At 42.3% G+C, this 576,716-nt stretch overlaps 1 protein-coding gene across 1 annotated transcript; it reads left to right on the forward strand.

Moving 5' to 3' along the window:
• Positions 1-77,053: 77,053 nt before the first annotated feature.
• Positions 77,054-469,971, forward strand: LOC124805061 (carbonic anhydrase-related protein 10-like). The gene is made up of 11 exons (XM_047265485.1): positions 77,054-77,187; positions 141,389-141,412; positions 241,958-242,005; positions 353,107-353,243; positions 355,322-355,513; positions 371,809-371,904; positions 373,908-373,974; positions 400,652-400,806; positions 420,214-420,360; positions 427,240-427,282; positions 469,657-469,971. The coding sequence occupies exons 1-11, from the start codon at positions 77,139-77,141 to the stop codon at positions 469,692-469,694; spliced, it is 996 nt and encodes a 331-aa protein (XP_047121441.1). The 5' UTR covers positions 77,054-77,138; the 3' UTR covers positions 469,695-469,971.
• The last annotated feature ends 106,745 nt before the right edge of the window (positions 469,972-576,716 follow it).

A 576,716-nucleotide genomic window follows, 5' to 3' on the forward strand; every position in this document is an offset into this window, starting at 1 on the left:
GTAATGGTGGGCCATCAAAGGTACAGACCCACTGCAGTCCTTGTAGAGACAGCCAGCAGCCATCTGTTGTGACTGTGCAGTCCTTTGCTGAATTATTAACACACAAGCAAACAATAACAGTCCCAACTTCTCATATATTGTGAATGTATTATGACCAACAGAAAAATTCTACAATGTAACTCCTATCAGATAAACACATAAAGACAGGAACAACACAAATACACAAGGGTACACAAACACATAGCGGAATAACACAAAAGGAATGGACAGGGTTTGTTTTACTGCAGTATTTTGCAAACAAAACGTTCTTTACTTCTTGGAGATCTCCCTTCATTCATAATTTTTCCCAAAGATTCCTATCTATACTTGTTCCTAAACCCTACTGTTTTGTTCATATCCTCTTTCAAAATAATTATTCTTCATTGTATAGCACTCATTTTTGCACAAATCTTTTTCATATAACTTAGCAGTGCATTTCTTCCAATTCATCACAACTCATTCTCTTATACCGCCTACCCCCTCTTAAGCTAACTTAAATCTACTGAGCTCAGATGCATAAATTATGGGATGAGGCAATGCAACAACACAAAACAATTAACACAAATAGCAATGACAAAAATGCAAATTGGCAAAGCAAGCAGCAGTATATCTAAATTAGCAAAGCAAATGCAACATTACAACTAATATGAGCCAATAAGCAACAACAAGAAAAATAAATCAGTAGTAAAACTGGTTTAACAGAGTAATACAAAGTGAAATTCAGTAGCACTATGCCTGGCAAACCGCAGCAGCAAATGCAATAACTTATACCTAAATATGACATAGCTCAAGCAAAAAAATAGTACACTAAAGACAACAATGCAGATAAAGGAAATGTCTATTCACATCTTAGTGTCTATGTCGTTAAAGTGGTGCACCACAACAACTTATTCTACCAAAAAAATTACCAAGTGGTTGAAAAGAAAATTATGTATGCAGTCACTGTTATTAGTCCCTTCTTATAGTTCTTTCAAGTGCTCCTTTCTCGAAGAATGTGGATCATAAAATTATTATTTAATAGATCTGCTGACAGAAAGTGTTCACATTAGCAAATGCATTTAATTTTACTGAATAAAACGAATGTTGCAACACAGCTGGAAACCAGATATCAAATGAAATAAGCAACTATGTAAAGCAAAAAATAAAAACATCATTCAATAGCAATGTGGCATTTCATAAGTCAGTAGCTATTCTCTCAACTCCTGTAGAAAGACACTTGTCATAATCAGGTTTGCAGATGTAAGAAGATTTCCCATCAATTCATAAGCATTTCAGTAAGTATCAGAAAGTATGAGCTCAAAACTGTAATTATATGTTTAAAGTATGAGCGTGTCTTATTTGAAATGCTTCTACGAAGAAATGTCAATAGCGAGGTTAATGGCCTCTCTCTTTATTTCACCTAATGGCTTTTTCTCCAGGCAGCTGGCGCAGTTGGGCGCCCACAACGCATTATGTCAAGGTCACTTAGCTTTCTTACCGAATTATTTACGACAGCAGTTTGCACTACAGTGACAGTCTCAAATAAAAAAAATTCACAGTTCGTAAAATTGCAGTAGAAATGCATAGAAGCGAAATCTTACCAATAGCAGTGTTGTAATATATTCACATGTGGACTAATAAGTCATAACTCTCAAAGTATGATTCTTGGTTTCCAACATACTTTTTCACAAACTAGAGTCCCTAACTTCTATTCATTATTCATATACTTATAAACACGTAATCACATTCCTCATATATGGTAGCATCCCCTTATTGATCATATACATACCTCAACAGCATAATATACATTGTCATCATAATAATCACATCATAAAACCGCATCCAAATCTCAAAGCGTCGTAGCTTTCTCCAATAATTTCAAAACCTAAAAAAAATTCTCTGCTCGTTTCAATAGTGCCATCTACCTCAAACGTATTATAAAAATCATGATCCCATATCAAATACATCATTCAAAGCTCTCATAGTATCACAATGGTTCCGAAATTTATGAAGAGTTCACAAAGTACAGACAAAATACAATTTCATAAGTGTGAAATTATCCATCTGTGTAATTGCGTAAACTTGTGTCACTGACATAGTAAAAAAAAATGTTTGTCTCTCTCAGTTAAATGATCAGATAGCTGTGTAATTCTGTGTTACAGAAATATGGTACCGATGTGTAAAGTTGTTTAAGCAAATACCATATTACCTAGGGCTCCTAGTGCTCGCTACACACTTAATACACAAAGTAAGCGTGTACCCACCGAGGATTAATGTAATTGTACCCTCAGGTGTTAACAGATTACAGCAATGGAATGAAATGTATCACAGAAAACCTTTGTATCTTTGTAACTGAAAAATCTTTAAAAATAAATGTTTTAAGTACAAAATTGATCACTCAAATACGTGTATTGTAGCGCTAAACTGCGCGTCTTGCTGTAAGATAATCTCTGTCATTACTTAAGGGCACAAAAGAAAATGTGCCAAGTGTCGTAATTATCGTCGTCTGTAAGCAAAATTCTGTAGAAGTCAATGTACTTACCTTGTAATAAACAAAAGCGAAATGCTATGCGTATAGATATCGTAGTTATTACGTACAGTACCATGATCAAGAAAGTACTATACTGTAATGTATTGTTGTGGTACAAAAAAGGCTATCTAATTGTAACTATACCACAAAAGTTACTACTAAAACATGTTTTCCTTTCCAGAAGAGATCAGAAAAACTGTGCAGATATAAAACATATACACCGCAAAAGGAACAAATGTGCCAAGTGTCGTAATTATCGTCGTCTGTAAGCAAAATTCTGTAGAAGTCAATGTACTTACCTTGTAATAAACAAAAGCGAAATGCTATGCGTATAGATATCGTAGTTATTACGTACAGTACCATGATCAAGAAAGTACTATACTGTAATGTATTGTTGTGGTACAAAAAAGGCTATCTCATTGTAACTATACCACAAAAGTTACTACTAAAACATGTTTTCCTTTCCAGAAGAGATCAGAAAAACTGTGCAGATATAAAACATATACACCGCAAAAGGAACAATGTAAATTGTGTCACACATTAGTAGCATCGTGATATAATCGTGTAGCTGTCAAATAAGCTAACCACTGTGTCATCTGGTATCTCTCAGAAAGTACTTTAAATCCAGCATTTGTTTTCAAGTAAATCAAAATGTTGCATTAAAAGCTCATTAGCACTACTGGTATATGTTATAAGTATATGAGCCTTATAGTCGTTACATAATCGTGCAACTAACAAGCAAGAATGTACACACACAATAACAATGTGTCATCTGTTCACTATAACAATGCATTCGTAATTACTGACTAAATACGTTCCCTAGGTTCTTGACTGGATAGTTAACTTCAAACGTTGTTGCATGTTAACAGTTTCTATGTGTGACAAAGCGTACTAGTAACGTGAAGTGAAAAATTTTATGGCAAAGACTAAGTTAAAAAGCAGATTATCTCTCAATAAACGGTTTTACATGTGAAATGTGGTGCAATCTTCGACCCTTTCTAGTGTGCAGAGTTTCAACTTCAAAGCAATTATCATGTTCTGTACGTGGGTAAGGAATGTTAAAAACTTTCTCAAGGTTAGCGTCTATGTTATTTTTCTCTGAGCCAGCCAGCGCCTGCTGCCTGCTGTGCGAGTCATTGTCTCTTTGTTGGCGTGCATCGTTATTAGGATTTGCAGATCGAACTTCTACAAATTCACCTGGTCGAGAGGGCCCTGCTCTGTTTGAATCCCGCCAGTTCCGATGATATTTAGGTCTGTCCTTACAATTATATCGCCTGTCGTCATGTCGGTAGAATCCATAGTTTCTTTCTTGTCGGTCAAATAGGTGGAGGATTTCTCCCTAAATCCTAACTGCGCGCTGAACTGTTGCATCTGAAATTATTCTGGCTCCCTTGATAATAATAGTTTTGGTTCCCATATTGTCTGTTTCTATGATTATCTCTGTCATATTCATTACTACGGAAAGGTGATCCTTCCCTGTGATTATTATTACTCTGCCAGTGGTTGTCAAATGGGTGGAGTCTGTTTTGGCCAGGATTTGCGTTGTAAAAATAGTCTTGTGTCCAGTTATTATTTCTCTCATCGCGGAATTGTGACGGATGCGGCCTATTGTTGTTGTGTTTATGTTCTCGTGTCCCGCGATTGTTATTGTCAACTTCCAATTCTTGTAACAGTCCCTGAAAAGTTTCAACGACGTCTTTGCAACGTCCTGCCAAAATAATATGTCGTAAATGTTCGGGCAATTTGATTAAGCAAATGTGGATGAGTGTTTGGGTTTGGGTTTGAGTTTGACAGGTACTGACTCTTGTGCAACATGTCTTCAATATATTTCACAAGACTGAAAAATTCAGATTGTTCGAAATGTTTCATCATTATGATGCTACGTTTTACTCGGTCTTGTGTAGCTTGAGACCAATATGCTGAGAGGAAGGCATGATAAAATTCTCCTTCACTGTGACAATCGTGAATGACCGACTGCATTCTTACAGCTGGTTCATTCACTAAGTAGCCACACATAAATTCTAGTCTGTGCTCTAATGACCAGTTGGGAGGAAAACAATGAGAGCATTGATGAAGCCACGCTTGTGGATGAATGTCGTGGCCAGAATCCTTAAATGTTTTGAATGTTTTGAATTTACGTGTAGTAATGAACAGCTTATAGGGAAAATCATCATGTCGGCGATACGCATATCGGTCATTGTTACCTCGTTTCGGCGGTTTCATCTCAAAATTCGGTGTACCTTGTCAAATTCTTTCATAATTTCATAATTTCCGAAGCGCCCTGTGTTATTATTTTGTGGCTGTTCCGAATTTCTATGTCCCTCTTCCCGTATTGGAGCGTGAGAGTCCTCTGAAATATGTAATTCTTGTATTACCTGTGTCTTATCTTGTACTTCCCGGATTTCTCTTTGGTGTTGCGTATTAATTTGATTCTGATTTTGTTTGAATTTCCAAATTTGTATATACTCCTCTGTGTCAGTGTCATTCAAATCATCATCTACCTTTGTAGATAAATTATTTAACTGATCCGAAAGTTCGGCTACTTTCTCCGATAGTGAACTGATTTCCTCAGTGTGTTTTTCTGATCCAAGTTTCAGAGTGTCCATTTGTGTTGAAAGCGTATCTATAATGTCCTTTAAGTTTCCTTGAGTTTTTGCAAGTAGCATAACCGAATCGGTAGATGCAACTGAATCAATTTTAGCTTGCAAGGTGTCGTGATTTTCATGAAAAATAGTCTGCAGTTCCTTTATGGCTGCTTCGTGATTCTGTAATGCATTTTCATGACGCGAAAAAATCGGTTGAAAATGCTCAAAAATTTGTGTTTTTACGTCATTACACACTTTTTGACACTTCGATTCGATTTTAAGTAACTCAGCAGTTAAACCTTCACGTGTTTGTTCAAGCGTTTGCTCAATTGTGTTTAACTTTTGAAGATTTTGCTCCATTGTGTCTATCTTGTGTAGCTGTTGCTGTGTTCGTTCTTGATTTTGTTCCATTCGTTGCATGATTTGCAACAGCAATGTATTAGTGTCTGGAACTTGTTCCTTTGTGTTTATCGGCAGTGCATAACAGGCAACATTCGCATTTTGAAAGGCAGAAAATGTGTCTTGACTTGATCGAGAAACAGGTAATGACGCAAAACCTGAATCTGCAGTATTTGCAAGATTTTGTCCTGTCATTTCGGATTCCTGAGGCGAGCTGATGCCGACCGATCGATCCACATTGTTCATGATATCCAGTATTACAAATTTACTCTTTCTGGCGGACACCCGTCCAGATCGTCCGCTCTTAAAATTCTGCCATCTCTCTCCCCTCTCCCTACATACATCACTGCTAGCGGCTCACCTCCAACTGCGCAACGCTACCCGCTGTTCACATCCAACTGCCCAGCACTACAATAGCGAATATTACAACAATGCCAACCAGCCACAGACTGCACACTGCACAGCCAGCGATTTTCATACAGAGCTCTACGTGGCGTTACCAATATAAAAACCTAAACAGCCTACTTACAAGTTGAAGGCATTCATACAATGATGCAGTCTGGCATGGGTGTGCATACAACGCAATAGCGATTACTGACTGATTTGCCTTTAAATCTTAGGATATTTCTCGCATTCTTTTGTGAAGAATATGTTGCATCCGCCATTTGACAAGGTCCGGTGGGTTCTTCACATTTTTCTTTTTCTTCGTGGAAGGATCACTTAGGACCACGCGTAATCAACATTTGTTTGCCTTCCTTTTCGCCTAGTATTCCTTTGTAAGCAATGAATGGGCTAGCTTTCGTTGCGTAGACCACGTATGTCGGTTAGTTTTCTCTCTTCTTCCTCAAAACCCCGTGAGTTTGTGATTTTTCTGATTTCATTTCTGTCATGTATATTTTGAGACACTAATTCTCACAGGTCTTTTTCCGTCTGTTTCTACCAGTTCGGTCTTGTAGTATTGTTCTTTAAAAATGTATGGATTTTGGGCATTAACTTGTTTGAGTCCATTATTTCTAAATGCCCCATGAACTGGATTCCTATGTGTATTGTGTCTGTTATTTTGGAGATACTTTTACATATTTCAGCATTGGGTTTTGGATAATCCACACCATCTTTAGTTCTTGGTCCTAGGACTTTCCTCATTATTTTACGTTCTTTCACATCTAAATCCCCTATTAGTGTTCTGTGTTGATGGTTTAGTGTCTCAGGTGCGCAGAGAACTTCGGGTTTAATTACTGTTGTGTGATGTATTTTGCAGTTCCACGAGAGACTCTGTCTGTTATAAACGTTTTTTGCTAACTGAAACGCCGTATCCATTATTTCGACTCTGGATCTGACAGATTTTTTTCATTACAATTTTCTGCATCCCATTCAACTAAATATTTAAATTATTTTACTCGAGAGATGTAGTTATTACCAATTTTGAGATCATAAGGTGCATCTTTGATGTCAGTCATAAATTTAATTTTTTTAAATGAAATTTCTAATCCTATTTTTGCTACCTGCTCTTGCAATGATTCTGTTTCTGTGCATCCGTAATGACTTTGGCGATCAGTGCCATGTGGTCAGAAAATTCTAAACAGACTAATTCTATATGACCTTACGTTTTGGTCCCAGTCTGTGTGCTGGTGCACCTGCTTTTCTCCGTTATTGAACAACTTTTTAGGAGCACAATTGAAGAGCACTGGGGACAGTCCATACCCTTGTCGTACTCCTGTGTGTATTTCAAATTTTGTGCTCAATTCTCCCATAAATTTTACTTTGGATTTGGTCTCCGTTTCTTTTATGATGTTTGTTGTCTTTTGATCTAGTCCAAATTCTGCTAACACTTCAAAAAGGATTCTCGGGCTGTACTGTCATATGTTGACAAACGTGATGACATAACTTTTGTTTCAAGTACTATGCAAATATTTCATCGAGTTTTTCAAGGTAAGGATTTGTTCTACGCCTGATCGACCTTTTCTGAATCCACCTTGGTATTCGCCTAGTTTTGAATTCAGCTGAGGTTCTGCTTGGTTTAGTATGGCTTTAGGCAGAATTTTGTATGTTATTGATAATAAAGAGATTCCACGATAGTTGTTGGGGTCTGTTTTACTTCCTTTTTTGTACAGAGGAGATATGATTGCTGTCTTCCAATCTGTGGGGATATTTTCAGTTTTCCCGATTTCATGTAGAATTTCTTTGAGTTTTGCAATAAGATTTTCTCCTGCATTTTTCCGTAATTCTGCGATGATTTGGTCTTCTACTGATGCTTTGTTATTTTTCAGTGACTGAATTATCTTTTTAATCTCCTGTAAGCTTGGTGTCTTTGAGTCTGGATTTCGTTGTGTATGACGGAAATCAAATTTTTCTGTAGGCTTTCCACAATTCAGAAAAGTATTTTGCAAGAATTTCACAGTTTTCGGTGTTGGTATGGGCAATTTTTTCCATGTTCATTTTTATATTGGAGTGACGGACGAGAGTACGTTGTTAATTTTTGTTTGAATACTCTGTAAATATTTCGGGAATTGTTTTTCTTGAAATCATTTTCTATGTCTTGTAATTTTTTGTCTTCGTGTTGTTTACGGACTGTTCGTATTGCTTTTGTGACTGTTTTCCTGGTATCTTTGAGATTTTCCAGGGTCTTTTGATTTTTGTTACACAACCAATTTTGCCACTCCTGTTGTCTGAGATTTAGCAGTTGATCACACTTATCTGTCCACATGAGTGTTAACGTGTTCTTGTTTGCGGTGCTACAGTTTCAGTTGCTTTTAAAGGTCCTGCTGGCAGTTGTTGGCAATTTTGTGATTTTAAATATTGTATTTGTTTTGTAAATTGTTCATTACCATTTATCTTTTGTTCATCATATTTACGGTTTAGAGAATTCTTAGAGAATTTACTTTTTTGTGGACTGACATCTAGGGAGAATTTTGTTGGGTAATGGTCGGAATCGAGGCTGAATTATCTCTTTAATCTCCTGTAAGCTTGGTGTCTTTGAGTCTGGATTTCGTTGTGTATGACGGAAATCAAATTTATCTGTAGGCTTTCCACAATTCAGAAAAGTATTTTGCAAGAATTTCACAGTTTTCGGTGTTGGTATGGGCAATTTTTCCCATGTTCATTTTTATATTGGAGTGACGGACGAGAGTACGTTGTTAATTTTTGTTTGAATACTCTGTAAAAATTTCGGGAGTTGTTTTTCTTGAAATCATTTTCTATGTCTTGTAATCTTTAAATTTCATGATTTCTACTGTATTTACGTGGGAGGTCATTACATGATCCAACTTATATTCAACTAGTAATGGATTAGGTGTCATCCAAGTTTTGGTTTTCGAGGCTCTTTTAAAAAACTTTGATTTGAAAAATAGGTCGTGGTTTTTGCAGATTTCAATGAATCAATGTCATTCCGGGTGGTCTGTGTATGCCCTGACCATTTACCTACCCAATATCCATATTTCTTTTCTTTACCAATCTGTGCAGTGAAATCGCCCATAAGGATTTTGACATGGTTATTTGGGATTTTTTGGAGAATATCATCTAATTGGTTCCAGAATTCATCTACTTCTTCTACTTTGTTTTTGTTAGTGATGTTAGTTGGTGCATGTCGGTTGATTTAGAGTGTATATCTTATTAGCTGATTTTATTGTCATCGTGGTGAGCCGACCCGAGTAAGATTAGAAAGTCGTGACTGAATCAAGTATTGATGTATCTACTACAAGTCCAGTTCCAAATTGTGGATAATTTGCCATGGCTCGTTTCCGAGGTTTTCTTTTGAATATCCTGTATGCTTCTGAATCAAAAGGTTTTTCCTCTGTATCTCGTGATTCCTGAAATGCGATAATTTTGATTTTACGTTCTCTGGATTTGTCCAGGGTGTTTTCTAGTTTTCCCATTGTTAAGAGAGAATTTACATTAAATGTCATTAGCCAAATTCTCGATTTTGGTTTGGCTTTGTTATTACGGGGTTTTGAGGCACTCCGATTTACCTCCAAGCACACTTCTGTGGTCTCCCCAGAATCCGAACAGACCACTTGCGGTTTTAAACCGTGGGATTTGACCCACTGGGGTAACTTGTCTTTGAAGGTGGTGTATCCATGTTGATTTATTTGGACTGTGTTTGAAATGGAGATTTCAGTCTGGTTATGCTCAGAGTTCCACTTCTGAGTTTTATAGATCAGCTGCCACTAACATGTGGAACAGACGCTGTAGGGGTACCGCCATAATCTGTAGAACCGCCGTGGTCTTTGTCCAGATAACCTTGGCCGATAGCTTTTATAGTATCCTAAAAAGCAAGATTGCCTCTTCCGCCAGTTCCGCGGTGCCGATGAACTTCATCTCCGTCTTCACTGCTGTTGAGGTCCTCACCGTATTCCTGGCAAGGGGCCCTCACGAGTAACTGTCACCTGGGTCAGTTGAAACAAGATTATTTTACGAGGTGTTACTCCTCCCCCTCGTACTTATATATATATATTCCTTAAGAAAACGTGAAGGTCTCGGAAGACATTACTGGATGTCACAGTAACTTCGTACCACAGAATATCAGCAGATATGTAAGTAATTAGATTGTTAAGGCTTTCGTTTCCACCTGTTGACGACTTGCCCCTTTGCCAACCATGATCTTTGGCCAGTGATTGATAATTATGATGTTACTCCAGCACGAGTAGCTGGCACTGTCAAAGCTTCACCTTCCATTGCCGGTAGTGGACTGGAGTCGATCTCGCGGTAGCAGTTTACATGTAACCGGCACGACAACGTCCGAAGGGTTGTCCATTGTCATTGCCACACGAGTCTCCTATTGCTACCTGCAGTGGTCGTTGCTACCTGTACAGCACGCGAATCCAGGATCCATTCACCTTGAGGCATTCCTTTTTTCTTTTTTAATAGCTTCAACAAGGAGGAGGATAGCATCAAGATGAACAGATAAAGGATTCCCGTGGTGCAGTGAACAACCTCTGGAGATAGCAGCTACAAAGAGCACGAAAAAAAAAACTCTCGGAGGTTGGGGCGTCAGGTACACATAATTTGCGGCCGCGAACTCGAGTCCAGTCCACCACCAGCAACGAAAGATGAAGCTTGGACGATGCCAGCCACCCATGCTAGCGAAATGTCAGAAATATTATCAAAACGTTGGCCGAAGAACCCGAGACAGAAGCCTACAGGTAAATTGTAAATGATTAGTGTTGCAGTTCTTTGACTTGTAGAACGGCCAAGAACCAGGCCAGTTAGGGCATGTAAGAGTCTGTACTGGGTCATATGTTGAGTTTTCACTGTAGCGTACTTGAGTGATACACCTCTACCAGCAGCTGACAGTTTCAAATGGATCTCATTCTTAGTCTCCATATGGCAGGCAGGTAGAATAGTACAACACACAGATTTGTGGTCACCAGGAACCGGCAGTAGCCCAACGCTGGACTGCTTGGGAGCATGAAATAGCTCAAGGATCGAGTCGACCACTTGCCAAAAGAAGGAATATCCATTGTATGACTCAATGGATTATGTAATATCAGATATGCTCACACATGTGCATTTAATACCTTGAAATTTTTCTTCTTATCATAATGTTTCATTACAGCACCCTTAATTTAATTTCAAGTTTCTTGCCCAAATACGTACCACATATGAAGATGACCGTCTCTATAATGAACATTGACAAAACCATGTCATGTTCCGTTTGAAATTTGTACCATAACAGCTTATCAGTACAAGTTGCGCACGTCAATCAGTTGTTAGTACTGTAACTCAGATAAGGAAACATTTCCCTTCTCACAACCTCCAGCACGCAGTGGGCGGGTTACTTGACCGTCTGCCCGCGAGATCAGTGTCGAATTCAGGAATGTCAACTATAATTAAGCACACGTTGAAGTATTGCTATCTCTAAGCATTATTGTTTGTTAATGAGCGAGACAATTGCGGTCTTTGGGAGCTCTTAACGTCAGTTGGCGTTTTCGGATTAGGTTTTTCGCTACTACAGGGTGAAAAGTATCTAAACCGACAAACTCTGAGAGGTTGTAGGGGACATCAAAACAAATATTTTTCCCTGATGCCATTTTTTCCTATGAGGAGTAGTTAAACCGGTAGAGGAAGATTTCTCTGGCCACAAATTAATTAAACCAAGAAACACTTTTCCATTTTTTATGACCAAGATACAATACATTAACACAACCCAATTTCAATTACAGTAGATTTTAAAAAAATGCCTCCTTTGACACGTAAACAAAGGTTACAGCGTCGGATCATGTTCTGTCTAACACGGATAAAAACCCCAGGAGTATCCTGAATTGTTCCTGCTGCTGATACTATCCTGGCAACCAGACCCTCGTCTGATACAACCGGGTTGCGTAAACAAGGTTGCGCATCTCTCCCCACACAAAAAAGTCCAGAGGGGCTGGGGACGTATCTGGGGATCGAGCAGGCAATGGTACAGGACAACCTCTGCCAATCCACGTTTCTGGGAACCGTCGGTCCAGGATTCGACGCACACGATGACTGAAACGTGCCGGCGCCCCGCCATGTTGGAACCACAGGCGTTGTCTTGTAGGGAGCGGGACGTCTTCCAGCAATTCTTGCAATGCTCTGGAGAGAAAATTGTAACAGTTCCTGCCATTTAATGGCCTAGGTAGCAGATACGAACCAATTAAATAGTCCCCAACAACACCGACCCACACATTAACGAAGAACCGCATTTGATGAGCGCTAGTAACTGTGGCACGTGGGTTATCCTCACTCCAAACATGGGAATTGTGCATGTTGAAGACTCTATCACGCCTGAACATTGCTTCATCGGTGAACAACACAGAGGATGGAAATGTAGGATGCATTTCACACTGTTCCAGGTACCACTGCGAAAACTGTGCTCTGGGTGGATAACCAACTAGTTCCAGGTTGTGAACACGCTGTAAGTGAAATGGACATAACAATTGCTCTCGAAGGACTGTTCTTATATTCGTCTGATTCGTTCCATGGTACGTGCAATTCCACTAGTGCTGATTGAAGGATCCTGCTCCACATGTTACAAGACAGCTTCCTCAAATTGCAGCGCTCTTACACTGCGACGGCGTCCCTGTCCAGATAATCTGCTAAATGACCCGGTCTCACGCAGACGATGGTACACAGCAGCAAAGGTCGTATGATGCGGGATACGGCGATTAGGATATTGTTGTTGATGAACCCGCCGTGCAGCTCGTCCGTTTTGGTACGCTACGTAGTACGCACCAGCCATATCAGTGTACTCCCTCCAGGTATATCGCTCCATTAGTAATCAGACATTGCACTACTACACTGGTGGACAGCAGTTGCCTACAATTGAAGATCGTAATAAGGCCTCTAACAACTGAAGAGCGTAATACGGCCTCCATCGGTTTAAATAATCCTCATAGGAAAAAATGACACTAGGGAAAAATATTTGTTTTAATGTCCCCTACAACCTACCAGAGTTTGTCGGTTTAAATACTTTTCACCCTGTAGATGCTTATTATTTTAAAATACGGCTGAGAATCGCGGGGCGTACTAACACTTGATTCCGGCTGAATGCAGCTGGGCTATACTCTGTAAGGTCTGTCGACCAAACAGCCAGTCGTTACTTTATGTTTTGTAGTTTAATTATTTTATATCTTATAAGTTTTGCAGACACTTCAGAGTGGATACACAGCAGAAACTGCATGATAGTGAACTACACTACTGGCTATTAAAATTGCTACACCACGAAGATGACCTCTTACAGACGTGAAATTTAACCGACAGGAAGAAGATGCTGTGATATGCAAATGATTAGCTTTTCAGAGCATTCATACAAGGTTGGCGCTGGTGGCGACACCTACAACGTGCTGACACGAGGAAAGTTGTCAACTGATTTCACATACACAAACAGCAGTTGACCGGCGCTGCCTGGTGAAACGCCGTCGTGCTGCCTGGTGTAAGGAGGAGAAATGCGTACCATGACGTTTCCGACTTTGATAGAGGACGGATTGTAGCCTATCGCGATAGCGGTTTATCGTATCGCGACATTGCTGCTCGCGTTGGTCGAGATCCAATGATTGTTAGCAGAATGTGGAATCTGTGGGTTCAGGAGGGTAATGCGGAACGCCGTGCAGGATCCCAACGCCAGTCGAGATGACAGGCATCTTATCCGCATGGTTGTGACGGATCGTGCAGCCACGTCTCCATCCCTGAGTCAACAGATGTGGACGTTTGTAAGACAATAACCTTCTGCACAAAGTGTTCGACGATGCTTGCAGCAGCATGGACTATCAGCTCGGAGACTATGGCTGCGGTTACCCTTGACGCTGCATCACAGACAGGAGCACCTGGGACGGTGTACTCAACGACAAGCCTGTGTACACGAATGGCAAAACGCAATTTTTCTGATGAATTCAGGTTCTGTTTACAGCATCATGATGGACGCATCCGTGTTTGGCGACATCGCGGTGAACGCACATTGGAAGCGTGTATTCATCATCGCCATACTGGAGTATCACCGGTGTGATAGTATGGGGTGCCATTGGTTACACGTCTCGGTCACCTCTTGTTCGCATTGACGGCACTTTGAACGGTGGACGTTACATTTCAGATGTGTTACGAACCGTGACGCTACCCTTCATTCGATCCCTGTGAAACCCTACATTTCAGCAGGATATGACCGCATGTTGCAGGTCCTGCACAGTCCTTTCTGGATACAGAAAATGTTCGACTGCTGCCCTGGCCAGCACATTCTCCAGATCTCACCAATTGAAAACGTCTGGTCAATGGTGGCCGATCAACTGGCACGTCACCATACGCCAGTCACTACTGTTGATGAACTGTGGTATCGTGTTGAAGCTGCATGTGCAGCTGCACCTGTACACGCCATCGAAGCTCAGTTTGACTCAATGGCCAGGCGTATCAAGGCCGTTATTACGGCGTGAGGTGGTTGTTATGGGTACTGATTTCTCAGGATCTATGCACCCAAATTGCGTGAAAATGTAATCGTATGTCAGTTCTAGTATAATGTATTTGACCAATGAATACCCGTTTATCATGTGCATTTCTTCTTGGTGTAGCAATTTTAGTGGCCAGTAGTGAATATGAATTAAGGGATTGTTTAGTCCTAACAATATGGTCATTGCGAGAAACTGATCGTAGAAGCTACTACGACGGAGTAGACGTAAATACATGGAGTATTACATGTGGAGAGAAGCAGATATGTTTCCCCAGCCCTAGAAAGTTGAATAACCTCAGGGGACAATACTCTTACTCATTCTTCTTTTTAGCTGAAAATTTTTGCCGTACACGCAGTGCACACGTCTTTATTCACGTCCCTCATTACTTCCCTGCGGTGTACAAAAATATCTAAGGTGATGCGACGACTTGTGCCCTTCTCAACTCCCCGGCAGGCCATGTCGCTTGCACAGGATGGCTGACGACGCAAGAGGCAGAGGCAGGCTGGGCGACACGCAGTCCATACACCTCACGCACACACGTGGCGAACGCCCTCGTGCGAGGGACAGGTCTCCGCTCGACACCGCATAGCATCACGTCCGCCCACGCATGGAGTGTGCTCGTATGTCACTGGCCGGCGCACGGGCCTTTGTTTCAGAGAGAAACGCGCTCGAAAAACAATATTTCGCACAGATAAATATTGTTCGGTACAAGATCCCATTTTTGTGGAATTCATTTCTCTTGCGATACGCATTTTTAAATCGTTTGCTGCACTGGGTTTCCACCCCTTAGGTACAACATTTTCAAGCGCATTGTCAACCAGTGATAGTGCTTATTCTGGCTGACAGTACAGCCTTAAACTCTCAGAGCGTCAATAGAGCTGCCGCACAGTCCGACAGAGTGAATGTATTGCTGTAGAGCTAAATTTGGAAAATCAAAAATTGTGTAAATATATTCATACACATGATACTGAAGCGGCAAGGAAACTGGTATAGGCATGGGCACTTAAACACAAAAATATATAAGCAGGCAGAATATGGCTCTGCGGTCGGCAACGCGTATACAAGACAACAAGTGTCTGTCGTAGTTGTTAGATCGTTTGCTGCTGCTACAATGACAATTTATCAAAATTTAAGCGAATTTGAACGAAGTGTTATAGTCACCGCACGAACGATGGGACACAGCATCTCGGAGGTAACGATGAAGTGGGGATCTTCGCGTACAACTGTTTCACTAGCGTACTCTGACTATCAGGAATCCGGTAAAACATCAAATCTCCGACATCGCTGCGGCCGGAAAAACATACTGCAAGAACGGGGCCAAAGAAGATTGAACAGAATCGTTCATCTGAAGCCTTCCGTACATTGCTGCAGATTTCAATGCTGGGCCATCAACAGGTGTCAGCGTGCGAACCAATCAACGAAACGTCATCGATGTGGGCTTTCGAAGCCGAAGACCCACTCGCGCATCCTTGATGACACAAAGCTTTACGCCTCACCTGGGGCCGTCAACACCGACATTGGACTGTTGACGACTGGAAACATGTTGCCTGATGGGACGAGTCTCGTTTCAAATTGTATCGATAGGATGGACGTGTAAGGGTATGGAGACAGCCCCACGAATCCATGAACCCTGCATGTCAGCAGCTGCTGGAGGCCCTGTAAGAGTGTGGGGCATGTGCAGCTGGATTGATACGTGATCTTTGATAAGTCTAGATACAACTCTGACAAGTGAACTTACATAAGCAACCTGTCTCATCACCTGCATCCATTCATGTCCAATGTGCATTCCAGCAGCACAATGCGACACCCCACACGTCCGGAATTGCTAGACAGTGGCTCCAGGAACACTCTTCTCAGATTAAACACTTCCGCTGGCCACCAAACTCACAAAACATGAGCATTATTGAGCATATCTGGGATTAATTGCAACGTGGTGTTCAGAAGAGATCTCCACCCCCTCGTACTCTTACGGATTTGTGCACAGCCCTGCAGGATTCATGGTGTCAGTTCCCTTCAGCACTAGTAAAGACGTTAGTTGAGTCCACGCCACTTCGTGCTGCTGCACTTCTGCGTGCTCGCAGGGGCTCTACATGCTATTAGGTAGGTTTACCAATTTGTTTGGCTCTTCATTGTATGACCTACGTGTAGATATATATAGACATAAACGAGATGCACCCTTTATATCACTAAATAACATTTTTCTTCGTAATGACAGGAAAGATCGTACACCTGAAAATCAACTGCTATGATTACATCAATACGAAAACTATAAGAAGAACGTTGGAATCATAGAAGCAGCCCACGATTTCTTAATCAAATATACAGTTACAAAAATTTCAAAAACTTTCCACAAAACTTTAAAATTTTCAAGAAGTTTCTATGTATTGCCTAAATCGTATTTACCGTAAAAAATATTTACAAAGTGATGAACAGTTTCGGTAGCTTCTCCTTACAGTTACATAGACGTTCCACTGTACAAAAAAATTTTTGCTGTCACAGATAGCGTGGCTGAATATAAGATATTTCACCTGAAGATTTGAAATAAGAATGTTATGGACGATGCAACGGTGTTGTACGCTGCTAGCTGCGTTTGTAATATTAAATGGGGTCTGAAGATGATAGTTAAGCTGCAGAAACTGGTCATCACTCTATAGAAATTCTTGATGTTACACGGGACTGAGATAACACAAAGAAAACTTGCAAAACTATTATGCTGACTGTCTGATTATGATAGATTTCTCCTATTCTCATAATGTCAGATGTATTCAGACAATTTTTAAAAATTCAGAACAGTTGAAAACAAAGATTCGATGAACAGCAAAAGAAGTGGCACAGAATGCTTTTTGTAGATTACGCCGTGTTTTCAAATATATGTCTCCGATGTGTTTTCAAAGAAAACTTTACACTCCGTGAGTATTACCAGACTTTATTTCACCTTCATGCGTCAAGGGCTGCTAACGCACAACCCACTCAAAGCTACAAAGACCGATGAGGAGATTCCGGTTGGTAGTTAATGGAGAAAAAATGAAAAACTTGTGAATGAGTCAAGGAACAGGCCAAAGAGTAAGACGTAATTATGACTGAATGGCAGTGAAATGGAGGTGGGAATACAGCCTAGTCATTGAATGGTCAATGGCACAAGGATTTCTTTCCTGTATAAATTAATCCTTCAACTCTATGTAAAGGTTTTGGCGTATTCGCTGCCGATTTAGACGCTACGATGCAACATCTTCATCACCCTCCTTGATAAACAGTTATGCGAATAACGGGATAATGTTACTAACCAGGTAATGGCCATACTACACACGGTGTGCTAGATGTGCTTGCACTGCCAGTATCACAGCAGGAAGAAAGGACTAAATCGTTGCGGATATTGATTTGACTGTGCTCTCCATCAAGATGTACTCTTAATAAGGTGGTTATACGGTATAAATACAGCTGAAGGAGTCAGTGATACTACAAATAACCTGTAGTTACAGCTGGCGCCCTGAGTCTATCCGAAGATGAATATAGGAAGATGGAAATTCTTTGACGGATTTAAAGTGATAGAAAAACTGAGAGAATGACCTAATGAAAGAGCGTCGATGACGTTAGAAAACTTGCAGGAGGAACATGGATTTTCATAGTTGAAGACCTTAACTCCTGTAGATATTCGGACGTCAGGTTTACCCAGCCATGGATTGCAAACGGTAGTGGTAGTCGTAGTGGGCATTGCTACTGCTTCTGCTGCTACTGCTGATAATGATAATGAAAATTAGCGTCACTTGTATGCTGACGGAAAAAAGTCCCAACACTAAAATATAACCAATGAAGAGTAGTGAAATTTGGGGAATACATTCGTGTAGGTGACACATTTAACGGTTAACACTGGAAGAGCACAGGTTAATGTAAGCAGGAGAAAATGTATTGAAAATGTGAATTTCTGGTATTTAATAACCGGTGTGAAAGCCATAATGTTGACTACAAACGTGCAAACTTGAATGCATTGTGTTGTACAGGTTTAATGCTGGTTATGGATTAGGCGGCGTTGTCCCATGTATGCTCCATTGGAGTCAGATCTGTTGAACGAGCAGGCAAGGCACATGTCGACTCTCTGCAAAGGATACTGGTTTGCAATAGCGCGACGTGGGACAGCATTATCGTATTGGAAGACACCCCCTGTAGTGGTGTCCATAAGTGTCAGCACAACAGGTCGAATCAACTGTAGCACAGATTTACAGTCAGGGTGCGTGGGATAACTAGGAGACGACTGTCGTACGAAATCGCACCCAAGACCGGAACTTCCAGGTGTAGGACTAGTGTGTGCAGCACGCAGACAAGTTGTTTACAGCTCCTCAGCTAGCCTTATTTTAACGAACACACAGCCAGCACTGGCACCGATGCAGAACTAGGTTTCATGAGAAATCAGAATAAACCTCAGTCCTGCCCTTCTGTGAGCTTTCGCTTGACTCCACTGAAGTCGCAATTGGCGGAGGTCTGGGGACACTACATCTACATCTACATTTATACTCCGCAAGCCACCCAACGGTGTGTGGCGGAGGGCACTTTACGTGCCACTGTCATTACCTCCCTTTCCTGTTCCAGTCGCGTATGGTTCGCGGGAAGAACGACTGCCTGAAAGCCTCCGTGCGCGCTCTAATCTCTCTAATTTTACATTCGTGATCTCCTCGGGAGGTATAAATAGGGGGAAGCAATATATTCGATACCTCATCCAGAAACGCACCCTCTCGAAACCTGGACAGCAAGCTACACCGCGATGCAGAGCGCCTCTCTTGCAGAGTCTGCCACTTGAGTTTATTAAACATCTCCGTAACGCTATCACGGTTACCAAATAACCCTGTGACGAAACGCGCCGCTCTTCTTTGGATCTTCTCTATCTCCTCCGTCAGACCGATCTGGTACGGATCCCACACTGATGACCAATACTCAAGTATAAATCGAACGAGTGTTTTTTAAGCCACCTCCTTTGTTGATGGACTACATTTTCTAAGCACTCTCCCAATGAATCTCAACCTGGTTCCCGCCTTACCAACAATTAATTTTATATGATCATTCCACTTCAAATCGTTCCGCACGCATACTCCCAGATATTTTACAGAAGTAACTGCTACCAGTGTTTGTTCCGCTATCATATAATCATACAATAAAGGATCCTTCTTTCTATGTATTCGCAATACATTACATTTGTCTATGTTAAGGGTCACTTGCCACTCCCTGCACCAAGTGCCTATCCGCCGCAGATCTTCCTGCATTTCGCTACAATTTTCTAATGCTGCAACTTCTCTGTATACCACATCATCATCCGCGAAAAGCCGCATGGAACTTCTGACACTCGGTACTGGGCGGTTGGCTCGGTGCTGTCCTTGAAGTAATCGATTTGTAACAGTTCTTACTGTCATTGTGGTGTCAACTGCTGCTCAGATTGCTGCTGCAGGTGTAGTACGATGCGCCAGAGTGGTTCGCCGAACACGATGGTCTTCTCTCTCGACAGTGCCACGTTGCCGTCTGGAGCCGGGTCTTTCTGCGACCACACACTTCAGGTAAGACCACTGCCAGTAGCCGTGTACAGCGCCTCCTTTCTTGAAGTCTTTGTGTAGCACAGCACAAGGAATTTTCAGCTTCTCGGAGCCCTATTATGTGGCCGCGTTTACAGTGAGGAATTGATAATGGCATCTTTGTCACCTTAAAGGAATTCTTGGCTAACATCAACTCACCACGCCTATTCTCAAAAGTAATTAACTCACGACAGTTGCCGCGTCTCTTGACAGTAAATTTGATTGGCATCCTCATGGTGCCGTTAGCAGCATCACTCTTGTGCGACTTACGTAAGAATTTCCATTCAGGTCCAAAATCCCTCACATCCGAGCACGCACTTACCACGAAACAAGGATGTGCTAGTGTATTACCGCAGGAAACTAGAAGGGTACTGAAATGTTGAATGGAACTGACACACCAAAATCACAATAGTGATCTGTTGTAGTTGCTACATATTTCATTACAATCAAAAGTATTATAAAATCACATTCACAATAATACAGGAGACTGCCTTACAAGGTCAGATCAGATGGACAAATAACAAATAAATTTCTTTAACTGAAAGAAGACCCATAAAACTTTAAATTTGAATATGACTAAGTAGATACACTCAGGTAAAGCTTTACTTAAACAGTAAAAATGTCCATACAATTCCAGTCAGAACTCTCACTTCTTCCGGTCAGCTGAGGAACAGATTAAGGGGAAGAACACAGACCTTTTAAGGTTTGGCTAGCCATCTTTCCTAAACAAAACTATATACAAATGACTAAAACAATTAAGGAGGTGCTTTTAATTTGGACCAAACCAATTTTCAAATTTACTTATTCAGTTGATTAATCAATAATATTCTTAGAATGATTACGACGAGAACATGGCCATATGACAATAACCATAGTGCGTTAATTTTCACCAAGCCAATCTTCAAATTTACTTATTCAGTTGATTAGTCAATAACATTCTTAGAATGATTACAACGAGAACATGACCATATGACAATACCTCTAAAATGAGGTTCTTTCAATATTGCGTGTGAATTAGCGATAGACGCGAGCAGACCAAGGATTCAAATCAATACGAGAGATCCACGCGGCAGGAAATGACATAAAAAAGTATTCAACTTTGCACTGCAATTGAACTTCAGATGCTAAAATTCTCCGCCTGAAGGATGGAATCAAGCAACAGTCACAACGTAACCCAAGATGTAAAGGAGAGGACAGGGGCTTAAATATCTCTCAGCCCCAGTGGCGCTCTGCTCCCAGTATGCTCGCGTCGACCGCTGCCAATTATCTGCAACACAACACACATCAATGGCAGAAGATATTCTGAGACCTAAACTACACAATCTTATCTAGAGAACAGGTGATCAATACAACTGATTAAAAACAAGTAAGCCTCCGTGAGTTACTTGGCCAGTGCCAGCCCTTAAACTTCGATTAATAAGTTCGCTAAAAATCATGCCCTAAATTTAAGATGGGGAGAATTATATCGGCGCACATTTACACGCCAAAATACCAAATGAACTACAAGGTAGAATAGAGGACGTCTCTCGACGTGTCTTGAAACGCCTGAGCCGGATTTACTCACTACTCGTTGCACTTCTAGCTACGTCATAACCACGCTTCATGTCGGTTGCTTGGACGTAGCCACACTTCCTCAACTGCCGTCAACATAGTTAGTCATGACACTGAGGTAAGTGATAAGCAACTAAAACAATTCCAGAGGATTTTTGGTACACTGGCATACTCAATTAAGCCGCACGCAAGCCACCGAAGCAAGTCAACGACTCCAATTCAATCGGCCGGCGTAGCTTATAACAGACTCGAAGGAGCTTATCCTTCCGATCTCTAGGAAAACCAAATCGCCGTGGGCGGTGGATCCGCCCTCAAGACTCAACACTCCGTAGCCGCTGGCCCCGCTCCTTCGTTGTCCGACTCGTCCTCTTGCCGTCCTGCCTACGTAGAAAGTCCCACATGACTCTCGCTCACCGCCGATCGCGACACACCCCATGCAGAGCACACGCGCTGCCGTTAAATCCCTGCCGCCAAAGAGGAGCAGAGGACAAAGAAGCATCGAAGTCGACTCAAAGATCAAAATGACGATCGATGGAAACTGGCGCCAGGTACTACTCTTGAAACTCCAACTCTCCATGATTGTGAAGCCCGAAGTTGAACTGGAGTTGTGACCGTAGACAGACTGTCGCAGTACCAGAGGATTGCGTCCGTAATTAGAAACGGAATGGAGGGAGCCAAGTTCTTGACCAGCCAGCGGCCGTCTGGGTTCTCGGAGCCTTGGGAGCAACGGCTAAAGTGTTTAGAGTGCGTCAGCGTGTAGATCTCACGACTAACGTAGGTAGGTAGTACCACAAGTGGATTACAGCGGCCAAATTGTTCAAAACCAGGGCACTGTCGAAAAGAATACCGGTTCCAAGGTTACCGGCTGGTAATTTAATGTGTAATAAAATCGCAAATGCGCCGGTTAAGTAAGCTCCAGGTGACGACGATCTGTAACACGTGAGAGCCTGTTTTAGGCCTGTGACACATACAACCCAATGACACACACACACACACACACACACACACACACACACATATACACACACACACACACACACACACACACACACACACACACACACACATTTCCCCCGTTTCTTTGTGCTGTGAACACTGATTTCTATTATAACCAAGAAGTAAATTGATATTTCGATTTATGTTTGCTATAAACACTACATACGCTTGCTGTAAAACTTATTTCACGAACAATATATACTACTGCAAATGTATTATCAATTCATATTTTTCAGAGATTAGGCAAAATAATAACTTAGCATGAAAAGATAAAAATTATCTGAGATTAAAAGCGGAAGTAAGGGAAACACCTTGGCTACGGGAGCTCGAAAGATGTGGTGAATGACCAAAAGCGCGCTGTACTCCGAGTAGCTGTGTTAGTGACCGGACGTGGGATACCGGGATACCGACAGACTTGTATTTAAGTCAGCTGAAGGACTGGTAGCGGCCACAGTTGCGATGAAATTGGCTCAGTGGATACGGCAGCAATGTTCATCCGCTAGAAATTTAGAGCCAGATACTTTAATGTGTTACTAAAGCATGGACTGGAACGGGAACGACATTATCAGCACCGGTACACGACTGCCTCCATGTGGCCTTCACCGGATACAGTAAAGGGCGTTCCACTTATAAAGGGCCCGGTGAAAAGTGTTACAAAACATATTGAAACTAAATTTGTGCATGACGCACTATATTGGTTGAGAAACATAGGTACATTACGAGCTGTGCCATATCGGACCTCTCTCGTCCACCACCTGTCTACGTATTTCAACACGACTCTGCATGTACGTGAATGACGGAGTACTGAGCGTGTCTGCCTGGATTTCACGGCGGGTAACTTGTCAATTGTGTGCAGGTGGTTCTTGCACACATTATCTTTAAGTTGACCCCACTGAAAATAGACAGGGGGAAGGGGGGGGGGGGGAGAAAGGGATTTATGTCGGCTAACAGTTAGGAGCCATAATCCTTTGGGATCAGTGAAAAATGATTCCACCGCAGCCATACTCGCTTTGCAGGTGTGGGAAGGTGCACCATCTTTCTAACACCAGCCAAGTGTCAGTTCCTCGTCAACCAGCTCGTTCAGAAATTCATGAAACAATACGTTATACATTTTCTGGTGACAGCAGCGCAGAACCAAAAAAAAAAAAAAAAAAATTCGATTTTGCTGTGCTGTGATAACACACGTAATACACCCAGCATAGCAGGTCAGTGACGTGTGCTACGTGAAGATCGAGATTCGTTCTATAGACGGCGAAGGGACTATCGGCGACGCTAGCAATCGTGTGCTTACCTAACCCACACTTTTTCCACTAGCTGCCGGTACCCTTTCCCTACCATCCCGTCCTTCCGCCTCCCTACACCGTACTGTCTAACAATGCTCCCTTTGTTTCCAGCTTCGTAAACAAGCCTTGGATGCAGAGATTCGATGGTTTACGTCGACTAACGAAACATTCTAAAAACACTTGCTGGCATGACTTAAGGAATATCAGCATGTGTTCTGTGCCCGGTGTGATCCTGTTGTAAACACCTTCTGCCCGAAACGTTTCGAGACTGCATTAATAAAAAATAGAGTAGTTAAGATGGTGGTTATAGCGCTTCCAGTGTTTTACGCGTAGTCTACCCTTCCTCCTACTTGAGTACAACGTCCGGAACGATCGCAAAACCACGTGAAACAGCCAGAAAAAATGCTTCTTTGGGATGTTGCGCATCTTGTGCGACACATTTGTTTTAGTGTCGATTATGTCATCAATACGTGGACTATCCACGTTAGTATGTGGTAGATTGGTGCTGACAACATCATGCGTCGCTACTCTTGATAATTTTTTTCCAAACAAGAATTGCCCTCGTTTTGCATTCTTGTCCAGTCATGGCCGACACTCATATTCGTTGCTTTTGTTCAAATGTGTGAGGGACATACATTTCACACACTTATCTCTTCTTCAGAACATTCTAGAGAAAGTTTGGCACGCTTGATATAGATACTCGTATGTTGCTCCATTCGGACTTGTGAAACAGTGTCGATATTCTGCGGCAGCATGTCCACTACTTAACACTTAATGCTCACAAGCGACTGGCGGAATGCACATCAATTGTATACAGTCACTAGTTGAAGCTGCCACTGTAGTTATTGAGCTTACGTCGCTTATACGCCAGGAAAAAATTCAGTCTCCGAATCTTTTAGACGAACGGTGTATATAAGGTGCTGGATCTAGGGTTGTGGACTTATTTGACAGAATAACTTAATGAAATCCATGCCACACATTTTTCTAATCAGAACAAAGTAATCAAATAATGGAGTTAGAAAATTTTTGGCCAAACAGTGATGTGCAAAAATTTGAAATTTGTGGTAAGAGCCTATGGGACCAAACTGCTGGGGTATCGGTCCCTAAGCTTACACACTATTCAATCTAATTTAAACTAACTTACACTAAGGACAACACATATACCCATGCCCGAGGGAGGACTGGAAGGAGGGGAGCCGTGCGGACCGCGCGGCTACCCTTCGCGGCTGTGATGTGTTGAAAATGCTGTGTAGGAATTTACAAAGCGCTTTGAACTTTATTTTTGGTGATTAGCCCTGTGTAGATATTCAGTAACATTACTACGAAGACCATGCCTATATACTCAAATTTTTACGGGTGTGGATTTTAAGATTTTCATAGGTCATCGAGTTCTGTCTCTCAATAATTTTGTTAGAAATACTCACGTGTGACACTCAGAACACCATCGTATGAATTACGTTTCGTCCTATATAATCCGCTGTAAAAACTAACGTATCTCAGAGTGTAACGATCGTTATTATTTTGGATAAGCAAATATGTTACGAAATTTTATTAAGTTTTATTCTTCAACCGACGGGGTGTTTTGGAAAATTGTTTTCGATGATGTTGAACCACAGTCATTTTAAAACAGTAAACCACCATTTGACTGTGTATTACTGTATTTATCTTCCGTATTATCTAGATTTAGGCTTTATGCCGTTCTCAGGTACAATGTTAAAAGTTGTTAGACCATTATTACACCATATCTGTTACGGCAGTCCAAAGCCAAAGTCAAATAGCCGTTTACTCTTTTACACAAGTTGTTAGGATTTTGATAGCTGTGTACTGGGTTGTTCAGAGTAAAGACTAGTCCTTTCGTGTAGCAAAACACCACATACTGATCATAAACTATAGTTCAGATAGCAATCGTCCGTCATTGTCCGCATCCTGATCAACCAAATTCAGAGCAGCCGTAGCCGTCGTGGCTAGGCATAGTGTTCTGTCGTTTCTGCCTATGCCTCTGTCGTAGGTGAGACAGACTACGTGTCATTCTTATGGAGCAGTACTATCCTTAACTGAAAAATACACAATATTAAAACCGCAGAGATACATAAAGATGTAATTTGACAGCACCCTGCACTTACAAGATGTTATGTTATCACTGTGTTTAGTACTACGTGAAGATTTTTTAAAATTTCATTTAATGTGTCACTGTAACGGCGTTGTAACATCGTCTATATCTTTTTTACACCTGAAAACTATCAGTATTGAGGTCCTGTTGGATTAAATTAATGACTACGGTTCATATGGTTCTGAATAACCGTAATTTACGTGTGCAATAAGACACACTTGACGGCGTGTTTACATAATCTGAATCACCGTCCTTCCCTCTATACAAGCTGGCATTAGCGGCCACTCGGAGAAGACGTGCAGTACTTCCGTCTGCAGAAAGTGTGAGCTCGTGTCTGTTTACATGGGGACTAGGCCTGCTCACAGACTCTGCTCACTGAGAGCGTGGCTTCAGGAAATCGACATTACGTTTCAGCTTTGGTCCGGAATATGCACGACTAAAAGCATCAGATGTGGAAAGTTTCCCCCATGAGGAGGCGATGAACTCGCTATTGGAACTTCTGGGTATTCACCTCTCGATTCTCTGTAACACAGTTTACGTTAAAATGATCAGTGACGCTGCGTACTAGCTCGTTTTAAACGCTAACAAAGAGGAACCTCGATGCCGTGCGCTGACGGTAGTGTAAATCGAACATGCGGGATTAGGTATTAGAGTTATTCGCGTGTTTGAATTGCTATTCAAGTTACCTGCAGAGGACGTGATAGCGACTTTCCGACCGTACTGCGCTGTTCATGATATTAGGCCCACTTCCGCACATATCCTGTTCTTAACGTGGTGCGTAAGATCACAATTGATCTGACTATCAGTGGATGTCGGGACGTAATCATGTACGACGGACAGCCGCGTACTTGTTCTCGGTGTGGATAAGAGGGTCTCATGAGGACTGAATGTCTGCAGCGACGGATAACACGGCTACCAGCTGGAGGAGAGGTATTTCCCTCGTCGTCTACAGTACCTGGTGTCACATATGAGATGGGGCTCAAGTCGCCCCCGGCCGCCCGGCGGTTCTCGGAAGAACGTGAACAGCTGATGGATAGTGTTCCGATCCTCCCTAAGCCAGCTGACTGACGATGTGACTTCAGCCATGTCTTGAGTTCCAGTGGTTGCTCTAGCTGCGCCCGTCGCTTACGCTGTTGACAAACGCGACCACTTGGTCGACTCTCAGGTTGTGTCGATGGTGGCCTTTCTTCCTGACCTAAATATTTAACATAAGAATGAGCAATATTTAAAATAAAAATGAGCCGTGTCAAGGTGGAGTACAACTATAGGAGTGGGGGAGGCATAGCGGCCAGGCCTCGGGATTCGATCCCTGCCCCCCTTGTCTCCTCCGGCCTTTATCTGACTGGCACCCTAATAAAAAATAATATAAAATAGTGTAATAAAAGTGAAAACACTAAAAAGGGTAATTACTTAAATAGACAGGTGTTTTACTTGTTTCAAAGCACAGAGCAACTGTAGCTAGTTTGTTACTTGAAAAACCATCTCGGATTGAAACTAAAAAAGACGACGGGAAAAAAAGTTGAATGGTCAGCGTGGGTGACTGCCTTGCGGGAGACCCGCGTTTGATTCCCAGTCTGCCAGCGTTTTACCTTTCCTTGGTTGCGCGAAGGGCTTGTAAGGGCTGCGCTTAGCTTCCTTAGGCCAACTGGGAAACTATTCCATCAATTAGATGCGTTTCCAATGTCAAGAAACCGACAGTGAGTGGGAGAGCTGTGAGCTGACAGCATATCCTTCCATATTGCATCCGATCGTGCCACTGCCAGAGGACGAAATCACAGTCGGTCGCCGGCTGGTGTGGCCGTGCGGTTCTAAGCGCGTCAGTTTGGAACCGCGTGACCGCTGCGGTCGCAGGTTCGAATCCTGCCTCGGGCATGGATGTGTGTGGTGTCCTTACGTTAGTTAGATTTAAGTAGTTCTAAGTTTTAGGGGACTGATGACCTCAGTAGTTAAGTCCCATAGTGCTCAGAGCCATTTGAACCATTTGAACCACGGTCGGTCGGGCCTCCGGAATTTATCTAACACAAGCCATCGTAGTTGCATTTCGCGTGTTTACTTTCCGTTCATGACCTAGCTATTGTGGCACTTGCGTCAGAAATGATTTTGAGATCTAGTTTGTTTTAATTCCTTTAGCGAATAAATATTAAAATCTCAGAACTGTTAGCGCATAGGTTATTGAATTTCTGGCCTCCATCCTCGAATTATAAATGAACAAATTTTAAGCTGGTAATTTCTAAAATTACTTGGGAACTATGTGTCTTTGTGCTATCCGTTGGCTTGCTATAAGAGGTGCAAACTGCGTAATTTCACCACATTTCCTAGCCGGTGAGCCACGTAGTCAACGTTCCCTTAAGAGATCGGCAAACCCTCAAACACTTAAGCATCACAGAGTTGGATATGAGCAAGGCGTTGCCTTCCAGAATGCGTCGATCACAACAAGAACGGCAGCCGGATGGACAAGTGCCACCAGTGGTTCCCCGTGCCAGGGGCCTATTTTCTCCGCCGTGTCACATGTGCGGAACTGGATCGGCACGAATTCCTCCGCGCCCGGGCTATATAGGGTAATCCAAGCCAAAATGTCAACACTTCGCTCGCCCAATGCTCTGGGCCAATACACAGCCCATCACTCAGATCTCGGCCAGAAGCCACGGCAGTGAAATCTACGACTTCCAGCGATATCCCGATACGTACCTATTGGCCAACTCCGCGGAACACTCAGCCTCTCGTCCCACTGCGTTCTACTGTAGTCGTTATAAACCTTCGTTTTTGTTTATCTGTGTCTTATTATTGCTTACCAAGCATCCCCCAGTGGGAGATATGGCAAGGTGCCCTCCTAACTCGGATTTTCGTGCCTAGAACCTATACGCCAAATTTCCTATCCTCAGAAATCGGCCTGTCATGGGCCGCCACGACCCGTCCGCCAGGGCACTGATTCCCTCACAACCCCTGTGAAAGTATTTTAATATTATTTGGATGTTAACATATTTCTCTCTTTTCAGAAAAGTTTCTCTTGCTTCGGTAAGCTTGCCATCATCAGTTATTTATCTCCCAGAATTAGTTTCAATGTCTTACTTCCCTGTATCATTCCCTCAGGATCATCTCATCTAATTCAACTGCATTACATTTATTTTACTTTCATTGACATTCTTTTTTCCATCGTCCGTTCAACTGATCTAAGTCCGTTGCTGGATGTGCTGGAAATACAATATCATCGGAAAACCTTAAAGTTTTATTTCCTCTCCCTGAACTTAAATTCCCATTTGGGTTTCCTTCTTTACTGCTTGGTCGGTGCTGAGATGGATAAACAATTGGGGTAGGCATCTTCTCAACCAATGATTTTTTTCATGTTGTAAGTACACTGTCAATATTTTCTGTTATAGTTCGTTAACATTTACGTAAATGAATGACTAGTAGCAGCCTTGGACCTAATTTGTACAGTTAACAACCGTGTAACCTAATAGATTAAATTGTAGAGTCAGCTCTCAAATTATACATTATCGATGTAGGAAACCTCGTCTTAAGAACAATTTCAGAATTAAGTTTCACTAACCTTGGGATATATTCTGAAAGTAGTTCTTTATGTCCGCCGGTTCTAACTCACAAACACGCAGTTTAGCTATAGAGTTTCATGGTCCCACATCGCATCGAGATTCGGGAAAAATTTTTGCTAGTGACTCAAGATTCAACTCTTAATATTATTTGTAATATGCAGTAATATAATTGACAATGCTGCTCGCTTCAATGGCAACAATTTACTCTTAGGTTCCTGCCTATCACACACACAGAAATCGCAATAAAACAGCCAAATATTTGTGACAAGAAAGACCAGAAACGTCAGTGCTGCTCGTTTCACTTGCAGCAATTTAATCTTTCGTTTTTTAATCGGACTGAACCCACAAAATCGAAGAAATTCACACGCAAACAAAATATAATATTGTAGAATATATTTTTATGAAAGAAAAAGCTAAGTCCAAGAAACTACTCAGAAAACGAAGGGAAAGAAAGAAAATACGGGAATATAGCACAACTCGAACCGAATACCTTTCATTTTACAAAGTCATGACACCAACTACTAGACTGTGCTGAACTTACATATATATATTTATAATTATCTTCTGGCGTGTGTTTAGTATACTGGTGGGCAAGGGGGAACGTCTTTGATTAATAATCAAAAGGACCTCGGTTCCAGATTCGAACCCTTCCGTCTTTTAAAATCTAAACTCAGATCATGAGGCCCAACGGTACCGACTGGCCGCTGTGTAATCCTCAGCCCACAGGAGACACTAGTTGCGGATATGGAGGGGCATATGTTCAGCACACCGCTATCCTGGCCGTATGACAGTTTGCGAGATTGCAGCCGCTACTACAAAGAGAGGTTTTGTGGTGGGAAAAAACCAGCAATAATTAACGGCAAAAGGATGCAGAAGGCACTGGAAATCACAGTATTAAAGACACATACTGTATATCCACAGGACATACAGCCTGTAATTGAAAAATGTGATGATGGTCTCTCCGTTGGCTAAAGATTCTGGAATAATCCCCTGTTCGGATCTCCGAGAGGATAGTGTCAAGGTGGAAGTGAGCTTAGTCAGGAAGAAACTGTGGTGTCACCGCCAGACACCACACTTGCTAGGTGGTAGTTTTAAATCGGCCACGGTCCATTAGTACATGTCGGACCCGCGTGTCGCCACTGTCAGTGACCGCAGACCGAGCGCCACCACAAGGCAGGTCTCGAGATACGGACTAGCACTCGCCCAGTTGTACGGACGACGTAGCTAGCGATGCACACTGACGAAGCCTCGCTCATTTGCAGAGCAGATACTTAGAATAGCCTTCAGCTAAGTCAATGGCTACGACCTAGCAAGGGGCCATTAGTAGTTTATTGCCTGAATCTACAGAGTCTCACTTGTATCGTCAATAGCGATGTACAACAAGGATGGATTGAAGTTAAGTATTCCAGCAGCTACGTACTTTTCTTTATAGCATTCATTACGTATCCTGTTTCAGACCTATCACGTCATCCTTCGTGAGCTTATAGCGTGCATTGCGGTCCCCTCAAACCACACTGTGTCGGCACTTCTGTCGACACATCAGAAACAATAGGCAAAAATGTGTGATACGGAAGTGCAAAAGAGTTAAGAAATACGCTTGAAGTTCTCTAAGACACTACACACTGCATGGCTCAGTAGACAGTTCAGTTGAGGTAGAATGAACATCTCTAAACAGAGCAATCACTGAAGCTCGAAAGAAAAATATAGGAGCAAAGTAGGTAACGACGAAGGAATCATGACTAACAGAAGAAATAGTTCAATTAATAGATGAGACAGGAAAGTACAAACATACTCAGGGAAATTCAGGTTTATAGGAATACAAGTCGGTTAGAAATGAAATAAATACAAGTGCACAGAAGCTAAGACGAAATGGCTCCATGAAACATGTGAAGAAATCGAAAAAGAAATAATTGTGGGAAGGTTTGACTCGGCATACAGGAAAGTCAACCTTCAGTGAATGGAAACTGCAATGTTAAATGCAGAAGAGAGAGCGGATAGGTGGAAAGAGTACACTGAAGGCCTCTATAAAGAGGAGGATTTGCGCAAATTCCCTTTACTTCACTTCTATGTTAATAAATATTTTGTAATCATAGACGTGAAGTAAAGGAAATTTATATTATATTCTGGTCACTGTTCGATTCGCGACCATGTCGTAGCTTGTGAGGATTTGTGTGTATGTCACTGTGAACAGTTCAGTTACAGTGTTGTTCTTACCAGAATCGACAGCGAACCAACACCGACAACGATAGTTCAGCTATACGTGCTGACGTCGCAAGCTGAAGATGAAAAGATAAAATGAATGAGGATATTAAAAGGGTAATAGGGTATGTAAAGCGGGATGGAAATCTAATAGTCATGGGGGACTGGAATGCGGTTGTAGGCGAAGGAGTAGAAGAAACGATTAGAAGCGAATGTGGGCTTGGGACAAGGAATGAGAGAGAAGAAAGACTAATTGAGTTCTGTAACACGTTTCAGTTAGTAATAGCGAATACTCTGTTCAAGAATCACAAGAGAAGGAGGTATTCTTGGAAAAGGCCGGGTGATACGAGAAGATTTCAGTTAGATTACATCATGGTCAGACAGAGATTCGGAATTCAGGTACTGGATTGTAAGGTGTACTCAGGACCTTATACAGACTGAGATCACAATATAGTAGTCATGAAGAGTAGGCTAAAGTTTAAGACATTAGTCAGGAAGAGTGAATACGCAAAGAAGTGGGTTATGGAAGTACTAAGGAAAGACGAGGCACAGTTGAAGTTCTCTAAGGCTATGGATACAGCAATAAGGAATAGCTCAGTCGGCAGTAGAGCTGAAGAGGAAAGGACATCTCTACAAAAGGCTATCACAGAAATCGGGAAGGAAAACATAGGTAAACAGAAGGTAACAGCGAAGAAACCATTGGTAACAGAAAGACTTCTTTAATTGATCGATGAAAGGAGGAAGTAAAAAAAAATGTTCTGGGAAACATAGGAATAGAGAAATACAAATCGCTGAGGAATGAAATAAATAATTGCAGGGAATCTAAGACCAAATGGCTACAGGAAAAATGTGAAGACATCAAAAAAGAAATGATTGTCGAAAGGACAGACATAAAGAGGATCCAGTATTAGAATCAGAATTTAAAAGAGCTTTTAAGGACTTGAGATCAATAATGCAGAAGGGATAGATAACATTCCATCACAATTTCTAAAATCATTGGGGGAAGTGGCAACAAAACGACTATTCACATTGGTGTGTAGAATGTATGAGTCTAGCGACATACCATGTGATTTTATGGAAAGCATCATCCACACAGTACCGAAGACGGCAAGAGGTGACAAGAGCTAGAATTATCGCACAATCAGCTTAACAGCTCATGCATCTAAGTTGCTTACAAGAATAATATACAGAAGAACGGAAAAGAAAATTGAGGATGCGCTAGATGACGATCAGTTTGGCTTCCGGAAATGTAAAGGCACGAACAAGGCACCTCTGATGTTGAGGTTAATAGTGTTCATAGTGTTCATAGTGTTTGTCAGCCAGGAAAAAGCCTTATTCAATGTAAAATGGTGCAAGGTGATCGAATTCTGAAAAAAGTAAGGGTAATCTGTAGCGAGACAGGTCATATACAATATGTACAACAGCCAAGAGGGAATAATAAGAGTGGACGACAAGAACGAAGTGCTTGTAGTAAAAAGGGTGTAAGACAAGGATGCAGCCTTTCGCTCCTTCTGTTCAATCTATACATCGAGGAAGCAATGATGGAAATAAAACACAGGTTCAGGAGTGGAATTAAAATGCAAGATGAAAGGATATCAATGATACGATTCGCTGATGACATTGCTATCTTGAGTGAAAGTGAAGAGGAATTATATGATCTGCTGAACAGAATAAACAGTTTAATGAGTACATAGTATGGACAGAGAGTAAATCGAAGGAAGACGAAGGTAATGAGAAGTAGTAGATTTGGGAACAGCGAGAAACTTAATATCTGGATTGATGTTCACGAAGTAGTAGAAGTTAAGGAATTCTGCTACCTAGGCAGTAAGATAATCAATAATAGACTGAGCGAGGAGTACGTCAAAAGCAGACTAGCAATGAGAAAAAGGGCATTCCTGGCCAAGAGAGGTCTACTTATATCAAATATCGGCCTTAAATTGAGGAAGAAATTTCTGAGTTTACGTCTGGTTCAAATGGTTCAAATGGCACTGAGCACTATCGGACTTAACATCAGAGGTCATAAGTCCCCTAGCAGTTAGAAGTACTTAAACCTCACTAACCTAAGGAAATCACACACATCCATGCCCGAGGCAGGATTCGAACCTGCGATCGTAGCAGTCGCGTGGTTCCGGACTGAAGCGCCTGGATCAGTTGGCCCACCGCGGCCTGATGAACGTCTGGAGTACAGCATTATATGGTAGTGAAACATGGACTGTGGGAAAACCGGAACAGAAGAGAACCGAAGCATTTGAGATGTGTTGCTACATACGAATGCTGAAAATTAGGTGGACTGATAAGGTAAGGAATGAGGAGGTTCTGTGCAGAATCGGAGATGAAAGGAATATGTGGAAAATGCTGATAAGGAGAAGGGACAGGGTGATGAGACATCTGTTAAGACATAAGGGAATGACTTCCATGATGCTAGATGGAGCTGTAGAGGGCACAATACATCCAGCAAATAATTGAGGACGTAGGTTGCAAGTGCTACTTTGAGATGAAGAAGTTAGCAAAGGCGAAGGATTCGCAGCGAGCCGCATAAAACCAGTCAGAAGACTGATCCAAAAAAAAAAAAAAAAAAAAAAAAAGAACTCTGTAATGCTACAGGTTCGCAAACTAAAACGATGCGAAGTAATTACATTGAACCCACTATCCCCACAGAGCTAGCAGCTGGAGATTAGTGTTTCATCTCTTGTGTAGCAATAATCGCAACCAATTCATCGATTCATTGTAGTCTAATCAAGGTTTCGTTCGAAGTAACGATAAAAATCGCTCAAGATTAGACATTGAAATACTATGTTGGAATTGATTTCACCATTCTTTTTAAGCGACGTTAATTCCCAATCAGGGTTTCGTCAGCATAACATTAAACACGGTTCAGGGTAGGAAATTCTAAATACATTCCTGGAAATTGAAATAAGAACACTGTGAATTCATTGTCCCAGGAAGGGGAAACTTTATTGACACATTCCTGGGGTCAGATACATCACACGATCACACTGACAGAACCACAGGCACATAGACACAGGCAACAGAGCATGCACAATGTCGGCACTAGTACAGTGTATATCCAGCTTTCGCAGCAATGCAGGCTGCTATTCTCCCATGGAGACGATCGTAGAGATGCTGGATGTAGTCCTGTGGAACGGCTTGCCATGCCATTTCCACCTGGCGCCTCAGCTGGACCAGCGTTCGTGCTGGACGTGCAGACCGCGTGAGACGACGCTTCATCCAGTCCCAAACATGCTCAATGGGGGACAGATCCGGAGATCTTGCTGGCCAGGGTAGTTGACTTACACCTTCTAGAGCACGTTGGGTGGCACGGGATACATGCGGACGTGCATTGTCCTGTTGGAACAGCAAGTTCCCTTGCCGGTCTAGGAATGGTAGAAAGATGGGTTCGATGACGGTTTGGATGTACCGTGCACTATTCAGTGTCCCCTCGACGATCACCAGTGGTGTACGGCCAGTGTAGATCGCTCCCCACACCATGATGCCGGGTGTTGGCCCTGTGTGCCTCGGTCGTATGCAGTCCTGATTGTAGCGCTCACCTGCACGGCGCCAAACACGCATACGACCATCATTGGCACCAAGGCAGAAGCGACTCTCATCGCTGAAGACGACACGTCTCCATTCGTCCCTCCATTCACGCCTGTCGCGACACCACTGGAGGCGGGCTGCACGATGTTGGGGCGTGAGCGGAAGACGGCCTAACGGTGTGCGGGACCGTAGCCCAGCTTCATGGAGACGGTTGCGAATGGTCCTCGCCGATACCCCAGGAGCAACAGTGTCCCTAATTTGCTGGGAAGTGGCGGTGCGGTCCCCTACGGCACTGCGTAGGATCCTACGGTCTTGGCGTGCATCCGTGCGTCGCTGCGGTCCGGTCCCAGGTCGACGGGCACGTGCACCTTCCGCCGACCACTGGCGACAACATCGATGTACTGTGGAGACCTCACGCCCCACGTGTTGAGCAATTCGGCGGTACGTCCACCCGGCCTCCCGCATGCCCACTATACGCCCTCGCTCAAAGTTCGTCAACTGCACATACGGTTCACGTCCACGCTGTCGCGGCATGCTACCAGTGTTAAAGACTGCGATGGAGCTCCGTATGCCACGGCAAACTGGCTGACACTGACGGCAGCGGTGCACAAATGCTGCGCAGCTAGCGCCATTCGACGGCCAACACCGCGGTTCCTGGCGTGTCCGCTGTGCCGTGCGTGTGATCATTGCTTGTACAGCCCTCTCGCAGTGTCCGGAGCAAGTATGGTGGGTCTGACACACCGGTGTCAATGTGTTCTTTTTTCCATTTCCAGGAGTGTTCTTTGGCGTCGATTTATTATTAATTCTTCACATGGGCACTTGTACATTGCCCTTTCGCTCACTGGTAGTTTAGAAAACCAGTTCGTTATCTTACCACAAAGCACCCAAAATAGGATAAATGTAAATTCTGTAATTATAAAATTGATAATAATAAAACCAAGAAGTAAAACAAAGGAGTCTTTTATACTCATATATAACATGGAACCATTTTGAACGTGTACAATGAGCATGGAGCATGGCGAGACCATTGTGGCTGTCCAGGCCAATCGCTAACAGAAAAAGAGAGCTGAATAATTTTAATTTCATGATATCAGTTACAGACTCTAGTTTCTTTGATAGTAATCTTAGACCGGGCTGTTAATTAATTAAGAAGTCAATTAACTGAAGTCATTACTCCATATAATTAATTTCCCGTGTCATCGGATATCACCAATGCTTTGCCTGCATGGTGGATCATCAGCTAGAGCTGTTTAAGTAACATTAACATTTTCAATTTAGGAAGTGCGTAAGTTTACAAAATGCGGTAGAGTGCCAGGGGCCGTTACGTTTGAATTTAAGTCGAAGGCATGTTGTCTCAGAGACACAGTAATTTGCCTTTCGTTCTGAGGCCTGGAACCCAGGCAGCTGTCCCAAACAGGGGCGAAGTATCCTGGACGTCTTCTGATCGCAGACAGCAGTAGTGCAGTAGTTACGTACCTTTATTTTGACACGTACGAATTTTCGTCGTTGAGAGCTGCCTTGTGCTCAAACGGTCCACTTTTGGTCAACATGGCGAAACGTGCGCGTCGGTGATGATATAGGCATCACAACAGCAAGTCCACGAACGGAGAAAATCTACAACCTAGTCGGGAATTGAACCCTGGCCTACTGCATGGTCGGCAAACACAGTACCACTCAGCTAAGCAGGTGGACGCTTTATAAATAGCAATAATTTTATGAAAGTGGTTCTGGCCAAGATCTCATAAGGTGTACGGTGGGATAATGATAACACGTTGGCACTAAACTTCACCACAATTCTGCCCAAACTCACCGTGGTCGTGTCGCGCAGTGGGAAGGCCATCACGTCCGTACCCACAATTCACCCCTTCTTTTTTGACATCTCGAGGATAGAGGTCAGAACCGCGACGCCGACCGTTTCTTACGGGTGGTGGAGGAAAACATTTTACACACACCGCCGCTCAGCATCGACACGAAAAAGTGTAAGGAGGAGATGTAAGGAGCTCATCTACAATCTACATGATTACTCTGCAATTCACATTTAAGTGCTTGGCAGAGGGTTCATCGAACCTCAATCATACTATCTCTCTACCATTCCACTCCCGAACAGCGCGCGGGAAATACGAGCACCTAAACCTTTCTCTTCGAGCTCTGATTTCTCTTATTTTATTTTGATGATCATTCCTACCTATGTAGGTTGGGCTCAACAAAATATTTTCGCATTCGGAAGAGAACGTTGGTGACTGAAATTTCGTAAATAGATCTCGCCCCGACGAAAAACGTTTTTGCTTTAACGACTTCCATCCCAACTCGCGTATCATATCTGCCACACTATCTTCCCAATTACGTGATAATACAAAACGAGCTGCCCTTTTTTGCACCCTTTCGATGTCCTACGCAATCACACCTGGTAGGGATCCCACACCGCGCAGCAATATTCTAACAGAGGACGAACGAGTGTAGTGTAAGCTGTCTCTTTAGTGGACTTGTTGCATCTTTTAAGTGTCCTGCTAATGAAACGCAACCTTTGGCTGGCCTTCCCCACAATATTGTCTATGTGGTCTTTCCAACTGAAGTTGGTCGTAATTTTAACACCCAGGTACTTAGTTCAATTGAGAGCCTTGAGAATTGTACTATTTATCGAGTAATCGAATTCCAACGGATTTCTTTTGGAACTCATGTAGATCACCTCCCACTTTTCGTTGTTTAGCGTCAACTGCCACCTGCCACACCATACAGCAATCTTTTCTAAATCGCTTTGCAACTGATACTGGTCTTCGGATGACCTTACTAGACGGTAAATTACAGCATCATCTGCGAACAACCTAAGAGAACTGCTCAGATTGTCACCTAGGTCATTTATATAGATCAGGAGCAGCAGAGGTCCCAGGACGCTTCCCTGGGGAACACCTGATATCACTTCTGTTTTACTCGATGATTTGCCGTCTATTACTACGAACTGCGACCTTCCAGACAGGAAATCACGAATCCAGTCACACAACTGAGACGATGCCCCATAGGCCCGCAGCTTGATTAGAAGTCGCTTTTGAGGAACGGAGTCAAAAGCTTTCCGGAAATCTAGAAATACGGAATCAACTTGAGACCCCCTGTCGATAGCGGCCATTACTTCGTGCAAATAAAGAGCTAGCTGCGTTGCACAAGAACGATGTTTTCTGAAACCATGCTGATTACGTATCAATAGATCGTTCCCTTCGAGGTGATTCATAATGTTTGAATACAGTATATGCTCCAAAACCGTATTGCAAACCGACGTCAATGATATAGGTCTGTAGTTCGATGGATTACTCCTACTACCCTTCTTAAACACTGGTGCCACCTGCGCAATTTTCCAATCTGTAGGTACAGATCTATCGGTGAGCGAGCGGTTGTATATGATTGATAAGTAGGGAGCTATTGTAAGAGCGTAATCTGAAAGGAACCTAATCGGTATACAATCTTGACCTGAAGACTTGCCCGTACCAAGCGATTTCAGTTGCTTCGCAACCCCTAAGGTATCTACTTCTAAGAAACTCATGCTAGCAGCTGTTCGTGTTTCAAATTCTGGAATATTCGATTCGTATTCCCTGGTGAAGGAATTTCGGAAAACTGCGTTCAATAACTCCGCTTTAGCGGCACAGTCGTCCGTAACAGTACCACCGGTACTGCGCAGCGAAGGTATTGACTGCGTCTTGCCGCTTGTGTACTTTATATACGACCAGAATTTCTTCGGATTTTCTATCATATTTCGAGACAATGTTTCGTTGCGGAACCTATTAAAGGCATTTCGCATTGAAATCCGTGCCAAATTTCGCGCGTCTGTAAATTTTAGCCAATCTTCGGGATTTCGCGTTCTTCTGAACTTCGCATGCTTTTTCCGTTGCCTCTGCTACAGCGTTCGGACCTGATTTGTGTAACATGGGGGATCAGTTCCATCTCTTACCAGTTTATGAGGTATGAGTCTCCCAGTTGCTGTTGCTACGATATCTCTGAATTTGAGCCACAGCTCGTCTACATTTGCATAGTCAGTCCGGAATGAATGGAGATTGTCTCTTAGGAAGGCTTCTAGTGACGCTTTATCCGCTATTTTAAATAAAATTATTTTGCATTTGTTTCTGGTGGATTTGGAAGAAACGGTATTGAGCTTAGCTACAACGACCTTGTGATCACTAATCCCTATATCAGTCGTGATGCTCTCTATTAGCTCTGGATTGTTTGTGGCTAAGAGGTCAAGTGTGTTTTCGCAGCCATTTACAATTCGCTCCTTCAGTGACGTCCTCTATGCTGAGATCTTTTCGTGTCGATTCTGAAGGACGGTGTGTACATTTTCTTCGGCCACCCGTAAGAAAAAAACGTGATTTCAACATTGGGCCTCGTGGTTATGACCTGTATCGCAGAGGTGTCAAACGAGGGGTAAAACGTGGAAAGAGGGGTTGTGACGGCCTTCCCATCGTGTGACACTACGGTTTTTGGCGGAATTGTGCTGAAACTTCGTGCGAATGAGATCTCATTAACCTATCTTATACCTCACTTGAACTTCTGAGTTATGATTCCTTTTTTTTTTTTTTTTCGCGTGTGTCGACACCTTGCTGATCGTAGCGTCCCCGAGCCCGATGGAAATTTGAAATTTGTCGTAAGGTCTTACGGGACCAAACTGCTGAGGTCATCGGTCCTAAGCAAAACGCACTACTTAATCTAACTGAAACTAAGTTACGCTAAGGACGACACACACACACCCATGCCCGAGGGAGGACTCCAATCTCCGACGGAGGGGCGGGGGTGGGGGGGGGGGGGCAGGAGCCCGATGCTGAAGTCGCAGAGCGCCAAGCTTTTTCACCATTGCAGAGGGAGGTTTTGGCACATTTTAGCGGAGTTTCACACTTCTACGTTGTAACAGCGGTAAAGGACGGGGTATCAAAATTTGACCGTTTAATTCTTTTGCGCATTCTGGATGCGGCACATGCGGACGCGAGCGTAGCCGCGGATAAGACTCAAATTTATTACACGTTTTGGCCGTCTTTCAAATACGACACAGGCCGCCTTGAATGGAGTTTACAGTGAAATGTTTCGGCCATCTCCCTCACGATCGTCGTCAGGACGCGCGCTCACGAGCCGGCACGCGTGACCACGCAGCAGGTGACTTCCGTGCGGCCGGAGGTGTTCCCGCACGGCTCGTAACTCCATTAGCGTAGTGGTGTTCCATTTCCCGCCCCAGTCGCAGGTACCGAGCCTCCGGATCCGAGCTGAGCCGAGCCGTTCTTTGCGCGTAAACTTAGTTACACGCGGAAGAGGAAAATAAATTGCATAACTTTACACCTTAAGTGCCGAGAACGTTAACACGATTAAGCTCTTCAGCTATTTTCTCTCTCGCCCGGCGCGTCGCGCGTTTATTTTGCAGAATCCAAAGAAGTTGCGCGGGGGCAGGATTGGACGGAAGAAAGTACGGTCGCCGGATTTCATTTTACCCGAAATCTGCATTACGCTCAGAAATTGTGCGCTCCCTTTTCGCAGGGCTGCGAGGCGGTAGGACGTATAAAAGTTGCACCAACTTAACGATGCGCGGTTCTCGTCCTCCACTGCTCCTTTCGCTAACAGCTAGCTCGGGCGCAGCAAAAAATGAACCACCTTTACTTTTTTTCCGAAAAGGTCACCGGTCACTTAAAAACATAATGTTTCTTATGTTTGTACGTATCAGTATATCTATACTGTTAAACACACTGAGGTGGCAAAAGTCGTGGGATAGTGACACCCAAATATACACATGGCGGTAGTATCGCATAAACAAGGTATGAAAGGACAGTGAATTGGCCGAGCTGTCATTTGTACTAACAAGGGAACCTCCCCATCGCACCCCCCTCAGATTTAGTTATACGTTGGCACAGTGGATAGGCCTTGAAAATCGGAACACAGATCAATCGTGAAAACAGGAAGAAGTTGTGTGGAACAATGAAAAAATAAGCAAAATATACAAACTGAGTAGTCCATGCGGAAGATAGGCAACATCAAGGTGAGCGTGAGCTAAGGAGCGCCGTGGTCCCATGGTTAGCGTGAGCGGCTACGGAACGAGAGGTTCTTGGTTCAAGTCTTACATCGAGTGAAAAGTTTAATTTTTTATTTTCAGACAATTATTATCTGTCCGTCCGTTATGTTTTCATCACTTTTTTGGGAGTTATTATCACATCCACAAGAAAATCTAAATCGGGCAAGGTAGAAGAATCTTTTTACCCATTCGCCAAGTGTACAAGTTAGTTGGGTCAACAACATATTCCTGTCATGTGACGCACATGCCGTCACCAGTGTCGTATAGACTATATCAGACGTGTATTCCTGTGGAGGAATCGGTTGACCTATGAGAGGCACGTTATTTCGTCTACTAATCGCACGGTTTTGCGGTGCGGTCGCAAAACACGCACTAAAGTTATTACAGTGAACAGAGACGTCAATGAACGAACGGACAGATCATAACTTTGCGAAAATAAAAGAAGTAAGCTTTTCACTCGAGGGAGGACTTGAACCAAGGACTTCTCGTTTCGCAACCGCTCAGGCTAACCACGGGACCACGGCGCTCCTTAGCTCACATTCTCCTTGATGTTGCCTATCTTCCGCATGGACTACTCAGTTTATATATTTTGCTTATTTTTTTCATAGTTCCACACAACTTCTTCCTGTTTTCTCGATTGATCCGTGTTCCGTTTTTCAAGGCCTATCCACTATGCCAACTTATAACTAAATCTGAGGGGGGTGCGATGGGGAGGTTCCCTTGTAAGATGATTCATTTGAAAGGTGTCCGCCGGTATTATGGCCACACGAAGGGAATTAACAGACTCTGAATGGTTGTTGGAGCTGGAGGCATGGGATGTTGCATTTCGAAATTTCAACAGTCACAGTGTCGAGAGTGTGTCGAGAACACAAGAAAGGGAGTGGCCCACGGCCTTCACTTAACGATAGACAGCGGCTGCTTTTGTGTAGAGTTTTCACTGCTAACAGATTACCAACTCTGCGTGAAATAACTGGAGAAATCAATGTGGTACACACTACGAACTTATCCTTTGCGACTGTTTTGCGAAATTTGGCGTTAATCGGCTATAGCAACAGATCACCGACGTGAGCGCCTTTCCTAACAGCACGACACCGCCTGCAGCGCCTCTACTGAGCTCTTGACCACATTGGTTGGACCCTCGACTTCTGGAAAATCTTAGCCCAGTCACATGAGTTGCGAATTTAGTTGGTAAAATTTGATGTTAGAATGTGGCGTGGATCCGCCGGAGCGATGGACCCAGGTTGTCAACAAGGCACTGTGTAAGCTGGTGGTGGCCCCTTACTGGTGTGGGCTGTGTTGACATGGAATAGTCTGTGTCCTCCATTATGTTCGACTACCTGGCCACCATTTTGAAACGTTTATGGACTTGATGTTCCCAAACAAGGATGGAATTTTTGTGGCTGACAATGCGCCATGTTGCCGGGCCACAATATTTCGCCATTGGCTTGAAGAACTTTATGCACAATACGAGCCAATAATTGGGCCACCTAGATCGTGGACATGAATTCCATCGAACATTTATGGGACATAATCCTGAGGTCCTTTTCTGCGCAAAATCCTGTATCGGCGAAACTTCCGCAGTTACGGACGGATACAGAGTCACCACTACTCAAGATTTCTGCAGGGGACTTCCAACTATTTGTTGAGTCCATGCCACATCGAGTTGCTACATTACGCCGGACAAAAGGAGACCCTGCTCCTTGTATTCTGTACTCCTGACACTTTCGGGAAACATCCCATCATACATACCAGCGGGTTAATGTATAGACTAAAGAAAATTCTGATTTTGTAGATGCGGAGATTCAACAAAATTATCGCTCATATATATAGTTTTCTATGCTGTAACTAATACGGGCAAGTGAAATTTAGACACGTGTATGCAAATTACAGTGTAATTAATGTTTGCTTTTACTGTGGGCCGGCCGGAGTGGCCGAGCGGTTCTAGGCGCTACAGTCTGGAACCACGCGACCGCTCCGGTCGCAGGTTCGAATCCTGCCTCAGGCATGGATGTGTGTGATGTCCTTAGGTTAGTTAGGTTTAAGTAGTTCTAAGTTCTAGGGGACTGATGACCTCAGAAGTTAGGTCCCATAGCGCTCAGAGTCATTTTACTGTGGTTTCACTCTATTTCTTCGTTACTTTTACTAAATTAATATATACGTGGTGCATTCAAATTCTAAGGCCTCCGATTTTTTTTCTCCGGACTGGAAAGAGATAGAAACATGCGCATTGTTTTAAAATGAGGCTGCGTTCATTGTCAATACGTCCCAGCGATGGCAGCACCGTACGGCAGATGTAATTTTACCGCCAGCGGTGAGAATGAGAACTGTTTTAAATACTTAAAATGGCGACGTTTTCCTTACAACAACCTCGGGCTCGCACAACCCGGTCTGACGACATGATCGAGAAAGTGGAGAGAATTGTTTTGGGAGATCGCCGAATGACTGTTGAACAGATCGCCTCCAGAGTTGGCATTTCTGTGGGTTCTGTGCACACAATCCTGCATGACGACCTGAAAATGCGAAAAGTGTCATCCAGGTGGGTGCCACGAATGCTGACGGACGACCACATGGCTGCCCGCGTGGCAAGTTACCGAGCAATGTTGACGCGCAACGACAGCACGAATGGGACTTACTTTTCGTCGGTTGTGACAATGGTTGAGACGTGGATGATATTTTTCAATCCAGAAACAGAGCGTCAGTCAGCTCAATGAAAGCACACAGATTCACCGCCACCAAAAAAATGTCGGGTAACCGCCAGTGTGAAAAAGTGATGGTGTCCATGTTCTGGGACAGCGAGGGCGTAATCCTTACCCATTGCGTTCCAAAGGGCACTACGGTAACAGGTGCATCCTACGAAAATGTTTTGAAGACCAAATTCCTTCCTGCACTGCGACAAAAACGTCCGGGAAGGGCTGGCATGTGCTGTTTCACCAAGACAACGCACCCGCACATCGAGCTAACGTTACGCAACAGTTTTTTCGTGATAACAACTTTGAAGTGATTCCTCATGCTCCCTACTCACCTGACCTGGCTCCTAGTGACTTTTGGCTTTTTCCAACATTGAAAGACACTCTCCGTGGCCGCACATTCACCAGCCGTGCTGCTATTGCCTCAGCGATTTTCCAGTGGTCAAAGCAGACTCCTAAAGAAGCCTTCGCCGCTGCCATGGAATCATGGCGTCAGCGTTGTGAAAAATGTGTACGTCTGCAGGGCGATTACGTCGAGAAGTAACGCCAGTTTCATCGATTTAGGGTGAGTAGTTAATTAGAAAAAAAATCGGAGGCCTTAGAACTTGAATGCACCTCGTAGTAGATAGTCTTTTGACATCCATTTCTGGATACAGTTACCCATTAGGCCTTTGCCTGCATTATTTTTCGTTAGCTATTCCTGCAGGCTTTCATACAACTGCTCTTCTTATCTGTTGGAATACTGTTGAGCCTGTTCTTGGTTCATCTTTCTTCTATATCACGAAACCCACTCCCAACACATTTGATTTTCGTTACAGTCATATCAACGTCTCCCACTTCTATTTCCACCTGATACATTTCTTTCTTCCGTGTCTCTCCTAGTAAACCTCAACATGCCCACCACACTGTGAGTTAACGAGCATTTCGCTCCCTTTGAAGTATATGGCCGAAGTAGTCAGCCTTCTGGAATTATGAAACGATCATCTTCGCCACGAGGATAGGGAAGCCGTCTATTGTGCTGAATGAAGCCTAGGCGCTGTAGTGTGCGAGTCAGACAGACGAGAACCTACGTCATAGGGAAACCCCGTAGAAGCCGTTTGTGGCCCAGGAGATGTAGCAGTGTTAAATATGGCGGACCTAAGATCGGCTGCAAAGGGAAACATTCATGGAAACTATTTCATTCTGTAGTAGTAAAACTTGAATATTGATCTTATCTATAAAGGTTTAGGATTTAGTGTTGAAGAGAAATACACAAGTTTTTTAACAAAAACCCGAAAGCTAAAATCTGAACGCTTCAGCCGATCGTAACGATCGACATTTAATATAGAAGCGCATCGTTAAATTGACAAATGTTGTAAATATCACCTCGGTAGCTTCATTTGTTTAAAAGATATAGTAAATTTAAATTACCACTATTTTCAGTTAAGCATCGGGTCATCATTTCCTCCACACAAAACACATTGAACGATGACAGCATGACACCTTATTGCATCGTTAGGTAGTAGAATATTTGTTGTAAAGTTTAGTGCATAATAGTTCTTCTGTTCCGTATTTATTTATCAGAAAGCTCATTGGTGCAAGGCTACTGGCCGTGACATTCAAAGCTAAAAAGGAAATTGTATCGGTTTAAAGTAAAAGATTGTAACATTTATTATGTAATGGATATTATTACTTTATTTAGAACGTTAAGGTGGTCAGACTTTGATTATTTAAATATGTTAAAATGTAAAATAATGTAGAATAAGTTGTAGCCATTCAGATGGACTGCTTCAGGAAAGGGAACTGCACTAGTCACTTGAGCGAGGATATTAGGCGGACGGGAAACGGGCAGGGGGACAGTGCTGCCGCAGCCGTGAAAGCGGACTGCTCGGCTGGAGACACTAAAGTGGACAGTTCGGATGCAGACGCGAAAGCTGACAGTCGGTCTTTAGGAAGCTGGGAGGTGAAACGACTTAGAAAATTTCGCGTTGTGTGGTATCGCGGGACTTAGTCTCTGAGCGGCGAGCAGCCGCGCGCCTGGTGTGAACTCTAACTTTTCGTGTAAATGACGAGGTGGAGTATCGGACTTGTGTTTCACGATGAGATTGTGAATGATCGAACTGCATCAAATGGATATGCGTTCGAGTATAACAGTAACTCTAAATAAGACCATTTTCGCTATTAGTTTGCTTTTTGAATAAACATTATTCTAACCAAATCGCAACTGTGTGGCCTACATCATTTATGGGTCGTTAATTTAGTTCCCACTACTATCATTACTGTTACTATATGTTATGTCAACTTTGTATTTACCAAAGCTGACATCAGCCAGACAATTTAATAAAGGGTCACTAGTCAAATTTATTGCTTGTAATGCGGCAAGTGCGGTTCAACCCCTAGAGGAGTTTAAGCCAAGACATTTCGACGAAGAGGAACCGCATGTGAGCCCGAACTTCTTTTGGATGTTGGCGCGTATTACTCGCCCTCAGTATTTTAATATCCGCATTACATGTCTGTCTGTGATAACCGTAAGTCCCAATTCGTAACCCTCTCAGTGACTCAAATATTTCCCTCTCAGAAAAAAATGGAGCCTTGATTTTCGAAGCTACCCTTACTTCAGCGAAAACAGTACTTCCTACTATTACTACATTGACAAAATACTCTAGGGACTGATGACCTTAGCAGTTAAGTCCAATAAGATTTCACACACACACACACACACACAAAATACTTCAAGTAACTAAAACAAGCTTGTTAACTAGATCTAAGACTTCATTGTTAATGTGAACTACCGTCATTTTTATGTATTAGTTATGTAGAACTTCGGGAATCTCCTTTTTTTTGTGTTACCCCCATACAGGTACCATGTTCTAATCAGAGGTCTTAATCTTTCGCTGTTGTTCCCACATCTTCCAGTATTTCTTCATCACTACATAGCCTTTTTCTTTTGTTCATACCACTTTTTATCTTTTTCTTTTCCTACCACCGTTGGATACTTTTCATATTTAAAACATTCCATCTAAACGTTTTACTTTTTCTATTGTTTCTTATAATTTTGTGTTGAGTCTTTCCAAGTGTTTGTTGACCTAATGGAGTGACTAGTTTCCGTAAAGTTATATGACGATCCTATTGGTTAGTTTGTTGTCGTCAATTCTGTAAATTCCTGTGAGGAACTGTAGCACGCCGCCCCCCCCCCCCCCCCCCTCCCATTCCCTACATCTGTCACGTGTTTTCTACGATCTCATAATCTTAACTGTTACTTTTCAATTTCATATTTCTAAAAATTCTAGAGGATGCATCTTATGATTCTTCTTTCCTATTCTTCTAATTTTTCAAACTTATAATGCTGTGCTATGCATTTTATGGTATATAAGAATTTTGGTTACAATTTTTCTACACCTAATTCTTCTCAACAGTTTCCTACATTGAAATGAAAATGAAAACGTCTGCAACCGCGTCTTTTGCATTTAATGTATGTGTGCAACCAACTTCGATGTTCCATTACACCATCTTCGGTCCTTTGACCAACGTAAGTTAGGAGAAATCCAATCTTGTGTGCAGTCGTAACAGGGGCTAGTATTAAACAGCAATAGGTATCTGGTTTACACGACATTATCACTTCGTTCATCAATACGCGGCTGTCAAGACGACATTCTACTATTAAGGAACACCTTCGGTTTAACAAGGCTTAGTAGCAAACTGTTTTCCTTTTAGAAGATACGTCAGCAAAACAGGAAGCGATTTACATCTCCTTCTTTCAGCTGAGAGCCGCAGGAAGGGTTTTTATTTTTCTCTTAACGTATATCCGATGTAAGTGGGATTTAATTGAACCATTGTAGGTATCATCCTCGCTGCTTGGTTTTAGCTCTCAGCTCGCCTTAAGTTTTCCAAACCTGGGAGATCTTCTAGTAACTAGTTGAATCAAAGCATACTATTGAACTTCATGGAAAGCTGAAAGGCGCCAATCCAATGTCTCTTCTTCGTCGGCCAGTTTCCAGACCTATAATTTGAAACTGGAGGGTGATAGACTAACTTTCGTTACAGGACCAGAAACACTGTCCTATGTCACCAACTACTCGACCTTGTTTGTGTCAGCCAGTCATATTTGGATTGGGTCCCACGGAGAATTCTTATTCCTTATTTCATTTTGCCATGAATCTAGAGTAATTTCCTGTAGTTGAATATCCATTTTACTGTTCCAATCTGGGTTTTGAACAGATTGGTACGCCACATCCGATAGATAACAGCCAAGAAGTGCTTGCAGCCAGCGTGTAGGCATGTCGTATGTACGGTGTTTCCAGTGTCGTGATCCATATTAGTTCGGTTCAATGCTACTTCATTGAGCGACTTTACACTCTCCCTGTTTCTATGTCGATGCCGTGATCTCGTCTTCCTGCGTATCAGAAATGTTTCACGTCCAGTACATTCGTGATCATGTCTTTCTATTAAGTGTTAGCTTAATGTTCTATTTTATTCCAAGCATGAAATTGTCCACATGAAAATCAGTAAATGGTGAAAATTACTGTCATGTTATTAGGAAAGTAACATAGACTTATAGGCGAAAATGTTCTCATTCAAAAAGTATTATATGGGAATGAACTCAGCACAAGAAAACATAACATCTTTTAAGCCATAATCTACATTTGCGTCGTGCCTTACTTGCCTTTCGTACCTGGCCTGCATTGATTATTCATTGGTTGACTCTTGAGCTCAGAAGGAATTCGGGAATTAGCTTGCCGCTAGCATCAATCCTGAGGGCTGAACAATTTCTGACATATTTTTAAATGTATATCTCGTTTGACGTTACTAGTGAAAGGTTGTCACTGCTGGTACGGCTTTAAGATTATGGACAGAATCGGATGTCCATGTTTTGTTTGTTTATGACAACTTAGCTCATTATGGTTGCTAGATATGTCGTGAATTTGCAGCGTCCCAACATCCCAAACAAAGAAAATGGAACAGTACAGTTACAGTTCAGAAAGATCTTACCCAGATAATTCACAGAGTTAATAATTAATACTTCTTCTACTGAAATAACACATATAGGTGATGATTATTTGAAGTTCATTATTTTCCCCAGTTTTAGTTCAAAGGCCGATATTTTAGTGGAGCTTTGTCTCAAACAGATACTATTCGTTATCTTCGACACAGACCGATGGTTTCCTTGAAGAAATATTTATGTAGACAAACGTATGCTACTGAAATTTTATTGTAAGAATAAAAAGGTAGGGAATGTGACGGACAGAAGTTACTTGAGATAAACCACTTGTTTTCTTACGATTAATGTTTCAAAATATACGGCACTATGTATTTAACTTCGACACATTACCGATTTGTTTACATTGTGAATTGATACTCATTGAATTTTGAAGTTGTAATAATGTTTCCTTATCACCTGTTCGTGTTTGACATTACAGCAGTCACTTAAGATGAGCTTTTGTGCCCTTCCCGTAGTCGGATATTTGAAAAAGGCATTAAACCTGGAACGTCTAAATAATAGTAGCAAATACATTTATAAAAGCCCATTGTTACACAGCCGGCCGTGGTGGCCGAGCGGTTCTAGACGCTTCAGTCTGGAACCGCGCGACCGCTACGGTCGCAGGTTCGAATCCTGCCTCGGGCATGGATGTTTGTGATGTCCTTAGGTTAGTTAGGTTTAAGTAGTTCTAAGTTCTAGGGGCTGATGACCTCAGATGTTAAGTCCCATAGTGCTCAGAGCAATTTGAACCAACCCATTGTTACAAATACTAAGTTTTTCTTGGGGGATTCATATTCGGCTCCCTGGTAAGAATCACCACTTCCGTGCCACCAGCGAATGCATTCTCTCCTATCCAGAATGAGATTTTCGCGCTGCAGTAGAGTGTGAGCTGATATGAAACTTTCCTGGCAGATTAAAGCTGTGTGCCGGCCCGAGACTCTAGCCCGGGACCTTTGCTTTTCGCAGGCAAGTACTCTACCACTGAGCTACCCAAGCACGACTCACGACCGGTCCTCACAGATTCAGTTCGACCAGGTCCCGAGTTCGAATCTCGGTCCGGCATACAGTTTTAATCTGCCATGAAAGTTTCAATTTCTCTTATAATTGTCTCTTCGACCAAATAACAGAATGTAACTCTAACCCTCCCAAATATCTCGCCAACTGGCCACGGGAGGAGAACAGAGAAAATATGGGTCGAACGGAGGATCATCTGCAATCATGCTTCCCAGACACTATGCAGGAATGGAATATGAAAGGGAAGAAATGAAATTGCTACCAGAATTGCATTCTCCCTCATACAGTTAGACGGGTGCTGGGGCTAAATGTAGATAAAGACGGTCTCTTCAATAAAGTGAAGGTCAATTCGTACCTCCATCACTTACAGGACCAAAACGAATGCTATGTCAAGTATAGCCTTGCAGTTGTCGATACGCACTCCCCTGCCGCTCTTTTCCTCGCTGAAACATGGTCCCATGGAAGATATAAAAGAAGTAATGGAAGATACTCTAACGTGAAGGGTATGGATTTCACCTCATCGTTTCTGTTTCATCATAACAGTCGACAATACAGTCACTATACGACATTCATTAATGAAGAAATAAACTGTCTTGTACGATTCTGTGATCATAATGTATACCGAAGAGCACTGCACGCATGCAGTAGAAATTTCTTAATGTCTGTCACTGTAGTGAAAAAACAATAACATTTATTTTGTGATGAATATGATAAGTCCTCTTAATAGTACATTTACTTCATACACTCATCATATAATTGCCAACATTAACAGAGGCACATGTAAGACATCATTCACGTTTCTTGTAAAAGATGCCCAGTGAATCAAACATAATACCACAAATGACTCATTCACATCTGTGAAATTTTTAGAGCATTTAAAACAGGGCAACAAATGTACCTCAGCTATTTTAGTATTTAAGAACCTTCAACATCGCAGCGCGTCAGCAATCGTTGGTTAATATACTAAAAAACTAAAAACCCGCCTCGATTGCGAAAAAAGCACCTAGTGTTAACCCAGGCTTCGGCGTAGATAACTACACCTTCATCAGAACAACATTAAAACCCACAAGTGCCTAAGAAGACTTTTGTCAATGATTAAAAGAACACCATTGCTATACATTTATAAACGAAAAAGAAAAGGAAAACACAAACAGTACATGTGTACAAAGTCAAAACCACTATTTAGCTTAATAGTGTACGCTCCACCTCACAGCGGCCTATGTTCGATGGGCCATGCCCTGCTATAAACTGCAGCTATCGGTAGCTGCAGTTGCACCTAATCTTCAACATTCTTCTGCAGAACCACATTTCGAAAGCTTCTATTCTCTTCTTGTCCAAACTAGTTATTGTCCATGTTTCACTTCTATACATTGCTACACTCCATACAAATACTTTCAGACACTTAAATCTATATTCGATGTTAACAAATTTTTCTTCTTCAGAAACGTTTTCCTTGCCATTGCCAGTCTACATTTGATAGCCTCTCTACTTCGACCATTTTCAGTTATTGTGCTCCCCAAATAGCAAAACTCCTCTACTACTTTAAGTGCCTCATTTCCTAATCTAATTCCCTCAGAATCACCCGACTTAATTCGATTACATTCCATGATCCACGTTTTGCTTTTGTTGATGTTCATCTTATATCCTCCTTTCAAGACACTGTCCATTCCGTTAAACTGCTCTTCCAAGTCCCTTGCTGTCTCTGACAGAATTACAATGTCATCGGGGAACCTCAAAGTTTTTATTTCTTCTCCCTGGATTTTATACCTACTCCAAATTTTTCTTTTGTTTCCTTTACTGCTTGCTCAATATACAGATTTAATAACATCGGAGAGGGGCTACAACCCTGTCTCACTCCCTTCCCAACCACTGCTTCCCTTTCATGCCCCTCGACTCTTATAACTGCCATCTGCTTTCTGTACAAATTGTAAATAGCCTTTCACTCCTTGTATTTTACCTCTGCCACCTTTAGAATTTGAGAGTATTCCAGTCAACATTGTCAAAAGCTTTCTCTAAGTCCACAAATGCTAGAAACGTAGGTTTGCCCTTCCTTAATCTTTTATCTAAGATAAGTCGTAAGGTCAGTATTGCCTCACCTGTTCCAACATTTCTACGGAATCCAAACCCTCCCCGAGGTCGGCTTCTACCAGTTTTTCCATTCGTCTGTAAATAATTCGTGTTAGCATTTTGCAGCTGTGACTTATTAAACTGACAGTTCGGTAATTTTCACATCTGTAAGCACCTGCTTTCTTTGGGATAGGAATTATTATATTCTTTTTGAAGTCTGAGGGTATTTCGCCTGTCCCATACATCTTGCTCACCAGATGGTAGAGTTTTGTTAGGACTGGCTCTCCCAAGACCGTCAGTAGTTCTAATGGAATGTTGTCCACTCCCAGGGCCTTGTTTCGACTCAGGTCTTTCAGTGCTCTGTCAAACTCTTCACGCAGTATCATATCTCCCATTTCATCTTCATCTACATCTTCCATTTCCATAATATTGTCCTCAAGTACATTGCCCTTGTATAGATCCTCTATATACTCCTTCCACCTGTCTGCTTTCCACTCTTTGCTTAGAACTGGGTTTCCATCTGAGCTCTTGATATTCGTACAAGTGGCTCTCTTTTCTCCAAAGGTCTCTTTAATTTTGCTGTAGGCTCTGTCTTACCCCTTGTGAGATAAGCCTCCACATCCTTGCATTTGTCCTCTAGCCATGCCTGCTTAGCCATTTTGCACTTCCTATCGATCTCATTTTTGAGATGTTTGTATTCCTTTTTGCCTGCTTCATTTACTGCATTTTTATATTTTCTCCTTTCATCAATTAAATTCAATATTTCTTCTGTTACCCAAGGATTTCTACTAGCCCTCGTCTATTTACCTACTTGATCCTCTGCTGCCTTCACTACTTCATCCCTCAGAGCTACCCATTCGTCTTCTACTGTATTTCTTTCCCCCATTACTGTCAATTGTTCCCTTATGCTCTCCATGAAACTCTGTACAACCTCTGGTTTAGTCAATTTATCCAGGTCCCATCTCCTTAAATTCCTACCTTTTTGCAGTTTCTTCAGTTTTAATCTACAGTTCATAACCAATAGATTGTGGTCAGAGTCCACAACTGCCCCTGGAAATGTCCTACAATTTAAAACCTGGTTCCTAAATCTCTTTGCCGGCCGAAGTGGCCGTGCGGTTAAAGGCGCTGCAGTCTGGAACCGCAAGACCGCTACGGTCGCAGGTTCGAATCCTGCCTCGGGCATGGTTGTGTGTGATGTCCTTAGGTTAGTTAGGTTTAACTAGTTCTAAGTTCTATGGGACTAATGACCTCAGAAGTTGAGTCCCACAGTGCTCAGAGCCATTTGAACCAACCTAAATCTCCTTGTTACCATTATATAATCTATCTGATACCTTTTAGTATCTCCAGGATTCTTCCATGTATACAACCTTCTTTTATGATTCTTGAACCAAGTGTTAGCTATGATTAAGTTATGCTCTGTGCTAAATTCTAACAGACGGTTTCCTCTTTCATTTCTTAGCCCCAATCCATATACACCTACTATGTTTCCTTCTCTCCCTTTTCCTACTGCCGAATTCCAGTAGTAGTAGTAGTAGAGGGGTTTTGTGGGCGCACGACAACAAGGTCTTCAGCGCCCGTTCAGTATCATAGTGAGACGGGTAAAACGGAACATAAAACACGGGAAACAATCATCGGAAAAGATGTGCTCACCCACACCGAAGCGTGGGATGAAGCAGGGCGTCAGCAGTAAAATATGGACAACACAGGAAGAAAACGAGAGAGGGGGCTAAAACAATGTAGCAGATGGAAGTGGCCGGCTGACCGCAAGGAAAAAAAGGGAGGTGTCAGCCACTCTGCAATACACTAAAACCTCCAGCCTAAAAGTTTAGGCCAGAGTCCAGACACATCACAAAACTTAAAAACCCTAGACACACACGTCTCATCATTAGCTAAAACACAGGGCAGATCACCATCAACTTGTGCTTCTGCCCTTGCATCACGGTATAAAATGCAGTCACCCATGACTATTAAATTTTGGTCTCCCTTAACTACCTGAATAATTTCTTTTATCTCATCATACATCTTTTCAATTTCTTCATCATCTGCAGAAATAGTTGGCATATAAACTTGTACTAATGTAGTAGGCATGGGCTTCGTGTCTATCTTGGCCACTATAATACGTTAACTATGCTGTTTGTAGTAGCGTACCCGCACTCCTATTTTTTTATTTATTATTAAACCTACTCCTGCATTACCCCTATTTGATTTTGTATTTACAACCCTGTATTCACCTGACCAGAAGTCTTATTCCTCCTGCCACCGAACTTCACTAATTCCCACTATATCTAACTTTAACCTATCCATTTCCCTGTTTAAATTTTGTAACCTACCTGCCCAATTAAGGGATCTGACATTCCACGCTCCGATCCGTAAAATGCCAGTTTTCTTTCTCCTGATAACGACGACCTCTTGAGTAGTCCCCGCCCGGAGATCCGAATGGGGAACTATTTTACCTCCGGTATATTTTACCCAAGAGGACGCCATCATCATTTAACCATACAGTAAAGCTGCATGCCCTCGGGAAAAATTACGGCTGTAGTTTCCCCTTGCTTTCAGCCGTTCGCAGTACCACAACAGCAAGGCCGTTTTGGTTAATGTTACAAGGCCAGATTAGTCAATCATCCATATTGTTGCCCCTGCAACCACTGAAAAGGCTGCTGCCCCTCTTCAGGAACCACACGTTCCCATCGTATTCTTAATTCCAGCCAATCATTGTATTCTGCACATCTACAACAGACAAACCTTTTCTTAATATATTTAAGATACCATAATCTTTTTCGCCTTATGCTGATTTCCTTTCAGTGCCAGGAAAGCTACTTCTGTGCGTGCTTGCGAAATATATTTTGTTCGTATTCTTTGAAACACCACATCATTTTCTACGTTTTTTTAGCACTTGCACGTTTAACGTAATTGGCACTTATTGGTCCATCTCATTCGGAAACTCTAGGTAGTAGCAACGGTAGTAATAGTAATAATGTAGTAGAAACTACGTTCAAATGGTTCAAATGGCTCTGAGCACTATGCGACTTAACTTCTGAGGTCATCAGTCGCCTAGAACTTAGAACTAATTAAACCTAACTAACCTAAGCACATCACACAAATCCATGCCCGAGACGGGATTCGAACCAGCGACCATAGAGGTCGCTCGGTTCCAGACTGTAGCGCCTAGAACCGCACGGCCACTCCGGCCGGCAGAAACTACGTAGTTTATTGTTGTAAAAGACTAGCATTACACTTACATTTATTTGTCACTCCCAGTCGTTCCACATACCACACACACAATAAACACATTGTTGCATAATGGAACACTTCACGCACTATCAACGGACGTCACGTAGTGACGTGTCTGTTTCCAATTTGTGTGCCACAACTTCTCATTCGCTTGCCTCAAAAACTTAGCCAGCATCGCTCTATTACGCATGAGATACTGACCTCAGAAACAGGATCAAATGTTAGTATTAAACAGCGCATAGCTTTGGAATTAAATTTCTCCAGAAAAAAAGAGGGAGAAACATTGTGCGAAAATTTTATCTGTAAAAATAGATGTTTTCTTATCATTATTATTCGCGTGTAACTTTTTCACCGTAACCTTACACCTTGAAATCTAAGAACTCTTTCAACATATAAATGTACTACTTGACAGGTACGTCTTAAATAAGATTGTTTCAATAATCCTTTTACTCTGCTTTGACCACTTTATTGTGCAGTCTTATTCCATGGAAGAAAATCCTGTTTCGAGTTTTATGTTTCTTCTTTCTTAGTAAACGTAGGCTTAGTCTACCCCTTGTCTCACGATCGTGGACACTGCGATTCGTGTAGAAATTACCAATGTTATTTTCGATATATACAACAGACTGGTTAATGTACTCACATGCCGTGGTTAAAATCCTCAGTGTTTTGAACATATCTTTATATTGACCTGGACTGCTATTTTTTCGTTATTATTATTACTGTGGGCGTTTTCTGTTGTTTGAAAACGTGTGTTCATATTTTTTGCAAATTTTCCTGAGGAAAGAAATTCTTACCTAAAAACTGACCATACGTACGGATAGTATGTAACTAAAAGGCACCAGCTGGTAGAAACTGGTGACAGGAGTCTAAAAGCGTAACATGCTGCGAACATTCTGTTTGCAAATATATCTTTGTGCGTTCACACCACTTCCACTAAGAGTCACTATTCATTCCCAGAAATTTTGCGTTTGTGAAGCACTTGATGCATGTCCCATCTACATTTAATTTCCTCTTCCAACTGTAATTCATTCTATTTGTTTTCTCTACATTCAACGTCACTTTAGTGGCTACTGGCCACCTGTAAACAACCTTGATTGTACCATTTGCTTTCTCTGTAAGGAGTTCTCCTGTATTCTTAGTGACTGCAATATTGCTGCCGTTAGCAAAGATAATTTTTACCCTATGACTAACACTACGCTGAAAGTCATTGATTTGTATCAGGAACAGTGCTCTCCTATATTAACGTATTTTGGTTCCGATCAGTATTTTATTAACATTTTTGACTAATTTAAGGTGTGTGTGAAATCTCTACTGGTTGCATCCTACCTGATAAATATGATTGGAACCTGTCATTAGGTACACCTCTTATTCTTAATGCTTCTAGGTTATTTGGTACGATATTATGATCAACAGAACTAAAAGTCTTAGAAAGATCTAAAAATATGCCCGATCTTCTTTAAGAGCTTCAATAATTTCTGTTGTGAATTATAGTACGGCTGAACCTGCACTTCTACCGCTTCGGAAACAGAATTGTGGCTGTGATTGTTTTCCACATTTTTAAAGAAAAATTTCAGGAATTGAAAAATAAAGGTTAGATTTTGTCGCAAATGTACCAAATATATAGACCGCATGGGGTGTAGCAAGAAGATAAGCTATTGGTACAATACAAAATCCTGGAACTGTTCGAAGAGTCAACAGAGCGAAAACATTTTGAAATGGACAGAAGGCAATAATTCTTTGGGAAGTGGTTATTTGGAAAGCAGCGAGGTGCCTCTTCCTGACAAAAGAATTCCGGTGTTCCGTTGTGAAACAGCGGAGTAAATCTTATGTGGAAGTGGAACTGTTCTTACGGACGTGATGCTTGACAGTTGTACGAAACAGTTCAGTCAATCGTACACTGTACATGTTGACATCGGAAGCGAAGACGGAAGAGACTACGGTATTTCTATCTTATCTGCTTTGCTGCCAGAAAAGTCAAAAAGCATATGAAAGATTCTTTATGGACTGAAAAATGAGATGCTTGGATTGTCACCGAAAACTGGAGCACTTAGATTCGAAAAGACTACAATTAAAACTACGAATACAGTGTTTCCCGAAACATCTCTTTCCGGCTGCACCCTTCGATTCAACAGATGGTTGTGGAAGAAAATACAGAGCCAGGACTAGTGAAGATATGCAGGGTTCGTGAAGAAATCAGATTGTCTCGCCGTATGCGTGCTGCAGTGGCACATCTTCCACCAAATGTGTTGATGAAGCGTGGATGGTAATAATAAAGGCAATGCCCAGTGGAGAAAAGGTCACTAAAATTGTCTGACTATATGGTCATCCCAAAGATGGAAAATCATAGTATGAAAATCAAAATGAGAAGTGTCTTACACAGTGACTCAGGGCCATGAACGCTATCGGAGGTTGGAAAATCAATCCTCAATAAATCAAAAACATCCGAGCGTCTACTTCCTGATGAACAAGGTGAAGTAGGAAGCTGTAAACGCTGTATCTGATATATATATATAAAAAAAGATTTCTTTTAAAAAAGTTCATAGGTCTCGACTAAAGGTTAAAAGACGTTATAACAATATAAATGTCCCAGAAGGAGTAGTCAGTAACCAGCGATGTGACAGGAACGATCATTAGAAGCAAAAAGGTCTAGTAAAAATGGGCTCTGAAATTCGAACCTTAAGACCTTTGTGATTTGTTGCGCTGCTGGAGCCAGTGCGTCTTTCTTGTAGTGCCATCTTTGCCATCGATTTCGCTTTGGCCGGCCGCGAGTCAGTTGTTCATCGCGGGTTCGACCATTTATGTCTGCAGCTTCGAGGCAGGTGGGCTCACGGTGTGGTCTGTCGGTTGCGATTACAACGGGGTCTGGAGGTTGTCCCTTACTTGGTGCGCATGCTCATTGCGCGTGGTGTTACTGGAGATTTGCGGCCGGAGACGGCGGAAAGGTTGGGGTTCCGGCACGAGGCGTGGTGTTTGGCTTTTCTCGTCACGCAGTGCATGTTGAGAAGAAGAGCTCGCCGGAGCGTCGCCTGGCATTAACCGGTCGCTTGGGCATATGGTGTGTGTTTGATTTAAACAGGTGCAAGTGTGTGCTTACCTATATTTATTAATGGTTAGCTAATGTTGTCTTCAGTGTGAGTTAGGTGACGAGTCTGACATGTCAAAGTTATGTCACGCGTGGCGTGATGACGGGGCTTGGGCTCTCCATCTTAGTTTCCTACCACTTGATGAATGTTCTCCAGTTATATGTAAAGAAGCCCGGTGAGCTGCTGCTCATTATTGAGGGTTGAATATCGAAGGGTGTTGTAACCTTAGTGACTAAGTACCAAAATTTGCATCTTAGTTTACAAGTAATGAAATACTATGCTGTCTCGTAAAACTACATCAGATTCCATGAAAGTGTAGTTCTGGTGGGCTCTTGCCCGTTTAAAATAATACTCAGCTGTTACTATCACGTTTCAGGGAACAATCTTATATACGCGTGTTATTGTAGAGTTTAAATGAATTCTTAAGTGTTGAGTTTGAAAAAAAAAATTGCGAGCTTTCCTGTTTTAATGTTATGTTTCAATCTTTTATGTAATATGAATGTGTAATTGCAAGTGTACTGTAGTAGTTGATTTATATTTCAGTTGCGCGGAGTGCAGTGTATTTCGTCCGGTACGGTGGGGCGTGGCAACGGGCTTCACGAATTGACCGTTTACAGTGGAATTGTGACTCACTAGACGGGGCTCCATGTTGCTGGTCTTCTATCCCGATCTCTTTCTTGAGTATTGCTCTTCTCTTTGTTCTTGGCTCTGTCAGGTTGTTAAGCTTTGTAGCTCGTTCCTCCGCTACTTTGGCGAATGCACCTTTCGTTCGAAATGTAAATTTAAACAGGTAAAACCGGGTTGTACTCTCTAATAATTTAATGCCCGATCAGATTGCTGAAGGCTCCACCTTAATAATTCTGTATTCCCCTATCAGACATTTGTTGATTATATTTGTACGTTGTGTGCTGATTGTGAAGTTTCATTTTTATAAAGCAGGGTTTAGTGTGCGTATGTTCTCAGGGAATGTTTATATGATGACGTGCTGTTTTTTATTAATTACTTTTTATTTTAATTGATGCTTCCCTGTACCGGCATCAACCGAATTATTCCTTAGTCACAAGTTAGTGTGCCTGGTGTCTCCATTGCCGAGCGTTCAAGTTTTAAAAGTTGCTTTTATTATTATTTGTGTGCCTTACATTGTGCCTTAATGTTATACCTTGGTATGAATTTATGTTGCAGAAGAGAAGTCATTGTACAGGATAGTCTTGCCGGTTCAGAGTTTGGCAAGTTTTGATTTTATTAAGTATTTCCACCAACAGGAACACTGTTAATGTTTTATGCATTTGTTATGCAGGATTTAACAGCAGTTTAAGAAAAAATTTTATTCTACTCGTTTGAGGTTGTTAAATTTTTTGTATTAAATAGTGCAAGGTAATAAACATTCTTTAATACTAGCTGCGTATGATTGATAATTATGGCCTTGCTGCGTCCTGTTTTATTACTGGACGCAAATAGCACGTTATACTGTGAGCATTTGTTCGTTGTCGCTACTGCGAAACACATCTCTTCTATTCAAGCTACTACTTCTCAAGGTATTCATTTCAGAGAACACAAGACAATTATTTCCTATTTTTGATCCACAATACCTCCTCCTAAAACATGGAAAGCAAAGAGCATGCAGTAGAAGAGATTTGTTTCGCAGTACCATGTTTAATAGCCGTTTTTCTTTCGAATGATTGTTTCTGTCCTATACCTGATAATTGACAAAAAATTGAGTGAGAAATTAAAATTCATAAAACAGGAGAAAGTATTTAACCATTTGCCACTGATGTTGTAGAAATGAGGAAAGCTAAAAATTTATTTAAAAAAATATTAAACGTAGAAGGTAAAAATAACAAAAAATGTACTTTGTCCTAAGACATTCTTAAACATGAATAAAATGTGAAGGAATGTTTTTATTATGAAACGGTCGACAGTCTCCCTACTGTTGTGACTCCCTTTGCGAGTCCGAAAATTATGTGATCGTGAACACCAGGCTCACATCACAGTTGGCAAAGCCCTTGGTTGGAAAGGCCATGACATCCACAGCACCACCGTTTATGGAGAATCAGGCTGGAGAGTAGACACCGTTCCGCGGAAACCGGAAAGTATTCGCTGCCGCTCACAGTGCTGACCAGCACTGTCCAAAAGTCGCAAGCAGAAACTGAAGCGTTACAAGCTGCAACGAAAATATTCGCGTTACTGTTAAGTCTTGTCTGCATTGCCTACTGTACAGTTGGTATCTGTGGTATCATCAGCAGTCGATAGCAAGCAGGGGCCATCATTCCGCTATAGGAGGTTGGCAATAGCTGTTATGCAGGATGCCGCCAGAGGCAGCCAACATCGACTGCTTCCTACAGTCGCCGGATGTCTGAGGGACACACTCCCTCGGCTCGGCGCCGCCAAAGCCACAAACAACGCCGGTAAGAATCGCCGCAATGAGCCTCCAGTCTCAAGTATTCGGCATCCAGTGTTCGGGTTCCATCGTTCTGGTTTCAGTATTGTAGTCTCCAGAGTATTTTGTGTTCGGTCTACGTCCGAAGTCAGTTTTAGAGGATGTAGAACTGCCACTACAAGTTGTAACAGACTCAGGCCTCTGCTTGTCATCAGACAGTAATAAAAGTTCAGGTAGAACTAGTTGTTAGTAGCAATACATGTTCATATCCTAGGCTTCTATCTCAGTTTACGCCTATACCAAGATATTCATTGGAATAATTGGACAAAGTTACGTACACAATCACACACATAAAAAAAAAAAAAAGTTTTGCATCAACCCGGTTCCCAGAACTCCTGAAGACAGACGTTGACTGTGTATATTGTATCACAGACTCAGTCCCTTTGTTCAGAGATGTCACTAAACCTGCCCAAAGAAGTAAACAACCATGTATGAGCAGCGCCTACTAGACGGAGGGTGTTCGACAGCCTATCAGTTCCAGTCATTCCACCAGGAAGGAGGTACACGGCTCGCGTTGTCTGTGGTCCAGCCATGCCTAGACGGTTAATACCGCGGTTCGATTGCGTCCACATTGTTACTTTGTGCCAGGAAGGGCTCTCAACAAGGGAAGTGTCCAGGCGCCTCGGAGTGAACCAAAGCGATGTTGTTCGGACATGGAGGAGATTCCGGGAGACAGGAACTGTCGATGACATGTCTCGCTCAGGCCGCCCAAGGTACTGCAGTGGATGACCGGTACCCTAAGGATTATGGCTCGGAGGAACCCTGACAGCAACGACACCATGTACAATAATGCTTTTCGTACAGCCACAGGACGTCGTATCACGACTCAAACTGTGCATAATAGGCTAAGTGACGCGTTTCTTGACTCCCGATGTCCATGGCAAGGTCCATCTTTGCACCACAACACCATGCAGCGCGGTACAGATGGGCCCAGCAACGTGACAAATGGACCGCTCAGCATTGGCATCACGTTCTCTTCTCCGATGAGTGTCGCATATGCCTTCAACCAGTCAATCGTCGGAGACGTGTTTGGAGCCAACCCGCTCAGGCTGAACGCCTTAGACACACTGACCAGCGAGTGCAGCAAGGTGGAGATTCCTGTGATTTTGGGGTGGCATTATATGGGACCGACTTACGCCTCTGGTGCTCATGGAAGGCGCCGTAAAGGCTGTACGATACGTGAATGGCATCCTCCGATCGATAGTGCAACCATATCGGCAGCATACTGTCGAAGTATTCGTCTTCATGGACGATAATTTGCGACCCCATCGTGCACATCTTGTGAATGACTTCCTTCAGGATAACGACATCGCCCGAATAGAGTGGCTAGCATGTCCTCCAGACTTGAACCCTATCGAAAATGCCTGGGATGGATTGAAAAGGGCTGTTTATGGACGACGTGACCCACCAACCACTCTGAGGCATCTTCGCCGAATAGCCGTTGAGGAGTGGAACTATCTGGACCAACAGTGCCTTGATGAACTTTTGGATAGTATGCCACGACGATTACCGACATGCATCAATGCAAGAGGACGTGCTATTGGGTATTAGAGGTACAGGTGTGTACAGGAATCAGGACCACCACCTGTGAAGGTCTCGCTGTATGATGGTACAACATGCAATGTGTGGTTTTCCTGAGGAATAAAGAGGGCGGAAATGATGTTTACATCGATCTCTATTCCAATTTTCTATGCAGGTTCCGGAACTCTCGGAACCGAGGTGACACAAAACTTTTTTTGGTGTTTATGTATTAAAGTTTACCAGTGTATGTGTTTTTCAGTCAATATCATTGACCACAGAACTCGATACCGTCCCACCGGTACAGAACAGTATTCGTCAGCGCCAAGGCAAGACTATTATTTTGAACTGTAGTGCCATGATCTACTTGCTTCAGCTGTAACTGAGAACCGCGAGATTCGCATTACTGTTGGCATGGTGCTATGGGCACAAATGACTAACATCACAAATTACACACACATGATATGTAAGTTGTCTCATTAGTTTCTTCGAGATGTAGAGGTTCTCTTATTTTAATGGCTTGTATACACATCTGAAGCATACGTTAATACTGCACGCCTCGGGAATACCTTACGGATTTATGTTTAAGTCATTATTTACCACCTGTCTGCTACACGACTTTAGGAGTTTGTAGGACATTTACAAACAGTCGGATTCACCGAGAGAACAGAGCACGTCACAATAAAGTTGATTCAGATGTCAGTCCGATCAATAATTCTCTCGTTGACATCTTCTCTAGCGGGAAATCTTGCTCTTGTATTAAAATAGTGCTTGTCGTTTGCAGCAGAACTAGCTCATCCTTTTACTCTGTGGTACAGAAATTATTTAGCAGAGTTTATAACGTATACTACCTATTAAGCACAGTTTTTTACGAAAAACACACGCGAAATAACGGAATAAAATGCTGGAAACGGAGAAAGAGACGACTGTGAATATATAAGACGGGACTTACAAGGGGATACAGCCTCAGCTCTTTATGATCCTCTGGAGAAGCTGGAAAACTGCCAGTCGTTTCTGGCCACACTCCATCTCGGCCAGACCAAAAGTACGTACAAGGCTACAAAGCGTCTCCTTCTGATCTTCACAGTCCTATGAATTTTTAATAATAGTTCCTGTACTACAGTATTACTTCAGGAATACACACTGCATTTAACTTCTTAACATTAAAGTAACAGTGACTTTCAGAACATAGCAGTTGTTTAACCGTCTCTAAATTTAAATAATATATGACATGCAACTAACCAGCAGTTACTGGCAACTTCTTTCACAACCGATGTAATACCTCAGATTTTTAGAGATGATGTACCTAAATGTTTCGACAGTATTTTGTATAAACAATAGTGTGAAACCTCCGAAAATAAAAACCAGCGGGTCAAAAAACTTAATGATCACCAACAAAATTGCAATAATTCATGCGCAGCAAATAGGCAGAACCAAATAATATCTTTAAAATACAAGTGGTACTCACAACATAATCAAAGCAAATTCTACTGTCACGAATGAAGCAGCTGAAACATACGCTAACGACAGGGGAATGCAATGACACAATGACAGCTGTTATCTTCCTTGTGTTGGACAACGCCACAACCACATACATTAATGTACCTATTGAAGTAATTTATAATACTCTTTAAACACACAAGAATTTGTTACCTTGTAAAAGTATATTCTCCTCCTTGAAAGTACTTCAATGTCTCCACATGCACAGTGAAACCTTTTGGAGCATAATACATGTCACTAAGAAACATGTATCTCAAGGCAATGAAGGAAATATTCACAACACCGAGGACAACTGATAATTCAGGTAATTTACAGGCATATATTTACAGGCATATATTACAACCAGAGATGGGCCTAGCCTATACGTCGCCATAATGCAAGCACTGCTTTCGTGCTCCCAGATGATGCTGAAATTACGGTGACTAGCTAATCCTGCCCTAGTATTAAGAAATACATTGCGATATAAATTTCATTTTATGAACTAAGCCATCGCCCTTCCTCTGAGTCCTGAATTTCATAGTGTGTAGAGCGTTTATACAATTTCAATGCTAATTCGATTGTCATTTGGTTTCGAACACCAAAATCTTTTAACTAATGAGATAAGCAGGTTATTTAAGCATGAATGCATATGTCTCACGTGCCATTTCGTTACCACCTTTGTACGACAACATGTGATATAGTTTACCTCTATCAATACCCACAGCTCTTGATACGTCCATCCCACGCAATCAAATACTGAATAGGCGCCACGGTATTACATCATCTGTGAGAGTTAGTTGTGAGAGACGATTGGGTGCACAGTGCAACAGGATATACATCGAAACGTAAGATGAGATTGAGGCAAGAATGAATCTTGACAGAGAACTTCTTATGGTGGTAAAACACTGAAATAAAGTTTTAGATCCGTGTTTTACAAATTGCAGAGAGCCACTCGATTTTGTTATCACGCAAAGGTTAGTTATAAACAGTTCTCCAGGCTATAAGCGTGGAGAACGTATTGTGAATGGGATATAGAATAGACTTAATTGTACAGTGATAGTGGAAAACATTTCCACAAAACTCTGGTACTTCGAACTAAGCATCCAGGAAAAGAAGTCCTCGTATTATTACATGCGTGTACCATAAACCTGCTTTTGCCCACAAGTTTTTTTCTTTGTTAATCTATGGTGCTTTCCGAAAGTACAGGAAAAGCTTTTGCCATACCGTTTTGATAATGAAATGAATAGTATTAATGTAATCTTCAAAATTATATTCGCAAGCGATGAAAAAATTTGAAGAAGATAGGCTGACGTGGTATGAACTGTGTAATGAAAGAACTTAATTGTCTGTATCGTTAAATAATGTGTAGAGTCAGATGCAAGTAACATGGTGGACTATCTTTGCAGCAGTGTCTGGTGCTGAATCGTTGATACTCATTGACCTGAAATCAAGTAGTATATACACTTCTAAGTGGGGTTTCTTCGATGGATTTTATATGTAAAGCGGTATAAAACAAATCTGATTAAAAATAGCAAAGCGAAAATACACTACTGGCCACTAAAATTGCTACACCACGAAGATGACGTGCTACAGACGCGAAACTTAACCGACAGGAAGAAGGTGCTGTGATATACTAATGATTAGCTTTTCAGAGCATTCACACAAGATTGGCGCCGGTGACGTCACCTACTACGTGCTGACTTGGAGAAAGTTTCTAACCGATTTCTCATACACAAACAGCAGTTGACCGGAGTTGCCTGGTGAAACGTTGTTGTGAAGCCTCGTGTAAGGAGGAGAAATGCGTACAAACACGTTTCCGACTTGATAAAGGTCGGATTGTAGCCTATCGCGATTGCGGTTTATCGTATCGCAACATTGCTGCTCGCGTTGGTCGAGATGCAATGTCTGTTAGCAGAATATGGAATCGGTGGGTTCAGGAGGGTAATACGGAACGCCGTGCTGGATCCCAATGGCCTCGTATCACTAGCAGTAGAGATGACGGGCATCTAATCCGAATGGCTGTAACGGATCGTGCAGCCACGTCTCGATCCCTGAGTCATCAGATGGGGACGTTTGCAAGACAACAACCATCTGCACGAACAGTTCGACGACGTTTGCAGCAACATGGAGTATCAGCTCGGAGACCATGGCTGCGGTTACGCTTGACGCTGCATCACAGACAGGAGCGCCTGCGATAGTGTACTGAACGACGAACCTGGTTGCACGAATGGCAAAAAGTCATTTTTTCGTATGAATCCAGATTCTATTTACAGCATCATGATGGTCGCATACGTGTTTGGTGACATCGCGGTGAACGCACATTGGAAGCGTGTATTCGTCATCGCCATTCTGGCATATCACCCGGCGTGATGGTATGGGGTGCCATTGGTTACACGTTTCGGTCACCTCTTGTTCGCATTGACGGCATCTCGAACAGTGGTCGTTACATTTCAGACGTGTTACGACCCGTGGCTCTACCCTTCATCCGATCCCTGCGAAACCCTACATTTCAGCAGGATAATGCACGACAGAATGTTGCAGGTCCTGTACGGGCATTTCTGGATACGGAAAATGTTCGACTGCTGCCCTGGCCACCACATTCTCCAGATCTCCCACCAATTTAAAACGTCTGGTCAATGGTGGCCGGGCAACTGGCTCGTCACAATACGTCAGTCACTACTCTTGATGAACTGTGGTATCGTGTTGAAGCTGCATGGGCAGCTGTACCTGTACACGGCATCCAAGCTCTCTTTGTCTCAATGCCCAGACGTACAAAGGCCGTTATTACGGGCAGAGGTGGTTGTTCTGGGTATTGATTTCCCAGGATCTATGCACCCAAATTGCGTGGAAATATAATCACATGTCAGTTCAAGTATAATATATTTGCCAACCAATACCCGTTTATCATCTGCATTTCTTGTTGGTGTAGCAATTTTAATGGCCAGTAGTGTACTATCACCTAAAAGTTGGTCCTGAAGACGTATGCTTAGTGCCTACTAGATACTGCCGAAAATTATATGCAGTCTTACGCTTCTACTTGTTAACCAACGGGCACTGAATTTCATCGTTTTGGTCACACGAAGATAGCACTGACGCTGTGAAATTAACGTCCCTAACACTGTTCCGTATTTGCACCCTGTATCCTTTCTGATTATCTGAAGGTCAATTAGCTCACCTGCTGTCTTCTGTTGATGTCTCGTGGATGTCGTTTGTAGATACAGATGTGCCCGTTTGATTCTTCTTCTCACACGGGAACCTTCCCATCGCACCCCCCTCAGATTTAGTTATAAGTTGGCCCAGTGGATAGCCCTTGTAAAACTGAACACAGACAACGTAAGGATAAGGAAGCAGCGCCTTGGTCCCGTGGTTAGCGTGAGCAACTGCGGAACGAGAGGACTTGGTTCAAGCCTTCCCTCGAGTGAAAAGTTTAATTTTTTATTTTCAATTTATGTGACAAACTCTTATGTTTTCATCACTTTTTTTGGGAGTGATTATCACATCCACAAGAAAACCTAAATCGGGCAAGGTAGAAGAATCTTTTTACCCATTCGCAAACTGTATAAGTTAGGTGGGTCGACAACGTATTCCTGTCATGTGACGCACATGCCGTCACCAGTGTCGTATAGAATATATCAGACGTGTTTTTCTGTGGAGGAATCCGTTGACCTATGACCTTGCGATCAAATGTTTTCGGTTCCCATTGGAGAGGCACGTCCTTTCGTCTACTAATCGCACGGTTTTGTGGTGCGGTCGCAAAACACAGACACTAAACTTATTACAGTGAATAGAGACGTCAATGAACGAACGGACAGATCATAACTTAACTATATATGACGGTAGTATCTGTTCCCGAAAGAACAGTTGCCGTCAATGACCATGCAGCTTTGCTAGAAATGAAATGATAATTAAATGGACACCCTAGCTGCAAGCAGGCGTTGATACACTTCTTGGGGACATGTTGAAAATGTGTGCCCCGACCGGGACTCGAACTCGGGATCTCCTGCTTACATGGCAGACGTTCTATCCATCTGAGCCACCGCGGGCACAGAGGATAGTGCGTCTGCAGGGACTTATCCCTTGCACGCTGCCCGTGAGATCCACATTCCCAACATGTCCACAACACTACATTCGCAGTGCGCCTAATAGATGTTTGCCCATCATTTGTGAAAATGAAGAAAGTAAACTTTTCACTCGAGTTAAGACTTGAACCAAGGACCTCACGTTTCGCAGTTGCTCACGCTAACCACGGGACCACGGCGCTCCTAAGCTCCCACTATCCCTGATTTTGCCTATCGTGCGCATGGACCACTCAGTTTTTATATTTTGCTTACTTTTTTCATAGTTCCACACAACTTCTTCCTGTTTTCTCGATTGATCTGTGTTCAGTTTTTCAAGACCTATCCACTGTGCCAATTTATAACTAAATGGGGAGGTTCCCTTGTTAGCAGGTCGCGAGCTAGTTGCTCGTTGCGAATGGTGCATGACAAACACTGGCGCAAAATACAATTCCAAATTATGACTCAGCCGAAATAAATGAACGCACACTGATTTAGGATGTCACAAATGCCTCTCCAAATTTGTTGGTCACTGTGGCCGAGCGGTTCTAGGCCATTCAGTCTGGAACCGCGCGACCGCTACGGTCGCAGTTTCGAATCCTGCCTCAGGCATGGATGTGTGTGCTGTCCTTATGTTAGTTAGGTTTAAGTAGTTCTACGTAAGGGGACTCATTTGAACCATCTGAACCTCTCCAAATTTATTCAAACTTTGCCCTGGACAGAAACAGCCTGCAGACGCACATAGCCAGTAAAAGTAAATACTAAAACTTTAAATATTTCCTGAACACTGTGAATAACAGTCTGATTGAACGAAAGATGTTTTAACATTTTGTTTATGTATTTTGCGGTAATATCACAATAAGTATTTCAGCATCACTCAGTGTACTATCACAACACGCACTTTTACACCTTTCAATCCCGATCGAGAGCGTTTCGCACCTATCTCTGCTCGCTTCTTATCGATCCATCTCAACATCTAATAAAAGTTCATCTTAATTAAAACAGGTAACTTTTCTCATAAAAATTATTAAAGGCGCTGAAATAATTATATGATAGTTCTCAGTATGAGCAGGACCACCGGCATAGCCGGAAATTTAATTCAATAGTTATGAGCAAAAGCAAATTGTAGTGACATGCGGCTTGGCACCCCGTCCTAACGGTTATTCCCCTTTTCTCCGACATAGGAAGCCTCTTGAACTTTCCGTGTTCCCAGACTGCGTGACTATCTTGCGTCACGTGGTGTGAGGTCACCTACAGACTACGGGCTAGTGACGCAGCTTCGCTCTACACACTGCAGTCTGTAATTAAATGTAGGAATAAAAGCTGGACGCAATGTGGCATAAATGCCACAACGGGAGTAGGGAATGGGGAACAGTGATGCAAAGCAGACACTGAACGTATTGAAGCGACATAGTAAATTCTCATTATTAGCGGATAAATAAATTTTCTCTCTTAATTCACTGCAATCTTGCTTTGAATCAGCGTATACACTGATTCACAATACAAATTAGCATCAAGTGCCGTATATTAAGAGCGTATAAAACTGTCTGACGTTGCCTATAATAATAGCAAATGATGATTTTATATTACATTTTCAGTACTATGTGCTAGTGAAAGTGGATATGTTTTGCTTATTATTTCCCTGCAACGTAAATAGTAGAATGTATAGAGTGAATAGAAAAGCAACTTGAGTAATCGGAATATAAATTTGAGAGAGCTGCTATGTAGGTACGTATGTCAAAGATTATTATTGTTGTTGTACAATGTCAAGAGTAAAGAGATTCAGTGGGTATGTTATAGGTTGTGAATCGAGGTGCTCATTGTACATACGGTACATTCCAGTCTGAACGACGATATGCGCTGATCGCTCGGAAAGTCAGAGTCTTAATTTCAAACAGGAAGCCACTGGATTGCCAACACCTATGGAGTCACTGACAAACCTGCGAGAGAGTTAAATAACGGCATGTCTAGACAAATCTCGTTGTGAATGTCGACAGCGCATTGAACTGCACTGCAGCTAAGTAAAATTCTGTGAAGCTACCTTTCTCTTTCTCTCCTCTCTCTCAATTCTTATTTACTGCAAGAGAAGAAGTGTGCTTAAATTTACTGTTATTTCAGACTGTTAAGTAGACGACTCGCATTTCCGTCTATAATGTTACGGTAAAAGAGTGAGAGTGTAATATTTGCCAAAATTAAGAAAGTTATTATCTCATACGCAATCATAACGAACGATCTCGTTACGGATAAACAGACAAAATTATATTATTAGAAGAACGTTCTTCCAACAACGTTACCTAATTTTGAATGTAGTTAGTTCAACGGACTTTAGATTATTCAACATATATTTTGACGAGAGATTAAAAAATAATTCGAGAAGAGGCTCTTGTTTTCGTTGTCAAATTACAGACATCACTACTATAATTAATTTTAAAACGTCACTCTCCCGGCCTCACGTAACAAATATGATAGCAATTTGAATCCGAAGAAAACCATACTTGCTCCTTAGCCTAAAGCCGAAATCAATATTTTTTTTTCCTTTTTATTTTATAGGGTTCCGACCCGAGGGTCCTTACACCCGACTACATAAAATTTTGTATATCGAGCAGAGCATGTCAGTAATACGCCAAAATGTATCATCATGATCTTGCTTACGAATGCGTAATTACAGAGCAGTATGCGCGCGTGTGCATGTGTGTGTGTGTGTGTGTGTGTGTGTGTGTGTGTGTGTGTGAATGATGTTTCATAGTGGTGCTCTATCGCTTTTATGCAGCATGTAACGTGCAAGCCAGCACCGTTTTTAGATCTCATTCTAGGGCTTGATCACATTTCCTTCAACCTTGTAGAAATTGTTTTCCAAATTCAACGATTTCTTTTTAAATTTACAGATGTTATAGTATAATACTTGCACAACGAGTCTTTGCATTTTCTTACTCGCAATAGATAGGGTGTCAAGTTTGCCTGGGGTCAACGTTCCTTACCAAGAAAGGTGATTCAATAGCAAAACCCGGCGGAGTTTGTGTTACCTCAGTGGTTTTGAATCATGCGTTATATTGTTGCCCCAAATTAGCCTAGGGATTACGAATAATAGTAACTAAATAAATTACCAATTTCTTTGGTTATACAGGATACAAAAGAAACAATTTTTCAAATTTATGTCACAAATGATTTCAGCATACTGCGAAATGCCACGTGTAAGTTTCCTGATTTGCGTCAACTGGACCTACTGAGAGGCAGATCGCTCCTACAAAAGCAGTTGCTTAATGAAGCTACACAACGGAGTTGAATCTAACTTATCTTTTAATAACAAGTGGGCCCTATCACTGGATGTCAAGTAAGGAAATTTCCTAATTATTATAATGATTAATTTAACCAGAGGGATCTACTGATTTCGAAATTACATGTAGGGTCCAGGTGAATCCCAATTTCATTACATGTTATGTGTGCTCAGATTAATAGAAAACATTACAACATTTAGTTACACATATTGCAAGAAAATTCAGCTGATATATGAATTCCAGTGCAAAAAGAAATATGAGTAAAATAAGGGTCGGGGAATGCAATCTGATGAGGATAAATAAACGCAAAATATATCTATTTAAAACAGCAGACAAAAATTCGCTTGCTGCCTTCCTATGAGAGAGGCTCCATTCCTTCCAAACTAATTATGTAAGTGTAGACCAGATATGGCTCAAAGATACAGTATCGACAGCAATAGATAGATTCATACCGCATAAGTCAATAAGAGATGGGAATGACACACCATGGCACACAAAACACGTCAGACCACTGTTGCAGAAGCAACGAAAAAAGCATGCCAAATTCAGAAGAACGCAAAATCCCCAAAACTGGCTAAGTTTTAAGGAAGCTCGAAATTTAGTGCGGACGTCAATGCGAGATGCTTTTAATAGTTCCAAAAATGAAATATTGTCTCAAAATATGGTAGAAAACCGAAAGAGATTCTGGTCGCATGTAAAGTACACCAGTGGCAAAATTAAAGGTCAATACCGTCACTGCGCGATAGCGTTGGAAATGTTATCGATGATGGTGCCACTAAAGCGGAGTTACTAAATACAGTTTTCCGTAATTCCTTCACGAAAGAAGACGAAGTCAATTTTCCAGAATTCGAAACCAGAACAGCTGTTAGCATGAGTGACATAAAAGTAGGTATCTCAGGTGTTGCGAAACAACTCAAATCACTTACGAAAGGCAAGTCTTCCGATCCAGATGGTGTACCAATTAGGATCCTCTCAGAGTATGCAGACACAACAGCGCCTTTCTTAGCAATCATATGCAACCGTTCACTTGACGAAAGGTCTGTTCCTAAAGTCTGGACAGTAGCACAGGTCACACCAACATTCAAGAAAGGAAATATGAGTAACCCATTGAATTACAGACCCATATCACTGACCTCAATTTACAGTAGGATTTTAGAGCATATACTGTACTCGAACATTATGAATCACCTTGACGAAAATGACTTACTGATACATAACCAACACGCATTCAGAAAATATCGTTCTTGTGCAACACAGCTAGCTCTTTATTCCAATGAAGTAATGAGTGCTGTCGACAAGGGACCTCAGATCGATTCCATATTCCTAGAGTTCCAGAAGGCTTTTGATACCGTTCGTCACAAGCGACTATTAATCAAAATGCGTGCATATGGAGTACCGTCTCAGTTGTGTGACTGGATTCGTGGTTTCCTCTCAGAGAGGTCACAGTTCGTAGTGATAGACGGTAAATCATCAAGTAGTACAGAACTGATATCTGGCGTTCCGCAAGGTAGTTTCGTAGGCCCTCTGCTATTCCTGATTTACGTAAATGATCTAGGCTATAATCTGAGCAGTCCCCTTAGATTGTTTGCAGATGACGCTGTAATTTACCGTCTAGTAAAATCATCAGACGATCAATTCCAATTAGCAAGTGATCTAGAGAGGATTTCTGTATGGTGCGAAAAGTGGCAATTAGCACTAAACCGGAAAAGTGCAAGGTCATCCACATGGGTACTAAAAGAAATACGATAAATTTTGGTTGTACGATAAATCACACAATTCAAAGGGCTGTCAATTCGACTAAATACCTAGGAATAACAATTACGAGGAACTTAAATTGGAAAGACCACATAGATAATATTGTGGGGAAAGTAAAACAAAGACAGCGCTTTGTTGGCAGAACACTCAGAAGATGCGACAAACCCACTAAAGAGACAGCCTACATTACACCTGTCCGTCCTCTACTGGAATACTGCTGCGCGGTATGGGATCCTTACCAGGTAGGACTGACGGAGGACATCAAAAAAGTGCAAAGAACTGCAGCTCATTTCGTGTATCGTGCAATAGCGGTGAGAGTGTCACTGATGTAATACGCGAGTTGGGGTGGCAGTTACTGAAACAAAGGCGGTTTTCTTTTCAGCGAGATCTATTTACGAAATTTCAATCACCAACTTTCTCTCCGGAATGCGTAAATATTTTGTTGACACCCACCTACGTAGGGAGAAATGATCTTCTTAGTAAAATAAGAGAAATCAGAGCTCGAACGGAAAGATGTAGGTGTTCCTTTCTCCCACGCGCCATGGGAGAGTGGAATGGTAGAGAAGTAGTATGAAAATGGTTCGATGAACCCTCTGCCAGGCACTTAAGTGTGAATTGCAGAGTAACCATGTAGATGTAGATGTAGATATGTGCGACAGTGATAAACCACTCCCTTACACATTCGTTAAAAGAAACGGAATCGCGTGAATCCAGTGACTGCATGGTATAGAAAAAGAAAGAAATTTACACGTGCCTTATGCCTGATAATTCGGTTGTGGCGAGCCTGCATGAATTTACTTGAACATAGCAACGCCCTAATTCTATCGCAACATAATCTGCTGCAAATGATTGCAGAGAAGTAGATTGAGGCTACCACAATTCCGACAGCTGTCAACTAACTTGTTGATGTTGCCTTCACCTCTCTCCGTCTCAAAATCCACGACCGTTTGCGCTCTCTGCATGGAAGTCTGAGGTTGGATCTGCAGAAGTCTAGTCAAGAAGTCTGCCTAAGTAGTCTGCCCCAGAAGCGAAGAAACTGTGCTCCCAGCGTCCACTTTGTGCGTGATTTCGCATAAATTCTTTTGTCCGCAATGAAAAGATTTGTCGTAGTCTGCGCCAATAGTACCTGTAGTTTTACTCCGACTATGGATTGCATAAAACATAGCCTCCAATCGGCTGTCCGCTGGCCAGCTCTGCACTGAGAATTCAGGGCCTTTATTTAGCCAATGACGTGTTGTTTCGCATTGAAAAAATACTGTAACGGCACACCCACGAGTTCTCAGAATGCTTCTTTCTACCTGCAGATGGCAAATTTCTCCCATACCAATGTCGCCTCTACACCCAATGGTAAAAAGCGACACACAGAAAGTATTTCGGAATGCTTTTTTTTTTTTTTTAATTGTAACTATGGGACTTAACTTCTGTGGTCATCAGTCCCCTAGAACTTAGAACTACTTAAACCTAACTAACCTAAGGACATCACACACATCCATGCCCGAGTCAGGATTCGAACCTGCGACCGTAGCAGTCGCGCGGTTCCGGACTGAGCGCCTGAACCGCTAGACCACGGCGGCCGGCCTTTCGGAATGCTGTGATTGGCTCTGAGCACTATGGGACTCAACTGCTATGGTCATCAGTCCCCTAGAACTTAGAACTACTTAAACCTAACTAACCTAAGGACATCACACACATCCATGCCCGAGGCAGGATTCGAACCTGCGACCGTAGCAGTCGCACGGTTCCGGACTGCGCGCCTAGAACCGCGAGACCACCGCGGCCGGCGGAATGCTGTGATATTTATGACTGTGGCCGCCAGTATTTTATTTTCCTAGAAGTTCGCCCTGATGCAGCTTGATACCCGTGGAGTAGCACATCGGACGAAAGTGGGGTGAGGTACAAGCGACAGTCCTGTGGGAGAGTCGCCAATTGTACTGAACTTGCTTCTGACTGGTCGGCACATTCGTGTGCTAGGCGCCAAAACGTCTAACTACTCTTATTAGTTATTTATATACTCTAATTGTGTTTAACCCATTTTTATTATATCCTCTCATGGTTACCCTACGAGTCTATCATTTGTGTTTATTGAAGTTCACTAATTTTGAGAAACGTAAGAGTAATGATATTGCAACCAAAGTGCTTCAGGTCGCTGTGGCGCGCCTGGGAGACGATGTACTTCGGCTGCGCTAGTTACTCTGTTCTGGAGGGACGGACTTGTCGTACTCTGTATCGGAAGTTGGATGGAAAAGTTGCCGTACGATTAAGAAAGCTATGTCGAGTGTTGTAAAAGACAGTGTAAAATTTGTGACTATTTAAATCATAACCAAACGGGATACATTAATGAAAAGAGTCGCCCACCAGCACCGTCAGTACTACAGATCTTATCCTCTGTAGATACAGGGACTAACCTGGGGAAGTGGTACCCCGTAAAAAGCACAATCATATGTTCGAGATGACAGTATAGCAGCCTCCGCCGAAGAAGATCCCACGACTGACGAAATGTCTTCTCCGCTGGGGACACAACTTGAGAAGATGACAGGTTGCTGGAAAGAATGGCCACAGATTCTCATTCAACCTCTCCAGCTAGCAGACCTGACTTCAAAAGGGACACACAATTTATAATGTTTTACTTGCTAAACGAGTAAAACGACGAGGCTAAAACGTGGGTATGCGGAGAAATGGGTGTCCTCAGTCCCATCTTCCGCAAATTTCACTGGAACTACAACCGAGTTGAAGAAACAGGCTATGATTTCGTAGGAGAGCCTGCCGGTAAAAGTAGGTCGCTGCGATTGAGTTTCACAGGCGAAATCCAATCTCTGTGTGAGGCTGTGTTGTTAATTAGAGACGAAGCTGATGATTACAGTCACTGCTAGTACTCTCATATTAAACAAGAAAAAGATTCGATCTATTTAAACGTGATTTGTCGAAATATTAACTGAGTCGAATTATTAATTGGATTGGCATATCAGAAAGAGAAATAATGAGAAGAGGCATGCCAGGGGAGGCCTGTTGTCTCTCAATGCAATACCGTTCAACTGGTTTGAAGCCTTATTAAATATTATAATCTATAGTCGGGTAAGTTGGATGATTAAGTCGGGTCATGGTGAGGGAATTAGATCAGGAAATGAGACATTTAAAGTAGTAAAGGAGTTTTGCTATTTGGGGAGCAGAATAACTGAATATGGTCGAAGTAGAGAGGATATAAAATGTAGACTGGCAATGGCAAGGAAAGCGTTTCTGAAGAAGAGAAATTTGTTAACATCGAGTATAGATTTAAGTGTCAGGAAGCGGTTTCTGAAAGTATTTGTATGTGTAGCCATGTATGAAAGTGAAACATGGACGATAAATAGTTTGGACAATAAGAGAATACGAGCTTTCGAAATGTGGTGCTACAGAGGAATGCTGAAGATTAGATGGGTAGATCACATAACTAATGAGGAGGTATTGAATAGAATTGGGGAGAAGAGGAGTTTGTGGCACAACTTGACTAGAAAAAGGGATCGGTTGGCAGGATATGTTCTGAGGCATCAAGGGATCACCAATTTGGTACTGGAGGGCAGCGTGGAGGGTAAAAATATTAGAGGGAGACCAAGAGATGAATACACAATGCAGATTCAGAAGGATGTAGGTTGTAGTAGGTACTGGGAGATGAAGAAGCTTGCACAGGATAGAGTAGCATGGAGAGCTGCATCAAACCAGTCTCAGGACTGAAGACCACAACTTCAATGTGTCAGCACTTTGACACCATCAACGTTCGTGGCACCTCGTTTGAGGGCAAGTAATTATCTTCTGAACAGCCACCTGCTTTGACTATCATATATTTAGCATACTGAGGTGTTTATGTGATTTTTTTTTTTTACATTATGGTATTCAAAATGGCCGCTGAAATTCAATTGAAAATGCCCTGTGTTTCGAAAACAATCGTGGAGTAACATGCACGTCATTTCTTACAACATTGTGGAGTTTGGGAAAGTAAGGCATTAACTCGGCAATATAGGCAGTCGAATGTTCAGAGCAGCGATGCCTCACGCAGCCAGTGGTCTGGACGTCGAACGGTCGGCGTCCACCACCGCCCGCCGAGCTGACACTTGATGCTGGCGTCGACAACTCTGCGGATGGACCAGGCGGTCGCAGGACGGGCGCGGCGCACTGGCAGTGGCTGGCGCGCGTGGTGGGGGGAAGCGGCGAGTGGTGGGGGAAGCGGTCTACGGACGGGACTCGGCGGGCCGGCCTGCGTCGGGCTGCCAGTCTGGCGGCGGTAGTCGTCGCGGGCAGAGGGTAGCAGAGAGCGGCGCCCGCGCTGCGTCCCGGCGCCGACGCCACGTGATACGTGATGCGCTCGGTATGACGCGCGCCGCGCTAGCTGTGGCGTGCCTCGCGCTCCTCGCTCACGGTGAGTCGGCCCCTACCCTGCGACCTCCCTCACACTCCAGTAGCACTCATTCTACTCCGTGTGTTCAGACATTGTAGCACACTGGATTAACTGAAAAGGTTCGAGGGTCAGCAACACGATTCGCCGCTGACTTCTCTAATCATCTCGAGAGCATCACTGGTAGGCCTGGTCGTTGTAGCTGCAAGGGTACGCGAAACTCGAATGTCAGATCCCACTGTTTTAATATCCGTGAGGTCCAACTCCTTGCACCCACAGACGACTTTCGTTTGAACACCAGATGCACTGGGTTTACTCCCTGATCAAATTTCTAGAATTAACCAATCGCTTGAGTCTCTTGAATAATGCATAACATAGTTCCCCAAATCTGACAATGAGCTAATGTTGTTCTCGCATTATTCCTGTATGTATCGAAAATGAAAGAAATTTTAATTTTGTACGTAATTCATGTGACATGAGTACCCATAGTTCTAACATATGAAACCTTTCGACAGCTGCCATTACATTTACATAATTTAAAATAACTTCCCACACAACGAAACATGGGGTGATCAAAATTCAAGCTTCAAGTATCGACAGGCATTTCGATTTCTAGCTGCATCTATTTTTGTAGCAAAAACCCTGTAAATTAAAATGTATACGTTATATCTTTCCCATGCTTACCAAAGGCGTAGCTGCAGTTACAATTTTGGCACGTCACCTCTTAACGCGGATGACGTCACTTTTAACTGCTGGTCAAGAAGATGAACGACAATTACTAGAAGTACGAAAATTCTGAATATTACTTTGAAGAAATTCTTTAATGAATAGCCTAAAACTAGCACTTTTCTCACACAACGATTTATATCATCGTGGTACTTAAGCAGGTTTTATGGAGTACTCGCGTCATTGTTTATTAGATAGTAAGGCACTTTGTCTGTTGTCATATTACTCTCCCAATTTTATTACAGAGTACTTAAAGAGGTAGGGCCATCACTCACAGTACATAACTAGTAATAATTCCATACTATTATGCCCTATTTCGTCATCACGATTTACCAAAAGTGCATACGAGCGATACGGCTCTGTATATTAGTCTGAATTTTACGACTATCAGTGTTATACAAATCACTGCGTGTGCAATAATTTAACATCTGTTAATCACACACACACACACACACACACACACACACAAACATACACACACATACACAAAAGACGAGTCTCTGCGAAATCCCTGAGTGGCAATCGCATCATCATAGTAGCCCCAGTTTGTCGTTGAGAATCAGTTTTTTTTTTTCGCATTTGATTAATATACACTCATTTTGAAGGTTTGAACCGCAGTGATAGAAAAGGACATACACATTGGATGAGCGATACAAGCGATTATCGTGTCGTATAAATGAGTTAACCACGCCTCTGTAGCCAACACCGAGAGATAAGCGATTCGTGGAGAGCTCCACCATTAATTTTGTGATATGAAAATCCGCTGTGGGATGGTACTTTTTATCACTCGAGTTGCACCTTTCCAAAAACAAGGGTTGAATGCCAATAAATGCTAGTATACGAAACCTCTGGTCGTGTAGACTGTCACAAGAGGTTGAGTGATTTGTTGATTGTATTCCGTTCTGTGCATGGCAATATTTTTAGTACTTAGCATCAGAATGACAGTAGATATCAGCGGAAGTTTCGTTCTCTGTTTTACGTCCATTCGGTTGGCGCTCTACATCATATACGTAAGCTGCAAGTAGTGCTTAGCTGACACGAAGGAAATACAGTTCAAAAGCTGAGAAAAAGAAAGACCGGAATAACATAAAATATTAGAAAAATGTTATTTCATGACCATACTCGTGACGATCATGATGATTACATAATCCTTTCTGTATTCTATTTCTGAGCTGATCACTTGTTGAAGAACATACAGGATAAAAACATAGCTGCAGTGAATCATTACTTATGTTACTAAAATGAATATTTTCCCTTCGTTTCCACTTGTTCGTAGGCATAAATTCTTCGACACCCTCCTATTTGAGATCCGTATCACACGCGAGTTTGGTGACACGATTACTCAAAGTGTCTCACACAGAGAGGACATGTGACATTCTTGGCGGTGACGAGTGTGTAGGACTGCGACGTAATCTCGGTACACTTAGTCATTTTACGGAAGGAGTAAGCTGAATACTGGCGCCTTGTTTCGCTTACTTCCTGCACTTTTTAACAACAACACAAACATTAAGTTCTTCTAGCATTGGTTAGTCGCAATAATAATACAGAATTATGCGCTTGACGTAAGCTATAACTTTACACTTGATTTGAGCTGTGTGTCGTTTCTAATATAGCGGACTCTCCGTGAGTTTGTTTGCTGTATTGAATGGTTTGTGGTTGACACTGAAATATTTTTCGTCATCCTAATATACTCCCGACTGTAACGAACATTGCCCATCTATCCTGCTGCCAAGTTTCCTTTGCTGTCAGACACCTGTGTTCGTCAGTCCATCGCACTATTTCGCTGAACATGTCTCAAGTGTCGATAAATGGAAACGACTTCCTAGATGAAAGCAACAAAAAATTATACATTTAAATTTACATCCCTTAAGATACCTTACTGTGTTGTGTAGGACACCATCATTTCATTTTTCTCCCAGATGGTGAATGTCAGTATCTACGTTTCTCAAGCTCCCGTCTGAGTTCATATTTCCCTGATTTTCCCACCATTGTAACTTTGTGAGGTACATGTTTGAGGTAGTAACACATTACTGATTTTATTTGTACACACGTTTTCGGAATTTTAGTAGTAAACCTCTCTATGATGGACGCCGCCTCGTTAATAGCGTCTGCCACTGAACCATACTGAGTCTCTATGTGACGGTCCCGCCCAAATGTTTCTCACCTTCTTCTTAAGATCCCTCCGTTAACTCAATGGAGGGCGTAGTAATGTTGCCCAGTTTTGTTCAAATGGCTCTGAGCACTATGGGACTTAATATCTGAGGTCAACAGTCCTCTAGAACTCGGAACTGCTTAAACCTAACTAACCTGGGGGTAGCACACACTGTTGAACAATCCTTGGGAGCAGTCAGTCACAACGGTAAAATATATTGTGCGACCGTAGCAGCAGCGCGGTTCCGGACAGAAGCGCCTAGAACCGCTCGGCCACAACGCCAGTTTTGTTAGAAAACCGGTTTTGAATATTGCACAGCAGTAAATCGCGAGATCATTGTCGCGAAAATAACTATGAAAATTTCTCGTGCTTATCTGTTGCACTTTCGTTTAGAGTATACAGATCTCTTACAATCGCGTCTCAGAAATTGTTCGATGAGCACTGCCTAACTGAAAAGGGCACGTAATCGCTGGAGCGCTGCTCTTCTTTAGATCGCCTCTATCCCCTCTACTAATCCTACATCGGAAGAGCCCCAGGCTGACGAAAAACTTTCAAGAACCGTTCGAATAAGCAGCTTGATAACCTCCTTCTTTCCCGGTTGTGTCGTGTTTTTTTAGGACTCTTTCCTATGAACCTCAGTGTGTCACCTGCCCATCTTTCAATTAATTTTTTGTACGTAGTTGCTCAGTTTTAAGTCGCTCTAGGCCCATAACACAATATATTTTACCGTTGTGACTGACTGTTCCCAAGGATTGTTCAACAGTCGTGTCCTTTAACAAAAGTGGACCTTGAAATAGTTGTTATTTCCAGATACAATAACATTTATATTGTTAGAAAATATTGAACACATTTTTGTGATTGTATGTGGCAGCAGAACACTTTTCGTCAGCTACACCAAAGACTGTTACGTCCACGCGAAATAAATGAAGTAACTCTTGTAATGTATCTCTCTTTCATTTTATACTCATTACAATACATTTGATTACATATATTTGCTCAGATTATGAACTTAATGATCTTAGTTTGGACGTTTGACATCACTTTCGTTTAGTGACAGGCGTAAACAACAATTTGCAGTTTATGTCATCGAGTTAAAAGAACCCGTCAACGTCGTATCGTTTTCAGTGACGTTACACAGTGCAAGTACTCCAAATAAACACTAGTTAAGACTCTCACAATTGCAAATAAGTTGTCAACAGCATTAAAGTCTCTCCATTCAAGAGAAAGTTTACGTATTGTTGTCTAGCCCCGGTAGACTCTGAGGCACCAAGATCGAATCTCATTGGTGCTTATGATACCACCTGTCTCTAGTAGCAATTTGATAGACCCTCTAACAAATTCTGACCATAAATGGAGTGAAGGAAAATCTATCCTTTATCTTGATCCCATACTATCAGTTATTCAATGGCAGATACGGAACCCTGGTCAAAGTTTTTATCGAACACCTGTTTAATACATTTACGTAATAGTGTTTCAGGGATTCATTGTAACCATTCATTCAAAAAGATAACAATTTAGTTTCCCTCTGCATCTCCTTTATTACACATTCCTTCGGACCATACAGATCTCCTACAAATATAACTTCAGCTCTCTAACATCGTGTGGTAATGTGACCACGTTTGCCTTTATCTGGTGAGCTGACAAGTATTCTGCACACTTCTAGACAATATCACTGTTTTCTGAAAATGAAATTACTGGATCAAAATTACTGAGAGGAAAGGAAATAGGTTTCAGTTACTATACCAATCCAGCGTCGTATCAATAGGACAATATTTGAATACAAAGTAACTTACTTTCCTTGCCCTTCTCACACGATATTTAGCAAACCGGAAAGTAAATCACGTCCACAGGAGAAAGTTCTTGACATGACATTTATAAACACAGGCAAAAAATTTTTCTCTCCAAATGGACTGTGGCTGTGGCTGTAGCTGGTAGTATGGAGGTAGCAATGGATGCAGGGAGATACTACGTTGCGGTCATTGTTGCATGATCCAACAGTGTAAAGCAGCTGGGTGCTGATCAGTTAAGGTAAATGCCGGGATGGTTGCTCTGAAAGCCATTTCTTTCGCCCTATCGTCCCATTTCGAGGGCATGCTCTGTCTCCAGTGAACTCGTACGAGGCGAGATGGTGCAGTGGTTAGCACACTGAACTCGCTTTGAGGGGGACGATATACAAATCCGCGTCCAGCCATCCGGATTTAGGTTTTCCATGATTCTCCTAAGTTCCAGGCAAATGCCGAGGTGGTTCCTTTGGAAGGACACGCCCGATTTCTTTTCCCTTCCTTTAAAAGTTCCGAGCTTGTACTCGGTCTCTAATGACATTGATGTCGACGGGACGATAAACCTTAATCTGCATTTCTTCCTTCCTTCTAATGACGTCGTCATCTATGTGACGATAAACTGTAATGTGCGTTCTTCCTGCTTACTTTTGTGTTGAAGTGGTAAAAACATTCTGCACCATTAATTAAAGATTGGCTTATGACATACTTCAATTACTACACGTATTGCTGCTCAACTCCTATAATATGTTCTAGGCGCGCAGTCCGGAACCGCGCGACTGCTACGGTCGCAAGTTCGAATCCTGCCTCGGGCATGGATGTGTGTGATGTCCTTAGGTTAGTTATGTTTACGTAGTTCTAAGTTCTAGGCGACTGATGACCACAGCTGTTAAGTCCCATAGTGCTCAGAGCCATTTGAACCATTTTTTTGCACCTATAATATGTAGAAAAATTTGAAATGATTTTTCGCACGGAAAATAGCAAAGACCTCGCTAAATTACAGTTTTATTTCTTTGGCGTGTTTCCTACTCAAAATTCTAGAATGATTATATGAGCTGCCAGTACAGAAAGAAAACTGATTTCAAAAAGTGGGTATTGCGCTTCACAAATGCACTTTACACCGTACACTGATGATGAATATAGAAACTGAAAATTTACAGCAGCTGTTTCCATAACCTGACGAGTAAGTGCCGTTAAGTGCCTTCTCCTAAATCTGTTTGGAATGATCATCGTTTAGATCCCCATCCCGCTATCATGATTAGCTTTTCCGTGGTTTTCTGATATCGGCATTAATTTGTGCTAGAGTAACGCCAAATTGTTCCACGAAAGCTATCGATGCCGCAGTCGAAATACGGTCTCTAACATTTTACTTCTGAAAGGTGAGAGGACAACTGACGATATTTAATGTAACTCGTAGTATGTGGTTTCTTTTCTATCAGCGTTTTCGAAGAGAGAGCGTTCAGGTCAAACTTAAACATGTATTAAAGTTGGTTAAATTGAACTCTACTGTTCATAACTTACCTTTTGATATACTCGTACGTATCTAGAAGCACGACTGATAGTCGTACGTTGTTTCTTGTATAGTCTCACATTTAGTACTCTATGCAATATCCTACCGGCCAGTAATCTACACCTGCAAGAATATGACTGCCAACAGTGGCTTCTTGAGGCCAAGTAACGCTGCCTTTCTGTGATGCCATGCAGAACAAGTACCCTTTAAATGCGTACTAACTGCAACGAACATTGCCAGTCTCCGGCTGGAAAACTTTTGTAGAATTTTATTATGTTACGTACCATTAACTGAATACTACATAAGCTTTCCATGAGTCACATTGTGGCTTCTTCGTATATCTTCCTTATATCTGCACAGTAAGGATTTTGCTCAGTTATGTTACACTTCCTTTCCAGTTCCATTTTGCAAGCAATGTTTTATTTTCTGTACTCCTTGCGTAAATAAGGTGTACACAAAACACAATTATTAGCAAAAGGACATAAATTAGGCTTCCTTCGTCACTGTACGAACATGCAGAGAAGAAATGAACGATCAGAAGATTCGATAAAAGGCATGCAGCGTCCAAAATCACTGGCTGGACTACCACGAATACCGTTTCAGCGACTAACATATTTAGAAATTACTCGTTAGTAACTAAATCGTAAGAAAGGGTATCAATATTATCAACTTGGCAATGCTATCAGGTAACGCATTGTGAACTGTAAGGTAGAATTTCCACCATCACACCATCAATTACTTACTACGTCCATGTACCCGTAATTTATTTTATACTGTCTGAAATATCATTGAAAACTGCTATCACATAACTAAGAACATATTCATCTGAGGTGCAGCTTACATTTACTGCGCATTTCCAAGTGAATAATAAAAAAAGAGATATAAACCTTTACTGCACTTTACTAACAAGGGAACCTCCCCATCGCACCCCCCTCAGATTTAGTTTAAGTTGGCACAGTGGATAGGCCTTGAAAAACTGAACACAGATCAATTGAGAAAACAGGAAGAAGTTGTGTGGAACTGTGAAAAAATAAGCAAAATATACAAACTGAGTAGTTCATGGGAACATATGCAACATCAAGGACAACAGGATCGCAGGAGCGCCATGGTCTCGTTATAACGTGAGCAGCTGCGGTACGAAAGGTCCTTGGTTCAATTCTTCCATTGAGTGAAAATTTTTATTTTTGATTTTCGGTTTATGTGACAAACTCTTATGTTTTCATCACTTTTTTGGGAGTGATTATCACATCCACAAGAAAACCTAAATCGGGCAAGGTAGAAGAATCGCCAAGTGTACAAGTTAGGTGGGTCGACAACATATTCCTGTCATTTTGTGCACATGCCGTCACCAGTGTCGTATAGAATATATCAGATGTGTTTTCCTGTGGAGGAATCGGTTGACCTATGACCTTGCGATCAAATGTTTTCGGTTCCCATTGGAGAGGCACGTCCTTTCGTCTACTGATCGCACGGTTTTGCGATGCGGTCGCCAAACACAGACACTAAACTTATTACAGTGAACAGAGACGTCAATGAACGAACGGACAGATAATAACTATGCAAAAATAAATAAAGTAAAATTTTCACTCCAGGGAAGACTTGAACGAAGGACCTCTCGTTCTGCAGCTGCTCACGCTACCACGGGACCACGACGCTCCTGAGCTCACATTGTGCATGATGTTGCCTATGTGGCCCATGGACTACTCAGTTTGTATATTTTCTTATTTTTTCACAGTTCCACACAACTTCTTCCTGTTTTCTCAATTGATGTGTGTTCAGTTTATCAAGGCCTATCCACTGTGCCAACTTATAACTAAATCTGAGGGGGGTGCGATGGGGAGGTTCCCTTGTAAGAAAGAAAATAATATCTCCGCACGAGTTTCTCTGGCTATTCTTCTCTAAACACTGATTCGCCAAACTACTTAGAACAGCGAGCGGAGAGATTGTTCTGGCTTTTTATGCAAAAATCAGTCAGTTCAGGTTCTGCTGAAGATCTTATTCGTTTTGAATACACCTTTTTTTATAGAAAAGTTATTAGGAAGAAGTCGCTTACAATTTATGAAACATATCCCACTTGAAGGAAAAGTATAACATGGCGATGTGGCACCTGACAGTTTCCAAGTGCAAATCTACACTAATATCTTTCACTCTGAACAAAGTGAATGTTTAATGACCGCTGTAACATTGATTATAGGATATAAATGACATCTAATGAAAATGGATACAGTGGTTTACGCTACTTCTTCGCTCCCTGCACCATCACCCGTCGCACCCCTACTTACGAGTACACGACGTGCTGCCATCCTCGGGGGAGGACAGAAGTAGTACGGAGTGCCATCTTGCAGTAGGCACACCGTTATGGCTCTGCACGCGGACAGATTCAGAGACAGCTGGAAGAAACATCTGGTCAGAAAATGACAAACCAATCGATCCCGATGGTATTTTGGGGGCTGGAGGAACAGATGAGACACCGATCACTGTTTCTGTTTGTAGCTCAGGCAATAGTGGACAAAAGAGGAAAAGATGATTTACACCTCACCAGCACATTAAATTTGCAATTATCTAAGACTATACACCTCAGTGGAATATTAGTGGAATGCAACATTGTGCAAGATGTTTATCCTAAGTTCGGAAAAGGTGGCTTTGTACCAAAACAACAAAAGTCGATAACAAACATAGATGTTATGAAGAAACAGAGCTTGCCAGTCATGCCCGAATCAGTCTTTGCCGAACATTATAAGAGAGACTGAAACTTGCATGTTTGTCGTCTGTTTTGGAGAGCAGTGTGTCCTGCACCTGTACAATGATGCGACGTCTATACAAAAATTTTGTGGTTTATTACGCCTGAGTACTGCAAGGTTTTAGCCAGATTATCAATAATCAGCGCAGCAAAGCTGTAACCCAAGGGAAAATCAGCACAGCTCTCCATAGTCAATAAACATGCTCGTTACCTTCACACAATAACAAGGATCTGATACTTCAGTCTAGCTGTTGTGCACGACAGTAACACCATCTCAGCCGGTCGGAGTGGCCTAGAGGTTCTAGGCGTTTCAGTCTGGAACCACGCGACCGCTACGGTCGCAGGTTCGAATCCTGCCTCGGGCATGGATGTGTGTGATGTCGTTAGGTTAGTTAGGTTTAAGTTGTTCTACGTTCTAGGGGACTGATGACCTCAGACGTTAAGTCCCATACTGCTCAGAGCCATTTTTTAACACCATCACAGTGAGAAGAAATGGCTCTGAGCACTATGCGACTTCTGAGGTCATCAGTCGCCTAGAACTTAGAACTAATTAAACCTAACTAACCTAAGGGCATCACACACATCCATGCCCGAGGCAGGATTCGAACCTGAGACCGTAGCGGTCGCCCGGCTCCAGACTGTAGCGCCTAGAACCGCACGGCCACTCCGCCCGGCACAGTGGGAACAAAACAACTTACACGTACCACGCCAAACAGGTTATATTTGTTTTTAGTGTATCGTATAACCAAGCAAAAGGACGCTTAAAAAATCTTGAAATTTAAGGCTACTGTCCCCAAAACAGATATTTACTTCCTCTGATGGTGAACACAATTCACAACAAGTCGACCAAGGTTAAAGTTGAGGTACCAAATAATGTGGCAGGCAGCATAGGGAAAAGGCAGCAAGTTGTCCTTCTCTGGGCAGCTCACGAATTTAATGAGAAAAATTCACATAAAAGAAGTCAAATCAGCAACTTAACCGGTGTGCCAGAACAAGTTAGTAGCAAGCTGCTCAGAATATGGATCTCACTACTGTGGAATGCGCAATTACATTTGCAGAAAATCAGCCGAGGGTACACCTATGAGAACCATATGGCAGCAGGGAGGTACATATGCATGAATCCTTATTCTCGCTCCTCAACACTCTACCTTCCTAAAACTCTGCATGGAGGGGATGACTAACTGCTGTTGGCAATGTGATGGACGAGAGTACCCCTTATACCATGAAAACCTAGGTCACCATACGAGAAACTTTTCACTCTTGGTGTTCAAAATGAACATTAACAAACACGAGGTTGGCATCAGTCAGGAGCAATGTCTCCTCGAATCCAGAATGAGATTTTCACTCTGCAGCGGAGTGTGCGCTGATATGAAACTTCCTGGTAGATTAAAACTGTGTGCCCGACCGAGACTCGAACTCGGGACCTTTGCCTTTCGCGGGCACACAGTTTTAATCTGCCAGGAAGTTTCATATCAGCGCACACTCCGCTGCAGAGTGAAAATCTCATTCTGGAAACATCCCCCCAGGCTGTGGCTAACCCATGTCTCCGCAGTACCCTTTCTTTCAGGAGTGCTAGTTCTGCAAGGTTCACAGGAGAGCTTCTGTAAAGTTTGGAAGGTAGGAGACGAGGTACTGGCAGAAGTAAAGCTGTGAGGACCAGGCGTGAGTCGTGCTTCGGTAGCTAAGATGGTAGAGCACTTGTCCGCGAAAGGCAAAGGTCCCGAGTTCGAGTCTCGGTCGGGCACACAGTTTTAATCTGCCAGGAAGTTTCATATCAGCGCACACTCCGCTGCAGAGTGAAAATCTCATTCTGGAAACATCCCCCAGGCTGTGGCTAAGCCATGTCTCCGCAGTATCCTTTCCTTCAGGAGTGCTAGTTCTGCAAGGTTCGCAGGAGAGCTTCTGTAAAGCTTGGAAGGTAGGAGACGAGATACTGGCAAAAGTAAAGCTGTGAGGACCGGGTGTGAGTCGTGCTTCGGTAGCTCAGATGTTAGAGCACTTGCCCGCGAAAGGCAAAGGTCCCGAGTTCGAGTCTCGGTCGGGCACACAGTTTTAATCTGCCAGGAAGTTTCTCCTCGATTGATCAACTTCTTTGCGCCAAACACGGTGGTGGGGGCGCCACATTTGGTAGGATACATCAAAATATTTGGAGAAAAAGTAACGAACTCTCTCACACTGGCCTAGGGGCACTGCGTCGTCACGTCCTTTGATGTTCATGCAGAAAAGGCAAAAACGTCATGTTACAGTATTCTCCGGGGATCACAGTGATCCTCTGCCGTCAGAGAAGCCAGATGCTGGCTGTGTGCACTAAAGCACGGAGTAGGCCGCAGCCCCGCTTCCACGAAAGGTGTCCATCTCCGTGCGGAGGCTCGTCTCTGCTAATGGGATCGACTGACTGTTCTTACTCGACAAACAGGATCCTGGGACCACACCGGGAGTGCGTCTTCTCAGTGTGAAGAGCACAAACGTTGCTTCCCTAGCAGATATGCCCAGTATAAAATAACCACAAAATAGTGACAGAAAAAAACAATGCTGCTTACCTACATATGACGGCAATGTCACAAGATATACGTCTACTATGTACCACTTTACGCTTGACCCGATAAGATGTAGTTCAGTGCTTGCTAGAAGGTCGCAGTAGACTTTGGTTTTCAGCTGCTTACACCTATCTCGGCATGATCACAGTCTTCAAACAAATTTTTCAGTGCTAGTAAGATATGCCTCGGCTCGCTGCTCGCAGATGTAGTTACTCTGATACAGCACACAGCTGGCATACTTCTTAATACTATAACGACTCTCCCTTAAGAGTCGATTTCGAAATTTTCCTTTTGTCTCAACACCCAGGAAACCGACATAGTGATTCTCATTATATTAGTGGACATATTTTTGTTTCATTTTAGTTACAGTGTACAGGGTGAGTCAACAACTATTGCCACCAAGAAAATCTCCGAAAGCATGATAGTGGCTGAAACGTTTGTGAGACACCGGGGGCCATAATATGACATCGGTTTTGAAAGTGTGAAAGCTGCTTAAAAGTTTGTGGGACAGAAGTTGCATGGGACAACGGAGGCCTTAATATGACGTTGGGTTTTGTTCTTAGGTGGGGTCACTTTAGAGATATGAAGGTCAACTTTGTTTTTTTAAGTGGAATGCTATAGTCTGGTACTTGTCTTCTGACATCAGTTACTGAGACGGATCCAATGATGTGTAAGAGTACGGTCTTTGAAGACCAGCGAAGGTCACAAAGGTGGAACGAACGTCCATTTACGGAAGGTGTTCGAAGTGATGATCCTTGGTATCAAAACTGTGCTGCAATCTTATTATGGACTGAGTGATATTCCTTATCACCAGTGGCACTTGTCGAAGCACATGCTCTGACAATTCTCTCTCACATATATTCAGGTGTAGTTGGAACGTCTTTATAAATAATGTCTTCTACGAATTCCCAAAGAAAAAATCCAGAGGCGTCAAGTTTGGCGAACGAGCCGGCTACGACACATATCCTCCGCGTTGTCTCTGCAACTCATTTCTAGCCATCAGCGAAAAATGTGTCTGGCACCCATCGTGTTCATATCACATTCTGTCCCTTTTTCCTAACGGTATTTCTTCCAATAACAGAACTAATTTTTCTTGCAGGAGTGTGGTACTTTCTACCATTAAGATTTCCTTCGATGAAATAAGGGCTTGTAATTCAGTCCTCCAGAATCCCACACCATACATTTACCGGCCTCGGTTTTTTGTGTGCAATTTGCCGCAGCTAACATGGATTTTGAGTTGTCCAATGGGGCATGTTACGCAAATTAACATTTCCACAGTTCGTGAATATAGCCTCATCAGTAAATCAAATCAAATAAATAAATGTGTCATCCCTCTGATCCTGAAGTTGAGCCCATCGGTAGAATTCAATGCGACGCATGCAATCCATACCAGTTAATTCTTGGCGGAGACTGACATGGTAAGGATGATATTTATGGCGATGCAGAACACGAACGACACTTCTCTGGCTCACGCCAGCTTCCCTGGCGATTTGACATGAACTAACACAAGAATCTCGAACCACAGTAGCAAGAGTGTCTATCATAGTTAATGGCGTAGACGCATACAGTTGAAACTAAACGATACTAGATGCAAAAAGTCTCAGTCAACATAGGGTCGAAAATGCATACCTTAAGAGCTACGAGCAATTTTTCATCTTCGATACCGTGAAACAAATCTCTTCTACTTTCCACATTTTGGGAAGTAGTAGTATGGACCAAAACAAGGAAAAAATGTCCGGTACACATGCGATCTAAAATGCATACCTTAAGAGCTTTGAGCACGTACTCTTCTTCGCAACTTGGAAACACAACTCTTCTAATGAACAATTGGTCATAACTTTTAAGGTATGCATTTTGTTGTTTTGGTCCGTACCACTTCTTAAAATGTGGAAAGCAAAGAGCTTGCAGTAGAAGAGATTTACTTCACAGTATCGAAGATCAAAAATTGCACGTAGCTCTTAAGGTATGCATTTTCGACCCCATGAATACTGAGACTTTTTTCCTGCTGGTGTGTGTGTGTGTGTGTGTGTGTGTGTGTGTGTGTGTGTGTGTGTGTGCGTATTTGCTGCTACTGGAGCTAGATGGTAGATAAATTTGATTCTATAATATGAAAACTTATCCTACCAGTGCCCCAAGAAAGGGAGGCGGTGCCTACATAAAATGCAGATTTTGTCGCCTATGTAACGCCGAGTAAGGACGGTTCCTGTCATTAACCGTGCTGTTTGTGATATGCAGCTCTCTGGTCTTGTGGGTTGGTCTTTGCTGTCTTAATTTCAACATGACAGCTGCGTCCTTCATAACCAGTGATCTGCCTTATACTGTGTACTTGTATCCAGGCTCGTCCCGGTGAATCTTTCGTTCCACCATGCCTTCAGCTGCAGTTCTTTTAATCTGAGATGATAAGCAACGTATTAGTTGTAATGGACAGTAATGCTGTGTGAGGAGGGCTATGCGAGAGGCGTTCGATGAATTCGAAAGTAAAGTTCTATGTACTGACTTGGCAGCAAATCCTGAGAAATTTTGGTCTTATGTCAAAGCGGTAGGTGGATCAAAATAAAATGTCCAGACACTCTGTGATCAAAATGGTACTGAAACAGAGGATGACAAAGGCCGAAATACTAAATATCTTTTTCCAAAGCTGTTTCACAGAGGAAGATTGCACTGTAGTTCATTCTCTATACTGTCGTACAGATGACAAAATGGTAGATATCGAAATAGACGACAGAGGGATAGAGAAACAATTAAAATCGCTCAAAAGAGGAAAGGCCGCGGGACCTGATGGGATACCAGTTCGATTTTACACAGAGTACGCTAAGGAACTTGCCCCCCTTCTTGCAGCGGAGTACCGTAGGTCTCTAGAAGAGCGTAGCGTTCCAAAGGATTGGAAAAGGGCACAGGTCATCCCCGTTTTCAAGAAGGGAAGTCGAACAGATGTGCAGAACAATAGATCTATATCTCTAACGTCGATCTGTTGTAGAATTTTGGAACACGTATTATGTTCGAGTATAATGACTTTTCTGGAGGCTAGAAATCTACTCTGTAGGAATCAGCATGGGTTTCGAAAAAGACGGTCGTGTGAAACCCAGCTCGCGCTATTCGTCCACGAGACTCAGAGGGCCATAGACACGGGTTCAAGGCTAGATGCCGTGTTTCTTGACTTCCGCAAGGCGTTCGATACAGTTCCCCACAGTCGTTTAATGAACAAAGTAAGAGCATGTGGACTATCAGACCAATTGTGTGATTGGATTGAAGAGTTCCTAGATAAGAGAACGCAGCATGTCATTCTCAATGGAGAGAAGTCTTCTGAAGTAAGAGTGATTTCAGGTGTTCCGCAGAGGAGTGTCGTAGGACCGTTGCTATTCACAATATACATAAATGACTTTGTGGATGACATCGGAAGTTCACTGAGGCTTTTTGCGGATGATGCTGTGGTATATCTAGAGGTTGTAACATTGGAAAATTGTACTGAAATGCAGGAGTATCTGCAGCGAATTGACGCATGGTGCAGGGAATGGCAATTGAATCCCAATGTAGACGAGTGTAATGTGCTGCGAATACATAGAAAGAAAGATCCCTTATCATTTAGCTACAATATAGCAGGTCAGCAACTGGAATCAGTTAATTCCATAAATTATCTGGGAGTACACATTAGGAGTGATTTAAAATGGAATGATCATATAAAGTTGATCGTTGGTAGAGCAGATGCCAGACTGAGATTCATTGGAAGAATCCTAAGGAAATGCAATCCGAAAACAAAGGAAGTATGTTACAGTACGCTTGTTCCCCTACTGCTTAAATACTGCTCAGCAGTGTGGGATCCGTACCAGATAGGGTTGATAGAAGAGATAGACAAGACGCAACGGAGAGCAGCGCGCTTCGTTACAGGAGCATTTACTAATCGGTAATGCGTTACGGAGATGATAGATAAACTCCAATGGAAGACTCTGCAGGAGAGGCGCTTAGTAGCTCGGTACGGGCTTTTGTTAAAGTTTCGAGAACATACCTTCACCGAAGAGTCAAGCAGTATATTGCTCCCTCCTACGTATATCTCGCGAAGAGACCATGAGGATAAAATCAGAGAGATTAGAGCCCAAACAGAAGCATAACGACAATCCTTCTTTCCACGAACAATACGAGACTGGAATAGAGGGGAGAACCGATAGAGGCTCTCAAGGTACCCTCCGCCACACACCGTCAGGTGGCTTGCGGAGTATGGATGTAGATGTAGAGCAGCACATCTCATTGGCCGAGAAACCATACATTTATGATTGTTGTCTATTTCTTGGGCGAGATTTTGTTGACATTCGTCATTTGCGCAGATAAACTCAGCTATGTTTCAAATTTTAACTTTCTATCACCATTTTACGTATATTTAGATCGAAACTAATTGTGTTTTACATTTGAATCGCTACCTGATGAACATTATTACAGTTGTGCATACTGAGAGCGAGTCACTTCAAGCAAATATTTTCCACGTTTTTCAAAAATCAACGTGTAATTCGAACTATGTGTGAAGAAGTTGTTAATCATACAAACAGGGAATGCTAATGTCTGCATCCTTGATTCTTTTCATTTTGTGGGCACTAGGCCGTTGTCCACAGCATGTTTGTAGCATGTTAACTGATTCTTCTGTCGGTTCTTGGTAGACAACATTATAACGAATGAAAAACACTATATTACTTTCGTTCTACAGAATTAATGTATTCAGTTAACAGGTTTGCAGCTTAATGACAATCGTTTTTGTGCGCAATAGCTCGTCTGCAAAGGATGGAGTCATCATTAGAAGCTGTAGAGATTCAGATAGTAGTCTGGATCATGGGGTCCCGGATTCGATTCCCGGCCGGGTTGGGGATTTACCCTGCCCGGGGACTGGGTGTTTGTATAGTCCTCATCATTTCATCATCATCATCATTTGTGACCGTGGCTACACTAGACCGTGGAAAAGAGATTGGACTGTGGTAATATTGGGCCTTGGTACGGGCTCTGATGACCACACAGTTCAGCGCCCCACAAACCAAACATCATCATCATCGTCATCATCTTACTGTCTCTGACGATGTCTCCAGTATCATGAAACGAAACTTTCCTCACAGAAACATGCCGCGAACCGCGCTCTATTGACCATAAAATGAAAATCATCAGTGATACAAATAGTTTATTAGCCCTAATAAATGTTAATTTAGGAATTATTGGTGAGCAGCAATGACGGCAGAGTTTTAACAAAACTACAACATGAACATAAACGAAGTAGGTCTTTTTTCTTAAAGGGAACACACTATTCAAAATATTGCGGACAGTACTCGTATTAGACGTGGTTTACACCGCCAATAGAGGTATTTCCTCCGGATGACAGTGGAAAGACTACTGGAGGCTGAAGCGTTCCTCAAAGCGAAAGGTCTGGCGTGTCTACGGCGTCGGCGAAATGTTGTTCCGAGCGCAGAGGAGGGCGCAGCGGTGCAGGGTGGGCACACGGGTGCAGCGCCTGCCAAGGAGCGTGGGCGGCGGCGGGGGCGGCGGGGGCGGCGGGGGCGGCGGCTGCCCAGGAATGCCTGGCAGCACATCAAAGCGGCCCCAGCCCCAGCCCCAGCACCGGCGCGGCCCGGCGCCCGTGGGCGGCACGTCCGTGGGCCAACCGCGTCCTGCGAGTCGCTCGACCCTCCCAGTGGACTCCACTACCAGGCATACACTGCCTCACGAAAAATGTGGAGCACCCAAGAGGAGAGGAGCAAACAAAATGACATCTCCCTGGTTGAGAGGGTACGTGATGTTACTGCAGTGATCACTGTATCAAGTCCAATTTACAGATTACATGACAGTATGAGCCCAGTTATCGGTATGAAGTTGCATCCCATCTGATCTGGGTGCATGCACTGATTCGGATGAGAAGGTGTCGCAAAGCCGTTGTATCTCCTCCTCAGGAAAAGTTGTGCACAACTAATTTACTTGACCCAGGTTTTCCTCGACATTGGTACTGGGACAGAGCTGATGTGTAAACTGATCGCAAACACTTCTGTAAAGCATAGATCCGGCTATCTTGCTGGACATGAGTGCAGCAGCACCACGCAAAGAGTTCATACAGACACGTGCTATGTGTGTTCGAACACTGTCCTGTTACAAAAATGGCAGCACAATATTGTCGCATCAGAGGTAACATGCCAGTGCTGTCTGTCTGTGATGTACTGTTCCCTCCTTCACTACCAGCCATGATCTTAAGTCCCACTCTCTGGCTCCCCTACCCAACTGGCGTCAACCAGAAGTTAACCGCTATACCTCTCCAAACCGTTGGAAGAATGATGTCCCCTGGTCACTGACGGACAAGGATGCGCCATAGTGTATATTCCTCGATTCACCGCTAAATACAATACGATGCGATTTACAGGGTGTTTCAAAAATGACCGGTATACTTGAAACGGCAATAGAAATACACCGTTTGTTGCAATATGCTTGGGACAACAGTACATTTTCAGGCAGACAAACTTTCGAAATTACAGTAGTTACAATTTTCAACAACAGATGGCGCTGCGGTCTTTGAAACTCTATAGTACGATATTTTCCACATATCCACCATGCGTAGCAATAATATGGCGTAGTCTCTGAATGAAATTACCCGAAACCTTTGACAACGTGTCTGGCGGAATGGCTTCACATGCAGATGAGATGTACTGCTTCAGCTGTTCAATTGTTTCTGGATTCTGGCGGTACACCTGGTCTTTCAAGTGTCCCCACAGAAAGAAGTCACAGGGGTTCATGTCTGGCGAATAGGGAGGCCAATCCACGCCGCCTCCTGTATGTTTCGGATAGCCCAAAGCAATCACACGATCATCGAAATATTCATTCAGGAAATTAAAGACGTCGGCCGTGCGATGTGGCCGGGCACCATCTGGCATAAACCACGAGGTGTTCGCAGTGTCGTCTAAGGCAGTTTGTACCGCCACAAATTCACGAAGAATGTCCAGATAGCGTGATGCAGTAATCGTTTCGGATCTGAAAAATGGGCCAATGATTCCTTTGGAAGAAATGGCGGCCCAGACCAGTACTTTTTGAGGATGCAGGGACGATGGGACTGCAACATGGGGCTTTTCGGTTCCCCATATGCGCCAGTTCTGTTTATTGACGAAGCCGTCCAGGTAAAAATAAGCTTCGTCAGTAAACCAAATGCTGCCCACATGCATATCGCCGTCATCAATCCTGTGCACTATATCGTTAGCGAATGTCTCTCATGCAGCAATGGTAGCAGCGCTGAGGGGTTGCCGCGTTTGAATTTTGTATGGATAGAGGTGTAAACTCTGGCGCATGAGACGATACGTGGACGTTGGCGTCATTTGGACCGCAGCTGCAACACGGCGAACGGAAACCCGAGGCCGCTGTTGGATCACCTGCTGCACTAGCTGCGCGTTGCCCTCTGTAGTTGCCGTACGCGGTCGCCCTACCTTTCCAGCACGTTCATCCGTCATGTTCCCAGTCCGTTGAAATTTTTCAAACAGATCCTTTATTGTATCGCTTTTCGGTCCTTTGGTTACATTAAACCTCCGTTGAAAACTTCGTCTTGTTGCAACAACACTGTGTTCTAGGCGGTGGAATTCCAACACCAGAAAAATCCTCTGTTCTAAGGAATAAACCATGTTGTCTACAGCACACTTGCACGTTGTGAACAGCACACGCTTACAGCAGAAAGACGACGTACAGAACGGCGCACCCACAGACTGCGTTGTCTTCTATCTCTTTCACATCACTTGCAGCGCCATCTGTTGTTGAAAATTGTAACTACTGTAATTTCGAAAGTTTGTCCGCCTGAAAATGTACTGTTGTCCCAAGCATATTGCAACAAACGGTGTATTTCTATGGCTGCTCGTTTAGTTTTTATTGCCGTTTCAAATATACCGGTCATTTTTGAAACACCCTGTATCAGAGTCTATGCTTCTAGGTCAGGGCGCCACTCCAAATGTAGCCGTTTGTGTTGTTGTGTTACAGGCAGCCCACGCTTGCCACAGACATTCAACAGCCTGACTGCCGCTGGTGTCCAACCAACGGTGGAGGATAAAACAAAATATTGAGCGTATCCGTCACTTGTTCTGAGGCGATGTGAAGGTGCTACTATGCAGTTAGTGCACAATAAGGCGTCTTCTCTTCTGCTGGTCAGTGTTGCCGACCAAAACGTTGGTGACGAGTAAGTGTGTCCTCATATTCCCACGCAGTTCAGCATCGAGCCTTTGCCTCATCAGATTGCTCCACAAACCTGGATATTGCACGATTCGAACCAGCTGCCCAGAGAGAGACACACATAGATGTTCTTTCAAACAGTGGTGATAACGCTGTGCCACATGAGTATGCAGCATTTCCGTGCACTACTGAACGTCTGACGCAGTTCACGTCAGTTGTACACCCTACAAGGCTTGCTGACGACACTAAATTCTAGCAGGGTTAATGCATTTTGGAGGCCATTCCACTACTCTCACAAATTTGGAACACTGATCATTCAAAAACTGACCAATGCTTGGTAGATGTACCAAGTTACACCGACACTTCATTGCCTGGCAGAATAAGAGAATACCTCCTCATTTTTGCTGTAACTACAGCGCATTGAATTCTGCACACTGACTAAGAGGAACACTATTCTAACTTTTCTTGCCTATCCTTATTTGACATCCGTCATTCAAGGGAAAACAAGAAACTTAGTCAGTGCAAGAGTGTCGTACAGCTGCTAATACACATACAATAGCCACCACAGGAGACTCACCACCATGGAGAGGTCGTAGTGAACCTTTACGCTGCTCGTCATTAAAATTTGCAACACATGGAGTGACTGATAGCTTGACTGTCTCTCTGTAGTGCATGACCAGCTATTGAGATATCTGGAGAACGTGCATGCCAGAGCAACTGTTCTGCATCTCAACATGCTTGCATCGAACTATAATCATCAGTTTTCTGCTATATTAACAGCTCCTTTTCATCTCCGTTTTATGCTATCTGATTGCTGGTGTATGAGCTGCCTTCTGCGGTACCGGCCGCTACCCAGTCGCCCGCATTTTCAAATACGCGCGCTGCCAGATACGCCTCCGCGTTTCCTACAGCCGCCTCCGCGACTCGAGGGCGTTACCACGAACAAAAATGGTTCAAATGGCTCTGAGCACTATGGGACTTAACTTCTAAGGTCATCAGTCCCCTAGAACTTAGAACTACTTAAACCTAACTAACCTAAGGACACCACACACATCCATGCCCGAGGCAGGATTCGAACCTGCGACCGTAGCGATCGCGCAGCTCCAGACTGTAGCGCCAAGAGCCGCTCGGCCATCCCGGCCGGCTTACCACGAACGATGACGCCGTTGTCAATGAGATGAAAGCATCGACTCCCCGGAGCTCCAGCGGCAGATGTACTTACACTCGCATTTTCATGCGCCGACTCAATTTCGTGTGTTTGCCAGGTGAATAACATTTACAATCTTTCACAGGAGCCAGGGTTCGGCGTCTTGTGAAAAAACATTGTGCTGATATCGACATATTTATAAATCTTTTCTATCCGTATATATTAAAAGCTGCTGTTAGCAATTGGCGCTGCAAATACAGCAACAAAGCTATGTATAATTTTTACTACTTGATATTAGATTTAGAACAATTTATATCCGAATTTCCTGTTCATGTGCAGTATCTGTTCCTCGATCCTGTATCCACGAATTACACAGCGTGCAAAGGAGACGTAACACCGTCCATCACATTATCCATGATTAACTTCACAGACACTATAGAATACAGACACTGCCCTACTGTATCTCATGGGAAAGCAAGACAATCTAAGGAACAGAACAACGTCTTTGCCTGTGCAGGAGTCATGCGATTTGTATCCGATTACTGTGAGACGTAGACACTAGGATATATGAAAGTTTCGGTCGTTCCTGGAGGCGTGATCGGATGGCCGAGGCGTTAAAACGGAAAGCGGAAAACCCGGGTTCATGGCCCAGTCTGGCTTAAATTTTCTTATGTTACTAGTAAATCGCATTACCATTGTAGGACAGTATTCGCAATTCACGGGGATCTGGCGACTGATTTATTTTCGACTCTTTCAGTTGTTTCTCTGCTCCAGCGAGTCTCTACGACGGTTAAACGACAATATCTTAGTACGAGTCCCCTACGTGAACGATTTCTTAAACGCGAAATTCAAAAGTTCAGCTTTACTTTTGCTGTCTTATACTGCCACATCAGACTGGCGAACGAGTGAATGGTTAGAAGCCTTAGACCACCTTAGTGATTTGACGTAGAACCAGAATTTTCTCGGATTATCGGCAAAATATTTTGCTGAAGTATGAAGGTGGTACATGTTTCAAGCTTTGAGCATCGATATTTTTACAGGTACAAGAATTTCTGTTAAGTTTCACCTGTCGTCGTTTGTGCGTTCTCTTTTGAACCGAGAGTGCAAAAACCTTTGGTTTCTCAGTATTTTTCGAACTTCGTTGTTAAACTATGGTGGGTCTTTTCCGCCCTCAACCCAGTTAGTGAGCAGTGAAACAAGTCATATTCAAAGACAGTTAAACATTCAACCGGAGTAGGAAATCATTATTGTAGGTTGAACTGATCATCCTTCTAAAACCTAGGACACATACAGGGTTATTACAAATGATTGAAGCGATTTCAGAGCTCTACAATAACTTTATTATTTGAGATATTTTCACAATGCTTTGCACACACATACAAAAACGCAAAAATTTTTTTAGGCATTCACAAATGTTCCATATGTGCCCCATTAGTGATTCGGCAGACATCAAGCCGATAATCAAATTCGTCCCACACTCGGCGCAGCATTTCCCCATCAATGAGTTCGAAAGCATTGTTGATGCGAGCTCGCAGTTCTGGCACGTTTCATGGTAGAGGCGGTTTAAACACTGAATCTTTCACATCACTGTGTGTGAAACTTGCCCGCACGCGTTCAACCGTTTCTTCGCTCACTGCAGGCCGACCCGTTGATTTCCCTTTAGAGGCATCCAGAAGCTTTAAACTGCGCATACCATCGCCGAATGGAGTTGGTGGATCTTTGTTGAACTTCGTGCTGAAGTGCTGTTGCACTGTTATGACTGACTGATATGAGTGCATTTCAAGCACGACATACGCTTTCTCGGCTCCTGTCGCCATTTTGTCTCACTGCGCTCTCGAGCGCTCTGGCGGCAGAAACCTGAAGTGCGGCTTCAGCCGAACAAAACTTTATGAGTTTTTCTACGTATCTGTAGTGTGTCGTGACCATATGTCAATGAATGGAGCTACAGTGAATTTATAAAATCGCTTCAATCATTGTAATAGCCCTGTACATTTGTGAGTAATCACCTTTTGTCCCTAGCGCCAGATACAGTGGTGGATTCAGCTGAACCCTCTTGCAATGCCCTGCTTGGAGGGACTAATGATCTGTCGACAGCTTCCAATCCTTTGGACATCCTCAAGACTGTTCCCAGTACACAATAAATGATATTATTCTGCACACTTCCTTTTGGGTGATTCCGCAGTGGTAATTAAGCAAATCGAGTAAACCATTGGTCTCTCCATGAGACTTCACTCTAATTTCGTGTAACAGCCTCTTTGCTTCGATTATGGTCTCAAACCAGCGAGGAAGTCCACATGGTTTTTTCAGGTGTCCACATCTAGCTGGAACCACTCAATGATGATTAGATTCCACAGAGCCACCCATTTGCAGGAAAGTTCATCACTACGTTTCACCCGCCGTTACGAACGCCTCCAGACATTTTTGTAAGGTTAAGATCTGATGATTTAACCAAGTATTCGCGGTAAGATAAGGTGCCTCAGTTTTGATCAAACCAGAAACGTATTCGTCAGTCTGTGCACACGGTTTTTACCATTCTGCAAGACGTGAGTATACACAACGTACACAAGGTGGTCAAAAATGTGGAAACATTAAAACGCAACACATTACTATGCCTAGTACGGTGTAGGAAAACAGTTGGCTATCAAAATAGCTTCCAGTCGTCTCGGAATGGAAAAATACAGGTCCTTTGTGGTTTTCAGTCGAATTTTAGGCTATTCCTTTTGCAAAATACTGGGGAGTTACGGTAACAATGAGGAGGTGAACAGCGATCACACATCCTTCTTTCGAAAGTAGACAACAGTCAACTACATTCAGATCTGGTATCTGTGATGGCCAGGGATGATGCGACAACCCATTCTCGTGCTCACAGATTGAGTTAATAATTAAATCACTAAAGACCAAGAGCTCTCATGGATATGACGGGGTATCTAGCAGAATACTGAAGTATTGTTCTATGTATGTTAGCCCAGTATTTAGCCATATCTGTAACTTTTCCTTTAGGACTGGTCAGTTTCCTGACCGATTAAAGTACTCGGTAGTGAAGCCACTTTATAAAAAGGGCGACAGGGATAATGTTGACAATTATAGACCTATTTCTATGCCATCGGTGTTTGCTAAAGTTATCGAGAAGGTTAAATATACAAGGTTACTGGAGCATTTAAATTCATATAATTTGCTGTCAAATGTACAGTTTGGTTTTAGAAATGGTTTAACACCTGAAAATGCTATATTCTCTTTCCTCTGTGAGGTTTTGGACGGATTAAATAAAAGGTTGCGAACGATAGGTGTTTTCTTTGATTTAACGAAGTCTTTTGACTGTGTTGACCACAAAATGTTACTGCAGAAGTTGGACCATTATGGAGTAAGGGGAGTTGCTTACAATTGGTTCGCCTCTTACTTTAAGAACAGAAAGCAGAAGGTAATTCTCCGCAATATTGAGACTGGTAGTGATGTTCAGACCCAATGGGGCACTGTTAAGTGGGGCGTTCCCCAACGGTCGGTGCTGGGGCCGCTGCTGTTTCATATTTATATAAATGATATGCCTTCTAGTACTATAGGTGATTCAAAAATATTTCTGTTTGCTGATGACACCACCTTGGTAGTGAAGGATCTTGTGTGTAATATTGAAACATTATCAAATAATGTAGTTCATGAAATAAGTTCGTGGCTTGTGGAAAATGATTTGATGCTCAATCACAGTAAGACTCAGTTTTTACAGTTTCTAACTCACAATTCAACAAGAACTGATATTTTGATCAGACAGAATGGGCATATTATAAGCGAGAGGGAACAGTTCAAGTTCCTAGGCGTTCGGATAGATAGTAAGCTGTTGTGGAAATCCCATGTTCAGGATCTTGTTCAGAAACTAAATGCTGCTTTATTTACCATTAGAACACTATCTGAAATAAGTGACAGTTCAACACGAAAAGTAGTCTACTTCGCATATTTTCATACGCTTATGACATATGGTATTATTTTTTGGGGTAGTTCTTCTGATTCGAAAAGAGTATTTTTGGCTCAAAAATGGGCTGTTCGAGCTATATGTGGTGTAAGTTCGAGAACCTCTTGTCGACCCCTATTCAATAGTCTGTGAATTCTGACATTGCCCTCAGAGTATATATTTTCTTTAATCTCATTTGTTGCTAGCAATATTAGGTTATTCCCAAGAGTTAGCAGCTTTCACTCAGTTAATACTAGGCAGAAATCAAATCTACATGTGGAATGCACTTCCTCAACTCTTGTGCAGAAACGAGTGCAGCATTCTGCTGCATCCATTTCAATAAGCTACCACAAGAACTCAAATATCTTAGCAATAGCCCAAACGCTTTTAAGTCTAAACTGAAGTGTTTCCTCATGGCTCACTCTTCTATTCTATCTAGGAGCTCCTGGAAGAGCTGAAAAATTAAGCAAATTCCGGTGTTACATTGTTGATTTTCTTTATTTAAACTTACGAATTGTCGCCTGAATACGTTTCTTGTATTTCATTTTATCTGTTTCTACTATCGTGTTATAATGTCATGTATTGACTCGTTCCAAGACCGTGGAGACTTCTCCTTAATTTGGTTCCACGCAACAATAAATAAATAAAATAAAACAGAACTAGTCCTGGGCGGTGCGATCTTTGTGAACAGAGGTTCTGTTGTCTTGAAACCCAGAGTCACTATTTGGGAACAGACTCTGTGATGGACATGATCAGCCAAAATGATCACATAATCATTGGCATAACGCGACCTTGCAGAGTACCGTGGGGGCCCACGGAACACCGCGATATGCACGATGTCGCTGCCCAAATCATCACAGGAGGTCCCCTCCCTCCCCTTCCTCAGTGTTTCACTCTAGTGACGTAATGTCGGATAATATTTGGAAACAGTATGAAACAAGACTTATCCGATCGAACGACGTTCTTTCATTGCATCATAGTCCAGATTTTACGGCTTCGGCACCACGCTTTCCTGTCACGGGCGTTGGCATCACTCATGAGTGGTTCTGCAGTGACTTTGACAGGTGTCTTTCTCTTATTTCTTGTCAGAATGTTCTTCAAAGACTAGCTGTCACGGTCAATCAGCACACACATACGTTCGCCTTGTGAATCACCGGATATTTTTCCGCATTCCTTGTACACGGTATAAATCTTCGGTATTGTGACTCTTGAAGCACCAAACACTTCGGCTACTTTGACTACGGGAGCACCCAGCTTAGGAACAACAACAACTTGCCCTCTTTCGAAATCACTTAGCTGCGACCTAATGCTATCACAACCACTCACCACAACTGACACTTACAACGTATTGAGGACGTTGCGGAAATGCAGTTCAGGGTGAAATACAACGACGCAATCAGCAGGCTCGGTTAGTCTCTGCGTTTATGTCGAAGCATGCGTTTTCTCGCGATCTTTTCGTGTTTTTGTCCAAACCTAGTACTCATCATCAAGATTATTATTGTTATTATTATTATTTATCGTATGGAAATGCACATGCACTTTACAGCGCTATTTACACAATACAAAAGAAATATTTACACGCAAAAAAGGAATGTACAAGATATGGTCACTAATTATGTTACAAACTGATATCCAGAGAGTGTATCCAGTCCAGTGCTGCTGGCCAGGCGTTGATTATGTCGTTCCAGCCTCCACTAAAATATCAATTGGAACAGTCCTCTACAATGTGTTCAACAGACTGTTCTGCTGCTCCACAGTCGCGCATCGGGGAGTCTGAGAGTCCCAAATGGTACGTGAAGGACTTAATTGTTCCATGTCCACATCGGATTCTGTTGAACACACACCTGTTTTGTTTTGACTGTAGCAGACGACACATCGCAGCCCCTAGTGGCTTGCACCTCTCCTGCATTTTATTTTAATTCTGTCTGACGCTGTCAGGTGTGACCGCAGCTTTCGTATTTTTTGGTACGTTTTGCTGTAACATTTAGTATTAATTTTGTCCGAAGAAGGTGTCCCTTGTGACACCGGAACCTGGGTCGAAAATTAATTGTGTTCGCGATGAGGGCTGTGTTTTTCAAATTTTGTATTATACAACAGTCGCTGATTGACAGCCATGTTAAAAATCTTAAAAAACACACCAGTTTCTTCTAGGTAGTTAGCCGGCCGAAGTGGCCGTGCGGTTAAAGGCGCTGCAGTCTGGAACCGCAAGACCACTACGGTCGCAGGTTCGAATCCTGCCTCGGGCATGGATGTTTGTGATGTCCTTAGGTTAGTTAGGTTTAACTAGTTCTAAGTTCTAGGGGACTAATGACCTCAGCAGTTGAGTCCCATAGTGCTCAGAGCCATTTGAACCATTTTTCTAGGTAGTTGGAAGCTTGGTACGCATGTAGGGTCTTCGAGGCCACGGCGAACTATGCTGGTGTCGTTTTTCCATGTACCCTTCCACATATCTTCAATGGTTCGGGTTCTCGAGCTGTCCAGAATGGTTTTCTTGATTTGAGACGCGTGCATGGTGGACTGAGTAGTATTTCCTGGGTGGGTAGCCTTTGGGAAAGTTTTGCGTTATTAATCTTTTCCCGTTCGCGGGCCGCTGCCTCTTGTCGTCTCAAGTGTGGTGGGTCGATGCTACTGAGAGCAGACAGCCAAGGTAGTGGGGTTGATCTCAGGGTGCCCGTTACAATTCTCATTGTGTCATTCAGCCGAACGTCGACCTTACTGGCATGCACACTTCTGTACCAGACAGGTACGCAGTAGTCAGCCACAGAATATACCAGAGATCAGGCCGCTGTACGGAGAGTGTCAGCTCGTGCACCCCAGGAAGTTCCAGCTAGTTTCCGGATAATGTTGTTCCTGGTCTTTAACTTTTCTGCTAGTGCTATGAGGTGAGTCCTGTACGTAGGTGATCGGTCCAGTGTGATTCCAAGATACAAAGGATGAGGATTTTTTAACTGATTTGTTACAGAAGGAGACGTTTAACTACTGGTTTCTTGGTGGCAGGACTGACATGGGTTATATCGTGATACCAACTGAGGAGCTACAGGACTGAGGACTGAGAACTGAGAAGTTGGAGCTACAAAGTAAAGAGAGCTAATCGGTTGTTGAGGTACAAAGCTATCACTTCAGTTTTTGTAGGGTTAGGGCACAATCTCCAATTTCTGTAACAGTCATAAAGTGCTCTAAGGTCTTCGGTGAGCACATTTACTCCCTCCTCTAGGTGCTTGCCTTGATACGCAATGGCGGTGTCGTCAGCGTAGCAGACGTTCCTAGGTATAGTTTCTGGCATGTCACTTATGTACAGATTGAACAATAATTGGGCAAGGAATGATCCTTGTGGTAGGTCGTTCTGAAGTTTATACGACTTGCTCCTTTGTCATGAAGACAGACTCGGAAATATCGATTTCTCAGCATGTTGGACAGCAGTGTTGTTAGTCTAGAGCATGGAACACTTCACTTTAGCTGTAACATTAGTCAATCCAGCCACACAGTGTCGCAAACCACAGTTAGATTAACATATGCTGCTGAAGTTCACAGCCCTTTCTGGAAACCAGCTTCGATAAATGAAGTGAGTGCCAATACCTGCTCACAGCAGCTGCAGTTTTGCCTGAAACCTGCGTGGTAGGGGGGCACTTTGCTGTCAACCGTTCGATAGATCCTATTGTAGAATAGCCGTTCCAGTAGTTTGTAGCAGGCACTGAGAAGGGCAACTGGACGGTAGCTTGAGGGATCGTCTTTCGGTTTTCCTGGTTTGAGGATTGCAAGGGTTTTTGCCATCTTAAAATCTGACGATACCTGACTGTTGCACAAGCAGTCTGTAAAAATCTCTGTGGCCAAGTCCTCCCTTTTTTGCCACGGTGGATGAGAAATTCTGGGAACATTTTGTTGTGGACTGACAAGGCAGCCAGTCCACAGTGACGGGCAACCGAAAGGCACGCGTTTAAACTCACGCAGGATGGCGTGAGGTCTGAAACAGGATACGTAATGAATGCTATAAAGAAAAGTACGTAGTTGCTGGAATACTTAACTTTAATCCATCATTTGTATACATCGTTCTTGATGAGACATGCTTCATACGATAACTATCAATTGCTATGGCGCCTTGCTAGGTCGTAGCCATTGACTTAGCTGAAGGCTATTCTAACTATTTTCTCTGCAAATAAACGAGGCTTCGTCAGTGTTGCATCGCTAGCTAAGTCGTCCGTACAACTGGGGCGAGTGCTAGTAAGTCTCTCGAGACCTGCCGTGTGGTGGCGCTCGGTCTGCTATCACTGACAGTGGCGACACGCGGGTCCGACATGTACTAATGGACCGCGGCCGATTTAAAGGCTACCACCTAGCAAGTGTGGTGTCTGGCGGTGACACCACACATTTCATCTAGATCTGCTGCTTTCCTTAGCTTTAGGCACCTTATGGCTTTCATCTACGTCTACATTTATACTCCGCAAGCCACCCAACGGTGTGTGGCGGAGAGCACTTTACATGCCACTGTCATTACCTCCCTGTCCTGTTGCCGTCGCGTATGGTTCGCGGGAAGAACGACTGCCGGAAAGCCTCCGTGCGCGCTCGAATCTCTCTAATTTTATACTCGTGTTCTCCTCGGGAGGTATAATTACCGAGAAGCAATATATTCGATACCTCATCCAGAATCGCACCCTATCGAAACCTGGACAGCAAGCTACACCGCGATGCAGAGCGCCTCTCTTGCAGATTCGGCCACTTGAGTTTGCTAAACATCTCCGTAACGCTATCACGCTTACCAAATAACCCTGTGACGAAACGCGCCGCTCTTCTTTGGATATTCTCTATCTCCTCCGTCAACCCGACCTGGTACCGATCCCATACTGATGAGCAATGCTCAAGTATAGGTCGAACGAGTGTTTTGTAAGCCACCTCCTTTGTTGATGGACTACATTTTCTATGGACTCTCTCAATGAATCTCAACCTGGTACCCGCCTTACCAACAATTAATTTTATATGATCATTCCACTTCAAATCGTTCCGCACGCATACTCCCAGATATTTTACAGAAGTAACTGCTACCAGTGTTTGTTCCGCTATCATATAATCATACAATAAAGGATCCTTCTTTGTATGTACTCGCAATACATTACATTTGTCTACGTTAAGGGTCAGTTGCCACTCCCTGCACCAAGTGCCTATCCGCTTCAGATCTTCCTGCATTTCGCTGCAATTTTCTAATGCTGCAACTTCTCTGTATATTACAGCATCATCAGCGAAAAGCCGCATGGAACTTCCGAAACTGTCTACTAGGTCATTTATATATATTGTGAAAATCAATGGTCCCATAACACTCCCCTGTGGCACGCCAGAGGTTACTTTAAGGTCTGTAGACGTCTCTCTATTGAGAACAACATGCTGTGTTCTGTTTGCTAAAAACTCAACAATCGAGCCACACAGCTGGGCTGATATTCCGTAGGCTCTTACTTTGTTTGTTAGGCGACAGTGCGGAAATGTATCGAACGCCTTCCGGAAGTCAAGGAAAATGGCATCTCTCTGGTAGCCTGTATCTAATATTTTCTGGGTCTCATGAACAATTAAAGCGAGTTGGGTCTCACACGATCGCTGTTTCCGGAATCCATGTTGATTCCTACAGAGTACATTCTGGGTTTCCAAAAACGACATGATACGCAAGCAAAAAACATGTTCTAAAATTCTACAACAGATCGACGTCAGAGATTTAGGTCTATAGTTTTGCGCATCTGCTCGACGACCCTTCTTGAAGACTGGGACTGCCTGTGCTCTTTTCCTATAATTTGCAACCTTCTGTTCCTCTAGAGACTTGCGGTACACGGCTGTTAGAAGGAGGGCAAGTACTTTCGCGTAATCTGTGTAGAATTGAATTGGTATCCCGTCAGGTCCAGTGGACTTTCCTCTGTTGAGTGATTCCAGTTGCTTTTCTATTCCTTGGACACTTTCTCAACTTCGCTGTCAGTAAAACGAGAGCTGAAGGGTTACGTTCCGTCGAGGGCGCCATTTACAGTTTTGAGCTCTTCTTGTAAACGTCTTGTGCTGCTGCTGTCCAGGGGGACATTGCCTGCTCGTGACTTGATGTGCTGTGCAATCCGCGATGGGGTGATCTGTGGTTTCTGGCTGACTCTCGGTGTTTCTGCCTCTAGTCGTCTGAGCAGGGACCATCATCAAGATGTAGGAGACAGAATGGCACTAGGCCATCGATAGTACTGAAATAAGCATCCAGGTTCATAATCATGGCTACTGAAATGGATGCATCGAGTCTTGACACCAAAAGAACTCCGAAACCTAGTCAGAAGAGGATGCAAGGAGTAAGTAGAATAGGCCTTGGGAAGAAAGGAAACAGCTTAGAAATCAGGTGCTCAACTATTACCAATGACGTAACCCTTTTAGCCAGAAACCCGAAAGACGCGGAAAGAATGAGGGATTCTTGCATGAAATCGCTGGAAGACGGTTCTCAAACTCTCATACGAGAAAAACGAAATATATGGAACGCAGAAATCATGGAAGGAAATACCTGGAGCCGCGCGGAGTGGCCACGCGGTTTGTGGCGCCATGTCACGGGCTGCGCGGCCCCTTCCGCCGGAGGTTCGAGTCCTCCCTCGGGCATGGATGTGTGTGTTGTTCTTAGCATAAGTTAGTTTAAGTAGTGTGTAAGTCAAGGGACCGATGGCCTCAGGAGTTTGGTCCCTTAGGAATTCACACACATTTGAACATTTTGTAATACTTGGTTGGAGATGAAATACTGAAAGCCTATAAATTCAAGTACTTACGAGAAAGGATACAAGATAATGGACTGGATAAAGAGGGAGCCAGAGGAAGACTAGAAAATTAGACGTTGCATACAAACTGACACAGAACAGGTGCATCAAACGAGCGATTTCCATCAGACCCAAAATGAGACACTGTAATTCAATTATAAAACCAAAAGATCCTACTCTTCAAAGCGTCTTAATTTAAATAAAAAGGGACAGGGGAAAATAAGATTCTCAGGTAATGTATGGGACTTCAGCAGACTATTGATGAAATTCGGAAGAGTAGGAAAAACGCGGAGCTCTACATGTACACCGAAAAGTTAACGGAAATTATACGCAAAAGATGGTTGAAATTTTGTATTCACTTGGCATGAACGGACGAACACCAACTGAACGCAAAAGACCTTGCATCATTAAACTAGGGCTCAAATTGAGTAGAAGAGGTAAAAACAGATACCCAAGAAACTGATATTGTGCAGGAGATGATCCAAATTAGAGAAGAATTCAGAAGCAAAATCAAGAGCACCAAATCGCCTGAGGGGAAACCACTAACGAGAGGGTCCACACATTTTCGAAGAAGAGAGAAGGAAACGAAGTGAAAGAATGAAGAGGTTCTGGGAAGAGAGAAAAGAAAGACAAGGAAACGCCAAATTCAGATGAAAAAGAAAAGAAATGTGTCTGATACGCTAACAGTATTCTACATGAGACTGTTATTACTTATTAACTTCAGCGCACTAGTAGCCGAGCGTTACGTAACATACAGAGTGCAACACACATTTCTGTGATTTTTGAAAGTAAGTTGCTAACTCAAATGTTCCTAAATATGACTTCAGTATAGACGATTAGGCCTACTTCCCCTTAGAAAAATTAATGAATTACAGTGCTGGTAAACCTCTTACATTATTTGATTTTCAAACAGCTGAGCAAAACTGAACGTACTCAGACATTCCTCTCTTTACTTATTCTGATCATCACTAAACTGACACACAATATTTTTAGCGCAACGCAATCTGACTTTTAATAATTCCTACAAAATAATAACCCTGACTAACATTAACCTATACCTTTCACAAATCACTTACCCCACAAAAATCTTCGTTACTCGAACTACTGCAATACAGCGAGCGCCACTACTGCCACCTTAATAGTGTTCAAAAGTCATTATATATATATATATATATATATATATATATATATATATATATATATATATATCAGTTCATGCCATCCCGTCTTACAAATTTTCTGTCTCTGATGGCCACACGTCCAGATCATCTGCTCTCAAAATTCTGCCATCTCTCTCCCCACATCCACCACTGCTGGCGGCTCACCTCCAACTGCGCAACGCTACGCGCTGTTAACAGCCAACTGTCCAACACTACAATAGCGACTATTTCAACAATGCCCACCAGCCACAGACTGCACACAGCACATCCAGTGGTTTTTTATACAGAGCGCTAGGTGATGTTACCAACATAAAAACCTAAGCAGCCTACTCCCAATATATTAGGGAATAAACTGTAGCTATTCAGAGAATGTATTTGCTAGCATACTCCTGATGATTGCTACGAGTTTCATTTGGTTAAGAACGTTGCCATGGACATCTCTATCTAGGATGATTTAATACCATCTGAAAATCTGAATAGAACACGACGAGTTCACGCATGGGCAACTGTGTCAAAGTTATAGCACTGCTACTATTACAAGGACAGTTATGTTACTAATAATAATGACGTGGTAATAACTATATGTATTTCATTGCAGTGTACTCCCTTCCGGTACTCATCATATCGTGACACAGGTGATGTGCCTCTTCAGTCAACAGTCAACTTGCAATCAATACAGCCAACTTAAATGTCTGTGGCATATATTAGACCGGCGGATGTTCCATTAGTGGCTATCACCAGCCGAATTGCTTCCGGCTCGAGCCAAAGGGCCGATGTTTCAGCCGGAACCGCCTGTGAGTGATGTGGAAATGCATTTCTCCCAACATATTCGTGCCAGTTCCTGTTCAATGCCTCACCCAATATACTGCACTCTGAGCATTGAGCGGCCAGAATTTTGTGCCATTGCGGAACAAATGAATTAGAGCCGTTAATTTCCTGCGGACAATCTGTGCCGGCGGGAGCAGTTAACGGCCATAATAGCGGCCAGTGGCCGGCGGCGATAGCGAAGTGATTCTGGCGGCGGAAGCGGCGAGGCGTGGGGCTCGTTACCGGCTGGCGGGTCAGCTTACAGTACCTGCGGCCCACGCACGCACACACACACAGTGTGGGCTACCCCGGCAATGACACTATCTCCGCACCCCCTACTGTGGACTTTGTTCTGATTACAATAACGACCGTGCAGCGCCAACAGGGTTACCAAATGAACGTACTCCAATCAAAAATCCAGCAATACCAGATAACAATAACAAAAATATTTTATAACATACAGGATGGAGAAAAACCATGACGATCGGTTAGTACAGTGTAAGTGATGTCTAACACTGGTCTCAATCCAACTTTGTAAAATTTTCGAGCACCCAAATATGTTATCCGTATGTATTTCGACCTGCTGGGCACGAATCTAGCATACGTTTTTCTACAGCACCAGCAGATTTTGTTCAAATTATTCTAGTGGCTATCTAATTGTATTCGGTATTTGTGTTGCTAAAACAATATGATTTCGTCCGTATATGCTAATTTATTAACACAAAGAGCATGAATTATTAATGAAACATGTTTTCACACTGGCAATTACAATTGCTACACCAAGAAGAAATGCAGATGATTAACGGGTATTCATTGGACAAATATATTATACTAGAAGTGGCATGTCACGCAGTTTGGGTGCATGGATCCTGAGAAGTCAGTACCCAGAACAACCACTTCTCGCCGTAATAATGGCCTTGATACGCGGCGTATTGAGTAAAACAGACCTTGGATGGCGTGTACAGGTGCAGCTGCCCATGCAGCTTCAACACGATACCACAGTTCATCAAGGGTAGTGACTGGCGTATTGTGACGAGCCAGTTGCTCGGCCACCATTGACCAGACGTTTTCAATTGGTGAGAGATCTGGAGATTGTGCTGGCCAAGGCAGCAGTCGAACATTTTCTGTATCCAGAAAGGCCCGTTCAGGAACTGCAACAAGAGGTCGTGCATTATCCTGCTGAAATGTAGGGTTTCGCAGGGATCGAATGAAGGGTAGAGCCACGAGTCGTAACACATCTGAAATGTAACGTCCACTGTTCGAAATGCCGTCAATGCGAACAAGAGGTGACCGAAACGTGTAACCAATGGCACCCCATACCATCACGCCGGGTGATATGACAGAATGGCGATGACGAATACACACTTCCAATGTGCGTTCACGGCGGTGTCACCAAACACGGATCCGACCATCATGATGCTGTAAACAGAACCTGGATTCATCCGAAAAAATGACGTTTCGCCATTCGTGCACCCAGGTTCGTCGTTGAGTACACCACCGCAGGCTCTCCTGTCTGTGATGCAGCGTCAAGGGTAACCGCAGCCATGATCTCCGAGCTGATACTCCATGCTGCTGCAAACGTCGTCGAACTGTTCGTGCAGATGGTTGTTGTCTTGCAAATGTCCTCACCTGGTCACTCAGGGATCGAGACGTGGCTGCACGATCCGTTACAGCCATGAGGATAAGATGCCTGTCATCTCGGCTGCTAGTGATACGAGGCCGTTGGGATTCAGCTCGGCGTTCCGTATGACCATCCTGAACCCACCGATTCCATATTCTGCTAACAGTCCTAAATAGTCTACAATCCGACCTTTATCAAAGTCGGAAACGTGATCGTACGCATTTCTCCTCCTTACACGAGCCATCAGAACAACGTTTCACCAGGCAACGCCGGTCAACTGCTGTTTCTGTGTGAGAAATCGGTTGGAAACTTTCCTCATGTCAGCACGTTGTAGGTTTCGTCACGGGCGCCAGCCTTGTTTTAATGGCCTGAAAAGCTAATCATTTGCATATCACAGCATCTTCTTCCTGTCGGTTAAATTTCGAGTCTGTAGCATATCATCGTCGTGGTGTAGCAATTTTAATGGCCAGTAGTGTAAATTATGTTTAGGAGGTTTGCTGCGCCTCTTACGCGTGTGGCATTACTACCCTGCAATACTGCTAACACTATTCAGCCATCGTAGTTGTTGGACGTTGCCGCTGATAGCCTTCCTCCAATGTAAATAAGGTCTGATCAAATCTTTCCCAGTGTTCGCCGGCGACTTGTCCAGCAGGAAAAGAATACAAGCTTGAGTAAGGAACGTGCAGCTTCGACGACATGTTACAACCGAGATTACGTTAAGATTATGGTAGTTCATTTGACTAACACACAACTACTGTCTGCTCTCTTGCTTCCAAACTAATCAGAGCGCAGATTTTCAAAGGAAATCCAGTAGTTCAATTCAAGAGGGCTCAGAGCTATGACAAAATGAGGATCGTGAATAACCTGTCTAATTTGACGGCCAACAAAAACATCTGCTTTACTTTGGTTTCACTCAGCACAAAGAATTTATGACGTAAGTACATAAAAGCAGGTGCACCTTTGTTCATTGCAACAGCGAACTACTTTATAAGCCCTAGTTTTATGTGAAATGGTGGTAGCAAAATCTCTTTAAAATTCATCAATTGAACGTTTGCTACGTTATCCCACCCAAGTTCCATTTGTGTACTGGCAGGCCAAATCAGTCTGTCGCAATGTTTAGATTAGATTAATACTTGTTCCATAGATCATGAATACGACACTTCGTAATGATGTGGAACGTGTCAGGTTAATAAAAGATGTCTGTACAAGATAATACATTATACAAAATATTTGCATGACACTCTTGTTTAAGTTGTTGTTGCCGTTTTTTTCTTTTTTTTCCCTTAATTTATATCTAAAAATTCAGCAAATGAGTAGATGGAGTTGTCATCTAGAAATTCTTTTAATTAATTTTTAAATGTTAGTTGGCTATCTGTCATGCTTTTGATGCTGTTTGGCAGGTGACCAAAGATTTTTGTGGCAGCATAATTTACCCCTTTCTGTGCCAAAGTCAGATTTAACCCTGCATAGTGAAGATTATCCTTTCTCCTGGTATTATAGCTATGCACACTGCTGTTACTTTTGAACTGGGTTTGATTATTAACAACAAATTTCATAAGTGTATATATATACTGTGAGGTTACTGTGAGGATCCCTAGATCCTTAAATAGATGTCTGCAGAATGACCGTGGGTGGGCTCCAGCAATTATTCTGTTTACACTCATTTGAGCAATGAATACTTTTCTACTCAACGATGAATTACCCCAGAATATGATGCCATACGAAAGCAGTGAATGAAAGTAGGCATAGTAAGCTAATTTACTGAGGCTCTTATCATCAAAATTTGCAATAACCCTAATAGCACACGAAGCTGAACTCAGACGGTTCAGCAGACCATCAATGTGTTGCTTCCAGTTTATCCTCTCATCAATGGACACAACTAAAAATTTTGAAAATTCTACCTTAGCTACAGACTTCTGTTCAAAGTCTATATTTATTACTGGAGTTGTGCCATTTACTGTACGGAACTGTATATACTGTGTTTTATCAAAATTTAAAGAGAGTCAGTTTGCTGAGAACCACTTAATAATTTTTTTTTAAAAAATATCATTTACAAATACATCACTTAGTTCTTGGTTTTTGGATGTTATTACTATAAAAACCTGGCTTGAATGTAGCTTGCCTGATCAAAGCGCAGAACACTGATACGAATTTCTGCTCTTTGTTGTTTTGTGGTGGGTTCGTATTGACAACCAAGTCTCATCACACGTGATGATGTTTTCCAGAAAAACACTGCCCGCATTTTCCATTTTAATCAAATAGCGGGAGGCGTCCCTATGTCGTTTTCTGGCGTCAAAGTGTGGGGCAAATTTTGCACAAACTTCTCTCTTCTTCATAACATTCTCGATGTCCTTAGAGACGTTCAGTTTATTGCTGCACTTCGATGTGTGCCACAGCAACCTTGACCCACTATGGCCTCACGTCCGCTACTTAAAACTGCCTGCTCACAACTGACTGTTCGAGTGCATATCTGTCGCTTACTGCTGTTAGTTCGAGCTGCTATCGTAGATACTGCGCTGTCGTCGCTTTTACGCCATGAGTAATATCAGTCTCGGACCTGTTTTGACGGTGGATAAAATCTTCGACATTTTATTATGAGTCTGAGCAGTTATTTGTGCTGTCCGAAGTGTTTCTCACGTCTAAAACCAATGTTCCAAAAGCCTTTGATGAGTTAAAAAGACCCATTTTTTGGATAATAGAAGCAAAATGTTTTCTTAGACACCCTATTAATACCACAATGAGTCTATACGTCAATACGAAGATAATCATAAACTTAGACTGGAAAATGAAGGATGAACTTTTAATAAACCAAGGTGCTCGACTAGGCTGCAGTCTATCGTTCACTTGTTTTAATGTATGTACTGACCGCCAAGTTACGAAGAGCAAAGATGTAATACAGTTACGAACTAGCTCGCAATCTTTGTTTACGAATTTTCCAGTAAATTTTATACCCTTTTAAATACATGAATAGCTTTAGCTGCGTTTCATTCTTCAAGTGCAGAATAGTTCTTCCTACACTTATTTAAAACAATAGAGAAAGCAAAATTTTATTAGATTAATAGCTACTCCCGACACGCGTTTCTGTGGCCCAATCAGGTTAAATGGAAGAAAACGTAAAAGAAGATGTAAACGTTTCTAGCACGTGTGGGAATTACCTACACGTCTTAATCTCCTTGTCCCCCTCCCCCCCCCCCCCCCCCTGTCTCCGCTCATGTCCTCTCTTTGTACGTGTCCTTCTGCTTCCCCTTCTGTCCATCATATCCTCTCCCCTTTCTGTGTCCATCTGCTCCTCCCCCTCTCTCTATCTGATCCTGCCCCATTCTCTGTCCACCTCGTCCTTTTCCATCACCATTTCCTCCCTCCCCTAAACCCATGTCCTCATCCTCCCTTCAGCCTCCTCGTTTATTGTATTGCATATTCAGATTCTGTACTAAATTTTTAATCATAAGAAGATACGCCACAAATACAACTTTCCTGTATGTGCACAGTATTGTATTAAAAAACTAAAAACCCGGTTGGGAATATATTGGCTATTTAGCCTCGGCCCATGTATAAACTTTCTCGTATTCGTATGCGCATGCGCATTCACGTAACTTCCCTATGCGCATGTGCATAGTTAGCGGGTCAGGGTTGTAAGTGAGCGACCGTTTGTAGCTGCAGTTTATGGCGGGTCATGGCCCATCGAACATAGGCCGGTGTGAGGTGGAGCGTACACCATTAAGTTAAGTAGTGGTTTTGACTTTGTACATATGTACTGTTTGTGTTTTCCTTTTCTTTTTTGTTTATAAATGTATAGCTATGGTGTTCTTTTAATCATTGACAAAGGTCTTCTTAGGCACTTGCAGGTTTTATTGTTGTTCTGAAGAAGGTGTAGTTGTCTACGCCGAAACCTGGGTTAACACATAACACTAGGTGCTTATTTCGCAATAGAGGCGGGTTATTAGTTTTTTAATACATTAACCAACGATTCCTGACGCGCTGCGATGTTGAAGGTTCTTGCACAGTATTGGTTAGTACGCGGCTTTCGCGGACAGAATGGACAGACACCGGGACTCGAAGCCCGCAACGTGGCCACGTCCCAACACCGGCCACACGACGTTCCCCCACCACCGACGCGTCACCCACATGCGAAGACGTGTGACTGACCCGCTCTCTGAAGAGGTCAGCGGTCCAGAGACTTTACAGTGGTGAAGAACGCTTTGCCTGAAGATAATTCGTACGAAACTCATCAAAACGTTGCATGAGAGAGACACCAGTTCTCGGCTAATCGTCCGAGATCTTAATCATTACATATGACTTCTTCGCATTTCGGGGCCCGCATCTCGTGGTCGTGCGGTAGCGTTCTCGCCTCCCACGCCCGGGTTCCCGGGTTCGATTCCCGGCGGGGTCAGGGATTTTCTCTGCCTCGTGATGGCTGGGTGTTGTGTGCTGTCCTTAGGTTAGTTAGGTTTAAGTAGTTCTAAGTTCTAGGGGACTGATGACCATAGATGTTAAGTCCCATAGTGCTCAGAGCCATTTGAACCATTTCTTCGCATTTCGTTTAAGGGTCATGTACGCAACTGAACAATTTTAGCTACGTTGCAGCCATATCGGATAATGCAGGTCTGATACATTATAGTCTCGTGACACGTTTGTGAGTGTGTAATACATTACCACAACATGTGCCTGAAGACGAAGCCTTTTCCAAATAATGGTTCAAATGGCTCTGAGCTCTATGGGACTTACCTTCCGAGGTCATCAGTCCCCTAGAACTTAGAACTACTTCAGCCTAACTAACCTAAGGACATCACACACATCCACGCCCGAGGCGGGATTCGAACCTGCGACCGTAGCGGTGACGCGGTTCTAGACTGTAGCACCTAGAACCGCTCGGCCACTCCGGCCGGCATGCCTTTTCCTTTTGAAATGTATTCCAATTGCTGATAGTGATAAATCCAACTCACTTGCCATCAAAGTAATAATATAAAGATAAACCAGTTTTACCCTCCGTACTAGGAAATTTAGATGGTTACATGACAGTCATTACCATCTCTATGTAAGCTACACGAATCCATCTTTAGGGATCAACCAGTTTAAGAATCTAGTTTTGAAATCGAATCGTATACGTATGTCACAAGCACCAGTGCTTTTCTCTGGCCTGTCAACCTTTAGATTGAAATATCCAGAAAAACAAATACACTTGCAGGATAATGTGGCTTTAACCACGTTTTAGACAGGAGGATAGTATGAAAGTTTAGTTTACAGAAAAGCAAGTTGCGCATTTCGCAGTGTGCTGGCAAGTTAAACTGTGTGATCTGACGCGTATTTGCAGGTGGCCTTTGTTCGTCATAGCTGGGGTGCCTAGAGAGACTAGCGACAAGACAATGGCCGGCATTCCTGAACGTCGGCATAGTTCCGGAATGACCAGAATTTCGCGAGCCGGAGGAAACTCATGCAGTCGGTTGCTGAAAGAGGAGGAGGCCGCCGAGTTACGGCCTTCTGAGTCCGATTTCCGGGTTAGGGAACAGAAGTGGAAACGTCAAAACTAGCTGCGGCATCGGCCGCTGTCCCGTCAGCCGCGCCTTCAAACAGGCGCGCCGTCAGCTACGCGTTACCTACAGCCGCCACCGCTGCAGAAGGGCGCTGCCTGCCACGAACGATTACGTTGCTGCCAGTGAATTGAAACAATCCCCTCTCCGGAGCTCTAGCGGCGGGTACTCACGTTCGAACACTGATGCACTGACACCACTTTCTTTGTCTGCCAGGTGAATAACGTTTGCAGACTTTCATAATGGCCAGTGTTCGATGTCTTCTGAACAGACGTTGTATTGAAGAATGACACATTTACATCTTTTGTACCTGTATACATTGCCACATTCAGGTCTACTGTTAGCAACTGACGCTACAACAAAGTTATGTATTGTTTATACTATCTAATATCAGATGTAAAATAAGTTAACATCGGAGTTCTCTGTTCATGAACGGCATCTGTTCTTCGCTCCTGTATCCATAAAAGAACCACACAGCGTGCAAAGAAAGGCATAACACTACCCTCCGGTTTTAAATGACGCTAAAGAATTGGGTACAATTTCATTGTTATTAGATGGTAAAACAGAGAGCAAAAAGGAAAAGAGGAACGGTTCACAAATTAACGGACAGTGACAGGCGGAAAAGAAAAGTAATAGAGATAATAGTAAAATCAAAATTAAGCAATATCTTTTGTTGAAATTAGCATTGCAATCATAAAGGAGTACACAGGAAAAATATATATATTGACAGATTTGCAAAAGCTTTTTCCGGGCATAAAGTGTGGTAGATAAGCAAAGTAGGTTGTGTAAGGTTTTAAGTTTGTCTAACTTCATTTTTGCTTTATTATTCAATTAAATGATTTTTGTAACCGTCTGTTTACGGGAAGCATAAAAGGTGATTATCCAGCAGACCTAAGTCTTGTGATTATGTCGATTTTTCCGACGTAATGAATGTTGATGCTGCTCACTGGTATGCAGCCGGATGTCATCGTCCTGACTAAACGACATTTCGACGGTCAACTGGCCGGCATCTTCAGGCCAGACTGCAGGTGCACCCGCAATCTCTCTTGAAGGTGGCAACCGGCTGGACCATTGAAAAACGTGTCGTCAGGAAATTAAATCCAAGCGCATACCCGTGAATGGCATTAATGCGTGATTTGGTCTCATATTGTTGTTCTAGCCTTTGCTGTTTCCTACGGCTAAATACTTCCGCCCTTTTTCGTTACTAGATAAATTTTTGTAATTATTGTGCGAGTGTCTTCAAATTCTCTTTGACCCAAATCACCTCATCGTTGTTCTTCCACGCTTAAAACAGAATTTATCAAATCGGCAGTTTCTTTGAATGCGAACATGTTAGGTTACGCTTTAGCATTACTGATATTGATGTCGAATGAAACAACAAGTTTATTGTCCCCAGTCACTGTTTACTTATTTCCACAATGAATTTCAAAGGATTGAACCTCCATTTGTGTGTATTGTGTTCAAATGTGTGAATTCTTAAGGGACCAAAGTGCTGAAGTCATCAGTCCCTACACTTACACACTACTTAAACTATCTTATGCTAAAAACAACACTTACATCCATGCCCGAGGGAGAACTCGAACCTCCGGCGGGAGGGGCCGCGCAATCTGTGACATGCCGCCTCAACATCGCGGCCACTAGGTGTGGCTTGTGTGTATTAATATACTCTGTATTTTTTGCATTACGACTTTGGGGTAACCTATGCCACTATCTCCAATGGTCGCAGACTCATTTCTCTGTCTCAATACACCATCTATGCACTTTATGTGTGTATTTGTATATGTGATGCCCACTATATGAGTACGTATATGTATAAATATGCGTATGTGTTGTATTTCGTCAGGCAATGGAGATATTGACCACTAGAGATAGCGCAAGAGGATAGCCCAAAATCGTAGAATAACACACACGCAAATCCGCCTGATGATGTAGGTATAAACCTTTGAATAGCATTGTGAAAATAAATAAACTGTGTCTGACAACAGTAAATTTGTTGTTTCATTCGATTCTCACAAATTTCTGCTATATTATTTGCGACACTTTCATGTAATTTTTGCAAGGCGCCTGCTGTGGTATCTGCTTTATAGGCCGCAGTCAGAGTAACCTTGTCGTGGAGTGCACGACGTACTTCCGGATGTGCCATCTCTATTGTACCCGAAACCGAGGCGTCCGTTTCCATCACGGGAAGAATGCGTCAATGAATGTTGGAGCGGTGGCGTACAGCTGTAGACACACACATAGGCACACGAACGTAGAACAGTGACAGATTTACGAGTACAGACAAACAAAGCCTTCCAACGGAAATATATTTGATACGCAATTACTGGAAGGCTTATGAAGTATGTAGTTCAGAGGGTGTGGTGAAGATTGGGATCAACAACATTTCGTGATGTTTGGTTTGTGGGGCGCTCAACTACGCGATCAGCGCCCGTACAAAGTCCCAATTTCTAAACAGTCCAATTTTTCTTCTTCCTTTTTTTACACAGTCCATTCCAACCACTGTCACAACCGATAGAAATGATGATGAAATGATGAGGACAACACAAACACTCAGTCCCCGGGCAGAGAAAATGTTGTATTTGCTACCGGAACGGTCGCGGGGTTGAAGTGACGGAAAGCGCGGCGGGACCCACGGAGCAGCCCACGAACAACAACACAACGGGAGAGGACGGACACTACCAACGAAGGACAGAACGAACAACAACATGATCGAAACAACGGAGTCACAACGAAACATAACAACCACGTCCACTCGTACAGAGAACAAGGAAGTAAGTAAGCTGTCTAACGCGAGGCGGTGTGTCCACAGACGTACGCAAATTAGACTCGCTGGCTGAGTTTTTTTTTCTTTATTGGGATTTTACACCTTATACAAAAGATGGACTGGCAGCGGCAACATTACGCCGCTCTTCAGCCACAGGCAGGACAAAGAGAAACAATGAAGACACAGAATAACGTAACATAACGGTGGCCAAAGTAATTAAAAAGCACGAAGCCGTTCACAGGCGTAGAAAAACAACACTGTACACGAACACTGATGATTGAGATGACACACGTGAACGCTGGAGCGTGGGCGGCGAAAACACTGAAGCACAAACACGACGGCACACACACAAAACCGATGGCGATGATCTCCGGCGCGTGAATGTTCACGTAACGTGTGCGAGTCCGGGGACCTGCCAATCTGGCTGAGATTTTTTTTTCTTTATTGAGTTTCTATTCCCCCCGAAGGGGATGGGCTGGCAGCAGCTTAGTATGCCGCTCATCAGCCTACAGACTTTGTTTTAAAAAGGTGAAGATAATATATAATAAAAAAACAGGCGATTATTTAAAAAAAACTGGCGATTTTTGGCTGAGTGAGAGGCAGGCGCTTAAATGCTCTATCGGGGGCGCAGCTATTGGCCGCTGGAACCACGTGTTCCACTGCGGCGCCCTTACTATACATGCGGACCAGGAGGCGCGCGCCGCCACAGCTTACGGCGCGATGGTGCAGAGACCTCTACGGGTCTTCGACGTCCATGACGTCTGGCAGGGATTCAAATTCCGCGGTGTGCGGTACCAGAGAAAATCCTCAGCCTGGCTGGATATCAAACCCGGGATCCCGGGATCCAGAGGCAGCAACGCTAGGCACTAGACCACGAGCTGCGGACTAACAATATTTAAGAACAGCATTTCTTCGAGCCTGTATCTGCGTACTACACAGATGATGCAACAGTTTTCATGGATCTTGTGCTTTTTCTGTAGGATACTATGTTTACACCTGGTTATGCTTAGCTTTCTCTTGTGGTCTGGTCGCTCATACACTCTTGCTTTGACTGCTGTGTAGGTGTGTTGGTGGAGTTTCGTTATGTGTGAGTGGTTGTGTATGTGTGTGCCGTAGTGCTGCTGTTTTGAAATGATAATTAAATCAAGACCCTAAGCTGTCGACGCTCGTTGATATACATGAAAGGGGACAGTTGAAGATGTGTGCCCCGACCGGGACTCGAACCCAGGATCTGCTGCTTACATGGCAGACGCTCTATCCATTTAGGCCACCGAGGACACAGAGGATAGCGCAACTGCAGGGATTTATCCCTTGCACGCTCCCCGTGAGACCCACATTCCCAACTTAATGTCCACACACTACATTCGTAGTGCACCTGCCCATCTTCATATATGTTGCTGTTTTGGCCGGCTAACAGTGTTTATATTTTGGGCCTCTTTGTAATGGTAGTGGTGCTGTGGCGATGTCTTCCGTATCCCCTCCGTACTCTAGAATGTGGCATCCATAAGTTGTCATTAGTTTCTGATTTCAATGGGTTCTATCCTGGTTAGTGCATGTATATATCATCACTTCGGGTCACGAGATGTATTTTTGTGATGCTGAGCAACAAACGCCGTTCCTTCACGTAAATTCTTTTAGTGTATGGTTTTGGTATTCCTGCCAGACGCATTAGCATACTCAAAAATCGGGTGTATGAATGTTTTGTACGTGTGTATTTCTGTCCAAGTGGAGCAGCCGTGGAAGCGGCACGGCGGTTGCTTTATTAATTTTTACCGAAGCATGTATTTTTTGAGAATATGTAGTAGGTATGTGCGCCAGTCCATATATATTTATCTGGGCACAACAGAAGGTACTTTCGGACGTTTTGTATCCTGAGTGAGGTATCCCAGAGATTTGGATGTACTTCTGTTTCCTACTATTGATGCCTTTGGGTTTTTAGAAGAAATAGGATTTTTCTAGTTTTAGGGAGGGTTGGACGAATTCGACATTTCAACATCCAATCTCCAAGATTTCGTAGGTATTTCTGCACTTTTATATGTGCGCTTTGCACTATCAGTGCTGTGTAGCAATACGCCGTGTCATCTGTATACGCACACAGTTTACTGTCTATTGAGGCTTGTGAAACTTCGGAGTACAGGAGAAAAGGGAGAGTGGAGGGGGAGATGGCCTAACAGCACCTTCGGTGATGTTTGTCAAAGGGGTGAAGCGTTTCTATGTTTTCTCCCAGTGGCTTGCACCCTGTACATTCGATCTGTTATTAGTTTTTGTGCAGTGTGCCTCAGATTGATGGGTACGCCGAACCTTAGCAACTGGAGTAAGTCATTGTGCCCTCGTTTGTCCAGGAACACGGCAACTGAGCAGCGTCCTGTATTGATGCCTTTTGGGCCATCAATGATTAGCTTCAATAGTGGGTCGCTGCTGTCTGAGTCAGTTAGTGGTTTGCTAGTTTTGGGAATACGATTGTTTTGCTTCTTTCGCGGGCAGGCGGGACAGTCTCGGTCATCAGGCAGTAGTTAAATACAGGTGACTGTAACAGAATGAGTGAGTGGGAGGGTGCCTCGCATAAGCGTATGTGATTTCGCATTCTGTTGTCGGCCTCTTTAGTGAGGTTTCGTCCTCGATTTCGGCTGCTGGGATAGCTATGGATGCAGCTAACTCTGCCTGTACATGATTTCTGAAGACGTTCATAAATATTCAGTCTTCTAGGAATCTACATCTGTATCTACATACACCTCTTGCAGCACTCGTTCGAATACATCGTCTTTTTCTTTGACTTCTGTGGTTCATTCGTCAGGATAACTGCTTCGTTTGTCGCATTTTTTGCCATGGAGAGGTTTTGAGGGAGCGCCAGAACTTTAGTCTTCTTTGTAGAGTTTTTGGCATTTATTCTTCATACCGAGCGAGGTGGCGCAGTGGTTAGCACACTGGACTCGCATTCGGGAGGACGACGGTTCAATCCCGCGTCCGGCCATCCTGATTTAGGTTTTCCGTGATTTCCCTAAATCGCTCCAGGTAAATACCGGGATGGTTCCTTTGAAAGGGCACGGCCGACTTCCTTCCCTGTCCTTCCCTAATCCGATGAGACCGATGACCTCGCTGTTTGGTCTCTTCCCCCAAACAATCCAATCCAATTTATTCTTCCACTGGAGGAGTTACGCATTTTATTCGTAAATTCTGCCCTTTCTCTTTAACTTTCAGGTTTTGGTTGTTACTGTGCTCTACTTCTGTGCATGGTAGCCCCTTACCCCTAATATGGGTTAGCGCGGTGCATGAGATTATCGGCTTCTACTCGTCTACCCTTATTTGGAGGTTAATCTCGTCACCGATCGTCTTATTGTAGTTCCTAGTTTTTCAGTGACTACTTTTAAATCTTCATATTCGGTTACCGCGATGAGACTGCAGGCTCTGTACGTATTGTTTCATCGCATCGATTTAAGTTTACATCCGCGTATTTACGTGTTGTGCATCTCAGGGCATAGGTATAGGGAGAGGATGATGGGATGGTGGAGGGTATACAGGCTGCTGCTGCTCCTATTCTGAATATGGGGTTGCGGCATTTTATCACGTAGGCCGTTGCTTGGCAGCATATAGTCGGGAGTGAATTATTCTTGGTGACAATGAACGTTGGTTGATCCGCTGGGAGACGCACAATCGGATCCGTTGTCAGCAATTCGATCAGTCCTTATCATTTGTTGTTGTCTACAGTGTTACCAAGCGTACTGTGCCTTCATTAAGCTCTGTCACGACGCTCAACCTCCTAAACTAGGAACCTTACACGTATGTTGTTCCCTGGGTGTTGTAGAGGCAGGCGGGTCTGATTGTTTCGCAAGGCCACACCGTAATTTGTATTGTCATTGGTTCGACGGCTGTGAATTCCGTGGGGATTACGATATTTATGATTTATTTAGCATGCTACCTTCATTAAGTGATACTATCCGTATAGATTAAGAGCAGCACCTGTACTGCTACGAAGGATAAGTCTAGGAATTTTATCATGGAAATCTAAGGGGATGGAGACCATGGCAGAATGCAAATTAGGGCGAACTGGCAATGAAGCAGAGCGCTGCGAGAAAAAAAAAATGGTTCAAATAGCTCTGAGCACTATGGGACTTAACTTCTGAGGTCATCAGTCCCCTAGAACTTAGAACTACTTAAACCTAACTAACCTAAGGACATCACACACATCCATGCCCGAGGCAGGATTCGAACCTGCGACCGTAGCGGTCGCGCGGTTCCAGACTGTAGCGCTGCGAGAAGATTAGATGTGAATGGAGATTCCGAACTCGGTGCTAAATGTACATATGTTCATCAGGTCGCCTCTCAGTTCATTGCTGAGGTACGTGAACATATATAATACAGCGTGGTCCATTTAATTTTATTGACATAGGTTTATCTGAAGCGGTACTGTGAGTACGCTCCTGGAACGCAAATGATGCCTCAGTTGAATAAATCCCAGTTGAGTTACCAGCTGATTGCTACAATACAATACGGTGAGACACGAGTCTTTCCTCCCTTGTTATGTCAAAAACCCGAGTGGTGGATGTGTAGAAAGGAACTAAGTGTTTTGTTTCAATAATTTTCGCTATGTGTCACACATGCTCGTCCTGTCTGTGTCTTTCCAGTATGTATGAGGGCATGTTATGAGAATGTGATGGCTTTGGAAAGGTGGACGTCTATTTCTAAGATGGTCAATAGATGCAGTAGGCTTCTCGAAATAGAACAGGTGAAACTAAACACAAGAATTGCTTGATACTTCAGAAACATCGTTTCTGTGGAGTGTAGAGGGCGGAGGTTGGCCTTCAGCCAGTAGCAACTTGGCATTTCGAACAACGGCTATGGTGGCCTGTCGGTAGCGTGACTTGTGGACCGGTAGCCGAGGAGAGGACGCACTGTCGAGGAGCTCCGTCTGGAATATGTAACATGTACTAAAATGCAGTTTTTCAACACAGATACAGTTCACAATCTATTACTTAAGTTTGGGGTGGCTACCGAAGTATGTAGTGATGTCGTAATCGTGATAATTTTGACGGAATAGAGAACTTAGTGAGTGTTAGCTGTAACGGTTTTGTTCTTGCGTGAACCATCAGCTCCTTACGCTATGGTACAACTGTAGTGGCCACAGCTTCTCTCATTTAGTTAAAAAATAGAAATATTAATTCCCCTATATGGCTTTGTGGGGCAAAATTAATTTTTGGGGTAGTTTACTTTCTGACATAGACACTGGCTCATGTTCCCGCCATTTCAATGTGCCACCCTCGGTGCTAGAAACGAAGACTTATGACTATGAAAGAACAGTTGTTCAAATGTGTGTGAGATATTATGGGACTTAACTGCTAAGGTCATCAGTCCCTAAGCTTACACATTACTTAACCTAAATTATCCTAAGGGCAAACACACACACCCATGCCCGAGAGAGGACTCGAACCTCTGCCGCGACCAGCCAACAGTCCATGACTGCAGCGCCCGAGACCGCTCGGCTAATCCCGCGCTGCGAAAGAACAGTAAATGCTTGCTAATAGTATTAGAACTCGGATCGCGTTATTTTTGAAAAATAATATTGCGCATTCTGGTGATTTTCTTTGTGTCTTATATTCGCACCACGTGTGCGTCAGCCCCTAGCAGCCATATTTGTCCTTCATAAAGGGAGGTATGTTCTGGTGCCGTTAATCATACTTTCCCTATGTTTTCATTGTACTAACGTCAAGGTAATAGTACAATGCCTCATAACTCCTGCAGTGACGTTTATTGAAAGTCTACGTAATTCTGAGGTGATCTTGTGAATATTAAGGTACAGTGGCTCTTGCTGTTGTTGTGATCTTCAGTCCAGAGACTGATTTGATACAGCTCTGCATGATACTCTGTCCTATGCAAGCCTCTTCATCTCTGAGTAACTACTGCAATCTACATCCTTCTTTCTGAATCTGCTTAGTGTATTCACCTCTCAGTCTCCGATTTTTATCCTTCACGTTTCCCTCCAATACTAAATTGGTGATCCCTTGATGCCTCAGAATGTGTCCTACCAACCGATCCATTCTTCTAGCCAAGTTGTGCCACAAATTCCTCTTTCCCCAAATTCTATTCAATACCTCCTCATTAGTTACATGGTCTACCTATCTAATCTTCAACATTGTTCCGTAGCACCACATTTCTAAAGCTTCTATTCTCTTCTTGTCTAAACTATTTATCGTCCATGTTTCACTTTCATACATTGCTACACTTCATACAAATACTTACAGTGGCTATGATGTTTGAAAGAGCCATATTCCTGCTTATCATATCCGCACTCCCTTTATTTGTTATGTTTCGTATGTAATCCTGTGTTATTTACCATAATCTCGGTGTGATAACGACCTCCAGCCGCCGTCCCTTGCAGCTGCTTGGCCGATTTTGTTAAAAGTTTCCATCCATAGAATATGGCTTCAACCGTTCCCGTCAGAGCTCATGTGATCAGTTAAGATTAATATTAATATTACTATTAACTGACCGAAATCCTCACTTTGGTTCGACTCACTAGCGCATTCGAATATCGTGTGATAAGGCATCTGTGTGTGGTCTTCCCAGTTCCGTACTATCACTTTTTGATTTAATTTATATATTAGTGGCACTTTGCGTAGTGCCTCGCTGTGTACTTAGCATGTCGATGCATGGAAATGATGTGCCCTAGTGTGTGATAGTTAATTCCCTTCGGCCTCCCTATAGTGTGACATTTAATAAGTTAATGGTACTAGACCAATTCGAAAGTTCAGTACGTATCAGTACCAATAACAGTGTAGTGTAGACCAATGATTCAAGAGTATGTCCAATTATGCAATCTGAATTCATAATAAAATTTCAGTCACGTAAAATCAGTGTCGGAATTTCAGACAATTACCTCTTCTATCCCAAATGATTTTAATCAAGGTCAAATTCATAATTATAAAAGAGTAAAACCCCAGTGTGAATATGAGCGTAGTCCTGCCTGATGCTAGCGGTTACCGCCACCATTACACCGTGCGTTCCTTTTGTGTGTGTCACATTATCTGTTGCATTCACTAGTATTTTGTCAATAATTAAAAATCAGGGTCATTGTTAATAATCGCATGACGAAATACTCACGCACACTCGACGATAAGAATACAGTACCATACTAGAAAATGAGCACCGAAAAAGCAAACAAGCAGCACTGGCACACACAAAAACGACGGTTGCCGCCCATAATTATAAGCCAACTCACTAATGTATCACCACACACAATTGTTGTTTACTAACATTTGAACGTAACATGTCTGCATAACTGGTGAAAAACTGTAACAATGCCTGTAATGCGACGTGTTATGGTAACTGCAGCGCGTCAAAAGTCAATAAGAGGGAATAAATAGTGGAACGATATAACAAGTAAATAATCGTATTTAGAAATATTTTTCCAGTGTGCAGTGCTTCGCTCTTATGCCCCTTTTTCCGTTGTTCAATAACAGGGTATTAACCAGAGAAGACAGGGAAAGATCTGTGGTTTGTACGTGAGTAGCAGCGAGATTTCGTTCCTCAATATGTTTGAAACGAGTTCATTATTCACTAGGTAGTAATACGTAGCATGAAGTCACTCCAGTTCGTATATCTTCATTTCATAACACTAGGAAACATACGTTTGTTTCGGTGGGCTCAAATTTCTAAATAATTATGAAGACTTACATCTAATTTATTATTTGTAATATACTTATGTTTATGAAATTCATCCATTTGCTTGAGGTAATAGCCTTAGTTGAGGCCTGCTCAATAGCTTGTTTAGAGCAGGCATTTGGGTGAGCATCAGAAATACTGACTGGATAACTACGATTTGAAAAAGTTCTGGACATTAATTAATTTGAAAGGTATTTTATTAATTTAAATAAATAGTACTCTCGCTGTGGCAGTGCCACAAAGCCAAATCTGTCTTACAACGTACGGTAGATTGTCCTTATCAAGCCAGAGTTGTTGAACACGTATTGCTATGACAAGCAAACACGTATTGGTAAACGTCTTTTTCTCATAAATTTGAATAATTACTTGCACGTGGCATATATGAGATATACTTGTATTTAATGTTTCGCAGTAACAGTAAAATTGGCGGCACACATTCAGGGTGGTAAAAGATGTACGGCGCCAGTTTACGTTATCACAGTCAAGGAAGTCAGATTAGACCTCACAAGCAGCACAGAACTTGTCTACTAATGTGAAACATTTCAGTGGGAAAATCAAGGCTGATTTGTCTCTTCACGAGGGACGTCGTCATTATGCTGGATGACGTAGATGCTGGAAAGATATTTGAGACTGCTGCGATCAACTTCTCAAAATGTGTTCAAACAAAACCGTATGCGTTCTCTTAGTGTATTCAGCTTTATGTTTCAGTATGTGTAATAAATGAATACAAAATATTTATAATTTCACACTCTAGTACCACGCTCGTTGACGTCCGACAGATTATAAGCTGGATCTATGTGTTGTACGACTCATTTTAAGGGACCTGATAAATCAAACAAATGTTGAAATTCTCTTAAAACTGAAGTACGCGAGTCAGTGTTGGCGCAAGCTGGATACTCTTAGTAAAAATGTTCCAACCCGATGTAACTTGGATCCAAGCAAACTTGGTAACAAAATATTGTATGATAAAGCATTCTGAGGTTTCCTGACAGGATTTTTTATAATACTTTTTCGGAAGTACATACTGTCGATGCTCAAAATGTCTGCAATAACACCTGGAAAATTATGAGGAGAGTGTTGGCCATAGTTTGAGGCAATAATTACATAGCATAAATTCTGTAAATTGTTACGACGTACTTTCAGTTCAAGAATATCACTGCATCTCAAGTAGTGTCATTACATTCGATTTTACCACGTACCCTGGCAGTGAAATACAATACGAAATCAAATGTCCGTAGCATTCCTAGAAGTGGAACATACGCTTTCTTATTCGTTATTCTGGGAACGCGCTGAATTGCGTTTCCATTGACATTCACATTCATTCACTTGGAGGTTTTAAAGTGCAAGCTTATGCCCCCTTCTTCCTGTATTCCTGGAAGCTGCATTACATCCTGGTAAGCTGCTGGAAGAAGAGAAATAATTGGCTTTTAGTAAGAAGTGAATAGCTTCCAATACCTTCGAAGAACGCAACCAGAAATCACGGAAAAGAACACGCCATTAAGTCGCGAAAGAGCACATATAAAGCACTCCATTCCGAAACGAGGACAAATGCAGCTATCGAACGCTATTCTTCGCAGAACTACGTGGACCTCCCCGAGCGGAAAATCAGACACATGGAAGAACTATGATAATTTCATGTGCGTCTGTTGCTTTACCTATTTCTTACAAGTGATCAAAGATACCTTTCGTGCACGTACCTCACATGTTTAACAACAATATTAGTTTCTACATTCGTTACCTCATTCAGAACTGAACCCAAGAAACATTTTTCAGTCCAGGTAGCTTGCATAAATCTTCATGGCGTAGTGTAAGTCGAGCAAGGAAACGCAGAGAAAATGCAGGGACAGAGCCATCAAATGAAAGCTTCATTTACAAGTGCTACATAGCTACATACCTTGTTCGGACTTGTAAGCCAAGACAGATTGGGACAGATACAAGACGCCCAGCCGGCCGCGGTGGTCTCGCGGTTCTAGGCGCGCAGTCCGGAACCGTGCGCCTGCTAGGTCGCAGGTTCGAATCCTGCCTCGGGCATGGATGTGTGTGATGTCCTTAGGTTAGTTAGGTTTAAGTAGTTCTAAGTTCTAGGGGACTGTTGACCTCAGATGTTAAGTCGCATAGTGCTCGGAGCCATTTTTTTTAGACGCCCACATCGTGTACATACCCGACCCTTTTTGCGTTGATGTCTGTATCTACATATATTTAGCTTATCCGTTACGGATATTTTAGAATCCGTGACTGTTAATGAATGTAAATACATAAAAATGTAACCAGTCGCTTTTTTGAATAGTTATTGATTTTTCCGTGAACCGGGTTTCGAACCTTATCAGTTTCATCTTGAGATGGTCTTCTGGAAGTGATATCAGTATTTCTGTGGTCTTAATGTCGACTTTAATACATCTAAACAAGAACAAATTACGTCTCTGAGCAAAGTAGGCCTATGCCGTATCTTCTTCTCATGATCTTTGTCACAGGCAACAGTTGTACAACACATGCTGGATGGTGGCAAAGTTTCGCTGTCACAGTGTAAATGAATACGGATTGTGTAAAAGTGTGTGAAGCGATGTATGAACTGGCCGGCTGGAGTGGCCGATCGGTTTCAGGTGCCTCAGTCTGGAACCGCGCGACCGCTACGGTCGGAGGTTCGAATCCTGCTTCGGGCATGGATGTGTGTGATGTCCTTAGGTTAGTTAGGTTTAAGTAGTTCTGAGTTCTAGGGGACTGATGATCTCAGATGTTAAGTCCCATAGTGCTCAGAGCCATTTAAACCATTTCATGTATCAACGGACCATCAAAATGGAAGCAGACAGATGGACACTAACGGAAAAAAGCCGCTCATACCGTCGCACTAAGTACAAAACTATATTTTGCATGGGTGTGTGTGTTGAGTTTAGCATAAGTTAGTTTAAGTAGGGTGTAAGTCTAGGGTCCGATGACCTTAGCTGTTTGGTCCCTTAGGAAGTCACACACATTTGAACAGGTTTTGGATCCATATCTACAGATAAAAGATAGTAATGACGATACATTACAGCGTGTTCCATCTTCTTGTCACACAGCCAGCACTTAACAGTAAGCTAGAAATAGTGATGTAACTTCCAGAAAACCATCTGAAGATGAACCTCAAGAGGTTCAAAAACCGGTTCGTGGACTAATACGTAACTATTCAAAAAACCGACTGGTTGCAGTTTTATGTATAGTACATCTATACTAGGCAAGTCACCTTACCAGTGACTCTTTCTCCTTTTCGTGTTCCTCTCACGTATGGTTCGCGGGAACAACGGTTGTTGGTAAACCTCAGTGTTGACTCGAATCTCTAATTTTATCTTCATAGTCTTTCTGCAATACATACGTAGCAGGAAGAAATATATTTGTTGACTCTTCTAGAAACTTACGCTCTCAGTATTTTGTAAGTAAACGCATTAGAGTATGATGTTTAATCGTGACGCTTTAGTGCTAACTAAATTAACCTGTAACGAAACATGCTGCTTTTCTTTGGTCCACCTCTGTTCCCTCTGTCAATCCTATTTGGTACAGATCCCAGACTGAAAGAGCATCGACACGAAAATTATCGATATTTCAATACATCGATTAAGAAATTTAAATTTTGTCAAAGTCAGAGAAACGATTAACAGACGTTTAAAAACTGGCAGAAACTATATTATGTCCAACACTGATCAATACAAGACACACGATGTACTGTAGAATCACTTACTTGCAAATAAATTAATTAAGAAAACCAATAATCATCACCAGTAGACTTTACCAGAATTCTTTTTTTAATACATCCCCTGCAGATGTAATTGGTTTGGAAACTCAAATCAACTTGAAATCGAACCAAACACTGTTATTAAAACATTAACTCTTTTGGCACACAATCACAGATACACATCTAACTGTGTCAGGACCGTGTCCCACTATGAACTGACACTGTGTCCAGTTCACCTACGTACATCTACATCTACATCCATACTCCGCAAGCCACCTGACGGTGTGTGGCGGAGGGTACCCTGAGCACCTCTATCGGTTCTCCCTTCTATTCCAGTCTCGTATTGTTAGTGGAAAGAAGGATTGTCGGTATGCTTCTGTTTGGGCTCTAATCTCTCTGATTTTATCCTCATGGTCTCATCGCGAGATGTACGTAGGAGGGAGCAATATACTGCTTGACTCTTCGGTGAAGGTAGGTTCTCGAAACTTTAACAAAAGCCCGTACCGAACTACTGAGCGTCTCTCCTGCAGAGTCTTCCACTGGAGTTTATATATCATCTCCGTAACGCTTTCGCGATTACTAAATGCTCCTGTAACGAAGAGCGCTGCTCTTCGTTGGATCTTCCCTATCTCTTCTATTAACCCTATCTGGTACGGATCCCACACTGCTGAGCAGTATTCAAGCAGTGGGCGAACAAGTGTACTGTAACCTACTTCCTTTGTTTTCGGATTGCATTTCCTTAGGATTCTTCCAATGAATCTCAGTCTGGCATCTGCTTTACCGACGATCAACTTTATATGATCATTCCATTTTAAATCACTCCTAATGCGTACTCCCAGATAATTTATGGAAATAACTGCTTCCAGTTGCTGACCTGCTATTTTGTAGCTAAATAATATGGGATCTATCTTTCTATGTATTCGCAGCACATTACACTTGTCTACATTGAGATTCAATTGCCATTCCCTGCACCATGCGTGAATTCGCTGCAGATCCTCCTGCATTTCAGTACAATTTTTCATTGTTACAACCTCTCGATACACCACAGCATCATCTGCAAAAAGTCTCAGTGAACTTCCGCTGTCATCCACAGGGTCATTTATGTATATTGTGAATAGCAACGGTCCTATGACACTCCCCTGCGGCACACCTGAAATCACTCTTACTTCGGAAGACTTCTCTCCATTGAGAATGACATGCTGCGTTCTGTTATCTAGGAACTCTTAAATCCGATCACACAATTGGTCTGATAGTCCATATGCTCTTACTTTGTTCATTAAACTACTGTGGGGAACTGTATCGAACGCCTTGCAGAAGTCAAGAAACACGGCATCTACTTGTGAACCCGTGTCTATGGCCCTCTGAGTCTCGTGGACGAATAGTGCGAGCTGGGTTTTTCACGACCGTCTTTATCGAAACCCATGCTGATTCCTACAGAGTAGATTTCTAATCTCCGGAAAAGTCATTATACTCGAACATAATACGTGCTCCAAAATTCTACAACTGATCGACGTTAGAGATATAGGTCTATAGTTCTGCACATCTGTTCGACGTCCCTTTTTGAAAACGGGGATGTCCTGTGCCCTTTTCCAATCCTTTGGAACGCTACGCTCTTCTAGAGACCTACGGTACACCGCTGCAAGTAGGGGGGCAAGTTCCTTCGCGTATTCTGTGTAAAATCGAACTGGTATCCCATCAGGTCCCGCGGCCTTTCCTCTTTTGAGCGATTTTAATTGTTTCTCTATCCCTCTGTCGTTTATTCCGATATCTACCATTTTGTCATCTGTACGACAAACTAGAGAAGGAACTACAGTGCAGTCTTCCTCTGTGAAACAGCTTTGGAGAAAGACATTTAGTATTTCGGCCTTTAGTTTGTCATCCTCTGTTTCAGTACCATTTTGGTCACAGAGTGTCTGGACATTTTGTTTTGATCCACATACTGTTTTGACTTAAGACCAAAAGTTCTTAGGATTTTCTGCCAAGTCAGTACATAGAACTTTACTTTCGAATTCATTGAACGCCTCTCGCATAGCCGTCCACCTCACACTACATTTCGCTTCGCGTAATTTTTGTTTGTCTGCAAGGCTTTGGCTATGTTTATGTTTGCTGTGAAGTTCCCTTTGCTTCCGCAGCAGTTTTCTAACTCGGTTGTTGTACCGCGGTAGCTCTTTTCCATCCCTTACTATCTCGCTTGGCACATACTCATCTAACGCATATTGTACGATGCTTTTGAACTTTGTCCACTGATCCTCACACTATCTGTACTTGAGACAAAACTTTTGTGTTGAGTTGTGAGGTACTCTGTAATGTGCTTTTTGTCACTTTTGCTAAACAGAAAAATCTTCCTACCTTTTTTAATATTTCTATTTACGGCTGAAACCATCGATGCAGTAACCGCTTTATGATCGCTGATTCCCTGTTCTGCGTTAACTGTTTCAAATAGTTCGGGTCTGTTTGTCACCTGAAGGTCTAATATGTTATCGCCACGAGTCGGTTCTCTGTTTAACTGCTCAAGGTAGTTTTCAGATAAAGCACTTAAAAAAATTTCATTGGATTCTTTGTCCCTGCCACCCGTTATGAACGTTTGAGTCTCCCAGTCTATATCCGGCAAATTAAAATCTCCACCCAGAACTATAACATGGTGGGGAAATCTACTCGAAATATTTTCCAAATTATCCTTCAGGTGCTCAGCCACGACAGCTGCTGAGCCAGGGGGCCTATAGAGACATCCAATTACCATGCCTGAGCCTGCTTTAACCGTGACCTTCACCCAAATCATTTCACATTTCGGATCTCCGTCAATTTCCTTCGATACTATTGCACTTCTTATCGCTATAAACACGCCTCCACCTTCACTGTCCAGCCTGTTTCTGCGGTATACATTCCAATCTTGAGTTTAGGATTTCATTACTGTTTACGTCTGGTTTCAGCCAACTTTCTGTCCCTAGTACTATATGGGCGTTGTGATCGTTTATTAATGAGAGCATTTCTGGGACCTTTCTATAGACGCTCCTGCAGTTTACTATTAGCACATTAATATTGTTATTCCCTGTTGCATTTTGCCTACTTCTACCTTGCCTCGTCTCAGGAGGCGTCTTGTCGGGCCTAGGGAGGGAATTCTCTAATCTAAAAAAAACCCATGTGCACTCCACACGTACTCCGCTACCCTTGTAGCCGCTTCCGGCGTGTAGTGCACGCCTGACCTATTCAGAGGGACCCTACATTTCTCCACCCGATAGCGGAGGTCGAGAAATTTGCACCCCAGATCGTCGCAGAATCGTCTGAGCCTCTGGTTTAAGCCTTCCACTCGGCTCCAAGCCAGAGGACCGCGATCGATTCTGGGAACGATACTACAAATAGTTAGCTCTGATTCCCCCCGCGAGCGAGGCTTTCCGCCTTCACCAATTCCGCCAACCGCTTGTACGAACTGAGGATGACCTCTGAACCCAGACGGCAGGAGTCATTGGTGCCGACATGAGCAACAATTTGCAGTCGGGTGCACCCAGTGCTCTCTATCGCCGCCGGCAGGGCCTCCTCCATATCTCGGATGAGACCCCTCGGCAAGCAGAGTGAACACTGGCCTTCTTCCCCGACCTTTCCGCTGTTTCCCTTAGGGGCTCCATCATCCGCCTAACGTTGGAACTCCCAGTAACTAATAAACCCCTCCCCCCGTGTGCCTGCTCGGACCTTGCTGAAGGAGCAGCCACATGTCCACTCACAGGCAGAGCGGGCGATGCCACACGGCCAGCCTCCACATTGACCATCCGCCTCGTGCGCCGCGAACGCCGCTGAACCCGCCATTCCCCTTGGGGAGAGGGTGGCCCAACCGCGCCCGGTACCCGTGAAGATGTCTCGACAGCAGGGACTGTACGTCAGGTCGCGACGGCAGCTAACAATACAGAGCACATGAATAACTGAAGACGTAGCTGGTAGGTGGGCGTCAGTTTGCGTCATTCTTCGGTGGATGTTCAAGGTACTGCGTGAATGGCTTCGCCGTACAATCAATAGATGGCCTGCACCTTGTCATATTCTACAATGAGTTGCGCCTTTCTTGGGAGTAATGATCGTGCCAGACGAGCCTGACAAATGAAGAGTCAGCAGTAGAGAGATTGCTATCGAGAGAAGTCACTGCTTCCTGGGACTGAAACACTATTAATACGTGTTCTGAGCGTGAAATATTGTACTTACCATAAACACTTCGAGCAATAGAGGCCACTTTCTACTAAATACCAGTGAAGTAATGTGTGTGATTTTTGTGTCAATTGCACGTTACTTCTACAGGGTGTCTACCTTTACTTGATCATGGCAGTCAGGGAGTAGGAGAAGCACACAGTCTGCCACGTAGAAAGGAGCAGGGAGTGACCATTTCCATCACTCTTATACAGTGCTGCCATGAAATGTGTGCATTTTGCAGCTTGTACCTGTCATTTGCCGCGGTAGAAATGACACACAGAATTAACAAGCTTTCATGAACACACAGTACAGATACATTCATGTCCAAACCAACTGCTCATTTGTAGTACTGAATATGAAATTAAATTAAGCTCATTGTATGACATAGTGTCAGATTGAAAATATTACTAGTAGTTACAATAGGAAAGCAATCTGCTGATGAGAACTACAGTGCTTATGAATCAAGAAAAGACAGACAATAAAAATATCGCTTCCATTATTCAACATTAAATATCGCTTAATCGATATACCCATAATTTAAGTATCGGCAGCATATGTCACTATTGCTCCCCCCATTCAGAAATCCATGATGTCTTCTGTTCTTTAGAAACTCTTGTTTCCGGTCACACAGTTGATTCCAGATTCCGTGCGCCCGTATTTTTCTCACTAGGCAGAACTGTATGGAATGCCTTTCGAACACGGCTTCTGCCTATAGTTATGAACTAAGGAATTCATTTACTGGCAAAGCATATCCACATACCGGACTATTCAAAACAATTGTAACGTTTACAAACTGCTATAACTACACTACTGACCATAACCGACAGGAAGAGTATTCAGGGTTATGCAAATGATCAGCTTTTCAGAGCATTCACACAATGTTGGCGCCGGTGGCGACACCTACAACGTGCTGACATGAGGAAAGTTTCCAACCCATTTCTCATACACAAACAGCAGTTGACCGGTGTTGCCTGGTAAAACGTTGTTGTGATGCCTCGTGTAGGGAGGAGAAATGCACGCCATCACGTTTACGACTTTGATAAAGGTCGTATTGTGGCCTGTCGCGATTGCGGTTAATCGTATCGCGACATTGCTGCTCGCGTTGGTCGAGATCCAATGACTGCTACCAGAATATGGAATCGATAGGTTGAGGAGGGTAATACGGAACGCGGTGCTGGAACCCAACGGCCTCGTATCACTAGCAGTCGAGATGACAGGCATCTTATCCGCATGGCTATAACGGATCGTGCAGCCACGTCTCGAATACTGAGTCAAAAGATGGGGACGTTTGCAAGACAACAACCATCTGCACGAACAGTTCGACGACGTTGGCAGCAGCATGGACTATCAGCTCGAAGACCACGACTGCGGTTACCCTTGACGCTGAATCACAGACAGGAGCGCCTGCGATGGTGTAATCAACGACGAACCTAGGTGCACGAATGGCAAAACGTCATTTTTTCGGATGAATCCAGGTTCTGTTTGCAGCATCGGGATGGTCGCATCCGTGTTTGACGACATCGCGGTGAATGCAGATTGGGAGCGTGTATTCGTCATCGCCATACTGGCGTATCACACGGCGTGAAGGTATGGGGTGCCATTGGTTACACGCCTCGGTCACCTCTTGTTCGCACTGACGGCACTTTGAAGAGTGGACGTTACATTTCAGATGTGTTACGACCCGTCGCTCTATCCTTCATTCGATCCCTGCGAAACCGTACTTTTCAGCTGGATAATGCACGACCGCATGTTGCAAGGCCTGTACGGGCCTTTCTGGATACAGAAAATGTTCGACTGCTGCCCTGGTCAGCACATTCTTCAGATCTCTCACCAATTGAAAACGTGTGGCCAATGGTGGCGGAGCTACTGGCTCGTCACAATACTTCAGTCACTACTCTTGATGAATTGTGGTATCGTGTTGAAGCTGCTTGGGCATCTGTATCGGTACACGCCATCCAAGCTCTGTTTGATTCTACGCCCACGTGTATCAAGGCCGTTATTACGGCCAGAGGTGGTTGTTCTGGGTACTGATTGCTCAGGATCTATGCACCCAAACTGCGTGAAAATGTAATCACTTGTCATTTCTAGCATTATATATTTGTCCAATGAATACCCGTTTATGATCTGCATTCCTTCTTGGTGTAGCCTTTTAATGCTGCTCATAACGCTGCTTTTGTAAGCAAGCAGTGGGTACACGTCCCAAGACAAAATCATATAATGATAGCCTGATGAACAGAGAAGTAACTTTTAAGTAAAACGAATAAAAACTTAAGTCATCAGATTAGAGGCTGGTAGTGTAGACAAAACGGTTCTAATAGGTCGTTAAAAGTGATGTGGACAGTGGCCAAAACACCCACCGCCATTTACAACTGATCGTAAAGAAGTTGACCGGCGAACCAAGATTCAGCTAGAAATCACGCCAAGAGGGGGAAACGGCAAATACTTAACCGTTTCGTGGGACGGAAATCATAGGTGGAAAGGAGACACGAACGGTTGGCTGGTGAACCTCATCTACGTTAAACGCAAGCTCGGCTTCAAAGTGAGAGATCTTGAGAATGTGCTGACCAGGGCAGCAGTCGAAGGTTTTCTGTATCCAGATAGGCCCGTACAGGACCTGCAACATGCGGCCGTGCGTTATCCTGCTGAAATCTAGGGTTTCGCAGAGATCGAATGAAGGGTAGAGCCACGGATCGTAACACATCTGAAATGTACGGCCACTGTTCAAAGTTACATCAATGCGAACAAGAGGTGACCAAGACGTGCAACCAATGGCACCCCATACCATCACGCCGGGTGATACGCCAGTATGGCGATGAAGAATACACGCTTCCAATGTGCGTTTACAGCGATGTTGCCAAACACGAATGCGACCATCATGATGCTGTAAACTGAACCTGGATACATCCGAAAAAATGACGTTTTTCCATTCGTGCACCCAGGTTCGTCATTGAGTACACCATCGCAGGCGCTCCTGTCTGTGATGCAGCGTCAAGGGTAGCCACAGCCATGGTTCCCGAGCTGATAGTCCATGCTGCTGCAAACGTCGCCGAACTGTTCGTGCAGATGGTTGTTGTCTTCCAAACGTCCCCATCTGTTGATTCATGGATAGAGACGTGGCTGCACGATCCGTCGCACCCATGCGGATGCCTGTCACCTCGACTGCTAATGATACGAGGCCGTTGGGATCCAGCACGGCGTTCCTTTACACCCTCCTTAACCCACCGATTCCATATTCCGCTAACAGTCATTGGATCTCGACCAACGCGAGCAGTAATGTCGCGATACGATAAACCGCAATCGCGATAAGCTACTATCCGACCTTTATCAAAGATGGAAACGTGATGGTACGCATTTCTCCTTCTTACACGTGGCATCACAACAACGTTTCACCAGGCAACGTCGCTCAACTGCTGTTTGTGTATGAGAAATTGTATGGAAACTTTCCACATGTCAGCACGTTGTAGGAGTCGCAACCGGCGCCAACCTTGTGTGAATGATCTGAAAAGCTAATCATTTGTATATCACAGCATCTTCTTCCTGTCGGTTAAATGTCGCGTCTGTAGCACGTTTTCTTCATGGTGCAGCAATTGTAATGGCCAGTAGTGTACTTAGAGTGAGAGCGAGGAGCTGACGTGTTCGGTGAGCAGTTGAGTGCAACAACGCTTGTTCATTTTCTTGTGTTACATTAAGCGCAGTTTCACGGGAAACGTGTTTGCGAATGAGCTTAAGACAGGAAATGCTGTTTCAAAACCTCCAGAAAATTCAGTAGCGCAGAGCGTCGTGGCAACGGTGGCTGTCTCCAGCGTTTGCCGTGCGGTTCATTAACAAGGATCGATTCCGCGCCAGTCTTGTTGCAATTGTTTCCCGTGCCAGTTTTATTTTTCCTAGGCTGTATAAGAAAGCGCCGAGGGGATCGAACGGATGGTGGGTGGATGGTACTTGAAAACATGCATGGTCAGGTTGAATTCGTATCGTTGAAAATTGGAAGTCATGAAGAAGTCTAGAACCGTCATTGTGGCGGTTAATCGCTTAGCGACATGTACCAATTGCGGCTATTCCCAGTTAGATACCGGAATAGCCGAGACAGTTTTGCTGATAAAGTGATATTAAATCGTTGATGAAAACACGGTATGCTCTCATTATCTCGAAAATCATCTGACTCGATCACGCTACACACAGATTCTTCCACAAATTCCAGTGGTCTTTTTACAGATTAGTTACATTTTATGAAACTTGGAACGTTTCTGGGACCTAAGCCACTGCTCACTGACTGCAGGATATAGTTTTAACATTGCGGTGCTTAATCAGACTCGCAAGTGATCACTCGAAACCATCAACAAGCTTCGTTTCCTGGTAAGCGAACAAAAAAAAAAAAGTGTATCCTTAGGAGCTAAGTCCTTCGATCTTCTAGAAATCAATATGCGGTTCATTTAAAAGACACAGTTTAGGCTTATGCACATGAGCCAGCAAATCCTGATAGTCTGTTATATCTTTTATATGCATGATGTTGCGACACACTGTTCTGTCCATATGCCTTCCGCATCTACACTTCGATCACATTTTTCATCGTTTCCGGCAGAAATTCTAGTAAATAACGTAGTCAGTGAGTCGTCCCGTACCATTTTATTTAGCTCCTCGCAATACACATGTCCTACATCATACCAGATCTGTAAGTTAAGATGAGACACAAAATGTAGGGTATCTAGTCCAATTAAATCAGCCACTCATAATCTGTCTTCAGTCAAGGTACTCGGCGATAATAAGGGAAAAAACCGAAAAATCACACTTACGTGTGCTTGGACACCATTAACACTTTTTTACAATAGTTCTTTTAATTTTTGAGAACGGTATCCTCTATCTAGAAATTCTTGAGTTATCTGCTTTATTGACAGTTTTTTACGACTTCGATTGGTTCCCAATGTAAATTAAGACAGGTGCTAACGAATTCTACATTCTTCTAGAGATTATGCGTCATCAAACCATTTTAGTATCTTACTTTTGATACAATTTTTTCTTGATGGGACATTCGCAACTGTTATTAATTGTCAATGGTAAAATTCACTACAGTTGTAAAAACATTTTTATTTCTAGAAAGAAAGTTTGATAAATAGCCCCCAGTTTGTGGATTACCTATATACTATGGGGTACATTCTGAAAGCGGTGGATGGATCAATGCGTATATCTACATGTTAAATGTAGACTCTACACTTTACTGTTCATTCACGACCTTCAGTTTCGATTTCAAAGTCTTATTAATCGATTTTCCCACTTCCGATATACTTAAGACACTAGAGGTGTGGGACTCCCTCTAAAAATAAGTACGTGTACTCTGTTATTCTGCTACTTGATAACACCGTATTCTTTCTGATTTCAGGGTCAACACAGAGGGGCTACGAAGGTAAGCACATACAAACTTTATAACTTGCTCAGGATTTTTATGAAGAATATCAATATCTGAGACCGAACATCCGAAGATATCAGTGCATATACTTTAAATCCTAGGAGCTTTGCATTTGTATATCTAACAGATACCCTTGGTTTCAAATTATAAAGTGCGAAAATTTCAACAGCGGTACCATAGAAAGAACTTCGTGATTATTTCAAATGAATATTCACTGATGAGCAAAACATTATGAACACCTGATTAATAGCTTGTTTGTGCGTATGACCACCTGCTTAATAGCTTGTTTGTGCGTCTTTTGTTCGAAATACATCACTGATTCTGCTAATCAGGAATCAGACAGTCTGTTGGTAAGCTGTGGAGGCATGTGCATTAGACGTCTACGCAAGTGTCATGTAATTCGGGCCGATGATTTGCGTACGCGGTGTGGCGTCCGATGGGTTCCACAGGATTTACATCGGGCGAATATTGTCGCCGAGACATCAACATCAGTTCACTTTAATGCTCTTCAAAGCACTGTAGCACTGTTTTAGTTCCGAGGCGCTGACAATTATATACTGAAAGGTGACATCGCCGACGAGGAAGACTTCAAGCATGAAGGTATGCAGGTGTTTCGCAGCTGCGTTCGTTTACTACCGAAGGTTCCACGCAAGCGCAGGAGAATGTCTCCCGCCCGTCTGCGTCGTGGTGAACCGCGCATGTCGCGCCGCTGCTCACCTCAATGACGGCGTTTGTGGAGCCAACCATCGACCCAGTGTAGCAAAAATGCCATTCACCCGAAGAGCAAACGTTTCCATTGATCGAAGGCCGAATTCCGATGGTCCCGTGCCACTGCAGTCGTAACTGACTATGTCGTTCAATCAACATGTGCACACGTAGGGACGGTCCGCTGCGGAGCTCCGTGTTCAACAATTGACGATGAACGATATGCTCCGAAACGCGTGTGCGTCCACCAGCATAGCACTCTTTAGGCAGAGATGATACATATCACCATCTGTCCTACTTTACAGAGCAGCCAAGCCTCCGAGCCCCACGTTCTGTACAGAGTCGTGGACGTCCAGCCATTTAGCGCCTAGTGGTAGTTTCACTGTCCTACCTCTTTCAGTAGATGCTCATGACAGCAATACATGAAATTCGTTTCCGATATATTCTTTCACAGGCCCTTTTTAATAATAATTTAATAATAATAATTATCGTTCATGTTTCGCTTACGTAAAAGGCTACACTCCAAACAATTCCAGAAAATATGTCCCTATACTTAAATTTGTCTTTTTTTCCGATATACCTTCCTTGCTACGGACAGGCTGAACATTACAACCTCTCAAATTCGGTTGTCATCAGTTATTTTTCTAGCCGTATAACCAAATTTATATACTACTTATGGTTCAAATGGCTCTGAGCACTATGCGACTTAACTTCTGAGGTCATCAGTCGCCTAGAACTTAGAACTAATTAAACCTAACTAACCTAAGGACATCACACACATCCATGCCCGAGGCAGGATTCGAACCTGCGACCGTAGCGGCCGCTCGGCTCCAGACTGTAGCGCCTAGAACCGCACGGCCATTCCGGGCGGCATATATACTACTTATTGTACCTCATTCTTGATATAATCCTTTCACTAACAGCTTATTTAATTTGGCTGTATGACATTACCCTCTTTTTACTTTTGTTGATGTTCATCTTGTCTCTTCTCAAAACACTACCCATTCCATTCAACTGCTCATTCCTGATTATTTATTTTTTGCCGTTTCTGACATACTTATGATGTCATCAGCAAACTTCAAAGTTTTTATTTCTTCTCCCTTAACATTAACGCCCTCTCCAAAATTTCTCCATAGTTTCTATTACGGCTTCCTCAAGGTACAGGGTGAATAACTTTGGGGATAGGTCACAAGCCTCTCTTACTCCCTTGTCAACTACAGCTTCCGTATCATGTCCATCAGCTATTTTAACTGTAGTCTCGTTCCTGAACAAGTTATAAATAACAGTTCGCTCCCTTTACTTTATTCTTGATACCTTCAAAATTACGAAGGGAGTGTCCCGTCAACACTGTCAAAAGATTTGTCTAAATCCAAAAATGCTATAAATTTTTGATTAACATTTCTTCGATCTATGGCGTAGGATAAGTCGAGGAGTCAATATAGCCTCATGTGTTTATATATTTGCTCACAGCCCAAAGTGATACACCTCTCTTCTGTAAATAGCTCATGTCGGTATTTTTCAAAAAAATGGTTAAAATGGCTCTGAGCACCATGGGACTTAACTTCTGAGGTCATCAGTCCCCTATAACGTAGAACTACTTAAACCTAACGAACCTAAGGAGATCACATACACCCATGCCCGAGGCAGGATTCGAACCTGCGAACGTAGCGGTCGCTATTTTTCTACCGTGACTTATGGTTCGGTTTTTCGCAACTCTCAACACCTCTCTATTTAGAAATCAAATTATTATATTCTTTTTGAAGTCTAAGGTTTTTCCCTCTCTGATATATCTTCGTACCTAATCTTATTAATTTATGCCCGGCTCTTCTAAGGGTCTAAATACACAGTAATTCTGGAGGAATGTCAGGTGCTCCAAGGGTCTTGTTTCTAAATACTTAGGTCTATGATTGTCAAATTATTTTCACAGTATTGTATCTCTCACCTCATCCTCAGCTACTTCCTCTTCTCTTTCTGTAAAATTGTTTATATGTTAGTTACTCTTGTATACACACTCTACATATTCCTTCAAGCTTTCGGCTTTCGCTTCTTGGCTTTGATCTCTCTTCAGATCTATGCTCTTGATATTCATGCTGATTCTTTTCTCGAAATATCTCCTTAATTTACCTAAAGTGGTCATCAGTCTCTCTCTTAGTTATTCATGCTCTTACATCCCTGAATTTCTCGTGTAGTCATTGGTGCTCAGCCAGTTTCCACTTCCCATCAATCTCATTTTCAGACGCCTTCCTCATTTGCTGCATTTTTATATTTCGTTTCCGTTATTTAGATTTAGTATCTCATGAGTTAGCCGAAGATATGTACCGGGCTCTGTCAGTTTTCCTTTTTGATCCTTTTCTGAATTCACTATGTTATCTCTCAAGGCTATCCATTCGTCCGCTGATTTATTCGTTACTCTCGGTTCAATCATTCGTTGCCTTATGCTGCGTTTGAAATATTCAATAACCTTCAGTTCTTTCATCTTACACAGGTGCTGTCTTTAATCTCCTACTATTCAGCAGTTTCTTCAATTCAGATCTGCAATCCATAGCCAATAAATTACGCTCAGTGCCAACATCGATCCTTGGAAATGTTTTGCATTGTCAGATCTGGTTTCGAAATCTGTCATACCGTTATCTTTTTGTATTTGCGATCTTCCCGTGTCCCTAGGTCTCCTCCACGGATACAGTCTTCTTTCATGACTCTCAAACCAAGTGTTAGGGATGATTACATTATGCCCTCTGCGTAACTGTACCCGACGGCTTCCTCTTTAATTCTTTTCCAACAGCAAAATGTACTCCTACTATCTGTTTCTTCTTTCTGCTGTCAATTCCAGCCTCGCACCACGGTTAATTTTCCTCCTCCTTTGTTGTCTGACTGATTTATTTTATCTGATCATACATTCTTTCATCTCTTCATTGCCTGCGGAGCTAAGTGAGGTATACATTTGTACTGAAGTGATGGGTGTTGGCCTTGTCTCTAATTTGGTTACAATAGCACTTTAACTGTACTGTTCGTAGAAGCTCACCAGCATTGTATTCATTATTAGACCTACTTCTCGATTACCCCTATTAGATTTTGTACTTATAACCAAGTACTCACCTGACCAGATATTCTGTTTTCCCGCCACCGCGCTTCACTTTTAACTAGCAGTTTGACCTTCTAAATTCTTCAGCCAGTCTACCCAAAGAGGGATCTGAGTAGTCCGCACCTTCGGAGTATTTTACCAAAGACGATGCCATTATCATTTAACTCTACAGTAGAGCGGCATGCCATCTGGAAAAATAACGGCTGTAGTTTTCCCTTGCTTTCTGTCACTCGCAGTCCACAATAGCAAGGCCATTAAAGGATTAAATAACAAGACTAGTCCCACCGGAAATCCATCTTGAACACAAGCCTTTCAGAATTCATTTGGTTAGGAGAGAAAATAATAAATACAGTTAATGAAGAAGGTGTATCAGAGGACAGACAAAGCAAAAAAGGTAAAAAAAGAGAAAAGTAGATAACCTGTAGGTTCAAAGCAGCAAACCAGGAATGGCTACAGGAGAAATTCAAGACTACAGAGGCATATGGAGGCATGCTTTACCATACGAAAAATTAGAACTTTATGAACATATAGAGCTATTATGATTCGCTAGTTCTAAGTAAAGTCAAGAGGCTAATTCATGGAAGACATACGTAGAAGGGGTCTCCAAAGGAAATGGACTTGTTGGAAAAATAAAGGAAGAAGAAGATTGATTGGATGAAGATGAAATGGGTGAAGCAATACTGTCACAACAATTTGTTTGAACACTGAAAGTCCTAACTCGGAACAATGTGCCTGGAGTAGAAGATATTCCCCAAGCGTTATTCAAACACTCGGACGACCAAACATAGCAAAAGTGTTAAATGGTTCAAATGGCTCTGAGCACGATGGGACTCAACTTCTGAGGTCATTAGTCCCCTAGAACTAGTTAAACCTAACTAACCTAAGGACATCACACACATCCATGCCCTAGGCGGAATCGAACCAGCGACCGTAGCGGTCTCGCGGCTCCGGACTGCAGCGCCTAGAACCGCACGGCCACTTCGGCCGGCCTAGCAAAAGTGTTACATCTGGTATGTAGTTACGTAGAACATCCGAAGTACCTTATACTTCAACAACAACGTAATATTCCCAACAACAAGAACGGAAGTTCCTGATAAGTGATGGTTTTACTGAACTGTCAGTTCATTTAGTATGTAGGGAATAATGGAGTGATTTTAGAAACCCACCCGGCGGAAGATCACTTCGTGTCCCGGCTGCGGGAAAATGGTTACCTACGACTTGTATAGAAACCAGACTGCAGCTATAAGAGTCAAACTACATGAAAGGGAATCTGTAGTTGAGAAGAGAGGGAGAAACGCTTGTAGCCTATCGTCGATGTTATTCAGTCTGTAAATAGAGCAAGCAGTAAGGGAAACGAAGGAGAAATTTAGGAAACGAATTAAAGTGCAGGTAGAAGAAATGAATGCTTTAAGAGGTGCTGATGAGTATTACTTGCAGGCGATGGAGAAAAGCTGAACGGAATAAATAGCCTCTTAAAAAGAGGTTACAAGATGAAAATCGACTGAAGTGAAACATTGCTAATGGAATTCAATTGAATTACTACAGTGTTCTGCTAATTGGATTAGAAAATGAGATGCCAAATGCAGTAATCGAGTTTCGTTATTTGGTCGGCAAAACAACTGACCACGACACACTTAAAGAGGAAAAAGTGCAATGTAGCAAGCAAATCACTTCTGAATAAGGGTATTATAAATAGATATTTTAATGTTAGGAAGTCTTTTTTAAAAACATTTGTCTAGCAGGTAGCATTGTGTGGAACTGAAAAGTGGTTAATAAATAGTACAGACAATAAGAGAATAGACCTATTAGAATGTGGTGATATAGAAATATGCTGAAGATTAGAGATCCGCATATGATAACTGATGAAGAAGTACTGAACTAAATGTAAGAGTAAAGAACGTTATGGGATATTGTGATTAAAAGAAGAATACTTCTTGAAGAATTGACAAATAGATAATATGGTATTAGAGGGACGTTTGAAGTGTACAAATCGTAGAGAGAGAGGAAATCTTGTATATAGCGAACAAACTGAAATGGTTGTAAGCTGCAGGAGTTATGTAGAGGTAAAGAGATTTGCACAGGATAGATTATTGTGGAGTGATGCATCAAATTAGATTGACGATTACGATATTTAATCTATGTCAACAATATCTGAAGCGAGGTGTACCATTAGTCCATTAGTTCCCCCCCCCCCCCCCCCCCCCACAGTGTTGATAACCATGTGTAAGCACGGATTACGGACGCGATGACAGAAATGTATATATTTATCAGTGTGATTTGAATTTCTTTCTTTGTGTACAGTGCACGTAACACCATGATTTCTCAGCCTAAGATATATGCACAACTAATCGGAGGAATTTTGTGAAGTATTTTTTATATTTTCCTTCTCACGGAAAGCTGCTTTTGGTCGTAAAGCTTGGTTCCCTTCTATGAAATTTCGTGTCATCATCTAGTAACGCACAACAGAACTCAAGTACGAATATTTGGAAGGACATATCTAATTTTGGCACCTGCTTTACAACCAAAAGAAGCCTCCGAAAAACTCTAAACTCGGAAAAAAGAGCTACATATACTTTGTTACGAAGACTATATATTCCGAACGAATGGACCTATTGCATATGTATTATTGCTCTTAAATAAATGCCACACACATACACACACACACACACACACACACACACACACACACACACACACACATTAGACACATTAGCAGACGTTAGAATTTTTCTTAAGTTACTCAGAATAGTAACATATAGTAACATGAACTCTGGTTAGCGGTTCAGACTTCATTTATTCTTCTTATAGAAAAATCTTCTAGTGATTTACGTTAATATTTATGAGAAGTCTTCACGAAGGATTTGAATTATTAATGGCAGCTCAGTTTGGTATATCCACGCCTCTTTAGTTCATCGTTACATGACAACCAGCAGTCGTGCAATCTCTGATGAACAACTTTCTCGTTGTACAGCTCTCTGTTTATTATTCTCTATGTCCACGGGTTTCCCAATAATATCATATTACATTGTAATTTCAGTAGGTTAGAAACACCAGTTGTTATTCAGTTCATAATATGCGAGTATAATGGAGTGCACTACGCTTCTACAGACAAAATATTTTGCGGCGCTGAAGGCTGTAGAACATTCAGATAAATTCACAATTCGGAATCCGGGAGGGAATTTTCCACTATAGAAAAGGATTCGTGTACCGACGGTTCTGGTGTGTGCGTGAACAATGAAGTTTAATACGTGATCATAGTTCATAAAACATTGTTCTCAATGCTCTTCAGTGATCTTCATAAAATAGTGTTCTCAATGTAGAAAACCAAGCCCTTCTAGTAATTTTTCAGTGAATGATGTACCGCTTCTGCCTCATAGTCAAAAAATTAATATACCTCTGGCTATGCGTCATTCATTTTGTATGCAGTTGCTCAACTTTCTTACGTTTAGTTCGATGCACAGGTCCATTACAGGAGGTATACTGTCTCGGACATAGATTGTACATAACTTGATTAAACCAGCACTTCTTTCAATCCCAACTGTTCTGCTACGGCACGTACCGCCTAAAAATGGAAGACGCCTATAACGGAGCTTTTTCTTGTCTTTTTAACAACGCTCGCTTTAAGCCTCTCGCTAACCTCCGACTTCTGTTCTCTCTTTCTCTCTCCCACATGTCAAGATTTATTTTTAATAATCAACACAAACAAATTCTTTCCTTTGGTGCAGCTATATGCATCTTAAGAACACCTATTAATTGTATAACAAATTTACAACTACACATGAATAACATACAGAAGAAAACTAAATTAAATGCATTCTACTTGCAACCGACAGCTTCTGGCTTATAATTTCGAGTAGGTCTACTTCAAGGATTGTTACTCATTGGCGAAGAAATCTACGAATATGATCCATTCCATTGAGGCATGGATGGTTTTACATATTGTTCGATATGAGCACGCTTACATTAACATTTTTGCAATAAGTGAAATGACTGATACAGTATAGATTTATTACTTTACAGTATATATTTCTTATGCTAAATTCACTTTCCAACACATACAACCACGGTACGGAACAAAGAAAACCCTTTATAGAAAAACAGGACGACTCACAGACGATGAAACATCACTTTACATCGTGAACGGTTGAAGGTATCGAAATGAGATTTTCAGCAAATCGTGCTATGTGGATAGTGCTCCATGTCTTCAGTCAACTCAGATAATGAAGAAAGTATATATTTCCCAGTTGTTCAGTACACCTCCTAACATTATTTCAAAGAGCCTGAAAAAAACGACTAAACGATAACATGCTTCGCAGTATTAACGTTTTAAATTTCCTTAAAAGATTGTAAGACATATGCTTAAATTGAGAGGAAATACGGCCGGAATTATCTTTTGCGATGTAAAAGCAGTCAGTAAGTTTCTGATAGCAGAATGTGTCGTTAACTGCTACGCGATGATTAGATTTCTCAGATACTGCCACAAAAAGTTTCGACCTCTGTATTAAGAAGTGTTCAAAGAACTCTTCTTTTCAGGAGGTTTAGAATCAGTTAAAACAATTAAGTGCCCGCACATTAAAGACATATTTTAATATCTCGGCAGAGAAAAGAATTGCAAATATTATCAAGTAACATAATTACATGCCACTCTGCGTACTACACTGCCGGAAAAAAATTAGTACGCCAGGAAATGCGACACCCATTTTGATCCGATGATGGCATAAGCCACCTGGGAGGTAAAAGGTGTGGTGATAATGGTTTCAACGTTGTCCGCCAACAAATAGCGTACTGGCATAGCTAACAGAGCGCCATCTGTAACTACCCTTTAATAGGGAACGCTCACACGCAGAAGGTTGAGTGTGGTGCAAACGTATGAAGCAAACAAACTACCATGCCTCGGAGACGCACAAGTGCTGCGTACGTCAGCTAGGCGAGTTAGAAAGCGGGCGAATTGTCGCCTTTCGAGTGACGGAATAGTGATTTCGGGCAACTGCCACACAAGTTGGATGTGCTGCGTCATTACGAGGTGTATTCAAGTTCTAAGGGCTCCGATTTTTTTCCTCTGGACTGGAAAGAGATAGAAACATGCGCATTGTTTTAAAATGAGGCCGCGTTCATTGTCAATATGTCCCAGAGATGGCAGCACCATACGGCAGATGGAATTTACCGCCACCGGCGAGAATGAGAACTGTTTTAAATACTTAAAATGGCGATGTTTTCCTTACTTGAACAGCGTGCAACCATTCGTTTTCTGAATTTGGGTGGTGTGAAACCAATTAAAATTCATCGACAGTTGAAGGAGACATGTGGTGATGGAGTTATGGATATGTCGAAAGTGCGTTCGTGGGTGTGGCAGTTTAATGAAGGCAGCACATCATGTGACTACAAACTGAAACAACCTCGGGCTCGCACAAGCCGGTCTGACGACATGAATGAGAAAGTGGAGAGAGTTGTTTTGGGGGATCGCCGAATGACTGTTGAACAGATCGCCTCCAGAGTTGGCATTTCTGTGGGTTCTGTGCACACAATGCTGCATGACGACCTGAAAATGCGAAAAGTGTCATCCAGGTGGGTGCCACGAATGCTGACGGACGACCACATGGCTGCACGTGTGGCATGTTGCCAAGCAATGTTGACGCGCAACGACAGCATGAATGGAACTTTCTTTTCGTCGGTTGTGACAATGGATGAGACGTGACTGCCATTTTTCAATCCAGAAACAAAGCGTCAGTCAGCTCAATGGAAGCACACAGATTCACCGCCAGCAAAAAAATTTCGGGTAACCACCAGTGCTGAAAAAAATAATGGTGTCCATGTTCTGGGACAGCGAGGGCGCAATCCTTACCCATTGCTTTCCAAAGGGCACTAAAGTAACAGGTGCATCCTACGAAAATGTTTTGAAGAACAAATTCCTTCCTGCACTGCAACAAAACCGCCCGGGAAGGGCTGCGCATGTGCTGTTTCACCAAGACAACGCACCCACACATCGAGCTAACGTTACGCAACAGTTTCTTAGTTTCTTCGTGATAACAACTTTGAAGTGATTCCTCATGCTCCCTACTCACCTGACCTGGCTCCTAGTGACTTTTGGCTTTTTCCAACAATGAAAGACACTCTCCGTGGCCGCACATTCACCAGCCGTGCTGCTATTGCCTTAGCAATTTTCCAGTGGTCCAAACAGACTCCTAAAGAAGCCTTCGCCGCTGCCATGGAATCATGGCGTCAGCGTTGTGAAAAATGTGTACGTCTGCAGGGCGATTACGTCGAGAAGTAACGCCAGTTTAATCGATTTCGGGCGAGTAGTTAATTTGAAAAAAAATCGGTGGCTTTAGAACTTGAATGCACCTCGTAGTCCAGCGATGCTGGTATAAGTGGTGGCTCTGACCACTATGGGACTTAACATCTATGGTCATCAGTCCCCTAGAACTTAGAACTACTTAAACCTAACTAACCTAAGGACATCACACAACACCCAGCCATCACGAGGCAGAGAAAATCCCTGACCCCACTGGGAATCGAACCCACGAACCCGGGCGTGGGAAGCGAGAACGCTACCGCACGACCACGAGATGCGGGCGTATAAGTGGTGTCGTGAACACTATCACAGCCCTAGGTGAGGTACTGGACGCCCACGCACCACAGACGCCCGCCAGGATCGTCGTATTGTAAGGGCAGCAGTGTCAGATCTCACAGCTACCACATCACAGATAAGAGGGCTTGTGAGTCCAGCCGTGTCAACACGAACTGTTGCTAACAGATTATTAGCAGACCTCTAGTCCGTCTTCCACTCACGCCACAGCATCGACGTGCACGGGTCGACTGGTGCCATCAGGGGATCACTTGGAAGATGGAAAGGCGCGCTATGGTCTTCAGCGATGGAAGGATATACTGCCTGCCTTCAAGTAATGGTCGTAAGCACATGCGTGCGTCGTGTCTCGTTGGGTGCATTCGTCCGAGACACACTGACTTCCCAGACCTTATGCTCCGGAGTGCGATATTCTACAAATCTCGTTCACCTTTGATGTTTCTGGAGGGGGCATTAACCAGTGTTCGGTAGGTTCGGAATGTTGGGAATGTTGTCAGACCCATTCTTGCCACAGGGCAAGTGATATGTTGTTCCAACACGATAATGCTCGTCCACAACACTGCCGGTGAAGATCAACTTCCTCTGCAAGACGTGCAGCAATTTCCATGACCAACACGATGTCCGGACTTGTTTCCAATTGAGCACATGAGGGATATGTTGGGACCAGAAGTGACTTGTGAGCCGGTCGGGCAGGCGTGTCATAACTTACCCTAGGACAGTATTTTCCATCTGTACGATCGACTGGATGCCAGAATCAGGACCTGGATTGCTGCCTGTGGAGGCTATACCACGAGAGACACACAGCTGCTCAATGCCCCGAGGAAACGCATGACCAATGCGGGAGCTGAATGAGTCGTGTAGGACGGCACACCAGTTAAGACGATGTTGCCCTTATGACATATCTACTACACATTTTTAAATGGTGTGAATGAAAGGTAGTCAAGTTTAATTTTCAGAAGCTTGCGTTTACTGCGAGAAGAACTGCCATCTCTGTAACGGAGTCATGAGAAAGGGGAACACTAGACTCTCAGTTATGAGACGCAGGTCTTACTGTCTAACATACAAGTGTATTGAGCTCGCGACTGTATCGCTGAGCAAAGGAAGACGGAAAAACGTTTCTCTTTTGCCCGGCGCCTACTACTTATCTTGTTTTCTTTGACAAACTTTGTGTACTGTTGGCTATGCTGTATACACCTATGTTACATTCGTGACTTTATTTTACAATACGTGAGATAATTTACATCACAATATCGTGCTATGAAATGCAGTGGACGCTCTACATTCTAAATGGTTTTATAATGACAAGTTGTGTGCTATGTTCTTATTGCTACACTCAAAGAACATGTAAATAATAAAGCAGAGAATCTTACGTCGGAATTCAAGTTTTATTGTCCACTTACATGTCTCGAAATTTGCTCTTAACTGTATAGATCGCTTTATGTATGTGGGCTTGCTGAAAAGTAATGTTCTCCAATTTCGTACGTGGAAACTCTTAAACGTTTTTAAATAAAACTAAAGTTAGTAACATTCTACATCTCTATTCGTCACGTCTATGTACTTATGTCTCAACTTAGTTACCTTCGCGACGAACACATTTCTCCGGGCGATGGATCAGTTTGTTGTCACCTGCACTGTAGAATGATTGACCTTGCTGACTGAGCCACCTCTCCTCCGTCTGCACCGGTTCATCACTGTCAAAGCGATGTCCTCGAAGGTGTTCTAAAGATTCTGGAAACATGAGAAAATCGGATGGGACCAATTCGAGTCTGCTTGATGACAGTGAACCCCAGGCATCGGATTGTTGCAAATGTAGCAGCGCTCGTGTTTGGCCTGGCATTGACATAGAGAAAAGGGGCGGGGGGGGGGGGGGGGGTGCTCCGTGAGAGGATGAACTCATAGGTTTCAGGACTCGGTTACAGCACGCTGTTTCGCACGCAACGACATAGTTACGTTACGCACCGACATGTTACGCGATACAGTTCGAGCCCTCTACGAGCAGAGGGCTGCAAATGTGTATAAATACGATAATAAAGGTGTGTGAGGTTACCATCTGATGAGCAAGATGCAAGAGACAGGCGAAATTCGCTCAGACTTCAAGAAGAATATAATAATTCCAATCCCAAAAAAAGCAGGTGTGACAGATGTGAAAATTAACGAACTATCAGTTTAATAAGGCACAGCTGCAAAATACTAACGCGATTTCTTTACAAACGAATGAAAAAACTGATAGAAGCCGACCTCGGGGAAGATCAGTTTGGATTCCGTAGAAATATTGTAAAACGTGAGGCAATACTGACCCTACCACGTATCTTAGAAGAAATATTAAGGAAAGGCAAACCTACGTTTCTAGCATTTGCAGACTTAGAGAAAGCTTTTGACACTGTTCATTGGAATACTCTGTTTCAAATATTAAAGGTGGCAGGGGTGAAATACAGGGAGCGAAAGGCTATTTACAATTTGTACAGAAACCAGATAGCAGTTATAAGAGTTGAGGGACATGAAATGGAAGCAGTGGTTGGGAAGGGAGTGAGACAGGGTTGTAGCCTATCCCCGATGTTATTCAATCTGTATAGTGAGCAAGGAGTAAAGGAAACAAAAGAGAAGTTCGGTGTAGGTATTAAAATCCATGGAAAAGAAATAAAAACTTTGAGGTTCGCCGATGACATTGTAATTCTGTCAGAGACAGCAAAGGACTTGCAAGAGCCGTTGAACGGAATGGACAGTGTCTTGAAAGGAGGGTATGAGATGAACATCAACAAAAGCAAAACCAGAATACTGGAATGTAGTCGAATTAAGTCGGGTGATGCCGAGGGAATTAGATTAGGAAATGAGATACTTAAAGTAGTAAAGGAGTTTTGCTATTTGGGGAGCAAAATAACTGATGATGGTTGAAGTAGAGAGGATATAAAATGTAGGCTGGCAATGGCAAGGAAAGCGTTTCTGAAGAAGAAAAATTTGTTAACGTAGAGTATAGATTTAAATGTCAGGAAGTCGTTTCTGAAAGTGTTTGTATGGAGTGTAGCCATGTATGGAAGTGAAACGTGGACGATAAATAGCTTAGACAAAAAGAGAATAGAAGCTTTCGAAATGTGGTGCTACATAACAATGCTGAAGATGAGATGGGTAGATCACGTAACTAATGAGGAGGTATTGAATAGAATTGGGGAGAAGAGGAGATTGTGGCACAACTTGACAAGAAGAAGGGACCGTTTGGTAGGACATGTTCTGAGACATTGAGGGATCACCAATTTAGTATTGGATGGCAGCGTGGAGGGTAAAAATCATAGAGAGAGACCCAGAGATGAATACACTAAGCAGATGCAGAAGGATGTAGGCTGCAGTAGGGAGATGAAGAAGCTTGCACAGGGGAGAGTAGCATGGAGAGCTGCATCAAACCAGTCTCAGGACTGAAGACCACAACAACAACAACAACATAAGGTTAATAAACTCCGTTATATTTAATTATCCATAAGAGTTTTGGCTACAAACTTCAGAACCATTACTTTCCAGTCACAGGCCAAATCAGACTCACCCGAGAGCTCGTCATGTTTCTGCACGGAACTGAGCATCATTTGCCGAAAATCTCATTTCGATAAATTGAAACGTTCACGAAAACCATAATAAGTTTGTTGTCTTATTTGACTTATCCGGTACATGAATATTATCTAGCGCTTTACAAACAATACTCAGGACACTCACGCACCAGTTAAAAAGTGTTCATCGAATCGATCACCGCTTTCTTACTTATCTTGTGCTACAACTTTGGTTCTCCGCTTAGGAAAACTAGTGTCACATTTCTTTCATTCTTAACATCCAATCGGTTCCTTATATCCTCTTTGTTTGTATAAAATTCAGTTACTCTTATTAACATGCGGGCCGCATGTGGAGCGAACTCACAAATTTTAATTGATGGCAGGAATCAGCTTCACCATATTCACGCCAGATGTGGTTACGGAACAAATACTACGTTCATTCCGACGGCGCCGTTTCGTTTCTGGGCACCACCCGTTATGACAGTTCTCAGTTTCTTTCAAGACGATGTACTAACTACTAACATACTGACAGTCATACACGTCATGCGACTCATATTACATACTAAACACCTCGGATCCGTGCGGCCTGCTGCGAAGCGCGAAAGATCTCCCGACGAACTACAACACAACGCCTGCTCCCCATTTTAGTGTACCAAACCAGGATCATTCTGGATCCCAGAATGCACTCTTAACGTCACATGACAGTGAACAATTTTGAAAACTAATTGGAGACCCACATAGGTATGTTTTGCAATAAACCGACATAAAATTGGCACAATCGATATACACATCTTTCACATCCACAGAACTAGAATAAATTCCTTTTTGTATGTAACTGAATGAAAAGGAGACCACTAACCTACACAGGAACCAGAAGAAAAAGAACATCCTACAGTGAAACGAAGGAAATTCAGAAGAGAGGTCAAAATAAGCGAATACGTACCTCCGCTTATCTGTAGATTCTCGCCCTTTTATGAGAAAACGACGGTCAAAGTTTAGAGCGTAATGATTTTAACGGAAGCGGTGGCAAACTTCTGTGTCCAGTGTTCCAAACCCGACTATTGTGTTAATTTTTGTTTTTCATTAATCTACCCATATCCGTAGATTTTTTCCTGTGTATTTTGAAATAACTTTGTCCTTATTCGTCTCTAACTTTTCGTCTGGTGAATGAACAAATAAAAGAAACAATAAATGAATGAGAAAATTATTTAGGCAGTTTTCAATGAATGTCCTGTGACCTATCTTGATTCGCAATCAGTTGGAATCTCCTTTTTTCGGAAAAATGACGCGTTATGCGTGGTTGACAGAGAAAATATAGCGAACGCGTGAAATCTTCAGAAATGTTAAGAACGTTCCTTTATCGAGTGAGTTTCGTACGAAGAACTGTCACTGTGGCAAACTTCTCTCAGTGCAATGCTTATGGTGTTCGGAGTTTCTGTGTTTCGAATATACTGTATCTCCGATGGGTATCATACATGGGAATGCATCAGCTCTTGTTGATGGATAAACATAAGAATGAAATGTAAGAATTGATGTAAGAATAAAATACATGTATTTAACAAGGCTATAACCCCTGAAAACACTGTACACACAAAATATTATATTATAATTGCTAGAGACTGTAAAAACCAGTTGTAATTTTAGAATTGGTATAACATCTTAACGTCCTTACATCCCCTAAAGTAATAAACAAAGCTTTCTTGTAATAATCTTCTACGGACATGGGTAGATAAACGAAATAAATGAAATAAAGGAAAGATAATCGGGTTTCAAAAGCGGGGGGCAGAATTGTGATGCCGCGACGCTAGCCGCTGTGCCACCGCTTCGGCTGAACTAACCACGTACAAAATTATTGCGGAAACTTTGACCGTCATTTTCTCTGCAACGGTCGAGCATCCACAATAAGCACTTATTCGCTTGATTTGGCCCCTCCTCCACACAGCAAGGATTGTAGACAGTTTGTTGATGGCATTTGCCGTGTATTCCTCGCCACTGTGGCATACCGGCCTGCGCGGTTTCTCCCGTCGCAATAAGAATAGACTGTTTCCGTCACGTATCACATTTTGTTGAAACGAGACGAGTTTTAGGCATTGATTGAACAACTATCATGAGAAGTCCTATCACATCTAGTTTAACGTAACGGCACTCATTTTTTAATTTTGATTTTTAAAGGAGTTGTAGTCCGGGGTGATATGTTGGAATGCAGCATCAACAGTCTATTGCGGTCTAACTGTGTTGGTGAGGAAGTAAAGCTCCACAGGGCAGTGACTAGTACTATATGATTTTCAGAGCGCTGAATGCAACTTAATAGCTTCATCTTCTAATTTGACTGCGAGAAAGAACTTGAAACAACAAATATATAAGATTGCATTACTTCTAAACCAGGAAAATGCAATCAAAAATATCAAAATACACTTTTTTAATATTTTCAACCGTGCTTTCTAAAATGACAGACACAGAATCTTCAAAGTTTCTTTTATAAATATTTTAAACATGGTCGAACTGAGGAAAGCTACGTGCATGAATTGCACAGTGGCCTTAGACAAATCGAGCAAATACGCAGCTTGTACATAGTGCACAATTGGACAGTGTAATGATCAGTCGTCATCAGAAACTTTTCACCATTGTCTGAGAACTCGTTTCGTCAATTTGTTATCTGGAGATAATTATGCGCAGGTGGTGAACTTTCACCAGTTCCGTCTTCATTGCTGCATAATTCATAGTTCAACAAAAGTTGTAGCATGTCGTAACCATTCCAGAACACAATTTAGATTTGCCTTTACGAATACATGAGAAAAACAGTAGAATTGAAGTAATAACTAAAACAAATAAATCGCATACATACAGTCGTCAGTCTAGCGGACCGGAGCAGCGACCAAAACATGTCCTTCACGCAACGCATTCTTGGGCTTATTGCCGGAAGGTACGTAAAGGTGGGGGAAGCTACGGCTCCCACAACGTCTTTTACACTCATTCAAACAGAGAACAAGGGTGTACTGGAACCACGACTACAATTAAGGGTCAAAACCATAACTGAAGGGGTCTGTAGACGACAGTGCCAACCCTTAATAAGTGTGATCGAATTGTCTGTTGTGTTTTCCTATGCACCACTTGCTTATAACAAGTAGGTCCTTACGTAGCACTAGAATGGCATGACTACTAAGTAATCTCGTCTTTATGAATTTAAATTGTGGTTTTTTAATTTAACTATACAAATAAAATGCAGTTCCTCAAAACAGGCTCTTGTGGGGAAGCAGTTCCTTCTTCTGACGCTCCACTTCCGTGCGTTATGCGACTGTCACACGTGATAGCCAGAGTGGAAATAAACACAAGTTTGTGTGTCAGTTTCAGTTGATAGGTAGATATGGCAGAGGAGGAAATGCCATGAAGAGATCCTTATGTATATTCATGTGACTTTTACAGCTCAGAAAAGGAGAGACACTGACACACACACACACACACACACACACACACACACGTTGCAACATGTAGCGTTTGCCAGTGGAACAGACGTTGTCTAGTATCAAGTTGCCAGAGTTGGTCAACCGCCGCAATGAGAGGCGCTATTGAGGAGATCAACGTCTGCTCTGATTCCTGTCCTGCCAGCGGTACGTTTGTTACATTTCCTCCCACCTCAGTGCACCGTATCTCGCGTTCCAACATGTGTGTTTACTAAGATGCCACTGCCGTAGGCGTTACGAATACGATGATTTCAGATGGCTGCTCTAATCTGGGTTAAATGTCCTCTGCATTGTGAAAGCGCTCCACACAAGTAAACTGAGAGCGTCCCATTTGGTTTATTTGCGAATACCATAGATTACTCCTTTGTTTTGCTCAGCTGACACTTCGTTTCTTTTTTTTTTTATCTCGTACATCACATGTCTTCAAAACTGTGCACAATTTCTCTGCAGTGGTATTGAAATACGGTACTCCTGTAGTTTTAGCATACATTTGTGTGATCCAGAATGAGTGAAACTCTTATGAACAAGATTTTTATTAGCATTTCGCGTTATACAGAACCTCCTTTGACCAGAACAAATGCTGCAGCTTTGAAACAAAATTCCCTGTTATTTGAGATACTAACTTCTAATATCCATCTACTTCAGATCATTATATTTATCCTTCGTTAGCAAGTCATCTGTATCTTACACTGGTGTCAAGAATTAAAGCAACAAACCGCTATTTCCTCGACTTGGTATAATCATACAAAACGTCAACAGACGTCCGTACAATCGCTTTCTGCATGGAAGATGGCTTTCCGGTTAATGGACAGCAACGTCAATGATGACGTCAGGGCACCTATCAAACCGGGTGGTGTTGGCCGGGTAGTCCCACAACCGCAATCGCTGTGTATACAGTCACAGACGGCGCAGTATGGCACGAAGAAGACGCCGGCCGCGGTGGCCGTGCGGTTCTAGGCGCTCCAGTCCGGAGCCGCGCTGCTGCTACGGTCGCAGGTTCGAATCCTGCCTCGGGCATGGGTGTGTGTGCTGTCCTTAGGTTAGTTAGGTTTAAGTAGTTCTAAGTTCTAGGGGACTGATGACCACAGCAGTTGAGTCCCATAGTGCTCAGAGCCATTTTGAACGAAGAAGTCGCCTGCCAGACTCCCTGCGGTGGAGGACCATAAGAAGAATGGAAGCAGGACAGTCGCAAAGTGATGTGGACCGAAGGCTCAATGTGAATTGTTCTGTTGTTTTCCGGACGACCAAAACAGTATCCCGAAGACCAGCACAGGGCCGACCACCTGTGATATCAAAAAGGAATGACCGTCATTCGGCGGTAAGGGCACAACATTACCGCCTTTGTACTGCACTGCAACTTGCATCTGACCTCGCAGCATCCAGTCAACGTGTTGTATCGAGATAAACGTTGTACAGAAGGCATCCGCAGAGTAGCCTTTACTGTCGGATACGTTCTGTATACCTCCGATGCGTATTCGCAGAAGGGAACATGTAGAGAAAGTCGTCAAATTGCCACCTGGACCGTCGAACAGTAGTTCAATATTCATTTCGCAAATGAGTCCCGATTTGGTCTTTAGAGTAATTCACATCTGGAGGGAACGTGGAATACAATTTTGGAATCCAAACATTGTGGAAATAGACCTGTATCAAGGATGATCCGTAATGATGTGGGCAGGGATTATGTTGACCACTCGAACACGTCTTCGTGAAATTGTAAGGGTGAGTCGGCGAGGTTTAACAGCTGTCAGGTATTGCGACGAGATCTTGGGACGCCACGTGCGGTTGTTGCGAGGTGGTGTGGACCCACATATCGTATTGATAGATGATAATGTTCGACCTCATAGAACACGGGTGACTGGTGTTTCCTTGGAAGATATTGCAGGCATGTCGATTTAAATCCCATAGAGCCTGTATAGGATGCACTAGGGAGACGGGCTGCATCACATAAGCATCCACCAACCACTCTTCAAGACTTGTGAACAGCTCTGCAGAAATAATGGACGTAATTTCCCTAACGTGAGGCTGATGACATCACACACAGCATGCCGCGTAGATGTCAGGCGGTTATCGCTGCCAGAGGTGGTCACTCCCAATACTGTGCACATTTCCGGAATGAGTGTGTAATCCGTTAGGTTCGAAAAAACGAAGAACACTTTTGTCAGCTGTTCTGCATATTGCAGTTGTTTACGTTCTGTGTTCTTTACCTTGTTTCTACTTTACCATCACCTTGCAAAATTCCCGCTTTTAGCTTTCGTTTTGGACACCAGTGTATTTGGGTACTGTATTCTGTGTCATTTGCAGGTGATACCTGTCGTCTTCAGCACCTCTTAATTTTTTATCACATAAGATGGGTTGCAATTCTTTTATTGTTAGTGCATAGGGCAGAGACGTTTTAGCATCAAAAATGGTTCAAATGGTTCTGAGGACTATGGGACTTAACATCTAAGGTCATCAGTCCCCTAGAACGTAGGACTACGTAAACCTAACTAACCTAAGAACATCACACACATCCATGCCCGAGGCAGGATTCGAATCTGCGACCGTAGCGGTCGCGCAGTTCCAGACTGTAGCACCTAGAACCGCACGGCCACCACTGCCGGCGTTTTAGCATCCCTCTCTGTTACTATACACAGTATCTCGCATACTTTCAGTTATTAATTCTCTGTTGCCCTCCTCTGTTACACACTTCCGCTGATATCACACTTCTGATACAATTCTTCTAAACTGCATAATCTCTGCTTTCTGATCCTGTACAAAAATCCTGCAACGCAAGTAGTTGATATAGTTATTTTGTTTCACAGCATTAAAAATCAAAAGCTTCTTGCTATTCCTGAATCATTGTCCACAATGCACCCCTGTTTTACCAGTATCACAGGTGCTGGGAGTCGGCCGGAGTGGCCGAGCGGTTCTAGGCGCTACAGTCTGGAACCGCGCGACCGCTACGGTCGCAGGTTCGAATCCTGCCTCGGGCATGGATGTGTGTGATGTCCTTAGGTTAGTTAGGTTTAAGTAGTTCTAAGTTCTAGGGGACTGATGACCATAGATGTTAAGTCCCATAGTGCTCAGAGCCATTTGAACAGGTGCTGGTACACACTTCATGCCTCTAACTGTCTACAGTACTCTGGTACAGCGAATTTTCTGGTGACATCCGACTTATTTTCGATCAATTCTTCGTGGGGAAATGAAGCGTCCTAAAAACTTGATCAGAATCTTGGCAAACATCGTCTTCTCCAAATTAATCGCTACTCCAGATTTTATGAAGGTTTGGAATAAATCGTTAACTGTTTCCAAATGTTCCTCCCATGACTTGCAATTCGTTGTTATACAACCTACGTAGATAACAATCATCGTTAATATCTTTTCTACTCAAATTGCATCTAGAGTGCATACAAAAGCAGCCGCGAACAAGTTGAATCCATCTGGCGTTACTTTAATTCAGGAGCGGCTAAGAACACTGCATGCATGCAGTATTCTTGCACAAGTGCAGAGCCATGCCGCCATTTCGCCCACTCCCAAACCATGCTGTGTGAGTGTGCCATGGGCAAGAGGGGTAATTTGCTAACGTGCCACATTTACATTGAAATGGGGTCGTGCAAGGAACAATGAAGTGCTTGTATGTTATATGGCTTATATATTTCTCAACAATACAGATTTCAAACGAAACAAATTTACAGTTTTTTTAATTATTTTTGGCACAGTGAAGGCATACCAAAATTTTTATCTGGTATAAACTCTCAGCATATGGACAGATGCAGGAAATTTCGCAGATTTTCGTGAATCAGATCGCAACATTTCATGACTTATTGTCTCAATCTGAAAAAGCCATTCTTGCATACATGTTGATCGAAATATTGTATCATCTTTGAATGATTATTATGTGACATGGAAACTCAATCCAAGGAAAGCTAAATCCTGGACTGTATTAACGTAAAAGAACTTTTCCTTTGAACGGGAATTACATTGCAGTTCGTCTGCGCATATGCTGGGATGCTTTCGACTTAGTTCTACAAGAAACTGCCGGCCGCAGTGGCCGAGCGGTTCTAGGCGCTAAAGTCTGGAACCGCGCGACCGCTGCGGTCGCAAGTTCGAATCCTGCCTCGGGCATGGGTGTGTGTGATGTCCTTAGGTCAGTTAGGTTTAAGTAGTTCTAAGGCCTAGGGGACTGATGACCTCAGAAGCCATTTGAATCGCAATAAATTGTACGCTATGATTTAGAACGTAACGTCCTCAGCGACATCTCTGTTAGTGGTCTCCAGTCTGTAATCAGTGCGCTTTTGCACAGTGTATAGATAAACAGTATGAGAGTTGAATATTTTCTTTCGTCGGTTGCAGTTTAAAATGAGCGCAAAATATTTGAAGCGTCACGAGGTAGTATTCTTTATAAATCATCCAAGGGGACCAAAGCTTTCATATGGAGCTGCTGCTAAAATTCTTAGAAAGTCAAAGACGTTCATTGCGATGTGAGTCAAACGATATTTAGAGGTTGGAAATGTGTATGATTCATCGGAGAGAGGGCTAAGGTGTCAAGCTATAATCGATAATGACGGCGATTGGATTAAATATGAAGTAAGTGTGCAATTGGAAATAACATGTAGTCTATTTTCATGTAAACATATATTTGTAATAGTGTCTTTTATTCCATACAGATAACGGCATACACTTTCTTGTGCAACTGAGTGTAATCGCGAAAAACAGGTCAAACGTATATATAAGACAGGCAGCGTTCTCAAAACTTTTGTAAAACTGTTATTGTGTGTACTTGACCACTAACATCAAATGCGATGCCGTTTGACTGCATTTGTCGGTATACTGGATTTCAAACAAAAGCATACACATTGTGCGCAAGAATTCCAATTCTACTTCGAAATCCGCGTTTTCCTTACCGCCTGTGAGCTTAGCAAAATCAACAGTGGTTTTTTGACATAATTTGTCCCTTCCACAATGCGATTTTCCTTCTAAGTGCGTCGCCATCACATCGGAAATAAGTTCTTTCGCACCTCGCTTCATCTACTGCAGTGAGCAATGGAATTTGCTTACGGTGCGAGCTATGCTTTTCATAGTGGATACTGTAATTATGATTCCTGCTTTCCTTTTTTCTTCATAAATTCTACTATACAGGGTTTTAAATCGGAAAATCGTTCCATGCAAGCATCTTGACTTTAAAAAAATGTTTTGCAGTGATCTAGTCTCCATACTCGTCGTTCAGCTCCATGAAGAACTGTTGAAACTGACAGTATACTAATGCATACGACTTCAGAAAATTTACAATTCGTACCACGAGTTTCATTACCAGCTCCATGACTGTAAATTTAGCACGAAATGCTTTTTTGGTGAACATAATAATGAATCCCATAAAATCGTGTGTCACTCGTAATTTTTTGTTGTTTCATTGTCAAGCAAATCTTTAAATTCTTTCTGCATGGTACTTGCAAGATTCCCTCACTCGTACTAAACCTCCAGAAATGTTTGAGTTTAGTCGGTGAGACCGTAGAGGATGGTATTAGGGTAACTGGCCACGCTTTTCCACCCATTTTGTTATAATTAAGCCAGTCCGTCCATGAACCGACTTAGTGAGCTGCCGGGTAGGAATTCGTGCTGCCACGTATGTGGAAATACTCTCGTGGTTTCATATCCCTTTGCAGAGCCGTAGCAGCGCCATCGAAATCTCAGAGTGCAATACTACTGTCTATGTTTTACGGGAAGTAGGTTTTTGCGCAAATAATTTTTACACGGGATGCTATTATGGCGCGTTTATTTAAAATACACCCTAAAATGAACTTGTTCACACTTATTATAACCTAACTATTAATGGAACGAGAGCATGGTCTACCTACGGCTAGATCGAAAGGCATTCTATCGACGACTGCCGACTTTGGCGCGTAGTCTTTAACCTGAGTGTACAATCAGTATAGTTCGTATAAGATCGTACATCTTCAGTTGTACCAAAATCATTCATTTGTTTGTTGATACCAACGTTTCCTGGCATTTAAAATTACTGATAATATTTATGACCTGTGGACTCTTCCTAATGACTGGGTTGCTAAATACAACTTTCTTAGCAAACATTTATTAATAGCAACTACTTCAAGCCAAAATAAATGCAGTTTCCCTACGTATCTCCTTTCTGACGTCACGAGTGATTTCGGCAAGGGCATGTCATACCACTGGCTCTGAAGAAGCCGGATGGGCAACTGCCTCTGCTTGCAAGCGTAGGGAACTTACTCCGTACATACTGCAGCACAGATACATTCACTTCGCATATGTGGAATAGCAAAACTGCAAATAAAGTAAAATGCGCTCTTATTTGCCAGTAGGAGGTACCTTACTTACTGTATTGTCTTTCCACAGCAAATTTGTGGTACTTTTTGATTATGAGACTTTTCTGTGACACCTGATCAGTTTTATAGGTCTGTAACGATAGACAATGATAGATAACCTTGTGCGAACAGTTACCGGACATGTAACGAGGACACCAATACCCGTTGGCAAGGTGAGGGGCGGCCCAACCCCCCAGCCTCTCAGGAAAAGGGATACATAATGTAGCAAGGTGTTTGTCTTTCAATGAAATGCAGATTTTTAACAGAGCCAGAACTACAACTTTTTTATGGCTACTTGCAAGTAGCCATTTGTCTTACGAAATGTTAAACGTACAGCCCTCCAGCCCCGAAAATATCCTTTTGGCGCTCTTGCCTTTCAACTTCCTTTATATTGAAGGATAAATAACGCTGACACCGTGAAGGATCGAGCAAACCCGAGAAATACGTATTTCTTTTAATAATAGTGCAGATACAGGCCGAATCTCAGACAGCGTAAGTGCAGCACATCGCGTACACGTGCAGGTTTGTTCGGTGTGACCGATCCTTCCTGTAACGAATAACATCCTCCATTATCCAAAAAAGCGTTATATTTCCGGCTTTATCTCAATCCAATAGCCAAAAACTGCGTATGGAATAGAAACGTGTAAGATATTTGACGCCTTTAAAATGTTGCAGTGATTCCCACGAACTTCACGTTTGCCGGGACATCTGAGGTACATGAATAATATATATCTGACAATTGTTCTGGTTTGAAGGTACTCAGCTGACAGCAGTATATACTATATTGGGTTACTTCTCGAGTATTCATTCCCATAGCAACAGTTACATTCTCGCATTCTAATTCAGAGACAGCGTTGTTCGAGCTGAAAGGTGCTTTTTTCGCAACCACTTAACGGGGTTCTCTTGTTCGTTTTCCGAGGGCAGGCGTCAAATTTAATACATAGCTTTCCGTTCTCTATATTTCATCTTATTTACCGTATTTCTACTCTGGCATCAGGCATAACATGTCTTTTCACGCTCACCTGCTTCGTCTTAATCGTGCGTCAAATTGTCTTCCAATTCGTTATGATGTCGAATAAATGTTACATTCTCTATGTGATTTTCCATCTCTTTCTCTTAATAGCTCGGTTCTTTCACTTGGTACATTGCCTGTCGAAGTACCAATGGTTATCATAAGCATTTTTTGTATTCTTCTGACAAGATAGTTTGACAATTCTCGATTCGTCTCTCTCTCTCTCTCTGTCTGTGTGTGTGTGTGTGTGTGTGTGTGTGTGTGTGTGTGTATGTGTGTGAGTGTGTGTGCTTTCGATACGTCTTCTACCTCCCACTGTTGCCGCCCCGATTCTCCATCACGTCAGCCTTCTCTTCATTTTTTCGTATGTCCAATTAATTTTATTAGAACTGTCTTCAATATCTTCTTCGTCTCTCTTACTAACCTCTTCATCTTCTTCGTAGCTTATTTACATTTCAGAGTGTTCTTAATTTTTAACTCTAGTATGCCTAATCAGCCGCAACACACTTCCATTTTGCTACGCGCCACGATACGGTCTCTCTCATTGTTGGCAGATTTCTCACACAGCGTTTCTGTTCACCTTGCCATGGACGCCATTAATTCTAATTGAACTGCTTCAATCTCGGCTGTGCTTGAAATCAAATTGTCTTTGTGGAAATCGTTTTCCTTCGTTATAACTTTCTCTAGTACCTATGCGTATGCATGTTTCATACAGTAATGGAAATTATGATATGAATATTTGCAGGAAAATTACCATTGGTTTTCCGAATTGTTTAGCACAATGTGTATGTATTAGCAGTAAATCCAGTATACCGACAAATGCAGTCGGATGGTATCGCATTTGATGTTAGTAGTACCGTATATCAGAAAGCCTCAACGATTGAGGTGGCAGAGGGTGGAACTCAGTATAAAGACAGTGTGTGCCTATATGCTTGTAACGCAGGTAGGAAACAGACAACATTAGTGACAATGAATGTTGTGTACATAAATTACGGTTGGGAAAATACCACGTGGAAATCAGGTGATGAAAAAGCAGAAATCTGCTCATACAAGGATTTGGGAAACCCTAATCGACAAATCACCGAAAATGCTAACTGTTCATGTACCGTAAAACATAATTTCGTTAGACTGGACGCACGATGTAGATAGAACGGGAAGCATCGGCACAGCAGAAGATATGAGGCATAGAAAGGGTTACTTTTGGGCAAATCAAGGGCCGCAAAGCATTATTCTTCAGAACTTGTTGATGATTTACAGTTTTCCAGTAACCGCCAGACGTGTACGACAAATTTCGTCACATGACAAACATCAAGAAACGACTGCAGGACCCGAATTAATAGGCAAACATAAACAAGATAGACTGGAATTTGCTGAAAAAATATTTTATGGAATTCAGAATGGGATAAACTGGATTTCAGTGATTAAAAGAATTTTAATTTAAATGGGCAGGATGGATTTCATTAATATTGGCATGATGTGAGAAAAGGGCAGCAGGTAAGAGCGAGGAGAAAGTTTGGTAGCGAAAGAGTTTTGATTTGGGCAACTCTCTGCGGATTGCTTGGCTGAACACTAGAATGAAGTCTCTGCATACAGAGATGCTAGAAACAGAATTGATTAGAATGTGTGAAGACCTAGGGGATGAAAGTCTAATATTCCAACAAGATAATGCATTTTTGCACGGTTCTGCTAGAACAAAAAAATGGTTTAAAGATAAAGATAACTATGTCTTGCCCTGGCCGGATTTGAAACCCGTGCGAAATATTTACCGATCACTTGCGAGGTGTGTTTATCGCAATGGAAAGCAGTTTGGTGTTGTGTGAGAGCTGAAAAGACCGACACGAGATGAGTGGATGACAATTTCATTGCGAGAATTACCAGTCCTAACTAAATCGTTGGCGAATAGAAGTAATTAGGAAAAACTGAGATTGTAAAAACTATTAACAATGCAATAACACAACAAGACAGTGAGTGGCTTTATACCAATTTGTGTCAAGAAAATGCATACGCCTTATTTTGTGACTTGTGTTGTGATAGGAACTTAATAATTCCATCATTATTGTTTATATCTCATATGTATCCACTAGTTTCGTTGTAATTTCGATGCATGTATGCTTCAGGCCTAGTACTATTACTTTAGTGGATACCTCCCTTTGTACTCATTGTCACTAATGTATCTGCATCTAGTTTTAAACCCCAGCATTTAGATTATCGTGGTTTCAAACATAGCAGACAACAGTCCCAGTATCGTCGCTTTCATTTTGAGGTCTTTTATACTAAACCGTAAATAATGCAGTCCCGTCCATCTACCTTTCTTTGAGTGGAGAATTCTTTAGTGTGTACAATTTCGTATTCATTATAAAGAGTACGTAATCATTTCTTGACCAGCAACTCTTTCTCCAGTTATAGTTTCTCACTTCATCATATCATAGGTCCTCTTCTTCTTTGTATTTGTGGTCAATGATTACATCCCATTTTCGGGTGGACCCTCACCGCAACAGCATAACGTTTTCCTATTCTTCACGTTGCAGTTCCTAACTCCATTCTGAGCTTATTCTCTTCTTCTAATATAGTTTCATCTATGTGCTTTGGTAATTTAGTTTCTTGAGTTTCTGCATGTTAATTTAATATTTAATAGGCACGGTTCTCGTGTTTTCGTTTGCTTCGGAAGGTAAACAAATTTTGTGACACATGGCAAGTTCTTAATCAGGAGCGAATTAGTTAGCCTCTCCTCACTGCTTTAGCAGTTTAGTTCTTGAACTCTGCATATTAATATAATTTATTGGACATTCTTCCGTTTTACACCTCCACAGTAGAGTTCCGTATCGTGTGTTGATAGTCCTTGTTTCTCTGTGTAGTGTAGTGTGGTTTTCCACAGTCATTTGTATGGATAGGGATTGTGATTGCTGTGTGCGGATATGAGACGCTGACACTTCGCTCGCAGCTCCAGGCTGTGATGTCTTCGGTTACATGGCTTGAAGGTGCAATGGATGAGCATCACTGTAGTGGACCGGCCTTGGAGATCCAATGGATGTCCAGCACTTCTGAATCCGCCGATTGGTCCGCACCGGTGGCCAGCCCAGTTACTGCTCACACTGTGGTTGACCCCTCACCTGCGATTGAGTTGGAGATCGCTTCCGGGCGTGACAGGCAGTGAAAGACTTCTTAGAAGGGCCGCACGTATGGCCTCCCCAGTTAGTCTGACAAACTGGTTCCAGGTGCTCTCTGTAGCAGTCCCTCAGCCAGATGCAGTCGCTTGTACTGTTTCAGAGGAAACTTCTCAGCCTGCAAGAGCCAGGCAATCACAGACGATGGGATTACTTGTAGTCGTGAGCTCCAATGTGAAGCGCATTACGGGGCCCCTAGGAGCATGGGTGCCAAGGAGGGGAATAAATCCAATGTGCACTCCGTGTGCATACCGGATTCAGTCATTCCAGACGTGGAACGGGTATTTCCGGATGCCATGAAGAGCACAGTCAACAGCAGATGGCGTCTCATGTCGGAACCAATGGTGTGTGTCACTTTAGATCGAAAGAGATTAACTCTGGTTGCGAGAGGCCAACAGAAGTGGTAAAGGCTGCCAGTTTTCCTTGCGATGTGAAAGCAGAGCTCACCATTTGCAGCATAGTCGACAGGACCGATTGCGGACCTGTTGTACAGAGTCGAGTGGAGGGTCTGAATCACAGTCTAAGACTGTTCTGCGACCACGTCGGTTGCAGAATACTCGACTTGTGCCACAGTGTAGTTGGATTTCGTGTCCCACTGATTAGGTCAGACGTCCACCATACGCAGGAGGCGATTACAGGGTAGCAGGAGCTGTTTTTTATGTTAGAGGGAGAATAAAGAAAAGTGCTTCCGTCTCAAAGGGTGCAGATCGAACACAGGAAGAATGCAAGTCCAGGAACCATTGGTATAACAGCTGAAAATTGTACCTGTGATGGGAACGTACCAGAGCTCCAAGCGCTAATAGAAAGCACTTACGGTCGAATCGGTATAGGCACTGAAAGACGGCTAAAGCCGGAGATAAGTTCAGACGAAATTTTAACGTGGAATCTAACGGTGTTCAGAAAGGGTAGCCTAAACATACCTGGCGGTAGGGTGTTTGTTGCTGTTAGAAGTAATTTGTTTTGTACCGAAATTGAAGTAGATGGATCGTGTGAGTTAGCATAGGCAGATGTCATTTTTGGCAACCGTAATAAAACAATAATAATAATAATTGGATCCTTTTACGGACTTCCAAATTCAGATGATACAACTGCTGAAAGGTTCAAAGAAAACTTGAGTTTAATTTCAGACACATACCCGACTTATAGAATTATAGTTGGTGGTGACCTTAATTTACGCTCGATGTGTTGGGGAAAATATATGTTTAAATCCGGAGGGACGCACAAAACTTCAATCGAAATTGTGCTAAACTCATTCTCTCAACAACAAACAATCTTGAGCTAATAACTTGCGTCAAAACGGGTACGGGGATTAGTGAACACAGGGTTGTCGTAGCGAGATTGAGTATTTTACAAAAATAAACAAAAAAATACCTATTCAAAAAAGCAGATAAAAATTTACTTGACGCCTTCCTGATAGACAATCACCACTACTTCCTAATTAACAATGTAAATATACACCGTATATGCCTTGAATTCAAAGAAGTGGAATCGACAGTAATTGAGAGATTTATACCAAATAAATTTACAAACGACTGAGGTCACCGCTATTGGTGCAAAAAATTGTTGCAGGAACAACGAAAAAAGCATACCACATTTAAACGAACGCAGAATCTCCAAGTTTGGCGATCTTTAACTCAAATTCGAAATTTAGAGCGGACTTCAGTGCGAGATGCTTATAAAATATTCCACATCTAAACTTTGTCTCGAAACATGACAGAAAATCGAGAATGATACTGGTATGTAAATGTATGCTAGCTGCAAGACGCAATCAATGCCTTCTCTGGGGCATAGCAAAGGAAATACTATCGACGACAGTGCTGCCAAATCAGATTGCCAAACACAGCCTTCTGAAATTTCTTCACCAAAGAAGACAGCTGCCAACATGAGTAACTTAGAAGTAGATATCCTCGGAGTAGTGAAGCAATTTAAATCATTTAATTAAAGCAAGTCCAGACTCTATACCAAGTACGTCCCTTCCAGATCATGCTGATGCAATAGCTCCATACTTCATAATTGTACACAACCGCTCGCTCGACGAAATATGCTTACCCAAAGACTGCAAAATTGCACAGATGACACGAATATTCAAGAAAGGTGCTAGGACTAATTACTAAATTTCAGGCCCATGTCACTTATATCGCTATGCAGAAGGACTTTCGAACATATGCTGCGTTCGAACATCATGAATTACTTAAAACTTTAAACATGGCTGCGTTGTCAGCGACGGTTACAAAGTAAAATTAAAACAATTGCAGCGCTCGGTAGCGAAAATGAAGTCTTTTTGACCTAGGTTTCGGACAATTCTGAGAGTGCCTTCCTCAGAAATAAAACATTTAAAAATGGCATGTGACGTGTAAAATAACTATGAAGCGATAAGGCTTCAGTCACACAATATTAAAATAGAACACATAGAGGCAGGCCAGTAAGGGCTACACCACACGTCGAGCTGCGACAGCATCAGACTGATGCTTCATAGTTATTTTATACGTGACATGCCATTTTAATTGTTTTATTTCTGATGAAGGAACTCTTAGAAGTGGCCGAAACCTGGGTCAAAAAGACTTCATTTCCGTGACCGAGGGGTGCAATTATTTTAATTTTATTATGAATTACCTCGAAAGGAACAGTCTATTGACGCACAATCAACACGGGTTTAGAAAACAATGTTCTTGTGAAGCACAACTAGCTCTTTACTCACATGAAGTGTTGAGTTCTATTGACCGGGATTGCAAACTGATTCCGTGTTTCCAGATTTCGAGAAGGCATTTAACGCTGTACCACGCAAACGGCTTGTGGTGAAATTGCATGCTTATGGAATATCGTCTCAATTATGACTGTATTTGTGATTTCGTGGCAGGAAGGTCACAGTTCGTAGTACTGACGGAAAGTCATCGAATAAAACAGAAGTGATTTCTGGCGTACCCCAAGGTAGTGTTTTTGGTCCTCTGGTGTTCCTTGTCTATATAAATGACTTACGAGACAATATATAAGGCTGTCGTAGGTTGTTTGCAGGTGATGCTGTCGTTTATCGTCTAGTGGACTCATCAGAGGATCAAAAGAAATTGCAAAACGATTTAGGAAAGATATGTGTATGGTGCGAAAATTGGCCACTGACCCTAAATAATGAAAAGTGTGAGGTCACCCATATGAGTGCTGAAAGGAATCCGTTACACGATAAATCGGTCAAATCTAAAGACCGTAAATTTAACTAAATATCTTGGAATTACAATTACTAACAATTTAAATAGGAAAGAACACATACAACATGTTGCGGAGAAGGCAGACCAAAGACAGCGTTTCATTGGTAGGACCCTCAGAAAATGTAACAGATCTACTGAAGAGACTGCCTACGCAACGCTTGTCCGTCCTCTTTTGGAGTCCTTAACAGATAGGATTAATGGAGTACATCGCGAAAATTCAAAGAAGTGAAGCACGTTTTGTATTATCGCGAAATAGGGGAGACAGTGTCACTGACATGATACAGGATTTGCCGTTTTTAGTTGGGGCGGAAACTTCTTACGAAATTTCAATCACCAACTTTATCCTGCGAACGCAAAAATCGTTTTTTCACTGCGACCTACAGAGAAAGAAACGAACAGCATAATAAAACAAGTGAAATCAGAGCTCAAACGGAAAATATAAGTGTTGGTATTTTCCACACGCTCTTTGAAGTTGGTATAAGAGAGGATTACTGTGGTTCGATGAACCCTCTTACAGGGTCTTAAGTGTAATTTGCAGACTACCCATGTAGATGTAGATGTAGCGGTTAGGATTACCTATCCTATTTGCCCGAAATGTGTTCTTATTGGCCGGCTGGAGTGGTCGAGTGGTTCAAGGCGCTACAGTCTGGAACCGCGCACCGCTACGGTCACAGGTTCGAATCCTGCCTCGGGCATGGATGTGTGTGATGTCCTTAGGTTAGTTAGGTTGAAGTAGTTCTAAGTTCTAGGGGACTCATGACCTCAGAAGTGAAGTCCCATAGTGCTCAGAGCCATTTGAAGCATTTTTTTGTTGTTGTCTTTATTGTTTTCCCTTTGTCTGGGCTGCTCGTGGTCATTAAAATTCCATTCTGTCGATTCATATTTTTCATAAGCCTCACAACAGAACCAAACGGCTCTGCTCCTACCAAATAAGGTATTTGTTTTGGAAATACTCTCCACGGGTCGTCTAGCTTGAACGCAGTGTTCAGCGAAAATCTGTGTGTATCAGAGTTTGTTTAGCATTTCATGCAACAGCCTTATATGCTCGCAATTGGTACTGCAGTGTGAACTCTCTAATTCTCTAATTACAGTCACCTCAACATCACGTAACCGACACCTAACGACAAGTCATCGACTAAAATACTAAAAGGCTAGACTCTGATTTCCTGTCCTTTGCTCCCATGTACTCTTTGTTTAGCTACGTGGAGCATTAGCTTTTTCTTTTTTGTCATGCTACTTTCTTTAAAACTGAAACCAGTCTCAACAACCCTCAACAGTCGGAAGAAGTACAGACAAAAATAATGCCGAGCTTAACATCTACACTAAATGAGGTAAAATGGATCAAATTTAAGGTGATGTACGTTAGCAAACAGTATCACTTTATGTATATCGTTGAAAGGTGATAGTAAATATGTAGACAATTTGTAGAAATGATTTGTTTGTAGGTTCTAATACAACCAGGGAATTTGAATTTATCTTTGTTCCAAGAACAGATTCCGAGAATATTACGATTTAAAAAAGTTTTGCAGAATTAGTAGAGTTAATAATAATTTCACCAATTTTTCATTAGTTATACATGTCAAGTTAATATCCACACAAAAACCATCAAGTAGTATAAATGAGGTAAAGAGGGGTAAGTATATGAAAAACAGTGGACAAAATTTGTTCTATGACAAATTAGCCAAGGTACAAACGGTATCAGTATCAGTATCATTTTTGTAAATGCATTTGAAAACTGCTTCCATAAGAAAATAGTTAAATACACTCGTAAGAAACCTTGTAACAAAACCATGGCTTACTAAGGGTATAAAAATATCTTGTAACCGGAAAAGGGAAATGTATCTGACAGCAAGAAAGAGTAGTGACCCAGAAACTATCAAAAATTATAAAAACTACTGTGTTATATTAAGAAAAGTTATTAAAAAATCCAGGAGTATGTGTATCATATCTGAAATCAGCAACTCTGATAATAAAATTAAAACAATTTGGAATATTATTAAAAGAGAAACAGGTCAACCAAGAGCAGAGGAAGACAGTATTACCATCAAATTGAATGAAAACTCTACGAACAAAAAGTCAGAAGTTGAAAATATTTTTAATAATCATTTTCTAAATGTTGTGGATATAGTAGGATCCAGGTGTTCATTAGAAGATGCTAGGCTGTTAATGGAAGAGGCCATACCTATGCAATTTGATACAATTGAAATCTCACCCACTTCTCCCTCTGAAAGTAGGAAAATAATAAACTTGCTTAAAAGCAAAAACTCACATGGAATTGATGGCATTTCCAGCAAAATACTAAAAGCTTGTTCTCAACAGATAAGTAAAATTCTCAGCCACCTGTGCAATAGCTCTCTGGAACAGGGCATTTTCCCTGATAGACTGAAATATGCTATTGTTATACCTTTGCATAAAAAGGGGGATAGATCTGATGTCAACAATTACCGTTCAATCTCCCTTCTAACAGCTTTATCCAAAATTTTTGAGAAAGTAATGTATTCAAGAGTAGCTTCACATATCTGTAAAAATGAAGTACTAACAAAATGTCAGTTTGGTTTCCAGAAGTGTTTTTCAACAGAAAATGCCATATATGCTTTCACCAGTCAAATTTTGAATGATCTGAATAACCGAACACCTCCCATTGGGATTTTTTGTGATCTCTCAAAGGCTTTTGATTGTGTAAATCATGAAATTCTGCTAGACAAGCTCAAGTATTGTGGCATGAGTGGGACAGTGCACAAATGGTTTAATTTGTACCTAACTGGAAGAGTGCAGAAAGTTGAAATAAGTAGTTTTCGTAACATGCAAAGATCAGCACATTCCTGAAACTGGGGAACTATCAAGAATGGGGTTCCACAAGGGTCAGTCTTGGGTCCTTTGTTGTTCTTATTATATATTAATGACTTGCCATTCTATATTCATGAAGAGGCAAAGTTAGTTCTCTTTGCTGATGATACAAGTATAGTAATCACACCTGAGGAACAAGAATTAACTGATGAAATTGTCAATACTGTCTTTCAGAAAATTACTAAGTGGTTCCTTGTAAACGGACTCTCACTGAATTTTGATAAGACACAGTACATACAGTTCTGTACAGTGAATGGTATGATGCCATTAATAAATATAGACCTTAATCAGAAGCATATAGCTAAGGTAGAATATTCGAAATTTTTAGGTATGTCCATTGATGAGAGATTAAATTAGAAGAAATACATTGATGATCTGCTGAAACGTTTGAGTTCAGCTACTTATGCAATAAGGGTCATTGCAAATTTTGGTGATAAACATCTTAGTAAATTAGCTTACTACGCCTATTTTCACTCATTGCTTTCATATGGCATCATATTTTGGGGTAATTCATCACTGAGGAATAAAGTATTTATTGCACAGAAGCGTGTAATCAGAATAATAGCTGGAGTCCACCCAAGATCATCCTGCAGACATTTATTTAAGGATCTAGGGATATTCACAGTAGGTTCTCAGTATATATACTCTCTTATGAAATTTGTTATTAACAACCAAACCCAATTCAAAAGTAATAGCAGTGTGCATAATTACAATACTAGGAGAAAGGACGATCTTCACTATTCAAGATTAAATCTAACTTTGGCACAGAAAGGAGTGAATTATACTGGCAGTAAAGTCTTTGGTCACTTACCAAATAGTATCAAAAGTCTGACAGATAACCAACAAGTATTTAAGAAGAAATTAAAAGAATTTCTGAATGACAACTCCTTCTACTCCATAGAGGAATTTTTAGATATAAATTAAGAAAAAAAATAAAAAAATAAAAAAATAAATAAAAAAAACACAAAAAATAAAGTTGTTATATTAACTTAAGTATGTTGTTAAATTAACCTAATTATGTCATGTATTGGAAAATTCGACTCGTTCCACATCATTACGAAATATCGTATTCATGATCCATGGAACTAGTATTAATCTAATCTAATCTAATCTAATCTAGTCTCGTAAACAAGAAGGGCTCACGCACCGAGTGTTGGAGGCAGACTAAATTCTATATATAGACAGTTCATCCAACCTGGAACTCGAGAATTTCGACGATATTCCCAGGGAAAATCGATATCGATATTGGTAATGTACGAAAATATGTGACAAATGCCCGTATCTCAGTGTTGATGATAACTTTGATCCAGCACGGGATGCCTCTCCTGTTAGGCCAGCGGTCGATTTTCCTGTTCAGTCCGGACACGTACAGAAGGTAGGTATGCTAGTCATTGGGAGCTCCAATGTTACGAGGGTGATGGAGCCCCTCAGGGAGACAGCAGGCAAGGCAAGAGAGAATTCCAGTGAGCATTCGGTATGTTCGCCGGGAGGTCTCATCCGTGATGTGGAGGAAGCCCTGCCGGCGGCTGTCTTGCTCACTGGCTGCATGTAGCGGCAAATTTCGGCACGAATGACGCCTGCCGCTTGGGTTCTGAGGCCATCCTCGGCTTCTTTCGGCGGCTGGCTGATTTGGTGAAGGCAAATGGCAACGCACACGGGGTGCAGGCTAAGCTGTCTATTTGTAGCATCGTATCCAGGGGCTGATCGCTGTCCTCTGGTTTGGAGCAGAGTCGAAGGTCTAAATCAGAGGCTCAGACGGCTCTCCGACGGTATCGGATGCGAATATTTCGACCTCCGTTAACGGGGGCACAATTGTAGGGTTCTCCTTCATAGATCAGGCGTGCACTACACGCAGGAAGATAGACACAAGCTATCCTGCGATAGCTTGCGTTTCAAGAACGAATTCTGAGAAATCTAGGAATATACAACCTAAATGTCTTTCTTATTTCGACCACGAAGGCCAAATTAGACTAAATTACAGGACACAGAAAGGCATTCCATCAGATTTCCTTCTCGCTCATGAAGCTAATGGAATGGGAAGGTCATAATACGGTATAAAGGGAAGTATGCTCTACCATGGCCTTCACAGTGGTCTGCAGTGTATACATGTAAGTGTCAATGTAGATGTAGCACCAGTTTCGGTCTGTGGAGTGTCGGGTACTGTGCGGCCTAGGCTCACCTCCCTCCATAAACTGCGGGAGTTGTGACTGACATTGTGAAGCCTGCTGTTTCACACAGACATTGTTAATGAACGAATAAAGAGTTTGAGCAATGTATCGAGTAGTTCATTCTTTCCGTGTAATGTGATGGCTGAAAATTGGTCGCTACTGGGTTGTTTGGACTGTGAGTCCCATAGCCACGTCTCCGGTAAATTACCTTAGCATAACGGCCCCACACCTCGGTAAACTTGTTGCGTGCCTTAAAGCAGACGGCAAGCTGTTGCTGGCCACGAGCCATGAAACTTGGCCTGGAGGCGGCGACTTCACCCACGTCGACATGCATCCTCCACAGAAACTCCCGGAACTCTTCGAAATCACCACCACCGTCACTTAAAGACAAGTAGGTAGCTCTAGGTGAGTCACATTGTCATAACGGTACGGTTCGACAGTTGTGCGGTACCAAATTAGTGAGAAACTGAATGAAAAGAGTCGAATTCCAGAAAAAGTATGGAACATACCAGTCTACTGCTTCTTGCGGTTGGCTTCTTGAAGACTACGGCACGTGGAAAGTGGGGATAAACGTATAGTTTTCAGGCTACTTACTGCTAACACCTGTGCCCTTGTGTTCAAAATGAAGTAGGCCCCACCGCTCCTAATCAAAGCTTCACAGATTCATGCGTGATGTTGCGTATTCATGTGAAACGGTGATTCAGTCCAAACAGAGTGCATAATCTCTCCGAAGATTGTTTAGAAGAAACACTGCCACAAAATCTCGCTCTCAGTGCGTTGGTTCGTCTTTTACTGCTTTCGGGATATACTCACAACTATTCTGTCCAGCAGGGTTAATGTGACCACCTATCAAAAAGCTGAATAACCACCTTTCGCAGTGTGGACCGCTGCTAGGCGTGCAGGAAAAGAGAGAGTCAGGTTTCGGAAGGTACCGACAAGGATGTGGAGCCACGCCGACTCCACTACCACGGCCTGCTGCGCTATGTTTCTCCACGGCACGAACAGCCCGATCGAGATGGTCCCACATGTTCTCGATTGGGTTTTAATACGTGGAGTTGGTGGCCAGAGCAGTACAGTAAACTCATTGTCGTGCCGAGGCAAAAGAACTGCATGCAGCAGTGGCCATCGTTTCCAGTTGGCAGATGAATATTTGTGTTCCTTCCAGATTGACAGTGTCTCCGAGGAAACGCCGTTTGGTCTGGACAAATTCGACTATTTGTTGAGGGTGATAGCTTTCATACGTTTCATGGTGTACACGCCAATGGCCATATGTCTGTTGGAGACAAGCCGTGATTCATATCAAAAGTTCACCTGTGGACGTCCATCGGCAGTACTAGTGAACAAACACCAGCCTTCCTCGCCGCTGTAGAGCAGTCAGCATGGTTACATAAAACAGGTGCCTGCTGCGGAGGCCCATACACAGCAATGTTCGCTGACAGACGTTACGCAGACATTGATTTTTGCCCCTTGCTTCATCGGGGTGGTCAGCTGCTCAACAGCTGCAGATCTGTTTGCCCGCAAGCATCTCGTTTTTCACTTCTGTCATGTACGGCCACATCACAGTTGCCTCGGTGCCGGTTTTGGATAGTTTTATTATACTATGCATGGCAGGATTTAAGCACGGCGACACGCGAACATTTTACGGGCATAGTCTTTTCGGAAATGGTTCCACCCTTGGCCCGAAAGATGATGATGCCCGTTTTGACGTCAGGTAAATCGCTCCATTTCCACAATACGACGACGACGGCACTGTTTTTCGCGTTCCCCGACACGCTTTCTATACCCTGCACTGCTAGTGCTGCCACCTGCCATATGCTGACACCGAAAGCAGGCTGCAGTCACATTAATGTCATTGAACCGTGTGTATAAGACGTACGTACTTTTGCTGCTGTGTCCTTGTACCAAAATTTATTCTAATATTTTCCACTCCTTCACTCACATCCCTATTGCTCGTGTCATCGCAGTGAGCGTAGTGGAGGCTACATACCACGCAAGCAATTTTCACCGCAATATTTTCCCACCGAGGATCACAGAGCAGGTTTACGTTGCTGGGGTTTGCTATTCACCGCGTTTGGTACTCGACGATATTGTCTCAGTACGCACCACAAGCATCTGAGAGTGGACTTGGACGCCCTCAATTAAGCAGTGAGTTCATACAGCAGCGAAATTTTTGGGTACAGTTTAAGTGTTAAACGAAGAGATAGGTTAATGCTAAATGGAGGTGGTGTATTCGTCACAGTAGATAAGACACACAAACCCGCCTGAATAGAAACTGAAGCTGAACACGTAGAAGCCTGGGGAAGAATCACTATGAAATGTGGACACAGATTTAAAGTTGCATCCTTCTATGGGCCATTAGACCCATTTACAGACGTAACCAGAAATTTTTAGAGAAATCTACATCTCGCTCACGTCAAGCATAGTGTTATCATCGGAAATATTGCAGTTTTACACGTGATTGCGTGACAAGACGTCCTGCGATATATAACTAAATGCCTCCACTGAAAACTACCCGGAAAAGTGGATTCGAATGTCCATTAAGTTGGATACATGTGGTATCTAATGGCAACAAATAGAACTCACGTCTTAGAGGATATCAACACTGATGTAAGTAGCAGTGACCAAAAGGCTGTTGCAGCGACAATTTTTACCAAAGGAAAGAGGCCATATGAAACAAGTCGATTAATTCAAATGTTCCGCAGATTACACAGTCGGTTAAAAAAATCAAAATACCTTGGGAGATGACGTCCATTTTGGTCCATTGACAGAATATGCCCCTCTGGGGACTGTAGATATTCTGACAATGCTTTGATCGTCACCTGCCAGCATGTGCCGCAGTAACATAGCTACCAGGGCTCCATCTTTTTCTACCCTTTAAAAGGGAATAGCCGAGGCCAAAACATTCAGTGACGTGTAGAGCGAGTAGACACCATACCACAGAAATTCCTAATGAGTGTTTAGTTTTTTTAGCTTTGTAAATAAAGAAGTAATAGTATCATATCATCTCGTTTAGGAGTTGGAAACATTTAGGTCAGGAGAGGAGGAAGGAGAAGAATAGTGACTTAAATTTAAAAGAGTTATTAACGGACATTTCGCAGATATGCACATAGCTGAACAATTGACGACTGGAGGGACCCGCCATACTGTACTGTAACTGTAAAGGAAGTTCTGAGGGAAAGAGTGCATAATAGATATAAAACAAAAATAGGGCTGTACTTATAGTGATGCTGAATGAAACGCTTTTGACAATTAAAAGAGAAATGCTTGAAATCCTCAACGAACAGAGTCGCAAAATATACATTATCGAAAGATATCTCACAAAGCCCAAAGAAACTCTACCCATAGACGAGACAAGACCTGAGTTTGAGGGTATCGAAGCAGAATCAAATACCGAACTTACTTTGCAAAAGCACATTCAGAAGTACTGCCCCAACTCAATTCTAGTACAACTGCAATTATGAGTGATATAGATGTCAGTGTCAATAGAGCTGAGAAAGACCTGAAATCGGCAAAACTGAAGAAACCTCCAAGACCCAATAGCATCCATGTCACACTCTATACGGAACTTGCGGCTTGATTATTCCGTCATATATCCGTAGTACATCGTAGCCCCTAGACAAAAAAAAAAAAAAAAACGCGAGACAACAAGTGCAAACACCATGCAAAAACAGGAGCTAGTCAGCTAATGCTCTTCTTTTGGCATGATGTGTGCACTTGTTGTTTCGCGTCTTTATACTGATTTTGTACACACACTATGGACCACATGACCATGACATTTTGCTATACGCATCTTATTACTGACACACGCTAATAACGCGATAGGTATAACCTTCTGTAGAAGAGCACTAAGTGCCCAAAAACGGTAAAGAAATTACGTTTCTTTTATGTAACTGGTTGCTTATTATTTCGTTACTCTTGTACATTGTACGTAGAAGTGATTTGCAGACCACAACGTGGATTATACGAATTCGTAATTTGTGCCAGCTGTCATCGGTTACGAGTCCTTAATTTAAAATTCGTCAGTGCGAAAGAATCAATTGTCTGAAAGAAGCTGTTCTAGGCTAGAAATAATATTTCCCTCGCTGTTAGTTAAAAATTTCATGTTGTTTCTCAAATTATCAATTAACTTCCCTTCTGAGGCACTGATGGCCTTAGTAATGAGTAATAATGATTACTTTTTCGACGTTTTGTTGCTGAGTCATCAGAGATTAGTATGGATTAGAGAATATTAGCAGTAAAAGTGTGTAATTCCTGGAAGATGCATCTGGATCATTATTGTAAGTTAACAGCAAAAGTTACTGTCACGACTCGCTTTTGTGTAATCAGTACCTTCTACTCAGGCCAAGGGGAGGCGCAGATAATTTTTTCACGAGCATGTATTAAGGCTTGTAAACATGTAACATATGTTGACCCGTTCATTTCCTTGTTTCAGTGTTTAGCAAATCATATTGCAGATTGTAGACTTTCCCAGGGGGATTAAAGCTCACTTTGGTGAGAAGTACGTAAGTGTTGCATCCATCTCATAGAAATAAAGGGCATCTTAAACACAGACAATTAAATTTGCATCACAGATTTCCACAGCTGATGAAATTACAAATCGAATGACTGCTACCACGCGTCGATAATACGTAAATTAAGCAAGTAAATGATATTAATATGTAAATCGCTCCCAGGAAATCGGGTATACGCGTTCTAAAACTACCAATGTCGTGAAAGCGTAGGACTATTAGACAATGATGTCAGAACAATTACGTGATTCCCATAAAGAACTTTTAATAAAACTTCCAATCCGACGTTGACGGTTAGAAGAAGTCACTTACGTTCACATTTTGTTAATGTCTCATGCGAGTGCAGAGGGATGCATTTATCCATGTGTCTTCGCGTTTTCACCACATGGAGAGGGCATATCTAGAGCTGAAACCGTTCTCCCTCTCGCTATAAGGGCGTAACAGCAGTAAGTCAGTGGAAGCACGATATAGGACTGGCAACACTGGCAAGGTTGTAAAACTGCCGGAGACACCGAGCTGCGTCGCACCAGTTGGCTCACTCGCTCAATTCTTCCACTCGTTTGATCACATGCATTGTGTTTACTTATCATCAACATGTGCATTGACGCAGTAGTCTAAATGGTTCAAATGGCTCTGAGCACTATGGGACTTAACATCTGTGGTCATCAGTCCCCTAGAACCTTGAACTACTTAAACCTAACTAAGGACATCACACACATCCATGCCCGAGGCAGGATTCGAACCTGCGACCGTAGCAGTCGCGCGGTTCCGGACTGCGCGCCTAGAACCGCTAGACCACCGCGGCCGGCGACGCAGTAGTCTGTCGTCAGGGCCAGATAAGAGCATGCTACGGCTTCCATTACGCTGGAGTCAGACAAGTGGTGTCCGGTTTCACTGTCAGGCTTACTACTAATTGTCCGCAGCTCGGGTTCGTGCGGTAGCGTTCTCGCTTCCCGCGCCCGGGTTCCCGGGTTCGATTCCCGGCGGGGTCAGGGATTTTCTCTGCCTCGTGATGACTGGGTGATGTGTGATGTCCTTAGGTTAGTTACGTTTAAGTAGTTCTAAGTTCTAGGGGACTGATGACCATAGACGGTAAGTCCCATAGTGCTCAGAGCCATTTTAACCATTTTTTTACTGAATGAGATTTTCACTCTGCAGCAGAGTGTGCGCTGATATGAAACTTCCTGGCAGATTAAAACTGTGTGCCCGACCGAGACTCGAACTCGGGACCTTTGCCTTTCGCGGGCAAGTGCTCTACCATCTGAGCTACCGAAGCACGACTCACGCCCGGTACTGGCAGAAGTAAAGCTGTGAGTACCGGGCGTGAGTCATGCTTCGGTAGCTCTGATGGTAGAGCACTTGCCCGCGAAAGGCAAAGGTCCCGAGTTCGAGTCTCCGTCGGGCACACAGTTTCATTTTTTTACTACTAATTCCGCGGGTATGGCACCGACAGTGACCCGTATAGAGACATAACACGCCTAGGAGCAACACCATGACTCGTTGCCCATGCAGAGTGCAACTATGTACGGATGTCCATTGTCGGCTGTAATTACTGTACGGCAGCGAAACTTGATAGATATTCTAATGCGTTAATGCGGCCGGCTTCTGTGACCGAGAGGTTCTAGGGGCTTCAGTCTGGAACCGCGCGACCGCTACGGTTCGAATCCTGCCTCGGGCATGGATGTGTGTGATGTCCTTAGGTTAGTTAGGTTTAAGTAGTTCTAGGTTCTAGGGGACTGATGACCTCAGAAGTTAAGTCCCATAGTGCTCAGAGCCATTTGAGCCATTCTATGTATCTTCCTTGCAAATACAACCCCAGATTGGCACCTGGTGGCCAAGACTGGAACTAAATTTTTTCCGCTGTAAATCGGTTCTGCATCGACACATTAGACTACCTATCAAGTTTCGCTGCTATACAATAATTACATAAAATAATAAACAGGTAGCCAAGATCCCAGGGATTCTTATTATTCCATAAATAAATGTGCCTCAGCGATACAGATAGCCGTACCGTAGGTGCAACCACAGCCGAGGGGTATCTGTTGAGAGGCCAGACAAAAATGTGGTTCCTGAAGAGGGGTAGCAGCCTTTTCAGTAGTTGCAAGGGCAACAGTCTGGATGATTGACTGATTTGGCCTTGTAACAATAACCAAAACGGCCTTGCTGTGCTGGTACTGCGAACGGCTGAAAGCAAGGGGAAAATACGGCCGTCATTTTTCCCGACGGCATGCAGCTTTACTGTATGATTAAATGATGATGGCGCCCTCTTGGGTAAAATATTCCGGAGGTAAAATAGTCCCCTATTCGGATCTCCGGGCGGGGACTACTCAAGAGGATGTCGTTATCAGGAGAAAGAAAACTGGCGTTCTACGGATCGGAGCGTGGAATGTCAGATCCCTTAATCGGGCAGGTAGGTTAGAAAATTTAAAAAGGGAAATGGATAGGTTAAAGTTAGATATAGTGTGAATTAGTGAAGTTCAGTGGCAGGAGGAACAAGACTTCTGGTCAGGTGACTACAGGGCTATAAACACAAAGTCAAATAGGGGTAATGCAGGAGTAGGTTTAATAATGAATAGGAAAATAGGAATGCGGGTAAGCTACTACAAACAGCGTAGTGAACGCATTATTGTGGCCAAGATAGATACGAAGCCCACACGTACTACAGTAGTACCAGTTTATATGCCAACTAGCTCTGCAGATGACGAAGAAATTGAAGAAATGTATGATGAAATAAAAGAAATTATTCAGATAGTGAAGGGAGACGAAAATTTAATAGTCATGGGTGACTGGAATTCGTCAGTAGGAAAAGGGAGAGAAGGAAACATAGTAGGTGAATATGGATTGGGGGCTAAGAAATGAAAGAGGAAGCCGCCTGGTAGAATTTTGCACAGAGCACATATTAATCATAGCTAACACTTGGTTTAAGAATCATGATAGAAGGTTGTATACATGGAAGAACCCTGGAGATACTAAAAGGTATCAGATAGATTATATAATGGTAAGACAGAGATTTAGGAACCAGGTTTTAAATTGTAAGATATTTCCAGGGGCAGATGTGGATTCTGACCACAATCTATTGGTTATGACCTGTAGATTAAAACTGAAGAAACTGCAAAAAGGTGGGAATTTAAGGAGATGGGACCTGGATAAACTGAAAGAACCAGAGGTTGTACAGAGTTTCAGAGAGAGCATAAGGGAACAATTGACAGGAATGGGGGAAAGAAATACAGTAGAAGAAGAAAGGGTAGGTCTGAGGGATGAAGTAGTGAAGGCAGCAGAGGATCAAGTAGGTAAAAAGACGAGGGCTTGTAGAAATCCTTGGGTAACAGAAGTAATATTGAATTTAATTGATGAAAGGAGAAAATATAAAAATGCAGTAAATGAAGCAGGCAAAAAGGAATACAAACGTCTCAAAAACGAGATCGACAGGAAGTGCAAAATATCTAAGCAGGGATGACTAGAGGACAAATGTAAAGATGTACAGGCTTATCTCACTAGGGGTAAGATAGATACTGCCTACAGGAAAATTAAAGAGACCTTTGGAGATCAGAGAACCACTTGTATGAACATCAAGAGTTCAGATGGAAACCCAGTTCTTAGCAAAGAAGGGAAAGCAGAAAGGTGGAAGGAGTATATAGAGCGTCTATACAAGGGCGTTGTACTTGAGGACAATATTATGGAAATGAAAGAGGATGTAGATGAAATGGGAGATACGATACTGAGTGAAGAGTTTGACAGAGCACTGAAAGACCTGAGACGAAACAAGGCCCCGGGAGTAGACAACATTCCATTAGAACTACTGACAGTCTTGGGAGAGCCAGTCCTGATAAAACTCTACTATCTGGTCAGCAAGATGTATGAAACAGGCGAAATACCCTCAGACTTCAAGAAGAATATAATAAATAATACCAATCCCAAAGAAAGCAGGTGTTGACAGATGTGAAAATTACCGAACAATCAGTTTATTAAGCCACAGCTGCAAAATACTAACACGAATTCTTTACAGACGAATGGAAAAACTAGTAGAAGCCGACCTCGGGGAAGATCAGTTTGGATTCCGTAGAAATACTGGAACATGTGAGGCAATACTGACCTTACGACTTATTTTAGAAGAAAGATTAAGGAAAGGCAAACCTACGTTTCTAGCATTTGTAGACTTAGAGAAAGCTTTTGACAATGTTGATTGGAATACTCTCTTTCAAATTCTAAAGGTGGCAGGGGTAAAATACAGGGAGCGAAAGGCTATTTACAACTTGTACAGAAACCAGATGGCAGTTATAAGAGTCGAGGGACATGAAAGGGAAGCAGTGGTTGGGAAGGGAGTGAGACAGGGTTGTAGCCTCTCCCCGGTGTTATTCAATCTGTATATTGAGCAAGCAGTAAAGCAAACAAAAGAAAAATTCGGAGTAGGTATTAAAATCCATGGAGAAGAAATAAAAACTTTGAGGTTCGCCGATGACATTGTAATTCTGTCAGAGGCAGCAAAGGACTTGGAAGAGCAGTTGAACGGAATGGACAGTGTCTTGAAAGGAGGATAAAAGATGAACATCAACAAAAGCAAAACGAGGATAATGGAATGTAGTCCAATTAAGTCGGGTGATGTTGAGGGTATTAGATTAGGAAATGAGACACTTAAAATCGTAAAGGAGTTTTGCTATTTGGGGAGCAAAATAACTGATGATGGTCGAAGTAGAGAGGATATAAAATGTAGACTGGCAATGGCAAGGAAAGCGTTTCTGAAGAAGAGAAATTTGTTAACTTCGAGTATAGATTTAAGCGTCAGGAAGTCGTTTCTGAAAGTATTTGTATGGAGTGTAGCCATGTATGGATGTGAAACATGGACGGTAAATAGTTTGGACAAGAAGAGAATAGAAGCTTTCGAAATGTGGTGCTACAGAAGAATGCTGAAGATTAGATGGGTAGATCACATAACTAATGAGGAAGTATTGAATAGGATTGGGGAGAAGAGAAGCTTGTGGCACAACTTGACCAGTAGAAGGGATCGGTTGGTAGGACATGTTCTGAGGCATCAAGGGATCACCAATTTAGTATTGGAGGGCAGTGTGGAGGGTAAAAATCGTAGGGGGAGACCAAGAGATGAATACACTAAGCAGATTCAGAAGGATGTAGGTTGCAGTAGGTACTGGGAGATGAAGAAGCTTGCACAGGATAGAGTAGCATGGAGAGCTGCATCAAACCAGTCTCAGGACTGAAGACCACAACAACAACAACAACAAATAAATGTCGTGTGACTGGGGCCTCCCGTCGTGTACACCGTTCGCCGGGTGCTAGTGTTTCGATTTGACGCCACTTCGGCGACTTGCGCGTATATGGGGATGAAATAATGACGATTAGGACAACACAACAACCAGTCCCTGAGCGGAGAAAATCTTCGACCCAGCCGGGAATCGTATCCGGGCTCTTATGATTGACATTCTGTCGCGCTGACCACTCAGCTACCGGGGCGGACTTTTTATTCCATGATTACTGGTTTAGCCGAAACTAAAGCGCCCATCATCGGATCTTAGGACACATACAGGTTACAACATCAAGGCAAACAATGGTGATATTAATAGTTGCCTACAACACGCAGACCTTACAAAATTGTCGTAAGTAGCACATAGGCGTCCAAGAGAGATGACATTCTCCATCACATACAAGCGCAAGTTAGGTACTACCGCAACTCCGGCTCTGTTCTTACACTACAGGCCGCTTCGCGAGATGAAGCTAGCAGAAGAGGCGCCAATGAATGTCACAGCTCGCGTCATTTGTAAGGCCTGCGTATTATGGGCAACTATTCATATCACCATTGTTTGCCTTGATGTTATAACCTGTATGTGTTCTAAGATCCGATGATGGCGGCTTCAGATTCGCCGAAACCGGTAATCATGGAACAAAAAGAATTCTTGCGATCTTGGCTACCAGTTTATCGTTTCACAAGCATCTAGATCGCTCCCACATGAACACAATGTGCTCCCTACACAATAGTTATAGCCTACACTGGGCCTCTGTTAGTAGCTACACTTTAATTATAACCACCCGCTATGTGCTGTCAATTGCTGTTAAAGCACTACAGTGGATGCTGCCGCATGCAACGAATCTCTAGAATTCTCATGGCCAATGGACAGCCTCCTTTCTGTCTCTGCATGGATTTTCTCTGTGTGCATTTGAAACTGTAAGGACCTCCTTCGACTCTTCCGCAAGCATTATAGTTCACTGGTCTGTAGCCATTTTGTCGTTCTCTTTCTAACATTATATGGGCTGGAGTAAGCGAACTTCTTTATCTTAAGAATGTTATTTCAATTCTAATAATTTCCCTTAAGTGACTGGGCCCTTTCCACTAATAATCTGGTACTAAGTATTAATGCCTCCCAAAATGCAAAGGCTGCCTCAGAATATATTGACATTCAGTTAAAACTCTACTAGCTTTTTCTTCCCTGTAACCTTCCTAGTATATTTACACAAGGACTTTCGTCAGATGGTTCAAATGACTCTAAGCACTATGGAACTTAACATCTGAGGTCCCCTAGACTTAGAACTACTTAAACCTAACTAACCTAAGGACATCACACACATCCATGCCCGAGGGAGGATTCGAACCTGCGACCGTAGCAGGAGCGTGGTTCCGGACTGAAGCGCCTAGAACCACTGGCCACAGCGGCCGGCCTTTCGTCAGAAACATCTGCTGTCACGGTAATGGTGTAGTAGTTTTTTTAGTCAGTCATTTTATTGCGTCTCACTCAGGATGCGCGAAGAATGTTTAGCGTTGATTTTCGCCTTAGCTTAAGTACCGTGAAAATGCTTTGTCACTGTTGTGTTCAATATGGGTGGCATAAAAGAAGTGTATCAAGTATTTGATTAAGAAGCTGTTGTGATTGTTAGCGGAGCATGTAAATATTTGCAGTTAGAGTCAGAAATAGAAAGAATGACCTAAGGTGGTGCTTGACCCAGCGTTGCCGGTTACCACGGTAGACAACGGCTGGAGCGTGGGACAGAATCTATCACCCTGCCACCTTTTTGTTACACACCTCTATATGAATCGGAATCTGCAAAAGTTTGATGTGCGAAGCATACAAGTACCACCGGCATAACTTAGCAAAAGATCTCATTGACAAACGAGAAAATATAGGTCCTATGTAAATCGCTAAGCAGGTCTAAGGTTTCTATCCAGTCACTCATTGATCACTCTGGTCGGGCAATGGAAAATAGCAAAAGGAAAGCCATATCTTTGATTTAACGTTTCAGAAATCGTTCATGCCAGAAAGTCGTATAAAACATATCTTTTTTTGACCATCGCACAGACTCCCGTTTGGAGGATATAATACTATGGATCCTGCCGTAGAGAAACGACCGAGAGAGCTGAAAAAAAAAAAAAAAACAAGTCGCCAGGTCCACATGGAATCCCATTTCTATTTTACGGCACTGACAGGTCGCTTAGCTTGCATTTATCGCGAATCTCTCGTCCAGCGCAAAGTCCAAAGTGACTGTAAAAAAGCGCAGGTGGCTCCTGTATATAAGCAGGATGAAAGAACGGAACTCGCAAAATCACAGGCCGATATCCTTAACTTTGGTTTGCTGCAGATTTCTTCAACTTATTCTCATTGAGAATGCAAAAAGCTTCCTTGTGACGGAAAAACTTCTGTCCACAGAAGCATCACTCGTGCGAAGATTCTGTCCGCCAAACCATCGCTCGTGCGAAACTCAGCTTGATCTTGATGACTGCCATCTTGCCCACTGCACTACAGAACTGTTTGTGATCGTGTTTCCAAGTTACTACTATGTTAGTGATAATTTGTGAACAGTCACCAAGAGAACCACGGAAAGGGAAACACCTCAACTCATCACAACGAGACTGCCACGCCAGAAGAACAAATATGACCACAGAATTCACGAAAAGACTATGTAATATCAGTATGATCTTATTGTAAAGTTGTACGCCTGAAGATGAGGTATAACCCTCGAAACATGTCGCTAAATAAATAAGTAATACAATAGTTGACCAAGTTTGTGACTGGTAGTAGTAATTTATATTAATATTTTCTGATCCTGGCCACTACCGATGAGGGATGGCATGCTAATAGCCTATATCTAGATTTTCGGAAGTCATTTAACGCTGTGCCTACCGCAGACCATCGACGAATATACGACCATACGGAAGGTATGGTGCGACGAATTGATATTGTGGTGAATGGCATACAACGACTGCAAATAGTAATAGTCAATGTGCAAATAGTTTTTTGCATTAATTAAAATCCAATAACTAACATCAAGCATTCAAGGTGTGTATGTTTCCAACCGAAATTAGTTAATTATCACGGTACTGATATTACGAGACGTAGATCGCTCTGAGGTGAAGTTTGGAACGATATTGTGAACCTGCATTTTCCACGGTCAGAATTCGTCGAGAGATTATCTCCGAATTAATAAACTTTAACTTGCTAAATTGTTGGACCTATCATCCTGACTCATCAAACAACATAGCACACAGTTGTGCCGAACGATCTGCGATGCGAGTAAAGGTTTTAGATATTTCAGGTGGAGCAGATAACGACGAGGAATTTCCGCTAGATTGCCGCTGCGGAATACGTCTCTTGCTCTCCTGTGGTATTTAAAACGAAATATTTATATTTTACAGGTTTTCAGGAAAGTGAAGATAAAAGGAAACAAGGAATTAAGGTAAACCAACTGAAACAAATAACCAAACCAATAATTAAAATAAAAGCACGTGTTAAGAATATTTATTCATAATAATAAATAAATAAAAATATTTTTATTAGCTAACCAATAAAATTTCAGAGCTAGATCAGAAATGTAAGGACTATGGTAAGAAGATTAGCATCTCCAAAACAAAAGTAATGTCAGTGGGAAAGAGATATAAACGGATTGAGTGCCAAATAGGAGGAACAAAGTTAGAACAGGTGGACAGTTTCAAGTACTTAGGATGCATACTATCACAGGGTGGCAACATAGTGGAAGAACTGGAAGCGAGGTGCAGCAAAGCTAATGCAGTGAGCGCTCAGCTACGATCTACTCTCTTCTGCAAGAAGGAAGTCAGCACCAAGACTAAGTTATCTGTGCACCGTTCAATCTTTCGACCAACTTTGTTGTATGCGAGCGAAAGCTTGGTGGATTCAGGTTACCTTATCAATATGGTTGAGGTTACGGATATGAAAGTAGCTAGGATGATTGCAGGTACTAGTAGATGGGAACAATGGCAGGGGGTGTCCACAATGAGGAAATCAAAGAAAAACTGGGAATGAACTCTATAGATGTAGCAGTCAGGGCGAGCAGGCTTAGATGGTGGAGTCATGTTACACGCATGGGAGAAGCAAGGTTACCCAAGAGACTCATGGGTTCAGCAGTAGAGGGTAGGAGGAGTCGGGGTAGACCAAGGGAAGGTACCTGGATTCGGATAAGAATGATTTTGAAGTAATAGGCTTGACATCAGAAGAGGCACCAATGTTAGCACTGAATAGGGGATCATGGAGGAATTATATAAGGTGGACTATGCTCCAGACTGAACGCTGAAAGGCCTAATCAGTCTTAAATGATGATGATGAACCAATAAAAATACAAAAGCTCGAAGACTACTGTACGTTGTCCCCGACAGTCACTGTTCATCAGAGACAAGAGTACCGTCAGGAGTGCCCCAGGGAAGTGTGATTCGATCACTATTCTCCTCCTGTCTCTAATGACATACTTGTCGACGCCTACAGCTGTTGGCTGATGATGCAGTGGTATACGAGAATGCGTCTTTGTTGAGTAACAGTAGGAGGATACAAGATGACTTAGACAAAATAACTAGTTAGTGTGATGAGTGGCAGAAAGCACTAAACGTGGAAAGATGTGGGTTAATGAGGCTGAATCCTAAAACCATCCAGCAAAGCTCGAATAGAGGATTAATAGTGTGCCTCTTGTCACAGTCACGTCGATTTAATATCTAGGCACAACTTTCCACAGCGATATGAAGTGCAACGAGCACGTAGGAATTGTGGTAGCGAAGGCGAATGGTCGAATTCAGTTTACTGGGAGAATTTTAGGAAAAGGTGGTTCATTCTTAAAAAGAGACCGTACAGAGGGCACTAGTGCAACTCATTTCTGAGCACTACTAGAGTTTTTAGGCTCCCACCAGGTCAGATTAAAGCAAGAGTTCAAAGCAATTCAGGTGCGGACTGCTAGATTTGCTACCAGAAGTTTCAAACAACACGCAAGTATTTCGGTGGTGCTTCGGTAACTCAAATGGAAAACCCTGGAAGGAAGGCGACTTTCTCTTCGAGGAACACTACCGAGAAAATTTAGAGAACCGACATTTGAAGCTGACCGCAGTACTGTTTTACTACCGCAATCTGCATGTCGCGTCAAGACCGCGGAGTTGGGATATAAGAAACTAGGGCTTGAAGAGAGGCAAATAAACAGTCATTTTTGGCTCACTCCTTTTTGTGATTGGAACAATAAAGGAAATGACTAGTTGTGGTGAAAGGTATCCTACACTACGCACTATATGGTGGCTTGCCAAGTATGATTATAGGTGTAGATTTAGATTTAGGACAAGTATGTGGAACTGATGTTGCCTATTCAGTCGCATCCACGCTAATTAAGCATAGGGAAGTATGATGAGCTCAAACCACACAATGAAACCTTCTGACTGATTAATAGTGTGTAGCAGGCCGGTACTCGAACCCGCAATCTTTACCTTTTAGGGGCAAATTCTTTACCAACTGAGCTATCCAGGCACGAACAGCAGAATGTTACATGTGCATATATTATGCAAGTTCGAGTTAATTGGAGTTCCCTGTGCTTGCGCCATGCTGAACTACGCTGCGTGACAAAAAACGTGAAGCACCCAGAAGGGTAGGAGGAAATGAAATTAAATCTCATAGGTGGAAGGTTATCTGATGTTATTTCAATTATAACAAAAGCGAGACTAATTTGCAAAGTGATTTGCAGTATGAGCTCGTTGAATCTACTCTAGTCTGAATACATGCACTGGTTCGTTTGGGAAGGGTGTCATAAAATCGTTGTACACTCTCCTGAGGCGAATTGTCCCACCGCTGTACCAACTGATCCTTCAAATCCTTTACTGATACATCCACTGAAATCCATTATTTATATACCCCTACAGGGGAGACATTTTACATTGAAAGCCAAAGAAACTGGTACACCTGCCTAATATTGGGAAGGGCTTCCGCGAGCACGCATAAGTGGCCAACTAATGTCTGAAGTAGTGCTGGAGGGAAGTGACACCATGTATCCTGCAGGCTGTCCATAAATCCGTAAGAGTACGAGTGGTTGGAGATCTCTTCTGAACAGCACAATGCAAGGCATTCCGGATATACTCAATAATGCTCATCTCTGGGCGTCTGGTGGCCAGCGGAAGTGTTTAAGCTCAGACGATTGTTCTTGGAGCCACTCTGTAGCAATTCTGGATGTGTGGTGTGCCCATTGTCCTGCTGCAATTGCCTTCGTCCGTCGGAATGCACAATGGACATGAATGGATACATATGATCAGATAGGATACTTACGTCTGTGTTACCAGTCGGAGTCGTATCTAGCTGTATCAGGGGTCCCATATCACTCCAACTGCACACGTCTCACGCCATTACACAGCATTCAACAGCGTGAACAGTCCCCTGCTGACAAGCAGGGTTCCATGGGTTCATGAGGTTCTCTCTACACCCGCGCACGTTCATCTGCTCGATACAATCTAAAATAAGACTCGTCCGACCAGGTAGCAAGTTTCCAGTCATCAACAGTCCAATGTCGGTGTTCACGTGCCCAAGCAAGGCGTAAAGCTTTGTGACGTGCAGTCATCAAGGGTACACTTGTGGGCCTACGGCTCCGGAAACCCATATCGACGATGTTTCGCTGAATGGCTCGCACGCTGGGCGAAAGGGTTGCAGTTGTGTCACGTTGAACTATACTCTTCAGTCATCGTTGGTACCGTCCTTGCAGGATCTTTTTCCGGCCGCAGCGATGTCGGAGATTTGTTGTCTTATGTGATTCCTGACATTCACGGTACACTCGTGAAATGGTTATATGGGAAAAACCCCGCTTCTTCGCTACCTCGGAGATGCTATTTATAGCACCATGTTCAACTCACTTAAGCCTTGATAACTTGTCATTGTAGCAAGAGTAACCGATCCAACAACTGTACCAGACAATTGTTGCCTCATATAGGCGTTGCAGACCGCATGGCCGCATTCTGCCTGGTTACATATCTCGGTATTTGAGTATGCATGTCTATACCAGTTTCTTTGGCGCTTCAGTGTACTTGAAAGCCACTTGCCCGGTGATGGAGCATAAATACGATACTGCAGTGCGTGTGTTATTCCGAATTACGAGGCAAGATTCATTAGTAACGGATGTAGGAGTACAGATATGCATGCATATCCGGAGGAATCTTGCGTTGTAACTCGGAGTACAAGTGGATCTGCATTAACGTATTCATCATGTGGTACAGTTCCGCGGCCAGCTATGGAGCGAAAACTCTCTTGCCTCTTTCCGAACCCTAGGGGCGTGTTTATCGTAAAGTGTGCTAAGTGCACGACTGAAGTCCGGATACAACCGTCTAATGTCAGATAGTTGGTTGTTTACTGCCTTGGAATACCTGTTATATTAGATTCAGTAAACTAATCGCACTGAAAATCGTCTGTATCTAGAACTACAGCATGCACCAGAAACAACTTACTGTTCTAAAATTAAAAAAAAAAAAAATGTTCAGAGGAAGTTTTGTTAAGGATACGTTCACTTTTTTTTGGAGATTTAGTGTGTATCGCTATTTCTTCAGAACTACATTTGGGAATTTTTTTTTAGCTTGTCGTTACTGGTTAGGCGTCGCTCGTAAGCTTTCTGTTTAAGATAGCCCTGCAAAAGATAACCAGTTGCTCTCATGCATGTTGATATTTCCAAAGTGAGAAAGGACTTTGCCTGGAAACATTTCATTCAGGGCTCCCATAGAAAGAAGCGCAGTATTGGTTGTTGCTCCATTTTGTTGGAACTCGTTCCAAGAATTCGAGTCCCTCCGTCCTGCCCCCATCAGTGAGGTTCTGGACAAATTGGATCTCGCACGAATGGTAGTAGATCTTTGTGCACCGTAAGCCGCTGGTGTCCGCCAAGCCAAGTGCAATTGCTTGCCACCGACCTGACACGTGAGAACTAAGCAAGATCACATTCCGTACACGTTTCGCGTTATCCGCTGTACATACGGGACGAGGACGTCTTGCAGGTTTCGTGCCCTTCACAGATCCATTTTGACGCCATTTCAACATTCACGGCCACTGAGTATTGAGACTGGAGGCATCACGGCGACCAAACCTTCGTCAACAGCTGTATCGTACAGCTGTGATTGACTCTCTCTTCATGAATTCCAACACTGTGATTCACAGACCAGCGGCCCATCTCAATTAAACTCCATTGTCCAACATGGTGCGTAGTATGACAGCGCCGCGAATGAAAGTTTAAAAACCGTCATGTGTTTCTGGCACACCCTGTAAAATTTATGTAACGTAATCTGTAATGGGAAAAGACGGTGTAATTGACAAGTACGTTGTCAGGGGGAGTTCATTTCAGAGTACTTCATTAACTGTAATCACCAATTGTAACCATAATTTTCCTTATTTTGTAATAAGAGATACTAGTAAATATCTGCTTTCGTCTTCCTTAAAAAGCGTAACTGACTGAAAAACGCACAGATACGACAAGTTAGAGGAAGCATTTTGGAAGAACGTGTCTGAATATATCAGTGTTAATACTCAGTTTATTTGTGTCAATATTAGTTAACTTAATGTTTGGAATGCTTTAATCTTTGCGCATCAACATAAAGCTCAAATGAAACTAGTTCATGTCAACGGATGAAACGAATTTCCGGCCAAAACTGACCTTTTTTTTCATATCTTCAGCACAGGGTGGCGCACGAAATGTGTTACCATTTTGTTTTTGAATATAAACTTTATTGTCAATACAATCTGAAAGGAACATATACTACAATGAAGATCCGTCCATGTAGATTTGTTCTGACTCAGCACATGCTCAACATGTCCGCCATTTCGTCTCCTAACTTCCTTCAAACGAACACTGAAGTTAGTGATTACCCTACGGCACATGTCTTCCGTAATTTCACTGTAAGCTTGAAGAATGAGTCTTCAAAGCTCCATTAAATCACGTGGGCGTTTCGGGAAAATTTTTACCTTTTGGTACCCCCAAAGAAAAAAGCCACATGGATTGAGGTCTGGACTATTGGGGGGCCAATTTTGTCCGTCATTGAAGCGACCTGGAAACCTGAGTGAAATGATCCGCATGTGGAAATGCTCGTGTTCATGAAGCACTTGTGGGTTTTCAGTGGCCCAAAAGCGTACATTTTGTTTGTTAACCACACCGTCTAAATGAAAATGCGCCTCATCTGAAAACCAAACGTTGTTGAGAGTTTCTTCCCTATCGTCCGCCCGCTGAGCAAACAGTAGCCTCTGCTGCTTGTGCTCTTCAGTGAGCTTCTGTGCACAGGTCATCTTGTATGGTTACATATGGAGGTCACTTTTAAGAATGCGTTGAACGGAGCGTCTGCATATTCCAAGTTGCACTGCTGCCTTTCTACACGATTTCCCAGGACTTCTCTGTACAGCAATTCGTACCGCTTCAATATTCTCCGGCGAACAAACCGGCTTAGGCCGAGGTCGCTTCGCTTAAAATACTGTTCCTTCCTGTACAAATTTATCGTACAACCTGTGAATGGTCTTCTTGCAAGGGACCCATCGTGTGTTAAACTGTTGTCGAAAACGCCTCTGACTCACAACAAGGCTTTTCGTTTCATGATAAAGTAATACACTTGCCGATCGTTGCTGTGTCGTCAGTCTTCCATTGTCAGCCATTGCTGCTTACTAGTCTCCCAGCGGCAGTTTCGTGAATTACACGTCATTTCGTAACTCATTTGTTTTTCCAAGCTCTGCTGGTACTGCTGTAGAGATCCCAGTGGGATATCTAATGTTCGTCGTAAATTGTGAAAGAAACAATTGGTAATACATTTCGTGCGCCACGCTTTATTACGTCCTTGTTTATTGATCGCAGTAAATCTATGCTTCGCAAAAGTGATTATCATTTCATTTGTTTCAAATAGACTGAAAGCGTGTAAAATGATATGTTTCGATGTTGTCCATGAGCTTACTCCCATAGCCAGTGTTAATATAACCAAAAGTGTACACCCTCTCTCCATTCCATTGCTCCTCTTGTCACCACCTTGTCTGAACCGTAATCCCCCTCCCGTCACCATTTACTGACCTTACCAAGTAGCCAACAAGTATAAGAATTTTTCCGGCATGCTGTTGGTGAGACCTGAATGCGCAGTTTCTCTATAGAAAGAATGGTGTGCAAGTAACCTTACTCTCTTCTTGGCTTACGGGCATCGGCATTGTTTACACCTGTGTAATGTGACTCGAGATGACCTAGTGATGTGATCACAATTATTTTTTGTCATAAATCATGTCGTTCAATTTTCGTATAAAAATTCGTTTTATTTGAAACGGAAAGGTGTTACTGGAAGGAAGAAAGATATGGATCTGGAAAGAGTCAAGAAACCATTGTGATCTAAGGGAAAACCTAATGAGCAAGTACTAAACGACACAAGGGGAACGAACATAGTAGAATTAAGAGTACAGACATTACTTTCTGACCTATCTGGCATAAGTAAGCATAAGTAATACATTAATAGTCTTTAGAGAATTTACTGTAGCAGTTGTAACACAATGGTACTAATGTGGGTTCCGAGAAATGGTCGCGTTTTTCAACAAGGCGTGGCGTAGTTATTAATGGAAGAGGATGAATCTGATTTGCAGGGATTTTGGATTAAAATTTCAGTCACTATTGCACTTTTCCCCTGATCACAAACTGATCATTTTAGGCGGATTTCTAGTTTGGAATCAAGTGCTCATCCACTCTGCTGTTTCCTAAACCTCCACTGGACATTTATTTCTGAAATACCCAAAATGCATTACTTTGTTTTCATTGTACGTACATCTGACGAGAGTGGTGAATTACGGGAATCTCCAGCTGTCTCTTATTTGGACCGCTCGAGTTGGCGATTTGTAAGGCGTCCAGAATAAGCGATGATGGCACGGATTGACAGTCAGTAATAGGGATGCGACATAGGCTGTTTCTTACTTTTTTCCAGTACTGTGATTCATCGTCCCTGTTGCTAAAATATATGACTGTTCTTCTGTGGTAAAGTACTTTAAATTTTAATGTCGTTCAGTACCAACACATACATCGACATCACTAAAACAGATGATATCTACGTGGGGATGACGGTTTCCAAAGCGAGTATTGTGACGCTGATTAGCCGGAAATTGAAAAGTCTCTTTCGTTGAAGCACGTCACCGCCGCCCACCGCCCCCCTTCCCTCGAGTGATGCAGCACCGTCGATGTGTGTGTGTGGAACTTGGTGGGTCGATCCCGCCCTCACAGATGCCACTAAACATAGGAGCTGTGATCAGGTCTGTTGCATTCTCGCCGGGGCGCCTATGAGCAGCAGTAATATGTAGGTAAGTGTAATCAACTGGTGTTGTTGATTACGGAAGATATCTAAGTGTCAGGTCGTCTATGTTTCGTATTTCAGAATACAGGTAGAGTGTTTCAGAATCCATACCGATTACCCTTGTTGCCGTAAATTGATTTTGCACGCACGGTCTTAACTTCAGATGACCCTTCGAGACAAAACGATGGACTGCATAGCCTATAGACGCAACATTCTCTCGATCATGACTGGTGACAAAGCGCGTTGTACAGAACTACATTCGAAATGCAGCCTTACTTTTACATCAATTATATGTATAGCTGTGTATACAGAACCTTGTGATTAAAAGAGTATAGCGTTAGCAAAGCTCTGATGCTGTAGCTAAGAGTCTCTATGTCTTACCAACATCTGGTTTTACTTCCCATTGTTCATTCCACAAATAACATTTTTAATACAAATATTCTTGCCTTTTGATTTTTTAACCACGATTTTTCTATCTGAGATTTTTAATAAAGTTTTATATCAAAGTAGGTGACCAGTTAACTTAATTTCTCTATTCTGAATTGCATTAACATGGTGACCTTTTCTCTTTAATTTCCTATAACATTTGTTTATTGGACTTTATTTTATTCACCGATGTTCTTTTGGCTCTTATCCACATTTGCTTCTCTGTTGTCCCTAATCTATTCGTTTGCTGATTACCCACCGTCTACCATTCACAATCGCGGCTCAAAATGCTCCAAACAAGTGGTATGGCAAATTTAGATCGTGTTCCTGTATTATGAATTACCCTTGCTCCAGAAGGCTTGTTTGGCCACTGCAATTCATCCTGTAATATCCATTGTGCTTCCGTTGTCATCGTTTTTGTAGTTCCCAAGTAACAAAATTCATTTGCTCTCTGTAACACTTTATTTCCCATTTTAATATTGCCTTTACTTGTCTGCACACTTTATTTACTACCCTTATTTTAGCCTTGTTTGTGCTTTGTCTCAGTCTGTATTTGTCCAAAAGCACCAGACAAAATCTTAAACATTTAAGTTATACAGTTCATGTCCTTTTATACATGCTATAAATACTCTGTCGTCAGAAAACGAATGGAAGGCAGTGTCTGTCGCAGTTGTTACATCGGTTACAGCTGCTACAGTGGCGGGTTATCAAGATCTGAGTGAGTTTGAACGTGGTATTATAGTAGGCACACGAGCAACGGGACACATCACCTCCCAGGTAGCGATGAAGTGGTGATTTCCTCTTACGACCATTTCACCATTTCACGAATGTACCGTGAATATCACGTGTCTGGTAACATATCAAATCTCCGACATTACCGACGGCGGAAAAAGATCCTGCAAGAACGGAACCAGCGATGACTGAAGTAATCGTTCAGCGTGACAGAACTGCAAACATTTCGCTAATTGCTGCAGATTTCAATAATGGGCCATCAACAAGTATCAGCGAGCGAGCCATAAAACTATACATTAACGATATGGGCCTTCGGAGCCGTAGCCCCACTCGTGTAGCCTTGGTGACTGCACGACACAAAGCCTTACACCGACATTGGACTGTTGATGAATGGATACATGTTACCTGGATGAACGAGTCTCGTTTCAAATTGTATAGATCTGATGGACGTGTACAGGTATGGAGACAGCCTCATGAACACAAGGACCCTGCGTGTCAGCGGCGGACTGTTCAAGCTAGTGGAGGTTCTGTAATGACATAGAGCGTGTGCACTTGTAGTGATATGGGACCCCTGATACGTCTGGATACGACTCTGGCAGGTGACCGTAAGTAAGCATTCTGTTGGTCCCCTGCATCCATCCATGCCCATTGTGCATTCCGACGGACGTGGACAATTCCTGCAGGACAATGCGCCACACGCACGTCCAGAATTGCTACAGAGTGGCTCCAGCTATACCCTTCTGAGTATAAACACTTCTGCTGGCCACCAAACTCCCCAGACATGAACGTTATTGAGGATATCTGGAAATGCCTTGCAAATGCTGTTCAGAAGAGACGTCCATCCCCTAGTACTCTTACGCATTTATGGACAGCCCTGCAGGATTCATGGTGTCAGCTCCCTCTAGCATTACGACAGACATTAGTCGAGTCCACGCGTGCTGATATGAACTTCCTGGCAGATTAAAACTGTGTGCCGGACCGAGACTAGAACTCGGGACTTTTGCCTTTCGAGGGCAAGTGCTCTACCAACTGAGCTTCACAAGCACGACCCGGACTCATAGCCTTACTTCCACCAATAGCTCGTCTCCCACCTTCTACCGTTGGTGGAGCAATTGCCCGCGAAAGGGACAGGTCCCAAGTTTGAGTCTCCGTCCGGCACACAGTTTTAATCTGCCAGGAAGTTTCATATCAGCGCACACTCCGCTGCAGATTGAAAATCTCATTCTGGAAACATCCCCCAGGCTGTGGCTTGTCTCCGCTATATCCTTTCTTTCAGGAGTGCTAGTTCTGCAAGGTTCGCAGGAGAACTTCTGCAAAGTTTAGAAGGTAGGAGACGAGGTACTGGCAGGAGTTGAGCTGTGAGGACGGGGCGTGAGTCGTGCTTGGGTAGGTCAGTTGGTAGAGCACTTGCCCGCAAAAGGCAAAGGTCCCGAGCTCGAGTCTCGGTCCGGCACACAGTTTTAATCTGCCAGGAAGTTTCAATATTTTGGTTCTTTATTCTTTCAAAATTCGATTGGTGATTTTATATAGCTTTTTAATTCTTTTATCTTTTTACAGAAATTGCAACTCAAGTATTGTGACACTGCAGATTGTAGCACTTCACTATACTGCACATAATTTCACAGCACAGCTTATTTAATATTGAGTTATCCAATAGCACTGGCCAAGTTAGTTAAAACTACTGTTATACATTTAGTTTTGGCGACTCATTTTTTATCAGATAGCGTACTCTTAACTACATTACTTGTATTGTTCAGGACGACAACACAGATACACGACAATAAAGTATACTGGTTGAGTTTACTGCAGTTCACACTTCACAAGCATAAAACAAATAGACAAGATACACTGGCTAGAAAGGATTTAAGTGAACAACAAAGAAAAGTGACTACACTATTGTTAGTCACAGAAAGGATAAGGTGTACTTCCTAATACTGCTGCGAGTGGTTGATGCCCACTTCTATATGCGCTTCCAATATGCACTTCAAAACATCTCTCCTCTCATACCGAAAAAAATGCTTGTAAACAAAGGTCTCACAAAATTCCCCTGCAGCGCAACACGCCTCTGTACGTAGATTCCGCGTCTCAGCAGTGCTCTAAAAAAGACGAGGCGTAGTACGACTTAACGGGTCCAGAATTCGTAGATGTAAAATCCTATTCGCTACCCGTCGGCCTCGGTAAATACTCCGACCGCAGACAAAGGTTAAGCAGCGTTGTATCTCTGACCAGAGATGGAGCGTAGACCCATTTTTCGCGGTCGCTGGCGGCAAATGAGGGTCACGTGATCTCATTCGAGCCGCCGTTAAATGGAATACCGGGAATTCTTGGAGCTCGGAATATCGGCTTATCGGAAACCGATGAGCCTCTTATGGAGAGCTCGACAGTTGCATCGGTTTTCATAGAGGGGCTAAAGCTGGCGCGGTAAGCAGATTGGTCGAAAGCGTCCTGCAAAGTAGTTTCCAGCGTGGCGGGCCTACCGGATCGGAGCTCGTGTCTGTCCCCTGCTAATGAATCCAGTCCTGACAGCCACATATTAAAATTATCGGCCCACGGGCGGGCGGAAATACCGATACTCAGCAGCGAGCAGCGGAGTGTATCTCGTGGGCACGTGTATGGCCCTAGGGCAGTACCCTACGTACTTGCTGTTCAACTCAGTCTCCTCTCATTGGTCAAGAATTACGGTTTGCTCTTACACGAGAAAGGTTTGAGCTGTAATAAAAATTAAATTAAAAAAAAGAAATACAAGTTGGAGTAACAACAGTAGGAGATCAGAAATACAAATTCGTATTGAAGGAGATGCTTTGGTTTGCAGATTGTCTTCACGTCTTTACTATAAGACGTAACATGCTAAGTGGAGAAGATTTTCAGATTAGCTTAGCAGTTCAAGGGATACAGACGTTGGTGCTAATATTCACAAACTGATTACTGACGAATGCGAGGTACAGTTTAAGGATAGCGTGCGTGAGTGTTGGTCCTTAACAATTTCTAGTTCTCAAATGACCTCGGTTCTTCATCTGGTCTTACATGCTAATCAATGAGTTAGTTACTGTTGTTTATGTGTTCTTAGGATCCTTAATTACTTGAGTGGTGAGTGAACAGTTTTCTTGATGTTTCATTTGAATTAGAGAGTTTTACAAGGGATTATGAGTAACTCTCCAGATAGCGCACTTTCTGCGCTGATAGATGACAGTTATTATTATAAGAATTACACTTAGCTTTAAGGAGCTACTTTACTTTTAATAACACGAATCAACACATTCCGATATGTCTAATTATTAAACTAATGCCGGCTGGAGTGGCCGTGCGGTTCTAGGCGCTACAGTCTGGAACCGCGCTGCTGCTACGGTCGCAGGTTCGAATCCTGCCTCGGGCATGGATGTGTGTGATGTCCTTAGGTTAGTTAGGTTTAAGTAGTTCTAAGTTCTAGGGGACTGATGACCACAGCAGTTAAGTCCCATAGTGCTCAGAGCCATTTGAACCATTAAACTAATGCTTTTTATCAGCTTATCAGCTGTTCCAGGTCATTAAAGAGATACATCCCACTCCTTTATGTCTATGTTTGCTGCTAGCCTAGTTTGCAATTATCGTGAACTACCTGTTTCTCGCGGCTGCGCTAGCTTATCAGTAAAACGAAAAAAATAAATAATTTGTATTTCGATGGAGTGCAAATTTTATAAAATTTGTACGTGCAGTAACGTCAGCTGTCCTCATGTGTCTGCTTGTTATCCATAGCTGCACTGGCTTGTCATGAATGCAGCCTCACTGAAAACCTCCCACAATGTACACGTAAAGCCACGACGTCTTTCTTTTTGCCATACAGTATTTAAATGACGCCGTCGTTGTATCTTCTGACGTCTCCGAAGCTACAAGGGGTGCTTTACACCCAGCGATTTGAATGCGACGGGTTTGTGACTGAGATGTTAGTATGGAAGTATGAATTAAACACTTTGAGGACTGTATAAGTATTGTATTCATTACGTTGAATCCTGTTATGTGGAACATTTCCACAAATATGGTAAATTTCAAAAGTAGAGAGAGAGATTTTACAGTGAGTATTTATCTCTCCACACTTCGTGTTACATTGTTCAGACCTCTAAATATTTCGGTTGGTAGAGCACTTGCGCGCGAAAGGCAAAGGTCCTGAGTTCGAGTCTCGGTCCGGCACACAGTTTTAAACTGTCAGCATGTTTCATACCAGCGCACACTTCACTGCAAAGTGAAAATCTCATTCTGGAAACATACACTGGGCTGTGGCTAAGCCACGTCTCCGCAATATCCTTTCTTCCGGGAGTGCTAGTTCTGCAAGGTTCGCAGAAGAGCTTCTGTGAAGGTTGGAAGGTAGGAAACGATGTACTGGCAGAATGCAAACTATGAGGACGGCTCGTGAGTCGTGCTTGGGTAGCTCAGATGGTTGAGCACTTGCCCGCGAAAGGTAAAGATCCTGAGTTCGAGTCTCGGTCCGTCACATAGTTTTAATCTGTCAGGAAGTTTCTCTAAATATCTTGTACTGCACACTTCATAAAGTAACCTAAGTTATTCCTCAGCGTTCAAGCTATCTCCATACCAAATTTCATTGAAGTCGGTGAGAGAGCACATCGTGAAATTGTAACAGACTGAGCTACTTTCCCAATTCTAATAGGTCCGTGAGCTAGAGTGACGGTACAATAAGTAGCAAAAAGCCGCGTGCGAAAATGCGAATTCAGTGAGTCATATTTCGGGTTCTATTGATCACAGGTGTGAGTCAACTGTTTTGGATAGCTCTTGGTGTAGCAACAATTTTTATGCCAATCGGATCATAGGTATAAAAATTGGCTATCGTAGAGTACAGCGCCAAAATTTGAACAGTATACACTTCATCCCGCCCCAGAAAATTGAGCAGACCGATTGATTTTCCTTTAAAAAAAATTATATGGGCTATGTTGGGCCTAAGTTTATAAATGCACCATTTTTTCATGGGCGGTTCCTGAGAAACTCTCGTAAAAGCATGATTTTTCGGTTCCAAAAGTTCTTATTTTGGGGGTGGCCACTTCTGCAATTTCTATTCTTGGCAAATAATCAAAATGTTTTCCGTATCTTCTTACGATGATGATTTCGGGATTTTTCGATATTTCTTTCGATATCGTTATCCGTTACCGGGATCTAGAGGTTCATAGTTAAGATACTTACACAGAAAACAGCAAAGAGTTATGTATAGCGGTTTTTGCACTGTGGGTCGCAGTTGTCTAAATAACTAACAACTGTAAATGGCTCAAGGTTAACTTTACATTTATCTGAAAACGTCGTTTTTCGATTTTACAAAGTTTTTGTCTGCTATCAAGATACACTCGAAAAACCATGTTTTTCGGTATCAGAAGTACCAGTTGTGGGGATGGCCACTTTATGATTTCTGTTCATGGTAAATTGTCGAAATTGCGACCATGTGTTAAGGGTAACCCTGAAGCTTGTTCATCATCACTGGCCGTTACCGGGCCCAAAATACTTACGCAGGAAACATATGCACGTATCATCCAGCCTGAGGCATAAATGTGGATTTAACTGACATATTGAACGCATGGGAAGGTTTCTTAAGTCATCGCAAGCGTCCTGAGAGCTCTGAACTATGTTATTAATTGTCATATTTTTTTTACCAGTAAAGTAATATTATGATGCGCACCTGAAGTCTGTTCACGCTGTTGACCTGCTGGTGCCACTTGGAAGATTCTTTGTACTTGCAAATCAAACAGCGCATTTTTCGTATACTGTAGATGTAGCCTAATACTATTGTGTGTCTTTACGTAAGGCAGTGTACAGTGAAAATGCGTTGAACGAGAGACGATTTTATGTTAATTTTGTATTATGGATACTTATTTGTTTTCTAAATGTGCCGATGGATGTAAAAGTGTCAAAATATGTAAATAAACCGTCAAAACATTAATGACCTACAGAATTCGTCTTACGTAAGCAAGTCAGCATGCTGCAAAGGAGTAACGAACGGAACAAGCTGAAAAATATTTCTATCGGAGCACAAAAAAGGCGAATATGTTACTCTTTAAAAGACACACGTTGGGGAACTGACTGCTTCCACTCTCATTCCGCCTATTCACAAAAACATGTGTACATAGTCTCGTTTTTTATGCTGAAAGACAGTAGAAGAGAGACCATGACAGTGGGAGAGAGGCAGTGCCAGTGGGAGAGAAACAAGGAGGAGACAATGATTATGGGGGAGAGAAAGTAGAAAGTCGCAGTGATAAAGAAAGATGGATGAAGCTAACTGCAGTGAGAGCGACAGAGAGGGTGAGAAAGTGACGGTCGTCGAAATAGAGGCAGTGAAAGAGAACAAGAGGTGGGTGGAGATGGCAGCAATGGGAACAAAAGAGAAACGAGACAGTAGAAATGGAGAAGAGAGATGAGTGGAGACCATACATAGGTCTGGAGAGGTCTGCAGCCCCTGACCAGCGGACTTTAACATGAAATTTTCCCACTTTCCCCCCTTCCCCTACACCCACATATGACATATTGAGGTTTCCCGGTCTACGGGACAGAATGCCGAGCAAAAAATCTCTACGAACAAGTGGGGAGAGAAGGCAATGATGACTGAAGAGAAAGACAACAGACGGTATGCGAGAAAGAAAGAGAGATTGTCAATGATGAAGAGTAAAAGAATGGGACAAATAAAATGCCTCTGGGACAGAGGGAAAGTGAAAGTGGCAGACAAAGAGATAGTGGTAATGAAGAGTGAAAAAAATGGTTGCAGATAGTAACAGTGGGGGAGACAGACAGGTGAAAGTGGTAACGAAAGAAAGAATTGCACGTTTGTAATCTAAATATGCATGTGAAAAGTGTTTATTTTATAAAGTTTCATTAAAGAGAATTAGCGAAAATAGTAAGCTAGTGTTATCCGTATTACACTGCGTTCCTTGATATAAAGTTTTCAACCCTCCTGCGCCAGCGTTTTGAGTGAATGGCTGTGGTAGCTTTAAAAATGAGCGAGTGTTGTTAGTAGTAATAAGCTTCCTTGGCAAAGAACTGTTTCCTGTCACTCTGACTAGTCCTTTCGACCGAGAGAATGAGATCCCGATGATAAAAATGTTCTCGATGCAATCATACTATGACGAGTCTTAATGCAACGACATCTCTGCAAATTATTTCCCTGGAGGTATGAGTGATGATGCGTGACTGTCCCTTGCTGGACTGACACATATCATGTGCTGCTGATAACTCATTGAAAATCGTTACTGTCTGAACTCTACTCCCATCAGTTAATAAAATTGGTAACACATGTAGTTTATAATGGCAGTAACTACCGGGAGTAAGTTTTCTACTTCAACTTTAATTTCTTCATTTTCGTGGTGGTTCTTTTGCGTAATTTTATCTACAGATGAGCTGGGTGTGAGCCAGGACGGACTCGGTGGTTGGACGGTTGACTGGCCGCCTACACCGTATCCCAAAGGAAGTGCTGCTCCTTTTTTCAAAGGACAGAACGAGCTGAGACAACAAAAGGTGCTGGGTGGCTACCGACCATTGTTAGGGCTGGAGACTGCCAGTAGCCTTCCTGTTGGTTTTACATAATGCATTGCGCTCTTCGAAATTTGGAGTCCATGTCCTACAATTGTAGATATAGCTAACACAGCGTGACGAACACCTGCACATGCGGTCAGTTTCAGTTTTTATAAGCGGGGCCATCCAGCCACAAGAGACGAAAAGGGCCAAAAAGTCACCTTCCAGGAACGCAATGCGATTGACATCGATGGTATGTAAAGATCCTTTGTAGTCCAAGAGAAGCAGCCTATCTGCTGTGTAAACTGGCTTTCTTATCTCTTAGTAAAGTGCTCAACCGAGATCCTGATGCTGCTTTATAGAAGGTGGATAAGCTCTGGCTGAAAAACTTGTGAAAGGGATCTTCGCTGGCTAACCTAAACAAATAGCAGATTAGGAGAAGGCGACAGTTTTCGAGAGGTGAGGATGATGCAGGCTACTGTAATGTCTAAAACATCAAACTTGGCAGAGGAGTGGAGAGTAACTGAGAGTTGTTCAGGTACTTCCTGTCTGGGTGTTTAGTGACTCGTTAATGTAGCACAACTTTTGCAGACAGGAAGAATACCGTTTTGTTCAAACCGTGAAAAGGACGAAGGGTTGACGATCTCTATGTTGATGGTTACCAATGGGTGTCTGGATACCTTCGATCAGGTAGTGTATGTGGCAGTGCCAGCGCTTCCAGCTTCGAGAAGGTAAACAGGGGAGTCATCGATGTGACCTGAACAGCAAGTAGAGCGGTGGACATTACAATCCAAGTGAGATGCTTTGACTGAACGTGACAGATCGATTATTAAAAAGAGGCTTCAATAGTCTTAAAAACTTCGTGTTCGCAATAAAATTGCAGAAAATGTTGAACTACGGTAAAACAAATTCGGTCCACTCGATGTCAGCAATCGATACGAAGGAAACATGTTAATTGGTCGAATAACTTTCCTGGAATATTTTATAAGTGAATTAATCGCACGGAGGGATACAGTCAGAGCTCTTTCTCCTTGGAACACGTTCTGTTGGACTAAACAAAAGATAGTGGCTGATATTGGTATGAAATAGCCTTAGCCACGACCTTCAGAGTGGTTTGCTTGTTATACTGTACGAGTAGTAATAAAACGTATTAGTAGTAGGAATGAATCATTCACATGAAAAGGAGGTGTAAGTTAATTTTAGTAGTCACAGAGCCGGCCGCTGGTGGCCGAGCGGTTCTAGGCGCTTTAGTCTACGGTCGCAAGTTCGAATCCTGCCTGGGGCATGGATGTGTGTGATGTCCTTAGGTTAGTTAGGTTTAAGTAGTTCTAAGATCTAGGGGACTGATGATCTGAGATGTTAAGTCCCACAGTACTCAGAGCCATCTGAACCATTTAAAGTAGTCACAGAAATTGCGAAGGAAACAAGACAACAAATAATGGGGGACAACATTAATTTAATGCCTTATTTTTTATGTGGAAGTATACTAATTACCTTCTCTCGACAATGAGAGCAACAAGTGATTCGGTTGCTAAACGGCTGCTCACTCAGTAATGCTTGCGAGAGGAGCCAGGGTGTTTACAGCTTTCACGAGAAAGCGGAGCTGAACATTCGTTTAGTTCCATGTTGTGCGGAAGGCAGACAGGCCGCGAATAATGGTGAGCATCAAATAGCGACGCGATAGGAAATTACATAATGTCGTGTATCTGCCAAGGCGGTTTGTGCTGTGGGGCACGTAAACAAAAGCTGGTAAAATAGAAGTTTGGGCTTGCCTGGCAATGACAAAGTAAGATTCATTAAATAGGAATATACAACTAAACAACGAAATTGGTACAGGCATGTGTATTCAAATACAGAGATATGTAAACAGGCAGAATACGGTGCTGCGGTCGGCAACGCCTGTGTAAGACAACAAGTTCAAAAATGGTTCAAATGGCTCTGAGCACTATGGGACTTAACAGCTGAGGTCATCAGTTCCCAAGAACTTAGAACTACTTAAACTTAACTAACCTAAGGACATCACACACATCCATGCCCAAGGCAGGATTCGAACCTGCGACCGTAGCAGCAGCGCGGTTCCGAACTGAAGCGCCTAGAGCCGCTCGGCCACTCCGGGCGGCAAGACAACAAGTGTCTGTCGCGGTTCTTAGATCGGTTACTGCCTCTACAAAGGCAGGTTATCAAGATTTGAGTGAGTTTGAACGTGGTGTTATAGTCGACACACGAGCGATGGAACACAGCATCTCCCAGGTAGCAATGGAGATTTTCTCGTACCTACATTTCACAAGAGTACCGAGAATATCAGGAATCGGATAAAACATCAGATCTCCGATTTCGCTGCGGCCGGAAAAATATCCTGCAAGAACGGGAGCAACGATGGCTGAAGAGAATCGTTCAGCCTGACAGAAGTGCAACCCTTCTGCAAATTGCTGCAGATTTCAGTGGTGGGCCATCAACAAATGTCAGCGTTCGAAACATCCAACGAAATATCATTGATATGGGCTTTCGGAGCCGGAGCCCACTCGTGTACCCTTGATGACTGCACGTCACAACGCCTTACCCCTCGCCTGGCCCCGTCAGCATCGGCTTTGGACTGTTGATGATTGGAAACATGTTGCCTGGTCGGACGAGTCTCGTTTCAAATTGTATCGAGCGGATGGATGTGTACGGGTATGCAGACAACCTCATGAATCTATGGAACCTGCTTGTCAGCAGTTCACTGTTCAAGCTTGTGGAGGGTCCGTAATGGTGTAGGGCATGTGCAGTTCGAGTGTTATGGGCACCTGATACGACTAGATATGATACTGACAGCTGACACGTTTGTAAGCATCCTGTCTCATCACCTGCATCCATTGATCTTCATTGTGCATTCCGACGGACTTCGGCAATTCCTGCACGGCAGTGCGACACTCCCCAAGTCCAGAATGCTACAGAGTGGCTCCAGGGACACTCTAAACAATTCTGCTGGCCACCAAACTCCCCAGAAAAGAACATTATTGAGCACATTTTGGATACCTTGCAACGTGCTGTTCAGAAGAGACGTCCACCCACTTGTACTCTTACGGAATTAAGGACAGCGCTGCAGGTTTATGGTTTCAGTTCTAACCTTCACTACTTCAGTCATTAGTCAAGTCCATGACACGTCGTGTTGCGGCACCCTACACGAGATTAGGCAAGTGAACAAGTTTCTTTTGCTCCTTCCTATGAGACAAAAACAAGACAATATGAAAATTAAGGGCAACGCGTTGGAACGAGTTCATTTTTCCGTGTCTGTGAGATGAATATCTGCTTCTAAGTATCGTAAAGTACAGCGTTATTCCATCCCGTACACTGTAAATAGCTGAGATCTACCTTGGCATGCTGTCCCAAAAGCTATGAGGCATCAATGATTCATTGTGCCACATTCGTCGACGTGTATTGTGTACAGTCGTCTGAAATGTTTCGAACAACTGTCAGATGCCGCGTCCTAAACGTAGGATTGCCAGTGGGTCTTTGCCTGATGACCAGTGCGTTGTGTTCCAATAGCACTCTCACATCGGCGGCATCGTTTACACCAACGAGTGTTGAGGTCGTGTGTTTTTCTCGGATTCGCGTACAGTTGGAGTAGTTATGCTGGACGTAACATCATTAGGCAGGAGGTGGGCACATGTAATGCTCCTAGGAACATTGTCTAACGTATTGCAATGGCCTAATGAAACAATGATCAACTTCATTGTGATACTGTACTCCTTTGCCATGTGCATCTCTTCAGGGGTGTATTCGGCCTTTACTTTTGCGAATAGCAATACGTGACCGACTGGAACAGCGTTGCTGAAGGAGCTGTTTGAAAGAAAGTATTTTCTTCTATTACACACATCAAAAAATGTTTTTCATCACCATGGGTCCCCGAACTCTTGAAGATAGCCGTTCACTGTGGATATTGTGCCACAGACACAGTCCCTTTGACTCTTCAGAGATGTCACCAAACCCGCCCGAAGATGTAACCAACCATGTATGAGCAGCGCCTATAAGACGGAGTGTGTTCGACAGCCGGTCAGTTCCAGTCATTCCACCAGGAAGGAGATACCCGGCTCGTATTGCCTGTAGTTCAACCACGGCTACACGGTCAATACCACTATTCGATCGCGTCCGCAATGTTACTTCGTGCCAGGAAGGGTCTCAACACGGGAAGTATGCCGGCTTCTCAGAGTGTACCAAAGCGATGTTATTCGGACAAGGAGGAGATACAGAGAGACAGGAACTGTCGATGACATGCCGCACTCGGGCCACCCAAGGGCTACTACCGCAGTGGATGACTGCTACCTACGGATTATGGAGGAACCCTGATAGAAACGACACCATGTTGAATAATGCTTTTCGCGCAGCCACAAGATGTAGTTTTACGACTAAAACTGTGTCCAATAAGCGGCATGATGCGCAATTTCACTCCCGACGTCCGTGGCGAGGCCCGCCTTTGCAATCAAGACACCATGTACCGCGGTACAGATAAGCCCAACAATATGCCGAATGGACCGCTCAGGATTGGCAGCACGTTCTCTTACCCGTTGAGTGCCGCATGTGCCTTTAACCAGACAATCGTCGGAGACGTATTTGGAGGCAACCCGGCCATGCTGAACGCCTTAGACACAACGTGCAGCGAATGCAGCGAGGTGGAGGTTCCCTGCTGTTTTGGGGTGGCATTATGTGGGGCCAACGTACGCCGCTGGTGGTCATGGAACGGCTGTACAATACGCGAATGCCAGTCTCCGACCGATAGTGCAACCAATCGGCAGCTAATTGGAGGTATTCGTTTTCATGGACGGAAATTTGCGCACATCTTGTGAATGACTTCCTTCAGGATAACGACATTGCTCGACTGGAATAGCCAGGATGTTCTCCAGACATGAACCCTATCGACAATGCCTGGGATAGATTGAAAAGAGCTGTTTAATGACTGCGTGACTCACCAACCACTCTGAGGGATCCACGCTGAATCACCCTTGAGGTGTGGGACAGTCTGAAACAACAGTGCCTTGATGAACTTGTGGGTAGTATGCCACGACGAATGCCGGCATGCATCAATGCGAGAAGACATAATACTGGGTATTAGAGGTACAGGAGTATACAGCAATCTGGACCACCACCTCTGAAGGTCTCGCTGTATGGTGGTACAACGTGCAATGTGTGGTTTTCATGAGCAATAACATGGGCGGAAATGATGTTTATGTTGATATCTATTCAATTTTCCGTACAGATTCTGGAACTCACAGAACCGAGGTGCTGCAAAACTATTTTTGATATCTGCATATTGGGTGCCCGTTCTCGTATTCAATTCCATAGAGCACGTTTGGTTTGGGAAGACGTACTGCGACACGTCCACACACAGCCACCACTATCCAGCAGTTGATAACCGCACTGGTGGAGTAATGGAACACCTTCCAGCAGAACTTCTTGCCAACCTTGTGACCGGTTTGCGTGCTCCATGCAGTGCATGCATTGCCGTCCTTGAGATCGCACACCCTTTAATGCCACGAACAAACACAAATTGAGATGACTCGAGCGTAATTATTATTTTTCAGTAATAATGTCATTTGTATTCGATTCATTGCGAATGTCTATCAGTTGCCTTCTGTACCACACTATAGCAGTTCTCCCTATGTATGTTTCATCAAGCCATGTTACCTGGCAGTGACGTTAGCCAAAACTTACTTTCATCCTTACAATTTGCACAGCAGTGTACAATAGTGCCTCTAAATAGTTCAGTTGCCTCTGAGCACTATGGGACTTAACAGCTGCGGTCATCAGTCGCCTAGAACTTAGAACTACTTAAACCTAACTAACCTAAGGACATCACACACATCCATGCCCGAGGCAGGATTCGAACCTGCGACCTTAGCGGTCGCGCGGTTCCAGACTGAAGCGCCTACAGCCACTCGGCCACTCCGGCCGGCTAGTGCGTCTATATGGAAGATTTGATGTGTGTTTTTACTGCAACCGTTACACGTAACATTTACTGTTCGGAGACCCATACCAGTGGCCAGATAACAACAGTGACGCGGCGTGACATGGAAGCAATGAAGCTTCGGTTGGTCACTGGAAGGAGTTTATACCACACAGTTTGCGTCATTCTCATGAATTCCTGGGAGGGCGATGAGCTCTGACGCGACGTTCATCCGGCCGCTGTGAAGAGCGACCGGCCGGTGTGGCCGAGCGGTTCTAGGCGCTTCAGTCTGGACCCGCGCGACCACTACGGTCGCAGGTTCGAATCCTGCCTCGGGCATGGATGTGTGTGATGTCGTTAGGTTAGTTAGGTTTAAGTAGTTCTAAGTTCTAGGGGACTGATGACCACAGATGTTAAGTCCCATAGTGCTTAGAGCCATTTGATCCATTTTCAACGCCACGTTCAGTCACGTCTCGGGTGTGTTCGATCACGTTCAGAGCTGGTGAGTTGGGGGCCCAGCACGTTAATTGGAACTCGCCACTGTGTTCCTCGAACCACTGCCTCACACTACCGACCTTTCGACATAGCGCCTTGTCTTGGTGAAAAATGCTGCTGCCATCCGGAAGCATGATCGTCATGAAGGGGTGTACGTGGTCTGCACCCAGCATACGATACACCTTCGCCATTATGGTGTCTTGCACGAGCTCCACTGGACCTGTGGATACCCAGGTGAATGTTCCCCAGAGCATAATGGAGCCGCCGCCACTTTGTCTCCTTCCCGCAGTATCGGCGTCAATGAGCTGCTCCCCTGGGAGACTACCCATCGGCATGATGATGAAGGTATTTGGGTTGATCACACCATGATATGCTCTGCCAATGCGCTAAAGGGCAATGCCGATGATCACGTACCAGTCTGTCATGGTTGCCGATGTCGTGGAGTTAACGTGGTGACATGCGTGTTAAGTTGTCTGCGGAGGCTCATCGTTAGGATTGTTCGGTGTCCTGTGTTTGCGGACACACTTGTACTCTGTGCGTACTGGTTCTGACACAATTCGCCGCCTGTCCTGTTTCACCACTCTGCCCAGCCTACGACATCCAACATCTGTAATGAGTGGTAGTCGCCCAGCCCCACGGCGTTTGGATGTAGTTTCAACTTGGTTTCGCCGCGTGTTAAGACACTCACTACAGCACTCCTCGAACATCCGACAAGTCGAGTAGTTTCCGATATTCTCGTGCCGACCTTACGGGCTATCACAGCCTGCCCTCGGTCCAACTCAGGTAGATTGCGCGTCTTCCTCATTCTACACGTGGTCAGCACGCTTACTGATACTACATGTACTGTGCGTCTGTCTAACTAGCACTCACTCCTCGCCAGGCGACACTGCTGTCGCCTGGGCGGGTTTATATCTACATCTACATTTATACTCCGCAAGCCAACCAACGGTGTGTGGCGGAGGGCACTTTACGTGCCACTGTCATTACCTCCCTTTCCTGTTCCAGTCGCGTATGGTTCGCGGGAAGAACGACTGCCGGAAAGCCTCCGTGCGCGCTCGAATCTCTCTAATTTTAAATTCATGATCTCTTCGGGAGGTATAAGTAGGGGGAAGCAATATATTCGATATTTCATCCAGAAACGCACCCTCTCGAAACCTGGACAGCAAGCTACACCGCGATGCAGAGCGCCTTTCTTGCAGTCTGCCACTTGAGTTTGCTAAACATCTCCGTAACGCTATCACGCTTTCCAAATAACCCTGTGACGAAACGTGCCGCTCTTCTTTGGATCTTCTCTATCTCCTCCGTCAATCCGACCTTGTACAGATCCCACACTGATGAGCAATACTCATGTATAGGTTGAACAAGTGTTTTGTAAGCCACCTCCTTTGTTGATGGTCTACATTTTCTAAGGACCCTCCCAATGAATCTCAACCTGGTACCCGCCTTACCAACAATTAATTTTATATGATCATTCCACTTCAAATCGTTCCGCACGCATACTCCCAGATATTTTACAGAAGTAACTGTTACCAGTGTTTGTTCCGCTACCATATAATCATACAATAAAGGATAGTAGGTCGGTGTTCATACAGTTCTAGCTGATCTTTCTGTGTAGTACACAAAAGGAGTCATACAAGCACATAGCGGCAGACTCCGAAGTAGAATCTACATCAGTATTACAGCGGCCAACAGTTAAGTATTCCTTGGATTTTTCCTCTTTCTGTCCTATACTATATGTACGGGCTCATCATCACCCCTCTACTGGATCGGCCTAAACTTATGTGTGACTTAAACTGTATGTGACAATGTCTGTTTCCGCACCACATATCTGTGCGTGCATGCTGCACTGTGCCTTTGAACTTAAAATCTCTGCCAAGAGCAAATTGTTCGACATATCAGGAATTGCTGTGTGTTGGAAAATTTGGCTCGTTGTTCTCTATTCTTTGAACTTTATGCATAGTGAATTCGTACATCGCATTTGGTCATTTCAGGGTTCCTATAGACTCTGAGAGAAATACAGAGACATTCAGAATGGAGGAACAGATTCCAAACACTTATTGCTTCCCAACTACAAAAGATGAAACACAATTCCAACGTTCGTGGAAAGAGAAACGTCCAAATTTTTATGCATTCAGTGTGACCACCATGTGTTACATTTCCTGCCACACACAAAGCAACTGGTCTTTCGTTATCCAATTCACAGCTTCGACAATGCGATGTAGAAGGCTTTCAAGAGTGTCAAGTAAATGGTAGATAAAAACGCGATCTTTTACGTAACCCTACATACAAAAGTCACAAGACGTGGGGTCTGGAGACATGGGAGGCCACTAGTGATGAAGATAATCTTCTGATACTCCAATGTCAAATCCAACGTCCTGGAATGGTTTCAATCAGGTAACGTCAGGCGTGCTTAGAGAATGTCTCTAGCACATGGTGCTCACACTAAATGCATAAAAATTTAAACGTTTCTCTTTCCAGGAACGTTGGAATTGGGTTTCTGTCTTTTGTAGTTTGAAACTAATAAATGTTTGAAATCTGTTCCTTCTTGTTGATAGCCCCAATCCGCACAGCAAGTAGAACTGTTTTCTTTAAAAGTCACGACCGACTTAGTGCTACTAGAAGACGCATCTTCAAGTGATATGTGCAAATAATAAGGAAAAATTCTCATACAAATAATGGTGTACAGAAAAGGACCGGTGAAAAGCAGTATTATAGAGCTGTGAATGAAGAGTGCGCACAAAAATTCTTCTTAACAGGTCGTCGCCGAAAGGTTACTGCCTTAAAGCCATTCCACATTATTCACTTCATGTCGTAAGCAAATAGCACGCTAAAAGCGGGAGCCCTTATTTAAAAAATATTCAAATGTGCGTGAATTCCTGAGGGACCAAACTGGTTAGGTCATCGTTCCCTAGACTTACACATTACTTATACTAACTTATGCTAGGAGCAACACACAGACATCCATGACCGAGCGAAGTTCAAATGGTTCAGATGGCTCAAATGGCTCTGAGCACTATGGGACTTAACATCTGTGGTCATCAGTCCCCTAGAACTTAGAACTACTTAAACCTAACTAACCTAAGGACATCACACACATCCATGCCCGAGGCAGGATTCGAACCTGCGACCGTAGCGATCACGCGGTTCCAGACTGTAGCGCCTAGAACCGCTCGGCCACCCCGGCCGGCACCGAGCGAGGACTCGAACCTTTGGCTGGATGGGCCGCTCAGTCCGTGACATGGTGCCTCAAATCGCGCAGCCACTCCGTGCAGCCCTTATTTCAGATGAAGCGGATAGAAGGACCTATTAAAATAAAATGAGAATAAAAACTAAATGGGCCATTCCAAGTAGATCTTCGCGCTTCAGTCTGGAACCGCGCTGTTGCTACGCTCGCAGGTTCGAATTCGGCCTTGAGTATGGATGTGTGTTCTGTCCTTAGGTTAGTTTGGTTTGAGTAGTTCTAACTCTATGGGACTGATGACCTCAGATGTTAAGTCCCATAGTGCTTGGAGCCATTTGATTTGAAATTCCCTCTTTCACAAGTAAATTTATAAAATACTGAAAGTGGATAGTTAAAATGTAAAATAATTATAAAGCTCGAGTGGTAGTACATATTTCCTATTTCACAGCTGTAGAACCATATTAGTGGATAAACACAAAGGGCTAATCAGGGCCAGCCGCGGTGGCCTCGCGGTTCTAGGCGCTCAGTCCGGAGCCGCGCAACTGCTACGGTCGCAGGTTTGAATCCTACCTCGGGCATGGATGTGTGTGATGTCCTTAGTTAGGTTTAAGTAGTTGTAAGTTCTAGGGGACTGATGAGCACAGATGTTAAGTCCCATAGTGCTCAGAGCCATTTGAACCAATTTTTGGCTAATCAGGGAAAGTGATGACTTGTGATAATAAAATATTGTGCTATGGGAGTAATGTCTATCTTTTTAGACAGTCCTATAGATTTGATATCAATACAGTCGTGTTGTACGTTGATGAAATTACTTGCATAAAATATCTAGAATTGTGCGCATGGAGTGGAGCTACCGCATAAAATTAATTACGGCTAAGATATATGCCACACTGAGATTCATTGGAAGAATTCTCAGGATATATTATCAACCAACAATGGAAATAGCTTATTAAACAGTCGTTCGACCCATAGTGGAATACTGCTCGCCAGTCTGGGATTCGCACCATATAGGGTTGATAGAGGAAATAGAGAAGATCCAAAGACGAGTAGCATGTTACAGGTTAATTTAGTGAGCAGAAATGTATCGCAGAGATGCTCAACCAACTCCAGAAGCAGACTCTACAAAAGAGGCGTTCTGCATCACAGTATGGATTACTTTTAAGAGTCTGATAGTGTACGTCCTCAGTCAACCTATATATTGCTTCCTCCTATATATATCTCTCTCGAAAAGGCCACGAAGATTAAAATTATAGAGATTCAAGCCGACAAGGAGGCTTACCGCCAATCGTTCTGTATGCGAACCTTATGCTACTGGAACAGAAAACGGAGTAAGTGACAATAGTACGCGAAGTACCCTAAGTACCCTCCGCCACACTCCGTAAGGTAAATTGCGCAGTAAGATGTAGCTGTTGATGTGTGATGAAAAGAACTGTTTCATTTCCAAGTTTGCGTCTCGCTGTGTTAATTACTGAATACAGTGTCTCCCCTAGGCACATTTTGTTAAGTAGGCGGTAGGAGGCGGGGGGGGGGGGCGGGTCGGGGGGGGGGGTTGGCTGTCAGGGTGCACGCGACACCTTCCACGCCGCTAACCACTGTGAACTGCGTGGTATAAAGTCTTTACTATGGTAATACATGTTAAGACTTCTTCCAGTTGCTGTCGCCCAGGGAGCGTGGGAATAATGACTGCTTAAATACATCTGTGCATGCTGTAATTAGTCCAGTCTAGTTTAAGGTGTCCCTACGGGAGAGACGGTCAAGGGTCTGAGGAATATCTCTAGATTCTTCGCTTGGTACTGGCTTCTGAAACTTCTTAAGTAGTCCTTCGTGGGATAACTAGTGTCTGTCTTCATGAGTCAATCTATAAGGGTTTCCGTGAGGCAAACAGGCCTGTTGTGGCACCTCTCTTTGTACACGTCCAATATTACCTTTACTTGTAATTATTAATGATGTCGCGAGAATGATCCAAGGAGACAATTTAAGAGTGGTTTTTCACATCTCTTGGTGAAACGAAACTTGCAGTGTGTTCCGAAAGTGGCACAAGCCATAAGGACATCATTTCAACAGCTGAAAATAATTACTCTAGCTAATATGTCCCACTTCCTCGTAACTTTATTCAGCTTGTCTGTTGTATGTACTGTAGTGTGGCTTTACTGCGAAGAACTTCAGGAAATCAGAGTCTTACAAAATAATGAAGGGTAGCGCAATAAAAGTGAAGGATGTTCTCTAGGGATGATGTATGTCTTTTGTTTCTTGTACTCTACTACATTTGCACTGTTTTCCCTTTCATTACTGTTACAATCTTTGCGTCATCTTTTCAGATAAGTTTGTGTAAAAAAAAAAATCGCAACTTTATTCCTCACCATATGTATTTTTCTATCATAACTGCAGTATTACCTTTAACAAAGCGAATTTATAGACGTCAGTGAATTTCAAGGTAACTACTGTTCTAACAAACACTGCGAAACTCCGTTCACTGTCTGCGGTGAAATTAACTTCTCATCCGTTTCCGCATGGGCTGATATATTAGTACCAGAAATTAGATTGCAGTTGTCGGAAACTAATTTACTCTCCGGTGAAGCGCATCCGCTTACCTACTGTACTTCGTAGAAAGAGTACCGCTCTCATTTCCTCCGACCAGTCACTGATTTTCTAGTCATCTTCGACAAAACTGTACAAGGTAAATGCTGGGAACGCATTAGTCACAAACTCCGGCACATTTGTCACTAACATCTGTAGATACTACTGAATAGCAGGTAGTTGTGACTAGTTGCAGAACCTTTTCGCCGATGACGAAGTTAAGCAATATCGTGTTTATTCGTTTACTTTGCGCATAATTTAATTTTTATCTGAAATCAATTTATTCCTTGCATTGGGCACTGTTCATGGTAAAGTATATGATCGAATATGTGTAGTATTTACAGCTCTGTCGTTAACAGCTATTTTCTTTTGCCTGCTGTTATATTACTTTTATGTACAAAATTTTTACCTTCTATTTCGTTAAGAGTTCGAACCTGAAATGCATACTATTGTAGAACGGTAGTCTGTATGTTCTGTTTCCAGCATCTACTTCATATACAACTTCTTTGCATTTTTATGATTTTTGTTTATATAATACGCATAAACCGAAATCAACTGTGAAATCTTTGCGTTTCATTAGTATAAAGTAGTGATAAGATGATAACGTAAAATAACACTTCAGTAGTAAGATTATGAAGACTGTCCTTTTTCTTTTACGTTTCGCAGTTTCACATTACAAACGCGACGAAGACATACAGATTCTTGTTCAATAAACTATTCTTTAATTTTTCAGCAAACAGAAATACTGTTTTTTTATAGTTACGTCATCAACTGATGTTGCAATATCTGATTGCAATAATAAACATTATCTTTAACGTAAATCTTATTTCTATTTCGTGTTGTTTAAAATTACTCTGGATTGTAGAACGCTCAACTTCTAATTATTTCCCTGTCTTTAAATTCTGGAAGCGCGGTTTCTTAAACTAGCAATACATATGATTATTAGTCAGAACTCATGCATATAACAATAAACTTGAGGAAGAAAACTGGCTTTCTACGGATCGGAGCGTGGAATGTCAGAGCCCTTAATCGGACAGGTAGGTTAGAAAATTTTAAAAGGGAAGTGGATAGGTCAAGGCTAGATATAGTGGGAATTAGTGAAGTTCGGTGGCAGGAGGAACAAGACTTCTCGTCAGGTGAATACAGGGCTATAATTACAAAATCAAATAGGGGTAATGCAGGAGTAAGTTTAATAATGAATAAAAAAAATAGGAGCACGGATAAGCTACTACGAACAGCATAGTGAACGCATTATTGTGGCCAAGATATACACGAAGCCCAATCCTACCACAGTAGCACACGTTTGCATGCCAGCTAGCTCTGCGGGTGATGAAGAGATTGAAGAAATGTATGATGCGATTTAAGAAATTATTCAGATAGTTAAGGGAGATGGAAATTTAATAGTCATGGGGGACTGGAATTCAATAGTAGGGAAAGTAAGAGAAGGAAAAATAGTAGGTTAATATGGATTGGGGGTAAGGAATAAAAGAGGAAGCCGCCTGGTAGAATTTTGCGCAGAGAATAACTGAATCATAGCTAACACTTGGTTTAAGAATCAAAGAATCATGAAAGAAGGTTTTATAAATGGAAGAGGTCTGGAAACACTGGAAGATTTCAGATAGATTGTATTATCGTAATACAGAGATTTCGGAACAAAAAAAAAAAAAAAAACATTGTTATTCTTCAGAGACAGCAAAGGACCTGGAAGAGCAGTTTAGCGGAATGGACAGTGTCTTGAAAGGAGGATATAAGATGAACATCAACAAAAGCAAAACGAGGATAATGGAATATAGTCGAATGAAGTCATGTGATGTTGAGGGAATTAGATAAGGAAATGATACACTTAAAGTAGAAGATGAGTTTAGCTATTTGGGGAGCAAAATAACTGATGATGATCGAAGTAGAGAGGATATAAAATGTAGACTGGCAATGGCAAGGAAAGTGTTTCTGAAGAAGAGAAAGATCTTGCATCGTGCGATTTCCACCTTTTCGGAAAACCGGAAGAACATCCGGCGGGTAAGAGATTTCCCAAAGATGAAGACGTTCACAGAGCGGTTCTCGGATGGCTTCCTGACCAAGCTGTCGAGGAATTAAAAAATTTGTAGACCCTCCAGACCGTTACTTACATGGACTTGGTGACTATCTTCAAAAATAGTGTCATGTACCTGTGTCACTTTGAAGTGGAGTGCAGCATTCAAGCCTGCCGGGGTGGCCGAGCGGTTCTAGGCGCTACAGTCTGGAACCGCGCTTCCGCTACGGTCGCAGGTTCGAATCCTGCTTCGGGCATAGGTGTGTATGATGACCTTAGGTTAGTTAGGTTTAAGTAGTTCTAAGTTATAGGGGACTAATGACCTTAGAAGTTAAGTCCCACAGTGCTCAGAGCCATTTGAACCATTTTTTTTTTTTTGCAGCATTCAAGAAAAGTTACTTAACCAGCGATAACGACATGTAATTCATTGCTTTAGGGCTCCTCGTAGTTTTACATAGCTTTTCGAAGAACAGAAACCCAGAACCAACTGTTTAAATAGAATCCAGTAGCGTTAAAAATATCTATAAGATGTCTTGTAAATATTTCAGGAGTACCTGTGTCAGAAACAGATGCATTCATATCGATCACGTGTCAGTACACGATTTCAGTCTATATCAGTTACATATAAAAGCCGCACCACTGTTTACTGCCTATGTAAAAATCTGCAGTTAATTCTTTGGTGGGTCCAACTTCCGCCATGTAACAGCTTCGTTTCCTAGCCACTAGCGTCCTATCGAGCTGTTATACTAGTCAACTTTGTCGCCCTATCTGTGAGTGTCAAATAGTCTGAAGTTTCACAAATAATATGTGAGTTCTAGGCCTACTTTCTATTCCAAGGAAAAAAACTCGCAACAGAAGTCTAATTGCTGAACATGAGATCGGCCGTACAAGATTTCCAATATACTGAATATTTCCTAGTAACAGTTTCTTACGGGGTACGTTAGACTAGAGATCACAGGAGGAGAGAAGGAGTGTCATTAGTTACATTGCGGCGAGGTTCATCGAACTAAATAGCTGCATGAAAAACATTAATTCAAGAGCAACACGGAAAACGAAAGCTGACCGGAAAAAACTGTCAACTCTAGACAAATCGTTACAAGCATAATTTAATACCGTGTACTTCCGCCCCTTGATAACCGCCGAGACTCTGTTAGGAAGTGAGTGCACGAGGTGCTGCAGATATGTCGCATCCAGGTTAAACCACTCGCCCAGGATTTGATCGCGCAATTCCTCCAGATTTCCGGGATTCGAAGTCGAAGTTCTACCCACTGTTCCGACATATCCCATAGGTTTCTATGGCGTTCAACTCAGGTGATTTTGGAGGCCAATCGAAATGTAATATGGTTGGGGAATGTTCAGGAAACCAGTCACATTTTGTTCCAGCACGAAAAACTTTAGTTTTGTTGTCTTGAAACAGAGAGGTATCAATATGAGTATACTCATCAAGAAGATATTGGCAATAGAATTCCCATCAGTAAGATGTTGACCGAAAGGCAGTACCTGATCATTCTGAATATGCTGGTTAACCTTAGTGGTCATCTCAGTGAGTGGGTCTAATTCATGATAAGGAAAACACCCCACAAAACATCACAGAACCAACTCCGGCTGCACCTGTCCTAGTACACATTGAGGAAAAATGCTTTACTTGTCATATGGTGCACTCGACGACGTGTGTCATTTGAATACAGGCAAAAACGTGACTCGTCGGACCGAATTACGTTCCGCTAGTCAGCTGCCGCCCATGCTCGATGATAATCAAGCCCATCCAAGACGTACAACGTTATGTGACTCTTTGGGCAATGGGTTCTGGCAAGGCGACTGACAGTGCTCATTGAAAGCAGTTCCCGTCATGAAGATCTCTAGTCAACAGGTTGGGGTGGACCTTCAGCCACTGCCTGCAGCAATTTCTGTTAAGTTTAGAATCGATTTTGATTTACAAGCCATGAAACGCGTCTCCGGTCACTCTCGGTCAGAGACTTTTCCCGAGCACATTTCTGACGTCGCGTTTCGTGGTCACGTGTTTTGCACCAATGTGTAGACACGTTGAGCAGTCCACCGGGAAACGCTAGTGACAGCTGGAATTTCCTCCATTTAGAAGACAGGAGGCACAATGCCTTGTTCCTTCGCCTCAAAATTTTCCACTCGGTGTAACGTGCTAAATTCCTACATGACATCAAAGACGCGCAGGTCTGGAGGAACCAGTGACGTCACTGCACATTTAAAAAGCTTGGGAAGACTACTGTTCCGCTTTATGGCGTTGTACTTCGAAGATTACATTCAACCGTCTTTCCACGCTACTACTGTACAGTTAGACAAATAATTCACTCAGTCGTACGTGTTTTTTATTACGTCAACACTCATTCAGTGCAGCAGTCATCCACATTTAGGAAAAGTCGTTACAACTACATAGTGTGCTGAATATCAGTGTCGTAAACTTCAGAATAACGGACAGATTATTTCGGTTCCCAGCGTGATCTACCTGCCTGCCATTTAAAATAGGAGAAAATGAAGGCGGAGAAAAGGTACTCTGCCGACCTGGTCAAACCACGAAATTGTAAAACCATAAAATTAAGTGAAGGGTCGACTGATGAAGCTTATCTCATCAGCTTCTATTATAGAAAGAGATCAATTTTTGCGAATATTTCCTTCAGAAAATGTGATGTACTATGTGTTTTCGGCCTTAAGCCTTTTATTGTGCCTGAGCCTTGTACTGTTCGATGCTGACGTCTGTCAATTCTTGGCTGTTTTCATCATTCTCCTTGGAATTCACAACTGCTAAAGGAAGAAGGAGTAAAGGAAAAGAAGAAAATAAATTAGGGTGCAACGTCCCATGGACGACGATACCAAGTGGAACGGAGTACAAGTTCGGATGGTGGAAAGATATCGCACGCGAGCTAATAAAAGAGACTGCCATAAATTAGGAATAGTATAGGACGTCGGCAAAGATATGTGAAAATCTTATCTTTGACCTCATGGTTCTGATTATATTGTAGCTTCACAGCGCGTGTTTTTCAACTGTTTCGTTACCAACAAACTGGTTTTGAATATCATTGTATACGCTGCCATTTATGTTCGTTTTTGTTTAGAGATTTTTCCTTCTTAATTTTGCAGAGCGGAGGATGATCTCTCACGAATGAAACTGATGATCCGGAAACAGTGATTTACGGTGATAGAGTGGAAATGCGGAAAAAATTCATGTACTGCAGAACTGTTGTGTGTATTAAATCGTAAATTGAAGGGGAAGAAACATGAACGCTGTGCCATCATAGTTGCACAAGGTGTGCATACTGACTGAAGATATTGAAATACCCCGGAAACTACACTTCGGATCAACAAAAGTTTAATTCCAATTTGTTTGTTCGGAGGGGGACATCCAATGATACCAAACTCGGCCTACCACCCCACTCCGTGCGTGGGTGGCGCGGAGCAACAATGAAATCTTCGACGGGAATCCTAATTTTTTTGTTACAGATTAATATTTTACTGCAAAATCTACGTACGTTTCTTATGAATCATTTTTTTTTCCGTGTCGCCACAGATGGCGCTATAATCGGAGAAACAGAAATGGGTACACAATCGTAATTTACGACGTGCTACTCATTGGCCCTTCAGTAGCCAATGCGACGTGGAACGCCAGCTCTATGTTGCGAGTGTAGGACAGACCAGTATTTCACAACTTCTAATTGTAAATCCCATTTGCACCGTTATATTCCTTCCACATATCGAACAAGGGACTACTCAGCACGCCATTCTAGCCGTGGCTCGAGGCGAACGTTACTGTACTTTTTGAATTAGTGTAAGTGTTCAAACACAGTACCGTCAACTTCAGTACACTTAGTGATCCGCTTTTCAATTTATGTACACAGGATAGAAGCATATCTATGGAATTGTCAGTACAGACGTTTCTGATGCGGTCGACCATGTATTCAAGGCTTTTTGGCACTTGCTGGTACATCTTATCATTTACACATCCCCACAGAAACAAATTCGGTGCCGGCCTAGCGGTTCTAGTCGCTTCAGTCCGAAAGCACGCAGCTGCTACGGTTGCAGGTTCGAATCCTGCCTCGGGCATGTATTTGTACGATGTCCTTAGGTTATTTAGGTTTAAGTAGCTCTAAGCCTAGGGTACCCGTGGTCTAGGGGTAGCGTCTTTGATTCACAATCAAAACGTCTTCGGTCCCGGGTTCGATCCCCGCAACTGCCTAAATATTGGTAAATAATCAGCATTGGCGGCCGAAGACTTCCGGCATAAGAAGTCAGCCTCATTCTGCCAACGGCCTTGTCAAAGAGGGCGGAGGAGCGGATAGAGGTTCAGGGCACTCTCTTGTCCTAGGGGTGGGAAATTGCCCCTAAAGGCGGAATTATCAGCAATGATCAACGACATGAGGATGCAGAAGGCAATCGAAACCACTGCATTGAAGATACGTAACGTGTATCCACAGGACATGTGGCCTGTATTTGAAGAAGTGTCATGATGACCTCTCCATTGGCAAAAGATTCCGGAATAGTCCCCCATTCGGATCTCCGGGAGGGGACTGCCAAGGGGGAGGTTACCATGAGAAAAAGATTGAATAATCAACGAACGGATAACGTTCTACGAGTCGGGGCGTGGAATGTCTGAAGCTTGAACGTGGTAGGGAAACCAGAAAATCTGAAAAGGGAAATGCAAAGGCTCAATCTAGATATAGTAGGGGCCAGTGGTTCAAATGGCTCTGAGCACTATGGGACTCAACATCTTAGGTCATAAGTCCCCTAGAACTTAGAACTACTTAAACCTAACTAACCTAAGGACATCACACACACCCATGCCCGAGGCAGGATTCGAACCTGCGACCGTAGCAGTCCCGCGGTTCCGGACTGCAGCGCCAGAACCGCACGGCCACCGCGGCCGGCGTAGGGGCCAGAGAAGTGAAGTGAAGTGGAAGGAAGATAAGGATTTCTGGTCAGATGAGTATCGGGTAATATCAACAGCAGCAGAAAATCGTATAACAGGTGTAAGATTCGTTATGAATAGGAAGGTAGGGCAGAGGGCGTGTTACTGTGAACAGTTCAGTGACCGGATTGTTCTAATTAGAATCGACAGCAGACCATCACCGACAACGTTAGTTCAGGTATACCTGCCGACGTCGCAAGCTGAAGATAAACAGAGAGAAAGTGTATGAGGATATTGAAAGGGTAATGCAGTATGTAAAGGGGGACGAAAATGTAATAGTCATGGGCGACTGGAATGCAGTTGTAGGGGAAGGAGTAGAAGAAAAGGTTACAGGAGAATATGGGCTTGGGACAAGGAATGAAAGAGGAGAAAGACTAATTGAGTTCTGTAACAAGTTTCAGCTAGTAATAGCGAATACCCTGTTCAAGAATCACAAGAGGAGGAGGTATACTTGGAAAAGGCCGGGAGGTACGGGAAGATTTCAATTAGATTACATCATGGTCAGACAGAAATTCCGAAATCAGATACTGGATTGTAAGGCGTACCCAGGAGCAGATATAGACGCAGATCACAATATAGTAGTGATGAAGAGTAGGCTGAAATTTAAGACGTTAGTCAGGAAGAATCAATACGCAAAGAAGTGGGATACGGAAGTACTAAGGACTGACGAGATATGTTTGAAGTTCTCCAACGCTATAGATACAGCAATAACGAATAGCTCAGTAGACAGTGCAGTTGAAGAAGAATGGACATCTCTAAAAAGGGCCATCACAGAAGTTGGGAATGAGAACATATGTACAAAGAAGGTAGCTGCGAAGAAACCATGGGTAACAGAAGAAATACTTCAGTTGATTGATGAAAGGAGGAAGTACAAACATGTTCCGGGAAAATCAGGAATACAGAAATACAAGTCGCTGAGGAATGAAATAAATAGGAAGTGCAGGCAAGCTAAGACGAAATGGCTGCAGGAAAAATGTGAAGACATCGAAAAAGATATGATTGTCGGAAGGACAGACTCAGCATACAGGAAAGTCAAAACAACCTTTTGTGACATTAAAAGCAACGGTGATAACGTTAAGAGTGCAACCGAAATTCCACTGTTAAATGCAGAGGAGAGAGCAGATAGGTGAAATGAATACATTGAAAGCCTCTATGAGGGTGAAGATTTGTCTGATGTGATAGAAGAAGAAACAGGAGTCGATTTACAAGAGATAGGGTATCCAGTATTAGAATCGGAATTTAAAAGAGCTTCGGAGGACTTACGGTCAAATACGGCAGAAGGGATAGATAACATTCCATCAGAATTTCTAAAATCATTGGGGGAAGTGGCAACAAAACGACTATTCACGTTGGTGTGTAGAATATATGAGTCTGGCGATATACCATCTGACTTTCGGAAAAGCATCATCCACACAATTCCGAAGACGGCAAGAGCTGACAAGTGCGAGAATTATCGCACAATCAGCTTAACAGCTCATGCATCGGAGCTGCTTACAAGAATAATATACAGAAGAATGGAAAAGAAAATTGAGAGTGCGCTAGGTGACGATCAGTTTGGCTTTAGGAAAATTAAAGGGACGAGAGAGGCAATTCTGACGTTACGGCTAATAATGGAAGCAAGGCTAAAGAAAAATCAAGACACTTTCATAGGATTTGTAGACCTGGAAAAAGCGTTCGACAATATAAAATGGTGCAAGCTGTTCGAGATTCTGAAAAAAGTAGGGGTAAGCTATAGGGAGAGACGGGTCATATAGAATATGTACAACAACCAAGAGGGAATAATAAGAGCGGACGATCAAGAACGAAGTATTCGTATTAAGAAGGGTGTAAGACAAGGCTGTAGCCTTTCGCCCCTACTCCTCAATCTGTACATCGAGGAAGCAATTATGGAAATAAAAGAAAGGTTCAGGAGTGGAATTAAAATACAAGGTGAAAGGATATCAATGATACGATTCGCTGATGACATTGCTATCCTGAGTGAAAGTGAAGAAGAATTAAATGATCTGCTGAACGGAATGAACAGTCTAATAAGTACACAGTATGGTTTGAGAGTAAATCGGAGAAAGACGAAGGTAATGAGAAGTAGTAGAAATGAGAACAGCGAGAAACTTAACATCAGGATTGATGGTCACGAAGTCAATGAAGTTAAGGAATTCTACTACCTAGTCAGTAAAATAACCAATGACGGACGGAGCAAGGAGGACATCAAAAGCAGACTCGCTATGGCAGAAAAGGCATTTCTGGCCAAGAGAAGTCTACTAACATCAAATATCGGCCTTAATTTGAGGAAGAAATTTCTGAGGATGTACGTCTGGAGTTCAGCATTGTATGGTAGTGAAACATGGACTGTGGGAAAACCGGAACAGAAGAGAATCGAAGCATTTGAGATGTGGTGCTATAGACGAATGTTGAAAAGTAGGTGGACTGATAAGGTAAGGAATGAGAAGGTTCTACGCAGAATCGGAGAGGAAAGGAGTGTGTGGAAAACACTGATAGGGAGAAGGGACAGGATGATAGGACATCTGCTAAGACATGAGGGAATGACTGTCATGGTACTAGAGGGAGCTGTAGAGAGCAAAAACTGTAGAGGAAGACAGAGATTGGAATACGTCAAGCAAATAATTGAGGACGTAGGTTGCAAGTGCTACTCTGAGATGAAGAGGTTAGCACAGGAAAGGAATTCGTTGGGGGTCGCATCAAACCAGTCAGTAGACTGATGACAAAAAAAAAAAATAAATAAATAAATAAAGTCTTAGGGACTGATGGCCTCAGATGTTAAGTCCCATACTGTTCAGAGCCATTTGAACCATTTTTGAAGAAATCTGATGGCGTCAAATCTGGCGACGTAGCGGGCTAGTTAACAGGGCCACCTCTGCCGATCCACCGACCAGTGTAAACTCGCTCAAATACCTCCCGTGTTTCAATACGATGGGCAACCGTCATGCTGAAACCCCACACGTTGTCGGAGATTCAGGGTAAGATCCTGCAGTAATAACGGTAAGTCCTATTCCAAAAACGTTCGACGTGTGCGTTCATTTAACGTGCCGTCTATAAAATATGGACCACTGGCTTTCTTTCCCATAATGCTACACCATACGTTAACCGACCAAACACGTTGTTGGTCAGCTTGCCGTAATTAGTGGGAATGGTGTACATTCCAGTAATACATGTTATGCCGGTGAACGCTACCATAGTTTTTGAAAACTCAGTAGATAACAACGTGGAGGCCGTTTGCCTTTGTTGACGTTCCCATTTACAAAACACTACCAGGTTATGGAAATCGGCGCCATGATGTCCTTGATGCAGTGGTACGCGGTATGGGTGATACTTAAGACGGTGCATTATTGTGACATTACTGCCTAGGGACGTACTGGAATCGCGGTGTATTTGCCGAGGGCTAATCCATGGGTTAGCATGCACTGCTGTTTCATTAGCTTCTCCTGTAACACGTTTGCTTCGTTCACTTTTGCCGGTCTGTTCGCTACTGTCAGACATAAAGGCATTGACATCCTTGTAAAAGAACGAACGAGAGCGAGTTTTCTGTGGAAAACGCTCGGAATACAAGGCAGCAGCAGCCACAACATTTCTCCTACATTCTCCGTAAATCAGGACCATTACATTTTTTTTGTTTTATGGTTGCAACATTCATCGTCCACTTGCTCCTCTTTTCTCCAAATGATAGGTGGATATGCAGACAATAAACACTGTGTAGTATTGTAATTTTTAGAGCCGCTATCTGTTGTACGTCTGCCTAGGGCTGTTGATATTTTTCAATGTATCCAGTGTGGTGTCACCGCCAGACACCACACTTGCTAGGTGGTATCTCTAAATCGGCCGCGGTCCATTAGTACATGTCGGACCCACGTGTCGCCACTGTCAGGGATCGCAGACCGAGCGCCACCACAAGGCAGGTATCGAGATACGGACTAGCACTCGCCCCAGTTGTACGGAAGACTTTGCTAGCGACTACACGGACGAAGCATCGCTCATTAGCCGAGCAGATAGTTAGAATAGCCTTCAGCTAAGTCAATGGCTACGACCTAGCAAGGCGCCATTAGTAACATTGCCTGTATATAAAGAGTCTCACTTGTATCGCCACAATCTCCAGACGTACCAAAAGGATGGATTAAAGTTAAGTATTCCAGAAGCTACGTACTTTTCTTTATAGCATTCATTACGTATCCTGTTTCAGACCTCCCGCCTTCCTGCTTTAGCTTAGCGCGTGCCTTTCGGCTTCCTCTCATTGTGTCTAGGCTGTCTTGTCTAGACACAACATCCAGAATTCGATATATCGATATTTTATAAAGTATTATTATCGGTCCTCGATATATAAAGAAAAGTGTCGATATATCGACGGAAAATGTATCGAAGTACCGGCCTATAAAAATATCGGCTACAGAATGAGATTTTCACCGAAATGTGCGCGGATATGAAACTTCCTGGCAGATTAAAAGTTTGTGTCGAGCCCAGACTCGAACTCGGAACACTTGCGTTTCGCGGAAGAATGCTCTACCAACTGAGCTACCCAAGCACAACTGACGGCCCGTCCTCACTGCTTCTATTCTGCCAGTACCTCGTCTCCTACCTTTCGAAAGGTCTCCTATCTTTAGAAACCGCTACGGTCGCAGGTTAGAATCCTGCCTCGGGCATGGATGTGTGTGATGTCCTTAAGTTAGTTAGGCTTAAGTAGTTCTGTTCTAGGGACTGATGACCTCAGATGTTAAGTCCCATAGTGCTCACAGCCATTTGAATCACTTTGTTTCTGACAAGATGTGTCCATGTTGTGAACAGTGGGAGTTGACCTCCAAAAAATTGAAGTGTCTTATTCTTCACAGGAGTACCACAAATACAAATAACAAAAATTTTAAGGGTATAAATTCAACTAAATACTTCGGATCTACAATTGCGAATTACTTAGAAACGAAAATGTTACGAGGAAGACGAATGAAGGACTGCGTGTTATTGACAGAACTCTTACAAAGTCTAAGAGATTTTATAAAGAGACTGCCTACAGTACGCTTATCCGTCCACTTCTGGGGTAGAGCGTCTCGGTATGAGACCTTTACCATACAGAAATGGCAGGGAACATTGGATAAGTTAAAAGAAGGGAAGCCCGTTTCTTATTTTCACGAAATAGGTGAGACAGTGTGTGGAACATGATAAGTGACTTGGGGCGGCAGTCATTTGAATAACACAGTTTAACGTTGCGGAGATATATTTTCACGAAATTACCATCACCAACTTCTTCCCAAATACCAAAATATTTTACCGACTCCCACCTACATACGGAGAAATGTTCATCGTGAGAAAATAAGGGAAATCAGAGCTCACACGGAAAGATTTAGACGGTCACACCTCACACGCGTAGTTCGAGAGTACTATGGTCGACAAATAGTCTGATTCTCCGAATCTTCTGCCTACCACCTAAGTGTGAATTTGAGAGTAATCACGTAAATATAGAACTCAGAAAGGTGATGTGACACACCTCCAGAATCTCCTACACATGTATGTACCGTTAACATGCAATAAATGTGCTAAGTTCCTTGTATAAAGCGTTTTACGTAAGTGACATCATCTTCTGTCTTGCGCAACGAACGGCAGGGCCGAACGTGCAACAGTTTTTCATAGCACACTGGTCAGAGTTCATTGCCTCCGCTGTGTACGTACCGCGAAGCGGGAGATTTGAAAATGATCCAGTTTTCAAACTGTCTTACAGCAGCATCTGAAACCTTCCACAGGGCCAAAATCTTGCATGCGCGGAAGAGTTGGTTACCGATAGTTGCGAACCACCGCGGAAACAAATAATGTCTGGTTTTCCAAGAGGGCAGCACCTGACAAACTGCAGCTTCTGCCACCCTACAACTTTCACGGTCTTAACCCTATACGCTTCCACTGTTCGTTTCAGTCCCTATCACGATGGTGAAATAGATCACTTTGGATGTATTCCAATCTCTTTCTTCTACACCTGTTAGCCTCTATGGCTCCCTGTAGTACCACAGACGTAATTCCGTGATGTCAAGCGATAATCTGCTTTTTTATGTCCTCCTTGCTCCGTCCGTCATTGGTTATTTTGCTGCCTAGGTAGCAGAATTCCGTAACTTCATCTACTTCGCGCCCATCAACTCTGATGTTAAATTCCTCCCTGTTCTCATTTCTGCTACTTCTCAATTCTTCCGTCTTTATTCGATTTACTCTCATTTCATTTTTTTATTCATTAGACTGTTGGTTCCATTCAAAAAATTCTGTAATTGTGGTGCACTTTTACTGAGAATAGCATGTCATCACCGAATCTTACTGAATTTTAATTGCACTCTTGAATCTTTCTTTTATTTCCGTCATTGTTCCTTCGATGTATAAGTTAAACACAGCATGGGTGAAGGGTTTACACTCCTGCCTTAACCGGTTTTAATCCTAGTACTTCGCTGTTCATCTTCTAGTCTTATTTTTCCCTCTACATTCTTGAACATATTGTATATTACCCAACTTTCCCTCGTTATTACCCCTATTTTTCTCAGAATTTCGAACACCTTGTACCATTTTACATTGTCAAATGCTTTTTCCAGGTCAACAAATTCTATGGACATGTCTTGATCTGTTTCCAGTTTTGCTTGCATTATCAATCACTGGTGCCTTTACCGTTCCTACAGTCAAACTGATCGTCATCTAACATATCCCCAATTTCCTTTTTTCTGTATATTATCCATATCGTTAACTTGGCTGCATAAGCTGCTAAGCTGATTGTCGGCTTTTGAAATATTCAATATAAATTCGAAATGGCGCGTCTAAATAAAATCTCGGTTTTCAGGCAGCGTAATTTCGAATAAAATCCACAACTTTTCGACAGCTATCTTCACCATCATGATAGGGACTGAAACGAGCAATGGACATGTATTGGGCAGGACATGGCGCTGCCCTGTTGAATAAACAGACGTCATTCTCTTCAGCAGCGTTCCGCACGTATCTTAAGTTGTTCAACTCTCCCCGCGCATGACCGTTTGTGCTGCGTGTAAAGTTATAGAAGCTGCTATAAGATACTTTCAAAATCAGACCACTTTCAGATCTCCTGCTTCGCGGTACACGCACGCAGCAGAGACAGTGAACTCTGACCCGTGTACTCTGCAGAAGCTGTTGCACGTCCGGGCCTGCCTTCAAATGTTCAAATGGCTCTGAGCACTATGGGACTAAACATCTGTGGTTATCAGTCCCCTAGAACTTAGAACTACTTAAACCTAACTAACCTAAGGACATCACACACATCCATGCCCGAGGCAGGATTCGAACCTGCGACAGTAGCAGTCGCGCGGTTCCGGATTGAGCGCCTAGAACCACTAGACCACCGCGGCCGGCGGGGACTGCCTTCGTTGCACAAGACAGGCAGCGATCCATTTGAGATGTGATCCATTTGAGATGCCTTCTTTACCGGGTTTCGAACAGTTCATGCCAGAAACTATGCAAATTTATTGCTGGTTAACGGTACATACATGTGCGGCAGAGTATGGAGTTTGGGTCTGAAGTGTATGTTACTGCACATTAGCATTCAACATATCCCCATTTCGAATGCGGAACATATCGTACTCGCGTTCATACTGCGCCATGTGGTGTGCAGCATTTCTGGAGTGGTTTGGTGAAATATCGCTCTAATCCGCCCCCGTATGTCGGCCAGATTCTATGGTATTCGTGCATACGCTGTTGACGTATACCCACACAAAAAAATCTGTAGGCGTTTGGTCGGGGCTATTAGGCGGCCTCGGGATAGGTCCACCATGGCCGCAACAACGATGACAGAATATCTGGTTGAAAAGTTACCGAACTACGAGAGGCCGATGCGATGGAGCGCCGTCTTGTAGATATATAATGGTGTCTTGCTGAACTGAGGGACCACATACTGATCGATCATTTCAGTGTTTCTGACGGCTCGAACAGTCTCCTCTACAAGAAAGAATGGGCTGAAGGGGACTGGTCACTCCGATCCAGAGCAACGCCCCATTCGAGCTCGTATGGACCATGAGAATTCTCGGTAACATTAATGATACGATTACGCGGTAGACTCGGGCATTGACCTGGAATGTTGTATCTCCAAGAACATCAATCGATTTAACCACTGTTCGTTCGCTTCCTGTCGCTCATACCTAATCATAAGAAATTGTTGCATCACCTCAAAGAGGCAGTTTTAAATACAGGGTGTTCATTTTAAGTGAATTTATTGAAATGTCACGTAAACCACATACCGGATTAAATAAAATTATACGAGGTGCATTCAAGTTCTAAGGCCTCCGATTTTTTTTCTAATTAACTACTCACCTGAAATCGATGAAACTGGCATTACTTCTCGACGTAATAGCCCTGCAGACGTACACATTTTTCACAACGCTGACGCCATGATTCCATGGCAGCGGCGAAGGCTTCTTTAGGAGTCTGTTTTGACCAGTGGAAAATCGCTGAGGCAATAGCAGCATGGCTGGTGAATGTGCGGCCACGGAGAGCGTCTTTTATTTTAGGAAAAAGCCAAAAGTCACTAGGAGCCAGGTCAGGTGAGTAGGGAGCATGAGGAAACACTTCAAAGTTGTTATCACGAAGAAACCGTTGCGTAACGTTAGCTCGATGTGTGGGTGCGTTGTCTCGGTGAAACCGCACACGCGCAGCCCTCCCCGGACGTTTTTGTTTCAGTGCAGGAAGGAATTTGTTCTTCAAAACTTTTCGTAGGACGCACCTGTTACCGTAGTGCCCTTTGGAACGCAATGGGTAAGGATTACGCCCTCGCTGTCCCAGAACATGGACACCATCATTTTTTCAGCACTGGCGGTTACCCGAAATTTTTTTGGTGGCGGTGAATCTGTGTGCTTCCATTGAGCTGATGGCGCTTTATTTCTGGATTGAAAAATGGCATCCACGTCTCATCCATTGTCACAACCGACGAAAAGAAAGTCCCATTCATGCTGTCGTTGCGCGTCAACATTGCTTGGCAACATGCCACACAGGCAGCCATGTGGTCATCCTTCACCATTCGTGGCACCCACCTGGATGACACTTTTCGCATTTTCAGGTCGTCATGCAGGATTGTGTGCACAGAACCCACAGAAATGCCAACTCTGGAGGCGATCTGTTCATCAGTCATTCGGCGATCCCCGAAAACAATTCTCTCCACTTTCTCGATCATGTCGTCAGACCGGCTTGTGCGAGCCCAAGGTTGTTTCGGTTTGTTGTCACACGACGTTCTGCCTTCATTAAACTGTCGCACCCACGAACGCACTTTCTACACATCCATAACTCCATCACCACATGTCTCCTTCAACTGTCAATGAATTTCAATTGGTTTCACACCACGCAAATTCAGAAAACAAATGATTGCACGCTGTTCAAAAAAGGAAAACGTCGCCATTTTAAGTATTTAAAACAGTTGTCATTCTCGCCGCTGGCGGTAAAATTCCATCTGCTATACGGTGCTGCCATCTCTGGGACGTATTTACAATGAACGCGGCCTCATTTTAAAACAATGCGCATGTTTCTATCTCTTTCCAGTCCGGAGAAAAAAATCAGAGGCCTTAGAACTTGAATGTACCTCGTAATTCCAATTTGTTTGTCTCAGAGGAGAACATTCAACAATACCACACTCGATCCGCCACCCCTCTCCGTGCGCGGGTGGCGAGGGCTAATTTTAAATCTTCAATGGGAACCCCATTTTCTTTTTATTGCAGATTATGGCTGTATGGGAAAATCTACATAGATTTGTCTGCAGCATTTCCTTCGTTTCACCACAGATGGCGCTGTAATGGCAGGAATAGAAATGGGTACGCAATCGTAATTTACGACATGCTACTCAATGGACCTTGAATATCCAATGCCTCCTGCGACCCTACCTCCTTGCAGTGAGGGTAAGACAGGCCAGTATTTCGTAACTTCTGATTGGAAACTCCGTTCGCAACGCTGTATTCCTCCCACATATCAAACAGGGGACTACTCGACGGCCGGCCTGGATGACCGAGCGGTTCTAGGCGCTACAGTCTGGAACCGCACAGCCGCTACGGTCGCAGATTCGAATCCTGCCTCGGGCATGGGTGTGTGTGATGCCCTTAGGTTAGTTAGGTTTAAGTAGTTCTAGGGGACTGATGGCCTCAGACGTTAAGTCCCATAGTGCTCAGAGCCATTTGAACCATTTGACTACTCGACGCGCCACCGTGGTCGTGTGGCGAACTACGACGAATCGTAACAGGCACTTCACATATCGTGCAGACTAGGTGTGTTGATAAAACATCTATACATCTATATATCGATAATCGTTCAGCTAATATCAATTTTTATAGGGTATAATTTCATTTCCGATCTGTCGATACCAAAATGGCAGCATCGACTGCCGATATCTTTATTTTATATATTTTGTTTGGAAGTTTTCGGTCAATATTTGAAATAGTTCTTTTTAAATTACTGTAGAACATAATTTTTCTGTAACTGTGTGAATGAGTCTCACTACATTTTGAGGTTTCATCAAGTCCAGAGGTCCCCTTTGACTGTGTGAAGCAAGTATAGGAGGTGTAAGGGGTCCGTAGGTCCTTACTATAAATTTGCACTCGGCACAGGTCGATAGGGCGATCAATCGATTGTGTCGTGTTGCGAGAGCGAGTGTGGAGTTGAGCGTGTGCCATGTTGCGGGTAGAGGTGTGTGGAGGTCGTTGTTGAAATGTAAGGCTTTAACGGAGAAGGGAGTCGCCATCGCCGTGGCTAGACCCCTTTGTACTAGAATAATACCAGGAAGGTGAAGAAGTATTATTACGAAAGTGGTCACTGACATTTCTAGGGCGATATTTGGTTTCGCGTCTACCGCTCCGGCATCACCTTGGATTGCAATGTTGGATTGCAGTGTTGGATGCAGTGATGGATTAGCGTGTGACGATAATGGAAAATGAAGAAGCCTGTGCTGAGATTAGCCGTAATTAGATATGTTTGACGAAGGCAGGCTGTCTCCTTTTTTGTGTTTTTTGAGAAGAATATAGGTTCGCAATTAGTGAATCTGTGTTGGTGTTTTTCTTGTTACCAGACATTTCATTATTACAGTACTGAACAGGACGAACTGGAAAGTAACAACTTCCGTAGCAGTCAATTCCGATTACCAGCCCCATTAGGTACACGGTCATATTAATAATAAATATTGGGCTGCTATTCGATCAGATCAGGTCGGGATAAATAAACAGAGGTGTTACAGAGGCACAAAGAAGTAGTCGGAATTGCACTGGCGGGTGTCGGTATGGATGGAATAATAAGATTTCCGATGTGAATAAATAGCACATCAACGGCGTTAGAAACAATTTTAACGTAACTAGTGTGCCACTTCTTCACATCGGCAGTCCCCAAGAGCAGTTCTGAAAATGATGAACAAAAATCTAAACGTGAACACTGATCTTTGCAGTGGGTGGAGACGTGTGAGGGGAAATGGAGACGTAATCGGCGCTCGGCGCTACAAACAGAAACTGCCACGTTTAACGTAACCATGCAGTTTTGACACTGCCGCTGCTACGTAGCTGGCGTTTGCGGAAATGAAAAAAACAGGAAGTCGTCATTACGTGTTCACGACAAATACGATACGTGACGAAATGAACGACGTACGCATCGGACACCTTTAGTTGTGCCACTTACATGCAGTACCATTGTAAGCAAAGTGGTTACCGCCAGGCGTGAACGTTTCCCTTTCAATTCTTGCTCTGAGGGGGTATAAGAAGGCTTCTAGCTTACTGATATATAGAATATTTAATCATAAAGCAATACTTAAATATACAGCTCTAAGACCGGCAGTATACGAGGCCTGTTCAGAAAGTAAGCTCCGATTGATTGCCAAATTGAAACCACAGTGAACATCAGAAATGTTTTACTTCTAACAATTAGATACACCTTTCAGCTACTTCTCTACGTAGTCGCCGTTCTTAGACTTTTGTCATAGCGTTGTACCAACTTTTCAATAGCCTCATCATAGAAGGCAGCCGCCAGTGCTTTCCACCAATTCTCCACGCTGGCCTACACCTCGTTGTCTGTGTCAAAATGTTGTCTTCAAAGACAGCGGTTCATGTGACCAGAGATGAAACTCAGGGGGAGACAATTGCGGACTGTATTGTGGGTAATCTAGCATTTCCATTTGAAAACGATGCAGGAGCATCTTCATTGCCCCTGCAGAATGCGGCTGAGAATTGTCTTGAAGAAGAAACAGCACGACAGTTATGTAATGTTAGCTGCATAGCTTCAGGCGAAATTTCTCACCAGGCCCTCGTACTTGGCGGCAGACACTATTTTCTAGACATCTTTACGCACTCACTGCGAGCTCAGAAATGAGAAGAGCGACGTGATGCTAACTGGGGTTATACTAGAGACACTACCCAACACATCTGTGCAAAGCTTTATCGGATTTTCATAGTCGTTTCCATTTCGCGACCGATCGGAGCTTACTTTCTGAACGCCCCTCGTGTTTACAATGTGCAGTCGACATAAAACTTCCTGGCAGATTAAAACTGCGTGCCGGACCGAGACTCAAATTCGGAACCTTTGCCTGTCGCGGGCAATTGCTGCCCCAACTGAGGTAGCGCGACTCACTCCCCGTCCTCACAGCTTTAATTCCGCCAGTATTTCGTCTCCTGCCGACTGAAGCGCCTAGAACCGCTCGTCCACTGCAGCCGGCTGTCAGGATCATTTTTTCATTCCTTTATAACTTCTTATGATTTTACTAAACCGTAAACTACAGCATGACCTGCAAACAATTGAAGAGAGTTGTTCAGATCAAGTCCTACATCTTTTATACAGATTAAGAGCAGCAGGCCGCTATAACACTTTCTTGTGTAACCGTAGATATAACTTTGGTTTTACTCGATGACTTCTCGTCAGTTATTACGAATTGTGACGTTTGAGACATGAAATCCCGAAAGAAGTCGCACAGATGACACAGCGATCCATAGGCACGCAAATCGTTTGGAAGCCACTTGTGAGGAACGGTGTCAAAAGCCTGCTGGAAACTTAGAAATATGAAATCAAGCTAATATTCTGTGTTGATAGCACTCACTACCTCGTGTAAATAAAAAGCCAGTTGTGTTTCAGTAGACCCATATTTTGTGAATCCGTGCTGGTTGTGTGTCAATGGATGGTTTCCTCGAGCGATCTGGTAGTGTTGGAACAGTGTAGATTCCAAAATCCTTCTACGAATCCGCGTTATTGGTATGGGTCCATAATTCAACGAATAACTTATTTCCTTGTGTATCTTCGTGGTCTGCTCAAATTTGTACTCTTTTGTCTTCCGAGCAGTCGCACATGATGGATTAAACTGTAGACATTTCATCGACATACTATGAAAGGAAACTGCTTAGTGTTCTGTCTACACCAGAAGATTTGTCTGTATTAAGAGACTTACGTTACTTCACTACACAGAGATTGTATCTACATCCAGATTACTCACGTTGGCAGCTGTTCTTGTTTTAAATTTTGGAATATTCACTGCGCCTTCTTTGCCGAAAATTTTTTGTGAAACCGCGTTAACCAATTCCTCTTCTTAGTGACTGTTCCTTGCTCAATACTTTCAGGCAAGTTGGAATTGTTTGAAGGACATTAACACCAACCCGAATCTTTGACTGGAAGAAAGAGCTTAGCTGTCAGGTCTTCAAGTTGGCTTCCTCCGTTTTGCAGTAGAAGGCAACAGTGGCAAGAGGTGGTACAGGTGGTAGGTTGTATACGTCAAGCAATTAAGCTTAGGCGTTTTAAGCATATGCGTACCCATCAAAGTATTACTCGATTTCTGATTCCATCATAAAGTTATTCTCAATTGAATATGTCAACTATCGAGCCCAGAACTCATAATTTGCGGCAAGTCTTAATTTTCTGCTTTAACATGAAGATATTTGCAGGTAAGACTCATAAATGCCGGATACGACCCACGGCGAGGTACCTATTAGCGAAAGAACGTGCCCAGAATGGCTTCAGTGCTTCAAGAACGGTGACTTTGACGTCGCAGACCGACATGACGGCGGAAGACAGAAAGTTTTAGAAGCTGCAAACACGGGCGGAAACAATCACAGGAGATCACTATCAAAAGCAGCGGTAAACGTGAAAAGGTGGTTTTCCAGCGTAACAGTGCTCGCCCCATGGTGCAAAACCGGTCAAAACATACTTCGAAACACTCAAATGGGAAATCGTACTCCACCCTCCGTATTCTCCAGACAAAAGCATCTTTTGACTGCAACCCGTTTCGATCGATAGTGCACAGCCTGGTTGACTAGTATTTCCGGTCATAAGAACAAGTCCAAAAATATGTCGATTCATGGATGTCGTAGACGCCCAGATCTTCCGCCGCAGAAGTAGTATGCTGCCCGAGTGACTTCTGAAAGTAGTGAACAGCGATGAATAATAGTTTGATCTTAAATTTTTTCGAAGTTTTTCATAAGAAAGCTTGAAACCTCGAGAAAAAACGGCGGTCGCAAAGTGGTAGACCTAATAGAACCACAGCGTTGTCTCGAAAATAAATCTTTCACAGTGCATCCTGTTTCATCACCTTCGAAGAAGTTTCAACATAGCGCGTACTCCGCCGTAGAGTGAAAAATCGATTCTGTTCCTCCATTTATGGACATTACTGCAGAATATGACTTTCATGACAAATATGCGATAGACGCATAAATTTCTCAAAGTACGCTAATACTGAGCAAATGAGTTTCTCAGACACAACTGGCGCGACCGCGTCCCAGATATGGAGATGAGAGAAGAGCTGGTGGAACTTTGTGGCAGCAGTTCATCACGAGGAAAACGAGCTTAGTAGCGGAATAATATGCCGGTAGAATCCCCCACGTCGTGTTTTAGGTCAGAAACTTCTGTTTCACGTAACATTTTTACTTGCTCTAACTGGAACATCGTAGTGGCCGACATGTTAATATGATTAATGTGGGCTCTATAACAAAAATGGAAACGTATTCTTTTAGGAAGCTTTCATATGAGTATTCGCCAATTTCATTTTAATCCTTTTTTAAACTGCATCTAATAGCTATATGATTGTACTGCAGGGTTTTTCAAAGAGTCAGCTGATTACCTAGCTAGAAGCACGCTTTTCTTCTTTAAAATCAAAGTAGGTAACCAGTATTTTCAGAAGTATAGAAAACGCACAAAAGCATTTCATCTCTGTATTTTGGTCTTCAGATGACGCATAGTTTTTCTCTATTGTCTACCAGAAGCAGCATTGCGTTAATGAGTAAAAGTGGCATTGTTGTCAACAGAACTGTTACAATGAGCTGAAATTTAAATATTTGAAAAAGAAACTCGGCAGTTCAAGAGATTGTATCTGTGCACACGAAATTTAAACATTTTCCTGTAGATGCTACATGTGTAACAACCTGTCCCAGGTGAATATCCTGTGTCTCTACTACTTTTCTCAAAAGTGAGTGCCTTTGGGTTTGACAGGAAAAAATGAGCTAAGTAACATTTAATCGTCGTACCAATTTCAGTTCATAGAGCAGATAAATACGTTTTTAGCAGAGCTGTTGAAGATAAATGAGTGGTGAATGAATTAGTTTATAACTCCATGAATGGGTTACAACCGTTTCGCTAGCCACAAAGCAGCTCACCCTACACGGGAAGTGCTCCACTGTTTTTGTAACTAAATTTTACTTCAATTGATTAGCAGTATAATGAGACTTAAAGTGTGTTCTTTTTTGTTCCAGCCTTCCGGGAGAGCTGGGAAGAGTGGTGGACATACGATGGTATTTCAGGTAAGGCAGACACCGTCTTTGTTCAGACTCAGTAGATTCAGTTCCAGTACACGGTCAGGAGCAATTGCTGCGAACCCTTTCAGTCGCTGCCACTTGTTTCTGTACAAAAACGTCTCTAAATGTGCTCAAGAGCTACTAATATATCTCTCTGTGGTTAGAAGTGTTGGTATAAAATTACTGGAACTTAATGCAGTCCCAATTGACAGGAATCTACTTTTCCCATTGTCGCCTAGTATACACAGCTTATCTGACGAGCAGCAGTGCTTCATACTCTTTTTATGTTGAAGTCGATATCTGTATAGTTGGTAGGTCGGTAGAAACCAAACAGGGGGGAAATATTCGTCACTGGCACTACCAGTCCCAGAAGGATAGGAAAGGTGCAGAAGTAGACCTAGCGTTGGTGAGTATCAGTATGAAGAAAAGTAGTGATTGTTATTTGGACGTTTCTTTTTTACCGTTCTCCAGTTAAGAGATTGTACTGAAGATTGTATTACACACAACTGTCTTTACAGAATGAGTTAGAGATAATTTGATCCCATGACTCTGTAGGTTTCTTTAAACCTGCCGGTGCTCTGAAAACGTAAACCAAACACTACCTTCAAAGCAGTTAAACATGTACATTGTAACACTACGCTCGGGCGCACGATACTCTTTAAAGCCTGTACTATGGTAAGTTGACGGGCTTCACCTTATAAGAGAGGATTTTGGTATATATGTTGACCGCGTGTACCTGGATGGAGGCAAAATCAGACTTACACCCACTCAGTAACAACAATGATACGTCAAGCAAGTCTGAAGTGCAACTACACGTTAGGACGGACAAGAAACAACACAGCAGATGCGACCAAGTTGTTAATAATACGGTCGCCAGCCTAATTAGGCATTAACTGAGTTTCTTCCCTGTACAAGTGGATGGACGTTCAAGCATAACAACACGTAGTAACACTGCATTATATGGTAAATTTTAGAACCAGAAAATCTACTGAACTAATAATTTCACTTTCTGTACTAACATGGACAAGCCATAAATACACAACAAAACACTAAAATGTTTACTACGAACTTCGTACTGTCTATTGATCTGATTAAAATCGGGCATAGGTTACCCTAGAAATAGCACTTTCGAAACACACATACAATGTCAATTTTGAAAAAGGTAAAACACTGATAAATTTTGGTTTTATATTAACTTTAACTTTGCTGGTCAAATCAGTTCAGTACACTTCAGAATACAAATGAATAGAAAAGAAAAGGGGGGGGGGGCTGAAACTATTATGATCACTGTATTGAAAATTTTGATAATTTCAATCACTAAGTACTCAAGATTACCAGTATATGAGTTACTACTATTTTTGTCTCATTTCCTGCTCAATTAACTACCATTATTTCTGCCTCAAAATAATTAAACTTCATTACTAATTCAAATTCAAAATAATCTTCTAACTTTGTCAGACCTATTTTATTTACGTATATATTCATTAACAACAAAGTTCTTTAAACATCATTCTAACATAAATAGGTTGGCAGGTAATTATTATTAACATAAATTTTAAATCTTCATTTCGGGACACTCGGATTGCACAACATGTGGAAAGGACCCTGCCTAGGTTAGTTGTGAGGATAATTAAATGATAGTACAGTTCTGGTAAAATTTAAGTTGTTATTGAACAGTATGGAACAAAAATAACACTGGTCCACACGAATACAGTACTAAAAGTTTCAACCTGTTCGTATCGATGCGGCGATCGGCAGGCGGCGAGATGGCGAGGCACAGAGCACACATATAATCACAGCAATGGCTCTTGATGTATCGGCAGTTTGCTTCTTCTTAGCGTCGCCATACTTTTACGTTTAGTGCCTATGGAATATTGCCATGCTGTATAGGCGTCGGAAACGGCACATCCGAGGCTCAACGAAATCCCGTTTTCCAGGAGAGCCTCCTCGATCCAGAACGTGTTTCTCAGACCGATGCCCAACTCCGACTACTACTGCTGAGCCCGTTATGCCGTGCCGCGCCCGTGTGCATTTTCCCGCGCTCGCCTGCCATCCACCTTTTACCGCACCCGTACAGACAGGGTATTCACCAGAGGTTTTGCATTCTACATATCCTAATACATTGCCTACGTATAGACCAGACGCACAATTACAACTTCGACATCTTACAATAGTTTCAACGTTTCTTACATTTCAGTTCTGTTATAACATTGCTTGAAATTTGACATAAATATTAATATTCACATCGGAATTTGTTTACAGTTTTCTTAACACAATGACATGAAAAAAAAAAGAAATGAAATCAGAACATCGATTACACTAATTTATCGAAAATCAGAAGAAAAAATTATTATATGTACAATAGTACAGCGTTGTTGTTGTTACATCACCTGAAGAAAAAACGACCAGTTCTTTTTGATAAAATCATGTAGTCTACTGAAGAAGACCCTTATAATATCACCTTCATATGTTCGGAAACGATTAATTTCACTTTATCAGCTGCTATTGGATCATGTGAGCCAAAGCTGCTCTATCGTAGAGCGAAAAATACGTAATTCTAAGAAAACTGATTAAAAAACTGAGATAACATAAGGAGGCTTTGAAAATTATAAAAAATTGCAATAGTGCAGGGTCGAAACTACTGTAGAGAATATACGGAACGTTCCACAGTGAAGCATTTTAGCTTAGACAATCTGTTATTGGACACTCTTTTTTTTTTCAGTTGTACTGGAAAGCTATTGAAAAATAAACTTGCAGAATAGTGTCAGATTCCTGTTCAGTGGTTACAGGAATATTATCCAAGTGTAGTTCGGTTTTGTGTTTAATATTTACGGAGTAAATAAGGTTTTTTCATTCGAATGAATCCACTTTCTTAAACACAAATCCCACGAGAATATACATGTACAGTGATGGATTCCGAGATACTTGAAGAACGACTTGCACTAAGTTCAACAAAATATACCACAGATCGTTCTGATTGTCCTTCTGAGCTAGCAATACTGTTCGTGAATGTGAAAAGTTAGCCTAGACTTAGATATCATAGCATATAGAACAGAGTAAAACTAAAATACGATTGTTGTTGTTGTTGTGGTCTTCAGTCCTGAGACTGGTGTGATGCAGCTCTCCATGCTACTCTATCCTGTGCAAGCTTCTTCATCTCCCAGTACCTACTGCAACCTACATCCTTCTGAATCTGCTTAGTGTATTCATCTCTTGGTCTCCCTCTACGATTTTTACCCTCCACGCTGCCCTCCAATGCTAAATTTGTGATCCCTTGATTCCTCAAAACATGTCCTACCAACCGATCCCTTCTTCTAGTCAAGTTGTGCCACAAACTTCTCTTCTCCCCAATCCTATTCAATACCTCCTCATTAGTTACGTGATCTAGCCACCTTATCTTCAGCGTTCTTCTGTAGCACCACATTTCAAAAGCTTCTATTCTCTTCTTGTCCATACTAGTTATCGTCCATGTTTCACTTCCATACATGGCTACGCTCCATACAAATACTTTCAGAAACGACTTCCTGACACTTAAATCTATACTCGATGTTAACAAATTTCTCTTCTTCAGAAACGATTTCCTTGCCATTGCCAGTCTACATTTTATATTCTCTCCACTACGACCATCATCAGTTATTTTACTCCCTAAATAGCAAAACTCCTTTGCTACTTTAAGTGTCTCATTTCCTAATCTAATTCCCTCAGCATCACCCGATTTAATTTGACTACATTCCATTATCCTCGTTTTGCTTTTGTTGATGTTCATCTTATATCCTCCTTTCAAGACACTGTCCATTCCGTTCAACTGCTCTTGCAAGTCCTTTGCTGTCTCTGACAGAATCACAATGTCATCGGCGAACCTCAAAGTTTTTACTTCTTCTCCATGAATTTTAATACCTACTCCGAATTTTTCTTTTTTTTTCCTTTACTGCTTGCTCAATATACAGATTGAATAACATCGGGGAGAGGCTACAACCCTGTCTCACTCCCTTCCCAGCCACTGCTTCCCTTTCATGTCCCTCGACTCTTATAACTGCCATCTGGTTTCTGTACAAATTGTAAATAGCCTTTCGCTCTCTGTAGCGATAGCACAGGATATAATAGAGTAAAAGTGTACAGGATAAACAAGTCTTCCATTTTCACTGCAAGATATATTGGAAATTTTATAGTAAGAGTAGCAGCATTTAGTTTCTGCAGTAGATTCTGGCTTTGACGTTTACGTGAATTGTTCACTACCCATGGCTGAAATCTCTGATCTCATAGCGAAAAGTGTATTTATCAGTCTTCTCAATAACGATAGCTCAAATAAATAGCATTAGTTGGAAGTTCGACTGCACCAGCTGTTACACAGCCCCCACCTTCGGTACAGTCGATATCGCCTTCCTCTGCCACCTTCGGCGTCGTGAGACCATAGGCTCTGTCACACCTAGGCTAGCCGTCTTCCAGTGACACGAATCACACCTCAATTTAGAATGTTCAGTAACACGTTTACCTTGCAGGTATTGAACCAGTAACAATTAATAGGAAATAATGTAATGAGATAACTACTGAGAGTGACGATAACACAACAAAGAAGGTATTCGATTCAGTTCTGCACTGTGGTCTAATAAACTAAATATTAGCCTACAGAATTTCGGACCGACTGTTTTATTGCATTGAAGAGTTCTTAGCAAACAAACCGTAGCATGTCATTCACAAGATAGAAATTATTAGAAGTTAAAATTGCTTGCCGCGTAACCAAACGGGGTGCTTTCGGACGGTCAGTGACCCATACGAATGGTTTACTAGCTAGCGTCGGATGTTTGGTGTGGCAATTCCAGGCTGAGACTGTCGTACGTGGAGAAGTTGCAGTGCTGGAAAATGGTAGTGAAATGCGAGAACATATGTAGGAATCGACGTGTGGTACAGGGGATTAACAAATGTCACTTATCGTGTACAAACTGGCGCCAAGACCCGACTGCTGAATGACGACTAGTAGAGACATACAGGGCTATTACAAATGATTGAAGCGATTTCATAAATTCACTGTAGCTCCATTCATTGACATATGGTCACGACACACTACAGATATGTAGAAAAACTCATAAAGTTTTGTTCGGCTGAAGCCGCACTTCAGGTTTCTGCCGCCAGAGCGCTCGAGAGCGCAGTGAGACAAAATGGCGACAGGAGCCGAGAAAGCGTATGTCGTGCTTGAAATGCACTCACATCAGTCAGTCATAACAGTTCAACGACACTTCAGGACGAAGTTCACCAAAGATCCACCAACTGCTAACTCCATTCGGCGATGGTATGCGCAGTTTAAAGCTTCTGGATGCCTCTGTAAGGGGAAATCAACGGGTCGGCCTGCAGTGAGCGAAGAAACGGTTGAACGCGTGCGGGCAAGTTTCACGCGTAGCCCGCGGAAGTCGACGAATAAAGCAAGCAGGGAGCTAAACGTACCACAGCCGACGGTTTGGAAAATCTTACGGAAAAGGCTAAAGCAGAAGCATTTCTTAAACTGGAGATTGGAAAACCGATGGATCGGTCGTGGTGGAGATCATGATCAACAATTCATATCATGGCCTCCACGCTCTCCCGACTTAACCCCGTGCGATTTCTTTCTGTGGGGTTATGTGAAAGATTCAGTGTTTAAACCTCCTCTACCAAGAAACGTGCCAGAACTGCGAGCTCGCATCAACGATGCTTTCGAACTCATTGATGGGGACATGCTGCGTCGAGTGTGGGAGGAACTTGATTATCGGCTTTGCCGAATCACTAAAGGGGCACATATCGAACATTTGTGAATTCCTAAAAAACTTTTTGAGTTTTTGTATGTGTGTGCAAAGCATTGTGAAAATATCTCAAATAATAAAGTTATTGTAGAGGTGTGAAATCGCTTCAGTCATTTGTAATAACCCTGTACATTGAACATCTGGTAGTATGCATTTATGAGCGATTTAAAGTGTACTAACTACACAAAACTAATCGTAGGAGGAGCAAATGCCAGGCTAGAGTTCTTTGGATTTCTTAGGATGTGTAGTCCTCCTAAGAAGGAGCTAGCCTCGTCAGATATTTGAATATTGCTCCTCAATCTAGCATTCTTCTCAGTTAGGATTTACAGGGGAAATAGAAAGTATCCGAAGAAGAGCAGCTTGTTTCGTCACATGTTGGTTTACTAAGCGCAGAAACGTCACTGACAGGATCACCAGCTCCATTGGCAGATGCTACATCTGAAGTGTTATGGAACAAGGCGCGGTTAACTGTTTAAATTGACAGAGCCTTTGTTCCTAGAAAAGTCAACCACTATATTGCTTATGAAGCTGATAACTGTACAGATTGGTGATCTTGCATCTTTCGGAGAACGAAGTTATAGTGAAATCTGGAACTTTCGCTGCTTACAGGCGTTGATAAACCTCAAGGGGGACAGTTGAAAAATGTGTGCCCCGACCGGAACTCGAGCCCGGGACCTTCTGCTTACATGGCAGACGCTCTATCCGACTGAGCCACCGAGGACGCAGACGGTAGTGCGACAGCAGGGACTTATCTCTGGCACGCTCCCCGTGAGACCCACACTTTCCAACTTTCTGTCCATACACTACATTTGTAGTGACCCTGCCTACCATACTCATTACTCGCGGCATTCAATGTACTGATTCCCGTAAGAGTTCAGGCAGTCTGAGTGCATCCACACTGAAGACGATCAGTGGCCGGTAAGCCTTATCTGTATGAAGCTGATATCTGTACAGATATCACTGGTGATTTGCAGCTCTAGAAGATCAATGAAATTTAGACCTTTCGCTGCTTACGGGTCTAGATTTCATTATAACGTCATTGTATTGTTTCGTCCTACGGATATCTCACGAAGGGCTACGAATGTAAAATTAGAGAGATTCGGGCTCACATGAAAGCTTATCACCAGTCGCTTCTCCTGCACACTATTAGCGATTCTAAGGGGAAAAGGTTGGACCTACAGCTGTAGTCAGAGCATTCTCCGCTACACGCCATAAGAAGGCTTTTACAGTGCAGATGCAGATGTAGAAATGAACTAACTCAATGCAGTATTTAAAATACACATAATTTGCGGTTGTCAAATTTCTATCGGAACTTTCAGTTAAAACTGAAATAAATGATGATTGTATTAAGACTGATACCTATTAAGTCACTTCTACATGAATATCTACAATTACATTTATACCTGCACCGACAAGCAGTCATTTCCTTTCCAGTAAAAACGACGAACGTAGGAGCGTCATTCTGCAGTCAGGCTCAAATTTCGGTTTTCAAAATTTTATGAATAGAGCCCCTCGGAAAGAAAGTTACTGTCCCTCCATCAGTATCCATTTGAGTTCCGTAATACTTGCGCCTTGTTCGATCCCACCGGCAACAAATCTATCATCCCCCCTCCGAATTACCTCAATGTCCTCCTTTAATCCGTTCTGGTGTGAATCCCGAATACTCCAGCCGTACTCAAAATTGGGTCGCACTACCGTCTTTTAAGCGGTCTCCTTTACAGATGAATCACTCTTTTTTAAAATTCTCCTGATAAAAACCGCAGTCGACCATTCGCCTTCCCTACTAAAATCATTACATGCTCATTCTATTTCATATTGCTTTGCAACTTTACGCCCAGGTATTTTAACAACGTGACTGTGTCAAGCAGCACACTAGTAATGCTGTATTCCATCATTATGGTTTTGTTTTTCCTACTCATCTGATTTAACGTACATTTTTCCACATTAAGTAGTGGATGCCATTTATCACACCAAGAAGAAACTTCATCTAAGTCGAAACTTCCTGGCAGATTAAAACTGTGTGCCCGACCGAGACTCGAACTCGGGACCTTTGCCTTTCGCGGGCAGGTGCTCTACCATCTGAGCTGGAAGGTAGGAGACGAGATACTGGCAGAAGTAAAGCTGTGAGGACCGGGCGTGAGTCGTGCTTCGGTAGCTCAGATGGTAGAGCACATGCCCGCGAAAGGCAAAGGTCCCGAGTTCGAGTCTCGGTCGGGCACACAGTTTTAATCTGCCAGGAAGTTTCATATCAGCGCACACTCCGTTGCAGAGTGAAAATCTCATTTTTATCTAAGTCGTATTCTCCTGCGGTCTTCTGCCACGCGGCAACTCCTTGTCGTTTGAGGCGCCATGTCACGGATTGCGCAGCGTCTCCCGCCGGAGGTTCAAGTCCTCCATCGGGAATGGGTGTGTTGTTCTTAGCATAACTTAGTTCAAGTACTGTGTAAGTCTAGGGACCGATGACCTCAGCAGTTTGGTCCCTTAGGAATTCACACACATTTGAACATCTGATTAACTTCTACACCTTCCCCTACACCATAGCATGGTCAGCATACAACCGCTGATCGCTGCTCGGCCTGTCGGACGGCTCATTTATGTACATACACTGTAGAATCAAATAAATTGCCTAATATCTTGTAACGCTCCTGCAATCACGCAGAAGTGCCGCAGTATCATGTGGCGTGGACTCGACTAAAGTCTGATGTAGTGTTGGAAGGAACTGACACCATGAATCCTGCAACGCTGTCCATAAATCAGTAAGAGTACGAGGGAGTGGAGATCTCTTCTGAACACCGCATTCCAGATATGCTCAATATTGTTCATGTAAGGGGAGTTTGGTGGCCAGCTTAAGTGTATAACAATTCTGGACAGGTGGGATGTCGCATTGTCCTGCTCGAATTTCCCAAGTCCGTCTGAACTCACAATGGACATGAATGAATGCAGGTGATCAGACAGGAGGCTTACGTACGAGTCAGTTGTCAGAGTCATTTCTATACGTATGAGGGGTCCTACGTCACTTCAACTACACACGCTCCACACCGTTATAGAGCCTCTACCAGCTTGAACAGTCCCCTGTGACATGCAGGGTCCAGGGATTCATGAAGCTGTCTCCATACCCGAACGTCCATCCGCTCGATACAATTTGAAACGAGATTGGTTCAAATGGTTCAAATGGTTCTGGGCACTATGGGACTTAACATATGTGGTCATCAGTCTCCTAGAACTTAGAACTACTTAAACCTAACTAACCTAAGGAAATCACACACATCCACGCCGGAGGCAGGATTCGAACCTGCGACCGTAGCGGTCACGCGGTTCCAGACTGAAGCGTCTAGAACCGCTCGGCCACACCGGCCGGCTAAACGAGATTCCTGTATGTAATAAAGGTGAAAGAACGGACCTGATATTTTACAGACAAATATCCTTAAGATCGGTGTGCTGCAGAGCAGTCAATTCTAATGCAATAAATTTCCTTAAGAAGGAAAAGCTTCTGTAAACAAATCAGATGGGCTGAGAGAACATGGCTCGTGTGAATCTCAGCTTCCCCCGTTTACGTTTGAGATCCTGTGAGATTCTGACATTGCCGTAAAGCATTTGACAGTATGCCACACTGTCGACTGTTAACGAAGGCTCAAGCATGCGGAATAGGTTCCCAGATGTGCGTGTGGCACGTAGACTTCTTAAGTAACAGAACCCAGTATGTTATCACCCAAGGCGAGAGTTGATCAGAGACATGGTTACCTTCAAGAGTGCCTCGAGGAAGTGTGATAGGACTACTGTTACTTTCTAAACTGAAGCTCCAAATAAACTGGTACAGACATGCGTATTCAAATATAGATATATGTAAACAGCAGAATGCGGCCCTGTGGTCGGCGACGCCTGTATAAGACAAAAAGTGTCTGGCGCAGTTCCTAGATCGGTTAATGCTGCTACAATGGCATGTTATCAAGATTTAATTGAGTTTGTACGTGATGTTATAGTTGACGCAAGGGCGATGAGACACAGCATCTCCGAGGTAGCGATGAAGTTGGGATTTTCCCGTAAGACCATTTCACCAGTGTACCGTTAATATCAGGAATCAGGTAAAACATCAGATCTCCGACATAGCTTCGGCCGAAAAAAGATTGTGCAAGAACGGTACCAACGACGACTAAAGAGAGTCGTTCAACGTGACATAAGTGCATCGCTTCTGCAAATTGCTGCAGATTTCAATGCTGGGCCATCAACAAGTGCTAGCGTACAAACCATTCAACGAAGCATCATCGACTTGGGCTTTCGGGACAACTCGTGTACCCTTGATGACTGCACGACACGAAGTTGTACGCCTCGCCTGGGTCCGTCAACACCGAAGTTGGGCTGTTGATGACTGGAAACATGTTCCTGTCGCTTTAGACTTCGCGTAAAACGAGATATAAGCTAAGTAAGATAACAATGTTTCAGTGTACTCTTCGTAAAATCGAATTCTGATTCCATCACGACCTGGCGACGTAATCAGTTTCAACTCTTTCAGTTGTTTCTCTACGCTGTGTGTGCTTATTACTGTCTTCTCCATAATGGAGCTGTGCGATGGTCAAACGACGGTATATTTGTGCGACTCTCTCGCGTTAACGATTTGTTAGATACGTAGTTTAAAACTTCGGCTTTCGACTTACATTTATTTAAGGTATAACTTCCCTAATTAACGATTTCAGGACACGCCGTAACGTGTACTCCAAATTATTTTCAAATGTGAAAGTTCGGTAACCATCATTATGTGTCATTTGCCACTCACTCACTCACGGCTGATGGTTTCTTCCAGTCGTTTCCATATGTAACACTTTCCATTGTTACATATCTATGCCACTCCACGTTTCCTGATGCCATCTACCCAACTTCGAGTGTCGTCTCATTCATTTTCCGTGTCAAGAAAGCCAGCAGCATCTGACGGGGAGTACTTATGGTACTACAATAATTTCATCCTGAATGTTAATCGTTTCCAGTCCGTAATCACCTTTTCTGCAAGCAGCGTGGTTCATGGTGAGAGGTCCTGCGGAACAGGGATGATAAGCAAGCCACTTAGCCATTCAGTTAACTACAAGGAAGTGACAAGAGAGCTCACTTTCCAAGGTCCAGGTTCAAGTTAGGTACAAGCAGCTAACGGCACATGTCAACCTTCTGATCACTCCGTTCCTAATCAGAATCGCTCAACTTTGTTTTATCTGGAGGATGTGGTAGGGACTGGTTGCCGAGTAGTAATCTGAAGAAGATAACAACATTTGTTGCCGTTGTCTTCTGTCGGAAGACTGGTTTGATCCAGCTTTCCATCATACTCTACGCTGTGCGAGCTTCTTCACATCCGAATAACTACTGCATCGTAGATCCTTTTGAATCGACTTACTGCACTCATCCCTCAGCCTCCCTCTACTATTTATAACCCCCACTCTTCCCTCCAGTACCAAACAGGTGATCCCTTGATGTTTCACAACGCCGTCCTACCAACCGCTTCCTTCCTCTAGTCCAGGGCGGGCAAACGTTGCACGCGGCTCATGAGCGCACAGCGCTGCACGTGTGCTGCTCGCGAGCAATCGTCGAATGGGGCAGTGGCGACAGCCGGCAGGTTGCGGCAGTGTAGCACAAGGCTAAGCCGCGGACGTTGATGCGAAGCGACCACTACGTAGTGAACGTTGTATTTCAAGAACCGGAAAATCCAGAGTGAATCAAGGAAACGGAGACGTGGAGATTTGCTATCTTTTAAAAAGTAAAGGGAGAATCATTTTTTCTTTGTGCAAAGACGTGAAAATTCGAAATGTTTAATATGTGGCAGTATTCTCGCTGGTCAGCGGAAGTTTAATATTAAAGGCCATTTAATTTCACAAGGACGAGTACAATTTATTGTCGGATTTTGAGCGGATAGGGAAATTGACTGAGCTTAAGAAGAGCGACCTGACGATATTAGATGCATCCGTCCTAGTTGCTGTTGTCACGAGAGATCTGCGACTTTCTCTCGTCATGTCTCTCATCTAACTGATTTAACATTTTATGGAGCACTGTTTTCAATTTTTCAGGACGACAACAGTAATAGCCCAGCGGTACGTGCAAGCTATAAAATTGCGCTTAATATAGTGAGAGCTGGAAAACCATTTGCTGAATTAATAAGTCTCGGTTAAGAGCAAACGTAAGTGATGAAAATTTACGTAATTGTTTGCGTTTGTCTGTATGCAGAAATTTTGTTCCAGATATTAAACGTATTGTAAACTCCTCCCGTGATAATTAAATAAAACGTATCGCAGTTAATAGGTACTCTTTCAAACCATGATTTATTTCAAGCACTCCTGCTAACCTTATTCCATCATTCAATAAAGCAAGCTAGAAAAACAAATTACAGAGGAAGGAGTGGACAGAAGGAATGGTGGAGAGGGGAGGTAAGCGGGTGGCCAGCTTGCCCCTGTGTGCACGCAGAACACCTGTTAACTGCACGCGTGCAAGTGCCCCGCACACGTGCAGGATTCCTGCCCGCCCCTGCTCTAGTCAAACTCTGCCACTAATTTCTTTTCTCCTCGGTTCTAATCAGTACCTTCTCATTAGTTACATGTTCTACCCATCTAATGGTCAGCGTTCTTCTGTACCACATTTCGAAAGTTTCTTTTCTCTTGTTCTCTATACTGTTTATCTTTCGCCGGCCGCGGTGGCCGAGCGGTTCTAGGCACTTCATCCCGGAACCGCGCGAGTGCTACGGTCGCATGTTCGAATCCAGCCTCGGGCATAGATGTGTGTGCTGTCCTTAGGTTAGTTAGGTTTAAGTAGTTCTACGTTATAGGGGACAGATGACCTCAGATGTTAAGTCCCACAGTGCTCAGAGCCATTTGAACCATTTTTTTGTTTATCTTTCATGTTTCACTTCCATATATTGCTACACTCCATGCAATTAATTTCCAAAAAGACTTCCCATAACTTTAATCTATGTTCGATAACAACAAATTTCTGTTCTTCACATACACTTTTCTTGTCATTGTCAGTCCACATTATATATCTTCTTTACTTCGGCCATCATCAGTTACTTTGCGGCCAAAATAGCAAACCTCATCTGCAACTTTAAGTGTCTCGTTTCCTAATCTAATTTCCTTAGCATCGCCTGATTTATTTGTACTATGTTCTATTATCCTTGTTTTGATTTTGTTGATGTTTATCATATATCCTTGTTCCCAGACACATTCGGTTCTCCTTTTCCAAGTTTTTTGCTGTCTCTGACTCAAATACAATGTCATCAGCAAGCCTCAAAGCTTTTATTTCTTCTCCAGGAAGCTTTAATTGCTTCTCAGTATTTTTCTTTGGTTTCCATTATTCGTTGCTCAATGTATAAACAATCCGCACACCATGTTTGCTCTTGTAGTACATTGAACAGTGGAACGTGAGCTCCTTAAAATATCATTCAAAAAGGGGATTAAATAACTCTTGTAGCACTTAGTTGGTAGTGGAGAAACACATTACACTAACCGTAAGAGCAGTTTCAGTATGGGAAGGAAGATTGAAATGTGATAGTCGGTTCCACTTCTTGGTGATTGAGGTAGGGCAGCATATGAAACGAAATGTATTGTACACATGAGTATTAGAAGACCAGTTACTCGTCTCGTAGCACACCTAGACTCACCAGCGAACATGTGATCCGGCACGTAATGAATGTGGAGCGGAATCAGACACTTAAATCGGCAATTTGTAGAGAAACCCTATACAAACACTTCTACGGACCCACATACTGCCAAGGTTGTTTCGACTACGCTGCAGAAGTTCCACCGTGATGCTCGTACGCATCCCCCATACAATTCGGATCTCTCGCTACGTGATTCCCGTATTTTCGTAGCTCTGGTCGTCGATTTGCTGTGGATGAAGAGGTACACGCCCTGGTACAATCTGTGTTCCACATGTGAAGGTAAACATTTTCCAGTGATGGAATGGACCATCTTTTCTCACAGTAGGATAAATGTATTAACCGTTATAGCGATTAATTTTGAAATAATAAACAGTTTATGTACTTTTTCCCTCCTGTCTCGTTTTTATTTGACTGTTAAGCTGTCGCAATGCAGATTATATCTGAAGCCAAGGTCTTCTACGTATATGTTGTGTGTGTAAATAGAATCCTAGCACCACAAAGTAAAACTGATTGAAGATGGAGAGTTAATGATAATTCACAGGGTTGTCACATAAAATGGTAATGGACATTAACTGTTTTAACTCACACAGGAAACGCAGCAGATCACACATGAGAAACTCAGAAGGATTTGTAGTCTTTTGGGCACTACAGTGCTTCTCGTTCTCCTTTTTTACTGAATGTAGTAGATAAAATATTGAATCCTTAAGAAAAAAGACGATAGTATGTAACCGAGAGACACTGGGAATGTGCTGTCCCTCTAGAAGTTTTAAACCAACCTTAGTGAGAACCCGCGCAAAGAGGAGCTACAGTGTGACAACGAGGCAGCGCATATATATAGCCTAGAACACGCCTGGAAGGCTGCTCTTACGTCATAGCTTTACATTGATCCACTGAGAATTAGCTTTCAACTTCAGCATGTATCGGATGCAGAATAGCTAGGCCGAATAGGTCATCGTCTATAATTTCTCCATTGCTGAGCTTGTTTTGGTTCCCAACGAATGCGTTCTAGACTAAGTGAATCTTATTTCTTTGGATCCTTAACGACGAATGGCATTTCTTGTGGTTGTTTGCAATACAGGATGACTCTGCCGATAATACTCCAACGTCAACGATGCTGAAAATAGTTGCTTGAAGTTTTATTGTAGGTCTGTTGACGGCGCTGGTCAACATCTCGATATAATAACATTCGGATTTTTTCAAAATTTTACTACATTGAGAAGATGTAATTCACCAGAAAATAATTTCCGTGTTACTATCTAACAATGAGTTAAAACGCTAGACGAGGTACTATTTCTCCAACAGTCCTTGATCATAGATAAATGAAGTTTTGCAGCGATTTAGATCCGTGTTTCAGTTTGGAACAGCTTTACTCAGACACTTTCCATAATGTGTACTTAATAATCATGGTGCTTTTGGTTCTATAAAACCTACGCGGTAGATGACCTCATAAACATGGAGACATAATTTAATTAAGTGGTAAATCGATGAACTTGAAGCAGTGCCTTAACTGCTGGTCAAAAATCTCAGCACAGCTAATTGAAATTGGCTCCAGAAGACCGTTTCGACTCTGATTACAAAGCAAATTATCAGTACTGCTACTCGAGACAAGCATATTTCCTATGGATTACAACACCATTTCCTGGAGATGACTAGTTATAAGATAGTACTATAATATATTAATGTACATTTTTTTATGAGAACGTTTATTTGGTCACAAATAAGAAACGTACAATGAATATATTGTAATGGACGCTGATCATTCCCCACCTGGCAGCAACAAAGATGCTGAGGTATTTTATGCTAATACTTAAGAACAGAAAGTCACCAAATGCGACTTAGTGGACGCCAAAAGCACTTCTCTTACCATGTTCGCCTTATAGGCATTCTTCTCTCGCGTCTACAACTTCATAAATTCTTCCAACAGTCCTGTCTTTTTAACGGGACGATACGATTCTGTCAACTGAACAGCAAGAACGACAAATAGTTTCTACAATATTTATGTTAATGGTGTCAAGGGGTCCATTTCATGTTGATGAGACAGGGGGACATTTGAGCCCAATTAGATGAACAATTATTCGGAAAGTTCAGATTTCAAATACATTTATTCTAACTAGGTTCTAACAGTTTTGCTTCCCCTAAGGGAGCACTTAACTTACCGAGATAGGTAGTATATGTACCTCAGCGACAGAGATGGCCGCACCATAGATGCAATACGAACTAAAGACTATAGCTCTGTCCTACATGCATTTTAATACGAGCAATTTGGTCTTGGTCTTCCACTCTCATTATTGCCTCTTGATTCTTCTACAAATTGTATATTACCCGTTTCTTCCTGTAGCTTGTGCACTTTTCCCTCAGATTTACGAGCATCTTGTGTCATTTTGCACCGTTGAACGCTTTTTCCTGGTCGACAAATCCTATGAAAGCGGATTGATATTTCTTTGGTATTGCATCCATTATCAACTGCAACGTCGAACTTTCTCTCTGGTGTCTTTACCTTTCCTAAAGCCAAACTGATCGTCATCTAATTCATACCGTTTTATTTTCCATTATTCTGTATATTAATTTTGTCAGCTGCTTGGATGCATGAACTGTGAAGCTGACTGCGATAATACTCGCACTTGTCAACTCATGCAGTCTTCGGAATTGCGTGGATAACATTTTTCCGAAAGTCAAATGGTATAGTCATTTTGTTGCCACCTCTCCAAATGATTTTAGAAATTCCGATAGAATGTTATCTACCTCTTCTGCCTTATTTGATCTCAAGCCTTCCAAAGCTCTTTTAAATTCTCATTCTAATGCTGGATGCTCTGTATGTTCTATATCGAGTGCTGTTTTTTCTTCTATCAAATCGATCAAGTCTTTCCCTCATAGAGGCCTTCATCGTACTCTTTATACCCGCCCGCTCTCTATTCCGCTGTTAAGAGTTGAATTCCCATTGCTACCACCCATGCCTTTAATTTCAGCGAATGTTGTTTTTGTATTTTTATAAGAAGACTCAGTCCTTCCTCCATCATTTCTGTTCCAATTTCTTCACATTTCGATGGAACGATTCACCTTAGCTTCCCCGCACTTCCTATTTATTTAGTTAATAAGTGATTTTTATTTCTCTGTTCCTGATTTCCCTGAATATTTTTGTAATTCCTACTCATTAGTCTTCACTTCAACCTTCTCTACATCATTACTAAATTGCGATCTGAGTCTGTAGCTGCTCCTGGGGACAGATTACGACGCAGTATCTGATTTAGGAATCTCTGCCACACCATGATGTAATGTAACTGAAATCTCCCTTTATCTCACGGACTATTCGAAGTACACCTTTTCCTCATGTAATTTTTGAACAGAGTAGTCGCTGTTTCTAGGTGAAATTTATTGCAGGGCTCAATAGTCTTTCTCCTTTCTCATTCCTGGTACCAAGAACATCTTCTCCCCTAAACCTTTTCTCTTCTTCTTCACCTACAACCGTATTCAAGTCCCCCCATGCATAATAGAGTTTCCTCTCCATTTGCGTACTTAATTATAAAAAAAAAATGGTTCAAATGGCTCTGAGCACTATGGGACTCAACTGCTGTGGTCATAAGTCCCCTAGAACTTAGAACTACTTAAACCTAACTAACCTAAGGACATCACATACATCCATGCCCGAGGCAGGATTCGAACCTGCGACCGTAGCGGTAGTGCGGTTCCAGACTGTAGCGCCTTTAACCGCTCGGCCACTCCGGCCGGCCACTTAATTATCCGTTCAATATCCTCATATACTTTCTCTGTCTCTTCAGCATGCGATGTCAGCGTGAATACCTGAGCCATCGTGGTCGGTGTTTGTTCGTAGTCGATTCTGATGAGAACAGCCCTACCACTGAATAGCGCATTGTAACTCACTCTCTGCACTACATTCCCATTCACAACCAATCTCACTCCCGCTGTACCATTTTCTGCCCCTGTTGATATTACAGTATACTCATATCACCAGAAATCCTCGTTTTCTTCCCATGTCATTTCACTGACTCCCGCTCTATCCAGACTGAGCATAGAGGCCTGCTGAGTTACCAGTGATATCATTTGACACCCACCAATGCTCCAGCCGTCCTCTATGTTGACCATCTGACAAGACATAGTCTCAAAATGATTTCTGATAAAATCGAAACCGGCTACGGTTTTAACGTGTGGTTTTTAATTTTTAGTAAATCCTTGCGATCAAAACTGATTAGTATTTGAATAACACACTTAAACTCTTTAACATCCAAAGTTATGCAAACTAAATAATTCCTTCGCATCGTAAACGAACTATTCAATTGTACGGTATCTTTTTGAGATCAACTATGTTTCGAGGCTACAATTACCTCTACTTCATGGTTGGGAAAAAATGATATTCAGTTCCGAAATAAGCTCTGTTAACCAAATTATTTATTTCCTTACTGCCGAAATATGTCACTCTAGTTACTTCGAGCACGGTATTTACTTCGTCCGGTCACCAAAACTGTTACCACTGATGTCTACAACGGATGATACTAGCCTACACAGCGGTAACACTGGTGTGTCCTTTGACGTTTGCAAAGGTAAAACTGCCACTCAGTCGTCCGATATTGATCGCCGAGTGGACTGCTAGCCACTAGCGTAAATATCAGCTTTGCGTCGGGGTGGGGCGGGGGGGGGGGGGGGTGCGACCCCTCTGCAGCGCTGATGTTATTCACCTGCCGTCAACTTGGCCAACACGCCCAACTCGATTATTAACTTTCACCGAGCCGCGCTACAGAAATAAACGTAACAAGCACACCCAGAGGCAATTTATCTCAGTACCGAATCAAGTTCAGCGCCATTTATACCACAACCACTCCGGTGAATGGAGTCAACAGACACTGTTTAGGGTAGGATGTGAAACAGCTGACGGTCTAAAATAACTAAGGTACAGGAACATTAGAAGCAAGTCTACAGAGATGCACCATGCACCATACTGTGCTCTAACGGCTTATATCGTGTACATTTTTACCCCATAATTCAAACATAGTTTTTGAAACAGGGCGGTGGTGGTGGTTAGTGTTTAACGTCCCGTCGACAACGAGGTCATTAGAGACGGAGCGCAAGCTCGGGTTAGGGAAGGATTGGGAAGGAAATCGGCCGTGCCCTTTCAAAGGAACCATCCCGGCATTGGCCTGAAACGATTTAGGGAAATCACGGAAAACCTAAATCTGGATGGCCGGAGACTGGATTGAACCGTCGTCCTCCCGAATGCGAGTCCAGTGTGCTAACCACTGCGCCACCTCGCTCGGTTGAAACAGGGAACAATTCAGTAATCAGTTAGTAGGAACTTAGGGAATGCAAGAAATGTACCCCATTAAAATGGGTTCTGCTCAACGAAAATAACTACTGTCTAGCGCACAGAAACTAAACACTATAAAGTAAAAAGACGAGGGTTGGAACTTAAATAGTGGCAACTATTCATTCACAACCGATACAAAAGAGTTATTTGTTTGTACCTGTTACTGTCCTTCAACGTACTCACCAGCATTGTGTATAACCATTTGCCAGCGATGTGGAAGGCGTAGTATACCGTTAGCACAGCCTGTTCGGTTGATGGTGCGAATGGAGTGGTCTACTGCCTGCCGAATTTTACGCCGTATCGTAGCCCTGAATGAGACATGGGCCACATCGCACGAACAGAATTGAAACGCCAATCGAACGAATGGCGTCATTATAGGTCGTCGCCAAAGGCGAAAGTGCGTCAGAGCTCCAGTATGGTGAGTTATGGGGATTCTCATGTACGACTGTGATGGTGTTATCCTAACACATTACATTCCTCCATGGCAGACCGTCAATGCACAGTATTACTGGTTTTTGGAGCATCACCTGCGACCAGCTTTGCGAAAGAAGCGGCGACACTTTGTGCGCAACCCACCCATCATTTTGCACGAGGCCGGTCGTTGTGGCCGAACGGTTCTAGGCGCTTCAGTCCGGAACCGCGCTGCTACAACGGTCGCAGGCTCGAATCCTGCCTCGGGCATGGATGTGTGTGCTGTCCTTAGGTTAGTTAGATTTAAGTAGTTCTAAGTCTAGGGGAGTAATGACCTCAGATGTTAAGTCCCATAGTGCTTAGAGCCATTTGAACCACTTGATTTTGCACGACAATGCGCGGGATTATAAAACGCAAGCTGTGGCTGCTCTGTTCGGTCGATGGGACTGGGAAGTACTGTACCACCCACCATACTCCCCTGACTTAATTCCTTGTGACTTTGATTACATTCCGAAGATGAACGAACCACTGCGTGGCATTCGCTTCAGAATTGTTCCAGAGATTCGACAGGCAGTGGACCGCTAGATACGCACCATCAACAGTACAGGCTCTGTCTGATAACGGTATACTACGCCTTCCACATCGCTGGCAAGGGTTTCACACAACGCTGGCGACTACTCTGAAGGACAGTAACAGGTGCAAACATGTAACTCTTTTGTATCGGTTGTGAATAAATAGTTGCCACTATTTCAGATCGAACCCTCGTAATTGGGTTGGAGATAATCAAAGGCTCGGTGGAAGACAGATAACGAAGACGAGACAATATCAATAATCACACTGAAGAAAATATTACTGATCACCTTGAAGTAGAGCGCTGATCACTTCAGGGCCCTGTTAATGATACACACCTGCGGTCACGGTAAGGGATCTGAGCAAGAAAATGGGTCAGCACAGAGACGTGACGGAACAGCAGGAAGGAGCTATCGTGTTTTGATGTCCCTATGACCACACAGTAAATGAAGTTGAGTGATGGGTTTCTGTTTCAACGCAGAGTGTCCGTCATGTCTACAAGCAACGGTGTACCACTGGACACCATGGTAACCAGCCAAAGAACAGTCGTCGTAAACAGATCCCAGTCCGCAGGGGCAGGAGACGACTGTCCTGCCTTGTAAACCTATTTCTGACAGTGAATGCAGGTCCTTATCAACCTGTTTTCGGGAGACCATTACGAAGGGAAGTGTATGCAGTGGAAGGTTGGAGTCGGGTTCGTCGTGCAAGAACACTGCTCACGTTGTCACATAATGCTGCATGCCTCTAGTGGGCGAAACAATACGGAAAGTAGACGAAGAGTGAGGTTCAATGGGTCGTTTAATGCTCCGTGTGTGGGGGTTGTTGTTCAGGTTGGAGGTAGTCCAACGTGATCTGTTTGCTACCATAATTTGAGCCCACTCGTTCAGATTACCATGAACATGAACCAGGACGTATATTCCAACATTTATGGTAAATATGTGTAACCCATTCTTCTACATTTCTTCTACATCTCTGTGATAACTGAGTTGCTGATACTTGCATCTTTCAAGATGACAATATCCTTGTGCAAAGTATGGTACTACACACACCATACCGCTCCATGGCCTTAACCCTTCGGAGAATTTGTGGCATCGTATGTAACAATATGTCCAATGCAGCAATCAACATCCATGCAAAACGTTTGCTGCATGGGTTATTTATCGACGAGTGGCTTCAGCTAATTTGGCATAGGGTACTTCAAGGAGCTCCCGAACTCTTTTCTCCCAAAATAGAGACACTCAAGTATAGAGGTGGTGTTAGACGGTATGTTAATGCCACTCGGGGTGACAAATTTTTTGTGTGCTGGGCTTAGTTACAGCACAAAGAATATACCTCTGCCACTACATTAGTTGCTTGGAATACTGGCTGGAAGTGTTGAGTGCGATAATGACTAATTGCACCATTAAACTATCCGTGAGAGGGGCAAAACCCATCTATATAGTCAACGGGCTGCTACGAGCTGTGGAGTTTTGAGTTTCTTCAGTCTATGGATTTGTATGTCAAGAAAGTCACCAAAGCCAGTACAGATATACGAGCATTTTATAAGAACATGACGTATTTCCGTTGCTCATTCAAGACCTCGCGCCACTAGGAACGTCCAGTTCTCTCACCGTTTTATCTCAAATTACTCGTCCCTGACACCGTCGAAGTATGGGGGCTATTTAGAGTTATGAGAAATTTACAAGTAAAAACACCAACAGCCAAGATCACTAATTGTAATTTTATTTTTTGCGATTGGTTTCACCAAACCTAAGTTCCCATCAGCGAATCTGTAAGGCCTATAGATCGCAAATTACAAATAATAATCAAGTCAGATACAATAAAGTGGTGTGCACATTTTCACAAAGTGGCACAACATACCTTACCCACAAGCACCTCAATACATCTCGGACGTCTCAAGTCGTGACACGTCATTCCAGGAACATGCAGAAATCGATACTTTAACATGTCAATAATAAAACAAGATTTACATAATATATCATGTAAACCCATGTTCACACAATAAGTGAAAGGGAAACTGAGGGACAAGTCAAAGTAAAGATGTTACCAGCAGGTGACACTGTAGCAGGAAATATACGGAAAAAGAATCGTAAAATATAAAGCATAAGAAAAAAAGCTACATTCAAAAATTAAAAAAGGATTGAAATTTATACATTTTAGTGTGTAATTCAGCCAATTGCTTGTAGGTCTTTTCGGACTCCTTCCATCCAGGGTGTCGAGACTTTAAGTGTCTTGATGTGTTCTAGAATTTTCTTGGTGAGTCTTGTTTCAGGGAGTCTATCTAAATGTCCGTAGAATTTAAGGCGCCTTTTTCTCATATCGTTCTCGATGTTCGAATATGCTTCTACTGGTGTGGGTCTTCCTCCTAAAATTTTCCTCATGATTTTGCGTTCTTCTTTTTTGATTTCTTCAGTTTTGATTTTCCTGTTGAGTGCTAGTGTTTCGCTGGCATACAGTACGGCGGGTTTGATCACTGTGTTATAGTGTCTGATCTTGGTGTTTCTGGAAATGCATTGTTTGTTGTAGACGTTTCGTACCATGCCAAGTGATTTCCGTGTCTTCTGTTGTCTGTCTTCGTAAGCCAGTTTCTCTGTTCCGGTCGGTTCGATGATTTCGCCTAGGTATCTGAAGTGTGTGACCCCTTTAATTTTGCCGTACTTGGTTGTGATGTCGTGGCCTTCTCTTGTTAGGACTTGCGTTTTTTCAAAAGAGATTTGTAGGCCGACTTTCTCGGCGCATTCTTTCAGGATTTCGATCTGTGTTTTTGCTGATGTTGGGTCATAGGTCAGTATCGCTAGGTCGTCTGCGAATGCTAGGTAAGGGATTTCCAGTCTTTTCCTTCCTAATGTGACTGGTCTCCAGGTGTTTTGTCTCCTGACTTCAGCTTTCCATTCGCTCATTACTTTGTCCAGGACGATGTTGAACAATAGCGGCGATAGTCCATCTCCTTGTCTTAGGCCAGTGTGGATTTCAAAGGGGTCCGAGATTTCGCCCATGAATTTGACTTTGCATTTTGTATTGGTTAGTGTCTGTTCGATTAGTCTTCGGGTCTTTTGGTCTAGGCCTTTTTCTCTGAGGATGTGGATGAGGGACTTTCTGTCGATCGAGTCTTAAGCCTTTTTGAAGTCGACGAAAGTGCAGATGATTTTTTTGGGGCTTGTCATGTGGGATTTTATGAGTGATTTCAGGTTGAAGATTTGTTCGGGGCAGGCTCTGTTGGGTCTGAAACCCGCTTGGTATTCCGAGATGGCGGGTTCCAGTTGTCCTCGCGTTCTGGTGAGAAGGCAGGTTGATAGAATTTTGTAGATGACCGGTAGCAGGGAAATTCCTCTATAATTGTTTGTGTCTGTCCTGTCACCTTTCTTGTGTAGCGGTCTTCCAGTCGTCAGGTATGATTTCGGTTGTCCAGGTGTTCTGTATGATTTGTGTGATTTCGTTTAGCGAGTTTGGTCCTAGGTTCTTCAGCAGTTCTGTCGTTATTCCGTCTTCACCGGCTGCCTTGTTGTTTTTCAGTTTCTTTATGCAGTGGAGGATTTCTTCTTTTGTTGGTGATGGTGAGTCTTCCGGTGCGTTGGCCGGTTCTCGGGGTTCGAAGGTTGAGTTAGGTTCCGGGCAATTTAGTAATTTTGAAAAGTACTTCGCGAGCTCTTCACAGTTTTCTTTGTTGGTAAGTGCCAGTTTTCCGTCTTCATTTCTGAAGCAGAGGTTCTGTGGTGAGTATCCTTTGACTTGGTTGGCGAACGTCCTGTAGAAATCCCGTGTGTTGAAGTTTCTGAAGTCTTCTTCGATGGAGTTTAGCTGATCGTTTATGTATTTGCGTTTCTCTTGTCTTATTTTTTTCGATGTTTGTCTTCGAATTTCATAGAGGTTGTCCTGTGTTTCTTGTGTTTTGTTGCTGTTGTAGTTTGTGAAAGCTGTTCTTCGATTTTGTAGGGTGATTTCGCAGGTAGTGTTCCACCAAGGGTGCCTGGGTTTTCTAGTCAGCGGGATCAGTTCTTTGGCTGTGTTCACAATTTTTTGTTTAAAGCTGGTCCAATCTTTCGCCTCTTGTTTTTCCCAGTGTTCTGTGATGTTCGATTCTCTGATCTTTCTTGTATCAAATTTCGGTGAGGTCAATTTCTTTTTGTGTTGTCTTCTTGGTGTGAGTTTGATTTTGATTCTTGTTAGGTAGTGGTCCGAATCTATGTTGGGGCCTTTTCTCACTTGGACGTCGTGGATTTCTTTCTGGTATTCATAGGAGATTGCCACGTGATCTATCTGGAATTCGCCTAGTGAGTGGACTGATATATATTCTGATGTATATAATATATATATAATATATAATTCTGATATATATTATATATATAATATATAATTCTGATATATACCCTTCATCAGATTTTCTGGTATTTAATTGGCATATTTTATTCATCACACTTCTAGTTTCTTGAATTTATTACGTTTGCAACGGCATACCGTGAGGGTTTGTCACCACCACCCTGTTATTCTAACAGTTTAGTGACACTCCACCTTAACGGAAACCACAACTTTAGGTTATGGTATACATACAATAAGTCTGAGAACCATCACGAACAACTTGTGTGTACCCTGCTACATCAGAGCACAATTACATTAGATCACAGACTGATGGACTTAAAGGTAAACACAGTATGTGTACTTGTGTTGTGTGTTTACTTACGTTTGGTGTAGCAGAGCAGAGGTTTGTGAAGGCTTTACTCCTGACGTTTGGACAGTGGTTTGTGGCGCTGTTATATAGTGAGGTGACAAAAGTCATGGTATAGCGGTACGCACACATACCGATCGCGGTGGTATTACGTACACAAGGTATAAAAAGGCAATATATTGGTGAAGCTGACATTTCACCTCAGGTGATTCATGTGAACAGCTTTCCGACGTGATTATGGCAGCACGACCGGAAGTAACAGACTTTCAACACGGAAAAATAGTTGCTGCTAGATGCATGGGATATTACATTTCGTAAATATTTTGGGAATTATGTACTCCAAGATCAACAGTGTGAAGAGAGTGCCTCGAATACCAAATTTCAGGCATTAGCTCTAACAACGCTCAACTTAGTGGATGAGGACCATCAATTAAAGACAGAGAGCACTGGCGTTTGCGCAGAGTTGTCGTTGCCAACAGACAAGCAACAATGCGTGAAAGAACCACAGTAATCGACGCGTGACGTATGACGAACGAATCCGTTAGGACAGTGCGGCGAAATTTGGTGTTAATGGGATATGTCAGCAGACGGCCAACGCGAGAGCCTTTACTAATAGCACGACAGTTGCCTGCAACACCTCTCCTGGGCTCGTGGCCATATCGATTGGACCCTAGGTGACTGGAAAACGGTGGCCTGGGCAGATCAGACCTGCTTACAGTTGGTAAGAGCTGATGGGAGGGTTCAAGTGTGGCGCCGAAGCCGTGGAAACGTCAATAAGCCTCTGTACAAACCAGTGGTAGCCCAGTAAAGGTGGGAGCTGTTTTTTCATGTAACGGACTGGGTCTTTGGTCATACTGCAACGAGCATCGACTGGGAATGTTTACCTTCAGACTAATTTGAGACGATTTTCAGCCATTCTTGAACTTCATGCTCACAAACAACGCCATAGTTTTTATGGATTACATTGCGCCGTAACAGCGAGCCATGATTGTTCGCGATTGTTTGAAGTGCATTACGGGCAATTCGAGCGAATGATTTGGAGTTCCAGTGTCCCGACGCCTGCAGACACGGGGTGGGTATCGAACCGTCGGTCCCTGGGAAGAGTGCGTTTTCGTATTCTCACCTCAGTGAGGCCCGAGGACAGAGCGATCACCAGGCAGGCATTCGTGGCCGGGGTGGTGGACTGGTTCAAATGGCTCTGAGCACTATGGGACTTAACATCTGAGGTAATCAGTCCCTCGCCGGCCGGAGTGGCCGAGCGATTCTAGGCGCTATAGTCCGGAACCGCGCTACTGCTACGGTCGCAGGTTCGAATCCTGCCTCGGGCTTGGATGTGTGTGATGACCTCAGGTTAGTTAGGTTTAAGTAGTTCTATACTCTAGGAGACTGATGACCCTCAGATGTTAAGTCCCATAGTGCTCAGAGCCATTTGAGCCCATTTAATCAGTCCCCTAGAACTTAGAACTACTTAAGCCTAACTAAACTAAGGACACCACACACATCCTGCCCAAGGCAGGATTCGAACCTGCGACCTTAGCGGTCGCGTGGTTCCAGACTGAAACGTCTAGAACCGCTCGGCCACACTGGCCGGCCCCGGCGGGGGAGCTGCATCAGTTGCTGGCTATGCCACGATCAGGGTGTGCGCCAGCGACCTGCTCTTTCAGAATCTGTTGATGAAAGCGATGGCAACCGCAGAGTGAACCGCAGCCCCCAACGTCTGGTTGTCTGCCCATGGAGACGGTAGTGGGTAAGTGATTTGGTGGCTATAAAGGCCTCAGTTCCAACCTGGTCCCATCGGGGCTGATGATGGATTGTACGAGGAGCAATCCGTTGAGCGGTGGGCATGCGTGGCAGTCAAGAGTAGCAGAGCGATGATGCTCCTCCAGGCCTCACACTGGTAGCCTGCTACGCAGTAGTCGCCGACTCGATACCTTTTGACGGCTGGGCTGCCTGTACCTCCGCACGGAGGTCAGGCTTCATGACGTGCTGACACCGAAAGCGTCACGCAGCTGAAGCGCCGATGTGGTGCAGGAGCATGGATGTCGCTAACACCACGTGCCGAGGTCGGTCCTGGTGGCGAAATTCTGCACCAGCAGCTTGCTGCAAGAAGATCGTTTACAGCAGCAGTGTCTTGCACTGGCCAGCATCGCTAAGTTACTACTTGATAGAATTCCGTACAATATACGTCAGTGTAGTCCTCGTCATAGGTCCCAAATAACGTCAGAAAATATGTGTAGTTACATTAAAAAATAGCTACACACCTCTTCAAATGTTTTGTATCACTCCGATATGTCGTGCAGATTTGTTGCTATTGTGACTTTTCCTCCTTGTCCCGATCGTCATGGGTTATTTTGCTACCTAGGTTGATGAATTCCTTAACTTCATATGCTTCGTGGTCACCAGTTCGAATGTAAAGTTTCTGTTCTCATTTTTTCTACTTCTCATTACTTTCGTCTTTCTTACATTTACTCTTAATCCATATTCTATGTTCCTCAAATTTTTCATTCCCTTTAGCGGATCCTGTAAGTCTTCATTACTTTCATCAAGGAGATAAGTCTCATTAGCGAATCTTATCATTGACATTCTCACCTTCAAATTTAATTCCGCTCTTGACCTATCTTTTATTTTCATAATTGCTTCTTCGCTATACAGACCGAACAGTAGGGGCGAAGGACTACATCTCTGTCTTACTCCCCTTTTAATCCGAGCACTTCGTTCCCTCTTGGTTCCCGTGGATGTTGTATATTACCCGTCTCTCCCTGTGCCCTACCCCTCCTTTTCTCAGAATTTCGAACAACTTTCATCATTTGACATTGTCGAACACTTTTTCCAGCTGCAACGTCGACTGCTGTTTCTTCTTTTACCTCGCCATCAGACAAGTCTTTCCCCTCACAGAGGTCTTCTGTGTACTCTTTCTACATATTCGCTCTCTCCTCAGCATTTAACAATGGAATTACTATTGTACTCTTAATGTTCCGACCCTCTCTTTCAGTTTCACCGACGGTTGTTTTCACTTTTCTGTATTCCGAGAGAAGCTTCTCCGCAATCGTTTCTTTGTCGAGTTCGTCACATTTTTCGTGCGGCCATTTCGTCTTAGCTTCCAGCACTTCCTAGGTGACTTGTAGTTTTGTATTCCTGATTTTTCCTGAACATTTTTTTAATTCCTTCTTTCGTCGATGAGCTGAAGCATTTCTTCTGCTACCCGTGGTTTCTTCGCAGTTATCATTCTTGTACCTTTGTCTTTCTTTCCAAATTCTGTGATTGCCTTTTATAGAGATGTCCATTCCTCTTCAACTAATGTGCGCAGTGAGCTATTCCTGGTCGCAGTATCTGTAGTCTCAGAGAAATTCAAGTATATCTCTTCATTCTTTGGTACTTCTGTATCCCACGTCTTTGTGTATTGATTATTCCTGACTAATCTCATAAATTTCAACCTACTCTTCATCACTACAAAATGGTGATCTGAGTCTATATCTGCTCCTGGGTACGCCTTAAAATGTATCTGATTTCAGAATCTCTGCCTCAAGATGTAATGTAAGCGAGAGCTGAGATCCCAAATATACATTCTGTTTTTGTGATTCATGAACAGAATATTCGGTATTACTAGTTGTAATTTGTTGCAGGACTCTGTTAGTCTTTCTCCTCTATCATTCCTAGTACTCATCTGTTATTGTCTCGTAACCATTTGTTCTACTCCTTCACTTACAACCGCATCCCAATCACCCACGATTATTAGATTTTCATCTCCCTTTATTTAGTGAAATACCATTCAATATTCTGATATAATTTCTTCACTTTCAGCGTACGGCGTCGGCATATATAGCTGAAATACACTCCTGGAAATTGAAATAAGAACACCGTGAATTCATTGTCCCAGGAAGGGGAAACTTTATTGACACATTCCTGGGGTCAGATACATCACATGATCACACTGACAGAACCACAGGCACATAGACACAGGCAACAGAGCATGCACAATGTCGGCACTAGTACAGTGTATATCCACCTTTCGCAGCAATGCAGGCTGCTATTCTCCTATGGAGACGATCGTAGAGATGCTGGATGTAGTCCTGTGGAACGGCTTGCCATGCCATTTCCACCTGGCGCCTCAGTTGGACCAGCGTTCGTGCTGGACGTGCAGACCGCGTGAGACGACGCTTCATCCAGTCCCAAACATGCTCAATGGGGGACAGATCCGGAGATCTTGCTGGCCAGGGTAGTTGACTTACACCTTCTAGAGCACGTTGGGTGGCACGGGATACATGCGGACGTGCATTGTCCTGTTGGAACAGCAAGTTCCCTTGCCGGTCTAGGAATGGTAGAACGATGGGTTCGATGACGGTTTGGATGTACCGTGCACTATTCAGTGTCCCCTCGACGATCACCAGTGGTGTACGGCCAGTGTAGGAGATCGCTCCCCACACCATGATGCCGGGTGTTGGCCCTGTGTGCCTCGGTCGTATGCAGTCCTGATTGTGGCGCTCACCTGCACGGCGCCAAACACGCATACGACCATCATTGGCACCAAGGCAGAAGCGACTCTCATCGCTGAAGACGACACGTCTCCATTCGTCCCTCCATTCACGCCTGTCGCGACACCACTGGAGGCGGGATGCACGATGTTGGGGCGTGAGCGAAAGACGGCCTAACGGTGTGCGGGACCGTAGCCCAGCTTCATGGAGACGGTTGCGAATGGTCCTCGCCGATACCCCAGGAGCAACAGTGTCCCTAATTTGCTGGGAAGTGGCGGTGCGGTCCCCTACGGCACTGCGTAGGATCCTACGGTCTTGGCGTGCATCCGTGCGTCGCTGCGGTCCGGTCCCAGGTCGACGGGCACGTGCATATTCCGCCGACCACTGGCGACAACATCGATGTACTGTGGAGACCTCACGCCCCACGTGTTGAGCAATTCGGCGGTACGTCCACCCGGCCTCCCGCATGCCCACTATACGCCCTCGCTCAAAGTCCGTCAACTGCACATACGGTTCACGTCCACGCTGTCGCGGCATGCTACCAGTGTTAAAGACTGCGATGGAGCTCCGTATGCCACGGCAAACTGGCTGACACTGACGGCGGCGGTGCACAAATGCTGCGCAGCTAGCGCCATTCGACGGCCAACACCGCGGTTCCTGGTGTGTCCGCTGTGCCGTGCGTGTGATCATTGCTTGTACAGCCCTCTCGCAGTGTCCGCAGCAAGTATGGTGGGTCTGACACACCGGTGTCAATGTGTTCTTTTTTCCATTTCCAGGAATGTACTTCTGTCGATGTTGATTTGCTATCGAGTCTGAAGAGAACAACGCTACCACTGAACTGTTCACAATAACCCACTCTTTGCCGTACTTCCATAACGAATCCCACTCCGTTATGTCATTTTCTGCAGCTGTCGATATTATCCTATACTCATCTAACCAGAAATCCTTGTCTTCTTTCCACTGAACTTCACTGCACCCCATTATGTATAGACCGAGTCTTATCATTTTCTTTTTTAGCTATTATAGTTTCCCTACTGCGTTCAAACTCCTGATGCTACACGCTCCGACTCGTAGAACGATATCTTTTGGTTCGTTATTGAATCTTTCTCTCATGTCACCTTCTCGTTGGAAATCCCTACTCAGTGATCTGAATGGGGGTCTAGTCCATGATCTCTTGGCAATGGAGAGATCATCATGACACTATTTCAGCGACAAGCCCCATGTCCTGTGGGTACACGTTAAGTGTCTTTAATGCAACGGTTCCGTTCTGTATCCTCATGCCGTTGACCATTACTGATTCTTGCCCCCCCCCCCCTCCCCCTGCAAATGAGGGAGAGTGCCCTCAGCTCCTCCTCCCTCTTTGACAAAGCCGTTGGCAGAATTATGATGGCTTCCTATCCCGGACGTCTTCGGCCGCCGTTACGATTTTTATTCAAAATTTAAGCGGTAGTGGGACCCGACTCTGGCCTGAGGGCGTTCTAATTACCAATCAAATAGGCTACTCCTAGACGCAATTGCCATTCGTCCGTCACAGACTGTCAAAAAATCATGCAGAATTGACGCCCCGGGATTGGCATCGGTTGTTGTTTACAAACGAAACTCGGATCTTGTTTTACTCTGTTAATAGCAGAGATCGATTGATATACTGTTTCACACATGTGTAGCAAGGTGGCGGGGGCGCGATTTTCAGAGGCTGCATTCCATAGGATCGCCACACACCTCTCCGGATTGTTGAGGGCAGTCTCGCTGCTCTACACTAGTGCGACGATTCTACGATGGTGGGACGGTATCGCCAACATTTTGGTGATAATATCATCCTGCTCATTGTTTTTGTTATCATGTTCCTTCAGCACGCTAGTATCACCAGAATAGAGTGTCCTGACTACCCTCCAGACACGAACGCAGCAGAGCGTCTGTGGATTCGATTGGCACGAGCTGTTTGTCGACATCCACAGTAACCACTTGCTCTGCAAAACGTAGACAGATTCGTCATTAAAGAGGGAGACAGTTTGCGTCAGGTTTGGGTAGATGATCTCATCGATACTGCGTCACGACAGAGTCATGTCTGCGAGAGCACGTTCTACCACGTTACTGACGTTGCTTAGGAGTTCCGTGAAATCCCCCTGCCCCTCCCCCTCCCCCGCTCCCCAATAGACAACAAATTATGTTATTGTAACACAAATGTTTTTATTACTATTATTTGATTATCTGGAGACGATGCAAAACAACATAAACACATGCCTCAGAGCGAATTTTTATTTTGTGTGCTATGAAATTCGAAATAAAGGAACGATGCAAGACTATTATTGACCTATGTATAATCGTTAAAAACAGTTTGCGTACGGGAGAAAACGTGGTGCTTGGTCATGCGTAACAGCGAAAGCAGATCCTCGAAATATTTTCTCGTTATACATATACAGTAGTTAGGTGTTGTCTGACTTAGTTGCGTCGCCCTGTATATGAGTCCGTGGAGCGTGTAGTTCCCACCAGTCTATTTTTAGTGTTTTGGTTGTCGGAAAGACAAATATATTACACATGTGGCAATTTCTGTCTGAGTTTGATGCGGAGAGAAGGAATGCGCGTACTCGGGAGCATCTTAAACACTCCAACTACACATCTACAAACTCCAAAGAAACTGCTGTAGGCATGCGTATTAAAATACAGAGATATGTTGCATGGGGACTTAATTATAAAAGTAAATAATTTTAGTAGCTGTGTGTCCGGTTACGAAGTATCGTAACCGGTTGGCCCTGACTAGTATTAGTACGCAATCTGACTGCACAAAATGACAATAAAGAATGAAAGGAAATTTCCGTTAACACAATTGATTAATTAAGACCCCTGCAACTATAAAAGCTAGGGAACAACAAAGCACAAGTGTAACTGTTCTGTCTGTGGTAGTGTGGTTCAACGTACATGTATCTGGCAAGATTCTTCCTCAATACGACAAGAAATTTCAAACACCATTTACAATGAACTAATTGAAAAACTAGAAATACTATAAATGCACATAGAAACCAGAATTACAAGTCTAATACATGAACACGAGCCAGATGCTTTGTTGACAGAACCTGTGACCAAGAGGCATTGTTATTACAGAAATTTGAAATATTTTTTTTTTTTACCTCCATATATATTGACGAAAAATACACTGTGATCATTGCAACATCCTCCATGCATACATTACACCAACCGAACAGCATCTACTCTCTCGCCCAGCAGAACAACAACTGCACACGACATCCTCTCAACTAGTACTGCTCTCGACATCCTCTCAACAAGCACTGCCCACGGCAACCTCTGAACGACAACTGCCCCAGTGGAGGCGGCGCAATAATACTCTTTGGCGCAAACTCTGGCGCTGTGACTCAGTGTAGCCACCTTTCAATGTAAACAGGCAGAATACGGCGCTGCGATCGGCAATGCCTATATAAGACCAAAAGTGTCTGGCGCAGTTGTTAGGTCGGTTACTGGTGCTAAAAAGGCAGGTTATCAACATTTAAGTGAGTTTGAACGTGGTGTTACACTCGGCGCACGTGCGATGGGACACAGCATCCCCGAGGTAACGATGGAGTAAGTATTTTCCCGTAGGATCATTTTACGAGTGTACTGTGAATATCAGGAATCCGGTAAATCATCAAATCTCTGACATCACTGCGACAGGAGAAAGATCCTTCCGGAACGTGACGACGACTGGAGAGAATCGTTCGGCCTGACTGAAGTGCAATCCTTCCGCCAGTCCCTGCAGATTTCAATGCTGGGCCATCAACACGTGTTAGCGTGCGGACCATTCGACGAAACATCATGGATATGGGCTTTCGGAGCCGAAGGCCCGCTCGTGTACCCTTGACGATTGCACGTCTCAAATCTTTACCCCTCTCCTGGCGCCGTCAACACCAATGTTGGATTTTTGATGACTGGAAACATGCTGCCAGGTCGGACGAGTCTCGTATCAAATTGTATCGATGGGATGGACGTGTACGGGAATGGAAACAACCTCATCAATCAATGGACCCTGCATATCAGCAGGGGACCGTTCAAGCTGTTGGAGGTTCTGAACGGTGTGAGGCGTGTGCAGTCGGAGTGATATGGGACCCCTGATACGTTTAGTTACGGCTCTGACAGGTGACATGTACGTAAGCATCCTGTCTGATCACGTGCTCACATTCAGGTCCATTGCGCATTTCGACGGACTTGAACATTTCCAGAATGACAATGCGTCATCCCACACGTCCAGAATTGCTACAGAGCGGCTCCAGAAACACTCTTCTGAGTTTAGACACTTCCACTGGCCCCAAGACTCCCCAGCCACGAACATTATTGAGCGTATCCGTGATGCATTGCAACGTACTTTTCAGAAGAGATCTTTCCGGCCCGAGTGGCCGATCGGTTCTAGGCGCTTCAGTCTGCAACCGCGCGACCACTACGGTCGCAGGTTCGAATCCTGCCTCGGGAATGGATGTGTGTGATGTCCATAGGTTAGTTAGGTTTAAGTGGTTCTAAGTTCTAGGGTACTGATGGCCTCAGATGTTAAGTCCCATAGTGCTCAGAGCCATTTGACCCATTTTTTTTTTCAGGAGAGATCTCTATCCTCTCGTTCTTATGGACAGCCCTGTAGGATTCATGGTGTCAATTCCCTTCAGCACTACTTCAGTCATTAGTCGAGTCCACGCCACGTCGTGCTCTGGCACTTCTGCGTGCTCGAGGTGGCCCTACACGATATTACACAGCTGTACTAGTTAAATGTTTTTTATTCTAGTCTTTGATCACAATACGAATTATTTAGACGATGGCCGGTTTCAGTCCGTAATGACAATCCTCAAATCTTTTTTACACCATGTCCTACAGTGATAAGGCCATAATGGCATCGTCAGATATAAATATAATCAGCATAGCATCGTCATATAGATCTAAAATAAGACGATGGTATGCGGATTATATTATATGTTTTGACGATGCCATTATGGCCTTATCACTTTAGGACATGCTGTAAAGAAGATCTGAGGATGTTCATTACGGACTGAAACCGGTCATCGTCTAAAGAATTCATATTGTGATCAAAGACAGGAATAATAAACATTTGACAGTATTGGCTCGCTGTTTGTATACGCGACCATGCCGCAGTTGGTCAGGTGTACTAGTTTCCTTTGGCTGTTCAGTGCAGATAAAGTCCATCGAAGAGGCAATGAACGAAAGTGCATGCCTGGAAACGTGCGAGAGCACAGTTTACCGGTGCTTGCAAGCCAGGTAGATGGCTAGCCCCTAACTTGGTACCGCGCGATGTGGCGCCTGGCGGCTACGCACAGCTGGACTCAGAGGTGTCAGCCGCAGGATTAACGGCCGCCTCTGGGTGGCGGTCACTGGTGGTGGTGGTGGTGGTGGTGGAGGAGGTGGTGGTGGTGTCTGAATTAGTAGCGGCCGTGGCCGCGCCGGATCAATGGCACGGAAATAGTTGGCTACGGCTGCGCCAAGGCCACGCCGTGCCTCCCCCCCTCCCCGGCACCTGCTGGCGCCATGGGGTTTGCGGAGTGGTTCGGCGTCGCTGCGATCCCGCCTGCTCACCAGCGATGCCGGCGGAGCGTAGTGTCACTGTCCTCACATCCATCTCGCGTTTCAGGCGCCTTTACCCTGTGGAATATGCTCGACGTAGGAGCTTAGGTACTAACTGGACAGAACTAGGAAATGGAGTAAAAAGAGGCTCCTCCCCTCCACAGGCTATACTTAAAGGGCCCTCATAGGCCCGATGTTTATTCGACAATAGTGGGTATTGTGCAATAATACTGACTGAAAGCGGTATTAACGGTTTGCCCAATGTACTGAAGGAGACTAGCGATTCATCAAGAACATTAACACATTTAATCACACTATGTAAGTATCGAAGTAGTTGCCGGGGAGTAGCTGACGAAATCATAATCAAATTCCTTTTAACAAATGTGAACTTTATTCACCTCAATAGTGCCCAAAAGCATTTTTTAAAAGAAACAGATTTAAAATTATAATCAGAAAGCACCCTCTAAATATCAAAGTTACAATTTATTGACAGGCAGAAAGAAACAGGTTTTGACTGTATGAGCTTTCAGGCAGAGAACCTTGCTGCTCCCTTTTGACAAGGCCGTAGTTACGACCGCTCACAACAACATCTGAAAGACTACACTGGTGCAAATCTGCAACACACCAGATAACTTTAAACTATGAACCCCCCCCCCCCTCGCCCGTAGGAGAGATGGAAATGGTACAAATCGCTATTTTGACCTTGCCACCGAAGGTGCAACTTGATTTTAACTTCTAAGAAAAGTCTTACGGTGAAAGGGTGGCAACTTTATATACTAAAATGATCATTTAAATAAAAGCCCATGAAATGCAATCTTATATAAAATTCTACAAGGTTGGCCAAACAATAGTTAAGATGCTCTACAGTACACAGATACCGCCTCACAAGTTTCCAAAGATCAGAATATATTTCAGGTATTAGGCCGTTACACTCCAAGCAATAAATTCGTTAGCACACCCTAATCCGACAAACATGACAGAGGCAGCTACTAACGTATGGTAGATAGATAGGGAGATTACCGAACAACCTGAACCGCAGGTTGCACTAACCCGCCCCTACTCCACAAGGGAAAAACGGACAACCACATTTATAAACAAACACCTTCTCGCGGGTGGGCAAACGGAGATGAATGGTGGGACTACCCCAAACAAAACGGCTGGTGACCTCACCAAGAAAACAAGTAGAATTTTACAAGAGTAAATCAAACAACATATCACCAATCACTTAACCTCTAATAAACTGTGATTTCTCGAGAAGACCTGGCGCAGCACCCCTAAATCACTCTTCCAAACCGTCCGCTGCCAGCCGCTTCAACGGACACAGGAAGGCGCGCCGATCTCCCGTCTCATGGCGTCGCAGCTCGCACCGACCAGACTGATGTCGTGGGTTGACTCCTGTTGCTCTCGTGTCGACCGCGAAGTCACTACCCCCTGCTTTACGCCACGGCCCACTGGACTCACGTGGCGACCTCACATGCGCCGAAGCTCAAGATGGACAAGTCATCTTGTGTCTCAGTGCGCGACCGAGCAACCGAGCGATCCAACCGCCAATACCCATTGCCTGAGCAAACTCGAGCGGACTGGCGGCCTAACGCGCAGACTCAGGTGTAGGAACTAAGCCCCGACCGGGCGACCATTTGCTGAGTTCTCTTACTGGCGGAGTGGAAAGACTCTCATTTTGCCGGCTTTAAAGGTTGATCCGAACGACAGACATATTAGCACCCGAACGACAGACAGACACTACATGCCTAACAAATGTGGACGAGTGAGTGACCCAGACTGACCCACTGGCGAGCTCATAGCGCCCCTTAAATGCACGTGAACAGGCAACGTTTCCCCTTTCCCAACAGAGGGAGACACCAAAGCCGCGATTGCCACATCGGCGCCACCGCCAGAAACTGCTGCGACACACTCTACAAAACAGCAATTTTTGTACGACGGCTCACTCAAATTGTGTACATTACCGTGTAGGGTGACATTGTGCAATAAAAGGAAGTTCCTTCAGATTCTTCTTGATTTTCAGACATACAAATAACTGACAGAGCCCTCCTCCTCTCTGTCACTCTCCTATTGCCTTCTCAGTCTATTTCCTCCTTCCCACCCCTCTGCCCGTCTCATCCTTTACCTTCTCAGTCCATCTCCTCCTCTTCCCTCCCTCTCTCCTTCTAATCCTCTTTTCTTCCTGTGCCCATGTGCTTCTCCCCCCTCGCTCTGTCCATCTCTTTCTCTTTTCCTGTCCATTTTACCTTCCCCCTCACTGTGTCCATCTCCCCCTTCTCCCTCACACCTCTGTCCCTGCCCTCCTTCAACCTCTCTCTCTCCCTCCCACTTCTCTCCACGTTATCACCCTTACTGCAATAGGAGGTTGCTGGTACTTACCTCAAAAGTATTTATTTCCCAATGGTAATATGTGTACCACTTTCTGTAGAAATCGCTATAGGGGTTTAGGACAAGCTTTTTAGCTGCAGCGACCGAGCGAGGTGGCGCACTGGTCAGCACACTGAATTTACATTCGAGAGAACGATGGTTCAAACCCGCGTCGAGCCATCCAGATTTAGTTTTGAGTGATTTCGCTAAATAGTTTCAGGCAAATGCCGGAATGGTTCCTTTGCAAGGGAACAGCCGACTTCGTCCACCATCCTTCCCACTGTGAAAATAAAAAATATTTTACTTGAAGTGGCTACCTACATCTTCCAGTTACTTCTCTACATAGTCGCCGCCCCGACTTATACATCTGTCGTAACGCTATAGCAACTTCCAAATACCCTTGTCATAGAAGGTAGCCCCCAGTGTTTCCCACTAATTCTGTTTACTGGTCTATAGCTCATTGTCCGTTCCGAAATGTTGTCTTCAAAACCAGTGCTTCACGTGAGCGGAGAGGAGCCAATTAGGGGCTGCACGAGATTCTCGAATGTCCCTTCAGAGTGCGGCCGAGAATAGGTAATAAGAAGGAAACACGTGGCAGTTATGTTATGTGGGTTGCATAACATCAGGCAAAAACTCTCACCAGGCCCTCATACTTGGTAGGAGACACTGTTTTCTAGACATCTTTACGTGCTCACTGTGCTCTCAAAACTGAGAAGAGGGGCGTGACATGGTCGACCGACACGATAGAGACACTGGCCAACAAGTTTGTGTCCTCCTAACAATAACGTCGTTCATAGTAACCGTCATTATCCGCTTCTTGAAACAGCCAGTCACTGAATTGTATTTGTCCCTTAACTAATGGCGTTGCAAGAGGCAGCAGGAGCGTCGTAATACACCAAGCACGTAACGATCGTGTTATAAGTGGTTGTGTACAGTGACATACTAACCGTCATTTGTTATAATTTGATTACTTCAAGTTTCTGCCTGCCAACAGTTAATTTTATCGCCACCACATGTGCTGCAAATATTGAAGATGTGGGTGTAATTCAAGTTAAATATAATATCAATTATTAGTCTTCAAGAAGTCAGCTTTGAACTGTCTGGATCTGCACCACATTGACCGTAACCAACCCTTTCACTCTGCTCCTCACTCGACAACACTGCATAAGCAACCACATTGTTCCAGTATGGCTCAACAAGACGTAAAATAAAGAAACACATTACCTAGTGTCACAGAGTAGGTGCTTAGAGAGGAGTTGTTTATGGTTGTTATCATCTCTACATCAGCACCGCTGGTTCCTGCTACTAATAAGGCGAGTACACCATTCGCTTGTTACATATTATTACGAGCTTCAAACAGGAGCGACTTATTTTAAGTTATCTGGGTAGTTACTAGTTTATTTTAGTAATTTCCTGCGTGTTTGAGTGCTTACTAGGCATAACCTTTTATTTTAATAACAGCGTAGCGTACAGTACCGCCTTTGTTATCGTCGCTTGTATCAACCCTCATATCGTACAACATTCTGTTTGTTTGGTTAAACAGCTCAGCGTCAGTTAGACCAATAGCGAGAGCTGCACCGCTAGTTCCTGCTACTAATAAGGCGAGTACACTGTTCGCTTGTTACGTATTTTTACGAGCTTCAAACAGGAGCGACTGCTGTAATGGATAGGAACTGTGATTGTTGTGTACAGATGCGAGCCTTCGCTCTCAGCTCCAGGCTGCTTTGGCTTCTGTCACACTGTTTGAGGCCGCTGCCAAGGGGAGTCACTATGGGGGATCGAACGCAGGGATGCGAGGGACGTCGAGCACGTCCCATGTGTACTCTGATCGGTCCACTGCCCTGAGTACTGCCTGCACTGAGTTTGACCCCTCACCCTAGCTCGACTGGGAGATCCTTCCAAAGTCTGGCAGGCAGCGAAAAGCTTCCCAAGGGGCCAATCGTAGGGCCTCCCCAGTTCGTTTGATGAACAGGTTTCGGGCGTTATCTGTGGCCGACGATGTCTCTGAGCCGGATGCAGTCGTCCACCCTGTTCCAGAGGAAGCTTCTCGGGCCGCAAGGTCTGGGTGGGTTTGCTGGGATTTTGGAGCTCCAATGTTAGGCACGTGATGGGACCCCTTAGGAACACGGCTGCCAAGGAGGGGAGGGAATCCAATGTGCAATCCGTGTGCAATCTGCGGGGAGTCATTCCGGATGTAGAAAGGGTGCTTTTGGATGCCATGAAGAGTACAGGGTGCAGCCAACTGCAGGTGGTGGCTCATGTCAGTACCAATAACGTGTGTCGCTTTGGGTCGGAGCAGATTCTGTCTGGTTTCGGGCGGCTAACGGAAATGGTAAAGACTGCCAGTCTTGCTTGCATGATTGAGGCGGAGCTCACCATCTGCAGCATTGTCGATAAAACCGACTGTGGTCCTTTGGTGCAGAGCCGAGTGGAGGGTCTGAATCAGAGCCTCAGGCGGTTCTGTAACCATGAAGGCTGCAGATTTGTTGACTTCCGCCATTGGGTGTTGGGTTTCCAGATTCCACATAATAGGTCAGGAGTCCACGATACACAGGAGGTGGCTACACAGGTAGTGGGGGCTGTGTGGAAGGGACTGGGCGGTTTTTTTTTCTTTTTTTTTGTTAGAGGGTCTCAAGGAACCACAGAAGGGACATCCTCTAGAAGTGGGCAGCTAAAACACAGTAAGGTAGTTGTAGAAACGGTTGGTATTGTAGTTGTAAATTGTCGTAGCTGTGTTGGGAAAGAACCAGAACTCCAAGCCCTAATAGAAAGCACTGAAGCTCAGATAGTTGTAGGTACAGAAAACTGTCAAAGCTGGAAATAAGTTCAGCAGAAATTTTTTCAAACGATCTAACAGTGTTCAGAAAAGATAGATTAAATACATTGGTGGTGCAGTATTTATTGCTGTCAGAGGTAGTTTGCCTTGTAGCGAATTTGAAGTACATAGTTCATGTGTTCAAAAATGTTCAAATGTGTGTGAAATCTTATGGGACTTAACTGCTAAGGTCATCAGTCTCTAAGCTTACACATTACTTAACCTAAATTATCCCAAGGACAAACACGCACACCCATGCCCGAGGGAGGACTAGAAACTCCACCGGGACCAGCCGCAGAGTCCATGACTGCAGCGCCTTTGACCGCTCGGCTAATCACGCGCGGCGAGTTCGTGTGAAATAGTATGGGTATAGGTTATACCTGACAAACGGACTAAACTAATAACTGGATCGTTTTATCGACCCCCCCCCCCCCCCCCGACTCAGAAGATATAGTTCGTGAACAATTGAAATAGAACTTGAGTCTTATTTCAAATATGTACCCCGCTCATACAATTATAGTCGGTGGTGACTTTAATCTACCCTCGATATGCTGGAAAAATTAGCCGCCTGCAGGCATAAAACGTCATCCGAAATTGTACTGAATGCTTTCTCAGAAAATTATTTTGAACAATTAGTTCATGAGCGCACTCGAAGAGTAAATCGTTGCTAAAGCGTACTTGACCTTTTAGCAACAAATAATCCTGGACAAATAGTGAGTATTGTAACGAATACAGTGATTAGCGACCACAAGGCAGCTGCTGCTAGGCTGCATACTGTAACACCTGCAACCATCAAAAGAAACGCGAAGTATATCTGTTTTAAAAAGCTGATAAAAATGCTCTTAACGCCTTTTTAAGAGACAGTCTTCACTCCTTCCGATCTGAACATGTAAGTGTAGAAAAGTTGTGGAATGTTTTCAAAGAGATAGTATCAACAGAAATTGAGAGATATATATACTACATAAATTAATAAGTGATGGTACTGATCCCGCATGGTACACAAAGCGGGGCATATCGAATGCCAAATTTAAAAGAACGCAAAATCCCCAAGATTGGCAAAGTTTTACAGAAGCTCGAAATATGGAGCATACTTCCATGCGAGATGCTTTTAATAATTTCCACAACGAAATTCTGTCCCGAAATCTAGCAGAAAACCCAAAGAAATTCTGGTCATACATAAAGCACACCAGTAGCAAGACGAAATCAATACCTTCACTGCGCGATACAAACGGTGAAGTCACTGATGATAGTGCCGCCAAAGCAGAGTTATCAAACACTGTTTTCCGAAACTCCTTCACCAAAGAAGACGAAGTAAATATTCCTGAATTCCAATCAAGAACAATTGCCAAGATGAGAAACTTAGAAGTAGATATCCTCGGAGTAACGAAGCAGCTTAAATCACTTCATAAAGGCAAGGCCTCCGGTCCAGATTGTATACCAGTCAGGTTCCAAACAGAGAATGCTGATAAAATAGCTTCATATTTAGCAATTATATACAACCAATCGCTCACAGAAAGATCCGTACCTAAAGACTCGAAAATTGCTCAAGTCACACCAATACCTAAAAAGGGAAATAGGAGTAATCCGCTGAATTACGGGTCCGTATCACTAACGTCGATTTGCAGTAGGGCTTTAGAAGTTATATTGTATTCGAACATTATGAAGTACCTCGAAGAAAACGATTTAATGACATACAGTCAGAAAATATCGTTCTATCGACAGGGGATGTCAAATTGATTCCATATTTTTAGATTTCCAGAAGGCTTTCGACACCGTTCCTCACAAGCGTCTTCTAACCAAACTGAGTGCCTTTGGAATATCACCTCAGTTGTGCGACTGAACTCGTAATTTCCTGTCAGAAAGGTCACAGTTCGTAGTAATAGACGGAAAGTCATGGAGTAAAACAGAAGTAATATCCGGAGTTCCCCAAGGAAGTGTTATATGCCCTCTATTGTTCCTGAGTAGCCGTCTTAGATTGTTTGCAGATGATACTGTCACTTACCGTCTTGTAAAGTCATCAGATGACCAAAACGACTTGCAAAATGATTTAGATAAGATATGTGTATGGTGCAAAAAGTGGCAATTGACCCTGAACAAGGAAAAGTGTGAAGTTATTCACATGAGTACTAAAAGAAAACAGCTAAATTTTAATTACGCGATAAGTCACCAAAATCTGAAGGCTGTAAATTCAACTAAATACTTAGTGGTTACAATTACAAATAACCTAAATTGGAACGATCACATAGATAATGTTGTGGGTAAAGCAAACCAAGGACTGCAATTCATTGGCAGAACACTCAAAAGGTGCAACAGGTCTACTAAAGAGACTGTAAACACCATGCTTGTCCGCCCTATTCTGGAGTATTACTGAGCGGTGTGGTATCCGCATCTGGTGGGACTGACGGATGACATCGAAAAAGTACAAAGAAAGGCAGCTCGTTTTGTATAATTGCGAAATAGGGGAGATAATGTGAGAGACATGATATGGGAATTGAAGTGGCAATCACTAAAACAAAGGCGTTTTTCGTTGCGACGGTATCTTCTCCTGAAATTTCAATCAACAGTTTTCTTTTCCGATTGCGAAAACATTCTGTTGGTACCCACCTACATAGGGAGAAATGATCATCACGATAATATAAGAGAAATCAGGACTCGCACAAAAAAATTTAAGTGCTCGTTTTTCCCGCGTGCTGTTCGAGAGTGCAACGGTTGAGAGACAGCTTGAAGGTGGTTCATTGAACCGTCTGCCAGGCACTTCATTGTGAATAGCAGAGTAATCACGTAGATGTAGATGTAGTACAAGCCCCTTTCTGTTATTATGTATGCCTCCATCTCTCTCAGAATATGTTATATGAGCGCTAATCCATAAGATTGACGAAGTTTTACAGAGGCTCGAAATTTAGCGTTATGTAGTAGTCAAGAAAGGAAATCAGAGTATTCAACTGAATTACAGATCCACATCACTTACGTCGATTTGCAGTAGGAATTTGTAAACATATACTCTATTCTAACGCTATGTATTACTTCGAAGAAAATGATTTATTGACAAATGTCCAACACGCATTCAGAAAACATCGTTCTTGTGAAACACATACAGCTCCTTATTCTAAGTAATGTTTGCTGTCTACAGGGGACGTCGAATTGATTCCATATTGTTAGATTTCCAGAAGGCTTTTAGCACCGTTCGTTAAAAACCTGCTCAAACTGAATGTCTACGGAGTAACTTTTCGGCTGTGTGAGTGGATTCGTGATTTCCAGTCAGAAAGGCATTGTCCTCAGCAACTAACGGGAAGTCATCGAGTAACACAGACGTAATATCTAACTTTCCCGAAGGAAGCAGTATAAGGCCTCTGCTATTCGTGATCTATACAGGGTGTTACAAAAAGGTACGGCCAAACTTTCAGGAAACATTCCTCACACACAAAGAAAATATGTTATGTGGACATGTGTCCGGAAACGCTTACTTTCCATGTTAGATCTCATCTTATTACTTCTCTTCAAATCACATTAATCACGGAATGGAAACACACAGCAACAGAACGTACCAGCGTGATTCAAACACTTTGTTAGAGGAAATGTTCAAAATGTCCTCCGTTAGCAAGGATACATGCATCCACCCTCCGTCGCATGGAATCCCTGATGCGCTGATGCAGCCCTGGAGAATGGCGTATTGTATCACAGCCGTCCACAATACGAGCACGAAGCGTCTCTACATTTGGTACCGGGGTTGCGTAGACAAGAGCTTTCAAATGCCCCCATAAATGAAAGTCAAGAGGGTTGAGGTCAGGAGAGCGTGGAGGCCATGGAATTGGTCCGCCTCTACCAATCCATCGGTCACCGAATCTGTTGTTGAGAAGCGTACGAACACTTCGACTGAAATGTGCAGGAGCTCCAACGTGCACGAACCACATGTTGTGTCGTACTTGTAAAGGCACATGTTCTAGCAGCACAGGTAGAGTATCCCGTATGAAATCATGATAACCTGCTCCATTGAGCGTATGTGGAAGAACATACCGACGAAACTAAAATGAGCTCTTACATGGAAATTAAGCGTTTCCGGACACACGTCCACATAACATCTTTTCTTTATTTGTGTGTGAGGATTGTTTCCTGAAAGATTGGCCGTACCTTTTTGTAACACCCTGTATAAACGATTTGGGATACAATCTGAGCAGCCATCTTAGACTGTTTTCAGATGATGGTGTCATTTACTGTCTTGTAAAGTCTTCAGATAATCAAAAGGAGTATTCCTGCGCGATGTGGTCCATGTGAAATCGGACTGACGTGATACATCGAAAAAGTCAAAGAAGAGCAGTCTTTTTGTACACCGCGAAATAAGTGAGAGAATGACACAGAGATGACATGCGAATTTAGGTGGAAATCATTAAAACAAAGGAGATTTTCGTTCCACCAGGATCCCCTCATGAATACTTCCCAACTACACAGGGAGAAGTTATCATCATAATACAATAAGAGAAATCAGAGTTCGCACGGAATGATTTAACTGTCCGTTTTTTACGGCGTGCTGTTGGAGAGTGGAACGGTAGAGAGATAGCTTGAACATGGTTCAGCGAATACAACCACGCTCGTCAGATAACCGTATCACACCCAAGCGAAACACACTCTCACTCCCGAGCGGCTCAAACGGCACAGCGTTAAGTACAACGCTTTGTTTTGCTTCGAAACAGGCAAGCCATGTATGGTGACGACACCATCACTGGACATTGGCCGAAGCCAATGTCGCCTGAAAGACCACAGGCAGAAAACACTCGTGTAGCCGAAGCAGCCACGAATATGCGGAAGGCGATCACAAATGTAAGAGGGCTGTTCGGGAAGTAAGGTCCTATCATAAGCGAAATGGAAACCACAGTTAAAATCGGAGCAGGACACTGGGCGGTTTAAAATTAACGAGCTTTGACTGATAATGAGGTACCAAATGGCGGCATAAGGTGATAATGAAAATTCTATGGCTACCCATCATAGTTACTAGCAGGCGATCATAATACCGTGACCGACTCGATAATGGACTGTGTGTCAGAGAAGTCTCCATATCGAAAAAATTAAAAATACTGTATTGTATTTTGGAACTCACGTACATGCGCTAGGTCTCCGCGTTGCTGTAAGTGCGGCAACGGTGACAGCACGATCCGTATGCTGAACATCTCGCTAATTGCTTTCTTTGCCGCGCAATTTATGTTGCATAATTTGATTATAATTTGCGGCATCTTGTTACATCGTTAGCTGTGATTTCGCGTTCTGCCCAGCTGAGAAGATCGTGTGCTGTCTCCATACAGTCTTCCGCACTTTTCGGTATCTCTCAACAGTGTTAGCGACTCTTTGTAGCTAGATTCTAGTTTTTGAGAATTTTGTTCTCTGTCAGCTGTTATTGTGATTTTTATCAGATATCAGAGATTCCACGGTTCTCTACACTTCCTTACAACTTTTTCATGGTTATACGACCCCCGAATAATAAATACAACCTGCTGCATAATTAGGCTTCTTGTTCTCAGTGTGAAAGTTACCTATTTAAATTTGTTTTAGTGAAAGTGGATCCGTAATGTTGACTGGGTTTCAATGTTAATGCTAAATTTTGGGCTTCCTGTTTTGATCGTTGGCATACCAGATCTTAAAACTGATAACGCTAACTGTTGGTGCGAAGCAGCACTGCGAGAATGGCTAGAGAAATCCAACTGCGAGAATCCTAGAAATGTCATAGCCTGTCCTTAACTTTCAGGGTGCTTCGAATGCTTATATTTATTAAACTTTAAGGCATACGAATATGAAACTTTACACACATATTTACAAACCTCTTAAGTTCAGATTATAGATGTTCAATATGTCCTCCATCAGCGACACGAACAATATCACACCGATACTCAAATTTCTCCCATACTCGGGCAAGCATATCCTTCATCAATGAAGTTATGGCAGTACGGATCTGGTTCTTCAACTCTCCCAGGTTCTGTGGGAGTGGTGGTACATAAACGTTGACTTTTAGCGAAACCTCACAGGAAGAAGTCCGAGGGTGTCAAATAGGGTGACCGTGGAGCCCAACTGAGACATGCTAAGTCACATGCTCCTTGACGACCAAACCATCGGTTCGGTAGAGTTTCATTCACATATTCACGCACTAGGCGATTCTAGTGAGGGCGGTGCCCTGTCTTGATGAAACATGAAGCTGTCTTCGTGCAGCCTCGGAAGCAACCAGTTTTGTAACATAGCGAGATACTGCTGACCGTTAAGCGTGTTTCCATCAAAAAAGATTGGGCCGTAATCAGATGATCGGGATATCGCACAAAACACATTGACTTTGGGCGAATCTCGTACATATTCAGTGAATACATACGTGTTTTATAGACCCCAAATTCGACCATAGTGTTTGTTTACCTGACCACTAACGTGGAAAGTTGCTTCGTCACAGAAAACGATTCGTTGTGCGAAAGTGTTATCATTGTCAATAGCACCAAGAATCTCATTACAAATGCCACACGTTTGCGTTTGCGTTTGTCACCAGGATGCAGAGCTTGTAACAGCTGTAACTTGTACGGCTTCATAACCAACCGACGTCTCAAAACACGCCAAATTCTTGTTTTAGACAGTTGTTCCTCCCGACTGGCACAATGAGTTGCTTTTGAAGGACTATGTTGGAAAGCACTTTGAATTCGTGCAGCATTTTCTTCAGGAACACGAGGGCGGTCAGGACTCTTTCCTTTACATGCACATCCTCTATCTAGAAACTGTCGATACCATCTGCGAATATTCCACCCATTTGGAGTATCAATTTCGTACCTCAACCTGAAACGTCTTTGCACTGTAACCACGGAATTGCACTTCGCAAACTCGAGAACACAAAATGATTTCTGCTGCGGAGTAACCATTTTAAACATATTACGTTTACCAAGCAACACAGAAGACAACTGACATCTAGCGGCTGTTAATATAAACTAGACTATATATTCGTTTCTCTAATAACCGAACCGAGGCGCAGCGATCAACAGTTCGGACAAAATAATACTTCGTAATACGTATATTCCCTTTGAAATACCCTGTATTGGTACCACAAAAATTGACTATGAGCTTTGAAACTAAAACTGGTCTCTGTGAAATTTAATTTAAAAAAAAAAAAAACTCTTTCCTACGCTCTGTTGCTTACCTGGGTTGCACTGGATCATGCCGTGCAACTTATCTGAAAGATAAAGTGTGCCTTGATAACAAAACTGCAAAATGTAACTACTGAGATAACTGAAAGGTGCGATGTGTTCTCTAAAAACGTTACTGTCATTCTTATTTCATAATTTTTGGTAACGGTTTTAAATAAAGTGAAAATTAATTGTCTCAGGATGTGAGTAATCACTCTGAGTTAAATGAACTAAATAGCAATCCTAATAACAATTAATGAAACTTCAATAATAGTGAAGCTACTTCTGAAATCACGGAACTACAATCCAAGAATTACGAAAATTAAACTTCCGGTTTATAATCTTTCCTCAAACAAAATTCCAAAAACTAATTCTTAAATCCGTTTCTCCCACAATGATTGATGAATCCTAGCAAAACGATTAATGATCTCGATGTTCGACGAACCAAGAATGCTACATTATCAAACCTCTGCAGCAAGAAAGAAAAAGAAAAATAAACTTAATCATTGAAATTTTCTGGCAGATTAAAACTATGTGCCGGACCGAGACTCGAACTCGGGGCCTTTGCCTTTCTCGGGCAAGTGCTCCACCAACAGTAGAAGTTAGGAGACGAGGTACTGGCGGGTGTAAAAAGCTGTGAGGACGGGTCGTGAGTCGTGCTTGGGTAGCTCAGGTGGTAGAGCACTTGCCCGCGAAAGGCAAAGGTCCCGTGTTTAAGTCTCGGACCGGCACACAGTTTTGATCTGCCAGGAAGTTTCATAACAGCGCACACTCTGCTGGCAACATTCCCCAGACTGTGGCTAAGCCATGTCTCCGCAATATCTTTTCTTCCTGGAGCGCTAGTTCTGTAAGGTTCGCAGGAGACCTTCTGTGAAGTTTGGAAGGTAGGAGACGAGCAACTGGCAGAATTGAAGCTATGAGAAGGGGTCGTGAATCATCACACGTCAAAGATCTCCTCTAACTTACCACTGTGCAGCGCAGCTTCTCTGCCGACGCCCGTGTTTAAGCAATTCAAATTTTACGATCGCGTTTCCAGACATACAAAACAAGATAAAATTTACATACGCACCTTCCACTATCCTTCGGCCTCTCCGGCCAGAATTTTGCTGGCTCAGATTTGTAATTAACAAAGATTGAACTTCAGAATTTACTAACCAAGTTAAAACACGAAGTACTGAAGTGTAAATAAACAGATGAGAACCGTAACAGCATAAAAACATGGCTCACAGTATTTACAAATTGTTTTCAATTGTCGTGCAGAGGCGCACTTCCTTTTAAGTTGTTTTCAAAGATTTTGCCCATCAGCACACACAGTCCTTCAAAAATTGGTTTAAATCGATGGGCACAGACGCACCAACAGTCCCATAAATATCAGTACGCACAAAGCATCAGAAAGAAAAAAAAAATTGGTAATATCATTCTTGGTGACTAGTCGATTGTATTACTCTGCACATAGTATATGAGCCCACGTTAAAAAATTATGGCGTCACAAAGATGAAGATAGAACTTCTCTGAAACGTCACGTTTTTTTACACCACTGAAAAAACGATGTTACCATCGATGCATTATATGTATTCTGTGAAAATCATCATTAACTTGAATGTCCCCAGTAGACCACTAAACATGTTTTGCCGAAGCGTCAGTGCATAGACATTGAACGACTTGCATCGTTGTATTGGTTTATTTGTGAGAAGTCTAAGAGCAGACGAAGAGGATGCAGTATTGGTCAGTAGATATTCCACTGACAACTCAGAGACGGTGTCTCTCACAACAGTACTGTAAAGTTCCGCAGTAAGACGCAAACGCAGCGTAGTTCACCAAATACACTCCTGGAAATGGAAAAAAGAACACATTGACACCGGTGTGTCAGACCCACCATACTTGCTCCGGACACTGCGAGAGGGCTGTACAAGCAATGATCACACGCACGGCACAGCGGACACACCAGGTACCACGGTGTTGGCCGTCGAATGGCGCTAGCTGCGCAGCATTTGTGCACCGCCGCCGTCAGTGTCAGCCAGTTTGCCGTGGCATACGGAGCTCCATCGCAGTCTTTAACACTGGTAGCATGCCGCGACAGCGTGGACGTGAACCGTATGTGCAGTTGACGGACTTTGAGCGAGGGCGTATAGTAGGCATGCGGGAGGCCGGGTGGACGTACCGCCGAATTGCTCAACACGTGGGGCGTGAGGTCTCCACAGTACATCGATGTTGTCGCCAGTGGTCGGCGGAAGGTGCACGTGCCCGTCGACCTGGGACCGGACCGCAGCGACGCACGGATGCACGCCAAGACCGTAGGATCCTACGCAGTGCCGTAGGGGACCGCACCGCCACTTCCCAGCAAATTAGGGACACTGTTGCTCCTGGGGTATCGGCGAGGACCATTCGCAACCGTCTCCATGAAGCTGGGCTACGGTCCCGCACACCGTTAGGCCGTCTTCCGCTCACGGCCCAACATCGTGCAGCCCGCCTCCAGTGGTGTCACGACAGGGGTGAATGGAGGGACGAATGGAGACGTGTCGTCTGCAGTGATGAGAGTCGCTTCTGCCTTGGTGCCAATGATGGTCTTATGCGTGTTTGGGGCCGTGCAGGTGAATGCCACAATCAGGACTGCATACGACCGAGGCACACAGGACCAACACCCGGCATCATGGTGTGGGGAGCGATCTCCTACACTGGCCGTACACCACTGGTGATCGTCGAGGGGACACTGAATAGTGCACGATACATCCAAACCGTCATCGAACCCATCGTTCTACCATTCCTAGACCGGCAAGGGAACTTGCTGTTCCAACAGGACAATGCATGTCCGCATGTATCCCGTACCACCCAACGTGCTCTAGAAGGTGTAAGTCAACTACCCTGGCCAGCAAGATCTCCGGATCTGTCCCCCATTGAGCATGTTTGGGACTGGATGAAGTGTCGTCTCACGAGGTCTGCATGTCCAGCATGAACGCTGGTCCAACTGAGGCGCCAGGTGGAAATGGCATGGCAAGCCGTTCCACAGGACTACATCCAGCATCTCTACGATCGTCTCCATGGGAGAATAGCAGCCTGCATTGCTGCGAAAGGTGGATATACACTGTACTAGTGCCGACATTGTGCATGCTCTGTTGCCTGTGTCTATGTGCCTGTGGTTCTGTCAGTGTGATCATGTGATGTATCTGACCCCGGGAATGTGTCAATAAAGTTTCCCCTTCCTGGGACAATGAATTCACGGTGTTCTTATTTCAATTTCCAGGAGTGTATATGAAGTAATTGCATTAATCCCACTGAAGTGACCGAACATATCGTCGTTGTAAAAAAAAGAAGAAACACATACATTCGTTGCATAAGTGTCTCACAGTACGGAAGAGTATATTTAAATATTTCTGTGAATGTTCTCACGTAGTAGACAAACATTGTTACAAATGACTAAATAGATAAGCTAGAATAAAAATTGTGTGTGTGTGTGTGTGTGTGTGTGTGTGTGTGTGTGTGTGTTACAATACAATTACGCAAATAAATACCTAAAGTAAGTTTCTATAACAGAATGAGTTTGGTGGTGGTATACAAGAGCAGTCCACGATAAGTAGGTAAAGCTGACAAATTAGCGTAGTCGTTGTGTATAGTAACATATAAATCAAATTCTTTACATCAGTGTTACACAGTATTCTGGGTGAGGAAACTTCCGTGAAACATTGTATGGATACAAGACTTGAATTGAGAATAAAAACCATAGCACTATCGTACAAATATGTCAAAATACAGCTTCAAAAATAAAAACTATCTTGAAGTGGTCTTAGTTGCAGTGTACGCTAATCAGAACATGTAATACTATTGTGGCGCAGTGGTTAGCACACTGGACTCGCATTCGGGAGGACGACGGTTCAATCCCGTCTCCGGCCATCCTGATTTAGGTTTTCCGTGATTTCCCTAAATCGCTTCAGGCAAATGCCGGGATGGTTCCTTTGAAAGGGCACGGCCGATTTCCTTCCTCATCCTTCCCTCACCCGAGCTTGCGCTCCGTCTCTAATGACCTCGTTGTCGCCGGGACGTTAAACACTAACCACCACCACCGCCCTGTTTCAAAAACTATGTTTGAATTATGGGGTAAAAATGTACACGATATAAGCCGTTAGAGCACAGTATGGTGCATGGTGCATCTCTGTAGACTTGCTTCTAATGTTCCTGTACCTTAGTTATTTTAGACCGTCAGCTGTTTCACATCCTACCCTAAACAGTGTCTGTTGACTCCATTCACCGGAGTGGTTGTGGTATAAATGGCGCTGAACTTGATTCGGTACTGAGATAAATTGCCTCTGGGTGTGCTTGTTACGTTTATTTCTGTAGCGCGGCTCGGTGAAAGTTAATTTCTAGCTCGAACAACTGTTAGAAAGGAAAGTGAATGAAGAAGGGGAATATAGGTTTGTGCACAAAATTATTGTTGTTCCTGTCAAAAAAAAATTAATTACATTAAGGCGTTAGTCGTTAGACGGACATAAAACGTTATGAAAGTGAAAATGTGGCCACAGATGCTTACTCTGTGCATGTGTTAACTAATCGTTATGTTCTAAAATATGATTAGAACACCCAAAAAGGAAGTAAGACGAAGTGGTACAAAAAAAATGCCTTGCAGCTATACATAAATAAGATGAAGGAAAACTGTGTTAAATGATTAGTAAACCAGTTTTATCTGTTATGCCTAGGTGAAAACGTAAAAAGTATCATCAATCTGTTAAGCGAGAAAGGAAAGTTGTTAGGACAAGCAAAACCAAACAGTTGTCAAATCAAGAACAGGAAATGAAGTGTCATCTTTCATAAATATCACTACCCTTACAGAAAAATGCTTACAGGCTAAAAACTTCTCATCACTGTGTATCAAATAAAATAGCAAATTTCCCAAGACATCTCATCTCCAACGAAATCTCCTACCTCAAACGAAAATGACTAAACTACAATAACTCAGTGTCCACTGCAAGCAAATCATCACGTAATCGTTACGACTCCCTAAATTCATCGCTTACCTCCTGAAATCTTAAAACATATATCCTCAAACACATAATTCATAAACCCACAAGAATATGAATTTCATCATATCCGGTAACAAAACTAAACTCATAAAAACCTCCATCACACACTTAACATTACTCAAAAAAGCTCATATGACGTTGTAGTCATAGTTCTTACTCCGTGTTGTTGTTTTCAATTCGCTATCTTGAAAATAAGAAACCATATCCGATTAGTAACAAAGGATGTTAAATCCGACCGAAAATTCTCTTCCCTTTCCACGGCTGCGTACTATACAACATTTTCAAAACATCATCCCAATTATTAAATAAAACAGTGTGTCAGCTTTTAAGAAAAATTTCAATTTCCTTACCCAGTACCCGATGTTATCATACAACACTGAGGGTTTCGTGCCATTTACACTGGGCTTAAAGTTGCTGCTTCTTTTGTACAGTGTAGTTTCGTTTGTATCTATGTGTGACAAATACAACTAGAAAGATTCATTATTAGAGGCATTGTAATCTACATCTGTAGCAGTAAAGTACATTATATTACCAAAAGTACATGAAGTGATAGAAATGCAAAGAAATGGTCAACCTCTTCTACCTTATGTAAGTGAAAAAGTTACGATCTACAATCCGTAGGATGAAATGGCTCATGACATAACTTCCACATATTTACAACATCCACTCGTCAATGAGAAAATCACGAGTGTCAAAACATGACTATGCTAAGAAATGTGTACTGACGAACATAAAAAAATAATCCCCAAAGAATTTTTGATGTGGCTGACCACAAATTCCTCTCCTGTGACAACCTCTTCATCTCTGAGTAATACTTGCAACCTACGTCCTCGATTATTTGCTGAATGTGTTCCAATGCCTGTCTTGCTCTACAGTTTTTACAATCTAAAGCTTCCTCTAGTACTATTGGAGTTTTTCCGTGCTTTATTAACAGATGTTCTACCATCCTGTCCCTTCTTCTTGTCAATGAGCTCTATATATTCTTTACATTGCCCGTTTGCGCAGAACCTCCTCATTCCTTACCTTACCAGCCCACCAAATTTTCAACATTATTCTGACGCGCCACATCTCTAATGTTTTGATTCTCTCCTGGTCTGGTTTTCCCACAGGCCATGTTTCGCTACCATACAGTGCTTTCATTCCCAGAAATTTCTTCCTCATATTAAGGCCTATGTTTAATACTAGTAGACTTCTCATTGTCAGGAATGCTCTTTTCGCCAGTGCTCGTCTGCTTTTTATGGCCTCCTTGCTCCGTCCGTCAGGAATTATTTTGCTGCCTAGGTAGCAGAATTCCTTAAATTCATCTACTTATAGGTCACGAATCCTAATATTAATTTCGTTACTTTCCTCATTTCTGATACTTCTCATTAGTTTCGTTTTTCTTGGATTTATTCTCGTATCCTGTACTTATTAGACTATTTCTTACATTCAACAGATCCTGTAATTCTTCTTCACATTCACCGAGGATGGCAGTGTCATCAGCGAATCGTATTATTGATATCATTTCAGCTTCAATTTAAATCCGACTCTTGAACCTTTCCTTTATTTCCATAATTACATCTTCGAAGTATAGATCGAACAGCAGGGATGAAAGACTACATCCCTTTCTTACACCATTTTTAATCCAAGCACCTCTTTCTTGGTCTTCCACTCTTGTTGTTCGTTCTTTTTCCTTGTACATTTGTATATTACCCGACTTTGCCCTATTATTGTCAGAATTCATCTATTACTGTCAGAATTTCGAACATCTTGCCCAATTTGACATTGTCGATGAATTTTTCGAAGTCGATAAATCCTATGAACGTGTCTTGGCTTTTCTTTAGTCTTGCTTCCATTATGAACGGCAACGTTAAATCTGCCTGTCTGGTGTCCTTACCTTTCCTAAAGACAAACTGATAGTTATTCAGCACATCCTCCATTTTCTTTTCCATTCTTGTGTATGTTATTCTTCTCAGCAACTTGGATGCCTGAGCTGTTAACATGACTGTGCGATAATTCTCGAACTTGTTGGCTCTTGCAATCTTGAGAGTTGTGAGGATGATGGTTTTCCGAAAGTCGCCAGACTCATATATCCAACAAACAAACGAGGATAGTCGCTTTGTTTCCACTTCCCCAATGAGTTTAGAAATTCTGATGGAATGTTATCTATTTGGTTTTAAGTTTCAAAAGATCATTTGAATTCTGATTCTTATACTGAATCCCGAATCTCTTCTATATCGACTACTATTTCTCCTTCTATCATGTCATGAAACGTATCTTCCCCCTCACAGATGCCTTCAGTGTGCTCTTTCCACCTATATGCTCCCTTCCCTGCGTTTAACAGTGGAACTTCCTTAGCACTCTTAGTGTTACCACCCTTGTGTTTAAAGTCACCAAAGGTAGTTTTGATTTTTCTGTATGCCGAGTCAGTGGTTCCGGAGATCATTTCTGTATCAATTTCTTCATACTTTCTGTAGAGTCATTTCGCCTTAGCTTCCCTGTACTTCCTACTTATTTCGTTCCTAAGTAACTTGTATTTTTGAATTTCCATCATCATTTTTGTACTTCCTTCTTTCATCGATCAGCTGAAGTATTTCGTCTGTCACTCATGGTTTCATCGCAGTTACCTTCTTTATGCCAACGTTTTTCTTTCCAAATTCCGTTTTTTCCCTTTTTAGAGATGTCTATTCCTTTTCAACTGAACTGCAAACTGAGCTATTTTTTATTGTAGTATCTATAGCCTCACAGAACTTCAAGCACATTATTCACGCCTTAATACTTCTGTATACTACTTCTTTGCGCGTTTATTCTTCCTAGATAGTCTCTTTAACTTCAACCTACTCTTCATCACTACTAAATGGCGATGTTAGTCTACATCTGCTTCTGCGTATGCCTTACAGTCCAACATCTAATTCAGAAATTTCTGCCTCATCATGATTTATTCTAACTTCCGTTACCTCCCCGCGTGTTCCAGGTATACCTCCTCTTCTCGTGATTCTTGAACAAGATATTAGCTATTACTAGCTGAAATTAATTTCAGAATTTAGTTAGTCTTCCTCCTGTATCATTCATTATACAAAGCTCATGTTTCCTAGTAACTCTTTCTTCTACTCATTCCCCTACAAACCCATTCCAGTCCCCCATGACTTCTCATGTTCCTTTATTTACTGAATTCCCCATTCTATACCCTCATATACTTTCTCTAACTCATCTTCTTCAGCTTGCGATGTCGGCATGTATACCTCATCTATCGTTGTCAGTTTTCGTTTGCTGTTGAATCTGATGAGAACAACCTATCACTGAACTGTTCAGAGTAACAGGCTGTCAGCAGCTGTACCTTCCTATACACACAATATCTTACTCCTGTTATAACCATTTCTGCTACTGTTGACATATTATCCGCCCTGAAATCCTTGTCTTCTTTCCGTATCACTTCACTGCCCCCCCCACCCCACCCCATTATATCTAGATTCCGTCTTAGCATTTCGCTTTTGGGATTTTGTAGCTTCCTGCAACGTTTAGACTTCTGTCATTCCATGCCTCGACTCGTAAAAATTACCAGTTCATTTATCATTATTTTTTTCTCATGTTGTTCTTCCCCTTCCCAGAGATCCGAATATGGGACTGTTTCGGGATCTTTTGCCAATGGAGAGATGTACATTATACTTTTTCAGATGCTGGCCTCATGACCTGTAGAAACACATGTGTATCTTTAATGCAGTGGTTTCTATTGCTTTCTGCATCCTCATGCCATCTTTTGGAAAATTTTCCATCCCAAGGACAAGAGAGTGCCCTGAATGACTGCAAGAAACGTTTTACACTGGATATGTTGTGTTTATTGTGGACCACGAGTATTTTTGTGTATCAGTTTCTACCTCAGTCACATTCAGTTGAGCTATTCAGAAAGTATGGAACCGTACACAGTAGATCAAGAAGAATTTAGGAAACTTGACCTTTGATTTGCATTATAATTGGTGAGACTAAAGCACTTTTGACCTGCTTCTTTATTGCTGCATGTCCTTTTGTGGAACCATTTTCTCTTTTCTGCTATCTCTCTTATGCTTTTAAGAGACATTTCAATGACTTTATGATGTCTTAAGCATTATTACTTACGAAACGCTATAGATCCTTTGATTTTGTCAGACCTTTATTTTTCACTGCCAAATATGGAGAGGATAAAGTGGAATCATTAGGCAAAGATTTTTTAGTGTCATGAAAGATCTGAACATACCTATCCCATTCTGTAAGCTTTTTGTGACACTAGAGTGTACCAAATTTTCCTACTTCTTTCATGATTTCTTGAGACAGGTTGGAAAAAGCATGGTACTGTGAATTGAAAATTGGTGCAATTTTTCTATTTTTGAGGTATGTATGCAAAGAACCAAGCGAAACTGAGGTTCATTATCAAATGTAACTTTGTTAACATACCAAACTCATAAATCCGTGGTAAATGCTGCCCCTTTAAGTAGTGGTGTAAAAGAGAAAACTTTTAATATGAGCTCTGCTGCCATAAAAATATATAGATAACCTTGTCTGCTTTTAGGAACAGGTCCATGTAGGTTTATGGGTGCCAAATGACGCAGTTTAACTGCACTGATGGAAACAGCTCAGGAAATGTGAAGTGATTGATGTTTTAGCTTTTTGACGGAGTTTACATTTGGTCATCAGAACACTTTGTTTGTGTTTTTTTCATGTCGGAAAAGTAAGATATCTGACGAAATACGTAGAAACATTTTCTTGTTCCATAGCGTTCATAACTAAGATGCATGTACGAAACTAACTAGTTGACCAAACAATGCGGAACGCAAGTGAGTGATGTATTGCTGTCAGGCTTAAAATATTTGAAAATATGGTTGTTCCTAACTAAATACTAATGTCTAACTGTAGGGCTATTTCTGTCTCACCACATATTGATATTCTTCCACATGGGATCTTTATCTTGTTCATTTGCATTGTCGTTTAAATCAGATGAAACATAATTTTCGAAAGCGACCTGTTGTATGTATAGAAGTCTTAAATTGGACTGACAGGACTCTGTGGATGAAGGAATTTGTGAGCCACCATGAGATCGTGAAAAGCCATCAGCAACAACATTCTCTTTTCCTGGAATTTGTATAACAGGGAAACGAAAATTCTGGAAATATAATGCCCATCATCCCCAGTGATCATGCGAAAGTTAGACGGTCATAAGAAATTGTAACGCACTGTAGTCCGTGTTATGTTACGTTTGCAAAAAAAAAAAAAAAAATAAAATAAAATAAAATAAAAAAATAAATAAAGAAATAAAAAATAAAAAAATAAAAAATAAAAAATCTAAATTCTGTAAAAGCCGAAACTATAGCTAACTCCTCAAGTGCTGCGACTGAATAATTTCGTCCAGAAGCGGAAAGAAAGCGACAGGCTAATGGAAGGCTCTTAGTAACAAAAATATTATTTTCCTCCGTTTCTTGAAACACTCAAACGCAAAGGGATGTCTTGGAGCTCTCAGTCGCGAAGCGCAAATCATGCGAAACGTCCGGGTGAAGAAAGTAAAGGTGCTTATTCGTCCCAAAACCAGTTTGGATTTTTACCACTTAACTGACATAAACTTGGAGTGTGCAGAGCTCTGTGTGAATGAAATGGGGAAAAACGATTGACGAGGCCTAAAGTCTGGATCGTATTCAAAACCTGAAGCTGAAATTACATGACCTAAAAATTTAATAGATGATTTTAGAAACTCAGATCTACTTAAATTGACCGTAACTCCATGATTTGAAAATGATTACAATAATGCCTTCAAGACGCTGTTTGTTGGTACCAGGTTTCCCAAACAAGTTTATTGTCAATGTAAGTAGTGATTCGGAATTAACGTGGAATTGTTAGCTGCAACAGGCAGAAGATATGCCTTGTTGGTGCTGCACATTTTAGCGATTTTCGCCGAGATAAACTCACGCTGCAGTGTTCGTCTTCGACACACCACTGTAGAATGCACAGAATCATCTAAGCGAAAAGTCAGTGCAATACCATGTTAATTTGTACAAAAAGGCGACCTAGGAATTTTCCTTTGTGTAAAACCACAAGTACTAAAACCCTGTCCCGATTTCAAGTTCTAGATTCGCTTATTTTAGTGATCGCATCACTTCTGCATAATATTTCGTTGGTGTGTCAGTAGCTGTTTGTACTGTGATATATTGTGAAATTTCGAACGTTCGCGATTTGCGCAATAAACTCGTACTGTTATCATCAATTATAGGCTTAAACTTAATTGTGGTCTTTTAAAATTTTTTTAGGGAATTCCCCCTATCGTCGTGCAAAGGAATCGTTCTCTAATTTCATTGTACGATTGCGCTGAGAAATAGGTTATTTTTTAAGTTTTTGGACGCTTAGAAAACTATATTTCCGTAAGTATATTTTGTAGTGGATCAGTGTTTGTGTTCACAGTTCTGCCAAGAATTTATCACCTCTGATTTTCATTGTGTACCAAAGAGAATAAATGTTTGCTTTTGAGAATTTTCGGAAGCTACCATTGTCTTTTGCATAATCCATGAGCAATCTGTAGTTAATAGGCGCATGTAATTTAGTTACTGAGGCAGACATTCCAACCACCGTAACATATTGTGCTGCACTTAAAGAGGAGTAGCCCTATATATAACTGCACCTTTCGTAAGTAACTCTGTATTCGTATTTGCAAACAATTATAACTAACCACAAATCGCTTTTGGATGCTAGTAATTTTTACCACAGGTTTTCGTCTAGCCTTAACGGTAATCACATTTTGTAACATTTGTTTCAGTTCTCATATGGAAAATAGCAACTTTTTAGCTCAACAGGTTGAAAGATAATCAGCGGGCTTAATTTAAAGTTATTTTTTTAACTGCCTTGTAATACGTTGCATCAGGTAAAATGCAACCCCACAGTGACTGCTGTTCTCGAAAACGGGATGAATCGATTGAATTTCATAAACATTTGGAAATCGCCCTGACCACTGTCAAAAGTTTGACAGCTGCTGCGAATCGGTGTGTTGGAAGAGCTCCCATGAGTCGTCTACCTGAGTTACCAGTAATAGAGATTCCTCAGGTTCTATTCTCTCCTGTAGTTCCTGCCTCCTCTACCGAAAGTACAGCATCTTCCATTAAGCGACAACTTGACTGCGGGTGGCGTGTCAACGATAGATCTAGGAGTCCTGCCCAGGGCGGACGGGGATCAGGGAAGACTCAGGATGTCTATCGATTCCTCTGACCGAGCCAGTAGGACTCACTTCACCTGTTTTGGGGAAACCTATTTTGTCCGGTGTCAAGACTAGGCAAACTCAAAAGCGCAGGGGTCTATTAATTTCCAGCAGTTCAAACGTACGGAAAAAAGTGGTGTCTCTTAGGGAAATGACAGCAAGGGACAGGAAAGGAGACCAGGTGCACTCAGTATGTATGCCTGTGGACTTCATTCAACATGTTGAAGAGGCTGTTCCAGCAGCCATTGATGGAACAGGGTGCTAGCAGCTGCAGATTGTGGTAAATGTTGGAAAAATTTATGCCTGTCGTCTGCGCTCCGTTGTCATACTCGAGTCATTTCACCGACTGGCAGAGAAGATTGAGAAGACCAGTCTTGCACATGGAATTCCAGCGAAACTTACAATTTGTAGCATTGTCCCCAGAACTAATCGTGGCCCTTCGGTCGTGAGTCGAGTAGAAACACTAAACCAGAGGCTTCGAAGGCTCTGTGACATTCTGGGATTTCTGGACTTGGTCCAAAGGGCTGAGAATGTAGGGTTCCACTAAACGAGTCAGGTTTGTACTACACATCAGAAGCTGCCACCCAGATAGTTGACTGTATATGGGATGCATACAAGGATTTTTTAGATTAGGCGACTCTCCATACAATCCAGACAACGACAGCTGTAGGAAACCCACAAGTAACAGTGTAGGATCGAAACAAATGCCTCTCACTGGTGAGCATACTAAAATCCTAATGGTAAACTGCCGAAGCATCCGCATCAATGTGGCAGAGTTAGAAGGGCTTACGAAAAGCAGTGAATCTCACATAATACTAGGTACAAAGAGGTGATTGAAACCTGACATTGGTAGTAGTGATATTTTTGGGTAGAATTTAAGTGTATATCGAAAGGACAGGCAAATGGGACATGGAGGTGATGTAGACAAGAAAATCAAATCCACTAATACAGAAATTGAAGAGGCATGTGAGATTGTTTACACAAGACTCAGGGGTAGGCATAAAACGGTAAATGGATCCTTCTATCGCTCACAAGAATTCATCTTCTGATGTAACCGAAAACTTCAGAGAAAACCTCATGTCATTTGCTCCTAAGTTCCTCAATCACATTGTAATCTTTGGTGGATACTTCAGTCATCCAACAATTAATTGGGAAAATTTTCTGTTTTGTTAGTGGTGGGCGTACTAAGACATCTTGTGAAACAGTAGTAAATGTCTTCCCTGAAAAATATCTAGTCAGGAACCCCACTTTTTGATGCAAATATATTGGATTTAATGGCAACAAATACACCCATCCTCTTTGGGAATGTCCATATCGAAACTGGTATCATTGACAAGAATGATTGCCAAAGTACAAGGGACAACTAAACCTAGCAGAAAGATTTGTATGTTCAGTAAAGTAGACAAAAAGTCAGTATTGCCATATCTAAGTGAGGAATTTGAAACTTTCAGCATAGGCCAGCAGCATGTAGAGGGACTATGGTTCAAGTTTACACGAATAGTTGATCACGCACTGCACAGGTACGTACTCAGTAAAACAGTCCATAATGGAATGGAACCTCCGTAGCATACAGTCACTGTAAAGAAACTTCTGAAGAAACAGAGATTGCTGCATTATAGAGATGTAAAGTAAGTGTAGGGCTATAGATAAAGAGATGCTGAATTAAAATCGCCTTGCATTGCCACGGTTCGCGTGACTCCCCCCGTCGGAGGCTCGAGTCCTCCATCGGGCGTGGGTGTGTGTGTTGTCCTTAGCGTGAGTTAGTTAAAGTAGCGTGTAAGCCTAGGAACCGATGACCTCAGCAGTTTGGTCCCTTGGCAACTTAGCACAAATTTCCAAAACATTAAAGGTGTTGGCTGTCATAGAGCAATGCCTGATGCATTCAATGACTATCGTAGTATAATATTGTTAAATGGTCTTTCACAGAATACAAAGAAATTCTGGTCGTATGCAAAGGCTGTTAGCTTCATCAAAGTTACTGTCCAGTCCCAAGCGAATGAGCCAGGAACTGAAATTGAGGGGAGCAAAGCAAAAGCTGAACTGCTCAACTCCATTTTCAAATGTTCGTTTACAAAGGGAATCCCAGGAGAATGGCCTCAATATAATCCTCGTGCCACAGAAAAGATGGACGAAATAAGTATTAATATCAGTGGTGTTGGGAAAAAACTGAAATCGTTAAAACTTAACAACGCTACAGGAACCGATGGAATGCCTGTGAGATTCTATTCTCAATCCGAGGCTGAGTTAGACCTCTTCAAACTGTAATCCAACGCAGATCCCTCGAATAATAAACTGTGCCCAGTTCTTGGAAGAAAGCTCAGGTTGCACATGTCACCTAAGAGGGGTATTAGAGGCGATGCACAAAACTGCCGCCCGATATAGTTGACATCGATTCTGAGCTCAAACGAAATGAGATATTTTGAACAGTATGACCTCCTCAATTCCAAGCAGCAAGGATTCCAAAAGCACAGATTACATGAAACCCAACTAACACTTTCCTCACATGATTTGCTGAAAGCTTTGGATCTAGGCAATCGGGAAGATGCAGTATTTACTGATTTCCGAGGAGCATTTGACTCAGTACCACATGTACTCTTATTGTCACGAGTTCGATCATGTGGGGTATCAAGTGAAATTTATGACGGGGTTGAGGATTTTGTGGTAGGGGGGACACGGCATGTTAACTTGGATGGAGAGCCATCGTCAGATGTAGTAGTAACTTCAGCTGCACCCCAGGGAAGTGTGTTGCGACCCTTGGTGTTCATGTTCCATATTAATGACCTCGGAGACCGTATTAGTAGTAACATCAGGCTTTTTGCAGATGACGCAATTATCTATAATGTAATACTATCTGAACCAAGCTAAGTAAATATTCAGTCAGATCGTGAAAGATTTCAAGGTGATGGAAAGATTGGCAACTTACTTTAAATGTTCATAAATGTAAAATTGTGCACTTCACTAAATGAAAATTAATCATAGTATCTTATGACTATAATATCAGGCCAACTCATGCAGATACCTGCGTGTAACAGTCTATAGGGATATGAAATGGAATGATCACATATATTCAGTCGTGGGTTAAGCGGGTGATTGACTTCGGTTTATTGGTACAATACTGGGGACGTGAAATCAATCTGCTAACGAGCTTGCGTACAGATCAGTCGTGCAACCCGTTCTAGAATATTGCTCAAGTGTGTGGGACCTACACCACTAACAGTGGATAGCGAACGCATACAGAGAAGGGCAGCACGAATGATCGCAAGTTTGTTTAATCCGTGGGCAAGTGTCAGAGAGATACTGAAGGTACTGAAGTGGAAGACTCTTGAAGATAGACGTAAACTATCATGAGAAGCCTAATAAAAATGTTTGAAGAATTGGCTGTAAATGGTGACTCTAGGAGTATACTACAATCCTTTACGTATCGCTCACTTAGGGATCGTGAGAATAAGATTAGAATAATTATCTCCTAACGCAGTAATTATTACTGCACTCACAGAGGCATTCAAACAATCATTCTTCCCGCGCTCCATACGTGAATGGAACAGGAACTTGGATGGCAGATCACGTTGTTAAAGAGGAGATACTGAATAGAATTGGGGAGAGAAGAAATTTGTGGCTCAACCTGACTAGAAGAAGGTATCAGTTGGTATGACGCGTCCTGAGACATCAAGGGATCACCAATTTAATACTGGAGGGATGCATGGTGGGGTATAAATCACGGAGAGAGACCAACAGATGGATACTGTAACCAGATTCGGGAGGATTTATGTTGCAGAAGTTGCTCGGAGATCATGGCGCTTGCACAGTATAGGGTAAGATGGCGGACTGCATCAAACTAGTCTTTCACCTGAAGACAACAACAGCAACTGAAGATTTTTCTTTTCGAAATGTATTTCTAACATTTAAAAATTTTGAGCCAACGTCAGCCATTGTCTGGGAAAACTGATGTTGTCATTGTGTTTGTGTTTCTGCAATTTCTGTGTTTCCTGCTTTGAATAGCGGGGATACCAGACCTTAAAGCTGAAAGACTGCATAACGCTTACTGTTGATGACAAACTTTAACTGAGAGAATGAATAGAAAAATCTAGCTGCGAGAATTCTAAGAAAATGGTGGGCAGTCTGAAACTTATCTGATTACATCCCTTGATGGAAAACTGATTACTTTGAAACTAAAACTGGTCTCTGTGGAATTTAATTAAAGGAATAATCTGTATTCTTAGGTATTTTGCTTTATTGGGTCTGGATAGGCCGTGAAAACTGCTCTCGAAGCTAGAGTGCGTCTCGATAACAAAGCTGCCAACTCTAACTACTTAGATGACGCAAAGGTGCAATGCGTTCTCTAAAAACATTGCTGTCATCATTGGTTCATAATTTTTGACAATAGTTTAAAAAAAATTGAAAATTAGTTGACTTCTGAGAGTGGACAATGACTCTGGGTTAAAGGAATTCAACAGCAATCTCATATCATGTTGCTTAATTTCATTTAATGAAACTTCAGTAGTAGTTAAGCATTCCCTGAAATCACGTAACTACAAAAATTAAACCTCATACTTATAATATTTCCTTAAACATACTTTCAAAATTTAATTCTTAAATCCATTTCTTCGAACAAAAAATACCAAGCAAGAATATTCCTGAGCTCGATGTCTGGCAAACCGAGAAGTCTATGTTATGAAACCGGTGTCCCAGATAAAACTAACTTTATCATTACATGTAATCCATTCTTCATAGAGTATAATCGTACCAATATAAACATCAATTTCTTATCTGTCCACAATAAATCGTCTATTAATCCATAATTCCCAAAAATCTCCACTGTTTGCTGCTTCCTGCTACTTAACGAAACTCGACTGTTCACATCTAACACCAAAGCTCAACTGTCTGTCTCCTCTCCTCCCTTCGCGATCAACAGAGAAATATGGCGCGCATCTTCGCAGAGCGAAGAACATCTCGGACTCTTCTCTGTGCAGAGCGGCTTCTCTGCTGAGGCTGCACTCTGCACGCTAAGCGTTTCATAACTTATGAGCGCGATTCCAGACACTCGAAAAAGGAAAAATTCCTACGAAACTTTAGCCGCACACCTTTCAACAGTGACGATGTTATAGATGTGCACTGAAGGATCAGTTATATTGATACACTACTGGCCATTAAAGTTTCTACACCACGAAGATGTGCTACAGACGCGAAATTTAACCGACAGAAAGAAGATTCTATAATATGCAAATGATTAGCTTTTCCGAGCATTCACACAAGGTTGGCGCCGGTGGCGACACCTACAACGTGCTGACATGAAGTACATTTCCAACCGATTTCTCATAAACAAACAGCAGTTGACCGGCGTTGCCTGGTGAAACGTTGTTGTGATGCCTCGTGTAAGGAGAAGAAATGCGTAGTATCACGTTTCCGTTACGGATTTCAGTCTATCGTAGTAGGGGTTTATCGTATCGCGACATCGCTGCTCGCTTTAGTCGAGATCCAATGACTGTTAGCACAATATGGAATCGGTGGGTTCAGGAGGGTAATATGGAACGCCGTGCTGGATCCCAACGGCCTCGTATCATTATTATCTTATCCACATGGCAGTAACGGATCGTGCAGCCACGTCTCGATCCCTGAGTCCACAGATGGGGACGTTTGCAAGACAGCAACCATCTTCACCAACAGTTCGACGACGTTTGCAGCAGCATGGACTATCAGTTCGGAGACCATGGCTGCGGTTACCCTTGACGCTGCATCACAGACAGGAGCGCCTGCGATGGTGTACTCAACGACGAACCCGGGTGCACGAATGGCAAAACGTCATTTTTTCGGATGAATCCAGGTTCTGTTTACAGCATCATGATGGTCGCATCCGTGTTTGGCGACATCGCGGTGAACGCACATAGGAAGCTTGTATTCCTCATCGCCTTACTGGCGTATCACCTGTCTGATGGTATGGGGGTGCCGTAGGTTACACGTCTCGGTCAACTCTTGTTCGTATTGACGGTACTTTGAACAGTGGACTTTACATATCAGATGTGTTACGACCCGTGGCTCTACCCTTCATTCGATTCTTGCGAAACTCTATATATTAGCAGGATAATGCACGACCGCATGTTGCAGGTCCTGTACGGATCTTTCTGGATACAGAAAATATTCGACTGTTGCCCTGGCCAGCACATTCTCCAGATCTCTCACCAATTGAAAACGTCTGGTCAATGGTGGCCGATCAACTGGTTCGTCACAATGTGCCAGTCACTACTCTTGATGAACTGTGGTATCGTGTTGAATCTGCATGGGCAGCTGTACCTGTACACGCCATCCAAGCTCTGACTGACTCAATGCCCAGGCGTATCAAGGCTGTTATTGCGGCCAGAGGTGGTTGTTCTGGGTACTGACTTCTCAGGATCTATGCACCCAAAAAGCGTGAAAATGTAATCACATGTCAGTTCGAGTATAATATATTTGTCCAATGAATACCCATTTATCATCTTCTTGGTGTAGCAGTTTTATTGGTCAGTAGTGCATATTTAATGTACGACAGTCAACCGATAATTCCGTTAACACTGAAGAGTGCGAAATGTGGTCAGTAAACGGGCGACATTGCCCGAAACTGGACATTTTGGAATAGAAACAGCGATCGACAAACACCACATGGGATGAGACATTCCTTCAGCGGCAGCGATACCACAGGTTGACATGGAAAAAGTGTCCTTCTTGGTGATGATAGCGACCGCAAGTGCGGACAGCCTGCGTCCATCTGGTGGACGGGAACAGACTTGATGGCTGTTCTGCCGGCGGCGGTAACCTCCGGGGAGAATAGCTATAAGATATTTACGGCTACAATCCCGAGCCGGGCGCGAAACACCTTGCAAATGAAAGCGGCGCGCGAAGGGCTCCCCGCCGGCCAGGGGTCTCTAAAATTCAGAGCGGCGCGCCACGCCGCCACGTTACTATTTGATGTCCGCCGCGTCTTGCCAGTTCTTGCAGGATTAGCCCTGATGCAGAACGGCGCCGCCCCAGCCCAGATTTCTCGCAAACTCCCAGGGAATAATTCATCATAATGGAGGTGCGCGTGTGTTGCCAGCGGCCAGCAGGTGCAATTTTCTTGCTCGGCGCTGTATTGCGGTCATTTCCTCTCCACATGCTTTTCTTCCTTTATTTCTGTTAGGTCTTACCTTACGCCGTGTTTTGTGTTATTTCTTCAACATACAATCCCAAGCTGGATGGCCTAGTGCCTTCAAGCACTCACTGTTGTAGCCAACTCAAGATGAGACTGCGTCGGACATTCGACTGGGTCGACTATGGTTCTCTCTTGGGTGCCTATTCTGTATTTTTCCGCCATTGTGCCATTCGTTTCGGTACTCCAGAGCACCGAGCAGTCTAGTACTCGAATTAGAGTCCCTGTGTTATTCAGTATGCATTTCGGAAGCGATACCGTTCGGGTCTACAGAAAGAAGCTCTGTTGTCGGTTTGCGTCGCGCAAGCCAATCAAAAGCAAGCGGCCGCAGATCCGTGCATGCGCACTGGAGCGCGCACAGCGCCACGAACACAAAGCGGCTAGCAGACGATAATGGCGAGCTATTCTTCGAAGTACCGAAAATTGCGTTTACGTTGCCATAACGCATGGCGCTGCGTTCCATCGAGCTGACGTGCCCGCCTTCATCGCTCTTGCCTCCTCCTTAACTGTATCAGGAGCAGTATATCCATTTCCATGATTCTAAGCTGAAATGCAAAGAAATTTTTGCAGTTTCCCTGACCGCATGTTTCCATGCATGCATAATAACGATAGTGTATTTGACTGCATTCTGGAGACTGTCGTAAATGCCGCATTATGTCATCTTATTCTCATTCACACTGACATCGTGTTTTGGATTTTACGTTTCGGAAAATGAGCTAGGAATAGTGTGTAGTACCACATTGTACTAATATACCTATAAAAACACCCGAAAAATTGATTCTGAGAGTTTCAAAGAATAAGATGGTAAACAGATTGTGGTTATAACTTGCTCCTAGAGATCCAAATGATTATGTATCCCACTTCCCTATATGATACGTCTACGACTTGGGTCTTAATAACAAAATTGAAAAAAAAAAACGCATTTTCGAAAGCTCCTGCAGTTCGTCGAAGTTTATAACATGCTTCCAATGAATGAAAATGCTTCGCATATGCTGCTACAATCTAAAAATATTGCGGCGGAGATCTTTCATCTGTGTCTACTGTTGTTGAGGATTGATCGCAGATAAATACTCGTGACAAGCAAGACTATAAAGATGACTGCTGCTAGTTACTTTCCCAGTAATTTATGTTGTGCTCTTAGGTTTCTGTCTAACCGCATACTCGGAAATCGGTACATATTCGGAAAAAATGGTGAATTATTCCTGACAAGAAAAAATATAAAGGTCACTGTCGCTTGTTTCACTCACAGCAATTTCATCTCCAGCAATTTCATATTTCGTTTTTCAAACACACACAAATCACGAAACCATTACTGAGAAAGTGCGCTCTTAATTGTAATAACGAATGCTGCAGAAAAATCTTAACTTACACGAATAACAATGTTATATATAGGAAGAGGAAAAATAATTTTTTGTTTTTTGTTTTTGCACCCACCCGTGCGCGAGCCCGTGTCCTTTGATTTCGCATTCCCACGCACTAACCACTATTTTTTATTCCACAAAAACAGTAACAAAAATGGCTACATTGAAATGACATAAATAAGGTGACACTTAATTGCAGTCATAAATTACAGCATTCAAAGAATGAAGAATTCGCCACGCCAAACAAATGGAAAAAATGCTCAATTCTTGTACTATAGCGCAGACGAACGTAGGCTGACTTCGTTGCCAAACGGTGCTGCGTAAGTCACAAATGCGTGATAGTTTGGAAGGTTTCCAATATCAGGCTTGACATGATTGCTTTCCTTTGTTGCTTGAAAGTTATAAACACGTTTCTATAATTACTAATTAAACCAATAGTCGGAAAAGGGACACAAAGTCACTAGTAACGTCTGTTCACACTCATGTAATACAAGCAAGCACAGTCGATGTCTTTATATTTAATGAAAAATGGCTCTGAGCACTATGGGACTTAACATCTGAGGTCATCAGTCCCCTAGAACTTAGAACTACTTAAACCTAACTAACCTAAGAACATCACACATATCCATGCCTGCGGCAGGATTCGAACCTGCGACTGTAGTGGTCACGCGGTTCCAGACTAAAGCTCCTAGTACCGCACGGCCACACGGGCCGGCTATATTTAATGATCTTTAAACTCATATTTGCATAAAAAACACGTATTGTGAGAGAATATTGACCGAAAACGTTTTTTTTTTTTTTTTGGATGTAATCATTCAAAGTAACAATCTAACCTAACGATATTTCTAAGAAAGGAAATAGTCTATTATGAACTCACTTTCCAACCGGATGCGTCCTCTGGTGATGCTTTAGTAACACAATCACTAAATCCAAAGCTAAAACCACTAAATATGTTTAAAATAATAAATTATAGGTGTACATAAACCACAGCTCACCGATCGACAGGGCCACACCGAAATCCAAAACCTCTAGGGTACAATTGTCGAAAAATCGGTGGTTGGACCGTTCGGTAACAGGTTTCAGAAGCTTACTGAATAGGATATGTCGGTGAAGAACCGAAAGTGACGTCACTAGCGAGACAAACCTGATACACCGATCGGTATGAACGATACAGAATAGGGCCCCTGATGTAACACAAACACCGCAGGTAGAGTGTCTCCGTTCTGTCGTCTATATTAAATGTACTTGAGTTCATTCATTCTCTGCATTCATTATGATCGCTTATTTCTTCGGTGAAACTTCAGGACCATCGCCAAATCCTTTTTTGATCATCAATCCTGCCCCACAGTCTTAATCCAAAGATAAAAACTACACACATCGTCCTCAGTAGTTTGTTGTATAATGCAGACAGCCAAAAAACTTTAGACACCTAATTAATAAAAGAATTGAGAAACAGTGTATTGCAATTTGTTGTCCGCCATTTGGCCTCATGAACCTCCGCTCTTTCATTAAACGCTGCCTGCAGCTTGGTGAGGGCTCCAAGAACTCATACGAGAGCTCTAGCTACCGATATGGTGCGCACTAAATCGCAACTCTCGTCTTAAGTTCTGCTAAGTGATAAATGATATTACAACGCCTGCAACCAGTAACGTACTTTTTAAACATAACCATCGCTCCAGAGGGCACACGAGTTGCACGCTCCTCCAGGTGTGGTTACCCGCCGATTCCTCGATCCTGCAAGATAAGAGCAAATCCTGGAATTGTTTCAACATTTAGGCGTCCCAATTAATTAGCATTAGATGTAGAATACACATTTACATCTATATCCAGGCTCTGCAAACAACTGTCAAGTGCATGGCAGAGGGTAATTACCAATTGTACTAGAAATTGGGGCATCCCCCCCGTTAGATTCACTAATGGAGTGTGGGAAGAATGACTCTTTAAATGCCTCTGTGCCTGCTGTAATTAACCTAATGTTATTGTCACGATCCTTAAGGCAGCAATACGTAGGAGATAGAACTATTTTCCTAGAGCCATCAGTTAAGGCTGGTAATTGGAACTCCTATACGTGTCTCCAGATGTCTGACCGTTCAGTTTCTTCAGATCTCCGTGACACTCCCCCACAGATCAAACAAACCTAGTCACGGAATGTGTAGAATCACAAGGCAGCCACGGTGTGGTTCTATGTGCTGCCCTTCTCTGGATACATTCAGTATACACTGTTAGTGCTTTGGTACGAGTCCCATACATTTGAGCAGTGTTTTAGGATCGGTTGTAAGCAGCCCCCGTTGTGGACTCATTTCCGTTGTATTCTATCAATGAACCGAGGTCTATCACTTTCTTCACCTAAGACTGGGCCTATCTAATCGTTCCATTTCGCACCTCTACAAATTGCTACACCATAGTGTTTGTATGAGTTGTTCGATTCCTTTTCTAAATCGCTGAAATTGTAGTCATGTGATATTATGTTCTTTTTGTTTTTGTAAACTACACATTTTTACGTTTTTGAACATTTAAAGTAAGCTGCTAGTGTTGACATCATTTTGAAATCAGCTCAAGATCAGCCTCAATGTTTGAGCACCTTCTTTCAGAGAATCCTTTATTATAGGTAAATGCGAAATCTCTGACAAGTCGGAAGTTTTTATTTATACTGTCTGCAGTGTCATTAATATACAAACAGTAAGGGCCCCAACACACTCCCTGAGGTTTAGCCGATATTACTTCTATATGTGTCAACGATTCCCCATCCCGATTCATCCCAATAAAGAAATCCTGAAACCATTCACAAATTTCGCTGATACTCCATGCGATGGCACTTTCATTAATAATCGTTGATGTAACACCCAGTCAAATTCTTTCTGTAAGTCTAGTAATAGTACACGTACCTCACTGTCTTGATCCATGGCTTTCAAGACGTCTTTTGACAAGAGGTCGTGTTGGGTTTCAGGTTATCGATGCTTTCGGAATCAATGATAATTGACATGGAGGAGGTCACTTGGTTCAAGTTGCCTTATTACGACTGAGACCAGAATATATTCTAGCGTTCTACAGCAGATCGATATCAAGGAGGGTAGTTGTGTGGATTACTTGTGATACCAACGGGTGTCACCCGTACTTTCTTCCAAGTACGGGCCACGGTATTCTGTTTACGGTATCTGCGGTAGATTATGCTTAAAAGAGTATGGAATCTGAAAGAGAGAAACTGTAGGGAAAGTCGGGAGATACACAGTAGGTGCAAGAACCAGGACGGAAAAATAAATCTGGAAGACGAAGAATAAAGTACTCGTATGAAAAAGAGTGTAAGATAGGGATGCTGTCTCTCACCCGTTCTGTTCAATCTCTACATCGAAGAAGCAATAATGGAAACAAAAGGAAGTTTAAAGGGGGGGATTAAAATTCAGAGTGAAATGATTTCAAAGATTTGCGGATGACGTTGCCATCCTCAGTGAGACTGAAGAAGAATTACAGGATGTATTGAATGGAATGAACAGTCAAATGAATACAGAATACTGATCGAGAATAGACCGGAAAAAGCAAAAGAACGAGAAGTAGCAGAAATGAGAATAGCGGGAAGCTCAACATCAGATTAGGTGGTCACGAAGTCGACGAAGTTAGGGAATTCTGCTACTATGGAAGCAAAATAATCCATGGCGGACGAAGCAAGGAGGGCATTAAAAGTAGCCTGGCACAGGCAAAGAGGGCGTTCCTGGTCAAGAGAAATCTACATTTGTCAAATGTCGGCCCTAATTTTAGGAACACCGAGCGGGGTGGCGCAGTGGTTAGACACTGGACTCGCATTCGGGAGGACGACGGTTCAATCCCGCGTCCGGCCATCCTGATTTAGGTTTTCCGTGATTTCCCTAAATCGCTCCAGGTAAATGCCGGGATGGTTCCTCTGAAAGGGCACGGCCGACTTCCTTCCCAATCCTTCCCTAATCCGATGAGACCGATGACCACGCTGTCTGGTCTCCTTCCCCAAACCAACCAACCAACCAATTTTAGGAAGAAATTTGTGAGCACAGCATTGTGTGGTAGTGAGTCATGAACGGTGGGAAAACCGAAACAGAAAAGGATCAGAGCATCTGAGATGTGGTGTTAGAGAAAAATGTAGAAAATGAGGTGGATAAATAGGAATAGGAAGCGATGCTCGTCCGTAGCATCGGCGAAGAAGGGAATATATGGAAAACACTGACAACAAGACAGGGCAGGATGAAGGGTCGTGCTTTCTGGCATCAGGTAGTAAGATACGTGATGCCAGAGGGAACTGAATGGTGTAACAACTGTAAATGACAGAGAGTTGAATACATCCAGCAACAATTTGAGGACGTAGGGCGTAAGTGCTCGGGCCACGTCAAACCAGTCATAAGGATGATGTTTCTGAAAATAAATAAATAAAAATAAAAATAAATCCATTGAGCACTGGAACTTTGATCAGTTATAAATGTTTCATCTGTTTCTCAACGCCATTGGTACTGACATCTGTATCACAAGTCTCTGTCTCCAGTGAAAAGCGCTACACCTCCCCAGAACTTCATGGATGCTCTGCTACAGCTATCGATGTTGGGAACTCACTGACCTTTAAACGAGACTATTACGCCTCCAACACAGTCTAATTTCGGCCACCGAGAGAAATACCGACCTATCAGATCTAGGCTGGAGAAAGACAATAATATCCTCTGGAAGCCTGATATTGCGTCCCAAGAGCTAAGTGGGCGGCACCATGGTGCTGCTGGAATGATAAGTCACCGCCACCTTTATTTTCTAAGGCAGTCGTCACTTTCCTAGACCTGTCAAGACTAATTTGTTGACGACTTTAAAACCTGTGAACACGAAATGGCTGATTTTCGTAGATTTTTTGTACCACGTATCCACAATACCATTTTTTCTACCCTGGACAGTTGTTTTTTCGGGGCTATTACCCGATACATAACATTTCTTTTGGCACGGTTTAAGCTGTTGTATTCGCTGCCACTTCTAATTCGCTCTTAAAACACCACTACGTTAGTGTGATGCGATCATATTTATCGTTTTCTTTCAATTTCACACTTTTGTGGTCGGATGCTATTATTAGCGGATCATTCACGTAGAGTAGGCAGCCTCTTGTCTTTCTCTTTGCATAAAGGTAGCTAAACAGTGGAACAAGACCATCAACCCAGAAAGTTCCAAGACTGATTTTATTGCTAGTGAACAAGTGGCATCAGAGTTGTATCTACGGTAGCAGCTTTAAGGAACAGCGGTGAAAACCAGGTGTGCTTTCGTCCGTTCTGTTGTGAGGAGCCGGCCGTTGTGGCCAAGCGGTTCTAGGCGCTTCAGTCCGGAATCGCGCGACCGCTACGGTCGCAGGTTCGAATCCTGCCTCGGGCATGGATGTGTGTGTTGTCCTTAGGTTAGTTAGGTTTAAGTAGTTCTAAGTTCTAGGGGACTGATGACCTCAGATGTTAAGTCCCATAGTGCTCAGAGCCATTTGAACCATTTTTGTTGTTGTTGTGAGGAGCCAGGATTAAGTAGTGGACGCACAACTGTAGAACGTCAACGTTGTTCTGTCAGAAACCAGATTAGAACAATGAAGTGAACCTTTCTAAATCAAGTGTTTAAATATTCTCCAGAATCCAGAATGAGATTTTCACTCTGCAGCGGAGTGTGCGCTGATATGAAACTTCATGGCAGATTAAAACTGTGTGCCCGACCGAGACTCGAACTCGGGACCTTTGCCTTTCGCGGGCAAGTGCTCTACCAACTGAGCTACCGAAGCACGACTCACGCCCGGCACTCACAGCTTTACTTCAGCCAGTACCTCGTCTCCTACCTTCCAAACTTTACAGTAGCACTCCTGCGAACCTTGCAGAACTAGCACTCCTGAAAGAGAGGATATTGCGGAGACATGGCTTAGCCACAGCCGCTGCAGAGTGAAAATCTCATTTTGGAAACATCCCCCAGGCTGTGGCTAAGCCATGTCTCCGCAATATCCTTTCTTTCAGGGGTGCTAGTTCTTCAAGTTTCGCAGGAGAGCTTCTGTAAAGTTTGGAAGGTAGGAGACGAGGTACTAGCAGAAGTAAAGCTGTGAGTGCCGGGCGTGAGTCGTGCTTCGGAAGCTCAGTTGGTAGAGCACTTGCCCGCGAAAGGCAAAAGTCCCGAGTTCGAGTCTCGGTCGGGCACACAGTTTTAAACTGCCAGGAAGTTTCATTCTCCAGAATGTTTCGGAGAGAGAAAAGTGCGTGCAAAGTTTATCCCGCACGCCACGTTTCCCGAATGAAAAGACGCGTGGACGCCCGCCGCGTCTAGATTGAAATGAAAAACGCGGACAGCTCCTTTCCAGAAGAAATCATCAGAGAAGACGAGACTTGGTACTAACAACAAGAACATACCACAAGACGACGAAGTACTGATCAGGTCTCACATGGTTCGCCAAGAACGAAGAACGTTCCCGTCTGACGCACGAATTGAGTAACATCCCAGAGATCGTGTTTTCTGACCTCTTCGTGCCCTGACAATCTTTTGTCACCATACACTGCTCCACATCTGAAGCGCCGCACTGCAGCGACTCTGAGTGACGTGGACTCGACAAGGTCTTCGTACGTATTTGGCACCATACGTCTACGCACGGGTCATGCAATTGTCGTGAATTACAGGTTGGTGGGCTGTTACAGCAGAGCTTCCGTTTGATAGCATCCCAGATGAGTGCCATTGTGTTCAGATCAGGTGAATATTTTGGTGGCCGCGACATCAACGTGAGTTCACTATCATGCTCCTTAAATAAATGTAGAAGATTCTGACCTTGTTACAGGTACAGTGAGCCTGCCGAAAGATACCACCGTCATCAGGGAAGACAGCAAGAATAATATTCACGTAGAGCGCAGTTGCCACGGTGCCTTCTACATCTACATCTACATCCATACTCCGCAAGCCACCTGACGGTGTGTGGCGGAGGGTACCTTGAGTACCTCTATCGGTTCTCCCTTCTATTCCATTCTCGTATTGTTTGTGGAAAGAAGGATTGTCGGTATGCCTCTGTGTGGGCTCTAATCTCTCTGATTTTATCCTCATGGTCTCTTCGCGAGATATACGTAGGAGGGAGCAATATACTGCTTGACTCTTCGGTGAAGGTATGTTCTCGAAACTTTGACAAAAGCCCGTACCGAGCTACTGAGCGTCTCTCCTGCAGAGTCTTCCACTGGAGTTTATCTATCATCTCCGTAACGCTTTCGCGATTACTAAATGATCCTGTAACGAACCGCGCTGCTCTCCGTTGGATCTTCTCTATTTCTTCTATCAAACCTATCTGGTACGGATCCCACACTGCTGAGCAGTATTCAAGCAGTGGGCGAACAAGCGTACTGTAACCTACTTCCTTTGTTTTCGGATTGCATTTCCTTAGGATTCTTCCAATGAATCTCAGTCTGGCATCTGCTTTACCGACGATCAACATTATATGATCATTCCAATTTAAATCACTCCTAATGCGTACTCCCAGATAATTTATGGTATTAACTGCTTCCAGTTGCTGACCTGCTATTTTGTAGCCTAATGATAAAGGATCTATCTTTCTGTGTATTCGCAGCACATTACACTTGTCTACATTGAGATTCAATTGCCATTCCCTGCACCATGCATCTATTCGCTGCAGATCCTTCTGCATTTCAGTACAATTTTCCATTGTTACAACCTCTCGATACACCACAGCATCATCTGCAAAAAGCCTCAGTGAACTTACGATGTCATCCACAAGGTCATTTATGTATATTGTGAATAGCAACGGTCCTATGACACTCCCCTGCGGCACACCTGAAATCACTCTTACTTCGAAAGACTTCTCTCCATTGAGAATGACATGCTGCGTCCTGTTATCTAGGAACCCCTCAATCCAATCACACAATTGGTCTGATAGTCCATATGCTCTTACTTTGTTCATTAAACGACTGTGGGGAACTGTATCGAACGCCTTGCGGAAGTCAAGAAACACGGCATCTGCCTGTGAACCCGTATCTATGGCCCTCTGAGTCTCGTGGACGAATAGCGCGAGCTGGGTTTCACATGTCCGTCATTTTAAAAACCCATGCTGATTCCTACAGAGTAGATTTCTAGTCTCCAGAACAGTCATTATACTCGAACACAATACGTGTTCCAAAATTCTACAACTGATCGACGTTAGAGATATAGGTCTATAGTTCTGCACATCTGCTCGACGTCCCTTCTTGAAAACGGGGATGACCTGTGCCCTTTTCAAATGCTTTGGAACGCTACGCTCTTCTAGAGACCTACGGTACACCGCTGCAAGAAGAGGGGCAAGTTCCTTCGCGTACTCTGTGTAAAATTGAACTGGTATCGCATCAGGTCCAGAGGCCTTTCCTCTTTTGAGCGATTTTAATTGTTTCTCTATCCCTCTGTCGTCTATTTCGATATCTACCATTTTGTCATCTGTGCGACAATCTAGAGAAGGAACTACAGTGCAATCTTCCTCTGTGAAACAACTTTGGAAAAAGGCATTTAGTATTTCGGCCTTTAGTCTGTCATCCTCTGTTTCAGTACCATTTTGGTCACAGAGTGTCTGGACATTTTGTTTTGATCCACCTACCGCTTTGTCATAAGACCAAAATTTCTTAGGATTTTCTGCCAAGTCAGTACATAGAACTTTACTTTCGAATTCATTGAACGCCTCTCGCATAGCCCTCCTCACACTACATTTCGCTTCGCGTAATTATTGTTTGTCTGCAAGGCTTTGGCTATGTTTACGTTTGCTGTGAAGTTCCCTTTGCTTCCGCAGCAGTTTTCTAACTCGGTTGTTGTACCACGGTGGCTCTTTTCCGTCTCTTACGATCTTGCTTGGCACATACTCATCTAACGCACTATGTACGACGGTTTTGAACTTTGTCCACTGATCCTCAACACTATCTGTACTTGAGACAAAACTTTTGTGTTGAACCATCAGGTACTCTGAAATCTGCTTTTTGTCACTTTTGCTAAACAGAAAAATCTTCCTACCCTTTTTAATATTCCTATTTACGGCTGAAATCATCGATGCCGTAACCGCTTTATGATCGCTGATTCCCTGTTCTGCGTTAACTTTTTCAAATAGTTCGGGTCTGTTTGTCACCAGAAGGTCTAATATGTTATCGCCACGAGTCGGTTCTCTGTTTAACTGCTCAAGGTAGTTTTCAGATAAAGCACTTAAAAAAATTTCACTGGATTCTTTGTCCCTGCCACCCGTTATGAACGTCTGTCTCCCAGTCTATATCCGGCAAATTAAAATCTCCACCCAGAACTATAACATGGTGGGGAAATCTACTCGAAATATTTTCCAAATTACTTCGAGTACTACAACAGGTCCCATGGCGCGCTGCACGTATGGAGCGGCTGTTCTCCTGGATGACGGCACATAGATCTGGTGTATCAAGAAATGTGATTCTTCCGGTCCGACTGGAACAAACGTTTCCCTTAAACGATCCGATTTCAATGATCATATTCCCACTGACATCGTAACTGACTGAGTCGCTCGGTAGGGGTACGTATGCTTCGTCCGCTGCGGCCATCAGTGTTGAACAATGTGCTCTGAATTGTGTGCCCTGAAATGCTTGAACGTGCGCCAGCGTTGCGTTCTGTCTTTAACAGATCACTGCGTGTCCCGCCACGCCACCGACATAACATCAAGTGAAGAATCGCGGACGTAAACGACCACGTCGCCTACTAGTGGTTTCACCACCCCTGACTGACATTCCACAGATGCTCACGACAGGAGCTGACGAAGAGTCCATCTGATTCGCCGTTACCGATATGCGTGCTCCCTGGCGATAGACCTTAACAATCTGTCCTTCCTCAAAGTCGCTTTGTCCGGGGATTTCCTGTTTTTCAGCCGCTATCGTCGGTAGAATGATTCCCCCTTCGTCTATGCTCCAGTTACGTGCTTCTCCTCCACGCCACGCCACCGGGTGACACTCGATCACGCAGAGTCCTGTAGTCTTTGTACTGTATTTTGGCTATATATGAAGGTAGGATCTGTTCCCGAAAGAACTTCACGGACGTTCTCTTGCATACGTTATGGCATTCATACTCTTGGAAGAAAGGATACAGCCTGTAGATTAGCTGTTTCTCCGCAATATCAATTCTTCGCGGAGCGCAAATCATGCAAGGTATACAGGAGCTTTCTCGTAGTTTGTGAGATAGGAGGTGAAACAACGCTCTGAGACCGAGTGGTAAGTCGTGCTTGGATAACTCAGATAGCAGAGCACTTGTCTGTAGAAGGCAAAGTTCCCCTTTCGAATCTTGGTCCGGCACATAGGTTTCATCACCGAGGAGGTTTCAAAGGGTACATATTTTCCATACATTGCAAGCTAGTTTGCATGCATCCCCTACATGTTGATCGAGACGCAGGGGAAGTTGGTTGGTTGTATCGGGGAAAGAGACCAGACAGCGAGGTCATCGGTCTCATCGGAGTAGGGAAGGACGGGGAAGGAAGTCGGCCGTGCCCTTTGAAAGGAACCATCCCGGCATTTGCCTGGAGCGATTTAGGGAAATCACGGAAAACCTAAATCAGGATGGCCGGACGCGGGATTGAACCGTCGTCCTCCCGAATGCGAGTCCAGCGTCGAACCACTGCGCCACCTCGCTCGGTGACGCAGGGAAATTTTAACAAAAATGTTTAAAGCAGTTTAAAGCACATAGTTTAATCTTTCATAACATTTTGTTTCAGTATTGTTTCAGTTGCAAGTGATTTTTCTTGTATTTCTTATTATCATCGAAAAAGTTAGTTTACTTTACTGCACTTGGTGAGTTACGTCCTGATTAGTATGAAATGAAGACTGAAATATAAATAAGATATATTTAAATGTAGGGTCATTACATGTAAGAAAATGAAAGCAAGAATACATGAAGTTACTAGTACAATTTCCTGGCGATTAGTGGTACTCCTCCTCCATGAACGAGGCGTCTATATACGTTGATGAGCCAAAACATCATGACCACCTTCTTAATAGCTTGTTTGTCCGTCTCTGGAACAAAATACATCAGTGATTCTACACCGAAAGTTTGTTGGAAGGTTTGTGGAAGTATGATATCTACTCACAGGTAATGCAATTCGCGTAAACAACGGGCCGCTTATTTGCGTACTCGTTGATAGCGCCCAATAGTGACTCAGATGTGTTCCATAGGATTTACATCAGACGAGTTGGTTGCCGAGAGCGGTCGCATTGGTTGATAAGCAGAGTCCGTTATTTAGCCCTGAATTCAAAATAGACACTGTTTCAGTGCTGCCGGATCCACCTATCTTCAAGTTGGACCTCTGACGATCACTTATAATGTTGCTGCGTTTTGTAGCGCTTGTACATTGACGACAATTGCAGGTTATTTTAGCCCGTGTTCTGTTTGGTGTCCAGAGAAAACCATGCGACCTGTGATGTAAGTATTTTTCGTATAGTAATTATGAATACCGTCTTCATTTTGGATTAAAATCTTTCACTAGCAACAATGTTTAATTTTTATTTATACTTTTAGGGCCTTTTTCAAAGAAGGGTTATCAGAGGAGGAGATTGAAAGACTTCTAAATTAAGATTCGGACGACAGCAAGTGTTTTGAATTTGATTGGTCTGATGGGGAAGAAGAACAAATAGTAGTCATTGATCACAACAGTGAATCAGAAATAGAAGTAGTTCCTTTAGAGGGAGGACATACACGTATTGAAGAGGAAATGCAACGTCATAAAGGTGGTGATGATGATCTTGAATTTATGTGTGGGTATTTTGTTGGTGAAGATGGCAAAACTAAGTGGCCTAAGGCAAATGTAATAGCCAAAACGGCGAAAACCCCTTCATAAAATATAATAAAACTTCTACCTGGTCCGAAGAGGTCTGCTAATGGTATTACACAAGAAATAACAATAAGGTTGTTAGTGCAGATATGATTGATTCACTTGTGGAATACACCAATTTGCATATCAGAAACTTAGTATCACATAACGTCTATTTTAGAGAGAGAGAGAGAGAGAGAGATGAAGGAAACTTCTAGGGAACATATATATGCTTTCATTGGAATCCTTATATCGATTGGCTTGAAGGGTGGAAATAAAACAAATGTTGAAGAACTTTCGAGTAAAGATGGCATACAGACGGTTCTTATTTCTCGAGAGAGAGATAAATTAGCAGCAGTCAGGTCATGATTAGATAAACGTGTCGCCAATTGTAAGGAAAGCTACAGTTTGGGAAATTTTGTAACCGTAGATGAGATGCTGATACCTTTTAGAGGGAAATGTTCATTTGTTCAGTACATACCGAACAAACCAGCAAGGTACAGCTTGAAATTCTTTGCTATTTGGGATGCCAAAACATTCTATACAGCATCTGTTGAGCTGTACTGTGGAAACAACCAGATGGCCCTTACCAGGTGTCAAATAAACCGTAAGATATTGTGCATCGTCTGGCAGAACCTCTGCTGGGATCAAATCGGAATATTACTTTTGTTAATTGGTACACCAGTTATCCACTTTTGCAGAGAAACGTCACAGGCATTGGAACTCTGAAGAAAAATAAAACGGAAATCCCTCAGGAATTCCTACCTTTGAAATCCACGAACATTAGGTCTCCACTGTTTGGATACCAGAAAGATATCACACTGGTCTCATATGTGCCCAAAAGAAACAAATGTGTTGTTCTATTTAGTACCATGCACAGTGAAGGTACAGTTGATGAGAATACCAATAAAGCACACATTATCATGGAATACAACAAGGAAAAAGGAGGGGTTGACACAGTCGACCAAATGTCCAGTAAACATTCTGTTGCACGAGCAACAAGGAGTGGACGATGGCTGTATAGTTCGCTTTACTAAACATTGCTGGTATCAATGCTCAAATACTGTTTCACTGGAACGCAGAAAACCCAAAAAAAACTAAGGAGGATATTTTTTAAACAGTTGTCCCAAAAACTTATGAAATATCATTTAGTTACAAGATCAAACATTTCGATGCTTCCAAATTATCTCAAAACATTTTTGGCTCCTTTTTAATTGCAAGAACCTCGAACCAGAAGAATCTCCAAACAAAAAGAAGAGTCGCTGCGTTATGTGTGGCAGAAAAAACAATGTTGTCACCACAATTCGTTGTAGTCAGTGTAAGATGTTTGTATACAAAAAATGGTTCAAATGGCTCTGAGCACTATGGGACTTAACATCTGTGGTCATCAGTCCCCTAGAACTTAGAACTGCTTAAACCTAACTAACCTAAGGACATCACACGCATCCATGCCCGAGGCAGGATTCGAACCTGCGACCGTAGCAGTCCCGCGGTTCCGGACTGAGCGCCTGAACCGCTAGACCACTTTGTGTACAAGAAGCATTCCGCAGTTGTGTGTGAAAAGTGTGCATGTAGCACTGTAGATGAGGTAGAGGAACAGGATGAGTAAACTCTGTTTTTACAATATAGTCATGTTCAATAAAGATAGTATAATCCAATAAATGCTGTATGAATAACATGTACTGGGAAATAAATTCAGTTTAAGTGAGATTTAACTTTATCCTGTGTGTTAGGAATGTATTGTTAAATGAAAAACAAGGATTCCTTAATTAGATTTTGTATTAAAATTTGTATAGCTATTAATTAAAAAATCAAAATAAACTTATTATTTTTCAGTAGCAAGCATATTACGGTAGAAATTTTCACATCTTTAATGAAAACGATGGCTGTTTGACAGAGTCAACCACGCCACCACTGGTGTTACAAAAACTGATGCGACCATTCAAGGGTTAACGTGGGTTCCTATAATGTTCCTCAAACATTTGTAGCACGATTCTGGCTCCGAGACACGGTCGATTATACTGATGGAAGACGACGTCGCCGTCGGGGAAGAATCGAGCATGAGGAGATGGAAGAGATTGGCAGCTCTCAAGCTGTCTTCAATTACTGCCACATGAGCGCAGGAGAATATCTCCCATAGTATAATAATGTTTCCACCAGCCTGCGTCCGTTGCTTGCTGCACGTTTCGAGCCACCGGTCATCTCGATGCCGGCGTTTGTGGAGACGACCAGCGACCTAGAGTAGCAAAAATGTGATTTTAATTGATCGACGGTCGAATCTCGATGGTCACGTGTCCAACGCAATCATAATTGACGATGTCGTTGGGTCAACGTGTGTACACGTAGGGCTTGCCTGCTTCGGAGCTCCATGTTCAAAAATGTACGACGAACTGTGTGCTCCGAAACAATTGTGCGTGCCCCGACATTGTGCTCTTTCGGCAGAAATGCCAATAATCACCATCTATCCCATTTTACATGGCAGACAAGCCTGCTAACTCCACGTTCCGTGAAGAGTCGTGTATGTCCAACCACATAGCGCCTAATGGATGTTTCACTGTCATTCTACCTCTCTCCGTAGACGCTCACGACTGCAAAACATTCGAACAGCTTCGCTCTTATCGAGATACTCGTTCACAGGCTGTGCGTGATAATAATCTGACGTTTGTCAGAGACGCGTGTCTCAATGAATTTCCACAGTTGGCAACCGATATCTTCGCTAGGGTGTTATCCCGTCCCCATCTCTTCTCCGCTCACATACTTTTGTCGCAGCGTCTCGTGCCTGTAAGGCCACCAGGTAGCAGCCAGCGAAGCCTTGGGCAGTGCTCTCAATATTTTGGCTATATAACAAAATGAAAGCAAGAAAGCAAGTTCCTGACGTTGGATGGCATTTCTCTTAAGTGTACAGACTAATAGCTTGGAGTGAACTACTCGGATACGAGTGCATAGTGCAGCACTGGCAAGCTGAGTACGGCCGTCATTAAGTACAGAACATATGAAGGGCGCAGCTGCTAATTCTGATGAATAGATAACGTGAATGCTAAAGTACTCATAAGCCGCGAAGTTAGTCCTGTCTCTGAGGATTTCAGCCGGTTCTTTTCCTTTCACAATATACATCTCCAATATCTGAGTTATATAAACCAGAGGTTGTACAGAGTTTCAGGGATAGCATAAGGGAACAATTGACAGGAATGGGGGAATTAAATACGGTAGAAGAAGAATGGGTAGCTCTGAGGGATGAAGTAGTGAAGGAGGCAGAGGATGAAGTAGATAAAAAGACGAGGGCTAGTAGAAATCCTTGGGTAACAGAAGAAATATTGAATTTAATTGATGAAAGGAGAAAATATAAAAATGCAGTAAATGAAGCAGGCAAAAAGGTAAACAAACGTCACAAAAATGAGATCGACAGGAAGTGAAAAATGGCTAAGCAGGGATGGCTAGAGGACAAATGTAAAGGATGTAGAGGCGTATCTCACTAGGGGTAAGATAGATACTGCCTACAGGAAAATTAAAGAGACCTTTGGAGAAAAGAGAGCCACCTGTATGAATATCAAGAGCTCAGGTGCAAACCCAGTTCTAAGCAAAGAAGGGAAAGCAGAAATGTGGAAAGAGTATATAGAGGGTCCATACAAGGGCGATGTACTTGAGGACAATATTATGGAAATGGAAGAGGATGTAGATAAAGATGAAATGGGAGATACGATACTGCCTCAAGAGTTTGACAGAGCACTGGAAGACCTGAGTCCAAACAAGGCCCCAAGAGTAGACAACATTCCATTAGAACTACTGATGGCCTTTGGAGAGCCAGTCCTGACAAAACTCTACCATCTGGTGAGCAAGATATATATGAGACAGGTGAAATACCCTAAGACTTCAAGAAGAATATAAAATTCCAATCCCAAAGAAAGCAGGTGTTGACAGATGTGAAAATTTCCGAACTATCAGATTAATAAGTCACAGCTGCAAAATACTAACACGGATTCTGTACACACGAATGGAAAAACTCTTAGAAGCCGACCTCGGGGAAAATCAGTTTGGATTCCGTAGAAATGTTGAAACGCCTGACCTAATACTGACCTTACGACTTATCTTAGAAGAAAGAATAAGGAAAGGCAAACCTACGCTCCTAGCATTTGTAGACTTAGAGAAAGCTTTTGACAATGTTCACTGGAATACTCTTTCAAATTATAAAGGTGGCATGGGTAAAATAAAGGGAGCGACAGGCTATTTACAATTTGTACAGAAATTACTTATACGAGTCGAGGGACATGAAAGGGAAGCAGTGAATAGGAAGGGAGTGAGACAGGGTTGTAGCCTCTCCCCGATGTTATTCAATCTGTATATTGAGCAAGCAGTAAAGCAAACGAGGGAAAAGTTCGGAGTAGAAATGAAAATCCATGGAGAAGAAATAAAAACTTTGAGGTTTGCCGATGACATTGTAATTCTGTCAGAGACAGCAAAGGACTTGGAAGAGCAGTTGAACGGAATGGGGAGTGTCTTGAAAGGAGGATATAAGATGAACACCAACAAAAGCAAGACGAGGATAATGTAATATAGTCGAAGTACGTCGGGTGATGCTGAGGGAATTAGATTAGGAAATGAGACACTTAAAGTAGTAAAGAAGTTTTGCTATTTGGGGAGCAAAATAACTGATGATGTTCAAAGTAGAGAAGATATAAAATATAGACTGCAATGGCAAGGAAAACGTTTCTGAAGAAGAGAAATTTGTTAACATCGAGTATAGATTTAAGTGTCAGGAAGTCGTTTCTGAAAGTATTTATAAGGAGTGTAGCCATGTATGGAAGTGAAACATGGATGATAAATAGTTTGGACAAGAAGAGAATAGAACCTTTCGAAATGTGGTGCTGTTCAGAGATATCACTAAGCCCGCTCAAAGATTTAAACAATGTGGTGCTACAGAAGAACGCTGAGGATTAGATGGGTAGATCACATAACTCATGAGGAGGTATTGAATAGAATTGGGGGGAAGAGAAGTTTGTGGCACAACTTGACAAGAAGAGAGGACCGGTTGCTAGGACATGTTCTGAGACATCAAGGGATCACAAATTTAGCATTCGAGGACAGCGTGGAGGGTATAAATCGTAGAGGGAGACCAAGAGATGAATTCACTAAGCAGATTCAGAAGGATGTAGGTTGCAGTAAGTACTGGGAGATGAAGATGATTGCACAGGATAGAGTAGCATGAAGAGCTGCATCAAACCAGTCTCAGGACTGAAGACCATAACAACACATACCGGATTCTAAAGTGCCATATTGATGCAAAGTTTGAAGCTGTTCCTCACGTCGTTACTCTTGACAAGTAAACAGCGTTTTTCCCCTAGGAATAGCTTACTCCCCAAGCCTCAGATGAAAAGAAGATTAGGGCTTAACATGTTGCCGATGAAGAGGTCGCTAAACACGAGATCGCACACTCGGATTGAGGAAAGACAGGAAAGAAAATTGACCTTGACCTTTCAAATCACCGAATTTCACATCGGGCAACTTGCTCGTTTCGAGAGTACAGATATTTTCGCAACCTAGACATGATATTTTGTTAAAGTCCCTGACTTTCCATATTTATTAGTATTCTATCACAAGTTATGAGTTAATCATACACACATCAAAACAAGTTTTGCATCAGCCCGGTTCCCAGAACTCCTTAAAAAAGACGTTGACTGTGGATATTGTATCACAGAGACAGTCCATTTGACTGTTCAAAGTTATCACTAAGCCCGCTCAAAGATTTAAACAACCATGCAAGAGCAGAGCCTGTTAGACGGAGGGTGTCCGACAGTCGATCAGTCGATCAATTCCATGAAGGAGCTACACGGCTCGTGTTGTCTGTAGTTCAACCATGCCTAGACGGTCATTACCGCGGTTCGATTGCGTCCGCATTGTGCAACAACAAGGGAAGTGTCCAGGCGTCTCGGAGTGAACCAAAGCGATGTTGTTCGGACATGGAGGAGATACAGGGGGACAGGAACTGTCGATGATGTGCCTCGCTCAGGCCGCCTAAGGGCTACTACTACATTGGATGACCGCTACCTACGGATTATGGCTCGGAGGAATCCTGACAGCAACGCCACAATGTTGAATAATGCTTTCCGTGCCGCTACAGGATGTCGTGTTACGACTCAAATTGTGCACAGTTGGCTGAATGATGAAACCACGACACCATGCAGAGCGGTAGATGGGCCCAACAACATGCCGAATGGACCGCTCAGGATTGGCATCACGTTCTGTTCACACCTGAGTGTCGCATATGCCTTCAACTAGACAATCGTGGGAGACGTGTTTAGAGGTAACCCTATCAAGCTGAACGTCTTAGTCACACTGTCCAGCGAGTGTAGCAAGGTGGAGGTTCCCTGCTGTTTTGGGGTGGCCTTATGTGAGGCCGACGATGGCCGCTGGTGGTCGTGGAAGGCGCAGTAACTGCTGTACAATACCTGAATGCCATCCTCCCACCGATAGTGAACCGTATCGGCAACATATTGACGAGGACTTCGTCATCATGGACGACAATTCACGCTCCCATCGTGCACATCTTGTGAATGACTTCCTTCAGAAACTTCCTGGCAATTTAAAACTGTATGACGGACCTAGACTCGAACTCGGGACCTTTGCCTTTCTCCGGCAAGTGCTCTACCAACGGAGCTACCCAAGCACAACCCACCACACGTCCCTACAGCTTCAATTCTGCCAGTACCTCGTTTCCTATCTTCCAAACTTCACAGAAGCTCTCCTGCGAACCTTGCAGAACACCTGAAAGAAAGGATATTACGGAGAATGACTTAGCCACAGCCTGGGGGTGTTTCCAGAATGTGATTTTCACTCTGCAGCGAAGTGTGCGCTGGTGTGAAACTTCCTGGCAGATTAAAACTGTTTGCCGGGCCGTAATAAAGGTTATTTCTTATTTGGGGTAGAATATTTAAAGGCAATCAATACAAAAGTAAAAGATGGTATTCTCGTAAATAGCCAAGATACTGAATAATAAAATAAACTAAAAGAATAATTTAATCGTAATTATGATACATTAACTCGAACTCAGGACCATTGCCTTTCGCGGTCAAGTGCTCTACCAACTGAGCTTGCCAAGCACGACTCACGACTGTCCTCACAGCTTCACTTCCGCCAGTACCTCGTGTCCTACCTTCTACCGCGAAAGGCAAAGGTTCCGAGTTCGAGTCTCGGTCCAGGACGCAGTTTTAGTCTGCCAGGAAGTTTTTTTATTGTTGCAGCTGTTTGATGACGTAGCATTCTTGGTTCGTCAACATCGAGATCAGGAATCTGTTTGCTAGGAGCCATCGATAATTGTGGGAGAAACGGATTTAAGAATTAGCTTTGGGAATTTTGTTTGAGGAAAGATTATAACTTTTTTGATGTGTGTATTTTTGCTCTATTTGATTCCATGAACGCAGTTTTAACATAATTCTTCAGGACAGTCTGTTCAGTCTTAGCTCAATTCTTCCTATGAAATTCGCAGCGCTGTGCTTGACTTAATCGAATGTGTTCTGATTGTTCTTGTTTGTCTGTGAGCCGTAACGTTGGTTCATGCAGTTCTTTAGTCACCTCGTTTCCCACATATCCCCTTCATTTTAGCTTCATATGTTACAAGTGAGGTGAAAAGGTAGTCACAAACAGAAATTCGTGGTGGGCTGAGTCAAACCCGTCAGAAGACCGATGGCTCGAAACTTAGGTTTATAGGCGGTGCAGTGATTACATCTGTTGAGTCCAACGAACTAATTTATTATTTTACACTGAATTATATGTAAGTAACTGAATAAAATTTTATTGCATTGTTCATTGTCAGCTATCCTCTTCGGATTGTTTTAAAAGCTGCATTTTTCCTTATAGCGTTTTCTTCTTACCTCTCATAATTTCTACTGGTATGTAGGCTACATTGGTTCTCTTGCTGGCGTGGTACGTGCACTGGTATTAATTATAACTGAACCACCATAAAGGCAGTATAGAACAAACAGCACAGTAGCATGATGTGTGCTACATGACTAGTTATGTAGATGACAGTCATTTCAGGGCAACCGCACAACCTGGGTAGTACTAACGGCATCTGCATTCACATATACAGGGTGAATCACTTAAAACTTTCATCGCAAATATTGCGAAAATGGAAGTATTAGTGACGTGCGGTTTTCACAGACGGGGTTGGTGGTCAGGGGCTCGTATTTTTCTGTGTCCAAACCAATGATTTGGAAACAATTCGTGAAGACGTACTGTAGCTCTTCGGGCACTTTGGGCTGGACAGCCATCATGTTGATACCATAGGTTCCTCCTAGTCGACAAATGGTTCAAATGGCTCTGAGCACTATAGGACTTAACATCTATGGTCATCAGTCCCCTAGAACTTAGAACTACTTAAACTTAACTAACCTAAGGACAGCACACAACACCCAGCCATCACGAGGCAGAGAAAATCCCTGACCCCGCCGGGAATCGAACCCGGGAACCCGGGCGTGGGAAGCGAGAACGCTACCGCACGACCACGAGATGCGGGCCCTAGTCGACAGAGGAATGTTTTCTACCACGTGGAACGTGGTGTGTTTGGAGGCTGCGATACATGCTCACGTTTAATGGTCAGGCGATGAAAAACCGGCCTATGAGCTGATTGTTCTCTATCCCACATAACACATTTTACAGCCCATGGATGCTAACATTCGACCTGACGAAGCCAACGGGGATTGTCAACGGACCAGTAGGGCATATTTCCGTGGTTAACCTGACTGGTTTACCTGGCCATGATTGGTAAATGTGGCTTCATCACTAAACACGGTACGTCATTCATTTGGAGTATCCTATGTTAATGCCCATGAACAGAGGTTAACACGATTCTTATAATACATGTAGCTCTGGATGGAGAGAAATGCGACAGGAATTGAAACTATGTCGTTGACTCACGCCACTCCTCGTGCGATTGTGCAGCAGCTAATGCGGATCTAATGCAACAGCAGCAATAACATTAATTTCTCCCTTTTCTGTCGTCACTTGTTTCCTTCTCTTACGTTGTCTAGGTGATACACTATCACTTTCACGTAACAGGAGGAAGAGGTTGATAAATAACTGCCGAGATGGTTGACGTCTGTCGGTATATCTTATCCTATGCATCGTACAAGAGCGAACGAGCATATCGGCTTTTTCTGGTTCAAAATGGTTCAAATGGCTCTGAGCACTATGGGACTGAACATCTATGGTCATCAGTCCCCTAGAACGTAGAACTACTTAAACCTAACTAACCTAAGGACATCACACAACACCCAGTCATCACGAGACAGAAAATCCCTGACCCCGCCGGGAATCGAACCCGGGAACCCGGGCGCGTGAAGCCTTTTTCTTAATTCCCATCGTCCACTCACGACCTACTGCACGTTCAGTCACACACTAGCTAGTTAGTAAGTCCCAATCCATTTAAGGAACACACAAGCACACTGTAAACACACATAAAAACATCGTACCTAGCAAATACACGGGTTGAATGGCACAAACAAGAGTTGGTATGGGAACTTTTACACAAACACCACTCGGATTCTAATTTGCCCTACTTTTAGTTTGTTAATGACAACAGGCACTGTTCCATTTAAAAAGTGTGTGTTTGCACAAAAGTACACTTTCTAAGTATTAGTACATTCTATGGATTGGTTAAAAATACGAGCATCTGAGTACTAATCCATCCTGCAAAAATCGCACTTCATCAGCGCTGTATATTTCCGCAATATCTGCGGTGCCAGTTTTAGGTAACTTACTCTGTATAAGGAACGATTAGGCAGTCGCTTTCCCACACAGAGGTCGCTTTTTATCCTTGGTTGTTTGCGAGGATACTGTGTTATTCCTCGTTTGAGATGGAGAAATGGCTACGTGGAGGTGTCAGATATCGACAGCAACAAGATCGTGGCCCATCGTAAGAGAGGTTTTAGAACCACGACATTGATTCTCGCGTTAGTGGAGTTTCCATGACTGCGCCTAAGTCAACCCTATGCAGGATTTCAGCGAAATCACGCGACTAGCGCCCGAGAGCGCAGACATATTGTTGAGTCGGCTGAGTGGAGCCTTACACCCACGCCAAGTACTTCAAGTCAGGAATGTTAGCAGCAAGATACGTGTGTTACGGACAGGTAGACTACACCTCTAGCACTGTATCAGCTTACTTTGACGCGGCAACGAAGAGACATATGCCGATACTGCAGCGACTAGCGACCACTGTGGACACAGCAATGGCATCATATCACATTTTCAGACTATACGAATCGAGCACTTGCATGATGGTATGGGATGACACGGTAAACACGATCACCTCTCTCTCCCACAGCTGGTAATCAGGACAGCGGCCGGCCGGTGTGGCCGTGCGGTTCTAGGCGCTTCAGTTTGGAACCGCGCTGCTGCTACGGTCGCAGGTTCGAATCCTGCCTCGGGCATGGATGTGTGTGATGTCCTTAGGTTAGTTAGGTTTAAATAGTTCTTAGTTCTAGGTGACTGATGACCTCAGATGTTAAGTCCCATAGTGCTCAGAGCCATTTGAACCATTTTTTTTCAGGACAGCGGCAGTCACATATCTGACTTGATAAGGCCTGTGGGTGTGCCACATGTTCAAGGTCTCCGTGACGTAGAACAGGAAAACAGAAGACCACATATTGGCCGTGATGATCTGACCACCCTCGACTCGGAGGCACCTGTACAGCTACCGTGACAAGTACGTTTCGATTACTCTCACACTCTGAAAGCTGCCCGTCACTGGCCGCTGAGAGATTAGCACGCCACCACTCTCCTTCCACTACGATTGATGGTCTCATGAATGGAGTTGAAGAATATTGCTTGGCGTACCCATATCTCTTACCAAAGCTCAGTCCAATTCGATGACAGCGGTCCTAGAGGCAGTATTGCTGACAGAGGAGGAAGCTTTCTGTGCTTTATTTTTTTCTGTTTCACCTACGAATTTAATCTAATGCTGTTTGTATTAAATTGTATATGGACAATAAGTGAAATTTCGCTACTTCTATTCCTCCATGAGAATTTTAATAGCTAGCAATGTACTCTCGTAAGCAGCCTTCGTTTCTAGGCAGGTTGCCCACCAGTTATTCATTTAGACCCAGGATTTACACTTACAGAGGACAGGAGCAAGCAGTAGTATTGCAGCTTGTGACAGGTGTGGCTGCAGAGCAAGCAAGACAAAGTCGTCGGGTTGTGTATGACGCTGCGGTCTGTAACGAGCCACCGGCAACATTATATCTGTCTCTGCAGACACTGAGTTCTGTGGATTGTCGCTGATATCGCTATTATCTCACTACACCAATGTATGAAAGTCATTCTTGAATAACTTCCTGGATTATGACGTTTGCAGTGTAGGAAGAGTACAACAACTGGTCGAACGCCGGATGTGGAATTACAAAATTAGCGTCAATGGTCCATTCCTCACCGTAAATAACTGATCTTCATCAACAACTATTAGTCGATATTCAATACCTCCCTCCATATAAGCACGTTATTTGCATATACAGGGCTACTATAAATGGCTCCTTCTTCTTCAGAGTTCTACATTGACCAACGTATTATATACACAAGTATGATAGACGTATGCACAAATCCCTGAACTCAACGAATTTGATCTGTGACTGCTAGTTGGCGTTTCGAGTGCAGTGCTTTGACCAAATTGCAGCTAACAAGAATACAGTTGTCTCGCCTCCAAGCTGATATTCAGCAACATAGCTACTTTCCATTTATCTACGTAGATATATTCATCCCCACAATGTGAGAGTGCGGACCATTGAAAATCCTCATGAGATCGTGCCGCTTGAACGATATTCGCCGAAGGTTAATGTTTTCTGTGCAGTATCACAGACGAAGATGTGTAGGCCGTTTTTCTTCTCTGATGTCACTATGACGGATACCTCTTACCTTATCATGTTCCAGTAATGTTTGTTTCCACAACAGACTGTTGATTGTGAGAATTTCATCTTCCAACTAGAAGGCGTACTCCAGTGTTCATCTCTAGCTAAACTACGAACTTTCACATCGTTGCATTTGTCGTAGTGGTGATGATGATGTGGCTCAGTTTCCTTGGCCCCCCCCCAAGTCACCTAACTTAACCTCTTGTGACTTTTTCCTGTGGAGATACATTAAGGACCGTATTTCCCTACCCCTACCGCCAAGAATACTCCAGCTGCTCAGGGAACGCACGAATGCTGCTGTGATGACTGTGAACAAGATATTGCTATTTAAGATATGGACTATCGCTTGGACGTGTTTCATGTGACTAAACAGGCACTCATGGAACATTAGTAAATTGCACAATGCGAAGTTGGTCAGTTTGTGGTTCTATTCATGCATCAGTCTTATGTATGCATGTCACACTTTCGAAAATATAGAACTCTCTCTAGACAAACGAATCGTTTGTAGTTGCCCTGTATAATGGAAACTGATGCTGTGAGTATGATTTCGAAACAAAATTTCCGATAATTTATTTCATGTTTCATCCTCTGTTCTCTCCCTTGGTAGCCAATCGAAGGTTGATTATTTCTGTAATTGCTGAAGTACTGTAACGGATAAATTTGGGACAGGTCACTTGGTGAATGGGTCAGCCCCCTCTTTAGAAATACATTTGAATAAATAAATAACGGCAACAGCCGCCGCGAGAGCAGTCACGAAACTAGTAATGAATCAACTGGAGATCAATAATTCTTCTCACAGCTGTTGCGGTTATTTATTTATTCAAGTAAATTAGAGTCAGTTGCTTTAAAAGGGAGAGGTCGGAGTTTTGTTGAAGAGCTGTAACGCATAAATTTGGGGAAATTGCTCTCTGTAAGGGTTACCGCCTTTTCCATCAGATTTATCACATGCCACTAGCTATGTGGGGTGATTGAGCTGCCACTACCGCAGGGTTTATGCAGCCCCAGAGCCTTCAAATACCATGTGCAAGATTTTCGTATTCGCTTGCTCCCCATGTGCGAACTATTAGTCCTACAGGAAAATGAAGAGGATCTTTTTGTAGGAAATGTAATGTATTTAATTTTTGTACTGGGATACAGTTTCTCTTAGGGCCACAGATTGCGAGTTAGTCACGGAAAACGCTTTTGAAGGTAACTATTACACATTTTTTTGAATAATTTGAAATCTATGGCCTCCACCAGAAGCGCATCCCAGGACAAAATTTCTCTACATTTAATTTCCTACACAAATGTCTCTTTCATTTTCTTTCTTTAGCACTAACACTTTGCACATATCGAGCGAGATAATATGAAAATCTTGCACGTAGTGTTTTAAGGTGGTGTAGGTTACATGAAGCCCAATGGTAGAGGTACTGGGTACCTGAAACACGCTGTTTACCTGGAAACAATGTTGACTTCGCATGCTGAAAGCTCTGCTCAGTGTATCAGTCAAGCTACAGTTACATCCTGGGCACGTAATTGTTTTTATAAGATTACCATTTTGGGACAACAGATATAGCCTTCGATGCCTGTGAACATGTAGAAAGTGTGGTGGAAGTGTACTGCACTCATATCTGGAAGGACAGCTGGCTACTTACCGTTCGGCCATTCTGATTCAGATTTTCTCTGGTTTTATTAAATTTCTTAAGCCAAATGTTTGTTTAGTTCCTTTGAAAACAAAACGTCAGATCTGCTTCTCCATCCTTTCGGTATTCGACCTTGGAGTTCATCTGTTATGACCTCGTCATCGACGGGACATCAATCCTAACGTCCCTTCTTTCCACGGTAATGTTTCATGTTTCTGACCTTTTGTAAATGCAGTATCATATGTTACATGACTTCCTGTAAAACTTAAATGAAATATCATGCCCTACCTCTTAATCTGGGTGGACCTCTACTTTATGAGTGAGAACTGTGAAAACCAAATAGGCTGCCAGGTGAAATGCGGTATTAATGTTATCTTCAGTTGAAGTTTAAATGCTGAATCTCATTATTGCCCGTGTTCCTACTGGAAACAGAAAATGTATTGAATTTCTTCTATTAAATGAAATATAATTTTTCTTCTATCTTCTTCCTGCTGTCGAAGACAAACGGGACGTGCTTTGGGGACAGGTTCACGGTAATTGTAGTAGAAGCCAAGCAGATATCGTCTCAGGCGGAGGCAGCAATTAATAGGAATTTTCTGGTGTTATCAGTATCAAATGAACGCTCAAATGAGAGAATGGGACAACATTCTCAATATTTATTTGAATAATTACTTAATTACTATCAGGCTAAAATAACACAATTATGTTGTAATAGCTAGCGAGCAGTGCTCTGTGTATATCGAATTGCATTCAGGAAAGAAGAGATTTTCCTCGGTACGCAGTCATATACAGTACTTGAATCATTGCGATCCTCAAAGCATCTGTTCTTTGTTTCACTAAAATCGGATAAATGTTCTGGACTTGTATTTTGGTCGTGTGAAATTGGTTGCATCATATTCCCATACTCAAGTGGAAATTACGGATTAAAACTCGCCATAACCAAGCGCTGCTTTGGACACACATCTAAACAATAGCTTTTAAAATATCACTTTATTAGTGAGTTCAGAGGTGAAGAGTCCACATAACAGCCGAAAATGTATCTCAGACGCTAAAGGTGAGGTTCCGCGTTAGAACATTAGTTTTAATGCACACAGTTGTAATATCTCCGGAAAATTATAAGCAGCAAACAGGCCACAGCAGAGCGAAAGATCTCTGTATTGTAGTGAACTGCGTCTGATTAAAACAATTGTTTATGATGTTGTCACCCAGCATAGTTGTAGCATTTGTCTCTGAACAAACAACTGCGTGGAAATTTCAACTCTGTTTCATTCCGTACCTGATTTTTTCAGTACCACCTGTTTACAGCTTCTGAAACTGTTATGATGCTTGGCGTCGGGACTGGACTACAGCGAATAACGTTCGCTTTTCTTGTCCCCGTTAGTAGCAAATGGGTCATCGATTAGTTAACAACGCAATTTCAGAACTCTGAAACTTATTACGAGGTCGATGCTCATCAGGCTTGTACGCTATTTTCTTTTGCACATCTCGACACAAAACGTACGCGCACTTGCTGATATATAACCTCTACTGTAATCATCACGAATATGAACTTCTCTACAGCCGTTTGTGTGAAAATTATTGTGAAATTGTTACGACTTTGTGTTATGGTTTCGTTATGTTTGAAATACAATTCCATCCAAAAACGGACACAATATGAGTAACGTCTGTAGGAAAAAAAACGGAATATATTTTAACTGTATGACACATATATTGTGTTTCGTCGCAGAAGCACAGGGGGCCATATAATATGTTACGCAATGTGAAATCCGAATTCCTCCTTTCGTATGCAATGTTCAAATAACTTACCAGAATGCAGCCGGTTTACGAAGACAATAACCGGCGATGTTTGGACAGGAGCAAAAACTGCCTTGAAAATGGCAGGGTGTGGTCCTTTCGATACATCAGCGGTTCTTTAAGGTGTCACCTGTCGGCATTCTTGTAAGTTACTTGAAGTTGCACCTTGTTGTAGCAGGTCAATTACTTTCAATAAATGCTGCATTACGCCTCAAAATGAGACACATAAATGACACTGTCTTTCAGTATAGTTGCAAAGTGTAAACAGCGGTCGGAATTTGCACCAGTTGTTCAACTCCTCGACCATAGAAATCCACTCCTCCGTCAGCGAGCCATTCGAAAACCGCTGTGTGTACACCCTCATCGTTGGAAAAGGTGGACTGCCGCGAATCAGTTCCTCCACTGTCGGCACATTGTCGTCTGTGGCCGATGTCGGTGGCTCCATCCCCGTTCAGCACCACCCACCTCTGTGCAGCTTCGGTAAATTTTCAGACTATTTCACTACCGCAACACGCGACACTGGATTTCATTTATATATATTCAGAATTTCACAATAAATCTGTGCCCAATTTAGAAGGTGTGATCACAAGAAATTTCCCACGGACTTCAACAACAGAGTACGTCTCCAGCGACTGCGACATTTGAGTCCTACACTCTGGTGCACCTGTTATCCGTTCCTCAGAAGAACTATGTCTGCAGAAAAACCGAAACATGTACCCTATTTCGACAACTTGCCAGTCTTGCTGTGCTATGTTTTTTTCCCTGGCAACAACTTTTGTACCTAAACTACTGGCTATTAAAATTGCTAAACCACGAAGATGACGTGCTACAGACGCGAAATTTAACCGAAAGGAAGAAGATGCTGTGATATGCAAATGATTAGCTTTTCAGAGCATTCACACAAGGTTGGCACCGGTGGCGACACCTACAACGTGCTGACATGAGGGAAGTTTCCAACCGATTTCTCATACACAAACAGCAGTCGACCGGCGTTGCCTGGTGTAACGTTGTTGTGATGCCTCGTGTAAGGAGGAGAAAAGCGTACCATCCCGTTTCCGATTTTGATAAAGGCCGCGTTGCAGCCTATCGCGATTGCGGTTTATCGTATCGCGACATTGTTGCTCGTGTTGGTCGAGATCCAATGACTGTTAGCAGAATATGGAATCGGTGGGTTCAGGAGGGTGATACGGAACGCCGTGCTGGATCCCAACGGCCTCGTACCACTAGCAGTCTAGATGACAGGCATCTTATCCGCATGGCTGTAACGGATCGTACAGCCACGTCTCGATCCCTGAGTCAACAGATGGGGACGTTTGCAAGACAACAACCATCTGCACGAGCAGTTCCGACGACGTTTGCAGCAGCATGGACTATCAGTTCGGAGACCTTGGCTGCGGTTACCCTTGACGCTGCATCACAGACAGGAGCGCCTGCGATGATGTACTCAACGACGAACCTGGGTGCATGAATGGTAAAACGTAATTTTTTCGGATGAATCCAGGTTCTGTTTACAGAATCATGATGGTCGCATCCGTGTTTGGCGACATCACGGTGAATGTACTTTGGAAGCGTGTATTCGTCATCGCCATACTGGCGTATCACCCGGCGTCATGGCATGGGGTGCCATTGGTTACACGTCTCGGTCTCCTCTTGTTCGCATTGACGGCACTTTGAACAGTGGTCGTTACATTTCAGATGTGTTACGATCCGTGGCTCTACCCTTCATTCGATCCCTGCGAAACAATACATTTCAGCAGGATAATGCACGACCGCACGTTGCAGCTCCGCTACGGGCCTTTCTGAATACAGAAAATGTTCGACTGCTGCCGTGGCCAGCACATTCTCCAGATCTCTCACCAACTGAAAACGTCTGGTCAATGGTGGCCGAGAAACTGGTCCGTCACAATACACCAGTCACTATTCTTGATGAAGTGTGGTATCGTGTTGAAGCCGCATGGGCAGCTGTACCAGTACACGCCATCCAATCTCTGTTTGACTCAATGCCCAGGCGTATCAAGGCGGTTATTACAGCCACAGGTGGTTGTTCTGTGTACTGATTTCTCAGGATCTATGCACCCAAATTGCGTGAAAATGTAATCACATGTCAGTTCTAGTATAATATATTTGTCGAATGAATACCCGTTTATCATCTGCATTTCTTCTTGGTGTAGCAATTTTTATGGCCAGTAGTCTATTTTACGTCGCCTCGTAATAATTACTCTATAGTAACCGGTTCAAACATGACAGTATTTAAACAGGTATGTGGTGTTGTAATGGCCGTCGTACTCAGTACTGTTGGACGTGTTTTCTACCGTAAATTGTTGACCACCTGTACCCGTGCATGTAGTGGGGAACACCTGCTGTGTGAACGTACTACGAACTTATTAGGATCAATTGTATTCAAATATACGGAATGTGAAAATACAAGCTCTCCACAGTATTAACAAGCGGTATTCTATTATTTGGGTGTACTGTGCAATGTGAGTATGTTATGACGCTGTTCTCCAAGGTATTCCATCATGTGCAGGCCTCTTCACCTCTTCTTATAACTGCAACCTACAGCCATTTTAAACTACTTACTGTATTAGAATTTCGGTCTCCCTTTACGACTTTTACCTCCTACACTTTCTCCCATTACGGTATTGATGATTCCTCGATGGCCCAGGATATACGAGGGTTGAAAAGAAAGTAACGCATCTCATTTTTTTTCTCAGCCGAAAACAATGCTACGAATGCGAAACGTTACTCGTATGTTTTGAAGTCTCCTGAGTGAGCGCGCGAAGTTTCCGTCACTTCCGGCAGATAGCGTAGCTGCAGGACAGTTTCAAAATGGCGTCTGTAGGTGATGTACGTTACACGCAACGTGCCGTCATTGAATTTCTCACTGCAGGGAAATAAACCTTGGGAAATGTTCACTAACGCTTGTGCAAAGTCTATGGAGCATCTGCCGTCGACAGAAGTGCAGTTAGTCGCTGGACACTTGGGTGAGGCCACCAGAATGCGGTTCAGCGAAGCTCCACGATTTGCAGACGTTGGGGAGACCATCCACGGCTGTTACATCTGACGTGTGGCAGCGAGCTTCCACTTGTTTGGGCCTTTAAATGATGCCATTCGTGGAAGACATTTCGAGGCGATGAGGAGATGATCCACACAGTGAAGCACTGGCTCCGCCACCAGGACAAGTGTTGGTGCGGACATAGCATACACGGCCTTGTTTCACGCTGGAGGATAGATCATAGAACGAGATAGAGATTACGTGGAAAAATAAAAGACCATTCCTTTGCGTGAGTTATGTTCAGTAAAGAATTGTTGAAGAAAAAAAAATGTTGTGCTTTACTTTCTGGGCAACCATCGTATCTTATCAACCGATCCACTTTTCAGCCAGTCGCGGCATAAATTAACTTTTTTCTCAATTCTGTACAGTACCTCTTCATTAATTATTCAATTGACCCATCTAATCCCCAATATTCGTCCGTAATACCACATTTGAGAAGATTCTATTCTCTTTGTCCCACATGTACATCGTTCACATTTGACTACCATACTAGATAATGAATTGGTAATTAAATCAAGATGAACATCAACAAAAGCAAAACGACGATAACGGAATGTAGTCGAATTAAGTCAGGTGATGCCGAGGGAATTAGGAAATGAGACACTTAAAGTAGTAAAGGAGTTATGCTATTTGGGGAGAAAAATAACTGATGATGGTCGAAGTAGAGAGGATATAAAATGTAGACTGGCAATGGGAAGGAAAGCGTTTCTGAAGAAGAGAAGTTTGTTAACATCGAGTATAGATTTAAGTGGCAGGAAGTCGTTTCTGAAAGTATTTGTTTGGAGTGTAGCCATTTATGGAAGTGAAACGTGGACGATAAATAGCTTAGACAAGAAGAGTGTGGTGTCACCGCCAGACACCACACTTGCTAGGTGGTAGCTTTAAATCGGCCGCGGTCCATTAGTACATGTCGGACCCGCGTGTCGCCACTGTCAGTGATCGCAAACCGAGCGCCACCACACGGCAGGTCTCGAGAGACTTACTAGCACTCGTCCCAGTTGTACGGACGACTTTGCTAGCGACTACGCGGACGGAGACTCTCTCATTTGCCGAGAATATAGATAGCATAGCCTTCAGCTAAGTCAATGGCTACGACCTAGCAAGGCGATATAGCAATTGATAGTTATCGTATGAAGCATGTCTCATCAAGAACGATGTATACAAATGATGGATTAAAGTTAAGTATTACGGAAGCTACGTACTTTTCTTTATAGCATTCATTACGTATCCTGTTTCAGACCTCACGCCATCCTGGGTGAGCTTATAGCGTGCATTTCGGTCTCCTCAAACCACACTGTATCGGCACTTCTGTCGACACATCAAAGAGAATAGAAGCTTTTGAAATGTGGTGCTACATAACAATGCTGAAGATTAGATGGGTAGATCACATAACTAATGAGGAGGTATTGAATAGAATTGGGGATAAGAGGAGCTTGTGGCACAACTTGACTAGAAGTAGGGATCGTGTTGTGACTTGGCAAGACAGCCAAGTCACTATGAGAGGAAACCGAAAGGCACGCGTTTAAGCTCACGCAGGCTGGCGTGAGGTCTGGAACAGTTAAAGGAGTTGAGTCTAGCAAATAAAGTACGTAGCTGTTGGAATACTCAACTTTAATCCATAATTGGTGAACATCGGCCTAACGGTACATGCATCACAAGATAAATAGCAATTGATAATGGCGCCTTGCTAGGTCTTAGCAAATGACGTAGCTGAAGGCTATGCTAACTATCCTCTCGGCAAATGGGAGCGTAATTTGTCAGTGAACCATCGCTAGCGAAGTCGGCTGAACAACTGGGGCGAGTGCTAGGAAGTCTCTCTAGACCTGCCGTGTGGCAGCGCTCGGTCTGCAATCACTGACAGTGGCGACACGCAGGTCCGACGTATACTAACGGACCGCGGCTGATTTAAAGGCTACCACCTAGCAAGTGTGGTGTCTGGCGGTGACACCACAGATCGGTTGGTACGACATGTTCTGAGACATTGAGGGATCACCAATTTAGTATTGGAGGACAGCGTAGAGGGTAAAAATCGTAGAGGGAGACCAAGTGATCAATGCACTAAACAGATTCAGAAGGATGTAGGGTGCAGTAGGTACTGGGAGATGAAGAAGCTTGCACAGGATAGAGTAGCGTGGACAGCTGCATCAAACCAGTCTCAGGACTGAAGACCACAACAACAACAATTAAATCAAGACCCTATGCTGTCGACAGGCGTATATACACATCAACGGGGACAGTAGAAAATGTGTGCTCCGACCGGGACTCGAACACGGGATGTGTTTACACGGCAGACGTTCTATGCATCTGACCCACTGAGGGCTCAGAGAATCAGAGGATAGTGCGACTGCAGGGACTTATCCCTTGCACGCTCCCCGTGAGACCCACATTCCCAAATTAATGCCCACACATTACGTTCGTAGTGCCCCTGCCCATTACACTTATTACTCACGGCAGACAATCTGACCGAGTCGCGTAAGAGTTCAGGCAATTCGTGTGCATCCACCACAGAAGAAGAAAGTCAATGGCCAGTTAGCCTTAAGTATATGAAGATAGTATCTGTTCCGTCGGACATGTCCGAAAGAACAGATACCATCTTCATATACTAGATAATGTCTTATAAAACATGTATGCCAATAATTTTCCAATACATGATTGTATGGTTTGTCTAATTATTTATTGTAAAAAAAGTCTAAGAACGGAATGGAACTGCGAGCGTTATTCGAGAAGTACGGTCCTGTCTTTTGCAAAATGGATACAACAGTGAAAATCAAAAATGTTTTATTTGCAAAATTTAGCTACCTTTCAGCAACTACTGTACATAGTCGCCCCCCCCCCCCCCCCCCCCGACTGAGACATTTGTCGTAGCGTTGTACCAACTTTCCTATACCCTCGTCCTAGATGGAAGTCGCCTGTGCTGTCCGCCACTTCTCTACACTGGTCTGAAGGTCGTTGTCTTAGCCAAGATGTTGTCATCATACATGTGAGGAGAGATATGTATCAGAGGCAGCCACGTCAGTGCTGTATAGTGGCAGATCAAACACTTCCCACTGAAAACGCTGCAGGAGCGTCATAATTGCTCCGGTGCTGTGTGGTCGAGAATTGTCATAAAGAAGAAAATGCATGACACTCGTGTTGTGTGGATTTTCATAATATCAGGCGAAATCTCTCAGCAGACACCCCTACTTGGAGGGAGACGCTGCTTTCTAGGCTTCTTCAAGTGTTCACTGTATGCTCAGAACTGAAAAAAGCGATATGAAGCGATCGAAGAGCGTACTGGGGACACTGCCCAGCACGTCTGTGCCAACCTTGATCGGTTTTTCGCAGTGGTTTCAATTTCGCGACCCCTGGGACCTCAATGTCCGAATAATCCTTGTGGAGACTTTATAGCGAAATTGATTCACTTCTTGCAGTTGGGGCTGACAGTCAAAGATGATCATGCTGTCCTTTAAAAATGTTAAATGACTGTCAACCCCAGCTACAAGAAGTTAATCAGTTTTTCTTATGTTTGTGTTTCCTTTGTGTTATTAGTATTTAAAATGATTTATGAGTAATTAATACAAATAGTAGCTACATTTTTACTTTTACATTCCTGAAAGTTCTTGATATACCTTACCTTGTAGCAAAAGTCAAATGTGGATGATGAATGTGTCATTCAAGAAGAGATTAGAAGCTTTTGAAAAGTGGTTTATATAATAGAGCCGAATCTTAGCTGGCTTGATCAACCAACTAATGAGGACATACTGAATAAAATTGGGAAAAAATTAATTTGTTGCACAACTTGAGTGGATGGAGGGATTGGTCGGTGGAGCGTATCCTGAGGCTTCAGTTTTGTAATGGAAGAAAGAGTAGTATGTCAAAATTATACAGGGAGACCAAGGTACGAACGCAGTGTGTATATAAGTAAGGGGTCTTAAAAAAGTATGCAGTAATTCATGGAATGATTGCACCCATCAAAACAAGAGAGAAATTTATTATAACCATGGGTCCCACAAAGCATACATTCTGACATATGACCAGTCCAGAGTAGGTGATCAACGTGATTTACATTCATCTCAGTCAATGTCTCTGTCTTTCAGTGTAAGGAGTCACGGACTCTTTGAAATCGTCGTGGTTGGTTCTGAATGTGGTGGTATGCAGGGAAGACATGTTTGTGTAGTTTCTGCACATAGTTTATTGGTGTGGCATCATGTGCCCCATGTCCCCATAATCAGAAATCTAGTGGATGTAGGCCTTGAGAACGCGCAGGCCAAGATATGGGACCTTCACGGCCGATCCACGGGTTTTCAAACGTCCTCGTCAGGTGACGAAGCACAATACAGAGAATATGTGCTGGTGCGCCGTCATACATGTACCATATCTGTAGTCTGTCCTGACATGGCACATACTCTGGCAAGATGGGCAGTACCTTCTTCAGAAAGCGGTGCTAACGAGCCCCGGTTTATCTCTGTGGTAGCATATATGGTCCTATTGCTTTATCGCAAAGAACGCCTATACATACACTCACTGAGAATCGAACTTGACGCCTTGCTTCTTGAACGATACATTGTGGGATTTTTCATCGGCCCACACCTGCAGATTGTAGAAATTTACAACGCCATGTCCTGTAACCCCCGCCTCATCAGGAAACAATATCTTGGAGACAAACTGAGATTATGCTCCAAGAACCATTGGCAGAACTGCACTCTGGCAGGATGGTCTGGTGCCGTAAGGGGCTGGGCGCGATTTACATGGTTCAGAAACGACAACTGATCATAGAGCACCGCCGCGACCAGAGGATGACTAACACCTTCAGCTGCTGCTATTCGTCACACCGTAGTTCCAAGATTGTGTCCAGTCCATCTAGAATAAGCTCCTCCGTTTGATGCGTGAGAACTATCTACTTTGTTCTGTGCTACGGAACCTGTTTCCCCAAGACGCTAGAACAATTGACTGAACAGCTCAACAGATGGTACCCTGCGTGCTTCAGTGTACAGGTTACGGTATCTCAGATTAACTCTATTTGCTAAACCATGACAGTAAATCTAGTTTGCCATTTCTCTTGTGGAATAAATGGTCTCCATTGCTAACTTGTATCTGTAAGAGAGAAAACATGTTGTACCGAACCAGAAACATCACAATAACATGTAGGAGGGTCGTTCAATAAGTAATGCCCCATATTTATTTTCATAGAACGTATTTATTGTTAAGTCAGAATTTAGTGACAATATAAATCAACATGTCCATGTTCTGTTCTTCTAAGCAGTCTCCACCGGGTTCTATGGCCGTACGCCAACGTTGTAGAAGAGCATGTATTCCCTGCTGGTAAAAGCTCTTGTCCTACAGGCAGAGCCCTGTTTTCACTGCATGACTTACGCTATCGCCATCTTCAAAATTGGTCCGTGACAGAAAGGCCTCTCCGTCGGTCTCCAAACGCTCCAACAATTCAGATGTGATGGCCTTTCTTTGAATATTGTGGTGCGCTGTGAGCATTCGTTGAACCCGTCGAGAGCATCTCCTTGAACATCCTGGTCTTGATCACTGAAGACGCACTTGCAATGCCGACCGACGAATGTACATCTACATCTACATCTACATTGATACTCCGCAAGCCACCCAACGGTGTGTGGCGGAGGGCACTTTAAGTGCCACTGTCATTACCTCCCTTTCCTGTTCCAGTCGCGTATGGTTCGCGGGAAGAACGACTGTCTGAAAGCCTCCGTGCGCGCTCTAATCTCTCTAATTTTACATTCGTGATCTCCTCGGGAAGTATAAGTAGGGGGAAGCAATATATTCGATACCTCATCCAGAAACGCACCCTCTCGAAACCTGGCGAGCAAGCTACACCGCGATGCAGAGCGCCTCTCTTGCAGAGTCTGCCACTTGAGTTTATTAAACATCTCCGTAACGCTATCACGGTTACCAAATAACCCAGTGACGAAACGCGCCGCTCTTCTTTGGATCTTCTCTATCTCCTCCGTCAACCCGACCTGGTACGGATCCCACACTGATGAGCAACACTCAAGTATAGGTCGAACGAGTGTTTTGTAAGCCACCTCCTTTGTTGATGGACTACATTTTCTAAGCACTCTCCCAATGAATCTCAACCTGGTACCCGCCTTACCAACAATTAGTTTTATATGATCATTCCACTTCAAATCGTTCCGTACGCATACTCCCAGATATTTTACAGAAGTAACTGCTACCAGTGTTTGTTCCGCTATCATATAATCATACAATAAAGGATCCTTCTTTCTATGTATTCGCAATATATTACATTTGTCTATGTTAAGGGTCAGTTGCCACTCCCTGCACCAAGTGCCTATCCGCTGCAGATCTTCCTGTATTTCGCTACAATTTTCTAATGCAGCAACTTCTCTGTATACTACAGCATCATCCGCGAAAAGCCGCATGGAACTTCCGACACTATCTACTAAGTCATTTATATATATTGTGAAAAGCAATGGTCCCATAACACTCCCCTGTGGCACGCCAGAGGTTACTTTAACGTCTGTAGACGTCTCTCCATTGATAACAACATGCTGTGTTCTGTTTGCTAAAAACTCTTCAATCCAGCCACACAGCTGGTCTGATATTCCGTAGGCTCTTACTTTGTTTATTAGGCGACAGTGCGGAACTGTATCGAACGCCTTCCGGAAGTCAAGAAAAATAGCATCTACCTGGGAGCCTGTATCTAATATTTTCTGGGTCTCATGAACAAATAAGGCGAGTTGGGTCTCACACGATCGCTGTTTCCGGAATCCATGTTGATTCCTACATAGTAGATTCTGGGTTTCCAGAAATGACATGATACGCGAGCAAAAAACATGTTCTAAAATTCTACAAGAGATCGACGTAAGAGATATAGGTCTATAGTTTTGCGCATCTGCTCGACGACCCTTCTTGAAGACTGGGACTATCTGTGCTCTTTTCCAATCATTTGGAACCCTCCGTTCCTCTAGAGACTTGCGGTACACGGCTGTTAGAAGGGGGGCAAGTTCTTTCGCGTACTCTGTGTAGAATCGAATTGGTATCCCGTCAGGTCCAGTGGACTTTCCTCTATTGAGTGATTCCAGTTGCTTTTCTATTCCTTGGACACTTATTTCGATGTCAGCCATTTTTTCGTTTGTGCGAGGATTTAGAGAAGGAACTGCAGTGCGGTCTTCCTCTGTGAAACAGCTTTGGAAAAAGGTGTTTAGTATTTCAGCTTTACGCGTGTCATCCTCTGTTTCAATGCCATCATCATCCCGTAGTGTCTGGATATGCTGTTTCGAGCCACTTACTGATTTAACGTAAGACCAGAACTTCCTAGGATTTTCTGTCAAGTCGGTACATAGAATTTTACTTTCGAATTCAATGAACGCTTCACGCATAGCCCTCCTTACGCTAACTTTGACATCGTTTAGCTTCAGTTTGTCTGAGAGGTTTTGGCTGCGTTTAAACTTGGAGTGGAGCTCTCTTTGCTTTCGCAGTAGTTTCCTAACTTTGTTGTTGTACCACGGTGGGTTTTTCCCGTCCCTCACAGTTTTACTGGGCACGTACCTGTCTAAAACGCATTTTACGATTGCCTTGAACTTTTTCCATAAACACTCAACATTGTCAGTGTCGGAACAGAAATTTTCGTTTTGATCTGTTAGGTAGTCTGAAATCTGCCTTCTATTACTCTTGCTAAACAGATAAACCTTCCTCCCTTTTTTTATATTCCTATTAACTTCCATATTCAGGGATGCTGCAACGGCCTTATGATCACTGATTCCCTGTTCTGTACATACAGATTCGAAAAGTTCGGGTCTGTTTGTTATCAGTAGGTCCAAGATGTTATCTCCACGAGTCGGTTCTCTGTTTAATTGCTCGAGGTAATTTTCGGATAGTGCACTCAGTATAAGGTCACTCGATGCTCTGTCCCTACCACCCGTCCTAAGCATCTGAGTGTCCCATTCTATATCTGGTAAATTGAAATCTCCACCTAAGACTATAACATGCTGAGAAAATTTATGTGAAATGTAATCCAAATTTTCTCTCAGTTGTTCTGCCACTAATGCTGCTGAGTCGGGAGGTCGGTAAAAGGAGCCAATTATTAACCTAGTTCGGTTGTTTAGTGTAACCTCCACCCATAATAATTCACAGGAACTATCCACTTCTACTTCACTACAGGATAAACTACTACTAACTGCGATGAACACTCCACCACCGGTTGCATGCAATCTATCCTTTCTAAACACCGTGTGTACCTTTGTAAAAATTTCGGCAGAATTTATCTCTGGCTTAAGCCAGCTTTCTGTACCTATAACGATTTCAGCTTCGGTGCTTTCTATCAGCGCTTGAAGTTCCGGTACTTTACCAACGCAGCTTCGACAGTTGACAATTACAATACCGATTGCTGCTTGGTCCCCGCATGTCCTGACTTTGCCCCGCACCCGTTGAGGCCGTTGCCCTTTCTGTACTTGCCCAAGGCCATCTAACCTAAAAAACCGCCCAGCCCACGCCACACAACCCCTGCTACCCGTGTAGCCGCTTGTTGTGTGTAGTGGACTCCTGACCTATCCAGCGGAACCCGAAACCCCACCACCCTATGGCGCAAGTCGAGGAATCTGCAGCCCACACGGTCACAGAACCGTCTCAGCCTCTGATTCAGACCCTCCACTCGGCTCTGTACCAAAGGTCCGCAGTCAGTCCTGTCGACGATGCTGCAGATGGTGAGCTCTGCTTTCATCCCGCTAGCGAGACTGGCAGTCTTCACCAAATCAGATAGCCGCCGGAAGCCAGAGAGGATTTCCTCCGATCCATAGCGACACACATCATTGGTGCCGACATGAGCGACCACCTGCAGATGGGTGCACCCTGTACTCTTCATGGCATCCGGAAGGACCCTTTCCACATCTGGAATGACTCCCCCCGGTATGCACACGGAGTGCACATTGGTTTTCTTCCCCTCTCTTGCTGCCATTTCCCTAAGGGGCCCCATTACGCGCCTGACGTTGGAGCTCCCAACTACCAGTAAGCCCACCCTCTGCGACTGCCCGGATCTTGCAGACTGAGGGGCAACCTCTGGAACAGGACAAGCAGCCATGTCAGGCCGAAGATCAGTATCAGCCTGAGACAGAGCCTGAAACCGGTTCGTCAGACAAACTGGAGAGGCTTTCCGTTCAGCCCTCCGGAATGTCTTTCGCCCCCTGCCACACCTTGAAACGACCTCCCACTCTACCACAGGTGAGGGATCAGCCTCAATGCGGGCAGTATCCCGAGCAACCACAGTCGTAGTCCGATCAGGGGATGCGTGGGACGAGCTGGCCGTCCCCGACAAACCCCCATCCCGACCCCCACAGTGATGCCCATTGGCAACAGCCTCAAGCTGTGTGACCGAAGCCAACACTGCCTGAAGCTGGGAGCGAAGGGATGCCAACTCAGCCTGCATCCGAACACAGCAGTTGCAGTCCCTATCCATGCAATTCTGCATTTCCTGAGGCTGTAACTTTCTTTACCCATCGTACAACAGTACTCCTACCAACTACAGCATCGCCATACGCTGTACACAAACGTTTATGGATGTTCACCACGGTTTCTTTTTCTGCTCACAAGAATTCAATAACAGCACGCTGCTTGTAACGTGAGTCGTATGTAGAAACTGTTTTGACGCTGTTCCGCGGCCCTGCCATCCGCCAAAACGGTTCGAAACATCACCGGCGCAAAGAACAAATGTCAAATGTGAAGCACTAACAACGACGTTTGTCAATGTGTATTAATGGTTTTTTTTTTAATGTGGGGCGTTACTTACTGAACAACCCTCCTACTTCAAACGTGACTTGTAAGCACGAAAAACATCGCGGTACACACCCGGAGTTAGGAGAAATGTACCCAAACGTAAACACATGTAAGGAGACTTCAGTACAATCCATACAAAGTAAACGGATCTACTCACCGCAGACTATTGAGCCAAATAATGTTTATTTCGATATTGAAGCACGCTGTTGACCCTAGTATGACATGTAGCGCGAGTGCAACAACGGTGCTCATATCCGCAACCACATATTCACAGTGTTCCATGTCAGGAGTTGTAATTAACATTAATTATCAGGTAGTTGTCCGTAGAAGACGGATAATGCATTGCCATGGCTGACAAGAACGCTTCCTATGAACACGTGATCACATGTCACATGTCAGAACGTAGCTTGATAAGACTCATGGTTATATCACATTTTTGTCTTGTTTTGAGGCACACTATCATACCCTGAAATGTGGGATGGTTTCTTTAACGTCCTGTATAATCACAGCCATATGTTGGGTATTTAGTATTGCCGTTGGTATCATTTGTTTTTTACATAAACGACATCAAACCATTACTCGTGTATATTGTATAACGAAAAACGTTCGTAATGAGAGCTCTTTCGTGAGTTGCTGGATTAAAACTTATTGTTCATCTACATCTACATCTACATCCATACTCCGCAAGCCACCTGACGGTGTGTGGCGGAGGGTACCTGGAGTATCTATCGGCTCTCCCTTCTATTGCTGTCTCGTATTGTTCGTGGAAAGAAGGATTGTCGGTATGCCTCTGTGTTGGTACTAATCTCTCTGATTTTATCCTCACGGTCTCTTCGCGAGAAATACGTAGGAGGGAGCAATTTATCGCTTGACTCTTCGGTGAATGTACGTTCTCGAAACTTCAACAAAAGCCCGTACAGAGCTACTGAGCGTCTCTCCTGCAGAGTCTTCCACTGGAGTTTATCTATCACCTCCGTAACGCTTTCGCGATTACTAAATGATCCTGTAACGAAGCGCGCTGCTCTTCGTTGGATCTTCTTTATCTCTTCTATCAACCCTATCTGGTACGGATCCCACACTGCTGAGCAGAATTCAAGCAGTGGGTGAACAAGCGTACTGTAAGCTACTTCCTTTGTTTTCGGACTGCATTTCCTTAGGATTATTCCAATGAATCTCAGTCTAGCATCTGCTTTACCGACGATCAACTTTATATGATCATTCCATTTTAAATCACTCCTAATGCGTACTCCTAGATAATTTATGGAATTAACTGCTTCCAGTTGCTGACCTGCTATATTGTAGCTAAATGATAAGGGATATTTCTTTCTACGTATTAGCAGCACATTACACTTGTCTACATTCAGATTCAATTGCCATTCTCTGCACCATGCGTGAATTCGCTGCAGATCCTTCTGCATTTCAGTACATGTTTCTATTGTTATAACCTCTCGATATACCACAGCATCATCCGCAAAAGGGTCAGTGAACTTCCGATGTCATCCACAAGTTCATTTATGTATAATGTGAATAGCAACGGTCCTACGACACTCCCCTGCGGCATACCTGAAATCACACTTACTCGGAAGACTTCTCTCCATTGAGAATGACATGCTGCGTTCTATTATCTAGAAACTCTTCAATACAATCACACAGTTAGTCTGATAGTCCATATGCTCTTACTTTGTTCATTAAACGACTGTGGGGAACTGTATTGAACGCCTTGAGGAAGTCAAGAAAAACGGCATCTACCTGGGAACCCGTGTCTATGGCCCTCTGAGTCTCGTGGACGAATAGCGCGAGCTGGGTTTCACACGACCGTCTTTTTCGAAACCCGTGCTGATTCCTATAGAGTATATTGCTAGTCTCCAGAAAAATAATTATACTCGAACATAATACGTGTTCCAAAATTCTACAACTGATAGACGTTAGAGATATAGGTCTATAGTTCTGCACATCTGTTCGACGTTCCTTCTTGAAAACGGGGATGACCTGTGCCCTTTTCCAATCCTTTGGAACACTACGCTCTTCTAGAGACCTACGATACACCACTGGAAGAAGGGGGGGGGGGGGGCAAGTTCCTTCGCGTACTCTGTGTAAAATCGAACTGGTATCCCATCAGATCCAGCTGCCTTTCCTCTTTTGAGCGATTTTAATTGTTTCTCTATCCCTCTGTCGTCTATTTCGATATCTACCATTTTGTCATCTGTGCGACAATCTAGAGAAGGAACTACAGTGCAGTCTTCCTCTGTGAAACAGCTTTGGAAAAAGACATTTAGTATTTCGGCCTTCAGTCTGGCATCCTCTGTTTCAGTACCATTTTGATCACAGAGTGTCTGGACATTTTGTTTTGATCCACCTACCGCTTTGACATAAGACCAAAATTTCTTAGGATTTTCTGCCAAGTCAGCATATAGAACTTTACTTTCGAATTCATTGAACGCCTCTCGCATAGTCCTCCTCGCACTACATTTCACTTCGCGTAATTTTTGTTTGTCTCCAAGGCTTTGGCTATGTTTATGTTTGCTGTGAAGTTCCCTTTGCTTCCGCGGCATTTTTCTAACTCGGTTGTTGTACCACGGTGGCTCTTTTCCATCTCTTACAATCTTGATTAGTACATACTCATCTAACACATATTGTACGATGGTTCTCAACTTTGTCCACTGATCCTCAACACTATCTGTACCTGAGACAAAACTTTTGTGTTGAGCCATCAGGTACTCTGAAATCTGGTTTTTGTCACTTTTGCTAAACAGAAAAGTCTTCCTACCTTTTTTAATATTTCTATTTACGGCTGAAATCATCGATGCAGTAACCGCTTTATGATCGCTGATTCCCTGCTCTGCGTTAACTGTTTCAAATAGTTCGGGTCTGTTTGTCACCAGAAGGTCTAATGTGTTATCGCCACGAGTCGGTTCTCTGTTTAACTGCTCAAGGTAGTTTTCAGATAAAGCACTTAAAAAAATTTCACTAGATTCTTTGTCCCTGCCACCCATTGTGAACGTTTGAGTCTCCCAGTCTATATCCGGCAAATTAAAATCTCCAACCAGAACTATAACATGGTGGGGAAATCTACTCGAAATATTTTCCAAATTATCCTTCAGGTGCTCAGCCACAACAGCTGCTGAGCCAGGGGGCCTATAGAGACATCCAATTACCATGTCTGAGCCTGCTTTATCCGTGACCTTCACGAAAATATTTCACATTTCGGATCTCCGTCAATTTCTTTCGATACTATTGCACTTCTTATCGCTATAAGCACGCCTCCCCCTTCACTGTCCAGCCTGTCTCTGCGGTATACATTCCATTCTGAGTTTAGGATTTCATTACTGTTTACGTCTGGTTTCAGCCAACTTTCTGTCCCTAGTACTATGTGGGCATTGTGACCGTTTATTAATGAGAGCAGTTCTGGGACCTTTCTATAGACGCTCCTGCAGTTTACTATTGGCAGATTAATATTGTTATTCCCTGTTGCAGTTTGCCTACTCCTACCTTGCCGAGTCTCAGGAGGCGTCTTGTCGGGCCTAGGGAGGGAATTCTCTAACCTAAAAACCCCACATGTGCACTCCACACGTACTCCGCTACCCTTGTAGCCGCTTCCTGCGTGTAGTGCACGCCTGACCTACTCAGGGGGCCCTATATTTCTCCACCCGATAGCGGAGGTCGAGGAATTTGCACCCCAGATCTCCGCAGAATCGTCTGAGCCTCTGGTTTAAGCCTCAGTAGAAAGAGAGCTTACAAGTAGCCTCGTGAGTGCCAGTTGAGGACGTGGCAGACAGAAGTGAGCAATACCTTTTATTTGTTTCTCCTGCAGGACCGGCGTTCTGGGGCCTCATCAACCCGCAGTGGACGCTGTGCAGCAAGGGTCGGCGGCAGTCGCCCATCGACGTGGACCCGGACAAGCTGCTGTTCGACCCCCTTCTTCGGCCGCTGCACATCGACAAGCGGCAGGTAGCTATGGCGCGAAGGCAGTGCTAGTGTCTGACTTCACTCGTTATTCCCAAGTTCTTTCGTGAACAATGTTACCAAAGAAGCGATGTATTAAGGTAACCAAAACTGACAGTGGGTGACAGCTGAAGGTCAATAAACGTGAACCGTCATGCTCTCATATTAACCACAGCCCCCTCACCACCACCATCACCGCCATTTGATAGCAACAAGATAACTGTACCAAATGTCGTGCACCAATGAATTTGGGTTGTGCGTCATTTGCCCTCAGAAATACTCGAAACATCGCCTTACTTAAATCTCAGGTATGCAAAATTAACTTCTGTACCTCTTTGATTTTGAGAATGTTCAGGGACTACCTGTAACAACAATTTTGTATCTCCAACCATCAAGTAGTTACTGCTTCGGGACATAACATCATTGTTACAGGCAGTCTACGGAAACCAGTTCATAGATGTTAGCCACTGATGCATCGTGTATACGACTGGAGTTAACCTCCTCAGCGTCAGTCAAGGGCTGAAGATAGCGCACTCAAGCACCGACACTAGTATCCATGCAATAGATAATTTCGTAAGGACAGTTCCTCAAACTTACAATCAGAAGGATGAACATACAAGAACTTTTATTCAGTAACTTGTTAGTGTTATTTTTGTAGCACTTACTGCCTTGTATTAACAGAGTGAAGCGTTTTCTGAGAGTTTACCTCTTCCTTTGTTACAGTTCTCAAATAGAAAACAGATTATGATAGCATGTGTCTTATCAATAATTTCGACATATTTATCGGTTTTGATTTTGAATTAAATCTGTTAATAGGCCAGGTATAGGAGTTATGGTTCATTACTTAAATCCGCATGAAGTTGTAACTACGCTCTATAAAGCAACTCTTTGATTTTACAAGGTTATCTTCACCACATCTGAATCCATGGATTCCTATTATTTGCATTAACGGCGCTTTTGGACACATTAATAGTCACATTCCAGTTGTCTTTGATTGATTTATGAAGTCAAAGATGTGTTAAATTCAATATTTTTATTTTAATTTAAGATATTAAATCTGATTCTTGTCGAAGTTTTCATGTCTCCAATTCTTGATAACATACTGTGTTGCTTATACCGACCAAAACGAACCTGCAAAGAAAGGAATCATGTTTATATTTCACTTGATTGCAGTCACATTTTACACAACATAATTATTTCATTTTAATTCAGTCTCTCCGTTGTTTCAAGGACGAAGCATCATAACGTGTCACAGCACATCTGAAAGATATTCGGACAGATTGAGTAGAACAATAAAACTGTAAATTATGATATTTAAGAATTAAGAAATAAATTTGAAGAGAGAATACAGTTAACAATAATTATGATAAATATAGCGATAATTTACTGCATTTACATGTTGTAGTAATGATAACCAAATGACAAGTAAAGGTTTCAAATATATCGTATTAATGGAAGTCATCTTATCTTTCGACTGGAATGGTGATGGATGGCCATGAATCATAGAAATGACGTGCGCTGGACACTGTAAAGAAGCCTCTATCCTCCACGTATCAACAGTATTTCATAAACTACAATCTTTCTAGAATGAAATTTTCACTCTGCAGTTGAATGTGCGCTGATTTGATACTTCCTGGCAGATTAATACTGTCTGGCGGACCGAGACTCTCGCGGGCAAGTGTTCTACCAACTTTTTTAAAATATAAGAACGGATCAGATTTTTAAAAATTTTCTTTTAATCTAATTTTGTTCGCTTTCGTTCGTGGCATTTTCTAGGGGCGGACGTCGTAAGACACCCGTTTAAGTTCGTCGTTGATCGGTTAACTCAGTTTATTTTATTACAGAGGGCAGCTAACCCTCTGACCGAACACGCTGAGCTACTGTGCCGGCGTTTAGCTTACGAAAACACAATACCCACTCCCTGAGCGGAGAAAAACCAACTGAGCTACCAAGCACGACTCACGATCCGTCCTCAATTTTACTTCCGCAGTACCTCGCCTCCTACCTTCTAAGCTTCACTTGTGCTTAGGAAGGTCGCGGACAGAGGTATCGACTGCAGTTATGTGTCCCACTTCGGTTGGCAGGTGAGCGGTACGCTACGCAACACGGGCCAGACGCTGATGTTCACGGTGGACAAGAACTCCAAGCACCCCGTCAACATCTCTGGCGGCCCGCTCGCCTACCGCTACCAGTTCGAGGAGATGTACTTCCACTACGGCGGTGACAACATGCACGGCTCCGAGCACCGCATCCACGGCTACACCTTCCCAGGAGAGGTAAGTGCGGCCGAATGGTCAGGCCAACTTAGGGACACGCTTAAAGGTATCCATACTTGTTGGCATCAATACTTTCATCCTGAGACCGATACTGAAACACTCAATAATTTACATCTGATACTTTGAATATTTCGTAAATGACTCCATGTATCACGAGCCGTAATCTTCTACATCTACATCTACAGCTACATCTACATACATACTCCGCAATCCACCATACGGTGCGTGGCGGAGGGTACCTCGTACCACAACTAGCATCTTCTCTCCCCGTTCCACTCCCAAATAGAACGAGGAAAAGTGACTGCCTATATGCCTCTGTACGAGCCCTAATCTATCTTAACTTATCTTTGTGGTCTTTCCGCGAAATGTAAGTCGGCGGCAGTAAAATGTTACTGCAATCAGCCTCAAGTGTTGGTTCTCCAAATCTCCTCAGCAGCGATTCACGAAAATAACGCCTCCTTTCCTCTAGAGGCTCCCACCCGAGTTCCTGAAGCATTTCCGTAACACTCGCGTGATGATCAAACCTATCAGTAACAAATCTAGCAACCCGCCACTGAATTGCTTCTATGTCCTCCCTCAATCCGAACTGATAGGTATGCCAAACGCTCGAGCAGTACTAAAGAATAGGTCGTATTAGTGTTTTGTAAGCGGTCTCCTTTACAGATGAACCACATCTTCCCAAAGTTCTACCAATGAACCGAAGACGACTACCCGCCTTCCCCACAACTGACATTACATGCTTGTCCCACTTCATATCGCTCTGCCATGTTACGCCCAAATATTTAATCGACGTGAGTGTGTCAGTAGCTACACTACTAATGGAGTATTCGAACATTACGGGGTTCTTTTTCCTATTCATCTGCATTAATTTACGTTTATCTATATTTAGTATTAGCTGCCATTCCTTACACAATCACAAATCCTGTCCAAGTCATCTTGTATCCTCCTACAGTCACTCAACGACGACACCTTCCCGTACACCACAGCATCATCAGCAATCAGCCGCACATTGCCATCCACCCTATCCAAAAGATCATTTATGTAGATAGAAAACAACAGCGGACCTACCACACTTCCCTGGGGCACCTCAGATGATACACTTACCTCCGATGAACACGCACCATCGAGTACAACTTACTGGGTTCTATTACTTAAGAAGTCTTCTAGTCAGTCACATACTTGGGAACCAATCCCATAAGCTCGTACCTTAGTTAGGAGTCTGCAATGGGGCACCGAGTCAAAAGCTTCCCGGAAGTCAAGGAATATGGCATCCGTCTGATACCCTTCATCCATGGTTCGCAACATATCTTGTGAAAAACGGGCGAGTTGCGTTTCGCAGGAGCGATGCTTTCTAAAGCCCTGCTGATGCATGGACAGCAACTTCTCTGTCTCAAGGAAATTCACTATATTCGAACTGAGAATATGTTCGAGAATCCTGCAACATACCGATGTTAAGGAAATTGGTCTGTAATTTTGAGGATCCGTCCTTCTACCCTTCTTATATACAAGCGTCACCTGCGCTTTTTTGCAGTCGCTCGGGACTTTACGTTGGGCAAGAGATTCGCGATAATTGCAAGCTAAGTAAGGAGCCAATGAAGTATAGTACTCTCTGTAAAACCGTACTGGAAACCCATCAGGACGTGGTGATTTATTTTTTTTTCAACCCATTCAGCTGCTCCACAACCCCATGGATATCTATCACTATGTCCTCCATACGAGAATCTGTACGAGACTCAAACGGCGGTATGTTTGTACGATCCTCCTGCGTGAAAGATTTCTCAAATGCTAAATTTAAAATTTCAGCTTTCGTTTCGCTGTCTTCCGTTGCCAGGCTGGATGGAAGCCTTCGACCCGCTTACCGATTTTACGTAAGACCAGAATTTCCTTGGGTTTTCAGCAAGATCTTTTGCTAAGGTATGACGGTGGTATTGGTTGAATGCTTCGCGCATCGCTCTTGGTTGCTATTTATAAATATTATAAAATTTGTGTGTGTGTGTGTGTGTGTGTGTGTGTGTGTGTGTGTGTGTGTGTCGATGTTCCCCATCACTTGCTAAAACACTGGACCAATTTCAGACAAACTTGGTGCACTTATTCCCTACTCTCAGGCAACAATCACTGTGATGTTAAGAACCACCTACCTGTCACAATTAAGACAACATAACATCATAGACAATGAGATGCTTGAAACACTGTCGCATGATGTATGGCGTTTAAATGTATTGGTAACTGTATTCGCTACAAATTTCTCATGCAGTATCGACACGTGCCTCTATAAGCACCTACGAATGTATACCATGGTACCATATACAGTTCAGGAGATATGACGTTGTGAACACTGAGATGCGGGATAAACTACAGCGTCGTTTATGACGTTTGAATTTATTACTTCTTTCTCCTAACTCTAATCTCTACAGTATCCACATATGTTGCGGAATGTAGCTACACACGTATATCATTTTGCAACACATAGTTCAAGAGATATGGTGTCATAAACACTGAGATGATGACATTTAAATGTGTTACTTCTACGCTAACAACTCTATTCCCACCATATTTCATTGACAGTATCCACATTTGCGGCTGAGTGTACATTCACAAAGTTATCATTTTGTGACACATATTTCGAGAGATATGACATCATAAACACTGAGGTACGTTAAAAACTGACGCATCATGAATTAAATTTTAGCACGTTTATTCTTTACTACTATGAAATTTCTACAGTCGAGTCAACATAAGGGAATTACTGACACCTGCAAGTGCTTATGGGAGTCTTCAAGTGCGAAGAGCAAACGGCTGTAGGCGAAAAAGAGTCCATCGAGCTATGAGCAGGTATTTCCATGGAGACGTTTACAAAATCACTTTGTAGACACGTGAAGCAGCTACTCCCAGCTAGCAGAAACTATCTGAGATCAGGATTCTTAATCTGGATACTATACCATTATGTTTGTACATTATGCATATTTTTGTAGTACTTTTTCATAATTTCAAAGGTGTTTTTAGGAATAGTGGGAAAAAAATTTGTTCAGTACTTCGCTACAAACGGAGTTCGCATTTTGTTTTCGTTTGTAACTGAAAATTGTCAACATGAATACTCCGGAAATACCGGATTTCTCAGCTAGTGACAAGTAAAGACACACCATCTGAATCACAGTCCCTTATTACCGACTACCGGTTTCTTGAAGTCTTAGTTGGAAAAGGAAAATGAGTCGACAAAATAGGTTACGAAAGTGTCACATTGTAAACAGCACCATCGAAAGCAGCAACAAATAACATCAAAACATCACGAGATCCTCACATACAAGGCACCGCAAGGCGCAGTTTGTCAACAGTGGCACGAATGACAGAAAAGAGGAAGTAGTGGTGAAAAATCTGTATAGTCTGTCACATAACATGTACATGCGTCATTGATACAGTGTAAACAAGACTCTTCCACTATGAAATAAAAATAATTAATAAAATTATGAATCACGTTAACGTAAAACGTTTCTCATTATGTATGATGTGTTACTAGCTAAATGGTCTTAAGACTGTGTTTTAACACATGGATGACCCAAATATTGCAAATTAGACGTGTTTGTTAGTTGCGCACTGTCTTACGAAATGTGCAAACGAGACCGAAAATTTACGAAATACTGATTACTGTCAGGTTGTTGCCTACGTTTGTATTTTACTTTTACTTTATAACAGCTTACTATGCTTGTTGAAATGTACTTGGTTAACTTGACTTTTAATTTTATCAATTACTTTTATGTATTTATGTTGGAAGAATCTTCCTTAGCTGTATCACTATATTAGCCAGAGACCCATGCACATCTCATGTGACTAAGTATCCGACTTTTTCCCCGCAACTTCTATGTATTTTTACATTACTTTTATGTCATCCACAGCACTGTTGATGTTTTGATGCTATTTTTCCATCTTTGATGTTATCGTTTATTAACGTTACACTTCTGCAATTTCTGTTTTGATACCTCTTTTTCCATTTCCAGCTTAGACAGGAGGATCATCTGCCGGGCAGAAAGCTGGCAATAATGAATAATAGATACCGTGAACGACACGGTGTACCTGCAGTGGTATTGTTTGTTGTGGCGTAACAAGCTAGCTACGCCACACTGAGAAGGGAGCTGAAAGGCACGCGTACACACACGCCGACTGGCGTCAAGTCTGGAACAGGATACGTTATGACTGCTATAAAGAAAATACGTAGCTTTGGAATATACTTAACTTTTAATCACTCCTTGTGATACATCTCTCTTGACTATACAAATGAGACTCGTAAGATACATGCACTGTTACAATTGGCGCCTTGCTAGGTCGTAGCCATTAACTTAGCTGAAGGCGATTCTAACTGTCTCTCGGCAAATGAGAGAAAGGCTTCGTCAGTATAGTCGCTAGCAATGTCGTCGTACAACTGGGGCGAGTGCTAGCCCGTATCTCGAGACCTGCCTTGTGGTGGCGCTCGGTCTGCGATCACACAGTGGCGACACGCGGGTCCGACATGTACTAAATGGACCGCGGCCGATTTAAGCTACCACCTAGCAAGTGTGGTGTCTGGCGGTGACACCACATTGTTTATAACTTTATAGAAATTATCATACCGAACTATTCTAGTAATGGGATGAAACATTTTGATTATTTACCCAAACATTTGGCAACATGAAGTGGCTCCTATTGTACACCCAGTTTTGATGCTAAATATAAGGGCGCAAACTACTCTCTCAGCTTCAGAAATAAAGAGTCTTAATATTTTGGTGCTACTACAACGCGCCACCAAAGAGCTTCATGTGTATATTGAGTTATTATAAGACTAAAACTCAGACAAATGGTTTAAGTAAGCCTGGTGGCAGCACTGACAGAAGTTAAGCAGAGGGAGTAAATGGTGCGCTAAGTAGTTAAACACACGGCACATGTGGACATTTTAAAAAAATCATTGGATAGTAATATCCTGCTTGCTTGACCCAAGATTCAAAAAATGTATTTTCAGAGGTAAATGACTACAGGAAGGCTTTTGCCAGCTAATAATCTCGCTGATACCGCCGGCAGCAGCAGCAGCGAACTAGGTAGTGGCTCCTCCCCCATAAGGCATTAGCACACAGCAAACAAACAAGAAAGTGCTATTCCCTGTACCAAAAAAAAAAAAGATGGAATGAGCCTTTAAGTGACAATACGTGAGTGAGCACTATGGACTAATTTTAGGTTTTATTTAATTATTTTTGGGTACTAGTCAGTTGTTATTCTGATGATCCGCTCTCTAATTTCGATTCCCTGTTCCAAATTTTGGTAGACTTCACTCATCTAAATTTCACACTAATGTGAGTTACGTGTCAGAAAACTGTATGGATTACGCTTTGTTGCAGTTAACCGTTAATCTGTTTTCTGAAGGCTATGTGCCGATGTTGCTGACTGCCCTATTGCTTACATCACTTACATTACATTCCACGTGTTTCACAACGATACTTGTGGCATCTGTGCAGGGACAAATGTTTGTATCATTTGTCATGTACAATGATAGATCACTAATGTAGCCAGCGCAATCAGAACCAAATCCAGTGTCACTCCGCACATTATATGGCTCCAATGAGGTTCAAACCTGTTCCATATTTGTTGGCAATGGAGGAAAACACTCCTATTTCTGCTTTCCATATACAGGTATGAAGGTAACCACTGTGAAGCTTTTTCATTAATCCCATAATGTTTCAGATTATACAAGAGTGATGCATGGTCCTTCGAATCAAATGCTCTTTGTCGTATCAATGAAAAAACGTACTGTTCTCAACGTATTGTTTAGACCTGAAGGTACTTCACAAATAAAAGAATAAGTTGCATTTTCTATGGAGACTCGCTCTCTGAAACCAACCTGCCAACCTGCGAGTCTGGCAGAAAACCATTTTTACTAAGATGTGCCACTATTCACCTCTATATTGCTTCTGGTAGCAAAGAACTTGGTTGTCAACTGTCTACGTTATCTCTAACACCATTTTCACAAAGCTGTTTGAATAATGAGTATGTCAGTCCGTCAGGAAACTGAACGAACTTGAACGACACGTTGCACATGTTACTGAGTACGGAACTAATATATGATGCACATGTCTTACATGGCATTTCATTATACCAATGGAAGTATTTCCTCTATAATTATCTATTGATTCAGTTTCAACTTCCCTTGTTTCCTGTAGCTACATGTGATTTTATAATATCGGAACACTGGCTTTCAAAAGTTGTGCTTATACTCTCTACCGATGTAATTTCGATTTAACTTGCCAACCTTTGCCAAGAAGTGGTAATTAAATACTTTTTACAACTCTTGTGAACAACTACAATTTCAATCTTACATAAGAGAGGTGTAATATGTTGAGCAACTTTATTATACCCTGATCCCTTTTTCACAGTTGTCATTATTGTTATAATTTCTTAGAGAGTTCTGTTCTCATGGTGTAATGCATCGTTTCAGCCTGTTGGTGGTGACCTCCAGGTCTTTGAAGTACTGCCTGTAGTGGAATTCTGTTGCTGGGCTGTGGCTCCAGTTCACGTTCCAAACTATTCATATTATGATTCGGCTCTACTTTCCTCCTAACTGATATTCTAATGCCATTGGTTATTGATCGGTTGCTAATTAGTAGCGTATGTCTTCCTGCAATCTTTTTACTGTGAAACAGGTAGTTAAGAAAGCGATAAAGGGTTGAAGTATTGCATTACGTGTGTTGTTCAAGTTGTCTGTATTCTATACTTCTTAAAAGACTTACTGTTCGAGAGTGTCTTTAAATATCCGCTTTGCCAGTGGACTCATATATCTCAATCGTTTGTTGATTGTTTTTCGGGCATGTCTCTACTTTAATTCCTTCAAGTATTGCTGTAACTACATCATTATCTGACGGGCAATTACTAATTTTTCTAACACTGTGCCGTTACACTAGAGAACAACTTATCAAGATGTCGTCTATGATCGTGGTCGTATTTCCCTTAACTCTAGTTAGAAAGTATAGTATACACTCTGTGCTAGGTTGTAAGATTCTCTAGCGAATCAGAAACTCTATATTGAAATACTCTCCCAAAATCAACTTCAAATCCTTCTTAAGAAACGAGTGTAGCACAGGGTCTAGTAGTTGTTGTTGTTGTGTTCTTCAGTCCTGAGACTGGTCTGATGCAGCTCTCCATGCTACTCTATCCTGTGCAAGCTTCTTCATCTTCCAGTACCTACTGCAACCTACATCCTTCTGAAACTGCGTAGTGTATTCATCTCTTGGTCTCTCTCTGCGACTTTTACCCTCCACGCTGCCCTCCAGTACTAAATTGGTGATCCCTTGATGCCTCAGAACATGTCCTACCAACCGATCCCTTCTTCTAGTCAGTTTGTGCCACAAACTCCTCCTCTCCCCAATTCTGCTCAACACCTTCTCATTAGCTGTGTGATCTACCCATATAATCTTCAGCATTCTTCTGTAGCACCACATTTAGAAAGCTTCTATTCTCTTCTTGTCCGAACTATTTATCGTCCATATTTCACTTCAATACATGGCTACACTCCATACAAATACTCTCAGAAACGACTTCCTGCGATTTGAATCTATACTCGATGTTAACAAATTTCTCTTCTTCAGAAACTCTTTTCTTGCCATTGCCACTCTACATTTTATATCTTCTCTACTTCGACCATCATCAGTTATTTTGCTCCCCAAATGGCAAAACTCCTTTACTGCTTTAAGTGTCTCATTTCCTAATCTAATTCTCTCAGCATCACCCGACTTAATTCGACTACATTCCATTATCTTCGTTTTGCTTTTGTTGATGTTCATCTTATATCCTCCTTTCAAGACACTGTCCATTCCGTTCAACTGCTCTTGCAAGTCCTTTGCTGTCTCTGACAGAATTACAATGGTATCGGCGAACCTTAAAGTTTTTATTTTTTCTCCATGGATTTTAACACCTACTCCGAATTTTTATTTTCTTTCCTTTATTGTTTGTTAAATATGCAGATTGAATAACATCGGGGAGAGGCTACAACCCTGTCTCATTCCCTTCCCCACCACTGCTTCATTTTCATGCTCGTCGACTATTGTAACTACCATCTTGTTTCTGTACAAATTGTACATAGCCTTTCGCTCCCTGTATTTTACCCCTGCCACCTTCACAATTTGAAAGAGAGTATTCCAGTCAACATTGTCAAAAGCTTTCTCTAAGTCTACAAATGCTAGAAACGTAGGTTTGCCTTTTTTTAATCTAGCTTCTGAGATAAGGCGTAGGGTCAGTATTGCCTCACCTGTTCCAATATTTCTACGGAATCCAAACTGATCTACCCCGTGGTCGGCTTCTAGCAGTTTTTCCACTCGTTTGTAAAGAATTCGCTTTAGTATTTTGTAGCCGTGACTTTTTAAACTGATAGTTCGGTAATTTTCACATCTGTCAACACCTATTTTTTTGGGATTGAAATTATTATATTCTTCTTGAAGTCTGAGGGTATTTCGCCTGTTTCATACATTTTTCTCACCTGATGGTAGAATTTTGTCAGGACTGGCTCTCCCAAAGCTGTCAGTAGTTCTAATGGAATTTTTCTACTCCCGGGGCCTTGTTTCGACTTAGTTCTTCAGTGCTCTGTCAAACTCTTCACGCAGTATCATATCTCCCATTTCTTCTTCATCTACATCCTCTTCCATTTCCATAATATTGCCCTCAAGTACCTCGCCGTTGTATGGACCCTCTATATACTCCTTCCACATTTCTGCTTTCCCTTCTTTTCTTAGAAATGGGTTTCCATCTGAGCTCTTGATATTCATACATGTGGTTCTCTTTTCTCCAAAGGTCTCTGGTGTGGAAAGAAAAACTCTGTAATCTGAACTGGTGAATCTAGACAGGTCTGTAATGAAATGGACATTGCTATGTATTGGTATATCAACTTTTTTGGATCAGTCAATATTCAGTACATCAATAGCCATATCTCTCCTCTGCGACGAAGTCCTTTCATAGTAATCATTTAAAATTTAGCCCTCCTTCGGTATATAAATGATGATCTTGGTTCTAAATAGCGTGCTAGTCAAGATCTGTTACCAGTTCGACTACTTTGCCCTTAACTCACGAAATACTTTTGATTCAATCAACCGATGCACTCTTTGATTGGCCTTTCTCGTTGTACTGTCACTTAAAAGCTTCGTCAACCATCATTTCTCAGTCCTTACGCGTACGCTGCGCAGAGTAGCCCGATCTATGGATATTCTCAACTGACCACAATAATGTGTGCCATGACACCAATCATCAGCACTTTCTCGAGTCTCTTATCAACTTGCCTCACAGCATTGTAAAGATGGGGTTGATGGTAATGCCGGAAGAGCTGCACGAGGTGAACATAAGTGATCTGAGTTTGAGTAGTAATCCTGTCCAACTCACAGTCTACATCTTAGGCGCAGGTTATTCTCGGCCCCTCTCACTATCATTACCTGATCTGTTTTAGAAATATCCTTACACAAATACCACGAGTCCGGTGACACTTTATTGAGACTACCAACTGGTTTGAAAGTGCTGGTGAACTGGCACTCCCTATCTAATGTTTCATACAACTGCGGGGCTATACCGCGCCCATGTTTGCTTTCAATATGCATAATCATCTTCTTCTCAATTTTTCCTAGCCAGCTTAGGCTGCCTAACAAGGCTGAGTCTCTGCTGAATCTTACCTCCATCTACAACTACTGAAGCCTGCTTTCCACATGGAGGTGAAACTTCACTTCCCTTAGAAACCTTTGAATTCGTTGTTGGGCACACAGACACACACCATTATCGTTTCAATAAAAAGACTCTCCAAAGACTCTAAAAGAATTACACCCATAGTGATTCACAACGCTTTCAATAGATTAAAATGCCTTCCATCTTCTGTACCACAATCCTATATGATATTTTGAAGCGCTATGTGGGACACAAATTGCCAGACAACTCTCACAACGCGATTTGAGGAGGGACTAGGTAGACTGATTTAGAAATGCGTTAATTATAGATACTGAGCATCAAGTGCGATATGGATACCTGTTATTTAGTAGTTGCTTTCAAGATACCAGTTCGACTCCAACGTGAATTGTTAGGCACTGTGCCTTCCCCTTTAAAAGAATCAGTTTGCAGATGTGCTATCCATTAGAGAGCAGCAAATTGCATTAACGCAACCGGCGTTCCTGGAATGAGCCGCGCACCGACAAATCTGGGTGCGTAATTTATCGATTGCTCGCTCCAAGAGCTGCACTAGTCGTTTGGCAGAGCTGCACACAGCATGAGATGCTGCAGATGGATTGACAGATTGAGAAAGAAGCACTCTCAACTTCATAAAAATTATTTATTAGTATTGTCAGGTGGTGATGCTCCGCAGCTCCTATATATTTTAAAAACTTTGTATTACCACCTTGATCTGCTGGTAAAATGTTTTATGTACACAACCAGTTTCAGTCGTCTGACCATCTTCAGGTTCATAAAAGCATTCACAGCATCATATTAGGTGAAAAAGAAAGTCATTATCGGTGGATGATAAAACCGTGAATAATAAACTGTTATCGTATTTGAACATGACTCAGTACACTTCCTGACACAATTTTTATCGGTTGCCGAAGTAATTTATATTATTATGTGATAATAGAGTAATATTCATTGCTTTATCATCCCAGTGTAATGGTTTTATTTCTTCTCGTAACATGACTCTGTGAGTACTTTTATGAACCTCAAAATGGTTGCGCGACTGACCCTGTTTGTAGAAATAAAGTATTTTACCAGCAGATCATGGCGGTAATATGACATTTTTCATCAAATATTTACTAACAGTTTTACGTGGAAGTAGTTGGAGTGGTAGTGTGGGGGGTGCCACGGAATTTGATGGCGACAAAAATACTTATACTACATAATTTTCTTAACAGCTTTACATTGAGTATATTGAGAACCTTTTATGACGTGTAATCTGAATTTTTTTTACCCTACGTTGGAAAAAAAGTTGGAACGATATTTGTTCAGTCCACTTTGGAAGTTCGCTGTGAGTTGTGGATTTATTATATAAACAAGGTTGGGAGGCCAAAGCACATTATTCATATTACTTAAAACCAGCAGAGAATGAAAATAGGGTATATTGCACTTGAAATATTCTCGGTAGCTGGTGCCACGCTATTAACAGATATTTGTCGAAAATCATGTTGAACCACCGTCAGTTGCTCTGAAAATATGTGTTATTGCTACCAGCATCCAGTTTTGCCTTTCATCGTCAGGCACAATGAGCTTTTCAAACTACAGTATCTGCGAATCATAGTGTGTGTTGCGGATCCCTCGCACGGACGCATCTCAGTATGTTATAGGCCTACACGTTAAATCTGAGACAGAATCTGAAATAGAGAAAAGGACCCCATTGTCAGAAAATTATTTGTGGTTTCCTTGGGCAAATGCTGCTGTGGCAACATTTTCATCTCACAGTACCATCTGCAAAATACGTGGTAAGTTCTTTTTGCCTTTTACATATTCTTGTGGTATCATACAGGTTATTCTCTGACGTAATAGAAATCCTATCATCCGGTCCCTTCTTCTTGTCAGTGTTTTCCATACATTGCTTTCCTTTCCGATCTTTCCAAGGACCTCCTCATTTCTTAACTTATCAGTCCACCCCATTTTCAACAGTCTTGTGTAGCTCGACATACCAAATGAATGGAGTCTCTTTTTCTCCGGTTTTAATACAGTCCATCTTCCGTTAGCATATAGTGCTGTGCTACAAACGTACAATCTCAGAAATTACTTTCTGAAATTAACGCCTATGGTACTAGTACACTTCTCTTGGCAAGGAATGCCCCTTTTGTCAGTGCTAGTCTGCTTTTATGTCCTCCTTGCTCTCTACCACCTCTTCTGATTTTCGGTCTTCCAAAACTGTTGTACATTCTTGTTCTAATACTGGATCCCCGAACTCTCCAACATCGACTCCTGTGTCTAATTCTATCACGTCATCAGACCAATTCTACCCCTAACAGAGTTCTTCAATGTACTATTTTCAGCTATCCATTCTCTCGCTGCATTTAACAGTATAGCTCCAATTGCACTCTTTATTTTACCACCATTGCTTTTAATTTCACCGAAGGTTGTTTCGACATTTCTATATGCTGAGTGTGCTCTTGCAACAGTCATTTTCGATTTCTTTACATCTTTCATGCAGCCTTTTCTCCTTAACTTCCCTGCACTTCCCATTTATTTCATTCCTACTTCACTTTTATTTCTGTAGTTTTCAATTACCCTGAAGTGTTTGTTCTTATCAATGCGTTACTTGTTCCTTTGGTTTTCCTTTCCAACTTCTGTGACTTCCCTTTCTCGAGATTTTATTCCTATCACTAGCTACAGTTTATGGTAGAACTCAATTAGACTTTCTTCTCTCTCACTCCTACTACGGAGCCCATAGTCAACGTAATCCCTTCTATTCCTTCCCCTGCAATCGCATTCCAGTTTCCCATGACTATTAGATTTTCATCTGCCTTTATGTACTGAATTACCCGTTCAATATCCTCATATAATTTCTGTGTTTCTTCCTGCTTGCGACGTCGTCATGTATACCTGAACTATTTTTGTCGGTGATGATTTGCTGTCGAGTCTGATGAAAACAGCCCTGTCATTGAACTATTGACAGTAACTCACTCTCTGCACTACTTTCCTATTAATGAAGAATCCTTCTCCCGTTATGCCTTATCTGCTGCTGCTGATATTAACCCATACTCGTCTCACCAGATGCATGCCTTTTTTTTCATTTCACTTCAGTGACACCTACTATATATAGATTGGGCATTAGTGTTTCTAGCTTCCCTACCATGTTAAAACGCCTGACACTTCACGCCACGACTCGTAGAGCGTTGCCCTTTCTTAGGCAATTCAATACACTCCCTAGGGTCACCTCACCATTGGAAGCCCCTCCCGGCGTTCTAAATGGGGGACTAGTGAAGAACCTTCGTCAAAGAAGATGCCGTCGTGACACTTGGCACGTGGCTACGCATTGTACGCCTCTATTGCAACGGTTTCGATTGCCTTTTGCATCCTAATATCGTTGATCATTGCTGAATCTGACGCCTCTTAGCAGCAGTTTCCCACCGCAAGTGCCAGAGTGTGTCCTGAACCTCCATCCACTCCTCGTCTTTTACGACGAGGTCTTTGGCAGAGCGAGTGTGACTTTTACCCACGAGTGTTCTGCCACAGCTGCTACTAATTTTTATTCAAAATTTAAGCAATTTTGAGGTTCTAACCCGGGTCCCAGGACGTTCTTGATTAGTAGTCAAAGACTCTACCGATTTTTCCTTCATTTTGTTCGTCATTCTTTTCTGTATTTGTTCTAGATTGTCCTCACGTGATACCTGTTCAAGTTCGTCTTTGACTATTTCACTCCGTTCTTCTTTTTTTTAAAAAATTACAGAGGGAAGCCAGCCCTCTGAACGAACACGATGAGCTACCGTGCCGAGTCCTTAGACCACGGGTCATTATGTACGAGGGTCACTCCAAAAGAAATGCACACTTTTTTTTAAATCCATCTTTTATTCTACATGTTTGAAAGTTTTAAAGTGTTTAGATACATCCTTTAGGAACAATATTTTCATTTCTCCACATAATTTCCATCCCTCTCAACTGCCTTACGTCATCTAGGAACCAGCGCCTCTATACCCACACGGTAAAATTCAGGACCAACCTGTTGGAGCCACTGTTTGGCAGCGTACACAAGGGAGTCATCATCTTCAAACCTTGTTCTACGGAGAAAGTCTTTCAGTTTACCAAAGAGATGATAGTCACATGGAGCCAGGTCAGGACTGTAAGGCGGGTGTCTCAGTGTTGTCCGTCCGAGTGTTGTGATCGCTTCCATGGTTTTTTGACTGACATGTGGCCGTGCTTTGTCGTGCAACAGCCTTTGCCGATGTGGTCGAACACGACTCAGTCGAGCTTGAAGTTTCTTTAGTGTCGTCACATATGCACAAGAATTTATGGTGGTTCCACTTGGCATGATGTCGACAAGCAAGAGTCCTTCGGAATGGAAAAACACCGTAGCCATAACTCTTCCAGCAGAAGGTGTAGTTTTGAATTATTTTTTCTTGGGTGAATTTGCATGATTGCCTCTTCGTCTCTGGTGAAAAATGATGGAGCCATGTTTCATCACCTGTCACAATTATTCCAAGAAATTCATTTCCACCGTTCTCGAACTGTTCCAAAAGTTCGCTGTATACGGTTTTCCTTGTTCCTTTGAGAGCCACCGTCAACATTGTGGGAACCCACATGGCAAAAACCTTTTTTAACGCCAACACTTTCAGTATTCAGCAAACACTTTCTTCCCCTATCACATCGTAGCGTGACAATTCGTTCACTGTGATGCGTCTGTCAGCAGTCACCAATTTGTTAACTCTTTGCACATTGTCTGGAGTGTATGCAGTACGAGGCCTGCCGCTACGAGGACAATCCTCAACATTTCCGTGCCCGCTTTCATCACGTAACCTGCTTGCCCACCGACAAACCGTACTGCGATCGACAGCAGCATCCCCATACACCTTTTTCAACCACTTGTGGATGTTTCCCACAGTCTCGTGTTCACAGCACAGGAATTCTATGACAGCACGTTGCTTCTGACGAACGTCAAATGTAGCAGCCATCATGAAGACATGCTGTGACGGCGCCACTCACGGGAACAGGTTGAACTAAGTTTTAAAACAAGAGGAAAGGATGTATCTACACACTGTAAAACTTTCACACATGCACAATAAAAACTGTATTTTTTAAAAAAATAGTGTGCATTTCCATTGGAGTGACCTTCGTAAATAGTTCATACACTGCAGGGAGCATCATCTTGATAGCACCATACTTCACTGAGCACCCGTTGGCATATCATATATATGTATATATGTACAGGGCTATTACAAATGATTGAAGCGATTTCATAAATGCACTGTAGCTCCATTCATTGACATATGGTCACGACACACTACAGATACGTAGAAAAACTCATAAAGTTTTGTACGGCTGAAGCCGCACTTCAGGTTTCTGCCGCCAGAGCGCTCGAGAGCGCAGTGAGACAAAATGGCGACAGGAGCCGAGAAAGCGTATGTCGTGCTTGAAATGCACTCACATCAGTCACTCATAACAGTGCAACGACACTTCAGGACGAAGTTCAACAAAGATCCACCAACTGCTAACTCCATTCGGCGATGGTATGCGCAGTTTAAAGCTTCTGGATGCCTCTGTAAGGGGAAATCAACGGGTCGGCCTGCAGTGAGCGAAGAAACGGTTGAACGCGTGCGGGCAAGTTTCACGCGTAGCCCGCGGAAGTCGACGAATAAAGCAAGCAGGGAGCTAAACGTACCACAGCCGACGGTTTGGAAAACCTTACGGAAAAGGCTAAAGCAGAAGCCTTACCGTTTAAAATTGCTACAAGCCCTGACACCCGATGACAAAGCCAAACGCTTTGAATTTTCGTCGCGGTTGCAACAGCTCATGGAAGAGGATGCGTTCAGTGCGAAACTTGTTTTCAGTGATGAAGCAACATTTTTTCTCAATGGTGAAGTGAACAGACACAATGTGCGAACCTGGGCGGTAGAGAATGCTCACTCATTCGTGCAGCAGATTCGCAATTCACCAAAAGTTAACGTGTTTTGTGCAATCTCACAGTTTAAAGTTTACGGCCCCTTTTTCTTCTGCGAAAAAAACGTTACAGGACACGTGTATCTGGACATGCTGGAAAATTGGCTCATGCCACAACTGGAGACCGACAGCGCCGACTTCATCTTTCAACAGGATGGTGCTCCACCGCACTTCCATCACGATGTTCGGCATTTCTTAAACAGGAGATTGGAAAACCGATGGATCGGTCGTGGTGGAGATCATGACCAGCAATTCATGTCATGGCCTCCACGCTCTCCCGACTTAACCCTATGCGATTTCTTTCTGTGGGGTTATGGGAAAGATTCAGTGTTTAAACCTCCTCTATCAAGAATCGTGCCAGAACTGCGAGCTCGCATCAACGATGCTTTTGAACTCATCGATGGGGACATGCTGCGTCGAGTGTGGGAGGAACTTGATTATCGGCTTGATGTCTGCCGAATCACTAAAGGGGCACATATCGAACATTTGTGAATGCCTAAAAAAACTTTTTGCGTTTTTGTATGTGTGTGCAAAGCATTGTGAAAATATCTCAAATAATGAAGTAGTTGTAGATCTGTGAAATCGCTTCAATCATTTGTAATAACCCTGTATAATTGTGTGTTACTGTTTAGTGGCCAGTAATACAGTCGTATATTTCGTTATGAAGAGTATCACCCAGTTTCCTGTTTTTCTTCCAGATCCAGTTGTACGGCTTCAACGTGGACCTCTACAAGAACATGTCCGAGGCGCAGCACAAATCGCAGGGCATCGTGGGAATCTCTATCATGTTGCAGGTGACGTTCAGCCAGTATCAAAGGTTAAATAAGGTTTTCTACAACCTAGTAGTCAAAGTTATTAATATCTTTGAACATAGAGAGGAACAATCTCTTCGTTAAGCAAAAGACGATGATAAATAAATCAGTAGGGAAATCCTGTATCTCAACACTATCTCTTATACAAGCGTTGGATGGTTGGTGTTAAAGCCCTTACATATAAGCATCATGCGCCGCAGTAGTGGGAAGTCAGTTACCATCACTTCAAACATCAGGTGAACATTAGAATATTCGTGCCGTATACTGTAAGCACATTTACAGATCAGCAATTATCACGAGATAGAAATGTCGAGATTTTCCCTCAAAAGGTACTTACACAACGGAACATAATTCAGAAATATGCAAATTGCCGTATGTCGTCCCTTTGCACTAAATATGAACCAGGAAAATTACCTGAGTGGAAGCTTTTCATAAATTTTGAGTATCGTCTTATGTGGTTACATACGTTCTAGGACGTGCTCCGGACATTTACTTTCTAAGGTACGTTTTGTGATAAATTATTCCACTCTACAGCATTTTATCGCTTAAAATGACCATTCCTGACACATTAAAACGGTAATCATGATTCCTTACCAAACCCCGTAATTTAAATTTCGCCTTTAACACGCATTCAACGCAGCTATCGGACGAAATCTAACGATCGATCTCAAAGATCAAGCTTAAACTTAAAGAAATCCCTTTTGCACGTAAAATGGCATAAAATATAAACTAATGCCGATAACTGATGAATTGTGGTATGGTAACATTGTAATTAATGTAGGAATGTATGGAGAATATGCTCGACAGTCAAATTAACTTTTTTAATTTCTTATAAAACCACTCTGCATTTTACAGAAGTCAGTGATCCAGACTCGATTGTCGGTTTAGCTTAAATATCTCACCAAGCAGAAAGGCTAATGTTTCCATCAAAGAGCGTCAGTTTCACTGTGGCCCTATTTTACCTTATTTTTCAAGAGATTACATAGTTAACACTAGAGTTGTTATATCATGCAAAGTTATTTATTTAGAAGTGATTGGACGAAACAGTTTCTGTAAAGATTTGGAGTCACTACATCCGTTTCGTAATAACCGACATCACAATTGGCGACTGTGGATTCCGTTTCAATTGTTTCAATCCTCTGTTAGTGGAATTTTAGACCAAGAACGTACCTTACTGGAATGCATAAGCAGGAAAAGTAATGTATGACTGGACGGGTCATTGATCCCGGAAAATTTACTATTGCGACCAGTGCTACAACGCAATAGAACATGATTGCAGTACAGGAATACAAAATTTTTAAGTGGTGCTTTTAAATACTTCGGATGCTTCCGTTGTTGGAGTAATTCAAAAATGCAACGACAATGGCTCATCCATCGACCCAACATAAACATTTATGTAGCAGTAAGTGAACATACCTATGTGGATTGATTCTCTGAAACATAAATTTTTATCTTACAAACGGATCCTTTAAAAATAATCTCCGTGCGTTAAAGTAATTTTCCATACGCAACGTATTTATTAGCGCAGAAAGAATATGTAATATATTAATGTTCCGTGGCATTAGAGGGTGGACCTTAATACCCTGATCCCCTTCATGTAGAAGCGTACGTTTTATGTGCACGAATGACACTAAAGAGATGCGTACATTTTCTCGTGAAACACATATAAGCGGTACCAGTTTAGAAACGGACTCTGATATCCATACGCTTCGTGTTACAAATTATCCCAATGCAATATGCTCGAATCCTCAAGCCCCTGCTGCTATCAAGATTAACGAGCATTCATTAGCGTTATTCAAGAAGCAGTCGTTTCCGGTACGCTTAAGAAACATATTGCTGGCACGTTAACTCCTTAGAACATTTATAGCACTAAGAGTAAAGTAAAATATTTGTAAAAAAAAAGGAAAATTTGTTACACAACACGTCATGGCGCGAATTTTTTATAGAAGTAACTTGTGTGTTTTATTTATTTTTATCTGTTGCAGATAAGGGAGAATCCTACGGAAGAACTGCGGATGATCACTAGTACATTTAATCAAATAAAGTTCAAAGGTACGCCAAATATTTCTTTCCTCTTCTTAAGTTAATCGGTCATACATCCATGTAAGCTACAAACCTTAGGGAGTAAGATGTCTGATGCACTATATCTTTGATTTAATACATTTTGTCTCTCTGGGAGCACACTGGAAACGGGACAATGTCTTAAAACTCTCTGTAGTTTGCATTTCTCACTCTCGCAGTATCACGTCGCTGCGCCAACACAAATCCAGAAACTCCGAGCGACGTTAACCGAATTAACTATCGATGCTTTTAACGACAGCTTTACATAATTTACGATAGGTACATTATACTTATTTTTTTTAATATACTGGCCGATATGATATGGAAAGTTTTCCCCACAATTCTTAAATCCTGCGTAAATATTCACGATTTTCTGTATGATCAATGTCACTTAACCATAAGCTCTCCAAACACCGGGATTTACCCAAAGGCAGCTACCTGTACCTTACACTTCAGCTAAATAACCTACATGTTTAACTGTGGGAACAGGAGTAGTATCTCAAATTGTAGTATTTTTTCTAGTCTTTGGCCACAAGAGGTTTTTAATTGTATTTGATAAGTAGTTTCAGTGTGTAATGATCATCTTCAGGACAGTAAAAGGGTTAGGCATACAATTATTAGTGAAAGCAGTGCACTAAGATACGAAATAATATGCAAAAATGTCTACACCCAAAGCGAAAAAGAGCACGACGTAAGCCACAGAAAGATAAGCAAAGGGAACACTTCATCGCTGGCTGTGGACATGGTTGCAAACATTACTTGAAGCAGATGGTGTTCCTTGGATATTCTGTCGAGTTGTCAGCGATTATATCGTATCCTTTCCTTTACAAATTGCTAACTTACTTAGCGTTTGATCCTGTTTTCTACAACAGTATTAAAGTGGTAACTGATTCGGCATTGAATTATAATTATACGAATTTCTCTGTCTCGGTAAATGAGAGTGGGAACAAGAGCTCTTTGTTAAGCTCTTCCTTTTCCTAAATGTAGATTACATAGCGTCCCAGTGTTCCTGTACATTTGTTCCGTTACAGTGACATAAGGTGTCACGTTCCACTGGCACTATCTTCTGTCGGACAAGACATCAGTAATATCTGTCTTTCTGACTTCGTGCCTCCTTCCTAATTCTTAGCCCATATTTCGTGTAGCATGAGCCAATACATGATTGCTTGACACTTCACACAGTAAACACTTTTTAAAGATACAGATGTTAAAACTATTAAAATGAAACTGAATGAAAAGAGCCGTTGTCCGCTGTAGCTGTATGTGTACAGATCACTTATAAACACACACGACATGTTTTGTAACTTTTGATTTGTATCTTCTGGTGAAAATGTAAATGGTATGTTAGAAGCTACTGAATCCCGTAGTGTAAGAGCTGGCGTAACTAGATAATGATTTCAGCATTCGACAATTGATAAAAAAAACCATCATCAAATAATAAAAAGACCATCGTCACTCACAAAAGTCATGTTTGTGTTAAGTCGCGAACTGTACACATTCCGATTAAAATACTGTCTCGTCGGTCTGTGTTAAGCTACGAAATGGGTACTGTGACGGCAGCCGCAGCTCACGCTTTGACAACACACGGGTCACTCGTTGGTGGCAAATACACGTGAGCTTGTTGGCTTTTGTCACTACACGGCCCTGTACTTCCCTGAATAACACCTATGGAGGGCATTTTGTTGCTTGACATAGGTTTACAAGAGCATTCTTTACTCGGAATGTGTACAGTTCGCGGCTTAACAGAGATGTGACTTCCATCTTTGCCGATGATCTTTCGAACAGTGTACGATGGTTTTTTGTCAGTGGAAGAGTGCTGAAATCTTTACCTAGCCTCGCCAATTGGTACTCTGCAGCGTTCTGTAGCCTATTACATAGCGTTTATATTTGGACCAGAAGTTGCAACCAAAAAGTTGCGATATCGATTGTGTGGGTTTACAGCGGGGCATTGGGCATTTCATTCGGCTTCATTTTAAGGGTTTTAACACGAGTATTTTTAAAAACTGGTCACTGTATGATGTGTCAAGCAATCATGTGTAACTATTTTAGCTGTGGCTGTCCAGTTTTAAAATTATATTCGATCAAACAATGTTTTCTCATTTTCGGGTAGATGTGCTGTGTCCTCATGCAAAAGTGGTTTTAAGAATTAAAAAAAAAATAAAATAAAATTAAATTAAACGTTGGCCTATTTCGCCGCCCAGCCTGAGTTCGATTTTAGGCGACTTTTCACACTCGTTTGCAAAAGTGTTGCTACGGTCCCTAACCTCTGTTCAGGAAATACGATACACGAAAGATAAAAACACGGTAACACACAGAACAAAGCGTATGCGATTCACAGATTGATGGCAGGCATGACTTCCACTCCTTAAGCTGACTCACAAATATGACAACAGAAGGGCAACCCGCCCCTGAAGTTTAAAGAAATGGAAACAAAATATGGCAAATCATGACTACATTGGACTACTACGGCGGGATAAACGCTTCGAAAAAGATACTGATCTGGGTGGTGGAACTACTGAAACTACCGGGTAACATACAACAAACACTGCAAACCTTGACCGTGTTGCACGGTTGATACGGCTTTCACTTTTCGAAAAACAACCACCCACTGTTGTATCTGAAGTTGTGTTACATATTTACGGAAAAGTAGCATGCTATTCTGTTTAACCGTACATTCACTTTTGTTGCTAAGTGGTATCTAATCTCTGAAAGATGCTGTATTTTTCTGCGTGCGTGAGAATCAAGATTGATTCTGCAGACAACAACTTTGTGGAACTCATCTCACGAATTCGTCCTTGGTATAAGGAAGGCCACAGACAATTACGTACTCGAGTGATTCTGTGCTATTTCTGTGGTATCACCAAATCTCTTTGGTAGATAAGCTCTGCGTTGCTGAACAGAATATGACCATATTGAATATGGTACGTGCTTTATACCTGATCTGACAAACCGCTACTAAACAGATTTGTATGTCCTTTTCAACTTCAAAAGTTTGTCAGGTTTGAAAAAAAACTGCAGGAGCAATCTAAAGGAATGATACGGGGTCATTCTAGTACACGGTCTGTGCCAATGGAGTCGTGGATAACGCAGGATGCTGCATGAGGCAGACCACGGATAGTGCTGTTTAAAAGAGAGAAGAAGCTACTTCGGAAAATCCTAGCGAAATTCATGAAGACCTGCAGACGACTGCTACTTAGGGGACCGTCAGTTACCCGCTACATAAGCAATTCTAGTATGTTGCGCATAAGCAAGCAGGAGGACGTATTAGTTTGCTAGTACGATTGATTTACAGTCAAAGGAAGCATTCACGGCTATTTTAGTGATCGTGTATGTCGATTTGCAGTTGTAGGCAAGGTAGACGTCAGACTGTAATTCACTGGAAGATACACCTTCACCTCCGAAAGAGATACGTCAATAAAATCTCTTTCCATCGAGTCTTAAGTATTTTTCTGTCGGTGTGCGACTTTTAACAGGTACATAAACACGTGACATCAAGAGCTGTGAAGCGCTTTTTATCATGCGATCGTTTAGTGGCTATGAGGGATCATGCACATGCAAAATCTGCTAAGTTAGTTTAATGAACTTTACAATAGAGCTATGTATTATGCTGCATGAGAGGCATACTACTGTAATTCCTAAAAGACATATTCACAGCTGATTTAAGTAACACACTCATATCATGCACCGCTCACAAAATCATCATGCTGGCGACATCCAAGAAACCGTATCACATGCGGGACATTACGAAAGTCATTTTTCATAGGCACAATATTCGAACGAAGAAATAGAGAAACGATAGTAATGTTCGAAATGCCCTTTACCACGCCGGCCGGAGTGGCCGAGTGGTTCTAGGCGCTTCAGTCTGGAACCGCGAGACCGCTACGGTCGCAGGTTCGAATCCTGCCTCAGGCATGGATGTGTGTAATGTACTAAGGTTAATTAGGTTTAAGTAGTTCTGAGTTCTAGGGGACTGATGATCTTAGAAGTTAAGTGCCATAGTGCTCAGAGCCATTTGAAACATTTACCAAATATGCGACAGTTGCTGCTAAAGTGTATATGTATCGTGAAGCGTTCGAATTCTGGGGAAGACGCAAGGAGTTAAAACTCACAAATACTCGTATATTGACAGAACGAGTAACTGCTCCCTCGTGTATAGTTACCTCGATGTTGAGTCCGAGGATGATGCGCCTATGAAATAAAGAGTGACAGGAAAAGATGGGCTATCAGTCAAGCCAGCCGTTCGTCCTTGCTATTGATTCTTCTGGCCACAGAGAAGGGGAAAGTGTTAGTAATCTCTCTGTATATACGGTGATTGCCCTGTAATTCATTGCTTTCTACAGACGGAGCAGCATCGATATATTTGGTGAACCGGTCACGTATCCAGCTTATGTGCTGCAATGTGTGATATATATTTTTAAATTCTATGTATAGCCCAGTCCTCATTAAATGCTTTGTTTTTATATTTGTGGTGCTTGATAGACCCGGTATCTCGTACTTTCTTCATGTGTAGGCATATCGAACGTCGTAACTAACCATTAGCGTTGGGTAATCTGGAGTTTAAGTGATCCAAAAGAAACAGTGTACTATGTATTCGAAATATTTGGAAATTTCGGGAACAACTGATCAATCCATTTACTAAAAAAAAATCTTAATATTAGGGAAAACAGATATGCAATAGCCTAGATATTAAGCAGAATAAAATGTTAGAATTGAGTGTTACACATCGACCCACAAGCGGACATCCTACCTTCACTACAGTAACGAAACAGTTTTCCTTAAGTTCATTGTATTCCAGAAAGTCCTTGGAGAACGAGATAAGCTCTGAGAAGTAACAAGAAGAATCGTAAAGAAAAGACTCTTCGGTCCCTGCTCCGACCTGGATGTATGTGTGAGGAGGGGGGCGGGAGCGGGGGTATCTACTTTCAGAATCAATGCGACAAACGTAAATAAATACGAAAGAAAAACAGAAGTATAACCTGCAGTAAGAGTCTGATTTAGTGCCGAACTAAATCGCCGGAGATTGAGGTCACCTCCGGCTGAGGAACTGGGTCTACCTTATGGCGCAACCTGCGTGGATTTAGGGAGCGGAGTAAAGTCGGCGCCCAGACGACCAGCTTCAGAGCGGGCGTTGCAAATTTTATTGTCGACCCATAAAGCGGCGCGTCGCCAGAGCGGCCACCAATCGACCAGCCGAGCAGTCGACTGATCCTGCGATCAATTCCGGAATCCGACCAGGGCGACACGCGCTGGTGCCTCGGCGAGAAGAATGCGTGTGGCGTGCGTGTGGGAAGCTGGCGTCCCTGTAGCGCGGGAAACTGCCGCTGTTAACAGTAAAGATAGCGATCTTCACTCCAGCTTGCCAACTTGCTTGCCGATCGCTCGCTGAACACTCGTCATGCACCACGATTTTCCCAATTCGTGATAAGTACCTGTACAGCGCAGGAAATCCAACATTTCCCTTGAGAAAACGATGCAGGGTAAAAGTCCTGCGATTAACTGCTAAAAGATATTATGCAGCAACCTCGTGACTTGCACAGTTTGTATATTTTTGATCAGAAACTTCTTTTGGAGTACTGCTGTTACCCGAGGGTATTGCTACGAACAGCAACCCATGCAGTTTAAGAAGAAGCAGTCCTATATTATTTCTGCTATTCAGCTTGCCAGGAATTTCAATCTGGGATTATGCAGTGTGCATACACCACAGCGAAATTATTCGAAGATGCACCCGCTATCGTGAAATGCAGGAGCCTCATAACTGCCGCTGGCTCTGAACAGCAATAACTGATGACTCGTAGGTACCTGAGGAAAATGCAAACAAAACTGTGCCCTGCAGTTTTCTGAGGCAATTCCAAGGATTTATCGACCCGGTCAGTACGCAATCGTTTCCAAAGTATTAGTTAGACCTCTGGTAACCTTTACAGGAAACGGGTTGACAAGGCAACGACTGGAGTGGATCAGTACCGTCAGATTCCCTTCACCAACTACTGTCGGATTTGTGTGACATCTGATGATCGCACTAGATAAGATTTTAGGCGAAGTGGGCCATATCTCAGGCACGCAGTCCAACAGATCCATCGTGTTATGGATGGTATGATGTATGTATTTTGGACTCTTGTCACCAATCTTTAGGGTAATTTGAGAACTGTATAAACCAGAAAAGAGTCCTCAGTCAGTCACCCATCCATAAAGTCGTCCTTTCACCGATGGGTTCGTCTCTCAACATGGTAATGCACTATTCTAAATCTGATACCAATACGAACACGTAATTCATGAAGAAAACCAAATGCCTCGTGAGCTGAACACTGAATAACTCCCAATACCGATAGGCAGAAAGTTAGTCCACAAAGCAGGGTCAGTATCCGAATAGTGGATAAGCGTGATAGGTCCTCGTGTACTGTATATACATGGCGGAGCTCACTACTGCTTGTTAGGCCCCATGGCTGTCAGTGGTACAGCCCGCATGACACATTGTGCACAAGACGTGGCGCCTCAGAGCTGCTATCGATATCCGCCACTAGCGAGAGTACAGAGACTCTTCCCTTGAAATCTATATGTAGGGCCGAAAATTTCCCGGCTGTGCCAGTGGCAGTGAGGGGAAGGCACGGAGTGGGTTAAGGGCTGCAGCACTCTACTCCTATGGAACCAGCCTTGGGGACATCCAACTCAGATAGTCCATCTGAAGCAGTGGAGACGGTGACAACAGTCTGCCCCGGTACAGCAGGGGTGAAGGATGTCTGGAACAGAGGGAGTGGTCCCCTATTGGTGGGTTCTGACGTCATCGATCACTGAGGTGTAAGCTGTACAGTGGCGCAGGGCGTGCGGGGCGAGGAACATGGCTGGTGGTGACCCTGGTGTCACAACCGGAAGTTGGTGGCAGACGTGGGGGTGGAGGCTAAGATTGTGAGTGTCCATCCTACCAGAGCCGACTGTGCTGACAGGTCAAATAATAGTGGGTGGTTGCACCGACAAACAACTGATACTCCTTACACCCAGTGAAGAACCATTGTGTCCATCCCGGGCTCCAGCCGAAAAAGAATGCACAGACGATTGCTCTGGTTGATAGATAGGGTACACTGCAAGGGATGCAGGATGTGTAACAGGGCATGATGCCAGCACCTATGTAGAATTTTGCCTGGGCTGAATCCAGTGATGCGGGTGCACCAATACAGTGTGAAGAAATGGTGCAGGACTTGCGGAGTATATGGATTCTGATAGGCCTTGGGCATCTGAGTTTTGAATTATGAGCCATCCGATATGCCTCTATGTTGGAGGCGGACAGAACTGTCTCGACTTGAATTGAAGTATATAATTCGACACCAGGATTTACGGCGTTCCACCGATGACGCATGTCACCACCAGCCAAATAGCTCCCTAGAAATGCCTGCTAAAATCCACATGGACCCTCGCTTATGGGTGTCCATGGCGAAAGCGTTGCACAGATGCCAACTGATTGAGAGATCAGCACCTGTAACCTCCCCCCCCCCCCACCCCCGTTTTCGCACCAAACTATATTATTCGCATATGCTGTAGGTGAAGTTATATTTTAATTATTTTAGCATAATATATATCTTTCCTCCTTGTCATGAGACTCATTGATGTCCACTTCTGTTATTGTGAAAACTACTAAATGATAGCATCTCCTTTCTTAAATGCTGGAATTTATTATTTAAATCAATTTATAAAAATTTATGAACGTCAAACATTGTGTGCCATTCTGCCACTCATCTCCAGCCTCACTACCAAGCAACCTCTCTCTCTCTAGCCTCTCACAGCCGACTTCCACCCACGGACTCCAACAGTAGACTACTGCTTACCCACTCGCACATTGTTGACTGCACTGCAGTCTTTGCTTAAACCATCTATGATCTTTGCATAGTGCATATTCGATACCACGTAAGGGTACTGTACCCTTACATATCCCCACCAAAATAATACTTTAATATGAAAAAGTGTAATATTGATATTAGATTTGAATATTAAAATAGAAAAATATACAGAAAGCCAAAAAAGAAAAAATGTAAAATTACATTATTTAGTCAAAACTATTTGCTTATTAATGGAGAACCTCAAGTCATTAAGAATAAATCTCATTTGTGTAAGGAAAATGGTGTTTAAGAAATTCAAGTATCACTTAATCACAGTACATTAATCACATTATATCATTAAACCACTCGCTAATTAGCAATAAGATAAGTCAGGTTAATCCCAAATGCTTGTGCACACTGTATAATGTCATTGAATTAGCATAGCAACATGAAACACAATGCTGTAATGTCCCAAATAAATAGTATGGCTAACTGTGATACACGAATAACAAGTGTCTGTTAGCTTGTTCATGAATATTTCTTGTTGTAATGGATTAAATACTAATGATCAGATAGTCACTGTATTGAATGAATAGAAACATAGGCCTAACTGAATGAATGTGATCAAAAAATAAACAAAATAATAAACTGACAACTCCAACTACTACACAATATTCATAGGAAAATATTCTATTACTACCCCACATAAATTAACACTCCAAGTGGCAGCATATTTTGAAAATGCGATACTGTTATATTTATGGCCCACAGTTTTCAGGGTTAGTAATACAAAAAATTTGATGGAAGGCACATACCTTGGAAAGTAATCCATAAACAAATAATCACCTTGGAAAACACTTTTTTACGTAGCACTTCATATCTAATTATTCTGCTTTAGGTCCCTGCCTATATGTTGAGTCGTAAATCACACGCAAACACGCTGGTTAACTACGCACTGGACTGTGGCATCGATGCCGCCGGGGATTACCACCACAATAACGATAACACTTTCACCGTTTACTCTGCTTTTTCACTTCCCTATATGATGCGATGCTAAACACACATATTCGCAGCTTTCGATGAATTATAGGGCTGTGGCATCGAAGTCGCCGGGGACTGTAGACTCGTTGCCTCTGCAAATTGGTGGAATTGTAGTAACAGCGTCGTAACAGCGACTCCCGCACCGTGAAGCTTGTTGTTGTTGTTGTTGATCAGCTGGCCGCTGACGTCAGCATCCCATGGTTCCGCGTTCCACACAGCTCGCCAACCTGACAGGCTAGCGCAGCGCTGGAACAGGCGACAGTCGCGCTGCGTGCTAGGTCCTAGGGGTTGGTACATCCTCTACCGCAGTTGTAACACGTGACGACCGCGCTGCGCGCGCATCGTTTCACGTCGGTGGCTCCACATCGGCTCGCCAACATACAAACACAAAACGGAATTACGGCAGTGGAGAAACAATATACACTGCGCGCGAACGTCAACGTAGTATCCACAACTCTAGCGCCACGCGTTCCTATTATTGCTTACAGACGTGTCTCTGACTCAAGCATTGCACAATGTTTACGTGACGGCATAAAATGCTTAAAACTGATTGCATCTAGCTCACAGTAGCTACCTACTACTGTCCACTATAACTAACTCACAATAGCTACCGACTATTGTCCATTTATTTTCACACAGGCAAAATGATATGTACACAAACAACACAATGTTCATATTTTTTACAGAGCATCTCTTGTTTTGCAACACGTCTTATAGATGATACGGTTTAATGTTTTCTACATGTTGTAGGCTATGATACTGACCGGACTGCACCACTTCAATTTCAAAGGAATTAGGGTGACCAAGTTTTCTAATTTTGAATGGTCCGCTGTAGTAGTGATGAAACTTTTTTATCTCTTCATTTGCACTTGATAATTTCGTATGAGTTCGAATAAGTACTAAATCACCGACTTTGTACGTAATGGGCTTCTCTATTTTGTCATGTGCCAGCTTCCGTCCTCTGCTCGTTTCTTCATCATCTCCAACACGATTTTAAAGCGCTCCTCTTGTGTAATTTCCTTTTCTTTCGGAAAGGAAATGTATTCATGAAAGATACTGTCAGGTTTCTTTCCAAAGAGGACTTTACATGGCGGCAATCCCGTTGAATCATGCGACAAACTATTAATTACTGTTTAAAAATCTGTCAATCGTTCTATCCATCTTTTATGTTTCTTCCCGCAAGGTGCAGAAATAAACGTCCCCGTTCACGCATTTGACGTTCAGTCGGGTTGGACGCGGGTCTGATAGACGAAATTGCAATGTGCCGAATACCTTCATCATTAATAAAATCTTCTATAAGTGTGACCGAAATTGTAGACCACTGTCCGATAAAATGGCTCTGAGCACTATGGGACTCAACTGCTAAGGTCATTAGTCCCCTAGAACTTAGAACTAGTTAAACCTAACTAACCGAAGGACATCACAAACATCCATGCCCGAGGCAGGATTCGAACCTGCGACCGTAGCGGTCTTGCGGTTCCAGACTGCAGCGCCTTTAACCGCACGGCCACTTCGGACGGCCATTGTCCGATAAAATGCACTCTGGCTTGACAGTATTTACGAAGTATTCTTCCCTGAGTTTCTTGATGATGATCTTACTGTTGGCTTTCCTGAGTGGGTAATGGCGTACAAATTTCGAAAAGACATCCATCACAACCAAAATTTGAGTAAAATTCCCTTTTGATCTGGGTAGCGGTCCATTGAGGTATAATGCTATGCATGAAACCTTTGTGCTGAATCGTAGACACTTTAGTTTTTTGACAGAGATCGCAAGATTTTAGAACTGATCGTACTTTTCATGCCATGTTATCGAAGATGACGTTCTCTTGCAATTTTAGTATACATTTACGTGGGCCAAAATGAGCATATCTCACGTGAACGTATCTTATTAATTCATCCACTACATGTTTGGGTATACATAGCCTCCAATGATCAGAATTCAATTTGCTTCGCCGGTAAAGGATACAATCTTGTTTTAAATAATATTGACACTACTCTCGGCATTCGGATCATCATATTTTTCTTTAATCATCCTCAATACTTCGTCTGCGTCCTGTTCCTGTTTGATGTTCCGCAGAATCTTGCGTATATGACGCTTGCCTTCGACACCTCGCATAAAACGAATCCTTATATCTTTCTGCAGTGGATGCGCCACATTATCTGAATCTTGTCCTTCTGACAACCTCGACAGCGCATCCGGTACGACGTTCTGCTTTCCTGGTATGTACTGAATCTCAAAACTGTATTGCTGAAACATTAACGACCACCGGTTAACCTATTGTGCATCAATTTCCAATTCATCAAGAATGATAATGCTTTGTGATCTGTCACTACGACAGTATGCCTTCCAAATAGATAAAAACGAAACTTTTCGAAGCTCCAAACAATGGAAAGTGCTTCTCTTTCCGTGACAATATGTTTTCGCTCCCAGCTTGTGAGTGCGCGGCTCACAAATGCGATAGTATGATGTTCAGTAACACCATCGACTTCAATTAATTGATATAATTCTGCGCCAAGCGCATAATGACTTGAATCGGTGCCAAGGTAAAACTTTTCACTTAAATCAGGGTGGTGAAGGCTAGATGCTTCACACAGTTGGTTTTTTGTTGAATCAAACGCTTCTTGATGTTCATGAGTCCATTTCCATATAGCATCCTTCTTCAGCAAGTCCATTAAGACAGGAGAAGATAGGCAGCATCCTGAAAGAAAACGACGATAAAAATTACAGAAACCAAAAAACGACTTAAGTTGCTTACGGCACTTAGGTTACGGAAAATTTCTTACTGTGTCCATTTTTGTTGGATCCGGTTCAATCCCTCGCGACGAAATAATATGCCCAAGGAATTTAATCTGCGACTTGGCGAATTCCGATTTTTCCAGGTTAACAGTCACCCCAGCTTTCCTAAATGCTTCAAGTATCCGATGAACAATTTCCAAATGTTCTTCGCATGAAGCTGTGCTAATCAAGATATCGTCAACATAAAGCGTTACATGTTTCAAATCTTCGCCGAAAACTTTATCCAGTGCTCTCATAAAAACCGCTGAAGAAATCGAGAGTCCAAAAGGCATCCTCTGAAACTGGTAACTTCTACCATTATAAAGAAATGCTGTATGCTATCTACTATTCTCTTCTAGCATTAACTGCCAGTAACTACTAGTCAAATCAAGGCTACTTAGATATTTGACTCCTTTGAATCTTTGTAACAAAAACTGCAGGTTTTCTGGCTGATCACGCCGTGGTAAAATTATGCGACTCATTGCGCGGGCGTCAAGAACAATGCGAACTGTGCCATCCTTCTTTGCTACAGCTTATATGGGGTTTGAATATTCGCTGTCTGAGCGCTCAATTATTTGATTATTCAACACCCTCTGTATTTCCTTGTTAACAGCTTCCCTTTGTGCCAATGCTATGGCTTATGACTTACTGCGAAATGGTTAATGGTCATTTACTTTAATTTTACAAACATATCCTTTAATTAATCCTGGTATCTTTGAAAATATATCGACGTAGCATCTCAGTAGTTCCCTCAGTTCTTCTCGTTCTGCTTCAGTCAAGTCCACTAACTCTCGAATCTTGGTTTGAATACAATTTAGAGTATCCTCCTCATCCCTCTCTTGCAGCTTAGCGCAGCTCTCTGAATTGTTTAAACTGACAGCTCCATATTCTCCTCTATAACGCATCATCCTTATTTTCACGCCCGCAGCGCCCTTATTATCCATAACAAATCCTTTGAATACAATTCTTCTTTCTTTATTATATCTCCACGCCCGCAAGACAATTCTCCTCAAAATTAATACAGCATCTCATCTCTGACAACCAATCAACTCCGAGAACTAGCCCAACATTAAGAGAACCAACGATTATCACACTCTGATCATATTTGTCTCCTTTAATAGGAAATCTTAGTAATACTTGTCCTTTAATTGGTTTGGTTCGGTTTCCAACTGCACTGACAATACATACGCCGTCAACAGGAAATGTGGGAATAGCGACAAGACTGTTTAATTGCGAAAATAGATTTTCAGAAATAGCGCTTGCCTCGTTAGCTGAATCAGTTAATGCATCCATAACAATACCACATACTTCGACTTCCACAAATGGCATCAGAATTTCTTTATTAGTTTCTTCATTTTCTCGACACAAATCTTCGTTAACATCATTTACATGTTCACACTTTATGGCATTTATCATAATATCCGACCTTTTGTCCCTGTGACAGAGTTCCAGAGCGGGTCGTCTCCGAAACTTTGCTTAGTTTAACGGTTCAAAATCTCGCTGATTGCGATCGCGGCTTCTTGCACGTTCTGGGGATCGATGCTGTCGCCTGTCTCTGTCATTGTGTGACTGGTTCTGCGGGTGATTTGACCTGAATCCGTCTGGTACATTGTATTCGTCTCTCCTGTGTCTATCAGCGTCTCGGCGATCAAATACTTTCGGTCGTTCGTAATTTGGGATTCCTTCCCGCGCTGGGCCGTTATGACGATTCGTGTAATTGTTATTACTGTGTCGCTCACGTTGATCGCATTCGGTCAATTAGCAAAAACACACTTGCTCCATTGTTGACTGTGGTGTGAGTGCTAACTTCTCACGCACCAAAAATGGTAATTTCTGGATTAATATAAGCATTGGGCTCTTCTTCTTTAACTGGATCGTCCAAGTATACGAGGGCAGTTCAATAAGTAATGCAACACATTTTTCTTCTGAAACAAGGGTTGTTTTATTCAGCATTCAAATACACCAGGTTATTCCCCAATCTTTTAGCTACACAACACTATTTTTCAACGTAATCTCCATTCAATGCTACGGCCTTACGCCACCTTGAAATGAGGGCCTGTATGCCTGCACGGTACCATTCCACTGGTCGATGTCGGAGCCAAGGTCGTACTGCATCAATAACTTCTTCATCATCCGCGTAGTGCCTCCCACGGATTGCGTCCTTCATTGGGCCAAACATATGGAAATCCGACGGTGCGAGATCGGGGCTGTAGGGTGCCTGAGGAAGAACAGTCCACTGAAGTTTTGTGACCTCCTCTCGGGTGCGAAGACTTGTGTGAGGTCTTGCGTTGTCATGAAGAAGGAGAAGTTCGTTCAGATTTTTGTGCCTACGAACACGCTGAAGTCGTTTCTTCAATTTCTGAAGAGTAGCACAATACACTTCAGAGTTGATCGTTTGACCATGGGGAAGGACATCGAACAGAATAACCCCTTCAGCGTCCCAGAAGACTGTAACCATGACTTTACCGGCTGAGGGTATGGCTTTAAACTTTTTCTTGGTAGGGGAGTGGGTGTGGCGCCACTCCATTGATTGCCGTTTTGTTTCAGGTTCGAAGTGATGAACCCATGTTTCATCGCCTGTAACAATCTTTGACAAGAAATTGTCACCCTCAGCCACATGACGAGCAAGCAATTCCGCACAGATGGTTCTCCTTTGCTCTTTATGGTGTTCGGTTAGACAACGAGGGACCCAGCGGGAACAAACCTTTGAATATCCCAACGGGTGAACAATTGTGACAGCACTACCAACAGAGATGTCAAGTTGAGCACTGAGTTGTTTGATGGTGATCCGTCGATCATCTCGAACGAGTGTGTTCGCACGCTCCGCCATTGCAGGAGTCACAGCTGTGCACGGCCGGCCCGCACGCGGGAGATCAGACAGTCTTGCTTGACCTTGCGGCGATGATGACACACGCTTTGCCCAACGACTCACAGTGCTTTTGTCCACTGCCAGATCACCGTAGACATTCTGCAAGCACCTATGAATATCTGAGATGCCCTGGTTTTCCGCCAAAAGAAACTCGATCACTGCCCGTTGTTTGCAACGTACATCCGTTACTGACGCCATTTTAACAGCTCCGTACAGCGCTGCCACTTGTCGGAAGTCAATGAAACTATACGAGACGAAGCGGGAATGTTTGAAAATTTTCCACAAGAAATTTCCGGTTTTTTCAACCAAAATTGGCCGAGAAAAAAAATGCGTTGCATTACTTATGGAACTGCCCTCGTTCGTTACCTTTTGTCGTATCTCATGTACCTCATCACTTAGTTCATCACATCGCGTTTGTACGCCATTAACCATCTTAATTATCGACTCTTTGTTGGCTTTACAAGAACTTTTAATTTTGACGATTTCGTCATCTTGAGCCTTAACTTTGTCATTAACTTTGCAAATAAAATCTTCCGTTTGCCTACACCGTCCGTTAACTTGAATTTTACGATCTGTAATTACGCTGCTAATGGCCTCATGTTTGTCTTGACTTTATTTTCTGAGATCATCATGGTTTTGTTCAAATGAGCTGGTGAGTTCCGTTCGCAAATTGCTAATCGCATTAGTTAGTGTCTGATAATCATTTTTGATTTCCTGATGGAACTTTCTTGTTTCCTCAAAAAATTTTATTATTTCCTGACGCACCTTTTTATTTTCCTCATGAAACGCTCTTGTTTCTACACGCTCCTGTCTGTTTTCCTCATGAAAAGCTTTTATTTCTACACGCGCCTGTCTATTTTCGTCATGAAAGGCTTTTATTTCTACACGCGCCTGTCTATTTTCCTCATGAACATTTTTGATGGCTTCTAAAAATTGAGATATACGATCTTTACTGACAATAGCAGTCTCTGTTTGCTGGATAACCATCGGTGTTGAACTTCTGTTAGGCAATTCAAAACTAAGGATACCACTGTCCTCTGTCGAATTAACTGTAGTGTTTTCCATCACATTAATTTGTTCTCCGTCAACCACGTTATTAAAATGTCCTCCCTCGTCTTTAGTAACACTACCGTTTTGTTCTGAATTAGCCATATTAACACTGTTCACATCAATCACTGTTCGTTGTAACTTATGCTTGCTCTAAATTGAAAAGTTCACTCGCAACTTAAAAGTCAGTAACACTATTGTTTATTCCTATTCCTGTTCATTCCTACACAACATTGAGTTCAGTTAATTTCGAAGCGCTGCTGTGCTGAAATGCTGCGGACTCACCGTTTGCTGTGTTGTCTTTTCCGTCGTTTCCGAAGATTGCTGTGGAATCGAAGTCCGACACACGCTTCGCCATATGTAACCTCCCCCCAGTTTCGCACCGAACTATATTATTCGCATACGCTGTAGGTGAAGTTATATTTTAATTATTTTAACATAATATATATCTTTCCTCCTTGTCATGAGACTCACCGTTGTCCACTTCCGTTATTGTGAAAACTACTAAATGATAACATCTCCTTTCTTAAATGCTGGAATTTATTAATTAAATCACTCAATTTATAAACATTTATCAACATCAAACATTGTGTGCCATTCTGCCACTCATCTCCGGCCTCGCTACCGAGCAACCTCTCTCTCTCTAGCCTCTCACACCCGACTTCCACCCACGGACTCCAACACTCGACTACTGGTTACCCACTCGCTCATTGTTGACTGCACTGTAGTCTTTGCTTAAACCATGTATGATCTCTGCATAGTGCATAATCAATACTACGTAAGGGTACTGTACCCTTACACACCAAAGGAGCGGCATGCACTTTCCATGTCGGTATTACTGTTGGACCGGTACACGTGCTCCCAGGCCAAGGCCAATGCCTTCAAGTTCGTCATCCTCAGTGCAAAGCATGAAGGAGGAGGAGAATGTGGGGGCAGAGGGGATGGAATGGCGAGCCAGCATTCTGAGTCCTCTGTGGCACATCTTAAGAGCCTTTGGTGACATTGGACCGGTAGTGCAATGAGAAATAATTTCGAAATACAATTTTGCTGAGTGTGTGTTATTAAGAAGAACGATGCCATGTTGCTTCGGACGTGCAGGCATGTCTGAAGGAACAGGCACTGCGGCGAATACAGCCTATATGAAATACACGAAGAGTATTCACAGTTGTGAATGCGAAAAACTATCAGCTGTATAAGGGAATGTCGACTATGGAAATTTGTGTCGGAATGGGTCTCGAACCTGGCTTTCTCACTTTCCCGCTTCACGCAGTCGCCTTAACCGTTTTGGTTATCCGTGCACGACTCACGGCCTGGCACGAACTTCCATATGTCGTCGTTACTCTGTCGCAATACCTATACTGGTGCACACATTACGTAATTTGCCTAAAGAGCAGAACAGTCGTTACCTGGTACTGGGGATAAATACGTCATTGCAGGGCCTGTGTTCGTCAAAAGAACAACTCAATTTTCTTACGGACATGCATGCATGAAAGAATAGGTTATAGGCGTTATACTACTTTTTGTCATTTGTTAGTCAGTGTTCAGGAATATGACAAAAGCGATCATTTGAAGTCAAAAACTACGTATGGACACACGCCCTATTACGGACTCTTTCGGAGATATAACATTTGTAATGTATATTATTATTTATTTTCTTATTATTCAACGCAGAAAAATAATTTGAAGGCGAAATTTTAAACGCCTATTCGATAGAGCACTCGAAAATTAGCCCAGTATGATGTTTATTTACCTAACGTATCAGCAGCAACAACAAAACGCGAAGAGTATCAGCTGCTGCATGGTGGCAGTAATTAGCGCGTGCCAGACCATTGCCGTCGCTGTTCGAGTACTGGTTATTCTTCCAGTTTCATTGTCTCTGGTACTACATATCGATAAAACAAATACAGCACTAGACTACTATGGGACCGCTCTTTCGACTTGGCACATAATATTCTGTTTTAACAATCCTTTTCTGTATTAAATAATATAGAATGTAAGTAAGTAACGATGTACATTAAATAGTTTCTACCTCGGAAACCATTCGGTATAAGGCATACGTGCAACTGAAGATCTTTGCTTCAAAAAATCAACTATTGTCATTGAACATTCCTCCAACGACACCCTGTATGGACAGCACTAGAGGCCAAGCATACTCTCGAGGTGCTCCTATCACAATATTAACTTTCCCAACCGTGTGCCTGTGTGACACACGTCCTCTCAAACTGAGACCTCTTCTCCTCATATATCTTTCGCACTAAACATGCTGTGATGAATAATGCTCTCAGAATTTGACTGTTTATAAATAACACCAAGTTTATTATACCTGCAGTGCATAAAAATGCTCCATACGTTGATCTAAGCATTTACGTAGCTTCATGAACACACACTACTCACATTGTCACACGAGATGGCCATTATTTATTTTAAAAAAATTAATTCGATTGCCAATATAAAACAAATTCACTGATTCGGACGTTTTAATGTTACGTAGAATAAATAATACTTCCCGGTAATATGCACGCCAATGGATCCGTGCCCTGACTCATACGTATTCACTCGGTGATCTCACTCCTCAGACTGAATATGTCTGCGCCATTTTTGCAGACATCGAAAGCTCATTCTACTCTTTAGCCGACGAGACATCTACATGCCACAGGATCTTCAGCCGACCAGAGATGCCCAAACAACATCACAGGGAAACTGCTGTGTTGATTTGAAGGAGACTGTCCTGCAGAATTCTATACTGACTGACAAAATAGGAAATGGCAAAGTAGGACAAATGAAAAGCTTCAAAAGCAAGCATTACCACGTGGAAGATGGCGCCAGTAGGAAAACTAAGGCTCTTACAGAAAAGAGAAGCAGCTTTATGAATATGAAGCCCTCTGAGGACAAAGCAGTACCAACGAAAGAAGGGAGAGTTGAAAGGTGGAACATAGGGTTAGTCCATATAAGGAAAGAAAACTTGGGGACAGTGTTACAGAAAGAGAGGAGGAAGTAGGTAAGGAAGGGATGGGAAGTGTAATACTGCTAGAAGAATTTGACAGAGCACTGAAATACCTAAGTGGACAGAAGGCCCCAGGAACAGACGACATTCCGTACTGAGATACTTGGGAGAGCGAGCGGCGACGAATTTACTTCACGTGGTGCAAGATGGTCCGGTTCCGTAGCTGAGTGACCAGTCTGTCTGGCTGTTAAGAGAAGGATCCGGGTTCAGTTCCTGGTACTGGAAAGTATTTTCCCTTCGTGTAAGGCCTGGCATGGGGTGCACACAGCTTCGTGGTATCAAGTGACGAGCTGCATGAACGAGATGTACCGGCTCCAAGGGCAACAAAGGCGACAACGGCCTGGGTAGCGGTGTGCTGACCCCACAACCCTCCACACCGTACCCGGATGAGGCCATTAGCAGAGGATGACAACTTACTCTTGTTGGCCAAAACGCTGACATTTACTTGGTGCAAGATGTATGAGACAGTGGAAAGTCTCTCAGACTTCGGAAAAAAATGTCATAATTCCAGTTCCTAAGATGGCGGCTGGTGGCACATATGAGTAGTTCAAAAGCATCAGTTTAATAACCCATTGTTACAGTATATTGAGACGAATTATTTACAGAAGAATAAAAAACTGACAGAAACCGACTCCTGGGATGGTTTTGGGTATGAACACATGATGCATTTCTAACCAACGACATGTCCTAGAAGGTAGACTGAAAGAAGGCAAACCTACTTTTAAAGGCTTTGTAGATTTAGAGAAAGCGGTTTACAATGTCCACTAGAATATAGTCTTTGAAATATTAAAGAGAGCTGAGATGAAATCAGGCAGTGAAAGATTATTTACAATTTGTAGAGAAATCAAATTGCGTTGATGAGAGTCGAAGTGCATGAAGGGGTAGGCATCAAAGGATACCGAAAAACATTTTCACGGATATTTCAAAAGACATTACAAAATAAACATTAACAAAAATACAGCAGTAGTAATGGAATGCTGACGAATTATGAGGGGCGTTCAATAACTAATGTAACACATTTTTTTCTCGGTCAGCTTCGGTCAAAAACGCGTGATTTGTTGTGGGATATCGTGGTTTATTGACGCTTCAGCCTCCTATTGTTCAAATGGTTCAAATGGCTCTGAGCACTATGGGACTCAACTGCTGTGGTCATCAGTCCCCTAGAACTTAGAACTACTTAAACCTAACTAATCTAAGGACATCACACACATCCATGCCCGAGGCAGGATTCGAACCTGCGACCGTAGCAGTCCCGCGGTTCCGGACTGAAGCGCCTAGAACCGCACGGCCACCGCGGCCGGCCCCGCTATTGTTGTCTGAAGTTTTGATATGTGACGGGGTACACGTAGCTTTCAAACTGGCGTCTGTAACATAAATGCATTTCAAACAGAGAGCTGTCACAGAGTTTCTCGTGGCGGGAAACCATCGGAGTTATTCAAAGGCGCTTCCAGAATGCCCTACGGAGACCTGTCAGTGAACAAAAGGACTTGGGTTCGTTGGACGAAGCGCCTGTCACCATCGCAACACGGTGGCAGAAGCCTGTCAGGTCTGAGACCCCTGCAGTGTTTCAATTCACTGTGCTCATTGCCACTACAATGCAAACGATCTTCGCCTTCTCCATTACAAAGTACGGCCTCAAACAAGTCTGTGCACCTGCGAAGGCCTCACAAAATCTCACTGGGCTGTCCTTCCTCATGAACCCTCTCACCTTTCGACTTCCATCCTGTTTGGTCCAATAAAGGATGCACTTCGTGGGAAGCAGTACGTAAATGATGGGGAAGGTATTGATCTCACAATACGGTGTTTCCGACGTCGACCAGTAGAGTGGTATCATGCCGGTATAAAGGACCTACCGGCAAGGTAGCTTAAGGCTGTCATATTGAACGGAGATAATGTTCATTTTTTTTATTTTATAGTCCAGGGAGTGGGGAATAATATGATGTAATGGAATCTTTAATAAAACCAACAAGCTTTAAGAAAAAAGGTATTGCATTGCTTATTGAACGGTCGTTCAAGGAATTAGAGGCGCGCGGGGTAGCCGCGCGGTCAGGGGCGTCTTATCACGGTCCGTGCGGCTGCCCACTTCGGAGGTTCGTGTTCTCCCTTGGGCATGGGTGTGTGTGTTGTCCATAGCGTAAGTTAGTTTAAGTTAGATCAAGGAGTGTGTAGACTTAGGGACAGATGACCTCAGCAGTTTGGTCACATAAGACCTTCCCACATATTTCCATTTACAAGGAATTAGCTTAGGAGATGAGACACTAAAAACAGAACTGTTTGGGCAGTAAGATAACTAGAGGCTAAAGGAGGGAAGATATAAAAGGGAGAGTCGCAATAGCAAGAAAACCGTTCCGGAAAAAAAATAGCATTTAATGTGTGTTAGGAAGTCATTTCTGAAGGTATTTGTCTGGTGTGTACACTTTCATGGAAGTGCAACGTGGACAGTCAACTCACACAGGAACTTAATAGAAGCTTTTTAATTGTGATGCTATAGAAGTATGCTAACATGGGTACATCGAATAACCGATGAAGGTGGAAAAAGATATTAATGGCACAACTTGACTTGAAGAAAAAAAAATGGCTCTGAACACTATGGGACTCAACATCTTAGGTCATAAGTCCCCTAGAACTTAGAACTAATTAAACCTAACTAACCTAAGGACATCACAAACACCCATGCCCGAGGCAGGATTCGAACCTGACTTGAAGAAATGGTCGGTTGACAGGCATCACGGACTCGACAATATGGAAATGCTGGGAAGCATGTGATGGTAAAAATTGTACACAGAGACCAAGGCCTGAAGGCAGTAAGCAGGTGCAAGTACATGTAGGTTGTGAAAGTAGTGCACAGGTGAAGAGGCTTCCACATGATGGACTGGCATGGAGATCTGCAGTGAAGCAGTCTTCGTGTTGAGGACTACCACAACGACGTAAATCGCGATTCATCGTAGTGCCTGGGAGTTTCCAGCCACTGATAGTTTTACCTTGGCTTGTGGCTGCGGGGCTCTCTTTTGAGCTTCGTCATGTAGGCAAACGCGTCGTCGGTCAAGGCCGACGGCCGCCAATGTCGGCGTCGACTTCGGCGTCGGCGTCGGCATCGGCTTCGCGTGCAAATACCAGGCTTCCGGCCCGCCGAGACCCGCGCCGGGGAAATTAATCCGACACGGAGGGTGAGGCACAAATATTGGCCGTGGCTCAGCGTCGACCCGCCAGTTCTGCCGAAGCTGAGGCAGCCTAGACACTATGAAGTCGCTAAGTGGCTGTCATGAACTGGGTCGTACGTTAATTATAACCGTCAGCCCATCTCACGGAGCGACTAAATGCCCTGATGCCGCATCCTCGTGTAGTACATTGGTGGCACAGGTTTCTCATTCAGAAAAAAAATCAAGCTACATTTAAAACATACCAGTGATCTCAGAAACTATATTCTACTTCGTGAGCTTCAGTTTAGTATATAATTTGTAAATACAAAAGGAAATGTCCTGGTTGATTGACTGACGCATCATCACCCAGCCGAAACTGCTAAGGGTAGAAACTTCAGTATGGAGAGGAAATTGATACTTCCCGTAGGTGTCGATTAAGAAAGGAATTTTTTGGCAATTAAATCCCTAAGGAGGTGAGAGATGAGACCAAATGCTCTATGTGGGCGAAGTAATGGGTGACAGTTTTCTAAAAATGTGAATTATTATTGAAGAATTATTAAAGCAATTTTAAGGCTAAATCTGTGAAACCTGGTATTTGACTTCTCAGTAAGGAAAAAAATACCTATTCACTGATTTTGGAAATTCAACCCCTAAGGGGGTGAAACAGGGGATGAAATGTCTTATGAAACTACTTCATTATGAAAGCCTTTTTAAATCTAAAGTTATGATCTTTAAATTGGCTTCTCGGTTGGAAACAAAAAAAGGTGTTTCAGTGCTTTTGGAAATTCAACACCTGAGGGGTGATATAGGGCGTGATTGATTCACTGACTCATCATCTCCCAGCCCTAACCGTTGAGAATAGAAACTTGAAATTTGGAGAGGGGATTGATCTTATGCTCCTAGGGTAGTTTAGTAAGTGACTGTTCGAAATTCTATCGCTAAGGGATGAAATATGGCACGATAGATTTTTTGACAATATGTCACTATTAAGGCAATTCTGAAGCCAATACTACTTGGTTTCTCAGTCAGAAATAAAGAAATGCCCGTTTCTGCATTCTTGGAAATTTAAACTCATGGGAGTGAAATAGTGGGTGAAAGTTATTCTGAAAATAAACCGTTATTAATGAACTAGCGAAGCATTTTAAAGCTCCATCTACGAAAACTGGTTAGAAATTTAAAAAAAAAAATGCCTGTTTCAGTGTATTTGGATATTCAACGTTAGTGAGGCGAAATAGGGGATGAAGTGGTTTTCGGAAAATTTCGTTATAAGAGCATTTTTAAAGCTAAAGCTATGAAAATTGGTATTTGGCTTCTTCGTTAGAAACAAAATCTTGCGTGTTTCAGTGTTCGTGGAAATTAAATCCGTAAACTGGCGAAATAGGACCCGACGGATTCACTCACTCATCATCGCCAGGGCCAAACAGCTGAGGATAGAGACTTAAAATTTGGAAAAGCTGTTGGTCTTACACTGCAGGCATCGTTTAGTAAGGCACTGTTCGAAATTCCTCACCTAAGAGGGTGAAATACGGGGAAAGGTTTTTTTTTTTTTTTTTATAAGTTGTAGCTATGAAAGCAATTTTGAATCTAGAACTACGAAAATTGGTATTTGGATAATCGGTAGGAAATAAAAACGTACGTCTTTCAACGTTTTTGGAAATTTAACTTTGTGAAGGTGAAGTAGACGTGTGAAATTTATTTTGAAAGTAAATCTTTATTAAAGAACTAGTAAGGCATTTTTGCAGCTACATCTATGAAAACTGGTATTTGACATCTCGCTTAGGAATAATAAAAGCGTTTTAGGTAATTCAACATCTAAGGGGGAGAAATAGGGGAGGACATTTTTATGAAACGGTTTAATTATGAAACTGTTTTTTAAGCTAAATTTAAGGAAATTTGTATTTGGCTTTTCAGTTACAAAAAAAATATGTGTTTCAGTGTTTTTTTGGAAAATCTCTAAGGGGCTAGAATAGTGGATGAAAATTTTTATGGAATTATTTCATTACGAAAATATTTGTGAAACTAAATCTCTGATAATTTGTATCAGGTTAGAAATAAAAAAAAGTATGTTTCAGTCTTCTTTGGAAATTCAACTCGTAAGGGGATGAAAAAGATGAAAATTTTTATGAAAATATTTCGGTATAGTAAAACATATTCAAAGTTAAATACATTAAAATTCAGGTTTAACTTCTAAATAAATATATGTTATGGGGTGAAATTTTTTATGGAAATATCACCACAAGAACTCTAAAGGCAGGATTAACGAAGACCTCCGAATCTAGCTACCAGAATCGGGTTTAGGTGAGAAGTACATTCGGAAAAGGCTATGCTCCTGTGGCATTAATTAGAGTGAAAAATTTATATATTGGTATTTGTGAACAACATAGAAATTCGATTAAAGTAAAACAATACGTGTGCAGATCATAGACTCCACGCAAACGAAGCAGAGTGCGCTAACCTAGTAACCGACATTCGTTGTGCCGTGGCCGTAGTTGTGCAAACAACCTTGCTATTCAGTATCTGAGACCAAATACACAGTGTATTTACAAAATGAAAAATTTTGGTTAGCAAAGAGCTGTATTTGTCAGTTCATTATACAACCGGGTTTCAGTTGTAAACAAGTGTTAACTTGGACAGTTTGCAATAACTGATGATTGCCGTTAAATACAAACGGACAGGAATGTTCAAGGATGACATCAGTCTGCTGCAGTACAGCGCGCGTACAAACGTCGCCGAGGTTGTTCCGACTGCGCTTTAGAAGTTTCGCTGAGAAGCATTTACACAAGCTCCGTATAGTCCTGATCTGTCCCTACGGGATTCCCATATATTTGGAGCCATGAAAGGAGACATTCGTGACAGTCGATATGCTTCGGACGAAGAGGTCCTTGCCTTTGTACAGTCATGGTACCGTAGGCAACCGCAAACATTTTTCCATGAATGCATATACCGTCTTGTTCAGAGTGGGATGAATGTATTAGCAGTTATTACGATTGCTTTCGAAATAATAAACAAAGTCTCACTTTTTTGCATGTTTCGCGTTTTACTTCACAGCCTCTTATAAATAAATAAATTCCACAAAAGTTGTGAAACTTGTTTGGATACAAATAAACGAATTACTATATTCTTGTCAAAATACTCTCTGCTTTAACCATCATTCTCTGAAAGCACGGGAATACAGATTAAAAATCAAAGTTGACTCCTTTCTAATATAATTTGTTCCTGTTCCATTTATCGCATTCCTCCATACAACATCCATTAATAATAGTCACCAACATTGTAAGGAGTTTTAGTAGATTCTACAAATTTTTGAGTATTATCTAAGAACTGGTGCTCAGAATTCATCGAGAAGACCTTACATGACGCACAAAAAGTTTACGTATAGCTGTTCCGCTAAGTTAAGAATCGAATGCGAATTGCACAGTTTTATCTTGAATGTCTCGTGCCGCGTCTGCCACCCTCGTATCGTACGGTTCCAAAAATAGCTAACAACACTCATAAATTATTGAAAGAGAGTTTAGTAATCACAGCTTAGCGAAAGTTCTCTCAGCAATAAGTCTGCGGGGTAGTACACTCAGTTGAACAGTTAAAATTTAACTCATTCTTGTGACTTGTTTGGCGATACTGGAGAGAGATACACATTCATCTGCCTTAAGATACATTCATTTTTGCGTAAGTGAATGAAGGCATGTGAACGGCAGAGCAAAATGAATATGCTCTCTAGTCGCAGAGTTCTGTTGGCACTTGGTATCGCAGTGTAAGTGCTGCACTCAAACAAGGAGATTGGCCCAAGAGAGTAGCTAAATCGTGGCCAGGCGTATCAGACTAGTCAGAAAACTGAGGAAGGAGAAGAAGACTTTACAGGTTAACTAACCGTAGAAAAACTTCAGCAACGTGTGATCAAAATACTATGGCAGGAAAATCTTCCAGAAGATGCTAGCTAATGAATGTGGAAAAGTTAGGAAACAATCTTGTTAAAAATAGTATAACATAAGGTTGGACCATTCTACGAAATTTGTTTCATTACTGTTAAGAAGATGTATTAAAGGAAACAACAATCCTTATATTTTGAAGAGGACAAATGGCAGTTGTAAGCACCGTGCCCGATTTCTACCACACTAAGCATCCACCTACAAGAACGAGTAGTGAGACTTCCTGACGGATTAAAACTGTGTGCCGGACCGAGACTCGAACTCGGGACCTTTGCCTTTCGCGGGCAAGTGCTCTACCAACTGAGCTACCCAAGCACGACTCGCGCCCCTTGTTCTGCAAGGTTCGCGGGAGAGCTTCTGTGAAGTTTGGAAGGTAGGAGACGAGGTACTGGCAGAAGTAAAGCTGTTAGGACGGGGCGTGAGTCGTGCTTGTGTAGCTCAGTTGGTAGAGCACTTGCCCATGAAAGGCAAAGGTCCCGAGTTAGAGTCTCGGTCCGGCACACAGTTTTAATCTGCCAGGAAGTTTCATATCAGCGCACATTCCGCTGTAGAATGAAAAATTTCATTCTAAAAACAAGTAGTGTTGGAGGTTTAATTTACTCCTGTGGCAGATAAGGTAACTTTCAATTGATGAGCACAATGGTAATGAGAACTGTGGTACCTATTAGACACTTAGTAGGGCATAATCATAGTGATCACGCAGCACAGTTGTATGTGTGAAATTCATGTGGATATCAAGATGCATGATATTAACAAAAAATTGTTTTACGAAAATTTGCTCAGTAACGTACCATTCTCCGGACTCCCTCTTGTGTTTAACATGACAAAGGTAATACACAGCCAAGTACAAGAACATTTCTCGTGGAAATTCAGTCGGCTGAGCTCGTATGTCAAACATGTCCACAAGCCTGTGATGAACAATTTAGGAGAGTCTTCGTAATAGTCAGTAACAGTTCTGTTCAGTATACAGTAACATATACTAGTATGACGCAGTGTCCCTATTTGTCCAGAAAACATTTATGTTTGCCTGTGGAAATGTGAGATTTCTCGTGTGTGCCAGGGTCAGCTACGCATATAGAGCACCTATCGCTGCAGCGCCTGCTGCCGAACACGGACCACTACATGACGTACGAGGGCTCGACGACGCATCCTGGGTGCTGGGAGACCACCGTCTGGATCATCGTCAACAAGCCCATCTACATCTCCAGGCAAGAGGTGCCGTGCTGTGACAGTCACATTTTAATACGTGTTGCATGTTGTTTAAGTGCTGCCTGTTTCCTTTCTGTCCTTTACTTTATTGTAGTGAAGTCTGTTTTTCGACAGCTTGTTCCACACTTTTGTCAGTAACATTTTTTGTGGTAATCTAATCGCCAAAATTCTGTACAACAACAATTCGTCAAGTCAGTTCTACATCAATCGAATGGTAGTCTATATACATGCATGTTGTCCCTTCTGGACGTTGTTGAATACTTTGATTGTCTGGGAAACACATGATGATACCAGCAAAACAGATGCCAGTCCCGAGTAACTATCTTAACGTATTTGTTCTCCCAGTAGCTACGTTTCTGTTCAGTTCAATCACATCATAATGAGGACACACATAAAGGACATTCTGTGAGCAAAGTCCAAAAATCAACAAAATCTCTTGCATCTCTTACAATCTGTGTTTGTCACTGATGGTTTCTGTACATGTCATAAAAATGAGGAACGGCTCTCGATTGCTTGACTGTGATATTCTGAATTATAGCTTGAATGTAAATGTGCTGTTCATATTTGCTTATGTGTAATCCAGATCCTGTTATCCGTAATCTTTAAATAATACTAATGATACTTTAACTATTTGCACATACACATATTCGATTCAGTTACATTCTTCACTCAGCTGTCAACATAGAGCACGTTTATGATAAATATAAACAAGAAACTCTGTAACAGACAGTTACATGTATGAAGTCACAATCTGACGATGTGATGCATCTGAAAATTGAATATTCTTAGTAGGGGAGCTTGTGATAAAATGAAACATGTTTTGCTTAAAACAAAATATTGAGTTTAAAGATGTGGCATTCCATCAGAAATGACCCAATTATCAATTTATGTGTCTGTTATAAATGATCAAGAGCAGCGTAATGGAGGACGATACTATAAAATTTGAACAAAACTGTAAAACATGTTGCTCGTTTATCTATTTGTTAATGAAGTTAAACTATAGAGTCCGCTAGAAAAATGTATACAATCTTTGTCAGCTCTATCGAGATATCAATATTGTCGTTCGATTTGAGTTACGAGTGTGTTGTCGTATGGTCTTTGGTTCACCTGATGTTACTTCTTTCATCTCGGTACTCAGAAAACAAGATGGCTGGAGCTCGCTTGACATTCGAGCAACGAAAATGTATTGTGAAATTGTTTTTCAAGTTTGATAATGCCGTTGGAGGTGGGAGTTTGAAACAGAACCGCCAACCCGCCTAGCAGTTAAACGATCATTGACAAGTCTGAATCGTATGGAACAATTTGTGATATTCACAAATGAAGATCAGGAAGACAGCGTACATCTACAAGTCCTGCTTCGTCGGCTCTCGTGTTGGAAACGTTTGTTAATACTCCACAGAAGTCTGCTACGCCATGTGCACGTGAAGTGGGGGTTAGCAGTACAAGTATACAAAGAATTTTGAAAGCTGCAAAGTGGAAAGTTTACATACCACGATTACTGCAAGCAATTAATGATGAAGATCCTGATCTCCAAATGCGAATGGTATCAGCAAATGATAACTGATGACGAACAATTTTTGACGAAGGTAGTGGAAAGTGACGAGGCACAATATAAACTTAATGGAACCGTGAGTCGGCATAACATTGCGTACTGGGCACAGGAAAATCAGCATGTTTATGTGGATAAAGCGGTCTATCTACCAGGGGTTCATGCGTAGAACTCTTTTTCTTAGAAGCGATTGTCACCCGAGAAGTGTACCTGGAAATGTTACGCACACCAGTTTTGCCAGGTATATGTGCACTTTATGGAGGTGATAAAGAGGTCTTCTACCAACAGGACGGGGCACCACCAGACTACCACCTAGCCGTACGATCTTTCCTGGATGACAATTTTCCGGGGTATTGGATTGGACGAAGAGGGTCCATTAAGTTCCCTCCAAGGTCGTCAGATCTAACACCTATGGACTTTTGCTTGTGGAGAACTGTGAAACATAACGTCTATCGACGTAAGCCACTCACGCTGGGGATACTTCGCCACGTGATTACAGCGACATGTGCGGCGATCTCCACTGTTAACATCAACTGACGTAGTTGTGGCGACCGCTCGTCGTTCTGTTATGTGTATAGCTGCCAACGGTGAACATTTTGAACATTTAAAGTACCATGTGTTAAACTGAAGGTTCTACAACATGTGTGATCAATTATTAAATGTAAAATAAACACTTAAGAACTACTTTTTATTCCTTAAAGTGTGGATACATTTTTCTGGCGGACTCTGTATACGTTGACCTCACATAGCAGAGAACTACAAATTAGATTGTAAAATTACGTTAAAATGTTTTATGCTCTGTAAATCACAACTACAATTCACAATTTAAAATTCTCCACGACCAACGGTCACGGTATGAGAACTTCAGTCTGAAACTTACTGCACAACACATGCGACAATTTCTAACACAAGACAAGCTGAGCCCAAGGTTCTCCATGCTCTGACGTTTCGAATGTCTCGATACAAAATAGTCTGTACCATTATATGCAGGAACTTCTCTACCAACATTCTTCACTTAGTCTGAGATACTACAAGATATCATTTCTCTTCCTTCTTCGTCACTAGAGTGTTGATGTTCATTTCTTTTCCTTTTCAGAAACGTTCTTTATTTGCCAGTACGAATTCCTGTCTCTATTCTTGATTAATTTGATGAATTATTGGTTCAAGGGTGACCATGTAGACTTTTTGCTTTCAGAGCTTCTGTACTTGTGTTGACTTTGTTTCATGTCCGTAGAACACCTTGCATATTTTTAGCAGAGGTAAGTGGTCAGGGTAGCAGCCAAAAGTGATTCTCGACATATGTTTGATGCCTCCTTCTTTTCTCTTGAGACAGGAGATAGGTCTTGCGGCTTGACATAGCCTGCAGATGTTCCCCTAGACCGAGTGAGGTTGTGCAGTACTTAAAAGGGAACCTCCCCATCGCACCCCCCTCAGATTTAGTTATACGTTCGCCGTGGTCCCGTGGTTGGCGTCAGCAGCTGCGGAAAGCGAGGTCCTTGGTTCAAGTCTTCCCTAAAGCTTAAATTTTTATTTTCAGACAATTATTTTGCGAAGCTGCACAGGTGCACAGAGCAGTATTGTTTACGTGATCGTGTGTCAGTTATCAAAGTTCAGGTATTCACACATAATCAACTTCCCTCTCCAAAATTCCAGGACATGTTCAGATTTGGTTGGACATATGCAGGATTTTACGGTCTACACACGGAAAGATTTGAAAACGTTAAAAACATATGTTTTGACAGAGCACAGGGAAAACCGTGCGACTGTAAAACTGTTGCATTCATTTGTTGGAGTTTATGTGACAAACTCTTATGTTTTCATCACTTTTTTGGGAGTGATTATCACATCCACAAGAAAACCTACATCGGGCAAGGTAGAAGAATCTTTTTACCCATTCGCCAAGTGTACAAGTTAGGTGGGTCGACAACATATTCCTGCCAGGTGACGCACATGCCGTCACCAGTGTCGTATAGAATATATCACAAGTGTTTTCCTATGGAGGAATCGGTTGACCTATGACCTTGCTATCAAATGTTTTCGGTTCCCATTGGAGAGGGACGTCCTTTCGTCTACTAATCGCACGGTTTTGCGGTGCGGTTACAAAACACAGACACTAAACTTATTACATTGAACAGAGACGTCAATGAACGAACGGACAGATCATAACTTTGCGAAGATAAAGATAATAAACTTTTGACGCGAGGGAAGACTTGAACCAAGGACCTCTCGTTCCGCAGCTGCTCACGCTAACCGTGGGACCACGGCGCTCCTGAGCTCACCTTCTCCTTGATGTTTTTTTTTTTAATGTAAATTACGGACCGAGACTCGAACTCGGGACCTTCGCCTTTCGCGGGCAAGTGCTCTACCAGCTTTTTTTTCAGGCGCTCTATCCATCCTTTTTTCCCAGCAATCCAATTTTGTAACCACTTTTATTTTTTTATTTTTTATTCATTTACTTTTTTTCTTTTTAGGATGGTCAGGGCGTGGTAGACGCCGCACTAGCAGTGGGGTCTCTTCACTGCACTGCCAGCGCGTCGAGGCCCAAACCCCTCCCACCTCTTTTTTCATGTTCCCTGTTGGGTCATAGCACTAAGTGTGCAGAAATCTTGACACAAAATTCCCATTCCACGATGTAAGAAAGACAAAGAAACCTCTTCTCTGAGTAGAAATTGAACGCTGATAAAAACTTAACAATTCTTCTTGAATCACACAAATACTTTGGAAGTCGAACATGAGTAATTCTGAACAAAATGTTTTGAAAAAAAAAAAAAAAAACTTTTCGTATAACATAGAAGTTCCGGAAGCAAGGTAATAGTAAATAATAATAAGAAACCAAGTGACTTTAATTTTCTTCTGTTCATTCTCGTTCAAGGTGTTGTAGTGGTTCCACATATTTAACCAACACCCATTATTTCTAAAATGATCTTCAGCATGTTGCAGTAGTGCTTCTTGTGGTTGCGATGTTCTGATTTTTGCATATTCGCACTTCATGTAAACGCGGAATTCTACCTCGTTGTCCAACCCAAGTTTGTGGGTGACATAACTAACACATTTTCCCAGTAACCAGCTAATGGCGCAGTTTTTAATTTCGGAAAGTATGTCGTGTCTGGTCTCAGGAGGAGCGATGGCTTTATATATTCCGTAGAGGATCTGGTGAGAAAGGCGATTTGTTGCCTGATGCAATTCCAGTTATGTAAATTGCCACCAGAGGTGAATCTGTGGATGAGTGTATCCACCAGATTGCATTTTACACAAAGGTGTGTCTGGTTTAAACCGATCCCATATAGTCTCTCGTTGGTGCTGATGACATTGTTAATTGTTTTGTACCATGCGAAAAAAGCGTCTGTAGATAGCCCGGCATAGTTGATGTTCCACGATACAACTTTCCAGTCACAATTTGGGAATTTCGTTTCAGTTTTGTTTCTGCCCTCAATTAACTTCCTTTCAAGTATGATGTCGCGCGCTATGATACATGTGTTGCTTCTGATTTCGTCACTAAGATAACTTTCTTCGAGGAAACAGTTCCTCACTTACTGCAGACGGACATTAATCCTACGCACATCAATCGGTGCTTGCAGGCTATGGGGTGTCACAGCCTCAAAGAGCTTTGCGGTTATACATTGTGGAAGTTCTCTGAGTATATGGAAAGTTCGTTTGAGGAACAGAGCAGACGCTTTATTGCGAATATCCACCAAACCGAGGCCCCCGTTTCTGACATCCAGTATAACAGTAGTCGCACCAACCCTGAATATGTCTCCTCGTCATAAATAATTAGTAACAGTGGACATGATCCCTTTCGCTACTAGTTTAGGGATTGGAAATACCTGCGCAGTGAAATACGCTTTAGACAAAACGCAGGAGTTGATGAATCTGACTTTTTGCACCAGGTCCATTGTTCGATGGATGTTCTCCATTACAGCACCATGAACTTTTCTCCTAGTTTCCGTCCAGTTAGAAGCAGGCATCCTCATCGGACATGCCATTAAGGTTATTCCCAAAGTTCTATCTTTGTTGTCTTGTTTTGCCCATGCCAGTCGGAGGTGATCTAGGCCCCGTAGATTCAATATTTTACTTTTGTTTTCATTTGTTGTCGCTCCCGACGCTAGACAATACCTTTGGATTTCACTTTCCAGTGTAAATGTCTCCTCCTTATTCCTTATTACAACGCCCACGTCATCAGCATAAGCTCGTATGACAGTTTTCTCACCACTCAAAGCTATGCCTGTTAATCTTGCGTGGACAGTGCGGAGGAAGGGGTCTAAAGATATGGAAAATAAAAACATAGGTAAGGGACTGCCCTGTGGAACCCCTCGCCTTATCTGTATGGGTTTAGAAGTTTGGCCATTGATTGCTATTTTCGCAGTTATACCTGTTGCAATATTTCTTAGCATGCTGACAATCTGAGGGTGGAAAGCCATTCTTGATAGCGTCGCAAAGAGGTATCTATGACTCACGCGGTCAAAAGCTTTGTTGAAATCTGTAAAGATTAAAGAACATTTTATCCTTGTCACTGAGGTAATTGAAATGACGTCTCTGTATGCAGATAGACTTTCGAATATCGTTATGGTCGGAGAACAAGATTGATGATGACTCAATATTTTGTTGGAAAAGGCAGAGAGTCTTTTGTTGATAATACGCGAAATTATTTTGTAATCAGAATTTAGTAGCGAAAGAGGCCGAAAACTGTTTAAGTTGGTTTTGCCTTTACTCTTAGGAATCAGTACTATTTTACTTTCCTTAAACTCTGCAGGGACTCTTTTTCCGTTCAGGACCTCATTTGCCATGGAAGTGATCTTGTCCCCAATTATAGAACAGTTGCGGGCATAAAACTCCACAGGGAGGCCATCAAGTCCCGGAGATTTTTTGAGAGGTGAGTTACGCACTGCCTCATGCACTTTATCTTTAGTAATAGGTGACAGGTGTCAGCCTTGCCTGTTCCCGACAATTGTGGACCTAAAATAATGAGAAGGTCTTCGAGAGCTGCATCTTCCACTGTGGTAGGGTCATATAAGGTATCATAGTACCTGTGGACTTCGTCCAGTATTTCTTTCTGGCATGTGAGCCTCGTACCAGTATGCGTCTGGACTTCATCAATTAAAGTTTGACGTCTGTTTTTAGCATGCCGCACCAAGTGATACGGAGAAGCTGTTTCATCTGCTACGACTGATGTGGCTTTCGATTTAATTTTCAGTCCCTCCATCTGTTGCCGTTTAATGCTTAATAACTTGGCTTTTATTTTTTTGATATCATTCAGACGAATTACGTCATCATGGGCCTGCTGATATAAGTCTCTTAAAACTTTATAATAAAACTCCATTGTATTCCTCAACTCCCTGTGCCTCGCTGCACTAAACTGCATGACAACTTTCCGCAGCCTTGGGTTAGCCCTCCTAGTCCACCAGTCAATGACTGTTGGGTGCTTGTCTACTGTGTGGAGGCACATAGTCCATGCTACTCTTATTTCCTGTTCCAGTTCTTCGTTAGTTAAAACAGAGATATTTAAATTCCATTGGCCTCTGAATCGACGGGTTGACCGTACACTTAAATTAAAGCAAGTTAAAAGTTTACTGTGATCGCTAAAATACACGGGAATAGTGTCAATGTTTAATACATAATTTTGCAAATTTGGTGGCACGTAAATTCTATCTAGTCTGCTGCGGGAGTGGCTGGTTATATGCGTGAACCCGACTGACGTCGGGTGCTGAAGTTCCCACACATCCTTAAGGTGTAGATCACTTACTAACTGTTTTAACTGTGGCGAGTAATTGAAATTGGGTTGTTGATCTTTCTGGTTTAAAACACAGTTAAAGTCTCCACCTAGTGTAAGAGAACACGGATTTTTCCTCAATAAATAAATCCGTTCATCTTGAAAAAACTTCACACGATCCAATGTGTGGGAATTTCCTGATGGGGCGTAAAGGTTTTTATGCCTATGGCTCTTCCTGATTCTAGTAGTTCGATTTCAGTCACCGGAATGCCGTCCTTTATAAGAATGGCTGTACCGATATTGGCTTCCGTAGAAACATTAACAATTTCAAAAAAGCCTGGGATCCGAAATTCCGTTATCGCAACCTCTTGTAGCAACGCGATATCTGTCCCAGACTGGTACAAGAATTCTTTTAGTGCTGCCAATTTCAAGGGTGACTGTATTTTATTAATGTTAGTAGTAGTAATGTTATAAGCTTGCATCACAGACATACCAGAAGAAGCTATTTGGGATGAGGATCGGTATGATTATAGCATCAACGTGCTTCTCTACAATTCACGATCTTTACAAGCTGTGTGCCCATTACATGTACTAACTTACTAGAAAAATTTTCACTGCTGTTAAACAAAGTGCTCTAGAAGAAAAGTATCCTGAAATCCTGACAATGCATTGCTATAAGTCACTGTGGCCCTTCTCTTTCTCCTCTTCCGTGTTGGCCCTGATGACTTCATATTTAATATTCTTTTTCTTGATGTCTTTCTTCTCTGGTGTGGCTTTCGCTTGATGACGCGTGACAGCAAGACCCGGTTTCGGTCGCAGCCGCCGGTGGTGGCCGTCTGGCGCAACGGCGGTGGCTTGCGACTCGTCGGCATGGTGTCTGTTATGTTGTTTTGCTGGCGAGGCGGTGATGCTTGTTTATTTCCTCCTTCGGTGCGGCGTTGCGCTTCGGAGTCAGCAGGTTGTTTACTTGGTACTTCCTCGTACTGTTCGCACTGTATGGGCTGTGCACTCGATGCGGTTATTGCAGCTGTGACCTCAGGCTCAGGGTCACATTTCCGTGAAAGGTCACTACCAGCTGCGTCACTATCTGTTCGTGGCAGTATAAGTCCTTGTGCGGAAGTGGGAGCCACATCGACCTGCATTTCATCTCCTTTTTCCACTTCCAACAGATCTTCAGGACTGGGCTCCGGCTTCCTGGCAACGGGTGTTTCACAGGAAGAGTCCTCATCAACAGATTTTTCAGTGTCCTCTAGAGGACGCTTTTTAGTGCGAATCTCGCTGTCACGGGACGGAATTTCAGCAGTTAACGCACGTTTTAAAGACGGAAATTCATTAATTGCAACATTTTCAGGGTCAGTAACAGGATCCACGACAGCCGCCGGCTCTGTTGTATTACTGGCTGGCAACAAATCGTTGAGTGTTAATTTCCGGCGTTGCGTAAGGTTATTTGTTAGCACAAAAACACGGCGAGGGCAGTCCTGACGGAGGTGACCAGACTCGTTACACACATGACATGTAGGGGTTTGCCCTGAGTACACAACATGCTCCTTGTGCCCGTCTACAAAGATGTGGGAGGGAATGTTTGCCTTCACTTCCATCTCCACGGAGCGAATGCCGTTAAAGCACTGCAGCTTGAAATGCGAAGCCCACCTTTCGTTGACTATTTGCCTGACAACCCCATTCCTTGAAAGGACATCTTTAATTTTCGAGTTGTATACTTCTATGGGAATATACAAAACCATAACATTCCTAATTACAGACTCGGAATTCCGGAGTTTTACAGTACTTGTAGTACCATCACGGTGTATAAATTCCGTTTCATAACCAAATTTTTCGAGAAAGCGGTCTACACTCACGGAATCGTTAAACTTTACAAAAATGCAATATTCATCAGAGTCTAGCTGCATGGTGTGAACAGATTCGGAATGAAGGCCAATTACCTCGGTAATCCAGTCGTGTATTTAAAGTGCAGAGGGCTCTCCTCGACGGGTGTACTTGTCGAAGGTGAAAATCACGGTGTTATTTCTCACGGAGTTTGCCATGGTGTTCTGCAGCGAAGAAATGTAGGAGAACGCCGAAATCCCAACGACACTACGTAGAAAGTCGACACGAACGAAGACCAAATGCTCAATTGATAACGCTTAATTCACGTGCAAAACGCCAATAAACGATCACGAAATACGAAAACACTGGCGTAAACACTGAACGATCACGGAGCAAACTTGAGGAGCGTACGACCGCTGCGACAGCTAAAGTTAGACTATTGACGTTGCCTATCTTGCGCATGGACTACTCAGTTTGTATATTTTGCTTATTTTTTTCATAGTTCCCCACAACTTCTTCCTGTTTTCTCGATTGATCTGTGTTCAGTTTCTCAAGGCCTATCCACTGTGTCAACATATAACTAAATCTGAGGGGGGTGCGATGGGGAGGTTCCCTTGTTAGCATAGTGGACTTGCATTCGGGAGGACGACGGTTCAATCCCCGTCCGGCCATCCAGATTTCAGATTTCCGTGATATCCGTAAAGCGATCCTGGCAAATTCTGGGATCGTTCCTATGAAAAGGGCGTGGTTGATATCTTTCCCATCCCTTTCCGTAATCCGAGCACCCGCTGCCTCTCTCACTGCCGACGAGGTATTAAACTCCATCTTCCTTCGTTCTTTCTCCTCTTTCACTCTACCCCTCCCTCAGCCCCAGTTGTTTTCTACAAGTTACCTCGTTTTAAATTCCAGACAGATGTAGGCCATCATCTTCATCGTCTTGAAGTACGCCACGGCTGTCAACTGCCTGTTCTGTTTCTAGTTCAACTGCAGCGAAATCAGCCTGTTTGATACACCTATGTTTAGCAGATGCCGCTACCCTTTGAATACTTTGACCACTGTTACACCGCTTGTCACTTTGAGCGATGCTTTCAGAGCTTCTCTGCAATGCTGTAGATATTCATGCAGCCTGATCTAAGTGCCTGTGTAATCTACTAACTATAATTTGTCCTTATGGAGCCATGTTGACGTAGCTTATGGGTAGAACGAGGTGGCAAGCAGAGTACGGTCACATGATTCTTTTCTGCGTCCAGTGTGCATCAGTTACGAGCAAGACTGGTGATTCAGTTGTACGTTACGTTCGTTCAATAAAGTCGGTAACACATCCAGTGAGTACAAAGGGTTGCAATCAGCATGACGGATGACATTTTCCAATACTTTTAGGAGGAGCTGCCCTCATCACTCTGACTATCCAACTGACGTCTGTGAAAACCACCGTCGGAGGTATGAAGTTCCCACCTGCAGCCAAACATGCAATCATCGTCGCCAGACCTCCGTCTCTGAACTAGCTATAGTTCCTGTTTTCTTCCCTACTGTTAATTATATGAGGACTTTTTGTCGCATTACTGAGAGACGAGATTCACTAACATTAAATATCTGGTCAAGAGGCTAACAATACTTAGTGAATCGTAATCCTGTTGAGGTTGCAGCTTTTCTGGCCATGTTTGCTTACAAATGGATTTGTTTTTGAAGGGGGTCCAGCTTGAGTAAAACTCAATTTTATCTTTTCTTCTATTTCTCAGACATGTTTGGCACCATCAGTAAGCATCTATTCTCTTTATGTTAAACAGGGAAAATGTTCTTTACTACTTGTACATACACAAATTTGAATATAAAGGAATAGGAATCAAATAAATGGCAAAACCCACAGCAGAAAGTACCAGGAACCATTAGCACGTGATACGCCAGAAGAAAATCATCACCTCAAGGCACCATTTACAACGTCAGAACTTACTGTAGCCATTTCCAGGTTGAAGATTAACAGAGCTCCTGGTATCGATGAACTTAGAGTCGAGCAATTTAAAAACTTTGGCAGTAATATCCTACAGTGGCTGCTAGATTTGATAATCGCATGTGTAGAAAGGCTCCATATTCCAAATATGTGGAGGAAAGCTCGAGTGGTTGCAGTTCTGAAACCAGGAAAGGATGATCGAAAAAGCTTCCGACCTGTGTCTCTTTTATGTCACTGTTTTAAAATCTTGGAATGCCGGACGCTAAGTCGCATAGAAAACGTCTTGGAACAACAGATCATCCCACTGTAGGCAGGTTTCCGCCAAGGCAAATCGTGCTGCGATCAAGTCCTGAACCTGACCCAACGTATCGAGGATGGGTTTGAGAGGAAAGAGATCACGGGAGTGGCATTCATAGACCTTTCATATGATACTGTAAACCATCGAAGGCTCCTTAGGAAAGTATATAATGTGACTAGAGATTACCATTTAACATCACTGATAGGCACTTTCCTGCATAATAGGAGATTTTTCGTCTGTCCCCAGGACAAGAAGAGCAGGTGAAGTAATCAAAGGAATGGTCTACCTCAGGGAAGCGTCCTCGCCCCATCTCTGTATAATATATATACAAATAACCAACCAGTGGCAAACATCAAGCTCCAATTTATGTATGCCGATGACACTGCAGTTGCAGCCCAAGGTAACAACTCCATGGATGTGCAGCAGAAAATAACCAGTACCTTGGAAGCTCTCTCCCAGTATTATGAGGCAAACCACCTAAGGCCGAACCCTTCAAAGACGCAGGTCTGTGCATTCCATTTAAAGAACAGGGAGGCAAACCGTGAATTAAATGTAATATGAATAGGTGAACGTCTCAAGCATTGAAAACGGCCAAATACCTTGGTGTCACGTTGGATCGCACACTGACCTATAAACATTATTGTAATGCCACAAGGGAAAAAGTCTCAACTAGAAACAACATTATCAGGAAACTAACCAGCGGATCCTGGGGTGCAAACCCAAAAGTCCTGATAACTTCAGCCCTTGCGCTCAGTGTGTCAGCCGCGGAATACGCCGCTCCAGTATGGTCTTCATCAACACACGCGAGAAGAGTTGATTCGCGCTGAATGAAATGGCACAGATTGTTACCGGATGCTTGAGGCCAACCCCAGTGCACAAGATGTACTTAATCATGGGGATCGCACCGCCCAACATCGCTGCCGAAGCCGAAAAAAACAAGCAAGAAAAGGACATGCGTCACCCTTTATATGGACACCAGCCTCCTGCCCGACGGCTTTGTTCGAGGAAGAGTTTCCTGTCACGTACCCGAGCCCTGGAACGGTCGGCTGCAGAGAATCGTTTGAAAAGGTGGGAAATCGACCTAAGAAACCCCCATAAAGATGTAAAAGAAGAACTGGCATCTGGTGAAGACCTACCATAAACAGTCTGGAGAACCCTAAACCGTATGAGAGTGGTTCTGTCCAGGATCCTCAACATCTGCTTATCTGTCCATATTTAGACCAGCCCTGCACAATGAATGACTTATGGGAGGCAAATGACAAGGCCATATTGGGTGCTGATTTTTGGAAGTCTGAAGTCTAGTTCCGGACACGGAATGTAAGTAAGTAATAAAATGCACAACCATTCACCTACTAACAATATGCACACACACACATACACACACACACACACACACACACACATACAATGGAAGATAAACCACACAATCATACAAAACTCCCGCCCAGAACCCATTCAAGTGTTCAGCTACCATCACCTTCTTCTAGTAATTTGTAAAAGGTGACAGTGACAGCTACATAGGACATCCTCAGTCGTCAAATTTCTTTGTAAATAACTTTTCTTCATTATGTTCTGTATGGTTGCAAATGTTAAAGTGTGAAAGAGAAAAGTGCAATGGAAAACATAAAAATTCAGCAAAACTACAGCGTGTAGTAACAAGGTATACATAGAAACTATGTCTATTCCTCGAATTTGTAAATACTATTAAGAACACAAATTTATATGCGGACAAGTAGTAAACATCATTTATCCTATAAAAGTCCTATGCTGATGCTGAAACTTCAGATGTCTTGGTGGTAGAAGAAAAGATGAAATTGTGCTTTGCTCACGGTGAATATCTACAAAAACAAATGTATTAATGTATCCTGTTTCCAGAAGGTAAAAAAAAAGTTCATAAGTATCTAGGTAATATTCAGTTGCTTTCTATCCATTTTTTCATGCTTTAAAGTACTTTGATCTACGTTCTTCCTAGCCATCTTTCTACAGAAGGTAGTTTCTGGTATGATGAATAACCTTGCTGCTTTATTAAAAAAAAAAAAAAAATGGCTTTGAGCACTATGGGACTTAACATCTGAGATCATCAGTCCCCTAGAACTTAGAACTACTTAAACCTAACCAAACTAAGGACATCACACACATTCATGCACGAGGCAGAATTCGAACCTGCGACCGTAGCGGTAGCACGGATCCAGACTGAAGCGCCTAGAACCACTCAGCCACGCCGGCCGGCCTGCTTTATTTTCTGTTGTAGTTCTGTGCCTGACAGGATTTATTGCTATAACGATGAGCCATTTCTGTAGCATTGCCCCCTTTTCTGGCTATAACCTTCGTCATGACATAGTCTCAACTACTAGACTACAGAGTGGTTGCAATATGCAACAGAGAGTTTCGTACTTCACGCGACGCCATTTTGGAAAACACCAATGAAATTGTACTTTCAATAAAAATTTACACCAACTGAAACCATTACCTGCGACTTTAATTCTGCTACTACAATGAAGAGCCAATGAAACTGGTACATCTGCCTAATATCGTTGTGTGTCCTCGCGAGCACGCAGGAGTGCCGCAACACGACGTGGCATAGACTCGAATAATATCCGAAGTCGTGCTGGAAGGAACTGACACCATGAATCCTGCAAGGCTGTCCATAAATTCTCAAGAGTACGTGGGGATGGAGATCTCTTCCGAACAGCACGTTGCAAGGCATCCGACATATGCTCCATAATGTTTATGTCTTGGGTGACTGGCGGCCAGCGGAAGTGTTGAAACTCAGTAGAGTGTTCCTGGAGCCACTCTGTAGGGATTTTGGACACGTGGGTGTCGCATTGTCCTGGTGGGACTTCCCATGTCCGTTGGAATGCACAATGGATGCAGGTCGTCAGACAGTATGCTTACGTACGTATCACCTGTCAGAGTCGTATCTAGACGTATCATGGGTCCCATATCCCTCCAACTGCACACGTCCCACACCATTACAGAGCATTCACCAGCTTGAACAGCCCCTGCTGAAATGCAGGGGCCATAGCCGTACACGTCCGTCTGCTAGATGTAATATGGAATGAGGCTCGTCGGCCGGCCGGAGTGGCCGAGCAGTTCTAGGCTCTACAGTCTGGAGCCGCGCGACCGCTACGGTCGCAGGTTCGAATCCTGCCTCGGGAATGGATGTGTGTTGTGTCCTTACGTTAGTTAGGTTTAAGTAGTTATAAGTTCTAGGAGACTGATGACCTCAGCAGTTAAGTCCCATAGTGCTCAGGGCAATTTGAACCATTTTTTTGAGGCTCGTCCGTCCAAGCAACCCACTCATTAACAGTGTCGGTGTTGGCTGGCCCAGGCGATGCGTAAAGCTTAGTGTCGTGCAGTCATCAAGGGTACACGAGTGAGACTTTGGCTCCGAAAGCCCATATCGACGATGTTTCATTGAATGGTTCGCACGCTGACAATTGCTGATGCCCAAGTATTGAAATCTGCAGCAATTTGCGGAAGGGTTGCACTTTTGTCACTTTGAACAATTCTCTTCAGGCATCGTTGGTCCCGTTCTTGCAGGATCTTTTGCCGGCCGCAGCGATGTTGGAGATTAGATGTTTTACCGGTTTCCTGATATTCACGGCACACTTGGGAAATGGTCTTACGGCAAAGCACAATGGAATCCCCAATGGAGATTCTGTGTCCCATCGCTCATGCTCCGACTGTAACACCACGTTCGAACTCACTTAAATCACAATAACTTGCAATTGTAGTCGCAGTAACCGTTCTAACAACTACGCCAGACAGTTGTTGTCTTATATAGGTTTTGCTGACCACAGCGCCATATTCTGACTGTTTACATATCTCTGTTTACCTTACCAGTTTCTTTGGTGCTTAAGTGTAACTCATCAAGGAGGAGCAGTGTGCTAATTTATAAATAGAAGTTAAATGTAGGATTATTTGAGTTTATCTTTCAAAAATGTTTCGGAACTGTAGTGCAGATTGTGTCCACTCACAGAGGTACACAGTGGTGATACTAATTAATGCTGCTTCTAGTCACCAAAACAGAACATTACAGGAGTCACAAACATGTCTTCCACCAGATGGAAAATGTCTATAACACTGTTCCGTTTCATATTACAAACTTTTTTCATATTACCCTCACTTTTCACGCCAAATTACATACCTACTGCGAGTAAAGAATGGGCTCTTGCGACAATATTCACCCACAATAGCGCATGAGGGATTTTGCCCGATTGACTACGCGTTACACATCAAAGAATATTGAACATTCGTCTCAACTGTACGACAAGTTGGTTAAGAATGCAATTTCGCTCTTATCGGAAACTTTCTGTACACAGTATTCTCGACTGTATCTAAATTAAGGTTTTCACCAGCTTTACAGTTGTGAGTTGGGTTGAGGGAGGAGACCAGACCGCGAGGCCATCGGTCTCACAGGATTAGGGAAGGACGGGGAAGGAAATCGGCCGTGCCTTTTCAAAGGAATCATCCCGGCATTTGCCTGGAGCGATTTAGGGAAATCACGGAAAACCTAAATCAGGATGGCCGGACGCGGGACTGAATCGTCGTCCTCCCGAATGCGAGTCCAGTGTGCTAGCCAATGCGCCACCTCGCTCGGTCTTTACAGTTATGACTAAGCTGTTCACCGCCCTTCAATTACATATTCTGTAAGTGCCCCATCCTAACTGCTCTGTGACTATGACATAGATACAAAGAAATAAATTATTATTTCTCAGTTCCTCTCGAGTCGTACACTCTAAGGCAAAAAGAGTGGCGTACCGCGAAGAAATTATCTGAACGGGACGGAAATCGGTATATGTGATGTACATGCACAGATAAACACATCATTACAGTGTCACAAATATCGGATTCTTTATTCAAGAGAAAGAGCTTCACAAATTGAGCTCGGCCAACCTCTGGCCTCTATGCGTGCAGTTATCCGGCTTGGCACTGCTTGATAGCGTTCTTGGATGTCCTCGTGAGGGATATTGTGCCAAATTCTGTCCAACTAGTGCGTTAGCTCGTCAGGTTCCCGAGCTGGTGGGATGGCAACTCTTATTATGCCCCTTGTCCCTCAAGGAAGGGTTCGGCAAGCACGAAAACAAGCCGTAGAATCACTAGCCCTATGCAAGCGGGCAATATCTTACTGAAATATAAACCCAGGATGGCTTGCCATGAAGGCAATAACACGGAGCGTAGAATATCGTCGACTTATCGCTGTGCTGTAGAGGTGCCGCAGGTAACAATCAAAGGGGATATGTAACGAAGTGAAATGGCACAGTAGACCTTTACCTCTGGCTGTGAGGCTTTATAGCGGGCAATAGTCAGATTCGTATCCCATTGTTGTCCGGTGTGTCTTCACACGTCTTCGGCGTGGAATCTCACTGACTGTAGTAGAATTATCTTTAGTGATGAGTCGAGCTTCGAACTGAGCCCCGACGACCGGTGAAGCTGTGTCTGGAGGTGACGCGGAATATCGACCAGCAAATGTCCCGACGACAGCGAGTGATGGTCTGGGGTGCCTCTTTCCATAGCGACATCATTTGGTTGTCATCCGTGGCACAGTTACAGCACAGTAGTACGTCGACGGTATTCTACGCCCCACGTTGTTGCCCTTCGTGACAAGTCATCGCAACTCATATTTCAACAAGATAATGTCCGCACGCAAACGGCGAGGCATTTTACTGCTGGTTTTCGTACTTGCTAAAGCCTACCGTCCAGAAATATCGCCGGATCTCTTCTCAGTTGACAACGTTTGGAAGATTAGGGCCCTCCAACCAGCTCGAGATTCTGACGACAATTGGGCAGATTTGGCACGAAATCTCTCAAGAGAATACCCAAAGACTCTGTGAGTAATGCCAAGCTCAATAACTGTTTGCATGAGGCTAGATGTGGAACAACGCGTTATTGACTTATTCTTTTTCTTGAATAAATCATCCGATTTTTCTTAAATTGTAATCATTTTTTTGTCTGTACGCCTGCATCACATCTACCGCTTTCCGTCTCATTCAGAGAAATCCTTGGTAGTCCGTCACTTTCTTTTTCTTAGAGTTTGTTAAGGAATTTTAAAGTTTAATGTCTCATCGATATCCTGGTTTTTCAAAATAGATGGTAATTCAGCTGCAAAAATTTGCTCAGATGTTTCTAAGAACGTCCTCTCCATGGGACATCGATAACAAATGCTACTGGTAGCGTTTTCTTCTGGAGGTGGCAAGTCTAGAGCCACACTTCACTTTCTTGTTTAGGAAAAAAGTATTTGCTTCCTTTCTAATGGTTTCTCTGTTGGAGTCCCGCTTTCAAGTACACTCAGTTCCGTTTAAATCAGGCGGGCTGTGAAGCTATATTCTGTCATTATTACTTGCCATTCAACAATGATATTGATGTTACCAGTTTGAAGATTAGCAGCTTGGCTGATTTAATTCAGATTGAGTATACTTGAGTAACTTATAGTGAGGAAATAAAAACATGTTTTTATATTTAAAAAAATAAAAAAATGAAAGTGTAGCTGTGAAGTGTTACTTAAATAAATGTGCTTGATCATTTACAAATTCACACCAAAATTTCTCCTCCGAAGATAATCTCTACATCTGCATCTACGTGATTACTCTGCTATTCAGAATAAAGTGCCTGGCAGAGGGTTCAATGAACCACCTTCATGCTGTCTCTCTACCGTTCCACTCCCGAACGGCATGCGGGAAAAACGAGCACTTCAATTTTTCTGTGCGAGCCATGATTTCTCTTATTTTATCGCGATGATCATTTCTCCCTATGTAGATGGGTGCCAACAGAATGTTTTCGCAATCGGAGGAGAAAACTGCTGATTGAAATTTCAAGAGAAGATCCCGTCGCAAAGCAAAACACCTTAGTTTTAATAATTGCCACTCCAATTCACGTATCATGTCTGTGATACTATCTCCACTATTTCGCGATAATACGAGGCCTGTTCAGAAAGTAAGCTCCGATTGATTGCCAAATTGAAACCACAGTGAACATCAGAAATGTTTTACTTGTAACAATTAGCTACACCTTTCAGCTACTTCTCTACGTAGTCGCCGTTCTGACTTAGACTTTTGTCATAGCGTTGTACCAACTTTTCGATAGCCTCATCATAGAAGGCAGCCGCTAGTGCTTTCCGCCAATTCTCCACGCTGGCCTACACCTCGTTGTCTGTGTCAAAATGTTGTCTTCAAAGACAGTGGTTCATGTGACCAGAGATGAAACTCAGGGGGAGACAATTGCGGACTGTATTGTGGGTAATCTAACATTTCCATTTGAAAACGATGCAGGAGCATCTTCATTGCCCCTGCAGAATGCGGCTGAGAATTGTCGTGAAGACGAAACAGCACGACAGTTATGTAATGTTAGCTGCATAGCTTCAGGCGAAATTTCTCACCAGGCCCTCGTACTTGGCGGCAGAAACTATTTTCTAGACATCTTTACGCAGTCACTGCGAGCTTAGAAATGAGAAGAGCGACGTGATGCTAACTGGGGTTATACTAGAGACACTACCCAACACATCTGTGCAAAGCTTTATCGGATTTTCATAGTCGTTTCCATTTCGCGACCGATCGGAGCTTACTTCCTGAACGCCCCTCGTACAAAACGAGCTGCCCTTCTTTGTAATTTTTCTATGAAGGAGATATTAAAGTCTTCATTACTGAAAATGTTTTCATTGCAAAACATCAAGCCGGGAAAGTGGGGACAGATGGTAACGTAATCTAAAGATTTCACACCGCTTTCTGGGACGAATTCTAGATGTATTTTGTTTGTCTCCTGCAGTGACTCCGTACTACTATTGATTGTTATCCGTCAGTCGAATAAGAAATTTACACTCGGCACCTCCCGTGGTGTCAACAGACAGAATTAGGCTGTCTTTGCGAGAACCAAATTTTATCCTCTCCCTTGTATTTCATATTCATCATCATCGACACAAGCATGACGCCACATTGCACTTACACTCAATACGCTCGTGTAGAAGAAACGGTTTAGGTTGGGGCATCAACTGTACACGTTATCCAGTAGGGTCGTACTAGGCTGTTAGACACACAGGCGTCTAAATCCAATGCGTCCGCTGACGCGCCGCGCGGTGTCTTGCGTTGCAGATGTACTCGTTGAGGATGCTGATGCAGGGTCCCAAGGAGGAGCCCAAGGCGCCTCTGGAGAACAACGTGCGACCGCCGCAGCACCTGCACCACCGCACCGTCAGGACCAACATCGACTTCACGTGGCCCACGTCCACCCTCGAGAAGGTAAAGGTATCTCTGTAACTTCTCATCTGTGCTGTACATTAACATTAACGTCGTATTTTGTATCCGTTCGTCATCAGCTTTCGCCAAGGCTTACTGGGTGATCAAAAAGTCCCTATAAATTTGAAAGCTGAATAAATCACGGAATAATGTAGATTGAGAGGTACAAATTGACACACAAGCTTGGAATGACATGGTTTTTTAATAGAACCAAAAAAATACAAAAGTTCACAAATGTCCGACAGATGGCGCTTCATCTGATCAGAATAGCAATAATTAGCGTAACAAAGTAAGACAAAGCAAAGATGATGTTCTTTACAGGAAATGCTCAATGTGTCCACCATCATTCCTGAACTATAGCTGTAGTCGAGGAATAATGTTGTGAACAGCACTGTAAAGCATGTCCGGAGTTATGGAGAGGCATTCGCGTCGGATGTTGTCTTTCAGCATCCCTAGAGATGTCGGTCGATCACGATACACTTGCGACTTCAGGTAACCCCAAAGCCAATAATCGCACGGACTGAGGTCTCGGGACCTGGGAGGCCAATCGTGACGAAAATGGCGGCTGAGCACACGATCAACACCAAACGGCGCGCACAAGAGATCTTTCACGCGCCTAGCAATATGGGGTGGAGCGCCATCCTGCACAAACATCGTACGTTCCAGCATGTGTTCATCAGCCAGGCTGGGGATGATGCGATTCTGTAAACATCGGCGTACCTCTAACCCGTGACGGTAGCAGTTACAAAACCAGAATCACGCATTTCCTCGAAGAAAAAAGGCCCGATAACGGTAGATGTGGTAAATCCAACCCATACCGTGACTTTATTGTCGTCCAATGGAGTTTCCACGACAGTTCTAGGAGTGTCGGTAGCCCAAATTCTACAGTTGTGGGCGATGACAGACCCTCGGATCGTGAAATGAGCTTCGTCGGTCCACAACACGTTACTCAACCAATCGTCATCTTCCGCCATCTTTTGAAACGCCCACACCGCAAATGCCCTCCGCTTCACTAAATCGCCAGGTAACAGTTCAAATGGTTTAAATGGCTTTGAGCACTATGGGACTTAACTTCTGTGGTCATCAGTCCCCTAGAACTTAGAACTACTTAAACCTAACTAACCTAAGGACACCACACACATCCGTGCCCGAGGCAGGATTCGAACCTGCGACCGTAGCAGTCCCGCGGTTCCGGACTGCGCGCCTAGAACCACTAGACCACCGCGGCCGGCAGGTAACAGTTCATGATGCCGATGGATGTTGTACTGATAGCATCACAGGGTACGCCAAAGTGCCAACCAAACAGTAGTGTATGGAATGCCAGTGTGACGTGCGACTGCACGAGAGCTGACTTCCCCGTGCATAGACGAACTCGCTATAGTCTCCATTTTTCCCTGAACTGTTTCAGCAGCATTACGCATTGTGCTCGGTCGGACACTACGTAGTCTATCGTCTAAACAACCAGTGGCTTCGAACTTCGAAATCATTCTCGCCACAGCTACATTTGTCAACGTAACTTCACCCGTTCGAGTCCCCTTCCCATGGCAATAGGATCGCATCGCTGAACTAGCACATTCCCGATTCTGATAAAACAGCTTCACTAAAAGCGCCTTTTCAGGTAACGTCAATATGCTGCGACTGCTGGCGCATCTGATTCTCTCTCTCATTACAGCTCCTTTTATACACGATTGTCATGCGCAGTGACTGACGTTTTGCTGTCCAGCGCCATCTGTCGGCCATTTTGTGAACTTTGTTCTTTTTTTTTTGTTCTTATAAAACACCATGTCATTCCAAGCATGTGTGTCAATTTTTACCTCTCTATCTACACTGTTCCGTGGTTTATTAAGTTGTCAAATTTATTCTGACTTTTTGATCACCCGGTACTTCCTTACACTTGTGGTACTAGTGCCTGTTTCGTCGGCCCTTATTGCGGTAGAAATTGTTAACTGTAAGACAAAAGAATAAATGTGTTAATAGGAAGGGAAAAAAACAGAAAGGCATAGACAGAAAGAAGCGGGAAGAGGGAAGAGGAAAAAGGAAATAAAAGCAAAATGTATGGTGCAACAGTTATACAATGATGTGAAGGTGAGCACCAAGTAGGGAAGGGATGTGAGCAATATCAATCCAGCGCCTATTCTGAACACTTCGAACATATTAAGTGGTGTAGTATGGAACAGAAAGCTCCTTCTCCTAAACTGGCAAGCGAAATTCAAAGACAAGGAGATGATCTTGTACATGGTTTAATAGCAGAGCATCGGCAGGTAACGGACCATGTAACACAGAGAGTTTCCAGAGACGTTTAGAGCACATGTCGAGATATCTCTATAGCGCTCCAGTGCGGCCCGTATACAAAGAGATGCTGTTTCATTCACAGACTGTGGTTGCTTATACAGGGTGGGGAAAGTGAAACTGGCCCGGTCGAGTGGATACAATTGATATGGATGTATGCATATAACCACACCCCGTGGCGCGCGCACCAACCTACTCCCAACAGGATAGACCAGCAGTCCCTCCAGCCTGCCGAACCCTGGAGTACATTTACACAGAGTTCTAAGCAAAGGTCAGTCTGGTCGCGGCAGTAGCTGGCCATCCAAGTCACTTGATGTTTCAGCGAACGAGTACTTTGTGTAGGAGGCTTTAAGTATAACGCGTATGGCGACAACCCCCGTATTATTCAACAACTGCAGCAGAACTCTTCGATTGAGACGGCAGCAATTCTAGCAGTCCAGCTTCGATCCGCCTTGAGCAGCTTCCTAACCTGGGCCCACTAGTGCCAAGAGAAAAGGAATAAGTCCTTCGCACCACTTTTATTTGCCGCATCCCGTAATTACGGGTTCAGTGGTAGCATGGACGTGGGTGCACTTCCTTTTATTAAAAAGACAATGACTACACCTGATTATGCATTATAAGTAATTTTCTCAAGCGCTCTGTAGCCACAGATAGTTTGCTTGAGTGCTGGACCACCAGATGTTGGGGACGGAGAAATTTCTGGGTTTACCTACCAGTTAAATCATAAATTCCTCAAAACGTCGTAGAAGTACAGAAGATCAAGTGGCCGCTTGTCTCAAAAATTCACGCCAAGGCGACGATTGCGAAGAAGTACACCGGTCTCTCCTACTGACGTATGGTTGTTCAGCGAACATGAGCTTCCGCAGCAGCTGCCTGTTTCACGTACCCGTGCGGGCTTCTCCCCATTGGCAACAAAGGATGGAACTTGCGCGCCAGTACCACAACTTGACGTCCACCAAGCGGCAACAGGTGGCCTTTTCAGATGAATCAGGTTTGACGCTACGTCGGACAGATGATTATTGACTTGTACAGCATCTGCTGGAAAACATCCAGCAACACTAGTGGAAAGAGTCCAGTCCCATTCCTTGGGTGATCTCTCATTCTGGAAGGCTCAATAGATTAACACAGTTGTGCATAGTGTATTTGGGGACGATGACCACATCCACATGCAGGACAATGCATAAGTGTACGTGCGTGGTTTGAAGAGCACCAGGATGAATTCACATGACTCCCAGAATTTAAAGCCAGTCGTGAATCTGTGTGCCATGGATCCTCGCACAGCTGACCACGGCACTGGATTCGGCGTGCCTCCACATCCCTCTCAGTAACTTCTGGAACCTCACTCAGTCTCTTCCTGCATGCCTCGCAGAGGTCCGAGCTGCAAAATGTGGTTATTCAGGCTTTTCACAGGTGGTCACATTAAGTGGACACTGTATTTATCGTCCCAAGGCCTCTACCCTCAGGGAAAATGTAATCTTTCCTCAAGAGCAGCTTCCAGATAAACGGAGATCGACTTTATCTTTGCATTCATTCCCACATTTCACACAGCGACGCCGAAGCTAGCTCACTGGCGGTGTTAATAAACACTGCGCAATGCAAGCTCTTGATCTAAATGCATTTAGAGTAAGGAGATAAAATGGATTGCGTAGTCCTTCGTCTACTGAGGAGTCCGTTTCATCATGAACATGTTTCATTTACTTCTCGCATTATCATATCTTCTTTTTCTTCGGCTTGTTCGTCCTTTTTTTCTAGGCTAAAGCCTGTTCTCTTCACTACTACTTAGTCTACCGCGAAGTTCTTCCTCCATCTTTTCCTTGGGCGGCCATTATTTCTTTCACGAGCTGGTGATTTCTTTCTTACGATTTTCACCATCTTCCGTTCACGCATCCTATATGTTCGTTCTATTCATGCTTTCTCTTATGTACCCACTCATTAATGGAGCCCACTTTACATCCTTTTCTAACTCCTTTACCTCTCTCTCTCTCTGTGTCTTCTCTGTAATGCTTCGCACAATTTTCATTTCCGTTGTTTCCAAAAGCCATTTTGTTTTTGTATTTTCGGTCATGTCTCAACGGTGCTAGTTTTGATTGGTGTGTTTGTTGTTCTGTATAATCTTACCTTTGCACCTTTTCCTGTATGCTTGTTTGTCTAAAACGTATCATTTAGACACCCTGCCACTTTGCTTGCTTTTACTATTTGTTTTCTAACATTTCTTTTCGCTTTTTCTCTGCTGGACAGCCCAGTACCAATACTTTTTCCATCCACTTCCAGTTTGCACGTAATTGCTCTCACAGATGTGGTCATACATTTGGTTTTGTGAGTGGATCTGACCACACTTAAGTTTTTGGCTGCCACATTCAATATATGTAAAAGTATCTGCCGGTCATCTTCACTGTTTGGCAACTGAACCGGATAATAAATGATTTTCATTTCTTCGTCCTCCAATCTATGACCACTAGCAGCCAGTACCTTCTTTATACCCGTGACTATATTCTAAAGTAGCGAGCTCACAGAGTCACCTTGTCCAATAAACTATTAACTGCTATGGAACTAGTTAACCTGGAACCAATTTTCGCCTGGATGTAGTTACTGGAGTAAATGTCTCCAGTTGTTCGTATTCAGTTGGAAGAAATCCCCGTATTGTAGAGGTTTACAGTACCTGTTAATTACATCTACATCTGCATCTACATTTATACTCCGCAAGCCACCCAACGGTGTGTGGCGGAGGGCACTTTATGTGCCACTGTCATTATCTCACTTTCCTGTTCCAGTTTGCAGGGAAGAACGACTCCCAGAAAGCCTCCGTGCGCGCTCGAATCTCTCTACTTTTACATTCGTGATCTCCTCAAACAGTATAAGTAGGGGGAAGCAATATATTCGATACCTCATCCAGAAACGCACCCTCTCGAAACCTGGACAGCAAGCTACACCGCGATGCAGAGCGCCTCTCTTGCAGAGTCTGACACTTGAGTTTGCTAAACATCTCTGTACCGCTATCACGCTTACCAAATAACCCTGTGACGAAACGCGTCGCTCTTCTTTGGATCTTCTCTATCTCCTCTGTCACCCCGACCAGGTACGGATCCCACACTGATGAGCAATACTCAAGTATAGGTCGAACGGGTGTTTTGTAAGCCACCTCCTTTGTTGATGGACTACATTTTCTAAGAACTCTCCCAATGAATCTCAACCTGGCACCCGCCTTACCAACAATTAATTTTATGTGATCATTCCACTTCAAATCGTTCCGTACGCATACTCCCAGATATTTTACAGAAGTAACTGCTACCATAATCACACAACAAAGGATCCTTCTTTCTATGTATTTGCAATACATTACATTTGTCTATGTTAAGGGTAAGTTGCCACTCCCTACACCACGTGCCTATCCACTGCAGATCTTCCTGTATTTCGCTGCAATTTTCTAATGCTGCAACTTGTCTGTATACTACAGCATCATCCGCGAAACGCCGCATGGAACTTACATCCTTTTTTTTTGTGAACCTAGCTCTCCATTTGTTTGTAATTTCATTACCAGTTATAACATTGTTAAGATTCTTGGCTAATTTTTCAGTTAGTGAATATCCTACATATTTCAGTAATGCATTGGGAACCCTACCTGTTCCTGGAAACTTCCTATTGTTTAACAGACTTCTAACTTCTTCTACCTCAGCTTGTGAAACGATTACGTCATCATTTACTTGTATACTGATCTGTGCTCCCTCTTCGTTTTCTGAGTACCGTATCGTCATAACGAAATTATGTATTATCGGAGGAGGCTGCCCAGTCTCCGGATGACGCCTCTCAACACGAATAAAATTAATAATACCCTTGCAACTGGCTACTCGCCTTATCGAGCACTGTAAACAGAAAATTATTTGTGCAACACTATTGCCGGCCGCGGTGGTCTAGCGGTTCTAGGCGCACAGTTCGGAACCGCGCGACTGCTACGGTCGCAGGTTCGAATCCTGCCTCGGGCATGGATGTGTGTGATGTCCTTAGGTTACTTAGGTTTAAGTAGTTCTAAGTTCGAGGGGACTTATGACCACAGCAGTTGAGTCCCATAGTGCTCAGAGCCATTTGAACCATTTTTTTGTAACACTATTGCATTTCAAGTGAAGAGTGTGTGTATGTGTGTGTCCCTGTGTGTGAGGATTTGTGGAACGCAGAACTCCTCCAAAAGCACAACCGTAATGCCTGCTGTCTCGGCCAAAGGGAGGCTGAGATGTTTCCGGTTAATGTGTTACGCCAGTGGCGACGTCCGGCTCAAAGGCTCCAGCGAGCGGCAACTGGAAGGGGGCCCACGCGGATCGCCTCGCTGCGTCGCGTCGCGGCGCGGCGTGGCGTGTTGCCGGCGGTAACTGTGACGACCTTTCTCTCGTTAATTGGATTCTCACCTCCTGCAAACGGGGGGCCCATTAATCACAATGAACCAATTTGTAACGGGGCCGGCGGCCGCCCATTGTGGCCTGGACGCGGCTCACGCATCGATCAGCCGCGGCGCGCCCATTGTCCGCCCATGGCACGCCGCACCGCACCCCACTGCGCCGACCTGTCCTCGGAGGCTAATGCCGGCTGTGTCTTCTGTTGCAGGGCAAGAAGTGTCCCTCCATGCACCGCGACGTGCACTACAGGGGTAAGTACCGCACATCCACTCACACGTGTGTAGCTATGCCCCGGGCGACACAGTGACAAACAAAGTAACGTGCATGCAGCTCAACGACACTGTGTATGTACAGATTCGAAGAACGACATGTATTAAATACAAGTTTTTTGCAGCGCTAGGTATTCATTTTACTCGAGGTGGCAGAAAGTACGCAAGAAGCTGTTGTCGGCGTTTTGCCATTACGAAGTGTATCTGTGATGGTGGTATAATATTGTTATTTACGTATATGTTTCGTGGGCCCGTACCACCAAGGCACAGCGCGTCCCCAGGTTGCGGATAGGGGATGCGGCCTTCAGGTAAGAAGGGTAGCTGCGAATACAAAAAAATAAACAGTCGCGGACAGCCGGTGGGGAGCAGGCGATAGCGTGATGAAACACCCTGTTTCTTCTTCTCTCACTATAAAATCTATTCGTCAAGAATCAGCAACATTAATGGGCATCGGTCCCTTTGAAGTAAAATATTCCGGAGGTAAACTAGGTTCCCATTCGATTCTGCGGGTGGAACCTACTTCGAAGAGATTCAGGCCGAAAGGAATTTTCAGGTTGGGAACATGGAACGTTAAAAGTTTTAACAGGCCAGGAACGTCCCAGACATTATTAGATGAATTAGATAGATACAATGTAGACATTACAGTTATTCAAGAAACTCGGTGGCAGGGGGAGGGTAGCATAAAGAGGGGTAACTATACATTTTTCTATGGAGGTGCGGAAGCTCAAAATTTCGGAACAGGATTTGCAGTATAGAGAAAAGTGCTTCGTGCAATCAGAGATACAAGGTTCATTAGTGACTGACTATCAATTATAGTGCTCTCCGGCAGGTGGGAAAGACTAGTAGTAATTAATGTACACGCACCAACTGAGGACATTGAAGAGGTAGTTAAGGACGGCTTTTATGAAGAACTAGATCAACTGTGGGATGAGTTCTCCTCATACGATACAAAATTAATCACAGGTGATTTTAATGCGAAGATAGGGAAGGAGGAAGCATTCCGGGTTACAATTGGGAAAGAAAGTTTACATAACATTTCGAATGATAATGGCACAAGGGTGGTTAATTTTGTTGTTTCAAAAGACATGATTGTTGAGAGCACATATTTCAAAAGGAAGGACATTCATAAAGCAGCTTGGGTCTCTCCGGATGGACACATCCGAAACCAAATTGATCATGTTCTTGTAGATCGGAGATGGCACACTAGTATAGAAAATGTTAGGGCTTTCAGGGGAGCAGACAGCGATTCTGATCATTTTCTTGTAGTTGCCAAAGTTCACCAACGGCTATCTACAGCAACATCAAGGTGTCACAATGCAGATTTTGTTAGGTTCAACACCGACAAGCTAAATGATGAAAACTTTAGAAGTAGGTACATGATAGAAGTTTAAATAGATTTGATGCTCTCAGGACACACGAAGATCAAGAAGAGGATGTAAATAAACAGTGGATCACTGTGAGAAATAATATCAAAGAGGCAGTGAATGTCACAATAGGTACATTAAGAAGAACTGGAGGAAACCGTGGTTTGATGAGGAATGCAAGAAATTGGTAAAGGAAAGGAGAAAAGCGCGATTAGATGGGGATAGAACGGGAGACAGAAAACGAGAGGAGGTCTCGAACATGAGAAGGTAAGTTCGTCGTAGGCTACGGGCAAAGAAGAGGGATTATTTGAACAATCAAATTAAAAAAAATGGAAACAAACAGTAAAATAAAATACATTAGGGGACTTTACCTAGACATAAATTGGTATAGGAAGGGGTTCAAGGCTAGAGCAAATGTACTTCGAGGGGATGCCGGGGGAATACTGACAGACACCTGTGCTATATTAAGTAAATGGGGGGCGTATGTTGACCATCTATTAAATGTACACCAGGAAGCAGGAAATGAGCAGGCGTACGAAATACATACAGCAGAGATGCAATCAACAAATTGAAAAACCGTAAAACACCAGCATCAGATTGCATAACTGCAGAACTAGTACAAATGGGGGACAGAAATTGGTGGAAGTAGTTCACAAAGTGATAACTAAAGTATGGAACTCAGAGATGATACCTGAAGAGTGGCAGGAGTTGATTCTGATCCGAATTCTTAAAAAGGGCGACAAAACGGATTGTAGTAATTATAGAGGGATTTCGCTATTACTATTATCTTCCAAAATTTTCTGGAATATTCTGCTAAGCAGGCTTACACCACATGCAGATGAAATTGTGGGGGATTACCAAGCTGGCTTTGGGAGGGACAGATCAACTATAGACCAAATATTCACCCTGCGTCAAATTTTGGAAAAGGAATGGGAATACAATAAACCAGTTCATAATCTTTTCATCGATTTTACAAAAGCATATGATTCAGTATTGCAATCTAAATTGTACAGAATTCTTTTGGAACTTGGAATACCAAAGAAGTATGTTAGACTTATAGAAGCGAGTTTGAAAAACACAAAAGGTAGAGTACGCGCGGGGAAATTCGAGTCAGAAGAATTTGTAATAACAAACGGACTTAGCAGGGAGATGACCTGTCTCCGCTACTTTTTAATTTAGTCCTAGAATATATTGTACGAATGACAGGAGATAATTCAGAGAATTAAACGGAAATATTAAGATATTAGGGTATGCAGATGTGATAGGAAAGAATCTGTAACAGCAAATGCAAATGCGTTAATCAAGGCTAGTGAAGATGTAGGTCTAAGGATAAGTGAAGAGATGAAGAAATGAGATTGAATCCGAACTGAAGAAGAGATTACGGGCGGGAAATGCGTGCTTCTTCTCACTGAATAGAATACTTTCATCACGAATACTGCCTAGGAATTTAAAGATTGGAATATACAAAACTATTATTCTACCAGTTATGCTGTATGGGTGTGAGACTTGGTCTCTCATTGTGCAAAATGAAAAGCCGTTTCGGGTATTTGAAAACAAAATTTTGAGGAAAATGTTCGGAGCAAAAAGGGATGACATTAGCGGAGAGTGGCGAAAACTGCGTAACTAAGAGGTTTACGAACTCTATTCAAGCCCTGACATAATCAGTATTATTAAATCACGTAGGCCGCGATGGCCGAGTCACGTAACTTGAATGGATGAGGGCAGGGCAGCGCGCAGGGTACTGGTAGGGCACTTAGAGGGAAAACGTCCTGTGGAGAGACCGAGGCGTAGATGGGAGGACAATGTGAAGGCTGATTTGAGGAGCCTAGGTACTGAAGCGGAATGGAAGGAAATAGCCCAAGACAGGGACAGATGGCGAAAATACGTTGCTGCGGTAATGGACTCTCGAGTTCGGTATGACCAGTAAGAAAGAAAGAAAGAAAGAAAGAAAGACGTATATGTTAGTCCATGTCTACATATGGCATCTACGTACGGCATCTTATGCTTACGTCTTAGCCGGTATAACGTGGTCCATATGGCATCTTGGAGCATAAATGTTGATTGTCTTTTTGTTACGATCACGTTATATATATGGTTATTTTTTATTGGCGTGATTTTGTAAAGTTTGTTTTCAGATGTTTTGACAGCCTGGGTTCCATAGAGTGGGAATATCTCCAGAGCGAGATTTACGTTTGCGCTTCTTGTCAGTACTAAGCTGGAATTGTCAAGTGATATCGAGACAAAGCTGTTCGTTTGACGCCAGTTCACATTGGCCACCACTTCACGTCACTTCGAAACAGTCAAAACATTCCGCAATACATTTCAGATGGCGGCATTCACACAGGTCGTCAACGGACCGTCAGGTCGCGTCACGGTACATCAACGTTTGTCGGTAAGAAAGTTACGACGGTGTCGTCGTCTGTTACCATCGTACATTCACCTATTTTCGCCATGCTCAATCGTCTTGTAGTAATTTAATTTACGGGTTTACGAATTCTTAATCTTTATTTTATTGTTAGGCTTCGTTTTCGTGGCAAATTGTTAAGATTCCATGACGACTTGTAAATTTTTCCCATTGAGTGTTCTTACACAAGCGAGCTCAGGTATCTGAAAGCGAAAATTTTTTTAGGTTTTACTATAAGGGAACAGAGCTTATGCCCACAGTGCATTTAAATTACAACATAAGTTTATGAAGCAGTTTCCATAAGATAACATTTTAAGTGAAGACGTCAGAAAGAGATACCGTTGGTAACGACATTAATGCTTACGTAACAAAAAAGAAAACGTTATGGACAAAATAAACAGGTCCTGTTTATACCATTATAACTACTGTTTAATCTGTTTGTACTAATATATCTTCCTTAGCAAATAACTGTCGATTTTTGAAATGTTGTTTCACCTTCCGGCGTTTTACCAAACAGTACTGATTAGGAACACGCGTTACGAAGTTTGCTTTGGCCATTAATAATTTTTGTCGTGGTTACTCCCTCAATTCTAATACTATACTCGGACTTGTTGTACCGCTGATAGTGATTCATAACCTGTCACCGTTCGGTAGTGGGATAAGTAAAAATGAAATGTCGTGGGACGAGGGCCTCCCGTCGGGTAGACCGCTCGTCTGGTGCAAGTCTTTCGATTTGACGCCACGTCGGCGACTTGCGCGTCGATGGGGATGAAATGATGATGATCAGAACAACCCAACACTCAGTCCCTGAGCGGAGAAAATCTCCGACCCAGCCGGGAATCGAACCCGGGCCCTTAGGATTGACAGTCTGTCGCGTTGACCACTCAGCTACCGGAGACGGACAGTGGTATAAGCGAAGTGACGTGACGTGACGTGGCGGACAATTTACGTACTCGCTGACGTGACGGTGCTGTGACGTGATGACCGTTCATTTTGCTCTTCAAAGCCAAGAGGCTATTTTATTCCACGTATCATATGCAAGTTGTTATGGTGTTTACAAAACGCCTACACGAAATCCAAAGCACTTACAATGGGAATTTCTCTGTACTAGCGATATAATGATATGCAAAATTTGAAGGAAGCATTACGGACAAACCCACGAAGCCGCGAGGGCATGTGACTATGACGTAAATGTATGTTGACAAAACACGATCAATTCTGAGCATCTGAATGTTCCATGGAGGTAAAAAAAAAGAAGGGAGTCGGCACTACAGACTTACTCTGTAGGTTGTTTTGAAGCCAGAGTGGACGGGGCCAGCCGCTGTTTAAGGTAGCCCAAAACGTTAGCACACTACTGTTTACGATTGTTTCTATTTCATTATTTCTGACGTCTGCGCGCATCAACTGTTTGAAACAAGAAAAACATAGAGCTTACATGAATAACATAGTTTCAGGAAGGCAGTTTGGAGCTTTCTTCTGTTCATGAATGCGTATTTGCTCTAGTAATACGACACATTAGTCCTTGTTAACGTAATTTGTTTTTGGCCGCTATATTTCGGATAACCAGAAAGAAAAGGAAGCAAAGTTAAAGGCATGCTTTTGTCATCCATTTAATTCCACATTCACTGTATTCGTATCGATAACAAATGAACCTGGAACTAAGAAATAAATTTGTGTTTGTTTGCTGGTCATGGTACTTCTTCGTTACATTTTCAGTTTTCAGTTTGTATGCATAACATTTTTAGTGTTCACGTTTGCAAAAAGCCCATAAATGTGTGCCATGAGGAAAGAAGCAAAGCATGCTCTCATATACTGTGCATGTCAAAAAAGTGAACGATCATTGAAATGTCAAAGAAACAGAACTGCATAGAGGTGTGCCTCCATGTAGAATAGAGTTCGTGTTTTATTTTAGATTATCAGTGCATTAGTATCACTGTAGTTTACCCATCTTCTCACTCTGAGCTCTTACCTACGATGCGTCTTCAGTGTGTGGCCAATAATAGCAACATACAGGGTAAAAATGGATATGATTTTTTAAACATCATCCAGCATTGTGGAATGCCAATAGTGCCATTAAGGGAATGGTCTCAAACGCCTAAGACCCCTTAAAATGGATATTTTGCCTTAACTGTATGTGAGTAGCATTTAGTAACGATAGCTTAACCTGTGTAAGAAGTAGGCCTACTTTTCCAAACATAGCATGTGTACTTTCTTTCCTGAAATATTTTTCGCCAGTAACTCTGCCAGTTTTTCAGGAATAACCAAACACATCAGAACTGGAATGTACATCTACTTTGATAATCTGCTTAGCTCTACTTTTGAAATTAATTTTGAGGTTTTCAAAGCATGTGAGTGTATCGATCGCCCGTGATCTAAGGCCAGATTGAAAAAGGGTCATGATGATCTCTCCATCGGCAAATTATTTCGGAATAGTTCTTCATTCGCATCTCTTGGACGGAACTGCCAAGGGGTAGGTGATCAGGAAAAAAAGCATGAATAACCAACGATACGGTAGCGTTCTACGTTGCATGGAACGTCAGAAGCTTGAACATGGTGAGGAAGCTAGAAAACCTGAATAGGGAACTGTAAAGGCACAATCCAGATACAGCAGTGATCAGTGAGATCAAATGGAAAGAAGACTAGGATTTCTGGTCAGATGAGTGTAGGGTAATTTCAACAGCAGCGGAAAATGGTATGACGGGAGTAGGATTCGTTATGAGTAGGAAGGTAGGGCAGAGAGTGTGTCACTGTGAACAGTTCAGTGATACGGTTATTCTTATCAGGATCGACAGCAAACCAACACTGATATTGATAGTTCAGGTATAGATGCCGACATCGAGAGATATTGAGAATATTGAATGGGCAAACAGTACGTAAAGGGAGATGAAAATGTAATAGTCATGGGGGATGGGAATGCAGTTACAGGGGAAGCAGTAAAAGAAAAAGTTACAAGAGAATATGGGCTTGGGACAAGAAATGAGAAAGGAGAAAGACTTCTTGACTTCTCTAATAAATTTCAGCCAGAAATAGCGAATACTGTCTTCAAGCATCACAAGAGGAAGAGATTTACTTTTAAAAGGCCAGGTGATACTGGATGATTTCAGTTAGATTACGTCATGGTCACACAGAGATTTCGAAATCAGATACTGGATTGTAAGGCGTACCCAGGAGCAAATGTAGACCGGATCACAGTGACGTAGTAACGAAGAGTAGGCCAAAGTTCAAGAGTTAGTCAGGAAGGATCAACACGCAAAGAAGTGGAATACAGAATTACTAAGGAATGGCGAGGTACGCTTGAAGTTCTCTAAGGCTGTACATACAGCAATAAAGAATTTCCCAGTAGACAATACCGTTGAAGAGGATTGGGCATCACTAAAAAGGCCGTTACGGAAGTTGGAAAGAGGAACAAAGATAAAAAGAAGGTAGTGGCGAAGAAGCCCTGGGTAACAGAAGAAGTCGTCAGTTGATCGATGAAAGAAGAAGGTACAAAATCGATCAGGAAAATTCAGGAATATAGAAACACAAGTAGCTGAGGTTTGAAATAAATAGAAATACAGGGAAGCTAAGACGAAATCGCTGCATGAAAAACGTGAAGAAATCGAAAAAGAAATGACTTTTGAAAGGACAGACTCAGCATATAGCAAAGTCAAAACAACCTTCGGTGACATTAACAGCAACGGTGGTAACATGAAGAGTACGAAGAGAATTACACTGTTAAATGCAGAGGAGAGAGCGGATAGGTGGAAAGAGTACATTGAAGGCCTGTATGAGGGGTGAGAATTTATTTGATGTGATAGAAGGAATGGGAGTATAGATGAGATAGGTGTTCCGGTATTAGAATCAAGATTTAAGAAAGCCTTGGGCGACTTTAATCAAATGAGGCAGAAGAGATAGGTAACACTCTATCACAATTTCTAAAAAATCATTGGAGGAAGTGGCAACGAAACGACTATTCGCGTTGGTGTGTAGAATGTATGAGTCTGGCGACGTACCATCTGACTTTTGGAAAAATATCATCCACACAACTCCGAAAACTGCAAGAGCCGAAAAGTGCGTGAACTATCGTACAATCAGCTTAACAGCTCATGCATCGAAGTTCCTTCAATAATAATATACATAAGAATGGAAAAGGAAATTGAGAATGCGCTAGGTGACGATCAGTTAGGCTTTAGGAAAGATAAAGGCACGAGAGAGGCAGTACGGTTGATAATGGATGCAAGAGTAGAGAGAAATCAAGACACGTTCATAGGATTTGCCGACCTGGAAAAAGCGTTCGATTATGACGGTATAAGATGCTCGAAATTCTGAGAAAAATAGGGATAAGCTATAGGGAGAGACGGGTAATACACAAAATGTACAAGAGCCAATAGGGAATAATAGGAGCGGACGACCAAGAACAGAGCGCTCGAATTAAAAATGGTGTAAGACAGGATTGTAGACTTTCGCCCCTACTGTTCAATCTGAACATCGAAGATCTAATGATGAAAATAAAAGAAAGGTTCGGGAGTGGAGTTAAAATTCTAGTTGAAAATATCAGTGATACGATTCGTCCGGCCGCTGTGGCCGAGCGGTTCTAGGGGCTTCACTCCGGATCCACGCGGCCGCTACGGTCGCAGGTTCGAATCCAGCCGCGGGCGTGGATGTGTTTGTGATGTCCTTAGGTTAGTTAGGTTTAAGTGGTTCTAAGTCTAGGGGACTGATGACCTCAGATGTTAAGTCCCATAGTGCGTAGAGCCATTTGCACCATTGTTCCATCAATTCACTGACGACGTTGCTATCCTGAGTGAAAGTGAAGAAGATTTACGTGATCTTCTGAATGGAATGAAGAGTCTAATGAGTACAGAATATGGATTGAGAGTAAATGGAATAAAGACGAAAATAATGAGAAGAAGCAGAAATGAGAACAGCGGGAAACTTAACGCCAAGTAAATGAAGTTAAGGAAAGGAGCAAGGAGGACATCAAAAGCAGACTAGCAATGCCAGAAACGGCATTCCTGTCCAAGAGAAGACTACCAGTCTCAACCATAGGCCTTAATTTGAGGAAGAAATTTCTGAGCATCTACGTTTGGAGCACAGCATTGTATATTAGTGTAACATGGACTGTGGAAAACAGGAAGAGAAGAGAATAGAGTAATTTGGGGTGTGGTGCTATAGACTAATGTTTTTAATTAGGTGGACTGATAAGATGAGGAATGCGGAAGTTCTGCGCAGAATCGGAGAGGAAAAGAATATGTGGGAAGAGCTGACAAGGAGAAGGGACAGGATGGTAGGACATCTGTTTAGACATCAGAGAATGACTTCCATAATGCAAGAGGTAGCTGTAGAAGGCCAAAACTGTAGAGAAAGAGATGAGAATACACCTAGCAAATAACAGAGGATGTAGGTTGCAAGTGCTACTCTGAGGCGGCCGGAGTGGCTGTGCGGTTGTGGGCGCTACAATCTGGAGCCGAGCGACCTATACGGTCGCCGGTTCGAATCTTGCTTCGGGCATGGATGTGTGTGATGTCCTTAGGTTAGTTAGGTTTAAGTAGTTCTAAGTTCTAGGCGACTGATGACCTCAGAAGTTAAGTCGCATAATGCTCAGAGCCATTTGAACCATTTTTTTGCCACTCTGAGATGAAGGGGTTGGCACAGGAGAGGACTTTGTTGCGGACCCCGTCAAACGAGTTAGAAGAATAATGACTCAAAAAAAAAACAACCTGTACCATGCTTTGTGATATATCAATAGTTAGTTACTTAGTTTCATGTATCACGGCACGATGAATCGTAATGATATGGAACGAATCATTACATAATGACGTGAATTTTTTTAGTAAATATGCCTACATGCTGATGATTTGTTAGTTCCTACATTTTTACTTAAAGATAGACAAATGTAAGTCAGTAATTGCTATACATTACCATGTACACATTACAGTGATAGATAACCTTCCGCAGAACAGCAGGAGTTATCGAAGATAAACGTTTTCAGTTCAGTTTCAAATTTTACTTTGCTGTGTGTCAGGCATTTCATGTCATTGGGTAAGGGGTCAAAGCTTTTTGTTGTAGCATTGTGAACCCCCTTGGAGCTACAGACAACCTTAATTTGGCGTAAAGAGTGTTATTTTTTCCTTCTGGTACTACATTTATATACGTTATTGTTCATGTTGAAGTGCAGTGGATTAATGACAACAAACTTAATGAGGGAATAACTATACTGTGAAAGGGATAGATTGCTACTTACACGCCGAGCACAAGTCAGGCACGACGAAAAGAATATTCACATAAATTTTCATTCAGAACATTTTTCAGAAGGGATACACAGCACACATACACTTTCTATTCTATGCCAAATTAGAAGTGACAACAGCCTGACAACGGAAATCGCAGCTTCAGCCTTCGGTAAGCTTAATGACCGAGTATGGAAATCACATGATCTCAAACTACAAACAAAAATTGCAGTCTACAAAGCAGTAGTATTATCCACCTTACTCTACGCCTCGGAAACCTGGTGCTGTTACAAAGCTGACATTAAGAAGCTAGATAAATTTCATCTTCGATGTCTGAAATCAATTCTGCGCATCAAATGGGAAGACCGTGTCCCAAACACGGAGATTTTGCGCCGCGTGAAACTGGCTGGTATTGAAGCTTTAATAATGAAACGTCAACTGAGATGGAGTGGTCACATAGTACGCATGGATGACAGTAGGCTACCTAAAGCGGTGTTCTACTCGCAGCTCTCGTGCGGGAAGAGGAAGAAAGGTGGTCAACACCTGCGATATAAAGACACCATTAAACGCCACCTTGCAGCCTGTGGCATTCCAAGCAACCGTTGGGAGGAGCTAGCATTGCGCCGATCGGAGTGGCGATCAACTGTACATAAGAGCATCGAACAATTCGAGCAAAAGCGTCTAATGAACCTGGATGCTAAAAGAGAGCTCCGAAAATCTCAGCTCAAGCCTGTCTACACGTATACTTACAACTCCGCTGGTCAACTTCACTGTGCTTCATGCAACAGGATATTCAAAGCGAAATTCGGATTCGCGAGCCACATCCGAGCCTACCACAACAAGGACAGAGAAGACTGACGGAGTCGCTGTCGCGGGACACGGCGAGGAGGACATCATTCTAAGCTCAGCACCAGCTATGCTATAGGTTTACAAGGGAATTTCTGTTTCGCGGAAAGTCAGTGATTATGTTTAATTCTTCCGACTCAGTGTTTTGTGGGTTTTTCGTGTAGGTGCAAAAAGGAGAGAGTTGTCGTTAAATCTACGTTCGCCATGTTAAACAGAGTAAAACATTAGATTCACCTCATCTATACCTCCATGGTTCACCGCGGTGATATTTCTCACTATATCACTATGACGTGCCCATAATCAGTTTGTATCGTTAGATATGTCTCTTTACTTTTGTGGTCGTATCCTAAATAGTATTTGGTGCTTTGAATGAGGGGAATGTAGTTGTTTCATTTAAAAATGCCAGCTTGCATTGTACTAATCGATCCGATCATAATCTAAAGTTTAAAGGAATCATGTTTCATTCGTAAATGGAGCCGTCCAAGAAATATTTTCTGTTGCATACGTGAACTATGGTTGCTTTCGTGTGTTTATCATCGCCTTCCAAACCGCAAACGCTTCGGCATCTGAGCCACACTGTAACAACGGAAACGTCCTCGCGCAACACATATCTACGTTAAACTGCGCTGATTGTTGGTGCAGCGTCTCATGCCCTAAATTACTCGTGCAGATAATTATTCATCGTTCACATTTTCTCCTTCTTTAAAATTATTCTGGCTAGAACAGCCGGAGAGATCGGCCATGTGTGTGTCATTTTTATGGGTATGCTTGTGTAAAGGTGTGTATGTGTGTGTGTGCGTGTGTATGTGTGTGTGTGTGTGTGTGTCTGTGTGTGTGCGGTTTGCATCCTTTGTGAAGAAGGCTTTGAAATAAACCATTTGGAACACTCTTTTCGCCGTGCCTGCCTGCTGCTGAGTGTGTGAGTGGCAATCTATCCGTTTCACAATTTAGTTATTCCCTCATTAAGTTCCTTGTAAATAATCCGCATCATTTAAACAGGAAAAGTGATGAACATAATTACAGTACCAGAAGATAAAAGTGACATTCATTACTCCACATTAAGGTTGTCTGTAGCACAAACAGCTGTTCACAACGCTGCAACCAATAGTTTTGATCTCTTACCCAATGAAATAAAATGCCCGACAGACAGCGAAGTGAAATTCGAAACTAAAGTGAAAACGTTTCTCTTTGGCGACTACTATTCTATAGAAGACTATCTGGTATTGAGATTTGTAAATGTTGTTGGGTAGTAATTACTGACTTACATGTGTCTGTCTTTAATTAAAAAGACAAAAAGTTAGTAAATGATCAACCTTGAGGCATACTTACAACAAACTGATGCTTATGTAAAGGACTCGTTCCACATCATTCCGATTTATCGTGCAAATGATACATGGAAAATTAAAGAACGTAACTAATTAATTAATGGTACATCGCAAAGCATGGTAGGCCCTACAGACTTATATACTCTGAAAATCTCAAAATGAATTTCAAAAGTAAAATTGAAGCAGATGTTTAAAGTAGATATAGATTACAATTGCGTTCTGTTTGGTTATTCCTGAAAAACTGACAGAGTTACTGACGACAAATATTGTGGGAAAAGAACCAAAGAGGTTACTGTTGCAAAGGTAGGCCTACATCTTAGACAGTTAGGTTACCATCACTAAAATTTTACTCACATGCATCTTAAAGAAAAATATCGACTTTAGGGAGTCTTAAACGTTTGAGGCCATTCCATTAATCACATTTGTAGCATTCCACCATCCTGGAAGATGTTTAAAAATTACATCTTTTTTTTTTACCCTGTAAATTGCTATTAGTGGCCATGCACTGAATGTCGCATCATAGGTAGGATTTCAAAGTGAGAATATGGATAAACTACATTGAGATTAATGCGCTGATAATTTAAAAAACAAGAACTGTATTCTGCATGGACGTTTACTTCTATGCAGTTCTCTTTCTTTCAAGATACGACAGCATGCCTTGCTTCTTTCCTTATTGCACGCGATTATGGGCTAGCAAAGAGCATGAACATTAAAAATATTGTGCATACGAGTTGAAAGCTGAAAATGTAACGAGCAAGAATCACTGCCCATACTAGTAATGGTTGCGGAGTTACAGCTTATTCGTTATCGATACGATTATGGTGAAAGTGGAATTAAATGGATTAAAAAGTGGTTCAAATGGCTCTGAGCACTATGGGACTTAACTTCAGAGGTCATCAGCCCCCTAGAACTTAGAACTACTTAAACCTAACTAACATAAGGACATCACACACATCCACGCCAGAGGCAAGATTCAAACCTGCGACCGTAGTGGTCGCGCGGTTCCAGAATGTAGCGCCTAGAACCGCTCGGCCACCCCGGCCGGCGAATTAAATGGATTAAACATGCTTTTCACATCACTTCCTTCTGTCTCTGGTTATCCGAAATATAGCAGCTAAAAACAAAACGAGCCCATGTGAGTCGTATTGCAAGAGCAATACGCAAAATGTAAAAACGTTCAAAATAGTGAAAAGTGTTGAAATTTTTTGTGTTCATCGCGATGATTTACCCTTTTTTAACCCTTTTTTTTACAATGTCAATAAAATTTTCAAAGCTTGGCTTATGCTCAAAATCTGTTTGTCGTTGAGTATGTCTTCTGGGAACTTTCTGTGCGAATGTAAATTTCTATTTGTTCCTAAATGTTCATTGTATGTCCTTCAGGTGCTTTGCCTAGAATTTTTAGGGCATTTTCGATATTTACTGAAATTTAAAAGCAAGTAAAATATGGTTGCTCTACGCAGTTTAGTGTGTGTTCTTTAAATGTGATTCCGAAATTCATGGCTGTTTGTCCGATGAGAAATTTATTGCAATCGTCACAAAAACGGTTACTGACGTTTGGATTTGATACAGTCCAGATATTATTTTTGTATTTGTGTTTTGACGTTTAAGTTGTTGTCCGAGCGAAAAGCTAATTTTATTTTATTTTTTCTTAAACAATATGTTCATATTACCCTTATTTGCCCTATGTAAGCTTTTGTAAAGTACCTAAGTTTTTCTTCTCTCTTTAATGTTATTTCTTTAAGTACGCCATCTGTTTTTGGTTATATACTGTTCCTATAATTTTAGCACGAATTTTGGGTTTAAGTCATCTCGTTGCCGTATGTGTTGTAGCGACATTTACGCTCAACGATGTCATATGGACCACGTCGTACGAGCTAAGACGTAGGCGTAAGTTGTCATATGTACACACAGACTAATTTAGACGTAAGGAACAATATTAACCTGTTACACCATCTTCGCAGGTACACTTGACAACGACAAAACTCCGAAACGAGTAAGTGGTGTAATTTGTGTCACCAAGAGAAAATAAATAAATAGTCCAGCAAAAAACTAGCATTTAGAATAAAATATGTCGTTCCTCTACCTCAGACAAACTACTGGCTGCCAGGAAAAGGGAATATATACAGGGTGTTTCAAAGTTTTTGTATCAAACATCTATAGTTGATGGACCATGTCATGAGGCACAAACTTTCTTCGATATACAATGTTTGCTGTGGCCTCTCAACGAAGCTGGGTGTCCTTTTTATTTGGTTATGCCCTTGAGACGTGATAGGTCGTAGTCATGCATATGCAGTGGGAGCTGCCTATAATGCAGTCATCTCCGTGTGACAGGGGCTGGGGCGAGTAAAATTAAAGTTCCTGATTCACTTTTAAAATTTCTTTCTCCTCTTACAGTTTTGTGAAATCCTGGTGTTCCATTGCTGGCTGATACTAAAGAACACCGAGGGTCACCAGGAAGTACCAGTGAACAAAAATGTTCAAATGTGTGCGAAATCTTATGGGACTTAACTGATATGGTCGTCAGTCCCTAAGCTTACACACTACTTAACCTAAATTATCCTAAGGACAAATACACTCGAACCTCCTCTGGGACTAGCCGCACAGTCCACGACTGCAGCGCCCTAGACCGCTCGGCTAGTCCCGCGCGGAGCCAGCGAACAACTAGAAGTTTAATGCAAAGACTTTGAAACATCGTACATATATACACACATAATGAGCCATTTAAGGAGACTTGGAAGTCATGGCCTATAGGGTTTACTATCAGAATGAAATTTAATACTTAGAACCTTTAATAGCTGTAGGAATGAAGCTTTAACCAAATAATTAGTGTATTGAGACGCCTTATGAGAAAAATTAAAAAAAAACTGGGACACATAGTCGAGGGAACGCTGATTTTTATCTTACATACTGAATTATGTGTAATTTTTATTTTAGGCGCATTGTACTGCCATACTATTCAAAATAAAAGGTCAGAACAAATTTTGTTCTTTCAATTGCTGACTTGTTGCAACAGTAAACCAGGAATATTTACCAATTTATTGTTTTACGTATTTTTTAAAAAAATATATTTTTCGAAGACAATTTTTCCCCTAGTAATTTAAGAACATATGATAGGCTCCAGCTTAAAATATTTACTACATTGTCGAATAATGTGGCACACTGTGGAGGCAGGCACTATATTATTATTCACGCAAGATATTGTTTTTGTAGCTTTAATTTTGGATGAGATAATGATACCTAAGTATGGAAAAACATTGACTAGGGGAAACTGAAACCAAAGATTTGCATGTCATCTTCTTCTCAATGGTAACATGACAGAACATTCCAGCCCCATAATATTGTTGATTATGAGTGTCCTTTTCATCTTTTTTAGTTTTCTACGTTTTCATTGTTACTCAGCCTTCTTCTTCATGCTTTCAACGGATTTTTCTTGCCTCGCCAACACGTTGCCAGACCACCTGTAGCAGCCCACGTTTCATGTTGTCCCCAGTTCTGAGGCCTAGTCTACTCATGGTTTCTAATCTGCTTATTGCTATATGATTGGAAATATTATGGCATTCTTTACACAAATAGGAAAAAGCTCACATGCCAACAGAAACAAAATTTGGCACTCGTTCTCAATTGTAACTACTGAAGTTTTAATTCGAGTTTTGTGTTTTGCCATGTAAACATTTTTCCAGGAGTTTTGAAAGTGAAAAATCTGTGTATATTGACTATAGTTCTACCATGTTAAATTAAATAACGTGACACTGTATACAAGGTTTTGTGTTTGACAGTAGTGTGACAGCCAGCCAATCAGGCGCCGCATCTCCTTTAGAACGGCACTTACATCAAAATGATGAGGTACTATACATGAAGTATATACTTTTAGAATCAAGAAGAATTATTGAATTTTATAAAATGTAAAATTCCATTTTTTGGGCCCTCGTGATATCCAGGGCCCCTTAAACTAGGCTCCCCTTTTATTTCGTGAATGGGTCACGGTATCAAAAACGGGGGTTTTGCAAACAATATGAAGGAAATGGTCCCATTGTCTTATCGTATGACAGTCATAACTCTTGTATAGGCCAAAACACTCAAGTAGCTATGCGTTCTTTAACGGAACGGTACAGATTTTAAAGGAATTCGGAAGATATTGAGAAGACTAGTATATTTATCTGACGGTCGTTGATGCTGGCGTAGAAACTGTTCTCTAATGTATCAGAGAAATAACTATAGTTTAAGAGCAACACGGCGGGAATGTGTAATTGGGATGTAAATTACGATAAGCAGGGCTCTGACGCCTGCACCCGTGTCTGTATGCGTGTAGTATGCCAAAACGTGTTTCCTCTTGGCCCTACTTTATTCAGAATAGATGTAAGGAAATCTGTCACTGTTGTAAATGCAACGATGTGTTAACCACTAACATATCAAAATACCGTAGGATAATTATTTCAAGTATTTGCGTACTCATGTTTAAATTTATAGCTTTTGTGAAAACAAGTAGGCTTGACAGAATAAATTCTGGTAGCAACGGGAACAACCAAATGAAAACAATCGACCCAGTCGGTTGTTGGAAGACAATCGACTGACTTTGTTGTAATATTTTAGGTCGGTTGAGTTATTCACTCATTCTTTTCAGCGTAACCGGCCAGTGGGAGCAACTGAACGACAACGGTTATACTTCTCATTTATTCTTTTGATTGACATGAGTCTGTGGGAACATTCAAAGAACACTGTCTCCACACTCCGACGCATTGCATTAATGGAAACATTCGATAGTTTTGCCGTTGTTAAATCATTACTATTAACTGCTCTTTGTTATCGCCTATCATCACTGTTACTGCTGTTCCTACATCTAGTTTTTTTGAGTCTCATTAAGAGGCATGTAGTTCAGTTTTTAATCCATGTTTATGAATAAACGTTTTCTTAAAAAAATGGCTCTGAGCACTATGGCGCTTAACATCCGAGGTCATCAGTCCCCTGGAATTTAGAACTACTTAAACCTAACTAACCTAAGGACATTACACACATCCATGCCCGAGGCTGGTTTCGAACCTGCGACCGTAGCGGTCGCTCGGTTCCAGACTGAAGCGCCTAGAACCGCTCGGCCACAACGACCGGCAAAAGTTTTCTTAATATTGGACTTTATGTCTGAACGGAGGTGGTGCTACAGTGAAGAAAACCACAGGACTGGTAAAAACAGATCCTCAACATTGATTCCGTGTGGTATACTGTAACTGCAAGAATGATTTGTATTATGGAACTATAGCCTATTAATTTAAGGAATTCAAAGAAAAGAAATGAACGAGGACAAATGCTTCCGACTAGTGACCGTATATGCTGAAAAAGCAAGTGATTAATGTAACAAAATTTTGAGGGTTTTAACTTATATGCTTTGTCACAAACTGCTTAATGGCTCATGTCTCGGGTTCTTCGGCCGACGTTCATCTGATGACTTTACTGACGTTTCGCCAACACGAGTGGCTGGCATTGTCAAAGCTTCACCCTCCATGGCCTGTGGTGAACTGGAGCCGAGCTAGCGGCCGCAGATAATATGTACCTGGCACGCCAATGCCCGAGGGCTTCCCCGCGCTCATTTACGGTGCGGTTCTCCTCTTGCTACCTGCGACGGTCGTTCGCTGCAGTACGGGAAGCCAGGATCCGTTTACCTTAAGGCTTTCCTCTTTCTTGTTGAAGCTGTTCGCGTGTTTTTGTATTTCTACAGCTTCTCTACAGCCAGAACTTACGTGACGGCGAATTTTATTACGTGGTCGGTCTCATTCAGTGCGTGATGTGCCACGGTCGATTTCTCCACCTGCCCCAGCCTGCAATGTCGCTTATGTTCTTTGATCCTGGTGTTGATTGATCTTCCAGTCATTCCGACATAAACTGCCGTTTCTAGATGCGCTGGTCACAAGGGATGGCGAAAACCTCGGACACAGCGTGTATCGAAAACCGACACACACGGACCGATACCTGTATAAACTATCAAACCACCACCCGAGTCAGAAAAGAGGCATGTTTAATACGCTCGTAACGCGAGCAGGACGAATATGTGAGCCAAAGCACCTCAGACGCAAAATGCAACACCTGGAAAGGGTTCTGAGGAGCTATGGGTACTCCACAAATTATATTAGAAGTGTAACACAGCGCTGGGCGGTCTGGACGAGCGGTTCTAGGCGCTTCAGTATGGAACCGAGCGACCGCTACGGTCGCAGGTTCGAATCCTGCCTCGGGCATGGATGTGTGTGATGTCCTTAGGTTGGGTAGGTTTAAGTAGTTGTAAGTTATAGGGGGCTGATGACCTCAGATGTTAAGTCCTAAAGTGCCCAGAACCATTTAACCATTTTGTAACAGAAACAAACACTCGGCGAAGTAAGGAATCAGAAAAAGAAACGTCGGGTTCGGCCTTTCTGCCATACATTCCCGGAGATATGGACAGAATTGGCTGTACATTGCGCAAACACGGCGTAATTACGATTTTCGAACCTACAAGGAAGATCAAAGAGTGTATTAGATCGGAAAAGGAGAAAAGTGAGCCACTCGAAATGTCAGGAATATACTGTATATCATGCACATGCCAACAGGCAGTTTGTCAACAAGTGGCCACGAAAGCCTTAACAATTTTATGTGCTTTGTGTTCATGTCACCTCAACATTTACCGAAATAGAAATATCGCTGATTGGTATAAACAAGTGAGAAGAGAGAAACATGGATTCAACAAATATAAATAAAAAGGTGATTATTCCTTTACTTAAAAATAAATTTATAATGTAGCACCAGTTGTTAACTTACTAGCCCTTTCCTCACATCTTTTCCCACATTTTCATTCGACACATATATTGAACATACCTCTCTTCCCCCTCACTGCGTCCACTTGTTCCCTGTAAGTGTGTCCACCTCATCTTTCCACCTCTATCTGTATCCTCCTCCCCACTCTTTGTCTCTCTTTATCTACTCCTCCCCTTCTCTATCTCCTATTTCCTCCAACCCTCTCTCCGATCATGTCTTCCTTCCCTCCCTGTGACCACAACCTCCTCTCCCTCTCTGTTTCCTCTTCCTCCTCGCCTTCTTCCTTTGCTGTTCACTAACCTTCTGCACCTTCCACCTGCTTCACGCTTCTAAACCTCCCCCCTCCCCCCTCTCTCTGTCCATTTTCTCCATCCCCTTGATCATCAGTCTCAACCTGTCCACAGCCACACTCATTGACATGTGTAGCCATGGCAATACATTTCAATAAAGCAGGCTGATACTACTCGAACATCACACCTGTCATGCTGGGCAGGCTACACATCAGTGCCTTGAAAATCCTGGAAAACTGTTTCTCTTAAGGTGGAGGCTACACTGAAAGCAGGTCAATTTGGCAGACCAATACTTTTCCCCTATCACGCATGGAAATTTACACATTGGGGGCTGGAAAACACAGTTTCTCCTGCATATCCACTCCTACTGAAGCTAGGAGGTTATAAACCCCACAGAGATGACGCTCATAAAGCCCACTGTTTCTTAGGCATATTTAGTTTCAATTCATCCAGGGGTTTGGGAAAAGATCCCGAACATACACAAGGATATACACTCTGGCCTATACCTACAAGAGATTAAAAGCAACCAAAAATCTATATTTAACCCTAAAAACGAAAAAAATTGTATTTAAGTAAATAAATATATATATTTGGAAAATGCATGTTAAATGTGGCAGTAAGGCGATGTGCGAGCAGCGAGTGTGGATCATAAGAGTACCTTCATAATTGTACGAGACTGTAAACACGGCGTGATATGTCCTGTGGGAAGGTAACAGCAAACGCGGAAGAATACGTAGTGCGATTTTTACAGAAGTGTCAAACATAGAAGCCATTGCTTCGAGATGTACATCTCGTGTAGCTGCTAATACAGAATGCACACTGGCTGGTAGTCATTAAACAAGTATACTTCTTAAAAAATCATCGGCTACTTGCGTACCGGCAAGAGCACGCGTATCTCGAAGCAAACTAGATGGTTTTTTGTCTCAACATAGAATGAACAGAGTATAGTAACCTTCCATAGGCAGGTGCCTAAATACTTGTTTCTAGCTTCGAGCGACCGATGGCAGTTTCCTAGATAAAACCTGTGCCGTTTGATGGGAGGGGAGAGGGGGTAGGGAGAATCAACAGGAGCCTCCGTACCCGAAAGATGGCGTGTCTGTAAGGGCAAGTGCCATACATCTCTGCAGAAATTACGGATACGTATCGGAGTAATTTATCTTTCGTTTGTCTTTTCATCGTTTTTATGTCTATATTAAAAATATATATATTATGTGTCCATATGGTAGTTTCAATAATGTGGTGCGAAATAAATAATTATATTTAATAGCATACACAACTCGTAGGTCCGTCGTGATAATGAGTACATACCAATCAGTCCAACCACTATTTCAATATCTCCGCATCAATGTAAATAAGTTTTTAACAGCAAACTCATCATGGAACGACATCGGCATAGAATTATTAAAATGCCACTTTTATGTCGAAAAACTGTATAGTTATAGTTTTTGCAATTGGAGTAAGAATTTATTGCCGCAAATAATAGCAACGAGACGATTGAATATCATTTCATTTTGGGATCGGTTAATAATGATGGTGCTGTGCTCACTTGAGATTCAATGTCCAAACCATTATAGCTTCCCAATGTAACAGACTTGAAAAACATATTAATGCAGAATTTGAAGAATCAGAGTCAAGCAATGTTTAAAAAAATGATATCCGAAGGAGATCTACGAGACAAAAAACCATCTAGTTTGCCTCGTGATACGCGTGCTGTTGCCGGTACGCAAGTAGCCGATGATTTTTTAAGAAGTATACTTCTTTAATGACTACCAGCCAGTGTGCATTCTGTATTAGCAGCTACACGAGATGTACATCTCGAAGCAGTGGCTTCAATGGCCGACAGTGACGTAGCGGTTGCGACGCCCAGCCTGTTCGTATACAGTACGAAAACTGTTTCGTGTCCCTATCTAGATGACAAACCTTCCCATCTGGAAAGAGAACTATCGGAACTAACGATCCAGAGTCAGAAACTACGAACTCGAACACGATGGACCAGCAGGTCACAGAAACATTCAGTCTGCTGGTATCATGATAAATCCAAACAGAATGCGAAGAAATGCACTCCACCATATTCATTTATTTCTGAACACAACACCGCTAACGCTCAGACGGAAAACTGTGCTACTCACTTCGCGCGGCAAGGACTGGGGAGGGTGAATCATCTCGACAGCTGTTCATAACGGGTCGCAACACACGACTTCGATATTTGGTCGACTCAGCAACAGATATTTCCGTATTGCCAACAACAGTACCACATTACAAAACCATTCAGAAGTGGCAACTCTACACTGCAAACGGCTCCGCAATACACACGTATGATGAACACCAACTGAACCTCGAAACAGGCCTTCTACGAAGATTTCAATGGCTATTTCTTCTTACAGATGTTCATCAGTGAATTATTGGTGCGATTTCTTGAGTCATTATAGTCTGTTGCTTGAAGTCTAAAAGTTACTAAATTGAAAATACTTTAATTGGTAATGCTGACAGTTTAGTGTTTTTGATTGAACCACAGCATAATCATCTAGACTGCCCAAAGACACACCCTAACATTCTTACGTAGAAACCTAACTGGGGTTTTCCTGAAGCTAATGTGCAACACACAATCACAACAACAGAACATCCAGTGCATGCACAAGGCAGCTGTTTATCATCATAAAAATTAGCGCCAATAATACTTGAATTTCGGGAGGTGATCAACCTTGTTATATGTCCCACTTCTAGGAGCTGCTTGTCTAATCCTTTCCATCTCGCTCCAAAGTAAGATGGAACGTGTTGCCCGTGTGGAGACTGCAGAGCTTTAAATGCGGTCACAGTGTCAGACGACCATCCAATACCACATTTACAAGATTTCAACAGTCATCTCTCCACCAGAAACGTATTCTGTAAGATTGTGTTGTGGACTGACATGACAGCCAGTCCACAGTAACGGGTAACCGAAAGGCACGCGCTTAAACTCACGCAGGCTGGCGTGAGGTCTGAAACAGGATACGTAATGAATGCTACAAAGAAAAGCACGTAGCTGCTAGAATACTTAACTTTAATCCACAATTGGTGAAAATTGGTCGTGTTACTGTACATGCTTTATTAGATACATAGCAAAGGATAAATGGCGCCTTGCTAGGTCGTATCAATTGACTTAGCTGAAGGCTATGCTAACTATCGTCTCGGCAAATGAGCGCGTAATTCTCAGTGAACCTTTCCTAGCAAAGTCGGCTGTACAACTGGGGCGAGTGCTAGTACGTCCCTCTAGACCTGCCGTGTGGCGGCGCTCGGTGTGCCATCACTGACAGTGGCGACACGCGGGTCCGTCGTATACTAGCGGGCCGCGGCCGATTTAAAAGCTACCACCTAGCAAGTGTGGTGTCTGGCGGTGACACCACAGATTGACCTTATCTGAGCTTATCACCACAGTCCTGTTACGCCAGCAAATGTGCCTGAAACGGCTTTTATCATCCCATTGGGACTTTTCAAATTTTTGAAGATGCCGTTTGGTCTATCAAATGCAGCATAAACATTTCATCTATTTATTCATAGTATTTTGAATCATTTTACCATTTTTACTATTTAGATGATATTCTTGTTGCTTCAGCATCCGATAAGGAACAAATAACGCATCTGCGTTAGCTTCTCCTACAGATGGATCATATCATCTTAACGTTAACATGGGAAAACGCACTTTTGGAGAGAGATATCTTTGTTGAGTTGTCATTTGTCACATCAAGGCATTTCACCATTAGAAGGCCAAGTGAAAATAAACAAGGGCTTCCCTAATCCTAAAACTGTGGCAGAACTACGTCGTTTTTTCAGGCCCGCTGGATTCCTACAGACATGTTCTACAACATAATTCAGAAATACAACAACCTTTGTTTAACTTGCGTAAAAACGGCAAGAGGAAGGAGAATCGTTGTGTTACATGGACTGCCGGAGCATGCACATCATTCACGAAGTTAAAAGAAGTACTAGCTATCGCAGCTCTGCATGTCTTAACACATCTCTTAATTTTGTTGGGTGATGTCTCAGATTGTGATATAGGTACTTCTTTACACCAATAGCAAGAAAGAAAATGGAGAGAGATACCTTTCTTGAGTTATCATGTGTCACATCAAGGGATTTCACCATTAGAAGGCCTAATGAAAATAAACAAGGACTTCGCTAATCCGAAAGCAGTAGCAGAACTGCACTTGGGTTTTTCTGAATGTCTGTTACCGACACACAATGTAACTACAGTACCTATAACTCTAAATTGTTGCGAACTTATTCGGCAGCAAAATATTTCCCTTAACTTTTCGGATACAAAGAATTCTCAATATTCACAGATTAGAAGACATTAAAATTTGCCTTCAAACTGTGACCACAAAAATCAACATCTAGGCAACTGTGCCTCTGGAATTTCTCAGTCAGTGCACCATAGACATACGATAGCTTCCTGGAGCCAGACGCTGCTGATTCATTTTCCAGAGTTGCGGAAATCATGTTACGATCCAGAAATTCATACGAAAATACTGCAAAGACACAAATCAGTGACTCAGAACTGGTAAAAGTGAAGATTTCAGACTCCTATTTCCGAATGTTTGCAACTATAATGTTACCTGAGGGAAGCTCCATTGTTATAATTCTAAGGATATACTCACCCCTTATGTTAATCCATCCTACCGAGAAGAAGTCTTCCTTGCGCTACATAGCTTGGCTCATTCTGGCACAGTAGATCCGATTCAACAACGCTTCATTTAGCCTTCACAAGATACAATGCTGTGTACAAAAACATGTATTCGCTGTCAACGAGCAAAAACTTGAAAACACATCCAGTGCTTGTGGAGCTTCGAGTGAACTTGACAGTCGCTTTTCTCAAATGATTATTGATCGTGTGGGACCATTACCTTGCTCTCAAGGCTCCACCTATCTCTTAACATTGATCGGCAGGTTTAACGCTCAACCCCACTGAAAGACATCTCTCCCAGGAAGTGTCATCACATCTCTGTTGTTGTCATGGATCACACCTTCGAGAGTACCAAAGATCACCACCACCGATAGACGACGGAAGTTTGAGGGTGAATTGTTCACTCACCTCAGAAAGACCCTAGGTAAATACCACTTCAGAATCACTGCTTACCATCCGGCGTCGAACGGCGAAACCGAACACTTGCATCTTAACATCAAGACACATTAATAGCCCGACTTTCACTAGGTTGGAAAAATGGCAAAAAATTTTAAACGTTCTCCGAACTTATATGATTCCAGAATATAGCATCACCGCTGCAGAAGTGACTTATGACATCACAACTAGACTTCCGGCCGATTTCTTTGATCCCCCACGAGTGGAGTGTGATATTCCAACTTAAATTTTCAACTTAAAACTACACGTGGTGTAGCTTAAAACTATTAATATTCGATATCAGTGTGTAACATTTGTATTCATCCATCCTGAGCTCCTAACCTCTTTACGTGTATTCCGAAGACATGATGCAAAGAGAAAACCCCTACAACTTATGATGAGCCATTTCTCGTGCATTGACATTTCATACTCAGAAAACTGTTAGTCAAGCCAGCCTCCTTGCTGAAGAACGTGGATTCTGTGTCACCTCAGTCAGCTCCATGTCACAAGAACTCCAAAGTGGCGTCAGCAAACCCAACGAGGAGCGCTTTCTGGATATGCAGTGCACTTCCCAATTAAAAATAGTCATGTGGCTCTAAGTGTAACAATGATATACAAACACTGTACAAATTTCGGATACACATTGGAGTAATTAGTCTTTTGTTTATAACACTTTCTGGATATGCAGTGCGCATCCCAAATAAAAATAGCATCATGTGGCTGTAAGTGACACATTGATATATAAACTCTGTAAAAATTTTGAATACACATTGGAGTAATTAGTCTTATATTTATGTGGTTCTTGTTTCCATTTCAACTGATATTTAAAAAGATATAAACGGTCATAGTAGTTTCCTTTGTCTGATGCGAAATAAATAATAATTTTTACTGTAGCCCACCATGGTATGGCACCGGACTTCGTCTCCGACTCTGCACTCCTAATTCTTGTCGGTTCTGGGACCCCCGTTGAAAGTATCCAGTCTTACTGATTAAGGTTAATGATACCTTTTTGTTTAATTCGCTGACATATACTCGCCCACATTCTCTTCCTCAAGAAATAATCAGCATTTTATCTACTCTGTTTATATCCATGCTTCGATTGATTTTTGTTTTACCGGTCTAGAAACAGCAAGAAATGAGTCACATACCGCATCTCTCTTACGGTAAGTTGTTTCTTTGAATATCTCCAGTCGTTAGCGTCTTCTTCTGATACATATCTCTAGACATTTTAGTTGCCTACATCCTTTAATGCTGTGTTTGCCAGTCCCTGATCAGTTTCACCCTCAGACAGATATACAAACGCACTATCTATCTGTATATGTACCTTTCAACAGAGAATTTTTTAACATTTTAATAAGGACGTTTTCTTGTCCGTTTGACTGTTGGGCACAAATTTTGCAATTCATTTTAAACTGATTTCTCGATGATGTAGAGACCCGAACCTTTCAATTGAGATCAGAACTGGGTGACAGTTTAACACTAACTGGTTTTCGTGTCTGGCGTGTGGTGGAGGGTACTTCGCGCACATCTGATATTTCCCTCCTTTAGTGTTCCATCAGCGAATGTTACGCAGTAAGAACGATTGGTAGTAAACCACTGGGTCAGCTCGATTCTCTCTCATTTTTTATCTTCACGGCCTTTTCTCGAAATTTACGTAGCAGTAGCAGCACTCCGTTTTCAGGCCACAAGTGGGGCATCGGGACCATTCGACCGCCGTGTCGTCCTCAGCTGAGGATGCAGATAGGAGGTGAGTGTGGTCAGCACACCGCTCTCCCGGTCGTTATAATAGTTTTCTGTGACCGGAGCGCTACTATTCAGTCCAGTAACTCCTCAATTGGCATGACGGGGCTGAATGCACCCCGAAAAATGGCAACAGTGCATGGCGGCCCGCATGGTCACCCATCCCAGTGCCGGCTACGTACGACAGCGCTTAACTTCGGTGATCTGACGGGAACCTGTGTATCCTCTGCGGCAAGAGTTACGTAGGATGAATCAATATATTGGCTCAGTCAGATGAAAAGAAACTGAAATAAACCTAAAATTTACCGCATGTCTGTGTTGTAATCTTGTCAAAATGTTTGAAATTGATTGAAAAATTTCCCACACACAAGAACAAAGAGCAGAAAATAACTATGTACACAAAAAGTTTTTAAATCGCACTAAACATATAAAATAATTTCTCCTCGTTCCATACACGCTCCTAAACCCACAGACTTAGTCCTGAGAATTTCTGCTTACAAATTTTTAATAGCTGTTATAGTGCTTGAAAAATTCATAACAAAAACGAAGGGTACTAGCAATAGATAACATTAAGGAGTGTCGTTGGTAGCTGCTGTTGAGACAAATAACACAATAGTTTTTTATATCATTTGCAGTGCAGTTAAACTGTTAGTGACTTATGTATACTATCCTTACATCAATTATCCATTGGATGCAACTGACATTTTTCGTCTTAAGTTTCAGATGTATCTCATAACCATTAAAAATTCACAACTGCAGATTCTTAAGACTATCTGTATGGCACAAGAAGAAATTGTTTTATTCGTCATAGTCTGTTATAAAACATTTTATATTAAATTGATTTTTTATTTAGGTAATTATTTACACTTTCGACTGGCGTAACGAACCACATTGGCCGAGAAAAAAATAAAAAACAGGTCCAAATCCACGGTTCCGACCAGTGTGTTAAGATGATGTCCGTCAATTGTAAAGCAAACGCCGAAACCGTTAACCCAACCCCGTTCATTCAAAACGAGAAAGCAGTCTACCCTAGTACTTGATTGCGTGCTCTTTGTCTGGAAAGACCCGAGACTCTACAGAAAGTCTCTCCTAAGAGTCGGCAGGTGTATTTTCTTTGGTGATTCGGCAGAGATCTGCAATTTCGTTTTTGCAAAGTGTAGCTGGAGCCAGCCCAACAAATACTGGCCATCAGGCCTTTCATGCGAGGCCCACCATCGATAGAAAGCGTCTTTTTCAGTGTTCGAGTTAATAGATATGGATAAAACGAAGAACGCACTAGGCTAATTTGCGATACCTCTATCGAATGAACACGTAGAATTCCACGTAAAAAATCACTTCTGTTTGGAATGAGAAACAAACCGAAGCTTTTCGCCGGCCGTGGGCGTCGTATGGAAAACGTGTTAAATAGAATTTACACTACTAGCCATTAAAATTGCTACATCAACAAGAAATGCAGATGATAAACGGGTAATGGACAAATATATTATACGAGAACTGACACGTGATTCCATTTTCACGCAACTTATGTGCATAGATCCTGAGAAATCAGTACGCAGAACAACCACCTCAGGCCGTAATAACGGCCTTGATACGCCTGGGCATTGAGTCAAACTGAGCTTGGATTACGTGTACAGGTACAGCTGCCCATGCAGCTTCAACACGATACCACAGTTCATCAAGAATAGTGACTCACGTATTGTGAGGAGCCACTTGCTCGACCACCATTACCCAGACGCTGTCAATTGGTGTGAGATCTGGAAAATGTGGTGGCCAGGACAGCAGTCGAACATTTTCTGTATCCAGGAAGCCTCATACAAGTCCTGCAACATGCGGCCGTGCATTGTCCTGCTGAAATGTAGGGTTTCGCCGGGATCAAATGAAGGGTAGAGCCACGGGTCGTAACACATGTGAAATGTAACGTCCACTGTTTAAAGTGCCGTCAATGCGAACAAGAGGTGGCCGAGACGTGTAACCAGTGGTACCCCATACCATCACGCCGGGTGATACGCCAGTATGGCGATGACGAATACACGCTTCCAATGTGCGTTCACCGCGATGTCGCCAAACACGGATGCGACCATCATGATGCTGTAAACAGAACCTGCATTCATTCGAAAAAATGACTTTTTGCCATTCGTGCACCCAGGTTCGTCGTTGAGTACACCATCGCGGGTGCTCCTGTCTGTGATGCAGCATCAAGGGTTACCGCAGCCATGGTCTCCGAGCTGATAATCCATGCTGCTGCAAACGTCGTCGAACTGTTCATGCAGATGGTTGTTGTCTCCCAAACGTTCCCATCTGTTAACTCAGGGATTGAGACGTGGCTGCACGATCCGTTGCAGCCGTGTGGATACAATGCCTGTCATTTCGACTGCTAGTGATACGAGGTCGTTGGGATCCAGCACGGCGTTCCGTATTAACCTCCTGAACCCACTGATTCCATATTCGGCTAACAGTCATTGGATCTCGACCACCGCGAGCAGCAATGTCTTGATACGATAAACCGCAATCGCGATAGGCTACAATCCGACCTTTATCAAAGTTGGAAACGTGATGGTACGCATTTCTCCTCCTTACACGAAGCATCACAACAACGTTTCACCAGGCACGGCTGGTCAACTGCTGTTGTGTATGAGAAATCGGTTGTAAACTTTCCTCACGTCAGCACGTTGTAGGTGTCGCCACCGGCGCCATGCTTGTGTGAATGCTCTGAAAACTTAATCATTTGCATATCACAGCATCTCCTTCCTGTCGGTTAAATTTTGCGTCTGTAGCACGTGATCTTCGTGGTGTAGCAATTTTAATGGCCAGTAGTGTATTTGGGCTGTCTCCAGATACACATTGGAAAGGCAAAACTATAAATAACTGCCGAAACACCAGAGAAAATATGCCTGGTGACCGATAGGAGAGATATTCAGGATATCTAGTATGCGGGGTCTAATCTCAAAGAACCCGGTCTAGTCGTTCAAGTGGAGAATGAAACTTCTTGCACTACTGTTCCTGCAGTAACTTTTCCCACATACCTTCTTATTAAGATACTGGCTTGGACCACATTCGAATATTTCTCCATTACTTTTCGCAGCATACAGTTCATAAAATTTCCATTACTGATAGAGACATCCAAGTCATCATCGAAGAACATAGTCCACCACACACTATTCATTTTTCGTGACAGTGGTACTGAACTCTGAAGTATACATTTTCGTTTTCCGAGAGAGTACGGTAGGCAGAGCGAGACTAAAATCGAAACAGAACAAATGTTTGGAAAACAGTGCATCAGGTGACAAAAACAAACATTTCAAGACGCATATGAAAAATGCTCCTGTCACGGAGACTGATGGGCATATTTCACTTTTTGGACCTCCAGCAAACACACACAAACGTGTTTATTGGGCGTCGCGGCCTCTACTGATCGGCTCTCGCGACATTATCTATTATTCAGACGGATTTTCCGCCGGTTCGTGATAATGGGATTCCGGCGGCACGCCGAGCGGCTGTGTGTTTAACTGATTATCGGAGTGGGGTGGGCGCGCCGCCCGGTCGTGACCAGACGTGACTGGCGTTTAAACCGCTCGCCCGTATAATTAGCGCTCTGTCTACACTCTGTTGACGCATCCTGACGTTAAATCGTTCCGCGCTATGTTTACATTGCAAAGGTGTCAGCCCGGTCGAAGGCACTTCGTGAAATTCTCTGAATGCTGCCGCGTAACAGTCTGTTCGGCAGTGCACGTTTTTCATGGGACACCGAGCGACCGTAGTTTACTTAACCAGATCTGTAACAGAAACCACCTACGTCAACATGCAGAATGATTGTCTGTCGAAATATTCCTGTTCTATACCATTTTTATTCACGTTTATCTGCATCTACATTCAGAGTGAGGCGAAAATCGAAACAGTACAAGCGTTTGTGCAACATGCACATCCCTATAATTTACGGTATATTTTCTTACTTGTTATCTTTATAGTACTTACGTGAAATATACTTCGGCGGCAGTAGATTCGTTCTTCAATCTACCTCAAACGAATTTCCGCCTTAGTGCCCTGCCAAAAGAACGTCCTCTTCCTCCAAGGATTCAAGTTTGACGTCACTAACCATCTCCCAAATACTTGCGTGCTGGTCGAATCTACTGGTAATAAATCTGGCAGAAGCTCAGAGAAAGCTTTTGACAGACTGATATACACTCTCTGATAATCTGAAGGTATCAGGGATAACATACACCTTGTACAGAAACATGTTTGCGATCGTCTAAGGCCATGAAATTGTAGCAGGGATTTAGAAAGCAGTGAGGCAGGATTGTAGAGTGTCTCCGACGTTGTTAAAACTGTATATTGAGAAAGCAATTAATGAAATGAAGGAGAAATGAGGAAAGACGCAGTTCAGGAAGAAGCAATAAAAACATTTCTAATTGCAGAAGAGAGAACAAATGACCTGCAACAGCAGTTTAATGGAAAGGATAGTGTCTTGAAAAAAAAAAAGTTTTATTATGAACTTCAACAGAACTGAAATATGAGTAATGCAATATAGTAGAATTAATTCAGGTAATGCTGTAGGATTCAGATAAGGAAATGAGACAGTAGAAGAAGTAGATGAATTTTGCTATTAGGGCAACAAAATAACACAAGAGGACAGGATATCAAACGTAGATGAGCTACATTATGAAAAATATTTCTTCAAACGAACAATTTCTTAACATATAAATTTAACTGTTTCGAAGTATTTTCTGAATGTATTAGTATCGAGGGTAGTCTTGTAAGGAAATGAAATGTCGAACTAAGCAACTCAGACAAGATTAACATAGTTCCTTTTAACCACGAAAGGATAATAAAGGTTGGGTCAGCAGGATGAATCATTGATAAGCAGATACTGGATAGAATTAGGGAAGAAAAATAATTTATGGCACAACTTGACTAAATGAAGGGATCGCTTCATAGGACATATCCTGTGTCTTGAAGGAACTAATTCGGTTGCGGAGGTAGTATGGCAAGAAAAAATCGTAGAGAGTGACAAAGGGATCAACACGGTAAGCAGGTTCAAATACGTATTGGTTGCAATAATTACTCAGAGATGAAGAAGCTTGCACAGGATAGAATAGAGTGGACAGCTCCATTCAGATAGAAGTCTATATTAACAAAACCATGTCACAGTCTTCTTGGTACTATAATTTTTCCTGGGCAGTTTGTACAGATCATTGCTAATAATAAGGAACAGAAAAATATTTATTCCTGAATTTATTACGTTGCACGTTGTAGGAGCTTTTCCAAATCAAATATCGTATAAATCCCCCAGCTCAGCTACTGAGCATCTGTGGTATCAGCGTTCGATACCACACCTGTTAAGGGTTGCAGTTATCGACTCCGCGGTCCGTACTAGTGTCGCTGTACCCGCGAATCGAGACTAGCGGCTTGCAACATATCTCTAGCTTGCGCACGGCCACTCTTTCTCGGGACATCGAGTGGGAAAGTAGTATAGCCTTCAGCTGTTTGGAAGCTACCTCTGACAAGGCGCTTAGTTAAAGTATGGCCTATGTGATGCCTCTATAGCTCTCTGTTTGTAATTATGTTCCTCCTGACTATGAAGACTCCTGTACCACCACTTAAGTACAATATATGATTTTTTACCAACGACTTCTAGTTATTTTAGTCATTGTAGATACAGACCATGCAGCCAGCTCCTTATAGACTTCACTGACAACCCTCTGTATATGCAAAGAAGAGATTTGTATGTTTCTATTTAGTATTGGCCACCAGTCATTTACATTGGCGGCGATTCGTTCGTCGTTATCATAACAGCATCCTCTCTAAAACGCTGACTAAAGCATCTATTTTCTTTTTTGTATCGTTATATGTTTCGAAATCTTAAGGGTGGACCATTGAGCAACACATCTCTTCACTCATTTGTGTACTGTGCAGAGTGGGACAAAGACATTGCCAATTACGTCATACGGTAACGTGGTTCAAATTCCCTTGATCAGGTAGTCGTTCATTACTCTGCGCTGTAATTGCACATGTGGATTAGCCTTGGCAGTGGCTATTTTCGCTTCGCTGTTTGTTCTTATGGAGCTGATGGAGGTCCGTAGACCTGAAGGTTTGAAAAATGGGGTGACCTAGATATGTGTTGGCTTTAAGAGGAATCTTGCGCCACGAAACTGTAGTGCTTTGGGCAGAGGTCCGTCCACGGGTACCGAGCTGGGCATTCACTTCCCACAGAACGCTCTGCAGAAGGGGATGACGAACACACATTCCTCTGTCGAAGGATACATCGGATTCCTCGCAGAACCTCTTTTAGCCATGGAAGGCATCTCTAGGCGTGTGCAGCTTCTCTCAAGGTGAATGTAGCGAAGGTGTAATGTCCAGCTTAAGCTTTCAAAATACCGCATTCTCATTGGGTCACTCTGTATGTTTGGTGAGAACCCGCGCAATTGCACCGTGCCTACATGCAGAACTTTTCATTCGTCCTTTCCAGAATCGTATCATAGAACGGAAGTAATCTCCTGGCTGTAGCTGCGAGCCTTTGGGCTGTAGCTGCGAGCCTTTGAGCGATTGGATGAATTACACTGACGAGAAAAGTCGCAAAGAAAAGTCGCAAAGAAAAGTCGCAACGCCATGAAGGAGATGTGCGAGATAAATGAAAACTGACAGGTCTACTTCTACACCTGGAAGATAACGTCTCTTCAGATTTCACGCCAGTCGCATAGCGCAACTACGACGATGCAAATCACTTTTGCTTTAAATGCGCACTGTAACAGCTGTGAGAGTTAGTTTTCTTTGAGAGTGGACTTGGTGAGTTGATGTCACTCAATAATGTCTTTCGGGTGACGAAGACGACATCATCAACACCTCACAGAGTCTGAACGAGGTCGTGTAATAGGGTTGCAAGTAGCTCGACGTTCCTTCTGCGATAATGCAGAAGGATTTGGCAGGAATGTAGCCGCTGTAGCCTTGCAGCGGTGGTCACAAGAATATACAGCCGCAACGAGAATTGTCCCCGGACGTTAACGTGACACTACCGAGAGGGAATACCATAGTGTTTGGTGTATGGCTCTGGCGCATCGTATTGCATCTACAGCAGCAATCTGAGCAGCTGCGGGCAACACAGTGACAAAACGAACTGTTTTACAAATCGGTTATTTCGAAGACAGCTCCGAGCCAGACTTCCTGTCTGGAGAGCACGGTAGCGGTCTGTTACGTTTTCTCCTCGGTACCAATGTTGCTCGTATGTGGGTTAGGAGGAGGCCCGTTGACGACCTACACCCAACCTGTCTGCATGTTACACTCACTGTAGTTACGATCTACGGTGCGATTTCACACGACAGCAGGAGCACTCCCGTGTTTATGACACGCACGCTGACTGCAAATTTGTATGCCAGTCTGGTGATCGGACCTGTTGTGCTGCCATTTATGGGCAGCATTCCAGAGGGTGTTTTCCAATAGGGTAACGCTCGCCCACATACCGCCGTTGTAAGCCACCATATTCTACAGAGTGTCGACATGTTGCCTTGCCCTTGCTCGATCACCAGCTCCGTCTGCAATCGAGTACATATAAGACATCATAGGACGACATCTGCAGCGTCACACACAATCAGCGTAAACCGTCCCTGTATTGACCGAGCATGTGCAACAGGCATAGAACTCCTTCCCACAAACTGACATCTGGCACGTCTGCAACATAATGTTTGCACGTTTCCATGCTTACATTCAATATTCTGGCGTTTACGCCGATGATTAATTTATCACAATTTCACAGTTACAGTGGCTTTCTCGTGCTTACATTAATCTGAAATCTTGCAACCTTAATCACTGAAGTATGTTAGGTAAACAAACGTATTCCCGAAATTTCATTACTCCACATTAATTATTTTTTGGTGTTGCAGTTTTTCCCATTGGCGTGTAATGAAATTGTTTACCGCTGTTACATACGAGGCCTATTCGGAAAGTAAGCTCCAATTAGGCGCAAAATGGAAACCACTGTGAAAATCCGATGGAACTTTGCACAGACGTGTTGAGCTGTGTCTTTAGTGTGTCTGTCGCTCTTTGCAGTTCAGAGAGCAAAGTCATCACGTAGAATTGCCTAAAGCAACAGTGTCTCTCGTCAAATATGTTGATCTAGTGAGAGATTTCGCCTGAAGCTATTCAACCTGCATAACATAGATGTCATGCGTTTCTTTCTTCAAGACAATTTTCAGCCGCAGTCTGCAGTGGCAATGAAGATGCTCCTGCAGCGTTTTCGATGGGAAGTGTTTGGCCACCCACAATACAGCCCTCTGTTGTTCATCTCTGCTCACATGAACCTCTGGCTACGAAGACAACATTTTGGCACAAACAACGAAAGGAAGACCAGCGCAGAGAATTGGCGGAAAGCACAGGAGGTTGCTTTCTGTGACTAGGGTGCTGGAGAGTTGGTACAACGACATCACGTATGTCAAGTCGGAGCGGCGACTATTTAGAGAGGTAGCTGCAAGGTGTTGCTAACTGTTCCGAATAAAAAATTTTTGATTTTCACTGTGGTTCTCATTTTGCGACCGATCGGACCTTACTCTCCGAACAGCCCTCGTATTTTTCATTGAGCGGAATTCTATATCAACACTACCACAGGCGGCGATTTCCAACTGTGGCAGCAAGATGACCGAATTTTAGGCGGCTCAGAGAAGACGTTTTGCCTTAGGCTTTTATACAATACAGTCGGCCGATGTGGCCGAGCCGTTCTAGGCGCTACAGTCTGGAACCGCTCGACCGCTACGGCCGCAGGTTCGAGTCCTGCCTCGGCATGGATGTGTGTGATATCCTTAGGTTAGTTAGGTTTAAGTAGTTCTAAGTTCTAGGGGACTGATGACCTCAGAAGTTAAGTCCCATAGTGCTCAGAGCCATTTGAACCATATTTTTAAATACAATACAGTCCTTGTCAGGTTGGTGTAGAGTAAGCACCCTGCCTTAGGGTTTTGTACAGTAATGACTTTACCTTAGGCTTTTGTAAAGTACAGTGTTGTTGAGGCTCTTGTAAAATATAAACACCTTAGGTTGGGGCGGGAGAGATGATGGCTGAAGCGAACCTTGCTACCACTGGATTGATGTCTGTACTTAAGCGCCAATGACAAAGGGAGGGCTGACATCCCATCATTCAGCCTGTTTTATTTACACACTGTCTGATTGATAAGACGGCACATCGGAGCGGGTGTTGAAGCAGTTTACAAATGAATCCAACCCACTCCCGTCTGGAACCAAGTGGACGCTCTTGAAGTCACCTAGCTTCTTGCTTTCAACGATCATTTTTGGCACCCTAATGATATTCGCTCCTAGCTTTTCATGTACATTCTGCATCTGATTACTACCGCGTGAGGTGCCACGGTGGTTTACGTCTTGGACTGGCATTGGGGAAGACGACGGTTCAAACCCGGGTCCGGCCATGCTGATTTATGTTTTCCGTGATTTCCTTAAATCGCTTCAGGTAAATGCAGGGATGGTTCCTTTGGAAGGGGGGATCAGATTGTGGTACAATAAGTACCCTCCGCCACACACCGTAAGGTGGCTCGCGGAGTATAGATGTAGATGTAGGTACGGCCGACTTGCTTCCCCGTCCTTGCTTAATCCAATGGGACAGATGACCTTGCTTTTTGGTTCCCTCCACTCAAATCAACCAAGCAATCGTCTAATTAACAACTTACATAGTTATTGTCCGTCTCCACGATGTACTAAAGTAGCTGAGGTTTATGCTTCCAACTCACATTGGCCAAGGTCATATTGAGACGTCAGTATGTAATTTCAGTTTAAACTTAATAAGCGCACTTGTTATAATACCCTTTTGTTTCCATTCATAGCTAGAAAATCACTTCTGTTACTGACATATCTATGTCAATGATGTGGTATCCATTTTGCTTCGTGCTTATCTGACCCACCCTAGTAACATTCATTTAAACAAAATGCTTTCCATTGCGCAGCACTACTCTCGTTTTCAGATGCTTTTAATGATCATTTGGAGTGGTTCTTCGTGCTGTTGAGCACCAGAATTTGGTTTTGCGCATCCGTGGGATATACTGAAACCACAGTCGGCACGTCACATTCTGTTAGTCTGCATTCTCGTTAGGGGTGGTCCCTCAGTCTGCTGGGTAGCAGAATTTAGTTTTGTGAATCCGGATATACTGTAACCACAATTGGCACTTCCCAGTAAGGCAGATATCCACAACTACACTTCACAATTATGTGATACAAGCGGAGAGTTTATGGCAAGCGACAATAGAGAGCTGTACTTTAAAAAAGCGATAGTATATTATCATGATATTACGGCTATGGCATCTCCCAGAGCAGGGTGGAGCAGTTATGAACCAGTATGGCGTGAGCGGGTGGTGGAACAGAAGTGAGAAATGTGGAGGATGCAGGGAATGTTCTTCTTACATACATTTGAACTGTTTGATACACCGGGTTAGCGGCCGACTGGCCGCTGAATTCTGTTGAACTGGCTGCCTGCACGCTGGCGTGGATGCTCCACCAAGCACTGGAGGCCTTGTTACGTAAGCTGGCAACGTGGGCCTCGCGTCATTGGCGTATAATCGACTATGACGTATCTGATATGACACCCGCCAATGCCCGGCCGCCCACCACGCCCAGATGTCCATTCTGCGATGGTACATGATGGTTGGTGCGCACAGTGTGCGACCTGCTGCCCCTTATCGGCTGTGTTGCTGGATATAACCTGGGATGGCCACGTGCACCATGCAGTCTGGAGAGGGACTAGCGAGGTCCCTAACCTCTAACGTCTACTGGCAGCTCCATGATCTATCCTCGTTCGGCACAGCCCTGTCGTTCTGGCAGGGCTGCGAGACTAATTCCATTATAAGAAAGTCCGGTACTTACAGTCGGCAGCAGTGGGCTTATGGTGCGTGTGCTCCACTACCAGTCACGTATTCTAAAAGGCCACCGCCACTGTCTGAAAAGAAACATGCCTTGTCTCATGATTCACAAGTCTGTACAATACCGCTAAGACTGCTGTTTCAACGAGCTTACTATCCTCGCAACATCGCATTGGCCTTATTGAATCATTAAAATGACTGGAGGCTGTGCTGTTGCAATACAAAGCTCAGGCTCGCACTAATGTGACCATATATGGTCGCTCCGCTACACTGCAGTCGTATGTATAGTACACAATTTAAATCAGCTTCTACATCTACAACTAAAACACTGTATGTGATTAGGTTGTCAGGCAACGAATACATGTACGATTGAATATGAAAACATACACTACCGTTTTCTATCTCTCAAGGATAACCATCTTTTCAGCTTGCTGCAGCGGAATCTCAGATAGCCACTTGTACAGTGCACTGTTGCTCGTCTCTGATAATCATGATGACACTAGATGCTAATCCCGTTTTTATTATCTGTTCAAACCATTAATGTGATATGTCTCGGCAGCTTCGAGATAATGTAAACTGAGTGTTTGCAATTGTTAAACGTCAGAAAATACGAACACAGATTACGTATTGTGGGACTGGGAGAGAACACGACATTCACAGGTCTAGAACATCTCAGGTGCCTGAATAACTTCGGCTGATGCTGCACAATTTCTATACGCAACCCTTGCGAACCGGTCGGCGGCTGTGGACGAGCGGCTCTAGGCGCTTCAGTCCGGAACAGCGCTACTGCTACGGTCGCAGGTTCGAATCCTGCCTCGGGCATGGATGTGTGTGATGTCCTTAGGTTTAAGTATTTCTAAGTCTAGGGGAATGATGACCTCAGATGTTAAGTCCCATAGTGCTCAGAGCCATTTGAACCATTTCAACCTTGCGAACCTGTGTGGAAATCTGAAGAAGTCCTCACAATTTCTTAGCTACATATCCCACGTTAACATGCGTTCAAAAAATTATTCAAATGGCACTGAGCACTATGGGACTCAACTTCTGAGGTCATCAGTCCCCTAGAACTTAAAACTACTTAAACCTAACTAAACTCAGGACAACACACACATCCATGCCCGAGGCAGGAATCGAACCTGCCTCGGTCCCGCGGTTCCAGACTGTAGCGCCTAGAACCGCATGGCCAATCCGGCCGAACATGCGTTCCTCAGCGGGCGCATTATGGTGACATTTAGCAAGATAATTGCATGCTAGACACGAATGCTGTTGTCTCTGCTACACTTACACTAACCCAAATATATCATCTATTCCATATAATATTCAATGTAGGTACACTACAACGCTGTCATGGGCTGCATGACGATGTTCTTATCATGATTATCTCAAGAATTCCTTCGTTTACCCAACACAGCTACACTTTTAAGCTCTCTAACGACTTATCTACATCTACATCTACATCCGTACTCCGCAAGCCACCTGACGTTGTGTGGCGGAGGGTACCCTGAGTACCTCTATCGGTTCTCCCTTCCATTCAAGTCTCGTATTGTTCGTGGAAAGAAGGATTGTCGGTATGCTTCTGTGTGGGCTCTGGTCTCTCTGGTTTTATCCTCATGGTCTCTTCGCGAGATATACGTAGGAGGGAGCAATATACTGCTTGACTCTTCGGTGAAGGTATGTTCTCGAAACTTTAACAAAAGCCCATACCGAGCTGCTGAGTGTCTCTCCTGCAGAGTATTCCACTGGAGTTTATCTATCATCTCCGTAACGCTTTCGCGATTACTAAATGATCCTGTAACGAAGCGCGCTGCTCTCCGTTGGATCTTCTCTATCTCTTCTGTCAACCCTATCTGGTACGGATACCACACTATTGAGCAGTATTCACGCAGTGGGCGAACAAGCTTACTGTAACCTACTTCCTTTGTTTTCGGATTGCATTTCCTTAGGATTCTTCCAATGAATCTCAGTCTGGCATCTGCTTTACCGACGATCAACTTTATATGATCATTCCATTTTAAATCACTCCTAATGCGTACTCCCAGATAATTTATGGCATTAACTGCTTCCAGTTGCCTGCTATTTTGTAGCTAAATGATAAGGGAACTATCTTTCTATGTATTCGCAGCACATTACACTTGTCTACATTGAGATTCAATTGCGTCAATTCGTTGCAGATCCTCCTGCATTTCAGTACAATTTTCCATTGTTAAAACCTCTCGATACACCACAGCATCATCTGCAAAAAGCCCCAGTGAACTTCCGATGTTATCCACAAGGTCATTTATGTATATTGTGAATAGCAACGGTCCTATGACACTCCCCTGCGGCACACCTGAAATCAATCTTATTTCGGAAGACTTCTCCCCATTGAGAATGACATGCTGCGTTCTGTTATCTAGGAACTCTTCAATCGAATCACACAATTGGTCTGATAGTCAATATGCTCTTACTTTGTTCATTAAACGACTGTGGGGAACTGTATCGAACGCCGTGCGGAAGTCAAGAAACACGGCATCTACCTGGGAACCCGTGTCTATGGCTCTCTGAGTCTCGTGGACGAATCGCGCGAGCTGGGTTTCACACGACCGTCTTTTTCGAAACCCATGCTCATTCCTACAGAGTAGATTTCTAGTCTCCAGGAAAGTCATTATACTCGAACATAATACGTGTTCCAAAATTCTACAACTGATCGACGTTAGAGATATAGGTCTATCGTTCTGCACATCTGCTCGACGTCCCTTCTTGAAAACGGGGACGACCTGTGCCCTTTTCCAATCCTTTGGAACGCTACGCTCTTCTAGAGACCTACGGTACACCAATGCAAAAAGGGGCGGGGGGGGGGGGGGGGACTTCCTTCTCGTACTCTGTGTAAAAACGAACTGGTATCCCATCAGGTCAATCGGCCTTTCCTCTTTTGAGCGATTTTAATTGTTTCTCTATCCCTCTGTCGTCTATTTCGATATCTACCATTTCGTCATCTGTGCGACGATCTAGAGAAGGGACTACAGTGCAGTCTTCCTCTGTGAAACAGCTTTGGAAAAAGACATTTAGTATTTCGACTTTTAGTCTGTCATCCTCTGTTTCAGTATCATTTTGGCCACAGAATGTCTGGACATTTTGTTTTGATCCACCTACCGCTTTGTCATAAGACCAAAATTTCTTAGGATTTTCTGCCAAATCAGTACATAGAACTTTACTTTCGAATTCATTGAACGCCTGTCGCATAGCCCTCCTCACACTACATTACGCTTCGCGTAATTTTTGTTTGTCTGCAAGGCTTTGGCTATGTCTATGTTTGATGTGAAGTTCCCTTTGCTTCCGCAGCAGTTTTCTAACTCGGTTGTTGTACCACGGTGGCTCTTTTCCATCTCTTACGATCTTGCTTGGCACATACTCATCTAACACATATTGTGCGATGATTTTGAACTTTGTCCACTGATCCTCAACACTATCTGTATCTGAGACAAAACTTTTGTGTTGAGCCATCAGGTACTCTGAAATCTGCTTTTTGTCACTTTTGCTAAACAGAAAAATCTTCCTCCCTTTTTTAATATTTCTATTTACGGCTGAAGTCATCGATGCAGTAACCGCTTTATGATCGCTGATTTCCTGTTCTGCGTTAACTGTTTCAAATAGTTCGGGTCTGTTTGTCACGAGAAGGTCTAATATGTTATCGCCACGAGTCGGTTCTCTGTTTAACTGCTCAAGGTAGTTTTCAAATAAAGCACTTAAAAAAATTTCACTGGTTTCTTTGTCCCTGCCACCCGTTATGAACGTTTGAGTCTTCCAGTCTATATCCGGCAAATTAAAATCTCCACCCAGAACTATAACATGGTGGGGAAATCTTCTCGAAATATTATCGAAATTATCCTTCAGGTGTTCAGCCACAACAGCTGCTGAGCCAGGGGGCCTTATGTTTCATCTACACTTCGGAAGTCAAAATTTTCAAGCATATTTTCTGTTAGAGCTGACAAATTTTCTTCAAGTAAGTTATTACAGTATAAAATGCAGTTGTTCCAAAGAAAATGCCTTTTCAGCATGATGCACATCGAAATTGTTGTTTTTATTTATGCACCCTGAAACATTTCATGACACCCACTGAAGATGCCTTCTAAAAAAGGCGAAACGCGTCTGGGTGTATCAATAAAAATAAAAATTTCGATGTGCAGCTTACAAAAAAGGCATTTTATTAGAAACTACTGCAATTTATATACAGCTGCTGCGGTAATGGCAACTACAAGAAACAAGTTATTACAGTGTTTGCTTCAAATTGTTGTTGCTGCTTGTGGCCTTCAATCTGAAGACTTGTTTGATGCTGCTTTCCACACTCCTCTACATTTCCGATTAACTACTACAGTCTACATCAATTAGAAACTGGTTACTGTATTCGTCTCATGGTGCCCCTCTACAACATTTACTCCTCATACTACCCTCCAGTATTAAATTTATTATTCCTCCATGTTTCAGAATATATCCTAGCAAGCGATTCCATCGTTTAGGCAACTTAATGCCCCAAACTTTGTTTCTCCCTAACTCTCTTGAGTGCTTCCTTTTTAGTTACGCCGTCTACTCATCTAACCTTCAGAATTATCCTTTTGCACCACATTTCAAAAAGTTGTGTTCCCGCCTTATCTGAACTGCTTATCGCCCACGTTTCACCTACCTTCAAGGCTACCTTCAGAAAAGACTTCCTGATGCTTGAAAATATATTCCACGTTAACAAACATTTCTTCTTCAGGAACTCTTTTCTTTCCATTGCCACTGTACACATGATATCCTCTCTACTTCTGTAATCGTAAGCTATTTCACTGCTCAGACAGCAAATTTCATCTACTACTTTTAAAGCCACATTCCCCACTGAAAACATACGGCTGTTTGGTATTTTTTCTTTGGTAAAAGTTACAACAGTCATGGGCCAACTTGTGTCAGTACAATACACAATAGGTTTATGGCAAGTTTCCCAACAGAATCAGTGCATGCATCTAAGCCAGAGGGGGGGAAGACTATTATGGTGGTAAGTGGATTCATACTGCCCAACTATAACTCATTTAAATTCGTTTCCTCCTCCTGTTCTGGATGTTTCACTTTTTTGTTGGGAGGTGTAGTTAACTTCCATTCTTTTGGGGTCATTAGCCCATTTTCGTGTAACCATTCCTCCCGCCCGCCACTCTATTAATTTGGGATCCAGCGTCACCACTGAATATTACAGTCTAGCGGACTTGAACGAAGTGTAGTGGTATCAACACCTGCATGCGCCATGTTTATTTTTGATGAACGGCATCATAAATAACTTCGCTTTGTTGTCGGCAAGGAGGGGAGGGGGGAGGCGAAGAATCAGGCCCACTCCTCTCCCCTCCACTCTTGTGGATGTACTTGAATGTGTCTCGTTGTGGCTTGTAGCAGTGTTCTGTGCTCGTCCGTGTGCACAGCGAGGGGTCCGGTGTGACGTTCTGCCTCTCTGTGTGTTTCAGCCAACACGTGGATCGTGCCCGACGTGCCGAACCTGTAGTGCCGGCAGGTGGCGCCCACGACCGCGACGGCAGCGCCTCTGCCGGCCGCTGCAGGCTGCGGGGCCAGCCGGGAGCCGAGTGCGCGTCGGCGGTGCCGCAGGCCCGCTGTGCCGGGGGTTCCCCGGGCACTCGCCAAGCTTGCTTCAGAGCTGCGTCGCCGTGTATCTGCGCTGCGCTGCGCAGCCCTATAGCCTTGCAACGCTCGAGTGTTGCTGCTGAAGAAATGTATATATGGATGACTGCAGTAAAATGAATAAATCGTTTGCTAGTTCTCAACGTCTACCTTTTAATCTATTTGTAAAACTGCTTCCTGCACTCCCGGCGGTATGACTCCTAGAGTATTCCCTGTACTTGGCTGCGTTTTGCTAAAAGAAGGAAGATGCCGAGAGTGAAATCCAGGATTCTGGTTTTTATTTTGGGGGAGGGGGGGGGGAGGAGGTGGAGAATGAGGTACTACACTCGTAGAATTAATAACAAACAGGTGCAGTTCGGCAGGTGTTAGTAACCCCATTACTCCCTCCCCCCCCCCCCCCCCCATCTAGATTTACCTCTGAACCTGACATATTCCTGTCTGTACCATGATCCCAAAGCATCAATTCACTTTCCTACTGCCTGGATGTAATTAGGCTGCTGCTAGTGCCTAGAATTTTTCCTTGGTGGGAGGACACGAGGGCTGTGGCAGGGTGCACACAGCCTCTATACTGAGGAGCTAGTCGATCTATTAGTAGCGCTTACAAGGCCAGGAACCCGACAATAGCTTGGAGAGTTGTGTGCTGACCACTTGGCCATCAACACTGCAGCCCATAACGCCATTGGCAAATAATGACAAGGCGGTCAGTCGAGCTCTCTATTGACCCGTACAGGGCAAGAAGGCAGCAGTACAACATGAAGCCATATTGCTGCTCCACAACATTTTGTGTGCTTAAAGAAAGCTATATATAAGTTACACATTATATTGGCTGCTTCAGAAACGCTACTCAGCTATATTATAATCGTATTAAGTAAAGACAGAGTGTTTGTAAATTAGTTATACAAAAGCAAACTTAAATTGTGAAAAGGGTAAATGTTCGATTTAACATCGAATGCACTACATCTTTAAGTTTTACTCCTGCCTCACGCAGTTACTTCGAGATGTTCGCACTGACGTATTGTGGTTTCATGAATCCAAATCCTCTACTGCAATTCAAAGACAACTCAGGACTATTATTAATGGGTACAATCGTTTCACCTAAAATGGCTGGGTGAGGGTCGGCCAGTAGTCTCTGTGACACAGCTGTTGAAGAACTTTGGCTCCCTTAAACTTGCAGCTGGAGAACATCAACGAGACGTGCCAGCTTAGAATTGAATGTGTCAAGTGCTACCTTGTGTACGGTATCACGGAAATGCCTGCCACTCAAATCATACTGATTATACTGTTGCAAACGTTAGGAGAAAGTGACAAAGAAAAAGGAGAAATGTTTAACAGAATATTGACCAAAGATAATTTTCTTGATAAAATTGTGTTCAGTGACGAAGCCACCTCCAATACCCGCTGTAAAGTGAACCGACATAGTGGATGAACAGAAACCACGTCACATAATCGATCATGCATGGGACTCCTCTAAGGTAAATGTTTTTTTCACTGTAAGCTGTAACAATATTTACGGTCCTTTCCTTTTCGTCGAGTCGACTGTAACTGGTATATCGTACCTGGATATACGTGAACATTATCTAATGACTCAGTTGTAACAAGACATGGGCACAGAATTTATTTTCTGGGAAGATGGGGCGCTACGACATTATAATCCTGATGCAGTCTATATCTCCGTAGAATGTGCGCCCTGAACTAGATGCCGTGGAACAGTATCCTGGCTGGTACAATCATCTGATTTAACTCCAGTAGACTCCTGTTTATGGATTAGGGGCACAGTGTTTGTTCCACCACTTTCGCGAAACGTCGACCAGCTGGTACAACCGATAACAGAAGCACTTGACACCTTATATCAAGACTGGCTTCATAGCATTAGACAGGAAATTGATTACATGTGCGAAATTTGTCGTGTTACACAAGGTACCCACAGTGAACATTTCTAAATAAAGCTTGAAGAAATAGTGCATTTAGTGCTGTATCGAACATTGCAGTGAGCTTTTTAACCTTTTCAGGATAAAGGTTACTTTTGTATAACTAATTTATAATCACTATGTATATTACGTTTCTCAAGGATACATAAAATTAGAGGACGCGGCTTGGATATTAACAACAGTACTAAAAAGTTGATAAAGGGGTTTACATCATCAAATAAGATTATAAAATGATGACTGATGAAGTCAGAAAGACGCATTTTTTAGGTTAGAGTCAGGTAGTAGACAGACAATTTCGAAAGAAATCACAACAGAATTGGGGTATAATGTACCCAACAGTTTCCCGAAAAGTAAAACTACTTTGTATCATCAGAGCATTCGTGGACAGAAAAACAAGCTAGATGAGCTTATTATATGTTTGGATGGTGTGGTAAATTTTGTAGTCGTAGATGTTACTTTCCTCTCTGAACATTATGCTGCATAATCACAGACGTACAGGAAGTAAATATCAGGGATTATAGCATCATATACATCCAGAATCAACGTGGAAAATGGAGAATTGCATATATGTGAAACTTGAACATAAAGCCGAAAACATTGAGAAAAAGCAGTTTTGTGTAATCAGAACCAAGAAGCATGTGCCTTCTCTTGTAATTGTAACATTCTACAGATCTCCACTATGAAACACTCACCTGTTTCAAAAAAATCTAGATTCTTTGTTGAGCTACGTGTCTGACAAGACAACAGTAGGTGTGGGCAATTCAATGTAGATCTTTCAAAAGATTTTGACAGGAGAAAAGGAACTGAAATCACTATTTGGTTCTTTGATTTTAGTAGCACACCAATGTTTGGAATCAATAGTGTATTCTTGTCTGAGAATGCTTATTATTCATTAACTAACCGAATACTACAAGCATTAAATAAGAGAAACGTCATTTACTATTCGTTGTGCTCTTTGCAAGGCGCTATAGTCTCTAGATTATGTTGCTCTCTTAAACAAACTTAAAGTTAGGGAACTGCTGGCTTTAAAACATAATGATTACAATCATAATTAACAAATACAATGCAAAACGTTGTGTGGAATAATTCAAACAATCTAGGAAGATGAGAATAATATAATGAATGAGGAAATTTAATGAGGAGACTCCAACAGGATTTCATTTTACAACTACACCTACTCCTTATACGTATGCAAAAGACCTGCCACTTAACATATATCAAGTGGAACTGGTCCTTTTTTCAGATGATGCCGGTGTTATAACATACCACATTGAAGAGAAAAGACAGAAGAAATTGATAATGACGTTCTTAAAAGGTTAGTTACTGGTTCATTGTTGAAAGAGTTTCTGCTAAATATTTAGAAACCACACTGTACTGAGTTTTGTAAAACAATGGGACCGTATCAACAGCTGATGCAGCACATGGACAAACGTCAGTAAACAGTCTAGAATGCTCCACATATATGGATGGGCATAGTGGCCAAAACTTGGACGAGAAGATGTACATTACTGAGCTACTGAGTTACATATAGCTACTTTTACTAGTCATATAGTTGCTACTCTATTAAATAAACTAACGAACTTAATGAAATACAGTATTTTGTGTATTTCTGTTGAATTTTGCTTTACACAGTAATTTTCTGGAGTGCTTGGAAAGTAAGCATGACTTTACAAATTGGATCATAAAGAATAATACACAGAGTTCACCAATAATCATCCTGAACATACCTCTTCAAAGATTTAGGCCTTTTAACAACTCAATCACCATCCATGTATTAGTTAATGAAAGTCATCACAAATAATCTATTATAAGTTGATAAGCAAAAGATGTGAATACCTGCACTACAAGACTAAAATCTTTATTACCTGTTATTAAAGCTGTCAGTGACTCGGAAATGGATTCAGAATACTGGAACGGAATTTTTTATCTTTTGCACAATAATGCAGAATTTCTGGCAGGTGACAAAGTAAGTTTTAAATCCAAACATTTCTTCTAGATAACTCCTTGAATTACAAAGACGAATTTTTCTTTAAAACTGGCAGTGCACACACTAGTGTTGAAGTTGGACTCAGAAATATATGTTCATCAATGTTTAAACTGATGGTGTACACATATTCTATAAACTGACTACTTCGACACCATAACAATAAAAAAGAATTATTAAATTGTATATGCCATATGCAACTTGAACTTGTAGAAATACCCCTGCTCCAGCTCATAAAGGCTCCACTTGAAATCAAATTGGCGTCTTCACAATTATTTGTGACTTGTGAAGACCAACATGTATTGAGCCATAAAAATTGTGAATGATGCACATGAAGAACACTCCAATTTTGTTCTCATCTTGCAGTTGCCTTGAGAATGTACATAATATTAATATTCTAATTTCCACATGTAATTACTAAGAAAGTTATTTTTTTTGTTTTACTCCCTACTTCTACTTAATTAAGTGTATTTCTTTATTAATATGGTGTGACCACTTACTGAGGGTGTGGAAGCACTTTCATCTGCTCCTTGCAGGCAAAATAAAGATGTTTCTCAGACTTTCTGCAAGTCATTTTGACATTTACATTTACATCTACTTCTGCTTTCATTGTTTTAACTTGTAAATTATTATGGAATGTGTGGTTATTAGCATGAGTCTATGTATGTGAGAAGTACTCAGGTAAGAATCTTGGATGTAGATTGTGGTCTGACTCTCAACGAATCACAGCCTGTCACTTACTTTACCTGCAGCTGAACCTGTTACTACCAAATATTTGATGGCATTAATGATTCTAGTTACGACTCATAAAGAATAGAATTCTTTTCAATTTTGTGGACTGCATAACTTAGCATTTCTGTACCCTAAGAGCTATTTGCCAATTTTTGCATAAGGTTCATGTGTTATGAAGGTCCAACTGAACATTAGAGAAACTTTAGTGGATATAAGTTCATAATACGTAATGCATTATTTGTGAAAGGGGTACAGTTTTAATTAGTACTATCAGGTAAGTTATTAACGCATATTATGAAGAACAGCACCCATTTTTGAGACCTGTATGTCCTACACATATTACTTCTATCTTATACTCTCTACCCAGTAAACTTGCTGCCCCAATAATGTAAAGAAATATGGGATACAGTAGCAAATTTTTCTGGATGTACTATAGATATGTATTTTCTACACAAGGGGACCAAGTGATATTGAATCTAAATCATTTCAAATGTCTTCAAACACTGAATAAATCTGATTTCTGCAGCCTATAACAGTGAGGATACACTGAGTGAAGGGCGTGAATTTAGTTAGCATGATCAATTTTTCAGAACTCTTGCTGAGTTCTACGGTGCAGTTCATTTATCCTAAGTGGGAAAAATGTCTCAATATCGTCTAATGTTCTACTGCAAAGAGATGTTACTGATAGGCAATTGTTGTTACAAGGACTAGTTGTACTTCTTTTCATTATGAAAAGGTATTGCACGTGCTCTACTTCATTCACGAAAGACATATCTCCATTAAACGGATCTGCTGAAAATGATGGTGAAATCTGGGATTATCTCACTCACAAATTGTGTACAGTACGTTGTAAGTATGCCATCAGACTATGGAGTATTATTATGTTTAAGTAATTATCGGTATATTTCTACACATCTAATGCTGGTTAATATGTCAGTCATCCTAACAGATGTTCTGCTATTGCAGTGGACAATATTCCTTGATTTTGTTTTCTGAATGAATATTCGGAGACAGATATATTTTTATGTTACTGCATCGACGTGTTTTGTTTCATATATTGGTTATGAGAGCCCATTTATAAGAAAGGACTTCCATAAATGCTTAGAAAGTGAAAAGAAGCAGTAATAAACATATAGCAAAAAATGACAATCAAGCAGTTGAAACCTTACTGCACCATGCAGTTTTAACATGCAAGGAAGAATCTAACAGTTCACTCTGGGCGCCATTTGATTTTTCGTTGTTAAATTAACATTATTCTTTTGATTAAATTCATGACTTCTCTGTGTCTCTTATCTTGAGCTAATGTTCTGTAGTACCCACTGATAGTAAAATAATCTGTAATATACTTTACACATTACAGTCTTCGTGTCTTCCTACAATTTCTGCTGTCCTCTGTTGTTATGACTGTCAACATTTCGTCAGTGCCTTAGCATTTAATGAAACGTCGCTCCCTGGAAGCGAATCGTTTCCATATCCTCTTGACTTTTTCTAATTTTATCACTTGACATTGGTTATCTACAGCATAACATAAGTTGAATATCCCACCTGCTCTTGTACTGAACATATATAAGTATTGTCTCTCATTTCCTATTGCAAATGAGTACCAATACATTATCATTTTGTGGATCAACATTTGGTAGTTTCTGCTGTACTCAATAATGGCTTAATAAAAAGGCACTGGCATTTGATCTAAAATTATGGCCTTCTTTTCAGTAGTAGCCTTCCATAAAGTTATTTTATCCATGATTTTTCTATAGCATTGCGTGCTTTGTAAGCCACTAGCCTTGTTATTTTTAAAACTCACTTCAAATTCAGCAGTCGCTCCTTTTCCCAAGATTCCTTGATGTGTGTTCGCTTTCATCCAGTGCTGTTTTTGACATGTACACTTTCATGCGTCTCTTATTTGAGTCTGCTTGGCACTTGATACCGATGGAACTTTGTTAGCAATTCTACTTATATTATTTTCCTACTTTGGCCATCATATAAAACCTTGTTATTGAGACAAGAGAGTTCTCTCCCTTCATCTACTAAATATTTCGCAGTTTACTCGTTTCAGAAGTCTCTGTTCTGCTAAACTTCATGGACTTCTTGTCAATTTTTATCTGTTGTCCATGAAAGTTTTTATAGAAACTTTTCCCATCATATCGTAAGTTCTATCAGTTTCCCTTGTCATCATACACAAGGCTTATATAGTTAAAAGAAATTCTAACATTTCCATCTTTCATCCTAGCAGTTTTATACCAATTGTGAAAGATACTCAGAGACAGAAAAACTGTTCAAATTCGACTGCAGATTTTATCCAACAATAAGCAAATAAAGTGCTATGGACATATCAAAAGGGTATAACAAGAAAGGCTACCAAAATGTATCAATGACTGCGTACCAGAATGAGGAGAAAGAAAAAGCTACCATCTAATGCTTGGGTTCAGGGTAGAAAACCATTCCTAAAGAGATATGGAGGAATACAGAAGAGCAGACAGACAAAAGAATTAGAGATGCTCATTGTTAGTAAAGACAAGCGCTGACAAAATACGTAAATATACCGTTAAACCAGAAGATTATATTACTTCAAAGCGTCTTTGATAATTAAAATAAATGAAAGTAAACTATAATACAATTCTGCTCTGTACTTTTTCGAAGCGGTGTCCTAACAATGACAGTATCATGTTTTGGTATGAAGTATTCTGAAGTTGGCAGAGGTAAAGAAATATTTTCTTTTGTAAATTTTTTCTGTTAAGCTTAGGTCAAGTGAAAATACTACAACAAGGTTATAATTTATATGTAAATATATATGACATATTAGACACTTCACATTGATGTTTCAAAACTGAGAATGTATTGAATATTACGGTGTGACACAGAGAATAAGGTAAATGTGAACTGATTAAATTTTTATGAGATTAATGTCAAATAGACAAGGAGTCCAAGTATACATTCACTAAATATTTTCACACTTCCATGTAATGAAATAAGATCTTAAACTTCTTCTGAATACAGGTTAATGAAAATATTTTGTATGGTTTGTCCTGATATTACCAACATTTTTGTAATACCACCTAATTTCTAAACTTCATCCTGAAACGCCGACCGAAGTGGCCGTGCAGTTAAAGGCGCTGCAGTCTGGAACCGCAAGACTGCTGCGGTCGCAGGTTCGAATCCTGCCTCGGGCATGGATGTTTGTGATGTCCTTAGGTTAGTTAGGTTTAACTAGTTCTTAGATCTAGGGGACTAATGACCTCAGCAGTTGAGTCCCATAGTGCTCAGAGCCATTTTCATTATGAAACTAATCATTTATATAGTGAGCTTTTTATTCGCCTAGGAAAACTGAAAACCGAAAGTCCTACAATTTCTTTCATTATTTGTTTTCCTAAGTCTCACTGCAATAGTGCAGAGTAGATATGTACTATTTCAGACAGAGAAGGTAGCCACTGTAGGCCAGTGGTTATAATTAAATTTTATTTTAACAATGTTTTAGTAAGAACTATTGAAATGATAGTGTTACTGTAGTTCTATGACTAAGATTTATTCTAGATGGAATGATCATGTATGTAATACATTTGGTGGCATAACAGACACCAAGAGCATCAAAACTCTTTAGTCTTCAAGCAAAAGAAAAGGGATATGTTTGACATGTAGTTATTCCAGTATAGTTATCAGGTAATAAAACTGAAGCACTTTTTAATACAACCCAATGTTATTAGCAAATATCACAATGAGCTCCTTCTTTACTTAAAGTGTTCATGACAGTAATCACTAAATTCAAAGTAAATGTTCTATGTTTAACAACTGCTTGATCATCAGAAGTATTTGCATAATTCCTATCCAGTTTCTGCAAAAATTCCTGTTTTCATACTTCTTATTAACTTTTTATTTACCAGGGTCAGACAAAGAACTATATTGAATTACTCAGTGATAATTAACTGTATTTAAGTATAAGTATCTGATGAGCTGTGAACAAGTGTGATATGAATAATATAATGATAATTTCATTCTCTACAGTGAAAGTGTCAATTTTTACTATTTAGTCTTATGTTTCTTCATACTATATTTAGCACTTGGAATTGTTATCACTTTAGCCTCCAATACGAACTCAAACATGTGAATTAGACCTGTGTGTCCACTTATTAAAACAACAATCGGTCTTTATTCAGATACTAGCAACAGACTGCAGAATAATACTGCACCTACAATTTGCTAATTTGTACTATCTCAGGTGTAGTTTGCCGGAAACCTTCTTTTGACATTGTAGATGGAGTAGACAGATAAAAAACCATTATGGCAACGGTTACAGCATTAGAAATATATCTGTTTAGTGTTGAACATTGGTTTCGTACAAATTGAAATTTTAAATATTTATTAAATTAAGAAAAGTAATAAAGGCATTAACAAAAAATGAAAAGTCTAATACTCGTGTAAGAGAAAAAGCAAGCTCTTTTCATAATAGGGAAATTGGGGATTAATTACTGGAAATCAGATCAATAAAGAGTTCTCTTAATAAGTGAAATGAAGTAGAATAATCTCATTCAAATTTGAAACATACTTGTAAAGTCAGTTCTTATACACATCACTACCCTCATACAGATAATCTCCAATACCAGCATTGTATCTCTTATTATATTCAAAGCAAGAGTATAAAAATAGTTTTGGAGTATTAAAATTTTCGCAATGAATCATAAACCAACAAAAAACTGACCAACTACAATTTTATGACCAACGTAAGTTACTGCAGTATAAACAATAATCACGTACATCTGAAAAACTTAAATTGAAATATAAAGGTCCATTATTTTACTGACACATAAAGAAAATAACGTGAATAACCTAACTAATTATTTATTGGAAGGTACCGTATTTGATAAGAATAGAGTAAGTCAATATAATATATTGTACATTTGTGGTATGTAACCGATCTATGATGCTCATCAAATACAAATGTAACTAGAAAGAGTTTACACTCACCAGTGGTGTGTAAGCAGATGTTAAATTTCCACATAGATGAATACATTTTGCTGCCTATGGACATGGATTTCAAACATTTGCCATTCATCTCTCTCTACTTACGATCACATATTTACTTCCTACAGTACCTTTTTCCCAAGATCGAAACTTCAAACGCAGTTGGGAAGAACATCTTTCTCCATCGTTTCACCCAGAGAAATTGTTTATCTTAAAACTAAATTCAGACACCATATTCTGTTGAATTTAAATGACATGTCCAGCTGCCGCTTACCCAAGTGATAAGTGTAGTATTAAGAGCAAGTTACCAACGGTTATTTACTCTCGAATTATTCACTTGAGAGGAAGTGATGATAATACTACATTTTATTTGTTAAAACTCCTTAATTTATTAAACCTATTCCTGATAAAACTAAAACTCAAATAACTTATGGGAATGCAACAAGGTGACGTCGTCGACAACCGCCGATTTTCGGTAGGAGGACACCCTGCTATCTATTTTCAAGGCAAAACTGCTGAAAGTAAGCACTGTGCAAGATAATTTAAAACTGGTTTTCTTAGGAACTCAAGAAAGGTAACATAAACACACACACACACACACACACACACACACACACACACACAAGAGGAATCAAATACCACGTATTACTAACGTCAGAAGTTATCCATAGTGAAATTAATAATCAATATGTGAGACAGCATAAACTCTGTCCCCTTGTTTCTTGACACAGGTGAGACATTGATTTCATGCAGACCAAAATCGACCATCTCTATTAATAAGGTTACTTGCTAAGTTAATATCAACAAATTCCTCAACAATACTATACCGATAGCTGGAAGTGCATGCTAGGATCTCCATGTCGTTATATTCCATCGGATGTCAGGTGTCAAGATAACGACCTGCAATGTCGGATTTGCTCGGCTGTTTTAAGCGTGTGTGTCACTTATGGTCACAACACAGCTCCCACAGTATCCTGATAGTCTGACCAATATAATACATCACACCACAGCTGTAAGGAACATGTTAGAACGTCTTTTTCTGAACCTGAAGCGGCCTTGGTGGTGGTCGAAAAGCACAAATCCCTTTTCTGCAAAATACGACAAATAGTGTTGAAAACGATCCTTGTGTAAGGCGAAAAGGCCGTATACTTTGGTGCCGCCTAGGTATTATCATCAGTCACCCGACTCACAGTTGGTCGATACTGCAACGACTGTCCGATTTGTCTTTCAGTACAACCATTTTGACAAAAAAAAGATTTAGAGATGGGCTTACTCAACTAAAAAACTGTCAGGGTCCGAGATAACATGGGCTCTGTGTACCAAGGTACGAAATACTCATTCATTTTGAGCCAGATTGTGACAGCTATCAGTCTGCGGATAGAAGTCCGTGGGAGTAGGATTCCTACAAACGGCGTGTCCCGACGTAGCATCCTCATTTCTCCTAATAAACACGTTTTACCAAAAGTACCAAAGAAGCTCCCTTGGTGTGAGAGATGGAACGGCATGAGGAAAACTAAGGATCTAATAGTATCTACTTCAATGTGAAGATACTCCTCCAAGATCAGGAATCCTGACAATTACCACCTTCCATAACACTGTATACTGCATCCATAAAAGTCTTACTTGTAGTAAAATTTTTAATGGAGAGTTTACATAACTGAATATATATATATATATATATATATATATATATATATATATATATATATATGTGTGTGTGTGTGTGTGTGTGTGTGTGTGCACAGTATTTATTAAATGCTCATTTTACTGTGAAAAAGATTGTTATTGCTTTATCTTACGTACTACTGATGCCCATTTACTTATCGCAAGCTTTGCTAATGAATACAAGTTAACCCCTAAGCATAATGAAATATTACCATACACACTGCTGGAAAAGAATACAACACTCTCAATAACTGTTTTAACTGGCACCTTGGTATAATACGTGCATATTGAAGTGTTGTAGTGTTAGTGATTCGTTTGCCACGGTCACTGGCGATCAGATGGCGTGTAGGAGCGGGAGGAATGTCTGTGCACCCTCTGTTTTAACACTGCAGGCAGTGTGGTAAGTTTACTGGCGGACAGTATTTACAGCATTGATTCCATGGTACTACCTTGCCCCGCCCGGGAATACATACTACAATTAAACAGCTTCATCCATTTCAACTGGATAGCATTGTCAGCTTGGAGGAATCTAGATGGGCGTATCGACGGATTGCTGCACATGTTGGGCACCATGTACTGATCGTGTGTCCCTGCTTTCCGCAGTGCTCTGTGGCACATTCCCACATACTTAGACCAAGTTCTGGACGTCCGAATAGTATAGGCGCAACGTCTAGACCGACGCATTATGCGAGTAGCAGTGGCCAACTGAACTTCATGCAGGGACAAAATCCGTCCACGTATTGCACCAGCCTGTCTTCAGGTACCATTGGGGACCATCTGCTTGCACCAGGAATAAGATCACGTGTGTCCCTGGCGAGGCTACCACTGGCACCAGGTGCTGACAAGCATGGTTAATCTGCTTCGTGAGAGAATTGACCAGAGAGTGAAATGGCGCTCTGTTATGGTCAGTGATTAGAACAGGTTGTCTGCATGTAATGGACGTAAACATGTATGACATAGACGTTCTGTGTTGCCTATTCTGGAGTGAATTCGCCCTCCACACACAGGTCCTACACAATGCTTCTAGGTCTGGGGTGTCGTCAGTAGCATTTCGCATTCACATTCGTTACTTGTGCAAGGTGAAGTTAAGAATCCCCGTGCTTCTCGTGCTTCTGCCATTTCCGCGAGAGGAAGGTGATGTGATTTTTCAGTAGGACAATACACGTCCACACTCGACAACTGCGACGGTATATGCTCTTCGTGACGTACAACAACCACTTTGGTTAGCAAGATCACCAGATATCTCTTTAAACGAAAACGTATAGGACGTATTGAAGAGGAAGGTTACTCATTCTCCAGAGCCTGCAAGAAGCATTCCCAAACTGCAACAAATAATGCAAGACGCTTGGGGCCGGCTATTGCAGGAAGCCTTTCGGCATCTTGATGATCATTTGCGCTCGAGATTACATACCTGCATCTACGTCTGTGGTACTACACTGTGTATTGAGGCAACTGTAAGGGCATCATTTACGTTGACAGGGGTATTTCACTAGATCTAAGTTTGTTACCATATACTACTACAGTTATAAACTACTGGGCACATCACATGTCAATGAAATGATCTTTTCCTTGAGGGTGGTGCATTTTTTTCTGACAGTGCGTCCTTAGCTGCTTTCTTCTGGTATGTGCGACGGTATGTTTGTGGCATTTGGGATGTTATGGTTCCACAAGATGTGAAGTGTAGTGGACGGGCGTCTGCTTCGTGCTACTCAAGCACAAGTGACCAGCACACAGTGGATACACCCAAAATCTGAGAACCGCATGTCAGCTGCACTCCATGACATTACTGCTCATGCTGAATAGTATCAAAAGACTGTCATGCGCATATTGAATTGACCGATTCGAGAGCATCTTATTCAACGTCATTCAGGATTACTAAAGCCCTACAACAGCGCCAGGGAGGACAGACATATCGGCAGCACAGAATGATGCAGCAATCCCAACATCACACATACAGTCAGCAAATGGGATTTTTGCTGCAAGACAATTCCGCAGACGGACAGTACGTTGACGTCTTTAGCACCACAGTATGTTGGCATAGAAACCATTATTGCGGATTCCAATGAAGCAATAGCAGAGAGAGGTGCTCCGAGGATGATGAGCTCATTGTCAACACTCGGCACAGGAATGGCCAAGCGTTGTCTATTCAGCCTGGTTTCTGTCCTTCCTGTTGTACAATTTTGACTGTTGGTGGTAATTAGTAGAGAAAATAAACTGAGAAGGGGCAGATTAAATTGACTAATGGCATGAGCGAAAAATCAGCGTAAATATTGGTAGTCGGTCCGTTGGTAATACGATGTGAGTGGCCGTGAGTAGACAATTAAGAACTCCCATTCCAGTATTTGGTTTGAAGACAAATGACTCTTTAAAATAATATCGAACTTCGTTAAGGAATCTAACTGAAGGCAGGCTCTAGCACTGATCTTGCGGTGTGCAATTAAAGCTGCTACAAAGGCGACTGATCAATGACATTACTGTATTAAGACTTCCGACTTGATTCACGCTTTCCAACAATTTTTGTTGCAAAAATATTTAGAAAACAAGGTATGACAAGGACATGTTTAAAGTAATAATAAATTAGTAGTTATATCTCATTACGAAACCACACTCTGCCTGAAGTGCAGTAAGGAGGAGCTCCAAGAAAGAAAACGCAGCAGCAGATGCTGCGGCTCCAGTAGTTATGCTTAAAAAAACACGAATCAAAAGTTTGAGTCTGGGAAGCTGTCGGTAGTAGTTTATAATATTATCTTACACAGCCCCCTTAAACGGTGTTGGCACAATTTTCCACATAATTTGGAGACGCCATTCGACAAGTAACTAGCCAGTTTATATTTACTCGAATTCACTGTTTCTAACGAAAAAATTCGTTCCACCAGAGTACCTGGGTAGCTAAAAATACATTACGTTACATATCTGTATGTAGATTAACAAATACACTTGTTCTAGTGATACAAGTAAACGATGATTACATGTACACTAATATGCTTCCTCTCCATCTGCCTGTAGAATCCGTCGTCTCGATATTTTTTGCTTAAGTTTGATGTGCAAACATAAGATACACGGAAGCTACCGTTGAATATTTATTTTGCAAAACAACTGTCTATCATGTTTGAGGGAGACCTTAAATACTGTCATTAATGCACTATTAACATTTCATTCTGTTCTTTTGAAGAACAGAGCTTAGACTCGCTTGTGACAGGTGACAGGAATTGGCAGAGGGTAACGGAGAGTACCAGTCAGAACAAGAGCGTCCAGGTGATGGATTTATTGTTGTGCCGATACAAGATCTCACATATCAACCAGGTTGTCACTCACATAGGCATCGGATATTCCACGAGGGCCACAGTTCACGAAACAATTGTTCCAATCGTACAGCTAAACCGTTGACGTCTTCGCACAATACATGATGGTTGTACTGAAATAAGGATTTTAAACAGACTAACGGAAAATTTTCATTTCAGAACATATATATGTTTTTTTATTAAATAATTTTGGTATTGTGATACATTTTTCATAATGTCTGTTGTTCCTCGTTGTAGTGTAATTCTTATGAGATGTCTCATTACTGCACAGCACAATGCGTGTTTGGTTGGTTTATTCAGATTATTAACATTTGCAACAGGCACAGTGCTATTTCATGTCTTTATGTTAAACTTATATTTTATTTTTATTTTTCTTCTCTTGTTTAAATGCTTGTAACCGCGCCGCGAAAGCGACACTCCGGCTCGACAGTCAAATGGTTCAAATGGCTCTGAGCACTATGGGACTCAACTGCTGAGGTCATTAGTCCCCTAGAACTTAAAACTAGTTAAGGGGCTCCGGAAAGGCTCAAAATCCTGAAAAGTTCAATTTTTACTTTTTCGCGTTTTCTGAATCTGCAGACTATTACCTTTTAATAGATATATAATTTATTCAATTCCGAAGACTACAACTATTTTTAAATTTTTTTAAAAATGTGTTCTACATGGGCGTGACCCACTGTGGCGCTGTTAAACTGCTGTCAAATGGTGCTATTATTAACGTCCGTGTTCATCAGGTACATTTTAGTGATGTAAGATAAAGTATGTGTTGTGGCTAACGTGTGATGGTTCAATATGTATCGCTGGTGTGATTGTCGATTGTTTCATGTTTATTTACTCTGTCGTTATCTCGAAAATATTCGTAATTAATTCTGTTTCTTGAGTCTCTGTTTTGTTGAAGTATAATAATGAGTAAAAGTAAAGTTATCAGAAATCCTCTGAAGGCTTTTAAGAAAAGGAGAAATGTTGGAAAGCCAAAGGTATGTGTTATTACTGTAAACAATAAAGACGATAACCAAGTGAGTGAACCTAACCTCTCAAGTACATCTGCCCATAGTAGTCAAAGTGGGAAAGAAAATACTTCACAGAAGAAGCTTGGTTCAATGAGTGAAAACTATGAATGTTTTATGGGCGAATCGGATGTGAATGAAATATTTGATATGTCGGTTCTCAAAGGAATTTTTTCAAACTGTGTAAGATGTATTCATTGTAGTGAAGTTGGTCTGGAACTCACCATAATAAAGCACGTAGGACTTGCTAGTGAAATACAACTGAAATGTGATAAGTGTTCATACATGACCACCTTTTGGAACAGTGTTGCAGTAACTGCAACTGAAGAAAATGGTAGCAAAATCTACGAACACAACAACGAGCGATGCTTGCTTTAGACAAGGAACGCCTTCGGGCTGCAGACAGGGCTGTAAAGAGTCTAGAAATACAAGCAGGAGTAAACAGGAGGAAGCTGGAGGAGGAGTTTGCAGAGGATGAAGATAATCCATCCTATGGAACTGGAATGCACTCAAAAGTTAATCCAATCTTTGTCGCTCGATTCCCAAAACTTTTATTTTTTCATACTAATTACATGTTTTCTAAGGATCTTCCAAACATATTTGTTTCAAACTTTCAGTAAATGTTACACAGTACCTTCTGCATAATTTAACACAGCCTTTTTCCAAAAAACTGTATATTTTTGAATATAGAAATAAAAAATTGAAAAAAATGTTGTGAATTTTCATTACAACTGAAAAAAATCATCTTTAATAAGTGAACTAAAATTTTGTAAAATCCCTTTGTTAAGTTGTAGCCCATATTCCAATAAATAATCTTTAAAAAGTTCAACTTCCTACCTCAAATACTTTGTGAGGAAAGATGTAATTTATAACCGTTATTTTAACATTGCAAGTATAGGGCGTTCCGGAGCCCCTTAAACCTAACTAACCTAAGGACATCACAAACATCCATGTCAGAGGCAGGATTCGAACCTTCGACCGTAGCGGTCTTGCGGTTCCAGACTGCAGCGCCTTTAACCGCACGGCCACTTCGGCCGGCTGCTCGACAGTCAAATCTGTATTCCGTAACTGGGGATTGTCACCGATACCCTTGCCCTGAGAGCGGTAAACTGTCAGTCACTGTGACCGCACAGTGATCAACGCTGAATGTCTCGCTGATCTTACCAAGGAAACCCGTCATCCACACACTGCACCGCACGCAGTCAGATGTTCCTGCGACTACACACAAGTAACTGAAGTATTCACATTCTTTAGAGCACCCGTCGTTGTAACGGTCCGTTGCACGCAGCACCACACAAAAATCAGAGGATTTCACTCGAACGTTGCTCTTCCAGCAAATTCCTTATTTCATTGAAATATGACTAATCATCCTTAAAGAAACACGCAAAGATTTCACTATATTTTCAACTTAGGGTTTTCACTTCAGAAGTTTTGTTGCTTACATTACATTGTCATATTTGGAGATTGTCCCTAAGTGGCCCGAGACCTGTAATGGAATGAAGTATCTCTTAAAAATATTTACATAAATGGATTAGTATTTTACATTGATCTTTATATTTTTTCACTTGTCCTTCACAGAAAGTATTAAAAGTCACATTTCTAATGGGTGAAGCCGATTTCGTTAAGAAAAATTTTCCACTGTACGTGTCCAGCACTATTTAAAGTATAGAGAGTAGACATTCCCATCCCACGAAAACAGAATCATCTTCACACGGCATACCAAAAGTATGCATAAGTGGCAAAATATATACAAGTTCTAAAAAGCAATATGTTTAACAAATGTACAAATTTACAACAAAATATTCGTTACAGATACTTATCTACCGAAAGTTAACCGTTTGGTGCTTCATTTAAGCTCAATCAGTTTCATCTTATTAACATAAACTAGCAAACTATAGACTAACTACACCTAAGAGACTAGTTCCAGCAGAAATATTAACTTTTTATTTTTAGTGCTCTTCTTGAGACATATATTAGTTCCATTCATTTCAGTACTACAGAAAAATAACCATTTCTTTGTACAGTATAGTTTGAAGACTATCATGTGTTCGTATTTATACTAACTGGTTGTCATCTGAGGGGAAATTACTACTCTCCCAAAAGTATCAGAGCTATTTCTTTAACTTTCTTCAAAAGAAAAGCAGGAGTCTATCGACAAACCCTTATTTGGCACTTTACTGTTCCGTCTTCTTTGGTCTCTAGTACTTCACTCAGTGGCATAATGAACACACAAATAAATGGTGTTGCAAAGTAAATTTTGCTCCTTCAGATGTGATCCTCTACACAAGTATTCATTCTGACACTTAGTTTTCGACAGACTGTTCAGTATTTTACGCTTTACTGTCCAAAATACAGAAACATTACAGAAAGGGTTTTTAAATAGCAAATTACCATGCAGTACATTTCTTAAAAAATTTTCCTCAGTTACGATACGCTATAAATACCGTGATCACCACTTACTGTCGGTATTGACAGGTGTGGAATTGTAATTATTAATTTCTTCTGTAAATAATTAATGAAGGGGAATACTTATTACGTTACCTCGACTCAAAGAACGTAATTACTATCGCTCATGCACACACGTGTTGGAGTCCTCATGACAATAAAGTCCTTTAATTCTGTTACATTTAGGAAAAGTCGAAAGGCTAGGTCCTGTTGCTGCCATTTTTTATTTATTTTCTGTACCGCAGATTTTGGATGTGATTTGAACTACAACCAAATATTTCTGTACGTGACCTGACTTCTTATCACATGCTTTTTCCCTGATTCTGGCATGGTCAGTGAGTGCAATCATTGTGTCCTTTACCAGTTCTTCCAGTGTCAGGCGTTGCGGTGGGTTTATCCAATCGTTTGTTTTTTTACCGTTGTTCAGAAGCCCTGACGGTGTATATGGAGTCGTGTAAATCAGCAATTTGTGTACAAGATCTTCAAATGGTTCAATAAATTTCACGCTGAGTATGTCTTGTGTATTTGCATACGTTCTTATAATGTGTTAAATTCTTGGAAAACACATTCGACGGGACTACTTTGCAGATGGAACCAGGATATCAAAATATGTTTAACTCTACTCTCTAGTAAAAAAAATCTTTCCACTTTCTGAATATAAATACCGACAAATTGTATGTTAGGAATTCAGCATGCCAGCCAGCTGTCAGTACGTAACGTTTGAGAACTCTTCTGATAATGGCAGATGTTGTTGTCGACTTCGTATCACATGGCTTGATATGTGTTAAAAAAGGTCATATAGGTCTGCAAAGTACTAATCCCCACCCACTATAATCGATAGATATCTCTTGCAAAAGACTTGTGGACAATGTAGGGTGTAGTTCTGGGTAGAACTATTTATTAGTAGCGCTAACAGTCCACGGGTATATTGCCGGTTCATAGTCTCCAACGAGCACAATATTTCGGCGATCAGACATGTCGCCATCGTCAGGTGCGCTGACGATGGCGACATGTCTGATCCCCGAAATATTGTGCCCGTTGGACACTATGAACCGGCAGTATACCCGTGGACTGTTCGAGAAACAAATACGCCGGGAGGAACTGAAGAATCACATTTATTAGTAGGTTTGGCTTTCTGACGCAGGATAGAAGTTTTCAATAATTGTTCAACATTATTTTGCATTTTTGGAAAGTTGCAGTATGAATGAAGTTGAAACTTTCTGGCAGATTAAAACTGTGTGCACGACCGAGACTACAACGTCGGATCTTTGCTTTCCACTGACAAGTGCTCCACCAACTAAGTTATCCAAACACGACTCACGGCTCGTTGTCACTGGTTCCGCCAGTACCTCGTCAGCTGTAAGAACTGGTCTTTAGTCGTACTTGGGTACCTCAGTTGTTAGAGCATTTGCCAGTGAAATGTAAACGTCACGAATTTGAGTCTTACAAGGGGAGGCCGCCAATTGCGAAATTCAGATTCGATTCATACTGCGCATAATAAAAGCTCATGGCCAGAGGTGTAATGTGGCAAAGCACCAAGATGCACTTCTCAGCCGTTGTCGAGAAAATCGACAGTTAAAAGAAACCGCTGCGGTGAAATACTCTCTGCGATTAATAATTTTTTACAGTGTCGTGGCACAGCGGTAACCGCTCGTGTTCGTAATCCGAAAGTCGCCGGATCGAATCTCGCACCATGCAATTTTTTTTATTATTAGTTTTTTGTACTTCAAATTATATATATATATATATATATATATATATATATATATATATATATATATATATATATACTATTAATGAATTGCTTATGCATGTTGGTGAAGGCGGATCGCTCTCCAATTGTACCGCCTCCATTTTTCCGTTTTTTTAACAGGGTGTACCAAAGCTCTCACGTCCGCACCGATTTTCGACGATGTTATAAGTTGCGCTAGAGACCGCATCTACCTTCTTTCGAAGTTAGCAGGCAACTACGCTGTTATGCGGCGGCTCGTTTCGGCCCATTCAACATCTGTACTTCAAGTGTAACGAGCGAGTAACGGAGTTTATATTTCATACCTGCCGCAGCAAATTTGTGTTCGTGGGGTCTCTACTCTAATTCGAACGTTTGACTTACGCTATACGTATTCGTTTCGGAATACCGTTTCTACGTCTTCCGTTAACTATACGTGGTTAACATTGTGAAGACAATTAATAACATTTGTGAAATACAACTTTGTTTGCGGAAAACATAATGACGTTCGAAGTCGCCAGTTTTTCCACGACAAACGACTTTCAACAACTTATTATATGCATAATTGTTGCAACATTGCCGGGAATTATATATATATATATATATATATATATATATATATATATATATATATATATATATATGAATTACAAAAAACAAATACTAGAAAAAAAAGTTGCATGGAGCGAGATTCGATCCGGCGACCTTTGGATTACGAACCCGAGCGCTTACCGCTGCACCACCACGCTATAGAAAATTATTAGTCGTAGAGAGTATTTCACCGCAACGGTTTCTTTTAACTGTCGATTTTCTCGACAACGGCTGAGAAGTGTATCTTGGTGCTTTGCCACATTACACCTCTGGCCATGGGCTTTTATTATGCGCAGCATGAATCGAATTTGAATTTCACAATTGGCGGCCTCCCCTTGTTAGTTTCGTTTCTCGGCCTGACACACTGTTTTAAACCACCAGAACGTTTCATATCATCACAACTCCGGTGCAGAGTGAAAACTTCAATCTGGATAAATTAAGTTTTCTTAAACATTTAGTGGAATCGTATTGGATCCAAACATAAAATGTGTGCCAAGCTAAAGTGTCGCTAGAAACATCAGGAACACACACACCAGCTGTCACCAAGAACATTACATGAGCAGAATAGTACGTTGTTTTGAATTTTGTAGCGCTAAAAGATTTTCTCAGATAGGTTTTGTGTTAGGAGAGTCTTTACTTTATTCCACATCGGATCTGCATCTTGCTATGTAACCATGTTGTTGCACATATCTGACTACCATTGTCTGTAATGGGTGCCCTTTGATCAACAGAAACTCTTGATCAGTTATGTGTTCTGTTAAATCGAAAGATCAATCGGTCGTTGTGACAGAAGTGACAAAGCGTCAGCCACTGAATTGTTCTTACCTTTTACATGCATTATCTGAAAAATGTGCTCTTGAAGAAAGTCTGTCAACCTTGCACTTATAGGATGAAGTAAATTACACGTTAACAAAAATTTCAGTCTGATGATCGGAAAATACTCCAATATGTTCTCCGAAACGTAACAGTCAAATTTATTGAACGTCCATATAACAGTGAAAGGCTTCAGCTTGGTACCCGCAGATCCACCCTCACACCCATAAGGGGTTCTACTGCCTAACCAATCATGTTAACTCAAGTTTTATTCCTCTTTTCAGTCATTTGAAATAAGCAACCACCAGTTCCCGAGAAGAATGTGTCCGTGGCGATGCAAAAGCCTACATTCATGTTGGGATGACAAGGAATCTCAGAATTCATCAAAGTTCTCTTTATTGCATCCAGATCTGACAGCTGTCTGATAAAAGCCATGGGGCAGTCCTCTTTAAAAAACTCAACAGAGCTGGGTTGTTACGCAAATGTCCAGAAGCGAAACGGCGAAAATAGGAAAAAAGTCCTAGAAATGCCTTTAACTGATGTTTTGTTTTTGGAGCTGAAAATTTTTTAGCTGCACTTACTTTATTTATCAGGATCAGGTAATATTTTTGAAGGAGGTATGATATTACCGAATAATTTAACATCATCATGACGAAATCTGGCTTTCTGAAAGTTTGTTTTTACTCCAGCCTCTGAAAATTTACACAACATTATGTCCAGTAATTCCAGGGATACCTCCACGTAGCAGTAGGAATCAGCGTGTCATCGACATATAACGTTACTTTATCCGAGAGGTCGGCCATAGAACTGAGTCTAGTGCTGTAATGAACACAATCAAATCTACATTGAGTGTTAAAGGTAAAGGACAAATCTAATAACTTCTGTCAGCATATACAAAAGCTGCACATTTCCTAGATTCACTTGACGCTATAACTTGCCAGTAGGGATTTCTGAGATCGAGGCTAGTTAAATACTGCGCTGCATGAATCTTTCGCAGTCTGGTGTGTATTTAAGATTCTACTAAGACTACTGTACGATTTTTACACATGGATTAACGCATAGTCAACTGATCTCTCATATCAGTTTCATCTTTGTATCTTAATAGGTTAACATGACTGCACTGATTGCACTGATTGGTCATGTGTGTCCAATTGTTGTTTATTAGTCACATTAAGGATACTTATGGACAGGTTGTAATTCTGCACCTGCCATAACTGTTGTTATTTCTATTGAATGTTCTGATCCTCATTCCTTGCAACCACAGTGATACCAGTTTTGATACTTTCTTGTAGTCTTACATTTGTGGTTCCACGTACTCTGTTCAGCATACCACCTGTCACACAAGGGTGACGTGGGAGGTGACGCCACAGGAACAGCACGATAGCTATAAGCGTGGCTAGAATTGTAATACTTCACTGCAACTTGACCTACTATTTTGGCATAAAGGCCTTCAGTTGCCTTACTGAATTATACAGTACATTCTTCATGTAAGATAGAAGAAAGTAATGGTGCAGCTGTTACTCCATATGGTAAACGTCTTTGCAATAACTTACTGAAATTATTTCATTACCATATATTACAAGATATGCAACAGTAGGATTGCTGTAACTGTCACATACGTCATCAACAACTGGTGGGCAGTCTTGAAGTTTGGCCCCTACTGCAGGCAGTTCTTATTGTGTGTCTGCAACTTGTGCATTTATTTGATCATCCCATTAGGACGAATCTTTGCTTTTATTTGAACTGACTCAGACTTCAGGAAATTGCTGGAATTGTCTCATTGGGACATAGCAGTGGTGACAGTCTCACTGACAACACACTCTAATTCAGAATTTAATTAATTTCTACATCTTAAATGCAAAAGTAATTACAGAAAGTTGTCAGCAATGCGTTTACACCGATAATTGAATTGCTTATGTGTTTTAGCTCCTTGTTCTTCAACAAAATAATCTGTTTCATTTTATAATTTTGTTTGTCATCTTGAGACAATGTCTGTACAGCTTCTGGGAGACAATGTTGACCTTCTTTAACTGTGGTGCATCAGCTGCTGAAGGATTGTATTTTAATGACAATGTATTTAAATTAGCACTCAATTTCTCTTTGACACTTGATTTTTTTCCTTCAAATTATGGGAATGTTGTTGTAATTCTTTGGACAGGTTTTCTAATTCTCATGACATTCTTTTCTGCTGTGTTGATAACTGTTTAAGGTTCGATTGCTGCTCGATTAAGAGACCTTTCATGTTTTCTTCCATTGTTTGAAGACTTTGGAATAACAGTGTAACTGGATGAATAGATAGACAGGATTTTTGTGCTTGAATTTCAAATGAAATACAGTCCATAGGATTAGTTACTTAATGTGATGCAACATCTTGTTGAAAGATTATATTACCTAAGGAACTCTCCCTATCAACAACTTCCCAGAAAAGATTTCTCAGACGAAACGTGGGTTTTCAGTGTCTGATCCAAAATCATGATCTTAATTACGAAAATTCTCAACTTCTGCATTAGCAATTTAGTTTTGTTCTCGAGTGAACTCCATGCTACCATTTTCTTCTCAAGTCATATTTGTGTTCCTTCCTATTTTCTCCAGAACATTAATGTAATACAAAAAATGTTTAGCAAAAATTTTGAATAAACTACGATTTGGAAAAGCGTGTACTGGATCGTAGGCTTTGGCATTTAGTTTTACAGTTGTCAATACTCTAATGTTGTGTGTTCAGCAATGCAGACGCCATTACATACCAAATGCTGCAATAGCAGCTATCATTTGGTGCAACATGAATGGATATGGATTATTTATAATAACGGAAATTAATAAAGGAAATGGTAATCTCTATCGTTATTGATGAATATTTTATCGGTTAATATTACACACAATCTTAATAATAGCAAAAACTGCCTGTTGTCCTTACTTCAAATGGTGATCCATTGATAGCTTCAATGGGTTCTTTATTTAATTTCCAAATACTTTCTCTTTTCTAATAACCTTGATTTCCTGTCCACTCTTTTATTGTTGACTCTTCTTTTGTTGATGTACACGAACAAGTTGAACATGAAAATTGATAAACAGCTAATGTAAGCTAATTACACATCCTTTCATGGTCAACACTTGCAATCTACTCTTGTTATACAAAAGAAAAGAAATTGAGAAAGGGAAGATTACAAATACCTAATATAGAGGACGAAAAGCCGGTGTAAATGTTGAGGACGAAAAGCCGGTGTAAATGTTGGTATTTGATCCATTATTAATAAGGTGATGTGTGGCCATGAGAAGACAATTAACAACCTCAATGCTAGTGTTGGTTTTATAGAAAAATAACTCTTCAAAACAACTCGTAATTTGCAATTAAAGCTGGTACAATGGAGCCTGATTAATGACATCACTGTAAAGATACCCAAACTGATTTATGCTCTCCAACAATTTATGCTGTAAAAATATTTAGAAAACTAGTTAAGATAAGATAAAAGATTAAAGTAATAATTAACGAGTAGTTGCATTTCATTAAATTTATAATTGCCATAAAATATACAATAAAGAAGGAAATCACTTTCTGCTAACATGTGGCCACAAGGAGTACCAAAACAGAAAAGACTGCAGCAGATGCTATGGTTCCATCATTTGTTCTTTAAAGGAAGTACAAACAAAAAGTTAACATTACTTGTTACTAGAGATACATGAAGTCATGTTGTTTCTGAGTTGTGGAAGTTGTCAATGACAGTAATGTTTTCTTACAAACCTAGGTCTGCTTTCACATGCAGAATAAACGTAGTATTATACTTGTGTGGATGCTCCAACAAGACTGAAAGTTATAGACTGCACTAATCTTTGTCATGGATTCAGCAAATGGCGCAATGGTACTGGACCACATTTGGTACTAACTACTGTCATGTACAATTTGCATACCTGTTAAGTTGGATAGCAGGTATATAAGTATGGGCTATCTTGGAGGCCACTGTGACTCTGACTTTCAATAAAATAACCGAAGATCCAATGTTGTGCATGAGTCCCAACACAGTTGTTTCGTCCATTGAGGACATCTGGTCATGTGTTGCCGAGAGATTTTCACATCACCATCCACAAGGCACTACGAATATCGAAGTCTTTGATTCTATTAAAGTGGCATGGAAAGGCACACCTGCATCTGCCGTCATACTGTCAGTTAGCCTCGATTAACACCCAGATAAGAGCTGCTGTCGTTGCTGGAGGTACCAGCTCTGAGCAGTAAATTTCGCATCATGTATATCCTGTAAATTTCATAATGTACTCTCTTTGATATACTTTACATACACAATAAGTATAACTTGGTTATTTGTTATCCCTCCAGGTGTTTCAGTTTCAGTGAGCAATGTTATAATATAAAATAATGAATATAATATAAATGAGCCCATCTGCTTCTCCCTCTTTGATATTCAACAGTATCCAGATCTCTTCTAAGACCTCTACGTTTGATCTACAACACTATCAAAATTTATTCTGTTAGTGAAGTAGTCGTTTTTATATGGATGTTTAATGATCTGTGATGTTTATACAAATAAAATTAATGTACATTGAAACATACCATATGTCCAACTTTTCTGGTGATTTAGTTACAATAAAATTATGTGTATATAACAAAATTATGTGTACTGTATAACGGAGGATAGTATAGATTAACTTACACAATCGAGGTTCCTGTGATATTTGATAATGTAAAATAATTTACATAAAAGTGGTAAGTTGTAGAGCACTGACTTTTACAAAACAATTATAATTTTTAGCTGAATACTACTAATTAATAACTCAGTATTTATTCCATGTGTATGTTTCAGCACATCTACTGTTTTAACTCATGTAACTGTTTGTGACGTTTCCAAATGCAGTGACAGAGAGATAAGACAGAGATCACAATAATCGACTTCTACCCCATAGTTGGGTTCTGTCAGCAAGAATCATCCACACATTTACAGAAAGTATATTGATCTGATTATTATAGATGAAATAATTTTTTTAATCTTGCTTATTAATGAATATCCTGAGAATATGTCCAAAATTACATCAATCATGTCGAGTTATGTACTTCTGGCTGGCACTCAAAGAATATACAGTATATCAAACTCAGACCGTAATTTCTGCTCACAAAAAACATTTCTTACCAAGGACTAAACTGATAGATTTTATCTCTCACTGGCTGTATTGGAGACAATATAATCAGGTATTAGTGTCGTAGAACTACATGAACCTTAACAAAGAGTTTGCTCTCGACGTTATTACTTTGAAAGTAATGAAAAGATAATTATGTCACGCTTATGAGGAATAAGAATTGCGAAAAGTGGTGCATTGCACATTCTGAGTAGAAGCAGGATACACCATAGATTTGTAGATCCTTCGAAAGAGAGCATCCAGCATTAGATACTCGGATGGTGATAGTACTTTTTCGCTTTTTCCACTTAACTTGAATACTATCCCCATTACTGTACACATCAGACATGGTAACACCAAGTTATCTCAATGTCACAACAAACCTTAATTTGTTTGTAGAAAAAGGCTTAACTTTGACAAGTCAATATAATGCTAAAGCATACAAAAATGCCTTTGGTAAAATCATTTCAATAAAATGAATCACAATGATAGTCCTAGATATGATACCAACTATTATTTTTCAAGGCGGTCTTTCATTCTATCATGCTTTTAATAACGTCAGTATTGTATTGGTAGCTTCCTGCATATTGTTGAGACCTTCAGTATACTGATCGGTGAAGGCAACAAAGTTCTCAATTATCGACAGAGATGTTCCTAACGAGAACGCTTCCATCAGCCATTTATCATCATCTATGCTTTTCACAGATATAACATGAACCAAAAGTTATCAGTAACAGAATGATCTGTCCTATGTGCAATCATGCAATCGTGCAATCGTGCATGTTTGGTTAAAATATAGAACCATTTGTTACAGTGAACCTTGCATACACTATTTGGAGCAGCTAAGGTAATACTAGATTCACTCGAAACCACTAACAGTGATTCGTCTTTGATATTTCTGATAATGGTGCTGCAATGGTTTCCCTGACCCTTAATTATGTACTTAATAAGTAACTGAAATTTTGTATTATCACTTGTGCTAACGAAAATTGAAGCTTTGCATTTAAATAAGGTAAATAACATGTAGCTCAGAGAAATTCAGGGAATAATCGTGCAATCATTTCATGTCGTTGCCGAATAGTTTCTAAAAATTATAGGAATAAAACTTTCGAAGAGAAATTTCATTCCAGAAGTTCTGAAAAAAAATGTGTAACAGAAGCCAGGTGAGCATTGGAGTAGATAAAGGAGAAGATATAGAAAATTTTCCACCTGCCACATACTGTGAAATCTGTCAACGCCACAGATTTCATGTACTTTATACCAAGGGTACCATGAGGTGGACAGTGGAACATGTTGTTGTTGTGGTCTTCAGTCCAGAGATTGATTTGATGCAGCTCTCCATACTAATGTATCCTGTGCAAGCTTCTTCATCTCCCAGTACCTATTGCAACCTACATCCTTCTGAATCTGTTTAGTGTATTCATATCTTGGCCTCCCTCTATGATTTTTACCCCCTGCACTGCCCTCCAATACTAAATTGGTGATCCCTTGATGCCTCACAATATGTCCTATCAACCGATCACTTCTTCTAGTCAAATGGTGCCACAAATTTTTCTTCTCCCCAATTCTATTCAGTACCTCCTCATTAGTTATGTGATCTACCCATATTCAGCATTCTTCTGTAGCACCACATTTCGAAAGCTTCTATTTTCTTTTTGCCTAAACTATTTATTGTCCACGTTTCACTTCCATACATGTCTACACTCCATACAAATACTTTCAGAAAGGATTTCCTGACACTTAAATCTGTACTCGATGTTAACAAATTTCTCTTCTTCAGAAACGCTTTCCTTGCCATTACCAGTATACATTATATATCATCTCTACTTCGAACAACATCAGTTATTTGCTCCCGAAATAGCAAAAATTCCTTTACTACTTTAAGTGTCTCATTTCCTAATCTAATTCCCTCAGCATCACCCAACTTAATTCGACTACATTTCATTATCCTCGTTTTGCTTTTGTTGATGTTCATCTTATATCCTCCTTCCAAGGCACTGTCGATTCCGTTCAGCTGCTGTTCCAGGTGCTTTGCTCTCTCTGACAGGATTACAATGTCATCGACGAACCTCAAAGTTTTTATTTCTTCTGCATGGATTTTACTTCCTACTCCGAATTTTTCTTTAGTTTCTTTTACTGCTTGCTCAATATACAGATTGAATAACATCGGGGATATACTACAACCCTCTCTCACTCCCTTCGCAATCACTGCTTCCCTTTCATGCCCCTCGACTCTTATAACTGCCATCTGGTTTCTGTACAAATTGTAAACAGCCTTTCGCTCACTATATTTTACCACTGCCACCTTTATAATTTGTAACGGAGTATTCCAGTCAACATTGTCGAAAGCTTTCTCTAAGTTTACAAATGCTAGAAGCGTAGGTTTGCCTTTCCTTAATCTATTTTCTAAGAAAAGTCGTAGGGTCGGTATTGCCTCATGTGTTCCAGTATTTCTACGGAATCGAAACTGATCTTCCCCCAGGTCGGCTTATATCAGTTTTTCCATTCGTCTATAAAGAATTCGTGTTAGTATTTTGCAGCTTTGACTTATTAAACTGATAGTTCGGTGCTTTTCACATCTCTTAACCCCTGCTTTCTTTGAGACTGAAATTATTATATTCTTCTTGAAGTCTGATGGCATTTCGCCTGTCTCATACATGTTGCTCACCAGATGGTAGCGTTTTGTCAGGGCTGGTTCTCCCAAGGCTGTCAATAGTTCTAATGGGGTGCTGTCTACTGCTGGGGCCTTGTTTCGACTTATGTCTTTCAGTGCTCTGTTAAACTCTTCACGCAGTATCGTATCTCCCATTTCATCTTCGTCTACATCCTCTTCCATTTCTATGATATTGTCCTCAAGAACATCGCTCTTGTATAGACCCTCGATATACTCCTTCCACCTTTCTGCTTTCCCTTCTTTTCTTAGAGCTGGGTTTCCATCTGAGCTCTTGATATTCATGCAAGTGGTTATCTTTTCTCCAAAGGTCTCTTTAACTTTCCTGTAGGCAGTATCTGTCTTATCCCTAGTGATATACGCCTCTGTATCCTTAAATTTGTCCTCTAGCCATCCCTGCTTAGCCATTTTTCACTTTCTGTCGATCTCATTTTTGAGACGTTTGTATTCCTTTTTGCCTGCTTCATTTACTACATTTTTGTATTTTCTCTTTTCATCAATCAAATTCAGTATCTCTTCTATTAGCCAAGGATTCCTATTAGCCCTCATTTTTTTACCTACTTGGTCCTCTGCTTCCTTCACTATTTCATCTCTGAAAGGTAGCCATTCTACTTCTACTATATGTCATTCCCCCGTTCTTGTCAATCGTTCCCTAATGCCCTCCCTGAAACTCTCTACAACCTTTGATTCTGTTAGTTTATCCAGGTCCCATCTCCTTAAATTCCCACCTTTTTGCAGATTCTTAGTGGAACATAAGTGTTTGAATTGCACTATGTAAAAAAAAAATTAAAAAAAAATGTGTGTGCCACTAAAGAGCAAATGCAAGCGATACTGAAATGCATGCAAGAAAATTAAATTAAAAAATTTTGGGCCGTTAAAGAGCAAATGCAAGCGATACTGAATTATGTGCAAGAAAGTTAATCCTATGGTTGTTGTTGTTGTGGTCTTCAGTCCTGAGACTGATTTGATGCAGCTCTCCATGCTACGCTATCCTTTGCAAGCTGCTTCATTTCCCAGTACCTACTGCAACCTACATCCTTCTGTATCTGTTTAGTGCACTCATTTCATGGTCTCTCACTGCGTAACCAGTTAAAAAGCAATCAGGACTATTAACTGGACATTCAAAAGTATATATACGTCACTGGAAAATCATTAATTGTGAGAAATTACAAGTGGAATCCTGCATTAGTAATAGATATACAAAGATGGAAAGGTTACTGCAGGACTGGAGAAGACAGAAGGATATCTGACACAGTCGTCATACTGACTACTATTGTGCTTCGTAATATTATTCTGTATGTTTAATAAACGTAATAGATAGTCATAAAAGACGCTTAAGTCTTAAATAATATACTCTTCTTTACTATTTACAACAGTCTGCCAACGAAGGGGTAATTTAAAATTTCATGACTGTAGAAAACACGTGGCCATGAGGCGAAGGAGTCGTCGAGCCACGTTCGGAGCGCATTTTCATCCGCAAAGGAAGTACCTTGAAGATGATAGAGAGCGAGAAAGGTGAATATTCAAGAACTCAAGATCAGGTGAAGAATGTGGGTGCGGAATGACGCCCCAACCGAACTCCTCTATAATATTTTCTGTCAGTCTGACGGAATGCTGGATAACATTATAGTGGAGTAGGATCACTTCACGCAGTCTTCCTGACCATGGCTCTTCGACTGCGCCGGCTAGATGCCTCAGTTGTTGACAGTTAATGTCAGCAATGATGGTTACACCTCGGGGAAGCATCTCGTATCACACCACACCGTCGCTGTTCTACGAGATGCGTAACGTAATCTGTTATGGATGTGTGCAGGTTTTTGTACGTGGAGTTGCTTTTTTTTTTTTTTTTTTTTTGAACTCAACCATTCCTTTATTTTCCTCATGTTGGCGTAAATACACCATTTCTCGCCAATATTAACGATACAAAACAGGAATGGTCGGTGTGATTCACGAGCCAACTGACGACGAGCATCCAGAGATGCACTTATTATTGCGATTTTTGCTTAGAGCATGCGGTACCCATACACTCGATCTTCGAACCTTCCTCGCTGTAGGCATACGTCGCACGAATGTGGAACCGCTAAAGTTCATCAAATTTTTCCGTGATCGAGTACACCGTCGTGGATCATAATCGATTAATGCGTTTGAACGATATTCATCAAGAGCCGAGGGTCTCCAGCAACGTAGAGAATCACTAACGTCAAAACGATAGTCCATAAAATCATTTTCTTACCGTGCTCTGTGGCAGTTATAAGAGTTGAGGGACATGAAAGGGAAGCAGTGGTTGGGAAGGGAGTAAGACAGGGTTGTAGCCTCTCCCCGATGTTATTAAATCTCTATATTGAGCAAGCAGTAAAGGAAACAAAAGAAAAGTTTGGAGTAGGTATTAAAATCCATGGAGAAGAAATAAAAACTTTGAGGTTCGCCGATGACATTGTAATTCTGTCAGAGACACAAAGGACTTGGAAGAGCAGTTGAACGGAATGGATGGTGTCTTGAAGGGAGGATATAAGATGAACATCAACAAAAGCAAAACGAGGATAATGGAATGTAGTTGAGTTAAGTCGGGTGATGCTGAGGGTATTAGATTAGGAAATGAGACACTTAAAGTAGTAAAGGAGTATTGCTATTTGGGGAGCAAAATAACTGATGATGGACGAAGTAGAGAGGATATAAAATGTAGACTGGCAATGGCAAGGAAAGCGTTTCTGAAGAAGAGAAATTTGTTAACATCGAGTATAGATTTAAGTGTCAGGAAGTTATTTCTGAAAGTGTTTGTATGGAGTGTAGCCATGTATGGAAGTGAAACATGGACGGTAAATAGTTTGGACAAGAAGAGAATAGAAGCTTTTGAAATGTGGTGCTACAGAAGAATGCTGAAGATTAGATGGGTAGATCACATAACTAATGATGAAGTATTGAATAGGATTGGGGAGAAGAGAAGTTTGTGGCACAACTTGACCAGTAGAAGGGATCGGTTGGTAGGACATGTTCTGAGGCATCAAGGGATCACCAATTTAGTATTGGAGGGCAGCGTGGAGGGTAAAAATCATAGGGGGAGACCAAGAGATGAATACACTAAGAAGATTCAGAAGGATGTAGGTTGCAGTAGGTACTGGGAGATGAAGAAGCTTGCACAGGATAGAGTAGCATGGAGAGCTGCATCAAACCAGTCTCAGGACTGAAGACCACAACAACAACAACAACAACAACCGTGCTCTGTCCAGTGGCACTATCGCCATACAGGGTTCCGGTTGCCTTTTCTACTGACACCCCTCTATTGATTTCAAACAGAAGAAAAGTCTGACCTCTTCAGATTTCTCTACTTGGCACCCCATTTTCTAGCGTCCACAGCTCCATTCACTGTCTCCAAATGACAAAACGACAATACGTGAACGCAGATAGCAAACAGTGAACTAAAAATAAGAAATGACAGGCAACAAGTAAAGCCGTAGCAACAGGAATACCGACGTGCAAATCGAGAGCGCTACGAACTTAATACATGCTAAAAGCGGTAGCACTAGTATGTATTAGTGCCGCACCGTGGAGCTCCCCGAAGACACGCAGATGCATCAATTTGCCGCTGAGCTGGTTGTCGAGACATAATGAAGCCGACACGGATTTTCTTTTACGGAGAGGGCCGGCGCAAAGCGACGGTGATGGAGCGCTCGTCATCGATCAGCCGGCTGAGCGATTGGTCGCGGGGGACGACCCCTAACTAGACCAGCCCACCTGTCTGGAGGAGCCCGCCCAGTTCGGCAGAGGGAGCGTGGTGCAGCGCTGAGGAACCGACGAGCAGGGGCCAAGCGGGGGGACAACGTCTGACCTATGCAGGAAGTCTCTGAAATTATCTGTTTCCTGTTAAACTGTTTCTTTTTGTCTCTAATTTAACCTGGTTGCTATAACCGCTCAAAATAAACGGTTTCTGAAATAGCCAATTTTCGTTTCATTATTACCTTTTGACAATGTTGACTGGAATACTCTCTTTCAAATTCTGAAGGTGGCAGGGGTAAAATACAGGGAGCGAAAGGCTATTTACAATTTGTACAGAAAGCAGATGGCAGTTATAAGAGGCGAGGGACACGAAAGGGAAGCAGTGGTTGGGAAGGGAGTGAGACAGGGTTGTAGCCTCTCCCCGATGTTATTCAATCTGTATATTGAGCAAGCAGTAAAAGAAACAAAAGAAAAGTTCGGCGTAGGTATTAAAATCCATGGAGAAGAAATAAAAAATTTGAGGTTCGCCGATGACATTGTAATTCTGTCAGAGACAGCAAAGGAGTTGGAAGAGCAATTGAACGGAATCGACAGTGTCTTGAAAGGAGGGTATAGGATGAACATCAACAAAAGCAAAAGAAGGATAATGGAATGTAGTCGAATTAAGTCGGGTGATGCTGAGGAAATTAGATTAGGAAACGAGACACTTAAAGTAATAAATGAGTTTTGCTATTTGGGGAGCAAAATAACTCATTATGGTTGAAGTAGAGAGGATATAAAATGTATACTGGCAATGGCAAGGAAAGCGTTTCTGAAGAACAGAAATTTGTTAACATGGAGTATAGATTTAAATGTCAGGAAGTCGGTTCTGAAAGTATTTGTATGGAGTGTAGCCATGTATGGAAGTTAAACATGGGCGATAAATAGTTTAGACAAGAAGAGAATAGAAGCTTACAAAATGTGGTGCTACAGAAGAATGCTGAAGATTAGATGGGTAGCTCACATAACTAATGAGCAAGTATTGAATATTATTGGGGAGAAGAGAAGTTTGTGGCACAACTTGACCAGAAGAACGGATCGATTGGTAGGACATGTTCTGAGGCATCAAGGGATCACTAATTTAGTACTGGAGGGCAGCGTGGAGGGTAAAAATCGTAGAGGGAGACCAAGAGATGAATACACTAAGCAGATTCAGAGGGATGTAGGCTGCAGTAGGTACCGGGAGATGAAGAAGCTTGACCAAGATAGAGTAGCAAGGAGAGCTGCATCACACCAGTCTCAGGACTGATGACCACAACAACATTGCCATTACCGGTACTTCCAGTAATAAGTGTACGAATAAATACAGAATATTTGTATTGATGATAAAGAAGTAGGGATTCACCATAGATATGGGGTTGAGGTTGCTGCAGAAATTGATATCACTGTGTCCACGAAAGAAAGCGACGTTGAAGGAGACGGGCGCGGCGACAGCGAGAACAAAAGTCACAGGTTGATGTCTTAACTGCATCGTAAATTTTGAACGATACCATTTTTTTCACCCTGAAGCAGCAACAAAATGAAGGGTTCAGTTAGCATCCCATATCCATGTCGTGTCAATAAAGTTACAGATACGTGAATAAAATTCAACTTCTCTCTCAAGGAACACTGTGGATGTTTTGATGTTATATGATGTCAGTTTGTCGTGCCTCCTTATCCTTTCAGACTTTTCAGCCAATGCAGCGTTGTAGTCTAGTGCTGCCAGACTTTGTAAGATACTTCCAACTTAGGTATGGTGTTATTTCGTAACACAAATGATGTTCGAGGACGAGAGCGAGAAACTATAATACAGGTCAGGTGGGGGCAAGTACACGAGTACCGCCTAACAGACAACGCCGCACAGGTGCATCGATGTTCCTGCAGTGCTGTACTGACTATTATGTCGTGTATTTGCTGCTAGTGTCTAACTGAAGGCGTTGTGACAGTGCTGACAGCTTTTCCCAATTTCTATAATAAACCAATATTTAAAAGCAATGCAAAATTTGCTAATTAACATTACTAGCATTCTTTTTTTTTTTTTTTTTAAAAAAAAAGTAGTACTTAAATTCCGAAAATTTTATGACTGCTGCTCTGGCAAATTGATGTGACAACCTTTTGTGTAGTTATTGCTTAAAAATGGAGAAAACCTCTTATATCTGAGACGAAACAGATATCGAAAAATAACGGCTATTCCGCAGTTCACCAAACAAATATCGAACTGTATTACGAAAGAGCTAATCGAGGCAAATAGAACAAATTCGAGGCGTTCATTTGGATTCAAGTGGTTTATTTTTTTTCCTTTCCTCTATATTTCCTGAAAACTTGCAAAGAATTACTTTCATATTAATGGAGATACTACTGACAAACTTGCGCCGTAGCTTTTCGTTAGGCTTAAGAGGAGTCGTAACTCCCTATCTCGGCAATGTTAAATTGACTATATAAATCCCCCGTTTTCTCAGGAACTGTTGAGTATATAAATGTGGTGTTTTTATCACATGTTGTCCCATGTTTTGTGACTGTATTGTTCTACAATCACTTTAAAATAACAACTGGAAAATAAGTTATGATTTTTACCCTAAACATATAATTTTTTAGTGTAAATTTTCACAATTTTAATTTCTTGAATTTTAACTATTACAGTAAATACTACTAAAGTAGAGCTACAACATATTTGTACTATCTATGTTATGTGGTAAATAATTCATTGATGTAGATTCAGACGTTTCTGAGAAAAAGGGTTCTTATACTGAAAAATGTCATGTTGAGAAAATTGCATTTAAAGAAAATATTGTAATATACAGCCAACTGATACATAAAAAATATGTTAGAATCCTCCTGGATGGTAGTCCTCATCTCCTCCTTCATCTTCCTCACTCAGTGCTGCCCTCCTTATCTTGGATCTGGCTTCTTTTGACATTTTATTTGTTGCAATCTCTGCCTTCATGATTCGCAGTTGGTCCAAGTCCATCACACTTTTAGTGGTGTTGTAACCTTTATGAATGCAAAGATATTCCAAAACCTGTAGTCTTCCAGAATAGCTATCATTAAAAGTAAGAACAGCATCCCAAACACCAAGTTCAAAGAATGACCTTTCAACAAACAGATTTTTTGGTATCCTTGATAATACAACATTGTTAAATGATTCATTCGCATTTTGTGTTGTGCCCTTGATTCATTTCTTCTACAGCTCTGATTGGGCAAGATCCTGAAACGCAGGTTTCATGGCAAGCAGAACAGCATTTGGTATAGTAATTTTGCGCGAGAAAGTGTCTACTTTACCCACCTCTTTTGCCTTCAAGTATTTGCACCATTCAGTGGAACACAGGTTGTGTAATGGTTCAGCATCTGTAGACAGCTTGTGAAAATAAATTGGCCAAACAGCTCTCTTCATACCATCTACATTATCTCTGTTACTTCTAATAGCCATACCATACTATTGTGTAATCTGATCAATTTGTTTATCAGTCAGTCGACGTCTTATACCTAGACCATCAGATAACTTGGTACTTTCCAACTGCTGTTTGAGTCTACGTAGTCTCGTGCCCATCCTCTTTTGCCCATGATTAATCCACTCTAGTTTTGTAATTGACAAATCACCATAGGGTTTACTCTCCACCACTGCCTTATACGATCGTGAGTCTCCATCCTCAAGAAAACTCATGTAGCGAACAGCACGGTCATGCTGGGAGCGTTGGAACATTTTCACTGCTGAAGCAACCTCCATCCCTCCACTAGTTCCTTTATAGTTTCTCTGACAACTCATTTCATGCTTAGTTTGCTTTTCAGTACTCTTGACTGCTTGCCTACAACCCTGACAGTACATGGTCAACACTTCAACATCCAACACTTTCCCACTGTCGATGCTGATAATAGATGAACATGAATTCTTTGACTGGAAACCTCTTTTTTGCCAGGATCTGTCGAATGATATTGCTATGTCAGAACTACCATTTTCTGCTACAGCCTGCTCTGCTACTGTAGTCATTGACTCAATAGCACACGCGTTGACACTACTTCTTACTATGGAGTTGTATTGATAGATTTTGTAGGGGGACTAGGGAGGTTCACCAAGCCACCTTATCAGCGTAATGGCCTTTTCCTATGCATCTAAGTCCATAGAAGTAGATTAGTGTCAAAAGGTCCATTATTTACACTTACTTCTGAAGTCTTGAATGTCTTTTCGCTTTTACAGTTGAAACACATCCTTTATAAAGTGCACACCAGACCATTGCGTTGAGATAGCTTTTCAGAAATATCAATTTCCCCTCCACATATACGACAACACACTGTTTCACACAAAGCTGAAGTAAGTATGTGGAGATTAATAATGATACTGCGGTTTGTTTCACTGTCTGAAGTTGCGTTGTATTTTACATCATTACCCAGCAGTATTTTCTTGGAAGCACTCGGAGGAGTGGAAGAACTGTCACTATTTACAACCAAATTATCACGCCCATCGGCGCTAACCACTCTTTTTACTGTAGCTATATTTGTTCTGTAGTATCTGTTTCCTTTGTTTCGTATTGTTTTAAACACTCCTTTTGGTTTAGTCATGACGAAAACTATCACAGGAAACACACAAACTAAAACGCAGCTAGTGGATAACTATTGTTGTCAAACACAAACAAATATACCGTTCAAAGAGTTTACTGCGAAGTACCGCCACTGTAGGCAACTTATGAAATGGACAGTTCTCTACAAAACAAAAGAAATCACAGCTTTCTAGACTATATAGCTCCAGAGAAAAATGCCAATATGCGAAATGATGGAAAACAAAGTTCTCGGAAATTTCATTACATTATTTTGAAATTTTTATTTAAATTAGTAAATAATCGAATATTTCAATAAAACCATCATCAAATTAAGCATAAACATCCATATTTTCGTAATTTGCATAAAAGTAAATATGTCAAATTTTGTCAAAAAAAAAAAATGGCTCTGAGCACTATGGGACTCAACTGCTGAGGTCATTAGTCCCCTAGAACTTAGAACTAGTTAAACCTAACTAACCTAAGGACATCACAAACATCCATGCCCGAGGCAGGATTCGAACCTGCGACCGTAGCGGTCTTGCGGTTCCAGACTGCAGCGCCTTCAACCGCACGGCCACTTCGGCCGGCCAATTTTGTCAGTTTGGGCGGTACGACTCCCCTTAAGCTGTTTGCAAACAGTTTGAATGATGTGGAAATGTGATAAGATGAATTTCAGAGAAAGTGTGAAGTACACTGAAGGGCAAAAGTAACTCGTGTAGGCGTGCGTATTCAAATACAGAGAAATGTAAACAGGCAGAATCGGCATTGCAGCCGTCACCGCCTATATAAGACTACTAGTGTCTGGCGCAGTTGTTAGATCGGTTACTGCTGCTACAATGGCAGGTTATCAAAATTTAAGTGAGTTTGCTGTTATAGCCGACACACGAGGAATGAGACACAGCATCTCCGAGGTAGCGATGAAGCGGGAATTTTCCAGCACGAGCTTTGCACGAGTGTACCGTGAATATCAGGAAGACAGCTAAACATCAAATCTCCGACATCGCTGCGGTCGGAAAAAGAGCCTGCAAGAACAGGACCAACGACAATTGAAGAGAATCTTTCATCGTGACAGAAGTGCAACCCTTACGAAAATTTCTGCAGATTTCAGTGCTAGGCCATCAACCAGTGAACTATTCAATGAGACATCATCGATAAGGACTTTCGCAGCTGAAGGCCTGTTCGTGTACATTGATCACTGCCCGACAAAGAGCTTTACGCCTCTCCTGGGTCCGTCAACAAAGATATTGGAATGCTGATGGCTGGAAAGATGTTGCATGGTAGGACGAGTCTCGTTTCCAACTGTACCGAGCAGGTGGACGTGTACAGGTATGGAGACAACCTCATGAATCCATGGACCCTGCAAGTCAGCGGGGACTATTCAAGTTGCTCGAGGCTCTGTAATGGTGTGGGACGTGTGCATTTGGAGTGATATGGGACCACTGATACGTCTAGGTACGATTCTGACTGGTGACACGTACGTAAGCATCCTATCTGCTCACCTGCATCCATTCGTGCCCACTGTGCATTCCTAAGGACTTGGATAATTCCTGTAGGGCAATGCGACACCCTACACGTCCAGAATTGCTACAGAGTGGCTCGAGGAACACTCTTCTGAGTTTAAACACTTCCGCTGGCCACCAAAATCCACTGAAATGACATTATTGAGCATATCTCGCATGTCTTGCATCGTGCTGCTGAGAAGAGATCAACACCTCCTCGTCCTCTTACGGATTTATGGACGGCCCTGTTGGATTCATGGCGTCAGTTGCCTCCAGCACTATTTAAAACATTTGTCGAGTCCATGCCACGTCGTGCTCCGGCACTTCTGAGTGCTAGTGGAGACCCTACGCAAAATTAGGCACGTGTACCAGTTTCTTTGGCTCTTCAGTATATATACCGAATCCGTAATTGGAGACTAAAAATTCAATTATCGTTACTTTCCACGTTCTTTACTGATTTGTCTAGAGTCCATTCAGTCTCTGTCTCTGTACTTTATCTATGCACCACGAGATTCATTTTGTGGATTCACGTAAATCATGTTTTACGTGGAGACCGACACACTAATATGTAACCGAGATAAGATAGGTGCCTAATCGGAACCGACGACAGACGAAAGTAAGGGTAGGAGAGAGTTCCGTGTACATATTTCTCTCGTATGTTGACCATAACACAGATACCAACTATGGATACTCTAGTTCCCTTCTAAGGCAAAAAGGTAAAATATTCTACACCACACACGCCGCAACCGGGCTTCTTGTGTCACTATAGGTAGACTTCTGCCTTTATTCGCCGCCGCACTATTAGGGACAGGATAGCTGACCCATCACCCCGTTGAAAGATACCCGGCACTAATTTGGTAGCAAACTGAGTGGGCTTGGTGCCATCCTGGAGGACTGCAGGAAATTTTCTCGTCATTTGTCTGGATTGAACTCACTACCTCCAAGGCTGGAGTTATGTGATGCTACCGCTACACCACTCAAGCCACATTTTCCAAGGTAATGGTGAAAAAAAATGGTTGATGCCAATAAGTAAAATATGAGATGTCACAGTATAGCTATTCATTGTTTTTAAGAAAAGCAGCGAACAGAAGAAAACAGTTTATGAGAAATAATGAACCTACCGTTGACAACCATCAACTTCACTCATGCGATTATGATAATGAGGAGAATAAACACTCATCAAAATCCAGCATGCGTAAAATACACGCGATAACAAATATTGTTGTTATGTCTACGACTTCATATTGGTGGGCTTCGCAGTCAAATTGTTAGTTAGACCCCTAGCCTGAACGTCGTGCTGTGTTACACATCAATAAGTCTCCACAGCTTGGATTCAGCATTCACATTCGTGAGCTTCGCCAATTCACAACCAAACTTTAGCGTTTGAACTTGCTGTAGATCATTTTGCCATCATAACCTGCGTTGTACAAAAATAATAACGAAGAGAGATCAAGATCCGCAGGATAACTTTCTGCCTTTTTTTCTTCGCGAGTGACATCAAACAGAACAATTACGTCACACGTCAAAGCCGATGTGTGGTATTGGTTGGTTCAGTCACACCAAAGCCGCTGGGAATTGTTGTGCATGTGACTGGTAAAGTGAAGTTGCTTTTTTCTTTTTATAACATTGCTCCCCATTACTCACAACTTTAAAAAATAGGCTATATTCATTCTTAGAAAAATTATTGCCAGTAACAGGAATCTTTTCTGTGTATCGGCTACAAATTGTAGCATACGCATTATTACACTGAAGAGCCAAAGAAAATCGTACAGCTGCCAAATATCGTGTAGAGCCCCCACGAGCACGCAGAAGTGCCGCAACACGACGTGACACGGGCTCAGCTAATGTCTAAAGTAGTGCTGGAGGGAGCTGACATCATGAATCCTGCAGGACTGTCCACAAATCGGTAAGAGTATGAGGGGGTGGAGATCTCTTCTGAACACCACGTTGCAAGGCATCCCAGATATGCTGAGTAATGGCCATCGGAAGTGTTTAAAATCAGAAGAGTAATCCTGGACCCACTCTGTAGCAATACTGGACGGGTTGCCCTGCTGGGAATGCCCAAATCCGTCAGAATGCACAACGGACCTGAATGGATGCTGGTGATCGGACAGGATGTTTATGTACATGTCACCTGTCTGACTCGCATCTAGATGTGTGAGGGATCCCATATCACTCCACCAGCACAGGCCCCACACTATTACAGAACCTCCAACAGCTTGAACAGTCCCATGCTGACACGCTGAGTCCATAGATGCATGAGGTTGTCTCCATATTCGTACACATCCATCCGCTCCATACTATTTGAAACGGGACTCGTCCGAGCAGGCAACATATTTCCTGTATTCAATAGTCCAATGTCGATGTTGACGGGCCAGGTGAGGCGTAAATGGCTCTGAGCACTATGCAACTTAACTTCCGAGGTCATCAGTCGCCTAGAACTTAGAACTAATTAAACCTAACTAACGTAAGGACATCACACACATCCATGCCCGAGGCAGGACTCGAACCTGCGACCGTAGCGATCGCTCAGCTCCAGACTGTAGCGCCCAGAACCGCACGGCCACTCTGGCCAGCTGAGGCGTAAAGCTTTGTGTAGTGCGCCAAGGGTGCACGAGTGGTCGTTTTGCTCCGAGAATCCATATCGATTATGTGAATCGCTCCCATACTGACACTTGTTGACGGCCCAACACTGAAATCAGCAGCAATTTGTTGGATGGTTGCACTTCTGTCACGCTGAACCTCTTCAGTCGTCGTTGGTCCTCTTCTTGCAGGATCTTTTTCCGGCCGTAGAGATGTCGGAGATTTGATGTTTTACTTGATTCTTGATATTCACGGCACACTCGTGAAAGGATCGTACTGGAAAATTCCCACTTCATCGCTACCACAGAGATATTGTGTCCCTTCGTTCTTGCGCTGACTGTAACACCACGTTCAAACTCACTTAAATCTTGATAACCTGCCACTGTATCACCAGTAACCGATCCAACGACTGCACAACACACTTGTTGTCTTTTACATGCGTTGCCGACCGCAGCGGCGTATTCTGCCTGTTTAAATATCTCTGTACTTGAATATGCATGCCTATACCAGTTTCATTAGCACTTCACTGTACTCGCGTTTGTGCCATTACTGCTTGAGATCTTGTTTTGGCGGTACTCCCGTCTCGTTTCTTATTCGGTTTACTGGCGTCACTAAGTTGCTGGTTTGCCTGCCCGTGAGTGGCAGCAGCAGCGCTTATAAGAGCACTGTCGTACTATCTTTGGAGTGACCGTTAGTGTTTCCGGGTCGTCGTGTCTCGGGAGTTCAGTGGGGACGGAGCAGCAGTGAGGTCCGGACAGCCATGTCTCATCCGACCGTTGCCGACACACGTGACTTGAGTAGAGACAATTCATGAAGACGTATTGCTGTTCGTATCCTTGTCCTCAGCCAATATTTTCCATCGTTGTGCCGCTGGTCGGACGGAAGGGAAATGGTTAAATTGTTGCTCGGTCCTTGGGCCATCCCTAGTTTGGGTTGGCATCCGGTTAATTAACTTCAACTCTCGGCTGCCTGTCTCACCTCACCTTACGTTTGAGCCACCTTCTCAGGCTGCTCTTGGAACACTTATGAGCACCACTTGTTCTATTTGTTTTAGATTGTGATTTTCATTTTTGTCTGAAGTATTGTGCCGTGTATTAATTCAGTTCTTTTCAAATTTTAAATAAAGGCCTTCAGCCGTGTTAAATTAAAATTTTGAAGATTGATTTTGTTTAGAAAAAAATTTCTTAAAATTGGTTCTATCTGAAATTGTTTGGAATCCAGGTCCTACGTGGTTAGTTGTTCGATGTGTTAGGTGTGGCCTTCAGCCGAGGATTTAAGTGAACCCCTTTTAATAACGCCCTTCAGCCGTGTGTATTCTTTAAAGAAAAAATTCTTATTAGCTGGATGGGGTTTATTTTAAATTGTTTGTCTGACTTGTTATTCAGGCCTTCAGCCGTTGTTTCTGATTTGTTTGTGGCCTTCATCCGTGCAGTAAGTCAATATTTCTTTAATTAGACTTTGGGCTGTTCTGTTGTAAGTTTAAAAAGTAATTTCTTGGTTGTAAAAATTGTTTATTAATGTGTTTTTATTATAGTTGTCGTTCAGACGTGTAGTGTAGGCCTTCAGCTGCTAATTCTTTTCAACTGCATGTTTTTTAGAAGTAAAAAAACTTTTACCTTCTATTGTTAATTGCATTGATTTCTAAGCCAGGCCTTCAGCCGTTCTTGTTTCTGGTGTGTTTTTGGGCCTTCAGCCCAGAAAGCATCTCAAGTTCTTTAACAAGGCCTTCAGCCGTATACTTTAATCCTGATCTTTTACAGCAATATGTAAATGAGTGGTTCTTAAGAAAATAAAGTTGTGTGTTTAATTGTGCAACTCACAGTAACTGTTTACGGCCCCATCCACAATCATAACCTTATCCTGTGCGCTCTCTGAATACCTAGCAACCAGGCTTCACATAGTACTACTTTCCATCCACATAATTAGTTTTATTATTAAAGCAATTACACCAACTACAAAATATAGCCACATCTTCCACTGTTATAAAAATATCACGTCTTGTGTGCCACATGTCTCAGTACACTGCACTGCCACCCCCTCCCCCTTCCCCAAGCCCCCCTCGCCCCCTCCCCCCCCCCCCACGGCCAACATCCATAGGCATACTTTGATGGTTTTTTGACCGTTGCAGAGGCCGTTGTGTTTGTATCTGCCTCCATGGTTGTAGAGGACAACTCCCATGGTCCAAGGGTGCATATTTGCAGCCAGCAAAGGGCGCAGCGTTCCGGTTTCAGTTCATGGGAGGCGAGACATGGCGCACTGCTACGCACTGTGGCAGCGCTTAGTGAAATAGAGCGGGCAATATAGTGCAGGCTCTGCCATTTCGTCTCGCAACGCAGTATCTCTTTGACATCGAGTCTTCAGTGCCTACTCGTATAGATAGAACAATATCCCTGCGTATTGCTCGACGGCGATAAAGTACAGGTGCTAAGAAAGCAGAATGCTGTATTATTCCTCAAGAATCAGATGTACGCTGTCATCATCGGATCTGTCGAAACCAGTCACAGTAATAAAAATAAATGCTAGCGATCTTCGCAATCTTGATTCTTCAGGAGTAATATAAGGTTCAGATCGCTCCCAAATTTATGCGATGTCAAAGATAGAATACAGAATGAAACCGCAACTACTCGTTGACCTGCCCACAGCTTCCGTGAATTTCGCTGTGACTAAGACGAACGTAATTTTTAAAATAAATTGACTTGCAAAGCAAAATCTCATTCATACTGTTGCAGAAAAATACACTACTGGCCATTAACATGGCTACACCAAGAAGAAATGCAGATGATACACGGGTATTCATTGGACAAATATATTATACTAGAACTGACATGTGATTACATTTTCGTGCAGTTCGGGTGCATAGATCCTGAGAAATCAGTACCCAGAACAACCACCTCTGGCCGTGATAACGGCCTTGATACGCCTGGGCATTGAGTCAAACAGAGCTTGAATGGCGTGTACAGGTACAGTTGCCCATGCACCTTCAACACGATACCACAGTTCGTCAAGAGTAGTGACTGGCGTATTGTAACGAGCCAGTAGCTCGGCCACCATTGACCAGACGTTTTCAGTTGGTGAGAGATCTGAAGAGTGTGCTGGCCGGGACAGCAGTCGAATATTTTCTGTATCCAGAAAGGCCCGTACAGGACCTGCAACATGCGGTCGTGCATTATCTTGCTAAAATGTACGGTTTCGCGGGGATCGAATGAAGGGTAGAGCCACGGGTCGTAACAGATCTGAAATGTAACGTCTACTGTTCAAAGTGCCGTCAATGCGAACAACAGGTTACCGAGACGTGTAACCGATGGCATCCCATACCATTACGCCGGGTGATACGCCAGTATGGCGATGACGAATACACGCTTGCAATGAGCGTTCACCGCGATGTCGCCAAACACGGATGTGATCATCATGATGCTGTAAACAGAACGTGGATTCATCCGAAAAAATGACGTTTTACCATTCGTGCACCCAGGTTCATCGTTGAGTACACCATTTCAAGCGCTCCTGTCTGTGATGCAGCGTCAAGGGTAACCGCAGCCATGATCTCCGAGCCGATAGTCCATGCTGCTGCAAACGTCGAACTGTTCGTGCAGATGTTTGTTGTCTTGCAAACGTCCACAACTGTTGACTCGGGGATCGAGACGTGGCTGCACGATCCGTCACGGACGTGCGGATAAGATACCTGTCATCTTAACTGCTAGTGATACTAGGTCGCTGGGATCCAACACGGCGTTCCGTGTTACCCTCCTGAAACCACTGATTCCGTATTCTGCTAACAGTCATTGGATCTCGACCAACGCGAGCAGCAATGTCGCGATACGATGAACCTCAATTGCGATAGGCTACAATACGACCTTTATGAAAGTCGGAAACGTGATGGTACGCATTTCTCCACCTTACACGAGGCATCACGACAACGTTTCACCAGGGAACGCCGGTCGACTGCTATTTGTGTATGAGAAATCGGTTGGAAACTCTCCTCATGTCAGCACGTTGTACGTGTCGCCACCGGCGCCAACCTTGTGTGAATTCTCTGAAAAGCTATTCATTTGCATATCACGGCATCTTCTTCCTGTCGGTTAAATTTCGCGTCTGTAGCGCTTCATCTTCGTGGTGTAGCAATTTTAATGGCCAGTAGTGTATGTATGATGAGCGCAGTACTGTTTTGCCTCTTATGACGCACAAGGAAAAGTTCAAACCTGCACACTGAACTAAATTGTAATATTTTTCACTGAAGCAGGTATATGAATTATTTAGTTAAGGGATTAATTCATCATCAACAAACTTTTGAATTTTGCTGATGGATAAAGGGTTTCTCTTGTCTTCTCCGTATGCTGCGGTCCTCACCTACAAGGAATCCCTGTTGCTTCTGCTTGTCTTATGATATCACGGAGAATGGGAGTACGTTCCATTAGAGCGTCTTTTCGGTCGTTTGTTCTGCATTGTAGTCCAGTAAAGAACATTTTTGTTGCCTCTACCATGTATTTGACTGGCTACGTGATTCCTCACCCTTATTTTCTCATTGATGTTGTAACTTCATCTCCCATCCCAGTGTATTCTCTCATCCTGTTTCTCTTACTAATTCCCAACAACTTTGTCTATGTTGCTCGCTAACCAAACCTCTGTTTTTGAATAGTTTTTTGTTCAATGTCCTTATCTCGCTGACGACAGATTGCAAGCTTTCCTTTTCACACACGTCAGGAGCATAACTTAGAAAGCCCTGTTTCATGTACCGAAAGCACTCTTGACCCATTGTGCTGTTCTGGATGCTTCCTGAGATGTCTGATACCAAGAAACACGAAGACTGATTTACTTTTTCTACGAATTAATCATTAAATGTTAACGATTCCTTTTCAATGTGGTGATTATACAGTATTCCTAAATAACGGAAAGGGCATAATTAAAAAATCTGATTTCCGCAAATAGAGGCTGTGGTAAGTTGTACAGTTCCCTAAACTGCAGTTTATTCAAAGGAAGTCGATTCCAGATTAATATGTGAATCCCTGGTGACTCAATTGAAATGCTGGCCCAGTCAAAGAGGAGTCGTGAGAGATGAAATATGCTGACATAAAATATTTAGTTGGATCAAAAAGGGAATCAGAAGCTTGACGATTTATACGTGAATTGTGAACTCTGGATTACCGTAGGACCTAGAATGATTGCCATTTCTGAATGGAAGTCGACTTTTAAAAATCTCCTTACAGAAGACAGGGAAGGCTTTCGATAAGAGCAGATTGAAGCGGATATTTTTCCCATGGAAGAGGTGGATGATAATGTAGTTTATCAGGCCAATAAAATATAAGGCAGCCGGTCTTGAAGGTGCAATAATGGAATTACTGACTTAATGGGAATACCTGGTTTCTGTTTTTTGTGACATATCCGAAAGAACAACCACCACGCGAAATCCGCAGCTGTGATATTTACTATGTAAAATGATGGTAGAGGGGAGAGGAAAGTAAAGACAGGGGAAGAATTATTGAAGTCACCTGCTTAAGAACTTCATGCGAAATCAGAAGCGAAGAGTGAGAAATATGTGTAGGTGTGGGATTGGAACCCTGGATTTCTTGTTTACCACAGAGTTGCGTTACTCACTGCACCACCGGACACCCGGTTTATGGAAACTGCGAAATATCTCTGCACGCGTCTCGGCCGACCCACATTCCCACTGAGCGCCACACAAATGTCCTCCATACTGGCTACTTCGGTATTCCCGCAGCAGGTCGAACGTAACTGAGCACACACGCTGAAGGTGGTGTAGTCATGGCCCATCGAGGAGAATTAATTAAATGAACGCGTGATGTCTGTTCTTTCGCACAGGTCCGAAAGGACAGACACGACGCGGAATCTGTAGTAGTGGTACATGTTATGTAATTTGAAGGTGGAGGTGTGGAGAAAGGAAAGAAAAGGAAAGGGAAGGAACTATTGACGCCAGCGGCATCCGGTCGGGCGAGATAGTCCGTGCAAGTGGGATAGACAATGTTGCGAGATGGAGTAATGGTTAACGTAATTGTCTAGTAAGGACGAGATGCCAGGTTCATCTGCTGGTCTGGCAGAATTTTTGAATCATCTTCGCTGATTCTGCCTAAAGTTCGGATACAGCTAAGATCAAAAATGTTTTACATTTCCTTTCTCTCCAACCCCTCCCACCTTTAATGTAAAAACAGGAATTATTAAAGGTAGGAGCGCCTAAAGTAGTAGTAGCACTAGCACATACTTTTAATAAGGTGACAGAACGAAATGAAGTATCCAAAAAGTGGAAGATATCATATATTACCGTCAAATATAAGAGAGGGAGCAGGAGATATCCGACTAATTACAGAGGAATGAGTCTAACGGCTTCATTGAGTAGATTAATGAGTAGTATAGTGAATAACAGATTTGAAAAAATTGTGCATGGCGTCGTTTCTAAGGAGCAGTCGGTTTTATTGCTGATAAAACCTGTTTTCACAACACCATTTGTGCTCGACAGATCTGTGAGTAAATGATCCCAGAAACATCAAGATCTTCACTTGCTGTTTGCTGATTTAGAACAAGCCTACTCTGCAAAGGAAGTTACTGTGTACGGTGTTGGAAAGGGCCGGAATGGATGATGAATTCATAGAGTTGATGAAAAGTTTTAAAATAGGTTTGAATTAAGTAAAGGACGGAGATAAGTATGTTATGTACCACTACCGTATTTCAGTTGTATTTATAAGTCGATCTTGGTAAATTGATCTTGGCTACTGGAATAACGTGTACAGAAGTTTGTGTGTGGCAGTACAGCATCAATGTTTCCTTTGATCATTGTTTGCGACGACCAGCTATTTATGGCTCTGGATAAAGATGATTCTGTGTGTTAAATGAGAAAGTTCATGGCTGCTTATAAAAACTGAAGAGTAACAGACATTATGTGTAAAAAAATTACCTTTTTGTTGTAAATGGGCAAGGACAGGATTTGGATTTTGACCATGGACTGTTAATGATCTATGTTAACTAGTCGACAAGACTGGTAGCGTGAAATTGACATATCCCAAAGGACAAGTCAGACGTGGACAGCTATTGGATTATTAAATGATATCTCTTGGAGTAGGGACGGATCCGAACGAACAAAAAAAGTGCGCTGTGATTGAAAAACATTCTGACATACGGCTTAGTGTGTCGAACACGAAGAAGAGATAAAGGGGAAAGAATTGAGGCTGTCGAAATGAACTGTTTACGACGAACCATGAGAGCGAAAAGCTTGGATCGACTAAGGAATGAATAAGTAAGAATATGAATGAATGTCATGAAACCAGTCACACACAGGATTACTGCTCAAGCACTCAGATCGTACGGACATGACCAACAGAGGAAGGAACGACTATGTCCGCAGTGTTTCCTCAGCTGGTCTCCGCCACAGAGTCGAGGGAGGCCGAGGGTGACGTGGAAAGAACTATAGCCAAACCCATGGAAAGGAGAGGTTGTAACGGCGGAAATGCATATCCTCCTATTTCCATCTATTGTACTATTATTTTTTTCCTTGTTTTGTTACCTCAAGATATGAGATTTCTGTCTCTTTATATATTGTAATTGTTTTACTGTTTGTATATATATATTTATGCACTTATGTCGATGTATAATTGGTTTGTTTCGTAAATATTATTTGTATTTTTACGCTGGGTCTTGCCTAGGGAAAACTGCTATCGAACGATTACATCGATGGGTCGTGTGAAGAATCAAAGTGTGTAGGATCTTTGGTAGTGTTAACTCTGCCGCGTGGAGCGAGAGCAAAAGGGAGTCTGGCTGGAGTAGCGAGTGGAGCAGGTGTGTTGTGTGTAGCTCCCGCGAGTTGCTGCGCTTTCGGGGTTTGGCAGCATGTAATTGCGCTCGACTTGCGATAATAGTTTCTGACATGGTGTCGCGGACGGGGAGCATTAGCTGGCGCACATCAAGAGCCCGTTTCGTCTGGTGACCGTGTTGAGAAGAAGGCGCGCCAACATCCAGCTTCTGCAACAGCGACGGCCGACAATGAGAGACTGTCGCCACCTCCTCGATCGACGGCTTCAAACCTTCAATTGAAAGGGTCCTATAGCCACCTTTCATTGCCAACTCTCGTAGTGGTCAAGTCGGCAAAGAGGTTTCCGCTACTTGTGAGAAATCCACCTGCGTTAGGTTGGTGGCGGAAACGGCATCCTGGGGTTTTCCGGTCCACGCGGAGCGTGGAAGAGGTTGGAGAAGCGGGAGGCAGTCTGCCGCCGGTACGGGAAGCGTACACAGCTGTGCTCCAGTCGAAGAAGGGCGAGTTGGACTGACCGCGTGGCGCGTTGTCACATAGAGAGGGGAGCTTTTAGCCTTTGGTCTCGAATTTCGTCTTATAAAGATTTACTTGCTGGGTTGCAGCAGGGAATGCAAGGCTTTTGTAGACTTTCAGTTTGATTCCCAATGCAGTCTTGACTTTGATCCGTGAGAGGAACGCAGCACAAAGGAGTTGCATATGTTGAAGTGCCCTCGGTTCAGTGTGAATATTTATGTGCCTACAACTGTGTGTGTATGCTTCTAATCTTTTCCGGATCTTGGTAATTTTTGTGTATTTGTGAATTTTCTTTGTCTCATGTAATTAAAATTTGGCCACGGTCCATAGAAATTGTCTCCGCGGACTGAGTGGGCACGCGAGTCTGTTATGAAACGTGTAGAATTTCACAAGCAGTTGTACATAGTTAGCATGCAACAGCAGTCTGTAGATGCACTACATAAATGTTTTAAGGAATAAATAATTTTGCCTTCAATCTTATCTTGTGTACCGATGTTACGTCGCCGTTACCTTCGCCATTTACCTTGTAGTTTTCCATGTTGGCCCACCTATAGCGTTTCCATGTGCACAGGTGTAGTGATTAGTGTCCCTTTCTTTATCTGAAACAAATGCTCTGGAATAGATCGTGTTTTCACGAATCTTGCTGCAGGCTGCACTTACGCATGGTGTTCACGCCCTCTTTACTTTACTCAATATTTGATTCACGGGAAGAATGCCCGGATCATATTAATAACTACATCCCATTCTTTATCAATGACTTTACAATGAACGTTCTTTTGTGAGTTTTTCTTATTAATAAATTAAGTAATTTTCCGACTCAGTGCTACCTCTTCTTTGTCGTGTGGCTAGAGTTGGTGGCGACTCTATCTTTTATATTGATTTCAGTGTCAAGTAGCATTTTCTTATTCAAAGTGCGCGTGGCTCTTTTAGCTATCAGGATACATTCAAAGGGCGCTTCATGCTTCTTGCACATAGCGTCCTTTTATTCACGCTACTTACACATGGCTTACCCTGCTCACGGATTTCGGTAAACCAGAGATCTTCTGATGCGCAGTGAGGATTAGTTATTTTCGGTTCGATGTGCTAATTGGTATATTGTCTTTCTGTGATACAGAATTTACGTGAATTTATGATATAGGTGTGCATTTTCTTACATGTTTTATCTTGTATATGTATTACTGTTTAGATATTGTGATTTAGAATTCAATTGTGTTACAAGTGTGGGTTGACTCTCGTCCTGTGGCGTGTATCGGTGTCATATAGTAAATCTTGGGTGCTTTGTGGGGACTGTGAGTCCATTAGGAGCCTTTGGCATTATTCTTGTTGTATTTTGGAGCACAGAGTAACTATCCTTATGATGGAGACGCGTAGCTGTTCAGGGAGCCGCGATCGGAAAAACCTGCCAGACAATAACCCTGAACAAGGACGAGGTCAAAACGTCGAGTCCGACCAGGAACGAAACGCGGAAAACACAAGTACAAGTGTTGTCCATCCTGAGCCCGCCGTAGTGATTTCGAATCATTCGATAGATGCAAATTCATTACAGGCTATGCTACGACAATTACTAGACAGTAATAGGAGACATATCGAGGAAGTGAATAAAAAACAAGCAGAAGAAAATAGGAGGCATATCGAGGAAGCGAATAAAAGATTGACTAGTGAAATAGTACAGGGTGTTGGGGAGAAACTGGCGATCATTGACCAACGCATCTCCGCCTTAGAAGAGGGGCACCAAGTCATTAGCAAGCAGGTGATGGAGCAAAAAGAAAGGTTCGCTGGGAATATACGTATACTAGCAGAACAATGCCAGAGTGAACAAGCGGCTCTTGAGTCCCGAGTAGGACAAAATTCCGCCAGGGATCTCCGCACGTTAGCAGAACAATGCCAGAGTGACCACGCGGCTCTTGTGTCCCGAATAGAGGACACTGCGTCTAAGTGCCCGGTCCACCTTAGCGCGCAGGTAGAAACCCTCAGCCAGGCGATAATAGCTCTCGAGCGAGAGCAAGGGCTCACGCAAACAAAACAAGACACGGTCCACCGAGAGATGCGAGAAGAAATAGCCAGGATCTCAGACGCAGTGGCGCGTAAGTCTGACAATAATTGGGAAACGATTACCTCGTCATCAGCGGATGCAGACGAAATACGGTCGATAACGAAATGTCGGCGTGGACAGTGTGAAATAAAAATACAACAAAAAGGGGTTATCGAGGGAATATGTGAGCGCATGGCCCGTTTAGAACTTCACCTTGAAACACGTATGTAACATAGCAGCGATGGCGAGGCATTGTAGCATTTGTGACCAGAGAGTTTGCGCTTGACCGCGCGAGTGTTGCGAGCGGTTCTCAGTCTGTGAGTCAGTCGTTGCGAGTCTGTAGCTGTTTCTAGTTGAGAGCAGTCTGTTAGTAGTAGTCGTGCAGTGCAGTAGTAGTCGTCATGTAGTGCAGCACGCTAATAGTCGTCATGCAGAGCGGTCGGTCAGTAGTAGGAGCCCAGTGCGGTTGTGTGATGTAGGCGGTCGGCAACGCTGGTCAAGATGCTGAATGAGGTATACTGTTAATTAATATAATCATTAGATAATGTAAAAATTTATTTATTGTAATTATTCTCCAACAAGTGCCCCAATAATAATTTTTATTTCAAAAGCATTTTTTTCAAAATTTTATTTTTTATTGAACTAAAGATTTCGTTGCACTTCCCATTTCACTCCATTTTTTTTAAAGAAAAATTTCAGTAAAATCACAAAAAAAAGGAATATTATTATTTGCAATGCAGTTCCTCCAAGCTGTGCGCACGAAAAAGAACAGAAATTTGACATCCAGTTATTCTGAGGTAAGACTTTAATTCTGATTGTTTTACACAGGGCCAAAGACCGATATTTCGGTTTAATTGAATTTTCTTATCACTGAATGGACTTTAATTTTTGGTGAAGAATTTATATTTGAGTCAGATTGCGAATTTCACATTTTGTTGCCATTGTCAGTACATTTCATTGTGGGCAGGTTACGCTTAGAGCAGTGTCCATTAGCATTCATAATTAAATATTGTCATATTTCTTTCTTTCAAATTTTTATGGGGAGGTTACACTCGGCTCCCATTTGTATTAAGTATTGTCTTTTTTCTTTTAAATTACGGTGGGGAGGTTACACTTGGCGACACCCAGTCCAGGATCGTATTTCGTTGAGAGTCTTTTGAACAACAGTCAGATATCTGCTCTTATTTGCTTAGATATAATTAGGATTTGGCGCAACGCTTTTATTAACTTGTAACTTTCTTTCTACAGGTCAACGGCAATTCGTTGCTCTGTTGTATTTGTGTGTTGTTTTTGCATTTGTGCTTATTGTTTTGTGAAAGATTGTGACTATTGTAAAAATGCCGCGAAAGACTGTGAATAGTGTATCGCGAGGTATTTTGAATGAAATTACCGACTTAAACAGCGTGACCGACAGTAATTGTGACACGCAGTGTAATGATGACAATCCTGCGTTCACTAACAATCAGTGTATTCCAACCACTAATGATGACTTTTGTCTTAATGATGAACAAACGAACTCGGTTATGTTCTCTGTTGATTTGACGACAATCGATGACGCGGGACGCTCTATTGTAATGAGCGCTGCCCAGCTTAATACACGCGATTTGGAAAATTCAAGTAACGTACAGACAAATTTGTCTAGTGAAAATGAACAATGTACTGAAAGTAGGACGGATTTATTTAATTCCGAAATAATGTCTGACAGTGTACATTCGACTGACAAACTTTTTTCTAAATCTCAGAATAACCAAATGGTTACAGTAAGCGAGAAAGTTCCAGATCCACTATTGAATAGCACAGAGAATAGAAATGCTAATTTTGAATCGGGTCCAATTATGGCATTTTTGCGGCAAAATTTCAAACAGTTTAATGAAAAATTTGATAAAAATGACGAAAATCTCAAACAACTTAGCGAACAGGTCAAAAAACAGAGTGTGGATAGCAAACAAGATAACGAAAATCTCAAACAACAACTTAGTGAACAGGTCAAACAAGATAATGAAAAACTCAATCAACAGTTAAATGAAAAATTAGACGACAATTCCAGACAGCTTAGTGAACAAATAAGAGCCGTTGCCGCGCAGTGTCATGACACTAAGGAACAGTTGCGAGTGGAAATTGAGGCTTGTTCACGAAAAAATAGCGAAGAAATTAAATCTGTTGCGCAAGAATTAAGGGAAATGCAAACAGCCGCAACAGAAACACTCAGAGACGAAATTAGCGGAGTCGCTAAACAATGCTCTGAAAAAGCTACACAATTACGGGATGAGTTTAAAGCAATGACGGTAGAACTTGCGCGCACTATGGACGCAAAGATAGACGCGAAATTCGAACAACAGAATACTCAGGTGAACGAGCGCTTTAATCAGCACATACAAAACAGTGATACGCGTTTCCGCAAATTTATTCAAGATCAAAACAAAGTAAAACGGCAAGTCATGGAAACAATCACTGCACAAAGACAAGAGGACAAACGTAAAATGTTTGCGAAAGCGAAGACGTATGTAGACAATAATATTACTACAGTGTCCGACAAAATTAATACCATAGAACAATTGAACGCGAAATTACGGGATGAAATTTCTGATCTTAAATCAAAAACAGATACACACACAGTAAATATTCAAACAGTGACAGACAGATTCGAACAATTAGAACTAACACAGGATTGCGATGTCATCAAAGCTGATGTTAAAAAACTGAGCGAAACTACGCGTAAGTTACAAAAACAGATTAATGCGTCTGATTCTAAAACCGATGATCAGGCAAAAATACTGACTGAAAAATATGATGAATTGGCCAGTCGTATTGATGTTATCAAAAATGCTAATGACAATAAATCAGACGATACTTCACCGGTTTCATTTAACCAAACACCTGAATTTCAAAATTTACAGCAGACAATTAATGAGATCGATTCATCTAATAACACGTTGCGTAGAAAACTGTCAAATTTACAACAAGAAGTAACAGAGATGAAAAACATTTCAGTTAATAACATACCACAACAGACGCCACTTTATGAACATGTGTCAGACTCACGCAGCGCGTATAATTTGGGTAATCTGCAGAGAGTACGGGACTTGGATTCTGATCAACCACAGTTCAATAGATTCTCTTACGATCTTGAACCTGTTCCATCACACAGAGATGATAATTTCGACTACAAACATTTTCTGTCAGTGAGAAAGTTTAAGGTTTTCAAAAACGATAGAGCGCAGATTCACCCACTGGATTGGATTCAACAATTTAGCTTTGCACTTCCACCGTCTTGGCCTGTAACACATAAACTTGAATTTATTTGCAGTTTTTTGGAAGGCGAACCGGCAACTCGTATGAGACCGATTGCGAGGCAATGCTATTCAGTAGAGGAATTTCAGAATGCTTTCCTGTCAGCGTACTGGTCGAAGACGACACAGCGCGGAATTAAAGACCAATTAATTAGCTTACCAAATTATGAGAACACAAATTTTCCCAGTGTTACGCAATTTTTTGAGCACATGGTGCAACAAAACCAGTACCTAAGTGAGCCGTACAGTGAATCCGCACTTATACAATTGTGCATTTCCAAATTACCACGGTCATTACGAGTGTCACTTCTAACGGGCCAGCAAAAAGAAAACATTTCAGCATTCAGAGATCTTTTACAGCTCTTGGAAGTACAGCAATCTGATTATTCTTTTGTAAACAAAAACTTTTCGAGTAACAACCAAGGTCAACAACAGTACTGCAATTATGATCAGGGACGTAATTCCAATCGGAAAGATAACAGACGTTTTAGGAACGACAACTACCAAAACTTTAATAACAGGCAAAATTCTAATTATCAATACCGTCAAAATTTTCAGCAACAGGAACAACACTTTAGTAACAATAGAGGTGTTTCACAACAACAACATCAAAACCAGCCGGTTAGCATACCTAACCAACAATGGAGTACACAAAGTCAACCAGGCTTTAATGTTTCGCCGCGTGGACGTATAGTCCCTGGTCCAACAAATAGTAACGCACGGGAGCAGAGAAACAACTACGTACAAAGAAGACAGTATTTCAATTCCCATCGTAATGCACCGTATAGGAATGACTATTACGACAGACGTAAAAACGATGAGCACAATTATCAGCGTACATATAACAACAGTCGGTCTCACCAACAGCAAAATCATATGCAAGAACATATTCTCATGAATGAACCCGACAGTAGGTACCATCCAGAGCGTAACACGTCTGGAAGAAATAATAGAACAGTTCAAATAGTAGAAATGCCACAGAATCCTCCTAATAATAATAACACGTCAGATAGAATCTGACTAAATACTGCACAGGACGCATCTTCCAATAACACAAGCACTACCTTTGACACGCAAAATGTTGTTCACGAAAACGTAATTACTTTTGACGATATCAGAGACACTCTCTTGCAGGAAAGACCATTTGTTCAGAAAACTATTTCACATCCTGTTATCGAAATTAAAATTGGTTCATCGAAATTCTCAGCAGTAATTGATTCCGGCTCACCTATATCTGTAATAAATGAGGAGACTTTCAACGAGTGCAACAAAGAGAATACGTATCCGACATTACCATTAGGCAAAACAAAAGTGAAAGGAGCAGTACCGAGTAAAGGAGTAGACGTTAAATTACAGACGCATTTATCATTTTGTATTGGAGGTCATACTTTCCACTCTAATTTTTGGATTGTTCCTTTATTGACAACAGACATTATTTTAGGCACGAATTTTCTGGTACAACACGACGCAGTTATAGATTTTCAGAATTCTTATTTAATGTTAAAGGATGAAAATGTACAATTGGCTTTAGAATTTCAGCACTCTTTATCTGCGGACGAACAAACAATTAACCGCACAGAGGTCATTTCCGCAACACGTAACATAGACTGTAATCCCACATTGTTCACGGATACGTACGTACATAACTATAATACTCCAGACGAAGCTGACTACGACGTTATGCAGTTGATTTCTGATAAGGTTAAAGAGAGCAGTGCAACTACAGACGACGAACGAACGCAATTACACAAAATTCTTTTACAGCAAGCTCCAGTTTTTGACAACATTCCTGGTACTATGTCCGGCTTTATGTATGAATTTCAAGTGAAACAGCACGACACATTTAAAGCAAAGCATTGTCCCATCCCATATATTCACAGAGAACAAGTTAAAAAGGAATTGCAGGATATGCTTGACCAAGGAATTATTGAACCAGCAGTTAGTCCGTACATAAACCCGCTACATATTGTTAAGAAAAAAGATGGCTCACTTCGCCTTGTACTTGATTCACGTCACGTTAATGACATTATTATTAATGAAACTGATCGACCACAGACACTAGAGGAACTTTTACAGAAATTTCATGGTACAGCTATTTATTCTACATTAGATTTGAAATCGGGATTTTGGCAAATTCAACTTCATCCGAACTGCAGAAAATACACCGCTTTTCTCTGTTTTGGCGACTGTTATCAATTTTGCAAATTACCGTTCGGCTTAACTATTTCTTCTGCAGCTTTTATTCGCGGTTTGAACACAATACTTCCGACAGAACTTAAGGACAGAATCACGACGTATGTAGACGACATTCTTATCGCAGAAGCTAATTGGTTTGAACACAATCTGATTCTTGAACAACTGTTACAAACTTTTCATGCACAAGGACTTACAGTTAATCTTAGTAAATCGCACTTTGGCAAAACTTCCATAAAATTTCTTGGACACGTAATTTCAGCAGAAGGCATTGCACCTGATCCGGAAAAACTTCAAGCTCTACGTGACATTACCGTTCCTACGACGAAGAAACAATTACGCAGTTTTTTGGGCTTAATTAATTTTTTTCGTAAATTTATTCATCACACTGCTTTAGACACACCCAGATTATGCCAATTAACAGGTAAAAACACTATTTGGTCTTGGGATAAGCAAGCTCATTCTGAATTCATGAACCTGAAACATGCTCTGTTGAATGCACCACTTTTATCGCACCCAGATCTTACCAGAAATTTTTCCATTGCCACCGACAGTTCCAACACCGCTTTAGGTGTACACATTTTCCAGGAAATCGAAGAAGATGGTTCTATAGTAATTAAAAACATCGCATTTGCAAGCCGCATTTTGTCACCCGCTGAACGAAATTATTCTGTTACAGAACTTGAAACATTATGTGTTGTATGGGCTTTCACGAGATTTAGGCACTTTCTTTATGGCAGACATACCACCGTTTACACAGACCACAGAGCGATACAATTTTTACTTTCGGCCAAATTCACTCACGATAGATTAAGTAGATGGAAACTGTATTTACAGGAATTTAATTTTACGATTGTTCACATTCCCGGCACACAAAATGTTATAGCAGACGCACTATCGCGTTCTCTCGGCAACAATCAGCAAGACGTAGCAACCAACTTCTGCAAAGCAAATTTCAGTGTCATGTACATTCAACAAGTAGCATTTGAAAATTTTATTTCGTCGTCATTACAGGACATAGCAAAAGAGCAAAATAAAGACAACGTGTGGAAAGAAATTAAACACCTTTGGCAAGATAGGAATAATGTTACGATTAGAAACCATTACACTGTACGCAATGACATTCTGTTTTGCCGCTCTCATCCTGACAGCAACAGCTGGTTACTATGCATTCCTGACGAACTGGTTAACAAATTAATCTGGTACACTCATTTAAGTTACGCACATTACGGAGCAAGAAAATGTTTTCTTATACTGAGACAGAACTGTTATTTTACCAACATGGAGAAACGTATACGACGAGTTTTAGCGTCTTGTAAAATTTGCCAGAAAGCTAAATCAGACACCACTTCACATATTCCTCCATTATATCCCATTATACCTGTTAAATTAAGACATATGGCCGCTGTAGATATTTTTGGTCCGATTCCCAGAACTAACAGAGGTTTTTGCTACATATTTGTCGCTGTTGAGCTTACTTCAAAATTTGTTACTTTCACTCCATTACGCAAAGCTACTGCTAAAACTGTTTCGAAAGCATTTGTAAAATATTTTCTATTTCATGTAGGGCATGTAATGAAAGTAATTTCTGACAATGGATCTCAATTTCGTAGTAGCGTATGGACACGCATGTTACGAGCCAGAAACATTTCTCCGATCTATATATCCAAGTACCACGCTTCTTCGAACCCCTGTGAAAGATTAATGAAAGAAATTGGTAAGCTGTGCCGAATATACTGCCACAAAAGACATATTGATTGGGATACACACATACTCTCATTCCAAGATGTAATTAATTCCATTCCAAATGAATCCACTATGCTATCTCCGTCTGTTATACTGAAAAATGCTGAACCACCTAACAAAATTAAAGAATTAATAACATTTCCTACATCTCGTCGATTACGACACCACGAAATAATTGACATTGCGCTGAACAACATCAAACGTGCCGTAGAGCGCCGGAGAAGACAGCAAAAACAGGTTTGTACACGCCGTGACTTTCACGTTGGACAGAAGATATTAGTACGTACACACTATTTATCCAGCAAATTAAAAGGTAAGTGCAGTAAATTTGAACTTCTATACGCAGGTCCATATCGGATTCGCAGCATCCCTCACCCCAATGTTGTACATGTCGAAACTTTGAGAACTAGAAAATCGAAAGGCAATCACCATATATCAAATATTAAACCGTTTATTGAATGAAGACACTTTATGATTCAACACACTATGATGCCATTTACTAATGCAATTACTTCACCTGACTAATTACTGATGATTATCGTATTTTTTCTTGGCAAGTGCCCGGCAAGGTAAGGTTAGCAGGTCGCTTTTCTTGTCGTTACACATCAGACCGTGCATATTTTTTCAGACACACTTACGTATTTTATGACTAATTATGCAATGTTAGCTAATGACAAGTTAACTTCATTACATTTTTTCCATTAAAGGCTTTAATTCTCGCCTCTATTAACTACACTCTATACAAGCTGAACACAACGAACGTCACATTTTGTCTTTTTTATGTACGATTGTATTCCAGTTTTGTTTATATGCACTGTGAAATAGGATATAACACACACCAGTTGACTTTGACATTTTTTGCCTTATGACATCTCAACATCGTGACTGTTTTACATTTTTGCTGCTGCATTGTATTATTCTGTGTACATTTTTTCGCATCCGAACACTGTCAATGTCTTTAACATATTACGTTTTCTGTCATGTTATGCTGTATGCTTAATTGCGTCACCATTAACCAGTCATTATTTAGTGGGTATATGATTTAAATGCAAGACATTAATCTTTGTTCATCAATTTCAGAAAGAAATGATGCGTGTAAGAGATAAATTCAACAGAAATGGGAATTTCACCTACGGAATAAACGAAAGAAGATGCAATAACTTTATGGGGAAGAGTAAATGGACCAGGATTAACAAGCATTAACAAGAATATACTATACTCATCGTAGAATAGCAGTCTTAACTAATTTTTTCTTCCAGAATACAAGGTGATTGATGCAGGCTGTCAGACTGAACTACACATCTTAGTTTTAGTGATGAAATATGCTAGAGATAAGGAATAGTTGTATAATGAGTAATGAAGTGATTTTTTGCAGATGATAATTAATACTGATGAATAATGATGAAGGAAATGGTATTATGAATAACGAAGTTTTTCTTTGTAGGTGATGATAATAATGAAGTTATGGTAATGTGGATAATGAAGTGATGGATAATGAAGTTTTTTCTTTACAGATGAGGATAATGTTGAAGTTATGTATTTATGCTATGTAGTTATTTAAGTATTTGTTGCAGTTTGTTTTGACAGCAGGTGTTACATTGCTTAGTAGGATGATGGAAAGTTTTGGAAAGGACAGCTATGGAACACATTTTTTATACACATTTCACTACCTGTTAATTCGAAGTTCACTACTTTTCAGCATAGTGTGCGTTTCTTCTTTCAGGTCAATAATCCATTTTGTATTTTTTCCAGGAGAAGCCATTCATGATACTTACTAAACCTGTTACTTATTATACCTGTTCTAGTACTTGCATTTTATTTTTTTACCCTTTGTGTTTATCATTTATAAATGTGATCACATATACTGCCTTGTTGCATGACCTTGCTACAGCTGACTCATGACGAATGACGTTACTTATCCTCATTTGCAGCAACAGGTCAAAAGCAAATAGTGTTATGTCTCAGCAATTAACTAACGATCCCAACGCAATGCATTGCTAACAAAAAAAAATGTAATACCAGTCCCAAGTAGTGATACCAGTTTGAGAAAATTCTGAATAATACTGATTAGCTCTGAATAGTATGTCACTTCAGTAATGACTTCTTAATGAGACAAAAAAAAGTATATATATAAAATCATGCTTTGTCACTAGCTAATAACTGCCACTGTTTATTGTAATGAGACTACTTATAGTGCCTGTGATGATTAATGCTTTGATTGTAATTAGCTGATTTTTAATAATGACTTTGTAATGATCTGAATACTACTGAAGGAGAAACACTGTTTATTGTAATGAGACTACTTATAATGCCCACGATTATTAATGCTATGACTAATTAACTGATTTTTAATAATGACTTCGTAATGATCTGAATAATATTGAATGATGAACTATGTTTTATTATATTCAATACTTGCTGGCCACTGAGTGCCAATAATTAATGTCACTCCACGAATTGTTATTAATTATGCCATTGATTAGCTCTTGTTTCCAATGTTGCTACTTTGTAACCAGAAAGGAATGTGACTGTTTAATAATGCTTTGTAATTAGGAGAAGACTAATGATTCTTACTTTTGGAATGACAAATGATTAATTAACGACAAATGATTAATTAACTGTAATTAGACAAATGATTAATTAACGACAAATGATTAATTAACTGTAATTAGGAAAAGGCTAATGATTATTATTAGAATGACAAATGATTAATTAACTGTAATTAGGAGAAGGTTAATGATTCTTAATTATACTCTGTAACTGAAAAGAATGCGATTATTTCATAATACTTTGTAACCAGGAAAAGAAGGCTACTGATTCTATGTAAAACAATTAATGAACATTTTTCTGTAATACTACATACTTGGTACAGAAATGTTCAATAACTAGGCTATGAATGCCACAAACTACTCATGAAGACTGTAATTGTCAATATTATGTGACTTGATGTCCTTCACCTCATAAGCTGACTACCCTGAATTACTGCAATGTCCTGTTTATCCTAGTGATCATGGAGCACTATCTTTGGTTTTGCACTAATTCTACGTGGGTGTGCCTTGTAAGAGCGTGGTGTTGACACGACATGCTGTCCACCACCGTGAGCGATGAAGACATTATTATGGTCCCACTCTTTGGTGTACGTAATGTACTGCCAAAATGAAAATATGGAACATTACTACGACAGTTCAGTGTCTTGGCTACACTGATAAATTCTGATGGGAAAAGAACTTCAAGTTGTGTCACTTGGTGTTGTACTACTGTGGAAAGATATGGACTTTCAAAACAGCTGTGTGCAATCTAAAGTGCTACAACCATGATGCAATCCTTCCCTTTCCTATCCTAATTCTTGTCACATAGTGAAAATCATTTTTGCTAACATTATTTATGTTCATGGCTATACATTTTTTCAATTCGCTAAACCCCAGTGCGAGTACACTTATGTCACTGGTCGACATGATTTTTTTTTTGCCATTATGTTTATTTATTGCGAAAATGCTAAAGACATTTTTTTTTCGATTTGTTCTGAAGTACAGTATATGTGCACTCTTGTCTATCATATTGTATATACATTTTTTTATTTTTTTTTGAGGATATGTTCTGAACTACAGTGCATGTGCACTTATGTTAGGTGTTAATTTGTTTTCTACTGAACTTCAGTGCCTGTACACTTTTCTCATTTTTCAATATGATTTCTACTATTCTGTATATTCAATACTTTAATGCGTATGCACTTATGTCATTTGTTACTAATTGTACATACATTTCATCAATTACTGATATGTTCTCAACTGCAGTGCATGTGCACTCATGTCACTTGTCAACATAATATTTTTGCCAGTCAGTTTATTTGTTCTGAAAATGCTAAAGAATTTTTTCAGTGCCTCTGCACTTTGTTTTCTGTCAAATAATTTGTATATACATTTTTCTGATTTGCTACTATGTTTTGTACTCACATCTTGTCTTTGTCTTATATATTTTGTACTTAGTGCGTGTGCACAACGTTTAATTCATGTACTACATCTAAATATTCTGTAAATTGTAGAAGTTTATTAATTAATTAAAAATTTTGCCGCGATTGGCAAGTCCAAATGACTCACCATCGCTGCCAAATTTTTGCCCCCCCAGTGGAGGGTTATGAAACACGTATGTAACATAGCAGCGATGGCGAGGCATTGTAGCATCTGTGACCAGAGAGTTTGCGCTTGACCGCGCGAGTGTTGCGAGCGGTTCTCAGTCTGTGAGTCAGTCGTTGCGAGTCTGTAGCTGTGTCTAGTTGAGAGCAGTCTGTTAGTAGTAGTCGTGCAGTGCAGTAGTAGTCGTCATGTAGTGCAGCACGCTAATAGTCGTCATGCAGAGCGGTCGGTCAGTAGTAGGAGCCCAGTGCGGTTGTGTGATGTAGGCGGTCGGCAACGCTGGTCAAGATGCTGAATGAGGTATACTGTTAATTAATATAATCATTAGATAATGTAAAAATTTATTTATTGTAATTATTCTCCAACAAGTGCCCCAATAATAATTTTTATTTCAAAAGCATTTTTTTCAAAATTTTATTTTTTATTGAACTAAAGATTTCGTTGCACTTCCCATTTCACTCCATTTTTTTTAAAGAAAAATTTCAGTAAAATCACAAAAAAAAGGAATATTATTATTTGCAATGCAATTCCTCCAAGCCGTGCGCACGAAAAAGAACAGAAATTTGACATCCAGTTATTCTGAGGTAAGACTTTAATTCTGATTGTTTTACACAGGGCCAAAGACCGATATTTCGGTTTAATTGAATTTTCTTATCACTGAATGGACTTTAATTTTTGGTGAAGAATTTATATTTGAGTCAGATTGCGAATTTCACATTTTGTTGCCATTGTCAGTACATTTCATTGTGGGCAGGTTACGCTTAGAGCAGTGTCCATTAGCATTCATAATTAAATATTGTCATATTTCTTTCTTTCAAATTTTTATGGGGAGGTTACACTCGGCTCCCATTTGTATTAAGTATTGTCTTTTTTCTTTTAAATTACGGTGGGGAGGTTACAACCTAAAAGGGTTAAAGGCCCATGAAGTTGAAAGAAATGAACGAAAGGGCCATTATTCCGACGATGATTCCGGGAACGATGGCGAATTTGATCATCGTCATGATCACGGATCTCGTACCAGGTGGGAACGGCGCGGATCCCCTCAGGAACGTTCGCCAAGGGAAACTAACGAATTTGACTTTAAACATTTTCTGACCGTGAGGAAGTTTGAAGTCTTCCGTAACTCGGCTACGGGGATTCACCCGCGGGCCTGGTTACAGCAGTTCGAGTTCTCCCTCCCTCCTACGTGGCCCAGTGCGCACAAGATGGAGTATATGTGCGGCTACCTCGAAGGTGAGCCAGCGGCGCGGATGAGGTCAATTGCACGCAATTGCTACACTGTTGGGGAGTTTCGTCAACACTTCCTGTCGATATATTGGTCAGTGGCAGCGCAAAGTCGTGTAAAACACGGACTCATTATGCTACTAGAGTTAGACAGGTCAAAATTCTCCAGCCCTGTGCAGATGTTCGAGCACATGCTGCAGGCGAATGAACATCTTGACGATCCTTATGGACCTGCAGAAATTATTCGTATTTGCCTGGGAAAGTTTCCAATGCAGTTGCGGCACGTTATCCTTGCAGGACGATGTAAGGATGACGTAGAGGGGTTTCGCAATTTCCTTTTAGAGCTTGAGTGCAATGCGAATGGCACCACGCAGAATTACGGTCAGAGCGCCTACGAGCAGCGGCCGCGCGAGCGAAGCCGCAGCCGTAGAGACAGGTGGCACTCCAGACGTAACGGGTCGCCTCAGAGTTACAGGGCGCGCGAGCGTTGGCAGCGTCGCGATTCCTCACGGAACGCGGGCAGAACGAACGATGCCGATCGTCATCATTCGCCGAGAGTAAATCAAAGACACCCCCGGGAGTTTAGAAGATATGGTAATGAGCAGAGATATTGGAGTAATTATAGCGCACCTAGGAACGGTAGTCGTGACCGACCACAGAATAGTTATCGAACAAGCAACAACAGGGGTGCTGTAAACAGTACGGGTGGTCCGCCATTGGGTGTTGAAATTCGTCCCGCAAACCCGCGTCACAATCCGCCACATGACCCTAATCAAAGGGATCAATGACTAGCGGCTGACTCGGTTGGCGACAACTTAATGAGGACCAGTGATATTGATGTGCATTTGATAGAGGAAGACGATATTAGGGAAGATTTGTTGAGGGAGGACCACAGTATTGGTGTACCCGCGGTAAACCCAGTCGTGTCTGTTTACATTCGGGGAGTCAGTCTTAGATGTGTACTCGATACAGGCAGCCCCTTTTCGCTGATTAGTGAGGCGGCGTTTCGGAAGTCTGAGGAAACGGGGAGTTGGCCAACTTTCCAGGTGAGAGGAACCACAGTCAGGGGCGCGATATATGGAAAAAGTGTTAAAATTCAAGTTCAGACTCGAGTAAACTTCGTCTGTCAAGGACATGAGTTTGAATTCAATTTTTTTGTGATGCCGCTGATGAGCGTGGCGATGATATTGGGGACTGACTTCATGAATGCCCACCGCACCGTAATCGACGTGGCTGGCGGTGTTATGACTATCATTGCCGGGAGCAACCCTGTCAGTCTAATTTTCGAGGAATGTGTTTTGCGCAAGGAGTCTGAGGTGAGCTGTCTGAAATTTCACGTTACGGCTGAGTCGCGACCTGGGCAGGAGGTTTTGGTCAATCTGATTAGTGACCTAGATTCACAACCTAATGAGTATGGTAGGAACGATGTTTTCACGAGCGCGGTGAAAAGGTGTATTGCTGGTGCGGGAGCCTCGGAAGCGAATCGTATGGAACTGTGTCGCGTTCTGAGAAGCCATTCCCGAGTATTTTCGGATTCACCGGGGGCAATTGATGGATTTCTGTACCGCTTTACGGTGCGCGAGCATCTTCCTTTCTTTGTTAAGCCCTACCCCATCCCACTGGTGCACAAGAGCAGTGTGGAAGCCGAAATAAGTAGGATGCTGGAGCAGGGTATAATAGAGCGAGCTAGGAGTTCATACAACTCGCCATTACTTGTTGAGCCAAAGCGGGACAAGCCCGTGCGTTTGGTGTTGGACTTGCGGCAAATAAATACGGTAATCATGTCTGAGACAGATAGGCCAGAAGGATTGGAGGAACTGCTGCAAAGGTTTCATGGCGTGAAAGTTTTGTCATCCGTTGACCTCCGAAACAGCTATTGGCAAATTATGCTCGATTCGTCTTGCAGGCAATGCACTGCCTTCCTCTGCTATGGGAGCTGCTACCAGTTTAAACGTCTCCCTTTCGGGTTGAATGTTTCTTCAGCCGCCTTCATAAGAGGCCTGAATAGCATACTACCTGACGACCTAAGAGCGCGCGTAACTGTGTATGTGGACGACATTCTAATTGCAGAGAAGTCATGGGAGGAACACAACCGGGTTCTAAATCGATTGCTCGAAGTATTCGAGAAAGCGAGGGTGACCGTGAATCTGGACAAATCCCAGTTCGGGCGTGAAAGCATAAAGTTTCTGGGTCATATTGTGTCGGCGGATGGAATTCATCCGGATCCCGAAAAAATTTCAGCAATTGCGGAGTGCGCAACGCCCACGTCAAAGCGTCAGCTCAGCTGTTATTTGGGGCTTTGCAATTTCTACAAGAGATTTGTAAATCTCAATGTTTTGTCCACCCCTCGTTTATGTGCACTGACGGGTAAGAACACCGTTTGGATGTGGGACGAACAAGCACAGAGCGAATTTGACGAATTAAAGAATGCACTCGTTAACGCTCCATTGCTCGCCCATCCGGATTTGAATCAGGAGTTTTGCCTGATGACAGATAGTTCACTGACGGGGCTGGGAGCGGTGTTGTTCCAGACGGATGGTGGAAAGGACCCGTCCACCTGGAAAACTATCTCGTTCGCCAGCCGTGTGCTCTCGCGGAGTGAACGGAACTGCTTTGTCACGGAGCTTGAAGCCCTGGCGATTGTCTGGGCATTCAAGAAATTCCGTTACTATTTGTTCGGGCGCACGACCAGGGTGTACAGTGACCACCGAGCACTACAATTCCTAATGAGCGCCAAAATCAATCACGGTAGACTCGGACGGTGGACGGTGTTCCTCCAGGAATACCACTTCACGATAGAGTACATTCCGGGGCACAAGAACATCATTGCTGATGCTCTATCTCGGATGCCTATCGGGCTCACCCATGCTGAGGATAACGCTATTGATGAAAACAATTTGAGTGTGTTATATACCTTCAAAATGTGGCATTCGAGAATTATGTCACTACGTCACTAGGCAATATCGGGGCGGAACAAGACAAGGACGAAGTCTTGCGTGACATCAAAGAGAAATGGCATGATAAATCCCACGCGGCCATCAGGCAGTATTATATTATCCGCAATGGCATCCTATTTAAGAGGCGAGCTCTGGATGACTCCAGGTGGCTGTTAGCGATTCCGGAGGAACTGGTGAACAAGCTCGTGTGGTACGTGCATTTGAGCTACGGTCACTTTGGTGCGAGGAAATGCTTGGAGAAGCTGCGGGAAACCTGTTACTTTAATAATATGCTTCGGCGTATACGTAAAGTAATTAGGGTATGCAAGCCCTGTCAGCAAGCCAAGCCGCCCACTGTGTCGTTTGCCGCACCAATACACCCGATCGTTCCCAATAAACTCAGGGATCTCGCAGCAGTAGATCTATTCGGTCCGCTAGTGCGTTCTAGGAACGGATTTGCGTACATATTTGTGGCAGTAGAGCTGACGTCAAAATTCGTCTGCCTCACCCCGCTGCGTAGGGCCACCGGGAAGGCAGTAGCTGCCGCGTTCGCAAATCACTTCTTACGGGAGGTTGGCACTGTGAAGCGTGTGTTTTCGGACAACGGGCCACAATTCAGGTCACGTCACTGGGAGCATATGCTTCGGAGAAAGCGAGTGAAACCGATCTTTATCTCCCTTTTCTGCCCTTCAGCCAATCCTTGTGAAAGGTGGATGAAGGAGATTGGAAAATTGTGTAGGTTATACTGCCACCGTGACCACCGGACGTGGGACACGAAACTAGCCGGTTTCCAGAACATACTAAATGAGTTGCCAAATTCCTCGACGACGTTGCCACCGATTCTGGTCCTGAAAAACAAGGAGCCTCCGAGTAAAATAAAAGAGGTGGTTCCCTGGCCAGTAGAACCCAGGTTACGAAGATCTGCAATTGTGGAGCTTGCCCTGAAAAATATAGAGTGTGCCGCCGAGGCTCGGATAAGAACCTACAAAAAGAAGGTGCGGAATATAACTTTTCACGTGGGCCAGAAAGTACTTGTACGCTCGCACAAGCTCTCTAATAAACGGGCTGGGTTGTCAAAGAAGTTCTTCTTCTTATTCAACGGGCCTTACAGAATCAAGCGGATTCCACATCTGAATGCGCTTGAAGTAGAAACACTCCGCTCTCGAAAGTCGAAGGGCCTGCACCACATCTCCAACGTAAAACCTTACATTGAATAAGAAGCAGAAGATCTTGCCCCTCGGAGGTCGGAATGACGTATTGCCCATATGCTTTTTCGCACTCATTCTTTTGTGAGTAAAATTACAGTGCATATTTTCCAATGTTTTGATTCGCACTGGTGTGATTAAAATTAAAGTGTATATTTTCTGTGTATTGTAAAGGGTCCCCCAATATGTGTGTAGTTATTTCCTCTTGTCAGCAGAAAGGAGTAGTGTTGTGCAGTTTCAAAACATCTGAATGTGAATGATTATGAGGCTCATATGAAGCGTTTCCTATTACAGTAAGATGGCTTTCGTTCTTTGATGACTAAAAAGGTATCGGATGTGTTGGCGTGGCGAGTCAATGGTCGTAAGGTAATTCTTGATGATAAATTACAGTTTTAGTGTTCTTATTCCCCTTAGGTGAGCATGATTCAGTGAGATTTTTCAAATGTACTGCGATGTTAATGAAGCAACTTGGTGACTTGTAGGTGAAGGACTTGTGTATGAAGGGAGATTAATAGTGTTTGATTTTCAGAGTTGCCATCTTATAAGATATTTGGAAAGTGTAACTTGCCGTCACATACTACTAGGTACGGTTGAGGACACCAGGGTGTGAAACCCCAGAAGATGTATATGGAAACAGCTTATAACCTCAAGCAGCTTGATATTTAATAGGGAATCAATGCGACTACCTCCAAGCTAAAATAACATGACGGTAGGTGAGGAACCCTGGGGACATGTGGTGAGTAAGTGTGTAATCATTATGAGTATCTTATGATAGCAGTAAGTTGGGTACTCATGGCCCTGGACAATGGATTTCTTTTGACAGTATTTTTTTATGTACTTATAGGACGAAGTGTTTATGTGTTTGCTACTAGGATAGGATGATTTTTATTTTCATTTTTATGCCCACTGACATTTTGCATTAGTCTGATGAATAGATGTTGAAACATTTACCATTCCAGATGTGACTTGAATGATCCTTCTGTGTCTCATTAATCATAACTTTTATTATGCAATGTCCATAGAAAAGAAGTCTCGGAAATTTTTCACAGATCAGCAAACATGTTCTGCAAACCTTGGAGGAGCAGTCAATGAACAACGATATGGGTATTGGTATTGAAAGGAATATTTTGTTTATATGTGGGAATTGTAGTCGGGCTACATGGTGATGGAGACTAGTACGAGCTGTGTAGATTGTGTGTGAGAGCGTAGTTAGGAGCAGGTAGAGTTTTGTGTCTTGTAACCTCCCCACCGCAATTTTATAAGAAATGTAAAACAATACTTAATAGAAATGCGAGCCGAGTGAAACCTCCCCACAAAAATTTGAAAGAAAGAAACACGACAATATTTAATTATGAATGCTAATGGACATTGCGCTAAGCGTAACCTGCCCACAATGAAATGTACTGACAATGGCAACAAAAATGTGAAATACGCAATCTGACTCAAATATAAATCCTTCAAAAAATTAAAGTCCATTCAGTGACAAGAAAATTCAACTAGACCGAAATATTGGTCTTTGGCCCTGTGTAAAACAATCAGAATTAAAGTCTTACCTCAGACTAAATGGATGTCACATATCTGCTCTTGTTGTAGCGCACCGCTTGGAGGAACTGCATTGCAAATAATACTATTCTCTTTTTTTGTGATTTTAGTGGAATTTTTCTTCAAAAGAAGTGGAATGAAATGGGAAGTGCAACGAAATCTTGAGTTCAATAAAAAATTAATTTTTTGAGAAAATGCTTTTGAAATAAAAAATTATTATTGAGAGACTTGTTGGAGAATAATTACAATAAATAAAATTTTCATTATCTAATGATTATATTAATTAATACTATACCTTATTCCTCATCTTGACCAGTGTTGCCGACCGCCTACATCACACAACCGCACTGGGCTGCTACTACTGACCGACCGCTCTGCATGACGACTACAGACTGAGTACTGCTCTCAACTAGACAGAGCTACAGACTCGCAACGACTACTGTACTGCACTGGCCTACAGCTACTAACAGACTGAGCAACGACTGACTGACTGCTACTCACTGAGAACCGCTCGCAACACTCGCGCGGTCAAGCGCATACTCTCTGGTCACAGATGCTACAATGCCTCGCCATCGCTGCTATGTTACATACGTGTTTCATAACCCTCCACTGGGGGGGCAAAAATTTGGCAGCGATGGTGAGTCATTTGGACTTGCCAAGCGCGGCAAAATTTTTCTTTAATTAACAAAATTCTACAACTTACAGAATATTTAAATGTTGTGCACACGCACTAAGTACAAAATATATCAGACAAAGACAAAATGTGAATACAAAACATAGTAGCAAATCAGAAAAGTATATACAAATTATTTGACAGATAATAAAGTGCACAGGCACTGAAAAAATTCTTTAGCATATTCAGAACAAATGAACAGACTGGCAAAAATATTATATTGACAAGTAACATAAGTGTATTCGCATTGGAGTTCAGCGAATCGAAAAATGTATAACCTATGAACTATGTGGCAAGAATCAGGATAGGAAAGGGAAGGATTGCATCATGGTTGTAGCACTTTAGATTGCACACAGCTGCTCTGAAAGTCCATATCTTTCCACAGAAGTACAACACCAAGTGACACAACTTGAAGTTCTTTTCCCATCAGAATTTATCAGTGTAGCCAAGACACTGAACTGTCGTAGTAATGTTCCATGTTTTCATTTTGGCAGTACATTACGTACACCAAACAGTGGGACCATAATAATGTCTTCATCGCTCATGGTGGTGGACAGCATGTCGTGTCAACACCACACTCTTACAAGGCACACCAACGTAGAATTAGTGCAAAACCAAATATAGTGCTCCATGATCACTGGGATAAACAGGACAAATGGACATTGCAGTAATTCAGGGTAGTCAGCTTATGAGGTGAAGGACATCAAGTCACATAATATTGACAATTACAGACTTAATTAGTAGTTTGTGGCATTCATAGCCCAGTTATTGAACATTTCTGTACCAAGTATGTAGTATTACAGAAAAATGTTCATTAATTGTTTTACATAGAATCAGTAGCCTTCTTTTCCTAGTTACAAAGCATTATTAAATAATCGCATTCTTTTCCAGTGACAGAGTATAATTAAGAATCATTAGCCTTTTCCTAATTACAGTTAATTAATCATTTGTCATTAATTAATCATTTGTCTAATTACAGTTAATTAACCATTTGTATAATTACAGGTAATTAATCATTTGTCGTTAATTAATCATTTGTCTAATTACAGTTAATTAATCATTTGTCGTTAATTAATCATTTGTCTAATTACAGTTAATTAATTAATCATTTGTCATTTCAATATACTAAGAATTATTAGCCTTAATTAATTACAAAGCATTATTAAACAGTACCATAGTTAATTAATTATGTGTCATTCCAATCTATTAAGAATCATTAGTCTTTTCCTAATTACAAAGCATTATGAAACAGTCACATTCATTTCCAACAACAAAGTATCAACATTGGAAACAAGAGCTAATCAATGGCATAATTAATAACAATTCGTGGAGTGACATTAATTATTGGCACTCAGTGGCCAGCAAGTATTGAATAAAATCATCATTCAGTATTATTCAGATTATTACGAAGTCATTATTAAAAATCAGTTAATTACAGTCATAGCATTAATAATCATGGGCATTACAAGTACTCATTACAATAAACAGTGTTCCTCATTCAGTAGTATTCAGATCATTACAAAGGCATTATTAAAATCAGTTAATTACAGTCAAATCATTAGTAATCACAAGCATTATAAGTGGTAACATTACAATAAACAGTGTTCCTCCTTCAGTAGTATTCAGACCATTACAAAGTCATTATTAAAATCAGTTAATTACAGGCAAATCATTAATAATCACAGGCATTATACGTAGTATCATTATAATAGACAGTGGCAGTTATTAGCTAGTGACAAAGCATTATTTTGAATATAGTCTCATTAAGAGGTCATTACTCAAGTGACATGCTATTCAGAGTTGATCAGTATTATTCAGAATTTTCTCAAACTGGTATCACTATTTGGGACTGTTAATACATTTTATATTATTTTTTTTTTTTTTTTTTTTTTTTTTTGTTAGCAATGCATTGCGTTGGGATCGATAATTAATTGCTGAAACATAACACTATTTGCTTTTGACCTATTGCAGCAAATGAGGATAGGTAACGTCATTCGTCATGAGTCAGCTGTAGCAAGATTATGTAACAAGGCAGTACATGTGATCACATTTAGAAGTGATAAACACAAATGGGTAAAATATAAAAATGCAAGTACTAGAACGGGTATAATAAGTAACAGGTTTAGTAAGTACCATGAAAAAACTTCTCCTGGAAAAATTACAAAAACGGATTATTGACCTGAAAGAAGAAACGCACACTATGCTGAAAAGTAGTGAACTTCGAATTAACAGGTAGTGAAATGTGTATAAAAATGTGTTCCATAGCTGTCCTTTCCAAAACTTTCCGTCATCCTACTATGCAATATAACACCTGCTGTCAAAGCAAACTGCAACAAATACTTAAATAACTACATAACATAAATACATAACTTCAACATTATCCTCATCTGTAAAGAAAAACTTCATTATCCATATCATCATAACTTCACCATTATCACCTGTAAAGAAAAACTTCATTATTCATAATACCATTTCCTTCATCATTATTCATCAGTATTCACTATCATCTGCAAAAAATCACTTCATTACTCATTACATAACTAATCCTTATCTCTAGCATATTTCATCACTAAAACTAAGATGTGTAGTTCTCTCTGACAGCCTGCATCAATCACCCTGGTATTCTGAAAGAAAAAATTAGTTAAGACTGCTATTCTTCGATGAGTATAGTATATTCTTGTTAATGTTTGTTAATCCTGATCCATTTACTCTTCCTCATAAAGTTATTGCATCTCCTTTCGTTTATCCCGTAGGTGAAATTCCATTTATGTTAAATTTATTTCTTAGAATCATCATTCCTTTCTGAAATTGATGAACAAAGATTAATGTCCTGCATTTAAATCATATACCCACTAGATAATGACTGGTTTATGGTAACATAATTAACCCTACAGCATAACATGACAGAAAACGTAATATGTCAAAAACATTGACAGTGTTCAAAAACAAAGATATACACAGAATAATACAATGCAGCAGCAAAAAAAAATGTGAAACAGTCACGATGTTGAGATGTCATAAGGCAAAAAATGTCAAAGTCGACTGGTGTGTGTTATATCTTAACTATTTCATAGTCCATACAAACAAAACTGGAGTACAGTCACATACACAAAAAAATGGAAAATGTGCACGGTCTGATGTGTAACGACAAGAAAAGCGACCTGCTAACCTTACCTTGCCGGGCACTTGCCAAGAAAAAATACGATAATCATCAATAAGTAGTCACATAAATATAATTGCAGAAATAGTCATAATTGTGTAAATTCATCTGGAAAATATGCATGGTCTGATGTGTGACGACAAGGAAAGCGACCTGCTAACCTTACCTTGCCGGGCACTTGCCAAGAAAAAATACGATAATCATCAATAATTAGTCACGTGAAATAATTGCATTAGTAAATGGCATCATAGTGTGTTGAATCATACAGTGGTTTCACTCAATAAACGGTTTAATGTTTGATATATGGTGATTGCCTTTCGATTTTCTGGTTCTCAAAGTTTCGACGTGTACAACATTGGGGTGAGGGATGCTGCGAATCCGATATGGACCTGCGTATAGAAGTTCAAATTTACTGCACTTACCTTTTAATTTGCTGGATAAATAGTGTGTACGCACTAATATTTTCTGTCCAACGTGAAAGTCTCGGCGTTTACAAACCTGTTTTTGCTGTCTTCTCCGGCGCTCTGCGGCACGTTTGAGGTTGTTCAGCGCAATGTCAATTATTTCGTGGTGTCGTAGGCGACGACTTTTGGGAAATTCTATTAATTCTTTAATTTTGTTCGGTGGTTCAACGTTTTTCAGTATAACAGTCGGAGATAGCATAGTGGACTCATTTGGAATGGAATTAATTACATCTTGGAATGAGAGTATGTGTGTATCCCAATCAATATGTCTTTTGTGGCAGTATATTCTACACAGTTTACCAATTTCCTTCATTAATCTTTCACAAGGGTTCGAAGAAGCGTGGTACTTGGATATATAGATCGGAGAAATGTTTCTGGCTCGTAACATGCGTGTCCATACGCTACTACGAAATTGAGATCCATTGTCAGAAATTACTTTCATTACATGCCCTACATGAGATAGAAAATGTTTTACAAATGCTTTCGAAACAGTTTTAGCAGTAGCTTTGCGTAACGGAGTGAAAGTAACAAATTTTGAAGTGAGCTCAACAGCGACGAATATGTAGCAAAAACCTCTGTTAGTTCTGGGAATCGGACCAAAAATATCTACTGCGGCCATGTGTCTTAATTTAACAGGTATAATGGGATATAAAGGAGGAATATGTGAAGTGGTGTCTGATTTAGCTTTCTGGCAAATTTTACAAGACGCTAGAACTCGTCGTATACGTTTTTCCATGTTAGTAAAATAACAGTTCTGTCTCAGTATAAGAAAACATTTTCGTGTTCCGTAATGTGCGTAACTTAAATGAGTGTACCAAATTAATTTATTAACCAGTTCGTCAGGAATGCATAATAACCAGCTGTTGCTGTCAGGATGAGAGCGGCGAAACAGAATGTCATTACTTACAGTGTAATGGTTTCTAATCGTAACATTATTCCTATCTTGCCAAAGCTGTTTAATTTCTTTCCACACGTTGTCTTTATTTTGCTCCTTTGCTATGTCCTGTAATGACGATGAAATAAAGTTTTCAAAAGCAACTTGCTGAATGTACATGACACTGAAATTTGTTTTGCAGAAGTTGGTTGCTACGTCTTGCTGATTGTTGCCGAGAGAACGCGATAGTGCGTCTGCTATAACATTTTGTGTACCGGGAATGTGAACTATTGTAAAATTAAATTCCTGTAAATATAGTTTCCATCTACTTAATCTATCGTGAGTGAATTTAGCTGAAAGCAAAAATTGTATAGCTCTGTGGTCTGTGTAAACAGTGGTGTGTCTGCCATAAAGAAAATGCCTAAATCTCGTGAAAGCCCATACAACACATAATGTTTCAAGTTCTGTAACAGAATAATTTCGCTCAGCAGGTGACAAAATGCGGCTTGCAAATGCGATGTTTTTAATTACTGTGGAACCATCTTCTTCTATTTCCTGGAAAATGTGTACGCCTAAAGCGGTGTTGGAACTGTCGGTAGCAATGGAAAAATTTCTAGTAAGATCTGGGTGCGATAAAAGTGGAGCATTCAACAGAGCATGTTTCAGGTTCATGAATTCAGAGTGTGCTTGCTTATCCCAAGACCAAATAGTGTTTTTACCCGTTAATTGGCATAGTCTAGGCGTGTCTAAAGCAGAATGGTGAATAAATTTACGAAAAAAGTTAATTAATCCCAAAAAACTGCGTAATTGTTTCTTCGTCGTAGGAACACTAATGTCACGTAGAGCCTGAAGTTTTTCTGGATCAGGCGCAATGCCTTCTGCTGAAATTACGTGTCCAAGAAATTTTATGGAAGTTTTGCCAAAATGCGATTTACTGAGGTTAACTGTAAGTCCTTGTGCATGGAAAGTTTGTAACAGTTGTTCAAGAATCATATTGTGTTCAGACCAGTTAGCTTCTGCTATAAGAATGTCGTCTACATACGTCGTGATTCTGTCCTTAAGTTCTGTCGGAAGTATTGTGTTCAAACCGCGAATAAAAGCTGCAGAAGAAATAGTTAAGCCGAACGGTAATTTGCAAAATTGATAACAGTCGCCAAAACAGAGAAAAGCTGTATATTTTCTGCAGTTCGGATGAAGTTGAATTTGCCAAAATCCCGATTTCAAATCTAATGTGGAATAAATAGCTGTACCGTGAAATTTCTGTAAAAGCTCCTCTAGTGTCTGTGGTCGATCTGTTTCGTTAATAATAATGTCATTAATGTGACGTGAATCAAGTACAAGGCGAAGTGAGCCATCTTTTTTCTTAACAATATGTAGCGGGTTTATGTACGGACTAACTGCTGGTTCAATAATTCCTTGATCAAGCATATCTTGCAATTCTTTTTTAACTTGTTCTCTATGAATATACGGAATAGGATAATGCTTAGCTTTAAATGTATCGTGCTGTTTGACTTGAAATTCATACATAAATCCGGACATAGTACCAGGAATGTTGTCGAAAACTGGAGCTTGCTGTAAAAGAATTTTGTGTAATTGCGTTCGTTCGTCGTCTGTAATTGCACTACTCTCTTTAACTTTATCGGAAATCATTTGTATTACGTCGTAGTCCATTTCGTCTGGAGCATTATAGTTGTGTACGTACGTATCCGTTAACAATGTGGGATTACAGTCTATGTCACGTGTTGCGGAAATGACCTCTGTGCGGTTGATTGTTTGTTCTTCCGCAGATAATGAGTGCTGAAATTCTAAAGCAAGTTGTACATTTTCATCCTTTAACATTAAATAAGAATTCTGAAAATCAATAACTGCGTCGTGTTGTACCAGAAAATTCGTACCTAAAATAACGTCTGTTGTCAATAAAGGAACAATCCAAAAATTAGAGTGAAAAGTATGACCTCCAATACAAAATGATAAATGCGTCTGTAATTTAACGTCTACTCCTTTATTCGATACTGCTCCCTTCACTTTTGTTTTGCCTAAAGGTAATGTCGGATAGGTATTCTCTTTGTTGCACTCATTAAAAGTCTCCTCATTTATTACTGATATAGGTGAGCCGGAATCAATTACTGCTGAGAATTTTGATGAACCAATTTTAATTTCGATAACAGGATGTGAAATGGTTTTCTGAATAACTGGTCTTTCCTGTAAAAGAGTGTCTCTGATGTCGTCAAAAGTAATTACATTTTCGTGAACAACATTTTGCGTGTCTAAGGTAGTGCTTGTATTATTGGAAGATGCGTCCTGTACATTATCTAGTCAGATTCTATCTGACGTGTTATTATTATTAGGAGGATTCTGTGGCATTTCGACTATTTGAACTGTCCTATTACTTCTTCCAGGCGTGTTACGCTCTGGATGGTATCTACTGTCGGGTTCATTCATGAGAATATGTTCTTGTGAATAATTTTGCTGTTGGTGAGACCGACTGTTATTATATGTACGCTGATAATTGTGCTCGTCGTTTTTACGTCTGTCGTAATAGTCATTCCTATACGGTGTATTGCGATGGGAATTGAAATACTGTCTTCTTTGTACATAGTTGTTTCTCTGCTCCCGTGCGTTACTATTTGTTGGACCAGGGACTATGCGTCCACGCGGCGAAACATTAAAGCCTGGTTGACCTTGTGTATTCCATTGTTGGTTAGGTATGTTAACCGGCTGGTTTTGATGTTGTTGTTGTGAAACACCTCTATTGTTACTAAAGTGTTGTTCCTGTTGCTGAAAATTTTGACGGTATTGATAATTAGAATTTTGCCTGTTATTAAATTTCTGGTAGTTATCGTTCCTAAAGCGTCTGTTATCTTTCCGACTGGAATTATGTCCCTGATCATAATTGTAGTACTGTTGTTGACCTTGGTTGTTACTCAAAAAGTTTTTGTTTACAAAAGAATAATCAGATTGCTGTACTTCCAAGAGCTGTAAAAGATCTCTGAATGCTGAAATGTTTTCTTTTTGCTGGCCCGTTAGAAGTGACACTCGTAATGACCGTGGTAATTTAGAGATGCATAGTTGTATAAGTGCGGATTCACTGTACGGTTCACTTAGGTACTGGTTTTGTTGTACCATATGCTCAAAAAATTGCGTTACACTGGGAAAATTTGAGTTTTCATAGTTTGGCAAACTAATTAGTTGGTCTTTAATTCCGCGCTGTGTCGTCTTCGACCAGTACGCTGACAGAAAAGCATTCTGAAATTCCTCTACCGAGTAACACTGTCTCGCGATCGGTCTCATACGAGTTGCCGGTTCGCCTTCCAAAAAACTGCAAATAAATTCAAGTTTATGTGTTACAGGCCAAGTCGGTGGAAGAGCAAAACTAAACTGTTGAATCCAATCCAGTGGGTGAATCTGCGTTCTATCGTTTTTAAATATTTTGAACTTTCTTACTGACAGAAAATGTTTATAGTCGAAATTATCATCTCTATGTAATGAAACAGGTTCAGGATCGTAAGAGAATCTATTGAACTGCGGTTGATCGGAATCTAAGTCCCGTACTCTCTGCAGATTACCCAAATTATACGCGCTGCGTGAGTCTGACACATGTTCATAAAGTGGCGTCTGTTGTGGTATGTTATTAACTGAAATGTTTTTCATCTCTGTTACTTCTTGTTGTAAATTTGATAACTTCCTACGTAACGTGTTGTTAGATGAATCGATTTCATTAATTGTCTGCTGTAAATTTTGAAATTCAGGTGTTTGGATAAAAGAAACCGGTGCAGTATCGTCTGATTTATTGTCATTAGTATTTTCGATAACATCAATACGACTGGCCAATTCATCACATTTTTCAGTCAGTATCTTAACCTGATCATCGGTTTTAGAATCAGACGCATTAATCTGTTTTTGTAACTTACGCGTAGTTTCGCTCAGTTTTTTAACATCAGCTTTGATGACATCGCAATCCTGTGTTATATCTAGTTGTTCGAATCTATCTGTCACTGTTTGAATATTTACTGTGTGTGTATCTGTTTTTGCTTTAAGATCAGAAATTTCATCCCGTAATTCCGCGTTCAATTGTTCTATGGTATTAATTTTGTCGGACACTGTAGTAATATTATTGTCTACATACGTTTTTGCTTTCGCGAATATTTTACGTTTGTCCTCTTGTCTTTGTGCAGTGATTGTTTCCATGACTTGTCGTTTTACTTTGTTTTGATCTTGAATAAATTTGCGGAAACGCGTATCACTGTTCTGTATGTGCTGATTAAAGCGCTCGTTAATCTGAGTGTTCTGCTGTTCGAATTTCGCGTCTATCTTTGCGTCCATAGTGCGCGAAAGTTCTATCGTCATTGCTTTAAACTCATCCCGTAATTGTGTAGCTTTCTCAGAGCATTGTTTAGCGACTCCGCTAATTTCGTCTCTGAGTGTTTCTGTTGCGGCTGTTTGCATTTCCCTTAATTCCTGCGCAACAGACTTAATTTCTTCGCTATTTTTTTGTGAACAAGCCTCAATTTCCACGCGCAACTGTTCCTTAGTGTCATGGCACTGCGCGGCAACGGCTCTAATTTGTTCACTAAGCTGTCTCGAATTGTCGTCTAATTTTTCATTTAAGTGTTGTTTGAGATTTTCATTATCTTGTTTGTTCTGTTCCCTAAGTTGTTTAAAATCTTCACTCTGTTGTCTGAAATTGTTGTCTGTTTTCTCACTCTGTTGTTTGACTTGTTCATTAAGTTGTTTGAGATCTTCACTCTGTTGTTTACTCATTTGTCGCAACAAAGCCATAATTGGATTCGACTCAAGGTCAGCATTTCTATTCTCTGAGCTGTTCAACAGTGGATCTGGAATTGTTTCACTTTCTGTAACCATATGGTCATTTTGAGATTTACAAAAAGGTTTGTCAGTCAAATGTATACTATCAGTCATTGTTTCGGAATTAAATAAATCTGTCGTACTTTCAGAACACTGTCCATTTACATTAGACAAATTTGTCTGTTCATTACTTGGATTTTCTAAATCGGGTGTGCTAAGCACGGCAGCGCTCATTACAATAGAGCGTTCTGCGTCATCAATTGTCGTCAAATTAACAGACGAGACAATTGAGTTCGTTTGTTCATTATCAAGGTAAAAATCATCACTAGTGGTTGGAATGCACTGATTGGTAGTGAACGCAGGATTGTCATCATTACACTGCGTATCACATGTTCTATCGGTAAAGTCGTTTGAGCCGGTAATTTCGTTCGTAATACCTCGCGATACACTATTCACAGTCTTTCGCGGCATTTTTACAATAGTCAAAATTTTTCACAAAACAAATAAACACAATGCAAAAGCAACACACAAATACAACAAAGCAACAAATTGCCGTTGACCTGTAGAAGGAAAGTCACAAGATTAATAAAAGCGTTGCGCCAAATCCTAATTCTATCTAAGCAAACAAGAGCAGATATCTGACTGTTGCTCAAAAGACTCTCAACGAAATACGATCCTGGACTGGGTGTCGCCAAGTGTAACCTCCCCACCGCAATTTTATAAGAAATGTAAAACAATACTTAATAGAAATGCGAGCCGAGTGAAACCTCCCCACAAAAATTTGAAAGAAAGAAACACGACAATATTTAATTATGAATGCTAATGGACATTGCGCTAAGCGTAACCTGCCCACAATGAAATGTACTGACAATGGCAACAAAAATGTGAAATACGCAATCTGACTCAAATATAAATCCTTCAAAAAATTAAAGTCCATTCAGTGACAAGAAAATTCAACTAGACCGAAATATTGGTCTTTGGCCCTGTGTAAAACAATCAGAATTAAAGTCTTACCTCAGACTAAATGGATGTCACATATCTGCTCTTGTTGTAGCGCACCGCTTGGAGGAACTGCATTGCAAATAATACTATTCTCTTTTTTTGTGATTTTAGTGGAATTTTTCTTCAAAAGAAGTGGAATGAAATGGGAAGTGCAACGAAATCTTGAGTTCAATAAAAAATTAATTTTTTGAGAAAATGCTTTTGAAATAAAAAATTATTATTGAGAGACTTGTTGGAGAATAATTACAATAAATAAAATTTTCATTATCTAATGATTATATTAATTAATACTATACCTTATTCCTCATCTTGACCAGTGTTGCCGACCGCCTACATCACACAACCGCACTGGGCTGCTACTACTGACCGACCGCTCTGCATGACGACTACAGACTGAGTACTGCTCTCAACTAGACAGAGCTACAGACTCGCAACGACTACTGTACTGCACTGGCCTACAGCTACTAACAGACTGAGCAACGACTGACTGACTGCTACTCACTGAGAACCGCTCGCAACACTCGCGCGGTCAAGCGCATACTCTCTGGTCACAGATGCTACAATGCCTCGCCATCGCTGCTATGTTACATACGTGTTTCAGTCTGTAGCTAGCAGCGGCGCCAAATCCTATCCAAATTCTGACCAAACCTTGTACAAGATCTACCCTGAATGATTGACAGCAGATGTAATGCTGGAACTATATTTTATAAAAAGGATTTTTTGTTTGTTTGAATATTGGTTATTTAATTTTCTTCATTGTTTTTTTTATTAGTAATGTTATGAAGGCCCTTTTTGTCAAGTTAATTTTGGGCACTATTCCATGTATTGATCAGGAGTGAGAAACTCCGAAGATTTTGTGGTAATCTGTACACATGATATTTTGTAACGATCTCTGTCAGCGCAGTCCTTAAGTGGGTGCAAGGCCGCCTAGGGAGCCTCCGCATCAGAAAGCACAGGGCTTGGTCCACCGGCAGGCGTTGCAGAACCCTGGTATCAACGGCGAAGCAGTGATGCGGCGAGCGGTCACAGCTGTTTCCCCGTCAGAGGGGAGGGGATGCTGGTCTTCCCCACGGCGCAGGCTCACACCGGGGCCCGCAGGCGTGTCACCACGGCAGCGCCAGCTGATGGCCGGCGTTCCACCCCATGCGCTAGTCATCTGACAAGCGATAGGGAAAGTATGACACACACCAGGCGAGGCCGCCGATCCCTGAGCGCCGCTAGTCCAGACGGCTGCTGCGGTGAGGTAACGCCCACTGCCCGGAGGGACGCGGGTCCCACCACTGACGCATCAGCTGAGACGGTGCAAAGAGGTGATAAGCGGGTCTCAATCCCGACACTCGCACGAGTTTACGTCGACCTCGATGCGACGCAGAAGAGCGCGTGTCTCCCCATTGACACGACAGGAGACGGGGGCGTGTGTCGGTAAAACACATTCCTCCACAACACACGGACGACGACCGCCAAGCCGCCTTCTCGATGATGAGGCAGGGCCCACAAGTGGCGATGTCCTGCAAATCTGCAACGCCGAACCATCCCACAGTATGGACGCAGAGGGTGGAAACGGGCACGAGGCGACGTCGCGGGGTGCTGTCTAGAATGAACAACCTGGGTTACAACGGACGTTACAATCAACGCCGCTGCGAACTCCCCAGTTCAGTGTCGTGGTTCCCTAGTAGCTTATCCTCCAAGTCGCCTTTAGAAGAGACGCCCACCCCAGCACCTAAAGAGATTACCCAGTGAAACAACCATGTGGCGAAACTCAAAAATGACAGCGTGTCAACGAGTTGATTTCTGGAAGCGTTTTTGTACTCATGTCTTATTTTCCATAGGTGATTATTTACCAGCTGTCATACCATTGGGTTCATTAATGATTTTGTATCACTGTATTTGTTGTGAATATTGTATTTTGCGCTTTCACTTGCATGTTTTTATATATGTCAGCACCAGATGATACTGCTTTGGTTCGTGATAATGATTTTGCATCATTGTATTTGTTTATATATTTGTATATATTATGTACCTGTTCCCCTATGTCTCTATGTTAACTTTTGATAGTTGGTTAAAGCAATTTTAAAATAATATCTCATGGTTGTGGTCGTAGTAGGTCAGATGACATGATGTTAGCGTAGTATATCACGCTTAATTTAATTTGTTCTGTTTGCTTTGCGGACCGCATGAGGTCACAATTATTGACTAAGGTCAGATAGAGCTCACTTGGATATAAGAGATTAATCAACTCCTTTGTGCTGCTGTTTACTGTTGCAATTGTTACTCGTTAGGGTATGTTTGTTTCGAAGACTGTTGGCGAATCTCCTAGCATGGCGAGAAAATTCGCGGCACAGTCTTCTCCGGGACGTTTGGGGTGATGAAAGGGTCCTGTAGCCACCTTTCATTGCCAACTCTCGTAGTGGTCAAGTCGGCAAAGAGGTTTCCGCTACTTGTGAGAAATCCACCTGCGTTAGGTTGGTGGCGGAAATGGCATCCTGGGGTTTTCCGGTCCACGCGGAGCGTGGAAGAGGCTGGAGAAGCGGGAGGCAGTCTGCCGCCGGTACGGGAAGCGTACACAGCTGTGCTCCAGTCGAAGAAGGGTGAGTTGGACTGACCGCGTGGCGCGTTGTCACATAGAGAGGGGAGCTTTTAGCTTTTGGTCTCGAATTTCGTCTTATAAAGATTTACTTGCTGGGTTGCAGCAGGGAATGCAATTCTTTTGTAGACTTTCAGTTTGATTCCCAATGCAGTCTTGACTTTGATCCGTGAGAGGAACGCAGCACAAAGGAGTTGCATATGTTGAAGTGCCCTCGGTTCAGTGTGAATGTTTATGTGCCTACAACTGTGTGTGTATGCTTCTAATCTTTTCCGGATCTTGGTAATTTTTGTGTATTTGTGAATTTTCTTTGTCTCATGTGATTAAAATTTGGCCACGGTCCATAGAAATTGTCTCCGCGGACCGAGTGGGCACGCGAGTCTGTTATGAAACGTGTAGTATTTCACAAGCAGTTGTACATAGTTAGATGCAACAGCAGTCTATAGATGCACTACATCAATGTTTTAAGGAATAAATAATTTTGCCTTCAATCTTATCTTGTGTACCGATGTTACGTCGCCGTTACCTTCGCCATTTACCTTGTAGTTTTCCTTGTTGGCCCACCTATAGCGTTTCCATGTGCACAGGTGTAGTGATTAGTGTCCCTTTCTTTATCTGAAACAAATGCTCTGGAATAGATCGTGTTTTCACGAACCTTGCTGCAGGCTACACTTACGCATGGTGTTCACGCCCTCTTTACTTTACTCAATATTTGATTCACGGGAAGAATGCCCGGATCATACGAGGTGCGGCTAGAAAAAAACCGGACTGATGCTGGAAAAAACATTTATTTACAATTATTTACAATTTCATGTTACCTCCTTCAATCTACTCTCCTCCTCGGTCTCTACACCGCTCCATACGAATTTTCCACTGTTCATAGCAATGCTGCAGTTCATTTTCGGTAAGTCCATACATTACTTCCGTCGCTTTTTCTTTTACTGCTTCAACAGTCTCAAATCTAGTTCCTTTCAAAGCTGACTTGACTTTAGGGAAAAGAAAAAAGTCACAAGTGAGTAGGGTGGATGATCTAAGATGGGAATGTTGTGTTTTGCCAAAAACGTCTTCACTGACAACGCACTGTGAGCTGGGGCATTGTCTTGGTGAAGGATCCATGACTTTTTTCTCCACAAATCGTTCCGTTTTCTCCGTACTCGCTCACGTAGGGTAGCCAGGACGCTAATGTAGTAATGCTGATTCACTGTTTGTTCCTCTGGTACCCAATCAATGTGCACAATCCCTTTGATGTCAAAAAAAACAATCATCGCAGCCTTGAATTTCGATTTTGACATTCGTGCTTTTTTTTGCCGTGGAGAACCAGGAGTTTTCCAATGCATCGATTTTGTAAGAAGGTGGGATCACTTTCAATGTTTTCCAGGATTTCAGAACAAATCATTCTTCGGCGATCCTTCTGTTCGATTGTGAGACACTTTGGAACCATTTTTGAACACACTTTGTTCATGTTGAAACTTTCATGAAGAATCTGCCTAACACTTTCCTTGTCAACTCCTGTTAACTCAGACACTCCTCTGATTGTTAAACGGCGATCTTGTCGAACAAGTTTACCGATTTTTTCAATGTTTGCATCAGTTTTTGCTGACAATGGTCTGCCAGTGCGAGTGTCATCACTGGTGTCTTCGCGGCCATCTTTAAATCGTTTAAACCACTCAAACACTTGTGTTCGCGATAAACAATCATCGCCGTACACTTGTTGTAACATTACAAACGTTTCACTTGCAGATTTTCCTAGTTTGAAACAAAATTTGATGTTACACGCTGTTCTTTCTGTACACTCAACATTTTCCGACGCACAGACAAAACGTCAACTACTTAAAACAGACGCCACGGGCAGACTGAGTGCAGGAGGCAGATGAAACTCGAGCAGTAGGTGGAGCGAGAGTCACGTGACAGGCCACGCGACTTTCAGCCTTATTGCATTCGTTTTATTGTTTCACCAGTACTAGTCCGGTTTTTTTCTAGCCACACCTCGTATTAATAACTACATCCCATTCTTTATCAATGACTTTACAATGAACGTTCTTTTGTGAGTTTTTCTTATTAATAAATGAAGTACTTTTCCGACTCAATGCTACCTCTTCTTTGTCGTGTGGCTAGAGTTGGTGGCGACCCTATCTTTTATATTGATTTCAGTGTCAAGTAGCATTTTCTTATTCAAAGTGCGCGTGGCTCTTTTAGCTATCAGGATACATTCAGAGGGCGCTTCATGCTTCTTGCACATAGCGTCCTTTCATTCACGCCACTTACACAATCAACCAACAAGGAAGACTGGAAGCACGTAAAGTTTTAGAACAGTATGACAGACCTCAGCTTTTCAAACTTTTAAAAATTTGCCTCGCAAAATTACAGCAACTTAGCATGAACCTTTGTTGCTCATTGTCCCAATTGCATTACCAAGCAGGGTCCCTTCCTTTTCCGAAATGAACCCGAGTGTCGTTGAAATTCAGACGCCAGCATTAAAGTACAATTATTGCATTTCACTGCTTTAATTTCAAAGTTCAGTTTAAGTATTCATAGCTGGCTACAATATTTAGATAACGCAAGCACAAATTAAGAGTGCGAGTTTTGTACCGTATTTTAGCTTACCTGTGACTGCAGCTCAGCTTGGTACGTACTAAATCTTACTATTGTTAATTGTTCAGAATCATTTAATTCAAGTTCAAAGCTAAATCTCTTATTTCTAAATTGCGTAGATTCAAGTAGCTTTTGGAATGATTGTTGAGGTAGTCCAAGACTAACCGTATTTTACTGAATTTCGATGTGCTTAAGAAAGAAAGCTTCTTATTAATTTCAGTCACTAAATCAACTTTCCGTTTTCCGGTTTTATTAATTCTTTTGCTAGATTAAGTCAGAGTGCAGCGAAAGTTATTACTTCTGACAAACTTTCAGTTTTCACACTACACGTGTCAACCTTCAGTTGCCACGCTTCTAGTGCTATTTATATGTGTAATAACCTTTCTTTTTCAGTTACTATAGTAATTGTCCTTAGGACTGGCGACCGTAATTTCCCCCAAATCTCAAATATCTAATTACCGCTAGTTACTTGTTAACGTAACGGCCGCACATTTACTTTCATCATTAACTTTACCCCTTTTCAAAATTAATTTCCACCAGTTTCATTTGCATTTTTCCTTTCATTTAGATGTAACCCTTTCCTCCCTCTTTACCGACAGATTAACTTCGGTGACGATTGCTTTTTCCCAAATTTCCATTAGGTACACGCGGTTTAATTTTTCACTGTCATTAAGGTCGATAAGTGAGGGGGAGGTTACAAGGTGTATCGGAAGAACGCTGGCACGATAGAGATTTGTGGCATCTGAGAACAGTTTACTAATGATAAATGGAATCTCCAGCTAAAGAAAAGGAAGTCAAATAGCTACTGATACTACGGTAATAGCGTAATTTATTGCTTTTTTTTATGTGAACTGTCAAACATTGGGACTTTCGGCAGTCTAGGTGAAATACGCAAACAGTGGGGGATGCTGATAAGGCTTGAGCGTTTGCGATTTGCACCCTGGGCTAAGCTTTTTCGTTGCCAGTCTTCAGGACCACCGCCATCCCACTCTGCACGCCCACGTTGTAAATAACAGAAGGCTCTTTTTAATACAAATAAATCCTGGAATATTAAAAAATTTCCGCTGCGGAGTGAAACATCCTCTCGTAATAAAAAGAGCGAGCTTCAGCCCGTCATGTACGTGGAAAAATAGGCTACAATCGTTAAATAACGTAAATTATATGCAAATTCCTTGGGAGGCAGGGAGGCAATAAGTAAAAGCCCAGGGCAATTTCCAGGCAACTTGCGCCCTTAAATCCCGCACATTAGGGAGAGCTAAGCTGTGCCGCGGCACTTGAGAAGAGCGGGGAATATTAATTCCGGACGTGTGTTTTAATTAAAGTGTAAGAAGCGCGGGATCCTAGCGGAGCGCTTTGCGCATGCGCACCTGTGCCGCCGCGTCCACGGCCTGCGCGCAGTTCGTACGGCTGGGCCGTTGGCACGTAGCGTGTTAGCACTAGCCTTGCGGGTAGGCTGCCCGCAAAGCTTCACGGCCGCGGATAAAGTCTCTTTAGCTTAACTGACGTACACACGGAATATACAGCGAGTCCAAAAGGTATTAGCCCAGCTGTATATTTTTTGAAAAAGTAAGTCTGTGGCACGTGAAAAAGGTTTGAATACAAAATCTGAGGAGTCAATCCTGTGGAAAGTGCCTCAGTAAACCATGGTTATCGAAAAACAATGATGAAAATACTTCTATAACAATAAAAGGGTTAAAAAATAGAAAGTTTCATACAAAAGCTGCTTCATAGGATATTTGCCCACTTACGGTTTTTGACATGCAGAGTCTGAAAACGTGGTCTAAATTACAAAAATTAAAATTTAGTGCTGTTTCCCGTTTGCAGTTATCACTGTTTGCAGTCATCTTGGCACAGGATAACTAAGTTTGCTTTCACAGAGCATGGAACTTTGTCCCATTCTTCTTGAAGAGCGTAAGTCATTCTTGTTAGAAATATATCTTTTTCTGTTATTCTCTTTTAGCACTTTCCAAAGGAGTTCAATGGGGTTACATCTAGGCCCTGAGAAGAGAGGCTGAGATGTATCGATGTGTTCTACATGGAGCCACATTCTCGTATTTCTAGGGGTATGCATCGGGTCTTTGGAGACCCTAATTTTCGGCACTTGCATTTAGATTTTCCTTTAAGATGTTGCTATACCTTTTGCGATCCATTGTACCCTCAATGAAATGTAATTTTCCAACACCTGCAACACTCTAGACTCATCAGGAAATTCCCACGGTGTTTCCCTGTGGGCACAAGGTTGTGTCGCAGCATCTCCGCATTACGCCACACCATTCGTCTGCCATCCGATCCGACTATATTATATTTACTTTCGTCAGGAAATATAACTCTCTTCCTTTTGGAAGATATGTTCCTGGGCAAAATGAAGACTCTTTTCCGATTCTCTTCACTGAACCAAACTACCCACTGATGTTAGAATTTTTCTTGATTTAACTGCGGCGCTCAATGAGCAAGGGTCTCTGGTCCGTGGCTGATTCCAAAGCCTCTCGGTTAAAAGAAAGCGATAAGTCGTCGATTGAACCTTCGACCTCGGTCTACCGACTACTTGAGCAGTCTCGTAAAAAAAGTTTTACTAATTACGCAAGCGTAGAATAAGTTTTCTTCAGTTAGGTACGTCTCACTACCCTTACGGATGATGTTGCAAGCAGCACTGTCCCGGCCCCATTCAAAACAACAACAGGTGGCAGATTGTAGTGGCGAACGGTTTCAGCGATTGTGTGCCGTGGGTCAGCATTAAAGTTTCGTCCCTGGGCTCAAATTTTATCGATATTCAGATGGTGGATAAATGCGTTTTATGAAATAGCTGTTGTATGAAATTGTCTGTTTTGTTAACTTCTCCATCGCTTTAAATCTATTTGTTACCTTGTTATTCAAAATGGCTCAAATGACTCTGAGCACTATGGGACTTAACATCTGTGGTCATCAGTCCCCAAAAACTTAGAACTACTTAAACCTAACTAACCTAAGGACATCACACACACTCATGCCCGAGGGAGAATTTGAACCCGCGACCGTAGCATTCGCGCTGTTCCTGACTGAAGCGCCTATAACCGCACGAACACCGCGGCCGGCCCTTGTTATTCAATAAAAATGATTACTGAGGTAAGACGGCACCACCGGCCGCCTTAGATCAGCTTTACGCTACAGTCTACAACAGTATGGGGAGAAATTTCTGAAACACACATAAGATAAAACAATTACAGCACAGGAAATATTTCGATAAATCACATAGTTAACACATTACTGGCCATTAAAACTGCTACACCACGACGATGACGCGACACGGACGCGAAATTTAACCAAAAGGAAGAAGATGCTATGATATGCAAATGATTAGCTTCTCAGAGCATTCACACACGGTTGGCGCCGGTAGCGACACCTACAACGTGCTGAAATGAGGACGGTTTCCAACCGATTTCTCATACACAAACAGCAGTTTATCGGTGTTGCCTGGTGAAACGTTGTTGTGATGCCTCGTGTAAGGATGAGAAATGCGTACCATCACGTTTCCGACTTTGATAAATGTCGGATTGTAGCTTATCTCGATTACGGTTTATCGTATCGTGACATTGCTGCTCGCGTTGGTCAAGATCCAATGACTTTTAGCAGAATGTGGAATCGGTGGGTTCAGGAGGGTAATACGGAACGCCGTGCTGGATCCCAGCGGCCTCGTATCACTAGCAGTCGAGATGACAGGCATCTTATCCGCATGGCTGTAACGGATCGTGCAGCCACGTCTCGATCCCTGAGTCAACAGATGGGGACGTGTGCAAGACAACAACCATCAGCACGAACAGTTCGAAGAAGTTTGCAGCAGCATGAACTATCAGCGCCGAGACCATGGCTGCGGTTACCCTCGACGCTGCATCACAGACAGGAGCGCCTGAGATGGTGTACTCAACGACGAACCTGGGTGCACGAATGGCAAAACGTCATTCTTTCGCATGAATCCGGGTTCTGTTTACAGCATCATGATGGTCGCATCCGTTTTTGGGGAAATCTAGTTGAACGCACATTGGAAGCGTGTATTCGTCATCGCCATACTGGCATATCACTCAGCTAGATGGTATGGGGTGCCATTGGTTACACGTCTCGGTAACCTCTTGTTCGCATTGACGGCACTTTCAACAGTGGATGTTCCATTTCAGATGTGTTACGACCCTTGGCTCTACCCTTCATTCGATCCCTGCGAAACCGTACATTTCAGCAGGATAATGCACGACCGCGTGTTGCAGGTCCTGTACGGGCCTTTCTGGATACAGAAAATGTTCGACCGCTGCCCTGACCAGCACATTCTCCAGATCTCTCGCCAATTGAAAACGTGTGGTCAATGATGGCCGAGCAACTGGCTCGTCACAATACGCCAGTCACTACTCTTGTGGTATCGAGTTGAAGCTTCGTGGGCAGCTGTACCTGTACACGCCATCCAAGCTCTGTTTGACTCAATGCAAAGGCGTATCAAGGCCGTTATTACTGCCAGAGGTGGTGGTTCTGGGTACTGATTTCTCAGTATCTATGCACCCAAATTTCGTGAAAATGTAATCACATGTCAGTTCTAGTATATATATTTGTCTAATGAATACCCGTGTATCATCTGCATTTCTTCTTGGTGTAGTAATTTTAATCGCCAATAGTGTATAAAATACCCTGTACTCCGAAAACAAGCCGGCTGTTAATGACTTTTAACCACAAATGGATGAATAATTAACACCAATTGTACTTGGTGGAACGCATAGATAGCACAAATGTGCAGAGATTTAGACGAGCTGAAAAAAAATGTATTGAGAGGTGCGTGGTTCGTGTTCGTGCCATATCTCATTTGACATCCTGTTTTTACTGTACTACCACCTCGTTATGTTAATTTCAATTACTGGTGTCACTGAGTTGCCGCCTTACCTGCCCGTGAGCGGTAGCAGCGGCGCTTATCGATATAAGCCCTGGCGTATTATCTTTGCTGACTGCCATTACATTCCTGTTGTCGTGTGTTCGGAGTTAGTTCGGATGTGCCTGTGAGTTGGGAAGCGCTAGCAGTGCAGTTCAGACTTGTCAGTGTTTCACTTAGGATGAGGCGGAATTTCAGTCGGGGCGCGGCTGCAGTGAGGTCCGTACAGCCATGACTCGTCCGACAGTTGCCGATACATATCACTTGAGTGTGGACCACCTTGGTTGGTCGTCAGTCGGTCGCCTTGTCGGACGCCGTGTGTGTTGGCCGGCGATCACTTATGGATTGCCTGCGTATGCCGACTCGTGTTTCGTCTTTGTTATTGCACAATCTCTCCCGTTAGTATTGTCTGATTCGTCGTGCAAGTGTTTGTGAAACTGTCTGTAGCTTGTGATATCGACTGATCAGTTATCTTAGTGCTGTCTCCATGCCGTTGTGTGGCAGTCGGTCGGTTGGCGTGGAGCAGAAAGGAAATCTTCGTGGGGCGTAGTTTGGCCGGGCGCACTGGCAGTCTCTACGCAGTGTCGGAGTGTTTAGGGCTGTTCCCATTGCTACGAGGTCCGTGGCTCACCGACCCTGGACACGAAAGTTGAGTTTGGATTTAATTTAACAGAAAGTCAAGACCACATTGTGGCGTTTGATTCTCGTTCTTGGCTGTTGGTTCAAAATGGTTCAAATGGCTCTGAGCACTATGGGATTCAACTGCTGAGGTCATTAGTCCGCTAGAACTTAGAACTAGTTAAACATAACTAACCTAAGGACATCACAAACATCCATGCCCGAGGCAGGATTCGAGCCTGCAACCGTAGCGGTCTTGCGGTTCCAGACTGCAGCGCCTTTAACCGCACGGCCACTTCGGCCGGCTCTTGGCTGTTGGGACATTCCCGCGAGTAACAACGTGTGTGTACGAGTTGGCGAAGGTTAAGCCACCGTGCGGTGGAGTCTAACTGTATTCGGTTATTTGCAATGGAAGTGTGCTATCGGAATTTTCTGCCTTGTGGCCGTTAACGTTCCGGTTACCTGACCTTGCCGTTGACGTAGATTTAGGCAGTGTCCTTTCCTCGCCGTGTTGTCGCTGTCCAGCATGGTGCGTAGTTCGACAGCTCAGTGTATGCTTGGTTGTGGGCGTCCATGCCTTTTACGTTTAATCTGAACTCCCAGTTGTGTTATGGTCGAGTGGAGAGCAAAGTTACCTTGTCAGTGGGTCCATTGACTGTCTGTTGGTTGGGTTGTCGTCGGATCGAGAATGGTTGGGCCGAATGCCTGTCTCACCTAAGTGACCGTTAGTATTTCAAGTGCTGGTCGACGCCCGAAACTTCTGAGCGCCGTTAGCTGCACTGCCTTTTCTTGTTTTCTGCGGTGTGCATTAGTATGACTCATAGGCGATGGTTTGAATTAAAGTTGAATTGTTTTTAGTCGTGTTTTAAGCCATGGGTCTTCAGCCACCTTAAAATTAAAGTTCCTTGCTTTCCAAGTGTTAGATTGTTTGGGCCTTCAGCCTGATTAAAATATTGTTTGAAGATAAAGCCTTCGGTCTTCTGCCTACTAAAAATTATTTTAGTTGTGTTTTGAGTCATGGGCCTTCAGTCGTTTTTAAATTAAAATTTTCTTGCTTGTCAAGTGTTATATTGTTTGGGTCCTTCAGATTTATTTAAGATAAGGCTATGTTGTTTAAATTAATTTTGCTTGAGTTTTATGTTACGGGGCCTTCAGCCGTTTTTAAATTATGGATCTTTGTCTTTCGAGAATCAGACTGTTTGGGGCCTTCAGCCTAATTTAAGATAAGGCCTTCTGCGTTGTGTTTTTTTATTTAATTTTACCCTTAATCTTAAATCATCGGTCTTCAGCCGTCTTTAAATTAATGTTGTTGCTTCTCAGGTGTTAGATTTTTGGGCCTTCAGCCAAACTATAGAACTTACTTAACATGAGGCCTTCTGCCTTCTAAATATTCTTTTTGGCGTCTGAATTTTGAGTTAATGGCTTTTCACCGTTTTTTTTTTTTTAAATTAAAGTAGTTGTGCCCTTAAGGCATAAGATAGTGTGGCGTATTCAGCCGATAACTAAGTTCAAGAATTTGCACTGTAGTGTTTGGTCAAATAAATAAAGTTTTATGTGTCCGAGGGTAACTGACAGCTGCTTATTTTGTCCCTTTTCCACAATTCCAACTACCTGTCCTGTCCTGCGGGTTTAGCAGGGCGTTTCATGTATAAAACAAATGAATCTTTAAACGAACCCGTAGAGTAGAGCAATAAAAATCAACGGCTCAGGTAAATTTTAACTACCTACACTGTAGGCCGCTCTGCTCTCACAAATTACGAGTAGGTATAGCTGTGAATTAAGTGAGCCAGAATATGCTTTAAATTAACAAGAGACAAATAAAGGTGCACGGGGCTTAGGACTGGTACTTTCTGATTTCAAAATGGACACTAAAAGTTTTCAATATCAGTAACACTGCACAACCAAGAGAACAGGATGCCATAATGACACATGGAAGTAGGTTTCTGACTGTTCATTACTATTAAAGCGTAACATTGACGACATTAAGGGAGAGCATTACTTTCAGCCACTTATCTCACGGCGATGGCGAGAAACAGTTTACCTGTACACAGGTCGATGCTCACCGCTTTCTAAATACAGCGCTGTAGCCTCTATAAATAGGTTCCATGCGCCAGTTATGCATCCACCGGAAATGCTCGATAACCATAAGGACAGTTATCCATCCACTGAGTGCTCGATAAGCATGAGGACAGGATCTAGCAGACGCCTGCATTTATTTGAACTGAATCCACCTAACTGATTTTTGCTTGGATGATGAAGAGCACCACTCACAGTGGCTATAGTGGCGGGTCCCATCTGAAGTTGAATGTGGCGATGGACTCACAGCACACAGTTCCCCAGTACAGGTCTCACGCCCCAACGACCTATTGTGACTTCATGAAGACTGTCTGACACTTGAGCCAACAAACGAAATACGGCGCACAGATCGACTCTTTCTTAGACGACCTCTCGATGGCACGATCCGCCCACCTCCTAGAGGGCAGCATCCACAAGGTGGAAGCGAATCTTTGGGACAAACTGCTGACCGGTTCAGAGTCCCCACAAGGGCGAGAGAGGCAGTTATGGGACTTCCTGCTTGTCGCTACTTTTACAATCGAGCCTAAGCTGACTTAAATGAACGCTGACTGCCTACTTGGATTTGATGAAATGGATCTGGGCGATCAGTATTTCTTCTGTTACCCACGGTTACTTTGTAGTTACTTTTATTGTACGTATGTTCTTATTTTCATTAAAATTTCTGTCTGCTTTCTGTACAAGCCTTTTGCACCCTGTATTTTGATCCACTTGTATATTTTCTCGTCTCATCAATGAAATTCAATACCTCATGTGTGAACCAAGTATTTTTACTAGGCCTTGTCTTTTTACCTATTTGATCCTCTACTGCCTTCAGTGTTTCATCTCTTAATGCTATCCTTTCGTTTTCTACTGTATTCCTTTCCCCACTTCTAGTCAATAGTTGCCTAGTGCTCCCTCTGATACTCTGAGAAACGTGTGATTCTTTCAAGTTACCCAGGTCGCATCTCTTTAATTTCTTACCGTTCTTCAGTTTTAATCTGTAGTTCATAAGCAGAGCCCATAGCTGTCTCTGGAAATCTCTTACAATTTAAAATATTGTTCCAAAATATCTGTCTTACCATTATATAATCAGTCTGAAACCTTACAGGGTCTCGACGTATCTTCCACGTGTGCATCCTATAACACTGTAACAGCATTTTACGTAGCTTACGCAATCAAATACCAAATTTGGTTCATTACGTACTGTGCCCCAACAGAACAAATAGTCCTGTCACGGAAAAGCCACGTATAACACTTCTGTCCGCTACTGCTATACCATAACCTTAAAGTGGGAGGCAGGTCGTGAAATAAATCTATCTTGTTAAAGCCATTATGGTATAAAGCAACAGAGCAGTGTTACCCTCTGAGAGGAATTTTGTTATGTTGACCGTGTTATACCTAACGGAGGTGGCTTATCGGAAATAAAAGTCAGAATTACATAAATATTTGAACAAAACCAACAATATTTAACTATCTACACTGTTCAAAGAACAAGGAAAACGGTCGCCAGCCTAATTAGGCAACAGAATGATTGACATTCTTGTTCAAGAAATCAAGTATAAGTAACCTTAACGAACAAACACAACCTATACTTTGCTACACGCGAGTGCAATGAACTCTGACACCTGCATATGTTCACGGTAAGGTTAGAGCTGACAGAGCAGAACAAACTATTTGCATAAATATAACAGATAACAATACACACTATTAATTTCAGGGCTTATCAAACTGAATCGTCTTTATAACATTACTATTAATATTCACTGTAGAATCATAAAATGAAAATAGGTTCAATATTACTTTTCACACATTTTCCTAGCTGACATAAAATTGTAAATGTAGTTCACTGCAAAATTATGAATTGGTCACAGGTTAAGTCTCTCTCAGCTAAATACTTTTTTATTTAGAGTGAAAGTCAAATGGAATCCACTAACAGATTACTTTTCATTACTGTTTTCATAGATAGTTGTCTTTCTATAAATCGTTATGCAGTATGAGCACAGTAGGCAAACTATGGATCCTGTTACAACATTAATACACTTCCAATACCCAAAAGAAACAAGTGCTTAGCAAGTATGAGTATATAACTTTCCACAACAGCAGTTTTCACTTTTACTACAGTGAGACACAAAATTAACATATATGTAAGATACTGACACACCTTCTGCGATTTATAACAGGCAGCAATGTGATCATTTACTAAGCAAAAGTTTATAAGCCTCAGTCTTATGAACTTTTAATTTTGAAGTTGGCAACAACACATTAATAAGCAGTTTTAATAGGAAAATTATTTTCCGCAAGCATGATTTACTTTAACTCACTCTCTGACCACAATTTCCTTTTTACTATATTCAAGAGACATTAATTAGCAAAACACTGGGCTTTAATGTTCTTTCAGTAGGGATACTCGATAATCACTTTTGTTCAAACGGAGAGGAACCTGAGAGGTGTTATGATAAGGAAAAAAAAATCAAGGTAGGTACATAAATTCAGTTATAAATTACCTTATATTTGAGCACACTAACACACCCAATAAGCTGATCCTTCACTGTACATTATTATAGTGTTCCGTTACAGTGATTGCGGAATGTGGTGGCGATTGCATGTTAATAGGTGGATTTTCAGGTAGAATTGCTGGACTCTGTCATTTCTTGGTGGTGATGATAGACATCAATTCCAGAATAGCTCCAGTTCTTTATCCATCCATCCGAGGCATTGGAAAGTGGCAAGGAAAAGCCTCTCTCGGAACCAGCTCAATATAAATCTTCTACATGGGCAGTTCACAGTTTGGTAGCTTGCCCCCTACTGACTTTCAATTCCACCTTTTCTACCTAGGCCAACCACAACCTGCGCGCGCTACACAGTTCCGTTCCCGAGGGGAACCATAACACCTTTTGTATATGAAATAATTAAGAACCCTAAGTGAGGATCAGCAATTGCATAACAACAGTCAAACATTTTAAATAAAACAGAACCTTTGCACATATTGACATTTCACAAAAAAATTATTTAAACAGATTCCAAATATATACAGTAAGTTTTGTCTCCCTCCAATTAGGACAAAGAATGTAATTGACAGATACACTACATTGCATAGGATCAAATCATGACATCAAAGTTTTAATACAGAAAGGAGCAAACAATGTTGTGTTATCGATTCAAACACATTCACAGGAGCTCACTGATGTAACATTAAATAAAGAAAAGGCAAAATAAATCAGTAGAACATTAGAGCTATGGTGTTACAAACCTTCTTTTATGATTCTTACACCACGTGTTAGCGATGATTACATTGTGCTCAATGCGAAACTCTGCCAGCCGGCTTCCTCTTTCATGTCTTGCTCGCAGTCCATAGTCACCAACTATTTTTTCTTCTCTTCCGTTACCTGCTATGGAGTTGCTGTTTTTGGGGCGGCAGGTTAATAATGATGTCATTCATAGGAAAATGTTAGAAATATTTGAAATATTTTTCGCCATATTTTACAAGAACCTAGAAACTATATCTGTGGTTAGTCAGAAAGCGATGGAGAACCTACTGATCATAGTTCCCAATCTGCAAGTCCACATTCTTGTCCAGCCCACTGAAAGGAATGTTTCTATTCTGTATTTGCCCCGCGGGATCAGGACTTTGATTATAAACCAAAATTTTGAGTTCTAATTGATAGATGTGTTTGGTAAAGTTTCACACGCACCACATCGTAATATTCATTTATCTATCCTAAACAGCACTATGATCAGATCAGAGGCGTCCTCTACGGTAAGTTCGTATAAAATTGTTTTTCGCTCTGACTTCTGATAATCAAAATAATTGCTCGCCACAAAAATGGAAAATAACTGTCACTACTTGCCACGCGGATTTGTTAACCTTACGGGGGGCACATTAACTGTTACTTCTGCGAAATCTAAGCGATTCAGGACGGTGTATAGTCCTCGCGATTTCACTTTCTATTTGCACTGTAAACATGAGTTTAGTTGCTGTCTGGCAGTGACGTCATCCGAGGCTTCGCATACTCCGGCGCATGACTGACGGGGTTGTACGGTGGCTGGGTGCGAAGTGAAGACTCGTCTTGCCTCTCGGACTGTATTTATATGCGGGCGCAGGGAACAGCCAAGGGAACACTTGCTGCTATCCGTTCTATGCCCACGGTAGCAGTCTCTAAAGGGCCGCCTTCTCGGACGCATAATATTTTCTAACACTGTTGTGTATTGATTTAGAATATTCTAAATTTTTTCGTACGTAGTTAAGTTGGTTAGAATCACAAAAAAAGTTTTAGTTCGTATATATACATACACTTTTCCGTCTAGAATTTTTAGAACGGAACTGACAATAGAGCATGATCTCTGAACTACAACTGTAAGATACATCGTGGCCTTGAAACTTCTTGTAGCTCTGTTATTCAATAGGTTTCTTCATCTGCTGTAACCAAAACTTTCTAGCATTAATATAGCAGATACTTAATCTACTACAAATAAGGACGTTTTTGTTCCAAACTTAGTTTTCAGCAAACTATTCGAAAACTATTAGAGGTAGCTCAATGGGGTTACATAATTACTGTTTTTCTGTTGAACTGAAGCTTCATACAAATTTTCCTATTTCTGGGTCTAATACTTAGCGTCTTCAGTTATTATTACAAAAGTGGGTTCTGACCAAAATATTGCTTTAATCACGTTGAGACTTGTACCAGTTAATTTGGACTTACGTCTGCATATTACGACCTATGTTTGGGTTCATATCTTTATTATTTAGCGCCACTAATTTATTCTTAAGACTATGTATTTAGGGAAAACTATTCATCCGATTACCCTGAGATTTGGCAATTTAAACGTTACTACATTGAAGCATATTCTGAAAAAGTTTGGAAAAACAACTTTGACTGTTAATTCCAATCTTAAATTATGATGCAAGCGCGTTGTGGTAACATGGCTCTACTAGTAATGAACTGGGGTTAGTCTCGGCACACACGCTCGCCTCTGTATCTCTGAAATGATACAGCACATGTTTTGCCACAAGTCCCCCACCACAATTAAATCTTCATCTCCCTTAACTATCTGAATAATTTCTCTTATTACATATTTCTTCAGTTTCTTCATCATCTGCGGAGATAATTGACATATAAACTTGTACTACTGTGATAGGGGTGAGCTTCGTATCTTTCTTGGCTACAACAGTGCGCTCACGATGCTGTTCATATTATTTACTTGCATTCCTCTTATCTTACTCATTATTAAACCCACTGCTTTATTACCTCTACCTGACCAGAAGTCCTGTTCCTCCTGCAACCGATCTCCACTAATTCCCCCTTGTCTAAGTTCAAAGAATCCTGTATTACCTGCCAGATTAAGGTATCTAACACTCCACGTTCCGATCCCTAGAACGCCAGTTTGGTTTCTCCATCAATTATCATTCGGAAACAGTTATTCACTGAATAATGGAGACGTGTTCACGCATGGTTAGACCTGAGATTGCCGAACTGGTTTCATTGGCTATGTATCCGTGGATGATACTGTGATGTGACACATTCGCGTCATGGAAAGATATAAAACTTAGCAATGAAACACATAAAATATGTGTTAATATGTGTGTTTCTAGGGTGGTAGTTGCAGTCCTGAGCTTTTATCCAATACTTCGTTTATTAAAACCGCGTGAGGCGCTAGCAGTCTGTGACTATTCTAACTACATTTTCTAACTCTCTCCAACTAACGTCTAGAGTTTTTATTGCATTTCTAATATGAAACTCTTAATAAATCCGCTTCGTTGATATCTTCGGTTTAATCGTACTGTGGAACATCGAATTATGAAGTACTTCTATACGGCCATCTTTCATGTTGTAGCAAAAACTGCCATTGAACTGGATACGCACTCACGGCGGGCCGGAGGCCGCCGCTTGCTACTTACTAATGTGGGAACACCTTATTCTCCGCTGTTAGCCAGTACTTTGTCGAGACACGTGGCCTACGTGGAAAACCTTAGCAGCTGCAAGCCCACTTTCATGTCTGCCTAATTTCTGGAGCATACGTGTTACGTTAAAACGAGGAGATAGGCAGAGGGAGGGGGAAGGATGTGGTGGATAGACACAGGAGGAAAATGGAGATTAGGACGCGTATCCAATTCCAACGTACAGAGTGTAGCTCACTTGCTTCTGCAGACTTTGAGATTACGACGCGTATCCGATTCCGACATACAGGCTGTAACTCAATTGCGTTTACAGACTTTGAGGACTGGTTCGTAGAACTAAAATTTAAAAAAAAATCCAGACATTATGGGCTCTAAAATGCATAACTTAAGAGCTGTAAGCAGTTGTTCAGCTGATGAGCTGTGTTCGGCAGTAGCGAAGATGAATGCCTAATTTAAGCGTTTTAGTTCCCATGTTTACTGCACTTTTTTTTCTTGTTTTGGTCCATGCTACGTTCTCCCAAAATATGGAAAAGAAAGAGGATTCAGTAGAAGAGATCTGTTTCACACTACTGAATATGAACAGGTGCTCATAGCTCTTAGGGTATGCACTTTAGATCTCATGTTTACTAGACGTTTCTGTCCTGTTTTGGTGTAAGGGACCTGTCGTCAAAGTACATAAGGGGAATTTATTTACACCTTGTATTTTTATCAACTGCGAACATTGCCGTCTTCAGTAGTTTAGTACATCAGGTCGGCCCCCGATGGATCCCCCAGGGAACGTCTCACACCAGACGAGTCTAACTCCTATGTTTGCGTGGTAGAGTAATGGAGGTGTATGAGTACATGGAGAACTTGTTTGCGCAGCAATCGCCGACATAGTGTAGCTGAGGCGGAATGAGGGGAACCAACCCGCATTCGCCGAGGCAGATGGAAAACTGCCTAAAAACCATCCACAGACTGGCCGGCTCACCGGACCTCGACACAAATCCGCCGGGGCGGATTCGTGCCGGGGACCAGGCGCTCCTTCCAGCCCGGAAAGCCGTGCGTTAGACGGCACGGTGAACCAGACGGGCATACAAGTGGTACTTCAACTTACGTAAACAGAAAGACAACTCTCAACCGGTTTAGAGAAAATCGAATTTGAAAACTTTTAGACGTTCTTATATACCTTGTATGTTCGCTGGTACTCCAGAAGTTGTTTCAAAAATGGTTCAAATGGCTCTGAGCACTATGGGACTTAACATCTATGGTCATCAGTCCCCTAGAACTGAGAACTACCTAAACCTAACTAACCTATGGACATCACGCACATCCATGCCCGAGGCAGGATTCGAACCTGCGACCGTAGCAGCAGAAGCTGGTAGCCGAGCGACTAAGTGCTCAGTTTCGTAAGTGTTACGGTGTGTGGGCCGAATCTCGCTGCAGCAATTCTTTCCCACGTGATTCTAAAACAGATACGTGTAGTACGCCAGGGAATTTTGTGACGACCAAAAGACGTTAATGAATGCAAAGCAAGTTTGATTTGCAGCAGACACATTGGAAAATCTGTGTACAGGCAATAATTCCGCGTTCAGTACAAGTTCTGTATGTGATAGTAAGTATCATTTTCGCTGATTCTGTGACCAGTATCATCCTGGTAGGTTACACATCATAATCGTCACTAATGTACAGGGTGTTTCAAGAATGACCGGTATATTTGAAACGGCAATAAAAACTAAACGAGCAGCGATAGAAATACACCGTTTGTTGCAATATGCTTGGGACAACAGTACATTTTCAGGCAGACAAACTTTCGAAATTACAGTAGTTACAATTTTCAACAACAGATGGCGCTGCAAGTGATGTGGAAGATATAGAAGACAACGCAGTCTGTGGGTGCGCCATTCTGTACGTCGTCTTTCTGCTGTAAGCGTGTGCTGTTCACAACGTGCAAGTGTGCTGTAGACAACATGGTTTATTCCTTAGAACAGAGGATTTTTCTGGTGTTGGAATTCCACCGCCTAGAACACAGTGTTGTTGCAACAAGACGAAGTTTTCAACGGAGGTTTAATGTAACCAAAGTACCGAAAAGCGATACAATAAAGGATCTGTTTGAAAAATTTCAACGGACTGGGAACGTGACGGATGAATGTGCTGGAAAGTTAGGGCGACCGCGTACGGCAACCACAGAGGGCAACGCGCAGCTAGTGCAGCAGGTGATCCAACAGCGGCCTCGGGTTTCCGTTCGCCGTGTTGCAGCTGCGATCCAAATGACGCCAACGTCTACGTATCGTCTCATGCGCCAGAGTTTACACCTCTATCCATACAAAATTCAAACGCGGCAACCCCTCAGCGCTGCTTCCATTGCTGCACGAGAGACATTCGCTAACGATATAGTGCACAGGATTGATGACGGCGATATGCATGTGGGCAGCATTTGGTTTACTGATGAAGCTTATTTTTACCTGGACGGCTTCGTCAATAAACAAACTGGCGCATATGGGGAACCGAAAAGCCCCATGTTGCATTCCCATCGTCCCTGCATCCTCAAAAAGTACTGGTCTGGGCCGCCATTTCTTCCAAAGGAATCATTGGCCCATTTTTCAGATCCGCAACGATTACTGCTTCACGCTATCTGAACATTCTTCGTGAATTTGTGGCGGTACAAACTGCCTTAGACGACACTGCGAACACCTCGTGGTTTATGCAAGATGGTGCCGGGCCACATCGCACGGCCGACGTCTTTAATTTCCTGAATGAATATTTCGATGATCGTGTGATTGCTTTGGGCTATCCGAAACATACAGGAGGCGGCGTGGATTGGCCTCCCTATTCGCCAGACATGAACCCCTATGACTTCTTTCTGTGGGGACACTTGAAAGACCAGGTGTACCGCCAGAATCCAGAAACAATTGAAGAGCTGAAGCAGTACATCTCATCTGCATGTGAAGCCATTCCGCCAGACACGTTGTCAAAGGTTTCGGGTAATTTCATTCAGAGACTACGCCATATTATTGCTACGCATGGTGGATATGTGGAAAATATCGTACTATAGAGTTTCCCAGACCGCAGCGCCATCTGTTGTTGAAAATTGTAACTACTGTAATTTCGAAAGTTTGTCTGCCTGAAAATGTACTGTTGTCCCAAGCATATTGCAACAAACGGTGTATTTCTATCGCTGCTCGTTTAGTTTTTATTGCCGTTTCAAATATACCGGTCATTTTTGAAACACCCTGTAGGTACAATAGTAAAAGTAAAATGAGAGCACTATTTTATTGAAGGTTGTTACGTATTCTTTTTTATTTCCAATTTCCTCAAGAAAAGTTTTTTCAGTTTTTTTTCTTCTTATTTTTACTGTTGTTGTGGTCTTCAATACAGTGACTCGTTTGATGCAGCTTCTTCATCTGCAAGAACCTACTGAGACCTACTTCCTTCTGAATCTGCTGAGTGTATTCATCTCTTGGTCTCCCTCTACAATTTTTACCCTTCACGCTGCCCTCCAATATTAAATTGGTGATTCCTTGACGCCTCAGAACACGTCCTACTAACCTTCCTCTCCTTGTAGTCAAGCTGTGCTACAACTTCCTCTTCTCCTCAATTCTATTTAGTACCTCCTCATTAGTTACGTGATCAACTCACCTAGTTTTCAGTATTCTTCTATAGCGGGACTCTGATTAAGGAAATAATAAATGAATAATTAAATACCGATAATTTGTGCAGTCATAATAATCTGTTATTAGAATTACGTGGAAATGAAACAAAGTGAAAGTAAAACTAAGTGCCAGCTAGGTCAGTTGATCCAAAGACCTCGCGCTTCTAACAAAGACACTAAGCGCTTACTCGCTAGGCTGCGGTCTCCTGGAAGACTAGTAAACATGCAAAGGATGTAGGGTGTTTGGAAATTTCCTTTAGAAACTTGTAGGTCTTGGATAGAGCAGTGAGCATACAATATTTTGAAAAGAAATCCATGCCCAGAAACGAACCATTACCTTTCTACGACGGTTGCAATTCAGGTATGTAACACGTTCATTACGGCTGAGGGAAAGAGAAAACTCCCCGAGTTTCTTGTCCTGGTATGCAGCAGGGTAGAGATTATGACGTCTACTATGTCAGACTGTCTATTGATCTTGTAATGCATCAAGACTGTTCTTTACTATCTGTATGCTGGGTTCTTTTTGTTCTGGAAGCCGGTGGTAGACAGAAAACGTCTTCCGAAATTGTACTAAATGTTGTCTCTGGGAATTACTTTGAACAATTAGTTCATGAGCCCGCACCAATTGTAAGTGGTTGCGGAAACACACTTGACCTCTTAGGCCCAAATAATTCAGATCTAATAGAGAGCGTCATGACGCATACAGGGATTAGTGAACACAAGGTCATTTTAGCGAGGCTCAAAACCATGTCAACCAAAAGCACTGAAAATAAACACAAAATAAATTTATTTAAAACAGCAGACAAAGAATCGCTTGATGCCTTCCTGAAAGGGAGTCTCCATTCCCTCCAAGCTAAGTATGTAAGTGTGAAACACATATGGCTCAAATTCAAATATACAGTATCGACAGCAATAGATAGATTCATACCGCATAAGTTAATAAGACACGGGACTGATCCACCATGCTACATAAAACACGTCAGAACACTGTTGCAGAAGAAACTAAAAAAGAATGCCAAATTCAGAAGAACACAAAGTCCCCGAGACTGCGTAAGTTTCACGGAAGCTGGAAATTTATTGCCGAAGTCAATGCGAGATGCTTTTAATAGTTTCCACAATGAAATATTGTCTCAAAATATGGTAGAAAACCCAGAGATTCTGGTCGTATGTAAAGTACACCAGTGGCAAAATACAGTCAATACCGTCACTGCGCGATAGTGATGGCAATGTTACCGATGATACTGCCACTAAAACGGAGTTGCTAAATACAGTTTTCCGTAATTCCTTCACAAAAGAAGATAAAGAAAATATTCCAGAATTCGAAACCAGATCAGCTGTTAGCATGAGTGACATAAAAGTAGATATCTTAGGTGTTGCGAAACAACTCAAATCAAGAAAGACAAGTCTTCCGGTCCAGATGGTATACCAATCAGGTTCCCTTCTGAGTATGCAGACAAAATAATGCCTTTCTTAGCAATCATATACAACTGCTCCGTTCCTAAAGACGGGAAAGTAGCACAGGTCGCACCAATATTCAAGAAAGGAAATAGGAGTAACCCATTGAATTACATACCGATATCACTGACCTCAATTTGCAGTAGGAGTTTGGAGCATATACTGTACTCGAACATTATGAATCACCTTGAAGAAAATGACTGATTGATACATAACCAACACGGATTCAGAAAATATCGTTCTTGTGCAACACATCTAGCTCTTTATTCCTATGAAGTAGTGAGTGCTGTCGACAAGGAATCTCAAATCGATTCCATATTCCTAGAGTTCCAGAAGGCTTTTGATACCGTTCCTCACAAGCGACTATTAATCAAATTGCGTGCATATGGAGTGTCGTCTCAGTTGTGTGACTGGATTCGTGACTTCCTCTCAGAGAGGTCACAGTTCGTAGTGATGGACTGATGGACGGTAAATCATCGTGTAGTACAGAACTGATATCTGGCGTTCCACAAGGTAGTGTCATAGGTTCTCTGCTGTTCCTGATTTACATAAATGATCTAGGTTATAATCTGAGCAGTGCCCTTAGATTGTTTGCAGATGACGCAGTAATTTACCATCTAGTAAAATCATCAGACGATCAATTCCAGTTACAAAGTGATCAAGAGAGAATTTCTGTATCGTGCGAAAAGTGGCAATTGGCACTAAACAAAGAATGGTGCGAGGTCATCCACATGGGTATCAAAAGAAATCCGACAAATTTGGGTATACGATGAATCGCACAAATCTAAGGGCTGTCAATTCGACTAAATACTTAGGGATTACAATTACGAACCACTTAAAGTGGAAAGGCCACATAGATAAGATTGTGGGGAATGCGAATCAAAGACTGCCCTTTTTTGGTAGAACACTTAGAAGATGCGAAATACCCACTAAAGGGATAGCCTACATTACACTTGTCCGTCCTCTGCTGGAATATTGCTGCACGGTGTGGGATCCTTACCAGGCAGGATTGACGGAGGACATCGAAAAAGTGCAAAGAAGGGCAGCTCGTTTCGTGTTATCGCGCAATAGAGGTGAGAGTGTCACTGATATGATACGCGAGTTGGGGTGGCACTCACTGAAACAACGGAGGTTTTCTTTGCGGCGAGATCTATTTAGGAAATTTCAATCACCAACTCTCTCTTCCGAATGCGAAAATATTTTGTTGGCACCCGCTTACGTAGGGAGAAATGATCATCATAATAAAATAAGAGAAATCTGAGCTCGAACGGAAAGATTTAAGTGTTCCTTTTTCCCACGCGCCATTCGAGAGTGGAGTGGTAGAGAAGTAGTAGGAAAATGTTTCGATGAACTCTCTGTCTGGCACTTAAGTGTGAATTGCAGAGTAACCATGTAGATGTGAATGTATACGAAAAGTAAACACGTAATGTCTGACTGTTAGTACAAAAAAATTTGGTTACTTGATTAATGGATGTTTCGTTTTACTTCCCTTCGAATTTTTGCGTAATTCTACTGCGCCACGCCTAATTCAGGTCCTCAAGTAGAAGTGGATTGGTTAAACAACTGAGTATTAAAACTCTCATGGGATGGAAACGGTGAGTTTGTGGACATAGGTTCCTATTCAAAATATTATGTTCTAATTCCCCGCTAACAGTCCTAGAAGTTTGTAACGGGAACTTCCGATCCCCCAGTATAAGCAGGCGTAAAATTTTCAAAGCCGATTTCCTCGGAAACGATCGAGAGGTACGTCTTCTTGTTTTCACATGGTAAAGCCCTAGTAGGGCCCTACACATTTTGTGAGTACCGCTCAAATGGCTAAGGGCCCCTTGTAAGCGTTTCGTTGCAGAGGCAAGGACGTGTACACGACTTTTTAGCTCACACCGCATCTTCGCATCACACTAATGGAACCGTGCTTCGAGTTAATAATACGGCAAGTGGCGGACTCGCAGCCCCCCGCGTTAGACTTGAGACACGCCGCGACGGGTCGGTCGCAGCCGCCGGAACTTGGCGCTCTCACCTTCACCTTGCACCTAATGAGCCCACACGCCCTGTAATTAATACCGCCCGGGCTGCCGGCCGGTCGCCGGCGGGAGCGCCTGAGACGGGAGGGACGAGTTGCGTGTCTCCCGGGGCGGCGGCCGCGGGCCAGACGGCGAAATCGCGGCCCGCCCCAGCCCAGCCTAATTGGTTTCCGCGAGACGAGCTTGCACGCCCGTACACCGAATTTAATGAAGGCTGCGGTTAATTGGATCGGACTGGGCTTTAAAACGGATCGGCGCTGGCGGCGGTGCCAGCCGGCGAGCGCTCCGGCGCTGCGGCCCAGATCGTGACTGGGG

Source organism: Schistocerca piceifrons, chromosome 7 (assembly GCF_021461385.2).
Source record: "Schistocerca piceifrons isolate TAMUIC-IGC-003096 chromosome 7, iqSchPice1.1, whole genome shotgun sequence".
NCBI lineage: Eukaryota > Metazoa > Arthropoda > Insecta > Orthoptera > Acrididae > Schistocerca > Schistocerca piceifrons.

Coding starts and splice junctions, on each gene's coding strand:
- LOC124805061 (XM_047265485.1), top strand. CDS start 77,139: ATGACGCGCGCCGCGCTAGCTGTGGCGTGCCTCGCGCTCCTCGCTCAC. Junction 355,514..371,808: donor GCTACACCTTCCCAGGAGAG/GTAAGTGCGGCC, acceptor TTTTTCTTCCAG/ATCCAGTTGTACGGCTTCAA. Junction 400,807..420,213: donor TCTACATCTCCAGGCAAGAG/GTGCCGTGCTGT, acceptor CTTGCGTTGCAG/ATGTACTCGTTGAGGATGCT.